The sequence below is a fragment of the Nymphalis io genome, chromosome 4 (assembly GCF_905147045.1).
Source record: "Nymphalis io chromosome 4, ilAglIoxx1.1, whole genome shotgun sequence".
In the NCBI taxonomy this organism is placed as follows: Eukaryota; Metazoa; Arthropoda; class Insecta; order Lepidoptera; family Nymphalidae; genus Nymphalis; species Nymphalis io.
Window position 1 is genome coordinate 5,350,993 of NC_065891.1, and position 549,334 is coordinate 5,900,326.

At 33.2% G+C, this 549,334-nt stretch overlaps 20 protein-coding genes, 1 long non-coding RNA gene and 1 other non-coding gene across 57 annotated transcripts in view; 13 read left to right on the forward strand and 9 right to left on the reverse strand.

Annotated features, from left to right (window-relative positions):
• Positions 1-528, reverse strand: part of LOC126781750 (uncharacterized) — a 2,841-nt gene extending 2,313 nt beyond the window's left edge. For both annotated transcript variants that reach the window (XM_050506783.1, XM_050506782.1), the window contains exons 1-2: positions 355-528; positions 1-107 (exon numbers count right to left, since the gene is read on the reverse strand). The exon at positions 1-107 is cut by the window's left edge and continues 6 nt beyond it. In XM_050506783.1, coding sequence (XP_050362740.1) covers positions 1-107; positions 355-457 — 210 coding nt within the window. In that variant the 5' untranslated portion in view covers positions 458-528. The remainder of the gene's footprint in view (positions 108-354) is intronic.
• A 35,953-nt stretch (positions 529-36,481) lies between these two features.
• LOC126781929 (ADP-ribosylation factor-like protein 1) lies at positions 36,482-43,553 on the forward strand. Its single transcript, XM_050507049.1, has 5 exons — positions 36,482-36,689; positions 36,770-36,986; positions 39,434-39,545; positions 40,192-40,409; positions 41,199-43,553. Exons 1-4 carry the CDS (start codon positions 36,686-36,688, stop codon positions 40,399-40,401), a joined length of 543 nt encoding a protein of 180 aa, XP_050363006.1. The 5' UTR covers positions 36,482-36,685; the 3' UTR covers positions 40,402-40,409; positions 41,199-43,553.
• A 7,598-nt stretch (positions 43,554-51,151) lies between these two features.
• On the forward strand, positions 51,152-107,256 carry LOC126781812 (ankyrin repeat and BTB/POZ domain-containing protein 2). 2 transcript variants are annotated; one of them, XM_050506866.1, is made up of 25 exons: positions 51,152-51,348; positions 71,307-71,471; positions 87,641-87,819; positions 95,428-95,615; positions 97,963-98,118; positions 98,524-98,668; positions 98,941-99,064; positions 99,358-99,489; positions 99,749-99,875; positions 100,109-100,254; positions 100,475-100,662; positions 100,960-101,088; positions 101,297-101,478; positions 101,659-101,897; positions 102,070-102,295; positions 102,402-102,546; positions 102,747-102,880; positions 103,164-103,291; positions 103,415-103,629; positions 103,890-104,017; positions 104,124-104,210; positions 104,374-104,531; positions 104,802-104,961; positions 105,507-105,689; positions 105,947-107,255. In XM_050506866.1, the coding sequence occupies exons 1-25, from the start codon at positions 51,341-51,343 to the stop codon at positions 106,142-106,144; spliced, it is 3,870 nt and encodes a 1,289-aa protein (XP_050362823.1). In that variant the 5' UTR covers positions 51,152-51,340; the 3' UTR covers positions 106,145-107,255. The 2 variants fall into 2 exon arrangements, with proteins under 2 accessions (XP_050362823.1, XP_050362822.1); XM_050506865.1 differs by lacking the exons at positions 51,152-51,348; positions 71,307-71,471 and adding an exon at positions 78,192-79,411 and having other exon boundaries at positions 105,947-107,256.
• Positions 61,432-62,222, reverse strand: LOC126781813 (3-oxoacyl-[acyl-carrier-protein] reductase FabG-like). The gene has a single exon (XM_050506868.1). It carries the CDS (start codon positions 62,209-62,211, stop codon positions 61,462-61,464), a length of 750 nt encoding a protein of 249 aa, XP_050362825.1. The 5' UTR covers positions 62,212-62,222; the 3' UTR covers positions 61,432-61,461.
• Positions 107,257-108,239: 983 nt separating the features above from the next.
• On the forward strand, positions 108,240-127,129 carry LOC126781594 (cholinephosphotransferase 1). 5 transcript variants are annotated; one of them, XM_050506506.1, is made up of 9 exons: positions 108,240-108,593; positions 114,623-114,863; positions 117,617-117,775; positions 118,479-118,601; positions 121,144-121,275; positions 121,730-121,888; positions 122,634-122,759; positions 123,310-123,454; positions 126,884-127,129. In XM_050506506.1, exons 1-9 carry the CDS (start codon positions 108,382-108,384, stop codon positions 126,955-126,957), a joined length of 1,371 nt encoding a protein of 456 aa, XP_050362463.1. In that variant the 5' UTR covers positions 108,240-108,381; the 3' UTR covers positions 126,958-127,129. The 5 variants fall into 5 exon arrangements, with proteins under 5 accessions (XP_050362463.1, XP_050362461.1, XP_050362460.1 ...); XM_050506504.1 differs by lacking the exon at positions 121,144-121,275; XM_050506503.1 differs by lacking the exons at positions 118,479-118,601; positions 121,144-121,275 and adding an exon at positions 119,985-120,110.
• Positions 127,130-129,112: 1,983 nt separating this feature from the next.
• On the forward strand, positions 129,113-214,914 carry LOC126781579 (probable phospholipid-transporting ATPase IA). 16 transcript variants are annotated; one of them, XM_050506464.1, is made up of 26 exons: positions 129,113-129,281; positions 131,495-131,608; positions 188,254-188,383; positions 193,327-193,510; positions 193,992-194,152; positions 194,706-194,903; positions 197,572-197,696; positions 197,918-198,070; positions 198,162-198,271; positions 198,489-198,662; positions 198,783-198,963; positions 199,472-199,821; positions 199,897-200,028; positions 200,197-200,355; positions 200,616-200,813; positions 200,893-201,051; positions 201,155-201,291; positions 201,912-202,032; positions 202,208-202,399; positions 202,750-202,868; positions 203,219-203,353; positions 204,352-204,450; positions 208,247-208,294; positions 210,807-210,847; positions 211,094-211,185; positions 211,712-214,914. In XM_050506464.1, the coding sequence occupies exons 1-26, from the start codon at positions 129,224-129,226 to the stop codon at positions 211,928-211,930; spliced, it is 3,789 nt and encodes a 1,262-aa protein (XP_050362421.1). In that variant the 5' UTR covers positions 129,113-129,223; the 3' UTR covers positions 211,931-214,914. The 16 variants fall into 16 exon arrangements, 14 of the variants coding, with proteins under 14 accessions (XP_050362421.1, XP_050362429.1, XP_050362426.1 ...); XR_007670688.1 differs by lacking the exons at positions 211,094-211,185; positions 211,712-214,914 and adding an exon at positions 207,826-208,041; XM_050506472.1 differs by lacking the exon at positions 211,094-211,185.
• Positions 214,915-218,876: 3,962 nt separating this feature from the next.
• Positions 218,877-302,487, forward strand: LOC126781593 (phosphatidylcholine:ceramide cholinephosphotransferase 2-like). Of its 2 annotated transcripts, none has more exons than XM_050506500.1 (2): positions 218,877-219,186; positions 298,311-302,487. In XM_050506500.1, exons 1-2 carry the CDS (start codon positions 219,075-219,077, stop codon positions 299,657-299,659), a joined length of 1,461 nt encoding a protein of 486 aa, XP_050362457.1. In that variant the 5' UTR covers positions 218,877-219,074; the 3' UTR covers positions 299,660-302,487. The 2 variants fall into 2 exon arrangements, with proteins under 2 accessions (XP_050362457.1, XP_050362458.1); XM_050506501.1 differs by lacking the exon at positions 218,877-219,186 and adding an exon at positions 297,258-297,598.
• LOC126781583 (spondin-1) lies at positions 249,455-481,640 on the reverse strand. 3 transcript variants are annotated; one of them, XM_050506482.1, is made up of 16 exons: positions 481,628-481,640; positions 263,819-264,000; positions 261,365-261,617; positions 261,106-261,229; positions 260,470-260,624; positions 260,006-260,184; positions 259,539-259,669; positions 258,729-258,951; positions 257,797-257,968; positions 257,411-257,601; positions 257,068-257,328; positions 256,694-256,864; positions 252,666-252,788; positions 252,297-252,400; positions 249,844-249,971; positions 249,455-249,557 (listed from the first exon to the last, which is right to left on the reverse strand). In XM_050506482.1, the coding sequence occupies exons 2-15, from the start codon at positions 263,976-263,978 to the stop codon at positions 249,897-249,899; spliced, it is 2,322 nt and encodes a 773-aa protein (XP_050362439.1). In that variant the 5' UTR covers positions 263,979-264,000; positions 481,628-481,640; the 3' UTR covers positions 249,455-249,557; positions 249,844-249,896. The 3 variants fall into 3 exon arrangements, with proteins under 3 accessions (XP_050362439.1, XP_050362440.1, XP_050362438.1); XM_050506483.1 differs by lacking the exon at positions 481,628-481,640 and adding an exon at positions 264,321-264,403 and having other exon boundaries at positions 252,675-252,788; XM_050506481.1 differs by lacking the exon at positions 481,628-481,640 and adding an exon at positions 264,321-264,403.
• On the reverse strand, positions 268,809-305,559 carry LOC126781605 (uncharacterized protein KIAA0930 homolog). The gene is made up of 10 exons (XM_050506524.1): positions 305,237-305,559; positions 301,136-301,296; positions 299,709-299,891; positions 291,808-291,906; positions 283,819-283,959; positions 276,789-276,914; positions 276,452-276,583; positions 274,767-274,920; positions 272,485-272,634; positions 268,809-272,313 (listed from the first exon to the last, which is right to left on the reverse strand). The coding sequence occupies exons 1-10, from the start codon at positions 305,343-305,345 to the stop codon at positions 272,273-272,275; spliced, it is 1,296 nt and encodes a 431-aa protein (XP_050362481.1). The 5' UTR covers positions 305,346-305,559; the 3' UTR covers positions 268,809-272,272.
• LOC126781586 (caseinolytic peptidase B protein homolog) lies at positions 305,866-309,503 on the forward strand. Its single transcript, XM_050506488.1, has 6 exons — positions 305,866-306,279; positions 307,353-307,404; positions 307,533-308,445; positions 308,552-308,750; positions 308,905-309,205; positions 309,281-309,503. The coding sequence occupies exons 1-6, from the start codon at positions 306,084-306,086 to the stop codon at positions 309,477-309,479; spliced, it is 1,860 nt and encodes a 619-aa protein (XP_050362445.1). The 5' UTR covers positions 305,866-306,083; the 3' UTR covers positions 309,480-309,503.
• Positions 317,188-331,739, reverse strand: LOC126781603 (transient receptor potential-gamma protein-like). Its single transcript, XM_050506521.1, has 17 exons — positions 331,551-331,739; positions 331,426-331,468; positions 331,118-331,248; positions 326,565-326,933; positions 325,258-325,788; positions 324,918-325,152; positions 324,597-324,734; positions 324,267-324,404; positions 323,758-324,006; positions 323,486-323,615; positions 323,203-323,398; positions 322,572-322,763; positions 322,462-322,503; positions 322,195-322,378; positions 320,327-320,693; positions 319,849-320,194; positions 317,188-319,378 (listed from the first exon to the last, which is right to left on the reverse strand). The coding sequence occupies exons 3-17, from the start codon at positions 331,229-331,231 to the stop codon at positions 319,214-319,216; spliced, it is 3,396 nt and encodes a 1,131-aa protein (XP_050362478.1). The 5' UTR covers positions 331,232-331,248; positions 331,426-331,468; positions 331,551-331,739; the 3' UTR covers positions 317,188-319,213.
• Positions 343,857-344,935, forward strand: LOC126781606 (uncharacterized). Its single transcript, XR_007670690.1, has 2 exons — positions 343,857-344,434; positions 344,649-344,935. It is a non-coding gene; the product is annotated as an uncharacterized LOC126781606 (long non-coding RNA).
• LOC126781597 (uncharacterized) lies at positions 347,117-350,416 on the forward strand. 7 transcript variants are annotated; one of them, XM_050506511.1, is made up of 7 exons: positions 347,167-347,244; positions 347,584-347,637; positions 348,042-348,126; positions 348,732-348,950; positions 349,130-349,429; positions 349,542-349,701; positions 349,900-350,416. In XM_050506511.1, the coding sequence occupies exons 3-7, from the start codon at positions 348,049-348,051 to the stop codon at positions 350,163-350,165; spliced, it is 1,023 nt and encodes a 340-aa protein (XP_050362468.1). In that variant the 5' UTR covers positions 347,167-347,244; positions 347,584-347,637; positions 348,042-348,048; the 3' UTR covers positions 350,166-350,416. The 7 variants fall into 7 exon arrangements, with proteins under 7 accessions (XP_050362471.1, XP_050362468.1, XP_050362465.1 ...); XM_050506508.1 differs by having other exon boundaries at positions 347,584-347,633; XM_050506515.1 differs by having other exon boundaries at positions 347,584-347,633; positions 349,542-349,683.
• Positions 352,758-355,248, reverse strand: LOC126781585 (double-strand break repair protein MRE11). Its single transcript, XM_050506487.1, has one exon. It carries the CDS (start codon positions 355,133-355,135, stop codon positions 353,270-353,272), a length of 1,866 nt encoding a protein of 621 aa, XP_050362444.1. The 5' UTR covers positions 355,136-355,248; the 3' UTR covers positions 352,758-353,269.
• LOC126781588 (protein lin-9 homolog) lies at positions 356,138-358,515 on the forward strand. Of its 2 annotated transcripts, none has more exons than XM_050506492.1 (2): positions 356,138-356,202; positions 356,534-358,514. In XM_050506492.1, the coding sequence occupies exons 1-2, from the start codon at positions 356,184-356,186 to the stop codon at positions 358,228-358,230; spliced, it is 1,716 nt and encodes a 571-aa protein (XP_050362449.1). In that variant the 5' UTR covers positions 356,138-356,183; the 3' UTR covers positions 358,231-358,514. The 2 variants fall into 2 exon arrangements, with proteins under 2 accessions (XP_050362449.1, XP_050362450.1); XM_050506493.1 differs by lacking the exon at positions 356,138-356,202 and adding an exon at positions 356,228-356,352 and having other exon boundaries at positions 356,534-358,515.
• Positions 358,661-361,334, reverse strand: LOC126781590 (nuclear pore complex protein Nup50). 2 transcript variants are annotated; one of them, XM_050506495.1, is made up of 3 exons: positions 361,217-361,334; positions 360,821-361,018; positions 358,663-360,666 (listed from the first exon to the last, which is right to left on the reverse strand). In XM_050506495.1, the coding sequence occupies exons 2-3, from the start codon at positions 360,989-360,991 to the stop codon at positions 359,128-359,130; spliced, it is 1,710 nt and encodes a 569-aa protein (XP_050362452.1). In that variant the 5' UTR covers positions 360,992-361,018; positions 361,217-361,334; the 3' UTR covers positions 358,663-359,127. The 2 variants fall into 2 exon arrangements, with proteins under 2 accessions (XP_050362451.1, XP_050362452.1); XM_050506494.1 differs by lacking the exon at positions 361,217-361,334 and having other exon boundaries at positions 358,661-360,666.
• Positions 361,881-415,885, forward strand: LOC126781592 (uncharacterized). 3 transcript variants are annotated; one of them, XR_007670689.1, is made up of 13 exons: positions 361,881-362,288; positions 362,387-362,419; positions 362,488-362,553; positions 362,634-363,022; positions 363,590-363,736; positions 364,985-365,105; positions 366,227-366,313; positions 366,410-366,470; positions 366,569-366,676; positions 367,076-367,228; positions 367,672-367,947; positions 368,727-368,826; positions 415,876-415,885. XR_007670689.1 is itself a non-coding variant. In XM_050506498.1 (12 exons), exons 1-11 carry the CDS (start codon positions 362,211-362,213, stop codon positions 367,941-367,943), a joined length of 1,515 nt encoding a protein of 504 aa, XP_050362455.1. In that variant the 5' UTR covers positions 361,881-362,210; the 3' UTR covers positions 367,944-367,947; positions 368,727-370,570. The 3 variants fall into 3 exon arrangements, 2 of the variants coding, with proteins under 2 accessions (XP_050362455.1, XP_050362456.1); XM_050506498.1 differs by lacking the exon at positions 415,876-415,885 and having other exon boundaries at positions 368,727-370,570; XM_050506499.1 differs by lacking the exons at positions 368,727-368,826; positions 415,876-415,885 and having other exon boundaries at positions 367,672-367,949.
• On the reverse strand, positions 370,926-371,940 carry LOC126781899 (malate dehydrogenase-like). Its single transcript, XM_050507022.1, has one exon. It carries the CDS (start codon positions 371,938-371,940, stop codon positions 370,948-370,950), a length of 993 nt encoding a protein of 330 aa, XP_050362979.1. The 3' UTR covers positions 370,926-370,947.
• On the forward strand, positions 372,484-373,524 carry LOC126781900 (malate dehydrogenase-like). Its single transcript, XM_050507023.1, has one exon. It carries the CDS (start codon positions 372,484-372,486, stop codon positions 373,522-373,524), a length of 1,041 nt encoding a protein of 346 aa, XP_050362980.1.
• On the forward strand, positions 391,891-440,575 carry LOC126781599 (LIM domain only protein 3). Of its 2 annotated transcripts, none has more exons than XM_050506517.1 (6): positions 391,891-392,110; positions 431,719-431,874; positions 432,059-432,231; positions 432,460-432,585; positions 438,622-438,772; positions 439,121-440,575. In XM_050506517.1, the coding sequence occupies exons 1-6, from the start codon at positions 392,105-392,107 to the stop codon at positions 439,253-439,255; spliced, it is 747 nt and encodes a 248-aa protein (XP_050362474.1). In that variant the 5' UTR covers positions 391,891-392,104; the 3' UTR covers positions 439,256-440,575. The 2 variants fall into 2 exon arrangements, with proteins under 2 accessions (XP_050362474.1, XP_050362475.1); XM_050506518.1 differs by lacking the exon at positions 391,891-392,110 and adding an exon at positions 422,465-422,628.
• Positions 445,679-455,854, reverse strand: LOC126781901 (uncharacterized). Its single transcript, XM_050507024.1, has 7 exons — positions 455,557-455,854; positions 447,662-447,756; positions 447,125-447,346; positions 446,877-447,041; positions 446,604-446,771; positions 445,993-446,514; positions 445,679-445,720 (listed from the first exon to the last, which is right to left on the reverse strand). The coding sequence occupies exons 1-7, from the start codon at positions 455,852-455,854 to the stop codon at positions 445,679-445,681; spliced, it is 1,512 nt and encodes a 503-aa protein (XP_050362981.1).
• Positions 481,641-540,643: 59,003 nt separating the features above from the next.
• On the forward strand, positions 540,644-540,732 carry Trnay-gua (transfer RNA tyrosine (anticodon GUA)). Its single transcript is given in 2 exon segments — positions 540,644-540,680; positions 540,697-540,732. It is a non-coding gene; the product is annotated as a tRNA-Tyr (tRNA).
• Positions 540,733-549,334: the final 8,602 nt, after the last annotated feature.

Consider the following 549,334-nt stretch of genomic DNA (forward strand, 5'->3'; position numbering starts at 1 on the left):
ATATGAGCTCTGTAGCTTTAATTCCTGGAACACTTCTTTAGGTTCACCACATCTGGACTTTTCTATAAATTCATTCCTTCGCTGTTCCAGGGTACTGTTGCATGCCACTGCAGACAAACAATTCAATATTAGTTTCACAGACCAATACACATACTTAAGAAAAAAGTTGTCATTAAGTTATAAACGCACATGTAAACGGCCAAATATTGCATCAGCTATCATTACTGTAACAAACTTATACATATTTAAATGATATTGTGTTCTTAGGGAAATTTTAACCAGGAGACAAATATTTTCAACCTTGAAAAGTAATCCAGAATTTTAAATTGCCTCTTAGGGTCAGAGGTAAATCACCTTTTTTTATAAGGTCGCTCTCGTCAGCCTTCGGGAACTTCGGGTGATGTCTAAACCCGTTCACAGCCACAACAAAAACAAATAAGAAAAATATTCTCGCCATTATACTATCACTTCACTTCACTATTGCACTATATCAGAGTCACGGTCACCCGTACGTGTTGCGCCTTTGGCGGACTGGTGGTTAGTGGTGGTTGGCGCGACGGTTTTCTATTATAAAGCCTGAGTCAGAGAGAGTCACACACCCGTGTGGCAGGCTCGGCCGCACGCCGCGCCGTTGCGTCACGCTGCACAGCTGATACTACGTCATGCTACGCGACGCTTCGACGAAACGCAACGAGCTTTACCTTTGATTAAATGCGTGGAATTAAATCCGCATTAAAGGAATTCACCATTATTGATATCCCAACACAATCGCTTATTTTGATCTTTATAATAGCATGAAATTATTTGATAAGAGTATGAATTATTTTATTAGATTACCGTTTTCGATAGATATTGTGAGTTTTTTCAGATATACGGGAAAAACCACGGTAGATGCTTCGAAAATAAAGGAATTCGATAATTGATATCGATGATAAGTCTTGTCGACATTTTTATAACATTCGAATGACTTGAATAAAATTTATGCGATGACTATTCCTCAACACTTATATAGTATTGTGTCATTGTGAAAACTGCCGGCGCCTGATAGTCTTATCAATCATCATCGTCTGGTATATTACTTAGGTTCTTGATAATGCGTAGGTTTTGACGTCATTCTAAGTTAACCGAACTTTATCGAGATTGCCCTAAATCCGGCGCGTGCGGTTTCTTAAATTATAACCTAAATTCTAAATCTAGAACAAACCGTATAGCGGCCTTAATTTCTATCGTATTTTTGTTTTGAAATTGATTTCTTGTGCTTAATTGTAATTTAGTTTTATTTATTCATAAAAATCTATCCATTAATTATAACCATAAAGTTTAAAATTCGCAGTTTCTTATTAGCAGCTGATTTATAAGAAAGAGAATTTTTTTTACAAAATTATAATTTTAATCGTGTTTACTACTTGTATAATTAAAAACGTAATATACTATAACAAAGTAAAAAAGGTAAAAAAATATGTTTTACCTTTTTTACTTTATTATATATTATGTAACCGCCAGTAAACATATCTGTTCTCCTTGTTACAACGTTTGAACATATCAGGCACCTTTTCCTTATAATGTTTTCATATCCATATCTTTCCCCATAGAGAAAGAGATGAATTTTAAAAAAGTAAAACTCGGGAAATTCCCTTGGTTCCGCAATGTGTTTTAGGATCTTCGTGATTAATGCATTGATCCATGTCGAGTTGAAATTAACCTTTTTTGTTTTTAATTTCATTATAACGAAATATTACCTCTTTTTATATCTATAGCATAGCAAATTAGAACGGCAAAAGTCACATTCCAAATTCAAGTATTAAAACAAATATACGACTATTTTCTAGGCTCATATAGATTACCACATGTAACTTTAAACGCATTATGTTATATATTTAATAACGTAGAACGCAATTAGATATTTCTGCAATTAAATACATTGAATGTAGGTCAATTTATGGACAGTATTAATATTGTTTTTTTGTTCTTATAATATTTGATGTGTTATTTTGTGCTTATGCTAGAATTGTATCATTAAAATTACTATTTTTATTACTACTTTACTTTCGTTAGTTACTTTGCTAAGTTTTAGAATATTTAAATATGAGGAAGAACGAATTCAGAACACAAATTAATGAAATATCCATAGATTGTCAATCTATAGTATTTATCTTTTTTTATTAATTGATGTATTATTGTCTTTCGAAGCGTGTAACAACCTGTCTTATTGCCTCCACTGGTGAAAAGGTAAATGAGTGGAAGGATGGTTTATTTTTAGCTCCAAGAATCGCAACAGTCATGGGAAGTATTAGGTATGGAAAATTTTGTATTTCGCACTGCGAAACTATGGAATGCTTTGCCTGAGTCCGTATTTTCTGATATGTACAATGTTGGTGTCTTCAAATCCAGAGTAAACAGGTTTCTTATAGGTAAGCGTGCTACATCCTAGACCGTGTCGATGCTTAACATCAGGCAAGTCAACGGTCAAACGCTTGCCTATTAATTAAAAAAAAAAAAAATGCGAATTACAAAAAAATAAATCAATTATAACAATTTCAATTATGTGATGAATATTCGTCAAAGTGGGGTTATAGCACGTGCCTACTAATGATAAATCAAAGTGTCCGTCTGTCCCTGACTCTATAACCTCTTATCGTAATCATCAAATGATAAAAATCATTACTTCTCTCAATATGTCTCCAACGCATAATATTGCGTTATTTATATTTATAATAACGATTTTACTTAGTGTTAGTAACATATTACCAAACATTTTCCTTATAAAAACAGGTTAATGTTTCCAAGTTCAAATCTTTCCAAATGGGTTCTAGTTATTGGAATTTGCAGCGGTGCGAAAAGGTTTTATCTAAAAATAACTTATATTGTCCAATGTCATTGATTTTTATATTAATATGATTTAGACTTAAAAATAATTGGAATATAATATTTAACATTTTAAAAAGTTTTAACACTTTTTCTTCAACAATTGAGTTCGGGATATAAAATTCTCAAGTGAATTTTGATGCAATGACTTTTCCTCCTGGATTTGAAATTAGCAGAATGAAAAAAGCAATAAAATGATTTAAATATTAAACATAATAAAAAAAAACTAAATGAATGCAACACATATTCTATGAAACAATCGATAGGTTAGATGGCACTAAGAACGTATGATGGTAAAAAAAGTATAGCAATTACTACTTACTATATAATTAGCGTAATATTTTTAACACCAGTTTTTAAAAGTACCTTTAAATTTTAGTTCATTCCAGCACAAAAAGTAAAAAACTTTATAATAGTGGAAATACTGTCACTTTTAAAGTCGTTGGGTATTGTCTCTTTAAAGATTTATTCTGTAAGAATAGACTCATCGCAGAACACGATCTTAAAATTTCAGAAAGTGATATGCGCCTTTGATTTTAATAATAATAAAATTTAAAGGATACACGTATCAAAATAGGCTTAAATCGGTTTTCAACATTTAAGTGAGACAAGAAGTGAGTTCTTAGAGAATAGCCCTGCTGTAAAAATTTGTGCATTGATAATTATGTTTTTTTTTTTTTTATAGAATAGGAAAGCGGACGAGCATATGGGCCACCTGATGGTAAGTGGTCACCAACGCTCTTAGACATTGGCATTGTAAGAAATGTCAACCATCGCTTACATATCCAATGCGCCACCAACCTTGGGAACTAAGATTTTATGTCCCTTGTGCCTGTAATTACACTGGCTCACTCACCCTTCAAACCGGAACACAACAATATCAAGTATTGCTGTTTTGCGGTAGAATATCTGATGAGTGGGTGGTACCTACCCAGACGAGCTTGCACAAAGCTCTACCACCAGTAGATTATGGTTTATGTATATGTTTATGGTTAGCTTATTATAAATATAAGCTATAACTTAAAGCGTGCTTGGTTTGTTATTGTTTTAATTACTTTTTATTTGTATAAAATATACAGCAAAATACTAGGATCAAATTCAGGCTAGCACTAGCTGTACTTTCAACTGCTTCAATTGAGTTCAAAATACACCTCAAGGTCGGCAGTGAAGGAGTTTATGTTAAGGATGCAAATTTGCCACATGTGTATTCCACCAATTCGCATAGGAGAACAAAAAAGGAAAAAAGAGCGGCAGCCCAGCAGTAAGATGTACAGGCTGATACTCTCTAGCTAATTTGTATATTTAAGCGTTTTCGTATATCGTCGTTTCACTGGAAACCATGCAATAAATTATTTACTGGAATTGGGATAACATTATTATAATTACTCCACTTATGTTAGAAAAACAACCCGGAACAAGAAACTTTCAACTGTAAATTAACTAACTAAATAGGAATGTTTTAGCGATGTTTTAATAATTTCACCGTAATTGTACGTGAAAACACGAACTTCGCATATAAAACGGTTACGCGAAAACCCGACATAATATGTGAAAATATATCAAAGAAAAACGACAAAAACTTTTCTCCGAACACGTCACACATGACGTCACCGTGACTAGTGAAAACGAAGCCTTACTTTGTGAGGATAAACAAATTACATTGTTAACAGCCAGGTGCTAGTTTGTGGTCTAATTCAACAGATGCAAAAATGTTTAATCAAGTTTTGAAATCGTTACATTAAGCATTGAAAAAAATGTATGATGTATGATACTATATTTATATTACTGGTAGTAGGGCTTTGTTAAGCGCGTCTGAATAGGTATCACCCACTCATCAGATCTTCTACCGCAAAACATCAGTACTTGGTATTGTTGTCTTCCGGCTCGAAGGGTGAGTAAGCTAGTGGTACAGGCACATGGGACATAACATCGTAGTTCCCAAGGTTGGTGGCGCATTGGCGATGTAAAGGATAGTTAATATTTCTTTCATCGCCAATATCGAGGCGCGGTGGTGACCAATTAACATCAGGTGGCCTGTTTGCACGTTGGTAACACAAAAAAGGTTAGTTTTGACTGTAACAGAAATTCATCACTCTTTGATGAAAGCAAGTCATCTGTAGTGTCAGTAAAAATATGATACAATATTGATTCAGAATGATACTTCGGAAATTCGTTGCGTTATCTAAATAAACGGTCACATATTTGCTTATTGAGTGTATTAACGCTATGACGAATACGATAACGACAATCGATGAACACTATCGCGATTTTTTTATTAAGTAGTTATTTTGTATAGGTCGCTTAAAACAAAAATGATAGAGAGGATACGTAAACGCGTAACGTGATGTGAACTGGTATTATTTATTTAAACTGAATGATTCTGATGTAGTAGCACTTATCGAGCGATTGTGAAATATTCAAACGAATTTTTTTGTCTCTGCCTTATAGATCTTCTTATGGAAGCTTAAAAAATCGGCATCTTATCAATTTTGAATATAAGTGTTATAAAGTACCGTACTTTGTACATATTTATATTATATAATAATACCTGTTGTTAAATTTAAAAAAAAATTGAACAATTAGTCAGTTAATGGATGATAATGTGAATTAATGGATCGCCTGGATCCTGGCTATTTCTTTGTTTTTTTTGTAAAATTTGTAAACAATTATAACACATGACAAAAACTCACTGAGTTTCTTTCGCCGGTTCTTCGCAGGTCATGGTTGTTTCTTTATCGAACCGGTTGTAGTTTATAATTTGACAATTAATAAGTACGTCTAAAGCTTCTATATTGAATAAATAAGTTTGAATTTGAGACGAAATTGCCCATTGGATGGAACTCATGGATATTAAACATAGATCGCGATTTCAAATCTGGGATCTGTCATACAAAAGTATTTATTTCACTGTCCATGACAGAAATATCGCTATTAGGCTGTAACAATTTTGATTCTTGTCGGTGTGTGAGTATATTTGTGTATATGCTTATTGAAATTGATACAAAAATGTAATACAGTAAAAAAAAATTCCGCTCATGCTTATAAATCAAATGCCTTTTAAAGCCTTTGTACACGAACTGTTGCTTGTAACGGTAAACGATGACGTACATATATAGCATATACGTATAAAGCCGATTTCAGGCTAATTTGTTAATCGAGTGGCTCACTTCCAACGACCTATTAAAGCTAGCAGGAAAACAAAAGAACAAAAGGTCAAGAGAAGTTGGATAGGTCGCTTATAACAATTTCCAAGTCACGACAACATATCAAAGGAAGTTCGTTGTATAAACATTAAAATGTATGAGGTATGCTATAATGTTTCCATTGAAAATTAACTGGAAAAGTGTTAATGTTTCAAATTACTTTATATTTTATAATTCCATTATTATATTATTTAATTACATCAATAATGCAGTTATGAAAATTTTCTTATATTTTCCATTAATGTGAAACGCCTCGACCCATTTACAAAAAGAGCAATGATTGATTTAAATTGTAAATTATTTATAAGTTTTAATATATTTATAGCACTGCTGGCCTAAGGTCTCCCGTTCTTTTTCAGGACGTTTGGAGCTTACTCAATACCCTGCTCTAATGCGGTGGATACACATGTTAATATCCATCTTAACATAATTATTGTAGTACACAAATGTGTACCAAAGCAAAGGTGCACTCCATATCCTTAAGCTCATAAACCGACAGAACAACAGTATACCAAGTGGAGAGGTTGAAGAACATAAAAAACACTGACAGTTGTCAGTGGAAAGTTTTCCCCACCCTAATCCGAGCTGCTACTTTTTTGACAAAAAATCTTTCTAATTGAGTTTGTCAGCACAACTCAAGATTTTAAGGTACAACCTTTAGAACAACGGAGCGGGTAATTTTATATTTTAAAATATAGTTTGGTTTTATCTACTTAATTGTTCAGTAAAAAATCGACTAATTTATAACTACATATTACATGTTTGTTTTAATGAAAAATCACCCAAGTTTGTGCATCATATTTTAACACCGAAATTCCGAATAAATTATGCGTGACCACATCATTAGTGCACACGTACAGAATACATTAATATAAAAAATAAATAATGGTATTTTTCTATTAACAGAGACACATACTAATGAGGAAGACATACCTTAAATTATTTGTATGTTATTGACTTAGCCTAGTTTAGAAATTATTGGCGTGATTAGATGTAGTACCGGGATCAGTTTTCTTATCGATAATGCCGCCAGCTCTTGGCTTTGGTGCGTCTTTACAACTCAACGTTAACCTGGTGAGCCCAGTGGAGCGGACATAACGCATGTAGGACTGTTGACAGAGTAAGTATTTTGTGTCTTTTATTATGCATACTTTCTTGGGAAGAGTAATCTTATACCATTATATAACTCATTATCATCGTTCAGACGAGCCGGTTGGCGTGGTTGGTAGATACTTGCCTTTTACGCCGAAGGTTGTGGGTTCGATTCCCACCCAGGACAGACATTTGTGTGCATGAAGATATCTGTTTGTCCTTAGTCTGGGTGTAATTATCTATATAAGTATGTATTTATAAAAGCAAAGTAGTATATGTAGTATATCAGTTGTCTGGTTTCCATAGCACAAGCTTTGTGCAATCTTAATTTGGGATCAGATGGCCCTGTGTGAAAAATGTCCCAGGATATTATTATTATTATTATCGTACGTTTAGAATTCAATCAATTTACTATTCTTATTATACTGTTCTGATGGCTTTCAGAGGCGATTTTTTTCGAAATAACACAGAAACCATCAAGAAAAGACTATTTATTCAATAGAGGCCGGCATCCCTACAGTGTTGCACATGTCCATGGGCGGTGTTAGTCAGTTTTCATCAAGTTAGCCTCCTGCCTTTTTGCCCCCTGTTACATAAATATAAATATATTATAGAATCTTGTGTATACTTGTCCTCGTAGAATACATACTTCAAAACTTCTTTAAATATTTACCTAGTATGACAATTTTGCGGATAACTATCCGTATTTTTAATAATTTGCACTGTTAATCTGACAATAATATTGCGGGAAAATATGAAGACATAACAAATTGCCTTAATAGAAAAACCAGAATAGAATGTGTTGTTATAACTTCAAGTGTTTTGAATATCGATATATTCATTAACAAAGAATTTATTATAGATGTCAATATTTGTATATATTTTGTGCACGGGATAACCCTATAAAATCTTATTGCAGGATAACATCAATGATCTCCGTATAAAGATTCTCCTTGTGAGAGAGTAGGTATATAATATGCCCGGGGAAGTATTTAATACAGATAATAAGGAAACTATTGGAAAAAATAAACACCTTGACCGCAAAAGCTATAATATTTTTATTGTTATTTAAGATAATTGCCATTAGATTAATTTATTGAGTTGATGTATTCTTAATTTACTGAGTTGTCATTCGTTTGTTTATAAGTTATATATAAATAGACTTCATTTTTATTATTCAAAATATTGTCCTTTCAAATATATTGTATGTGCATAATGTGCAGCTAATATTCGAAATATACGTTGTTAAAATATTGCCTAATAAGTATATACAAAAATATACTAGCTTCATTTGGATTAATTCTACTAACTTTTTTGGAGTTCAAAATTATTTTGATTATTAACACAAAAAGCACAATTTACCCCAAATCCACAACCTTCTCCTCAAAAGGGAGAGGAGGCCTTAGCCCAGCAGTGGGACATTAACAGGCTGTTACTGTTACTGTTACCCCAAATAAAGCTGGAAATGAAATCTAGGCACTGTCAACAAGATAGTTTCTTTTTGAACGGTTAACAATAACTTTAAATTAATTACTTTTTGAAATCGTGGACGGCTAATTAAGAACACAAAACCTCTTAACACGTATCACATTAAAAATAATTTATTAAATTACCAATTTATCTTTATTGTTAGTGATAATTTAATTAAATATATTCTAAAAAGATTTTAGTAACCCGCGTAGTTACCATTGTTGGTTATAACCATTTGGCATCAATGCTAACCGCGCCTCTCTGTGTTCATTTGTTACCAAAGGAACTCGTCGAGCAATCCTTCCAAAGAGCTGCGCCTCCACTAGACGTCGACTAATAGTTCTAGCTGAACCTGGACTTGTCCCAAAAACTTCGCTTTTTATAAGAACGGAACCCTTTGATTCTTTCTTAGCCATTAAGACTATCCTATGATCTTCTTAAGGTGTTTTTTTTTCTTGGCTTATTCTTTTTAGGAAAACATTAAGTCGTATTTTGCGTTTGAAATAATAAACTGCATTATAAACCATATTCTTTGAACAATAAAGATGATATGCTATTTTCCGAAACGGCCATTTACTTTCATAGAAATTAATAATAATTTTTAGCATAGTAGCATCGCAGCTTTTGCTTTTACCTATTTTGAGTCAAGAAATAATAGTTTCATGACAAGAAATTCAAGAATGGCGCCAAAATTAAGCAGAACGAGAACAAAAAATATTTATTTTTAAATTTTTTTAATTTATACCGCAAATGTGATAATGTCCTCAATTAGATGGCCAAGAAAACAAACGCAACACATAAGTAGCAAAGGTTTATCCTTATTTAAATGGGATAACTAAAATTTATTCTGTAAAAAGTTTCTATTACTACAAGGGAACTTAATAATAAACATAAAAATAGAGTAAGCATGTTCAAAGCTCTTCGGATATACTTGAAATATAGACTTGTCCATAATTAGTTGACCACAGCTGTATATATAACAGTCTCGTAAGAATGAATATATTATCGAACCTATTAATTAGCGCGATTACATCTTAGTTTATCCTGCTAAATCGACAATGATATCTATCGTCTTAACAGACTTTCAAACATTCAAAAACTGATCGAAATCGAAAAAACAACAAAAATTGATCGAAAAATTCTCTTTAATCAATTGTATTTTTATTTAAAATAAAAATTTAATAATAATACTAAACATATAGAAGATATAACCGAACAAATCATCGCATCTTTTCTTTAAACAGGCCATACTAGTTGAGGTTTAATTTAAACATTTTAATGAGTAATATAATAATAATATATACAAATAATCATATAAATTAAAACAATAAATAATAATTTATACGAATATTATAAATCTCAGAAACTATCCGTTTATTTAGAAAGGGTCTATAACTAATCGCTACGACTTAAAGTAACGAAAATTGTATTCGCAACGCAACGCGATTAAAATTTATTATATATCCCATTGATAGCTCACTGACATAAGAAATATATGATATAGACTGGATAAATTCATAAAACACTAGTTACTTCACGCGATTTCGTTTGATGGAGGAGCAGGTATTAGGTGCCCTCTGTTCACCTAAAAACGTGTATGCAAATAATGATCGGCAAAAACAAAGAAATACTCACTTTCGCATTATATTATTATTTAGGATTATAACCTTAACTTTATATTTATTTATCTTATTAATTATTAGAAGGGAAATTTTTTCATTTGTATAGGAAAACTGTCTCCAAAGGCTCAAAATCCAAAAAGCAGCCATTATACGTAAAGCAGGCAAGAATAAATTTGACAACATTCGTTCTTTTAGCTGCTTGTATCTATTATGTGTTGTTTCAGGGATCTAGAGTAATATAATATAGCTTTATACCCATGTCCACTGGCTGTGACCACGCAAATGTTCTCTATAAAACGATGATGTGATTTTATTTATACACTGCACGTATTCAAAATGTTATTCGGTAGAAAATCAAATAAATATACTGAAAAATGTGGAATTTTAATTGAGAAACTTATGCGGCTCATAATATATAGTTATCTTGTTCATTAATTAAGTGATCTTAAATATGAAACGACATTTGAGGGTCGGAAAATTGCGGGGGACTCATATTTTAACGATGAATCGACAATGTATTTAAGTTATTATGAAGAGTGTAGACATTCGTTTTAAAATATATATTAATTATTCTTAACATTTACGATATTCTTTTGACCACTTTCGGCCACATTTCGGCAGCCAGTCTAATTCGTATAAAGGTGTTCGTAAGCACAGGCACATTCTATATTTATTTATCCTCAAAAATTCGAAAGGACAATCCCGTACACCCTAACAAGTCACAGATCCAACCGGTTTACGACTGAGGCACGAAAGTGTGAACTTCCAGATTTCTATTATGATTAGTATTGGCCTCTCCCTGAGTTTGACCCCAAGACCTTGGAATACAGTTGTATGAAAATAAATCAATCGACTAAAAATATACATAGAATAGAAAAATGTTACCAGTATCATCAAAAATACAGAAAAAAAATTATATCTAGTAAAATATCATGAAGGTCTTTTATAGATTAATATATTATTCATTTATTTTTCACTTTAAATAAAGAAGAATAATTTACACGAGAAGTCGATGATTTCGAATTAATATTAAATAAATGTTTGTAAATACTTTAAGTGAAGTTGTTCTGAAATAGCTATTGCTATTTATATAATCTACAAATAGCCTTTCCAAAAAAAGGTAATCTGATGTTAAAAATTAACAGGAAAAAAATAAACAATCTCTAAAACGAAGTGGTTAAATTATTTATTTATTATAATGATAACACGTTACAAAGGAACTATATGAGCGATGAAATAATATTAGACCAGAAATTACTAGAACGATAAAATTCAAATATTCAGTCTTATGTCTGCGCCCATCTCAATGGCGGGTCCATTTAGGCGATAATGTAAACGATTAATCCGTACGTAAACAAGAATTTCCCACGCGCGGCAAAATTTGAAACAATTTTCATGTGAAATTTTGTATTTATGTTCTTGAATTGTTGAACGATGAGCGATCGTTTACATAATAATATACACAGATTCCAAATACTCGACTTCTATAAACATAGCTTGTTTGATTGCAAACATCAAAATTATTTAGTCATAATAATGTAATATTCAAATAAAATAAATAAAGTTACATATCTATTATACAATGTCCACATAATATATTACCTCCTTATAGATTTTGATTACGGTGTCCCCAAGAAAATTGTTTTCATTCATGATCCCTTATTTGACTTACTCGACCAAATTATATTTTAAAAGCCTATTACATAATATGCAGTACAATTGGCTCGAAGAATTGTACTTATTTTTATATAGGAACATTATGTTTTTCCATTATGATATACTGACAAACACCGTGACACTGAATTCTTTGTAGATATTTAAGACATATAACCTAAGGAAATTAATAGCACCTCATAAAAAAGGAAAAATGTTTAATTTAAAAAGTCACCCGGACGAAATCGTGATACATATATTTATTATATGATTAGACTTTATTAGTTCATATTGTAGTTAGCAAAGTGCGCCTTTTTGTGCATGTCGACCTAGAAGTGTGATGTATAGTGTCAAGTGTTGACGCTTTCTATTTGTCGCTTTACAATACAATTTGACACATTGTATGTCTCATTTGTTTCCCAATAAATAATAAATTAAATATGTTTGAGTGAGTGTTAAACTTAATTTTTAATTAATATTAGGAAAACAAAAGAATATTAAATATGCCACCGTATGTTAAGTGGTCACCATCGTCCATAGATTACGTACACAATTTGTAACACTTAATATGCTACTGACCTCGAGATCTAAGATATTACCTTCCGAGTGCCTTTTATACTTACCACCAAACTTCAATACTTATACATAAAGTATTAATCTACCTCTGTTCCGGTTGAAGGGTATAGCATGGCCAGAAACTAGAACAAAAATATTGAATAATAATGTTTGACGGTAGAACATTTGATGAGAGAATTGAAAGGACCCAAAAAGACTTGAACATAACCCTACCATTAGATTAGGTTGGGATGGTATATTCATTGAATTAGTAGTATTTCACGCCAGTTTTTTAAGAGCTTTTAAATAGAATTTTTCTTACTAAAAGCAATAAATCAACAACTTTCAATGTCGTGTAACGGTAACGTACAAATCTGTCGTCATTTATGTAGTAATAATATATTTTATCCTTATTAGCTTAGATTGGATATTAATCATTGATAAAAGCCTATACTGTCACCTGGACACTCGACACGGGGTTTCCAATAATTTCTTGGAACACACCGTTTACACAGGATCCTTATCCTTAAAATACTTTTTATGGTAGATAAAATTTGCATTGCATTTAGTCTATCCAAATTATTGCTAATTATGAAATATTTAGTAATTAATTAATTGTTTTTATTAATATACGCATAATGCTGGATTGCATAATTCTGCAATTTTGAATTTAAATTGAATTCAAAGCTTTTTCTCTTTAATGTAATCAAGTAATCAAGCTTTTTAGTGTCTAAAATGTCTTGAAAAAAGCAGATAGTTTCATAATATTTCGGTAAAAATATAATATTTAAACCTAAAAGTTTTTTTACTTATATTGCTAAAGCAGTATTTTGCCTAGACTCCCGTTTCTATAGATAATGTTTTAGAGCATTAATCGAGGAAGTCATGATAATCGATATAAAGGTCACAATCTTCACTTTTTCTTCATCTATTCATGCCCGCATCACGCAGACAGCATTGAATGAAACTATGGTAGCTTATTAATCCATGGATAAAAAAAATGGAATATTTTTTATATCAGTGGTATAATACGTAGAACATGTAGGCTATATTATATGTTGTATAAAACTGTGCAACATTAATATAATTTGATCCAAATTTTGCTCCTCGACAGGGAAGTACTTTGTCAAATTCTTAACAAATATAAAAGCTCATAGAATTATACACATAGACGATATAGTATACATATATATGTAATTTATAGCTTTCAGTTTAAGGAAGACGTAAACTGAGTCAGCTTCTTTGAAACGGTAGGTTGATTAACGACGCGCGGTGAGTCACTTTTATCAAAGAAAGTCGACACGATATGACTGATTAACTTCATTTTTATTCAAAGAAATCGCTGATTAAATTATGGAAAGGCTTTCGGATATAAAATTGAGAATATAATGAAAATGGCGCATTATATACTTTGTATATACATTTGTTAAAATAAGTCAATTAAAATCACTCTCAAACTAAACTACAACCAAACTATTGCGAATTAGATGTGCATAGCTTAGTATATAAATAATTGTTACATTTATATAATATACAAAATCATAGAGAATGCTCAGAGGTTGAACTTGAAACCTCTGACCTATTTAAAAGCAACAAAACCATAATTAATATTACATTCCACTGATTCATTTTCAATATTCCGAATTGTCATTCGCACCTTAGCACCTACACATGCGTATGAATGTAGGTCAAACTTAACAAACAAAATTGTTTTCATACAAGCCGTTATTTCATCATGCGGACAGGTGTGAATATTGTTTCTTCTGTCGTTTGCTTTTTACAGCGCTTTTTTGTAGGTCGAGAAATATGTAACATTTTTTTTTATTACGCAAATATTTACTTAGCGGTAGGACTTTGTGCAAGGCCGTCTGTAGGTACCACCTACTCATCTCATCATATATTGTACTACAAAGCAGCAATACTTAGTATTGCTGTTCCGGTTTAAAGGATGAGTGACCCAGTGTGATCATGCACAAGAGCCATAACATCTTCCCAAGGGTTCCCAAGGTTGGTGGTGCATTGGCGATGCAAGGAGTGGTTAATATATCTTACAATGCCAATGTCTATGGATGGTCGTGACCACTTACCATCAAGTGGCGAATTTGCCCGTCTTATATCTATATCATATGTTATATTGATATTTAATGTAGGTACGTTTACAAATAATTTTGTAAGCTTTTGAGTCAAAACATCGTGAGGAAACCTGAATATTATGGCAAAAATCTGAAATTTATAAGTATTCTTAAAATTGGATCCATAAAAAGGTATTAACACACATTATATAAGGTTCATATTATGTTTGAATATGTTTATACGAGTTTTTTTTTTTCAATATTGTCTTAGTTCCTTCACCTTAACAAATACTTAATAATTACGAATAATATTCAAGCAATTTTAGATTACTTACTATCAAAGTAACCTAATTATTTTACTGCTTTTTTAATCTTAATTAAACTTCGAACTCCAAGACAACATTTTGTTGATGTAATAGGTCGGGGAAAAAGATTTTTCGTATTTTATAAGTAAAATAATAAGGTGAAATCTCTTTAGTAAACACGGTTGTCCGCCATTTTCACACCCGGATTATTACCAGTTTCGATCAGTGTTAGGTTAAAATCAAGAGAGGACTGTCCAAACTACTTGTCGCAGATTTTGTATCATGAGTCCCAAAATTTCTACAGCAATGGGATTGTGTCTCTACTTAAAAAATGGCTACAAGTTATCCTACAAAATGGCACATATATATTATAATCGAATATAAATAAACTATGATAGAAAACAACTTGAATTTGTATATAAAATTTGAAAAAACTTTTTATCTTTTTATCTCATTTTTTTATAACAACGTTAGTAAAACTTTCTAACAATTCCATTAAATTGTAATTCCCATTTATAGAAACACAGAACGTAGAAAAATATATATTTTTTTAAATAAAATAATATTGAGATTTATAAATAATCTGTCGATTATCTACAATTGTAATAAGTACATAGGTTAGTACCTAAATATATAGACCTCGGTCCATACATATATATTAGTAACCTGAAAGGATTATAATTTATGTTAGACATTGCATTAATATTAAAGCTTATATCAACAACCTAAACATTATTTCATAACCTACAATGTTTGCGTTTTATTTTAACTATAATCTCTGGAATGACAAAAATTATAAAAAAAATTAAGTATCGTAATAAAAACAACCTGGTCAAAGTACACGCTGAGACGAGATTGTGTAAAACCAGAGACAGTGTCCACCACGTCAACGGTCGCTAGTTTGACGACACACGTCAAATATTTATATAAAACATACAAGTTTCATCATCATCTTATATATAGTTACGGGAAATTACACCGATTACTTAAACGCAATAATACTAGTAATGTCTAATTATTAATATTACTATCCCTAAAGCGAAGGAATAGAGTATGAAGTCATGTGAGATAAATAATTATTATTTCTTTTAATGTATTTATACGAAATGATAGTTCAATTATAACGCTATAATATCGTTCATCAAATTTGTATCAAATCTTTTTCCATTTTGTCGATTTAATTACGCATACTATGACCGTACGCTTCAACCTCATTTGCACTTTCATGAATGAACTAAAACAGTTAACCGTATACGAAAATAATAAAATATCATAAGTGTCTGCTGATAACATGGAAAATACAACGTTTTATTGCTACAAATAAGACCTAATATCTCTTGATTGAAGATTATTTTTTTATTATCTATTTAATTACAAGATAGAAGAGTTCATTTTTGTTTGAAGTATAATATGTATCTCTACTTACGGTCGTGTGTGACCGTGGATCAGCACGTGGTCGGAACGTGCCAATGTCATTGCTCGACGCGCCTTCGTAACGCACTTAAGACAGTATGTTAACAGGCGTTTCATTCAACTATTTTATAAATTATACATTCGTTCAAAATAATTTAAACTTAATTCATAATATAAAATACCTTTTCACATGAAATGCATATTATTTGTAGAATAACTTGTTTTATAAAAATTCCGATTAATTAATATAAACATTCAATGTTTGATTGTTGGCAAGCTGATCTAAAGTGCGGGCATATGTTTGTGTACTATATTTAACTTTATGCTATATTAATAGAATTCAATTTAATTATACCTATATTTTGCTTAATATTCATTTCATCTTTCAAGTTCATTAAGCGAACATATTTTGTTTTTTTTATCACGATTGCGAATCATTATCGTTGATATCCAATGTATTGAACATAGTGTCCCACATCTATTTCAATTATTGAACTTCACTTACGGTGTTAACTTCTTATTTATTGGATTGGTGACGCGTATGACTGCCAGGTAATAAAAATTGCGTCAGACAGGTGAAAGTAATTATTCAGTATAATAAGTTTTATTATAACTTTGAAAAATATTATGAATATTAAGAATATGTACCATTTATGTACAATATAGGTCAGCAAATACAACCACATTTTCTTATTTCTTACTTCGTCTGTAAGGTATGCAAGTAGATAGGTTGGTAGATTAAAAATGTGTGTTTAGTAGTCATTGGTATTCTAGCTAAATATAATGTGGTATGTTATAGGTAAAAGTAAAAAAAAAAAGTAACAGCCTGTGAATCCCACTGCTCCCTCCTCCCACTGATCCCTGTAAGTCCCACTGCTGGGCTAAGGCCTCCTCTCCCTTTTTGAGGAGAAGGTATGGAGCATATTCCACCACGCTGCTCCAATGCGGGTTGGTGGAATACACATGTGGCAGAATTTCAGTGAAATTAGACACATGCAGGTTTCCTCACAATGTTTTCCTTTACCGTATAGCACGAGATGAATTATAATCACAAATTAAGCACATGAAAACTCAGTGGTGCTTGTCGGGGTTTGAACCCACGGTCATCGGTTAAGATTCACACGTTCTTACCACTGGGCCATCTCAGCTTACTGAGGTAATTAATGTTATAGGTACTATTATTTAAATCTGTTTTAATAGCTGAGAGCTAATCTGTATTTGATCGGAAATGATAATAAAATTTATTTTAAATACGTTTTAATTTAGTGTGCTTAAATATTTCGCCACATTTAAGTATTTATTCTTATCTATCAATTTAAATAATTAATTAAATACAATGAAAATTCTTAATTATCCCGATTCAAAATCAACAAATAGTAACTCCACGATTTAATTATCTATAATATGTAGCAAATGTACAAGGCGTAGACTGAGAAGCAGCTTAGTTGAGGCTACGACCTTTTCACCAAATTGTCAAAATATAACAACTATTTTTGGTTACATAATACAGTTTCTATATCTGCAGCAATACCCTAAGTTTAATATATACATGATACTATGAAGATATTCAAAATATACTAATCGTCAGTATTGATGGTATTTAACTGACTTTACCAAACAAATGTTAAGTACTGCTACAAATGAAAATGACTGAAAAAATCAAATTAAGATATTTCATATGTTTCATGAAAACATGATGATGACGAAATTATGTCCGTCTGATCGATTTCGTCACGGCGGCCGTTCTCAATGGAGGACAACCAATAACGTGTGGCGAATGTGTGCGCAAACACAAACATAATCCAATGGGACGACAATCGGGATTGACCGGAAAGAGTTAAGCGCAGGTTCAAGCTTTACAATTTCTTGACAGTAAAACCCGATATCATTTCATTGGCCTGACCCGGGTTTTGAGCTCAAGACCTCGAGATCTACGGCAAACATCATATTATAACCTAACCACCGTAGTTCATCCAGCACTTATAACAATGACTGCGGCAAAACCTGTCGCCTGGTGAGACTCCACAGAGACATCCTTCGATAAATCACGTATATAAATACGTACGGTAAATATATATATTCTTCGAGTTTAAGAAATCTGCCTGATTATATTAATAAATACAAGGTTAATAATAATTCATGTATATTATTGCATAGATTTAATTTTTTAATTTGCAGCGAGGTATGTATTTGAATATAATTATCTAAAAATATGATTTATACCTCTTATCTGTTTGACATAGTTTCTTAAAAAACTCATTTTATTAAAATGAACGCTTATCGTAGTTTCTAAGAGCATATATGTCATACCTTGGTACATATTGCGTAGGTATATTTGCACTATATTTTATTGAATGGCAAGCATTAAGCTTTGCATATAATTTAAAAAAAACATTCATTTTTGCCTGCCATTGCCATTTGCCATTGATGCCTATATAAATAAAATTCTTTAGAAAGTATGTTCTTTTCATTTCTAAGGTTACGATAATAATAAAACGTTAATACGATAATACTACAAAAATAATAAATATGTGGAATATAAAAAGTGATAAATACTTTTAAATAAACTCTTCAAAGTATCAAAACTTATAGGGCAATGCTTTATGGTAATGCTGTAGACATAAAAGCTGTATTCATTTACCAAAAAAAAAAAAAACAAATTAAATGATGGATGATAAAGATAATTTGTATCAGTTATGATACAAATGATGATGATGATTTAAATCATGTAACTTTTGTTCCATCTAAACGCTTTCCGGATCTTGACTTGACTGTGACGGCATTCGCAGTCATTCGACCGAGACCTCCATCCGGATAATATTGGCCTTTCATTGCAGTGACGGTGGGTAAAACCGCTGTACTTTTTGATTTGTCTCCGTTATTTTAATTTCATACTACTAAAACTACGATGGTTTAGATTAGAGATTAATCCGGTATCATTTTCCGAGTATAGAGAAATTAAATTATGTAGAAAACACGGTCTTATAATTTCTAAGGTTACAATAAAATATGCGGAACATAAAAAGAGATAAATACTTCTTTATGTCACGGCTTAGTCGGAATGTTATTTTATAATTAAAAACTGCACACATTTGAATATTATTTAAGGAAACGGCAGATTATTTATAGTAAATAGATAAACACGAAGCGTTCAGTACCTTTTTTGCCTTCGTTTGTCAACCGTTTTTTTAGGAAATTACCGAGATTGAATGTTGTCAATAAAAAAAATGAAAATACAAATAAGAGTAAAAAGAGAAATGGTCGAAACATGAATATTTGATCACTAGATTTTAGAAAATGATCCTACAATCGACAGTCATCCTTAACATCTAGTTTATTTTAAAAGTATCTTGTACCTTCTGCTGCTAAAAGCAAGGAATTTTAACAACTTATTTGTTTATTTGGTTTACATCTTAATCGGGTGTTCTATAAAGCATTAGAGAAATTTTCCTTAGATTATTTTTACAGCTTCGATTTGTGTGCGTTTTTTTATTAAATTATCTATTCACAGTTTGTTGAAAGTTTAAAGTGAATTGTATTCATTTGTCTATTACAGTTTTATACACTATTTTAGTATAGAAAAGTCATAAATGGAATATTCCAAAGTCGGAACAGTTACAGAATAGATCGAGGTATAAAGATAATATCTGTATACCTCGGCCTAGATTAATAATTTACTAAATTATATTATTAAAATACACATTAAGTTAGTGTTTTGAGGTACCACGCCAAACAGCAATATTTCTACATTAGGTTTAAAGGGTGAATGAGCCAATATATCTACAGGTACAAGGGACGTAACATCTTACTTTCCAAGATTGTTGGCACATTGGCGATGTAATGGATGGTTCCTTACAGCGTCAAATACTATGGGTGGTGTCCACTTACCATCAGGTTTCCAATTTTGCAGTCTGTCTGCCTTTTATATTAACGAATTAGACCCTTAGTAGTATCCAATTCCGCATCAAAATTTCGCAAGCCTTTGAGATTGACGTCATCAATCATCAATGAATGTCATTAAATTATCACAACGCTTATTTCAGTTGATAAGAAAATAATATAAAGCGGTATAAGCAACTACGTTTAAATGAAAAGAAGCATTTGGCGGAATAGTTGATGGTAAGGGATAGCTTGCCAGGGTTTCGCTTAAGCATCCGATTTTCATTATTAATTTAAAAAAGTATCAATCAAAGCTCATAAATAAATAATTAAGTATATACGGTGAAGTAATACCCTGCATACTGCTTGTCTTGAATATTTGGCGTTTATTCACCATTCTGCTCTAGGTTTTGTCGGTGGACAAATATCTATAACATAAAAACAATTTATTTTAAGAATTATTTTGAAAAATGATCTATAAAAACGCATAAAAGACGAATGAATCAATCCGTAAGAAATATCACGTAATATATTTTAATAAAATTGACTGCGGTCACAACTACCCACAGAATATTCATGTCGTCTGAAACGCTGAAGTCATGATGAAACATTTTTATAGCTATTCATAAACTTTATATAAAAACAAATATATTTATAACATTATAATTGGATATCCGCATAACTCAATTAAAAAGCGAACAGTAATTTAAATTATAATAATTTTTATTCTGTTAAGCGAGAACCTCAATTTCAAATAATAAAAATATTTATATTCGCAATAGTATTTTTTTTATTAGTAATATAAAGTGTACTATAAAAGTTGTCAGGAGTTATTTATAAAGGCTTTTTATTTTAAATAAAACAATAAACGCCTATTGGTTTATAAATGATTTATATTAAAACTAATTCAAATGTGTTGAAAAGAAATCAATTAATAGTTACAACCGTTATAAAGTAAAGCGCTCTGGCTATGATATAAAACGTTTGTGTTCCAAAGGTATATGACCTTTACTTATCTGTTACGAAATACCGATGCTAATAAAATTAAGACAGTGAGTACGTGCCGCATGTCACAAGAGTACGTCTCGACAAGTTACAACAAGTCTGCCCTACCTATTTCAAGGAAAATTTAAAACTGTCAAGCTTGTTACAAAATAAGGAACTTGGAAGTTAAGAAGGAAGGAAGATTTTTTAAGTCTTATTATAGTTAAATTCTGGGTTTTTAGAAATATGTACAATGTGTATTATAAAGGATAGTCTTAGGGAATTTGCGATGTGAATGTCGCAGGATCTATCCTAAGCCCTCTATATATATATATAGTCTATTGTTGTCCCCTTTCACTTTATTTTTATTTTTATATGTACAGAATAGATAGACTAACCACCTAATGGTAAGTAGGCCGCAACGCTTATAGACTTTGTCAGTGTAAGATATATTAACCGTTCCTTACATCCACCAACCTTGGGAATTAAGATCTTATATCCCTTCTGCCTGTTGTTACGCTGGCTCACTCACCGTTTGCTGTTTGGTGGTAGAATATGTGATGGGTGGTACTTACTAGCCCATGTAGCAACGGAAAAACGTCAGTCTCAATAAGGCCGTGTCCTTGACCTATTACGAATATCACATCCAGAACAGTGCTCTATCTGTGTCGCTATGGCGATTGCGCAAGATATTTTATTAATGATTCACAGTTTACAGATATAGTTTCTATTAATAAAATGAGAATAAATTAAAATAAAATCCAAAGGATGACAATACGAAATATGTTCTGAGCGCATGCGTCTAGAGTTCATAACAAATTTAATTTACATATTTTTTGTTTCGGGGTTATCGTATTAATATTGATATAAATGATTCAAAGGTCAGATAATTTCATAAATGCTTCATAAAATTGATTTTGTTGAATAATTGAAAAAGCTGACTTTACGTCATGCTTATACTAATATTTTAAATTATTTTAATGACTTTTTTTCTTTCTTGTTTGTTTAAAATAACAGTACCCACAAATATGTGAATTATTTACTGTTGTTTGCGGGACCATTGTCTTCCTCTTTACTTGACCTTCTTCCTCCATGCTGATCCAGCGCAGCATTGGTGGATTTACACATTTTCCAAATATAGACTATAATAAAAGTATTTTTGCCGCCTTTTTCGCCTATATATAATCTTGTCAAAGACTGTCTAGTTTATTTTTATTGGAACTGCATAAAAATAGTTCTTATATCTCGAATTTGCTGTGAAAGGGAAGGACGAAAATTTATCGGTAAAACGACTTCCTACATAACATCCGAAAACCGTCTTGCAGTTATTTGTGACAGATAACACATGGAGTGTTTTATTCATTGTTTCGTTTTCTCATTACATACCCAATAAAAAGTCCCTAAGTTTGCCGCCCCTCAACTCTGTCACCTTAGACTCATAAAACTTTCAACGCGACTTTATTTCTCAAAATGTATAAAGGAATTTTCTTGTGTATTACATACATACATATCATTGTAAAATTTAAAAAAAAAGACTGATCTTTAACAATGTATCAAAATGTTACGCAATATTCTTAAAAAAAAAAAACTAAATCAGTATTCAATATCTAAAACGTGGGTGTGATTCATTATATTGCTATTCTATATGTGTAATCGCAAAATCTGGCAATCGAATACTTGTTACAAGAAATAGTCTTATCTCAATACATATTATGCAATCAAATATAATAAAAAAATATGTCTTATGACACACTAGATTACCGCGGTTTCTCTTGCGTGGTCTGGGACGCAGGTGTTAAGAATAAAAAAGGCAGACTACCTGTATAATATCTTATAGACAGGTAGCATTTAAGTCTACCATCCTCACGAAGCGAAGAAACCCTATTAAATGCGGAAACGCTTCAACAATTAATTTATGTATAACGTGTTATTTTGTTGCTGCTAATAAATTTTACCTATATCTATATATAATTTATAAGCGAAATACCACTCATCACGAGATCTTCTAAACTATCCACCCGATTGACTTAAAATTTATCACAATTCCCCGGCGTAGACGCTCACTAATAACGGATTTTACGCAAATCCTATTCAAAATACATTTTTCTTTTTATATATAGTAAGCGTATATAATTTAACATTACACTAAATTCGACGGGGGTGGAGCTGTAACGTTTAATGCGCATGAATATAATACTACGATACGACCCTTAGAAGCAGTGAAAATTAAGTTGATCATGTCTTTAATGTGGCAAACTGTTCTGGTTAATACCAAATATTCATCGTAATATGAAGGAATAATTATAATTATCTATATAAATTGTTAAATGAGACTAACTGCTTAATTACTTGCGAGTTCTCCTCAAAATAATGTATTTACTATCCTTACGATCATACCGTGGTAGTTTCTTTTTTTTTTTTTTATATGCCCCGGGATGGCAAATGACTCTACTCCACCTGATGGTAAGTGGTAGTAGAGTCCAAACGCGACGACGGCCAGTACAGTCGAATGTTCTGTACTAGCCGTCCCCGCCTTGCCAGCCCGCAAGATGCCTCTTCACTCTTCGTTTGAAGGAACCCGGGTTGTAAGAGGAGGGGAACACGTGAGCTGGTAAGGAATTCCATTTTTTGGTAGTGCGACAAAGAAAGGAGTTGCCAAATTTCTTTGTGCGCGATGGAATTTTCATGTTTGCTACATTTGTAAAATAAAGATTGTAAGGCACTTGTAAGAGTCTTCTTGATAAAAGTTTAATTTTATGTTTTTTTAATCAATTTGGCAGTCGGGCAGTCGGGCAAGTTGTAAGTGTTCACCATACCCATAGACATTCGCACTGTAATCAAGCCATATAAAAGAGAATAAATGACGAGTAGTCGGTCCCTACCTATGGGCCAGTAAAACGAACTACTAATCTTAACCTTTTTCGTAGTTTGTATGTTATTAATTAAATACCACTATGAAACATTATTTATATACGTAATTGTATTTCTATCGAAATTTGTTATGATGTATATTGATTTCTGACATATCCTTGCACTTTACCAATGCATCGTAGAAACCATTCCAACAATCTTAACCGGACTGATCTTAGATAATACAAGGAAAACGTTTTGTGAATCATAGTGACGTCAACATAAGGTGCAGTGAACTTAACGAAACCAAATTTTACAATTACACAATAACATTAGTCATAGCTATTGAACATTAAGCTCTTCTCTCTCTCTCTCAAGGTTAATACCATTAGGGAAAATAACGCTTAAGTTCAATCGCTGTTTTTTTTATTTAATACTGGTAGGCTTACTGACAAATGGGCCCCCGTATGGTAAGGCTTTCTAACATTAAATAACCCTTATAGCGTTAATGTGCCATTAACTTTAGGCACTAAGATGTCCCCATAGTTACAGTGGCTCACCTACCCTTTAAACCGGGACACAACAATAAACATTTAATTACAAGCATTACCTCATTATCAAGTGTGTTACTCACTATAATAATTATATTATATTTAAATGTTTTATGAAGCTAACTTGATCAACCACCATGCAGTATGGCTGGATTTGAATCCGTGATTTGGCTAATATCTACTTTATTGTGAATCGCTTATGTAATTTTAAATCCATTGATAAGAAACTTTGATTACTATAATAATACTTTCTCACAAAATTTAAAATAAAATAATTTTTTTCCTTTTTTTGTTAAGTTTTATAGTTACGGATAACTTAAAAAAAATTTACTCTTTTATTAATAAATTTTAGGACAAACTTTATTTCTCCAACTACATGCGCCTCCTGAAATCCTGGAATTATTAGTTATTAATACTTTATACTTTTAAATTTTTTGGATATATGTTATTATTGATACTGACTTTTGACAAAGTCCATCTCCAAAGGTGCTGCACCTTGGGCGTGGAGTTCTTTCAAATGTATACAGAACACTGCATAATTAGAATCAAGAGGAGTCTTCCAGTGTCTAGACGAGTCGTCGTTCCCTAAGTTCAGTTACAGTTCACCTTATATTACTGGTGGTAGGGCTTTGTGCAAGCTCGTCTGGGTAGGTACCACCCACTCATCAGATACTCTACCGCAAAACAGCAATACTTGATATTGTTGTGTTCCGGTTTGAAGGGTGAGTGAGCCAGTGTAATTACAGGCACAAGGGACATAAAATCTTATTTCCCAAGGTTGGTGGCGCATTGGATATGTAAGCGATGGTTGACATTTCTTACAATGCCAATGTCTAAGAGCGTTGGTGACCACTTACCATCAGGTGGCCCATATGCTCGTCCGCCTTCCTATTCTATAAAAAAAAAAAAACCTTAATTAGCTTGGAGTACCGGACTGGAGGAACCTCTTTACCCTTTTGATCAGTGCAAAGGACGATAATCGAACAAATGACATATCTTAGTTTCCATATCCATTCCATTCACTATCAATGAGCGAGCATTATTACCATCATTGGCTTATCTTCACTGCTACCTTTCTGTAATAATATACACAATAAGAAAAGCTAATTGTAGAGATATGTGGAAGGGATCAAAGACCAGGCAGTCAACGAAACTAACAGAATATAAATAACTGTCATATTTTTATTATTTTCAAATACGTCACAAACATCAGATTCACAAAGTAAATATATGTGACAAAGAAGATTACTATAATTTGCGACGGCTTGTTTCATGCATGTAACAACGTGTTATTCAAGGCAATTTCGGTATTTTTCAGTGACGTAAAACGTGGAGTTCAATTGTTTAATTCGGATAAGATAATGTCATGATTGTAACGAATAATTTTCCGTTTCTATTATCATGAAAATTCCACGAAAGATATATTATAATAATTTTAATATGTTACGTTGATTTATTGAAAAACATAGCGTACCATACCATAGGAGAAAAGATATGTCGAAATTATATATAAGGTTCCGGAACAATCTGTATTTTTATACTTAGAATGCTTAGGAATAAAATAGATACACTAAGAAATTGACCTATAATTATATTTCAGAAAAGTATCCTCTCGAGGAGAAGGTTTGGAGCTTATTCCACCACGCTGCTCCAATGCGGGTTGGTAGGATACACATGTGGCATAATTTCAATGAAATTAAACACATGCAAGTTTCCTGACGATGTTTTCCTTCACCGTCAAGCACGAGATGAATTATAAACACAAATTAAGCACATGAAAATTCAGTGGTGCTTGCCTGGGCGACCCACGATGAGTGACCCACGATCATCGCGCTCTAACAACTAGGCCATCTCGTCGACTAATAATATAATAATAGTTAGTATATGCGCACAACTTTTATGTAGCACACGCACCTTTTTCATCAGTTTAACGAAAGCGGGTCACTTCGCGGGTTATATGTACATACTGCATAATATAATGTACAACTTACTGGTGGGCTTTGTGCGAGTTGGGCGGGGAAAGTACCACCCACTCATCAGATATTCTACCGCAAAACAGCAGTACTTGTTATAGTTGCGTTCCGGTTTAAAGGGTGGGTGAGCCAGTGTAATTACACGCACAAGGGACATAACATCTTAGTTCCCAAGGTTGGTGGCGCATTGGTGATGTAAGCGATGATTAACATTTCTTGCAATACCAATGTCTATGGGCGTTGGTAACCAACCACCAATTGTTGGTTACCATCACGTGGCCCACATGCACGTCTACCAATCTAAAAATAATCTAAAAATGTAAAATTGTTACGATACTTCCAAACGAATCTCATCTAAATTGTCAATTGACTATGCATACAATGACCACAGCAGTAATTTTTGGTGAAGCAATAACGAAATTGCAGCTCCATGATAACGCAACCAAATAGTTGATTTCAATTATGGTATCATAGGGAAAAGCATATTACATTGACCTCAGATGACACGACTTTTATGCTACGAATATAAATACATGAAAAATTCTACCTAATGAAATATTTTATTTATTATAATAATTATTTTATACGAATTCGGTTTAATTTTCCGATCGATAGTAAATAGTTTCTTTGTTTTAGATCTTATCTTTAATGACGTCAATTCTGGTGTATTATTATACGATTAATCATACTTTTTAAGGATATAACTGTACGTAATTATTATAAATATGTAGGTACATTTAATAGAAAAAAAATTAATTCTCTCGTATCAACATCAAGCAAGAATGTCTTACTGTATATATTAATACGTTTACTATGTCTTTACTTTTATTTTTTTTCTCAAGCTTCGTATTATAAAATTGTAATCCTATGTACCTTATTTATGATTAATAACTGTACAACCATTTCTGTAACGCTATGATTTTGAATAAATGGAATGAATTAAATTTGAAAAATATATGATTTAATGGAAATCAATTTTTTCAACAATAACCTGGGTATACCATCATATTCCAGATAAAAACAATCCTATATTGCAACACAATATTTGAACGTATTCGTATGTACGTACATGTGTTTCTGAATAGAAATTATGCCTTGGTGATAATCCTGACTGTTAAACTACAGTATTTTAGTATTATGATTTAAGCCATATAACTTAATCTATATATTCCTACAATTTATACAATTCACAAAAACTTGTCTAAGTTTATGCATATTTTACTCACACATAAAAAAATAAAATACAGTGTCATATTAAATAGTGTGTGTGTGTGTGTATAATGTTTGTCAAATTTTGATCTTCTAAAAATTTAATCCAATAACTAACTTCCAAATAAGTAGTTGCTGTAGGTAAACCGTTGCTTAAGTATCGTGTGCTTGCGTCATACCCCTATGTTAACATTTTCATAAATATTTGATACACATATGGGGCTCTGTAACAGATTTTTTTTATTCAGGATATAGTTTGGCTTTACAAACGGATGTTAGCTAGCACATAATAATACGATATGTAAACTTGGGAGATGTGACGCTGATAAATACAAATATAAATAAATAGTCAACTTCAACAACTTCAAAATCACACAAGTCCACCTTACGCCGGATAAGGGCTGACAAAGTCACGAAATGCAGCGCACATCACTATCGTACGTAGAGTGCAAAAGGCTCATAAATGAGAATGTGCGAATTTGCCACATTGTATTTATTTATCCGCGTTGTAGCCGCGATTCTGTTCGAGCATATCTATAATGCGATCGTACTTTTGTACTTCTTGCACCTCTATCCGCTTAGACCGCTAACGTATTAACGTTCAGCCTATTCATTTTATAATTTATTTTAATGTATGTCCTGTTATTGTTTGATTCAAAAATTGATTCAAAAACCTCTATATCATGCTGTACTGTATCCAAAGCTACGTTTAAATCTACTGAAATGCATAATTAATTACTTTTTACAAAAATTAGGACAGCCCTAATAATCATAATAAAAGTCCTCTTTTAAATACTAAGGTAACAACAAACAGCTACTTTTTACTAAATTTAATAGCCTTATAGAAGAAAAACAAAAGTCCAGACTCTCAACCACACTTTAGCAGCATAATTTTATTTATTATAGATTAACGTTGCTTGTTCTATCTATTAAATATCTAGGTTAAAATTCGAGTAGGTGTAGTTTATGAACTTGTTACTTACGTAATTCAATTTTTCCATGAAATGGCATGTCGTATATTTACATCATGACATATATTTAAATATCAGATATTACACATATATATTTTTTTCAGTTTTATTACTTTAAACACGATATCCTTTTCGAGTAATTTGTCACATTTTACGTGCATGGTGACGTCACGAGTTCGACCGTGTCCCATTCATAAAAAATGATTTGTCAGAGCGATGTAGCTATAATTTTTATAATTAATTAAAATAACACCTATGTATTAAAATAACACCACATACGTGCACCTGGTAGGTTCATTGCTGTTGTTTTCTAATTAGATTTAACCAAAAGTGGTAGCGGCAGGACTTGCTGTATTTTTTATCTCCATACGTGTGTATGCTGTGTCTCTCCAATTGTCAATATTTACACAATATTTGTGTGCTTAGGCTTTAGTCTCTAGTTTGTTAATAAGTTTCCCAACGATTAAACTTCTCATAAGGTGTTTCTCGTGGAATCCGCGGCGTTTTTACAGTTTTATTATACAGTTAGGAGTATTTGGATTTTTAAGAGTAATGAGTAACTTCTGGATGTTAAGCATACATAATATGTATGTATAACATGTATATAACATATATATATATATATATATATATATATATATATATATATATATATATATATATATATATATATATATATATATATATATATGTTCTTATTGCATTATATCTATTAATGTAATAAATTCCAGTGAACTAGTTAACATATCGAATCATTGTATTCATGACACCGGGTTAATGAGATAAATCAGGAGATAATTCTGACATATGACCCAGACATCATGGGAACTGCGTAGTTAATTGAAATGTTCCTTGTCTCATCTGTTGAAATTGTTCTAGATTTACTATGTGTACTATCTGCTAAAATTGTTATAGACGACTCTCATTGTAATTTTTTTTTATAGAATAGGAAGGCGGACGAGCATATGGGCCACCTGATGGTAAGTGGTCACCAACGCCCATAGACATTGGCATTGTAAGCGCCATGCGCCAGCAAACTTGGGAACTAAGATGTTATGTTCCTTGTGCCTGTAATTACACTGGCTCAATCACCCTTCAAACCGGAACACAACAATACCAAGTACTGCTGTTTTGCGGTAGAATATATGATGAGTGGGTGGTACCTACCCAGACGAGCTTGCACAAGGCTCTACCACCAGTAATATACTATAATATGTAATATGCTAAATTCAGACCATAGATTAAGATGGATGGAGCTTGGTAACTTGTAGGTTAAGCTAGATAAAGTAATTCGAGATATACCATTCCACTTGCAGTCTTGGTTAGCCGCTTTCGGGAGCGTAAGTGGTATCTAATTATATTCAAAGTTAAAATTTCTAATTATCTCGTCCGTTATAAAAAGATTATAAAACACAATAAAAGGGTTTACTGAGTTTTATTTATTTCATCGGTTATTAAAAATAGAATAAATTTCTCATTAAAGTTGTGTATATTTTGTTCCTCGTTATAGAAACACAAAACCTCAATTGAATCAGTATAATAAAGTAAAAATTCACGTTTTCCATGTATATTTAGATCCTATTATAGATATTAATTATTGTAAAATATCAATGGGTATTTGTACTTAATTATATATCTAATTATTATTTTTTCATTTAAAATAGGTAGGCCGATTAAGCAAATTGTTAAATGGTAAGTAACAGACATTGGCACTGTAAGAAATATTATCCATCCCTTACATGGTGAATGCGCCACCAACCTGTGTAACTGATATATTATATCCCTTGTGCTTGTATTTACGCTGGCTCATTTACCATTCAAACCTAGAAAAAACAATACCTTAGTATTGTTTGTTAGAAGAATTGTAATTGCAAATTGCAATTAAAGATTAGTCACTCCTTCCCTCTCATTCCCCTATGTAGGAGCAATCTCTAATGACAGTTCTGCTGAATGCGCGCTGGACATCGCACGGGAGGGATCGCCCCGGAAGAGTTATGTCAAACCAATGCCGTAACCGCTCTGATCTCTGCAGAGTACGGCCATAGCCTTCTAAGGTCTTAGTGATTAAGAATCTCACATAAATCAGATACTCTCCAGGGAGGCGGGTATATTTTGGAAGTTAGGGTATCTAAATAATAAAAAAGGTTAATTCTGCCCTGCCGAACACAGCAATGTTCAAATGCAAGATAACTAACAATAGTAGCTTCATACGTGATTACCGGCTTGCAAGTAGGTATAAGCTTATCTTTTTATTAGATTTATGATTAGGTTCCCCAGAAATATGACTAATAAAAGCGAACTTGGTATTAGGAATCTGGTAAATCCCAAGGCTTCGTGATTGAATAAACTGGTCAACTTATACAAAATCATATATGTATGTGACTTTGATTATAAATCAAGAATCTGTGGTTACTTTAATTTTTTAAAAATCATAATCAATCGTTTAATTTATTTAATTGCAAATACGCTAATATAGTTACGCTCGCTAACAGCCTGTGAATGTCCCACTGCTGGGCTAAAGCCTCCTCCCCTTTTTTGAGGCGAGGGTTTCGAGCTTCCACCACGCTGATCCAATGCGGGTTGGTGGAATACAAATGTGACAGAATTACAGTGAAATTAAACACATGTAGGCTTCCTCACGATGTTTTCCTTCACCGTCAAGCACGAGATAAATTGTAAGTCCGTTAATTTTTGCATGTTTAAATGATTAGAGTAAGGTTTACGTTGTTAAGGTATTTTTGGATACCATTCTCATTTACCATTGGATTTCTCTGTTCGTCTATCTGTCTTTATCGGATTCCTCAGTCCTTAGTTAGATTCTTGAACACCGCAGTGTTTAAATATCATTTCACATTGTGATGTTGTCGAATTATACCCGTTCTTAATATGGTTACAAGCGACCACGGCTTTCAACTGAATATCACTAAATCTAAATGTTATTGTTATACGTAATATCGTTATACGTAGTAATACGTATTGTTAGACGTAAATAGATAACTTGTTAAATGATAAATAATTGAATTTCAGACAAGAATACTTTCGCGTTTCGTACTTTTCACATCGCGATTTTTTCCTTAATCGGGTATAAGTTTTTAATCTTATTTCTATTTTATAATATGAAAAGAGAAAGATGGATGACGAAACCTTATTCTACCCATTTATTTAATTAATTATATTTATAAGTGAAGAACAATTTCGCTGATTTTTTAGTTATATAGTATCTAATACAACTTACATTGACGCTCACTGACGACACGCTTACGGCGGCTACTTTCCGATAACTTAGGTCAAATTCAACGCACAGTATTAGTCTTATCAAAATTAATAACATATTCATTTTAGAGGTTTTCTGAAAATAAAAATTTCCATTTACACTTTGTTATTTAAACACTACAATAAATTGTTTTTATAGGTACCTACACAGACGGACTTGCACAAAGCACTATCACTGAGTGAATACTTTGGCGTAATCGTTCAAAAACATTTCTAAAATAATTAACTCTTCCTCGTCTTGGGACCCAAAAAATGGGGACATTTACTTGTGCAATTAATTGTTTCATTATAATTCGTCTCTAGAATTCTAAGGGAAAGTGCTACTAGCATTTGTGCTACCAATCCACGTGGTAATAATTTATATAGTAACTTTTTTTAATTTTGATTTGTTATATACTAATTTAAGTTCACAAGTGTAGGATACCTATACCTTATTATTAAGCAACGTTCCATAAAATGTTTGTCGCAAGGATCGCTAGTATGGTTGGTTATAAATTTGTTTAATAATATACTAATCCTATCGACTACAGACATATGCAATAGATTCAGTAAATAATTTAACAAACACGCGTAGGCCTTAACCAAACGACCAGTTAATCGATTTGTTTTTTTTTAATGAAAAACTATTTTATAAAATAGCCGTAGTATTATAAAATATGTGTAAATTATAAAAAAAATATGCAAGTATTCATGACATAATTTCTATTACTGGTTTTGTCGCGGATTGCTCTAAAGACGCCTTCAGAAAACGCCCTGACTGCAGTACACGGCGTTTTTGCTAATAGTTATTTATCAAAGCCGTCTAATATTGGCATTTCTCTGGAACGCATCTATGAGCGAAGTCACGTAAATAGACGACTATAATTACATTTCCCTGAGTCACTCATTATATTCGAAAACAACGCGTTGACTGCTCTGTTATAAATTCCAGAGCAAATAATAACATCTAACGAATATCAAAAATAAACTAAACTCGTAAATTAAATACTATGATTCATTGGCTAGGGTGTCTATATTCTGGGTAGCAAAATTTAATTACTTAAGAAAAATTAAAACATAGAATTGATTAATTATCAGTCAATTCAATAAAAACTCATGATATTAGGTACCTACTTAAAGTCCTAAAAACATTCGTACATAATAATTATTTCATGTATAGCGATCGAAACTATGTGACCGCTTTGTGACCGGCAACATATTGAGGAAAACTTTGTATAAGACAGCAAATTCTTTTTCATTTATATTTATTGCAGTTTCGTAAATCTTAGTATCTCGAAATTACGTTTAAATTTTTTAGTTTCTATTTCTTTATACACTGAATACCTACAAGATGAATTGAAATACATAACTACTAGGTGAACTTCATAAGTTCTTGAACCGATTCGAACTCGCGACCGTGGTTGTTTTCACATCTGGACTATCCCAACGATATATTATCATATATTACCAGCACATTTATTTTATTTATTATGTCTATTAATAAAATAAAATAAATACTGTAAACTAAATAATACTTTAGCAATAAACAACATATAAAGTAGAGCTGGATTATAGCACAACATGAAAAATGTTGTTACCCGACAAATCTATCAGCATTGTTGCTATGTGTGGCTTGAAATTGTCATAACGCAAGCGCGAAGGCGGGTCTGTGATGTCAGCTGACGTCATATGACGTAAGCGCACGTGCGCCGCGCCGCGCGATGCGTTGTCCTTATGAGGAGATATTTAATGTATTGAAAATATGAAAATGTAAGCCCTTACTTTAACATTGTTAAATTCTTCAATAAAAACTTTGGACTGGGAATTTTCTTACTTGGATTTCGTACAACAAATCGCATCAGAAAAAATAAAAGCGTATGTAGGTAACCCACCAATATGTCTGGTTATGCGTGTGCGAAGTGTAACGATTGCAACTCCAAATTGATAATTTTGTGGACGTGTCATTTTTTATTTGCGTAGTTTTTGTATAAGATAAACACCACCCAATTCAAATGTAATTAACCGCACCTGATATATTTTTTTTAATTAGGTAGACGGACATGGATGGAGTACCTGTTGGTAAGTGGTCACCAGCGCCCCATTACCCACCCATCATAGACATCCACCATAGACATTAGCGATGTACGAAATATAAATAATTTCTTATAACGTCCACGCGCCACCAACCTAGGAAACTACCTTCGAACCAAGTTGTGCTACACATCAGTCAGTCATCATCAGTATCAGCCTGTGAATGTCCCACTGTCGGGCTAAGGCCTCCTCTCCCTATTTGAGGAGAAGCTTATTCCACCACGCTGCTCCAATGCGGGTTGCTGGAATACACATGTCGCAGAATTTCAGTGAAATTCGACACATGCAGGTTTCTTCACGATGTTTTCCTTCACCGTCAAGCACGAGATGAATTATAATAAAAAATTAAGCACATGAAAATTCAGCGGTGCTTGTCCGGGTTTGAACCTATGAGCAGTTAAGATTCACGCGTTCTTACCACTAGGCAATCTCGGCTTTAATCGGATTCATCCTCTCGGGTTAAGTATTGTTGTGTGTGTTACACAATTAATTGTGTATGTTACTGTGTGTGCACAACAATACTTAATATTACAAATTGGCGAAATCTGGGAAGCCATTGATTTTTTCTTATAACACAATGTATTTTATAACCATAACACTCAAATATTACCATAAAATTTTTACTATCACATTTTCGGTTTATTTGATATAAAGGAAATAAATGTCGGTAAATAATAATCAAAATTAGAATTTATATTTTGAAATTTTTCTTCTAATAACAAAATGGGTATTAGGTATAAATAAAGCAATATTAAACATTATACAATAACTAGAAGCCGCCCCGACTTCCTCCGGGTTAAAAAATTATCTATAGTCTAATAGTCTGTAGATATTACGTGGGTATAATTTATTTTGAAACAGGAATTGTCACCGAGAAACACTCCCGTAAATTTGTCTGAACTTCTTAGGCCTCTTAGAGTTCTGTTTACGGCTTTTATTCGCGAGCGGTGACTCGTCGTAGATTCGTCCTACATTATAATACAGACCTCTTGAAAAAGTTTGTTTTAGTACATTAGGTAGTCAGACTGACATGTGGACCACCTGATGGTAAGTGGGCACTGCCACTACCGTCCCTTATGCCTGTAATAATCGCACTAATATCATAAATACGAAAGGTTCTGTGTGTGTGAATATTTGTTACTTCTTCACCCTTTATCACATCTAATATATGAAATAATTAACATATTGAGTCCTTTTTTATCCCATTTAACTATTTTCGATTAAGACACGGGCGAATCAGCGGTTAAATCGCTATTTGAGAAATAAAATAAAACATTAAAAGTAGCAAGTTATCATGATTTTACCAATTTTCTGAAAAATGAATACCGTATTAGAATTGTACGAATCGGCGAATCGTCTTCGAGAAAGCAGTGAAACGTCCTCCTTTTCTTTGAAATCAGATAAAAAATTCAATCATTATCATTTATATTTCTAAAATAGCAATTAATATACATAACAAAATATTGCTAAATAAAATCATACAGGAGTTGCATACAGCTTGCCGATTTTGGTCACGGTGGTAATTCTCAAGGAAGTTTAGCTAACTGTGCAGGAAAGAAAAACACAACAAAATGCTCTTATCCTTTCCTCGCTAATCAAAATCAGACACTACCGGAAAAAAAAATATTTATCTACCCAAACTATGTTTGAAAAGTCGGATGTTTTATTAATGTATAACGTTTTTTGTACGATTGTACGATTTGTTGTAAATACAGTACAAAAAAAATCTTAAAGCTGTTACATCGCTTTATTCACTAGTTCTTAATAATAATAGTAGAAATTTTTGCATAATCTATAAAGTTAAAAGTAAGCAAGTTTTTTGAAACAATTGTAAGACTAAGATGTGTACAACTAAAAATACCAACAGTAATTTCACGAACCTTGTTGGGTTACTGGTGGTAGGCCTTTGTGCAAGCCCGTCTGGGTAGGTACCACCCACTCATCAGATATTCTACCGCATAACAGTAGTACTTGTTATTCTTGTGTACCGGTTTGAAGGGTGAGTGAGCCAGTGTAATGTAAGGCACAAGGGACATAACATCTTAGTTCCCAAGGTTGGTGGCGTATTGTGGTCCATATGCCCGTCCGCCAACCTATACTATAAAAAACCTATAAAAATTATCTTATTTTTAAAATAACATAAAAACTTTTAATTATTATCGACAAATAAATTAAATACCTATACAAATATATCACACATACTTATTCAAAGCTAATTACGTATCTACTCATAATATATTCCTGACCGTATGATTTTTATACTGTTACTTAAAACATTACTGTCTTTTATGTTTTATTCGCAAGATATGGATTTTATTTAAAAAAAATCATTTAATACCTTTGTTAAGACAAACTTTCGTAGACAGAGAAACTAAACTAAACTAAACTTTGTTTCTCTGTCTACGCAAACTTTTCTATTTGTTCAAATTTTTAATCTGTAAATTTTCATATAGAGCAAGTGGCAACATTTTTGAGTGCTTGCTTACACGTCAAATGGTTAGTAACAATTTCCGAATAAATGTTGTTAAAGTGAGCTAAACGTGTATAAATAATATATTTAAGAGCTCATCTGGAAATAAATTTATTTTCATTATATTGGATGTACAGAAGGCGATATATGAACATTCCTTAGTTATATCAACTAATGTTATTCTAGGCTAAGCTTATCACATAAAATGGGTAAGTAAAATTTGTTATTTTTACAATATTTATTTAATATTTTCTTAAATCACCTAAATTATCGTATACATTTATTTCAGGTGGTTTATTTAGTTATTTTAGAGGCTTGCTAGGTGCACGGGAAATGAGGATTTTAATTCTCGGTCTCGACGGCGCCGGGAAAACTACAATATTGTATAAATTACAAGTTGGGGAGGTGGTCACTACTATACCCACAATAGGTTTCAATGTAGAGCAAGTCACATACAAAAATCTAAAATTCCAAGTGTGGGACCTTGGAGGACAAACTAGCATAAGGTTTGTGAACATTGTAAAAAATAATGAAAATATTAAAGTAATATGAATGATGATAAGTAGGTACTTATATAGAGGTGTATAAAAATATTATTAAATGAATTATGGTTAGCTACAATTTGACTGGCAATAATAAACATTGTTTTTATAAAGTGGTAAAAATATAGCAGTGATCTTTTTTTTATTATATATTACAAATTACGAATAAATTTTATAAATAACAATGCTGAAGAAATGTACAACAGTGTGATTTTAAAGGCAAGTCCTGACTTGTATAACCACTCTGTAACCAGCTTTCTATGGAAAATTTTGATAGAACCAATATGACAGAAACATTAAAAAAATGAGTGTACTCATTCTTTTAAGGCCGGCAACACAACTGCAAGCCCCCGGGTGTTGCATGTGTCCAAGGGCGGTGGTAGTTACTTTCTATCAGGTGGCCTGCTTGTTTGCCTTCCTTATATAAAAAAAAACAATAGTGACAATAAAATCTTTGGTTAAAAATTAATATAGAGTTCAATTGTTGAATTACAAACTACTTATCATCAAGTAGTTTGTAATAATTAACTATACTACTATTTTATCTACTACTAACTATTTTATCATAAAACAAAAGTATGGCTGGATTTAAAGAGAATTTGGATTCTCCATTGTTGCTCGCACATATTGACATCTAAAAATGTATTATACAACTGAATTGAATTGAAGGCTTAACTTAGGCTTACTCGAAAATACTATTATAAAATTAGTATTAGTTGCTATTTTTCAGTTATGAAAACATAAATATAAAACGGAGAAATATATTATGATGTTATATAATAATTTATAGTAATTGTAGCTTATGAAATAGTCATAGCTTATTAAAAGACATTGAAAATGGGTGACTGTCCCAAAAGAAATTGCCTTAAACCAATAATCAAACTGGATTATTGTGAGCCGATAAATGTGTATTTTAGTAATGAACTTTTTACAGGCAACTAAATAAATAAAATCATGTGAAGTTACATACTTAGTGTAGATAGTTAATAATATGAAAATCTATACAAAGAATTGATATGTTATTAAGGAATTTGGAACTTGTTTATGTTTCTTCGTATTTGAAAGTGCAGCTACCATACATATGTTAAAACTAATGAGGCCTAAATGTAGAGTTAAAGTTTTTGTTATATATTAAAAACACTTACTTCAGCTAATACTCCAACATTTGATATACATGTATATATATATATATATATATATACTGTAAAAGTTAGTCATTATCTATGTCCGTCATTTTTATTACTAAAGGTATTTCTGTTTTTCTTACTTATCTACATCAAGTTTTTTTCACCTTTTTTGAGATTAGATTCAAAGGATGAACTCTAAAACACTAGTTTTACTAATTGTATGTAAATTAAAAATTTCTTCCTTAAATTGTTAAGACAGCAAATTTAAATAATAATAAATATAAAATTTAAATATAAATCTTGTTATGTTTCTATATTATATTGTTCTAAATAAGAATAGCTGTCATTCTGAATATATTCTTGTACTAAGTATGTAACTGAGAAGTTATTCAAGGACCAAATGTATTGTATCAGTTACTACCTTTGAATATCTCTGTGAAAATTAGTTTTCTGTATAGTTGATTTATATATTCATCTATAAGATATATATACTGGTGGTGGGGCTATTTGCAAGCTCGTCTGGGTAGATACCGCCCACTCATCAGATATACTACCACTAACAGTAGTTGGTGATTTTGTGTTCCGATTTGATGGGTGAGGAAGCTGGTGTAAATTACAGGCACAAGAGACATAACCTCTTTAGTTCCCAAGGCTGGTCACGCATTGGCGATGTAAGCGATGGTTAACATTTTTTTCAATGCCAATGGTGACCACCTTACCATCAGGTGGCCATTTGTTGATTCGCCTACCTATTCTATAAAAAAAATAATAGATTTTCTTTAAGGTTTGACATGATAAACCAAATTAGTAAAAAGTACATTTAAAGTAATATTATTAAATGTTCTAATATGTATTCTTTTTACTGGTGGTAGGGCTTTGTGCAAGCTCGTCTGGGTAGGTACCACCCACTCATCAGATATTCTACCGCAAAACAGCAATACTTGATATTGTTGTGTTCCGGTTTGAAGGGTGAGTGAGCCAGTGTAATTACAGGCACAAGGGACATAAAATCTTAGTTCCCAAGGTTGGTGGCGCATTGGCTATAAGCGATGGTTGACATTTCTTACAATGCCAATGTCTAAGAGCGTTTGGTGACCACTTACCATCAGGTGGTCCATATGCTCGTCCACCTTCCTATTCTATAAAAAAAAAAAAAAAAAATTCTGTTAATTGAAGAATTATCAAACTGTCATTTTAAATTCAATAATATGTCTGTACTAGAATGTGTTATGAATTATATACAATAGTAAAAATAGACAATAATGTACCAATATTTTTTCACAGACCATACTGGCGATGTTACTATGGAAACACAGATGCAATCATATATGTTGTGGATTCGGCTGATAGAGATCGAATAGGAATATCTAAAGATGAACTAGTACATATGTTACGAGTAAGTGTAATGGCTAAAAAAATATTTGAATCTCAAACCTATAATTATGAATCTAGGCTATAATTTATACTTTATTGTACACCACACAGAAAAATTCAAAAAATGTATACATCCTAAATAAAAGTACAATTATGGCAACCTTATAGCTACTTAGCAATCTCTTTATATATATTTATATTTAGTAATTAATAATTTTAGTTAAAAAAAATCATATCTATTTTGAATAAAAATGACACTCTTGGTGCTAACTTTTTAAGATAAATCTTATTATTTAAATAACGAAAGTTCTTTTTTTAAGTATGAAAAGTTACTCATCCCATACAGTTATATTCTGTATATTGTTGTATTCTGGTTTTAAGGTTGAGTGACCCAGTGTTATTATAGGCACAAGGGACCTTAATTCAAAAGGTTGAGGACATATTGATGATATAAAAATAGTGGTGAACACTTCCCATCAGATGGCCCATTTATCACTGCATACCAATTTTAAATGAATAAAAATGTTCCGGTTCACTCATGTCATTGATCTAGATAAAATTAGACGTGATTTCTACATACGAAATGTAATAACACTGTTTTATAAAAAAAATATAATGTTAATTTATCCAAATGTATTTTGTATTAAACATTTTGTTTATCTCTTCAGGAAGAGGAGCTTGCAAACGCAATCCTAGTGGTGCTAGCAAACAAGCAAGATATGACAGGCTGTTTGACAGTGGCAGAGGTGCATCAGGCACTGGGCTTGGACGCTTTACGTGACCGCACATTCCAGATATTCAAAACGTCTGCAGTGCGGGGAGAAGGGCTCGACCAGGCGATGGATTGGTTATCCAATGCATTGCAAGCTAGAAAATAAATTATGAGGTATTTCTCTATTTAACATTACCATAGAAGTATGTTGTGAAGGAAGAAATAGTTTTTTAATTGTGTCTGATTAGCTGTCTCACGGAGCATCACCAGAAATACATCCAATTTTGATTTATCAAGCCACTAATAATGTCTTATTTAGATATTATTATTTCGCCTTTGATAAGGAATGGGTTAAGTCATAGATAGCTGACAGTTAATAAATTGGATGCTGGATAAAAGAAATATACTCATTATTTTTCACAGACCAAATATCTCACAAAAAATAAAGAAATTTTTGTAATAAATTATAACTACTATATTATTTTATGTATTTTTTATTTACTACAATTAGAATTAGAGTAAGTCGGATTATCCAATGTGTGATTTAATTATGGCATCACCTTATGTAAAGTAAGGTATAGTCTGCATGTTATATTATAGTTATGGTATAAAGACTATAAAAGTCCTTCTCTATATCAGTGGTTTATACTGCTCACTGTGCCAGTGTCTATTCACGAAACCTTCCATCAGGTTATCAAGTTAACAAGAGTTTTATTTTTTTATCATTATAATTCAATATCATCAACAAAGAAAAACATTTCTGTAAACTGATATTTAGTAATATACACTCATATATAACTATAAATACAAATTAATCACATAATGCTTAAACTCACAATCTTCGGTTAAGATTCACATGTTCCAAACATTGTACCATATCGAATAACAATAAACCTTTATGCAGACGAGTAATTATTTTAATAAATAAGGTAAATAAAACCTTTTTATTGTTTTTTTTTTCAGGATATGCATTTCAAATAAATATTGATAAATCAGTTTGAAGCGAGTGTTGGAGATGTCTTAGTCGTATTAAGCCAATAGAGTAGCTAGCGTCGTCATCGAGGGACTGTCAACTTAATTATATTCCGTATAAATGTCAAATCGCATATTTAAACTATCATATTTGGAAATACCCAATTTTTATTTAAATAAAAAAAAGTGTGATATTATATAGTTTTTGCTTACTGTACATTGTAATAAAGTTATTTTAACGGATAAATGCCTTTTATTTTATAATTATAAATTATTGTTATTATCCGTTAGCATGTATCCGTTAAAGTTATTTTATTTCTATAGGTTTTTGTATTTGGTGTCATCAATTAACTAAACTTGTCAATATATATTTACATATATTTATTCGGTTTATTCAATAAGAGAACAGCACAATACAGAGTATTTGTATTTTAATATTTACTGGTGGTAATTTGTATTTTAATATTTAATGGTGGTAATATTTTACTGGTGGTAGGGCTTTGTGCAAGCTCGTCTGGGTAGGTACCACCCACTCATCAGATATTCTACCGCAAAACAGCAATACTTGATATTGTTGTGTTCCGGTTTGAAGGGTGAGTGAGCCAGTGTAATTACAGGCACAAGGGACATAAAATCTTAGTTCCCAAGGTTGGTGGCGCATTGGATATGTAAGCGATGGTTGACATTTCTTACAATGCCAATGTCTAAGAGCGTTGGTGACCACTTACCATCAGGTGGCCCATATGCTCGTCCGCCTTCCTATTCTATAAAAAAAAAAAAAAATTTATAATTACAGTAACAGCCTGTTAATGTCCCACTGCTGGGCTAAGGTCTCCTCTCCCTTTTTGAGGAGAAGGTTTGGAGCTCATTCCGAGCTTTAAAGCCGAGATGGCCTAGTGGTAAGAACGCGTGAATCTTAACCGATGATCGTGGGTTCAAACCCGGGCAAGCACCACTGAATTTTTATGTGCTTAATTTGTGTTTATAATTCATCTCGTGCTTAACGGTGAAGGAAAACGTCGTGAGGAAACCTGCATGTGTCTAATTTCATTGAAATTCTGCCACATGTGTATTCTACCAACCCGCATTGGAGCAGCGTGGTGGAATATTTATAATTGATTTAACATAATGTTAGCAAGCGTCAATATAATATATTGATTTATTTTATTATAATGCATATAATAGATATATAATATAATGTTCATTTATGATAGTTACCTGTTCCGCTCAGTTAATATATCCAAGAAACAGTTCGTTTTGCTTACTACTGATTGAGTTGTCAACGAGGCGTAATTTAGAAGCTACCAATTGGTTTGCTACTTACGGAGCAGAAGGTTACGGATAACGGATAGTAGGATATGAAGATGACAGATACAAGTGTTTCAATAAAAAAATTTAACTTCAATTATACAATCTTACTACGTATATAAGCGTAACGAATCCTTTTTTAAATATAGTAATTGAGCATTAATTCTTTTTTTAATTGTATACTTTACTAGCACAAAATATAATCTTAAAAAATAACGCTTTTGTTTTTCGAGAGTATTTGAATAAATAGTGGAGTTGATGTAAATTTAGTTTCATTTTTCGGATGTTGTTAAATAAAAAAATAGAATTTAGTAAAAACAATTTCCTTTATTCATAAATTTTGATATTTGATTGTTATGATTTTTTTAAGGACATTAATTAATTATACGACTTGATGCTATATATCCGGTAAAGTGGATCTTCGTTACGCGTAGGAACGTAACATCGTCAGTATCACTTATTTTGGGTGTTATTCGAGTATTCAGAGGCTGATAAGTATGGCAAAATATATGAAAACATAAATGAGGCATAAGGCACTTGCAGCGACCTTCATGAATAAAATGGCTTATTATGCAGGAAATCGTAATAAGCTGATTTTAGTGAAATAGCATGTGTTCAAAGATATCAAGATCAATTGTACCATTCAATATGCTTTATGATAATTTAAACAGATTTTTATTTATTTATTTTATCTCTATCTAATATGAATTAAAAAAAAGTCGAGAACATTCGGTTTTTTTGTCTATAATCCTATTAACGATTCTGATTATCCGTTAATTCTGACAGGACGTTGGTGTTTATTTGATTGATGACTACCAACATGGTAAAAACTAATATAAGCATATGATTAATTACGGCGACGCTTCTTGATATATAATTGATAACAAATTGTCTATTGAAGTATGTGAGTGGCTGGCGAAGGATGGTTTATACTTATAAGTTATTCCGATTATACTTAATATATATTTTGTATCTGTGACATTCAGAAAAATATCGGTATTTTATAACCTATCGGTACAAGAATTGTTTTAAATACATTATCCAATAATATTTTTGAGTTTTATTTTATTTACACCAAAATAAAAATACCCTTAGATTTAATTTTAGACAATAATTCATCTTTAATATAAATTTTGTATGTGTTTTCCTGTTATTTTTTACTAAATTCTTCTTCAAAACCAGAAGGAAGAATTATCTTTGAGGGATGTGTATAGTTTTAATGCTATGTTTTCATTTGAAATTATTATAACGATACACACATTTAAGTAGGTACATACATATAATAATGTGTTAACAACTTTTAATGGCAGTGTTAATAATGCTTACCCGGAACAGCAGATGCTAGCCACTAGTTGAACAATGACTATGTATCACACGTATATAACAGGATAGGTAAATAACGGCTCAACCGTGAAAAATATCACTTTCTAGGTCTCCTACTAAGAAAGTGCCCAAAAATATGCAAGTGAATATGGCACAATTGTACCACCACCACAAACAAGTGGATTCAAAACTATAACAGGAAAGCTTCAAAATTCATACATTTAAAAAACAGTTTTTTAATTATAGTCCTGGCTTAGTTTTTAAATCGGATAATTCTAAGTAATTGGGTAATAATAAATAAATATTATAATATTAAAATTTTTTATTTGTTTCTCCTAAGAGTTCTAAGAAAAGGTCATATCAGATCTACAGAGAATTTTTATACGAACTATTCTTGAACGAAAAATAACTTACCCTAAAATAAGAAAGCACTAACCATGGGTTTTTGAGTAAATAAAATGAATTTAATATTAGACGTAATATCAATTAGAATGCTAACATACTTGAATCCAACCCACGCAATATTTAAAACAAGATCATATTATATGCAACTAATTGTCATGTTTATCTTACATACGTAATGAGGAAGTATTATTACCTCTTAACTCTTGATTATTGCGGCTTCTTTAAATTGGTTAGTTTCTATATTAATTTATAATACAAAAAAAATGGACTTCCTTCCAATTTCTTCAATTGCAGGTGATTTCAGACGAATAAAATCTATAGAGGATGCTACACTGATAGTTTATAGTATATAGTATAGATTACTGGTGGCTTCGTGCAAGCTCGTCTGGGTAGGTACCACCCACTGATCAGATATTCTACCCCAAAACAGCAGTACTTGATATTGTTGTGTTCCGGTTGAAAGGGTGAGTGAGCCAGTGTAATTACATGCACTAGGGACATAAAATCTTAGTTCCCAAAGTCGGTGGCGCATTGGCTATATAAGCGATGGTTGACATTTCTTACAATGTCTAAGGGACCACTTACCATCTGGTGGCCCATATGCTCGTCCGCCTTTCTATTCAATAAAAAAAAAGTGTAATGACTAATTTCAAACTAACTGACGAGGAGGTACCTAATTTTATCTAAAATACAAACGATTTATGTAACTTAAGAAATAGCGTTTGGTGTAAGTATTCTCACAAGTAAGCGACACAGTAATTTTGCTTGTGACATGTCGAAGACTGGTATATACATATTTAAATTGTGGAATCTGGATTTTAGGATACCTTTTTGGCTTAAGTTAAAACTGACTACCTATAACAAATAATATAACACATCACTTCATAAGTATACTTGTGCAAAATAAATTCCTGACTAGGTATCTTATCGATCTATCAACGGCATACTCGGCATCAACACATCGTAACCGTTATATAACCTTTTTTTAAACTCATACTTACATAAATAAATAATTTAATTAATTGATGATACTTAAATTTAATTTGTTATAAGATTTCTTAAATTGCAGGCGCCATCACTAAAAGGCTTTAAGCCTTATAGATTCTTTACTGAATAACTTTTTGTTAATGTTTAACTGGAAGAACATTATAGATACCTACGTACTACAATGTGTTCTCTAAGTATATTCGTTTATTGCTACAACAAAATTAAGAATTAAAAAAAATGAGCTCTACAACGCCGATTCGAGTTCCAGGTGAGCGTTTAGTTCATATAAATTTTAATATAATAAGTTCCAAACCTTCTCCTCAAAAGGGAGAGGAGGCCTTAGCCCAGCAGTGGGAAATTGACAGGCTGTTACTGTACTGTCCTGTTACTGTAAACTTTTAAGTTTACCTTCCAAAGACTTATTAGTCGTTATAAATAATCAATCTTTTAAAATATTACATTATTATAATGTAAAAATTCGAGTTACAAATGTAGATAAGAGTAAGTAGTAATAACAGTAACTTATCTAAAGTTTTTCTATATAAACTTGTATTTTAAAATGTTAAGATATTATTGTATAGGTACATAAAAATATCCTTGTAAAATGAACTATGTCAAGTTATTTGAGAGCAATGCCATAATGTAAACTGTCATCTGAGTGGCCGTTAACACTTCGATAAAAAAGCATAGCACTCGCTGATTGATTGTCAAATAAATTAGGTAATATAATTTCAAGATCCGAATGTCTGCCTAGGTTAGGTATAAGTTAGAGTTGAGATAATAGTTTTTTTTTATACACAAGACATTCATATTTCTTTATGTTGATTAAAAATAGTTGAAAATGAATGTCAACTAGAATTCAACCGAAAATTGAGAATTACTTGCGAAAGATCTTAAAATCATTTATTTACATAAATTATCTTTGGTGACTTTTAATCTAAAAAGTATTTAGAGATAAAATTACCGGTTATTTTGATAAAAGTGCGGCTTCAAACCGATTAATAAATCAGGCAAGTTCGTATCTCGCTACGTCGCTGGGAAGGTTCTGTAGTAAAGTAATACGTATTTTGGTATGAAAATTCCCTGTTTTTATATATATATAAATTTAAATTATAGATCTACCATTTCGACCATATCTCTCATATTTATTGTTAAACACATATAAAATAATATTATTATTATTAATAGGTAGCCGAAAAGCTATCATAAGTGTTTCTTGCGCAGTTGACTTTTCAAAAGCTATTTTACAACGAAACCCTAAAATGATATTATGGGTATATAAAAAATAAATCGTTGGTAAACGACATATTAATATCATATATGAATATTAGAATTAATTGGAACCTTGATTTGTTCCTTGTTACTTAGAACTACTCGAAACCTAGCGACAGAATGTGTTATTACGGTACTTAGGCAAAGCTTATAAAAGATTTCTACAGATAATTCAACTCAATTTATATTCACAGCGAAGAATTATTCAAAAAGTTCGCTATACCTGTTTCATAAATATATTCAATTGTAAATGAGATGACTAGATTTATGGATGCCATTAGGTGGTAACAGATAGACGCAGAAGCGAAATGCAAATGATAAAAGTTAAAATAGTTTAAGGTTAACATTGCATTAAATATACATCGCTATACGATGCAGTCGAAATAAGAAATTCTTTAAAACCATTTCAGACGTTTGTGTTATGATATTCCAGCTTTTTTAATGTTATTTATATAATTTTTAATTCCTTATCTATTTAGTTCATTGATTTATTTCGTTCTAACCACATTAAGACTATAATGATTTAATTAACTTCCATCTAATGGTGTCTGCTAGGATCTGCGGCGACTCAACATGTATCAACCAGGGCGACGCTCTTCAATAAACATTTTTTATCTACAATCCTGCGATTCTACGATTTCGGCTATGTGCAAACTCATCTGGGTAGGTACCACCCACTCATCAGATATTCTACCGCACACCAGCAGTACTTAGTGTTGTTTGTTCCTATTTGACGGGTGAGTGAGCCAGTATAACTACAGACTTGAAGGACATCTTAGTTCCCAAGTTATGTGGCGCAATGCAAGGGACCACTTACGATAGACTACGATTCTATGGCAGAGCATTGCGCCAGTTATATAGGTGGAAGAGAGATGTTTTATCTGATCAGACCAGATCTGATCGTCCTTCACGTGGGGCAAGCTAGACATAACGTCGGAAGATATCTAAAAACCTCGTTACGTGATCATACAAAGGAAGAAATATTATGTCTTTGGCACTGCCATATTAGTGTTAATTTGAAAGTTTCTAGAATATATTAGAAGTAGTAGAGAGAGTCAGAAACTATATCCAGCTTACCAAATGTCTAAAAATATATACCTAGATACACTAATTGTGTATATATACATAGTACTGGAGATATATATACTAAATATATTACTTATATACTATTATACTTATATTATATATATACTAAATATTTTACTGGTGGTAGGGCTTTGTGCAAGCTCGTCTGGGTAGGTACCACCCACTCATCAGATATTCTACCGCAAAACAGCAATACTTGATATTGTCGTGTTCCGGTTTGAAGGATGAGTGAGCCAGTATAATTACAGGCACAAGGGACATAAAATCTTAGTTCCCAAGGTTGGTGGCGCATTGGCTATGTAGGCGATGGTTGACATTTCTTACAATGCCAATGTCTAAGAACGTTTGGTGACCACTCACCATCAGGTGGCCCATATGCCAAGAGTTCATTACTATCAACGAAGCTACTGATATTAGGCCTCATTGCATTGAGAGATAGGTCACAAAGAAGGTATTTCTTACAAAACGTTTTCTCCAATAAAGGAATAAACACATATCATTTATTCCTTATTAAAGGAAACATAACAAGGTGGAGTTTTTTACCAAACGAGTACGGCAATGGTGACGGTAGTTTTATGTGTTTTGACACGGACGTTTTACTATAACAAAAAATAATAATGCAATATACTTTATTTGGCCAACCTGAGATTCTAATGTGGAACTTAATGGTATACAGGCATTAGAAATATTATTTAAGAAATAACTAATATATATATTAAGAAATATAATTTAAGAAATAGCTTATGTTGTCTTTTCCGCTTTATGCAGTTAGTAAAAAGACGATGCTTTTATCCATTGTAATTTGTTCATTATTTACTTGGCTACCCCTTGCTGCAAATCCAGTGGACAAAAGTCTAACAGTACCACGTTCAGACTCTAACTGGACTCTGTCCCTGAGTGCTGACAGCACCGTTTTATACGCCATAAATGAAATCCATCGGGACTTCATACTTCATGCATATATAGCAAGTCTAATCCTATATTTAGTCTGTATTTAAATTAAAAAGCGCGTTATAAAACAGTAACCACGATAGATTTTTAAATATGATACGCTTTAACATAATCCAGACTTTGAAATTTTACTCGTATAATACTGGAAATTTTGACGAGTCTAGTATTTGAATAATTCAACTTTACGAACCTTCTTATTCACCAATAACAAAAACACTCACATATTGACATTCACGAACTGTTTTATTGACTTAGTTTTTATAGCTTTATACAACAATATTTTTAGCATTTATGCATATATATAAAAATATACATTTGTTTATGCAAATATAAAATCGTGACAGTTTCTGCTATATCGTTGTAATTTCAACAAAGGATTTCTTAGTGCTTTTCTTAATTACGAATTTAACAGCTACAGATGTGGCCTTGGGTTCAAATCCAAGCACGGGTCAATAAAAGTTATTGGGTTTGTCTGCCGAGCTTGAAAGTTTAAGCTTCCGTGCACCGGAAAGCACGTGTATCCGTGCCGTCATTTAATAAATGGGATTTGCCGTCCCATCGAAGAGCAAGGGAATAATATTCACTTTTTCGAACACTATTTCCGTGCTTCTGTGTTTTTGCGCACACACTTGTGCATTATAATATCACCAGAGATTGATTCAACGGACTGACAGCCATTCAAAGGAGACTAGCCAGACTCCCTTGCATGGTAGTCATAACTGAAATCGGTCAGGAGGACATCGCATAACGAAACGAAGATCTTCAAAGTTCAAATAAATGTCTTATAGTTCAAGCTGTGCGTTGATGAACTAATGATCTTGCCTTTTACAGGGATAGATAATAATAATGATTATGATATTATAGAAAAATATTTGACATACATATGCTGTACACTTCACTTTGAAAATAAAATATGTATTTAAAAACGTTAAACAAAGTTTTTCCACAGTTCGGTTAAGGTCGGTTTTCAATTAAAAATTAATATTCTGTAGAACTTATTGATCAATCAGCGAAGTAACGTAATTATATTTTCTTCGCACCGAACAAAATATTTATTCCTCTGACGAGTGCTGATTCGAAAATAATAAGTCCATGTGAAGAAGCTATTATTTTTTGTATACTAGTTATTACAAAACTTTGAGTATATTTTCAAAGTCAGTCAGGTGCGAAGGAAGTCGTAAATTTATGCTTAAGTAATATTTACGTATCATACATGTTATCTACCAAAGAATTTTAGATTTCTCATATTATCCAAAATTATTAATATTAATTAATATTAATATTAACATTAATTAATATTAATATTTTATTAAACAATATCTTGTGGTTTTCATGTAATGTATTCAACATACTCGTACATGAAAATATTTCATATAAAATATTATTGGTTAAAATTGATTATTTAGAAAATAAAACAATATGCTGTTACTATTCGTTGACTTTATACGGGTCATAAAGCATTTAATTGTATATTATTATTCAAATAAAACGACGTGTTAAACTAATTTTATTGGTCTACCAATAAAATTAAAATGCGTAAAATGAATCAATTTTTATCACCTGATAAATTTCGGTGTTAGTCTATTTTTATTCTATGCTACGACGGAACCCACGTGTTCAAGAAGTTGCATTTAACGAATCTCGGTAAATATTATTGTTGTAGTTCACCGATGATTGCGGGGCCCAGTAGCTCAGGTGCATTCCTTCGACACTACGACGCTAAAATATACCTTAGTACCAACAGAAAAGGTCTATAATGAGCCAGGTTTGGGGAAATATGTAAAGAACCCTGCATGTCGCAGAGAACAGTCATTTCGGAAATGTTTTAAATGTGGTTTGATGCCATTCGATTATACGCTCTGTGATGGCGATTTAGGAAGTGTTTTTGTTTGCCGGTTTGCAAGTTAGGGTGCGGGTGGCGGGTGGGGGGAGTGTATGCGGTCCGACTGGTTGCGAGCGACGACCGGAGGCTGCGCGCGCGCCGCCGTTCGTACATTCGCATGCTTAATTTTATAATCCCACGTGGCTAATGTTTTAGCTACCGTCAGTGGTTGAGTAATATTCGTGAAAATTATTACTTTTACTGCTTTTTTGTTATGTGAATGTTTAGTTATGAAACAATGCAGTTACGTATTGTTGTTTTTAAATGTTTGAATGAAAAAAATAAGGATATTAATTTCATGAAATAGAAATTATTTTTGCCAAAACTATTATGTAATTTTTTTTTCAAATACCTTCAATTGTGTTAATAAGTTTTTCTTCCCAGGTTTTAAGGTTAAATCTTTATAGGCTAAGCCTAAGGCTAAGGCTGCTAAGACAAATTTTGTAACTCTTAAAGAGAAACGAGTAAAATGAATATGCTAAATATAACCTGGAACTTTCTTCTACATATTTAATGATATATACTCAAAACTACCAATTAATATTTTAAACATAATCAATTAATAAAATGAACTAGCTCACGTAGAGACAGCCAAAATCATAAACAAGTTTAAAGTAATCGAATAAGGATAAAAAACCGAGCTAAAGATAGCGACAGTTTCACTCGATAGTACCGTAAACTGATTTACGCCATACCAGTTCCAATCCGAGACCCAGTGTTGAGCCGAACTCGAAGGGCCCCGTGTCGTGCGCGATTGTACAGGGAACGTCGAATTCTACAAGGAATTTTTATCAGAGTACGAAGCGAGCGCGGGTAGTGAGGAGCACGCGGCGGAAGCTCTCTCCCGAATTTTTCGAGAGTAAAAGTACATTGAATAAGTGCAGTGTCAGTTGTCAGTGTTTAGTGCGTTCTGGAATGGATGGCTAGGTAAAAATACGTTTTACTAAGCTGTTTTGGTAGCTTTTGTAAGTTTGGTAGTTCGTTTATTTGCTGTTTTCCGTTCAGGAATTCGTATTCGAGATTTAATATGTAATGTTAATTTGACATAAGTGTACCTAATCTGACTTTATTTTATGATGTTGTTAATATTTATAATAAGATAATATTTAACTTATACAAATTCCAACGTTCAATTCGTATTTCAGTTATTTGAATTCCGGGATAAACCTGACTCGAAGACGACTTCAGAGTCAAATTTACATTGGATTTAGATTAATTCATCTCATCGCACTTAATTTATTTGGTAGCTGATATTTAGAAAATTATATTCACCTAGTCGAAAAACACATTCACATATTTTCAATGTCACTTTAGGAAGTTTAATTAATTAATGATGTAACTTCTGTTTCTCGAAGGCTTCTGTTTTATTCTATTCAATTTGACTTTATTAATTCAAGCAAAAACAAGATCATTATGCAAAGGAATGTTTCTAACAGATTAGTATTACGTATGACGAAATCGAGTTTATCATTACTTTACTTTACTCGAAATTCAAATAAAAATATTTCTTTTTATCTGTAACGGAACACTGGCACTTGAACACTTATCTGAGTATTACGGTCTACTACTCGAATATGCGTTTGCTTTATAAATTTTAGTTAGTTAAAGTTTTAGGTATTAAGCCAAGTAGGCAAGACAAGCGGAAGAACAACCATTGGAATGGTCTTCATTCATCCTGACTTATTATTTTAGTGTTCTTGTTACTTTATTCTATTTATTTTAATGATTATAAGGAATTAATATTTTATTATCGTACCTAAGTATATCTTGTGGTTTTCATGTAATGTATTCAACATACTCGTACATGAAAATATTTCATATAAAATGTTATTGGTTAAAATTGATTATTTAGAAAATAAAACAATATGCTGTTACTATTCGTTGACTTTATACGGGTCATAAAACATTTAATTGTATATTATTATAAGAAGTATTTAATAAGGTTTTTGTCGAGTCTTCCTGGTAGGATCTACATACCGAACAGATTACGGTAGCTTTACGATTATAATTTATGTTGTAAATTACGATTCAATTATTAAGTGAGCTTGAATAAAGTTTATTTTGATTTAATTACAATTACGTCAAAGTTATTCTTGAATGAATTAATCAATAAATTTGAATGATTTATTTGAAATATAATATATCATTTCGATTATCAGCATGTGTTAAATTAAATATGTATCTATTTATCATAAAGACTGACACGTTATTCATATAGGAGATTTAATTGCTATACATACATTTTATCCATATATAGAGAGATAGCTTTTGCATTGTTTTGGTATCATCAAAATCAAATTTTGACCAAAAAAGTAAGCGAAGAAACGAACATACGTAAAAAGCGACTTTGACTTTTATTATATATAAAACAATACTTTCCAAACGCAAGATGGCCTAATTAATTTTGTCTAAAGCATTGAATTCTATAAAATCCAGTATAGTAGAAATGCCAGTTTTAATAGTTCCTTGCAAAAGTATTTGAAATAGTGCATGGGCATACTATGACTAGTTTTAATTATGCAATGAATACCAGGCTGGATAATAAAGCAAGCAGCTTAGTTATTCTAGATATGCCTTTCATAGTCCTATAATTAAACATTTACGACCTTATAAACATAGCGGATGTTTAGATAAACACTGAATTTGTTCTTTATGTCATTATTGATTTGGCATTCGAAAGAAGAAGACAGCATAGTTTATATAATCATACGCTAAAAAACCTTTATAATGTCATATAATTCAGATTAAACAATTAACTAAGCTTAAAAGCGTTTAAACCATTTAATTAAACAATTATGTTTGAATCGAGTTGCGTATGTATTTTAAATATAATTAAATATTCAAATATGGTTATATTAAGCAGTGTTATTACATTGCGTTATAAATATTGAGCGTTTTAAGTGCTTAGAGCGCTATTACTGAATATAAAGTAAAAAAAAGCTTGCATTTTTGTTTTAATTTTTTTTTTTTTTTTCATGCCATTTAGTACTTTTCAAATGTATCGAATAGATATATGATTATGGCAACACGGCTGTCTTTGTATATTTTTTGTTAAGAAATATTCCGATAAAAAACAGCTCCTTTATTATTAACACTCCTGTATTGATTGATTTATATTTGAATAGGTAGTTTTATTATATGTAATAAAAGATATGAGAGATGCTGGGAGCGTAGAGTTCACTATGAAATCTAGCGTGACTGTGAACTTTTGTAACTTAATATTACGTAGGTACGCTGGTAGCATCTTTAGTTGAATATCATAGTTCATTGGTACTAATAATATTAAAAGTTTATTTTAACATACCATAACCTTAAAAATGTAGTAAATAATGGTCATTAATAAATAACATGATAAATAAATGTATATTATATTATATAATTACCAATTGAAAAGGGAAAATAAATACGTTTGAGATTGAGATTATTACCTGTAACGATAAACATGACCTGAAGATAACCTTACATTATTTGTTTTACAAAATTGTATTTACCAAGAGCTGGCGCTTATTTTGCCCAAAGGCTGAGTCTAGCGGTGCAGAGAGGCAATAGTGCCACCGTCTTGGGTACAATGCCACAGGACAATCTTTTTTCTATAAAATTGTAAGGCGTATTTTTTTATTATTATTTTAATTTATATATTATAAAAATGACTACATAATAGAAAATAACATTCTCTTTTTCAATGTCACTTTAGAAAGTGTAATGTTCGATGTAACTTCGATTCTCGAACACTCTACGACTGTGCCATAATCGGGGCAATTTTCTGTTCATCTAATAACGAGAGCTGGCTCCCTATTGGCTTTTAAAGTGTTCACTTCCTGCTTATATCTTACATACTAAATAACAGTATGCTTGCTCTAATTTCAAAAATAGATGCATATATTTTCTATTACCAGACGGTTAACGTTAGACAACGTTTTTTACGTTCATTAAGTTACACAACCCCAGATTAGAATTAACAAGTTCAAATATCGATGATGATCCAAAATGTGACGGTTATAAAAAGTACAATATTTTTATATATAAATATTGCTACCAACTATGAACCGAAATGGCCCAGTGGTTAGAGCACTTGAATCTTAACCGAGGATTGTGTCTTAGGCTTAAATCCGGTTAAGCACCACTGACTTTTCATGTGTTAAATTATTGCTTATAATTCATTTCGTGCTCGTCGGTAAAGAAAATCATCGTAGAAAACCTGCATGTATTGGATGAAAATCTGTTACATATGTATCCACCAACCCGCATTGGAGCAATGTGATGGGATAAGCTATCTCCTTAAATAGAGAGGAGACATTAGCCTAGCAATGGGACAGTTATAGGCTGCCACTTTTTTAAGATTATATCTCTGAACCTCTGTTATGGACCTTATAATAAAAAGTTTCTGTATTAAACGACGAGTTTTAAAAGTGTTTTCGTTCCATCTCTTCGTATGCGCCATAATTTATGTGTAATCTTTATGTATTTATACTAAAATTGTAACTTTTTTGTTATATATAACAATGCAGCAATGGATAACAATAGTATTATTAGTCTATGAATGTGGACTTTATTACCAAAAAACTTTTTATTAGAATCTTAAAAAGGTGTGACTGACATCCTTTTCCATATTATTTCGATGTGTTTAATATTTGGCTTTAATTTTAACTTTATATATCATAAAAAAATAAAACTGTAATTGTATTAATAACTAGCTGACACGTACCCTCTTCGTTGGGCAGTAAACATTTTTACTTCTGATCAATTGGCCGAACTTTAATAAAATTGTTTCACGTATTTTTATATTTTAAATTATCTCTTAAACTATGCAACCAAAAAACAAACTGTAAAAAATTAATTTTATCTAAATAAAATTTCCTTGGTAATAAAGCAATTTATTTTTAAATAGATTGACGTGTATATGAAAAAAATCGCCTAATAGAAATAACACTCAATAGATTACGACACGGTTGCGGTTCCATACCTATGGCGTATTATCTCTTTAACCATTGGTCCAAATTATATCCAATAAAACGGAAAAGTCCTTTGTTTCAAACACTTGAGACGATGGGTTTACCTATTTTGACAATAATTTATAATTGTTGATAATATGACCAATAAACATGACCTAACGATTTAAATTATTTTTTTAATATAATAAACTACTTTTTGTGACTTAAATATAAAAGTTAGACATATGCTGTTGCTAACTTTTTTGTAGGCATTATTAAGCTCTACAACTTTTTTCTAGAACTCAATCATATATCTCTCACCGTTAAGGCAGCGTTCGTAAGAAACGTTTTCGTTCGACCGTTTTTTCTCCGACTTACTTTGCAGACCACTACCACGAAAAAGTCTTTTAATTTTTCGGGTTAATATATAGTCTATAACACTCATAAATGATGTGGCTTTCTATTGATAAAGGTATTTTCAAAATCGGTTCAGTAGATCCAGAGATTACCCCCTACAACCTCACAAACTTTACCTCTTTATAATATTAGTATAGATTGTGGATGTTATTAGTGAAAAAAATGTTCAATTTGTTTTTTTTCTATTTATCTTGTGTGCGTTGCTCTATATATGTGTAGTATTTAAATTTATAGTATAGTTTCGAAGGCAACAGTTTCTAACTTCTCCGCTCTGTCATGGAAGTGAGCAGAATTTAGCAATGCTATTATCAAAATGTATTATGATACCTGTTTAAGACAAACAGCTTACGTAAGCTATAAATAAACTAAAATCGAAAAGTTGAACGTCTACTAAAATGTATAAATATAAAACAGTAATAAAAATAATACAAAAAATATATGAGTGAAAAATAAAATACATAAGTGAAAGACAAAATATTGATAGACAAAACAAATTTTATTATTATATCGGAACTGGATTAAAAACCAGAACCTTCAGATCTGCAACCATTTAAATCAGCCACTAGATCAATAAGGCACTCAATATATCAAAAACCAAAGAGAATGCATTTGAGAAGTCATACTTCGTACTAACGTTTCACTAACAGTATCTTGACATCTTGGGCACGTTTTATCTGAAGTCCTGACAGGAACGCTATTGATGACGGATTATCATATTTTTTGCGATTACAGATAGCCATTATTATACGCGTGTTCAATTTGAAAATTGCAAATTAGTTTTTTCATGCATATTTATCATTATCAAGTCTCACTTGCTTATTATAAATAATATTAAATATAATTTATATTTTAAAATCACTTCAGTTTTCTTGTATAAGACGCTCATTAAAAACCGTTTTGGTTGCTTTAGAACATTGAAAGTATTAATGGCAAAGTCTGACTTGTGGTATCGCTTTACTGGAGAAATACTAGCCAACTGCATAGGAGATAGTATATAGTGCGCAAGTTTTTTTTTGTTTTCGAATTGACCTTTTGCTGTTGGCCAAAGGGGCCTCAACAGCTTCATCGGGCGGGTACGCAAGTGTATTTATGTGGTAACTAAAGTGAACTCTCTATTTCTTTGTTCTCTTAATTCTGTACGATGTCAAATCCTATATTAACGAAAAGAGCAATTTTTAAATCCGTGTAGCTACTAAGAATTTCTAGAGGAAAAAACCTAATTAACTTAAAACTTTATGACCCAAACAAAATATTTATATACAGAACCTCGAGATATATCGGCCCTACTTGTAAAAGTTACTTAGTAACACAGATTTATCTCTTTTTGTTATTATTGATTTAAAATTCGAAAGAAACACTCACTAAATAAAGTTTATAATTTAAGTCACTTAGAGTTTGCCACTAGTTTAGTGACGTCACAATCATAAGAAGCTAATAATAGTTTTAAATAAGGAATTTAAAAAGAATCGAACTTACTCAGCGAAATCAGTGTTTAGCTAAACAGCCGCTAAGCAACGTATAAGTAAGGCCGAATTCTATTAAAATTTTATTAAATACGTAACGTATTAATTATCTGTAGAATTATAACTGTATGTGTGCATTTATAAGTATTTACACCGCATAGTCGCACAGTCAGAGCTAATGGCAGGTCAGCGTTGTAAATTATACAATACCAGGGAATTAGTCTTCCTAATAGCTGAGTTGTAGTCAACAGGTAATTACGGAGCTAGTTAATTATTGCCCCATACACATAACTGCCTCTATTACTGGAATTTTAGTAGTCGTTTAATCAATTATTTCTTGATTTATTCCAAAAAGGATTACTAGGTCACAAAATCGTCTTTCTCGTTATGTAAATAGTTGATTTCCCGGTTCTTTTAATATCTATTTTATTATTGTTTGACAATGATTGGACCATTGTAAAATGTTTAATATTGCATTATACCTACGAGAGTTTGAATAGATAGAAGTTTGAAAGTACTATAAATAAATAATATATTATAAGGCTATTATTTTTCTCAACCTCATAATGTCCAAGATATGATAAGTTCAACGTTCTTGATCAGCAGTAATATTATATTATTATTAATTATAGGGAAGCATTAAGTTTATTTCACTAGGAGGCGCACACGTCACCACAATAATAGAATAGAAATGTATAATGATCACTGTTGCAAATAGACTTAGCTAAATATAAGTTGATATTTGCCTGTTTAAACTAGTAGTTTTAAGCCGTGAATAAGTAAATACATTATTTTATGATGCCTAAGTGTTAGCCTGAATTTAACGCCTTAATTGCTAAACGATATTAGGTCCGTCTAGCGATGAAAATATCGCAGGTTCGATTCTGATCCATTGGTCTGCTGTCGTCTCTAATAACACAAGTTTTAAGATAATAAAATTAAAACAAAGAAAACCAAAGTTCTACTTTTACTGAACAAAAAACTAAGATGTAATATGTTAACATTCCATAACGATCGGGACCAAAGTATTTAGTCTTAAGCATGTCATAACATTTGCTTATCTTCTCAATGCAAACATGCCATCAATTTTATGGGAACAAGAAGAATGCATCACCGGTGGCGGCGGCCGTCACGACGCGTGCGCACGCGCCGCGTGACGTAGGCGCCCGCGCACCGTGCGGTTTAATCTTCAGCCTTTATAGCATTCGAGATTAAAGATATGCCGAAAAGGTGAAGATTAATATTTCAAACTCAGTCTTCGTATCTCGAAAAGCTACAACCATTATATAAAACATATAGATGCTAAAGGGCAGTTAATTTCTATAGAAAATCAATAAAATATTTCTCTTTCAAAATTAAAATATCAACAAACCTCAATATTCTGGACGACAAAATTCATATAGAGAAGATAAAATAAGAATGGAAATCTGTCCGAATAAAGGGAAATAAAACAAATTTAAAAATTTAGAAATCTAACTCTTTATTTAAATGAAAGTTATATTGACGTTGTCCTTCATAAAATATCTTATCGTTGGTTGGGAATGTGTACACGACTGTCTGCACTTACAAGCTAACCTTCCGGAAAACAATACTTTGTGTTGCTGTATTCCGGTTGAAATGTTTAGTGAGCCGATGTATTTATGGGCACAAGTAAAGTAACATCTTAGATCACGTTGTTCGCGGCACATCACGTTTAAGAAAAGGTTTCTTACAGTTCTAGTGTGTAAGGCAAAGGGGAGGAAGCCAATAGGCACGTCTGCTTTCTAAAATATAGTAAAAAAAATCTGATTGTGCTCTTGTGAGTATTTTTTTAAATAATTAAACTGTTATGTATTTCTTAAGAACATAAATCGATGTCCTTGTAACAGACTAAATCGCTGTTTCAAACCAATACCTTAACGGATAAGTAGGTATATTAGTATTTGTATGATTTATATATATATAAAAACGTTAACTCATATGCTTTTTGTTTTGTTATATATTAAATTCAGTTTTTCCACACGTACTTATTTCGTACATGTTTCCCGATTTCTTTTAAACACTGAGCTACAATAAACAGATCGGATCCCCCCATATAAAGTAAGCTTTAAACCGATGAATGCCTATATCCTGGGAAAAAAATAGTCAATGATGTATGGACGTGAAGATTATATTACAAGAGGAAAAGATAGTAGCACCAAGATAATAATATCTTATAAAATTTTACTTTCATTTTCCTATACAAAAACCTATTATTAGTACAATAAATTATTAAATACGGAAAATCCACAAATGTAAAGTTCGTGTTAATGGATCTTACGTTATAGTATAATTTATGGCATCTAAACTAGATAACGAATATCGAGTGTCTGAAAAACCGATACAATAGTGAAAGCGCTAATGAACTAGCAAACAATTCCTTATACAGTAATGAATATTTATTAATATTAGCTACCAACCGCTACGCATGGTTTTCATAAAGGTTTAGTGTAGTATTTTATTTTTAAATATATTATGTATATTAGCTGTTCCGCGTTTTTTCCCCTCCTCACTAAATGGACGGTCTACCACGGAAAGATTTATTTTTATTTGGACTGGGAGATCTTGTAATTAAGGTATTCAAATTAAAAAAAACTTCAGCTTTTTAATATTAGAGAAATTACGACATATTAATTAAAATTGCGATAAACAATTTCTCCTTTCTTAAATATCGTGATTAAATCTGTAAAGTTGAAAAACGTATATGGTAAACATTATTGCAATTTATTTAAAACACAATATAAAAACCTAAGAAATAATAATATCTCTAGTCTAATAGAAATAATAGTAATCGTATTTAGCTTATAATAGCAGTGCTATTCTGTAAGAAATTACTCGAGGAAGTGATCATCCGTAATGTATTGACAACCGACTTATTATTATTATTTTGACGCGTGAATTCTTGAAATGTTATAATAATTATGATCAATGTCGCATATCACCTTCTGAAATTTCTCGAGCATTTTCTGCGGTGAGTTTCGAGTTTTTTCTTACAGACGAGCCTTACAAACCGAAAAAGTAAACTGGAGAGATAAATTAGCATTACTATATATAATATATTTTTTGTTTACTTCATTATTCGACTCAACAATGAACAAACCTACTGACCTAAAAAACTACAACGATTTTAGACAACCATACTTTCTGTTTCTCTAATTTTCTCAATAGTTTTTTCGAATTCAAAAGAACTGGCGCCCGTGATGGTATCTTTTGGAAGAGCTTTATTCTTATACAGTAACAGCCTGCGAATGTCCTACTGCTGGGCTAAGGCCTCCTCTCCCTTTTTGAGGAGAAGGTTTTTAGAACTTATTCCACCACGCTGCTCCAATGCCGGTTGGTGGAATACACATGTGGCAGAATTTCAGTGAAATTAGACACATGCAGGTTTCCTCACGATGTTTTCCTTTACCGTCAAGCACGAGATAAATTATAATCACAAATTAAGCACATGAAAATTCAGTGGTGCTTGCCCGGGTTTGAATCCACCATCGTCGGTTAAGATTCACGCGTTCTTATCATTGGGCCATCTTGGCTTTTTTGTTTTATTCTTGTGGCCAGATAATATAGTAGACATTACCAAAACAAGTAATAAGTAATTTTTGTAACATTTAAGTTATCTTGTAATTATAGAAAATAAATATTGAGTTTCGCCTTAGTATTAAATATCATTTAAATAACAATTCTCTAAGGAAAATGTAATTTAAGGAGTGTAAGGAAACCAAGCCCAGACGCGTTGTACCGTGACATTAAACAATGATGGGAGTCGTATCCCGAGCCGAAGCGCATCAGTGCCATCATTAAGACCTTTTGCTGCCGTCTTGATATTTTAAAAATGAATGTCAGCCTAACATCACATTAATGTTTAATAAAAAATGTTAATATAATAATAATAATAATAATAAAAACATATCAGTGATCTGCTTTAGAAATATAAAAAAGTTGCATTCAAGCACGTACAAAATATATTTATATAAATTAAAAAAGGTATAGTTCTTATCTTGTCACTTTCTTTGGTGCTATTTATTTAGATTGTTGTAAATTAACAAAATCACAATTTAAATTATTTAACTTATTTAACATTGACAATTAATTTTATAAAAAAAATTATATGGAAAAATCTTTTATATTTCTCTTAATTAATCTTTTTGTATTGATAATATAATAATTGATTTTTTTTTTATTCACAAAGAATAACATACGTACATATTACATTAACCCCGTTTAATTAGCATACCGTTGTCGGTCACGTAATTAGATCCCGTGACAGACTTTGTTCTGTCACTCGCCATATATAATATCAAATCAGCTACTTCTTCCGGCTCAGATACTCTATTAAGAAGAGTCATCGGCGGAAAATCGTCCCACGTTAAAGCTGATTTAGCATTCTCCATAAAATCAGTTCTAACCGGTCCAGGACTTATTGTATTTACTCTTACACCGAGAGGGCTCAACTCAGTTGCAGCACTAACAGTGAAATGGTTCAGTGCTGCTTTAGAGACGTAGTAATTTGTCATACCGGGACCAAAAGGAGGCATAATTCCAGAAATACTCGATATGTTTACTATATTTCCTTTCGTTTTGACCAGATACGGGGCAGCCAAGATGGTTAAATGAACGACCGCTCGAAGGTTGACGTTGATGACCGTGTCGAAAGCTTTCATCATATCGTTGCCTAGGATACCGCCATTTTCCACTGACAAACCAGCGTTATTGACCAAAACGTCGATCTTACCAAACTTATTAATGGTTTGGTCGATGATACGACGAGCGTCGTCATCGTTGGCAACATCTGCAGGAACCACAAGGGGCGAGGAGCACTGCGCGGCCACGGCGGCAAGTTTGGTTTCGTTACGGCCCACCATTACAACGTGAGCGCCCTCTTTGCTGAACATTATCGATGCCGAGGCCCCAATACCCGAGCTGGCTCCCGTCACTATCACAACTTTATTCTTGAAACTCATAGTGATCCTGTTACAGCAATTATTCAAGCGAGACTGACTCGTCTTAATTTGAAGCTGGCCTATTTATCTATAAATTTCACTCTACCGAATGATATAGTAAATTGAACTCTATGCGATATATAACTGTTTGGTGATATGAGAGTTTCTGAATATCAAGTAATTACAACAGTCATGCTACGTAAACATAATTATAATAATATAACGTGCAATACTAGAAAGCTTACTCTTATCGAAGGCGTAGATATATTTATATTTACACTACTCAGATTCTGAATACAAAAAAAAAAAATAGTAATAGTTATAAAACAAAATCGTTTTAGCTATTTTATTACATGGTAAGTCACAGTATGTAATCAAAATTATCGTATCTTGAAGGAGAGCCGAGTTATCGCAAAAAAAAAAACCAAAATGTACTCCTTTTTTCAAGATGACAGTGAAAGGAAACCTGAGTCGACAAATTCAAATTAATCTTTTCTAAGGCTCACACTATATCAAAAAATGAGACGTGACGTTAAGTGTCGTCTAAGTTCAGCATAAACTTCCGATCGACGTCTCATAGTCAGAAAATGAACGACGTTTCTTTTTTTTTTTTTTTTATAGTAAAGGAAGGCGGACGAGCATATGGGCCACCTGATGGTAAGTGGTCACCAACGCTCTTAGACATTGGCATTGTAAGAAATGTCAACCATCGCTTACATATCCAATGCGCCACCAACCTTGGGAACTAAGATTTTATGTCCCTTGTGCCTGTAATTACACTGGCTCACTCACCCTTCAAACCGGAACACAACAATATCAAGTATTGCTGTTTTGCGGTAGAATATCTGATGAGTGGGTGGTACCTACCCAGACGAGCTTGCACAAAGCCCTACCACCAGTACAATAGTGACTGACCCACAAGGATAACTAATATTTTGACATTTTGTATGATGCTTGTCATTACTTTTACGCTGCAATGGTTCGAAATAACTGGAGATGCGGCTCAAACCGTTTGTACGCTGCGCACCACGTCGATGTGGAGATATCAGTATTTTAAAGACACCACATATAGTCTCTTTAAAACGCGATGTGATGCGGCGTACGGTGGGACGGTTTTACGGGCCGATGACGTTAATAGGAAACTACGCGGTAAACGGTACCTTAGAATACTTCCTATAACAATCCAAATATACATATTTGTAATTTTACCCGTTTGAAGGTTAACCCCGAATAAACAGACAGACAGAAAAAATAAAAATAATCTATGGCAGTAACATTACAATTAACTTTAAAAAATTCAACTTAAATCACTGACAAATATTTCAATTTTATTTATTTGTGTTAATTTTAAATCCTTATAAGTGAAATATTTATATTTATATACGTATTCATTTGATAACGTCAAAAGTCAATAACCTTATCTCATTTAAAGCCTATTATTAAAATGTTCTTCTAAGTATAACAACCCAGATTAAGAGTTCAAGTGAGTTTATTATATTGAACTTGCAATATCAAAATAACATTCATCTATAGCAATATTTCTCATATTTTGTGAATAATTTTTAGAACATCTAGTTTATTTTTGTAAAATATTTCTGTGTTAAATAAAAGTTACATACCTTAACGAATTTATTTAAATATAATTTCAATACATATTTATTATCAAGGTAAAACGATTCCAAAACCTAATAAACTTATATGAGTACTATTTATGTTCAAAATCGTTTAGCAAATTCTGGTCCTTAGTAGAAAATAATTTTAACTGGTAACGATGGATCGTCCGAATAGATCTTGTCAACGACAGACGGACAGACGGCCGGCGAACGTAATTGGTCGATTCAAGATATATTCACTTAATTGGAAATATAATTAGGAAACTTAATATGAGAGTCCGGTATTTATTAATTAAAAAATCTATGTTTTGAAGTCGAAAAAGAGAAAAGAAAAAGCCGAGTTGGCCTAGTGGTTAGAACGCGTGAATCTTAACCGATGATCGTGGGTTCAAACCCGGGCAAGCACTACTGAGTTTTCATGTGCTTAATTTTATGTTTATAATTAATCTCGTGCTTGACTAATTTTATTGAAATTATGCCACATGTATATTCTACCAACCCACATTGGAGTAGCGTGATGGAATAAACTAAAAAACCTTCTTCTCAAAAGGGAGAGGAGGCCTTAGCTCAGCAGTGGGACATTAACAGGCTGTTACTATATTAATCTTATATCCTTACATAATCAAATCACATCTCAATCAGGTGTATACTAAAGCAACGAGATAGTTATTTTATCCTTATAATTTGTACAGGCCATTGATCCAGATCCATTCTGAGCAATTAAGGTAAAAAGAAAATTGGATTGAAATATAGACCGCAAAACAGTAGTACTTTGTGTTATTGTGTTCCGGTATGAAGAGTAAGTGAGCCGGTGTAATTACAGGCACAAGGGACATAACATCTTAGTTCCCAAGGTGCAATGGCGATGTAAGCGATGGTTAACATTTCTTACAATACCAATGTCTATGGGCCTTGGTACCTACTGCTACCTAAATTATAAAAAAATATATACAGTTTAAGAAATAAGAAAAACAAAACGGAAAAAATATATAACATAAATAAAAATTGTAATTAATAACAATCAGCCTGCTGTCTTATATCCATTTAATGAATTACCCAATTACGAGTATAACAAGTAGTAGGATAGATTTAGCCAGTTTCACGATTCCTATCATTGCAGTTGAGTTATTATAGCTGACAGAATATCCAGAGAAATGTTCGGCACGTAAAAGGGGATATATGTATCAGCGATCTGTGTTTTTTTTTTCACTTTTTCGGATGCCATTGTGTCAGGTAGAGCGGGGTGGGCGATGCTCGGCTGTGGCTCGTTTTATTTTGCAAGAAACACCTGCTCCGTGTGTGACTTTCGTTTGACATTGCGTTTTATTTTCAGATTTAACGAAGACGACGACGCGAAAAACTAGTCACTTCATTGTTTGAAGGTGCTTTGACAGCTTCGACTGTTTCATATTTTTGTATTTTTATTATAATTATTTTAATTATAATAGCAAATTCTTATGCAGTATAAATATACTAAATAAAAAAAGAAATTACAAGAAACATTAATAAACTTAATCTTTAGAGTTTTTAAATTTATTGATTTTTTATAACTTGTTGTGCTTACATTACAATGGTACGAATGCTACGGATGCCAATTTTTTTTGGAACACAAATCGCTTTAAATTCATTCATACGAATAGGTTAAATAAAACTTCACATGTTGAATATCGCCGTCGAAGGTCTTCTACAGGTATTGTTATTTATCTACTCAACATGAAATTAAATAACGTTCAATAAATCGAGTCAGAACATATAATATATCGTTATTATAATCCAAATTAGTTCATTGACCCACCTGCATGGTACGCACAGTTGATGATGAATAAATCTTTATTACATAAGAACCCGTTCAGTTGGTATAATGATCGCTTCTACGAAGTGTGCGCGTGCGCATTGTGACCCCGGAGCCTCGAAATCCGGGCCCGGACAGTTGCACTGCATAGGGTTAACATGTATGTATCAAATAAACATAGGCTTGAAATTATACATCGTAAAATAAAATTACGTAATCTCCCATAGAAAATAAGTCGATATATTTGTTAATCTGTGACAAACTTTTCTAAATTCAAATATTAATATTTGAATTTAGAAAAGTTAGTTTTATTACTAAGTAAATAAGGATCGTTTTTAAAGGAAGTGAAAAGATTTAAAGGCTGTTTGGTCAAAGTAATACCAATCGTATTCGAAGAAGAATTAAGAAGAAAATTAAATAATAATAGTAATTTATTTTAATAATGTTTCTATATTTGTTATTTATTTATTTCTTTATTTACAAAATACAAATAAACATTACAGGTTGAACCTGAAGCGTATACTTAATTAATACAGATTGTATGTATTCCGCTGCCGTTTTGCAAAATACAGCTGATGATGAGTTAAACAAGTCAAGGCTTGGATTCCAGGCCATATTATTATTCGTATTATAAAGGAGAGACCAGTCCAGCTATGGAACAGTTACAAGCTGCAATTTACTTTTACTATTATTAAAAAAGAATTATTAACTTTTTATAGTTATTATTATTTTATTTATGATGTTGCATTCAGAATGATTAATAACTAAACAAATTGTAATTTGATCATCTTTTGGAAGGATTGCATCAATCTCGGTATTAATATAGACTGTATTACAGAAGGTGCTCTCCTTCATCCTTAAGAATGAGACCACCTTCATCACCAACTATTATTAAAATAACCGATAAATCTGATATACCGTAAGAGGAGAAATCTTTAAATGAATTATCAGACAAGAAGCCTTTGTATATAGTTCACGATCTCTGGGATCACATCCGGAGCAAAGGTCGCCTGGGTAATATAATATGTGAAATAAAGCGAAACACGGCTTGGCCTTTAAATATCATGTTTATAGTATCAGTGTGTATCGGCTGCACTTAGCATAAAAAATTATGTTGAAAACATTCGATTTCTCAATAAATCCTAAGTTTTAAAATAAGAACAACGAATTTACTTTTTATAAAGCGTACAATAAAATAAACATTTCACTGAATTTTTTCATCCTTTAAAAACAATAAAAATCGTCACAAATACAACTTTTATAAACAAAATGAAACTTTGAAAGTTTTAAGTAAAAAACTTACGACCCTCGGGACAAATTACCGGCGTAATGACCGGGTGCGCGAGCGCAGGTCGTTGTTTTGTTGTAGTGATTAATGATCGCGCGCTACCGGCACAGCTTAAAACCGTAGCAAGTATAAGGTACTATCGCTAGTGGTCACGGGTGCTGCAATTTATTAGCGACATTAGAACATGTTGGTTATTAAAAATGATATTAATAGAATCCTACGATCAAGACTACAAAAATAGTATAGAATAAAATAGTTTTCAACAGAATTTGGAAGTAATTAATTTGTCAATAACTACAATTTGCTTGGTTTATATTAGAAAAATAAATCTCTTAAGCTTATAATTTATCTTACCCACCTTAAAACTAGTAGGTACAATGTTCTTTGTTTCAAAAATAAAAGATGTCTATTAATTTGCATTAATGTTCTTTTAATGACAATCCTATGGTTGAACATAAAAAGAAATCAAGAGATTATGGACATCTATTCAATTAAAATAATCAAACTACTAATATCTAATATTTACTTCGAGTAGTATGAATAAATAAAACATTACATTCCAATAAGGTCGATGGTTGACTAAAAACAAAAGTTTTTTTTTATTCGCCTGTGTTACGCCGTTTGGCGCGGAATGTCGGAGGCGAGCAATCACGCGGTGTCTGCAAATTGCTAGTCATTTTACTCGAGGGTAGTTATTAAATACCAATCTTCATGTTTAAAAAACGGTCGAGTGTCTGAAACATTTGACAGTGACTTTTAAGTTTGGTAATATTTTTAAAATTATTTTATTTAACTCAAATCTTGTTTTAGTTAGATCGAATACAAAGTTTTTTAATAAAGGTACAAGTAAATCAGCTTCGAGACGTTTCTGCGTTTGTAGTGACAAAAACCGAATCAAACCAGTTAACGCTAGTTACTACGTGGGTCGAAGTCTCGCCATTTTGTTTAAAATTTTTTTTTAATTAGTTGATTTTGTTTTAGTTCATTCATTGTTGTATTTAATTTTAATCAAAATTTATATTGTATTAAATTTAATTTAATCCTATTGAAAATACATAGGGGGAAGTGTAAACTTAAGCCACAAAAATGGCACAATATGAATGCTTTAAAAAGATTAGCTGAGGAAAAATTTTATGTCATAACTATAGAGAAATGGAGAAATGTTTGTCTACATGCTATTGAAGATAAAAATATTTTTCATATATAGCTATAGACACCATATCAGAATGCATTATCAGTAATATAAATGATTTAGCTAATGAAAGCGAGGATAAGGACTATAAAATGTCTGGTTGTTAAGGAACTTCATGATTAAAAATTACGTTTAAAAAGTATAATATTAACCTACATGTAATTTACCTACATGTAAAAAAAAAATATTTGTTTATTTATTTATCTGTTGACCGTTCACTGCTAGATACTACAAACGCAAAAACGTCTCCAAACTGATTTTACTGGATGTGTTATTTCACTTACAAGCGGATAGCCAATTACAGGCAGTTACATACGCAATTTTCTGTCCGACGTTATAACAGCAAACTACATCACATAATATAAACATACTTTACTGGTGGTAGTGAACATGAATGTTGCTTGTTCTTCCGTCAATCGTATCTACTTCGTATGGTATGCTATGTTTCGGTTGGAAGGGTGAGTGAGTCAGTGTAATTACAGGCACAAGGGACGTAGCAACTTAAGTTATAGCTAGGTATAGTTAGGCATTAACGGTGTAAGGAATTATTAATATATCTTTCAATACCATTGTGTATGTGCCGAGTGTACCACTTTACTTTATCAGCCGGATCATTTTCCATTTTGTATCCATGATATTAAGATGATATAAAAGTATTAATCAAATTTCCTATTATTTAATTTGATTTTATATGGATTGATCCAGTTCAAAGTTAAAAATAAAATATTATATGTATAACTATCATACTTTCAAAAGTTATGTTTGATCAAAAACATAAAAATTTGTATTAACATAAACATACACACGAGAACCATCTTAAAACACAGGATTAAACTTACACTTCTATTTTATTATATTATGTAAAAGTATTTATCTATATTCAAAGATAAAATAATTATCTTTTTTTGAAACCTTTAAGCACAACTTTTTGCGTATTATATGTACATTTTTGCTGTTATGTGCAATTGCAAAAAAACGTAAACAACACTGGTGGTAGGGCTTTGTGCAATCTCGTCTGGGTGTACCTAATCAGATAGTCTACCGCAAAGTACTTGGTATTGTTGTATTCCTGTTCGGGTGACTGAACCATTACGCAGGGATATAACATCTTATTTCCCAAGGTTGGCGGCGCATGGGCGATGTGAGCTATGCTTAACATTTCTTACAATGCCAATGTCTATGGGCATTGGTGACCCATATGCTCGTCCGCCTACCTATACTATAAAAGAAAAACTAACAGCCTTATCCTTTCAAGGCACGTCATTAGACACGTGCGCGCAATGATGTTGAAGGCATGCGTCATAGCTGCCTTGGTATAAACCCTTGGGATTACGTCGCGACAACTCACGCTTCATTTATACTTTAACTTTGGTCTGTCTCGTTGATCTAGTGACTAGATGTATGGCCGCAGACCCGGAGGTCCTGGGTTCAATCCTAGATCGGGCCATTAAAGTTATTGGGTTTTTCTCTCAGAAAATTCTCAGTAACAGCCCGGAGTCTGGAAGTTGGAAGTGTGTACACTTCCGTTCCTCGGAAAGTACGTAAAGCCGTTGGTCCTGCGCCTGAACTCTTTCCGGTCCATCGGATTATGAGAGCTAGTTAATAGACAGTGCACCTGCGTTTACGTACACACTTGTACCCTATAATATCTCCTGCGCTTTTGGCTAATCTCTTTTGAGATTGGCCGCCGTGGCCGAAATCTGTCTGGGGGACGTTATTTTAAAATATAAAGAATAGCTACCCGGACATTTTATATTATTGACCTAGATTTTATATATTCTCTTATCTAGCCTACTTTTAAATACATTCACGAGTAGATCAATCGATTTACCAAGAACGGATCGCTTAGTATTGCTGGAACGCGGTTAATGTGAGCGCAACGTTATACAGGTTTCCCGACTACTACCCAGTTGTTTGTGCTTAGATATCGTTTACAGACAAACGGTTTATAAACACTTAATGTGTCGATTGACGACTGAGCTTAGAACCGGTTTAATGTTATCTAGAATTAGAAACAGTAAACCGCTTGTTTGTTACCACTATTACGGATAAATAGATCTTTATTTAGCCATTGTGTACTTTTACTTTCAACAGGAACATATTATAATAAACCATACACGTCGAATATATGTTTTTATGTGTAATTTTAGAACAGAAAAACATTCAAGAACTAAAAATATGTTGTTATTATGAGAAAAGTTAATTTTATAAAAATTATTTTGATTTTTACCGATTTAATTGATCAGAGATAAAATCATCAGTTTCATCAACAGTAACAGCCTGTGAATGTCCCACTGCCTAAGGCCTCCTCTCCCTTATTGAGGAGAAGGTATGGAGCTTATTCCACCACGCTGCTCCAAGGCGGGTTGGTGGAATACACATGTGGCAGAGTTTCAGTGAAATTAGACACATGCAGGTTTCCTCACGATGTTTTCCTTCACCGTCGAGCACGAGATAAATTATAATCACAAATTAAGCACATGAAAATGCAGTGGTGCTTGCCCGGGTTTGAACCCACGATCATCGGTTCACGCGTTCATACCACTGGGCCATCTCGGCTATAAATATATATTTGTTAATATTATATTAAAACCATTAATTGCTTCTACTTATTCAATACAAACTCCACTGCTTGTTAGTTTTAGGTGCATATAATGTACTATGACGTGTTCATACATATCACGTGATAACCATAACATAATTAAAAAAAAATAACGAATTCAGTATTGTAAGCATGTATATGGCTATAAGATATTATGGTGGTTGATATATATGGTTATAAAACAGTAGCTCGTTTTTTTTGTTTATTGGATAAAACCTTATCAATATAAATTACACCCTAAATTACTTTTATATTGGTCAATGTCAAAAACATATTATAATTGGCATTATAAAGATTAATTTATGTTTTAAAAATTAAACAAAAATGTATACAAGCAGTTTATACTTTCGTCATGTTAGGTACATGGTAATTGTTTAAGGATTAACAATGGAAAATCTTTCATGTCAACTTTATCCATGTTTTAGGGCTTAGTAGGTATACTTATGAATATAAAATAAAAAAGATATATTAATTGATTTAATTAGTAATTGAGAGCTGTTATAGGAAATTTAAAAGAAGTTCGATTACTAGAAAAGGTTACGTAGCATTTTTTGGTGCAACAAACAACAAAATGAGAACATGTGTTTTCTTTTAAATGAATTAATATTATTGTTGTGTTTTGCTGTCAGTGAGGATGCGCGCACGCTCGGTGAGGCGGCGCCGGCGGCGGTGGCGGTGAGCGGCGCGGTGGCGGGGGCGGGTGGTGAACGTGCAGAGCGGGCGTGTGCCTGTGCAGCCTGGCCACCACGCCGGCAGCCTGCGCCGCACGAGATACTACGACCAAAACCACGCAGGTTGGATATTCAATTTCTTCTATATCTTTATACTATATTCTTTAATAGAAAGATTACACCATTATAATATTTTAAAAGTTTTGTTTATAAATTGCAGATGGTACAAACCAAGAAGGTTCGTTTAGTTTTAGCATTTCAGCAATAATGATGATATCATCAACGAGAGACGTCTTCCAAGGCATTTACTAACTAGTAGACATCTTAGCGGCGTTATACATATATAGACATCCTTAACAGCTCGATTAATCTCCGATATGACATATTTGCAGTACGTCAATCACGGCCTATTTTTCGATAGTCAAAGGCAATTTCGTTATGCTGATTGATATTTAAAAAAAACATCACATTTAAGTGATCGATTATATGCGTATATTATGTATTTTATAATATATGTGCGACTATTTGTTTGTTTGTCTGTGTATTTAATGTATACATCAACCAAATATATTATTACATCTCAAGCGTAATAATTCAGCTTTTCATTCTATTCTTTATAATCGATTCAGCATGTAAATTAGCAACATAAAACAAAGATTCAATAAAGTGTCAAGCATAGTTCGGCCCATCAGCTATTTATAGTTCACGTTAAGGAGGTCGTAAGTGCGGAACCTTGTTTCCAACACATATTTATGTACAAACATATAGGTCAGAATGTCAGGCTCCGTTAGTCCGTTGCGATGTTCATCACGGAGGGTCGAGCATTCTTAGGTCTCATGTCTTGAAAAAGAAAATCGAGTCACCTGACTCACTCGACACCACTGCTAAATTCATACGCTAGAAAGAGAAATACATATTTCGATGGCTTATAGAATTAGAGACTTTGGGCGATAGTCGTGACGCGGGAAGCGTAGTAGTAGGTCTCAATGATGTTTGTTTAATAGGTATGTGAAAAACTATTTAAACGTATTATTATAAAAATATTACATCTTATGGTTATACTTGATGGTAGCGCTTTGTGTAAGCCCATGGGTAGGTTTCATTCATCACAAATTCTATCGCCAAACAGCAATATTTAGTATTGTTCCGATTTTAGTGAGTCAGTACAACTACAGGCACAAGGGACATAATAGCTTAGTTCACAAGTTGTATGGCGTAGTGGTGATATTAGGGATGGTTAATATTTCTTAAAGTACCAATATCTATTGAAAGTGACCACTTATCAACAGATGGTCCACTTACCAGTCTCATGTATTTTTTATTTTAACTTAGTGGGAACGATAATATACTATTTTCATTATTTTAAGAGTTTTCGTAGAGACTTGGGTTAAACGGACTGAGATCAAAAGTGTACATGCCTTATTTCATTCCTGGAATATTTTTTTAATTGACATGGGACTTTAAAGAGCCATCACTGTCAGGATAAGAACAAAACGAGTGTAAAATGTGCGGTGGCGGCTATTTCTCCCGTCGGCTCGTCTGTACCGCCAATTAGGGAAGATTTGTCGCTGGGTGCGATAACACTGAGACACATTTTTGTCGGCTATTACGACATTAACAGTTTTGTTTCAGTGTCGCCGCCAATCTTGTAACTTTTAGAGTTTAGTTCTATATTCAAATTACATTTTTTTTAATTCGCGATATTTTTTTTTAAATAGCGTTTGACATTTGGAGAAGTTATTAATAATTTTGTTGAGACTAAACGTTTTTAATAAATAAAGAAATAAAACTAATAGATATCTACTTTAATAATAATATTATGATTTTTAAGATCACATTATCTCACTTAATCCTATAATTCGTTTCTAAAAGTACTTATTAGAGAATTTATTATCATCTTTTTGAAATATGTATGAGCAGCAATTATTATAAGGATAAGGGGTAAAGCGCCCCAGATTCCATGGTTGGTAGCTGTACATTGTTTCTATTTTATCAATGGCTCTAGGCTATTTTCTCGCTTATTATGTCATAGTGTATCATATCAGTTGCAGTTGTACATAGTATTTTCTTTTTAATTTCAGTTTTATTTAAGTCAGAAAATCATTTAAAAGTAAAAAAGAAACATTGGCATGATAGATAATAACTAACAATTTATTAAATTATATCTAATTAACGATTACATCGCATTCCAACTACATTTCAATGATCAATTTGAATAAGTTAAAAAAAGCGGATCTGATAAAACATATAAACCACATAAATTACCCCTCTTTTTATGGAGTTAAGTTTAAAAAAAAAAGTGAGTAAGTATTGTAGAAAACAAAATAATGTTTTAGCTCTACATAATTGACATAGAAATTAAAACAACACAAAATACTTCTAAGTCTAAATAATAATAATAATATCCTGGGACATTTTTCACACACGGCCATCTGAATCCCAAATTAAGCTTGTACAAAGCTTGTGCTATGGAAACCAGACAACTGATATACTACACATACTACTTTTCTTTTGTAAATACATACTTACATAGATAATTACACCCTACTCGACTCAAGACAAACAGACATGTTCATGCACACAAATGTCTGTCCTGGGTGGGAATCGAACACACAACCTTCGGCGTGAAAGGCAAGTATCTACCAACCACGCCAACCGGCTCGTCAAAATTAATTAAATTATTATAGATTTAGGAACAAATATATATAATAACTATTGTCGTAGGAATTTATACTCGGATACATACGGAAATACGGATGATTTAATTGAGATTCATAAAAATAAAGCACCGTTACTCTATTATTACTCTATGTCTGCTCCTTGAATGCTACACGTAAGAAATAATTCATGAAAATTGATTTGAAAATAATAAAGTATAAACTCTAATGATGCCTCTAAGGGTCAATTACAATTTTTTACCCAGTTAATGTCAAGTTATTAGCATTTATTACTGGACCGGACAGTGTTGACATTCCCCGGCCCGATAAATCCAGTTTGGTGAATGTTTTTTGAACCGCCAGCTGGATGCCAATCACAAATGACTATATAATGCACTTAGAACCCGTTCATGATGAAATTTATTTCGTTTTAATGCGCTTGAAATTTTCCATTGTTCATTTCGTTTCTCAAAAATCGTACTTAAAACTTCAAGCGTTATCAATTATATAATTAAGCCATTTGATTTACAATAAGAGTTTTGTAATTATTTAAAGAATATTAATACTTTCATCGTGATATTTAATTCCTTCATCGACCCATCAAGTAAACTTTAAAGATCCACTTCTGGTCATAGGTCTAATTGGCGCCACCTGGATGACTTGTCGTCCGTCTTTCTGTCCCGGTTTCCTGTGGAGCGTCCTGTATTACTTTTTTCTGGGTCATGTTCATCATTTAAAGACTTTCTTCCCCATCGGTTATCAGACTTTCGAAGCCATGCTTTCGAGACCTTACGACCTCATAATTATTATTTTTTAACCAATTTTATTATTTGCCTTAGACGAGGTTTTATTACTGTATATTATTTTCATTTCTCGTTCTTCTATGCAATAACTGAACAGGTTTCGACTGGCTTGATACTTTTTAAATTTTATTTTAAACTAAAAATTCCGTTTGCGGCTTCACCCACGTGGTAGGGAGAGTGTTAAGAACCCTATGTCCTTTTCTGTACCCCTAACGTATATATAAAATTTCATGAAGACCAAAGAGTACACGCGTAGAAAAATAAACAAACAATGTCGCTTTTGCATTTATGATATGAATTAGTAAAGATCAGTAAATGAAACGATTAAATCTTAACCGAATAATACAAAAAAGCGTCTGTTTTTACATCAGACGAATGTTTATCTCAGATGTATTTTACATATTTGTGTTTGTTTTTTTTCGTAAACCAAATAACCAAAGTATCTAATTGAACTTTTGCTGCAAACACATTAAGTTCTGGAAATAAAAATTGTAAGATGTATCAGAAATTAATCTAAGATATGTATTTATTTTCTATATTAAAGCTGCAAGAAATACAGGAGAATCATATAAGCAAACAATATTTAATTGTATTAAAACCAACAATAGTGAAGCCAGTTGACGCCTTGTACTTTCTCTTGGTTGGGATGGGATTTGATTGTGATGATCTTTAACAATACTGTGGGAGGCGGTGTTTTATGCAACGAAAGTAACCATTGAGTACATCAGAGGAAAGTAACAGTTACCACATTTAATTATAACACTCGTAATTAGAAGAGTTATGTTTTTGCTTGCCTTCATTGTTTGACGAAATTAATGGTATGCATGGGAAGATGGCTGTGTAAAAATCAAGAGTATCTTTTCTCATATTCACCCGTACGTATTTTTATTATAATTTAATTTAACTACTGGTTATTCATACTCAAGCTGAACCTCCAAGAAATATATATACTTTATGGTTATGGTGATTTTCTTATAGCCTCTTCGGCTACGGTAACCATCCTCGAAGGATACCAACGCAAGACATATTTTAGTGTTAAAGTGTACACTCACTTTCGTAATCCTGGGACGGAAAATCTGACACGACCATAAAAATACTTGATTTCCTTGACGCAGGAGTGTAAAATCTAATATGAGCCCAAAACCTCGGGACCTGTGAATTTATAAGCCAGCTAATAAACCAATGAGGCAGCAATATATTCAATAATATCTACCCATAAATTATCAAATACATACATACTTGTAAACAATTTTACGTTTAGGCTTCTTAAGGCTAACTTTATTATTATTTTATGAATTTCTGCGTATGTCACAACTAATCATTAGTTATGTCACATTCAAACAGCGATGATTTGTGACTGTATTGCGATTTAAATGGCTAAATGAGCCAGTTCTGCAATATGCGAAATATACGCGTAATTGTCGTCTCTAAGTCTACTGCATTTCATATAATCGTTGATAATGGTGTAAGGTAAATAATAACTTCTTACTTTTTATAATGTAAAACAATAATTCCTTTGTCTGTTATATTTGCAAATTAAAAATATTCATTACAATATGAAGCCCAGAAGTTTTGGTCTACATCATGGAGGCAAGCATATTTTAATATTCAATCGAACAAAATACCCGTCTTTTTCAACTTTGGTGAGAGTACATTTATATTTAATTTTAATATTAAAATTATGGGCTGCGATTTATCCATTTGTTAATTTTTAAAAACGATAACAGCTTGTATGGTTTTACGATCGGATCGGTAATAACACGCATATAGTTTTAAGTGTATTCATAACGGAAATGCGCACGCGCATAATACGCGTTTTCTAATATGATGAGTGGTTGAATTCTCAGATAGTACGAGTGCCACTCGTAATATTATTAATATTATTATAATATTAAAATATTATTTTTCATCATACCGTTTTTCCAATATAGTGAAAATAATTATTATAGAATATGTATTTAAGTTGTTAGGCCTGCGGAGAAGAAGGACACACGCACAATGTGACTGTTGCCACCACATTTTGTAATTGTGATTAAATTAAGTTAAAGACCTAATGCAGTATTATGTAGAATGTTTAAATATGGAATATTTTTGTATAATATTTACGTTTAAATAAGCAGATTTGACAAAATATTCTTAAGTCTAACTTTAAAGTAATATTGAACTATCCTGTTTACTTTTTTATTAAATGTCACTACTAAGTTTTGCTTGATAGAATCTACATTCCAAGCCGGTTTTAACTTTAAATATAATTAATGTTGTAAAATTGTAACCCAAAGGTGTAACTGTAGGAGCCAACTTGAAAAATAAAACCTTTATTAAAAATATAACATCGCCATATTTCCTCTACTGGTAACAGGAGAGCTGGTTAATTTTTTGTCCAGTGGATCGAAACTGCGATTCGATGAGAACGGAAGAATGCTACTAGAATTCTTGGCATTATTCCACGCGATCACGATAATTTTTAATTTGTATTTAAGTATATTTAACGCCATCATAAACAAAAATAAATTAGTTCTTATGTAAATACATTTTCGATAACTTTAATTTTTTAAGACTAACGAACAAATTTCCTGTAGAATGTTTTACTATATGTTATTATTGTTTTAGTACCGTTTAACAATAACATACCCGAATTATATAGGTCTCAGTTTTGTTGACATAATTGGTATAATTTTAATATATTGGATACATCTCACAATAAATAAACAAATTATATATAAACAGCCTCTATCCATCTTGAAACTATTTGTTATTTTCGTGTGTATTTACTATGTTAATGATATAGACGGATTTTTCGTAAAACTGAAAAAAATATTAACGTATTTTTAATTAATTCTTATGTATGAACATATATTTACAATTCATTCATTAAATTTAATTTCAGTGGTTGAAATTTGTACGGATCCTACATGGAAACAGACACCTTACTAAAGCTTGCTCTATATTTAGTGCATTACTTATAGTTTCATTCACCCGCTGCTAAGTGTCAGTGAACATTAATGTTAATTGTCCAAACACCAACACCGCTACGGATTAGATGCAGATTGCACAAAAAGCATAGTTAATTTATGATTATAATTAGCATATTCTGACATACATTAGTACCGGTACTAACTTGGTTAGTTCTTAACCCAAAAACTAATCCTGATAATAGTTCTGTTAAATGGATTTTATGACTCGAGTTACGGTTATCCGATTTGTAGGTGATTGATCAAAACGAAACTTTCGTGTAACAATATAAAGTTACACAAATAGATCAAGTTTGAACGGTATCACTAATCCGCAAAGCGTGTGTGTGTAGGTAAGAGGCGTCAGTAGCGGGGCGTTAACAATGGTTCTTGGAGTAACGGCGACGCCAGTGCGGCCGGTGCGCTCGCGTAGTCATGCTGTGCTCTGCGCGTTGTTCGTGCTTTCTATGTCGCGAGCTTCAGTCTTGTCGCGCCGCTGACGCCCGAAAACCGCCCGCCAAACACAACATGTGTGATAATTTTATACTCAAGAAGGCGGAGGCCTGGGAACCCATGAAATTCATTCGTGGAGCGGCAAGACTCTCAGTACGACACTGGCAGAGCCGGGAACCACTCGCACCTGCTAAATCCCGTGTGCCACCACATAAATCAACCAGCTGTGAACAATTATATCAGCAACCAGTTGAAGACACCGGGCCTTTCGCTATGCGCAAAGCACCCAGCACCGATCGTGTTAAGCAAACCGAACATAAGCCTCTGTTTAAACTTCTAGGGAACTCGCGTTCTAAAAAAAATAACAGTGACTTTCAAGAATCAAATTTCCGTCGAAGCGTTCTAAATTTTAGAAAAAACGAATCTCCGAGTTCTAAAAACATTCACGAAAAATACATACCATTGAAACGAGCTTCATCGCCTCCTGAACATATTTACAGTGAACCAAAGCAATGGAACTCACAATACGATGAATGTTGTCGACCTCCTGTGTATCAAAGCGTTGAAAAAAAGATCGCAGCTAATAAAGAAGCTGCAGATAAAAAGATTTATAATAATCGTCCACCTTGTTATGATGAATTAACTGAGAGACTATCTCATGAAAAGACAAGAAAAGCCAACAATCCCCTTACTGAAGGGGGATTAGCTAATAAAATAACTCAAAATAATAACAAAGTAGTTATTTATTTTGGAGATTCAATAATTAGGAAACACACGGAACAGAAAAAAGAAGAAAATAGACTGAAAGAAATAACGACCCAAAAAGAAGAAGCGATTTACGTAAATCGACAAATAGTTGAGTCTGAGAATTTGGAACCAAACAAAGATGTAGACAAAGGTGGAGGGACTCAATTAGTCTCCGAAGTCGAAGTACCAGAGGCTATTTACTCCGAGATCAAAACGGAAGATGATAAAGAAACTCACGACATTGTGACTGTTAATGATGCTACATATAAAAAAGATATTTTTGAATCTGTGACTCCAGATGGATTTTTAGTAGTAGAGTTTGAAGGTAATTTTGAGAGAGCTCGTCAGTTAGTCGAGCTTGTGCATGGAGGACGTGTTGACCACAACGAGGCGACGGTTTTAGACGAGGATGATCAGTGTGACTGGAGCTTCATTCAAGATTGGAGAAAACGGTTAGTTGATCTCAATTAAATTATTCAAAAATATTTTGATACTTCAAAACAGACACTCTGACCCAGATTGTTACTGCGTAACTCAATCTTAATGAATTCAAATTTACCGTTACTGTGTGACTTAAGATTGTTAATTCTTAATTGTGAGTCCAGGAAACGGTGTTCTAGCACAAATGCATTGTGAACGAATGTTTGCATAAAATACGGCAATTATATAAAATTATTTTATTAGATTGCTGACACACTTTGTTTATTTTGTAATATTCACAGAAAGTATTGCGTTTCATATTGGCATGCGAACAATTCGTAAAGATGATCACGATAGCTGGTTACGTAAATACAGCAGGTAGTTTTGTTTTACAACGAGGTTTCTGGAGAAGCAGCAGCGTGAAAACATTTCGTGTTAATTAAATTGCGATCCTCTGATAGCATTTGTTGTTTTGGTCAACGACCCCGTGCGAGCTTCGCAGTTTATTTGCCCGATTCATTAAGTATTAAATCGCGAATTTTTAAATGTACAACATAATTTACATCTTACATAATAAACAACTGGTAATATAATTATTTCTTGTATCAGTTCACATTAACTGTCTTCCTTTTGTTTCGTCTTTCCCGAGGTATGATTATTGTTGTCTGATCATATAACTTCCTTGGGAATTTTTAACATTTGCAAAAAAAATTATCATTCAAAAATGATTTGTTTCATAACTCACCAAGGGATTATCTTCACTTTCTCGTCCGTCTTATCTAACCAAGTTTAATTATTTTTACCGTTGTAATTAATCCCGTTTTGGAATTCGTCAGTAATTGTGATTTTTTTACGCAGTCTAATTCATCTTGCTTACTTAAATTTAAAGATATCTAACGAACATAAAAACACACCTATGTTATATATACAACGATTCTATTATATTTAATAGATACATTAGTTATAGCATATATTATAAATGCTCATTAATATATGAAACAAACCACAGAAGACTATCAAGGACGGACGTAAACCTTCACATTGTGTTGACACCGGAACGAAATCTTATTCAATCCTGAATATAATTGTATTAGAGTTCAAAATAGCTAAATTTGTTATAGTAGGTCTCACATGTTCACGCATGGCTGCAAACGCTTTACACACACTAATGTAAGCCTTAAGAAACCAACTGCATGGACATAAAAATAAAACATATTTCCAACTTGGTACAGTCCAATCATAATTTTAGTACAAGCTGTTTTAATCTTTGCCTTGCATGAAATAGAATTAATGTTTGCGTAACATTTCGCTTCCAACTTAAAACTATCACACTAAACTACTTTAAACCATATATATATAAAACATTCTTATGAAATCATAAATTCAATTTTCTGCGACGTATCTATCGAGTAGTATTCGATTATAATCGTATAAAATTTAAGTGTGTTTACAAATTCGTTTATATATATGTACCTACTTGTAAAGTGGATAAACAGTTTATCTTTAATAACCCATAACAACTTCAACATAAGATAGAAAATATCGTAAAATATATAAGGACTTAATATTTTAACTATAAATATATAACTAGAAATTATATAATATTGTAAACATTTTTTGAACCAGCCAGATAATAATTGATTACGACTTTTTATTTAGCTCTATTTCAGTACAAGTTATTCTGAAAATATTTAGTCAAATTAGTTTTTTTGAATAATTTCCTAGAAATCAAATAATTATAATTTTATGAGCGCACCCCTTAACACGTCCCTCTCGGAGCGATCTGATTTCTATGCTTTTTTATCTACAACGACCAGAAAAATTGTTTTTTTTTGTATTGCACATATTTTGCAAATTATTTTTAAGAATATAGCATCTAAACAAGGCGCTATTAATTTGTAATCTTCTCGTCTTAATAGCGCTGCAGCGAGTGATTTAAGAAATAAATAACAAATACATATAATATGTTTGAATGGGTGACATGCTACATGAGATGTTGTTTTACGCGAAAAAAAAGTTGTAAAAGCCAAAAGCAATTTGTTTTCACAAAAATAAAACTAAAATGGTTTTAGAAAACACCCTGATGCAGTATTAGATTGTTTGTAAATATAATGAATTGTCTAATTTTTATCTCAATAAATTAAACTATAGGATTCCGACTATAAATAATATATTTATATAAGCCATATATTGTTTTTTTTTTAATCAAATTCTTTTAAGTCTTTACGACAGCTTCGGTGCATCAGGTGTATGATCTACCCCTGCATTCTGAACTTAGTATTTACATATATAATAATAATAATGTCCTCCAGACCGATTTCGGCCACGGCGGCCAATCTCAAGAGCGATTAGCCAACTGCACAGGAGATATTATAGTGCACATGTGTGTGCGCAAACACAGGTGCACTCTCTCTTTCCTCACTCTTATAATCCGATAGGACGGCAATCCGACACGACCGGAAAGAGTTCAGGCGCAGGACCAACGGCTTTATGTGCTTTCCGAGGTACGGGAGTGTACACACTTTCAACTTCCAAACTCCAAGATGCTATTGAGAATTTTCTGACAGAAAAACCCAATAACTTTTTATTGGCCTGACCTGAGAATTGAACCCAAGACCCCCGGGTCTGCGGCCTTACATCAAGCCACTAGACCAACGAGGCAGTCAGTAGTACATACATATATTATATGGAAATGTATGTGTAACAGCCCGAATATCTGCCGGACAATTCCTTCTTCTGTTGTTAAAGGTTTAAAGCCTATTCTACAGATGTCACAATTTACTCCATGCAAATTTCAAACATAAATTTAGCAAATAGAAAACGTCATTTGTTTTTAAGATCAACGTGTTTTCTCCACTAGTATGGGCTTTATTGGTCACTTTCAATTGATTTAGTTAAAAAGAGAGAGATTGGTACGAGTGTTTTGAATATAATTTACATGATGTATCCAAATGTAATAATATCGCAATAGAATAAGTCATTGCCAAGTATTTTTATATTATGCAGTTTTTGACTATTCTGGAGCATTAGTTTCTTGGGTATTTGTTTTTTTTAAATGTTATACCACTGTTTTACTTTTGCAGGAACAATTTCATATGCTTGTAAACGTATTAATGAAAGCGTGTCGTTAACGTGTCTTTGATACAAAAGTACATTTTAACCATCAAGCCTTTTTCGATTGATGGTTTTCGACGAATAAACAGTATCGATCGCGATAATAAGTTGTTTTCACGAAATGTCAATGTAAAATGAACAGTAAACCAATACAGGTAGCGTTCATAGGTACTTATGATTCTTGTCGGATATTCTTTTTACATAAAAAGTGGGCAGTGCAAAGTATTCTAGGAGTTAGCGTTTCATAACAAATTAAATATTGCAAATGCAATAATGAAAAATGAACAAGATTCTGATGGCGAGATTATAAAGAACATTGCTGACATTTTATTATTTTTGTATATTTTATAAATAAATGTATTTACCAAATTGTGTAAAAATAAACAAATTGAAATTACGACGGGTAATTTAAATAAAACAGGATTACATTTCGATTTAACTTTTGAAATTAAACAGTTAAAGAAAATAAGCAGAAAGCGAAATAATTCTGATTAAATTTCTGACATGTCTGCACGACAGATCCTCGAAATATCATATATACGAAATTAAACCGTCAATCTCAATCAGCAGTGAAGGGCAATTATATATAAGTACATTTATACATACAAAAGTCCTTGCTATACGTGAAAATTTTTTGGGACAATATTTGGGAATAATAAAACGAAGATGTAAATTCGTTATTATGAAAATATACTCAGTATACAATAAGATTGTCTCCTGACCAATTTTGGTCAAGACAGCCAGTCTCTAGAGACTAGCCAATTACATGGCAATCGCAGGTGTACTTTCTATTCCTTTACTCCTGTGATCCGTTGAGAGTGAATTTAAGTGCAGAATCAACGTCTTACCGTGCTTTCCTAGGCACTGCCTATTTTCAAACTCGAAGCTACTGCAGAGAATTTCTAGCCCAATGGCCCAAGCCGGGATTCGAACCCAGGACCTCGGGATCAGCTGGTTTATAGTTACCCAACAGACCGAGGATACAGTCAATATTATATTGAGAATATACGAGTATTATAACTTACAGTATTGCAAAGAAAACATAAAATGGATTATATTAAATTTCAAATGATAATTACAACAATAACCTTACACATACAATAAAGTAATTTCTAACTATTGTTAATAGTTATAATATGATATATTGAAAATGAAACTTTTTCCGCTTCCAAACAAAGTTACAACTCAAACGATAAGTACGTACATAGCTCGGTAGCGCTTTTTATTTTGGAATGCTTGCTTTACATACACCATTATTTTAGCCTAACTCTTATTATATTAATGAAATAAAATATAGCCTTCTGGATAAAGTGCCTTTCTAATCGGCTCAGTAGTTCAGAGTCAATCAACTACTAACAAACAAATCTTTTTTCCTTATAATATTAGTATAGAAATAATGTTATATGTAAAACAATCAATTTTAAAAATCGTATGTACAGAGCTTGTGACAATTTCTAATGAAGGCGAATAGGAAATTCAGCTGTCTTTATAAAGATTATTTCCCGCGGTTACATAACAATGTTCACATGCCTCATAAGAAACGCACTTCCATTTAACATTCATGCTTCCTGCGTCTGATGATGATGGCCGTCTATTCGTGTTTTTCCACTTTCGTTTTTATCCAACACTTGTCTTGTACGTAATGTGTGTATTAGTATTTACTTATTTACAGATGTAATCTCGAGTTAATTTAAATTAATCGTTTTCTCAAATTCATAATTAATTATGTAATTCGTCTTTGTACTACATATTCAGGCAAGATTGCTCAGTAGATATAAATTGCGAAATCTGAAGTGAGTTCGGAGGCTCCATTGCACTGCTTCCTGATAATAATAAACCTAAATTTAAACGCAACGTAACGTTATCTGTAGATGTCCCACTGCTGCATTCCACCACGCTGCGGTCTTGTGTATACAAATGTGGCAGATTTTTATCCAACACAAGTAGGTCTTCTCAAGATGTTTCCTTGTTCGCTGAGCACGAGAATATGGCGGTTGATTGGTGATAGGTTTTGAACCACCAGTTATTGGTTAAGATAACGCTAGTCCAACCACTGGACCATTTCAGCTCTCATAAATGTGTCAAAATAAATTTAAACATGCGGATCCAATATTCCAGTCAGCGATACAGAAGTGTGATGAACCGCGTCGTGATAGCTAAATAGTATTAGGGTAACAATTCTACTAATTTATAATGGTTACGATACGTTCCCGATTAAATTCCAATCCAACTTTCACTATGCTATATATATTCAGATCGGCACTTAACCGATATGAGGTTATCATATACTTTCATATCAAAACGAAACTTAAGTGTTAACTTTTAAGTCAATAGTAGATTAAAAATTAAATTGAAGAATAGGAAAACGGAGAAACGGCAACGATTACACTCCGATTCGATTGCGGTAAAGTGACAATTTGTTAGTAGAATTGGTCCCCAGATCAGATATGAGGTATAAAAATATACATATATATATATAGTTAGTATATACATAGTTTGTATAAAAATATTGTTTACGAGATGTTTCGAAAATATCTTATAATGTTTAAGTAAAAGTACGAGAAAAAAAGTGAACCAAACAATAAACTGTTTTGCTTACAAAAAAAGCTGTATCTTAAACAAACCGTTAAAAGTAAGGATGTTTGAATTATAGATATTTTAACTACGTGTCAAAGAAATGATTGCTAATTAACAAAAAAAAAACATAAAGTTACAAACCGTCATTTATAACGAGAGTAATTCACGGAACAGTTGCACAGTCGTGAAACTAAAGGACATTAGGTCGATTCGTTGCGGGCATCGGATGCGCCCGCGCAAATTCGTCACACGACCGCGGTTATCACTGAGATAGGTATTGTTATAATACCGTTATATGTTTATTACTTGAACTTACCACATAAATTGTTTTAAATAACATTCTATATAATAGCGAAATATGCTAAACTAAACGTCACTAATAAGCAAATTCGTTTTTCTGATTCCTGGTATGAATCCCTCGATGTTATTTATTACAATCAAATAATATATAAAATAAGTAACAGCTGGTAAATGTCTCACTGCTGGGCAATGATCTCCCTTAAGAGAAGGTTTAGCGCCCATTCCACAATTCTGCTGTAATTCGGTTGGTGGAAATTTTATTTGAGAAAGAAATGCAGGTTTTTTACGATGCCAAGCATGACATATAATAACTGAGTACTTGTTAAAACATTGGTATTTATATCATAATGGGAAAAACTTTTAAACTTGAATAAGAAGAAGTTATTATTAACGTATATTCTAAATTTTTGTATGTATTTTTTATAGGATAAAAAAATATACACAATGAAATATATAGAAGCAGTGATATATATATAAATCAAAACGATGGCAGAGTCTATTGTCGTGAAGTTCCATTAAAAATTTTACTTGTAAAAACCCTGTAACTTGGTAAGAATGCTGCAGTTTAGTTACGATCGTCTAAGAACTCAGATTTATTTCGTTTTAAGAATATAAGAATAACTTTCATGACGTATAGTCGAATTTTCATCGGTACAATATCGATACCGTGAGGGAATTGATTATATTTTGTAAATAAGGACTCAGTCTCCCACGTTTTTTAATTGCTAATTACATTCTACTTAACGTCACTCTTCGCCAATAGATGACATAGTCAACGGGCCACGTTTTGAGTGCTTTTATGCAAAGGTATGACAAAGAACTATATAATCCAATTAAATCAATATTTATGTATATGTATATCTGTGTAATAATTGTTATTATACGTTATTGATACGGCTATAGCCGAGATGGCCTAGTGGTTAGAACACTAGCATCCTAACCGATGATTGTGGATTCAAGCCCGGGCAAGTACCACTGAATTTTCATGTGCTTAATTTGTGTTTATAATTCATCTCGTGCTTGACGTTGAAGGAAAACATCGTGAGGAAATCTGTATGTGTCTAACTCCTGAAATTCTGCCACATGTGTATTCTACCTTACTCTTACTACTGTGGGATAAGTTCCAAAAATTTCTCCTCAAAAACGGAGAGGAGGCCTTAGCTCAGCAGTGGGACATTTACAGGTTGTTAAGAACTAAGATGCTTTGTACCTTGTGCCTGTAATTATACTGTGAGTGAGTACTCACACTTCAAACCGGAACAATACAATACTAAGTATTGCTGTTCAGCGGTATAATATATGATGAGAGGGTGGAACCTAACGAGCTGGGCTTGCACAACATCCCATTTAACAAAGGTAAATGATAAATAATAAAGCTTAAATATATGGAATCGCTCAGGAGTCCTTGAGTTGCATTAAACTTGTTCATTAATTATATAAATAACGCACTCGAATCCGCAATATTGTTTCTTAATGCATTAAGACGCCTGACGCGAGGTGCAATGCTCTCAATCGTATGTTAAGATCTTCATAACCAGACGGTTGACCTCGATCAGTCGTAAATTGCAATAAGAAGCCGTTAAATTTATATATAGTTTTGTAAAATAAAGACATTATTTTTGTACTATTCCTTAATTAAACTAACTACGATTATTTTTTTTAATAATAATTAAAGTATTGTCATCAATGTTAAAAACTGCTACTACTACTTTTAGTGTTTTTGTGAATATCGTTTATGAAACCATTCATTTGCGTATTGGCTTACAAAAAGATATTGAAAACATTTGATTAATATTCAACTAATAATACATTTCTAAATTCTAATTCGACCAACTAGATCATGTTCCACTACTTTCTTATTGCCTCGGTTCATATTCGCTGAAATGGTCTTGTGCGTTTTTGTTAAAACACGTGAGATCTCGGAGACGGATGCAAATCTGGGCAAGCATCAGGGACTATACATGTGCTTAATGTATGTTTGTAGCTCATCTTATGCTTGGCTGTGAAGGAAAATATCGTGATACATATATACATATGTTGGATGATATTTTTTCATAAGTGTATAATACACCATAAACAATCGCCATTTGAACGGCGCGGCGTGGTGAAATAAGTGCGTGACAAATCTTCGGCCTCTGCTTAGTAAAGATACATTTTCATTCCTTCTTCTCCTTCTGTTTCAATTAATTTAAAGTTTCAATTTTGGGGCTTATTTGAAGCATTATAATTGTATATTGTTTTTTATTTCTAATATCAAAAATTGATTTCAGGCCATCAAGTGGATGCAGGCCGTCTGAAGAAGGTGCGTGGTGCGCGAGCGTGTCAGGAGCGCGCGCGTTGCGCGTACGTGTAGCAGGTGCAGCAGCTGCGCATGCGCGCCGTCTCTCACCGCCGCCGCACGCGCACCGCGCTACCACGCCGCCTCCACCGGCGGAACCACCTTCAAAACGTATGATATTTTTATCATTAATCAATAAGAAAGCCGGCGTTGATTCAAGAATAATAACAATGCCCGTTTTTTATGGAATTACTAATATTCCTATTTACTTCCACTTAAGCGTGCCTGTGTTAGGAGTCGGGACGACAATAGCCCAAGGGTCGGGAACGAACCTACGATTTTTACATAGTAAGCCATTGAACTATTGAATCTTTAAAATTAGATATAAATTAACGGCAAACGAGTTTTTTTTACATAAAATTGTTTATATGCATTTCATTCACACGTAAAAATACAAAAATAAATGTTTACTTGTATGAATGTTTTATCCAGATAAGTATGTTAATTTTCATGGTTATTCATTTTTAACCTTAAATATAAATGAGATACATAAAAGTACATATCTATCGTTCTTTACATGAATTAAATAGTTCTTATAATTCATTCCATGCTCTGCGGTAAACGAAAACATCGTGAGGAGACCCGCATTTGTTGGATGAAAATCTGTCAACTAATCCGCACCAGAGCAGCGTAGTTCAAAGTTCCAAACCCTCCTCATAAAGCAGTGGAGGCCTTGACCCAGCAGTGGGACATTTACATGCTATAATTTGTTATTTCTCGTTAAAAATAATTAGATAATTAATACTGCCATTGTTATATTGTTAAAATCTGTATCATATTCAAAAGATATAAAATGAAATTAGTTTATTATAAATACGTAATACTCTTCTTATTTTAAAGTTAAAAAAAAATTAAAGCGAAGATAATAACAAAGGTTAACGAACGGCAATCGGGGCAAGGATGGTGAATAAATTATAAATAAATAGCTACGCGTCACGAGATCTCACGAGTAAAATTAAGGTTTTTATTGTGATAAATTCACCATCAAGCCTAGAACTCTATCCGTCTGTACATACAGTGCACGTACATGTACCATGTATGTACAGCAGCTCTATGTTATTTTCTATTCATGCGTTTATTCAAATATCTTATAATGTATTCAAAACTATTTAAGCCAAATTGGAACGTGTAAATGGTTATTTATAATAACAGCCTAAAATTCAATATTTTATTCAACTTGACCTCTTAGAAGTATGAATATATTTTTAAAACATAAAGGTTTATTGTATGTATGATGTTGTGGAATTTTCTGTAGACATCTATGAACTAAAAAAGTACAAATCTTATTTTCATGAATAACAAGTTACACTTTCGAAGCTTTCACTTGGAAAGCTATTCACATTTTTTTATAGTATAGGTAGGCGGATGAGCCATTGGGTCACCTGATGGTAAGTGGTTACTAACGCCCATAGACTTACATCGCCAATGCGCGACTAACCTTGGGAACAATAATACCAATACTGCTGTTTTGATAGCTGATGAGTGGGTGGTACTAGCCAAGCTTGCACAAAGCCCTACCACCAGTTTATCCTCGTTCTTTATTCCTTCAAAAAGCAATATCGTTAAATATTTACAACATATAAGTATATTGTTATGATGACGGTTATTGCTTGAATCCTATAAAACAAGCAAATAAATAAGTCGTTCTTTGTTATAATAGTGTAACTTTAGGCTTAAAACTTAATTGTAAAAGTGGGTACATATTTTTTTTATTATACCATATTATTATACCAGCCAATGCTGTTCCTGCCCAATCCTTTTGAGACTATTTTGTTATATGGGATTTCTAAAAATATAATTATGCTTAAAAAACTAGAAAAATAATTTTTAATCAAGAGATACTATATGAGCTAAGAAAATTAATAGCAACTAAATATGGCACATAGAAAGAAATAGGAATAGAATTATTTCAAATTCGTGGATAAGATTAGAAATTACACTTGCAAGTATTAGATTTTATTAACATTATTTTGGATTTTATGTGTATTTTTCTTTGTGAACATAATATATTTAGTTGCCGAACTTGGGCTTTGACAGAAAAACTAATGAATGAGTGTCGACATAAAAATCATATAAAGTGGATACAATTTTTTTTTACATATAACTTTTATATTACTATATTTGATATTTTTAGGTAGGAAAGGAGTATGTTAATATGTTGCTTATTTGAGGAATTACATAATAGCGATTAGGATCTGTAGTTTTCAAAGTTTATAAACGCCCAAAAATCGCGGCTTATATTGTACAGCGTATTAACAAAGTAAAAGCGAATACTTAGATTATTTTAACCGTACGAAGTCACTACAGCCGGTTGATAAATAAAATAAAGAACTCAATCTCGCTACATGTTTATAATTATATCGACATCTTGTTGTCATCGTCGATTTTGTCGTGAAATGTAAAAAGTGTAAATTGTAACAATCGTGAGTAATTTCCCAAGCTGAATGAAAACCGTCGCTTTCCATCTCGAAGGAAATCTAATGTTTTTTTTTTATTTAAAAGTGAACTCGAGTGGTGCAATGTCGATGATAGTTGATTGTAAGATGCGAAAACTTGTAATTGTTCGTAATTTTTGTTTGTGTATTAATAAATTACAAATTCTTCTTTCTCTATTCTTTCTAAATTTAAATTTTCTTTTAAAATTATAAATTCTTCTTAGTCCATGGATTTTATGACGAGATTCAAATTTGACAGTGACTTCAATAGACATATATATAGATTATACTAAAACAAGCTGATATCCGCGGTTTCGTTCGCGTAAATGTTTATTTGTGGTATAAAACATTTTTCTGTATAATATTTATTGTAACTTACATAAATCATAAGTGTACAATTACAAAAACACTGCAGTTATCGAATTACAATAACAACTTACTTGAATGCCGGTTACTTAAATTACATTGATATATTTGCTAAAGAAGAACCTGACTAATTTCGAATATTAAGAAGAAGTTACGGAATTGTGAATTTATTTTAAATCTGTAGTTAAAAATAAAAGATTTCGGGTTTACTTATAAATGTTATTTAGCGGGTATTCAGCTAATAAGATTTCCCTGTTTCTATTTTCATTGCTTTGTCATTCAAAAAAAGAAAACAGCGTTGCTTAACAGACATATTTAATAAACATTTATTGGTATAGCCATTTGTTTCAAGATCATTGTAATATTTAATTCACCTGAAACTAAAGTACCTAATCAATAAATTAATGAGTTACATAGTTTATGTCCAGTGAGGCGAGCGGGTAACAGTTAGTATATACGAGTATATAAATAAAACACAGTTGCTTGTCCACGTTTGAGACAAATGGGCCTATTAAGTCTTGCCCCTTGTCTTAATTAATTATAAGGACCAGAAAGGGCTGCCAGAACAGAGTTCAATAAATTATTTGCATACAGCTACTTTTTATGAACGTATGAAGCTGAACAGTAGACTAAATGTGGTAATAATCGAACATGCATATTTGTAAAAAATTTTTTTGCCTAAGATAGTTTGCTCCTTAGGAACAGTAATATAAATTCTATAAAAGGAAGTACAGAGTGTCTTGTTTTACGTTTTTTTTTTGTATGTAGCTGCTACATTTAAAAAAAATAATCACGAAAAAATGAACGGAACAAAATCAGCAGGTATGTAAGCGTACCGAATATACATATATATTATCACAACTTCGTCGTCCACTGTTGGACATAGGCCTCTCCACTGCCAATCACTTTGCGTATATCGTCACTCAGTGAGATTATTTATTTAATTTATAGTATTTTTTTAATTAAAAAGAATCATGGGCACTTGATGGTCAGAATATATCAATCAATCAATCAATCAACAGCCAATCGTTGTCCACTGCTGAACATAGGCCTCTCCCAAGGTGCGCCAAAGCTCCCTGTCCTCCGCCTTCCGCATCCAGTTGGTGCCCGCCACCTTCTTAAGGTCGTCGGTCCACCTGGCTGGAGGGCGCCCTACGCTGCGCTTGCCGATTCGCGGTCTCCACTCTAGGACTCGTCTGCTCCAACGGCCATCGGTCCTACGACATACGTGACCAGCCCACTGCCACTTCAGCCTGCTAATTTTGCAAGCTATGTCGGTGACTCCGGTTCTTTTCCGGATAATCTCATTTCTGATCTTATCCTTCAAAGATACTCCGAGCATAGCTCGCTCCATAGCACGCTGAGCGACTTTGAATTTGTGGACTAGTCCCGCAGTTAGTGTCCACGTTTCGGCACCGTATGTCATGGCAGGTAAGACGCATTGGTTGAAGACTTTCGTCTTCAAACATAAACTAAATGGACGCTCGATGAGGCTGGACCATCACCTCGCCGAATTAGAAGTAGAGTTAAGTCATATAAACTGGCATATACTGGGGTTATCTGAAGTCCGAAGACAGGGGGAGGACACGATAACTCTAGAGTCCGGTAACTTACTCTACTTCCGCGAAGGTGATAACCTCTCCCAGGGTGGTGTCGGTTTTCTAGTCAAAAAGGATCTCATTAGCAGCATTGTGGAAATCAGTAGTGTGTCGAACCGGGTAGCGTACCTTGTCCTAAAACTTTCCGACAGGTACTCCCTGAAGGTTGTACAGGTATATGCGCCGACTTCGACATACTCTGATGATGTGGTCGAAGCGATGTACGAGGACATCGCAAAGGCCCTCAACGACACCTCGAGGGCCCACTACAATGTTGTTATGGGAGACTTTAATGCTAAAGTGGGAGTACAAGATAGCGGTGAATCGAAAGTCGGACCTTACGGCTTGGGCTGCAGAAATCACAGGGGGCAAATGCTGGTAAACTTTCTCGAAGCGCAGGGGCTTTTTTTGATGAATTCTTTCTTTCAAAAGAAGCCTCAGAGGAGGTGGACCTGGCGAAGCCCCGATAACGTGACAAGGAACGAGATAGACTTTATCATTTCGAATAAAAGGCACATATTTAGAGATGTTTCAGTGATCAACAGGTTTAATACCGGAAGTGATCACCGCTTGGTTCGAGGCACTCTAAATATCAACTTAAAAGCCGAAAGATCGAGAATGATGAGGTCTACTCTCCGACCTACCATGCTCCAAGCTGCTCAAGGCTCCGAAAAGTTCCAAATGGAACTTCAAAATCAATTCACCGCGTTGGAAACCATAAGCAGCATTGATGAGAGAACCGACACGCTGGTCAAAATACTGCAAAACACATCCCGCAAGTGTTTTCCGCCACAGAGAAGAGACAACGCACCAAAACTCTCTGCTGAGACACTCGAGCTCATGAGAAAACGACGAGAACTACCATCGTTTTTGTCAGATAAGGCCTTAAACCGAACAATAAAAACGCTGACGCGACGCGATCTCCGACGCTCCAATACCCGTGCCATCAAGGCTGCGATTGAGCAAAATCGGGGATCGAAAGTGTTCGCTCGCAAGTTTGGGAGGCCGCGTCTGACAAAACTTAAAACTGAAAATGGTGGGGTCGTTACCTCTAGGCCTGAGATTATCGGAGAAGTAGAGAGGTTTTATGGGCAGTTGTTCTCTTCAAGATCGGATAAACCCATGGGAATCAGTATTGATGACCAGCGCGCCCCTCTTATGCGCCATTACTCCGAGGAGCTCCCGGTCGTTGACCAAGGAGAGATTAGGGCGGCTCTAGAACAGCTTAAAAACAACAAATCTCCGGGAGATGACGGAATCACAACAGAGTTGCTTAAGGCAGGCGGGACTCCGGTCCTGAAAGAGCTAGCAAGCCTCTTTAATTCCGTCATCCAACATGGCAAGACCCCGGAAACGTGGAGCGGGAGTGAGGTGGTACTGTTTTTCAAGAAAGGTGATAAAACCCTCTTGAAAAACTACAGACCAATCTCCCTCCTGAGTCACGTGTATAAGCTGTTCTCAAGAGTCGTCACGAACCGTCTCGCCAGACGACTTGACGAGTTCCAGCCCCCAGAGCAAGCCGGCTTTCGATCAGGCTACAGCACCGTGGACCACATCCATACTGTTCGGCAGATTGTGCAGAAGACCGAAGAGTACAATCAGCCGCTGTGTATGGCATTTGTGGACTACGAGAAAGCCTTCGACTCCATCGAAACCTGGGCAGTGCTCGACTCATTGCAGAGATGTCATATCGATTGGAGATATATCGAGGTACTGAGATGTCTGTACAACGCCGCTACAATGACTGTCCACATCCAGGACTGTAAGACGAAGGCGATCCAATTGCGCAGAGGGGTGAGACAGGGGGATGTAATATCCCCGAAACTATTCACCAACGCGTTGGAAGACGTTTTCAAAACGCTGGATTGGACTAGGTATGGAGTCAATGTAAACGGCGAGTACATCTCACACCTTCGATTTGCCGACGATATCGTCATCATAGCAGAGTCGCTGGAACAACTCACCGAAATGCTGCGTAGCCTAGGCGAGTCTTCCCGGTGTGTCGGTCTCGGCATGAACTTGGACAAGACCAAGGTCATGTTCAGAATATATGTCTCTATTTAATTGAAATAAAATATTTATTTGTTTTGCAAGTCTTTTCTTTGAATCAAGATTTCAATAAAGTCTTAAATTTTACTGTTTTCTTTTCGAATAATTCGTGTCTAGACCAGCCCTGTGTTAGCTAATCAATACGTCTTTACTCGCATTAAAATAGATGAGACAAGATAGCGGCGGCTTTGATCATTATTGAAGTATTTATTGATGTTGGTCAACTCGTAGCTGGACTTTACAACTGTCGGCTTACAAATTTATTACCTAGGCCATATGATATCACTTCAAATATGATATTTATATTCAACTACCTTGCTGATTTAGCGGTTAATTTTAAGGTTGCAGATGCTGTGGTCCTAGATTAATATCCAGGCTTGGGACGGTAAAAAGTTATTGATTGTCAATAACTTTATAACACCCTTGCCTGTTATATATATGCCCAAAGATGTGGCATAACTCTTTCCGGTTGTAACGGATTAGCCATTCCATATCGTTTATATCGACACGCAAGACATATTATAGTGCACAACTGTGTACGTCACTCTCACACCTGATGGGACGGCAATCCGACAATACAGGAAAAATTCAGACGCAGAACCAACGACATGATGTGCTGTCCGAGGCACAAGAGTGAATATATATCAAATTTACAGACTGCAACTGAGATTCTTCGATAGAAAAACATATTAACTTGTTATTGGCCTGACGTCCTTGGTTCAATCCTCCTGATCTGCTGCCTTATATCGACTAAACCAACGAGGCACTTGAATAATATAAATTTCAAGCAAATAACGTTTTACAAAACGTTATAAGTTGTTTATTTATATCACCTATTTAAATAAAACATTCGAACAAAGATAAAGGTCCCAAGTTTCTAGCGAACACGTTGTTTGATGGAGTATATTTAATTCCACCCGTTATTTTACATGCGCCTTCAGCCGGTAACTGTTACTCATTAAAAGTTTATCGTGTCTCCGAGGTAAAGAACGCGGAAATTCCATACCTATGATAACTACCTAATGGAATTGTTAAATTAAATTTAAACTTATTATTAGCGGATTGAAACTGAATTTATGACTGTTCACTCGTAACATTTTCATTTCCTATAATATAAAGAAGACTGACCTAGGATATAACATTTCAACGTCGTGCCGAGTTGCCAGAATAAAATACATTTTCTTATTGATTTCGTGTTTTGCATAAAATATCACACACTTATATACACAACAATAATTTTATATAATTCTTTGTCTTCATTTATCTTCTAGCAAATGTGGAAGATCAGCCCCCTACGTCTCCAGAGGCACCAACCGCTGCACAACTGAAGCCAGTGAGCGCTGTTTCTCAAATCACTGTAGCCAGTTCCCCAGTGCGTAGTGCTCCAGTACAGAGCAGCTATGCACTGGAAAGACGAACCAAGCATGACCATCGGCCTGTGGAGACCGCGCCAGTGCAGGTGACATACATTATCAAATGTTGTAAATAATTTGCATCGCCAACTTCCAAGTCTCTACATAATACGATCTATGATACCAAGAATTTAATTTATTTTTCTGGGGTGTATTTACGCTTTCTTTGAGCGCAAATTGTTCTGTTAATGTATCGTGTAAAAGAGATCATATGTAAGATCAATCGGTTTCAAATTTTCAAGTGTTGATGATGAGAAGAAACTATATAATACTACAGTGGATATCTAGAACAACATGGTAAAAGAATTTTATTATCATGTTAAACTATAAGAATCAATCAGTGTAGATTGAAACAAAATATATATATTTTTATTATATATTTTCAATGCTACGTAAAGAAATCCCTTTTATCTCTGGTGTTTTTATCCTAAATGAATATGTATATCTTATTAATTCTTTTTTGCCTTTTTCTTGTTATCGATTGAAACTGTATAAAACAATTTTCGATAGATCTTTGATATTACTAGAGTTATGGTGTTTAGAGGCGATAAATCCACCTCGAAGACAGATGTAACTGTTATTGACCAAGCAACACAATTTATAGCGGTTTCCAGCGATCCGACCAACGCTTTTCTCTTCCTTCTCAGCACAGTAATATTATAGCGAATCTATTTTAGTTTTTGTACATCTATCTTATATTTATGTATTATATTTTTTATAATTTAAAACCTAAAAATTATCAGTTTTTTTTAATATTTTTGCTATTATGTGTGGGTCAAATATTTATAGTTAAAAAAATTAAATAAAATATTAACTGAATTTTAAACCAAATGGAACAAACTGATTAAAATAAAATTTAACACATACTTTTGGCGAAAATGATACAAATCAAATATTTTCGCTAGAAAAGGTTTTACTCATTGTAACTTAAAACTCGTTACAAAATTAAACTGTTTAATGAAATCTTTTTATTCAAATTTCTAAAATTCTTACTAAATTCTAATTAAAGTTTCTTTAGTTTAGGTTAAACTAATTTCCGCCCGCGTCTTCAGCCTCGGAGATGTGAGGTATGTCTTTTGTGTACCCCTGAAAACGTGTATGCAAAATTTCATTATGATCGATTGAGTAGTTAAGACGTAAAAGCTTAACAAACAAACATAACCACACGATGCGAACATTTATAATATTAGTAAGAATGCTAGCACTAATAGGTATGGATTAATATTTAGATAGGGAAGGATTATTTTTAAATTAAATATTTTAATATTTGTATTATGCTATCTGTGTAAATTAGTAAATGTCGATTAAAAGTAAAACCGTATCAAGATTGATGTTAAGAAGAACTATTTAAATACAACCTCACGTTTTAAATCACAACAGCTTTACGGTATTTCGTTGTGAGTACATTATCTCTATCTGTCAATTCGTAACGATTGGATAAAATTGGAGTTTAATGCGCCCGCGCACGCCACTACGATATTAATATTACGGGATTCGAATAGTATTACATTCAATTGCATGAAAAGAAATACATTAAAATTGTCGGTCACGGTGTAAACTAGCCAAGACAATTAGTTCTCGATACACGTCCTTGTGATTGAGTTTGACACAATTATAATCTACTTTTCAATAACAAAACAAAAACGCACTTATTTGCGTTTAGACTTTTAGCAAAAAGGTATTTACATAACAGGATGAGATTGACGATTTTTTTTATCCATCATTCATAATTTTTCGCATCTCATTAATTAGACATGAACGCACTGATTACACAAATTACCCAAGCGTATACAGCGAAAGTGTTATCTAAAAAATAAATAAGCATTGTATTTAACGAAATCCCACGGTCTTTTGATAGGGAAAAGCGTAATGGGTGGGAAGTTACGAGATCGAAAACGAAAGCGCCGTTGACAATGGCAGCTCGGGCATCTGCGACGCGCGCCGTCACGATAGCTCATTTCATAAGATTTTTTAGCTCGATCTGATGACTCAATACTCTCGTTAAGTGCATGTATTACTTCAATGCACACGATGTCTTAGTTAAATGTACATACATTATCCGACAAAGATTCAAATTAAAAACATACTGAAGTGTAAAAGTAATATGACCAGAAAAGTAACCTGAAAATGTCCAAATGCTAGGTCTCCTTTTCGGTGCTGCAGTACATGTTGAACAGTATAGATCTGAAAACTTCATTCGACACATACAAGTTTCTTCTCATTTATTTCCTTCACCAGTAATCATGAGAGAAATAATTGTAAACAAGAATAAGCTGATGAAAATACAGTGCTGCTTGCACGGATTTCAACTTGCGATTTTATAAAGTACAGACGCAAGCTTCCGTATCGATCGATTCGAAATATTAATACATTACAAAATTATTTTCATTTCAGAATGGTGTGCGTGAATGCAATAGTAGTTCGGATGAGAACAGATCGTCAGGGCACGCATCCATGTCGGACAGCGGTGGCGGAGAAGCCGGCCGAGACGAGCCGCGCAGATCAAGACAACCGCCGCACGCAAGGACAAAGCATCGACCACATAATAAGGTAGACATTTAAAACTAAAGCAAACATCATAACAAGTAACTACTAGGGTATGCTGTGACACAATATTTACAAATGACAAAAAATTAAAATATATTATGCACACCAAAATTTGACAAAATTATTTGCCAGCTAAATTGCAATTTCCATTATATTTACAAATTATAATTGCCCCTGTAGAATTTTAATAAAAAGAAAATATCCCACTTCTGCTTAAATTCCTTCTCTCGCTACAAGGTTTGGCACTTATTCCATCGCTTTATAGTAATTTCTACATAATGTTTAAACAAAAAATTAAACGTACAAAAAGTAAAGTTTTTATTTTCAATAAGTAAATATATAAACAAGATATATTATAGTAAATATGACTTTTACTCACTCAATATTATTTATATTATGGTTTCTTAGTTACAGTCACCTTGGCCGGGTGGGGGCGGCCTGGAGGACATTAGGTCAGCGATCAAACAGCTGACACTTCGGTCCCGTGACAGCAGTAGCACGGCGACAAGTGGGGCTTCCAGTGCTGGCGGCGGCAGTAATAATGGAGCCCAAGGTTACAACTTCTTAGATATATTAATTATCCAATAACAAATGTATTTACTTTTAGGTTTAGTAATTAAGTTTTAAAATAAGGATATTCGGTACAATTTTAAAACTAATAACAACAATCAATTATTATTTTTATAATATATTATCATAATGGTCGTTCCGAAAACGTGTAGTTGGGTAGAGAACTTATATCTATTAAAGATTTTATAAAGATCGTGTTACTGTTACTTTTTTAAATTATTTTAATTACTATAATAAACATATAAAATTATGCAGATGGTGGCAGTGTTGGCGACGCTCGACGAAGACGTGCGCCACTGGTACGTCAGCCCTCTCTCGATACAGTGTGCACAAACGTCACTAGTGCAGATGAGTTCGTGTGGGTGGACTCACATAATAGGTACGAAGGTTTAGGATACATATTTTTTAAACAACTCACTTTTACATTAACACTATTCATTTTACTATTACGATTTTTATTTATTTATTTATACTGTAGAAAGACTGGCAAATTAGCGACCTGAATGGTAAATGGTCACCAGTATTGTAAAATATTCTATGCAGTTGATTTATTTCCTTTTAAAATGACTCCCGTAGCTAAATTTATTATAAGATTAAACGTGTATATAAAAAAAAAGATTTTTACTATTTTTTGGCTACTAATTAAGATTGTGTTACAAAATAAATCCACAGGCTAGTAGAGCTCCGATGCGTGCCATGGACGGCGGGCGAGGTCAGCCGGGCGCTGCAGACGGGCCGCTGTCGGGAGCTCACCGCAAGGATGGCGCCCGACGCGCCACCGCGCCTTGCTTACTTATTACAAAGGTTCGATATTATTTTAATTTACCTAAGCGGCAGTCAAGAAGAGCATTTCATCATAATAATCACAGCGAAACTTAATTTGTCAAAAAACAGTATCAGCTCTCGACAGAGTACAAAAAGGCAAACACAGAATAAATTACTTATGGTGAAATCGCACAGCTGACGATTCTCGACTTGTTTTAGATGAAACTGCCATATAGTATTTTACTAAAGATGTTTTTTTTAAGCTTTTTGCGGTAATTTGTGAATAAATGCTTCACAGAGCGTTAGTCCGGATCGCGCGGGAGGCTCAGCGTCTGTCGCAGAACTTTGGCTTCTGTTCCAAGCACGAGGTGGCCGGCGCTTTCCGGATTGTACTCAGCACTCCGCTTGCTGACGCTTGCATCAAGGTAACATTATCATTAACATTTAATTCATAGAAAAAATAAATGTCAAAAATATAAAACATATATTATAGGCAGAAAGATACACATTAGTAGTTTAGGTTAGGTTACAAGGTTAGTATTCGGTGACCCAAGACATGAACGAAGGTATTCTTTCTTGAAAATAATTTATAACTTGGTTTTGAGTTGAAATTAAATACATATTATATTAATAATAATAACCGTGTGTTTCTTCGTAGGGCTGTCAGCGCGCAGCCACGATGTACGCAACTTCTGGCAGCGCTGCACGACGGCTTGGCTCAGCTGCGCGCGCGCGCACGTGTCTCGCGCCCGGTCGCTTCCAGCGATGGATGCTGGATGTACGCGTCGCTTCCTTCGTGCACGAGTCAGTAAATGACTTCTTTCACAGAGTACAGTACAGTATTAGCTTAGCAGAGATTAACGAAACATTCGTTTTTTATCAGTAGCAAATATCTTCTATTATGTATCGCAATCATTTTGATTAAAAGTTTAACAGTTAAAGTTTTTTCAAACCCTACCCGAACGCAATGATCTTTTCGAAAAGAGATATAAAATTACTGAAATTTATCTTAAAATATCGACAGGTACGCGGCAATTTATCTTTGTGCGGGTGTAGAAACGCTTCTAGAGGAGATTGCGTTAATCGCTGGTAGCAGTGCTGCCGCGTTACCCATAACTCCAGCGACCATCGACCACGCAGTAGCCACGTGCGCGGATCTGTGGGGCTTATTACAACCCTATAGCCACTTGAACGCAGGAAGAGTTGCGTCAGGTATTTACTCTTGTTAAACATCATCATTTATACAACTCTAAGTATCAAACCACTGAACTGATTCATCATATATTGATCAATTTTAATGTTGACATAGATGGAACAAAATGGATAACTTATATTTATGATCAAACATATAAAGTGCAATCGTCACGAACACATTAATATGACCTTGGACTATAATTCATTTTATCGAGAGATCGGGGATTATTTCATCTTTGAATCCTTACATAGCACCGGATGTTTATTACTTACTAAGGGTATAAACATTAGTTACTAATAATTGTAATATTCCAGGAGCGTTATCCCTCTCAAGATGGGAGTCCATGAGTTCACTAGGTTCTGGTTCATCCTCTGGGGCACCACGACCAGAACACAGACAGTTAGGTTTGAGCCACGATTCTGGAATAACCACTAATGGTTCTGGTTAGTAGGACATTTTTTCATACCATCTGCGTACTCAAGTATATAATTCATATTTTTCCAAAATTTCAATGGACAGAAACAAGTATTGCAAATATGTAATTATTAATATGTTTATAAATAAATAGAGAGTTTTATGTTTTTTCTTAACTAAATTTTTGAAACCGTATTTTTTTTTGTGTATACTATCTTACAAATAGAAGCATTGCAGGTGGGTCAGGTGCATCGGCCGGCTCTAACAACAGCGGCGGCTCGGGTACATCAGTGCTGCTGACGACGTGTGCGGGATCAGCAGCGGAACTGCGAGCAGTGCTGCGGCAGGTGCATCCCCGACACCCGCCCCTGTCCCCCGGTGCAGAGCAAGCTTTATACTACTTTATGCGATGTTCACAGGTAATAATAAGAGACTACTGTAAAATAATGAACTTACATACGTATAAGTCATAAGCTCCCTCTTTAGTTTGGTACATGGCGATTAGAGCCGCCCGCGACCTTCTAGAGTATACGTAGCCGTCGATTTTATTCGTACTTATTTAATATTTTACGACTCGGTTGCTTGTAATCTTTTAACAGTTGGAACATACATCCAGCGGCGCATCGGGCGCGTCTGGTGCGGGTTGTGCGGGCGCAGGTGGAGCGGGGCTGTGGGGCGAACGCGGCGCGGGCGCATTGCCCCCGCTGGGTGAGTGGGTGCGTGTGGCGCGGGCACACGCCACGCTGCGCCCGCCCCCCGCCGTGCCTGACGCTGATGACGTGCTGCAAGCAGCAAGGCTGCTGCTGCCGCATGCTGACTGTCCGCCGCGGCCAGTCACGTGAGTTGCTTTTATTATACTATAATATAGTGCGATCGTGAGGTGGAGAGCATGATTGGCATAAATATATTATAAATAAAGAAAAAAATTAAAATTAAATTAATTTCCTATTAACAGTAGTAGAAGATTTATCACTTAATACAATTCATTTATAAAAATATGTCTTCGATAGTCTAGAAGAGGCGATAGAACCGGCGTGGTCACGTTGTCAACGGACACCGGACGAATTGAGTCGGGCGGCATTAGGTCTGGCTCAACGAGCATTATTAAGCGGTCGACCTGAGCTGGTGGGCGGGGTACGAGCTTTACTGCCGCCGGCGGGCATCGATGCCACAGATGCGTCGGGCCTCACCGCACTCATGAAAGCCTCACTGGCCGGTGATGAGCAAGTCGTTGCCGTAAGTGTTTTTAATAACTTTAAATTTCTTATAATAAAACACAAAAACGTTGCACTAGCACTCACGTTTAATCGTGTTGGTATATCTGAGATGAATTTATCAATAGATGCTGCTAGAAGCGGGTGCGGATCCCAACATTGAGACAGCAGGTGCAGCAGCTCAGCACTGCGCACTGTTGTCACCTCGCACTCCCGCACTCACATCGCACTCGGCCTCCGCTCCCAGTCCTGGATACACGCCCCCCACCGCCGGTACTTCACTTTCCAATTTTAAATTTATTGTTTACTTTATGTAATCTGGATTATTTATTGGGTCCTTTTTTATTTTACAAATTTTTGAATCAATAATATGTATTTAAAAAATATATATTGAGATCATTTTCAATTTCATAATTTCCACTCGCTATGTATAGACAAAAATCGTAAAGTTGTTACGTTCTGCGTGTCATTAGGATGGACCGCCTTGGTATACGCATGCAGCGGTGCTGGCGCGGTAGAAGTGGCGCGTCGTTTGTTGGCGGCGGGTGCGCGTGTGGACGGCGCCCCCGCACGAGGCGACGACGTGTGTACGCTCACACCTCTACAGGTATATATTATATATTTAAACAGGAATATTTAAATACAATTTTTAATATCAATATTTTTATATGAAAAAAAAATTAAGGTGATTGAAGGTATACATACATATACTATATAATACATAATCTATACATACTAAATCTATAATAATTATTGGTTTTACTATTCAAAAATACCTTGATAAATGTTGACTGAAGTTCGTAATGTTTTTCATCACAACCCCAATATGTAATCCCAAAAACAATTCTTTTAATACATGTATAACTTAGATTAAATTAATTTATTTCAAGATGGCGTGTGGCGTCGGGAATTTAGAATTGGTGCAGTTGCTATTATCCCATGGTGCTGACCCCTTCCTCTCGACGCAGCTCAATGATGGCCTGTGCTATTCTGCTGCGGCGCAGTATGGCTGTTACAGGTCAGTAAACATTTTGTACATATTTATGTTAAGTTTGTATGTTAAGATAGTATCGTTGCCGATTTATATTCTTTGCTGAATATAATACGACACCTATTAATGTACTGATGTTTTGATTGGCAGCGCGGTGGCGGTGTGCTGCACTCACGGGCGGCGCGCGAGCTTGCGCGCTGCGGTGCGCGGCGGCACGCGCGCGGGCGGCGGCGCTGTGCTGTCACTGGAGGAGGTGCTGGCGGAGGGCGCGCCACCTGTCGCCGGCCGGCCGCCGCCCTTCACCAAACAGCAGCAGAGGGCGCTGCAAGACGCCATGTACTACGCCGCTGAGACTGATCACTTAGGTACAACGGACTTGGTGATCATAATAATTACAATTTAAGTACTAGGTGACAGAATGCAGTTTGCTTTCGGTGCAATTTACCACCAAGCCCATAGCCGCACCAGTCGTTTCTGCACCTAATAGTAATAACTTTAAATGTATTTCTTTCATTGTTAATTAGATTAAAAAAAATGTATTGTTTTCTATATCATATTTCAAAATATACTTCTGGATAATATTATTGAACAAACTTTGAATATATAATTTTTAATTTTATTATAGATATAACACTTGAGCTGCGTGCGCTTGGAGTTCCCTGGTCTCTCCACGCATGGACCCTGTCACTAGCGGCCGCCGCAGAAGCATCTCTCGATCATGTGATAGATCAGTTATTACAAGACTTCTTACAGGTAACGATGGAGATTCACAACTATGATATAAGAAATAAAAATATATTTGGAGATTACATTTAATTCATATTCTAAAATTGTTATCCATTAATATATTAAATTCCAGGTGTGTCCGTCAGACGACAGTCACTACAGCAAACAGTTTATTTACGAGTGTCTCCCTCTGCTTTTCAATATTTTACGATATAGCAAGGTACTTATAGTTTTAATCTTATTGTTTAAGCTACATTGACTAAGAACTTTTTACACATTTTTTATATTTATTTTATTTTGTTTGTGAAGCCTTATAAAATTATTTATATAAATGATTTAACGAGTGACTTAGTATACTAATTGGCACTTAATTGGATCACTAGAAGGAAGGCACAGTACTACTGCTGGCAGATATTCTGTGCGCGTGCTATGGCTGGGAACCCGTACCCGCCGTTCTGGAGCCACCACCCACCGCGCCCGCGCCAGCTCGCGTCGATCCCTCGTACGTCAACAACCCCTCGCTGGCTGACGTCACATTCAGGTAAACACACAATAGATGCGTTCAAAGAACGGAACCGCCTAATTTCTATTTCGATATTAATTGATTCAAATAAAAAAAAAACCTGTCCTTGATTCCCTATAACTGCTACACACATATTATCATGTTGGAGTATTTATACAATAATAAAAAAAATCATGGACATTTTGACACGATTTAGAAATAAACGTTAAATACGTAACATCTAGTATTAATAAAAAATATATTGTTATTTATAAGCGGGTGATAAAATCGTACGAGTGATTATCTTAGGGTGGAGGGCCGCTTATTCTACGGACACAAGATAGTGCTGGTGTCGGAGTCGGCGCGGCTGCGCGCCATGCTGGCCCCGCCGCGCACGCCGCCCGACGCGCCGCCCGCCAGCGCGCCGCCGCTTGTGCAGATCAACGATATTCGATATCATATATTTGAGGTATGAGTTTTTTGTAGGTACCTAAGAAACTGATTTTAAAATTAATAATTTTACTATTGTACTTGTAAATATGACGGATTTTTATATATTTTGACAATAAAAAAGAGGCAAAGCTTATCTTACCCAATGTAAACAAGATAAATTAATCTAACATTTGCATGAAGGTCCGTATTTATAGCATTGTTTATAATTAATTATTTTTTTTACTATATCCTTTTTGTTTTCTCATAGTATTATGTTTTCACTTTTCTTTTAATTGTCTTCTCATTCTATTTATAATCTTGGACGACAAAAAACATTCATGATATATAATGAACGTATAATATTAAATGTATAATTATAGCATCCGTTTTTATTATAAAACATATTCTTATGGTTAGTAACAAATAAGCAATCTTAAATCATATACTTACATTACAATTATTATAATAACATAACAATTTAGGTACAAACCTTTTCATTATTCAATTCCTAACTCGGAGCAAAGGTGATGTAAATTCGAATCAATAAAATTATATCTACTTTCTTCACAATCATTGTCACAGCAAGTAATGAAGTACCTGTACTCGGGCGGTTGTTCGGGACTTGATGTAGCGGAGGGCGACGTGCTGGAAGTATTGGCTGCGGCCTCCTTCTTCCAGCTGCTACCGCTTCAGAGACACTGCGAGGCGCGCGCGGCCAAGACTGTAGACCTGCATAACCTTGTCTCCGTCTACATACACGCAAAGGTTTAATTTCTTTTAATATTGTACATTTTTAATATAACATTGGGCATATACTTTTTAAATTGTATTCTCACATATAAATACAATTGGGATAAAGTAAAACATTGAAAAAATATTTTTAGAACAGAATGTATAATCATGTTAATTATTATTAATTTAACACAGAAATCTGGTTCAGTTTGATGATTGAATGCAGAACAGCGGATTAGACAGGAATAATACATATTGTAATCATAATTTCATGCATGTTTTTTTTTCAGGTTTATGGAGCAACACAACTTTTAGAATATTGCCAAGGATTTCTATTACAAAACATGGTCGCTCTTCTAACATATGACGATTCTGTTAAGCGATTGCTTTTTGGCAAAAGGTTACCAGGACACAACGTTTTGGGTGCATTGCTGACAACATTGCAAAAAAGAATAGAATCCAGAAAAAGCCAGGCTAAAAGTAGATAGCGGTAGTCGTCGCCTTAACGATCTTATTTTCATGATCCTAGTTTGATCCTATAATCAAGCCTTCCCTTTTCTCAAGAATGAAAAGGCCGATGGCTATCGAAATACCTTGTCATGATTTCAGTTAGTTGGGCTCTCGAAATGTAAATTGTATTTAAAACCTATGGACTTTTATTTACTCCGAGTTGAACTAGAAAGTCTGATCGTAACTGATATTTTAAGACTTTAAATTTCTAAAATTATGTAACAATTAAAAAGTGCCTTATATTATGAATATTTCTTTCTATTAAATGACTTAAATTAGAAAAGTACAAAAGTGATAAAAATTGGAAATTAAGCTTTTCCACAAAACAAAAAGTATGTAGTCATAATATTTATTTAAAAAAAAATCATATTGTTTTCAAATTGTTTAAAAATAATTTACCAATTTGTTAATATGTAGGTACGCAAGGTTAACATAGTTAAATCTCAACTATGTAATAGGTATTGTTGTGGATGCACGAAAGGTACATCCCTAAGGCGACTATGGTCTCTAAATTCACGAGTTAAACAACATTACCGATCAAGGGTAGCCGCGATGACGTACCTACTCTCAAACATATACACCAAACATCCATTTATATATTATATTATGAAGATGTACATATGATGCAGAAATTAAACAATAGAAGTAAACGAATTAATTTCTTTCCTTCGCCGTTGTTGGGTAAAATATATATGTAAAAGAAAGCTACCTACTTAAAAGTACTTTTAGAAAAATATCAAACACGAATTAGACACACATAAAAATAAAAAATATTTTACATCTTTCTGTATAAAGCTAATTACAATGTAAAACATACTTAATTATTAATAATTATTACAAATATGTACATAATAATGTCTTCTCTCGTAAAAATATTATTTTGTAGCTAAATGAAACTAAATATGAACTTTTAAATGAATATATTTTAGGAATGCATTATCTGTATGTAGATATTTAGTATTAAGGACAAAGTATAGACTTCAGTTTTGTGCATAAAGTGCTTATATTATTATTCTCTTAAGTCGTCAAATAATTGTAAACTGTATTTTTGAAAAGTATTATATTATAACTGTGTAATTATTGTTGAAATAAATTTTGTATTTTCAATTCGATTTTTATTTCATATTCTTCTTTGAACTCATCTGACCAGCCTTGACTTCGTGCAGATTCAATTAATGCAGAGATAAGTTTATGGATGCGTAGGGATTTTTGCTTTATATTTTATTTAAAATAATTTCAGGATGAGCCTGATATTAAAAGTCTCTAATTTTTATAAGAGGTATTAAATTTAACAGTTTTAAGTGATGAACATACTAGGTACAAACAACAGGATACATCGTTATAAATGATACGAAAATATGTCTTATGTCACAGTGACTGACATTAAGCCAATAACAAATATTTGTATAAATAAAAAAAATGTATAATAAAAATTAAAAAGTAAAATTTAAGCCCCCTTTTTTGTTTTAATTAAATCTTGAAAATTGTTTATCTCCCAAAACAGGGAATGCATTTAATATAGCAACACTATACGCACACATTAAGAGACTATCTCTGTCTCAATCACGGTTTCACGGCCCCTTGGTCTATTAGTTTCTCTGTCTACGTTCAAAAGGTAGCGGCAATCTTTCTTTAATTTATCTGACCGTCAACTGTCAATGATCAATTTTATTGACGTCTCACGACTCCGTTGTCCGTTATACCCGCCATAATGAAAGAAAAAGCAAAATAACAGATATTACACAATTTACTAAATGCAAAGAAACTTTATACGTAAACGGGAGCAGCTATATCTCAAAATATGTAAAAAATGTTCTAGATTTTAAATATCTTAAAACAGATAAATAACAAAAATGCAACGCCAAGTTGTATGAGCCACTAACATCAGTCTATCATAAAAAAATAATTTTAATAGTCGTTGAAAGCCATTAAGTCATATTATATTATTATTATCATCAATAACAAATTAATTGCTATAAATTATTGCAAAATTAGATTATTTGACACATTATTATTTGTCTATGGTTCATCAGTATCCACACCACTAATTTTATTGGCAAAAACGTCAAAATGCCTTTGGTTCACATGGTGTTACGATGTACAGTTTGATAAATCGTGCAAATTTTTCCTATCTTATTTAAGATCTAGGGGTTAATGTAGTGAAAAGTGTAGCGTGTATATAATATTTTGTTAAATGTCGTGACAGTGACTAAAAATGCAGTTTTACAAGGAAAGGATTCTCAACGCTGCCCAGTTAAAAAGACTCAGTGAACACAAATATTCGTGTACAAGTGCTAGTATATTAGACGTTTGGCTTCAGCCCTGGTGGTGCTGGTTGGTCTCGAAGACGCCCTTGTGGCTAGCACCGAATCTCATTACCATTTTAGGTTTGATAGTCAATATAGTAACCACACTTATTTTGATTTGGTAAGTATAAATTTAATTGTCAATCTCGTCTCTCTTCGGCTTATTAATTGCGAAAATTGTGTCGTAATGTTACCTAGCGGAACGACTTTCATTTTTGCTTTTTAACTTACAGACAGCTTACTCTTAACCTAGTTTACGAATATTTTTTACCGTTTTAAATTAGTCGTGCAATTCAGAGGTCTTCGACCAAATTCGTATCGTTGTTTTGATAATCTTTTCCGTTATACGAATTGCTATCGTGCTATTGGAGGAAAAAGTCGCGCCATCGTTTGATGAGATATGAAAATAAATGAATTATTATTATATGTATTTATGCTACTATTATAACATTCAAATATTAGATAACTAAAAATTTGCTCTATTTCAATTAAAAGAAGGTTAGGTCCTTTTTATACGAAAATATATTGAATAGGTAGGCTAGTCTATTTAGTGCACCTATTTATTTTATTTTTAATTACTTTAGTAGGATGACTTAGTCTTAACTTAAAATAAGTGGTACATCTATTTAACTGTGTATAAAATTGGCTTTAAATCGTGTAATAGAAACATAGTAAAGTATTAAATTCTATAAATTAATACTTCATTTGATTAATACAAATTCTGAGACTTATAATAATAAAACTCAAATCTATGTCAACAGTTATAGGAGATGAAAGAAAAGTATATCAAATTAGATTACTTTCTTGGTTAGTACAGACTTATACAATAATAGATATCAAAATGATAAAGATAAAGAAACTTAATAAAATAAATTCATAAATGAGTGATAAATTAACCTTAATATAAAAGAAAGAAGATATTAATTTAAAGCTGTAATGTATCTATAAGCTTTATGGCTCTTTAATATTCATATCTAGAATAGTGGGGAGTTTGTTTAATACAAAATAAATATACAGTATAGTGTAATTTGATTGTAGTAAAATTGTTTATTTAAACATGTCATTTCAAACACAGGCTATGTTTTTCAATACAAAAAATAACAATAAACCTTTTTGCATAAAGTTATCAAATAATTAAAATAATGCTTCTAGTTGGTGTAAACATAAAAATTAGTGAAAAATAATTCTTATACATAGTATGTATGAGGCAATTATTTTGGTTCAATTCATACCTTTATAAAAAAGAGCAGATATTGCATTATACTGCAAAATATAAATGGATTTTTTGTTTCATTATTATCAAAAATTATAAAGTAAGGTATAAATACATCATCTGTGCATGTTAACTGATCTGAATGATGAATCTAGTCTGCTTTTAAAATGAAGTATTTTTAAGAATTACACTGTAAATACCATTAAAACTTTGCACTTGGTTGCATAAATATGACCATAACTATGCATATGACTACACCTTATGTTTATTTGCAACTTGTTCCCATTTCCCTCGTAGAAATGACAAATATGACATTGTTTACCATTGTTGCTCAATTAGGGGGGTTTATTGCCTTAGTCACCAAGCTTGGCAGGCAGGTTGGAGACCATAGGAGCTGGAAATCTTTTCGCTGATAGCACTGCTGCCCGCTATCAGGATTTGCATTTTCGGATTCCAGCATGTGTGTAGTTATACCGTCACGATTTTGGGCTCCAGAGCTTCCTTCGTTGATCAGCAGGATGCACCAAGGGCAGGTGAGGTTGACAGTAGGGAGTCTAAGATCATATATATATCTTGGCGATTTGAAAAAGGTGACATGTATGGAATGAATGCGGGCTGCCCAAGATCGGGATGGTTCGTGTTCTATGGGGGAGGCTTTCGTCCAGCAGTGGACAGCGATAAGCTGAAAAAATAAATAAAACATTGTTTAAGAATTTGCAATAAAAGGTTTTTTTTTGGTTAGTGATATTGAATTTTATAATAATATAATAATATCCTGGGACATTATTCACACACAGCCATCTGATCCCAAATTAAGCAGAGCTTGTGCTATAGAAACCAGACAACTGATATACTACATAAACTACTTTTATTTTATAAATACATACTTATATAGATAATTACACCCAGACTCAGAACAAACAGACATGTTCATGCATATAAATGTCTGTCCTGGGTGGGAATCGAAACCATAACCTTTGGCGTGAAAGGCAAGTATCTACCAACCACGCCAACCTGATCGTCGTTGAATTTTATTTACTTACTATCTAATATTTTAAGTGTGTACTTATACTTTTACAAGCTGCTTCTATTAGACCTCTCAGGTGTGAACCACATACTTGTTAGATGTTCTACCGCAAAACATTATTACTCTGTAACATACCATGTTCTTGGTTGAAGAGTTGAGTTGAAGTTGATGGTTCTTGCTTGGTTAAATGTTGACTGCCTCCTTGGTTTAGTGGCTTGTTAAAAGGCCGCAGACACGAAGGTCCTGGGTTCAATTCCCAGGTCGGGCCAATAAAAAGTTATTGGGTTTTTCTGTCAGAAAATTATTTTATATATATTATCTCCTGGGTAGTTGGCTAATCTCTCTCGAGATTGGACGCCGTGGCCGAAATCGGTCTGGAGGACATTATTATCATTACATATAGACAATGGTGTAAGGAGATTCAAACTTTATTGCAGTGTAATCTATAGAAGAGATTAGAACAAATAATAAATTATAAAATAAAGTTTCATATAAGTTACTCTGAAAGACAAGGTAAACACATCTGCCGCTTCAATCCTAATACAGTAACTAAACACAAAATGCAGGATAATTTTGGTTTATACTAGATACTGAGATACTAGATACTATTTATTGATTGGAAACCATTGATGATAAATGTGTGATAGATATTATTACAGTCAGCTGTCCATAAGGATATCAACTAATTTGTTTTCATCCGGATGTGTTGGGTGCCCTACATCCTATTCTGTATTCCTGTCATAGTGTACACACAATTTCATATAGATTGATTATATAGTTAAGTCAAAAAAGTGTAACAAACAAACTTACTTACAAATTTATTAGTTAGAATAACATGCATATAATACAAATTTTAATAATATATTTAATCCATAGTTTTGTACAAAATCAAAATGTGATAAGTTTAAGATTTTAATTTTTTTTTTTTGATTTTAAAATACTCTAATTTTTTAATTGGACATTACAGTCAATTAAAAATTAATATATCTTATCTGTAACTTACTTATTTCAAAACTATTTTAAAATGAACTCTTTGCTTACACTTCAGCAAAGCGTGTACATGCTAATGAGAGGTCATTGAACATGAACTTGACTGCTTAATGATTTCATTAAATCAGTTTTTTTAGGGTCGCTCAAAATGCTTTTACAATAGTAGGGTAACCAACCCAATTGTTGACACCTATATGTTTATTAGCACTTGACTATATTATCTAAAAATTAAAATAAGAAAATAACTATAAAATCAAACTAACAAATTGTCATTACATTGATTTTTTATAAAATTTTATTTATTTACAATATTTATAATGTTTACTGATTTCAATTTGTTACGAGTGATGTCACATAGTAATAGTATGTTAAATAACTCAAATTAGCAAGTGCAATAATAAATAGTTGTCAAAATACACACTTCCAATATAAGTGACGGTAACAACTAGGAACAATATTCGTTATACTTTACACAATATTTTTTTCCAAGGTTAAGACTTAATTTATGCTTGTATTACTTTATGACAATGAAAAATCATAGACTATTTAAAGATTATTTTTTTTTAATATTTGACACGTTGCCAAAGAAATTCATTATTATGAAATCGGTTTTGTGCAAATATAGCAAACCCCTGTAAAAAGATAACCTTCTCGTATAGAAGTGGCGAAAGCTTTTCTTAAAAGGGCACTCTTTTCTTATGATACTCTACTTGTAATAACAGCTACTTGATTGTGTCTGAAAAATAGATAGCTTAATGTTGCTTAATTCAACATAAAACCGACACCATGTGACACGATGTGTCTTGTTGATTTTAGAGCAGACCTAACGATTTAGAATTGTTGTTTAGATGTCTAATTTGGTAATGAAACATGTTTTATGATTTCCTCGTGGTAGCGCACGGCACTTCTTGGTCAAAATATCCGGGAAACATACAAGTAGGATACTCCCCAAGGGCTTCGAAGACAGTTGATATACTGTGGTTGTTGTTGTCGTTGGTTGTCATATAGTCGTGTGTTGTTGGAGACTACCCCCTTTTCTCTGAACTTCTTACCATCTATCCTGGTACTGGATTCTTAAGTCTTAATAGATTCATCAATAGTACTATTTTAGTAATGGACAAATAGTATTAAGAGAGATAGTTTATCCATTATTCCAAGTTGTTCTAAGATAGTCAAGTTTAACTGTAAAAGAAAAAGCGAAGAGAAAATATATGTTTTGCTTTAAATAATAAAAGCCGAATTATTCAAAAAATATTTTAACAAAATATGACCAATTTATTTATTTTGTATTTGCATAAATGAAAAGAATTCTTAATGAAGAAATTACTCTGCAAAGCTATACCTGCATTACATATGGTGTATATATATATATTTCGAAAACTTGTGTCAATACCTTCGCGGTCTCACAACTGGCTCAACACACGGTTGGCTGGGGCTGCTGAGAGAAAGTGGGAGAATATGCCTTGTGTGATAATTACTTATTTGTGCTACTGGCGTTCGAGACATCGGGATGTTGGGGGTCGGATGCCCTTGCTTTTATCAGGGAGATCGGCCGTCGCCTTAGAGAGAGGGTTATGAGAGTCGCTCTTGGTCTTACTTGGCGCAAAGGTTGTCCATTGCCGTACAGCGCGGAAACGCGGCCTGTGTTGTGGGCAGCTATGCATCGAGTAAGGATCTTTATATATATATATATAAAGAAATCCCCGATTATATATATATTATAAATTAGTGATTGTTAATAATAATTAAATCTCATAAATTATACTACTATCTTATATTTCGAAAATACTGAACAAAAATCATATTACGATTAATTACTTATATATTCAAACAGGAACCTTGGAACCGGCCAAAACATTCAACATGAACAAAACGTTGTAAAGTATTTAAGGATAAAATAACTTTAAAACACAGTATAATACACACAAAAACAATTGATCGATACAAAATTTTGCCTAAAAGTTCCAGTAATTGGATAGTTTACCCTATACCGGAAGAAATAATATTTCTATTGTAAAGTTTAGAGGTCTATGTAAATCACTACTAGGTACCCACCTATCTAGGTCATATATCTAAAGTATGTAATGTCATAAATACTTGAAAGATTCTAGATTTAATCTGTTGTATAAAAACAAAAAAAAAATCTATGGTCTATTTTGGATTTATCTTTGAAATTATTTTAATAAATAACTACCTTAACTGTTAAAAATAATGTGTCCACACTTCTACATTCATATTCGTTCTTCTCAGCTGTAAGGTCTATTGTTCTTAACCTCTCATATAAATTAACAATACGAAAATATAATACTTCAATATAAATAATTATAAATTACGTTGTTATGATAATTATATTGTTCAAATACGTAGATGAATATTTTAGCATGGATTGTTGGCAAACAATAAGAGACTTTTACAGCACTGAAAGTAGCGTTTGTGTTGGCAGTATATGTACAAGGCGTAGACTGAAAAGCAGCCTAGCTGAGACTACGACCTTTTCACCAAATTATGATATTGTTAACTCTTTTTTTATGGTTTCGTACCTTAATTTTATTGTCTTTGTTTCTTTTTGGTGAATAAAGTTATTTATTATTATTATTATAATAACCACGAAGACACTATAGTTTACAAAAAATAAGCATTCTGTCGTTCACATTTCTAAAATTCAGTTTCAATTCATATCAGTAAATTTATAAAAAAATCATATCACGCACATTAGAGTATTTTAATTTAGTTGATACACTATACTACATCTTTTGATGAAATTCAAAAGATTATGTAAACAAAAGTTTAGAGGTCGATAATGTTTTGACAAGTGGTTCCTCGGCTAAGTTTTCCGCTGAATACAAGGCTTAGGAATGTTAATCGCGCTTGCAATGGAATATATCGGCTCTTTTTAATAATTTATAAATTTATTTTGCAGGTATAGTCCGGATGCGAGGCAAGAACCACCACGATGGGCGTGCGCTCTCTGCGCGCTTGGAGTCTTCATATATCAGAGCTTGGATGCCATAGATGGTAAGCAGGCAAGGCGTACTGGCAGCCAGTCGCCCCTGGGAGAGCTCTTCGACCATGGCTGTGACAGTATATCAACTGTCTTCATAGCCCTTGGTGCGTGTATAGCTGTGAAGCTTGGAGAGTATCCGACTTGGATGTTTTTTCAGGTATGTTGATTGTTTTTATTTGTAATCGAACTATTAAAAAATATTGACTGTCTCGTTGGTCTAGTGGCTTGACGTAAGGCCGCGGACCCGGAAGTCCTGGGTTCAATTCCCAGGTCGGGCCAATAGAAAGTTATTGGGTTTTTCTGCCAGAAAATTCTCAGTAGCAGCCCGGAGTCTGGAAGTTGGAAGTGTGTACACTCCCGTGCCTCGGAAAGCACGTAAAGCCGTTGGTCCTGCGCCTGAACTCTTTCCGGTCGTGTCGGATTGCCGTCCCATCGGATTATGAGAGTTAGGGAATAGAGAGTGCACCTGTGTTTGCACTCACACTTGTGCACTATAATATCTCGTACGTAGTTGGCTAATCTCTCTTGAGATTGGCCGCCGTGGCCGAAATCGATCCGGAGATTAGATTATTAATCGAACTATATAGCAGGCAGGAAGGGACAGAGAAGTCTGAATTTTTTTACAAACAATTACGATCTTTTATATACGTTATATACGTTTTTCATAAACCTACACGCAAGTGCAACATCTATAAAATGTATCAACTCAATCTAATACACGATGCGTAAACGCATTGAACGCAAAATAACCACTAATTTATATATGTATATAAGAGGTTTAGATCAATTCGTTTCACCTTATTTTTCGCATCGTATAATAATATGCTAGCTAATAGCAATGTCGACCTTCGATTGGTTACCGATTAAACACTCCCAACAGTTAATAAATGCTTCCGTTTGTATATTTTATAGTCATAATATAATCAAATTCATCGGAGTCATTACAGCGTATAAGTCTCGTCGAATATGATGACGTCACTTGATCTAGTATTCTCCGCTCGAATATATCTTCGTTCAATTTATATGATATATAGATATGGTGAGTCGAGATGGCCTAGTGGTTAGAACTCGTGAATCTTAACCGATGATCGTGGGTTCAAACCAAGGAAAGCACCACTGAATTTTCGTGTGCTTAATTTGTGTTTATAATTCATCTCGTGCTTGACGGTGAAGGAAAACATCGTGAGGAAACCTGCATGTGTCTGATTTCATTGAAATTCTGCCACATGTGTATTCTACCAACCCGCATTGGAGCAGCGTGGTGGAATAAGCTCCAAACCGTCTCCTCAAAAGGGAGAGGAGGCCTTAGCCCAGCAGTGGGACATTTACAGACTGTTACTGTATAGATATAGTACAATTTATATGTATATATCGATTTACGGACGATTAACCTTGAAAACACTCCATTGAGTAGTGAACAAGGTCAAAATGTACTGTTAGTTGTCTAGGGAATTCTCGCCCGGGAAACTTGGCACGATATCACGATAGATGTCATTTAGAAACTGGCAACTTTCCAACTTTAGCGGAACATTGTATTTCACCCAAATTCGGTGAAATTCAGGGATGACAGAACATATAATAGTGTGAAACGTCATTGGTATGTTGACCGTGCGAATGTTTATCTTATCAATTTAACTACGAAAATTCTAATCTTATTGGTTACGATTTTGATAACAGTGTCTCAATATCGGAATATATTCTTTAAAATTAGGTTAATAACTTTCATAAATCATATTATTAGATTTCAAATACTTTTAAATCGAAAAAGTGGTGAGAAAACCTCTAATAAAAATGAAGTACTTCAAATGTTTACAAAATTACCACTTGAAAATTGAGGTCGTGTGATTTTACAAATTAAAAAGCAATTAAGAAAATGCATTAATGCGGTGGCCGCTCCTGCCCGAGTTATCGGACCATAATAGCGAACGCATGAATGTGTTTGCGCAATCGATAAGGAGACTGTCCAAAACAAGACTGTCATCCAGACCAGCCTAAGAGTCCAGAATCCTAGTAAAATCAATTCACAACTACAAGGAATACAACTGACGCAATAAAATGTAGACAAAATAAAAAAATGCAATCCAATTTTGATTGTGGTGCTGCCTGGAAATTAAAACACGTAGACTCATAAAACTACCAAAGTATAAAGTGATATAGGAAGACACAACCAAGGCACGAACAAAACTGTGGAGACTGCGTCTGTGGAGACTACAAGGAAACATAACAAAATATAAATAAAAAATAAAACTACCAAAGTATAAAGTGATATAGGAAGACACAACCAAGGCACGAACAAAACTGTGGAGACTGCGTCTGTGGAGACTACAAGGAAACATAACAAAATATAAATAAAAAATATACATATATAATACTACATATTGTTAAGAACAGATTGAGTTGACGTATATTAAGTTCGTTCCTTCGTCTCGTATTGCGTGTAATGTTTTCTAATGCGCAATACAGCAATTAGCGCATAGCGTTTTGTGGGATGTATTTATTAGATACAGGATAGAGATGTTACGACATGTCGGTCGACGAACTGTTTATGAACTTCTTGCAAAATAATCATCATTTCCGTACTCATATTGAATATGTCCGAGACCATTTTGACCATCTAGTAGCAAATACTAGCTTTCGCCTGCCTGTTGGGGGGGCGGACGTGAGATGTTAGGTATAAAAATAGCTCATGTCCTTCCTTGTGGTTCAACTTTGCTTCGTAGCAAATTTCATCAAATAAGGTTCAGTGGTTTAGCCGCGAAAGCGTAACAGAAAGACAGACATGTTACTTTCGTCTTTACAATATTGGGTAATTTTGTATCGAATGACGAACGAAACGAATGCACGAAAGTGCAGCAGCCAAGTTCCAGTTATCTTACAATGAATAATATGTAAATATATTTATTCTTTCAGTGTTTCTGTGCAATGACGTTGTTCTATTGCGCTCATTGGCAAGCATATGTCACGGGTACCCTTAAAATGGGACGTATTGACGTCACGGAGGCGCAGTACGCCATCATCGGAATACACCTTATATCCGCCGTACTGGGTTCCGATGCTTGGGCCACTAAGGTAATGTAATTTAACTTTATGTTACAACTCAAATTACAATTATTTTTGTAGGTAAGAATACATCAGAAGACATTAACAATAGTTCTTAAACCTATACTTTATATATGCGAATACTATAAATCGTATAATATTTATATGAAAAGAAATGTATGTTATACATACACAACATAATTGCTGTTTCCTTTTAAAAACACCCACATGACATTCAATAATGCCATTTCCAAATTAAAAATAACAATAAATACGAATATCTCAAAAAATCCTGTGCATGATAACTATCTACTACATAGGAATGTTACATATGTCTAAGAAATGCTCTTTAATTGTATTTATTCGCCTTCATAATATTTCAACTAAAGTAAGAAATATACTTTACTGTACCGCTATAACGGTTTCGGTGCATGTAACCTTAAAATATAGAATTAATTAAAATAACATACTTGTATATATACTATTAGAAGCTTCTCTTTAAAATGAGGACAGTTTAATTTGACCTATATATTAACAGAAAGCGTAAGAAAACTTTCTTTTGTCTAAAATTATAATTACAGTGTAAGCTATACATCTTCTTGTTTCACGTTTTAATCTTTCATAAATTTTATCTCTATAATTTCGTCGTAGAGATTCTACCTGTTTCCGATGAATAATATGTTAATAAATAAAAAATAGTTAAAATGTTAACAATGTCAGTGACTGGCTCTAGGGCACGTTGGAGGTGCGGTACTCGTTGGGCGTGGTCGCGGTGGCGGGCGTAGCGCTCACGCTGGCCTCTCTCGCCGCCGCCATCGCGGCTGGTGGCGTCGGCAAGAATGGCTCCACTGTCGCTGTGAGCCATATATCGCTGTACTCGGCCCGGGAGATCGATTCTTTATAATCAAGATAATACTTTAACCAATAGTGAATGAAATCAACGATAGCGATTGCAGACCCACCTAGGTGCCCACTCAACATTAAGTATAGTATTGTATTCTAGTTTGAAGTGAGAGTGACCCAGTGAAAAAACACAAGGGATAAAGCATAAAATCCGATAGTAGCATCAGATACAAATTGAAGTGTAAGAAGTAGTTAATACTTCTTGCAGTGCAAGCCAGAATATACATATGTCCATAGGCCAAAAGGACTACATACATATACCTTTAAAAATATATATATAAAATTGCATATCGAACTCCCGGGTCGTCAACATTTACAAGTACCAAAGCACCATGGGTTACTGGTCTATTGTCTACTTCTTCTTTTACTAGACTTTGTTTGTTTCATACTGAATAAATACAAATGTAGTTTTAATTGGCCTTTTAGTTATTATCTCATAGTTTTTTCTTTACTCGACTAGCTTCTGTTTTTTTTTCATTCTAATACAACTAACGAAAATTTTAAATGGGTTCTTAAGGGCTCTCCGAGTTGATTAACGTAGCTTTCTTTTAGTCCTTACAAGTTTCAAATCATCGCTTATTATCATGTGGGTTTTTTTAATAGCATGATTGTTTTATACGACATCGATCATGCTCTGAGCTACGTTGGTTTTACTAGAAAGGATTTACTTAGTAAAGTAGTAAACTTTACTATCAATAAATTCTCAATAGCAGCGCGGAGTTACGTTGGTAGTGTAACACTTCCGTGCCTACTTCGGATAACACTTAAATCTATTGCGCCTGTACGCGAACTTCCGTTTTCCTCTAGATAATCTCTTTTCCGAATAGAAAGAGCGCCTGCGTTTCCGCGCACATCTGTGCTCTATAATATCTTCAACGCAGACTGCTCTTTGATTATGGCCCTCGTGGCGCAACGTCGGCCTGAAAAATATTGTTGATTTTATAATTTATGTAACTATTCAACGTAACATTGAGCATGATCAATATTTTTTTACAATACACTAGTAATATTTTAGGTTATTTTTATTGTATTAGATTAATAATAATTATTACTTATGTAGGTAATATTTTTGTGGTCGTTTTTTATATAAGTTATCATGTGGGTCTTCACTCATTTCTTTTCGAATTCGAAATGAAATTCGAATATTTTTTTAAAAATAGAATAAGACAATTTGTACATTAAAAAAACAAAAATAAACACTAATATATTTATAAAGTATTAAAACTCGTTAATCCTAATCACCGCACTATAATTCATGCCACATATACTTACTTTCATAATATAACATGCTATAACTCTGCTTTTATCTATAATCGTTCATTTTCACACGAATCAGATTCAAGGCTTACCGTGTGGTCTGCTCGCCACGTCGGTTTCATTTGCGGCTGCATTGTATTTTACCATCAACTTCGCGACTACCTTTCGAGATAGGGGATGCGGCAAAAATGGATCGACGGTTGCCGTAAGAGTTGTGACATGTTCATGAATGATTTGGATCCGCCTGCGGTTTTACGGTGTGGGGTCTGGTGTTGAAGCGAACTTAGATACGCGGAAATTTTTAATGTCATGTGTTTTTTTCAAATTGTGATTCTTGTTTTTTTTTTTTAAAGCAGGTACTCGTGGAATGCTATATTGCTTTGAATTTTATTTTAGCTTATATTATCGACGTTTTAAATATAAATATAAAATAAAATGTTGTTGATCGATAACGCTGTAAACTCCACGCAAATGTACACATCTGTAGTCTATTTCAATGGCAACCTTAGATTTTCATATTCGATGCGTTTTGTTAAAAAATGTGCATTGTTATATTATCACAGCACAAATTTCTTGATTAATGTAAATATATATCTTTATAAACAATACAGCAACACACTCCACTCCACTCAAAGATATATAAAAACTTCGTCGCGATGTCGTCGACGTCGACGTCGTGGAATAAGCTCCAAACCTTCTCCTCAAAAAGGGAGAGGAGGCCTTAGCCCAGCAGTGGGACATTATCAGACTGTTACTGTTATATATTTCACTATATGGAATTTAATGACCATCTGTAATGTCTTATTTATATGTAAATATTGTATATATATCTTGCACGAAATCTTGTCACCATCATATATCATAATAATATCCATATATTTTTTTGCTTTTTACGTTCTTTTTATATTTTTATTAAAATTATAGCGATAATGCACAACTTTTTCGTGATTCAATTAATATTAATTTTATTTAAATAAATACTTAGGAATAAAATAAATTCCAAAAACTCGCGTGGTTATTTTGTTTATTATTATTTTATTTATTATGAATGAGTGAAGATAGCACACTAGCATCTAAATGTTATTAGTTTAATGCATACTATTTTTAATAATAGCATGTTTTTTTTTTACTTTTTTTTTCAATAATGGTCGCTGCCCGCGTTCGCCGCTACGCCGCCGGACGCATAACCGCATGACGTTGTATCGTCGCCATTACGCGCGTTCATCACATATTAACAGTTCCCGCCTTTCAACATCAGTTTGAACCTGATGTCCAATTACGCAGTTGTGCTGATGTCGGCTACCTTAATATTCGGCTACATTAAAGTCATTATGAAGGGTGGAGTTGGGAAAAACGGCTCCACGGTTGCAGTAAGAGTTTAAATTTTAAGCCTTTTGCTGAAAAAACACGTGGTCATATCGAAGACACCTTCCATGACGTCATAATCACGTGTCCGCAAAATTAAATGCTAAAGCATGTTTGTGCTGATCGTTTAATTAACCGATGTGTATTTGAGAATAACTCTTTTGTAGATTTCGCCGTGTCCGTCTCGTAGACTTGGAATATGTCGTCTTGTATTTGATTAGACTCATTTTCTTTACTAATTGCATGTAATATTTATGTGTAGAACTTGCTTGAAATGCTATCTAGTGTGCATGCTATGTAGCTTTGTAGCTTCGGTTTATCGATCCGTTATATGAATACACTGTTTTTGTTAAAGATTTATATCTTGAAATCATTTTTAAAGAATGCTGTATGTCGTATAACGGATTTCGAGTCATTATCTTTGGATACGAGAACATGCTACAGCGTATCTTTTCTTAGGGTACAAGCATCTTATCACCAGTGATCCCGTTCTCGCTGGTGGTTGTGCCGGCGTTCATCATATTTCAGAAGAGCGAGTCTCACGTGTATGAGAATCATCCCGCCCTTTATATACTCGCATTTGGAATGGTAGCTGCTAAAGTTACAAATAGACTTGTGGTAAGTTCATGCAGGTTTTAAAATTTATTATCGTTTTTTTTTTTTTTATTAGAATAGGAAATACTTATGGATAATATACAAAACGGTTTGAACTTGGCTTGTCCACTCCTGTGCGCCTTCTTATTTATAAACTAACTGTGCGCGCTGTGTTTGCGTGTAAAATGGTCTGATTAAAATGCAATCAATGTGGGTTTTGACTGTAAACCCGTACCCGTACATTTTTCTGGGATAAAAATTGCCAATGTTATTCCCAGATTAACCTAAACTACCACTACGCAAATGATCACGTCGATCCCTTGCTCTCTAAAAAAACAAAAATATATCTATCTATTTTACGGCAAACGTACATTTTTCCGCGATAAGAATGAGCCTGATGAAAATGCCTATGTGCTATTCCAGACTATAATCTACCTCTCTGCAAAGTTTCATCCAGATCCACTCAGCCGTTTTGGCGTTGTCGAGTAACAAACTTTCATCCAAACTTTCGCATTTATAATATTATTAAGATGAGAGATAATCGCTACAGCAAGACGAGATACCGTTTTGTTAACCATGAAAAGTTCATATGTATTAATAAAATTAAAATATACATATTTAAATTTTATAAGGTAAAAAAATAATCTAAAATTAAATAGATTTTTCAACAACTATCGCTTTTATTGACATTTTAAGTGTTGGACGTTTTGTTAAATGTTCTAAAAGTGTATAATTATAAGTTTTGTAAAAATATTTCTACAAAAACCAGGTAGCTCACATGACTAAGAGCGAGATGGAGTACTATGACTGGTCGCTGCTTGGTCCAGCCATGCTATTCCTAAACCAGTACTTCAATAACGCGATACCAGAGTACTACGTACTTTGGCTTTGTACAGTAAGTAATTAATTATACACCTTTAAGTTTTTATTTATAATTTAATTTGTTATGTTGTAACGAGTATGACTGATTTTATATAAATTTTCTATTGCCAGCCTAATTGCAAAAAGTACTTTAATAAACGAGTCTCAATATGATTTAAATTACCACACTTCTGACTGTTCTTTCTATATCACATTTAGTTATTGTACAAAATATACTCTTATGTACTCCGATAGTATTCTAAAAATAAATAATTAAAAACGAGGCAAACGGTTTATTGGCGTTGTAAGTGACCACTTACCATCAGGTGGCCCGTTTGTCCGTTCATCGACCTATATTATACAAATAAAAGAATATTTAATTTCACAAAACGTAGTCTCATCTTTTTATGAAATTAATTACCATATGTATCTTTGTATACAAATTAAATTACATTTGTTAGTTTTATTAGTTAGACTAATAAGATACATATACAGTGTAACTATTATTAAATGAAGAAATAATTATTAATTTGCCTCAATTATATCTAAGATGATATTAAAGATTTCAATACTTTCATCCACAGATATGGGTGGTTGCGAATTTAATGAGATATTGCGGACAGATATGTCTCGAGATATGCGATCATCTCAAAATCCATCTGTTCCGCATCACCTACCCCCCCGTGCCGCTCAGCATGCCGACGTCGCCCAAACACGCTGAACGAAACGGTACGAACCGACGTGCTTCAAAAACTAAGCGTTTTAATTAGTGTTCAGACTCCAGAGAGCCTTATATTAGAAGCTAGCATCAAAAACATCACATATGAAACTAAATAGATTCTTTTGAATAAATAAAATCAACCAAACTTCGAATAAAGCTGTGATGTTGCTTTATTACATGTTGAAAGGGAAAATAATTTGTCAAAGTATCATCTCAAATTTTAAGCAGAATTTATCAAATCGACTACTTAGTTACTTTTCTTTGAAACATGCATTTTGTTGCAGTATTCACTCTTTTTTTTTAATCAACGATAGAATTTTAGAACAAAATTAAATGATCAATTTGTTTTTTTTTTTTTTATAGATTATAAATGCTCTCTGGAATTATATCCATAGACAGTACATGTATAGTCTTACACTTGACACTTTTTTTTCTGTTTGTCTGTTTGTGTAAATATATATTTATTTGTTAACGTTTTGTAAATTTTGAGAAGTTGACAGTTGATGTAGGAACACAATAGCTTAGGCATTTATATAGCAAATACTAATCCGACTTGTTTAAATTCTAAAGATTGTTCATATGTTGCTGTAGTAAAAAAAAAGAGTAATTAATTCAAACTAAATAATTCTAACATTCAATCTTAAAACAGTGTTATAGTATATATAAGAAAATGAAGATATTTATTGATTTCATGGAAAGACATGTATTATATCGACCGATAGCAAATAAAGACTGGACCTTATTATTGCTATAAACAATAAATTGGTACATAACGGGTTTATTGGTATATTTTATTTAGTAAATATATATTTGCTTGATCGTATAATATGACCGTGTAGAAATATAAATAAATGAATTGCTGGTTGTTTTAGATCGCTTTTGGGGATACAATTGTTACGAAATATAAATAGAAAGAGATAGGCCGTAAGTTGCGTGTTCATTACTTACCATCAATATCACTTTTCGTAGTACTTGTTTACTGTGAAAAAAGCGGTGCGCGTTTGCGAATGAATGAAAATTTTAATCATCAGTGACTGATTTCGTACTCGAATATAAATTTAATTATCAACTTTTACAGCAATCGAATAAAAAGTTATTTGTATAAATTGTTATCGCAAAACGTTAATACACAACTCTAACTGGTTTGACATATTAATTGTATTCGTTGTCGATTGATCGCGTTGATTGTATTTTAATAAAAAACACCGCATTACTTATATTGCTATATAAAATGATAGTAATTCAAATAAATTTAACAATATAATATTGGAATTTGAATTCGCATTCGCATATCATTCAAAGAGACTAATTTTTTTATGGATTGACACTTTTGAAGCTAATGTACAAAAAACAGCTAAATATCAATCAATCGAGCGAAACTACATATTTTACAACTTGGCTCACCCACTGTTGTACACCCATTATGTGTGTGTATATTATATGTGCACAAACTTTATATCAGAACCGTGAAGTACGAAACTTAAGTCATATTTTTCTAATCTATACATAACTTATTGCGGAATTAGATGCAGTAGATAGCACTGTCTGTTAAATACTTTTAAATCCAGTAACTAAAGTACCGCGAAAAATGACTACCATTTGCTCTCCTTTGAAAAATAATAAGACTTAATATCTTGCCCGGATTACTGATGTATAAAACTTCTAGAAAGTTTAGATTTTGTAGAAAAAAAAAATACTCCATTTCTGTTAACATATGCACGAAAATAACTCATTTATTTATTACACGAAATATTTAAGCTAAACATTACTGACACTAATTGCTATTTCATTATCAACCATATTTTAAAAGTGATTAGGTTGAGAATGGACTGCATAATTAAAAAACGGTGTTGGCCCTGCTATATTATTTCAATGTATTGTATGTATATAAAATATAAAGTAAATGCTAAAATGCTTGCGGATAAATTAAGTATGTACTATAGTATGGTATGACAACTACAATAGTCGAAAGAATTGGAAATGTTACTTGTAATAGATGATAATGACTTGAATTTTAAATTAAAAATTTGAACTTAATACTCGAGGGGAACTTAAACATTTTCAATACTTGTAACCAAAAAAAAAGCACATTAAATAGTACATCACTAGTTTTGTATGGCTATCTATGACTTTGCTGTAATCGTATATCAAATATTATTAAAAACTATGTCAATTTGTTATTATATATTGTTGAAGTAGTAAGTTATAGCACATTAGACGATGAATTATTGTTAGAGGAATACATTTTTAAATTGTATAAGTTAAAAATTCCCTGTTACAGTTATTTAGGATTTAGCGCTTGCATGTGTGCAGGTGGTGTATATATGTGTTAATACAAGTTACAAGCAACCACTGTATAATACTGTCAAGTGTAATTTTATGTGAAATATAAGCAAATGTACATTTTCAATACTTGTTTTATTCATAATATTATTTTCAAATAAATATTATAATATTAATATATTAAATATTTCATGTATCATAGATTAAAAAACACGTTAAATGTTTTCTCTCTGTATAGTCATGTAAAAATGACTTTTTTTAATATTAATTATTCTGGTTTCAAAATAAGGTTTTAAATTTCAGAAGTAACATAATGTGTAGTTATAATTGAATAGGCTACAAAATTAAGGAAGCTCAGGTTAGTGGAGCTTGTAAGCTTGTTTTGTAATATTTATTTATTATACATTTATAATAATAACTTACGTTAGTCTAAGTATGTAGTCTGTGTATTGTTTAATAATGAAATCATTTTAACATTTTATAATAAGTGTGAATTCAATCATTATATGAGTGTTGGGTTTTATTATTTTTATTAATGATAGTTTTTGAATTCAAACTTTGATAAGTGCAAAAGGTCGTATGTGAATTTGGTTATTTAGAAAATTATACATACAGCAAAAATATTAAAAGTTATATTTGTTTCCTATGGATTTTATAATACCATAAACAACAAAAAGAAAAGTACTTAAATTTTTATTTGTGTTTATAAAATAATCGCTTCGCATACGACATTCTGCACTAATCGTGGCGAAGTGTTTATTATTCCAAGTATTATCGTAGACACACTAAAGTTTACTTTTCTCCAGTGACACCAGTGTTGCCTTGTTTTAACATATTATTATTTTTAATTTAGAATTTTCGTATGGCACTAACATCGCATAGATAATGGAAATTGTCTAATTATTTTAGTGATCTTACATAAAATTGATCTTATATTCTACATTATAGTTCTAACAATAACAAATCATTTAAATGATTTTTTTCTGTTTAATCGAGTTCTTTATACTTTAACATGTGTAAAGTACATTTTTATTGTAGCTTGTTTACATAGTTTCGCTTTACATTCGTTTGCATGCTTTTGGTATTTGATTATTAAGTTTTTATGACATATCAGGACATTTAGAAAAAATATTTAAAATGTTTTTCTTTTCTAGCAACGAGCGACAGTGAGAAATCGGAGACCGAAGACTCTGCACCTTTAATAAATAACAACAGTATTAGTTTATAACAACTTAACATAATTATTTATACTTAAAATATTTGATTAATTGAAAATAATATAAAAAATTTTTTAATACATATTGTGTGGAACATCATATATTTGTGGCTATTAAAAGTCTGTTTGTCTAAATATCAGCTTTGTTTCGTTTTCTCTTAATAAATTTTAATAAAATTTAATTCTGTATACTTCATCCTATTAAATGTTTAAAGTTAGAATGCATCACAAATGAATTGACATTAAACGTAAGCTTCAAAGTAATAATATTGTATTATTATAAAATAATAACAAAGACCTTGAAACACTCAACGGGTATTTGAATTATTATAATTAACATTCATAGCACATTTTTGATATAATCAAATAAAAATACGTCAATACTCTTACTCTTACCAGATCTTAACAATTGCTCTTATCAGAGGTTTGGAATATTTACAAATCAATAGTTCCATGAATACTTAGAAAATTATTGTCGACGCCGGTAAAGTAAGCAATTGCTGGAGATTGCTTAGATGCAGGCAAGGATTTCAATAATAATTAATAATTAGGCAATTGCCATTCAAGTCAATTAACTAAGACCTTTTCTCCAAAAAAAATGCAAAGGATAAACAAAATTATAAAAATATATTGATAGTTAAGTTGCTCATTAGGGCTCATTAGATATTAAAACAAAAACTAATCATTTTTAATATGTTAGTTTTCCCGCCATTCGCCAATCGTATTTATTGTTGGTCCGTTTTCGTTCAGGCAAAGGTAACGAACAAAGCAGCCTAGTGACGGTCCTTTGAAGTCTGCCAGCTTTAAAAGCATGTATTTATATTATCTATCATAATTATTATAATTATAATATGTTTTATATAAAAATATGATCAAAGCATTTCTGTAAAAAGAATATAAAATGGTTCTATAGATATAATTTGAACTCAGGATACTGTTTCTAAATTGGCCCGACTAATGAGTCGATTTTAACTTTATAGGTAGCGATAGACTTTTTATAGACAATCTATAAAAATTTACCTATAATTTTGTCAAAGAGGAACTAATAACTATTACTTCTTGGCTTCAAAGAAAATTTTAATTTCCTAATTAATTTAAAACGTTGCAATTTGTGGACGGCGCAATTTCATTAGCGCCGGATAGAAATTACTAGATTAGGTCAGTATTTCATCAAAGCTATTTAAGTAAATAATTTACTTGTACCCTGCTTGTTTAATACTCGAATGTGATGTTTTAATTAACTTTTATATTTTAATATCAGCAATTTGCTTATTAAAATGTATAAATCGAGAGCTTTAAACCCAACAAGCCTACAGAAGAATGTGCAGTTCTACAGGAAAGACAGTAATAATTGGAACCTGAAGTTGGTCATCGGTATAATACATTCAAAGTAGAAAATACTTATTAGCTAAGAATACAACTACAATATTATCATGTTTGTTTTGATAAATAGTATCTAAAAAGTCCTAAGGTAAGGAAATAGGTAATTTATTCTGTAATAAATTTAATTCTTTTTACTTTATATAAAATGGTAACTTAGAAACATTTCTAAAGAACTTCAAATATTAAAAAACAAATAGATTGCGTACATACTATGCCTTTTTACTATTACTACAAAAAATGTTATAATTGTTTTAAAATAACATGCAAAAAAGCCCTCAACTAATGTTCATGTTATTTATTAACCTTTAATTATATGTCACCTTTGATTATATATCTGAGTGGTAGTGTAATAGTTTTACTACAATATTATCAAGCTAAGATAAACGAGAATACCTAATAGAAAAAAAGACATGGTTAAAATGTTATATATTACAGAAAAAGGACATTTTTGCGTTGCAAATATTTGTTTTGAAGTCCCGCTAAATAAGGACTCAAAACCTCTCTAAGTGCAGTTGGTCACATACTTCCCAGTTTTCAGGTTTTCGCTTAAGAGTTGCAAGGATTTTTATATTGTGTAGATGATGATGCTGTGATTGAGTAGCGTTATGTTTATAAAACAACGTTTACGGTTCAAAGATAGTATAATGCTAAATTCTATATATTTTAATACCTACTTTAAATTTTCTAAAGTTTATTTCACTATACACTCAAATAGCTGCACAAAGATAATAAATAGTACCAATGACCACTATCGCATATCGCCTCGTGTGTCCGCGTCGTCGTGTCGAAGCGGGCGCATCAGTCGTTACGCGCCAAAGCAAAATGTTAACTTCACGCTAGTATTAACACACAAGTTTTATTTGTAGTGAAGTGAAATTAGTGCCGTTAAGGTAATATGATTCCCCTGAGGGATATGCAGTCTAGGAATGGATACGAGGACCTTGGACGTTATGGTACGTATCTCTATGAGCTTTATTAAGTGAATCGAGCGTATTTATTGTGTATAATAAAGTTGAAATACGATTAGGGAAGCGTTATCAGTTTGTTTAGTCGCATGAACGTCTGATTTCGTATGTAAATGGTAAGATTATTTATATTAATAGAGCACGGCTAATCTTTGATTTAATGACTCATTGGCACACTTGACATAGTGAGTGCTTGTTGTGTTAAAGGTCGCGGGTTATATCTCCGCTTATGACAAAAATTGGCGCATCAACATATTATTTATATATAAAAAAAACATTAAATGTTTATTTATTTCAGTCAAAACAGTTAAATACACAATCACCCTCATATATTATTAAGAGACCATTAAAACAATATAAAAGTAAATACGAGCTACTTTCACTTTTACGTTCTTAACTAAAAGTAATCTTAAACGTTAAGGATAAGAATGTTATTGCCATAATTGTAAGAAAAATTAATACAAATTATTATTGATATAGACAAAATTATTTAATAACGAAAAAAAATATCTTGTGTTTGGCTAAATCATTTAAAGTTACACTGTAAAAAATCCGGACCATATTATCCAAATACCTATCAAAAAACTTTCAGGAGTGGAGTTTAAATTCTTACCAGTGCACTTTTTTTGTTATTTTACCTTTCTACTAGATTCTTAGACTTCAGTTTTGGTTGTTTTTCATTGTTTCTCCCAAACATTCTCTATATGCCCACTGTATTCTGTTCTTCCAGCCACATTCATCTATGGCTTTGGTGTTAACTGTCATATTAGAAAAAGTTACTGAAGAACTAAAAACGAATGCCTTTAAAAATATCCTAACAAAGGACACACGTGCGTGTCACTGTTGTTTCTTTTTTACGATATTGCACTTTTGGTCTCGTAATACATGGCACAGAGTACATGGATACTTAGCTGAGAAAAATACACACTCGTAAATCGTAAATAAAATCTACTCAAAAACCATTTTATTTCCTTGTTTTGATATTATTGCTTGCTTACAATATAATGAATATAATAAACAGGTAACGAAATGAACGAATAACGTCACAGTATCATTCTTATCATAATGAATATAACATGAAGTATTAGGTGTGATAATGCTTGATTTATACGCAATTTTTATAATAAATATTTTTTTGTGTAATGTAATGTAAACTCATCTCGTTTGATGGAAAATAGTTTTCAAATCTGTCTGGTCTACCCGCGCTTTAGTTTTTTAATTAATTTTCTAATTTCACATATCTTTTTTTCGCTTATCAGCTACAATATTTTTTCTATAAAATATATTTACATGTTATGCGTCGTATTGATTGTCAATATACATATATGTATATAAATTTATTTCGTGTATCTCGGAAACGCCTCAAACTATTTTACTCATGTTTTGTATTTAGATAACGTTTTGTTTTTTAGTTTATCTATTTAGGAAAGTTTAACAAAAAAATATACAATAATTATTAGCTAAGTTAAGTCTTAGGAACTTGTAAAACTTAGTATTCAAGACATTTCCAATAATACTGTATATGAATTTTGTTATATAATTAAAAGATTCGAATCCATAATATCATAGATTTCTAAAATCACACCATTAGAGAACTTTTGGTATCCAATTGAACAACTTCCAAGTAATGTTTCCGCCTACACTAAGTTTCCGACTTCGCGAAGCAAATGTATCCCTTCTGGGGCGAGATATTGATATCTTTGACAAAATCAGCAGAGATTTTAACTTTGCTAAATAATTTATTAAAATCTTAACTAGTAACCGAGTTGCTTGCCAGTTCTTCCCACTAGATAGTTTATTCCGAACCGGTGGCAGCTTTAGCATTTAATTGAATCATACATACACAATGACTATTAAAATAGCTTACAAGAGCATTCTTGAATAAAAAATATTTCGATTCAGAATTTTTAATTCTTATATTATGTAAACATTGATTAAGCAGATAGTAATTTGTTGATTTTCATACTGTATGAATATTCAAATTTAATTTTAAATAATTGATTATTTGTTTTATTTTGGATAAATAGTAGGAACGAATACAACTTCTTAACGATTGAGTTTTTTCGTGTCTTCTCAGTTGGTACAATCTTCATCCAGAACGTGTAGCTGAACATTCAATTTATCGTGTAAATTGTCGATACCTCTAGTACCTAATTAGTTTTGTGTATCATTTACATATAAAATAATCTAAATATTTTCAGATGGGGATAGAGACCGAAAACCCGTGTATAGACTGGTGTACGTGTATTGTAGGCGGTTATTTCAATACTTATGGCGATTGTTCCAACTCTACACTCGACCTTGGGATCTTATGGGTAAGTATCATGTTTAACCATTTAAAAGTGGTCTGAAATTTAAATAACATTTTACAGATCGATCTTCAATCAGTGTCTCAATAAATTAAAATAGAGTCAGAGAATAACTAATTTTTAACGTTATAGTTACTACTTAGACTTATCGGAAGCGAAGTCAGAATCGGATGACGGTTAATGACGTTTGTAAACTGAAATGTCATACAAAAATTAACCAGCAATCTACGATTCGATGTCTGTAGATATCTACCTAAAGATATTTTAATGTTCATATTGTCATTCGAATTTTATAAGACTACAAAAGTCTATGTCTATGGGTAAACGTAAATGAATCGACAAACTGAACAGGTGATGGCCATATAAATAAATAAGACTGACTGAATAAATAAATAAAAATACACTTGAAAATACACATTAAAAAGAAATATAAAAATATCATTATATATATTGTAATGATATATAATATATACATTTTTTTATTTTATTTATATGCATAATATTTTTATATTTCTTATATTTCTTTTTATGTCAAAAAATTTTGTGAATAACGTTAAACCCTTTAAAGAAAAAGAAAACTAAATATTGTTATTATTATTTTGAAAATAATCTAAATAATGAATCTAATGAATGAAATGGGTGGCTCGAAGTATTAATAATGTCAAAACTGAATACATCGCCATGACACCTGAATTATCTAGACGGCTCTTACTGTACTTCAACCAAAACATATAACAATTAGCACCCCATCTTGTGGCCTTTTCTGGTATAAAAAATGGCGAAACAGTAATTCCACAGGGAAATTGTCTATGTAACCTTTCCTGGTAGTCATGATTTGTACAATAGCTTTTTATTTTTATTTATAAATAAATAAGTATTTATAATAGCCTCAATGTAAAACATTCTTGTGTAAATAAATATTTAAGTGATTCAGCATATTTAAAAAAAAAGTTAAACCAGAATACGGTCCCTACGCAAACATATATTTTTATATTGTTGATGTAGATAAATTCAGCCCATTCGATTGTAACTCAGTCTTATTATAGTCACAAGGTTAAAATGAACATTTTCCTTCTATATAACGGTATTTGTAATGTTACGGCAGTTTTTTTTACTGACAACAAATTTTTAGTTAACAAAAGTCAGCAATTAACCAACATAAACACGTAGAACATAATCAAAGATCGATACTCGTGCTTTGAATAGTTTTGAACTTTTTTGTTATTTTATTTTTATCAACTAAATCACCATCGATGAACATTTTTAAAATATTGCTAGCTATCATGAAAACAGCTGATCTGCGGAAGATTTTTAACCAAAAGGGTTCTCTTTTTAATTTATATAAGTAACTTATCTTACGACATCTCTTCTAAAATATATTTTAAGCTTTTTTTCGCCCACGACTTCGCTCGCGCAATAGAAGAAGGATGTCAGATATTAGATAAAGAATGAGTCTATGTCCTCCTTTGGGGTTCAAGCTTGCTTTATACCAAATTTTATCAAAATCGATTCAGTAGTTTAGCCGTGAAAGCGTAACAGACAGACAGAGTTATTGACTGTGACGTAGACTCTAATAATATAATAGGAAAGAACATGACCACGAGTTCATGTTCTAGGGTAACGATACCCTTTAAGACGAATATAATACATGGTTACACTAAGCTTATATTCTCTAGGGTCCAGGTAATAAGATTTACGTAGTAATGTTGAAAACGACTTAACAAGTTTATGTTAAAGATAAAACTTTCTAGTTGTTCTACAACGTAACAATTATCTGTGTATGTCTGTTATATATATATAAGAACCCACCCTGTTTTATTAATCAAAATTAAAACATGAGTACTGTTATTTACCACCCAATTGTCGTTTGACGTGACTTACTTTCAGGGGAGTGTTATTAAAATATGTGTTCATCAGTCATATGTTTTATAAACTATATTTAGTTACGTATTTTTTAACCGTGTCGGTACACGGTTCATCTCAGCCGGAAGACGTCCACTACTGGACAAAGGCCTCCCGCAAAAATCTTCACGACCTTAACCCTCACAAGATCGTCGATCTATCTTATGGGTGCCAGTACACTCAGCGTCTGCCGATTCAGGATCCGCACGAGAGCTTTTCTGCCACTCGTGTTTCGGCAATTCTTGGGGCTATGTCATTTGTGATTCGATCCCTTCTAATGATAGGTGATCACTACCGCTCATTACATCATAAATTTGCCAATAACTACGGGAACTAAGATTTTTCGTCCTTTGTGCAAATACACTGGCATACGGTACATACTAAGTATTGCTGTTTGGCGGTAGAATATGTGATGTGTATGGTATGGTACCAAGGCGGACTTGCACAATGTAATAAATTTTATATGAATCTTCTATTTTAATTTTTTTTTTATATGAACAATCTTACTCGGTGGTCTTATTTGCTTAAAACTTAGTGCATATAATTCTTGACGCAAATAATGAAATGCAAAATACACAACGTTCTAATATCATCCTCTTGGGAAGAGCAAAAGGATGTTGAAGTTTGTACAAGGAAAACTTATTCCTTTAGACGATTCTGCTTACGCTCGGTATAAATATTCCTTAAACAAATAATAAATATTCGTCTCAGTGTCCTGGGAGGGGTATTAAAGTATACAAAGCACATAGTTCACATCAACCTTCGATAGATGGCTTTTGTTAAATCGCGAAGTAACATAAATTGTGTCCACGATTGTAGCCAGTTGAAGATTTGTATTCGAAGCAAAGATAACTCCTTGTAGGACTAAAATATGTGATCCCGTAGGAAATACAAAGACGATTACCGTTCGAAATTAGATGGAATAATTTAAATACTCTATTGTACACCAATGAAACTAAAAATAAAATACAGACAAGAAATTAAAGAGACAAGAGACGGCCTTATCGCTCAGAAAGTGATCTCTTCTAGGTAACCTTAATATAAAGAAAATAAAGTAATTATTTCTTTATTATTTTAGAGAAACATGCAATTGGTCATATTTTTATACACACATCAGCTAAGTTTCCTTTCATAATAATTTGCCATGTCTGTGTATGCTTAAGCACTAGTGTTACCTTATAATCTGATGGGAAGGCAGTCCGATATAACAGGAGAGACCGTAGATCAGGTTGCACGGGAAATCAACACTGCCAACTTTTAACTTCGAGCTGCTACTGAGAATTTATTAACAGAAATTTTGATAGCGTTTTCTTGCACCAGGGTTTGAACTCAGGACCTCGGGATCTGCAGACTTTTAAGCTAGCCATTAACCCAACGACGCATTCAAAAGAAGCAGTAATCATAACGCGAACCCATAAATCTTTTAGTACATTTCGCGTTAATTTAACACGAATAACACGCAAGCAGGGCGTTGTTATGGGATTAAACCGGACAATTAATTACTTGCAAAACTTATACTTTCTATTTTATTTCATGTCTAGAGGTCAACCTTCGAGTTTTATGGTGATATTAAAAATCTAATTTCTTGGTAGTTGACAATTTAATTTTATTTCAATACCGAAAATATTTAGTAAATTTGTATTCATTTCAATTTATTTATTTGTACGTTATAATGTAAACTATAAATACATATTTTATTAAATAATGAAATTGTTTTTATATCTTGTCTTGAGTGTCATTCACTTAATATCACTGAAGTTGTTATATGATGGCGATATTGAAAACTCTCCGATATTGGGCTATTTTTTTTTTTGTTTTATACGCGAATTCTATTTAATATTTTTCAGATTTTTGTCGTTAGATCATATTCAATATCAATCAATCAATCAACAGCCAATCGTTGTCCACTGCTGAACATAGGCCTCTCCCAAGGTGCGCCAAAGCTCCCTGTCCTCCGCCTTCCGGATATTCAATAAATAACCACTTATAATGATTTTACATTCACACCTAATCGAAGATTCTTTAAGTATAATTAAAGAATAATTTTATTCGTAGAAAATATATTTACCTAGAGTGAATAAGTCAATCTATTAGCTCGAAAAAAAAAATTACTGGCCTTTTAGAATCCCTCACAAAAATGCCAGCCCCATATTGGGCGCCAACGACCTTGATATTTACTGACATTTAAGAAAATAGGAAGTGATAGAACGAACAGTGAAAATTTTATGTAACTTTGTTATGCTTAAACCTTCTTTTGGTTATTGATTTTTTCCGACACGTTATATACAATTTATAGTTTGAATGAAGAGTGACTTCATGTCTGCATCTAGAATATTTGCACACCCAGAACCAGTGAATCTGTTATTTTTAAACCCATTTGTAATCACCTGTATCCGTTGATCACTTCGTTATCGTCGAAATTACGTTATAAAATTTCTGTTTGACATGTAATTATGAATGATTATGATATAATTATCATATAAAATAATATTCCGATTTCGTACATTTACTATAAACATAATTTCCTCAGAAGAGAGCTTACGGAAACCTTTTTATGACATTTGACAAGTAAATCTTATAATATAATTATCCTAAATTATATCAATTTCTATCTATTTATATACTACAGTCTACGCAAACAAATACGTTGGTACATAATAACGTCTATATAACTGTTTTATCAAAGTTCTTAGAACAATATCAACTTATAAAAGAAGTACCAATTTTGTTATACCGATGTCGGCCATTGACCGACGTGTTCAACGCGATCCGGTACTATTATATAACATTATAAACAATCATATTGATTCGCCCTATCTACTCTCTAAATTGCTTTTCCATTGTCCGCGTATCAATGCTAGACGTAAGGAAACATTCTATGTTCCTATAACCAAAACTAAATTAGCTAAAAATTTATTTCTTAATAGGAGTTGTACTTAGTATAACCAGATGTTTTTAGATTGTGATATATTTCATATCTCTCTTGTCACATTTAATCGTTAAATCAAAAACATCTAACTAATGGTAGTACTGATTTAATGAAATGTAATTAAATAAATTTGTTATTTCTTTCTCTCTCTCTCTTTTATACCTAATTTCTAATTAATTCATAATGTATCCGTTGCATCTAAGCTTGTTATGTGTTAGTTAATCATTGGAAACTTTTGTTGGTTGTTAATATTACGATATTTATAAATTTTATTATTTACTGTTTGTTTCCATTAAATGCAAATAAATAATACATATTTAAGAAATGATACCCATTAAAATATCAAAGTTCAAATATCGTTTCTTATAAAACACATTATAGCATTCTATAAATAAACAACGTATACATTACAAGCACCATTCCAGTTGTTCTTTACCCCTTAATAAAGTGATGGTAAAAATTCGTGGCGTACACTGCGGAAATAGGTAGTCCGCACCTATTTCCGGACCAACCCATGGCCCGGCAAAAACTATACCTATAACCTACCTTGAACAAAACATTATATATACATAATTCTAACCCTTAGATAAGGAAACTTATATGAGTGATAGACATGAGCAAATTAAAATAAATTAGCACATTAAAAATGTTTCAATAAAATTATACATTTCTAATGAAAATATACATTTATATTTAATTATGGATTTAGACCGTAAATTTAAATTAGCATAATTGTAAGGGTTTTCTACAAAAGACGATATACATAATGAGCTTGTGTTTTTTACTGTGTATCAAGTCTGTCGTATATGTCATGTCAGTATATGAGACATTATATCTAATGGCGTAAACAGGGAGTTAGATTATTTTATACATTAATATACATTATACGGAACTAGTAAAAAGTTATGTTTTGTTAACAATAGTTTTTTCTTAATAAAGTTTAAGCTTACATTACATGGCATGACATACGGTGTCGAAACGTGGACACTAACTGCGAGACTAGTCCACAAATTCAAAGTCGCTCAGCGTGCTATGGAGCGAGCTATGCTCGGAGTATGTTTGAAGGATAAGATCAGAAATGAGATTATCCGGAAAAGAACCGGAGTCACCGACATAGCTTGCAAAAATAGCAGGCTGAAGTGGCAGGGGGCTGGTCACATATGTCGTAGGACCGATGGCCGTTGGAGCAGACGAGTTCTAGAGGGGAGACCGCGGATCGGCAAACGCAGCATAGGGCGCCCTCCAGCCAAGTGAACCGATGACATTAAGAAGGTGGCGAGTACCGATTGAATGCGGAAGGCGGAGGACCAGGAGCTTTGGCGCATCTTGGAAGAGGCTTATGTTCAGCAGTGGACACCGATTGGCTGTTGATTGATTGAACCAATTAATCATGTCGTAATCAAAACGTATAATATACGCATGTATATATGTGTGCGACACGATATTTGTATTATACTCGAATTCAAATATTTTAAGTTTTGTTTGTGATTTAATAAGAAATTTTAATGACATAAAGTTAAACGTTAACATCTTATTTATCTAGCTTTTATTACATATGTTACGCACAACCAAACATTAACAATCAAACAATCATAAATTGTAAAAACGATCTATTATATAGTTGTCTATAGAAAAAAGGAAGTAGGAAATAAAAGATTTATATTTATTTTTTATTCTATTACCCAAATGTGTAACAATTTATTCAACAAATTTATTCTCTAATTAGATATGAAGTTTGACCCAGCGACCAAGATGGAGAAGGACCGCTTATACTATCTCTAGGCCTACAATCTGAGGATCAAAGCTCGCTGGACTAGAAGCTTGACAGTTTGCATCAACAGACCATAATTCTCTGACCCTGGCTATTTGCTCATGTGTACTTCCTTTATCTCTATATGGATATACCTCCCAAGAGATCTCTCGCGTGTAGCTGACACAGTACGATCGCGAATCCTACTCACTCCATCACTTCCATCTACTGTCTCTGCAAGACTGGCTTAAAAAATAAGTCTCTGTAGATATGTTTAGATAATAAGTTATATAAACTGCCTTTTTATGCTATAATGCATATGACAATATTTGGAGTCGATACTCATAAAAAATATCCGAGATAGGGTTATTTTTTTATATCCGAAAAAATGTACTGAAAACCATTGATGTTATTACTTCCGATTGGATACTATAAGGAACATTACCGATAAACACTCATTATTATGTCTTAAGGATTATAGAACAGAGTCGCACAACTCAAAAGTTATTCTAATGCTTAGTATTTCGTCTTTCTACTTATAATCCTTAAACTGATACTAATACCTACATGACTCGATAAAACAAATTTGATTACAGTTCAAAGGTGTAATTTAAAAAAATAGTTATATTTGATATTATTTATATTAACATTATAATTTTTTTAAATTGTAATTTGTTTAATATTGTGATTAAAAGTAAAATAAAAATGTGAAATATTGTAACATGGTTTATGCATTCACGTACTGTTTCGAAACACAATATTACGTGCAGCTGGATTGTATTACTTAGTATGCTTAGTGGTAGGGGTTTTTGCATGCCCGTCTGAGTATGTACCATTCACTCATCACATATCCTACCGCCAAACAGCAATACTTAGCATTTTGTGTTACTGTTTGAAGGGTGGGTGCGTCAGTGTAACTACAGGAACAAGGTACATAAAATCTTAATTCCCATAATTGGTTGCGCACTGGTAGCACTGCGCAGTGGAACGGTTAATACTTCTTTCAGCCCCAATGTCTATAGGCGATGATGACAACTTGTCACCAAATGGTCTATTGTCACGTTCTTCCTACATATTTAATTATTAAAAACATACACAGCAATATTTTTAAAACCAAAAAAAAAAGTTTTGTTAGTGTCATAGGCTTGGATTGTATTCACCTTTAAGTGTCTCCTCTCCCATCTCATTGCAAGTCGTTCGCTACTTTATAAAGGTACGAAGTACAAACCAACAACTAACAAAGACACGCATATATAAGTTCAACAGTTCCTCTGCAATATGAGATTTAAAACAAAGCAACAAAATAAACCTAAATATAAAATATGTCAACAGCAAAACAACTATTTTTACATTTCAATTAACGCTGACGACATACTCGCTGACTTTTTTAAAGATAGTCACTGAATAATGTGTAGCGTGTCAGAACTTCGCTAGTTTCATTGTTTCTGAGTTACCTAAGCTTCGGGCTTTGAAAAAACAATGAAAAATGTAACGCAGTCCGATGTAGAAACGAATTTATTGCAAGTTTTATATTCGTCTAGTGCTCTCAATGCATGTACGTTAACAAAAAAGGAATAGTTTTTATTATTATCTTGGTACCCAATAAATTTCATCGCTTTTGCAATAAAGGTATCTAGCACCTGTATCAATGCCTAATAGCAGAGGTATTATGATTACCTGACTTCGATGTAGCTCACGTATTTTCTTTACATTTAAGCTAACATTACATTTAACTAAAATTAAATTAAAGACTCACGATAAGTTAATTTTGATTTTAATCGTAAATAATCTATTATATTATGTATGTATGTATGAATCTGTTATATTGTATTTTTTTAAAAAAATTGCAAGTCATATTTTTTACAAAAATCTTTGCTCAGCAAAAGGAGATTAATGGACACTTTAATAGCTTGATCTGTCTGTGACCATTGAACCATGTACGAATACATTCTTCTTCAGCCTTTAAGGCTGGCCAAATTCCGGAGTCCTGGGTTTAAATTCCTGGTCAAGCCAATAAGAAGATAATAAGCTTTTCAGTCGAAAATTTTTCTGGATGTAAGTCTGGATGTTGGAAGTGTGTACAGTCCTGTGTCCCGGAAAGCACATAAAAGCTGCAACTTTGTCCATTGTGGTTCGGTCTATGTCCTTTGACCGTCGTGGCCGATATCGGTCAGGAAAATTTCATCATCATCATTACACATTTATGAATAAGTTTTTTTATTGACAACAGTCAAAAGCGAATTCACCACTTTCATTAGGGTATGTTGTTTGAAGCTTTATTGGAAATTTAATGATCGACCTTCAACTCAACAAACGTGATATCAGCCTTGAGATTAATGGAGTCACTATTATATAAACATAATGTACATATTACCGAAATTGTGTACAAGCAATTATAGTTTACGTTACGTAGCTGACTACGTAGTTTTGGTGATATGATAAGTTCACTCCATCCAGCAAAAGCGGTCATACGGAGAGTAGGCGTCAGGCCCGGGTAGGCCAGGAGACTAGCTATAAAAATTTGCCAATTTTTTTTTACTTGCAGTGTTATTAACAGATAAGAGCAAGTGAATGATGAATACATTGATTTATTATATATAATATAAAGGCAATGTATATAGACATAAATTTCGAGGTAAATTTCGTTTTATAATATAAACTATTTGGCGTTAGTTTGCTAATAACAAGTTCTGGGTATAAGCGTTAATAATTTCTACTCAGAACTTACGCACACAGACATACTTTTTAAATAACAGAATTATTAGAATCTGAATATATTAAAATTTCTGATATTAATATTTCCCCGCAACTCATCACGGTCCCAATTATAAATAGAAATCAATATTCCTATAACTCGCATAGCAATGCAGATTAATCGATAGAAGCGTTCCACATTCATTAGCATTTCTAGTTGTAACTTGTAAGTTCACAGACACGGTATTATGTATTCATATAAACATCGATAGCTGCTTGCTTTACATATGTATTGCAGGATAACCTGATTACTGATAGTCTTGTAAATTAACGTTGAACAGGAATCGTGTATGTATTTATCAGATCTGTTATGAAATTATTATTTAAAATAAGCCTAGTAAAATTTAATACTATGTTCAAAAATTGTACATTTGTATGAAAATACTGCTTTCAAATCCCAAGTCGGGCCAATAAAAAGTTATTGGGTTTTTCTGCCGAAAATTCTCAGTAGCAGCCCGGAGTCTAGAAGTTGCAATTGTGTATACTCACCTCTGAAAGCTCGTAAAGCCGTTGTTCCTGCGCCTAAACTCTTTTCGGTCGTGTCGAATTGCCGCCCCAGCGGATTATGAGAGTGAGGGAATAGAGAGTGCGTGTTTACGCAAACGCTTGTGCACTACAATATATCCTGCGCAATTGGCTAATCTCTCTTGAGATTGGCTATTTGCGATGATTTGGCCGAAATCGGTCGTGAAACGTAGAAAACTGATTTATGATTGTATAACTATTTTTTATTGGTGGTAGAGCTTTGTGCATGCTCGTCTGGGTATCTCCCACTCATCAGATATTCTACCACAAAACAGCAGTACTTGGTATTGTTGTGTTCCGGTTTGAATGGTGAGTGAGCGAGTGTAATTACAGGCACAAGGGACATAACATCTTAGTTCCTAAAGTTGGTGGCGCATTGGCGATGTAAGCGATGGTACGCTATAACGATAACGTTTCTTAAAATGTCAATCTCTATACGTTAGTCGTTGATGACCACTTACCATCATGTGGCTCATATGTTCATACGCCTTCCTATAATATAAAATTAATATATATTTTGGTCAATGTCACATATGACTTTGATAATCACGATCAAATCAAAATCAAATTTTGAGCTAGGTGTTTTTATTTATGTACGTATGAATTATATTTATCAGTAACTTTAGAATATACGTATATGGAACACACGAAAATATCATCTACCAAAATACGCAAGATTAACAACACAGGTCAATGTATCCTGACATCAATAGATTTGTATAATAGGTTCGTTACAATTTATATGATAACATTTAAGCTCTTTTCCACATACATAGAGGGCTGTTATACTCATTTAAGAAAAAAAATTATAATGATAAATTAGCCAATTGCAACAATACAAGTTTTATTTATTTGAATCACGAGATGAATTATAAACACAAATTAGGCACATGAAAATTTAGTGGTGCTTGCCCGGGTTTGAACCCACGATCATCCGTTAAGATTCACGCGTTCTTACCACTAGGCAATCTCGGCGAACGTAACGATGCTGAATTTAATTTATTGCATTAACCTTAATAAAATTACTTAAAATGACATAAATAAGAATCTATTTTTCAATATTTATTAATCAAAATTCAAAAAATAAATATTAATATTAACTAGAACGAAAATAATTTATCTTTGTTATAAAGATAAACCTTTTAAATTCTGTAAAATGCAGTTGATAAAGTTATAATCCAATTCTCGAGTATTCCCAGTAGCGTCACGTAGCGTGATGAAACAGGGGAAAGAAACACGCATCTTTGAAGTGACGTGTTTGTGACCCTTAGAATAATAACGCTCGAAATAGAAAGACGTTAAGAAGAATATTACTATACTAGGATGTCCACACTCTTTCTTAACGAAAATTTACTAACAGAGCAGGAGTTATAGGGCACAAGTGTGTGCGCTTATATAGAATGTATAATTATTAAACATTATTTACTTGGTTATTATTACTGAGTTTACAGATCTCACTCAGCTGTAGCATTGTGGCAGACTGTCAATACAAGATCAAGAATATTGGGATGAGATCATAGACAATTTAGCAATTTTAATGATTTGACATATGCCTAATGTAAATAGAAGACTCTATTCCTTCACTTTCATGATCTTGAAATCATGAAAGAGATTGGACGCAAGAACAGCCTTAAGTACTTTCCGAGTCATAGGAGTGTTGATATCTATAGGCTGCAATTTTGTCTCTGTCGACAGAAAACCTTTTAGCTTTCTTTGGCTCGACCCGAAATTGGCGCCAAGAATCTTCAATTTCTGTACTATTCAATTCTATTTTTACTAAACATGTATATGAAGAATTACAATTGATAATAAAATATATGGTCATAGTGATTTTAAGGCGCAACTTTACGATTAGTTATATCTATGTTAAATAAATCACTCAAAAAACCAAACTAACTAAATGTAAACAATAGACATGTGAACTATTAACCCCCACGTATGCCATTTTTGTTTTTCTGCATTCTAAGTTCTATTTATATTTTTTCTGGAACACGTGTAGCAAATTTTACACATACAAAGACAATATCAATTATACGTAAATTTTACTGGTGTAAATGTACAGCAAGCTAGTCTGAGTAGGTGACATTGACGTATTGGACAACCTTAAAATAATTTTACTTCCTGCCTACAATATCTACTTACGTGTACAATTTAAATGTGTAAAGAGTGAGCAGTAATTATCCCACAACTGGACTAAGCTCACCTCTCCTTTTGAGGCCTAGAGGTTCCACTACGCTGCTCTAATACAGGTTGTTGGTTATGTTTCCTCAGGATTCTTTCCTTCACTGCAGATTACGAGATGAATTATAAACACAAATTAAGCACAAGAAAATTCAGCGGTGCTTGCTTGTTAAGTGTTATGATTCACTTTTTTCAACCACTGGGCCATTTCGGAAAATTTACTGAGCCAATAATAATTACAGACTCAAAAGATTAATTATGCATTCTAAGCTTCTTAACTATTTGTAACGATAACAACATTATAGCTATTAACACTTCACGTATATAACTTCACTATAATTACTAAAAAACATTAGTTTTTATGTGGGTTTAGGTGATTAGTTAAATAATGTTAAGCAATATTGTGTATGTTTTTTCGAATTTTAAATCAATAATGACAAAACGGTTGAAATCCGTGATTAATTAAATAGCCTCTAAGGCCGTTTGTAAGTAAGGCCGTTAATCTTCCAAAAGTTTTGCTGCGCGGGCTGCTATTATGGAAGAACTTTCGAAGTTGAAACTCGTCAACTTGCAATAATCCAATGCATCCAATTTGTCGTGTACAACAAATACATATATTCATTAAGTATCAAGATATTACTGAGATATGAACCTGTCCCTTGTGAAAAATAATGTCTGCCTAAAACAAAACTCAAAAAAACCTTTAACTTAGATTAACAAATTTTACTACAAACACGAATATTAAGTAATTAATTAATATGAACCCTATAAAATCATGAAAATCGGAATAATTAATACCGTGACAATAATTCACGTAATCCCAGGTGTAGATTGTCTGAGCTTATCTATTTCCCTCAGTCGAAGCCGGCGACGCGACGCCGCCCCACGTGTCACACAACGACCGATGTAAAGCCCGCGACTAAACTTAACACGCTACTCGTGTGAACACTCGTGATCGTAAGTTAAACAAAACAGTGAATATTTATAGTCATAATTATAGCTAAATATAAATGAACTTCAAAGCGTTTAAAAATACTGTTAGGAAAAAATGAACTTTTTGCTCCTTAAAATAGGTAAAATGTACAAAATCTTTGGATATTGCTGATAGTGAAAGCAAATAATGAATTATTCGTTATTTTTAATTTTGTATCTGTTAAATTTTAAATGTATTCTAAAATAGTATATATATAAAATGATAAAGTACGGTAAATAAAACAAAATGGACTTATGTATGTATCTTACTAAGTACAGACTAATCCTTATTAGTCTGTACTTAGTAAGATAATTAATTAATTGGCGCGAACATTCTATCTTTTAAATCCGGCTGGCAAAGATTCAGCAATTCCTTATTTGCCCATTTTCACTTACATATAAATTTTTAATTGAATTATTTAGTTCTATATAAAATATTAACCATTATACTTAAATCTAATTAAATAAATAAGAGACAGATCGTAAGTAACGAGTACCCACTTCTGGACAAAAGCCCATCTCTTAAGGAAAAGGTTTGGAGCTTATTCCATCACGCAATTCGTCATATGCAAGTTTCCTCGCAATGTTTTACTTCAATCGATAAATTATAAACGCAAATTTAGCACATAAAGCAAATTTTGTGATATTTGACATCCACGTGTTTTATCCACCAAACCTTCTCGGCTCTTTAAGTCTAGGTTGTTAACTTTAACTTCATTAAATAATGAATTGAATATTCAACCTTCATAGAAATTCTACCTTACTGATTCACTCTAACATTATTATCAAATAGTATTATTGTGATGTATAATTTTTTATAAATAATCAAGCAGACTAGGAATTGGGCTACATGATGGTAAGTGAACACCACCGCCCATAAGCATTGGCGCTATAAGAATTATTAAACATCCCTCACTTCAAAAATGCGCCCCCAACCGTTGGAACTGAGATTGTTTGTCCCTTGTGCCTATAGTTACACTGGCTTACTCACTTTTCAAACCGGAATACAGTAATATGTAGTATTACTGTTTGGCGGTAGAATATGTGATGATGACCCAAGCCCTGAGATCCTAACTGCCCGCACATGGTTTTCATCTAGCGCTAATATAACGTTCGTTCATTTTTTTATAGAAATCTTTTAATATCTATAAAACTTTTGAATCATATTATTATAATATTTAAAAACTAAAACAATTACAAATTATTATCTCATTTAACAGGATTAATATACAATCGAATCGATCTAGTTTCGTCATTTGTTTTCATTTTAATAAATAATACATGAATAAGATACTGTGATTGATTTCAAAAATTGTAGATGTTTTATTAATTATATTATTCTCTTAATGTTAATATATAAATAATAAACAATATCGCTTGAATTTTTGTTTACATCTATAATATATCTTTCATATTATGTCATTCTTATTCATATCTTTATAAAAATAATCAAAAACTGTACGAAATTCGTTCGAACCTGATGTTTTATATACAGATTTTGCTGGCTTTGACACTAAAATAGAATCAAAAAATATTCTCTTTGACAAGGTTCGGGTTTTCTCGTTGTGATTCGAGAAATTAGATTATTTCGTTTGCTTTACAAACCATAAATCTTTAAAGCTTATTTACTAAAAATTTTTTTAGCAGTTATTTAGGTTTTTTTTTCGCTTTCAAATAGGATAAAACCTCCTAGTGGAAATGGCTTTTAAATGTAGGTTTAAAATTGTACACATATAAATTTACTACTTACATATGTTCGAGTAGTTAAGCTCAGCTGCAGATATCTAATATTCTAAACGCTCATATAAATAATTCAGGAAATGACGTGACTGCGAACACCGGCCGCCAACGTCCACAACTTTTCCACATAGGAATTGCTCATTTTCCAAATGTTTGTATGTAAAATGTGGTAGGCCTATTTTTTATTTTCAGAATCACCCCAAAAATACGTTAATCTTTATTCAATTTATTGGTAAAAAAGTGATAAGCCTAATAAATCTAATATGTATATATATGTATATATATATATATATATATATATATATATATATATATTTTAGATTTATAATAATAATATAGAATAGAATCCTGATTACGTGAAAATTACTTCTTTCGCGACATAGACGTAAGAACTAATTTTACGCAAATTGTATACGAAATAAATTTTTCAACATCTGATAGATGAAATATTAGTTTTCAATTACATTAAAAACTTAAAGGGGGTGTACGAATTTTACCTGTTTCGTACAGGTACGGTCGGGACGGGCAGCTAGGACACCTACACAATATAGACAGTAATTTTCATAACTTTTAATATATGATATGTCATATCGTTATCAATTATGAAATTTTAATCTAAATATTCCAAATTTTATAATGATATCTTGTAACAATCTCGGGAGTCTTGAGGAATCTCGCGTGAAGACGAGTCGAGTAACAGGTATTAGTAGTATTGTTACTTAATCATATTTATAATGTTTTGACATGTCAATAGGGAAAATTTAAAATTTGACACTGTATGAGTATCGATTTTGGAGTCCAACAATATTTTTTAAGCATTTGCATGTTAAATCAATAATCATCATATTTTTGAAGAAATTGGAATTTTATTTTATTATATTTATTGAATGTGTTTGATATGAAACATATAAGACGGATATACAAACGTAAAGCGTATACATATAAAAAATAATAAATTTATATTCATAATTTTTGTGGGACATTATATTTAGATATATGGAAAAGGTATTATGCAAATGTGTTTGAATGCATGTTTCTTTTACTTCTGTAGATATTGTAATATAATGTCCTTCAGGTAGATATCGGCTACGTCAGCAATTTTCAAGGGAAACTAGTCGACGATGCAGGACGATGCAGGACAGTGCTTGTGTGTCCACTAACACCTGTGCACACTATTTCCTCACTCTCATAATGCGATGGGACGGAAAATCCGACCGGAAAGAGTTCAAGCGCACTAGACCAACGAAGCAGAATTAAATAATATAAAATAAAACTCATCATCATTTCTACAACAAATAACTCTGTTTTATTGCCTCCACTGGTGACAGTAGCTGTTTCTTTTTTCACTCAGATAATCGGAATTGCGATTCAACGGAGAAATGCTACATTTTTGTCACCATTCCACAATCATGATATGTACAGCAGCTGTATTTAATTTCGATTTATACATACTTATTTAAGCCCGTAATCGCACACAGTTTATTATTCTGCAATCTTTTTGAACTTTAATTAAAACATTATTTGAAAACGCATTGATGTCGATTACTAAAACACTATAGGCGAAGTTAGTACTTTCTGGCCACATACAATTAACAAAGCTGATATTAATTATATATTAATTAATTTATCAATTTATTTATTGCATATTATTATTATTAATCCATATTTGATATATTATTTCCTTTATGACGCACAATGCAACATAAATAGTTTCGCGTGAATAAAGCATTTATATATCATACATTGAACATGATATTTATAACATTTGAAAAAATCTAAAATGTAAAGACAATTCAAGAAGAACACTTAATATTTACTTAACTATTAACAGTAGGTTTAATTACAGATAACAATATATCAGATCGATTTGTTATATTACGACTAGACGATATACCATAACTGCTGTGTATTGGTTACTTCGCAATGGACGTAGTAGAAAGATCCTGAATAAAAAATGCGCGCTATTCAGCGGCCTTATTATGAAACTATTACGATATGTTTATCACATTGTGTTTAGTAGAAAACGAGCCTTAATAATGTAGATAGAGTCATTGTGAGCGTGTTAGTGTAGCGGGGCCACTAAATTTTTTATGTGTAACGTAAAATAAACAGTGTATGTTCATTATTATTTTTGAGCTATAAAGCTTAGAAAGTTATAGTTCGTGTAGTAAAGTATAAAGTAAGAATGAGTTATTTAGTATGCGTTCATTTTTATATTAAAATAATGTATTATTTTATATCTTTTATCTGTCTAACTACCATTGTATAATTATATTTCCTGAATTTGAAAATACGAAATTATCTTATGTCATATCTATCTGCAACTCACGGTGGAAACAATAAATGGAATGGTTAATTTATATAATATTCTTAATTATGAGTAATTATAAAGTTTAATGACCGATGATATCCAAGTTGTGCAAATGCACTTAGCGCTTTTCATTCGATAATACTTGGTTGAAACTGCCTTCAAGCTAAGTCATATTATTTATTAATTAAATGTATTTATTACACAATCATCGTTTCATCATCTGCTTCGTCTTCATTAAAATCCAATGCATCCAACTAATGCAAAAAAATGAGGATTTGTCAAATTTTTGCGGCCTGTCAATTACTAACGTCAACTCCTCTTAGGAATGCTTGCTAATTAGTAGTGGGTTTGTTCTCAGCCACCATGTGGCTGGTTGAAGCACTTAATGGTCCCTAGTGTTACGATTTAGAAAACTTTCCTTATCTTTATTGTCTCTTACGACAGGCACGCGTTGATATGGGACTCTTTTCTACTCTACCCCAATCACACGGTTACGTTGGTTTTAAATACGCAATATTCACGCCATTATACGCAATGTTTTCGTCTAACATTAAAGTGTAAAGTTACTAATTGTAAGTCCTTTTAGTACAGATATAATTTCGTTTTCTTTGATGAACGATCAAGTTTCTCACACAAACAATGATTTATTTTATAATGGGTTTCCTGTAATGATTTTTTAAATAATGCTTAAATTTATTTACTCATTCACTAAAGGAATCATATTTTGTATTTCAATTTAAGAATTATTTACCTTTCTTCCTCAAAAGGATTTATTTAGTTAATTTTCTGTCCTCGGGTACGTTATTACATCTGACGAAGTTCTCTTTACGACATTTTACTACAAAATGTGAAGCCAAATCACGACTGTAATAAATAATGAATCCTGCCATTAAATCAAATACCTAATCAAGCTTGATTTCCAAATAAATTCGATGATTTTAGATTAAAAATTATATTTTTTTTTTTTTTTATAGAATAGGAAGGCGGACGAGCATATGGGCCACCTGATGGTAAGTGGTCACCAACGCTCTTAGACATTGGCATTGTAAGAAATGTCAACCATCGCTTACATATCCAATGCGCCACCAACCTTGGGAACTAAGATTTTATGTCCCTTGTGCCTGTAATTACACTGGCTCACTCACCCTTCAAACCGGAACACAACAATATCAAGTATTGCTGTTTTGCGGTAGAATATCTGATGAGTGGGTGGTACCTACCCAGACGAGCTTGCACAAAGCCCTACCACCAGTAGGGTACCAGTAGGGTGGTAAGCACCAGTATTGCATTAATACATATTATTTATCAAAATATTTATAATTGTCATAAATAAAATTATAAGATTTTATTTATTAAGATGAGGAACTAAAGTTGATTATTATTAAAATAAAAATATCATAATAACTTAAAAGATCTCATATTTTTTATTATGTTAACAAATCCTTTTCTTATAGACTGTGTAAAACGGAGTCAAGATTTATGCTTTAACTATAAATTGTTGTGAGATCTTGTGGAAAGCATCGCGTTTTAATTATGCCTGACACTTGCATTCACAAATCACGCCAGTTTTTTATACTTCTCGACTCAAAGCCCATCAAGATTCTACTCGGACTCTGAAAACTCTACTTGGAGTCTCCATAACATTTTGTGAATTTTCAATTATATTTAAACTTTTTAATAACGATTGTTAAATATTAAACGCTCGTATACGTTAAAATTTTTTAATTAATTATTATAATTACTCGTTTCACTTAGGTTATTTATCGAGGAATGTGTGACAGTTTGAATTTACTTTGAACGGTAAGTGGTCATTGATATATTGTTCGTAGCACATCCGTAGAAGTGCTACGAATGTTATAGTTCTTCTAATGTTAAAATACATCAACAATATGCTATACGTTTTTTTCTGATGCATTGTTAAAATATTTATATAAATTAGTGTAGGTGCTTTTTAACATTAGCAACTTTATGCAGTTTCTATTAAAAAAATACCATAAATACTGAATCGAACTTTTTAGTGTCTTTTATTCCATTTCTCAGTTATAGCGACACAAAAAAACGACTTTGTTGTTCCTTTTTTAAAAAGGGGTTGACCTGATGTAATAATAAGCACAAAACTAATTTTGACGGCATCATTTTGTATAGGATGTGACAACCAGAAATCTGCCTTTCTGTTAATAATAATGAAAAATAATAAGGAGTTCATGCCGCTATAACGCGTCGGCTAAATTTAATTTCGAAATAATATCATTATATCTTGTCGAAGAAAGAAAAGATTTTAAGAACATATATGCACATACATTTATAAAAATATATACAAACAAACATTTTTTAAATACACAATTTAATATTTTCCTCCAAACATTAAACCCATAATCAGTTAAAAAACAAAAAATTGGACAGTTTAACGAAAAATTACGTTAATGGTTGCCTTGTGACTTAATAAAGAAAGTCTTTTATATATTTTAACGTGAATTTAATTAACCAACAACACTGCCTCGGTTTACAGTTTAAACTTTTATGTAAATTTAAAGTGCCGTATTGCCTGGCTTTAAATAAATTAGTACTAAAGGGCAGTAAATACCAACTCGTATTCCATTTTTTCTTTAACGTTTTCATTTAATAATTTTTACTCTTGTTACGTAATAAAATCACAGAAACTTTTAATCAAACAACACCTTTATTTATTTTCAAATTAATTTTATCTATCATATTTTTACAATATTTAGAGACTTATCCACCATTTAGAGACTTACCCACTCATCAAATATTCTAGTGCAAAACTTGGTAACAACAGCACTTGGTATTGTTGTGTCCCGGTTTGAAGGGTGAGTGAGCCAGTGTAATTACAGGTCTAGGGACATAACATCTTAGTTCCCGAGGTTGGTGGCGCATTGGTGATGTAAGCGATTATTAACATTTCTTACAATGAATATCTTTAAGCGTTGGTGACCACTTACCATCAGGAGGCCCATATGCTCGTCCGCCTACCTTTTCTAAAAAAAAAGAAGACAGAGTTAAATCTGAGGTTGGGCTTATAAAAAATCGTATATAATTTCATTGTTGTAGTATAATTTGCAGTTAAACAACATAACAATTTATATAACTATCTAAACATTTTCCAGTTGTCATAGGTCAGCTATCATTAATGAGAAAGAAAATAAGAATCGTATTGATATATTTCAATTTAAAAACAACTGTGATTGTGATGGTTTTAATTATCTATTTTTTATTAGCAGTATTATTGCACTACCATTCATGTATTTGTTATTACAATACTAACCCTAAGTTTACTGGAAAGAAATCGCTATCAAACCATACGACTGTCCCTTTTTACAAACGTGTATATTATGTTAAGTACTTCTGTATCTCTTTTATATGTGTGATGTTAAATAAAAGGATAATTCATCTATGTATTTAAATTATAAGAAGCTATTTACTCGCTATAAATAACGACAATTAGACTGACAATTATGGAGTTCGAATCGTTCTCAGTGCTACAATTTGATTTCAGCTCAAGTAATAAGGAAATAGAACAGTGAACTGAATATTAACAGTTTCCCTTCTAACGCTAAAGGAATTAATTACCCACAAGGAAATAATGTCAAAAAGGGAAATGTTATTTTTAAAGATTTAAGCTGAAATGTTTGAAAAGGCTTAACGCAATATTTTTCCTTCTATTGTTTGATATGTTGCTCATAAATAAAACCATTTGTTTTGCGACTGTTTCTTACGCAATAAATGCCTACTATATATTTAAGGATTTCTCACCATCTATAATAATAACGTGTCGGCTAATAATGTGATATTGTAACACAAACCAAAATTATTTTGGAAATGGAAGCTGCGTCAAGAATAAGTTGAAATGTACTTGGTATATTATTTAAATTGTATTAATTAAACACGCAAATATTTTTCTTTGTTCATTATAAATAAATGATTTTATTTTTGTATGTTACATTATATTTAAATTCAGAATTTTATAATGTAAAAATTTATTTTATATATTTTTTAAACTTGATGCAAACTAAAATCTATTAATTCATAAAATTCAAACCAAATCCTTGTAATAAAATGAACATTCATTCAATTTTCATATAACGTACATGAACTTCGATCTAAAGGTAACATTTCAACTATCAAAAGGGCAAACGTCATATAAGAGTCAGTTGGAATGGAATATTAACATTTTAGGTCAATGGTCTTAATAAGTGATATTATATTTCGAAACAATTACGTAATATTTTTTGCAGTAAAGCTTTAACACATTTGTTTCAGCAGAGTAAGGTCAGGGTAGATTACATGGCTGATCGATCTAGAGGTTCACATTAAGATATCCCAAAATAAATATATTAGAATACGTTGACAGACAAGGCAGCCTAGAGCTAAGAATTTCGGAGTATTTACGCTCCCGTGTCTTTGAAATAATATAAAGCCGCCTCTCTCCGCGATCTCCTCGGACGTGTCGATTTTTTTCATATACGACGAGTACTACGTTATAGTCAGGGAATAGAGATAGCTTGAATATGGCTATATAATATAACATATTATTCTGTGAATATAAATAATTTTGGCCTATAAATAACTTACCCTCAGAATCACCTATGCGATATTGACAAAACAAATTGATTGTGTAAATCTGAGCTTAATCAATCATGCCATGTAGAACGCACTAACATAATATAAGGAGAAATTACAAGTACCCAAAGTAAAATAACGCGGGTGAAACCGTTATTACATCACTAGAAATACAGAATATTGAAGGCAATGTTAACGTAACATATGGAAGTTATTGTGATTAATGGCTCGGAAGCCGAATTTTAATCAATTTCTACATTTATACTCGTAGATTAAAACCTAGAAGTGATTTTCGATTTGGTATTTCTCTGTTATTTGCTTATTAAAAAATACATATAGTATCGATTGGATACCAAAGACATGCGTTCCGTAATTATAAAGAATTTAACATTTAAAGCAAAAAATGAGGCCAGTATTTTCTAGTAACACGTTTCTGAAATTTTATTTTTTAATTAGTGGCAAATTGTTAGTGAAAAAAAAAAAACATTTTACTAAGTACTTTAAATTAAAAGCAACATTTTATAAAAAATAAATTAAAAATTCAGCTCGAAGCGTAGCGATATAAAAATAAATAATAAAGGTACGTCAGAGTGGAGTGGTGGCGACTGGCGAGGAACATTAAGCCAAGTTAACTGCAGCTCATATTGCAAACAACATTCTCAGCGAACACCTTACAAGATAACTTCACTAATATTGTCACAGATTATTATTATGAAATCACGTGTGTAGCTAGCTATTAAATTAATAATTTTAACTTGATATTTACTACGGCTACGTTTAAGATTGGAATTGTCATTATTAAGACATAAATACTTTATTTATTTATTAACAAAAAAATATTAATGTTTATTTTTGTTCTTGACACCCATAAGCCTTATCAGCTTGTTTGGATGCTGCTTAAACTAACAAACATAAACTCTACACAAACTAACATATATAATTAAAACACACACACATAATAATAATAATAATATCCTGGGACATTTTTCACACACGGCCATCTGATCCCAAATTAAGCTTATACAAAGCTTGTGCTATGGAAACCAGACAACTGATATACTACATATACTACTTTTCTTTTGTAAATACATACTCATATAGATAATTACACCCAGACTCAGGACAAACAGACATGTTCATGCACACAAATGTCTGTCCTGGGTGGGAATCGAACCCACAACCTTCGGCGTAAAAGGCAAGTATCTACCAACTACGCCAACCAGCTCGTCAACACATCAAACTTAACAAAAAGAAAAAAAAAAAAACAAAGTGAAACAAAATAACATACTGGTGAGCTTTCACTGAATAAAGCAAAACAAAGCTATTTAATATAGTACGTATTATGAGCGTACAGACATATTTATAAACGTTGCTTAGCGGATGAATAGTTAAACAATTCTGTCTTCTTCTTTCGTATGTCAAATCAATAATGACGGAAATAGCGAAATCATTGTTTAACTAAACAGCCGCTAAGCAACGCTTATAAGTAAGGCCGTTAAATGTTATACTTATGTTTTTATTTTAAGTATTCACGCACGCAAACTCAAGTTAACTTTTATTATTGTAAAATATATTATCTTTTATATTTGAAATTTATTCTATTCAATAAAAAATAATATAATAATCGATATGCTTATCGGTGATTATATTGAGTAATATATACAAAACACAAAATTCCTTGTAAATTTTAAAAACGTATTCGATGCTCTTATACGTGATTTTTTTTTTCAAATTAAACTTACTTTACCATAAGAAAGGATAAAGCACTGAGTTATTTACAGGGTGAGCTATTACTTCAGTAAACAGAGAACGTAACTAGACTATTTAAATTGATTTTCGTAAATATTCGGTACATAACGCTGTTTATGTACGCATATTATGGTTACACCCAGTTTGTACTGTGCGTCAAAGTCACAAGCAGTTCGTTTTCTGATCCCTTATCCTTTACCGAATGAATAATTAACTAACTAAAAGTAAAGTCGATAGCTCTTTGTAAACAAACACTCGAATTCGTGTCGTGTGTGAATTGAATAAAATATGACAAAAATACAGTCAGACAGAATACTAAAGTAAGCCCTTATCACCATGGCTTCGCTTAAAGCGAAACCAAGTACTATTTACATTTATTGATCCCGAGTAGTTATTTTGGATAATGAGAACGCTCGGACCGCTCTCGAGGGGCTGCATTTGAAATGTGAGAAATATAAATGTTGGTATGAAACAGCATATTGGTTTTATTACTTATTGACTTCCGCCTCCAACTACACCCGTTTGTATAGCGATTCGTCTGGAATTTTTAGTTCATGGATTTTGATCACTATTATACTTTCACAGAATTGCTTGGTTCTCGATTACGTGACGGCTTAGAGTTATTATATACTTTTAACAATGGTTCGGAGTGTGCAGTAATATATCGGTTAGTAAAACACATTTATTCATATTAGATTTTATGTTCATTTCTTTTTTTTAATTAAATAAGTAGGCGGACGAGCATATAAGCCACCTGATGGTAAGTGGTCACCAATGCTCAAAGATATTGCCATTGTAAGAAATGTTAATAATCGCTTACATCATCAATGCGCCACCAACCTCGGGAACTAAGATGTTATGTCCCTTGCGCCTGTAATTACACTGGCTCACTCACCCTTTAAACCGGAACACAACAATACCAAGTACTGCTGTTTTGCAGTTCAATATCTGATGAGTAGTGTAGTAGTATTGCCACAAAGCCCTACCACCAGTAAAACTGTATAGTGCACAAATCTGGTTATGACCTTCACATGATCAAAGTCAGATGAACATAGTTAAATCTTTTATTCATTAATGTTGTTTAATTATTTTCATGACTAGTGATTTACTTGATGGTATTGCTTTGTGGAAGCCCGTCTGGGTAGGGACACTCGGCAGATATTCTATCACCAAACAGAAGTATTTAGTGTTGTTGTGTTCCGGTTCGAAGTGAGGCTGTGTATATGATTATTCAGTTCTTTAGATACATTAAAAGCAACCAGCAATTTGTATTAAACTCTATCCAGCTTATTAAATTGACGTGAGCGTAGAAAATACATTCTTAAAATGATATATAAATAAATATTCTATTACATTAGTGTTTTTGAAACTATATCCGTTAAAAAACTATAATTACGTAGAAATATGAAACCGCGCCTAGATTACCTAAATATGTCTTTTGTAAGTCAAAATAATTTATTTTTCCTTTGTCCGACGTTCTCATTACGACTATTATAATAGACAACAATGCCCCGACTTCGCCTGACTTAATCACGAAAAACTGCGGGAAAGCGGGACTGACCACATTGTGTCACTAACACGTTAACCCCGTTTCTATCGGGGTGTCCATGAAATAGGATGTAGTATGCTCACTGAAAAATCTTTTGCTCTTCATTATTTGTTTAGTAAGGAGTTTATATAATTAGAGTAAGTATTTTTTCTTAAACTAACTTTAATAATAAATTAAAGCGCATTCATAGTTTTAATACATGATGTAAATGATGGTTACACGAACGATATTTGTTAATTTCTTAAATTAATAATAAATACCATAATATACATACTACTTATTTTTAGAAAAAAACAACGTCACACTATCTTTAATAGAATAATCGTTGAAATAATGTTTAACCGACTGACCAAACTATTTACGCAGTAACCATATAACGCAGCTAGGTCGAGCTCATTAATATTAGTTTAGGGGACCGTTTCTTCCGTTCAATGGTCGCCCTGTAAAGGCGTGCTTTAATTCTGGATATGGACACACATGCCGTCATAGGCCGAGGGTCAGAGATTGCAGGCGCGCCTTTCACCACACCCTTTCAAAAGACATAGTGTCTACCGCGACCATGGGAATGTATCGCCACGGCTTGTTTAAAGAAAACGTTATCTTATCGTAGTTTTCTATCTATATGGGAACTTCTTTAGTTGATATCTGAGCTTGTGTGCGGTTGACCGATTTTTATTTTGTATTGAATTGACTTTTGGTTATTAGTTTGATTCGTTTCAGTCGGTCTATAATATTTAATTAAAAACGTATAATTATTTTAAAAATCGATTCTCGGTTCAGTGTGCGTTATTCGTGGTCAGTCTATTTAAAATAATGAAGAGTAACGATGGAAAGCAATGATGTGATGTGAAAAATTAAGATGACATTTCTTTCTAAATAAATGTTAGCGGAGTTCCTCTGGTTTGTTTATAAAAAAATCCTTCCTATATATTACTCACGGATATCAAACGAATAAATCAATTTAAAGAACTGATTTAACTCTGAAATCAAATCTGAAAAGATGAAATCGTTGTAAAGTAAATTATATTTGTATTTTTAATTTGTAAATTAAACACATTAATAATAAAATATAATACACATAAAGCTTTATGTATTTATTTATATAAATATTAAAGAAAATGAACAGAAAAATTACTAATACTTGTAATATTAAAAAATAAACAGACTTCTGATGTGGATATCTCGGCTACATGGAATAATACAATACTAGAATCATTTCCACGTTGAATCGTAATTTAAAATCTCTTGACGAAAAAAACTCAACCCTAATATACAGGACATAAGATGGATTTTCAATAACTTTCTTTGCACAATAATTGGAATATTACTTCTTGCCCTATTTAATAACTAGGATCTGCCCCGACTACTTTTTTGTATAATAGTTAATAGATTACGCAGCGTACTATTTTCTGGTTGACAAATTATCTTTTTGACGACCTTATAATAATAAGCTATAAGGTAAGGTGACCTAAAACGGGTACGTTAACATTGAAAGCGCCAAAATTGTGGCTTTTGTGTGATTTGATTATATATTAACAAAACAGCCCAATGGCGTAATTTTGTTTTAGATAATTATTTATTGTTAAACACTAAAATCAACTATAACCTATAACATATAAATAAACCACATAGTCTTAAGTATATTCCTAAACTATAAACTATCATAGTATTAATATATTAATCTATATACTTATAATTTTTCCATTTTCCATTGATACAATTTATTGTTTTATAAACAATACTTGTATTATTGTAAATATAATGAAGTAAATGTTATTTTAACTGAAATTAAATCAGACCAGAGAACTAAAACAAGTCAGAGCTTAATTACGTAATTAATGATGTAATTAAAGAAACAAATTATTTTTTTAATATTTACTTTATTTCACTGCACAAGTAGGTCTTGAAGAAAGACAAGTGCTTTAGGGAAAACATTGACTCTTAACTCCCGGCTAAGCCGCCCTAAGTCCTCAAAGGTAAATCTTATAATTGAATCATGAACAGAATGTTGCAGTTTATATATAAAGCAAAGAATTTAAAATCTCGATACAATACAGATTTTATTTCACGTATTATTATGTGAACCACTTTTGCATCTGAACTTTAAGTCGGCTTAAGCTCATTGAGCTGAAATTTTGAAGCCGGTGATAGAATATAATAAACTAAATTTAATTTTGTTTGGTGGTTGTAGTTTGTTTCAATGAATTCAATAAATAGATGCGGTTTGGTGGACACAAGTAGATTTACATGAAACATATGCAGTTTTTCTCGTGATTGTGTTTTTAATTCATCTCCTGCTTCCGTCAAGCAAGTCAAGCACATGAAAATTCAGTGGTGCTGGCCCGGGCTTGAACCCGCAATTTTCGCTTTAGATTTAAGTTTGCAGATCACTTAGCTATCTACGCTTTTTAAATATATTAAATTCAGACCCAGCTGGTAGAAAGAATCAATTTATTTTGCTTTTTGTTTTCTTTCTTGTTTTTAAGAAATTGATGTATACGACTTGTTGTTTTTATTTTATTATCCCGCTTACTTTAATACTTTGTAAATAACCAAGATTTAAAAAAAAAACTCTTTGTTATAAATATTTATATCGCTTACCCAAGATGCCTCTTTATAAAATACTGGCAACGACAATGAAAATAAATTAACGCTTTATAAAGTATATTTTCTCATGTTACTACGTGTTAGATAGACATACAGTATTGAATACGATTCTATAAAATATAGTGCTTCTTTCTGTGCGTATTTTATATGTTCACACGTTGTTCAACCGATTGAGCTGAAACTGTGTACATCTGTTGTTGGCGTTTGCGTGAAGGTTTCTGTTATATTAATATCAAAGTAAAATAGGTGTTGCATGAGTCGCGTCGAATAATCTTTTCTAAAATCTTTAAAAAAACAATGAAGTGTTATTGCAATGCAAAATAAAACAAATAATTATAACTTTATAAACAAATAATTTTAAATAAGAACTTTGTAATACAACATTTAAAAGACAAAATCAACAGTCATTTAAAAGTACAGTTAACCCGCATTAATCCGACAAACGTTTTGCAAGACGACGTCAGATGATCGAGTTTGTCAGGCTTTGGTCTATAGAGTACTGTAAAAGACCCTTTGCAACACGTAATCTTTTTGAGAAGGAGTACATTATAATCCTACAAATTAAATAGTTACTGACCGCGAGCAAGTCACAATAGAATATACATTGAAGAAAATATGTCGCAATATGCATTTGTATTTATCCGATTCCGATCCGATGTTATCCGACATCCTTCTATCCGACTAGCATTATATCCGATATGCCAATGTATGTCAGAGTATAAGGTATGCCGGATTAGACAGGGGACGATTACCGCGGGTCAACTATATAGAACAGCTAATAATTACGCTAATTGCAGGATTATCAGAATCACCAGTCCGATTTGAAAAAACTTTTTTGCTTTATATAGTCCGTTTATTTACATCGTGCGCTGACTCAGAGAAACAGAGCCGGGAGCTAAAGCTTATTGCGCACCGCCACCAAAATAATATGTATCATAATTTGGACTATAAATATATATATTGACGATATGTAAATATTTATTTATTCTATTTAAATCTTCGGAAAAATAATGATTGATTGAATTTATATCCAATATTAAAAATATTACAACTTAATAACTAAAGTTAAAATTGCTTAGAAAGTAGAATAACCTTATTCAATGTAATAAATTGGCTTACAAATATTTTAAAATTTAATTTACGTTTTGTTCGTAGTTCGTGGAATAAATAAAATATAAATTTAAGAAAACTCAGACTTTTGAGAAGATTCATTATGTTCTTATTAATTATATTTACTTGCGTTCGTGACAAATATAATGAACTACATTTTATTAAGATAAGACTATCTCAAGGACTTATGTCTACTTATATTACAGTATTCCCGCTACTTCTTGCGTACACACTCAATGGGATTGCAAAATATAGAGACGTATAAATAGTTACTCAAAGGATTGTGTAATCCCTGTTCTAATAACCATTGTATAAAATTTGAATAGTCAATTGTCACAAATGATGTCGTTCCTTCTTTCACTAGTAAATTCACATTTGACAGAAGAAGATTGTTGAAGAGTAAGTAAGTAAGTAAACAGACTGTGAATATCCCACTACCCGGCTACGGCCTCCTCTCCCTTTAAAGACAAGGTTTGCCTCTGTGTTATACATTACTACGATGTATATTGGTGGACACACGTGTGACAGAATTTTAAAGAAATTACACACACGCGGGTTTCCTCACGATATGAGCACATAATGAATTATAAACACAAACTAAGCACATGAACATTCAGAGGTGCTGGCCTAGGTTTGAACCCGCGATCATCGGTTAAGATTCACGCATTCTAACCAATGGGCCATCACGACTCTGAAGTATTACTTATACAGTTAAGCATTGTTTTATTGGGATAATTGCAGTAACGATTTATATTGTGACGTAAAAGCGGAGAGAATATTTAAAAAAATCGTCTTTTTCGTATTTCAAACAGTAAAAATATATAAAATATATACCCAATAGGCAAAGTATCATTTGTTACTTTTTGGGTGCCTATACATTTTACTGAATTATAAATTTATCAAGTAACTATTTATAAGACCAACTGTTGGAAGGTGATGGGCCAGTGTTATAACGGCCACAAGGGTCTTAAGATCTTAGTTCTCACGATTAGCGACGGAATGACAATGCAAAAAACCGTTAATGTTTTGTACAATGCTATGTATAACATACATATAAAAGTCTGTTACCATCGTCTAATAGTATTTGTGAATCTGCCTTTGTAATTTTCTACATTTCAAATCTATTCAAACAAACCTTTACTTTATTACGATTATTATTTTATTTTAGGACTTAAAGGTGTGTCACTAAAACCCCTTAATATTTTGTCAATTTAAAAATTATAATGAGTATATTTACGTATTCGCTAATATAATCACATTTATTTAATAAGCCCACTCACAATATAGATAAACGTACATATATACATATGAATAATGTCCTTCAACCGAATTCGGCCACGGCGGCCAATCTCAAGAGAGATTAGCCAACTACGCAGGAGATATTATAGTGCATATATGTGTGCGCAAACACAGGTGCACTCTCTATTCCCTAGCTCTCATAATCCGATGGGACGGCAACCCGACTCGACCGGAAAGAGTTCAGGCGCAGGACCAACGGCTTTACATGCTTTCCGAGGCACGACAATGTACACACTTCCAACTTCCAGACTCCGGGTTGCTACTGAGAATTTTCTGAGAGAAAAACCCAATAAATTTTTAGTGGCCCAACCTGGGAATTTAACCCAAGACCTCCGGGTCTATGGCCTTATATCAAGACACTAAACCAACGAGGCAGTCCATACAAATCAATACATATGTATATTGTACATATGTACATTACGAGACAATGAGGTGTAATATTTAAACGGCCGAAAAATTGTAAACGGATTCAATTTATAAAATTTCGATAGTTTTTAATCTGTTTAGTTCACGCAATTTATATTTGTTATAGAATAACGGTTCTTACAATTCCAAAATATTTACATAATGAGTTGTATGTCTTAAATATTATATACTACCAAAATTTCTGTCGGACACTTACTTACGAGTAGCTTATTCGCTTTGAATTAGTAATGATACAATGACGATAATTCTATTGAATTATTATTTATTCCAATCTATTTACATTTGATTATACGGTTGGTACAAAAATTTTATTCAAAACAAGAACAAGCATATCATTTAACCCTTTTTCAATATACATTATTAATGTAAAGAGCCTTAGGTAACACTTGAAACTTGTTAACGTTTCAGATGCCAGTCACCCAATATCAAATGGCAAATGGATTCGGAACCAAATCCATACTACTCGACTTTCCCCAGTCAATCTGAAATAACGTTTATAGAAATATTTGTGACATGTCAATATATTCTCGAGCCGAAATTTCCCAGTGAATAAAACACGTGAATATCAACAGATGAAAGCGCCATTGAATTTCCATGTGCTTAATTTGTGTTTATAATTCATTTCATGCTCGGTGACGAAGGAAAACATCGTGAGGAAACCTGCATAAGTTGGATGAAAACCTGCCATAAGTGTATCTAACAACTCATATTAGAGCAGAATTGAGTGGAGAGCCCAGCTGTAGGACTCGGCTGAGACTTACAGGCTGTTACTACTCTTTACAGTTTACACATTTAAATACATATACTTACGCAGATATTTTAGATAGTGAAATATAATATATATTATTATAATATATATTTTAAGTGGTCCAAATATGATATATTGACACTTACTAAGGCGAGCTTGCTTTTAACCCTAACACTAGTAAATTTTACGCATGTGAATAAAATATCGTCTTTTAAATCGCATTTGTTAGTGGATATTGAATGTTAATTCCCAATTCATTCAATTCACTCTCGGGAATACTGAATCACTACACATTTATAGCGCATTAAATTTAGCGTTTTAGTAAATAAGCTTCAGAAAACAAAGAATGTAATAATGCTATAGTTTATTATTATAAAATATATAGCAATATATTTTATAAATATTCATTAAAAGTTTGTTTTTACTCCGTAATTATGATAGACTGCCTTCTTTAAATTGTAAACTAGCACGGAGGTTAAGTTCTTTATAAAAGTGCAAGAAGAGCAATTTAACGAACAAAAGAAGTGGCTTCGGATCGCTGCTTAAAGCCATTTTGCACGATTCTTTATCCAAGATTCAAGTTTTTAATCTGTGGGAAAAATGTCGGTAATTAAAGTTTTTCAAAATAATTTTCGATTTAACGTAGGTAACGCTTCATGCTCTTCTTTGTATTAAGTAAATACTTTGAAATATAAATGTTATTTCGATACAAATATTATTTCATTATATATTCAAAAAAGTATAGCGTATTGTTATATTAAAATTTAATGTTTTAGCGTTATTACTGCACAGTAATGTATAATAATATTATAAGCACAGCTTTGTGAAGTTTATTCGGGAAAGAGTGGGCGTAGTGTGGATATAATTATTCATAGACAATATTTTACATTACAAATTCCCAGCATGTTCAAATTGGATAGTAGATAATTTTATTATTTTTACTTTGCTATATATATACATACATAGTATACGTATATGACTGCCTCGTTGGTCTAGACTCTAGTGGCTAGATGGAAGACCGCAGCCCCGGAGGTTCTGAGTTCAAATCCCGGGTCGGGATCAGTAAAAAGTTATCGCGTTTTTCTGTCAAAAAGTTCTCAAAAGCAGCCCGGAGTCTGGAAGATTTATGCTCCCGTGTCTCGGAAAGCACACAAAGCCGTTGGTCCTGTATCTGAACTCTTTCCGGTCGTGTCGGATTGTCGTCCCATCGGATTATGATCGTTAGGGAATAGAGAGTACACCTGTGTTTGCGCACATACTTGTGCGCTATAATATGTCCTGCGCAATTGGCTAATCTCTCTTGAGATTGACCGCCGTGGCTGAAATCGGTCTGGAAAACTATTATTATTTTTATGTATACAAATATGCTAATTATTAAAACAAGCCTTTTAAATGCACTAGTGATGACGAACGATATTGAAATATGTAGGTACATGTAAATGAAAAATTAAAATTAAATAAAAAAAATTAAAAACAAAGGGATCAAAAATATTTGGCAAAAAGTGTTCGAAGTTGAATTTCAATTTCAATGTTATAGATTGAATATAAAGAGTATTTGAATCGTAATGCGACGAGTGTGATTACGTGCCTGGTGATGCAGTGATGTAACATGGCGTGGCCCGGGGGCTCGCCAGATACAGTGGAGCTGCCATTACACCAGGTGATCAGCTCTGACACCATAGATGGACTCACACTACCAGCTACGACGGTTTTGGACGGACAGCAAATAAATAGTAAGTAAATGAGTTACTTAAATATATTTACACTAAATATTATTAACCTAGCTCTTGTATGGATTTAGCATTATTTCCTATATAGTGAAATGCATTATCAAATGTAAAACATTTTTCTGTATTCGTATTGAACATTTTTTGCGATGGTAAAAGAAAATTTCAGTATAAATATATTTTTCCCGTACAACCTGCTTAGATTATTCCGTTAAGAAATTAATTCGAATGCAAATATATACATCAATATCATATCACATAAAATTGTGTCACTATAAATCGTTGACAAAAAATGTGATGCTTTCCTTGTTTTTAGAATTCAGATCCAGATTTATACTCAGATAGACTAAGATAGATTAGAAGCATTTTATTGAAACACAATTTTGGTCTGTGTTACATATAGTAATCTAAGTATCATAAATCTTACATTTGTATAAAGAAGTATATATATTATCTTTAGAGAATTTAGATGTTTTTGACATAATTTGCTTTTTATATGGCGTGTTTCTGCAGTAGTTGTGCGCAAAATATTCAGCCAATGTCACGTCTCATGGAATAGACTTTATATTATATTTTACAACTGTCGTTTGCACGTAAAACCTTTTCTGTAAAAGAAATCGCGATGAAATCACAAAGAAAAATAAAACTTGCATACACTTTATGAATCAATCTAAAATATTTTTAGTAAACTTGCTTTTTAATTGCTTCGCTTTGTTGTCTTTGCTTTTTAATAAACACAATAGGTGAGCTTGATAGAAACCACGTGGTTCCTTTATGTAAAATTTAATAATTTGAATGCAACTTGCATTTGCATTATTTCCGACAGGTTTTAATATTGACTTATTTCTGACATAAAATTTATAGCACTTCGAAATATTTAGCGGCCTGAGTCTAAAAATGTTTCGCTCCTTCCAAAAGTAAAAACCTTTTTTTTCAAGCAGTGGAAACCTTCAACAAGGTAGGAACCCGGTCACTTAGGGTTAGGGACCGGGTTATGTGAGATTCTTACCCACTAAAACCACTACGATGGCCGTCCTCGTCCACCACCCCCGTGCTGTGTGTCCGCTCGTGGCTCGGCGGAACTCCCCTCAGGGGGCGAAGGTAATTTCGTCCCCACGCACTCCTCGCTAGTGCGTACGGCAGCGCGAGGCCGTTCTGGCTGCTGTCCTCCTCAGGTCCATCTGAAATACGTGAGGCACCACTTCAGGCATAAACCGCAGGGTTACGCCCTATTTTTTAAGCTCCAGGCGTCGGGACTGTTGGAGGGTCGAGACGACGCCGACGTCGTCTTCGCCGAGTAGTATCGGCCCTTTCTCGTTTCCTTGTTCTCGTATTCTCCAAAACAACCGTGAAGCAAGTAACTGCAAGTTCAATATAACACCCTTGTGACCATATCCTTGTGCCACCTTGGCTGTTATTTTGCTCGTGGGTTGGTTTTCCATCACCATACATTTGTTGTGCTGTTAAATGCTGATGTACATACAATGATAGATAAGAAAAAATATATAGCTATTTTGACACCTACGGGTTGCGATAGAGTGGCTTTATTCTACTCTGCATATAACCACGCCGTGCTTTGTTGTATTTTATCCCGATAGAAAAAAGAGATAGTTAGCATAAAAATCATCATCAAACATAAAGATTCATACAATAATATAGCGCCTGTGCACGAATAGTTGGTTATTATAAACAAAGCAAAAGAACTGGATTATGCCTTTTAAATTATACGGGCGAGATTCCATAAAAGTGTAGGTCAATTATTAAACCTGAAACGTCACATGGCCTTACGTAATAATACAATAAGATTTTCCGCCATCGACATTCACCTTGCGTAGGGTTTCCTAACTCACAGTCAGTCGACACAGGCCGAGGGTGAACATCATGTTGGTTCAAATTCTAATAATGATGTACATCGCCACCTGCCTCCTGTTCTACGTCGCTCATGTTATCGACTACTACTTTACTGTCCTGTAAAGTCTACGTAGTAACATGATAAGTGGTAGTAACGATGTAGTGCGGTGAAGATCGAGTTGAAAGCTATGTGGACGACATTCCGTGCAATCTTGGCGAAATTCCGACCGCTAGGTGAGTAGTTTGTTGTGAAGGGGAATATTAATGATTTGATAAGTATGACCAAATTATAATTTTAAACGTAAACGAGGTAAAAAGGTTAATTAAGAAACAAATACCAAAATCAACGTTAACTTTGGTAGAAAAGACATTACATGTTATTACATATTATTACAGGTTATTGGAAATAGAATGCAGACTAGCCTAGTTATTAATCTGCCTAATAGTAATAGTTTCGTAATCCATTAGTAAGGTTTAGTATAAGGTTGTTCATTTGATTCCTTCGTTGTACTAGCTACCTGACCAGACTTTTAAATAAAAATTTTACGCTACGATATATATTTTTTTAATTAATGAAATATAATTAATTTTAAAATACAGTCAGGATTGAGTTAAACAATCTATTCCGCTATACAATGCTAAAACATTTTAGTGTCGTCTTTTCTACGAGCTTTTTTAAAGTTACTTTAAATCGTTACAATCCAACCGATTTATTTGAAAATTTACACACGTTTGTGATTTAATACAAACTTCTAAAATAATATTGTATTTTGTTTTGATTTTTCGATTAAATATATGTTGCTTTGAAAAATAAGTTACATACATACTTGATAAATAAAAAGTTTATCAAGTATGTATGTAACTTATTTCACATGCATATATTCAAATATCCTTTAAATTTTTTAATAAAAACTATATAATTTATGTAAACCATTTCTTTGAACTGTGTGGCTAAAAAATTGAACTAAAGTTACTATTTATTCTTTCCCCTTTTTTAAACATAAAATTTAAGTAATTTCATGTTTAATAAAAATTGCTCTCTCATTTATAACATAAGTCTGTTTCATAGATAGGCGGACGAGCATATGGCCTAATGGTAAGTGGTTACCAACGCCCATAGACATTGGCATTGTAAGAAATGTTAACAATCGCTTACATCGCAAATGCGCCACCATTTTTTCCTGCTTCCCCCTTCCTTCTTAAGTCCACGCGAACTGGTTCTCGATGTCACGGCCTAACTGTGACGTCAATTCCATCGCGCACAAAGAAATTTGGCAACTCCTTTCTTTGTCGCACTATCAAAAAATGGAATTCCTTACCAGCTCACGTGTTCCTCCTCCTCTTACAACCCGGGTTCCTTCAAACGAGGCGTGAAGAGGCATCTTGCGGGCCGGCAAGGCGGGGACGGCTAGTACAGAACATTCTTCCCGACTGTACTGGCCATCGTCGCGTTTGGACTCTATTACCACTTACCATCAGGTGGAGTAGAGTCATTTGCCATCCCGGTGCATATAAAAAAAATGTAATTACACTGGCTCACTCACCCTTCAAACCGGAACACAAGAATACGAAGTACTGCTATATTGCGATACCATATCCGATGAGTGGGTGGTACCTACCCAGACGAGCTTACCACCAGTATTTTTATTCATCGGCTATCGATTAACGTGTTATTTATATATGTTTATCTTTTCGAGTGGATGACTCAAAATCGACGCCTCTATCACGTCGCCTGAAATAGTTATCTTTAATATATTCTAGTAGGTAATAAAATTACTGACAAGGCTAAAAACATATAAGAATGCCTCTTCACAAAAAATAGAAAGTCTTAAATTTATTATTTTATTTATTGAATTATAATATTAGACTCAGATAATAATGAAAATAACTCTAATCAAATTAATGTAATATACGAAAATCGTAGATGTTTTATTTTTTCGCTCCATGAACTTGTCGTTGAAAAGTGATCAAAAATTCATTAGATTTTAATTTTAATATAAAAAAATAAGCAGATAACTGTTCCTATACATTTCTTTTACCTTATATATAATATAAGAGAACAATATTCGGCAAGCTTAAAATAAATATAATATAGTTATGTATAACATTTAGACACCGAGACCAACTTAAATATACGCGGGCGAAGCCGCGGAGCATAAAAGCTTTGAAACTTTGCATTTGTTGCAAATGAGTTGAATCTTTTGAATCGTGAGCACTCTTACCATTCACATTTGCTTCAATTAACACGTAGCTTGTACGAGACCAACTTCAGACTTTTTTCACGCTGCCTTTGTGACTATTTCTAGGACTTAGTGATTCCAAGTGCCCAGCACTTTACTTGCACTGATGGAATCAGACTAAAGGAGTGTTGGCTGTGAAACACGCAGCTTGATATAAACCAACCATTCCAAGTGACTGAGATTTCAGTTGTCATTTTGTTCGAAATTAATTTTTAAACGTTTAAGTAACTAAGCCTTCGCAACTCGGTGATTTTTTTATGTCATTAACTCTATTAAAATTAACATTGTAACACGTGAGATAATGAGAACAAAACAAGTGCAGCTTCGGCCTTGCACCGCCAATCGATCGGCTTTTGAACTACACGTGCTCTTAAGGAATCAAGGTGCAGATTATCATCCATTAGAAGCATAGCGATGTAAAATAAATGAGCTATAAAGCGGGTGTTTAGTTACCAGATTGGACACTTTCTATCATCACTAATTTAATAAACGAAAGAAGAAGACACAACATTGTTTAATTAATCACCCCCTAAGCAACGTTTATAAGTATAGTCAGTAATTTCTAGGCGTTAAGTTGCTATCAAGGCTACACTTCGTTTTCATGTTTGTCTATAATCTTTATAATTTATTTTGGCTGTAAATAATATTAACTACATGTCCGCGGCGTGATATGGAAAACTTGGGCTACAAATTACAATGCGATAAAATTCTAATACATAACAACTATAATATTTTATTATTAACGGCTTATATCTCTTAATAAAATAAACCGAAACGAGTATTCATATTATTGGATTTATTTCGTATTCCTTTAAGAAAATATTTAATATAGATTAGAAAATATAAATTTAATATAATATATGAAATACTATTATTAATATTCCAGTGATTTTACAAAATTAGCGATACAAAATTTTGCACGACACTTTATGCTGGAGAAAATACAAACTAAATTATACTAAATTTTATTAATTTTAATAAAGCACTATGTAAATAGTTTTGTCAAAAAGGCTTGTTATATATCACACAATCGTGGATGACGATCAAATACCATTACCTATTTACCTTAACCTAGGTAGGTTACGACGTAATTAGAACCTGATTCGACCATTTTACTAATTATTTATTTATGGATTCAAGGTCAAAGTATTGAATGACTTGAATTAATATCAGTTTTACTAACGTATTCTCACTTAAACAACTATAAATATACTTATTACTTGATTAAAACAAAATAATTCAAACTACTACAACTTTTTTGAGTAGAATAAAGCTGGAGCAAATGGTTTACGGGCTGCCTGGCAATGTACACAAGTGACAGGTTCGATCCTAGCCCCTTGAGATATTGTAGAACGGTCGTACTTACTCCACTCCGCTTAAAATAGGTAGTCAGACTGGCCACCTAGTGTTAAGTGGTTACCACCGCCTATAGACCTTGACACTGTAAAGATCATTACTAATACCTTAACATAGGCCTGGCTATTATGCTTTAAAAAAACAGCTAAAATTTATTTAACAATTTGAGCCAAGGTTCGATTTCCGTTGGATTCCTTAATATAGACTTTTGAAGCGGGTTCAAGTTATACCGTGTTCATAATATAATGGGAACTCTTTAAAGCGAACCGCAAAATGTTTACGCAAATAAATATTATACGCGATTAACACTGCATAAACAATATGTAATGCGTTAATATTAGTACCTTTTTTTATAGAATAGGAAGGTGGACGAGCATATGGGCCACCTGATGGTAAGTGGTCACTAAACGCCCTTAGACATTGGCATTGTAAGAAATGTCAACCATCGCTTATAGCCAATGCGCCACCAACCTTGAGAACTAAGATTTTATGTCCCTTGTGCCTGTAATTACACTGGCTCACTCACCCTTCAAACCGGAACACAACAATATCAAGTATTGCTGTTTTGCGGTAGAATATCTGATGAGTGGGTGGTACCTACCCAGACGAGCTTGCACAAAGCCCTACCACCAGTAAACTACTTATAAACACCTACTTATGTTATGTGCCTATGTAGTATTAACCGCGTCATGATTTGCGGTCGACGTCATTGACGAATTGATTAGACCTTATGAAATTAATTGGCTCATTAAGAATCACTTACTAACATAACTATACATTCACGTTACGTAAATTTATAATTTTACCAGACTAATATTATACTGAAAAGCTTTTAGATCGTAGAATGTGTAATTATGTAAGAATAATTTATATTATAAAAAAATAAGTAAGCTACTCGTTTACACGCGTACGTTTATAAAAAAATAAAGATAATAAAATGTTATAATACGGACTATTAAATATGGCAATCGCTTAATTGGCATAATCGATTTTTACGGATAGTCATAGGTTGGGATACCAAATTATTACCATTTCGTTCTTAATTATTTCATCCAAATGATTTTCTTTTCATAGTGTAAGTTTTGTATTATTATTTACCTAGTCCGACTTCTTTTTTTTTTATATTCTTCGGGATGGCAAATGACTACTCCACCTGATGGTAAGTGGTAGTAGAGTCCAAACGCGACGACGGCCAGTACAGTCGGGAAGAATGTTTTGTACTAGCCGTCCCCGCCTTGCCGGCCCGCAAGATGCCACTTCACGCCTCGTTTGAAGGAACCCGGGTTGTAAGAGGAGGGGAACACGTGAGCTGGTAAGGAATTCCATTTTTTGGTAGTGCGACAAAGAAAGGAGTTGCCAAATTTCTTTGTGCGCGATGGAATTGATGTCACAGTTAGGCGGTGACATCGAGAACCAGCTCGCGTGGACTTAAGAAGGAAGGGGGAAGCAGGAATTAGAGAGAATAATTCCTCAGAGCACTCGCCGTGATACAGTCGATAGAAAGCGCTCAGTGCTGCTATCTCGCGACGCAATTGTAAAGGTTCAAGGGTGTTTGTGATCTTTACGTTGCCAATAATGCATACTGCACGTCGCTGCAACCGGTCCAAAGCCTTCCAGTAGGTACTTAGCGGAGCCATCCCAAAGGTGCGAGCAATATTCAATGCAAGACCGTACTTGTGTAGCTTCCGTGAAGCTGTTTTTATAATAGCCTCGATGTAATCCCTTGGACTAAGGTCGCAGCGAACGTCCATCCCCAGCATGGCGATTTTGCTTTGTATCATCAGCGGTGTGCCACAGAGGGAGGGATTAGGGTAAAATGGTGACTTTTTCGCTGTGAGAGCGCACACCTGTGTTTTCTTGGCATTAAACTCAACAAGATTATCAGAACCCCATTTGGCGATGAGCTCTAACGTCCTATCGAGTTCAATGACAAGATTCTCCCGCCTCTCCTCAGTTTCCGCCCGCCCAGCCACTGCGCGTCCGTGGTATCCACCATGCACTGTACTATCATCTGCATAGCAATTTATGTTTCCAAGAGAGAGCATATCATTGATATGCAAAAGAAAGAGTGTGGGAGATAGCACAGATCCCTGGGGGACCCCAGCATTCACTACATAGAATTGTGAAGCGCAACCATCTACTAAAACACGAAGGCTACGCTTGTGTAGGAAGCTGGCAATCCAGGTGCATAGCTGAGCAGGCAGACCATATGCCGGTAGCTTGGAGAGAAGATTTCTGTGCCAGACCCTGTCGAAAGCCTTGGAGATATCGAGGCTGACAGCCAACGATTCTCCATGCTTGTCGATAGCTTCACCCCAGAGGTGTGTTACGTACGCTAGAAGATCACCTGTGGACCGTTTTGGTCGAAACCCGTACTGACGATCATTAATTAGACAGTGATCTTCTAGGTAATGGATCAGTTGGTTGTTTAGAATCCGTTCCATCACCTTACAAAGTACTGAGGTGATAGCTATTGGTCGATAATTTGCCGGGTCAGACCGATCCCCTTTTTTGGGAACCGCTTGCAAATTATCTCTTCTCCAAGCCTCCGGCACACATCCCGAAGAGAGAGAAAGTTGAAACAGGCGCGTTAACACAGGAGACAGCTCCGCCGCAGTCTTACTTCTTCAGCACTATGGCTGGTATTCCATTGGGACCGCTAGCTTTCCGTAAATCAAGTGATTGCAGCTCCGCACGCACATCACGTTGCCTGATTTTGATGTCAGGCATCGTGTGGCCACATGAAGGTATTGTTGGTGGCAGCGCACTACAATCATCGATCACAGAGTTGTCGGTAAAGAGTTTAGCCAGGAGGTTGGCTTTCTCCTGCGGACTGTGAGCTAGCGATCAGTCCGGATTTCTGAGCGGTGGCAGCGAAGGATGGCAGAAATTGTTTTGCACAGACTTGGTCAGACGCCAGAAGCTACGGGAGCCCCTAGGATGCGAAATAAGGTCATGACCAATCTGTACAATGCGCTGTGCATCCGCTCTCGTGTATGCCTTCCTATAGGACTTGGAATTTTTATTGTAGTTTGCTTTCAGTGAGTCAATGTTAGATGCCCCGCTAACGCAGCCGTTGATCCACGCGCGATATGCCGCCTGCTTAGAAAACACTTCTTAAAAAACACACACGCATTAAATTATATATAAAAAATAAAATACCACAAGTATCGCACTAAATAATCTTTCCACCTGTGTCTACTTTACGCGAGCACATATTTTTTCCTGTGTCCTTCAAAACACCTTATAATATACTCTTAGCCAAACGTACCTTCCTGTCTAAATCGTAAAATGTTTTTGTTTACAAAATATACTCACAATATCTAAAACATGTGCCACATCGTGATTTCCTTTTCGTTTATGACTATTTACTCTATCTCTTACGTAAAAATCTTTAGCAAAAAGCAGTCAGACTATTTATATATACGTATATATATATTCTTTTAAAAACGATATATATAAGTTTTTAAAAGAAAATTTTGTAGTATTATTTCCCTCTTTCAATTACGAAATCTTCAATATCTTTAAAAGGCTTCAGGATGTCTTGGTTCCGTCGTACCAAAGTCGTATCAACGGCTTAATATCAATAGGTATGAAATACATTTTTTTATCTTAAAGTGTTTCACTGCCCAGACACACACTCACAACAGCGATTCATATTCGTAAATTTCTACAGCTACTCTGGTAATTTTTTTTTCATTCGGGAAAACAATTTAGGAAATTAACACAGATTACATAATGCGTTATATATATGATATAAATAAATCTTTGATTTGTTTATATTAAGTAATGTAATTAAAAACATATGATAAAATAGCTCCTTTACATGTGCTTATAATTCTTCTCGTGCTTAGAGGTGAAGCAAAACATCGCGAGGAATCCTGCATGTGTGACTAATTTCACTAAAATTCTTCCATATGTCATATCCATCACCACACATTGAAGCACCGTGGTAGAATAAGCTCCAAACCTTGGAGAGGAGGCTTTAGCCCAGCTATAGGGCATTTACAGACTTTACAATACTGTGAGCTTAGAATATCAAATTTAACAAGACACATAAATCGAAACGTTAGGTTATTACAGGTGTTAACATAATAATATGAATTATCCATTAAATTTTCTTTTAATATTAACTTTACTGGTGGTAGAGTTTGTGCAAGCTCGTCTGGGTAGGTACCACCCACTCATCAGATATTCTACCGCAAAACAGCAGTACTGGTATGTTGTGTTCCGGTTTGAAGGGTGAGTGAGCCATTGTAATTACAGGCACAAGGGACATAACATCTTAGTTCCCAAGGTTGGTGGCGCATTCTATAAAAAAAAAAATGGCTCATTTAAATGTGTGCTTCATATTATTGTAAAATCGAACACTTTGGCCCAGAAATAATGTATTGACTTCATTCCTGTAACCCGTAACTTTATTTTAATTTTTAACCTCTCCTATGAATAGAATTAGTTTGAAAAATATATTTTTTTGACATGTGGTATGATAAAAAGTAGACAATTTAGGTTACGTTTACATTTGAAATTAATGAACAAACTTTTTATGTTACTTAAATTATCATTTCATCTATATACAATTGGATCCTGCTTTGTTTCAATCATTGCATTTCTAGATGGTAACTGTTGTTAAGTTAAAATAATACAACCCTAGTATTATTGTTATTAAGTTAGCTAATTCGCAAAATTGACCTTCCTAAAACATTTATCTGGTAATAAAATTGAATTCGCTTGATATCTATTTGGCACCCAACGTGGGACAACCGCCATTAACGACTGGTTAGTCGATACCCAATGGTCTCGAAATATTACAGAATGCACTGCCAAAACGGGCCGGTATCAGTATACTTATACATACATTACATCCAATTAGCTTTGGTGTAACTAACAACCGAATTATAGTACACTAGATTTACAAGATAGATTTGTAAGTTATATCATGGGTATGGCCCATACATAAATCATGTAGTATTTGAAATTATACAGCAAATATTTACAACACACAAACTTTCGTATTTATGATATAAGTGCGATTATTATTATTATTCTAGTAAATAAAGAAAAATGAATGTCCCACTGCTGGGCTAAGGCCTTCTCCTTTTGTGATCAGATATGAGCCAATTGATCATTTTTATTTAATAAATATGTTTTATTTTTATTTACTAGTTATTTAAGTGTGACAGTAGGCGAGGTGGGTAATGTAATACAATAGTCTACTATTTGCCTATACCATTATATCGTCATAAAAAAATCGTCATAAAACTGATTTTATTTTATTTAATCACAACAATAGGGTTTTTCTTTTTTCCTCTCCCTTTTTGAGGAGAACGTTTGGAGCTTATTCCACCACGCTCCAATGCGGTTTGGTGGTATACACATGTGGCAGAATTTCAGTGAAATTCGACACATGCATATGACAAATTCCTCACGATGTTTTCCTTCACCGTCAAGCATGAGATGAATAATAATAACAAACAAATTAAGCACATGAAAATTCAGTTGTTTGAACCCACGATAATCGGTTAAGATTCACGCGTTCTTACCACTGGGCCATCTCAGCTTTTTTTATTTAATTATTGTAATTATATACTACATTATGTGTAGTATTTCGATTTGCTAGAACAACGATATCTTTGGCATGACTTTCACGTGAACATGCTACATATAGTTGCCCATTGGTACAGCAGCAGCTAGTAATATAAAAAAATACAACCCTAAATCTAGTTAAATTATAAATAAAGATAAAATTAAATAATTTAATATAAACTCAAATAAAATCTTATTCCATCCAATTATTAATGAAAACTCAAAACTAAAAGATATTACCTTAAAAGACCTTGAACTAATGAAAAAACATGCACTTAAAAGTTGTAGAAAAAAATTACAACTCTTCTTATCTAATTAAAATATAAATAAAGATAAACAATTTATGCAAGCATTATTAAGCCCTACAACTATGGAATAGGTAACCTTAAAAGTAAAAAGTCTATAAAATACAAAACGAAAATATTAACTGAAGTAATGAAGGCTAATATAACACAATGATAAAATGTTAATAATAACAACCTAAAGCCACAAAGTATTTAAAATTATCAATGTAAATCATAATAATTAAATTTTCGAAAAAAAATCAATACAATTTGTCGAAACGATGACAGAACAATAACAACGCAAATTTGAACGAAACGCGAATGCTAATTTGTATATGTATTACTAATTTGTATAGCCACCGCCATCTACGGGAACAACATAATTTATAATAAAAAATAAAATCACTCGTAATTTTATAACTTTTGATAGGCTCAACCGATTTTGATAAAATAAACACTAAATAGGAACCTTAAAATACTTCTTATAATAATTCAGTTATTTCAATTGATAATATTTAGCCATTTTAAAGATTATTCCGGACAAACAGACATACAGACAAAAATTTAAAAAATAATGTTTAAATATTTATTTGAAATCTCAGACAGATACACAGAATTTTCAAATTCACCTTGGCGGGCAAAGGAAGTTAACATAAACGTTCAATATATGGTTTCGTTACTCAACGTTAATTTATAACACTCAAATGACGTATATATTTAGATTATATTATAACCATATAACGAGTCTCGTCGCATATTTTTTCTAACATATTGCAAATTTCAATATAAATTTTGTATCGTATTCACCAGTTATAGTTATAGGTACTGAGTATTTTAATTATTCAATAGATTTCAGTTAATAAAGTATTACATTTTATTTATATAGTATCAAAAAATAATACACCTATAAAATAAATTGAAAATATTGCGCAAAAATTAAAGCTTTTTTGTGAACACAGTGTTAGTTAGCAATTTAAGCTATTTTTATATTGTATGCGAGATAAAAATGCGAGAGCTTATTTGTTTGGATGTTTGATTTAATTTGATGTGATTGGTCAGAGTTAAAATTTAAAGTAAAACTCGGTAACCTCGTGAATAACGGATATTTTTTTACTTATCTTTATATTAAAAAATATATATTGCAAAGCTGATAAATAAAAACTAAACAGGATCTCCTTATCATAACTCTAACATACAATAAATGGTAATATTATAATAATTTAATAATCATTTCATTTAACATTTTTAACTATGGCAATTGTAGGTCACTGTCAATGTCACTGTAGTTCTTATTTTATCCGTAAAGCGCTCCTGATTGTGTTAGTGATTTGCTGTAAGCAGAAAGCTTAAATATCGATATTTTATTGTTATAAATAAATTTACAATATTATAATATTTATTAGACTTCATACATACATTATTTGTATAACATTAATTATTAAAATAATTAATAATAAAAAAACTAATTCTTAAACAATATTATAAATTATTCGATTATTTTTCTATGCTTTCTATAATTTTATTTTAAATGATTCGCACTTTGGAAGCTCAACTGTCACTTTAGTAATATCGATATTATTCAATCGAAATAATCAACTCTTTCACATCATTATCGTTTGTTGTGGGCGGTGGAAGTTAAAGCAAGATCGATAGAACGTGTAGCGGTTGTTTGTGATGTCAACACGTAATTTCAGGAGAGTATAAACATTTTCCAAAAGACTCCTAATAGTATGCGTTAATTGCTTTATTTTTGGTAACGCAAAAAATATTTACAAGTACCTAGTACGGATAAAAATGACGAAACAATCGATCTATCTCCACTTTAAAATCGAAATAACTCCGCGGTGATAATGTGTGTCAAATTTAGTGTTTTTTTAGTGTTTAAACGATTTATGAAATTGTGACTTACTGATTTGTGAGTGTAATAATTAAGCAGCTGGAATGGCTTTTCGGGAGTATGTAGCTGGATTCTTCCACAATCACAACGTGATGGCTCCTTTCTCGCGGTTCTACAGAGCCATGGTGCTCAAAATGAACCAACGTAAGTTAACGAATTTAAAATAATCTTCATCTAGATGCAAATGAAATTAAGAAATATCTATGTAATATATTAAAAAATATTCAGTTATCGTTACTAAAAATATTAGTAAATATAGTATTATTTTTTTATGAATAATGAACCTTTCATATATCTTACATTAATGAATATATTAATTTTCTATCATCACTAAATAATACAAAATTAATTAGTCTGATAGCTGTTTGTATTCAAAGATAAAAGGCCAAAATATGTTAACCTAAAATAATACTAAAAGCCGTTCAAGGCTTAATATAAATAAAAAGAAATTCAAACTTTTCGTAATCAGATATGAGCCAATTGATTGATGAGATGAAATATATTTTATTTTTATTTACTAGTTATTTAAGTGTGACAGCAGGCGAGATGGGTATTGTAATACAATAGTCTACTGTATTTGCCTATACCATTAAATCGTCGTATAAAAACTGATTTTATTTTATTTAATCACAACAACAGGGTTTTTCCCCAAATTAAATTTACAGTATTATAGTCATTTGATCGCTATACTACGTAACAAACTCTCATTGACATTTGCTAAAAATCTTTAAGGGAAAAATATGTAATTTAAAATATAACAATTATTTAATCTTTACATGAAGAATTTCATTTAGAAGATTTGTTACAATTAAAATTACATAGAGTTTTTACTTCTTTGGGTGTAAAAAACTGTCAACAAATCCATCCCGGAGAAGCTTTATTTTATGTAGTAGAAAAAATACAAAGGGCTTTAATATTTATTTATTTAAATTAACATAAAGGAATGATGGAATCTTATGAAAAATAACAATATATTTCATGTAAATATCTAAAAAGCTTATTCTTATTAACAGGCATAATTCGAATTAGTACCGGGTGTATATGTATAATAGTAACGGGTGGCAACGAAGGAACGGGTAATATTATTTATAGAACACATACCCATGTAAATGGATATAGAACCCATATCCAGTCGTAACCACTTAACATCAGCCCATTTACAATATATATCATAAATAATTAAAAAAATATTCTATTGGATTTTTTGTTTGTTCATGTTCATGATATCTTAAATTGTGAATCATTTAATGGCTATATTAAATTATTTAAATTAAGTATAAGGTGAACAAAACCTTGTATGTTCATGACAAGGATTAATTAAAAGTAATTTATTTATAAAATAGGCAGCAATATAATTTTGAGTAAGTATCCCTAAGCATGCATCATAAAATAAAAGTATAGTCCTAAATAACTAGCATTATGATTATATCTTATCTTTCTTCTGGAGAACTTTTGGGGAACATTTTTGTCCCCATTATTTTATTTTTTCTAGCTGTAATTGTTATTTTGCCTCATTAGTTTTTAAATTCAAAAAGTCGTTTTTTTATCACACACACTTTATCATTACAAAGTGGTACCAATAGTTACGCTCCAAACATACATATAAATTATGCATTTAAGCCACCAGTGAATCAGCATTTGAGTGACCAATTGGATTAATTCAGACTGATCCCATATACAATACAACATAGAAAAAACAAATGGGTCCTAAATCAAATGTACGTACTACAGTAAAACCTTCAGGTTAACCTTAACATCTGCTCCACTAGTAGCTGTGTACTGACCTTGACACAGCCAACAAGTCTGATTAGAATCAAGGCATGTTTTATTAACCCAAGGTAGTAGTTTCTTTATTTTCTTAGAAATACTTATTATTCAACAAGTTAATGTTAGTAAATTTGATATGGATAATTTACAAATTATTTGATTGGTTTTTCATTGTTTGTTATATGATACATTTAGTACAATATATAATTCAAAATATTTTTAGTAGCACTAAACATTAGTGCACTTAAGCTTCAGAAAAAGTGTTTTTGTTTAATTTGAAAGTTGGTTGTAAGGAGCAAAAAACCTTGTCATTCCAGAACATTGCATATAAAGATTATATAATTTTTTTTAGTAATAAGATGACTTGCATCATCTGTTCTGAGTAGGTATGTGTGATATCTCATTTCATCTTCTCGTTATCTATTTATCTACATTAAACTAAACATATGTACATAAAATTTGAAATTAACACTATTTATTCAAAATCATTCCATGTTTGTTCCAAGTTGTTATCACAAATGCCTAAAGGTAATAGAAATAGTCGTAAGTCATTATATTAATGATGCAGTTTACAGTTACAAAACAATCTTAAATAATAATAAAAGAGACAAATGTATGTAAGAGGATAAATATATCAATGTAATTTACAAGTATTGAAAATAAATGCATGTTTTTGTTTAAAAAGGAAATTTTATTTATTATTATATATCTTATGCATTATAACAATAAAGAAAAATCATAAATTATATCATAAATCAAATATATCGACGAAAATCTGTTTGCAAGGTATTTTTATTTTTTCAAATTCAACGTGTTTAAAAAATAATATAACTAAATTGTAAAGCATATTATAATAGCAATGAAAAAGTATAAAATAGCAATTTCTTCAAGATGGCAGAGAAAGGTTTTAGGAAATTTCGATCGACAATTTCAAGTTAAACTTTTCTAAGTCTACAGAATAATCAAAAATCTGCATTATGGACTGGAGACTAAAACTTCAGTCACAAGATTCATTCGATTGCAGCATAAAATTCGTATTCTATGCTATTTTTAGTACAAGCGTTTTAGTGCATCCGTTTTGGGATTCTTTGAAATAAATCAACGATTTTTGCTTATCTGTTTATAAATAGGCAAAGACAAATAGTTCAGTATATCTTTTTTTAATAAAAAAAAAATTGGAAACAGAACATTATTTATTATAATGTTTCAGTTCATGTTAGGGTTTAGAACAGTCGATAAAAGTATATTAAAATGTATAAGTCATTCATTTTTTAATAACAGTAGGGCATTGCACGCCCGTCTGGGGGGTGCACCACCCACCCACTCATCATTTATTTTACGGTAATCTATTCTAATCGAATTTAGTTTAACGTTCCTTAAATTGCATAGCTTTGTTGGTTTTATTAATATTAATTCAAATATTATTTTCTACTCGGTTGTATCGCATAATGTAAAATAAAAAGATATTTCTTGATAAGCAAAGTTTTTCTATAAGGAATATGACAATTCTTTCACCGTCTTATCAATTCTTGCACGTGTAGCTCTCGTCTTCGTATTATTCTGTGTATAGTATTTTCTTTAGTTGTTTTTTTCTTTAATATAATATGCATAATATTGTTATGTATGTTTGTAAAAACAACAGTTTTTTCTATAAATTGTGACGTACAATACAATACAAGGAAGTAACTTACATTTATTTATTATTTAGTGAGACATTGTTTATTCTTTTACAACAGGATCCCATAAAAACTAAATTTTAAAATAAAATAAAAATAGGAAGAAACGTTAAACAAACCCACATAGGTAATTTTAGCCTAACTGTCATTCCCCAAGTGTAGTCCACACTTGGCGAATGCGTGTCGTGCGATAAGGCGCTTCTAAAAAGTTCTAATGAATATAATGATATTGTTTGTGTATCTGAAGTCAAGCAGATATGTCTTCTGAAGAATGAGGCATCGTTTTAGGTACAAGACAAACGTGAATGGTATGAACTAAAAAAGTATACTAGTGAAATCTGATGCTGGATGATTATAATACGACACTTAATCATCTATTCTATTCATATTCGTTTCCAGCTTTATGACTTGTAAAATCGTTTTACTAAAAATAAATAGGCAGTAAATTTTAACTACCGATAAATGTATAAGCTATAATAACCAATCTTATCTTATGCATGCCACGCATACAACCTACGTGTATTTTCAAGTGATCAGTGCACTGACAAGCAGTTATGTTTGTCAAAAAAGGTTTGTTTTGGCCTCTGTGTAAAAAAAATATGTTTCCGATATAATTGATCGTTTCAATGTTTCACGTTCAAACACCGTCATTGCAATATTATTATAAGATTCATGTTTTATAGTTACAATAAGCCTGCGTTAGACGAGGAAATTTTAAGAAAACATATTTATAAGATACGGTTGAAGCGTACTTCGTACGGAGAAACCTATTAACTTCGATCGATACTAAAAGAGGCTTACAGTTGAAGAAGATTGAGACGCACGTTATTAATTATACTTATACTTAATATTATATTTGATAGTACATTTTCGGTGTTGTTAAATGTTTTACTTGTAAGGCATTAATAAAATATCTGAAAGTACAGCCACATGTGCGTGCGCAACTCCCTGAAGCGCAAAAATCAGAGAGCTATATAAAACTGTGGACCTTATCTTGAAATAAACAGTAATGATATTTTTTTTAATGTTTATGATCCAGGAATCTGGCGAAGATATTTTCGTAACGGCGCTTAGTCGATCTGATCGATGTTTGTTTTATTTTTCGATTTTTTCTGTTGTCGAAGTGCAACTAGATGAATTGCTATAATATTAAAAAAAAAAAACAAAGGTTCAGAAAACAGAATTAACTTTTGTTTGATTGTGAGTTTATTTAGATATTTCTTATCTAGATGATGATTTATATAACCTTTTTAAAAATATATTTTATGTGATTATACAATACTAATATTTATATTCATAAAAGCATTTTTCATTTCACTCAAATTATATAATGTATGTGAAATGTAATTATTGTATTTCAAACAATTGCTTTGCTATTATTTTGTGTCTGCTTGCTTGCTTGACGTGGCGCAATGTTCCTGAGTTGGGGTCAAGAATTTGTAATTAATATTTTATTAATTACAGCCAACCTTAATAACTAAAAACTTTTTGCGTCTATCTGAACTTGAACGTTTAGGTTATCTTCATACATGGATAACTCCATATGGAAACCCGGCACATGCTACCTTGAAACCTGGTTATTGCGAGCCTTCAATGTTAGCCTCGGTGCATTATGTACGTATTTGCACACACACTGTCAAAGGGTAAGGCTAACTTATTTGCGTATCTATAGGGTTTCTCAAACGGCATTTTAAACAAAATGTACTAATGTTTTTTTTTATTACGATCAGAAGCGATAAATGTGCTAGAGATATGTATACACATCACTTCATATTATTTAACAAATTTCCCCTGTCTGTCTGTATGAACGCGATAAACTCAAAAACATTTCCATTCAATTTTCATCAATGAATGTAGCGATGAATGGGGAATGTTTATGTGTATAATATATTATATTAAAGTCTTGTTTGAATTGGCTGATAATCCATGATTGTTAAAGATTTCGGAAAAAATCCTGCTGACTTTGCTGGCGCTTTGCAGGTGCGCGCCCCCGTATTCCAACTATAATATTTTTTACGATATAAATGCATGCAATGTTAGCCCCTTATTCTACTCGTGCGATGCCGGGACGAGGAGCTAGAGCTAATGTATATATATTTATAATACTTTATAATAAATGGATGGTCCCAAGTTAAACATTGATACATATCATATCATATGCGTTTATATTATACTTACATAGACAGCATTTACGAACGGTTTAAAATATATTTTTTTAAGATTATTTTCATTAAAGTACAACACTTTAATATTTACAATTAAATCGGATGCAAAAAATTTTATTTTTATTTAATAGAGCATGGCGGCAGAGCGTCATTATAAGAGTTCTTGACCTAAGAGACCTATGCAATGATGCATGTCAGGATCATGTCTCTATATCCCATTATCTAGAATTAAAGTCGCATAAACATAATCATTGCAGTTCCAGACGAGCAATCCTGTAATCTAAAAATATGTCTACATTTTATTACATTTTTTGGGTGAAATTTCTATTTTCGCACTGCTTTGTCACCTAGTGCAGGTGCCATCCGGGGCTGGATGGCTGACACCTCATAAACTAATATTATGAGCTATTAGTACATTTAAGGAAACCCTTTTTAGTATAGAAGTTTAAACAGTGTATTCCGTATTTACAATACGAGTTTATTTAACAACATTGACATAGATATCTGGTCGACATTTTGAAAATCTATGATATTTATTATGGATTCGTTAAAAAATGTTGTTGACCTTTAACTGTTAGTGGCATTATTAAACTATTTATAGTTTATTCTTTAATGATATTTTTTGGTGTTAAAAGCGACTTAATAATGTTAAACGTAAACTTTACTGATGTTGATTATGCCATTAAGGATCGGATAAATTTGCCATGTACATGTTGTCGATGCCGTGATTTATACGCAGTACGTTGAGACGAAATGAAAAAACCTAGGTAGATTATTTGTCTTTTTTTAACATAATAGGACTTTAGAAAACTTTAGACCACAGAAGCAATAATATATAAATTGTTAAAAATGTAGCAATCTTTCGTAAAAAATATCTCGAATAGAAAACAAATCTTATTTACCATAGTAGGTAGTCTACTCTGGTACTCTCATAGTCAAATAGCATTTGATTGTGATTGCGAGTGAGTTTGACAATAAACATAGCGATCTGCGGGTTTTCTTAAAAGAAAATATGAATTGAATTAAATAAAGAAAATTTTATTTCCACTTGTATTTTATTAGAAGCAATCTTCACTTGGGAATCTAATGATCTGTTAATACGTGTTAAGTGGCTGAGAGTGTAATAAATTGATTCCTGAAATTATTTCATTTTAAAACACACATAAGTTTCGAATAGCTTTTACTCTATCCACCCGACTTCGTTCACAGTAAACCTTGTATGAAAATAGTTATGTTTACTATGTTATAAATAAAATGTATTTTCTTTGAAAAATCTAGGTACTGATTGATTACGGATACGCATGTACAGTAACAGCCTGTTAATGTCCCACTGCTGGGCTGAGGCCTCCTCTCCCTTTTGAGGAGAAGGTTTTGGAGCTTATTCCACCACGCTGCTCCAATGCGGGTTGGTAGAATTCACATGTGGCAGAATTTCAATGAAATTAGACACATGCAGGTTTCCTCACGATGTTTTCCTTCACCTTTAAGCACGAGATGAATTATAAACACAAATTAAGCACATGAAAATTCAGTGGTGCTTGCCCGGGTTTGAACCCACGATCATCGGCTTGATACGCATGGTACCCTACATTTTAAGGAGATTTATCCATATTATAAAAATTTTAATACAAGGGGGTGAGAGTTAAGGGGGGGGGTGTTATGTACTCTGTTTCCTATTCTGTATCCCTGGCAACGTGTATGCAAAATTTCATTATGATTGGTCGAATAGTTAATACGTGAAAGCGTAATAAACAAATAAACTAATAAAAAAAAAAATTACATACATATATCAGAAGCAACAAAATCTCGTAACCTATAATATAGGTAATTCTTGGAAGAATGTCTGAAGAACATTATATGGGACGTTTAATACTACTGAAGTTTTCAGAGAGCATTTGAAATGAACGTTTATTATTTGATAAAGTATAGTATCATAAGCTCATAAATATAACGTTAAATCATGTATATATTATAGTATATGACACAATACACCTTTATGAAAACCCTGAATTTTTTTTATTGGTATTTTGAATCGTCTCTTTTTTTTAAAACACGTTACAAGTTTGTACGAAATATTTGCAATCAGAAATTCTTGATCGTTGATTTTTCGAGAAAATTTAAGTTTTAAATGAAAATCGTTATGTTCCATGGAAAAATAATATTATATACAACATCACACAATACCAAAATTAGTTCAGACGAAATAAAACACTGAAATTTTAGTTTTATATACATATACACAAGAACACTTATCTTCTGAAACCTAAGTGCTCATTCGAATTTCTAGCTTTCTTCAGCGAGCCGTCTTCTTGACCTCTTTATACGACGTGGCATTCGTTTTCTCTTATTTCTGTTAAACTTTATTCACATGTTCAGCGTTTTATTACTGTTTTGTAATAATATTTGTCATTACGTAATCATCGAAGTGATTTTGTGCTGGCGGGGCGTAATTATGACTAAAGATGTTTACCATGACTTTGATTTTATTAATGACCTGACGTGAGCCACGTATAGATACAGTTATTGATAAGTTCATAACGTTTTTTGTGTGCTCCTTTTGATGGACGACAATTAAAAACTACCAAAATTAAATAATTCGGTTCTTTTTGTAACTTTCTAGCTAGACTAGCTCTCCAGATTCTCTCTTCACGTTTCTCATTACATCGTTTTTATAAGACAAATTATTTTTTATCAAAAAGATACCTATTTGATTTCGTGAAACACTTTAATCGTTATTTATTACTTTTTCCATTTAAAGAAGTGTTACAAATTGGAAAGTCGAGTCAAATTTAAAAAAATAAACGCTTCAATGTGTTTTATTTCTATACTTTACGCTGTTATAACGATTAGCGGTGTCCGTGACTATATTATTGTGCACTTTGCACTTATATTTATCTGGAAATTAAATATCAACGTACCTTGAGTACCACAAGCTGAAAATCCATCCACGTCGCCGTTACCGAAAGACATATCTATTTTTACATACCAAGTTGTTTTTATGAGATATAAACAACTTGGTATGTAAACATATTGATAGAAATATGATTCATTGTTAATCTTTTCAAAAATATATAGACGTGGCTTACTATAAATCTATCAATCTAACGTTATACTTATCTATAAATATACTTGTATAAATGATCTTATCAGGCTGAAGATCCCGCGATCTTAGCTTCAAATTCGGAATTGGATCATTAAAATATTATTGACTTTGTTTGCCAAAAAATCGTATGGGCAGTTGAAATTTTTGAAATTGGCAGTGCTTACAGTTCAAGGTGTCAGGAAAGAACTTAAGATCTGGCACCTAAAATCTCTCCGTTCGTGTCGGATTGTCGTCCCATCGGATGTTGAGAATAAGGAAACAGAGTACACCTCTGTTCGCGCACTCACTTATGCACTATAATATATCCTGAGTGCGCAGTTGGCGAATCTCCGTTAAGAATGCTCGAAGACATTATCATCATTCATAATAAAAGATAATATAACGTATTGAATATATAAAAATTATAGTAGTTTTTTTAAAGCCCGTTAATAATGGCATTAACCACTCGAGGGCGAAAATATAAGTTAAAAGTTTGTATTTCCAATAAGACGTTTGAAATTAAACAGATGAAAAAAATTAATGTTTCTCTTTTTAACAATTATATGTTGTCAGATATTTTTGAAAGATACTTTTAAGAAAAGTTCAATGGCGGGTAAAGGGTTTACAGAAAAACTGTTTTGTTATATTTTCGGTATCAACTTCGTGCTAACAGCGTTTTCTCAGGCAGACACAAAACCGACGCCAAATGAATATGATAATGGCAAGCTAATTTAATAAATGTATTTTTGCTCCATTCGTTTTGAATTTTATCTTATTGAATTGATACGATTCTTCTTTAAAAATTAATTTTTGAATCCTATCAAATTAAATGTATATATTCATTTAAAACGATTAAAACTATTTAACATATTATACTATATAATAAAGAATACATTATATGAATTTAGGAAAGATCTCTCGTTAATTTAATAAAGGAACCAGAGCGTAACGGAAGTGGCTGCTCCGCTATTAGTCTTTATACGAGTAATTAAAGAACTTTGTTATTCGTTCCATATTAAATAAAGGCAAAAAATAAATTTATCATTATTTACTGTTAATTTTCATATTTGTGTTACTTGTTTTGTTTTTACAATGTACATTTTTATAATATAAATAGACGGACTAGCAAAAGGACCACCTGATGGTTATTGGTCACCACCGCCACGCATTGGTGCCGTAAGATATATATAACCATTCTTCGCCAATGCGCCATCAACCTTGGAAACTAAGAATTTATGTCTGAAGTTACTCTGGCTCACTCACCTGTCCAAAAGGAATACAACAATTCTGAGTAATATATATTAACAATATTATTTGGCGATAAAATATGTGATGAGAGAGTGTCCTACCCAAGCGGAGCGCATACCCTTACCACAAAGTATATAATTACATAGGCCATTCATATAAACTAAAACACGAACGAAAAAGACTATTTATATTCTGCCGAAAGCAAGATTTCTGTTTTACCTCCCTTCTAAGACACTTAAAACCACTATCGATAAACTGTGTGAATAGTATTTATTTTTAAAGTTTAGGGTTCTTATTTAAAACGTATCTCATATCTACTTAAGAAATATATTTTTTGTAGACAGTTCCATGATATACAGTTTTTTTCTAAAATATTTTTATAATAACACTCGCTGTTAAGAAGACGTAGGATGAGTAGGTTTCTTTAATATTTCATTTATAATAGTAAACCTAAGACTTGTATCGGCTATATGTATATGTGTGTATGTATGTATATGTATGTGTGTATAGTGTGTATATATATTGTAAATTGAGATGTCTATTTCGACCGGACTGTTGGTTCCGTTTTTTCATCAAAGATACGAGACAGTAAATTAAGTCTTTATATACTTATATTTTATTGTTATATATCTTGTCCTCTAGATGAGGATGAGGCAACAACGTCGGGCATTACCGATGGCGCGGCGGATGAGCAACAGAATCGAGTCATCTTCGTCAACCGCCCGCAGCCACAGAAGTTTGTTAACAACAGGATATCAACTGCAAAGTATAGGTGAGTAATGCACGATATGCTATTTTTGGTTAATGAAATATTAAAAAGATATAAACTGAATACTAAATTAGGCTTATAATACAAAGCCATAGCTTAAATTAAACTAGCGACCCGCCCCGGCTTAGCACACCGGTAGCGCTTAATAGATAAACATACACCTCTATATGTAGTTTCACGGTTTTTTTTTTTTCTCAAGAACCCTTAATATATATATTCATATTACTTCTAGATTTACTCAGTATCAAGGTATTTCGTATAAAAAGAGATTTTGCGACTAAATATACTTATATTACTATAAAAAAAACTTTATTTATTTCATTCGTAAAACTGGATACTATAAATTAAGTGGTACATCAAAATTACATTGATTTATTTTCATCTTACTTAATAAAATTCGTTATTTTCCAAGTCCGGCCGGATATAAAAATAAAGCCGAATACCTGATAATTGCCGGTTATCCGTTTCATCTATTAATCATTTTTTAAATAATATATTGCGATGCTTCGGCGTGTGTGTCAACTTCGTTAAAAACATCCCGAGGGGAGCCTCGAGCTCCATGATTATAAATAGACCGGACAATTCTTTGTAGAATGATAACAGTTCAATATCTGTAGCTCGCTCCTAAGTAAAATAGCAAAAATAGAAAAAAAGTACTAAAATGTATCCTTGATGAACACAATGGTTTCGTACAGATCCAGAAGATTTAATTCCATTAATGAAAACTTGTTCAATCCTTTGTCTTAATTAAGTAATTAAGAACAATTAGGTCACGAGCTTTACCTTTATCACTGTATTTGTTTTTGCTTAAATAAAAAATAACTTTCATCCACACCTTCAATTGTTTTGTTTATTAATATTCTATAACGCCAGTGTGTTAGTTACTTTTAAAGTTATGCATGCTGTGTTTATTATGTACAAATAGTTCTCTACGAATATATCTTTATTTATATACAATAAGTGCTTTAATTTTATCTCCAAAGTTTCGATAATAACTTCGTCGACAGTTAAAACGTTATTTTTTCTCAAATCCGTAATGCCTGATCATAGATTATTCAAGATCGCGACCAATGATATCGCGTTAATTCAATGTTGTTTATTTATGTTTGCTCCTCTTGTGGTTGGGATAGGTTATACATTTTAGATCAGGAAATTAACCCGTTTCCGTTAATTCTTTATTATAAGTTATTTTTAGTTATAACTTTCAATTATTTTTACTGTGGTCGGTCATTACTTTATAACCGATAGTTTTAATTACTTTTATAATATCTACTGTAACTACATATTTTGAATGAGAGATTTTAAATGCGCTGTTAATTTCGTAGGTATTTTATGAAAATATTTCAAAGACACTTCTCCACTTCTAATTCTGAGTTTATTTATTCACTACGTTTAATTCGATTAGCTTAGCACCCTTTACTTATTAGGTTTCCCTCAAGCACCATTAATACCATCACGTAGCCTTGATTCTATTATCGGAATTTAAGATTTCATTATTACTTTATACACTTAGTATAATGAATATGGTTTCGTAATAGAATAAAGATTAAATTTGAAATATGTTTTTCAATCTGGGGGCACGGTAATGACGCCCCCGCCAAGACGAGACAACATTAATATTAACCCAAAAAAAAATACTATAGTATCCAGAGCAGTGTTTCAAGGATTAAGCACAAGGATCGCACTAAATGAATATAGAAAAATCAATATTAAAATTATTTCAGTTTTTCATTATGTTTTGAAATTTCATAGTGATTTCTTCCTAAAATTTATCATTTATATTTCTTAAGAGAACAAAACAATTTTTAAAGGTTAAAAATTATGTATGGGGGGCATAAAAATTTTAGAAATGTTAAGGTGGCGAATCTATTACTTGGATATCGAAATAACATGGATTAAATTGAGCTTAAGCACTCCAATGTTATTTCAATAGCTTTCAGCAAACGTTCATTATCAATATTGTTTAACAAAAACAGATTAAAAGCCTTTGTGAGAGAATTCATTAGTAAGTATTAAATTATGTTCGATAGTAATTGCATTAATTTCATTAATGCATGCATGGTTGTTTTAAAAAACACCATATATGAGGGAATTGGTTAGTCAGGTAAGCGGACGTAACCTCACCATCGTGGCATAAATCCCGCTTAAAAAAGGGGTTATATTTATCTGGATGATTAAATAATATAAAATGATGTGTTATAAATTATGATATTTCAAAAATATGTATCAAAGTAGTGTATCATCGTAAATCTGTTTTCGACACATTACAATAAGGTCGAGAATCGAATGTTTTTTTTCCTTACTAAAAAAATTGGCTGCTTTGATCGATTTTGTAAAAGTGATTACTACCATCAACAATAAAATACAATTACTCTGCCGCCAACCGATAATAGAATATGAAACTTACTTGCAATTAAGTAACTGATTGGTTCATTTGTCTTTTAAAATTAGGTTTTAATATACAAAAACTCTCGTAAAGTTCAAAAGTTATTGATAATAAAAAATACCTTAAATTGGTTACGTCTTATGCGTTTCCAAGCTATTCATTCAAATGAGTTGTTTTAGACTTGCGTGAAGGTTTCTGTTATGGTCCCAAATACCTAAAATAGGCTATACACGAGTCGTATCAAATATATTCGCTTCTAAAAAAAAGTTAGACGAGTTTGAAAGTAAAAACTAGTTTCTTATATATATCGTACGTGTATTTAGAAGGACACGTTCCTTCTAAATACACAGCTTTGAGATGCGTTAAATGGCATATATTGATGATAATGAGAACCTCGGTCGATCTCGATTTTCATTTGACTAGACTGTTTTGCCGTATCTTATGCACTCCAGGGGTCTTGTAATCTTTGCCATTAAGCCATTTTCCTATTCTACTAACACAACGATCCAGTCGCGGTTCGCCTGAAGTTGGATCGGAATAGAATCGGGAGCATATTTTTATTTAGCTATACTAAAAATACATATACGATTTTGACAGTGGCAGTACAGTGCCCTCTCCCAGGAACATATATTAAGCGTTTTAAATTGGTAGAATTGACACCCAGGGTAATTATTTCCAAGATTATTGAATTGGTATACGTTTACATATTTAAAAAAGTGCTTCTTGAATAAACTTTACATCGATTTTGTTAACGAACTAATGTTTAATCAAGCGTGACAAACTAACTTCCTATTCGAGCTCGCCCCACATGACATCACTTAGTCTGGCCCCGATGCAAGCCCTATAATATTCGACGGTCGACGGGTTGCCTGGAATACAAATGAATTCCATACCTATTATATTAAATAATTAAAACTCGACGGCATCTAAAATTACTTCAGTACGCACTACATATTATATTCAATATTGAAATCACAACGGTATTTTATTACTTTATATCGTGCGTGTGTCGTTATTTGTAAAATATTTTATAATGAATGTGCGAAAAACTCAATATATTGCCATTGTACTTGGAAAAGAGCTGAGATAAAAGTTAGTGAATACTTAACCGGGTTGCGGGTTAAAATCCCGGCAAGCAGCATGAATTATGAATTATTAATTAATTATTATTTCAGGTCCTTAATTTGAGTTTATAATTAATTTCGTGCTTGGCGGTGAAAAAAAACATTGCGAGGAAACCACCATGTTTCGGATGATTGGCGGAATAAGCTTCGAAATTTAAAAGGTTTTTCTTACTTCATACTAGAAAACATTGTTATTTATAAATAATACTATGTCATATAAATAAATTCCAGTAAAATAATGAAGTAAATATTTGTACCTGAATAATTTGTAATATACTCGTGTTTCTTTGCTACAACGATAACGATTCTAATATCAAAACAATGGACCTTATGCGTTTTATTACAATTTTGCATCCACTTTTAGCTTCCGACGTCTGATATGTGAATAACAACGTGATTACTATTGTCTTCGCAAACATACTTATCCTATGTCACCTGATGGCGCATTGATGTGTGACTAGGGAATATCTAAACTCACGAAATAAATAGATTTTTTTTATATCTGAATAAAAATTTTGCTGCACGCTCGTATTTCTTAAAAGAAGCAATGGAATGAAATTCACAAGTTTGTTTAAATCGTATAAAAAGTAGATGCACCTAAAAATTATATCAAACAAAAAAAAAAAAATGAACGTTTTTATTAACTTTGCGTTTAAAGATCCTAATTTTTACAGCGAATGTAACGTTATCGCAATGTTTACGCACGACAGATATTTGCAGCCGCTTGGCACGCTGCCCGGCGTCATGATATGATGTCACACGCCTAATATACGGGAATTCTCGCCTGAGGGAAGGCGGCCTACATGCGTTTGTTTACATGTTCCATATGTTTCGAAAGTGTAGGTCGAACAGTTGACATTACCGTGTCGTTGAGCCATTTGAACCAAAATAACCGAGGTCAATGATAATATATGCAGTAAAAAGTTAATAAAAATATTAAGAAAAAGTTATCATGATTGTAATAGTATAAGTTCTATGAAACGTTTAATATTGTTTTATTATTTACTGGCTGGATTCAAAATATAAGTTTCGAGTATAAGTCTATCTTTGGAGTTTACGCTTGCTTCATACTAAATTTCGTCTGTCAGTATTTATTATTAGTATAGATTATATATATATGCCGTAAATTAATGATATCGTTTTCCAAACATTGAACGGCGAAGACGCACCAGTTTTCAATGTAAATTGTTATTATAAGCAGCGTCTAGTTTGGCAAATCCTTGAAATACCATTAAATTATTTGGTAACGATGTTGCCACAAGTCCTACTATGATACAAACATGAGTATTTTCTGCTGACCACATTGGCCATATTCCATTCGCCATAGATTCAATCTACAACTATACCACTGACTTTATTCTACTAGGATTCAATAAAACTCAGTAATATAGGATCTGCCTAGTGACTTATCACAAAGTATTGCGATTCCTCCCCAGCGTGCCGTCGTTCGTTCCCCTGTTCCTGTTCGAACAGTTCCGCCGCTACTCCAACTGCTTCTTCCTGCTGATCGCGCTCTTGCAGCAGATCCCAGACGTTTCGCCCACCGGCCGCTGGACCACGCTCACGCCGCTCATCCTTATACTTACTGTTAGCGCCATTAAGGAAGTCGTCGAGGATTTTGTAAGTCATAGTTCATATTGCTATTAGAAAATAGTAATAAAACGTCTCAAAGTGAGTAACTATCTACTTTGCTATTTGTATATTTTTTACCAACTTTTTTAGTTTATGCCTAATTCATATTTTTTTATCTAGATAAAATTAACTACGATTTTGAAACAAAACTGGATTTATCTCTTTCTTATATTTATTTTAGAAAAGAAGACGACCAAACAGTCCTGATGTTGAGCGGTCAGTGGTCACTTTCACAAATAGACACGTGTACTGAATTAAAAAATAAACGAGATTTTTTAGCAATCGACCGATTTGAATACGAATCGACTAGCTTGAATGTACTTTTAGCAAGGTATTCTTATATACATGTTTATACAACACATAAAATGACAATCAGCCTTTCTTATCTATCTAACATAAGCTAACAAACGCGAATTTTCTGTATACCGGTATATTTTATTAGCTTTTATTTTGTTTTCATTCGTTCTAGAAACGTCATCGAGCAGATGACGAGACAAACCGACGGAAAGTGGAAGTGCTTAGGGATGGAAGATGGCAAAGCATCAGATGGGAAAAACTTCAAGTCGGCGACATATGCAAAGTTCTCAACAATCAGTTTTTTCCGGCCGACCTTGTGTTATTGGCCTCTAGGTAAGCTCTAAATATTGATTTTTTTTTCTGCTTGAAATAATAATAATTTGTTTGTTTGTCATATTATTTTAGTTAAATTGTTATAAAATGTAAGAATGTAAGGTAAGTTTTTTTATATTTTAAACACATATTCTCTTACAATATAAATTCTAACTAAAATAGACAATGTCGCCCTGGCGCTAATTTTTGGCACTGAGTCTAATCTCTAGTAGCCTGAGCAGAAAATGTTATGTCCTTGCGTTCTCTACATTGTAGTCCATAAATTTGCTCTTATCTTACAGTTGGGCCATGCTTGCATTCCGCGTCACGGGAAATGTGAGAAGTGTGAATGATTGATTACTTTCTAATACACAATGATTACTTCCTAACTCAGCAGGCGTTAGGAAGTAATTTGATTGTTAATTTCTGGTCAGATATTCCCAATAGCTTTAAGTCTAGTTCACTTCCAGCCAACTACACTATACAGGCAATAAATATGACATCTTAATTCTAGATTGATGTTGTAAAATTTGTTACAAAATTTAGACTAAAAAATGTCTTTCTATTCTTTCAGCGAACCCCAAGGCATATCTTTCATCGAAACATCGAACTTGGACGGCGAAACTAACCTCAAGATACGTCAAGCTAGTCCAGATACATCTTGCTTGGATACGGTCTTTGCACTTGCTGACTTCAGAGCGACGGTGCAGTGTGAGCCGCCCAACAGACATCTTTATGAGTTTAATGGGATGCTTAAGGAGGCTAATGCTAAGTAAGAGTGTTTCTTTTTTTTTATATTCGCCGGAAGGGCAAATGACTCTACTCCACCTGATGGTAAGTGGTAGTAGTGTCCAAACGCGACGACGGCTAGTACAGACGGGAAAAACGTTCTGCACTAGCCACCTTCGCCTTGCCGGCTCGCAAGATGCCTCTTCACGCCTCGTTTGAAGGAACCTGGGTTGTAAGAGGAGGGGAACACGTGAGCTGGTAAGCCATTTTTTGGAAGTGCGACAAAGAAAGGAGTTACACCAGGAGCTACACCAGCGGCGTACCACAGAGGGAGGGAAGAGGGGAAAATGCTGACTTTTTCGCTGAGAGAGCGCATACCTGTGTTTTCTTGGCATTAAACTCAACAAGATTATCAGAGCCCCATTTGGCGATGAGCTCTAATGTCCTATCGAGTTCAATGACAAGATCCTTCCGCCTCTCCTCAATTTCCGTTTGCCCAGCCACTGCGCGTCCGTGGTATCCACCATGCACTGTACTATCATCTGCATAGCAATGTATGTTCCCAAGAGAGAGCATATCATTGATATGCAAAAGAAAGAGTGTGGGAGATAGCACAAATCCCTGGGGGACCCCAGCATTCACTACATAGAATAGTAAATCGCAACCATCAACTAAAACACGAAGGCTACGTTTGTGTAGGAAGCTGGCAATCCAGGTGCATAGCTGAGCAGGCAGACCATATGCCGGCAGCTTGGAGAAAAGACTTCTGTGCCAGACCCTGTCGAAAGCCTTGGAGATATCGAGGCCAACGATTCTCCATGCTTGTCGATAGCTTCACCCCAGAGGTGTGTTACGTACGCTAGAAGATCACCTGTGGACCGTTTTGGTCGAAACCCGTACTGACGATCATTAATTAGACAGTGATCTTCTAGGTAATGGATCAGTTAGTTGTTTAAAATCCGTTCCATCACCTTACAAAGTACTGAGGTGATAGCTATGGGCCGATAATTTGCCGGGTCAGACCGATCCCCTTTTTTGGGAACCGCTTGCACATTAGCTCTTCTCCAAGCCTCCGGCACACATCCCGAAGAGAGAGAGAAAGTTGGAACAGGCGTGTTAACACAGGAGACAGCTCCGCTGCGCACTTCTTCAGCACTATGGCTGGTATTCCATCGGGACCGCTAGCTTTCCGTACATCAAGTGATTGCAGCTCAGCACGCACATCACGTTGCCTGATTTTGATGTCAGGCATCGTGTGGCCACATGAAGGTATTGTTGGTGGCAGTGCACTACAATCATCGATCACGGAGTTGTCGGCAAAGAGCTTAGCCAGCAGATCGGCTTTCTCCTGCGGACTGAGAGCTAGCGATCCGTCCGGGTTTCTGAGCGGTGGCAGCGAAGGTTGCCACGCAAGCAATGCCACGGGCGGCCAGCGGAACAGCCGTTTCTTCGGGTCTCCCTGTCCGGCAGGTCAATACAGTTTCCCCCGGCATTGGTTCAAAAGCCATTGGACCAACACCCATCGCAGCAATACTCGCTCGGACACTGGCTGTACGCTGGCTGACCTCGAAACGCGGCTGCAAGCCACTTCACGAGTTTTTCACCATGCGTACGGTGGTAACAAGCCAGGCGGATGTTTAACATCCTACCACCAGATGAGCAGATGGTCGCTCAGATATCCCTTAGTCGCCTCTTACGACACCCATGGGAACGAGAGGGGCAGTGAATTGTATTCTTTCTCCGTCACTACACGGAGGATTTTGCGCACGGCCCAATATAAATTTACTGGTGGTAGGGCTTTGTGCAAGCTCGTCTGGGTAGGTACCACTCATCAGATATTCTACCGCAAAACAGCAATACTTGATATTGTTGTGTTCCGGTTTGAAGGGTGAGTGAGCCATTGTAATTACAGGCACAAGGGACATAAAATCTTAGTTCCCAAGGTTGGTGGCGCATTGGCTATAAGCGATGGTTGACATTTCTTACAATGCCAATGTCTAAGGGCGTTTGGTGACCACTTACCATCAGGTGGCTCATATGCTCGTCCACCTTCCTATTCTATAATAACTTTAAACATTTGGTATTTCGTTTTAAAGCTTCAAATCAGCTAGAGTCCTACAAAAACAAACTAGATTTTTTTTTAAATAAAGCCACTGGAGATTCGAAGATCTCTACTAGACATGAAGTTGCTTTATAAAGTATTTATTGAAAAAATCAATGACGATAGACTGTTGAGTAGATTTAATATTAATGTTCCTAGAAGACCTCCTCGCAACCCATGTCCGTTCTTTAAAATCGACCGCAGGACCAACGGCTTTACGTGTTTTCCGAGGCATGAGAGTGTACACACTTCCAACTTCCAGACTCCGGGCTATTACTAAGAATTTTCTGACAGAAAACCCAATATTTTTTTACTGGCCCGACCTGGGAATTGAACCCAGTACCCAGTTCCCAGTAGTGGGTTTGCGGTCTTACATCAAGCTACTAGACCAACGAGGCAGTCGTCCTCTCATATATTTGATACATGAAAATAGAATAAATAATTTAAAAAAAAGGTTTTTTATGTTTCTTCGTTTTGGAAAATAGTATGATTTTAATATATCCTTAAATATAAAATTTATTTTTTCCCTTACATATTATATGATCTCTTATAATGACAACTGAAATGTGGATCACATTTGAGCAATGAGTAATGACGAATGTGTGTCCAGGACGTTGCCGCTGAACCTGGAGCAGATGTTGTTGCGCGGCGCCATGCTGCGCAACACGGCCTGGGTGCACGCGCTCGTCGTCTACACGGGCCACGAGACCAAGCTCATGAAGAACTCCACCAAGGGTATAGAAAAATTAAGATAAAATAACGATGGTAGCTATCTTTATCGACTATGTACTACGACAACGATTTAAATGACAATTATTGCATCGTGCAAAGCGATATTTAAATAACATGTTCCCTTATATCTCAATAACTCTAGTTGTTGCAAATAACACGATGCTTTGTAATTCCATTTAGGTTTAATATTTCGAGCTTAATTTCATTATTGGTTCGTTCTGCAGCTCCGCTGAAGCGGTCGTCGATCGACCGTCAGACGAACACGCACATTTTGATGCTGTTCATGATCCTGCTGGTGCTGTCGTTGCTGAGCGCCGGCTGTAATGAACTGTGGCTGCGCTTGCGCATGAATACGGACTGGTACACCGGCCTCGACGGTACGCACTTACTATACCTATATTGTTGTTCGCCTATTGTTCTTGTTTATTTGTAGATATATTTTAATTTTTTTTTTTTTCTTTGTTACAGAGGCACAGAATGCACATTTCGGATTCAACTTTTTAACCTTTTTGATATTATACAACAATCTTATACCTATATCCTTACAAGTTACTGCTGAAATTGTGAGATTTTTTCAAGTGAGTTCTATACTTTAAATTAACTTTTATTTGTGTAGCTATTACATCGGTAGATCCATTACTGTCCTCGGTGACTTCTAATTGGACACTTATTTGGTGATCGTAAGATAAATAATTTTCTGTAAATAAATACTGTTGTCATGTGTCAATTAATATTTACTTCAAAACGCCATATTCTTTTATATTTAATATGTTGATTGTGTAACGATGCGTACAGGCAAAATTCATAGCAATGGATGGCGAGATGTACCACGAACAGACGGACACGCCGGCACTGGCGCGGACCTCCAACCTTAACGAGGAGCTGGGCATGGTGCGATACGTGTTCAGCGACAAGACCGGCACGCTCACCTGCAACGTCATGGAGTTTCGCAAATGCTCCATCGCCGAGGTAGGGCCTCTGGGCCTCTTTATTAATCTTTAAATAATGTGATCTGAGGGCTAAAACTGCCCTGCAAGCAGAGCTATTTTATGATGTTTTCTCTCCAAATATCAATATAATAACTCACAGGTGATCTACAACAAACCGAGTCCAAACGAGCGTCTCGAGGACACGCTGCTGTACCAGAACCTCGACAGCGGCCATCCCAGCGCGCCCGTCATCACCGAGTTTCTCACCATGCTGGCCGTCTGCCACACCGTCATACCCGAGCCGATCGACGGCGTAATCAACTACCACGCAGCGTCGCCCGGTGAGTGCTCCGTCTCGTCCCGGTCCCGGTAACCCAGTTTAGTTGTGATGGCAGTTCAAATGCAACTAACACTTAACAATGTGTTCGATAGCCTATTACCGGACGAAATAAAAGTCACATATAATTCACAACACAATACAGTCAGGAGAACACTAACATACATATAAATTCAATCACGGTAATCAGAACAGAAAGAATATTCGGAATTGCATTAACTATAATTTTAACATAGACGAGAAAACAATTATATTAAGGGCGATCGAAGTATATCACTTGTGGAGGGTAATGCAAGTAAAAAATCACTGCCCGCTGCGACGATCGTGGACGGCGCATAGGCACAAGCCACCGGTACTTTTTAACAACGCCGTCCACTCGGGTTTGCATCGTAATTAATATTAATTGTTTTAAATATATATTTTTTTATCTTTTTTTATTTATTGTGTGTGTGTGTTCTCCACACCTGTGTCGATCCCGGGAGCCCCGAATTGAACAGTCGCTCGGCCCGCAGACGAGCGCGCGCTGGTGAGCGGCGCGGCGGCGTGGGGCTGGACGTTCGAGACGCGCACGCCGGCCGCCGTGACGGTGCGCGCGCGCGGCCGCTCGCTCACGTTCGCCGTGCTGCACGTGCTCGCCTTCACGTCGGCGCGCAAGCGCATGTCCGTGCTCGTGCGCACGCCCTCGGGCGAGATCAAGCTGTACTGCAAGGGCGCCGACTCCGTCATCTACCCGCGCCTGGCGGGCGGCCCGCGCGCCGCGCCCTACGCGGAGGCCACGCTGGCGCACCTCGAGCACTTCGCGGCCGAGGGGCTGCGCACGCTGGTCTACGCCGTGGCCGACGTGCCCGAGCGCGTCTATGAGGTGAACGAAATGAGCGGGAGTGTTATTATTGATTGAATTTTGTTGGGCCTTATGCTTAATCCAAATTTCCGTCAGGACTGGTCGAATATGTATCACAAGGCGAGCATAGCGATACACGATCGAGAGCAGAAAATCGAAGAGGCTGCGCTCCTCATCGAGAACAACCTCCGGCTGCTCGGCGCCACCGCCATCGAGGACAAACTGCAGGTGACGCGCTGAACTAATTTGAATCTCTTTATATTTAGGAGGCGGTCAAATGTTATATATATTTTACGTAGTAAAATTTACAATGTCATCCTTGAAAATGCTTCATTACGATTCAATATGAGGGCTTCAATTCCAATCACAATCGATCCTAACGTGGCCGTTCCGCAGGACGGCGTCCCGGAGTCGATCGCGGCGCTGCTGAAGGCCAACATCCACGTGTGGGTGCTGACGGGCGACAAGCAGGAGACGGCCATCAACGTGGCGCACTCGGCGCGCCTGCTGCACGCCGCCATGCCGCTGCTGCTGCTCAACGAGGAGAGCCTTGACGTACGCTCCGCTTGTACCCGTTGTGACGGCTAGGGATTGAAATATAACTGCTTTCTTACTGTGTATTTATACCTGTGACGTCTGTATTAAGGCAATACTGAAGCAAGTCTTTGACAGTAATTTTTATGTTATACTTATTTGCTTCCTTTTTAAATTGACAATTGATTTTAGCAAACGAATGAATTTTTATAATAAATAAGTTATCTAGGATTTCTGCATGTTAGTAGTTATTTATTTCCAATAAAATAATTTCGCTCCAGGCAACGCGAGAGAGTCTGTCGCGTCACCTGACAGACTTCGGCGAAAACCTACGTAAGGAAAACGAAGTGGCACTCGTCATCGACGGCCAGACGCTCAAGTACGCGATGGGCTGCGACTTGAAGAAAGACTTCATCGACCTCTGCGTGTCCTGTAAAGTAGTCGTGTGCTGTAGAGTGTCGCCCATACAAAAGGCAGAGGTGACGTACTAAAATATATGTGTGCGTAAGAAGTTAGCCAAAGGGGCCTAGTTTTAAATGAAATCGTTTCCCTACCTAGGTCGTAGAGATGGTGTCGCGGGCGACGGGTGCCGTGACGCTGGCGATCGGCGACGGCGCGAACGACGTGGCCATGATCCAGCGCGCCTCCGTCGGCGTCGGCATCTCCGGCGTCGAGGGGCTGCAGGCCGTCTGCGCCTCCGACTACAGCATCGCACAGGTATTCGCGCCGAGGGGCGAACGATAGCAAATTGCAATATTGTCGCAATGGCGTCAACATTTTCGTAAAAAATATTTTTAAAATGTAAATAATTTATCCTCAGTTCCGGTTTCTGGTGCGGCTGCTGTTGGTACATGGAGCCTGGAACTACTCGCGTATCAGCAAACTCATTCTGTACTCATTTTACAAGAATATTTGTCTCTACGTCATCGAGCTGTGGTTCGCTATCTATTCAGCTTGGTTAGTTTTGGACTTTATTATTTATTATAAATTTGGCGTAAAATTTGTTTATTAATCAAGCTTTCCCGCCTTAACTTTTTTTTAACGCTGGAAAAACGCATTACGCGTTTCCTCCACGAGAACAGTGGGGGGGGGGGTATGTGGGGCTCGCCGGTGTCCAAGGCGCCGAGTGCACCCCGAACATCGGAATACCCACTAAAAAACCAGCGGTACCCTTTCGGTCTTAACGAGGAGCGCCACGGGATCGCTTTCACATGCTACCGTGAATTTCCGCCTTAACTACTCAACCGATAATCAAGAAATTTTGCATTCACGTTGTCAGTGTTTTCGAAAAAGAACATAGGGAACGACTTAACACCTGAAACCACAAAGATATCCCCACCTCCCACAGAGTATTAATAGAGATATTTTCAGAGTAACGGTCAAGAAAAGTCATAATATATGCTCTCAAATTTGCACGACTTTTTCAAGTTATTTGCTTTTTTTGTCCTTTTTTTCATTCGAATGTAATTAGAAAATGCTTTATATTATTGCCTCATACTCGATGATGTAATAATTTATCATATTAACAATATAAATCCGTCTAATCAAAAATAATAACTGGAAGGTATTTCCTAAAGGTCTGGTCAGATTCTGTTCGAGAGGTGGACAATCGGGTTCTACAACGTGATATTCACGGCGCTACCTCCCTTCGCCATAGGACTGTTTGACAAGATCTGCTCGCCTGAAATCATGCTTAGGGTGAGTTGCCTTATGATGAATTTAGTTCATTATTTGTCATTTTAAAGATATTACTTACTACAAAGAGTGAGGTGTGAAATATTTGAGAAGACAATATAAGTGAAGTAAAGGAACTCGTGCTAAATGTTTTCGACAAGTAAACGAATCGACTAATGTTTTCCTTCTCCTGCGACAGCACCCGGTGCTGTACATCCCATCGCAGCAAGGCCTGCTGTTCAACGTGCGCGTGTTCTGGGTGTGGGCGGTGAACGCGCTGCTACACTCAATACTGCTGTTCTGGTTGCCGGTACTGCTCACGAGCCACCACGTGCTGTGGCCCAGCGGCAAAGACGGCGGGTATCTCGTGCTGGGCAACTTCGTTTACACCGTGAGTACCAATAAATAACTCACTTTATTAAAGTGGTAAGTCGTTCCGCAGGCTGATATGGGTCTGCACCACCATTGGTTAGTTTTTCTACTGAAAAATATCAATACACCAAGTATTGATATTTTTCTGCTGTTGGTGTGTTTTGGTATATTACTTGAGTCAGCCAGTATAATTAAACTTATGTTTGGCAGCACATTGACGGTGTAAATGCGGCATATACTTCTTATATGGTCATTTTTTATGGATGATAGCGGCCACTCACTTTAAGATGGCCCCAATCATCTTCCTTCCTAAAATAACTAATATCTTAAAATAAACGTAAAATTTATACTATAAGTATTTGATTGCAGTTCGTGGTAGCGACAGTGTGCCTGAAGGCGGGGCTGGCGACGCACTCGTGGACGTGGGTCACGCACGTCTCCATCTGGGGCTCGCTGGCTCTCTGGTTCCTCTTCATACTAGTATACAGGTGCGTCCACGAAGCTGCACTTATTAATTTATGTTTTAAAGGGTATCACAACTTATGGTAATTAAATATATAAAATGCTACTGAATGGTAGAACTTTTTTTACTTTCTCGTTGTTTTAAATTAAATGAATAATTTAAATATAAATATTATTTTTTCATTTTTATTTAAGAAACTTAGTTTCTCTTTTGTATTTCGTGGTTAAGTAAGTATGTATGATAATAAATACTGTATGTCATGTTGGTAATCCTAAATAGATAAATAATTGAAATGTACTATACAAAACAATTCAAGCGATTTAAGAACATAATGAACGTATAGAGTAATATATTATGTGTCTTCTTCTATGGCAGCAACCTGTACCCGGTGGTGGTGATCGGCGCAGTTATGCGTGGTATGGACCGCATGGTGTTCAGCTCGCTCGTCTTCTGGTTCGGCTTGCTGCTGGTGCCCGTCGCCACTCTGCTGCCCGACCTGATCATCACCGTGTGAGTGCTCTATTGTAACCGTCACTACCTCACACTGGTGTGTGGTGTCCACCCTCACAGATCCAACAATATTCCCATACAAATCTTTGTAATTCTAAATCCTTTTGAATTATATTGGTAAGCAAAAAATAATACTTCACCTGACTTATCAACAATCAATACAGCGTGGCTCGAACCCTCGGTTTCGGAAGACAGAGGTGCCCAGAGGACGAACCCCTCCGTATCCGCTGCATGTGTCCTCTCTCCAACTCTAAATCGGAAGTTATATCAATACAAGTGACTTTTCTATATATAGTTAAATAAATTAGCAACTAAAAACAACTATTAATATAGGTTTATTCGGTAGTATTTTAATGTTGTATTATATAGTTGAGTTAAAGATAATTTTGCATTTGAAGTGATCAAATATGCTGATTATCGGAATAACCCTCAGTTTATTATAAAAATTTAAGAATTATCTATATACATAGTGTTTACGTTTATCAATTGATGCGTAGTTTTGACCGGTAATATTTGTAAATAAAATAAACGTTTTTTATTAAACGGCTGTAGTGTGTCTGTTGTTATATACTATATAGCGTAGCATTTAAGGTCATAGTTCGAATATTTATTTAAATAGAATATTTTTATTTCAAAATTATACCCTATAAGTACATTAACCCAGCGATAATCCATAAAATCTTACTCCACGGTCCCTTTCCTTTTATAGTAAGTACACTTTACTAATTAATCAAGCTCATATTGACTCCACCGCCCAATATCGTATAAAATATTAACCACTCTTCAAGATGAGGCATGCGATCGTTTTTACTTCTCCATTTTGCATTGTCGCTATCTATACCGGTGAGTGAGTATAGATAGTCACAAGGTGCGAGCGAGATGTGAATAGATGAAGGATTGTTTCATTTCAAACCGAAATTTTTAAAAGTACATAAAAAATATCTTGTCAACGCAAAATTGATCGTACACTATAGTAATAAGATTGAAATTCGTTTCAGCGTGCATAACTCGGCGTTCAAGACGATGACGGAGGCGGTGCGGGAGAGCGAGATCAAGAAGCGAGATCCCGCCGCGCTACTCGCGCACCCGCGACACTCGTGAGTACCATCATCTATCGCTCCACTCATTTCGCACCGCCTGACTGTCACATAATATACCATCAGAGACTTTGACTTTATTAATCATGAATTACAATATTAATTGCTATAAACATTATGTATGATATCTCTAGCCAATTCAGTTGAGTTTTTCTCATTTAAATAGATCTTCAATTAATCGATTATTTGATTCGATATAGTAAATTAAAAATATTTAGGGAACAATGAATATACATTAGTTTTAGTATAATTATAATTTTTTTTTTTTTTTTTGCGACATTAGTTCAATTTCTAGTAAATTTGCTATGTTGTTTATTATAAAAAAAAATTTAGACGAGGTAAATTAGCAGATGATTGATCAAAATAGTTTTACGACCTCCATTTTTCATTAGATTTTAGCACACAGCATTATTTTTATTTTATATGGATAATGGATAGTTATGTGACTGTCCGGCGAGAATTCATATTCGGAAAAGAGAAATCTATATAAGAAACAACAATTATAGTAAATTATATTTTGTTAAAATACGAAAAACTTTTTAAACGATCGATCGATGTGATTCTTAGTTGAATTAAAAGCATTCGTATTGATTTGCTAATTATATTTTGTCAATATTATTGTACAAAATTATTTTAAATTAGATAAAAATAATAAAAAGTTGTTTTATCAAACAAGAATAGTTATTGTTTCTTAATATTTATTATATTTATACATATTATCTGTAATTTATATACATTATTGAAAAGAGTATTTATTATATATAAACATGTGAGACTGAAGTTTGTTTTGTGTTCCATATTTTGCATATTTCAATGTGCTAACTTAGATGTGATTAACAATTATATAATATATGTAAGTTTATGTAAATTATATAAATAATAGGCGTTTATGTAACCGTTCCATATTTATTTATATTAAAGAAAATAATACATTAGTCGGGAGCAACATAAACTCCACGTAGTCTATGGGCGTTACTGTAAACGCAAATTACTTTTTATTTATACTCTATATTTATGCTATCTTAACTTTGCACGTCACTATCTAAAATAATATAATATATAAATAAAATAAAACAGCTATCGTGTGTAGTGTGTTGTTTATATATTTGTTATTTATATTGTTTTGGTATATAATACACATATATAATATTTGCACTTAAACAGTAGCACTAAATGAATTTTCACAAAATAACCGGTTGGACGGATAAGGTATTCGAGGTCGCGATTAAATTTGCTTACACGTATCAAATAATATTATAACTAAAGACAAAACACTCACAAACCACAAAACAAATATAAATGTCATAATAAAATGTTTTTTTTTTTTATTATTTTATAGAAAAAGTAAGTGGTCATCAACGCCCATAGACATTGGTAAGAAATGTTAACCATCGCTTACATCACCAATGCGCCACCTATCTTGGGAATTAAGATGTTTTGTCCGTTGAGCCTGTAATTACACTGGCTGACTCACCCTTTAAACCGGAACTCAACAATACCAAGTATTGCTGTTTTGCGGTAGAATATCTGATGAGTGGGTGGTACCTACCCAGACGAGCTTGCACAAAACTCTATCACCAGTAATGCGGCATCATGATGTGTGGCATCATCATCAGCGGTTCATTAATGGACGACGTAATTCACGAAACTAAATTAGAATCCGTTACGATCCGATCCGAATCCGTTTTCCTTTTATAATTCAAACCTAGGAGCGCCAAAAAAGCTAGCTAAAAATGCGGATTTTTTATTTTAAGGTAACGAAAATGTCGCCAAATCTGATTCCGAAGCACTAAAATGGCAACATTGTAGTGACTTTTCAAATTCAAAAAGCCAGTGGTTTATCAGCACGTGCCTGCAGCCTTACCACGTGATTGTTTCGTCGTAATAATTTACAACATTGTAATTCTCACACGAGTAATAGTGTATTATGTTGCCAATTAATATATGTCATTGTATATTTAAATAAATTAACAAAGTCATTCTAATTTTGTGTAAATACGCTTGCCGAATGCCGTCCAACTAGTAATGTTATATTTTACATAAAGTAGTTTTTATTTTATTTATGTTTAATGTTGTAATCATTATTGCATAAATAAGGTCTATGGATTTTTAATGATATTATATATAAAAAAAAAAATGTTTAAATTGCATCGCGTGGTGAATGTAACGACAGACAGACAAAGCCTGATTATTACAAGTTTTATTATTACATAACAGATAACAATTAAATATTTATTTACCTAAATAAAGCGTCCGAGTTTTTAAACATAAATAAAAATATCAGCCAAAAGTTGGCTCATCAGCTCGCAGGTTTTGCAATGTCGAAACTGTCATCATCGAGTTTGTCATCTGTCATCATCACTGCCAAGATAGCACACGATCGGTGTTAAAATTTGGTTAGCTGTAAATGACATTTGTGTCATTAAAATGTACAAGACATACGATGACTTATAAAAAAGTGTAAATATTTATAGAAATTTTCAAGATATACATTTATTTAGCTGGTGTCGCCTTCATTAAATAGAAAATTCTTTAAATAACTTTAGAAAAAAAAAAGATTCAAAATTATATTTTTAGATATCTCAAGATATTTCATGTGGCTTAGTCTTAGATCAAAGATTTTTATTAGTTTAGACAGTTTATGAATATTAAATTTTTAAAGTATTTAACGCTGTAAATTATCAATATGAAATACTTTATAGAAACCTTTACATATGTATTTTAAAATTTAAATGCACTTTTTGATGACTAAATTAAAACCAGCATCTAAATCCTGACCATTCGTAAATATATTGCATTTTATAAATATTGTATATACTAAGTACATACTTCGTTTATTTTTTATATTTATATGTACATATATTTGAAAATCCATAGACAGTTTGTCATGTCACATACGAGTGTAGTGTGCACGCATATCGGTGTATAGTATGTATATGAGTTGTTCCGTTTGGTTGCCCCCCACCTCCTCGCACTGGCGCCCCGCCCGCGACGTAACCGCATGACGTTCCTCTCCGTCACGTCACTCATTACAATTATATCACAACGCGGACTAAAGATTTAAAAATTACGTAGATAAATAATAATGCATATTAGTTTTTCAGCATAACATGTCTATTGTTTACGTATTCCTTCTATACCAATATAGATAGTTATTCGGTTGATGCGCGGTATCGATAATAATTTTAAAATTCACTATAATGGCTAATTTATTTTTATATTAGATAAATAATCACTAGTTATCTTCTTCGGTATTCGTATTTTCCTTCCTCGAAAAACCGCTACTCATACTATCCGACGATACGGAGTGGCCCGTCGCCGCCGGCGGGGCGCCGACGCACGGCTTGCGCGGGCTGACTGTGTTGTGGCGCGCAGGGGCCGCGCGCGACGCCGGCGCTGCGTGGCGCCCGCCGACCCGCCGCCGCCAGCCTGCCCCGCGCCGCGCCGCCCGCCCCGCGCGCGCCTCTCGCACGTCGTCTGACACCCGGCCGACACGCGACACGTCACCTTACATATCTAGCCTTTGCGATGTAGACGACGCGGTCCGGGTCTCCGGAGACAAGACTGCGCCTACGCGGGCGACCGTTATCAGTACGACTGATGCTAAATTTATATTAACGTTAACGAATGTTCCTCTGAGGCAGTATTTGTATAGCATTTTTAACTGATTGTACTCGTACATTCCTTCCGAGTCGCGAATCGATATTTTCGAAGCGATGTCTCGTGATATTTTAATATTGAAATATTGGTCATAAACGACTCTAATATTAATGTTGACAGTTTTTTTTATTGCAAGTTGGACTTACCTCATTTGGTATATGAGAGGAATTACAGCCTTTAAAAGGTAACGATTATGTACGAATTCGCTGAGATGGTTTACACATTGTCCGATACGGTATCGGATTTCGTTAGAAGGTACTCGGTAATTATATATCGGTTTTGCGCTTTAAATAATTCGTTCAGTTCTTATTCTGAATATTTCTGAATAGACACAACTCGACAGGCTTATTAGCATAGTACTACATACTAATACGTAACGCAGATATCGTATCGAAGAATGTGAAACAATCTAAACGGTGATTCTGATTGTGTAGACGCTCCTTAGTTTAAAAAAAAAAACGAATTCTTCTTAAGCTAATTCCTATATTAAAACCACGTTTTCAGCTTAGAGTTGGTGTCGCTAGGGTTTTACTAAATTAGACGATAACAGAGTTTGTAATATTTTTTTACTGTTGACGTATATTTGTTTCGATGTGTATAAATTAGTGCTAAGGAATTTTATACAAAATTATACTTTTTTTATTCCATTGTTATTATCCGAACATAATTGCTAAGATGCGACAAAGATAAAACATTATTTCTTAAAAAAAAATCAAATGAAACTTGTAGTTATTACATGCTTAACTTTGGCGCTGTTCTAATTGCTCAGTAATTTTGAATCTGCAACATTAGATACTAAATATATTACAAAATATAATATTCTAATACATCACTGTCTTCATATAAAGTATTACAATTAAAATCTTAACAGTTTCGTTAGTATTTATATTTCATTAAAATTAAAATAAGTAGTTAATGATAATTAATGATGCGGATTCAGAGTAGACTGTTATCTTGTTATTACAATCGGTTAGTGTGTAATAGCGATCAGATACATGTACTTGAAAATATTTATTTATAATGAAGTTAAGATTTCGACTTAAATTTTCTTGTGGTCATATCTTCAGACGCCGTCTCCGATTGACAAAAAAAAAAAACAGACGCTTTAGATTGGCCTACCAACGGCTCACAAACTAGCAAACATTATTTTAAAAAGACACTGAATGATTTTGCATTAACATTTATCTATGCATATATCTCATTTACACAGCATAGCATATTATTTACAATTAATTATATTTTAAACAAGTAGCATAAATGCATGCCACTCACAGCAAACTTAGCCTGCTTATATGTAAACATATTGAAAACACGGGTTTATTATAATACGAGTCATCTGAATGGCCTAATATCAACTTACCTCATTTTTTGAAATAATTCATTAAGTATAGTTACGAGCTTAGAAAGAGTCATAATCGTAAGATGTCTAGTACATGTATCCGATCGATTCGATGTAAAAAAAAATATTCCGTCTTTGAAAGGCTGTTAGTAATCATAGAGCATTGTGATCCGTAGATGAATTTTGTATAATCTTAGATATTGTACTTATTTTTAGTACGCTAGCATTTATATTTTTGTACGCGTGACTTTAATTTGATTAACGAAATTGTATTTATTATTTTATAAATTAAGTGTGGTTCATAAGTTATATCAACAGTTACTGTTGATAAATAATAATTTTAATGTACTAATAAACCTTTATTAGAGAGAAATTTGCAATATTTTGCGAAAATATTACAAATATCCTATATATTATATTGTTAACAAAATTCTTGTCATATATTGACGTTAGTAATTAATACACTATACTAAAAGTTATTTTGCAAAGTATTGCAAGTTATTTGTTGACATTTACATCGATTTAATGTTTGAAATATTTAACCAAAGCATCTAATGCTGATTGACTTAAATAAAATATGAAATAACATAATCCGTAAATCGTTCTTCCAAATTGTAATATAATATATAGTATATAAACAAACAACTGTACATAATATGCTGTATATACAATCTTCCAAATTCTATTTGTGCTTTTTTTTATTTACTTTTGTTGCACTACTCTTGATGTCAATTTTAAATTTTAATCGTATACATGACATTATCAAAGCTTATGTATACCAACCTATCACTACGTAGTATGTGCACTGAAATATGTACTGTTCATTTTATTTTGTTTCATTACATTACATTCGTTATTTACAATTATCGCAATTTAACAAAAAGGTTTGTGGAATAGTATTCGATATTACGCCATGAGATATTGATTGCTAACGAAAATTTAATATTTATGTACTGTATTAAATTGTTATTTCTGAATATATGATAATTTATAAATAAGAAAACGTTTTACATATAGTTGTAACTAATATCTATGTTAAATAAAATGTTGAATTTCAATTGGTTTGTCTATTATAGAGTTTTGATATCCAAATTTATGCATATGTGCTAAAAAACATTCGGATAAAGAACAAAAAAACTACAATTAAAAAATGTACACACGAAGGATGAAGCTTAAAGAAATAATATTAAGTATATAATAAGTTATATATTAAACAATAGAATGCAGTTCATGATCCCACACTCGTGACACGCAAAGAGTTAGTGGCCGAATGTTTTCTACCACTTATGAATCCGACTCGCGACGGTTACGGATGGTCCGGCATGATTGTGCTAACTAACGGTGGTTGTTCCCGTAGCGCGGCGGACGCCCGGCTCGCCGTGGCCAGGCTGGCGCAGTGTGAGTATACGCATGGCTTCGCATGGCGCTAACCCGCTACCCTCCCGCTTTCCTCTCGCTTTACACGCTTGTAGATGGAATGAAAACACTCTGCTAGTCATCGTTTCGCGTTCTCGATCGCTACCGAAAGATATTTTCTTCGGTTTCGAACGAAACATTGGGGATTAGATTCGGGAGCGACGGTCGTTCCCGACGGGGTAAGGGGTTGCCGCGTACGGCCGGTAGTGACGCAGCTCTGTGTGGCAGCCTCACGGAGACCGCGCGGCTGCTGCAGAACGTGCGCAGCGTGTTCGGACGCCGCTCCGCCGCGCGCGCCGCCACTGAGCTCGAGCTGTCGCGTGAGTACCGCACCACACACACACACACTGGCGCCGGGAACTCCTCGAACGACCGCTTCAGTAGTACACTTTGATTGTGTGTTTGCACAGGCGTTAATCGAAATCAAATTCTTTTGCATTTTTTAAAAATCTAGTCCACTTCGTTAGACGAGCGGGACGCGATGAAATGGTTGGTATCGTTTTCCTTTAAGAAAACATTTTTTTTGTATTTTTTTTTTTATAATTTATAAATTTAAATTTTATCGTCTTATAAATACAAAATTAATATATTTATAACTTTGCAATATTTTTCAACCATTACAGTGAACCAGTAAAGGCATAAGTAAAGGTGTCCTACCTGGTGTAATTCGTGACTCATTTGCTCTTTACTATTTAAAACTAATTGCCTCCCTTTTGTTTTTTACAAGACGTATTTATTTTCAAAAGATGATTTAATAAAGTTGCAACCGAATGAGTAACATACATATATTATGATTTAGACTTGAAAGAATATAAAGACAGTGAGCGTGATGTTGTGTGTGCACAGATGGGTTTGCGTTCTCACAAGAGGAGGGCGCGAGCGTGTCGCAGGCAGACGTCATCCGCGCGTACGACACAAGTCGGCCGCGGCCGCGCTCCTAAGCTGACCGACGCTCCCCACAGCCGCAGAGTGCAAGATGTACTTCAAGATCGTCGTAATGACGTACAAAGTAAAAATAAATATTTTCGTCACATTTTAATGAATTTTAAATATACATTTTTTTAAGGCTTTAGCGCCCCCCGCGGGCAGTACATGCGCATGTCTTAGTCTTCATCATATTATTATATACTCATCTACTTAAGTGTATACATACATATGTGTGTAGTTATCACTATAATTGGGAATCAGTGTAATGATCTATATATGTAATGAGATATGTTTACCTGCGGGCGTCGTTGAGTTTGTATATAATTTGATATTTATTTATATTTTATTCGACATAAATCGTCTTTTAAAATCATGTAAACCGTTAACGGTCACTATTTATTTTCGTACCAATTTATCTTTTAAATTAAGTTTTAATTCATAACTTTCTGTTAATTAAATTAACATAAAAATGAATTATCTTTTAACATTTATGGCTTTAACTATATATATTGTTTAGGGGGTAATTAGGTAATGCTGTATTTTTCTTTCAAATGTCAAATCAGTGATGTTAGAAAGAGAGAAAAGTCAAAAATCAGTATTTAACTAAGCACCAGCTAGACAACGTTTATAAGTGAGGCCAATAGCTTATTTTTACATAATATTTAACGCTAAATCAAATGTTTATAAAATTTTCCTTTTTTATTATTATGACCAAAGATTAACCAAGTTATAATAACAAATATTAATATATTATTAGAATTATAATACATTGAAGTAATGTCTCGATTTTAGTACAAACGTAACTTATTGATTCTTTACTGTTACCCAACTAAGGCCAAAGGAAGGTAATGCTATTATTTATTGTTACCTCATTATGTTTAGCTAAAGCTTCATGTTAATTATAAATAAATGCTTGTAGGTGTCCAGTATAATTATCGATGTTAGCTAATTGTATTCATGTTTATAAAAAATAATTTTAGTATTCAGTATTCAATGTCTGGTCTTGAGATCTGTCGGTTTAAAATTAATACATGAAAAGTCGTACTAATAAATAAATAACATTTTCTTAATTTTAAGCATTTGTCTGATCTCGGAGTTTAAATTTTTTATCACGTCACACTCTTTTTACACGGAATGATTATGGGTTGAATTACAACAAATTATTATTATATTCAATAAATAAATCGTGCTAATTGCACATAATTTCGCCAAAGTTATGAAAAGTACACCTTAGTATAACGAATTTGAATATAAATAAAATTGTAACTCAGCGGGACTTGAACCATTTGGGTATATCGTCAATTGAGTTATGTGTCTGCTGTAAAGACATTTTGGATACTATATTTATTGGTTAATGTTGTAACATTTTATTTCCGATTAATGAATGATTCCAACAGTAGGTATGTGTAGTTCGAGGCCCTAATTTTATAAATCTCATATGCATTTGCTTATAACACTTAGATAAGCTTAATCATCTCCAGCTTATGAAAACGAAGTCATATTGCCTATACTTAATCTGAATGCTAATTGGTCAAACGCAGACGATGATGCAATAAGCGACCAATAAGCGTACAAATTAAAGCCAAATTAGTTAATGTTACTTTATCCAGCGTTTCAAAAACTTGAAGGCAATGTCACCGCCTTAACATTCGATTTTCGAAATCATTTATAGAGCATTTTAGTTATCATTATTTCAAATAGAAAATTATATAAAAAAAAAATTAATAATATTTCTCCAATATTATAACACATTATTCATTTCTTCCTTCCAAATAAGATTTGTTCACGAGGCAACACTGACATACGCTACAGTATGTTTCTAGTTCTATGTATGAATCATTAAATTTGTAAAACGATTGATAAAAATGAGGATCAAAATTTTTACAAAATTACTGTCATTTGAAGGCATTTATCGATCCCATTGAAACAAATAAGTAATTATCATTTTAATCGAATAATAAAATATCATTAACTGGAATAAATCGTTATATTGTTATTGTTATTAAATCATATGAAGAATTTAATTACAATAAGCGCTTAAGCAAGTTCTAAAAGCACGAATTTATATTTCATTAAAATCATCAGCACCTTAAATTCAATAATTCCGTTTTAGTCCTTACAATTCTGTCCCAAATAAAAAAATAGCTTTACTTTTTTTTTCTCAAACTATCAATGAAGCTATTATATATTTTAGTAAAAAAATGTAAATCGATTCGGTTCGGATTGCTCTCTCTTAAACAACCCAAGAACCCCCCTCGAATTGAAAGTGACAAGTTTACGGTTTTAGAGTGAGCAGTTCCTGAACGCGTCGATAACTTCTACTGAATTATTGTGATATAACTGATGAAGTAAATCTTTCAGAGTCTTTACAAATGTCGACTGCTAGCGGGTTTTTGTAAGATGTGTTACTGATATTTATCACATATACCTCTAACAGTTTATTATTGTTAACTGTTAACTCGTCTAAGTTTGAGGCGGAGTTCGGACCTGTGTGTCTTGGAAATGTTATAACCACCATCATATTAAACGAAACTTTGCCATATCACCACCAATCGCGAAATATAATTACGTTTTTCTTTAAAATATTTTTTAAATTTCAAATTTATTAATGAAAAATTTCACATTGAAAGTCATCATAACTCTGATAACGAAGAGATCGAATCAAATAATAAAAAAATATATATAACAATTATAAAAGAGGTAACATTCACGCAATCATTGTATGTAATTAATCTTACTAGTCCAGTCAGATTTGGTATTCCAATTGTAAAATCTGCTTAATCCATCTAATCTAATTTTTTAATATAAACTAACATTGACCAAATTAGTTCGTCAAATGAATGTCAGCTGGTCATAGTATTATATCCTTGCGATAAATGTTATTGCAAATATTTAAAATATATAGCTACATTATTAACGTGGTCCTAACCTACCTTTGTAAACTAATATCTAGCCACGTGGGACCAATGGGACCGTTTGCTACACGACTTTAGTCGTGACTCCAATAAAGATAAGTAAAGCTGTAAGGGTTAATATTGATTGACACATAGTTCCGAACTTGGTCTTTTATAATATAAGCAAAGATGTGAATGTAACTGAAATATATGATTTGTTCTCGTTCTTTAAAATGTGTTTTTTTATACCCCGCCTACCAAACCCACACAATAAAAGTTAAAATAAACATTCAAAATTAAAACACGCCTAGCTAAATAATAACAAATTCATGCCAATGAAATGTTCGCAGACTAAATACATTTTTTATGTCATAATATTTTCTCTACGTCTAATTATATCGAAATATTTTTTTATTAAAAAACTGATGTGTAAGATCCAAATGTTTCCTTTTTCATACATTTCTTTCAGGAGGATTAAAAAATCTAAATATGATATTTTAAAATAATAAAATAAATATAATAGACTATATATATTATTTCTTGGTATGAATTACACATTACAATTTACTGGTGGTAGAGCTTTATGCAAGCTCGTCTGGGTAGGTACCACCCACTCATCAGATATTCTACCGCAAAACAGCAGTACTTGGTATTGTTGTGTTCCAGCTTGAAGGGTGAGTGTGTCAGTGTAATTACAGGCACAAGGGACATAACATCTTAGTTCCGAAGGTTGGTGGCGCATTGGTGATGTAAGCGATGCTTAACATTTCTTACAATGTCTATGGGCGTTGGTAAGCACTTATCATTATCAGGTGGCCCATATAGCTCGTCCGCCTTCCTATTTTATAAAAAAAAAATATATATTGGAATTACCATACAAACTTCCTACTAATATTACCTATAAACCCGAAAGTTTGTGACGATGGATGGATACAATTTAGTGATTTTTTCACGCAAAATGTACTCAATGGATTTGTTTGAAATGTTGACTAGAGAAAGCTAGCAACTGATTTCCTCCCCTCACATGCTAGAATTAAGTAGGAATTTAAAAAACCTGCTTAATTGGACGATGTCATGATTTCAAATCAACAAATATTTATATAATTTTAAAACTCGATATGATATGATATAGTATATTGAAATCGAATCCCTATATGATAACTCAGTATAAGCAAGTCTTAACAACAAAAAAGAAGTGAGGTAATAATAAGTATTACTCGTATATAGAGACGTAATGCAAATCGTTTAGCGTTAATAAGATAAAAAACATTAATTATATGCCACGGATGAGTATGATCGATCAGCTTATTCATACCATGACCGTGAGCTGAGATAGTGAAACAAAACCATTGATTCACATATACACAAAATGATACAAATTTTCCATTGCAAATGTTAAAATAATTAGTTTCATTGGAATGTTACTAATTGATCGTTATGCATTCAAACAATTATCGTACTTAATATAATCAGTATCGAGCCGAGCGATTTATCTGACTGTACGTAGTAGTACTTTTTTATATTATAGGTAGGTGGACGAGCATATGGGCCACCTGAAGGTCACTGGAAGATATCACCAACGTTCATAAACATTGTCATTGTAAGAAATGTTAACCATCGCTTACATTGCCAATGCGCCACCTATTGGGAACTAAGATGTTATGTGCCTTGTGCCTGTAATTACACTGGCTCACTCATCCTTCAAACCGAAACACAAGAATAACAAGTAGAATATCTGATGAGTGGGTGGTACCTACCCAGACGAGCTTGTACAAACGCCTACCACCAGTCCTGGGACAATCTGGCAGACGTCTTATCACGTCACGCGTTTTTTTTTTCTTACGCGGTTATACAACATACTTATATACAAACATTTAAATACAAATTATTCCTATTTTTTTTTTGTGCTCAACTGCTTTTACAAATAAAAACTTACATAAACAGTATAGAGATCACAAGTTTTGTTGTTTGTCAATTTATTTAAAACATTTAACGATACTGTGTACTCTCACTTAAAGACGGAATATCAAAGTTTGATAATAACGATCTTGTTAACAAAGATTTCTTTTTTATTGGTTGAGAATACCATTTCAATATTTTTATTTACTTATTGATTATTATTAATTAATAGAATAGTATTTGGTAACCTGTGAATGGTTCAATTTAGTCCGTAATGACGCTGCCAATCATGGGTTCTATCATGCTATATCCCTAGTGTGTGTTAGGCTAACTTACTCATCCTTCAAGCCTTGACACTGCAATATAGACTATTGTTGTTTGGCGATAGAATAATTGGTAAGTCGGTGTTACCCAGACTGGTCTGCGCGAAACCTCCATCTTGTACATAAACTACAGATAATGTTGACCAAAACAATTATTTTAACAAATATTTTAATGTGTATTTTTTAATAAATGGTTTAACCGAATGCTATGAAATTTATGATGCGGCCGTACAGATAACTAAGAAACTAAAAATAGTAATCAATAAATCAGCCAATATAAAATGCGCTCAAATGAGATGAATTAAGATATAGACATATTAAATTATATTTATAGAACATTTTAGCACTTAACGCACTTAGCGTTCAGGAGATTAGGAACCGTTTTGGAGATATGCCTAAACTTCACATACATTTATACACCCATGTACCTTACAGCTCAATAAAAAATCACATCTTAAGCTAAATTTAGTAGGTTTTTGCAAAGACTTTTCAATAATCGGTTTGTATGGTAGATAATTCCTAAACAGTAAAATGATAAATATGTGTATCACACATTTAACGTAAAAATAATAATATCTTTTATCAAAGCAATAGAACCCAAAACAATCATTATTAGAAATTTTGTCTGTGCGCTTGTGCACGCTAATCTTAGAAACGGCTGAACGGATTTGAGTGCGGTTTTCACTAATGTATTATGGCTAACTTATAATAAAGTTATGTCAATTTAAAAAATCACGTCGAACATTTATTCGATAAAATTGCTATAAAATAACTGTTCAGTTGAATTGGCTGAAATTTTAGCTACATGTAAATGATAGTCTGTAAAATGATTATGATAGAAAGTTTATGGAGAGTTTGAGAGATTTGAATATTTGGAATGTAAGTTGAACTCAGATTTATATGATCAATCATATTAAATAGGGTTCAGCTATGCTGGTTTATGTCGGTTAACTCGCACTTTAAGGTTGACTATAACCTTTTGTAGAGTATCAAATTTGTTCTAAAATACATATACTTTGTTCTTAATTCTTATGAAAGATATCGACATCGATAGTTTTTAGTACTTTTTATAGTTTTGACATATTATTACAAGGGATAGTTGAGTAGGTTATATGAAAATACTCATATATAGATACGTGTTTATTATCCGTTTGTAAATAACTTTGTAAGTTAAAGGTTATAGGTTAGGTAGGTATTTCGTTTTGTTGTCGCATATATTTATTATTCATGGTTTTGTTAAATTTATGCTTAATCAGTTAGTTTGACGAGTGAAGCCTTAAATAAATACAAATAAAAATTTTAAATGGGTTAAAATAGTACAAATCTTGACCGCGTGGAATGGTGGCAAGAATGCTGGCAGCATTTCCGCCCTTGGAATCGCAATTCCGATTCTCTGGACGACAAATGTAACTTAGTCGGTTAGTTGATAGTAAGTACTCATTAAAAACAGATTTACGTTTTAATTTTAAAAGGATACAATTTCCTGTGCAGGGATCGTTTACAGTGACAATAAATACAGCTCAGGGAACGACATTCAAGTATGTCGGAATAGATTTAAGTGAATGATGTTTTTTTCACGAATGATTCCAATTGTATGTTGCCCTAACTAAATCCGGGTGCGGCAAAAACCGAATAAATACTATAATATCCCACGAAAATAAGACTAAAAATATTGTATATACTGAAACTAATTTTATTATTATATGTACTTTAATTTAATAAATAAATTGTAATAATTGGTTTCATCACATCAGCAATCATTTAAGGATATGTAAACACTAACGCATAATTTTAGTAGATACTTTTAAACAATCCTGTAAAAATAAATAAACTACTATCGTGTCGTCATAGGCAGGCTTCGCAGTGCAGCCGTTATCACGTTATCAGTGAGGTAAGGCGAGGTGTGCCTCGTCCGGCGCGCCCCAACAACGAACCGCGGCGCTCAGTGCTCAGTGCCTCGGAGTGCCTTCCCCACTACACGCGTGCCTTACGATCACATTTTACGACCGATTTACAACCGCGCTTTTTGAATTCCAACTAGGAAATGTGTTTATGTTTTTGAGTTGTTGATAGAGTCACCTCGTAATTTTATTAAAAGGTGTAGTTGTTGTGAAGGTGCAGTGTGTAGTAGAGGATCCCAAGGTTTATGAGTGGAAATGTGAGTTGATGGGGTCCGAGGGTGCCATGGCACGGTCGCCGCGAAGAATAACAACGCATCGTCGTAGTCGGAGTCGGTCCAGGGAACTAGCACGTTTGCGGACTCAGCTGAATGGAAAAGGTAAGTGAAATCAACTTGTAAGCAACAAACGATTTAGCTCTTGCATTTTCATTGAAGTTTTGAGAGATTTTTCCAAAGCTAGTATGTTATAAAATAACACTTATACTTAATTTGTTTTTCTGATCGTGACCTGTTAATTTGTTATCAGATCAAAATTCTCTGATTGATTATTTATTAAATAACAGACTTGATGTAATTTTACACTTTATGTATTCGAGATACCTGTATCTTTTTAAGAATTAGGCATTAGAAATCATTTGAAATACTTTTATATAGAAACAACTTCACTTCAGTGTGAACTCCTTAGTTGTATTTATTTATCTAGTCATCATTACAAGAATGTAATGAGATGTATCGGTGCTACAAGAACTTACCATGTTTGTCGTAGTAGCCAGCAGTGATAACAGGTTCGCATCCTGTGTCAGCCTTATACGTTAGAATTTATTTAAGACTCGTAGGCTTATTTTGACTTCATTCTTTAAAGTGAAACCAACCAGGACCAAATTTAAATATGATGTATTGGCAATGAATGAGACACACATTTCTTATTGGAGTGACTTATTTTAAGCATATTTCCGAATAACAAAAAACCAATAATTATTAGACTAACTTTCTGTGATGCCATATCTTAATTTTTTTTTATAAATTAAGTTATACATAAATATAATATCAAGAAAAAGTTATATTTCATTGTGTAAATTCAGAATTGGTTTCGTCACCTTGTTTTAATATTGCACAGCAAGACGCGCTCACGTTACCCATTAAATACAAGGACTGAAATTAATTTAAAAATAAATGCAAACTGGTAATACATAAAATAATATATAAAGTTACAAGTTCTTTTAACCTTAATGTCCATGAACTTAAGAAGGAGAGTCAAGGCTGGCGCTGTATTTAATGAGGTTTTGAAACTAAGTTTCTAGTAGAAAAAAACGAATAGTCCAATCCACTTTATAATCATTATATGTTTCTAAGATAGCATGTTATATATAAAGCATAAGAATAAATCACTCGATTACCTGCCCATATACTTGACATATATAAATGTAATAAAATGATCGCTACGTCCGACGGTGTAAATGTAACCCAGCCTTGACACTGTGACCGTAACGTTTACAAACTGGAGCACCTGTGACCGCTCTTACCTTAGAAAAAAAAACAGGAGAAGTGGTATGTTTCAAAGAGTTTTATAAATTAGTTGCAATAACTAACTGATCTTTATAAATTGCTGAATGATATTTTCCTCCGATAGAAAAAAACTTCGCATTGGTTGTCAGAATATGTTAGGACATTCCTTGATCTATACAACAGCGTTGTTAAAAAATTTAAATCGAGGTAATAAAAATCAGTTTCACTTCTGGATGCTGAATATGATATATATTAATATTAGCCTGTGGAAATCGGCTCTTACTCAAACGTTACCAATTACTAATAAGACAAAAATTTTTTACTAAAGGTACAATACAATCATCTTTTTTATTTTACTTTTATTTTATAAATTTTTCTACGGTTCTGATTATGATCCGCCAGACGGCAATTAGGCCTTTGCAAAACCTGACCTCGGAATATCTAGACCGAGTGACCACGTCGACTATATTGCTTGATTCGGGTCAGAATATAACAATGACATCGCCGACAATCAGAATAAGATCACAGGAGTAAGTACCTACGTGACGCCTAACAAACTCATGAATGCATTTTAATGGTTCCACATTTGAATGCATCAATACCTTGAAACTGAATTACCTTGTATTGTGTAAAAGCTTAATGTTTTTCAACTAAAATGCAAAATACCTTTGTCACTTAACGAACATTTTTTGTATAATGAGGAAAATAAGTTGATATAAGTATTTTCTTGTAACATTCATTGCTAAATAAAATAAGTTTGTGTTGATAATATGAGTTAATATCGACTGGTCTGAAGACTGTATGCTATTCTATTCTATTTGCCCTTCCTTCTATATAATTAAAAGCCGAGATGGCCTAGTGGTTAGAACGCGTGAATCTTAACCGATGATCGTGGGTTAAAACACGGGAAGGCACCACTGAATTTTCATGTGCTAAATTTGTGTTTATAATTCATCTCGTGCTTGACAGTGAAGGAAAACATCGTGAGGAAAACTGAATGTGTCTAATTTCATTATTTCATTCAAATTCTGCCACATGTGTATTTTACCAACCCACATTGGAGCAGCGTGGTGGAATAAGCTCCAAGCCTTCTACTCAAAAGAGAGGAGGCCTTAAACCAGCAGTGGGACATTAACAGGCTGTTACTGTACGGTACTGTACTATATAATTCAAAATATAAACTTAACATTAAAATGACAAGAAGATTTCAAAGATAAACCGTTCCACACTTAAGTTTTTAAAATAAATGGCTGATAGTAAATCTTTAGATACTTAATTTAACATTAGACAACTTTAATACCCAATATCTACTTGACATATAAAACATACAGTTTTAAAAAACACCAATTTTAAGATGACTACTAAAATCATATATGTTTGTAATTGTATAATTAATCGCAGGTTTAAAAACCCGTCCAAGATTTTTCAATATATATAATTAGGGAACATCTCATTCTGCAGACGATACCCTCATTACCGCGACGGGACGGGACTTTGGGGAAGCGGCCCGCCTGCCCGAAGTTGGAACAACTTTGACTGTGAACCGAATATAAATGCTGGGCCTGAGAGTCTCCATATCCAAAACGGAGGCTCTCCTTTTCCACGGTCCACGGAGAGGCCCCCCTCGGGGGGCAAGTGTCACCATCCAGAAGCTCGTCAACACAGCTGCCGCCTTGGGTCGCCTCCTACCCAACGTCGGAGGACCGGGATCGCTATGGCGGATCAGGGCTCTAGCCCAGCAAGCCCTGATAGCCCGATGGGAGGAGGATCTGGGGTCCCCCACAGCGCGCCTGGCGATAGTGGAGGCGTTACGTCCCCACTTGAGTCGCTGGGTCAAAAGAAAACGAGGCATATTCTCGTTTAGGTTGACGCAGGTACTTACCGGGCACGGCTGCTTCGGTAAGTACCTGCACAAGATAGCACGGCGTGAAATGTCACCTTCCTGCCAGGAGTGTGATGCGCCAATCGACATGGCGCAACACACACTGACGGAGTGACGGAGCCCCAGAGGCATTCCCTGGTGGCGGTTGTCGGTGGAGACCTCTCCTTGCCGAGCATCATCAACGCGATGCTCGGAAGCGAGGAGTGCTGGTCGGAAATGGTCTCCTTCTGTGAAAATGTGATGTCGAAGAAGGAGGCCGCGGAGCGGGAGTGGGAAGAGGACACCTGCAAACCTGCTCCGCCGAAGAAGACCGGGGAGAAGAATGAGGCGCTATGCGCACCTTTTCCCTTCGCCACAATAGGCGTCGCCAGGACTAGGGGGGTTTTCAGTACCCTGGTAATACCCCTAGAGAATGGAGGCCTGCATAGGCAGGCCGCCCGTCAGAGCGTCGTGGTAGCATGCGCAAGCGATCCCGTGGCGCTCCTTGTTATGACAGAAAGGGTACCGCTGGTTTTTTAGTGGGTATTCCGTTGTTCGGGGCGCACTCGGCGCCTCGGACATCGGCGAGCCCCACATATCCCTCCACTGTTCCCGTGGTGGAAACGCGTAATGCGTTTTTCCAGCGACAAAAAAAAATAAAAAAAATAAGGGAACATCTCATTCATCCCCAATTGTTACTGGAGCGCATTTTGTTGTTCAAAGAGCTGCGATATTATAAGGTAATGTTGGAATTCTTTCTACCATTCCACGCCGTCATGATTTTCACACTATCTAAACCTTAATTACTGTTTTGCATACGCTCCACACTCACATAATATGGTATTGAATAATATGTTAGAACCAGTTTAGTTCAGACAGTATTAAGTGTTTATATACAAAATACATGTTTTTTTTATTTTCTTAAACAAAATACAAATAAACTAAGTAATACTCAATTGGAACACAAAAGACTGTCAATGACCGTAACAAAACATAAATGTGTTATCTACTGTGATTGCATTTGGTTACGTAATGGTACATGTGTTGTGATGCTTTCACTCGCCAACTGCGGACCCGCTGACCGCCCATGACCACTTTCCAAAACCGAGGGCCACGGAACATGCGTGCTATTGGTGAGATATACACGGGAAATAACACCGCAATTGCCAAGGTTGGTGGCGCATTGACAATGGTTAATATTCCTAACACTGCCAATGTCAATTGGCAGTTGTGACCATTTACCATCAGTTCACCTGCATATTTTAAATAATAAAGGAAAATATATATTTATTTTCTACTTATCTTTATTATTATAATATAAAATTTGAAGGAAGACGAAGCGAATGGATCACCTGATCATAAGTGTTTTCCACCGACCGTAGACGTTGGCACTGTAAAAATATTAATTCTTCCCATTCTTCCTTACCCTGCCAATTCGCCATAATCATGATGTTATGTGTACTACACAGACACAGTGACTTAACATCACATTACACACTCACCGTTCTATTAGAAATCGTTTATAATACGTAATGTTATTAAGGTAAATAAACGAAATTGAAGTAGGCTTAGTAATTAATGTGACATAATTCCATTGCTCTTCGTTTAGTTTATAAATATATTTAACATATGTTCTTTATATAAATATTTTGTCAATACTGAAAACTCAACAATAACCTACTCAGAAACAATAATTTACATATATTAGGTCCTTATATATGAAATTGGCATTTTGTATGGGAGGAATTAGTCTTTTTTTTTTTGTAAAATATATTTAATTAATCAAAGTATGCACCGTTGTTATCTATGCACTTTTGCCATCTCATAAGTAGTTCATTGATCCCTTTACTAAAAAAACCATGAGGACGAGAATCAATAAACTCTTTGAAGGCGGTTTGGACTGCCGCATCGGAGTTGAATTTTTCTCCTTGTAAGAAATTGTCTAAATTCCGGAAAAAATGGTAATCTGTTGGAGTAAGGTCCGGAGAGTACGGTGAATGTCGCAGACATTCCAATTGTAGCTCATTTAACTTAGTGGTTGATTGTTGTGCAGTGTGTGGTCTTGCGTTGTCGTGAAGCAGCAATGGTCTAGAGCGATTGACCAATCTCGGTTGTTTAGCAGCTAATTCTTCCTTCATGGTTTGTAGTTGTTGACCTTCATTTTTGTGTCGGTTGAGCAAAGTAACACAGAAGTCGACGCATGTAGTTCACTCAATTCATGAGGTACCCATCGTTCACGTTTTTTTACTTTCCCGATTTGCTTCAAGTGGATTAATACAGTTTCATCACTTACCCCGAAGCCTGCAGCTATCTCTGAAGTGCTTTGTGATGGATCCGCTTCTACAATAGCTTTTAATTCTTAATTTTCTACTTTGGTCTCCGGCCGTCCACGGGGTTGGTTCTGAAGGTCGAAATTTTCAAAACGAATACGTTCAAACCAAAAACGTACCGTACTTTCTTTTGCGACACCAGCGCCGTACACATCATTAATCCTTCGAGCTGTTTCTGCAGCACTGGTGCCACGGTCGAACTCGTACTCATAAATGTACCGATATTTCATGTTTTCCATTGTGCGGTAATAAGCGACACCAAAGAAAAAAATTTTGAGGAAAAAACAAATGAATGACTGTTTTCAAAACTCAAATGTCCCAGCTACGACAAAACGCTAATTTCATATGTAAGGACCTAATATTTTAAAATTGATATAATATTGTCTTCTTCTGGAGTTGAAAAATAGATAAAAAGATGAGTAAAGCGCTAGAAGCCTACGATTTAAATAGTAGTTGTAGGAATCTCTTATCTTATCACTTACCTTGTGTTGCAATTATTATCAATGCAATTATTTGTAATCGCGATGTTTATGGCCCGGCCCACACACCAGACTCTCGCCGATTTGCAAAAGACAATACACAAGCATTTCTCGTTTTATTCTTGAAAACCATATTTGGATAAAATACGCTTATAGTCCTTTGCCAGTGGTTTATTTCCTACGTCACCATAATGAGTCATCATTTTATATAGCAAAGACTGACGACGTAAGCAGTTCACACCCTGTATCTCCAAGTCAGAAGTGGCTTGAAAGTGTTTGCGTTTTGGTACATTTATGAGAAAATTATATACGTTTGTCCGATACAATATAATGTTAAAGCGCAGCTTATAATAAAAACTTCAAAAGTGTGTTTTGACGATGTAATTGACGTAATGAATCATTATTCAAAATAATTATTTTAAATAATCATTTTAAAATAAACATCTGTCACTTCTTCTGTAAGCAAAACGAAAAAATCGAAAATGTATTCTAAAGACACTAGATCGTGATTGCCATTATTTACCCAGGCTATTTAGCCTATATTTATAGGACACTTGTTATCCTGGACGAAGTAGAATAAGTCGCTGCTGAGAACCTATTTTAGATATTATCTACACACCTTTAACATACATATCACAAGCAATCAAAATAAAAACCCTATGTTTCTTTGAGTGTTATAACTATTCATTGATCTGTTGTGCGAGCTTTATCTGTCATATAATTAATCTAACACAATATTACGTAAAAGTACTTATTGTCGTGTAGCTTCAACGATTATTTTCCACTCAAATGAACCCAATGGTTAAGTGTACGGCTTATTTTTTCATTGTTTGAATATTCTTAGATTATTTAAAATAATGTAATAATCTCTACATTTTAATTCTGCCTCGTTGGTCTAATGGCTTGATGTAAGGCCACAGACCCGGAGCTCCTGGGTTCAATTTCCAGGTCGAGTCAATGAAAAGTTATTGGGTTTTTCTGTCAGAAAATTCTCAGTAGCAGCAGGAGACTGGAAGTTGGAAGTGTGTACACTCCCGTGCCTCGGAAAGCACGTAAAGCCGTTAGTCCTGCGCCTGAACTCTTTCCGGTCGTGTCGGATTGCCGTCATCCGATGGGATTATGAGAGTTAGGGAATAGAGAGTGCACCTGTGTTTGCGCACACACTTGTGGACTATAATATCTCCTACGTAGTTGGCTAATCTTTCCAGAGATTGGCCGCCGTGTTCGAAAAAAAAAAAAAATCGCGTACAAATACAGGTACAAATAGTACCAAATAATGGCACGTCTGCAGTAAGCGATGCTCGCAGGTGATTACGATCAATTTTTTAGACGTAAGCGCGTATGTTCGCCGTCTCTTAGCAGGCCATAACATAATGGTTCCACGTATATGTTAATATGTATCTTCATCGTGAATCATCAAAGTTCATGGTTTATTGACCACATAGATTCTGCTTTATTCAGTAGAAATATTAAACGAGCAATGCTCGCGACTTCGTTCGCTTGAACTATTAGTCGACAGATAAAGGTTTATTTTGGAAATAATCATTAATTGAGACAGAGTATAAATGATTACTGCCATAGTTATTTCTCGGTAAGAGAAGTACAATTCATTTAATTTTAAATCGGTATTTGAACGTATTTTTTTGCTTAAACAAATATTGAATACAATTAACGATTGAATGTATTTGGCAAAGCTAATAATATAGTGAGTTTGTCGCGAGCACTTAATAGATTTGCAATGCATTTAAACATTCCTAACGCTATTTAGATGTTATTTATAAGTAATGTTCATTTGGATACTGATTTATAACCTATAAAACATTTCGCCGCGCCGATTTAATATATATTTAAATCACATTTAGTATTGTACAAATAAGTATCAACAACGTTCGCGGATGAATTAAGTTATTTTTTAATGGTTAGTCACTTAATTGCAAATAATCCAAACTATTACTTAATATAAGATTAATAAATTTAATAACAATATGTAGAAACACATTTTATATTATATTTTATTAACGGAGAGGACTATCTAGAAAGAAATTTTATATTGTTAACGACAGAAATATAAAAATACTTTGTTCAATGTCCTCATAATGCGTCCATGGACGAACAGCAGCAGAAATAACTAACAGCCAGAAAATAAAATCCTGTAAAGGGCCTCGTAACATAAGTGTTTTATGGTTAATTAGGACTTTCTTATAAAGAAGTATAGATTATATAAAGAATTACCGTGAAAGTGATAGTAACGAAATATAATTCGTACAATGTCATATGTGCAGGACAGGGTCAAATTCGGCGCACGCGCATCTAGAATTGACGTCTCGTCATTGCTCGTTCCTAGATGTTTATAAACAAATCATGCATCTACGGTCAAACTACGTATGTATGTAGCTCAATTTTAATGTTTTCAATGTCATATTATGGAGGCCAATTTAAAGTTTTGCGATCAAGGTATTTAAAGCGAAGTAACAGCCTGCGATGTCCCACCGCTGAGCTAAGGCCTCCTCTCACTTTGAGGACAAGGTTAGCAGCTTATTCCACCATGCTGCTCCAATGCGGGTCTGGCACACATGTGCCAGAAATTAAGTGAAAATAAACACATACAAGTTTCCTCGCGATGTTTTCGTTCACAAATTAAGCACATGAAAATTCAGTGGTGCTTGCTAGGGCTTGAATAATCGGCTGAGATTCACGCGATTCTAACCACTGGGCCATCACAATTCTAGATATTAAAAGGAAATAAATATCGTTAGTAAGCAGAGTCAAGAAAAATATCATCCGGGCTAACATTACAATTTGTTTGCAATCTGAATCTGAATATTTCTATAAAATTAAACGGCTTATATAACCTAATTTTGTGAAAGTTATATTTCATATACTGCAATAATCGAATGAAGAATACTTTCGAATATTTTCTTTATGATGTTAGAACCATTGATAGCAAATCAAAGCACGAATAAAACAGATTAAGCCAAGGCGCGCTATGGAGGCGAAGGTCGGCGTATATCGGGAGCGAATCAAGCGGGAGAGGTTTATAAACACTACGTTCACCAAAGAACCTTAGGAAATTGGGATCGTCCTAAGGTATCTAGATTTCGCAACATCATTTTTAAAATAATTGTTTTTTTGCAATTGTTAACAACAAAGCAAATAAGATTAACGGTGACACTATAATATTATTTTGTGTCTAAAAGGTTTTTTTTTCTCCGAATGAAGACATTAATGAAATATTTACAATATATGTGACATTCTACTGTTTTTGTTCGATGGAGAATAACAGTTGTAAACGTAGTCTTATAACCCTTAGCGTGCGCCACATTGCCGAGATAATAAATGGTTTAGCTATGTTTCTTATAGTGTTAGTATATTGTAATGGGCGAACTTAGTCGTTAGAACAACAAGGAAACAGGTTGGAACAAACGACTCAGTGAACTCAAAAGGCTAGTGTGCCTTTCTATAAAAAATTAATGTCTTATGCCAGCTTATTCTATCAGCGCTTACAAAAACTATGTGATGTGTTCATATGTTAATTTTTTGAGATTCAAGCCTTTTCTTATTAACGTAGTCTAAAATAAATTGATCTGAATGCGAACCGAAGTTAATCTTGTTACTTAAAAAACCTTGGTGTATAATATTTATTTTACCCGTGTAAAGTTGTTCTTCGCACGGGTAAAATGTATAGCTTTTAATTATGTTTAGCTGTAAAATAATATCCTCGGAATTCTGAGAAAGAGCAACACCAGCCGCCATGCCCCACGGCGCCACGTGCCATGTCGTGTTAGTACAAGTATATTGTTGTTTATTAATATTCAGTTATAAGAACTAATGAGTTTATACTGCTTTTACGAGGAAAAATTTTGCTTGAACTAATTTGGGAAAACAATGTATATAAAATAATAAATGCCGGTAATTTTGGACGGATCGTAACTTCGATATTGGGACACGTGGTAAAAGTTACAAACTGTACACATCCCATGGCTGGGCTAAGGCAAAAATATATCTAGAAGATAAAGTAGACTGTATTAAGTTACCTCTTTTTTAATCAAATTAAACAATAAAAAACACTGCACTCATGCAAACGATAAAATTGCATTTATGAATTATAATATCATAATATGTCCAAATGAGTTAAACTGATTGTCTGAACCACTAATAAGAGTAAAAATGAAATTCGATATACTTGTTAAAGTAATGAAATTCATCCTTAGATGTGAGTTAAGGCTAGTTTTAACCACTGATAAACTAGAATTAGAAACTGGTATTTGACAAATGTAGCGTGTAAAAGGCAGATATATAAAGGTAAGTCTAGGCGAAATCATCGTTTCAAAGGTAATTGCTAACTTCTTATTACACAAACAGTGAAAATATACCTATCACTCGCTCAGAAGAAGACTCGTTCTAGTTATTACAATTATTGTACATATTTTGGAAAACAAAACTGAAAGTTTAAAAGTGCGTTTTTAATAGTTATTATTACACATTATCATATTTATAATATTGTAAGTTACGGAAAATAGTTGGTTATTGTATAAAAATATATGAACAAAACTTAATGAGAATTATTTTTTATATATTTTTTTATAGAAAAGGTAGGTGGACGAACATATGGGCCAGCTGATGGTATGTTAACCATCTACTAGAAATTAAAATGTTATGTCTCCTATGGCTGTAATTACATTGGCTCACGCAGAATTGAAAATCGAATACATCAATACCAAGTATTGTTGTTTTGCGGTATAATATTTGATGAGTGGGTTATACCTACCCAGATGAGCTTGCACAAAGCCCTACCACCAGTAGAGTGAGTGTGTTAGAAATATGTCAAAAAAGTCGTCAAATAAGTCGTCGTGGGAATGGGGATATCTTAATATCTTTCATCAATATTGTCAGAACGCCAACGCTCTGTGTGTAGAGTCTATACCTGATAGCTCTCTAGTAATTAATACGTACCTAGTTAGTGAATAGGTAGATAAACAAAACTGAGATTTTATGATGGTCGGCAACTTATACATATTAATTAATTACAATTATATAGATTAAAATTAAAATTTAATCATGTTAAATATTCGCATATAACTGTTCTTATTACATTATTGTCAAAAAAAATGCTATAATAGTTAAACTTTAAAATAATATCGTTGGTGCGAGCGCGGTATCAGGGCTAGTAAGCGGACGAGCGCTTCGCCCGCTAATAGAGACGCTTCCGCGTCCAACCCCAATCGATTGACCGATGCCGATGTCTGGATTAAAACATGATGAATTGCGACTTGGTTTGTAAATTACGAACTCAATTATCGACGGATGACATGTTGGTTCTAGTATTTAAATCGATACATAAACGTCTGACTACCTTTCAGTTTAATTTAAGTATAGTAATGATTTTTTAAATTATAACAAACTACTTCCAAATATTACAAACTGCGGAGTTTCCAAGCCTTGATGTCGATTACCTCATCGATAGGAATTTCGAGTGATTTACAATAAACACAACATTTTTGCATTTGATACGAGTGTAATTGTAGCACACGGATGTATGATCCATCATTCATCGTTATTTAAACATAATGCCAGGAAGATGAAACACTTGAGGTGAAAATACGTAGTATCCGACGCGTACACGAGAACAATGTTGCATTATATGCGAGCCAAATTCCTTCGGTCATTCATATATTTGTAGTTACGAAATACATTCGTGTTCATGCCGTTTCTAAGGAACCGTGTCTATTCAATTTACTAGACTAATATTATCGCCGAGCGATTTGTGTACATAACAATTTTAGTACTTAATTGAATATTATTGTGAAAACCCGAACCGCTTGAGCATTGTTTTAATAAACATATCCTGAGAAAATATCGCTTATTTTAAAATAAATTATGTGAAATAATTTCACCTTATTATTTCTACCAGGCGTCCTTATAAACATACTATTTTTTACCTTTAGTCCACATTATCATACGAGATTTTTTGACAATATCTACCTCTATAATAAAAATAAAACGCCATATTTAATCGTCTCAAAATATTTACTACAAGCTCCGACGTCGGCCTTGGATGGGATTCGTACTGGTTCCGCGCTAATTTAATTTCACGTCTCTACATGTGTTTATAATATCTATATTTGGCATACTATTGAAACTCTTACTCGGTGAATTTTAAAGACCAAATTTCTATAACGCTCTGTGGTGTGTATGTGGTGATTGAAAACGAAATTGTGCAGCGGCTGTTCTTTGTTAGCATTTTCTACAAAGAACTATTTTTTATGGATAACCGTTATTCCAGTATAGATTATTTTGAATTTGTAAATTATACACATGTGTGAATTTTTTCGGTTCATAACTTTTGATGAAGATTATTTTAGTCGATATCTAAAGTGTTATAAATATAACCTGCCTGACTTAAGCCTTTAAACACTGGTCCCACCGATGGGCAAAGACCTTTTAATTAAGCATAAGGTGTATAACTTATTGCACTAGGATGCTCCAATGCGGCTTGGTGAATATATTTGGCAGAGTTACATCTGGCACATGCAGGTTTTCTCGAGATATTTTCTTTCATTTAAGTTCAGTAGTGCTTGCTTTTTTTAGTAAATAGAAAATCTGAATATTAACCGAAGATTTCGGTCAATATCAACCTAAACCTAAACTAATATCTAAAAAATATATACCTACATACATTTAACTTACTTAATAATTCTTAATAATCATTACGATAGATTATAATACAATATAATTTACACCAAGAGAGTTACATAATCATACAGTTAATATACACAAAAATCTACTAATGGTATCTACAAAAGACGGTCTTATCGTTAAGAGAGCGATCTCTTTCAGACAACCTTTGAATAAAGAACATGAGATTAATAAAGCAGATGTCTTAATCATTTTAACATTTTAATAATTAATTCATCAATTTTCGAGTCAGTATATTTATTAAGATACACTTAAATGTGATAAGTGTATTAAATATAATTCCTTAAATAAGACATTTTCACGTCTTTTAAATACTCGAGATGTCAATGTTTGGCCGTGATAACCATCGGGTTTGTTGCGTCAAAACCGCGCCTAGAATTCTACCGTATTTCATTACAAAATATTACTTTCATTCACGCGAAATTCACCATCGTTCATACAGTCATATTGATTAGAGCTGTTACTTCATTTTTGCTAATTAAAGTTCTTTGGACAATAATGTGTAACAAAAATTATTTGCTATTCATTTAGTAATTACGTTGAACATTGTGTATCTTTGGAAACTCATAAAAACAAAAGTCATCATTAACTTGGAAAAACTAGTAGTGTTTTCGAGGAAAGAAAGTTGAAACTTCATGGTCATTATCCTAGTTTTTTTAAATAAGGGCACTTACAAACGCACTGCTCTTGTTGTTTTGGATTGGAGTTGTGGATTTTTTTATTCTTATTTACTAAATTCACTAAGTTCACCATTGGCAAAGACATCAAGTAATATATACAAAACAAATGACTACCCGACTGTATTCAATAAAATAAGAATCATTGAAATCGTTCCAATGTAGGCAAGTACTCGTATATATCTCTTATTGGATTCCTTCTTTTTGAATTCGGCTAAAACTTAAATAAAGGAATACATATTTTTGAAATGCGACTTTTTGATGCTCGTATGAAATAATTGGTATGTATTATAAATGCAAATTAAATTTGATGAAGATTTACATGTTCTACCCACTGGACAATAATGTCTTACTTTTTTAAGTAAAACATCTTAAAATAAAATAAATTATATATTTCAAATTAATACATATTTGCTCGCACCGAACCCATTTGCTTTTTAAAAACTAACCTACTGATCATAAAATACCTACTAGCGGATTTGTATCATATAGGTAAATGTTATTCGCGTCAGACCGGTCTGCCAGTCTGACCGGTATTTAAAAAAACATCCTGCACTTATTTTTAACTATTTGTTAATATCTATCTATCTATCTATATTTAAGAGAATCAACAACTTTAAATATCCACGGAAAATCTATACTTAAAGTTAATACGGTATTCTTTTAGTTAATAAACTACGGGACTAGATTTAGGCTACGATCAGTCTCAAGGACACGCTGCAGAAATTACTATAATACAAGGAATGCTCGAATATAAAGTTGATGTCACTCATATAATAAATTACACATCACGCTAATTGGACATTAAAAATGTTGTCGGAATTCTGACGTAACAAAAGAGTATTCAAATTAAAGTTGTTCAGCTCGCTGATGCCGACCTCGCTCCCGAAATGAACCAAAACTGTGTCGGGCGCGGCGAGAATACAATCATACATTATATTGCTAATAACTTGCCTCTATAATCATCTAGTAATAAACAAATTTACTACAATACCTATTAATTGCATGGATGCTGTCATGGTTTGGTAACTCAGCAGACTAGTTTCAAGCGGAACAGAAGATTTACTTTCATACCTCTCCATTTATTAAGCCAATAGTACTTTATGAGTAGACATATAAAGTAATATTACAACCCGTATACGTCCCATTGCTGAATAAAGTCCTCTAGGTTTAATGAGATGGCTTGAAGCCGTTTCCATTAATAGCTACCGCGCGGGCAGCAATTTGCGGGTTCTAGACATACATACATGTGGCAAATCATGTGTGGGATGACACATAAAACTTTCTCCAGAATGTTATCTTTATTCACCGTGCAAGAAACAAAAAATAACTACATATAAACAATGGTGTTTGTAGTTAGGGCCCACGAGTTCACACATGGCACCTTGGCTCGCTTGGCCCCCACATGCAGAGTAATAATTTCCTATAATGATCTACAAATCCATTCGATTCGAGTTCTTTAAGTTTAATTTTTACTATAAAGTATAATAAAAAAAAGTATATGAACATGCAAGAGGGCTTGTAAGTAAATTTAAAAATAATGTTAATACAATTTGCCTACTTCGTGCGAAAATTGTAAGAATATCTGTATAAAGTATATGTAATATGTGCATAACATAAAAGTAGATTTTTATTAAAAATATTTGTTTCACTTTTAATCAGTGCCCTTTTAAAGATACGAAGGTATGAAGAGTCTAACAACAAAAAAGTATATCTAATGTTGAATACAATAGTTCAAATAATTAATTTGCTAGGATCGTGATCAGCGCACTGACTCCGCGCTCTCTCGCGTGTATTCTCTGCTTTTAGTTACGAACCTAATTAGAAAATAAAGGGATGAACAAATTTCATTATTAAAAATAAGGCACATTTTTACTTTGTCTTTTTATAATACCTACTTACTTATAGCTACAATAGGTTACCCGAAAAACTTGAGAGTGCATCAGAGATCTGATAACTTTATGTCTACTCTGAGCGGAATCACTTAAATTGTTGTTGGGTCAAGAATGGTGATACGTTTAAAGAGTTAGTTAGTTGATTAAAGGAACTCTTTCATATAAGAAAACAAAAAAAGAATCAAATGCTGTGCATTTGACCTGTCCCACGTGATTTACATGATACAAATTAAAAATCTTGTAAAACTTATCATCAGGTGGCTAATTTTTCCGTGTGCCTTCTTGGTGGAAAAATAATAAAACACATATTTTGGTGTCGATGAAAAAACGTTATAGACTTCGATTCGTATTTATTTCAATTATTTATTAAATGTCGCTGCCTTACAGACGTCACGTGTCTTAATTCACACATTAATTTTTTAAATTAATTATTTATAAAAATAAATGTTTTACTACTTACTATAAAATTTATAATGTAATCGATAGTAACTGGTCAGTATCAATTGACATTCAAAAAGCATTGCGGACATTTTTCTACAACTGTACCTCCTCTAGGTACAGTTATACAAAACAGTTTGATCTTACCTCCTCACACAACTACAGGAACAAGAAACGTAACATCTTATTTTCCAAGATCGGTGATCACTTACCATCGGGTGGTTTGTTTTCCAGACTGCCTATTTACAATATTAATAAATGTGTATCAATAAAAATGTGTACAATTAGAATATTTTTTGGCATTTTGTTACATGTTTGTTACAATATTTGATTTTAAATTACACAACCTTATACCTAAAGCGAGGAACGTCGCTGACACGCGATTTTCGGTTTTAAATTGTATAATGCAGTAATTCTACGCGTGGGATATGATCGAAGTAAGCGTATGATAGTAACTCAAAAATATTTTGTTATGTAAGTTAACTTGAACTTTGAACTTCCAACTTGAACTCATCGAAAAAGCAGAAACTATTATTTACTTAAGCTATTGTTCCTAGCCAGGGAAACAATCCTTTTGAACTAAAAATATTCTTAATTTTAATATCTTAGATTTTAATATCAAAATTTAAAAACTTTTAATTAGAAAAAGTCATAAAATAATATTATAATCATTTTAATAAAGTTTTAATATGTCTTCGTTTGATTCATGATAAGCAAAATAATAAACCGTTAAAACAAAAGTAACATTTCTTAATAACTTAGCGTAAATAAGAAACAGCTTTTATTTGTGTATAAAATTTAAGCGCAAACTATAAAAATAAATATTTTAATAAAATCATAACAGTGATTTATGACGTAATTAAATTATTATAATTCATGTATTCATTCTATATGTATAACATAATTGTCGATCAAAATAATTAATCATTGTTTTGTATGAATTTATAATCGTTTTATAATTGAATGTTAAAGCAACTAAACCGAAGTCTGATTATACATTTCACATTGAATATTAAAATTCTCAACTCGTACAAATCTCCTATAAACAAACGTTTCAATGCCTCATAATTTAATATCAGAGAGTTTTGGCAAACATTGAAAGATTTCGACGTAACTATTTATTTGTTTCAAGTGACGTCGAATAGATACCGTCCTGTGACCTGTCTTAATGTAATGTATTTTTAGCGAGACCCAGTATTTTCAACGCTTATTGAAAAAGTAATCTTAAAGAGGTTAAATGACTAATAAAAATAATATATTTAACTGATGAAAAAATGGAAGTCAGAAAAAAGCAACATTAGAATGGTAATTAATATATTTTTTAATATAGCGCTAATGCCTACGAAATAATAATAAATAATTTATGGAACTAAAGAAATCTTTTAATCCCGTAGTTCAAAACTTATTTTTTACCTAAAATTATATAAATTATATACATTACTCTGATATCAGGAGTAATATCAATTACTTTATTGAATCCAACCCAAGTTGTTACTTTTTTTTTAATATAATTATTTACTACAATGACGAAAATTCAACTTTATGGTGTTGCCTTAAGGAAGTACATTTGGTCCTACCGAGGGAGGCAGTTCACAGTCTCTATGCCAGTGGTTTGCGATCTATGGGGCACCCGTTTGGTCTCACATCACATCTCTTTGGCTGTCGGGCGACCGCCGCTGCATGACTAAGATCCAAAGTTCGCAGCGAAGAGTGGCCATCCGCATAGTACGGGGATATCGCACGATATCCTACGAGGCGGCAACCGTTCTAACGCGTTTTCCGCCCTTGGACATTCTGGCGGATATGGACGCGAGAGTCCAAAAACAGACCCGCATCCTCCAACAGAACAGTGAAAGTGCGCCTCTCGAAATGCGCTCAAGGTTTTGAAGAGGCGGGAACACTGGAGAGCTCTTGTGACGACCGGCTTTGCGAAAAATGGCACGTGCTCAAACGCATCGTCAGAGCGATCCTACAAGCCTTTGAAGCCTGGATGAGACTAAAGCGAAGAGTTACCTTCCGACTTATGCAGGTAATGACCGGTCACGGTTGTTTAGAGAATACCTGTGTAAGATCAGACGCGAATCGACAGCGATGTGCCACTATTGTGGAGCGGACCAGGACACTACCCAGCATACGTTGGAGGCGTGCCCCGCGTGGAGCGCGAAGAAGCAGGTCCTGGTTGGCGAAGTCGGATGACCTCTCCTTTCGAACAATCGTGTCGGCAATGTTCTACAGGGAATCAACGTGAAAGACCGTAGTCTCCTTCTGTGAGACCGTCATGGTTCAGAAGGAGACGGCGGAGCGGAACAGTAAACGGCCGCTTCTCGGCGGAGACGACATCACAGCCCCGACGCCCGGGGCTTAAAAGATAAAGCGTAAGTCTATAGCGTAAAAGATTCAATGAAGGCGAAGTGTGCGCTATTCTAATTCATTTTTAAGCCATTTGTCCAGCATGACGTATAAAATACAAAAACATTACTCAAATAGCGGAACCAAATGCTGGAGCTTTACGCTGTGCATAAGCTGTGCTTCCACCTTAGTATCAAAACTGTTATTACAATTAACATTTCAATGTCTTTTTTATTATAATAGAAATTAAATCTTAGAAATTATCTTATATAAAAAATATGCATATAAAATTTATAGTTTCGTGGCAGTTTGGCTGTTTGAAGATAGTTTATATTCGTACTTTATTATGATGCATTCAAACAATATAGTGAGTCGTGATCATTATAATTTAGTTTCGTGATATTGTTATATACGTGCATTATTGCTCTAATCATTACGGCTTCAAAGAAAATATATCAACTGTTTAATGATTACAGCTTCATTGATAACAAAGAAAAACAACTGTTATATTCGATAAAGCGAAAACATTATAACTTAATCAAGCTTATTAAATATGATAAGTAAATTCTGTGTTCAAAATATTGAGGAAAACATATAGCGAGTGGTTGCTTTCGGCGAGAAGATTACCGTCCCATCACCAACACACCTGCCGCCCCGTACTTCCTGCTCGGCGACCTTGCCAATCGCACGATATTTACTTCTATATAATCTATCTAAATATGTATCTGAATATCTATCTAAATATGTACTTTTTTTTATTTAACAACTGTAAGGTCAACGTCTATTGTTTACATGATTTTATTTATTTATATTTAATTTTACAACATGTAAAATAGATGAAGAAAAAGGCACGCAAAGGTGATCTTATAGTGAAAAAGTCAAAACAGCTAACTACAGTCAAATTAATGTAAAAATAAATTATCAATAAAATTATTTATATTAAAATGTAACAATAAATTGTATGTATCCGTCTATTCCGATATTACACAAACATCCTTGTAGTAGTGTGCTCCGGATTTTTGAGAATATCGTCTATTCTTTCTTAATTATCATATATTAAATCCCGTCGCTATAAAGGCATTTGGTTGCGGGAAATCAATCCACGTGCAAAAAATATTCCCAAGGAAAGCATAAGGATGGCGGCCAGGCGCAAACATTTGCAAATGCTTGTCATACGCCCTGTGCCGACCTTGAATAAATAGGATATGTTCATGAATATGGTTGATATAGAAAAGTTTTAAGTATCAGAAAACGTTTTCATCGACTCAAAACCAGAGCAAAAAAACAACGATTATGAATAGAATATAAATAATGACATATTATGTTTATTCTTAAACACTTATTATATAATATTCTTACCAGATATCAATTAGTGTCAATTTTATGATAGAATAATTTTATGGGTCAACATATGTAAAAAAAAATTGTGATCGATTTACAGATAAAGGAAAGTGTTCAATATTCTGTGATTTTATCCATATTGTAAATAAAATAAAAATAGGTATTCGAGATGTCATTTTTAGCAATAATATTTTTTAATTTATCTCTAGTTATTTTTTACTTATTCGGCATCAGTTTTTAGTTCAAGGGTGATGCCACTTACGTAAAATGCATCCATTCTCTTTTTACGTCACGTATCGCGGTCCGAACATTGCGACTCTCGCAAATGTCACCGCAACAGCGTCAATACATTGGTTCAGGTTTCACATGTTAACTTTATACAATTTTTAATACCCATGACCTATTTTATATCTATATTCAGAAGGCAGATTACCGCTTCTGTCCATAGAGGTCAAATGGGCCACCTGATGGTAAGTGGTCACCACTGCCTATAGTCATTAGTGCCGTAAGAAATACTAATCAGCCTTTATATCGCCAATGTGCCACCAACCTTGGTAACTAAGAGATTGTGTCCCTTGAGCCTATGATTACACTGGCACTCTCACCATCCCAACCGTAACACAACGGTACTGCTGTTTGGCGGTAGCATATGTGATGAGAAGGTGGTACCTACCTAGATGCATGAACAAAGGCCTACCACCCAGAATTGTGAGACGAAAAAAGTAAGCCTGTTAATGTTCCACTATTAACCAAACGCCTCCTCACCTCAACGTTATCAGGACATATTTTAAGCATATTTCACTACGCTGTGTCAGTGTCGTGTTGTCAATGCACTGCTAACATGTGTTTGCCTGCGCCAGAAATTACACTGTTTGGCCCTCTTCAAACTGCAGTACAACGTATTACTTTTTGGCAATAGAATGAATTATAACTTGGTTATATAACTTAACCTCAGTAAACAAACGCAAAATCATAGTATATTTAGTTAGAAGATATCATATGCAAAATACCTTAATAATTAAACCAATCTGTAAAGCCATTCTTAACAACATCAAAATATTAAGAGTATTAGGTATAAGTGAATATAAACGTGTCCACTTCGCGTGTGGCAGTTTATATGTAATCAGAGGCTCCTTGAGTACACCTTGAGTACACGTGACGCTGATTGGGACACGCCTCATTAATAACACTCGCGCCACTACCACCGACCACCGAACCCACGGTATTAATTAAGGATCATACAAAATTCATATCTACACAAATTGGTTCAAGTTCGTTCACGTATCGAAAGATTTATTAAGCAAGACTTCGTTTTGGTTATTTTTTTATTTATTTAATAGGAACACTAACAATATACTTATTAAATAGTGGCATACATAACATTCACAGAGAAATAATCAACTTCTGATATGTATATCGATTAAAAGTGTACACAACATTCACAAAGTATCGCGTCAACATAAAATACATTAAAAAATAATTATTATTAATCTATGCTTAACGCAATATAAAAAAAAACATCCAAAAACATAAAAAATAAATTTAAATAAAAAAAAAAAAAATGAAACAACAATAGGATCTTAACGCACTATTTTGATAATGGACTCGCTGAGAAAAAGTAATCCATGAGCTTTTTTTTAAAAGTAATGAAGCTGTCATGAAAGATGTCAATGCCATGTATAACTTTTGTCAATTCATTATGTCGAGTACATATGCGCACTATCGGAGCCAGCTTTCCAAGACGAGTTTTCGGGGTATGGAATATTTTAGTAATGAAACTTTGGGGATGTTTGCGAGGAACAGTGAAGGATTTTCGATGAAGTTGGTCACTGCACTTAACCTTATTGTGAATAATTTTATGCAGAAAACGTTGATCGAGAATATCCCGCTCTAGAATATCGCAGCTAGTCGCTGATTGTATGGCTGCTTGTGTTAAAAACTGCTGGTTATCGGTACTTATTCGGCTTATTCATGGAAAAACTTATGTAATTATTTCTTAACTAATCATATACAGAGGTGGTGTTCGTGCTTTTGGTAGATCATATTAGATGTTATTTGGTTTTAATTTCTGTTTGACTCGTTTGCATGTTTTAATTTTCAGACTGAATCACAATCTCAACTATAGGGTTCGGTTAGGTTAGTTAGGACTGTACAATCACGATTTCTTTATCGGCCCCCTCGATATTGCGTGTCAGCAAGTACTAGCATAAGGCACTAGTAGAAAATACCAACTTCACAAGTTATACACATGTCTTATATAAAATTATGGTTAAACTAATGATATAATGAGTTTATTCATATCTAATGTTCTATTTATTCACATGTAAGAACTTTGTATTTTACTGAAAGTAATTAAAGTTAGGTGTTTCGATACAACGCGCAACGTGATACAGTTTTAGTTTAAAATTACTTTCACTCGATACAAACATTATACAAAGAGCCAAAATGGCGCAGTTAATAGAACGTATTAATCGAACGTATTAATCGAAGGTTGCTGGTTAAAATTCGGAAAAGCACTACTGAATTCTCGTGTGCTTAATTTATATTACATCTGATACTTATCAGTAAAAGAAAACATCGTGAATAAAACGACATTTGTCAGTCATACGTTCTAAATGTAAACCATACTTGCTCAGATATTAGAGATATTTCAATTATATTATTGTTGATACGAGTATAGCGTCGCTTAGCGCAATACTGATTTCTTTAAAATATAGTACGTATTTGTTTATATCTTTTAAAATCTAATAAAACCTTTTTGTGAAATTAGGACAGGTTAGTTTTATGTCATAACTAAATAATGTCCTCCATACCGATTTCGACCACGGCGGCTAATCTCAAGAGAGATTTTATTTTATTTTTATTTTATTAGCCAACTACGCAGGAGATATTATAATGCACAAGTGTGTGCGCAAACACAGGTGCACTCTCTATTCCCTAACTCTCATAATCCGATGGGACGGCAATCCGACACGACCGGAAAGAGTTCAGGTGCAGGACCAACGGCTTTACGTGCTTTTCGCGGCACGGGAGTGTACACACTTCCAACTTCCAGACTCCGGGCTGCTACTGAGAATTTTCTGACAGAAACCCCAATAACTTTTTATTGGCCTGACCTGGGAATTGAACCCAGGACCTCTGGGTCTGCGGCCTTACATCAAGCCACTAGACCAACAAGGCAGTCAATAACTAAATACTCTACATTTAATGAAAAATGACTCATTAAGCGTAGGAAGGAGGAAGCCGAATTTCATACGCATTCGTAAGTCTCTCTTGCCTACTATTCAAGCTAGTTACATCTTTAATTAATATTTAATATTTTCGTTAATAAGAATGTCATGTCTGTACAAAATGATGAAGATGATTAAATACCGTGTAGTTAGTAGTTTGATTTTTCAGGATAAATAAAATGAATTGTTTACTTTTAGATCCACTCTATACTATTAATAATGAATATAAATATGGTTAATAGCTTTTAAGGGGGTATTTGGGACTCACCAGCGCCTTGAACGTACAATGCACCGAAACACTCACTAAAATTAGCGGTACTCTCTCCGTCTCTTCGGGGGGCGTCACGAAATCGCTAGTACCATACGCAAAACTACCATACGCCCCGATGGTTGTATACAACCAACAATCCTAGTTGGGTTACCGGGACACAGAGAACCTACCTAGCCCCGGTGGCGAACTTAGCTTTACTTTGAATAAAACATATTCGGATTTTATCTTAATTAACTGTCTATTACTTACACATTTATCGCATTATTATCATGTTAAGGTAGAAACAATCTTGTATTAAAAAATTAAATGATATTTTATTTCATTTCAAACTAAAAAGTTATTGTAACTCCGAGTATACTAACATTTAACATTTGTCACCTTAAGTAACTAGTGCTCCACCTGGTAGGGTTTATCCAGCACATCGATAATTACCATTAAGACGTGAGTCATAGACATTTGTTTCCCAATCGCTATATTATTTACATAATATGTAATTTTATTTATGAAAAAGAGCAATGACAGTTCAAAGTGCTTATCAAAACCTAATTACTAAAAATTGCAAGATTAGAAGTTTCTTTATAGTAATACGCGTAAATGGCGGCTCATATGGAAACTACGTTAAAACAAACCGAAAAATAAGATCTATTCAAGAACTTTTAGCGATCGCGATAATTATATAGAAACGTAGTTAAACCTCGAAATGTTTTGGTGGTCGGCCTTCGCTTCTCAAACGTTTCCACAACGGTGCAGCGACGATTCCTTTAATAACAATACCAAATTAAAATGTTTTGTTTAATTTATTTGATAATTGATGAATTTTTACACACATAATATTAGAAGCACGAAAGAACGATAGATAGGGTATGGAATAATTAAAAGTAAGGCAGTAATTATATAACTGAAATAAAAATTTAATTGTATATACATATATGTATAGAATATAATCAGTTTTAGGCGATTGAAATATTTCCAGGTAAATTTGGAGAATTTAAATATAGAATTATAAATATTAAACGACTTTATTAAGAATTTCTGCAAACACAGGTGCACTCTCTATTCCCTAACTCTCATAATCCGATGGGACGGCAATCCGACACAACCGGAAAGAGTTCAGGCGCAGGACCAACGGCTTTATGTGCTTTCAGAGGCACGGGAGTGTACACACTTCCAACTTCCAGGCTCCGGGCTGCTACTGAGAATTTTCTAACAGAAAAACCCAATAACTTTTTTATTGGCCCGACCTGGGAATTGAACCCAGGACCTCCGGGTCTGCGGCCTTATATCAAGCCACTAGACCAACGAGGCAATATATAGAAATATGAATACTACCGATACCCTTTTATCGGTAGATTTAATATAAATATCAATAAAATTAACGTATTGGTAATACTTCGAATAAGCACTAAATCTAATTGGACCAAAATTGTACGTCTTAAGCTGACTAAAGTTAAATTGTACGTCTTCTGGGAATGGAAACACGCCGGCTCAATTAGAACGTCGTTTGTAGTCAGTGTATGGACTTCACGCATGAACACAGGGACACTGCGTTTCTTAAATTATGTTTTAGTATATTGCCTTTTTAAGTAGAGATAAATTCACAAATATTTCGTATGTAAGCTCAATCACGTCACCACCTAAATTGAAAACTAAAAATATAATATAATAATGAAAATGAAAGTTGTGTAAACTCTTATTAAATACACGCTTTACTATTTTACAAATATAAATCAGTAAATGCGTATAAAGTTTTGCCTTCGGAAACTCGTCTCTTTTGAAATAATTGTGTCTTAACTCTCTTCTTTATTTCATTGTCGATACGCTACAGCGCCGGTTCTAAGTTAGAGCGAAAAAAGCAGTAACTTTAGGCACTAGGTGGCTAGGGAAGCTGAAATATTTATAGTTTCTTTCTGTGTTATTGTTTTTTTACTCTGATTATTTAGGTTTGCTTTTCATTGCCGCTAACTATTGAATCTGATATGCTTATACTCATGTTTGGTTTCGTTACCATTTCTACGGTACTTGCTAGGACTTGTATTATTTCTCAGACTCTTATTAACTTATTTCTCTATAGACTAAAACAGTAAATTATTGAATAGGCTTACAGTATTTGAAACCGATGTTATGTCATTCGAAATACTCATTAATTATTGTTTTTTTACATTCACGCCACGTCCATTTTAATAATTACTTAAAGTAAAATTCAGCGGCGAACAGGGATGTTGTTAACCTACCTCTTAAAATATCTTGCAACGGCAATTGGGAACGTATAAGGAAACGAAAATATACTCATTTAATTATACTATATTATTGACTGTTTGCATATGTCATTGTTGACTGCGGTTACCATTGTCTGATCTTGATATGAGCGATCTCTTTCACCAGCGGACCGAGTAATTGGATAAATTGTTTATTTCAGCCTTTTATTTAATGTTTGCTGAATAAGTATACCAATATGCCTCGTTAACTATAAAAATGACTGTTATTTCACAAAGTATTATAAAATTTGCGAAATAAACCTAATTGTCAAATAAATAATAGACACATAAAAATATATACTTTTTATTATAAATATACGTAAAACATATTATATATTATATTTATTAGGTTTATGTCTTATAACGTAGGAGGCGGTTGACAAGTAAACCTCCATGTCAAACATAGTTTTGTTTTTTTGTTTACTGCTACTGCCACAAGATATCGCTGACATCCTGCATCGTGCTGGCTAGATTTTCTATCGTTGAATGACGTCCACGGACGCGCTGAGTTGCGGCATCGTTTCTCTCAATTAGTGAGCCAGGGATACACAGCCACGGTCGATGCCTTTGTAATGGGTGCTCTACGGGTGTAGGGTTGGCGGAACGAACCCGTCCTGAGTCGTTTAGGAATCAGCAGTAGATATGCTGTGATAATGTGGTGGTTCATGGTTTGTGACACTATACGGTGGATTTGGTATACTATGTACGTGGAGCCTTTGTTCGGATAAAATATGTACACTGTCAGGCTCCGAAATGTACTGTGTCTTGTTTAAATGTAAAAAATCGTATTTGTGTAATTGTTGTGGTATTCTTCGTTGTAGGTGTCATCGTTTTGGTATGTAAAGGTGTGGAATCGGAAAATGTTAAGTGTAAAGCAGCAACAGAGGTCGCAAAGTGATAAATAGGCTAACCTAGCAAGTAGGGGTACACCCCGTTTCAGGACTAGTCTTTGTAAAACAATATAATATCTGTTATTTTCAGCTTATTATCTGAAAGTTCCGACAAGTATGTCAGAACATTACGCCTATCCCAAGACAATCAATGGTCAATAAGGCCGGCCAGTGAAGTGATGACGTCACAGAATCCAGACGGTGACGTCACTACGCACTGAGTTATTGTAGGTCAAGAGCGAACGATTCTGAAGGCTAATTGTGTTTAGGAAGAAATATGGGAGGACGTCTGTTTTGTATCGCGAATACATGAGCCGCGATGGCCCAGTGTTTAGAATCTAACCCATGATCACATGCTTAAACCCAGGCAAGCAGCGCTGAATTTTCATGTGTTTAATTTGTCTTCATAATTTATTTTATGCTCGGCGGTAAAGAAAACATCGCGAGGAAACTTAAATGTGTCTACTATCACTGAAATTCTGCCAACCATCAATGGATCAGTTTGGTGAAATAAGCTCCAAACCTCATCCTCAAAGGCAAAATAGCCATAAGTCAACATTCACAAACTTTACCTTAATTTATATATTGTATTTATAGTTAATATTAGAAAACAAATGACTGAAACTAAATGAATGAAATGACACTTATAACTGGTGTAATAACCATGCCTTAAATCGTTAATGCCCTGCCATTCGTTGATGTAAATCATCAAGCTCTACACAAGCGGCTACACAGCTTTCGTATCGGATCGAGGTGGCGAAATGTCAATTGAGTGCACGGAATATGTTATGTTAAACAGAATAGATGCTTTTGATATCAAAATATATTCTGTAATATTTCAAATAATCCTGTAAAGGGTTTCACTGTAAAGCCGATGTACATCAGTATATTTCCGACGAAAATGCATGAATTGAATGATTGCTGTATCTTGTAGTCATTAACTAGGTTTTAAATACACTCTGGGTACTACTGCCAAACAGTTTATGTGTTTGAGTCGGTTTCTCGGTTTATATTGGACCTGGTAGGTGGCTCTGCGATCGCGATGATCTTATTTCGCCCGCAGGCAATCGAGACGGGCATCTGATTCAACGTTAGAGTTCTGCGAAGAGTTTCTACGATTTTCTTATAGAAAAACTCCACGCCCGGAAATGACTCGGCGTGTAGAGATTGCAAATCAAATGCGATGCATAAACGATACTTACAGGAAAAATTATTTAATGGTGATGCGGAAAATTACCGTATTCTTAATATATTAGCTTAAATATTTTCTTTATTTTGTTACGCTTGCTATAAAAAAGTCGTAAATTCAGAAAATGTTTTGCTTGTACATTAAAATTCAATGCCATGACAGACGTGTTCATTATACATAATGATGATAATTGCTTCGGTGATATTATTATTATTTTAAGCTATAAATATTTAAAGTTTATCGAATATTTTTACACTATAACCGTACGATATATTTAACTAGTCTTTTTATTTATCACATTTCATTTCCTACGATATGTTTTTGTATCTATGAGATCGCCCAGTTTGATTCCTCCACTCTATGGTTACGTCATGGACTGCTTACAAACAGACTAACAACTTGATAAAAGTTACTTAAAGCCATGATATAACGAGCGCCCGGGGCGCTCTGTAAACGGTAAAATGTATTATTCTATATAGTTAGATATAGCAAGAGTCTCCGACGCTGGCGGTGTTTTTTGTGACATAAAAATAAAGATTGAAATGAAATAGGCTAGATGTTTCGTTAATTGTTAAAAATATAGTTTTTAGCTGACGGTATTGTACACAAAAATTTCTTTTTTGATCGCTTTCAATTTCGTTTGTTTAATAATAACTCAATTGGAGTTCATACATTTTTCGGTAATGGGAAACATTATGTTCGTTTCAAATTTCAAAAAAAGAATGACTGATAGTATATAAAAGTGCACCCCGAAATTAATCGCCAACCAAGTGATCTACGAGCGATTCGTATATATTCGTATATATGTTACAGCAAACTCTTAAGCAATAAAATTTATTCGGAATAAAAAAAAAACATGTACTGGCTAACATAATTGGCTCCAATAAACAAAAAATATAAATGTTTTCGTCCGTCTAGCATAATAATAATAATTTGTATTAAAAAGACGGTAATAATAGAGAAGAGAGGCGTGCATAAATATTAATTACGAACATGGACAGATGGCTATCAGATGTTCACCGTTAATTATATTGTTTAATTCTATCCCACAACTGGACACAGGCCGCCTTTTATATTGTGTTTGGATCTTATTCTATAAAGCACACGGATGCAGGTTGTTCACAATGTTTTCCATTATCGTCGAACGCGACATGAATTATAAACACAAATTGAGCACGTGAAACTCGGTGGTTTTTTCCTGATACGACGATGACACGAGTTCTCTCCGCAGGATCATCTTAGCTTTTCGTTTTTAAGAAACACATACTTATTCGTAGTCATGATTGAGGTGCTCCGAACATTCCGTTGTTTCCTTGACCAGCGAATATTTATATTGAAGGTCTTTACTTCTTTACTATCTTTTACTCGGATGATTCATCTAACAGGTGAGGGTTAACCTTCTTTCATATTATCCTTTTGTTCAAATGTTTTTTGCTCTTCGACCTTACATTTTAAACAACCGCGAAACAAGTTATTTTACAAAAAAATTGTAGCATTTATCGTTATTTCTTCCGCGACCATGACGCTTCCTTTCTATTTTTTAATTTTTATAAGATTTTTTAAATCTCACTCCAGGATCCTGGTTTTACAAAGCAAGCCCACTGGAAATATATTATATATTAAGCAATACCAATTGCTCATGTTATATTACAATTATAAGGCAAAAGAACAAATAGTCACAATCGATAAAGATTATATTGTTAGCTAATTTTTAATTGAGTTAATTGAGCGACGGTATTGACATACAAACGTTGTCCAAGTTAATAAATAGAAATTTTTACTTTTAATATGCTATAATATTTTTCACAAATCCTTTTTAACCACAAGCTTACTACAGCATCTTGTAATAGTTCCATTAAATAATGAAAAACATGTACAAAAATAACTCAATAGAAAATTACAATCACAGAGCAAAAACTATAGCATTATTAAAAGTACAATAATAATTTATTTTATGAAAACATCTAATCGTAATCTGTTCGGATTTTTAGTGAATGCCAAGGATTAGTTACGAGATCAATTGTTGTTCAATGACATTCGCTGTTGTTGAAATCACAGGAAGTTGTCGAGATTTTCTGCTCAGGTAACGATAAAATGTTTAATCAATTATTGTTACAATTAAAAAAAAATTTACATTTGCTTGAGCGTGTTTATTATAATTGATGATAATGAATGTTGCGAATATTCTCAACTATCAACAATTGAATGAATTTCGCTAGGTTTTATGTAATGTACGAAGTAGTCGTATGATATGACATGAATGCGTACAAAAGAGATTTTTTTTATATTTCCAATTAATTTCAGGAAACATATTCAATTATTAAAAACAAAATGGCGACAGAACCATTAACTGTAAAAAAAACAATGCGACAGAATAAAGAAAATAGTGTAATTAAGAGGCACCTAGAAAGCCCAGTGGTCAATCTTAACCGATGATCGTGGGTTCAAAACCGGGCAAGCACCACTAAATTTTCATGTAGTTAATTTGTGTTTATGATTCATCTCGTGCTTGACAGTGAAGGAAAACATGGTGAGGAAACCTGCATGTGTCTAATTTCATTGGAACAGCGTGGTGGAATAAGCTCCAAACCTTCTCCACAAAAGGAAGAGGAGGCCTTAGCCCAGCAGTGGGACATGAAGACTGTTACTGTAAATGACCATTTATATCCAATGGTTGGTTGCATACTGACATTAACCAAACTTCACGAGTAAACACGAACGATTGATAAACGCCAGAAAAATGAAAAAAAAAAAGACGACACGTTGTCTTAATGACAGTTAGTTATTAGTGGTAATTGGATAAATCTAATTACTTTACAATATATAAGATTAAAAGCTCATGTTTAAGGCATTTTTAGGTGAAAAATATGTATCTATAGTATATTTAATACTCATTAATAGCGTCCAAGACAACCTTAGTTTAGCTGTACACGTATGTACAATCTTAATTGAAGATCGCATGGATTCAATCTTTGACATTTCATGTGCTTAACTTGTATTTATTATCCACCGGCTCGTGTGAAAACATTGTAAGCTAGCATATGTCACGAACCCGCATTGGAGCAGCATGAACACTTCTTCGGTTGGAGCTTACTCCACCATTATTCCAATCATACACCAATAAATTAATAATTCTGAAAACGTTGCTTCAACTACATTAGTATTTTCAAATACATGTTTTAATAATTCTAAGAACTCGCTGAAGAATTATATTTATAAACTGGTAATAATAAAACAAGTTTCCTGCTAAAACATATTTATGTATTTCTTAAAAATATAAACAAATGAGTATTAAGTAGAAGCCACTCTTCGATTATGGTAACTGAATAATATTCTTGGTAGCTGAAAAAGAAATAGAATATTTAAAAAACTAGCATGTTAAACAAAACTAAATACAGTTAGAAGCTTTTTAATTTAAAATTAAGATACATTTGAAAGTATGTAAAAATGAGTTTTGAAAACATTGACATAAAATATTATTTAAATTTGTCTTATTAAATTAATTATAAACTCCCGCTCGACGGTGAAGGAAACATCGTGAGGATCCATCAACCGCTTTAGAGCAGCGTCGAATGAAGCTCCAATTCTCCCCCTCAAGGGGAGAGGAGGTCTTTGACACTTTACTTACAGTGATTGTAATGAGTGGTCAGACGAACGCTGCAGTCATTGTTGCACGCGACGCTAACACACACGCGAGCATCGACGTCGTCGCGAGAGACGCGTGGGACAAGGCGCGCCGCCCGGACCCGGCTGAGACTGTATATAAAACACATTATTTTATTTTAGGGCAATTTTATAGCAATAAATATGACAAAGAATTATTTGTACCACCTTCTTTATATTAAACGCACCTATGCCACTTATAAAAGACTTATAGGTGATGTTCGTGAATTGATGTGAATATTTAGGTACCATCAAGTAGCCATTACTTAACGAATTCGTTTACATACGAGCAGTCGCTAATATAAAATAAAATATAAGATAGCTACACTACTCATCATCATTAATTACAAATAAATATTATAGCTATTGAGATTAAATTAACAAATGCTTTTGAAGTTCGAAATTAAAATACCTAAATTACAATAGCACGCATAAATAAATCTCAATGAATATAACCTTGGCAAAGCACTGCTTCAAACGGCTAATTGCCTTTATTGATGCGACATTACATTAAAATGCCCGAGTATGATGTAATAGTGAAGTCCGTTGATGGATTTATTTATTGTTTTCACGCGACAGTATTGATTTAATGTACTTATATATAATTTATTGAATGCAGTCAATCATTATAACCTGCTAACCGAAATCCATTCTTGACAGTTTTTAATTGAAACGAAAGTAAACATTACACAATTACGAATTCGAAACATAATAAAGAAATTTCACAGTGAAAATTTGTACTATTGTTATAGCGACAAGCCATTAGAATTCTCCCTCGTCGCTGCAACGTCAAACTTGGCCATGGTATTATGAAAACTGCCAAAAACCACGAAGGCCACACAAATAGAAGAACACTTAACAACTTAATGTCGCTTATTTTGGTTTTACGCGTGATAGTTTCGTAACAGCTGTTCACAAAAAAAGATACTCAGAAAAGATAGTTCTACATAAAAACTTTGGCACTTAAATCTAAAAAGAAAAAGCTAGAGACTAAAACCGTAATATAAATGACACGTAATTTGTTAATAATAATAAAATTAATATTAATCTCTTTAAATACTGTTATTTAATTGTTTAGTCGATTACAATTTATTTAATAATTTGCTAAATTACATTAAAACGTGTTTCAAAGTAGTTCTGAGTTATTGTGTGTTTCCGCTATCCCGCATCATACGCAAAGTAGAGGTCATTGCTCTATGAAACTTCATACTGGACTATATTTACATATGGTTTTATTTTACTTATTATTAACAAACAAGACGCAAATATAATAAAAAAAATCAAACCAAACATCGATTACCAATAATATCGAGACTCCTATGTAGTCCCGGACTTCGAGATTCAAGGCACTAGCCACGTAGCATTTGATACCACAAATTCCGAAGTGGTTAGAGTAAAATTATAGTATTACCCCTATGTAAGTAAAATTATAGTATTACCTCTATGGTCCCCGACAGTCAGGGGGTAGGCTGTCGGGGACCATAGATCAATGCACTTTAAGCCTAGGCATAAATCTGGGCGTGCTAGGCATAAATTAGGGACATAAATCGGATAATAACGAACAATACATATATTATATTTAATTTACCAACATTTTAGGGTTATGTGTAATTAAGAATACCCATAACATATAATTAAAAATTAAAACTAATGAACTTGCCAGCAATTCTTAATGTAATCTGTTTTTTTTTAGATTTTTGTATCTGTAAACATAGTTTTATAGGGCACGTGGAATGTAATGTCTCAGTCAAGGGCCACTTGCTACCTGTTTTATAGACTAACCGACGCACATACCGACGTATGATGCTTCTCCATTTGCTAAATATACTTTGAACAAATTTATTACGAGCAGAAAAAGATATTCAAACACCAAAAAGTTAGTGAAATTAGCATCAAAATAATGCGTTTCATTGATCCTTTGAACAGAGAATAGCTTTATGATTACATCTCTCATTTCAAAAAGTTACGTGTATACTTTACCGATAGTTGGTATCTAAAATTGTGCACAACGTTTTAATTAGTAACTGCTGAAGCTATTTATAGACAAAAAAAAGATCCGATGGATCTGTCTTCACGATTAATCCAAGATCGTCGAAATTGAGACATATTGTTTTTTTCAAAAATCACCTCGTCTTTTCCAACACATATACACGAGTAGAAAGGAATAAAATTCAATCAACCTAACCTCAATTATGTGATATAATTTCATATATTCACTATATACAGTTTTTTATTGCCGATAACACGTGTTGAGTATTATATAATATACCTAATGTCAGCAACTAAAAGTATAATAATTTGTGTTCCATCTCCGCACTCAATGATTACTATTAATTAATTATCCACTGGCGAGATTAATAACATGCGATTCGTACATTAACGTTTATTTTTTCTTTATTTACGGTAAAAAAATCTCACCAGTATCGTCCTTGTGCGCTCCTGGTAACCGATACCACACGTGACGCTGCAGCGGCTCCACCCGCTCCAGTCACTCAACTGACAGTCGGCTGACTGCGAGGACCCTGCGACCGAGATATTGAATGAGTGATAATAAAACATAACTATTTGGTGCTGATATTCATATTGTTTATAGATATGTTAACTTCACTATGCAAAATTACAATTGGAATGATATGAAGTGTCAAAGATAATATTATGTTCGAAAGTCAACAAAAGTGACTCTGCCTTTATTTTTTTAATTCGTTGTTCTGGTCAATTATACTTGTATTCAGATGAATTTGCTTATATGTCAAGAGTATACGGATGATCATAAAAAGTGAATCTGAGCTTCATTACCATTGATAGTTGGCGCTCCGAGATTGATGGAGTTTTCGCTGACACCAAGAGAGTTGCGGCTACTGGCTGCGGTCTGGCCAGTTTGAGGCACCGCGGCTTGTCCGGCTGCTCCGCCTGATTGGACATCAAACAAAATAATTTTATGAACATAAACTGTATTGAGTTATTTTCATTAATCTTTAAGTTAACAGAAAATAGTAGAAAGAAAAAAAATTGAACAAAAACAAGATAATTCCGAGGAAGGGCCAATCTAAAATACTGTCATTATTCATAAAGCTTCAAATAGTTCTGAAACCCGAATGTAGCTCGTAGTATCGTTTACTCACTCATCTATTTACGTTGTTCTTGATTTAGAGATGACTTCAAGGAAAATCCATATACCAATTTATATACACCGTTCTCAATACGTTTTTTTTTTGCAAACTTTCTTTCAAACAGAGTAAGATGTATTTTAATCATAGGTGAGAAATAAATTACATCAATTACTGATAATTCGAAGTCATTCAGCGAAATCAATTAGATGAAAACATCTGGCTAATATTATGTTTACAATTAGCAACGCAAGGAGGAAGATTTATAGTTAAAGCGATAAACGATTTTTTTGCTGACATTGTTTTTTTAACCATGATGAGTTCAATTTATTCGTTTTTTTAGAATAGGTTGGCGGACGAGAAAATGAGCCACCTGATGGTCACTAACTCCCATAGACATTGGCATTGTAAGAGATGTTAACCATTGCTTACATCGCCAATGCGCCTTGGGAACTAAGATGTTATGTCCCTTGTACCTGTAATTACACCCTTCAAACCGGAACACAACAATACCAAGTACAGCCCTACCGGCTACCATCAGTAAAATATCATCATTCATTGACTTCAGTTCCAAATGACGATTGAATACTTCATCTTTTATTAACGTTTTTTTTTTAATATTGTAAATTTAATAAAATAATTTCTTTCTTAAGTCTTTCTTAAAATTTACATACTTTGTTTTTAATGTAACCGTAAGTCGTTATTTAAAATCTATTTTTTAGAATTAATTACTATGCCTTATGAAGTTAAAGAAAATATGTACAAATGATAATATATTTTTGTAAAATTGTTTATTATTTTAATACGATCCCAATACCTACCTACACTCTAAAATACATATCAGATTCTGTAGTTCTATTCAAGTCAAAAACATAACCATTTTTTTTAATTTATCAAAGGCAAGAATCAAATTATCGTTAACTTGTATGATTGCTTTGAACATATAAACCGATTGCAACATGAAAACTTATGTGCTTCATATGTAAGGGATAATTAAGGGCCTTATAATAGTTGTTATAATGAGTGATTAGTTAAGCAATGTTATAGCTTCTTCTTTCGAATGCCAAATTAATAAGACAGAACGAAAGAATCCAGTATCTAACTAAACAGCCAAGCTATTTTAATAGTATGAAAATCTACATAATATTGACTAGAATTATTTACGCACGCGCACACACACACTTGTGATATAATTTCTTGCGCTGTTGGTTAAACTCGTTTGAAAAATGCCGCCGTCACCGAAATCGGTCAGAAGGACATCATCATCGTAAATATCATGATATATTCTTGGTATTGACCTTAAAATAAAATAATTCAAATAATTTCTGTCTGTACGAGATAAGCCTTTGCTTGACAAGCCTGGAAAAAACAAGTAAAACAATGCGAAATGCGAATGACACTGTCATCTCTTTAATTGATGATTACGTTTATATAAAATGAGTTATACTTACTGTGGCAGGCTTACCTATTGAAACACGATTCATCTACCCCTTTACTTAATAGTTAACTCATAAATGCTTTTTATTTTATTTGAATAAACAAAAGTGTCAAGAAGATTAATGAAAAAGTCATCAAAATATCAATGACCCCTTTTTTTGTGATTTTTATTTATCCAACTAATTAGAGTGAACAAATGTTGTTTTTATTAATTAACAACAATATTTATTTTTATATTACATTTATAATTTGTTGCTGTACAAAAAACTACAAATTGGTACCAAGTGTCCATAGAAAGTACTTTACAACTAGATTTTGGTAAAAAACCAGCACAGAAAGTGATAATTCTCCTGTGTAAGTTTATTTTCGGGTGGCAAAAAATGTTTTATTCTTATTTCAATGTAAGAGACCTTAAAGGGTTAAATTTAAACATTATTTCTAAATATGAAATGTCACATACAAAATTGAAAATCAAAACAGATGGAACTATTAGTGGCATTTTATCGTGTAACCAGTAGATAATATAAATAAATACAACGACAGCTACACGATGCTACCAAGCGTATGACGATTGTCGAGTTCCCAAAGGTCACCAATGGCTCATAGTATTGTTGACTACATAATAAAATTCTTCCTTTCAAATGATACCTGCGTGGAATTCATTTTATGAGTGTTTTTTTTTGGGATTACGTCATCTCCGAATTATACGCGGAACTTGATACGTTGTTAGCCTTAACATTTTATCAAGTTTTATTAGATTTTTAATATTTAATTTATTTTTATTTATTAAATATAGCTAAGCTGACTGGCAAATCGGCCACCTGACAGAAAGTGTTCACCATCATTTATAGACGTTGGCACTGTAAGAAATAATAACCATCCCATAAATTGTCAATACGCCAACAACCATGAAAACTAAGATGTTATTTTAACTTTGATAAATAAAATCTATGTATTATAAACTACCAAAAAAAAAGTTATCGCGTCCGTTAATCGATGAGATGTTAATTAAACTACGACAACTTCTAGAAATGATCTTGGCCTATATAACAATGCGATCAATATTGAATATTTCAAATTTGAGAAAGACATTCATCTTAAAATAATCGCTCACTTTGTGACCACTAATGACTGAATTATAAAGAACAAACATAACTTCCCCGCCTTCCCTCGCGATAAGGTCACGGGGCTCGTCAATAATAGCGCATTAACAATGTAGCACGCTCTGCGACACACTATGTTCAATAGCATAATACCTAATCGGTAGGGAAGTACAGGCCGTCAACCAAGACGCGTTTCCGATATAACGAACGACACGTTTCATCAATCATATTGGAATGTGAGCAGGTAACTCTTTAATTATTACTTTCAAACTTTTACTCATTAAAATGACAGAGTATCATCTCTTTAATAAACTTCATATTATTTATATAATTGTCGTTGATATGTGTCTGAAGATTTGTTCTGCTTTGACGTCCGATAAATTGCAATCCGCGTGGTATCCAGCAAAATGTATATATCAATGCAAACCTGTTTAGCATAAGAATAGACTAATTAAAATAGTAATAATGCAGTCTTTAAAGAGTTGTAAGTGAATTATCAAATCGAATAAGCCGAAAATAATATTTAATGCCTTGGCTTAGTATTGATTTCTGTAATATACCTTGTCGTGTTTGAGTATGGGAACGGTCACTGTTTGTGTTTATTGAGTTGAGTGCTGGCGCACTGGTTTCTCTCGTCATTGGTCGGCGCCGTCCTCTATAAAATACACTTCCTTTTGTGGGACTAATAGTATTTATTATATTTTGAATTGTTAAGTAATCTGTCGTCTTTTGTATTTACTCGATAAAGTCTGATTTACATGTTGAAGTTTGCAATAGTCATAAATTGATGGTTGTTAAATTTTTATTATTGTTGATAGTATTTTTAATATGAAAAAGCTACAAGGGCGCCCTAGAGGTAAAATCTACTGTTAGATATTATGAGCAGTTACTTAAGATATGGAAAAATCTTACGGTTAAATGAGCATAGCAACATATTTCCTAATATAATCTCAGACAATTTGGAATACACACTTATTAACCTTAAGTGGTCCTGATAAATCTATATCAACAAAAAACACAAGTGACTAAGCAAAGCGCTTCACCTTTCTGACCGATAGCGCGACCACAATCAGCCTTAGCATTTATTAACTACCAATTATCACCTTAAAATATAAAAATATTTAGTGATTTTCGAGACACGTGAGTGTAACACGAATAACTTTCTTACCGAGTATAACGCTGCATGTATCGAGACAGTCTTGTTGCGATATGAAGTTGTTCCTGTTCCCGCGACAGCCACCGTAGTTGAAGGGCACGCACATGCCTTTCTGCGCTGCGAATGCCCAGCGCTGGTAAAGCCCGCGGCACGGACCCTGCTCAGGAGGCTCCATGCAGATACCTAATTAGCAAGAATGTCACTTCTACAATTGTATAGTAACTCATTTTGCCGGACTATCTAATTATTTAGTTACGTTTTATTATGATCCCTAAAAGCGTATTTTTATTTCATACTAATTTGTTTTCATTTTTTTTTATCGTAAGAAGTATCATAGGTTATAAAAGTAAGTAGTCATTTTACGCGAGGATCGATGGATAACTCACGTTTCGCCGTCATCATGTCAATGGTGCAGTCCTCTCGCTCCACACACGGGCGCTGCTGCAGTAGCTCAACACGTGTGGAGCAAAGTTGCTGGCGATCTGCCGGCACCAACAGCAACCGAGTGCGGAAACGCACGCCGCGCCCACACGATGCCGAGCACGGCGACCACGCTGCCCATTCGCTCGTGGGACACGTTGGATCCGAGATATCTGACTCCAAATCCGCCTCCGTACAGTGCGGCTCCATGCATTTACGGTTCTCCTCTGTAAAACGACGGGGTCAATTCAAAAATGATTTTACCTTTAAAAAACTATTTTGTTATTTTCTAAGTTACGATGAACCTACCAAGTGCCACCAAAGGACATTTTTTTATGCCCATCTGGTTAATGAAATACCGTCTCCTCGTGCTGATACCGACGCCGCACGTAACCGAGCACTCGCTCCAGACGCCCCACTCTGATGTCTCACAGATACCACCAGCTTCAACTGGTGCTACATCTAAATCGTCTGGTTCGGCTTCATTTGCACCATCGTCTCTGTTAAGGAAATATTTCTGTTTTGTTTTATGGAACTTTTAATAAGTATATTTATCGATATCATTATTTTTATCACTCCATAAGAATAAATAAATAATGTTTTTAAGTAAAACTGTTCCATCGACAAGAGGTTTTTTTTAAAAAAAACACAGTTACTAAAAACATTTTTAATAAACAAAGGGTGACACCACTCACTCGCACTCCGGTACATCTGCGACGCACATCTCCTTGGAGACGAGCTGCCGGTCGCACGCGAACATGCGGGCTTTATCCGGCATACGGTACTGGCGCGTGCGCATACGCAGCCCCTTACCGCACGTCACCGAGCACGCCGACCAAGACTCCCATTCCGTCACCGCACACTCAGCTGTGACCACACATACGTAATGTCATAACCCATAACAAAAGCAAGCTATTATTTTATACAATGATGAATATTCTCTAAATTAAATGCCATTGACGTAAACTATGCGAAAAATATATAGATGTTAAATATACCTAATTTAAAAATTATATAGAAAGACAACGATTAAGAACAATTATCTACACATCTTGATTAAATAACAAAACCTTATTTTTTATATATACAAAATATTGTATCAATAAATTATATTATTAGACCGAAATACTTTATGCATTTTGACATTATGACTACCGCAGTCTACGCAATGTGCTAGAAGATAGAAGGAGAATATAAGTAAAATTACAGTTGCGTTTGTTATGTTATTGTAATGGCCTGCTGATAGTAATAAAATATAATATTACTTAATATATAACAGAATACCATTTATATTTTGAATAAGGTTTGAGTTGACATAAACAATAAATTTCTAAAAAAAGCTTCAGCTTAAAATTATAATAGGTTATACATGTCCTTTCAACAAACCAAAACATTTGAAATGACTGGACTTTTAAGTGATTTACTTAATATATTTTTATGGTGTAGATAGGCGGACGAGGATACGGGCCCCTGATGGTAAGTAGTCACCAACGCCCATAGACATTGGCGCTGTAAGAAATGTTAACCATCGCTTACTTTGCCAATGCGCCACCAACCTTGGGAACTAAGATGTTATGTCCCTTGGTTGGTTACAGACATGTAATTAAAAACTGTATGTAAAACTCACGTCTGTTAGCAGATTCAGTATTTTCAGTTTCTTCAATCACTAAGCTTTGCAGCGTCTCTTCATCACACGATCTGGAGATCAGCTTTTCTCTAGTCAGATAGAGTCTAGCCATGGGATTGATCTCTTTCTTATCCGGATTGTAAAATGGGGCACGAGGGTCTTCAGGGTACATGGTCGTGATGCGGTACATCTTTTCACGAGGAACTGTTTCTGAATTTGGAGACTGTTAACGAAATTTACATTATTATAATCTGCCCACCGTTAAAAGATACCTGAAGAACATATATTATCACATAGTATTACATCATGTATTTCTGGTATTTATATTCTCTAAAACATTATATCCAAACTGCTTCATCAGTCTATTGGTTAAATAGAAAGGTATACAGATCCCGAGAACATGAGAGACAAACTCAGAGTTAAAATATTAATAAGTTATTGTTTTTCCGTCGAGAAATTCTCATCAGCAGATCTAAGTTTGAAAGGTGGTACTTTGTACACGTGTCTCGAAAAGCACGTAAGCCGTTGGGCCTACACCGGATTTCTTTCCGGTCATGTCGGGGTTATAAGAATGAGGGGATGTAAAATGCCAACTTGTGCAATATACCCTGCACAGTTGACTAGACTCCATTGAGGGCATTATAATAAAATACAACAAGAGGAACTGATAGGTGCAAAACTTTTGGTAAGGAGCATTACACATTAAAATTCAACGATTTTACATCTTCCTACGATTATAATTAAAAATAAATGCACATGTTAAATAATATTATTGCGAAACGATAATCCTCTATCCAGTGATATTCTTACCATGTATGAAATACCATTGTCAGTACCAGCATCGTAGGGGAAAAGATCGATGACCTTCGATTCCACCCAAGTACAGTCCTTGTTGCATAGGTCTAATCCACTCACACCCACAACCCAGTCTGGAGATGGTCCTAAATGAATTTTTACTTATTTAGAAAAACTTGATATTATTTAAAAATAATTTAAGCAGATACAATCATACTATAATCCTAATAAATATTTGCAATATGCAACTCATTCCAAGCACAAAGGACTTAGTAAATCAATATTTGCTGTACAACAGCAAATAAGTTGATCAGTACCGCAAAAATAAAATGTTTGCAGAAAATTTTAAAAAGTCCTCACATACCATACATTATTCTGTTTATTTGTATTAGGTAGTGGCAACGCTGTGGCGTGCCGGTGTATAAAGTGCAAAAAATACTGGTTGAATTGGTTTGAGTAGCGTATGTATATAATGTACATACCAAACATGGAAGCGAGTGAGAGGTAATTGCGCTTGCGATCGACGGTGAAAGAAGCAGTAGTGTTCTGATTGAGACGCGGGTGCCACAACCCCGCCGCCTTCACCACGGAGCGCAGCACGGCACCGCGCTGCCGCAGCTCGCGCTCCAGCAAGCCCACGGAGCCCCACTCCGCAAGCGACCTTCCCCAATAATCGACTTAATGAAAATGGTTATCACGTTACTTTAATTAATTATATATAAGAATAGATAGGTACTTTTTGAAATATACCGCATATGAAGATATATACAAACATTTCAACGATTTTTATGAATATGTTTTTTTAAGATTATGACTTATTTATTACGAAAAATATAGAATTGAAAAAAAAACCTCCAGATATGATAAGAACTGCTGAAAGGAATCGAAAACAGATATATATAGTAATATTTTGTTAATTTAATGTTTGAAATTGATAATAACAAACCTAAAGCCGTCTGTAGCAATTTCGCCTTCACCCCAGAAAGTAAAATTCTTGCGATGCGTCGCTCCGATTACGTCAGAGAAGTGAGTGAGCCATAACGCTTGCACGGGAAAGTCCTTAGGGTGCGTCTGCGGACTCCAGAGTCCTTCAAACACCATCTACAAATACATTTACATTATTAAAGTTATTTCTAATGTAGATATGTTGTACGCTCTTAGGAGTTACAAAGAGTCAAAACCTCATATCGTATTAAATTTTGATATAAATCAGTTTTAATTATTTATTGTAACTCATAATCAAATGCAATGCCTGGCAAAAGCAAAAAAAGTTCTTTCTATTTACAACTAAAGATATTTTCTATTATGAAAAGCGTCATATCCTATGTTATAACATAAATAATGATGAAAGTTGATTTATATAAAAATATGATAGTATAAGATTTTGGCACCCTGTAACGCCTAAGAGCAAGCATACAATACACATTTTTTTTAAATTTATATATGTATACATTTAATTCAATAAAGATAATAATTATCAAAAAGACTTTTAAAAAATGATGAAATGAAGTAAGAATAATGTCCAATTCTAGTATTACAGCTGTTGTGTTATACCCAAGTTACCTATACTTGGTACACGTACCCTATACTTGGCGTCATCGCAGGCGCAGCAGTCGGGCGCAGACACCGACGTGTCCTCGCAAACGCGACGTGTGAGCTGCCCATCCTCCGCGTACCAGCGGCTCGCGTTCTCATATACCATTGCCCTATGTATATTTTTATGAGGTCAGGTCGATTACATTGCATACTTCAAGCTATGTAAGCTGTGGGCTTTAACTTAATTTACAAATCGAAATAACAACACAGGATTAAAATTAAGAAATATTAAATATATAGCTCACTTTAGAATCACGCATCCAGAACCAGCTGGTGGCGCCTTCCACATGACCTGCACCTCTGTCTTGGGCAGGTCGTCAGCTTCTATCACAGAGTTAACACACTCCTCATCGAACTTAGTGAGAGTGTCCGCAAAGAGCTGGAACTGGCCTTGTTTATGAGGACTTCTCGGAGCAGCTGGATCTAGCGGGTCGACCGTCAACTGGAATCTAGTGAACTGTTGCACTACATCGTGAGTGCGAGAGCCAACGAGTGTTACTGAAACAAAATTAATTTAATTAAGTAAATCAAAATAGTTTATCCAATAATTATTTATTATTTCAATTATGATTTTATATAAGTAATACGTTACAAATATATATATTATAGCTTTAATTTACGTGAGTTTCATAATAACGCAATTGAAATTAGTTTCGGTAACAGGAAACATTTTACTTGGAATTTCGAAAAATAAAGGTAGAAAATTTTAACACAAGTCATACAAACGCGAGCCCACCAAATAGCTTTTATGTTTGCTATATCATGGCTATTATAACAGATCTAGCTTTAAACTAAGTATACAAATTGACACTCGCTTCAAGGGAGCATTTAAATTATTATTTTAACAGTTTCTAGATTGGAATATAGCATTCACGCTTTTTAAAACTATCGCGGCGACATCATAATAAACGAATAATTCTCCAGACTTACCCACCAACACAACATATTATCAATATTTTTCTGACATTTACATAAAATAACACTAAAATATTATCCCTGTATATTATCTGTACATAAAACAAAAAAAAAAAACGTTATACGATCGCTAATTGTATTAAGTTTTGTTGAGTAGTTCTTAAATATATATTTTTTATCTTATAATATTTTCGTTTTCAATTTTTTCTACAGAAAAACCGATTCTTTGTTTTTCACCCAACCCGGGGCTTGAACCCAAGGGACCTCAGTATCCATAATATATTAAGCTAACAGACCAATGCGACATAAACACATATTCAATATGTTTATAGACTACAATAAGTAGAGGCAGGCCAAAGCTCAGATGGTTAGACGGCGTCGAACAGGACAGAAGAAAAGCCACAAATAGATCGAACTGGAGAGCTTTACTGGACCAGACTAAGGCCCACCCGTAGCTGTAACGCCTCACACGATGATGATGATAGACTACAAAAATGTGATGACGTTTTAAAATACACAATAACTGGTGATTGATATTCTAAATGTCATTTAATATGAGTTATACAAGATCAATCGGTCATATTAGAAATATGTGTCTTGAGTATTAAAGGATTTTAAATTCATATGAGTCTGTATATATTAATATATCATAGTGGTTATCAACTATATTAATATTTTATAGTTAACAAGATTGTAGTTAGGATTGTATCTATGTAATTATACCTTCGTTCGAAGAACCGCCAGTGAAATTAATTTTTTTATTGTGGTGCAGGTTATTTTGAAAAAGTATGATATATATATATGAAAACGTTAATTTATACAATAAATTTATAAAACTTATAAAATTTCTAAAACGTTAATATATTTATACATTTTAAGTTTCAGTTGTTCGCACACTATGTCCGACAAATGATACTGGCTAAAAAAAAACAAACATTTCTCTCTTTACAGAGGTTGCCCGGAAGAGATCACTAAAAGTGATAAGGCCGCCTTTGCATACTATATACACTTCTTGTTTTATTATATGTTTGTAAATTGTGTGCAATAAAGGATTAATAAAATAAAATAAATAAATATTGATGTTATATTTAAAAAAATATTGATTACAAGTTAAGGTTTCCCAGAGAAAATAAATTCAACGCGAGCGAAGGCATGAAGCCATTTGCTCCGACTATTTATACAATATTAGTTAATATGTATTATGTATCCCATCATCAGTCCCACTGTGGGTTTCTAATTAGGAGATGATTGAGCAAGATAATTAGTAAAGTTCTTTGTGTGCCAGTGTTATGATATACATTTTATAATATCCTTTGTATATGTATTTATGTATTTATATTAAGGACATACAGATAGCTATTATCGTAACGAAAACATATATCATTAAAAGTAACATTTAGGTCACGACCGTAGTATTTTTTTATCACTTCGCCTTTATTTCTGCAAAATATTGGTAGATGTTTTATGTGTAAAGTACGTTCTAACATTATGAATTCCTTTGCGCCTGCGCATTCGTGACTTGCATTTGGATAAAACTATCATAACGTTGGAAACTCTTATTGTTCTCGGTTTCACAACGATTGTATTTTACTACTTTATATTTATTGTAAGTAATTACAGTACATTAGCTGATGATAAGTGTCAATAGGTATATTATATTAATTTACTTATTAAGAAGGAGGTAATAAAACAGAAGCTTAGTTAGGCATGAGACATTATTCTACCCTATTGCTTAAAATTGTATGATACAAAATTGTCTTCTCATTATTACTAAGTTTACGTACCAACATATCTCTGATCAGGTGCATATCTCTCCACGTCCCCATTGATTATAAGTCGATAGAAGTTGTCTCCTGGAGACTTTGGCCCACCCCCATCTCCTGGAACCAACTCGCAGCCTAGTGCACTGGACGCAAGCAACGTCACACACCAGACCCAGAGCATCTTGCTTCAGAGCTCACGAATACTTGAAATACAAAGGAAATACAGTACGTAAAATGTAGTTTTTCTTTAGATTTAAGCATGGGCTACATAAACAAGAAGAATTACTTAGACAGTGGAGTGAAGTAAAGTTAAATGAAAGTGTTAATATAGATGATGTTGAATTCCTCGTACCATTATCAAAGTACACATTTCTTGCTTCTAGAATTATTTTAAATAAAGCTTATTGTTTTATACTATTAACTATTTACAATGTAAAATATTATTGCTGATTACAGCAAAATTAAAAACAATAATTAAATAAATACATTAAAATTAGATTTAAATTTAAATTTTTAAACTTACCAGTGTAAAATATGTGAACGATGAGCAGCGCCGGGATGTGAAGTGCGCGATAGGAAGGCGGTGGCCGATAAAGGGTCAGAAGTCATGTGGTCAGAGCTAGCTGCTGTGGCGCGATCGCACAAAAATATTAAACCCGTGTCGCTAATTATTCCATCAGTCACTGACAATTTATTTTTCTTGCTTGAAAATACATATTTGACTATTTGATATTTCAAAATTTTGATCCTCAAATACATAATTGTTTTGTATAAATATAGATGGCTCACTCTAATAGTAGTAATGACGTCAGACAGAGCCGTGTCAAGGTCGATTTAGATAATCTCGAATTGGGAATGACACGTAAATGGTGGTGGGTAACTAGGACAGTTTGTTGCAATTAAATATAATTGTTACATGATAACATGAAAGCTATATAAAGATACACCGTAACTTGTTCAATAAAATAGATTAAAAAAATCTAATCTTATATTCATAATTCTTTATAACACTTCAAAATATGTTAGGTATAGTTTTTACACAAAAAGACAACTTTCAGCGTACTCACCTTAGTAGCGCGTGTCCCGGTAATGAGGCGAAGACAGCGCTGGTCGCTCCCAGCAAGTACCCTCTTCCGCCGCTCACACATTTACTTTTAGGACAACCATAGTTGTTGATTTATTTGGAACTGCTAGTTTCTCGTCGCTTAAATTGCACCTCATTAATTTTAGCATCACATCAATGAAATTCGTTGGAGATATCACCTATTTTGAATTAAGTTGGCTGTATAAATAAACATATTTTGTATTTACATATATCCAATGTTATTTTATGCATAAATTAATGTTTCATATAAATTGTTCCTTTGGGACTTAAGATAGTTAGAAGAAGTTAATTTATATTATTGAACAGGTAAAACAGACTACATGCCTTAAGAACAATTGATTATCCTTATTATATAGTAGTTTTATTGTGGTAGGTAGATATTAGGTATCTACATAATCATTTAAAACTTTTGACTTTTGTATGTACTTCTGTTTTGTAAATGGTAACCCTACTCATTACTGATAGATTGGACGCGTGCTCGCATACCGCACGCCTACTGTCGTCGGATCAGACAGGATATGCTCGTTTTTGGACTCTACTTACTCTTTGACTACGTTGGCTAAGTGCTTTGAGGAAGCGAAGTAAACTTTCATTTGCTACCTAATTTAGTCTTCATCTATTAATCCCGTATGCATATCTGTAATTGGTACAAGTATCAGAGAAATGTTACTCGTTTTAAAGTTTAAAAGTTTTTAATATATGTATTGTAGATGTGCTTTTTCAAATAAATAATTAAAATACATAATAATTTAAATGGCGTAAATTTACGATGCGCTCCGAGAGGTCAAGTAGGCAGTCCAAGTAGTGGTCATGGGCGCTAATGTTAGGCCCTGGAAAGAACTTATTGAAGGACTTGAAAGAAATCTGTTTGGGCATTCATGCAAAATGGTAGTTTGCAAACTCCATCCAAGGACTCTACCCTATCTTGACGGAGGGAAATTATATTCAGATCTATTAAGAAGAGTGATCGATGTGCTCTTTCCGTAAATTACATCGGTCCTTCTACCACTACCGGCTTGGTGATGAGTTAAAGGTGTGACGCTATCATACGTATCTCTATCGATAAATTTTGACATTGGCAACGGTTTCAATACCCTGGGACGCTATCAAGGGGCGCTAGTACTCCAGCATATGACCTCCTGCAGATAGCTATTTGCATAACAATAACATTTCGTACATTGGAGGAGGCAGGAGGGTGGGTTAGTTTGGGATCGCTTGTACTGAGATTCACTCTTCCTCCTGAGGTAAGGTCAGCGCAGGAGGGCAGCGATGCGGCCTCTCTGATCCTTGCCAAATACAGCCGAAATCGCATTATAATTAAAATGTTTTATTTCTCATTCTTGGCAGACTAAGCAAATCGACAGTAAAATTAAACTTTAATACATCACTAGTGGTAAGAACGCGTGAATCTTAACCGATGATCGTGGGTTTAAACCCGGGCAAGCACCACTGAATTTTCATGTGCTTAATTTGTGTTTATAATTCATCTCGTGCTTAACGGTGAAGGAAAACATCGTGAGGAAACCTGCATGTGTCTAATTTCATTGAAATTCTGCCACATGTGTATTCTACCAACCCGCATTGGAGCAGCGTGGTGGAATAAGCTCCAAACCTTCTCCTCAAAAGGGAGAGGAGGCCTTAGCCCAGCAGTGGGACATTAACAGGCTGTTACTATTACTATATACTATATACATCACAAGACAACTACAGCAGATATTGGTATTTTTTTAAATAATAATAAATATAGTAGTAAGTATGTAGCAAAATGGAATATAAATAACCAATATAGCTGAAATTAATCAAGAGAAGGTTGCCAAACATATTTTTTTTATGATAACTTTATGAAGTTTTGTCACGAGCGCCTCAAACGCCCACCACAGGTGTTACTTATCTTATCCGATTGTTTTCCTCTCGTGATATTATCGGTATTTATACAACCCAAAACAGCAGCACGTAGTAATGCAAAATATTCCCTTTCTTAGTAAGTTAATTCCACGGCTGGTAAAGGCATCTCAAATAAAATGTTGACGACTTTTTGATAAAATAACTATTAAATTGCATTTATTTTCAACGCGACCTTGTGACGCGGCTTTCGTGCCAGACATGCTTATTTGGGGATTTGTCACAAATGCTCCGAATAACAGCGGTCATTGTAAGTTTTAGCAGGCGAACTGATGACGTCTATGCGGCAAACTCGTTAACTGTGATTATGCAGCAAGATATGATTAAAACTTACTACCTTTGATAAAACCGCAATAGTTCAATGTAAGTTTGAAATTTCCCAGCGAGTATTATAAATGTAGCTCAAATAATTAACATACTTATCTATCCAGGAATATACTCTTAAGTTTCTCAAATATTTTGTTTCTGAAATATTCGTGGCGAATAAAAATAGGAAAAGATTTTTCACAGTGAATGAAACCTTCAAAAAAATATATTTAAAATCCTTTCTATATTTTTTTTATAAAATCGATAAAAAATCTGCTATTGTTTTTATGAGAATTATGATTGTGTAATGTTGAAAAAAATGTTATGAATAGCCTACCTATAAAATAACTGATAATGCAAGATGATTTTCTTTGGGGTGCTATTTTAATTAATCTTAGTAAGTATTACTAATTAATATCTTGTTTGTTTCAGGTAAATATGATTCATAAAAGTAATGGATCAAAGTTGATGAAATCATAAAACAAAAGGTAAAGATATTCATTTGTTAATTGTTAATTACTTTCGAATATTTGTCACTGAATAGCTATTAGTAAAGTAGCAGTCTCTGAATATCCTATTGCTGGGCCAATATCTCCTCTTTAAGAGAACTTTGTACTGTCTTGTTAGTGACCACCCAGTCATCACACATTGTACCGCTAAATAGCAAAATACTTAGTATTGTTGTATTCGGTTTGGTTCGGTAGGTGAGTCAGTGTAACTACAGGAACAAGGGACATACCATCTTAGCTTCTGAAAATTTAGTGACAATGTCTATTAATGATCACTTAACATCACATTGATTATTTGCCAGTGTTATTATTTGTATTTGTAATTAAAAATAAAATGGTTCGAAGCTCATTACACCACACTGATCCGTGGCGGTTGATGGATACACATGTGGCAAAATGTTATCCGACACATTCAAGTTTCCTCGCGATGTTGTCCTTCACACTTGCGAAGAACGAAACGAATATTGGACACAAATAAAAACCATAAACCATAAAAACTGCTTGCCTGAATTTAAATATGCAATCTTCGGTTTGTATTAACGTTTTCTGCGCACTGGACCATCTTGGGTTCTATAATCATTTTATCGTTTATGATCTTGACAAGGATGAATTTAAAGGTGCAAAAGAGTTCTAGGAGCACAAAAAGCTAACACTTAACACCGATACATTAAAAAGGTTGAACGAAAAACCTACACACACAATACGTAATCTCATCTCTTCGCATTCTAGTCCAATCATCTCCATAGTTAAAGAGAAACAATAAAATATAAAACCTTACTGGCAAAACAATTAATTAAAACAAGTGTGTTTATGAGATTATAATTTTATTGATCAAATCATAAAAAAGTCTTTAAAATAAATTCACAGATCACTCTGAATTACAATACCCACACAAACATCACACACCGAATACAGAATAGTTTCTTAGTCTATCGCACAATATAAAAAATATATATAATGTTATGAAAAAAACTCCGCAGAATGTAGAAATGAAAATTTAAGAACGGCGCCATTTTTATTTTGAATTACCACAGATAATTAAATGTGCCACTCAAATTAATTTATAAAAAATAACGTATTATTATTATTATTTAGCTTGTACAGAATAACTGATAAAACAAAAAAATAAACTTTTCTTGTGAAACGTTATTAATATCAGATAAATATTTAATTTATTTTTAAGGCCATTTATTTGACATTCTGAGTTTTTAATTATAAAAGTTATATTATTGTTTAATTCCACTTACTGAACTTTCATATTTCTTGTCAGATCTATTGGAGCAAGTAATTGGAATTATTTATATGTTTAAAATATATAAAATTAAATGACATATGTATATTACATTACTGTCATCGTCACAAGTTATATATATTCATTTAAAATAACTTAGGCCAAGTGTTATCAAACTATTGTCTCACTAATATAAAAAAAAATATTTAAGCGCGCGAAAACTGACAGAAGCGAAACTTTTCTGCGGCAGAAAAGTTTACATAACGTTACACTCGATTTCGACCTCATGAAATCAAGAAGTTTCACTTCGAAAAAACGTATCATTAAATATCAAAGATTATTTTAAAATCACAATACAAAATTAGATAATCTAACCTAGCTAGCAACATGACATGCGTCGTGACACGGTCGCATAAGATTAAACTAAATATGACGATTACAATTATATTATAAAATTATTTAATATTCGGAATGTTATTACGACGTATAGCATATTTATTGTATCACATTCAAATACGTTTCGTTCCACGTGACGCTTGTGACGAAATTTCTCAAATATAAATAAAATATTTTTATGGTAAACATTTTGTTTAGGTACATTAATTGTATTATATTAATGCTATATTATGGCTAGATTAATGTTGCATTTCATGTCTTTAAGAAAGTAATAATAAGACGCAATTAATTTTATTGATAAATTAATAAAAACTGAGATTAATAAATATTAAACAATATGATTTATAAATACGCGTATATTTCACACTTATACGATCTTATCAGCAAGAGAGAGACGAAACGTGGAGTAGGTAACAATTACATTTATAAAACATATTAAAAAGTGTTACATTTATTTTACATATTAAATAAATAGATTATTTGTATAATTAAATAGTAATTAAGTTAAATGGTCAGTGAAATATTACATCAGCTCGACCATTACCGGTCGTTAACTCGGATTTCTAATCGTTCAATGTTATACAATAATGGGTTATATTTTGAGATTAAATATTTAAGTCGTTATCATAACATCAAGTAAAAATAGACTATCCGAAATAGAACATTTAAAAAATGTACGCAAGGAACTATTAAAAAAAACCTGGCATCTAATTAGCTTCGAACTTTCTAATGTCAGATTATAGATAAAATTTTAATTGTTAAAATATTCCCTTTGTACCCGAGTCTCCATAAAAAATAGTTGGCAAGTTTTTGTTGATGACAAGAGTTTCTGTAATTAGCTTTAATTGTCAAAAAAAAATGCAAAACAAATGTGTGAAAATTGTGTTTCCGTATAGGCGGTAAACATCAATGGAATACGGAGGTAGCATGCATTGCTCTGTGTTGTATGTATGCTTTTGCTAGTTAAGACGTTTAATAATTAAAATCGCAAAAAAAATACAAGATAACTTTCTGAAGAATTGCAAACATTTGCAGACGCAGAAATTAAAAAATAATTTACTGGTAATGCGCCTGTAGGAACCACGACGATGATGACATGATTTTTCATGACTTAAATTTGAAAAAAATCTCACTAAGGCGTAGCATTTAAACTATAAAAGCAATATAAGAACATATCATATCTATTTTAAATTATATTACATTTTGTACAAATTGTATTGAGACAAACTGTTATAAATATTATATGGTAGTATATAACTTAAAAATCGCTTTTTTGATTTCTACATTATTCGTTAGCGATTACAATTGATACAAAAATAAAATTTAAAACGCATACTTATTCAACTAATAAATATTTTTAAAACGTGACTTAGGGAAGACTAGTATTTATTTGATTTTTTTTATGACAATAATAAATAAACGAATTACAGTGATGGTCATATAATTAAGAATGTTTATTGATTTACAATTCATTTTCCAAATAAAAACCCATAGTATTAGTATTTCATTTTTTAGTAAATACTTAATAAGCAGATTTTTTTCTTTTCCGCTAGAACACTTTTCCGCTATCGGTATCGGTTAATTTTTCACGCCATTGATTGCTGTAAAATCTGAAGCGTATAATTTCCAAAACACGAGGAAAAAATTTATTCAATCCAATAGATAAGGTAATATAAATATTCGCGCGTGCAACTGTTCATACAAAATAATAGCAGACCATCTGAAATACTAAAAACTATGACCTTCTATTCTGTTCAAATATTTGACAATCTACTAGGCAGTCACATTGAATTGACATCATTTGAAGGCTTTTGAAGAAAAGAAAAGTCATTCGACAGCATCGCGTATTTTCAAACAATTTATCAATCGTTCTTTATTTTTTCTGACTTCATTTGTTGCTAATAAAAATTAATAAACGTTAATAAAAATGTCTTTTTATATATTTTTAAGGGGCCTTTCTAAGCAGCCTATATGTCGGCCCCAACGTTACACGCTAAATTAAAACAAAAAGGCTCAAAAACTAAGACTAATTCAGTTTGAGAGACTCACTAACAAATTCATACACTTTAATTGTCGAAATACTCGAAGTTTTACTAAGAACAGAATTAAAAACACTAATATTCATAAAATTTAAATTTAGTTCATATTTTAGTGTTTCTCTCAAATTGTGGTTACGAACAACATGCCAATTACAACATTACATTTATATATATTTCATCATTTTATATAATGAATTATAAAAAAAACGTTGTTAATTGATCATTATATGGCCACCACTGTTTTGCATGAATGTATACACGTATGGAAGTTTGCTTTTTAAATTAAGAGATATCAACAACAAACTAATGTCTTACCTTCTTTGTATTTTTTGGTAAAAAATAGTGATTTATAAAGGGCAACTCGTCTTTGAACGCGGATATAGTTTTCAAATGGTCACTGACTTTATATATGTAACAAGGGTTTCAGATCTCCAATATGTAATCCAAGGGTCCTACCGAGACGAAAGACAAGTTTAAAACGAGGAATTGATTGCAACATACATATCGCGAGCTACGTGTTCGTGTGCTACGTGCTCGCGTGCTACGTGCTCGCGTGCTACGTGCTCGCGTGCTACGTGCTCGCGTGCTACGTGCTCGTGTGCTACGTGCTGGCGTGCTCACGACGGCCAGACTATACGCCAGTGTCGGTGGTGTTGTTCAATAATTGTATCACACATTTACGTTATACGGTATAATATTGATACTGTTTTCTATTATTCATTTTAGATGGTTCCTCGAGAAATACATTCGGCGCTTGTCATATATATTGACGACTATTTATTTCGTTATACTTTAACAAAAATATATTTAAAAGGATAAAAGTTCGCTAAAAGTTAATGCACTTTGTTAATGTATCTAAGATATTATTTGACTTAATTCTTGGATGACTAGTACGAGAACGTCCTCGCATACTGTGGCGGCTGTTACGTTTGTAAATATAAGTTCGCACAAAATGCGGAGAGGGCGGAAGACCCCGGGAGTCTCCTCTCAGAAGGTCAGGATCGGCTCCTCGCGATGATCAAGAATATCTGAAATAAGATCACATAATCAATTACAAAAGTGTCAACCATTATGAAATTATTAAAAACGAATTTCATTTGAGTAAGGTCTCACTGATATACAAGATCATTTCAGCTACCATGTAACATACGGTTAAGGACGAGTGTAAGCGGTCCGGAGCTTCCGTAGAGAGCACTCACCCTTAGCGATGCTCCACCACGGCAGTGTGACGTAGGTGAGAAAGGCGTTGAGCGGCGCGGACTGCGCGCGTCGGCCTTCCTTCCACAGGTGGAACGTCTGCGTGAACCCGCGCATCGCCCACAGCGGGTTGTATGCGCCATCGTCGAGCTCTGCGCGAACGAGGCGAATGTTACGTTCATTGCGAAATTTATCAATCACAAGTAATTAATCTATAACGAAATGACGGTGTCGGAGGCGAAGCCGCCTTTCTCGGCGATAGAACAGACTGTCAATAGTCTCGGACCGGGAACCGAAAGGGCCTATAGAAGTCCGCATCCGGCGCGTACCGGAGATCTTGCGGCGCGGCACGTCACACCAGTAGTAGATGTCGGTGCCGTCGGGCGTCGTGCGGCGCGGCGGCAGCGGCGCGTTGCGGAACAGCACGGCCGCCACCCCGCGCCGCCGCGGCAGCGTCACGTACGCGCGCGCGCCCGCGCTCCACGCGCCGCCCGCGCCGCCCGGGCCGCCCGCCTCGCCCGCGCCCCGCGGCCCGCCCGTCGGCTCGCTCGGCAGCTCCTCCTCGCCGCGCACCGTCACGCCGGCCAGGCGCTCGTGCAGCGCGCGCGGCGGCGCGGGCGAGGCGCGTCCGTCCAGGCAGCACGCGTCGCAGGCGAGCTCGCACTCGGCGTCGGCGGGCGGGACGGAGTGCGGGGCGGCGGGCGCGGCCGGGGCGCGGCGCGGTCGCGCAAGGTGTAGGGGCCGCAGCGGGGGCGGCTGCGGCGTGACGCGGGCGGGGCGGCGGCGCGGGGACACGGTGTGCAGGCACGCGGGCGACAGGTCGGGCGGCGCGCGGCGGTACACGTCGCGCATGTCGCCGGGCACGCCCGCTGCGCCGCCCGCGCAACAGCCGCGCCAGCGCACCGAGGAAGCCCGCCGCCCTACGGACGCACAGCACTACTCGTTAACCCGTGGGATCGTATTCGATATTTCAAATCGCAACATGCTACTGTGATCGTCTCAAAGCTTTCGTACAACCGAGCGTACGACTCGTGGTCGCTGTGGAATCATACCGAGCGCCACATTTTTTATTGTCTATTTGTTGCGTACTGATGAGTTTCATTCGTAGCGTAATGAGCTGAATGATACATATTTCGATCATAGCTGACTAAACTGATGCATTTATCGGAATATGTGTAAACTCGAGCGATAGTGAATACGGGCGTGCCAATTTCTGTCCGGGCTAGCGGGCTTCCTGCGGGCGGGCAAAAAGGCTCTCTACGCCGAGAGAGCAATTACGAATACTCTTACTTAATTAACCCGTGAATGTTCATAATATTATTACTAACCAGTCTGGTTTTACTTACGGTATTTATCGAGAAATGCTCGACAAAAGAATTGCATGATTTCAACGAGTTGCATCAGCGGCGGGCCATAATCGACTGCGTGATATATGGTTACAAAAATGGTCCGATCTCATCAAAACAAATCGAGCATTCTTTGATAAATAACGTAAGTGAAACCAGAAATAGTTAATAATAATAGCAGTATACCAACCCTCAACTTTTAAATAAAATTGCAGCGACGAAGATACACTGTCAATTAAGCCTCGCTTGCGTAAGCACGCAATTTTGGTTGTGGTGAGCCGTCGAACTTACGCATACGCCATGTTCCTCAGATCAAGCAGAAAGCGATCACGACAACAAAAACAAGTAAATGGAAGCGTCTTATGTGACAGGGCTCTTTGAGGCATGTCATACTAATATGATCGGTCGATGAAATTAAATGAGAAATATAAATGCACTCAAAATGAAATGATTCTCCCCGCGGATAATCATAAAAGCTTTAGGTTTACGAAAGTTTTATGTCGGATCAAGCGATCATAATGCTAGTTTTTTCATGTGTGTTTTTTTTCTATTCAAAATGCTATCTTCTTTTAAATTAAATAATTTCTGCTGTTGGGTGTCGGATACAAATAGTGATTAGCATATTATACACGGTGGTTGCATAAGCTAGTATCAAAGACTCGTAGCCTGAAGCGTAATCTAAGTATAACGACACTGCATATAAGGCACTTTGCTATTTGCTACAGAAGTAATGCAAAGGAATAAAATAAAATAAATGTCATTGATTAAAATAATAAAAGATAAATAAAATTAAAACGTAATATACCGTTCACCTCTTATTATATCACGCGCACACGCTTGTCCATAGTGCACTGACTTTTTTATAGAACGAGTCTTTAATACTGTTATACCTACTGTTCGAAATGATTCGAGCTAGGTAATACAAGTGTCCCACTCACCGTCACGCAGGTCGCCTGCCTCGACCTCCGCCAAACCATGCGAGAGTGAATCGAGTCCCTCGTTTTCCGAGCGACTCTTATCGTCGCGCTCGCGCGCTCGCCACCCGCCGCGAACAAACGTCGTTATGTTCGCGCTCGGGTCACTCAGGCGACGCTGGAATTCGTTGTAGGGCTTCGGTTATTATAATCGTCACATTAGGTCTGTCTAGAATAATCGCTATTCTACATTTCAATTCAGGCCATATATTAAACCTTATATTGTGATGAATACGAGAAAATTGGTTATTGATGATAATGTGACGTCCTCTTAAACAATTACGACCACGGAGGCTATTCTCAAGGGAATCGAACAAGGACTAACTGAACAGTACATATTTGAATTATTTAAAATAAATTAAAACAATTGCGCCAACACAAGTGAACTAACTATTCCCCCGCTTTCATAATCCGATGAGACGGCAAATCCGAAACGACCATATAGATTTCAGACACATGACCAACGGCTTTACATGCTTTCTGAGGCGCGGGAGTCATAAACTCCGGGAATACAGAATCTGGGATGGTACCCAGACCTCGGATCTACGGTCTTTAAACTAGCCACTAGACAAATTTCAGGCCGGAAACATAACATAATTAAAAAAAAAAGGATTAATCTTTAACCACTATAAAACAAAAGTACAACAATTTAATTTTCATTATTTGCATTCAAAATATTAAGAAAACATTTGCATACATAAAAGTATCATAAAGAGTTAAATCATACACTTTTTATTTAAATCGTTATCTCCGATATCGTATCGTCAAATATTAGTCGATAAAAGCTTACAAAATCTTCTTTTCTTCTTCTTAAAAAATATATTATATATAGCATATGAAACAAATGATTAATTTCTCTTTGTTTCTTTACGTCCAACACTTTTGTCTAATTTACTTTTAATTATTTTAAGCGTGTTCTAACGGTAGACAGCCCAGAGAGACGTCTAACAAACAATCACGGGGCGGTTCACCCCTTACAATGGCATCTAGTGCATTCGAGTGACGGACTCTCGAGCTGCGTCACTGTGCGTTGAGCGATGCCAAATAGACCCATATACGTAATCATTGTCATGTGACTGATAATTTACTTAAAACCACACAGTTGTATCGATTCCTCATAAGCAATTGTTTTTGGGGACAGAGTACAATTAAAAGTGATATTGCGCCAAATTTATAAATAAATACAAAATAGAACTGTATCAATATAAATCTTTAAGATTTTTTTAAAACAAATGATTGAATTATACTAGAACTGAAATGTAATATATTAATATGTACTGTTTGTATGTATGAACCCGCTAGTCTTAGGAACGTTCGTCTAATGAAGTCTAATTAGGGTTAATTATTATAGGCTACATAACAGAGCTAGGAGCCTAAGGAATAACGATATATATCAACTAATTTGGCTAATATTTTATAAAAAACTTAAACGATTATAAGAAGCCCTGTTCAAATTGACTTTGTTACAAATATTTGATAATTCGAGCAACACTTATCTAGAGGAAAATTACAGTAGTTTCTACGAGAAGAAATTTAAGATATGCTTTTAAAATTTACACGCCTTGAGAATCAGACATCAGCATACCACGTAAATAGTAAGCTAAAGGTACAATGTCAAAGTATTGGATGAGTAAAGGAGGAGGCATCACCTGGTTCCGATAGAGGAACAGCTCGTCGGGGTCGTCGTCCTCCCAGTCGCTGTCCCACAGCTCGGCAGCCGTGAGTCCGGGCTCCGAGCTTGGCGTGTGGGCACCACACGAGCGCGGCCGCGACACCGCCACCTGCGTGAGTGTGAGCCTTACTATGATACATACATGTATTACATTAATACTTAATGGTATATTGGTTGTGGTGCCTGTACCCTGGACCATGATATTAACTTTAATGGAATTTTCATCGGAAATGATTTTACTATATTAAGTATTTTCTATAATGTCGCATAGCAAACGATATAAGAAATTAATATAAATCAAAATTGTTAGTAACCTCAGCGTGGCCCTTCCCCCCCGGCCCCTTCATGCGCACGAACTCGCAGCGCGCCGCTGCGCCCGCTCCGCGTCCCAGCAGACCGAACGACATGCGCTGCGCCACCTTCGTCGACAATGATGATTGCTGTCGATGAACGAGCATATTACACACAAATGAATATGAACACATCGGAGTAACGTAACTAGCTGGAGGGCAGACCCACTTAAATGAAATATTTGATTGTAAATAAACTAGTATTCGCCCGCGGCTTCGCCCTCATGTTAGGGGGGCGAGTAGGTATTAGGTATATAGCCTATGTACAGCCTTGGGGTTCAAGCTTACTTCATACTAAATTTCATCAACTCGGTTCAATATGATTTAGCTGTGAAAGCGTAACATACAGACAAGAGTTACTTTCGCATTTATTTATAATATTAGTATAAATTGTTACAGAGAATATTGATATTGTGATTCTAACAAAACGCGTATCACGTAAACAATATTGGATTTTCATCTTTGTATATTCATGTATTATTTGTTATAATTAATCGATGTACAATGAAAAAAAAAGTTACCTTCTTTTAAATAAATTTGAAATCTTATAAACACACATGAATGTCAACTATTTTAATTAGGAATAAACTGTCTAACTATGAACAGTTCATTTCATACAAAAATAAACGGATAAAACGACTTAAATTAAATCATAAATGTTGGCATTCCGCATTGTTGTTAATTGGCTCGAAATAAATAAAGCCAGTGTTTAAATAATACTTCGCACTTTCTAATGACACGAAATACTTCCTCGCTGTTGTTTGCTGACTAAATAATAACGCATATAAATATGTGAATGAATCGTTTTGAACTCTAGTTCAGCCGCTCTATACCATTTGTCAAACGCCGTTATTGTTTACAGTTTCTGAGATTAGAACGTGCGTCGACTAAATTTATAAAAAAAAATATCAAAATAATCTAATTTAGAATATTTAAACAGCAATTTTTGTTATTGTTTTGTTCCGGTTTGAAGTGTGAGTGAGCCAGTGTTAATTTAAAATACGAAACAGTTACCATATAAAAATACAGATTAAAAACGGAATTCTTAATTATTTTGATCTTATAAGCATGAATTATTTCGCGGCAAAGGCGTTTTTTTTTTTTAATTTTATGGAGTTATATATTTAGATTCCTATTCACGTGTAATAGGTCGTACGTTCACGTACGAGTATGTAGTATCGTATCGTCATTTCGTACGTCTACAGGTGATCTGTAGAAGTATTATTCTCGTCTCCGTGAGCATATTTTGTCAGAAAGTTTCTAGTTCTCTTCATCTTATGACATCTATAATACTCTTTTGTTCATATGTTTAAATATATATTATTCACATATATATTTTAGCTCTGTTTTTATTTTTTTGTTGTTATATTTGTATGTATGTATATTTTTGATTATTAATTACCGCCTTCACGGATTTCTGTTTAGCCTAAAGGTCGACTGGTAGAGAATGCCTTCAGGCATTAAGTCCGGCTTTAGTTTATGCTACACATTGTGGTGGTCAAAAAAGTTTTAAAATAAATAAATATAATTTTTATTGTATACTTTTGTATATACATTTCACAAAATAACATTTCTCTACTTTTTCTTATCACTGCTGAACTTTACAAAATTAAAAATATTTGTAACACAGTGATTATTTTATAATGATTTTCCAAAATGTATGGATTGTGACGTCGTTGTATTACTAAACATTGGTTCCGAACGTGGACTAATTGTATGTTTATTTTTAAAGCGTGACATTCGACAGGAACAATGACCGAGGGCACACGGCTCGACGTCTGTAGTAAGCAGTAGTACGCCAGTTTTGTAAGCATGTGACCACCTGTCGTCCGTCCTGCCATCTGCCGTGCCATAAGTCGATCTCGACCGTTGATGATTCATCTGCCGAATGCAACGGTTTGTGAAGTAGCGTCATCATATTTTTTTGTTTACCATGTTTAACAAGATCCTTAATCTTTTACACTAGGTGAACTGTTCAGCTTCTTAATACATGTAATATTATCTAATAGTTATAATGTTCGCCTGACAGACTTCCTTGGAGATATCGCTTGCAGAAATAACTGGAGCGTGCATGTTTCAGAGCTATAAGTTATTCTTAGCAAGTATACCTGTGCATGTAAGCCTTGATATACGACACATTGTAAAGATTTTTTTCATTTTATGATGTAATGTTAACTCAATAAACTATTGCGATGGAGTCGACGGAATTCTATAAAAATGACAAAGAGGTCGCAGCTGAAGTATAGTTTAAATTGAAACAGAAATACGATTACTTTATGTTTTGTAGTATTTACAAGAGACTGTATGAAGATTTTTAAAACATAAATTCTATTTTACATTGACTGTAGAAAAAGTATAACAATTTTATGAAAACCATAAATTATAATCGCACTCAACATTTTCTTTAGTTCTTTTGTCTCGTGTTTACAAAAGATTCCCTTCGAGTAATGAGGGCATCCTAGTTCCAAGGAAAGAGAGTTCACAACGAGCCAAAGACATTTATATCGACTATCGACCCCAAGTTTGGAAGCATATTATTATAACGAGGAGTAACTTTACGCTTACAAAGAACTCGTTTGTCCTAGAAATGAACGCTTTTGGGCAATCATTTCTTCGAAAGCGTCGACAATTTTCATAGCCCTAGAAAAAACAATATTTTAAGAGCATCACAGAAATATACTTAATTTAATAAATAAAGGGCTTCGTGTAAGCCTATCTGAGACAGTAACGTCGGTTATTATAAGTACTGTAATTATAATTACTAGAGACGTAATAAATTCTATTATGTGGTTAGGGGTGCATCGCAGTTGTACGATATCATTTATATTTCTTACAACGCTGATATCTGTCAGCGACGAATCATATTGAATAGAAGCATAAGGAAAATAAATGACGAGCAAATGATTTAGGTTTAACTGAGCAGTCTGACTATGATCTGAGCTCATAATGCCTACACGTACCTTAACCCAAAATTGCGCATTAAAACCCGGGCAACACCACGTAATTTCATTTGCTTAATTTAGCTTATATTGTATCTAAAACATCGTGAATTTGTCTGAGAAAAATATATAAAAAATATATATATTACATCATTACTTTGAAACAAACATTTAGATATAAAACCGTCCTTATACACGTATTATACATATAAAATATAAATGGAATATATTATAAACGAGGTTGGAATCAAGTAATCTGGCCTTATTAATATTATTAATGCGAAAGTGAGTGTTTGTTTCACACCTAAACTACGCAAACGATCTTTATAAAATTTTGCATACACGTTGTCAGGGGTACAGAAAAGGCCATAGAATACCTAATACCCCTCCCCCTCAGACGCGAGCTATTCCGCTGGCGGAAACTAGTTTACTACAAATACTAAAATAGTCGCACCGATTATGACATCATAATATTATAACTTGTTTTGAAACCTCAACATACCTACTTAATAAATACATATCATATAACCTATGTAATATGAAAAACCCCGCAGAAATTAATACTGCAAAATATAATTGATAATATTAACTATAGAATAAAGTAAAAACCGTTCCATAATAATAATCAAATTTTAATTAAATCAACGTGAAAAAAAGCTTCAAATGACATAACAATAATATAATTGAATTTGGACGGAGCCCAACAATTATTTTTATTAAAATAATAAATTATAATTGGCTCCTGTATTTTTCATAATGTAAGTGTTAAACACCTGTAATCATGAAATCAGTCACGTGGCATAGGCGCGATGTCAGTTAACTGTCATTAATACGACCCCATCCATTACGTTCGGCGACGCGGCGACGCGACGAAAACTTGTTGATATCGCGCCACCCTCCTCCACCCGGACTCACCCTACGTCGGTCCCTCCTGTGACTTTAGCGACGCCAGTAGGCCATTGGGTCGACCGCGACCCCGGCTAAATAGCTCGATCTATCGTTATATCGATCTGACAGATGACAAAAAATTAGCGCATCAGAATGTTCTCAAGTCCGGTTACTATAATGAAAAAACGATTCGTTTTGCTTGCGAATAGTAGAAGTGTCTTATAATTGACGATTACATTTTTTTTAAACACCAGTATCTGTCATCTTCATACATTTATTCTACTATCCGTTATTCGTAACCTTCTGCTCAGTAAGTAGCCAGCCAATAGCTTTTGCATTACGCCTCGTACACAATTCTACTTCAACCGTTTCTTGAATAAGTAAAGTAACCAGGCTATCTATACTAACATACTTATAATATAAACGCGAAAGAAACATTGTCTGTTTGTCTGAATTTGATGAAATTTATATGAATGAACCAAGCTGGAACCGCAAGAAGGGACCAAAACTCTGTTTCTTTTTACTATTCGTTCGCTCTTTCAAAATAAACGAACCACTACACCCACAAACTTTGATACAACAATTATAATCTCCTGTCAATACAGCGGGATATTAATAGCTCATTTAAAAAAAAATACATAAGTGTCACTAATTCAATATAATTAAATAATATTAATAACACAATCAAAATTTTAATTATGTGTAATATTATTTACTAATCAATAGGGTGATTACGTGGATTCAGCTTAATTTTTGGCATTACCATTTACACGATAGAAGAGGAAGCAGGAAAACTTTATGATGTAATAAATTCAAATAAATAAAAATATTGACCCGTATTGTACGTAAGTAAAAAATACGAACGACCTACTAAGGAATCGTGTTATATCGAACAATAATACAAGAAACGACGAATTTACGTCTTTTGGTCGACTGCCTAGAATAGATTACTAATCAAAACTGTACGGAAACGTACGGAAAAGTACTACATATTTAGTGCGTTCGTGCGAGAAATACCTAAAACTACTATGCTTTAATTAGAAAAATAATTATCCATCCGGAGTAAATAATAAGCGAAGTAAGTTGGGACTTAGTCGCCGCAGATAATAATGATCAGCTCTTTTAAAGGTCCCGGCGAAATATTAAAGAGTAGGACGGGTAAATGAAGTCACTCGGACTACGCTGGCTGTGTTTTTTTCACTCCACATAAACATTAAAATATTCTCACTTTATTTCGCATCATTTTTCACTCCTCATATAGCTCGCATGTATCATATTGTCAGTAGTGGTATTTGAGTGATATCATAGATTGTGGGTGTCTTGACGTCACAAATAACTATCCTCGCTCTCTAAGGCTTACTCAAAGGTTGTAAACATCTCCTTGCATTAAGATATAATCCTAAATTACTGTACTCTTTGACGGCCATGATTCAGACAAGTAATGAAGTACTCACTGAGCGTGGGCGATGTGACGTCACGGTCATTCCACTAAGCAAGCGGGTGCGTGACAATTAATCTCACTTAATAATATAGTTATTTGATTGCTACCGTTAATTTATGTCTTATTTAAGTTTCGCTGCCAAATGACTGATATATTTACTCTTATAAACACAATGCATCATCTTTTTACAATTTCAATAGTAAAAAACAAAACATTTCATGAATTATCAGAAAACAACATCAAGAACATAATAAAAAACAATTCTTTTAATAAGCTTCAAATTGTAACTGGTTGCAATGTCTAACGATGTACTGCGTTAGTGCAAAAACATTCCTTTCTATTCAATCGCCAAGATATACATACATATTATGTACACGAGACACGGAGATAGATATAGTCGTATGTCAGTGCAAGTACGCGTAACATTCGAGAATATACATAACAATGAAGGAAACGAATGATTACACAAAAGTTAACTTATTTTGTACGTTCTTGAAATGACCAATGTTTTGACCTTGCTTAGTACGAAATGTTGTTATGCGTGAAAAAAAATATTATCACACCTGGCTATTTATTTATAGCACAATTCTCAAATATACGAGAACGCTAGATTTATACCACGGTCACAATAACAATAACTTGAAGAAGAATAGTTTTACGAAAATAAGTTCCTATAGCCTATTCCAATCGCAGGAGTAAAGATAATAAATACACAATTTTGACATTGAATTGACGCAATATGATTGGTCGAATTTCGAATAGTCATCGTTATAAACATTGTGGATTAATTTATGGAATTAACGTTGTCGGCGAAGTTGATATCGGAACTTTGGAAGTAAAATTAAAGTAAGTATTAGTATCAAGAACTGTTCGTTGTGCATAATACAGCAGATCTACAAGAAAATCAAGAGCGCATACGTAAATGTAACGTTTGTTTATCTTTCCTCCTTCGATTGTAATATGGTAAACATACATAAGTATTTAATCCCTATCATTTTAAAGCTTTTTTTTTTTAATTTGGAAGCAATCGCTCGCGATGATAGAGCAAGGTCACGACTAATGAGGTTTTCTAGACTAATTACTTCCGAGCAAACGGCCCTGGACGACGGGACGAGACGTCTTCATAAATATAATGATAAAATTACTATCATTTTTGGGTTCAAATTAACAATAATAAACCATGAATAGATTACGAGTAGGAATAAATTGTTCCACAGAGCTACGATTCAATCATCATTATCTGCGTCTAATCATTATATAATCTAATTTACCAGTAAAAGTGTAGATCTGTTGTGATACCGCTGACTGTGATAGGTTCTTGATTAATTCTTGTAACATTATGCAAAAGGATTATATCGTCGTTATCATAAATTAATAACAATACTATAATTAATATTGTTATAATTTTGCGCTTAGATATTCATTGCTGATTTAGTTCAAGCGATATCTGTCGGCAAGTCAAAAGAATTTTATATAAATGCTTAATTACTTTATAAATTAAGATAGATGTAGGACTTTTTTATGAAACAAAATATACCATAATTAATTCTTTACCATTAGTATTTTAGTTAAATTAATTTTATATACTAATATTTCTAATATGTACGTAAATATAATTATAATGTATAAAAATGTTAGGATATATGATGGTTCAACAATTTTGATAAACAAACTATCTTTTTTTGCCTGTTGTTTATATTTTAAAATGTGAGTTTTAAATACTTACCCTCGCATCATAAACTCTAGTGAGCGCATCGTAACGAATAGATCCGAGGAAGATGACGGCTTGAGCAGCGCCTCCACGACCCTTGGCCACCAACTCCACACACACCATCTCTCCATCACGGACGACTATGTCGCAGAATACCTGGACACAACAGCCGAATGTTAAACAAAAATAAACTTCGTATCAGAAATATTTACAATCAGAGAACAATACTCGCGATATCTCGGAAAATATAAATAAATTCTTACAATGCCAACAGATGACGTTCAAGCACAGAATCTTGATAAACAAAGTAAACGGAATATTGCCCTGACAGAGATATTATTTTGACGATATCTTTAACCTAATAACTTAACTTTAATATTTAAAGTATTAAGTGGAGTATTATTAATACAAACAATACTGTTAAGCTGTTCCTACCTACATTTAACGAATCTTTGAGCTATGAGAAACGAGCCTTTAGTCGTTCCTGTAAATTTTTGCGTCACTTACGAAATATTTTATCATTGGGACGCTTTTGAATTACGACTCGTAGACAATTCTACCAACCTTAAGCGATAAACTAATTGTCTTTTGAATATAGTAATCGGACGTAACTGAATTGAAAATTATAAAAGATAACATCGCGATATCTGCTATTAACCTCAAATTATTCATGTTACATATCGACGTTAATCACATATCTACAACTATAAAAATAGTCAATATTCCCTCGATCATAATTACGTACCAAAAGCGTATTATTTCTCGTCATCAAAAAACAGCCAAAAGATCTATCTTATCAGACCATTTCGAGCAAATTTTTTTTTTTTTTATAGAATAGGAAGGCGGACGAGCATATGGGCCACCTGATGGTAAGTGGTCACCAAACGCCCTTAGACATTGGCATTGTAAGAAATGTTAACCATCGCTTACATCACCAATGCGCCACCAACCTTGGGAACTAAGATGTTATGTCCCTTGTGCCTGTAATTACACTGGCTCGCTCACCCTTCAAACCGGAACACAACAATACCAAGTACTGCTGTTTCGCGGTAGAATATCTGATGAGTGGGTGGTACCGACCCAGACGAGCTTGCACAAAGCTCTACCACTAATGCCAATACTTTATGTTTAAATGTTTGTTAAATCACGCTCGAATAGCTGAAATAATTCTGAAGACAATGTAATCGTTGAAATAATAAATTATTACATACTAAAATTTTACAAACACGCTGAAAAAAATCAGGTTGCTTATAGTTATTAGATATAAATATAAAAACAAAATCCGATTGTTAAATAATACAAAAGCTGTAGATATCACAGACATCGTTATAAAAATGCGCTCAATCTTTATCCGCGATAATGGCGATAACAATAATCCCTTATCTGGTGTTCTCGCATTTTTTCCAAAACAATCCACCAGATAACAAAGACGAAATAAATTACATTTTCAACGATAACTTTTGTATCTGTAATGTTGTTGCGGAAGTACTTTCATCCAATTTGGCATGTCTGAGTTAGTATTTGTTTGCGTATCGGTAGTAGTTTTTGCCCATCAATGAGCTCCACTTTCGTCCGTGATCAACAGTTAATTTTGTCTCAATTGAATAATTAGTTTTATCTTAAACGAATATTACTTTAAGCCGTAATTAAAGCGTCATATGAAAACAAATAAAACATTTTAATGTTACGTTTGATGGCGTTATATTCAAAGTGATCTTTGAACGATAAAAGGTCTTATCATAATACATTAACACCAAGGTCATACTGATTTATTTTGCGTATTTATTTATAAATTAACTTTTTAAGTATTCATATATATATATTTAAATGGATTTTGTTAAATGTTTTTTTTAATAAAATCCATTTAAATATATATATATGTATTAAAGTTTAAATACAGTTTTATTTAAGCTTCACATTAGGCCATTATTAATTCGAATGAGAACAATACGATAATCATTGTAACTAGTAAAAATATTGTATACCGGAGTAATTATCGTGTTATATATAAAATCAATCTATTTTTTGTACGAACATGGTTCTTAGAGCAATAGAATCTGACCTTTACCGAGAGAATTTCTGAAGGCTTTCTCAGCTACTTTTCAATTAGCCAGTAATTTATTGTAGCCTGGGCACTGATCTGTGGTACACTTCACAATAGCGCCTTAGGCTGTTGTGCCAGTAAACGAAAATGCCAAATTTAGGAGAAATTTTGTATAACAGGTCTAGCTGCGATGCGGTGTTAAATTATTGATATGTTTATTATTATATATTTATTTAAACACCACCAACCCGCAGCAGCGTGGTGGAATAAGCTCGAAACCTTCTCCTCAAAAGAGAGAGGAGGCCTTAGCCCAGCTGTGGGACATTAACAGGCTGTTATTGTATATCAGTTTAGACTCAGTCAAAACATTCCGTCTGTTTATTTAGCTCAGATCGTAATCGCGGTGATAAGACGCGTCGTCATTCCTTCATTTAATAATAGGAATCGGTGTGACTGCAGCGTCGACGCCACAGTGACTCACGCTCGTCTTACTCACAACCGATTTTTGGATCAAAGAATAATCGTTACTATATTCTGGGTAAAGATGGTTTGTTCACTGTGAGTAGATACCCAATGACACATTTTTTTATATGTCCCTACTAAAATTATAAATGTGAAAGTAGCTCTGTCCTGTTTGTTTGTTACCTTATCAATTAACCAATAAAATATTACATATATATAGCCTAAGACCTGAATAACAACTTAAGTATCTAAATTACGGGATCTATAATAAAAAAAAAGTTAAAGCGGAGCCACGGCGAACACCCAGTACATAATATGTATGTACGAGTACATATATTAGATGTAATGTGAATATTTTATTATATGTAAAAATAATACTTACATTTTACTTAATTTTAAATGTGTCATAAAAAAAATGTTTAAAAAACTTTTTTATTTTTATAATAAAAAATATAATATATAGAAGTCGCTCTATTTTTTATCATACTTTCTCGCTTTAATGCATGCACATTGGAATAAAATAAATACAAATTATGGAAAAGATACTCCAAAGGCACGGAGAACACGTCTGTCGAGATACGATTATCGGAAATAAAAAAATGTCTTAACAAATCGTCAAAACCAATCTGTAATCAATAATATGGACAGACAGATATACCGTCAAAGTCACAGTCGAGTGGCCAAAGAATTGAAATTTATAAATTACCTTACACGTAGTTTCTGGAGTACTTTGTTATTCAATCTGTTTTGTGTCATTAATAATGTTATTCGCTTTCCACTAGAATAAACTCCTAAGATACACTTATACATGTATGAAATAAAATCAGTACGACTTTTGTATGATAACACATACAATAGTCAAATGAAGTCGAAATCATTTTTCAATATAGAATTACACTTACTTATTGTTTATTAAGAAATCGAAAGGAGAGCCGGTGAAAGAATTTCAGCCGAATCTTAATTAAAAACAGTTAAAACAATTAACAACAGGCAAAATTTTTATTACATAACGCTTTTTTTTATTTAAATAAATTAGTAGAGGTATTTAATTCTTGTTTTTTTTTTCGGACGCATCGACAATCCAATCAGATGGCTTATTTACAATTCATGACAAAAAGTAGGTGCTTGTGACAGAATCCATTTGAATTTATTCAAATATTTTAATGTTTTTAATGGAGGTTATGTGAAAATCATTGTGCAACGATGAACGTAACATTTGCCCTGTAATTGGATTATTACTAATACAATATGATACTATAATAAGGTCAGTTTTAATGATGTTTCAATGTCACTAGGTATTTTATGTACATTTTCGCTGTCATAATAAACCGTAAAATTTAATAATTAAAAAATATTCCATAAAGATTTTCGACTATCATATTACTATGTACTTATTAGAACTTAACAAACTTAACTCCTAGGAATACTTTTAAATATTCCGAGAAATTCACAATTGTGTATTAAATGACAAATATTTACATATAATCATTTCCAGGGTTAGATGTAAATGAGTTTCGTGATGACCGATAGTTAAACATAAAATATAAAACTTCGTGAGAAATAAAGATAAACGAAAATATGGTAGCCGTGACACGATTGACTTGTCCGCAGAGCTTGGAACAAAGACATCATTGTTTCAAGCGGTTAGATACTTGGATACAAAATCAGCTATCAATAGTGAAATCTTGTTGTACAATGAAATGTGGGAAATTTCTGAACATTTTTATAACGAATTTACAATCGAAAACCTTTCAAATTGGAGTGAATCGGCATTTAATAGATTTACTCGCTCTACTGCCGACGACATTAAGACAAAAAAAATGAATGTATCGAGACAGAAGGCGTTTAGTCAATTTCGAAATAATACTCAATGAGGACCAAATAGCTAACGCAATGATTGAACTCGGGGCCTTGAACATAACGTTTAGCACGAGAACAAACATGTTTTGTTGATATTGGTACAGCCCCGCCGACTCATTAGCATACCTCGCGTTTAAGATCAACAGGTAGGCGACGATAATAGCGTTCACAAATTAGAAGCTGGAATGTATGCGATGTTTACATATTTCTTTAAAGTCCGGAAGTATTTTTTCATTAGAGCATTGCGCTGGTAGATGTCAGTAATTAGGGCGGCTGGAGCTGCTCCAAGCAATTTCGTCGCGTAATTGGCCCGGAGGGCTATGCTGTAATTACTACCGCGGCGCCAAAACGTACAATACTTCAAAATTCCAAAGAACCACGGAACATTATAGCAGTTCCAAAGCAGTGATTTTAATTTCTAGTAAATGTATTTTCCTAAAATTTTGATAGTAAATGCAAGTGTTACTCTAAATATTACAAACGCGAAAGTGAGTTTATTAATTTGTTTCACTCAACCGATCATGTTGTCAGGATTACAGAAATTACAAACCGAACACCTGAACCCACCGCCCTCTCCAAAACGGGCGAAAAGCAGTATTATTATAATTTGCATTTGATCTCGCTTCAGTTAAAGTATGTATTGTAATGTCCTGCGAACTGATGTTATTATTGACTCGTTTATTCATAGCATTTGGAAACATTACCTACTTCAAATGTACGTATAAATTATTTTATTTTTTTTTAAACTTTTCGGATTCGGCAAAAAAATTTAATGAATTAATTAAACGAGTTTGACAACAATATCGACTAGAAATAGACGGCAATAGCTAAATAAATGCTTTACTAAAACTGAGTCGAGAAGCATATATGACAATGAGAAGTACCCTTACGAGAACAGACGAAGTTCTGTCCCATTGCCTCATTGAGGTCGGAGTTCTCAACGGATACGTTTTAAATTAATACACATTGTGATCGTTAAACATTACTTAATAACGTATTTCCACTTAGAAGCGATTTACTAAACAAAATACAATAACATCGTTTGGTAAGCCCACATTCCAGTTTAAGCTAATGCTTTTAAAAATTATCATTAACTAAAGATAACGACACTAATTTGTTAATAGGAGTCGATGCAAGCTATGACAAGAGTAACAATAAACATATTATTTAAACTGATTGAGACGGAGAACTGGAAATATGACGATAATTTCTATGCGAAAAATAAATGTACATATCAACAATCCTACAGGTAAATGTGATCCTTATAACGTGTTAGACAAAGTTCAAAATGATAATGTTATTTTCTGTATACATACTCAATTTACTCAATGATTTGCAATTACAGCCGATTAAATAATATAATATACTTTAATCTTTTAACTGTAAGGTTCAATATACATTAAATCATTTGTCGTTGTCCATCAGCCATTCCCAGTTGACAAGTTAAGAGGCAATTAGGGAGCGTAACAATAAAACTCAAAGAAAGATTACATTTTGTTGATAATTTAAAGTTAAAAAATATTTAGGTAGTTTAGTAATGGAGGTTTTGTTTTTAGAATCGTCTTACCGCAAAAAAAATATATTTATAATTGTCATAACAACGATATTACAAGGAAGGAAAAAATTAAAAAATACGCTATTTATATTAAAAAAATATATATTACCGCGATTAAAAAATATTAAATCATCCTGAACACTAAAATGCAAAAACATTAAACGTATGTATGTAATATGTGATGATGTGAGCAACCTTTAGGCAACTGCACTGCATGCACTATCGATGGCATACTTAAAATAAGTCCATGATCTTGATCATACATCCACAGCGAGTAGTGAAACAGCCGCAATCAAATACAGTCACAAGGTCTCGATTTCCGCAAACTAATAGACAATTATAATACCGGTTTACGCCAGCTTAAGAATGTGTCAGGTTTTAAATATCTACATATGCGCGGCAAAAACGGTTTTCAAACCGTAACATTGAGTTTGATAAGATGATCTTAGGCTCTATTTATTTATTTCTTATCTCTAATAATTGTACATACATACTTATGTAAATCTAAAGACTATGCTTGACAGATATAAACGATGTACTCTCAATTATAAAACTCAACAAGTTTTAAGTAATGTTAGTGAAAGAGTAACAAATTTTTTTATGAATTATAGGATGGAATCAAGTAATAATGGTAGACTATATACGACTATATACACGCATTTTAAAATAAAAATCTTACGCGTCAAACAAATAACCTCCTCATATATTTAAAGTCGGTTAAAAATAATAGTCCCAATGGCGCGGAAATCGGTCAAGTTCGTCCACCTTAACAGATCGTTTAGTTAACTATAGGGGCAATTGGCAATATAACGTGGATGGTTTTCAATTTATTCGTATTATATTAGTCATACAAATAAGTTTTTATCTCGTAACTATTTACTTATTTCGAATTCATGTGATTCATCAATTTTAGAACACTCATCCTATCAGCTAAAATATTTTAAAACATGAAATAAGCATTTAACTGTTAAAAACTTTAAAAAAAAACTGTATTTTTTTTAAATCGATTACAAAAACAAAACATGTTATTTAATAATTAATTAATATAACATATAATGTATATATTAGAAAAATTAATCTCTAAAAATCAATTAAACCACTTGTAGAGAATCATTAAGTAACGATAATAATAACTTTATCAAATATGGTATTATATTGGATAAATTATTCGTATCATGAAACGAACGATAAAAGTGACGGTATAAATATTATGTAGGTATTTGAGAACTGCAAATATAACAAAAACAGATGGCCGCCTTTGTAAGATCATTAACACGACTGTCATTGACGATGATCCACCAAAGCGTGACGGTCTTTTACTTTCGCTAGAGATATCGTCCGTAAAGACATCACGGATGCATATAAATATAGTACTACAAAATTCTAACGATCTTTAACGACGGACCCGATGTTTAGAGAAGAAACTACGTTGTAACGTTACCAAAACAACTTCAACTGTTAGCTATAAATATATCTAAACCGTCAGCAAGTTATCTGCAATGGTTGGTATTTGCAATCTGCAAAGTTTCAATAGCGATCGTTTTACTCTTGTTAGTCAAACAGTGGACGATATCCCCTCCCCCCTCTGGCATTCTGCGCTTTGGCGCCGCCACTACAATAACCGTTATCACGTCCGCTCGAATCCTGTATATACTCAGCTTATAACTATATAAACCGTACTTTTTATATGTAAATTACTGTTTATACTGGTTATACATTATATTGATGCAGATCGCCTTATTTTTAATATAACTGACTGATATTTTATAGTGAGTATATTGATGGCGTCTTGTATATTTTTTATTGCTTCCATTCGTTTGCCAAATCATTTGAGCGACACTTTTAAGCACGCGCATAAGAAACCCGTGTATCATAAATAGTAGACGAGATGGACACGTCATTTTGATACAACTTAGTATTATAAAACTTGATATATATGACAATAAAATACAATTGGCGAAAGACATATTGACTCGTCATTTAATTTATTACTTTCAAGTCGTGGCATAATAAATCGCCTACCATACATCTTATTTTAGGACATCATAAATAGTGATAATGACAACATTCAAATTAACGTTACCTCATCGAAATTATCGACCATGAAGCAAATATGGGGGTAGGTCATCTCCTCACCCTCACCCTTTGTGTCCATCTTGCGCCGGCTCGGAGACGCGTACACCTGCCAACGTGCATCGAAGAATCATTTGCATGCTGAAATAACTCGATATATACTTCCATTAATAACATGGCATTTTATAAATTAACATTGTATTAAAAATTACTTTAAGAAAATATTTTAAATTTAATGTGTTGTTTGCTGCAATTTAGTTTAATCTTTATTGTACAAAAAACTGTCATCATTAACTGCTAGGGCTAAGCATCCATGACGATATGCATACCATTTTTAAGGAGCCAATAACATCGTACAGAACAACGCTTGCTTTCTAAATCACAATAATTTTAGACTGAATCTAGAAACAATAATTTTATATTAATATATAGTGTATCACTATAATTGTGTTCCTTTATCATATTCGAACTAAGGCCTTAAATATTCTCAGTCTTACAATTATTTTGTTTACATGTTTAATTATAAGTTTTGTAAAAACACATGGAACAAATGGCATGACCGACAGATTCCGTGAAGCTCTTAATTAATCGAGGAGCAAAAAGTGTTAGTGCCTGTAAATAATTTAAAATTAAACACAACGAATAAACGATTATTCTCAATTCGTTACTATTTTTGAGTCGGAAAGTTACTCGGATAAGATTTTGTACGGTGATACGTTATTTCGTTTTAAAATAGTTGCATAATAATATTACTAATTATTTCATATTTTTATGTCCACGATTAGATTACTTTTCTGTCACCATAAAAAGATCCATCCCCTCAATATAAAATAGCATTGTCCTTGCTCTTCCTATTGACTCAATACTTTTATGCCTTTATTTTTATCGACGTGAGAACATGGTCATCATATACATTTTACACGATGATTTGGTATTTACAAGTTAAATAAAAAACGAACGGAAACAGTAATGTTCATCCACGATGCTTGGGAGTTGAAACGTGACATCACAATAACTTTTATACAGGCATAGATAGAAGTTAGAACAATGTGAACAATACCGAATTCAAGAGAATTTTGTGTTCAAGCAAAATGGAAGTACAATTTTTTTTGCCATACAAGATTTTCTGGTATAGAAAAAACTAAGCTAGTAACAAAATTCCAGAAATAAAATTTGAAAGCGTAAGAATAAAATTTAATTATATATAGTTATTTATAGTCATCGTATAACTACAATAAATTTAATCACAGAGAGCGGACTTTATATAATTTAACTTTTCCTTACAAACATCGATATTTTTCGAGCGGCGAGCCATTGTTAAGAAAATTGAGAAGTATTCTAGGAGAAATTTCAATCGATTCAATTTCTTTCCCATTGAAGTCACAAAGGGTTTTGCATGAAAACATAGGATTCACGATTACATACTTTCTTACATTGAACATCGATTTAATATGTAGGGTTTCTTTTAGCAATTGCAACAGATTGGATTCGTAAGGTTTCATTAGAGCTCTCGTTGCCAAGTTTCATATATCATTACGTCATCATTCTCTACTACACTAAGGCGTCAATGGATTAAGAACATGTTCTTGAAGGAATGACTATTTTATTATTTAGTACAAAGATATACTATAGGATTATATGAACAGAACGCTAATATACTTAATAAAATACAGTGAACAATGTGGAATAAAAAACAACAAGAAAATAATTTAAAAAAAAACTACAAAACAATACAAAGTTAGGTAAGGAGGTAATTTATTCATGTCTAAGATAACGAGTTTAATATATTTTTAATTTTATACTTATATTCAATACACTTTACGCATTAACTTTACAAGAAAAATATAAATTATAAAAACTTGAATTTAAAATTAGACAGAAATATACATATTTATTTGAGTTTCCTTCCGTTGCGTAATTTCTGACGTATTTAATATTCCGGATGAAATAAAAAAAAATGTACACACACATATATATTAAATGACATAAATTAAGATACACGTTACTTAAATATTCTCATACTTTCTAATTTTTTAATATAGTGCTTATTTATTAATTACGCGATGCTATTATGTATACAGTACATAAGTCCGAGTTCGAAAAAATACATATAATTCACAATTACTTCGAAATATAAAATACCGTTAGGATAATTTTATTAAAGTGGTGTTTGATAATGAAAGCCGGTCGGGAGGAGTCTGTTACACAATGAGATGCCATTTGACCTTGACCGCGAAGCTTTGAGCTGGCTCCAGAGACTGGTCACATATCGAACGAATCGACAAACATCGTCGGAACTTATACATCGTAAATTGAAATAAAACGTCTGTTTACTTTGATTATTTATAACTTTAAGATTTATTAGTATAACTTAATGATATATATAAAGGTTAAATAGAAATTAGAATGCTGGCTTTTGTTTGCATTGGCAAATTGAAAATCATATGTTATTATATTGTTTTTGCAGCTTATAAAATTATTAATATGAAAATTTATTTACTGTAGTTAGTAGGCTGATGAAAAAAAAGTTATAATATTTATCTACATTATAATTGTAAATATTAAAATTATACCTACGCAGTTAGTCTATCCATTTAATCACTGTTCTTAGATGCGCTGTTTATCATACGTTATACAAACAGGATTTACAATACTTCCTAGCGCGCTATTCTGAACCACCCTGCTAAAACTATAAGAACTTTAATAGCTTGCTTGACAGACATTAATTTGCATATCGGGCTGGTTTGTTTAGTGGTTGCAGTTGTAACATTATACCGGTCATAATGTCGTCAAACGATACTAAAAATGTGTCTAGACGTGTAAACCTTAGTGACTGCTGCATGCTATGTAGTTAATATCGATTTCAATGTTACGTTATTATTGTCTTCAATTTTAATTTAAGAAATAATATACTATTCTTTTAGGCGAAGTAATACAACAGACTCAATAAACACAATCAAATAATAAGATTTGATTTAGAAATGCAAGATGCAGTCGAAAAAGAATTCTTCAATCGTCTTAGTGTTCTTGACTCATTTCATAAGTTCTATTTCAATTCCACAATAAATATGTATATAACGACGCCTCATATGATAAAATCTAGTCTTCGTGGCATTATAAAAGAGGCAAACATACACAAATACTCAAAAATCGATACTGCTCTTTAAAAGCAGTTGAGTAAAACTAGACAAAAAATATTCGATGCAGTTGTTAGTCAAGCGAGATCTCGCCTCTGGGTCTCATTGTCAATTGACCTCAATTGGCGATTGATTCCTTCATATTTTACGAATGTAAAAGTGAAGGATGTCCATTCAACTCCACGTCTTATTCAATCCACCTCCACGTAGTTCGTATTTAAATTTGAACAGTTACCTTTTTTCTGGCTTTTATTACGAAGTACATTTAAACAAACAAAATTATAAGTATCGTCAATGAGATAAAAAAGTATTTTGTACTTTATTTATTAGCAGTCACAGTTTTTCCTTTTATAGGTTGTAAATCGTATTTGATTCGAAAGACAGTTTGCGACTGGTTTATCCTAGTGAAATACTAATTATGTAACTACTGGTGTTAGGGCTTTGTGCAAGCTCGTCTGGGTAGGTACCACCCACTCATCAGATATTCTACTGCAAAACAACAGTACTTAGTATTGTTGTGTTCCGCTTTAAAGGGTGGGTGAGTCAGTATAATTACAGGCACAAAGGACATAGCAACTTAGTTCCCAAAATTGGTGGCGCATTGGCTATGTAAATGATGGTTAACATTTCTTACAATGCCAACGTCTATGGGCGTTGGTGACCATTTAACATCAGGTGACCCATGTGCTCGTCCGCCTACCTATTCTATAGAAAAAAAGGAAAAACAGGCAAGAATCGTTACAAGAGCATTACATTTTCGATTGACACAATAATACCAGATATATGTGTGCCTTTTTGGGTCACAATATTATGACCTTCGTTAAGATTCCGTAAGTTTGGGCAAGCGGGGGCGGAGACCCGGGCGTAAACGCCGGAATAGTAAGTCGCTATCAAAACCGGCTTCAAGCAAGTAATTGACTATAGTTTTCGTCCCATAATCTATCCCCGTATTTATCTACGTATTCGTTTGGTTAAATTAGTTTTTTGTATTATGAGATTAATGTTCTTTTTACTATCGTGGTTTATTATATATTTTTATTATCGTGATTTTATCATCGTGAGATATGTCAGATAAAAATATACGTATAAGATAATTATGTAAATATTACTACAGCACTATCAATATTATAAAAAACTATTCAATTAATTATCTATTTGTCACATATCAGTACGCGGAGATGAAATCTTGTAACCACTTAAATTAGACTAAATTTTTTGCATACTCTTGGTGCTGGAAACAATACTAGTATCTATATCTAGTAGGTAAGAATTTGTGCAAGCCCGTCTGGGCAGATACCACCCACTTACTAGATATTCTGCCGTCAAAGAGCAATATTTAGTATTATCGTGTGCAGGTTTTGAAGGTTAAGTGAACCAATGTAACTACAGGCACAAAGGACATAAAATCTTAGTTACCAAGATTGGAAAGATTTTTTAATTTTAATAACTTATTAAAACCCTGTCACGTGTAATAGAGTTTTTCGTATAGGTAGGTTCTAATATTGACGTGTGAGGACGTTTACTCGAATATTTATGTTTGGTTTTATAATAAATAAGCACTAACCTCTGTGTAGGGTAAAAAAATAAAATAATATATATTTCAGAAATACCGGATAAGCTACTTTTAAAACTGTTCTTGTGCGTGCTATATGATATCCTCACGAATAGTTGATACATGAATCTAGTTTTTAAATAGTTTTATTATTTCCTTAATATTGAACTGTAAATTGGTCATTTTTTCTACACAATGGATATAGACATAAAAAAATCACACTTAAACATCACTCTTTGTCTCTCTCTCTCACGCACACTTACAAACACAGAGACATCTTATACAGAGATACAACCAGAAAGATAAAATCAGACGGTGACGAAATTTCTAAGGGTTCCTTTTCTGCCTCAACATACGGAAGTCTTTAACTTATATTAATGGAAATGTTAAACATTGCTTAAGTTACTTTACGTATCCAATACATATATGTAGATATGATTATTATCCTCTGATGTAGTCTATTCTTTGTGCTTAGTTATACTCTGATCCGTATTTTATTCACTTTGAAGACTTAAAATCGACAAGTTTATGATTATTTTTTTGTATATAAAAATATCTAAAATAATGATAGAATATGAATGATACCAGTAAGTGAATGTCATCTGCGGTCACGTAGTAGGGCCGCTAGTCACCGGTATAAGAGCACCGAGCGGGGCCGAGGAGGGGAGCGCCTGTCGGTGACGTCACCCCGCGTAATCATTCCCATTGAGCCGAGCGTGCGCGAAGGGACCCGACGGCACACGAGCGCCGCTGCTGCCATACCGAAGCCAACCAGTGTTACATCTTTTCTAGTACGCGGCCGTCACCATACAAGATCGCTCGCAACCGCGCAGCCCGTCGAATAAAAGAATATTTTCATCGAGATTGGGGCCGCGATACAGTGCGCAGTGCAACAGTGTGAGTGAAGTTCGACCTGTGAAGCTCAGCTCAGAGCGCTTTCCACGCATTCCAAAAGTGATGTGTATTAGATAGTGTAAAGAAACGACCTCGTTTATCCCTAATTCGCCGGACGCGAGTCAGGCCTGGCTTTCTATCGGGCGCATAGGACTATCGACACGCCGAATCGATGAGGAGCCGCGCTCGGCCGGAATGACAGCTCACACATTGATCGAGTGAGTCCCGATACTGTACACTATGCAACTTCCGTGCGCTTTCTACCGCGATGCATGTGCACTGTGAAGTTAAACGAGCATATCGCACATATGCACAGATAAATTTACCGTTTCAACCGATCTATATTCGTCCGTTTTGCGAATGCATCCCGTAGTAGGACGTGCAGACCCCGATGCAACACGATTCGCAGCAAACTAACAGACAATCGTTAATTAGCAGATGCCACAAAGGAGAGCGGCCACCGCGCGCCCCTCGTGCTTTGTATCCACGGTCTTTGAACTGTGCACCCCGTTTCCCTCTCATTTGTTTACAACAATAAACCATCTAGAATTAACTATAAAATACGCAGCATTTGCTCGTAGTAAGTGCAAATAATTGTTGTAATGGTGAAATCGCAATTATGTTTTGAAGAACAAAACAAGTATATCATTAACATAATAGATTCAGTTTTATTAATGTTTGCGTTTAACGTTTTACTTAATATCATTAATTGCCATAAAGAATAAACACAAACTATAAGCGTTAATATAAATTCATAAACCGGTTATTTTGACAATTTATTAAACACTACTGTCAAAATGGAGGTGGAGCAAAATTTTTAATTGTAAACTCACAAATAACAGTGAAAATGATTACAAATTATATTATTTACCGTTTTTATTTCGTTCCTAATAAAACTGGTGCTGTAAATGTGGTTTATTTCAATTTCAGGCCCAATACAAGCCAATGGTGATTGGATGACGATCTCAGCTCGCTCCCCGGACAAGGAGCCCTCACCACCCAAGCAGATCAACTTTGCGGAACCACTGGTCGACTCAGTGCGCGTGTACCTCGCCAATGAGCTGCCTGCCAAGCAGCTAGCGTTGGTGCCGTGCGCGCCCTCGCCGCCCTCACCACCTACGCCTCCGCTGCTGTGCCATGTTGACATAGCTACCAACACCGCGCGTGAGGAAATCAAGGGCATTAATTTTGAGGCGCGCCTCAAACGGAATGACCTAAACAACAACGCATCGCGGCACCAAAGCGAAAGCAGAAGAGACATGCCAAGCCAAGCGGAGTTAATGCAGCGACAGCCGCTGTTGGCACGCACAGTCAAGACGGACGTGCCACAGCCTACTACTGATGAGTCTGATCCGGACCAAGATCACTCCCCTCAGCGCGCTCATGCTGGCGATTTCATGGTGGAGATACCACCCGGCACAGTTCGCGAGGAAAGATATCCCAAAGAAATATGGAAGACAATATTATCTTTCTTTTTTCTATTTTTATGCGTATGTGTTAACATGATGTCACTGTCTTTAGTACACGAGCGGCTTCCGGATAGAAACACAACGCCACCTCTGAACGATATTGTGCTCGACAATATAACCGCGCGGGACTGGGGTCTTGCTGTGTCAGAATACTTGATCATGATATCTACGACGGTTGCCATGTTAGTCGTCGTCTTCCATAAACATCGATTTATCGTCGCCCGACGACTATTCTTTATAATCGGCCTACTGTATCTATACAGGTCAGTCACTATGTTTGTGACCGTACTGCCTGTTTCCAGTACCACCTATTATTGTAGTCCTAAAAGTAACAACACAACACCGCTGCTCGTTATCAGAAGAATGTTTTATTTGATATCTGGCTTCGGCCTGTCTATTAATGGAAAGCATACATATTGCGGAGATTATATATATTCAGGACATACGATGGTGTTAGTGTTGAGTTACCTAATCGTAGCAGAATACTCACCGAAGAAGCTATGGCCGGTACACTGGGCGATGTGGGGCTCAGCTCTTCTCGGCGTATCGTTCGTGCTGCTGGCGCACGGTCATTACACGGTAGATGTTGTAATCGCGTACTACGTAACTACGCGATTGTTCTGGACGTTCCACTCGTTGCTCGTTACACCGCATCGCAGCGGCAACGGTTACAATCACTACATGATACAGCGTGAATGGTGGTACTGGCTATTCACGTACCTGGAGAGAAACGTGCGCGGGCCAGTTCCGCGACGCTACGACTGGCCGCTGCCCTGGCCACGCACCAAGCTATTCAGCCGGCTCAGCTAGTGACGCGCTCGCCCGTCGTCGCCGCCACCGGAACGCGTATGACGCTCACCTTTTGGGAGTGCCGCTTCAGCACCTGCAGCTCCTTGGGGCTGGTCCGCGTGCAGATGGCCAGCGTGAGCGTATAGTCGAACTGGTGCACGATCAGATTCAGGTAGACGGTCTCCTCCCAGTCGATCTCCGGGTCACCGATGGGCAACTTCTTGGAGTCTTTGCGAAACACCTCCACGTCCGTCTGCGAACAAACCGGCCGACCGGGCGGCGGGTGAGCCGGTGAAGCTTGGAAACCGTGTGCGGTCTGTGTGTCAAATGTGATAACCTTATACCTATTGCAAACTATTCTTAATCGACGACTTCGTAAGCTTTTATTGTTAAATAGATTTAAGATTCGATTTTCATTTGACAAAGAACAATAATAATCGATCAATTACGTACTATCAAATGTTGTAAATTTTTTTGTTTTATAAATTGTATATTTTATAAGTGGTTATTGAACAGTCTCGAGTCTAACTAAAAAAAATAATATTTATTAACAAAATATACTGTGATTAGTTTTTGATGTGCGTTGAGTGCGAGTTCGAGAGAATATGAACGTTGTATTGAGTGTGCGAGGTGGCGCGTCTAGACTAGTAAACAGCATTGTACATTTTTCATGTTGTAATTGTAATTGCATCATATTGTAAGAAATGATATTTTTATATTGTTTAAAATGAAATACACAACTGTTATCGATGCAAACTTTTTGTATATCCAAAGATTGTTCTAATAGAATATAGTATCTATAATCCAAATGGTGCTAACCTATAAACATTGGCGATCGGTCGTATCAAGCAGTTCGTATCGGTGTCCTGAACACCGCGCGAGACACGCGAGGCACTTCGTTAGAGAATCTCGTGCAGGTTAACACTACTATTTGTATTATAGGATATTTGGGAACATTAGGTGCACAAATCATTTACTGATTGCAAAAGTATTTTTATATAAATGAATTTATTACTTAGAACCTTAATGTAGTGTTATTAACCAGACAACTATCATTTTCCATTATTCATGCGTAGGCACTACTAGATATCGAGTAACAATTAGATAGCATAATACATTTAATCTGACCTGGATTCTAAAAAACATGTGTTGTAGCCAGTTGGTTGCGACGTCTACTTGCTAATATAGTAAGAACAAATTTAGAACAAAATTAATTAAGATGTAATACTTGTTTACAAATATAATAATATAATTACAATTATATAACATAATTCAGTCTTATCAATAAAGTATTTAATATGTTATAAACTGCCTATTGAATACATGCTTAATACTCGTTTCAGGAGTTGCCGTATTAAATGAAAAACATAATGTTATCAAGTTACTCGTATCATTTAAATGAATATATGATATCGTTATCAAAACAGTAAAATGTGAATAATATTATCAGGAAATCCTAAAATTTAACAATTGTATTAGAATTGGAAAGGTACGTACCTCATACTTGGGCAGGTAGCGCGAAGAACCTTTGACGTGACGTTTGCGAACAAAAAACAGTAAATCGTCGCAGTCGATAGACTGTTCCTCTTGAAACAGGAAGTGGCGTACAAATAGATCTGTCCAGTACGTCGTGCCCTGCAGGACCACGAAACCTGAGTCTGCAATATAATACATGTGTACTTCATATTCATTCTTGAAATAAGCATTTATCAATATGTTCAACGTTAAAGCAGTTCGTTTTCGTTGTTATTATTCATAAAATGCACGTTTATTAATCCAGACGTATAAGATAATCACAGCAATAGTTAATTTATTTTTAAGAGTAAGAATCCATGGTCATACAAAACAAAGTGCCTTCGAAGAAAATTTAAATAAATCTTGATCTAAACTTAAAACAATGGCTTAGATATAATTTGCATACACCGTTGTATCGAAAGTCGTTTGTAGTTTTTTTTCCTATGAATATTAAATATTTGGCTATCGCTTCATATTCCTATGTATAATTTAATCTCGTAAACAAATTAAAAGGAACAATTGCGAAAACTTATTTTACTTATAATTGATATGTGATAGATGCTAGTTTTAAAAATGTATTTAAATATAGTTATATTACTGCAGTGTCGATATAATTATTATAGAAAAATTGCCAAGGCTCGATGTTAAACTTGCATAATGCTACGATTATTTATTGAATTTAATGTAAGCTTTCGTTTCGGCCTGATAACAGTCACCGATTGTATAATATAGTAAGAAACCATAATATTATGTTATGTTGGAGATTCGGGATACTCTTGCATATCTGTTGTAAAATATTTTCAAAGTTTTACATTATAAACTATGTATTATATTTATTTGTTAATTTATTGTTTGTTACAATCTATGGTAGGATATTAAGACTAATATTGAGGTGATATTAAACTCAGTTAAATGAAATAAAATGAATATATCACCAGGAAAGAAAAAAGTTGTACTATATCTTACTAGAGGTTCTCGGAAACGAGATGCGTTTACTAACACATTCCGAAACCGCAAATTAAACTATCGGTATTCAATTAAAAATCGGCCAAGCAGTCCCTTGAATGAATGTGTGTTCTTAAAAAGTAGTAGTAATATAAGAAAAAAAAAAAAAAAAACATTATTGTACATGTTATTATATATTTGAAAAGAAATAAATAAAGGAATTGTGGAGACAGTCTTATGAAAATATTGCAAAATTTCACCAAAGCCATTACAAAACCCCAACGTATTTATAACACTGAAGTTTGATCGATGTCTGTTAGTGAGTATAATAAATGACAGTTTGTACCATTGCTGTTGTAATTCAAAGTTCAATAAATGTCTTTTCTAAATAGCTTCGTTTTATTTTATTTATTGTCGGTGGTGCTTGTCTATTTGAACCCAAAATTTTCTGTTCTAATCCACGTGTTATATTCCTTAGGCCATCTCTTCACTTTATCATAATCAGTGTTATTTTCGACATAACGCAACATAAAATAAATAACAAATACATATACGATCAGTTGTTTACCAGCAGGCTGAGTAGACTTGAGCCAAGAGTGGCAGATTTGTTAGACAGCAAATTTAGGGAACAATTGTTTTAATAGATTTATAATTACATATACCGAACGAAAAAAAGACTGTTCGATTGATTTTTTATGCCTTGCAGAAAAAAGTCTTCAAGATGTCTTACCGATATTTTTTCCTGCTTGCCTTTTATTGTACACTCGAAATAGATTAACATTTGTTGTTGTGCAAAGTGGTAAATATATATAGCCTATACTTGAAAAACGGGTAAATTCGCCACTGATATATATTCAAAACCAATTTCCATAAAGTGAATGTTGAATATGAATATACAGTGTTGCGTAATCGAAAGTTTCGTCCTGTCATTAATTTAGCCTGCGTTTGTTTATACTGAATAAGCACACTGACCATAGAAATATAAAATAAATACGTTATATAAAATAAAGAAGACATTCAGCTATGTGTATCTCTATGACATGTGTATTCATACTTATATTATCAATGCGAAAATGTGTTTGTCTGTTTGTTTCGCTTTCACGTCTTAACTACAGAAAAGGACGTACACACTATAATATCTCCTGCGCAATTGGCTAATCTCAAGAGAGATATATATTATAGTGCACAAGTGTGTACGCAAACACAGGTGCACTCTCTATTCCCTAGCTTTCATAATCCGATCCAATCCGACACGACCGGAAAGAGTTCTGGCGCAGGACCAACGGCTTTACGTCCTTTCCGAGACACGGGAGTGTATACACTTCCAACTTCCAGACCCCGGGCTGCTACTGAGAACTTTCTGAGAGCAAAACCCAATAGCTTTTTATTGGCCCGACCTGGGAATTGAACCCAGGACCTCCAACAGGCAGGCATACTAGTATTGTATATAACTGGCTTGGACAATAAGAATTACTGCAATACTAGAAATATCTACAAGGAACTGACTTAAAGATCTGACATAGTCATTGTATTTAAATCGATCCTGTGATGTCCTTGTAATTTGTGTTAACAACAGACATACTGATAATATAAAGCTGAAGAGTTTGTATGTTTATTTGAGAGCACTTATCTCAGGATCTACCAGTCTGGTGCAAAATATTCTGTTTGAGGTTGATAGCCAATTTATTGAGAGAGGCTATATAACATAAAGCTACACCACAGGGGAAGAGTTATTTAAAAAAGTCTAAAAGGTGAGTGAGCCAGTGTAACTGAAGGCACAACGAACAACTTCTAAGGTTCCATAAGTGTTTTATACGCCTTGCAGTACCAATGTCTATGCAGTGACTAACTAACTTCACATTATTGGTAAGCAGTTCATTATCAGGTGCCAAAATAGCTCATGGCATACCAAAAAAAAGTAATTAAGTTTAACAATAGTGTCCACTGAAAAGTGCAACATATTCAAGTATTTAAAACAATTATTGTTAAACTTTACTTATACTTAGAAAGGAAGCAAAATATTGTTTTTTTACTGGTTATTTACTTATTTTTAACAAGACCGACCATGAATTCACAAACCAATTACAAAATCATATATTGTATGTAAGAATGGGGCATTTGTTTAGACATAAACCATTTTTGTGAATATTTAAGAATAAAAGAAAAACAACATGTGTTAATATCATGAGATGACATTGCAGTATTCAATTCATTGCTTAAAATGTACGAGCATAAGACTCAACTTATTATCTGGTGACTCAACTACTGATGACTATGGTTAATAAAAACATATTTTTTAACTATGAATGTAATCTAAAATGTATAAATGTATATATATATATATATATGTATATATATATATATATATATATATATATATGTAATTAATTGGAAGTGTTGTATTTTATATACAATAATATATATATTTATTTAAAAAGTCAAAGTATATTTTATAAGGACATCCAAAACATTGTTGTTTTGTATAGCATATTTCAACTACAGGAGTAAAGACGAATATACATTTTTAGTTTAATTTACATAGTATTGTTTGTTAAGATCTAAAATAATGTATTCATTATAAATTTAGGAATGGTTTCGAATATTGGTGAAGTTGTTATTGGAAATTTGGAAGCATAATTGAAGTGGATATATGTAATTAATTAGAAGTGTTTTATTTTATATACAAATATATTAATCAAGAACTGTTTGTAATGCATGATATATAAGCAAATAAAATAGAATATGTGAACCATAGGTTTGTATATCATTACTTCTGATCGATTGGTACAGGATATAAACATCTTCAGTGTAATAAAAGCAAAGGTACATATGACAACAATTAGATCAAGAATTTACACAAAAAAAACTATTAAATAAAATCTCCATAGCAGTGTCTTAAGCATTATATCATAGAGATGCGACTATATAAGTTTGTAGTTGAACTAATTTATTTATTTTTTAATTTACTGCAAGTGTTTGGTCCAGAGAATATTTTTTATTATTTTGTATAATGAAATCTACTGTCAAAACTAAAATGAAATGAAAGTCAAATACAATAAAAATAATTACAAATTATTTCTAATTGGAATCTTATTATAACGACTGATACTATAAGTATAAATAGTAAATAGTACTTACCATCCTTCATCAACTGCCGCATCTCCTTGGTCCGCTGAAAATTGATCTCTTCAAGGAGTTGCTCCAACATCGTAGCGTTCTGCAGGAACGTTGATCCGCCCAAAGCCATTTCTTAATAATACACGACAAATTCCCGCGAAACTTTTTATAAAAACAGACACACTTCATATGTCAACACATTAGGAACAAGCAATTATAAACAAACCTATTTTATAAAAACAAAATGTTTCATACAACATCTAAGACAGACTGTATTTATGTAATAAATTTAGGCATTCATTTTATTTTTATAAGTTCTGTTAAATAAAATATCACACCTCTAATGAAATTGAAATTTATTGAACAGTCAATTGTCAACTTGAGCCAATAGAAATCACCTTTGAGTTTGAAAGCAATAGAATGATATCATAAATTGCGTTCGGAAAATAAAAAGAAATGATTGGAAATATGATTGAAATATATTTCAATAAGGAAAAGTTGAAGTGTCTTAATTTTTAAACAATAATTTTATATAAATATAGATAAATTTCATTTTGTGTTTGTTTATATTAAGTATAAGAAACATATCAGCTGATTTCGTACACTTTTAATTCTTTTGACTATGACAGTGACTTTTCAACAACAAAATAATGTCAAGTTATCTCTCATTTAACAAATGATGTAAGTCGTTACAACAAATAAAAATAAAAACTAAACTTTAAAAAAATATGACGAAGTGGTTTTAACACCGAAAATGCGGAGAAACATCAGTGCTGCTTTGGGTTACATATAAATTTTAGACCACAACACAATTGCAATTATTATTAAAACTATTTAGGCTCACAGGTTAAATTGAGTCCTGTAAGAAATGTCAACAATACGGTCCGCAGCCTCGAAGGCGCTTCGATTCGGTGCAGTACGTTTATTCGCAGTGCCACTAAGACGAAGCACCACATTTAATCTAAGTACTTCAATAGCTTCGTCTTCGTCGAGACGGCGTCGATACGCCGTACATGCTGCCTCACTCGGGCTAGCGCTCATCGCTGCTGATTATGTATATAATGGTTTGTTCTGATTTCTCATTACAGCTCAAAAATCCTTGTAATACCAAATATTTCTCACACCACTGACATTATGTGTTTTACATACACTTGTTCATGCTTAAATTAGTTACTTATATTCAGCAAACTATTATCTTTTCTTAATTTTGTGTTAATATATTTAAAAAATCTTTCAAATATGTGTGCTTAAGCAAATCGATTAAATATGTTCACTTTCCATCAGGTGAGCCTTATAAGATCACTTTGTTGTCTATCTTTCTGTCAGTCCGTCAAGACCTTTTTTCTTAGGAACCCATAAATGTACAAAGGTATAAAGTCCTTTGGAGCTGTGAAAAAATCAAACCTCTAAGTCTACACAATCAAAAGATATGGCTGTTTATGTAGCCAATACACAGGAATCAAAATCTACAGGGTACTTTCCGTTGACCTAGAATCATGAAATTTCACAAGAAACAATATCTTGTAGCACAAGTAAAGGAAAAAAATCCGAAAACCAATAATTGGTTGCTTAAAAAAAATGGAGAAAATAATTTTTACAAACAAATTAAAAAAAAAGTCTAAATCTTAAATTAACCTGGTAAATATTTCACTATTGTCTCATGCTACGGAACCCTCAGTGTGCGAGTCTGACACGCACTTGCCCTGTTTTTTTTATATTTAAACTTATGTGGAAGATTTATAAAATGTTAATTTAGAGTTACTTTTGAAAACCTTGAGTAAAATATATTTTGCATTACATTTATTAGTGATCTAAAACAACCTGTATTTTTAAATTAATTGGTCATAGGGATTTTGTAAGCCTATCTGGGTGGGTACCACCCACTCATCATATATTCTGCCGCTTAGTATTGATATATTCTGGTTTGAAGGGTGAGTGAGCCAGCGTAACTGCAGGCACAGGGGACATAAAACCTTAGTTCCCAAGGTTGGTGGCGCATTGGCGATGTAAGCGATGGTTAACATTTCTTACAATGCCAATGTCTATGGGCGTTGGTGACCATTTAACATCAGGTGGCCCATATGCTCGTCCTACCTATACTATAAAAAAAATATAAAGCAACATTCTTTCTTTACAGAAAAAAGATTTTTTATTGCTGCAAAACTTGGGAATGTTCAAGAACTTCGAAAGTAAGTAATGAAAATATGTCTTACTAAACATCACTTGATATTACTCATGAATCATTCTTGAATCATTTTTGTTTTTGTTTCTCTATTGTTTTTAGTACTTTCTAATTATTCTCTTTAACTTAATTTAGACAGTTAGAAACAGCAAAAAATGACGGACGAAATTCTGGTGATGGCGAAGGTGGGCCAGCCGACAGACGACACGCTTTGGGCTGGACGGCTTTGATGGTCGCGGCTGCCAACGATCAGCCAGCTACAGTGAAGGAACTACTTCGTCTTGGAGCAAAACCCGATCTACGTGAACAATACGCAGGGGCCTCTGCTGCCGCGGCCTCATCTGGTACACATCCACTAGAGGTTTTACAGAGACGAGAAGATGAATTCTGTAGTGCAATGAATGCCCGCGCATCTTTCTTAGGCTGGACAGCTCTTCACTACGCTGCTCTATCTGATTCGTCAACGTCTGCCAAAGCATTGCTGGAAGCCGGTGCTGACCCTACAGCACGAGACCATGCCGGACGTCGAGCGCTGCATTATGCTCGGGACCCTTCTACCACTCGCGACGTTATTCTCGAGCACATTCATCGCTGGGAAGAGACCGCTGCCGCCGCCGCAGCTGAGGAACGACGTCGGTTTCCCCTCGAACAGCGTTTAAAACAGTATATCGTTGGACAGACGGCGGCCATAGAGACTGTTGCCGCTGCTGTGCGCCGGAAAGAAAATGGCTGGGCGGACGAAGAACATCCGCTTGTTTTTCTCTTTTTGGGAAGCTCCGGAATCGGTAAAACTGAACTTGCGAAACAGCTTGCTAGATATATGCATCGTGATGATCCCGCGGCGTTCATACGACTTGATATGTCCGAATACCAGGAGAAACACGAGGTAGCCAAGCTGATCGGAGCTCCGCCGGGATACGTAGGTCACGAAGAAGGCGGTCAGTTAACGAGGGCGCTCGCTCGGCGAGCGGACGCTGTAGTCTTATTCGACGAGGTGGACAAAGCTCATCCTGACGTTCTCACAGTGCTCCTGCAGCTCTTTGACGAGGTATCCAAATAATGCGCAAGTACAACGCAAAGAACACTCAAACATACAATCATATTATGTTTCTTATAATAATAGAGTTTAGCCTTTATTTTAATATTGCAAATAGGGACGCCTCACTGATGGAAAGGGTAAGCTGATCGAGTGCAAGAATGCGATCTTTGTGATGACGTCCAACTTAGCGTCGGATGAAATCGCGCAGTATGGTCTGCGACTGCGACACGAGGCAGAGGCGCTCGCTGCGCAGCGGGTTCGACCCGCAATCGCCGCGCCTGCTGCGCCCGCCGCACTCACCGACCAGACCAGAAGTGAGCTCATCTACATAGTATCACTCTTGTATAACATTTTCAACATAAAACAATCACCAGAAATCACACTATTCATACAGATATGATTAAATATAATTTTCACGGCATCGATGGCTTTCAAAATCTTCTTATCGCCATATAATATAATTTACAGAAGAGTACGACGAGAATTCCGAAGCCTTCGTTCCGTCTGAGGGCGAGGGTGAGCAGGAGGAGGCGTTGCAGGTGTCGCGCAAGTTCAAGGACACGGTGGTACGACCCATCCTCAAGCGGCATTTCGGGCGCGACGAGTTTCTCGGCCGCATCAACGAGATCGTGTACTTCCTGCCCTTCTCGCGGCAGGAGTTGCTGACGCTTGTGCAAATGGAGTTGCGCGCTTGGGCGGAAAAGGCGCGTGCCAGACATGCTGTCGAGCTCCGTTGGGAAGGCGGCGTCCTGGGCGCGCTCGCCGACGGGTAACCGGAAACTCCCTACATAGTGCGTAAGTTTGACGTCAACTGAGAACTGACACGAACCCCGTGTGCTTACAGATACGACGTTCACTATGGCGCGCGTTCGATTAAGCACGAGGTGGAGCGGCGCGTAGTTAACCAGCTGGCGCTGGCGGCCGAGCGCGGCGCCGTGGCGGGCGGCTGCTCCGTGCTGCTCAGTGCGCGTGCCGGTCGCCTTCTGCTCGCCGTGCGCAAGCCGCCGCAGCGTGATTACGTGCCGCTGGACCTCACCGCGTGAGACCGTTAATAAATCCTCGACGAATAACAATGTGTTTTTATTTCTGCCGTTTTGGATATGGCTTATTTGTATGAACTTAAACGTACGTACACTGAGCACGTACGATTCACGTAAATTGAATTTTTACATAATAATATAAATATAGAGGCTTGCTCCTATGACTATGCTATATATACATCGCCGGCCCTGGCCCTTGATCATGGTAAAGCGAAACTGTCCTCCAGCGCCCATTGGTCGATGCGTTCACTTCACATAAATTTCATTTCAGTTAATATTATATAAATAATATTTACTTCATTTAAAAGATCATACAACGCTTATGTACCCCGGGGATTTGTTTTTGACATTTTCGCACCTAGAGCTGTCGCTCCTCTCGTTCTACCCTGGCCGGCACTGTTATATATATTAGGTCCTTACATATGAAATTGGCGTTTTGTACAGGAGGAATATAAAGTCAATTTTTTTTTTGTAAAATATATTTAATTAATCAAAATATGCACCGTTGTTATCTATGAACTTTTGCCATCTCATAGGTAGTTCATTGATCCCTTTACTAAAAAAACCATGGGGGCGAGAATCAATAAACTCTTTTAAGGCGGTTTGGACTGCCGCATCGGAGTTGATTTTTTTTTTCCTTGTAAGAAATTGTCCCACGTTCGCACGATACGTCTTAGTAGTGCAGTCGTTTTTTTTGTTGTTGTTTACTAATTGCCATCATAATTCCAAGAAAGACGCGCTCGGTCTTATCTAAGATTACGGCGGCCGGTCGTATGGTGCGTTACTATGAAAAGCGATAACATTATTTACACCGACTCTAATAGCGTAAACACATCGAGGGAACAAATTCAATTACAGGAGAATGAGATGTATGTCCTGTACATATGAATTAGAAGAATATAGTCAAGAAAATACTAGCCGACCAACAAAACGTATGAGGGAATTAGATTCAAATAATAAATGGACAACTATTACTAAAAAAGGTAAAATTATGGTGAAAAGGAATACGTGGAACAGCAATTGTGTGTATTCGAAAGACAATGCCTAAACAATTTCAATTAGCAAAACTACTAAAGAAAGAAAATATATTAAACATATCTCGAATAAAATATATAAACCCGTATAAAGTTTTGATTCAATTTGAACATGAAGAAAGTGCAAAAAATTAATGTCATGTAATAACTTAATAGAAAAAAGATGGAGAATGCACAATAGATATAAAGTAGGAATATCATATGGTGTCATCAAGAATGTAGAAATTGAGTTAAGCGAAGAAGATATCAAAGAAAATATTACTAGTGACAGAGATTTACTATCTGTAAAACGATTGATGCGGAGAGACGGCGAATCGGCCTGGTTAACGAGTGAAGCAGTTCGATTAGGATTTAAAGGTTCATCTTTACCCCCACATACATATATATATATATGTATATGTATGTATATATATGTATGTATCGATGTATGTATAATATATATGGCTCAATCTTAATTTTAATATCATATACATATATACATATATATATATATATTTCCCGTCACACAGTGTTCTAAATGTTGGCGTTATGGTCATAGTAAAAAAATATGCCCTAGTACAAAAGTGATATGCCCTAAGTGTGGATCTAATCATGCTAACTGTGAGTCAATAAATCTTAAATGTGTTAATTATTTAGGATCTCATCTATCATTGAGCAGGGATTGCCTTGTATTCAAAAAAGAAAGAAAAATACGTGAAATCATGGCTGAATTTAATTGTACTTATAAAAAGGCGTAAGAAATGTACGTTTCGCTATCCTTACCAGCAAAGAACGAAAATTATAAATGTGAAGAAGTTCAAACGAAAGATATTCCTTACACTTCACCCAGTCAATTAACCTATGCCGGGGCTGTAAAGTCTACGAAACATATTCAGACATCTGATACCATACTAAAAAATAAAAATAAATAAAAACCCAAAAGTAGTGCTAATAAAAAAAATACATCTACTAATGAAACATTTGCCCTACCATGATATGTCATGGTGCCGAAACGTGGACACTAACTGCGGGACTAGTCCACAAATTCAAAGTCGCTCAGCGTGCTATGGAGCGAGCTATGCTCGGAGTATCTTTGAAGGTTAAGATCAGAAATGAGATTATCCGGAAAAGAACCGGAGTCACCGACATAGCTTGCAAAATTAGCAGGCCGAAGTGGCAGTGGGCTGGTCACGTATGTCGTAGAACCGATGGCCGTTGGAGCAGACGAGTCCTAGAGTGGAGACCGCGAATCGGCAAGCGCAGCGTAGGGCGCCCTCCAGCCAGGTGGACCGATGACCTTGAGAAGGTGGCGGGCACCAACTGGATGCGGAAGGCGGAGGACAGGGAACTTTGGTGCACCTTGGGAGAGGCCTATGTTCAGCAGTGTACAATGATTGGCTGTTGATTGAATGAAACATTTAATTGGGATGCTTTATCTCAGACTGAATCTATCATGGCAGACATCAAAGAAGATGATAGTAATAAGGAAGATAGTATAAAAAAGGGATATTTGTTGATTTGCTACAGAAGCTTGCAAATATTCTTTTTATGAAAAAACTTACAGCGATGAAGAAGATAGAACAGATTATAGTAGTCTTATTGGAGTGGTTTATGAGTGTGATCGAAAGAAATTCGAATTTGTGTCTCCATTTAAACATTTCTTTAACAGTGGAAAGTGAAGTTATATTGAATAGGATTAATATTATGCAATGGAACGCACAGAGTATAAACATAAATAGTATAAAAGGGAAGCTAGGTGCATTCCGTCAGTTGTTAGTGCAAGAGAAAATTCATATTGCTGCTGAATGTGAAACGTGGCTAAACTCAGAAACGAACCTTACAATTAATGAATATAACAATCATCGAGTGGATAGACAAGATAGTTATGGAGGCGTTGCAGGTCTTACTCATCGTTCTGTTAAAGCTCAAATGATACATTTAAATTCTAGACCTAATTTAGGCATTGAAATAATTTTTGTTAAAATTTTTAATTGTTTACATATTAATAATATAATTGTAGTGTACTGTCCTTCCTCCGTAAGAACTAGTCAGAGTGATTGGGACCATTTATTTTCTTTAGTTGATAAAAACACACTAATTTTGGGAGATTTTAATGGCCATCATACAAATAGGGTTGATCAAAGAGGCATTCAAATTTATAAAGCTATATTAGATAGTAATTTTGCAACATTAAACGATTCATCACCAACTTGTGTTAGACTGGTTAACGGCGTTCTACAAGAGTCTTCTCCGGATATATCAATAGTATCATCTGACGTGTTTGAGAAATTTATTTGGAAAGTGACTAATGAGACATTAGGAACTGATCACCTTATTATCAAATTGACAACTGTTATTAAGCCCATATTAAAACCTCTTAAAACACGAACCTTTAAAAAAGCGAACTGGCCATGTTATCGGGAATATCTTGATCGCATATTCTCCGACCTAAGATTACAAAAAATCCTCAACAGGCTTACGATGTTTTTATATCATATTTAAATGAAGCAGCGGATACGTATATTCCAAATAGTTACATAAATCAAAATCCAACAGGTAATTTTACCCCGAAACCATATTGGAATAGTAAATTATCAAAATTAGTTGCAGAAAGTCGACTGGCTCTTACTTAGAATACTTTAGAAAAAACCGAACACCAAGTAATCTCGACATTCTACAAAAAAAAAAAATCTGAACTACAAAAAAAATTCGAAAAGCTGATTCTATTTCCTGGCATAAATATTGTTCGTCATTAAATCAAACTTCTTCTTCAACTGAATTCATATATTGAACTACAAAGTCATATATTGATGAACAACTTACCCAAGATGTTTTAAAATCCTTGACCCCCGACTATGTTTTGCCACCCAAGCCCTATTTTGATATTCACAATAGCAGTTTAGAAACTCCTATCTCTATGCAAGAGATTTTATTAGCTATTAAGTCTACTGACACGGCTCCTGGTTGTGATGGTATATCATACTCAATGTTAAAAAATTTACCAGAAAAAGGTATTCTCATTTTGCGCTATTTATATAATAAATTCTTTTCGCTGAATGTAATACCTCATCAATGGCGTTATATTGAAATCGTCCCTATACCAAAACCAGGAAGAGACTTAAAGCTTACTTATCCATCCGTCCTATATCCTTGTTATCTTGCTTTTGAAAAATCTTTCATTCTATCCTTAACAAACGACTAGAATAGTATTTCGAAAAAAATAATATGTTCTCGAGCGATACGATAGGTTTTCGAAAAACTAGATCTTGTCACGATAATTTAAGTAATCTAGTTACTCATATACAGATGTGTTTTACTAGAAAGGAATATACCCTTGCATGTTTTGTCGATATAAATAATGCTTACAACAATGTTAACATTTCAGTCCTTTTAAACATTCTACATAGATTTGGTGTGGGCATTAAAATTAAAATTTGCAATCATCTTTGGAACTTTCTGAGTGACCGTTGGCTTAATATTCGTGGTTTGGCACAAGGTGATCCATTGTCACCTTATTATTTAATATAGCTACGATTCATGTTTATTGTGATGTTTATGATGATTCTGTTAACATCTCACAGTTCGCTGATGATTATGTTATATGTTTCAAATAATAATATCGCTTATGTACAAATGCAATTACAAAAAGCATTAGATATATTTAATGAACAAATATGTAGGTCTTGATATTTCTTCGAACAAAACTAAAGTCTGTCTATTTTCGAAAGGTAGAAAACAAAATGAAATCCTATTAAAAGTTAATAACTGTACATTACAATATGTCGAATCTGTGAAATATCTTTGGATATGGTTGGATCGTTCATTACGCTGGGGTAAACATATAAATGAAACGGTAAAAAAAGCTTCGAAATGTCTTAACGTTTTTAAGGTATTAGCTGGATCGGGTTGGGGTGTTCACCCAAAATATTTAAGACGTATATATACTTCTTTAATAAGAAGTAGAATTGATTACGCATGTTTTTATATGCTAATGCTGCTAATAGAAATCTAAATAAGTTAGATATTATTTAAAATTCAAGCAATGAGAATTATAGGGGGCTTCATTAAAACTACACCTATCCACGTCATGGAGAGTGGACTTTGTTTGCAACCTTTGTTTATCTGTAGACGTTACTTAGCTGGAAAATTTTGGCTCAAATCTAAATATTTAAAAAGTAATAAAGTCATTGAGTTGCTTTCCAACATATCTAACTCGAATTAGTCTTAGTTATTGGGAAAATAAACGGAAACCCTTACTGATTACAACCCATGCAGAATTACAATCGATCCCCATTCAACGTAGCAAGCAGTTAGACATGTTCTCCTTAAAAACTTGGGTTAGCAATATTGATATAAATAACCTTATGCTATTAAAAATTCAAAAAATAAATATAGCTTAATAGAAATTAAAACATTAGTTAACCAGCTTATTAACAATGCATACAAAAATCATTATCAAATATTTAAAGACGGATCAAAAGATAAAAAAGCTTCAGGTGGATCCTTATATGATGCTCAAACTAAAAATCATTTGAAATTTCAACTTAGTAAATACCATTGTATTATGTTCATAGAATTACAAGCAATTTCGGAGGCACTGTCATATATTGATTCTATTGAATCTCAGAATTTCGTAATTTTAACAGACTCCAAGAGTGCTCTTCAGCATTTGACTAAATGCACCATCAGCTATCGGGGTACTTCAATAGCCTACACTATCCTAGATCAAATTGATAAATTAAATAAAACCACAAAATCTGTGTCTCTTTAGTGGATACCATCACATGTTGAAATAACTGGGAATGAGATAGCGGACCACCTGACAAAACAAGCTAGTGTCGATGGTATAACAATAGCTGTGGGTGGACCCATATTTCTCTGATCTTATTTGGATGTATAAAGAAAAATGTAGGTTCTGGTGGAAAGAATATTTTGATGAACGTTCAAAAGAAAAGGGCATATGGTATAAAACAATGCAACCACAACCTTGGAATGAGCCATGAATAGACAAATGTGACCTTAGTCGTCAAGACCTCATTACGGCTTTAAGACTTCGTTCCGGACACCTTCCAATAAAACTCATTTGCGTATTTACTTAAAAAAGTAACAACTGCCAATTGTAGCGAATGTGGTGTAACTGAGGACATATATCATATATTACTGGAATGTGTTCGGAGCGAGTCACTTTGGCAGAATGTTAATTAGTATTTTAAAACTACGGTAACTATTGATAAATATATAACTTTTATGGCATTTCCTAACAGCAATGAGGCGAAAATATTATACAAATTAACTAACAAATGCCTACGATTAAGGAAATAAGTGTATTGTATGACTAACAGAGCGTTATAGTCACAAATGGTGACTAAGCTCTATAAAAAAAAAGAAATTGTCCAAATTCCGAAAAAAATGGTAATCTATTAGAGCAAGGTCCAGGGGTTCCAATTGTAGCTCATCTAACTTAGTGGTTGTTTGTTGTGCAGTGTGTGGTTTTGCGTTGTCGTGAAGCAGCAGTGGCCTAGAGCGATTGACCAATCTCGGTTGTTTAGCAGTTTCTTTCTTCATGACGACACCGGCGCTAGTCCACCAAACACACAAGTAATTTTTTCTGAGTCAATTTTCGTTTAGGGCAGGATTTGGCTGGGTTTCCAAGGTTCAGCCATTGCGACGGGCGCTTCCGATTATCATACAGTATCCACTTTCCATCACAAGTAATGATTCGATTTAAAATCCCTTCATTATTTTGTCGGTTGAGCAAAGTAACACAGCAGTTTGCAAGTTCGATTCACTCAATTCATGCGGTACCTATCGTTTAAGTTTTTTTACTTTCCCGATTTGCTTCAAGAAGATTAATACAGTTTTATCACTTACTCCGAAGCCTGCAGCTATCTCTGAAGTGCGCGTGATAGATCCGCTTCCACAATAGCCTTTAATTCTTCATTTTCGACTTTGATCTCCGGCCGTCCACGGGGTTGGTTCTGAAGGTCGAAATTTCCAGAACGAAAACGTTGAAACCAAAAACCTACCTTGCTTTCTTTTGCAACACCAGCGCCGTACACATCATTAATACTTCGAGCTTCACTCACTGGTGGTAGGTACCACCCACTCATCAGATATTCTACCGCAAAACGGCAATACTTGATATTGTTGTGTTCCGGTTTGAAGGGTGAGTGAGCCAGTGTAATTACAGGCACAAGGGACATAAAATCTTAGTTCCCAAGGTTGGTGGCGCATTGGCTATAAGCGATGGTTGACATTTCTTACAATGCCAATGTCTAAGGGCGTTTGGTGACCACTTACCATCAGGTGGCCCATATGCTCGTCCACCTTCCTATTCTATAAAAAAAAAAAGCTGTTTCTGCAGCACGGGTGCCACGGTAGAACTCGTACTCGTAAATATACCGATATTTCATATTTTCCATTGTGCGGTAATTAGCGACACTTAAGAAAAAAATAATGAGGAAAAAACAAATGTATGACTGTTTTCAAAATTCAAATGTACCAGCTAAATGAATTTATAAATTTGAATTTGGAATTCTTAACCAAAGAGGAGATATTTCAGATTAAAAAGGGTCAGTACGACAAAACGCTAATTTCATATGTAAGGAGTATATATATATATATATATATATATATATATATATATATATATATATGTGTGAACGTACTTAAAGAGAAATTTAAATAAAACAACAAGGCATGTAGTGCTTATTTTATTAAACTTCGCACCGTTATATACAAATATAATGTATAAATAAACAACAACTCTTTATAAAATATAAATCGTTTATGTAGCTGCGCGTGTATCGCACCGCAAACAACTAAACACGTGAAGGCCTCCGGTGATCCTACTCGAGATACAAGTACACATACCCAACGATAATTAAGTAAATTATAATTAAGATGCACCTCCTCAACCCCCCAAAACTGGCGGACTATCAACTAACATAGGTTCTTAGTTCTCTTAGTAAAAGTAAAAGTTTGTAAACTTACTACATGATCGGTACAAAGTAGGTATTCATTGATTATGATAATGATTCATTTCAGAACGTTTAAACAGATAGAGCTTGGCCGGGGGAGGCAGAAGGTGCGCAATCTCATACAACAGCACGCACTCAAAAATCGCATCATATGCGTCGTTTATCCCTCCCTAACACTACTAAGTATTGTGTATTAGTACCTATGAACTGGTATATCTAACAACAGCGTTTTGCTTAGTAAAATATAAAAGTATATACATATAAATGAATGGATGAAGACTTCCAAACAAAATTCACTCTAGATAGCTGTTTTATTTGTAGATAAATACAAAATGGCTTTAACAAAAATCTATGACGTAAAAAAGAAGGCTTCTTGCTTCGTACTGTTTATCATACCCAAGGCAATTTTTATAAGTAAACAACGATTTTTAAATCACATCACATCATGGTAAATTTAAAAATAAATTAAGAAAGTACTATCTACCGTGTAACTTATGTCGGAAATCTTTTAAAGATCCCGAATCTACAGATGGCGTCAATCGAAAAGTAGCATTATAAAGCGTCGACACCGAAAACACTTAAACGTATAAGAAAACCATTAGTCAAATTATACATGACCAAGGAACGGCTACATTTCAGCTGTATCATTTCAGAACTCCAAAAAAGGAAAACAATTTTCAATTTGTTACTGAGCAGAGGCGCTAGGTGAAATGCCAATGATTATATAAACTAATAGCTGTTGCCAAGTACACCAAAGATCAAGCTATTCAAACTAAACTACCCATTAGAATTACATTTATGTATTCTATTTATAAAATATTTCAAAATGTTTCGATTAAATGCGAGTGTTCGTTAAACCAAGTATCGGGCACCTATTGCTATTTAGTGCATGCAGAGTGGACATGTCAAAACTATCCAACATCGGTCACTTCCATTGACGTCGAATTTCAAAGAATTCACCTCAATTTTGAATAACTTTGTAAATGGTGTTGACTAAATCTGATTTCCTTAAACATAGAGATACGGTGAAATAAGGTCATAGCCCTCGTTGATCTCATACGAACCAATGTGCACGAAGCTCATTTCTTATTAACAGAAAATATAATGCAGTTTCAGTAAATTGGACAACATGTTTCACATAAATTCCCTGTTTCTTCTTGTTCGACCTTAGTCCTAAGTATTACTATTATGTTTCCGTGGGCGCGGACCAAGTAACTAATAACTGGAAAACATTCTGGAACACATTATTGTATCGTATATTTAATATTAATATCTATTTGATTAATAATTTATTTTAATATACATATTATAAGTCGTAGGTATATAAAATAGTTAGGCCTTATCATAAAACTATTATTAACCTTAGTTTGCATCTACTTAACTAATTGGTGTTCTATAAATAGTCACAGTTTTTAACTACTTAACTATTATAATAATAGGAAAATATCGACTAAACTACCTAACGACTAACTCATATGTACGTAGTTCTTTGATAAATACTCGTTTGTACGGCGACTACTAGCGTGCATATTTTTATGCATTTGCGAATGAATATTTATTTTATACAAATCATCATTATCGATAACATTCTTAAAATCATTATTTCATGGAACTTTTTCCGCATGATATACATAGAGTATAAAGTCGGTCATTAAAATATATGAGGAATAATTTAATTTTTATCATCGGTCATCCTAACATCCTAAATTCTCCACCATGTTCTCATCGATGATAGTTCGACTCGCTAGAGCCAGCCGGCCGAGTGATGCGGCACGTGTCCGTGAAGAGGTGTGACGCCCGCCAACCGCGCCAACGACGCGCAGCGCCCGCACGCCTCGTCCGCGTCTGCGTCCGCACTTGCGGGCGGCGCCTCGATAGCAGCCGCGTACCCGCACTGCCCGCACGCCTCCTGAAAACGTTTTTTTTAATTTTAAGCTATTTTTCGCTATTTCGCCGAAAGGACGTTTGTAGGTATGCCGTATGTTCCCAATTATGTCCACGCTCAGACTTCGTATGTCAAGTCGTTGAATTGTAAACCGATTTTTATGTTTTTATTGTAATTTTATAGATAATACATCGAAGACTTATTTTTCTTTTCTTTGTAAAAAAAAAATTCTATGGAATCCCAAGTCTTTACTTATTTCTATAAACGATATTGTCTAACTTACAGCAGTGTTACCTATTACGTAGGCACCACCAAAAGTTTTTAAAACACTACTAAAAAAAATTAAAATAAAAGTAAATTAAATTTTAATAACAACAGCTAATTGGTTATCAATTTCAATTACATATAATTAAAATTCCTAACATTTTGCTGGTGGTTTAGACAGCTACAAAAAGGCTAATGAAAAAGTTGCAATCCTGACACATTATAAATACCTTATGCGCGTCATCGTCAAGACTTGCTAACAACGGTTCCCGACTACCACCTTTGCCAGGCACACTCTCGGCCGTCGTTGAGGGCGAAATGGAAGCTGGTGGCGGGCGAGAAGCACGTGGTGGCGCAACGGGCGGAGCCCGCGCAGGAACAGAGCTGGCGCGCTGCAATGCCTCCGCCACCCCTGCCGACGAACGAGCTCCTTCTGCCGCACGGCGCGAGTCCGAAAATTTTTTGCGCTTTCGTTTAAGTGCTGCAAGAGCCGACAAAGGATGCAGTGGTCCGCTACGCGTGACTCGTTCAGGACTACGCTGTGAGTCACTGCCGGAATCCGATCGTTCGCTACCGCTGTAAATTAGACGAAGGGGTGAGACGACAGAATGAACGAAGATACGAATACGCGGAGTACGTGCGATATAGCATATCAATAATAGAGAACGAATTACGAAATCAAGATCCTATGCTCGAGAAAAGAAGTACCTAGGCGAAGGACGAGCATGGTCGCAGACGGAGTCCTCGGAGCGCGAGCGGCCGATGAGCTTAGAGACGCGGGCGGCGCGTGCGGCTTCGATGATGGTGCCCCAGCGCCGCTTGTGTGAGGTGGGCTTACGTCGCGGCCCGAGCGCGCCGCTGCCACCATCCGACAGGCTAGACTGGCTGGCGCGCAGGCGGCCGCCTAGCAATGCCGATAGTGAGGCGTGGTGCGCCGCACCATGTGCACCGCCATGTTCGTGGTGCAGCGACGCCAGGAACTCGTCCACGGGTGCCAGTGACCCACCCGGCGCAATGTTGAAGCCCTTCATTAGGCGTCGCTCCTTCTGACGATTCTTCTTGCCACCGCCACCACCTGATAGGACTGATCGTTAGCTTCAATTTTTGTTTCGATAGAAATGCCTAGATAGTATAAAGTTTTTTTCAAAATAAGTTTTCTAAGACTTACTTCTTTACAGAAAACAAAGATTAGGTATTATTAGAACTTATGAGACCATTATAATTATTTATTAAACGTGCGAATTCATATTAAATTTTTCGAACAATCGTTTATGCTTTATTAGATCCTTACATATGAAATTAGCGTTTTGTCGTACTGACCACTTTGATCTGACATATCTCCTCTTTGGTTAAGAATTCCAAATTCAAATTTATAAATTCATTTAGCTGGTACATTCGAGTTTTGTAAACAGTCATTCATTTATTTTTTCCTCATTATTTTTTTCTTTGTCGCAAAAGAAAGCAAGGTACGTTTTTGGTTTCAACGTTTTCGTTCTGGAAATTTCGATCTTCAGAACCAACCCCGAGGACGGCCGGAGACCAAAGTGGAAAATGAAGAATTAAAGGCTATTGTGGAAGCGGATCCATCACAAAGCACTTCAGAATAGCTGCAGGCTTCGGGGTAAGTGATAAAACTGTATTAATCCACTTGAAGCAAATCGGGAAAGTAAAAAAATTTAAACGATGGGTACCTCATGAATTGAGTGAATCGAACTTGCAAACACGCATCGACTGCTGTGTTACTTTGCTCAACCGACACAATAATGAAGGGATTTTAATTCGAATCATTACTTGTGATGAAAAGTTGTTACTGTACGATAATCGGAAGCGCTCGTCGCAATGGCTGAACCTTGGAGACCCATCCAAATCCTGCCCTAAACGAAAATGGACTCAGAAAAAGTTACTTGGGAGTGTTTGGTGGACTAGCGCCGGTGTCGTTCACTATAGCTTTCTAAAATCTGGCCAAACGATTATGGCAGGTTTCCATTTGTCAGCAACTGCCAACCATGAAGGAAGAACTAGCTGCTAAACAACCGAGATTGGTCAATCGCTCTAGGCCACTGCTGCTTCACGACAATGCAAGACCACACACTGCACAACAAACAACCACTAAGTTAAATGAGCTACAATTGGAATGTCTGCGACATCCACCGAATTCCCCAGACCTTGCTCCAACAGATTACCATTTTTTCCGGAATTTCGACAACTTCTTACAAGGAAAAATTTTTAACTCCGATGCGGCAGTCCAAACCGCCTTCAAAGAGTTTATCGATTCTCGCCCCCATGGTTTTTTTTAGCAAAGGGATCAATGAACTACCTATGAGATGGCAAAAGGGCATAGATTAGACCAACGGTGCATACTTTGATTAATTAAATATATTTTACAAAAACAAATTGACTTTATATTCCTCCCGTACAAAACGCCAATTTTATATGTAAAGACCTATTATATACACTCTATCATCTTACCTAAGCAGATCTTTGTAGTCTAGTGGTAAAAGCCATAAAAGTCTGTGATAAAAAACACGTTCGGTGCGACATGCAAACACGATCTTAGTAATGTATTCGGAAATTACCAGGAGCTCCGGCGTTGGCGGTGGACGTGTTCATGCCAGAGTTGCGCAGGATCTCAACCAACTCGCAACGGAAGGCGCTCACGTCCTGCTTGATCTCATTCACGTCGTCCTCCGTGACGCCGCCGCACTCCGCGCGTCGCTGCTGCACCGTTACGTAGCGACGCACCAGGTTGCGCATTATTGCCTACAACACAGTTGTGTTGTTTGAGATTTTTACGCATGGTATACATTTGAAATAAGAAGAATATCTTCAGAGCGATAACACACCTGATATCGGAAGTCTCGCTCGTTCGCCTGCTTCGCTTTCCTCTGAAAAGAAGGCATATAAGGTAAAGTTATTGAAGTCTGTGTGTTGGTGATCGCAGTTCGCAGCTCACCCGGATGGTGCGCATGTGTTCGCGCTTGGCGCGCGCGTGTCCGCACAGCCGTCGTTGCAGCCAGCGCCACGCAAACAGTGCAGACTTGGGTGACGGCACTACGTTGAAGGGCGGCGGTGCTGTGCCACCCTCCTCGAAGTAACTGATCCACAGCTTACTGCGCGCGAACTTCCATTCTACGTCTGCGCGTTCCTGTGAACGATAGTTCCTATTTCATTGTTAATTCAAAATCCTCGATTTTAAATTAATAATAGTACAAGTTTTCAGAAATTCAGCTTGTAAATTCTTACACTTTCATGTTCAACATATAAAGGTATGTATTTTAAAAACAATATTTTTAACTAAGTATAATTGTTTTTTGGTCTATTTTCTTCGCTCTCGACTCAAATGGATTGTGTGATGAAATTTAATTCGTTAGCATACCTACATACCTACTTTGTGCGTTTTATGATGTAACCGATAATTTTATATACTTACCGAAACTTTACATCAAAGCAAATTTAACAAATTTTATATAATACCTATCTAGTTATCCGATTGTTTTTGTTGCGCTACGGACAGACAGGCTATAGCATCGAGCCTATTTTTGTTGCATTTTTTAAAGTACTTAAATTTATAGATGAATACTCACTGATATTAGTTGATACGAGTGGTTCATCATAGCTATGAGTAGATTGAGCAGCACGATGACATTAATGACGGCGTAAGTGCCGAACATAAGCATTCCCCAGAAGCGAGTAAAAATCTTGATTCCATCGAGCTCAAAGGAGTCCAGATCCACAAGGCCGAAAGCCGCCCAGAACAAAGTCTGCATTGTTTCGAAGAGACTTGGAGACAAACAGAGCTTTTATAGTACACATCTGTTTGTTTATACATAGAAACATGAATATACGAGTACATAAAATCGGACATACTTTGCAAAGCGTCGCCAGACGATGCAAGCGTCGGGGTCTGGCAGCGTGCCATTGGCGGCGGTGAGGGAGGCTCCAACATTACATTTTTTCTTTTCCATATCAGCGTAATACCATAACAGCTGGTTGAGACCTTTGTTTTAATATATAAGGACTTAATAAATTACAATATTTAAAATAAAATAATGCTATAATGTGCTGTTTATATTAAATAACTTATAATCGCTGAAACAAAATCTATATATTTCGTTAGTAAAGAATATTTTATTACTCACCGCAAGAAAAAGCAAATATGACGAGTATGTCTAAGACAAAGAACTTTAGTATGTCTAAAACCATGCGGCTTAGAGACACCTGCAGCGGTCCCAAGTGAGGATTGACACTAAAGATATAAACGAGCTTCAAACTGCTAAAAATGTTTGCAGCAGAAAAGAGACCCTCGGATAGTAACATAGGGTCCCAAGCGTCCCACTTTTCCCTCGGTTGGTTCCATTGAAGTCCCATCGACATTTCACGACGAACCTATAATCCAAAAGAATAATAAGTACCTACATTACACACTACCTCTAGGTACCTAATAAAGACAAGTTATTTCAAAGTCTATCTAACTATTGATATTAATTATTTCAAATTTTAAATCGTTCATCAATGCATCAAATCATAAATCATAAATGTCAAGGAATAAGGATATGAAAAAGAAGGAGTTGATTACTTATAGTAATTCAGGTTTTTCTACGCGAGTAACAATATATAATTAAAAATAATAATTAGAACAGGCTTTCCTGAAAGTGTGAGACCACGCGTAGCGCAACCGTAGCCACATATAATGAGTTGGTGACGAAATCGATCACGTTCCACATGTCATGTACATACTCGCGAAGCCCCATGTCCCAGAGCTGCTTTACCTCGCTCCAAATCAAACCTTATAACGAAAATATCAAATTTTAGGACTGAAAAAAGTATTTTTAACGAAATATCCGTGAATTTGTGCAGCATTCGTGTGAAATTAGCAACAAACGCGTCTCTTATATTGTATTGTGTATATGCAGTGTAGTGCAGAAGATACGAGATTCTGGAGAATACCAATAAATAAAAATTCAAGAAGTTAACCGACCGCTGACCCAAGCCAGGATAAGCCACTCCACCAATGAGGGCGGCGCCCCGCGACGAGACAGCGGGGCTCCGTGCGGCGCGCCCCATAGCATACCACCCGCCGCGGTCTCGATGCGCTGTGACGCCAGGATCAGCAAGACTGCGGAAAAACGACTACATTAATCTTCAATCTTATGCTACCGGTCATATCAATCAAGCCTCGGTTCATCTCGAATAATGTCAGATTTGCGTATACCAACTAAATATATCAATACAATGATGTAACTCTATTAAACTCTAATAATAGATGCAATTCTAAAATTAGTTAAATTCTAATACTAACAGAGAAACATAAAGTAGCTAGCCGAGTGGCACAAGAATTTGATGAAGGGCTTCCGCAGTGTCCTTCCAGCTGTTGAATGAGGTGCTGCGATGTAAGCAAGAGAGTAAAGCGGGAACATGGCACCGATCCGCACCATCTCCGCGGCCTGAAGTAACATATTCTTGCGACGAAATCCCGGGACGCTCTCGTACCAGATAGAGGCCAATAATTGTTGCACATTGGGATGAGCTACGAACTGTAAAAATGTGTATCGATTTAAAATCGTCATTAAGTTTGCTCTTAGACCCATTTATTAGGTCAGGTCAGTTCAGGAAAAAATTTTCAACATTTGAAAATTTACCTTTTTCTGACGCAGTTTAATGGCAAGTTTAAGGCGAGACAATCTCATTCTCTCAGGTGCCCCAGGCTCGGTAAGTGGTGCTTGAGGTGACCCCGTCTCGTGGTTAAGCAACACTTGCAACTCATGCGAAGTACGCGTGTGATCAAGCAGCGCGGTAGCAAACTCCTGACATTGAACGCGTAGTTCCTGGTACTCCGTCTTAAACTCGTGTTCTAAGGCCGACAGACGTCGGAGCTCCCATGAAAGTTCGAAAGCCGTCAAGATTGGATCTTTCGATGAAAGAGCGATGAGCGAGGGCGAGGCGAGCGCGCGGTAGGCGTTGATCCGCGAGCGCGAGTGTCGTAGCGAATCCTCCCGGCGCGAGCACACGCACTCATCACAGCCGCAGCGTACGTCGTGCGGCACTGGCAGCGCCGCGCCGCGGTCTAACAGCAGCTTAATGATCTCGTAGCTGTCTCGGTGTGCAGCTAGGATTAAGGGGGTTATGTCAGATGTAAACGTAGCCGTCTCGGGTGGTAGCGCCTCCCAGCTCTGAAATATATAATACAAATATTACATTCTCGTTGTCTTAGGGTATGCATCGGAGGGATGTTTGTATTGTACACAAAATTAAATATACATTTTAGTACCGTACACAATATACGCATTTAATTGTATTACATGACATTCTAATATTCCTATGAGTACATTTACTATTTAATATGATGTCGTTACTTACACATTTTTATTACTTTGTACAATTTGTAAAGTTATTTCGCGTCGCAATACCATTTCTTTATTTATATTACATTCACATTGGAACATTCCAACTTCATATTAGCAACATTATTGTTACTAATATTATTGGTAAGGCCATTTCTGTTTGAAACTGTTTTCTCAAAAGTTTTTTTGAAAGTAAATTGGAGAGAAAAGCGGTACTGGAGAATGGTACCAGTACAGGCATTATTTTAAACAATATCGCGCGCCTATCCAAAAAGTTGAAACTGTATTTAGAACGATAGTTTTTTTAATATATTGACAAAAATATTATAATCGTTATTTAATTATATAAATTTTATATCGTACTATCATAAATTTTCGTAGCAAGCGACCTCTAGTTACTTATACAATAGGTATATAATAAACAACATTCACGAAACAAAACTTACACTTAATATATTATAAAATTAATATTAGTTTACGTTTAAATATAAAATATGCTGTCATTTAGTTCTTTTACTTAAGAAAATCGGCAGTAACCGCTTTAAGTATTTTCAACAAGTGTTTTTAAAAGATGGTCTGATATCATATGGATATGAGACACTTACGTGTAATTCTCCCGGCTTCCGCGTTCGTTCTTCGTGGTCTAAAAGTGCTTCCACCGCTTCCACAAACTCCTCAGATATGGCGTGCAACAATGCATCTCGCGTCTCCACACCAAATTCGAGTAACAACTCAACCATCTCAAGATTCTCGTTGTCGATGGCCATAAGAAGCGCGCTCCGCCCGAGCGGGTCCACACAATCCACGTTGATATGACCGGTGTCTCGCGCCCGCTGCAGTACACGTCGAGTTCCCGCAACGTCACCCCGTTCTACTCCAAGCAGATATTTCTTCTCCTCGAGAGACAGAACTGCCATCTCTTGATGTGGTCGGACCACATTTTCTTCCTCTGTCATGCCATGTATGCTGTGTCGCTGTCGACAGAGTGCTTACTAAATTAACTTATACCGACTTCGTTCGCGTTGACAATAAAAACGGAGATAGTTCATTTGATATTTCCCAGGAATGCTGTTTTATACAGCTACTGGTTTTATTTATATCAATCAAAAATCAATCAACAGCCAATCGTTGTCCACTGCTGAACATAGGCCTCTCCCAAGGTGCGCCAAAGCTCCCTGTCCTCCGCCTTCCGCATCCAGTTGGTGCCCGCCACCTTCTTAAGGTCGTCGGTCCACCTGGCTGGAGGGCGCCCTACGCTGCGCTTGCAGATTCGCGGTCTCCACTCTAGGACTCGTCTGCTCCAACGGCCATCGGTCCTACGACATACGTGACCAGCCCACTGCCACTTCAGCCTGCTAATTTTGCAAGCTATGTCGGTGACTCCGGTTCTTTTCCGGATAATCTCATTTCTGATCTTATCCTTCAAAGATACTCCGAGCATAGCTCGCTCCATAGCACGCTGAGCGACTTTGAATTTGTGGACTAGTCCCGCAGTTAGTGTCCACGTTTCGGCACCGTATGTCATGGCAGGTAAGACGCATTGGTTGAAGACTTTCGTCTTCAAACATTGCGGTATAGACGACTTGAGGACTTGACGAAGGTTGCCAAATGCTGCCCATCCCAAGCGAATTCTTCGATCGGCTTCCTTCTCGAAGTTGTTCCTACCGACTTGTATTATCTGTCCTAGGTAGGTATATTCACTAACAACTTCGAGAGGTTTCCCCTCGACGTATATCGGTCCCGGCACGACATGCCTATTGAACATGACCTTGGTCTTGTCCAAGTTCATACCGAGACCGACACACCGGGAAGACTCGCCTAGGCTACGCAGCATTTCGGTGAGTTGTTCCAGCGACTCTGCTATGATGACGATATCGTCGGCAAATCGAAGGTGTGAGATGTACTCGCCATTTACATTGACTCCATACCTAGTCCAATCCAGCGTTTTGAAAACGTCTTCCAACGCGTTGGTGAACAGTTTCGGGGATATTACATCCCCCTGTCTCACCCCTCTGCGCAGTTGGATCGCCTTCGTCTTACAGTCCTGGATGTGGACAGTCATTGTAGCGGCGTTGTACAGACATCTCAGTACCTCGATATATCTCCAATCGATATGACATCTCTGCAATGAGTCGAGCACTGCCCAGGTTTCGATGGAGTCGAAGGCTTTCTCGTAGTCCACAAATGCCATACACAGCGGCTGATTGTACTCTTCGGTCTTCTGCACAATCTGCCGAACAGTATGGATGTGGTCCACGGTGCTGTAGCCTGATCGAAAGCCGGCTTGCTCTGGGGGCTGGAACTCGTCAAGTCGTCTGGCGAGACGGTTCGTGACGACTCTGGAGAACAGCTTATACACGTGACTCAGGAGGGAGATTGGTCTGTAGTTTTTCAAGAGGGTTTTATCACCTTTCTTGAAAAACAGTACCACCTCACTCCCGCTCCACGTTTCCGGGGTCTTGCCATGTTGGATGACGGAATTAAAGAGGCTTGCTAGCTCTTTCAGGACCGGGGTCCCGCCTGCCTTAAGCAACTCTGTTGTGATTCCGTCATCTCCCGGAGCTTTGTTGTTTTTAAGCTGTTCTAGAGCCGCCCTAATCTCTCCTTGGTCAACGACCGGGAGCTCCTCGGAGTAATGGCGCATAAGAGGGGCGCGCTGGTCATCAATACTGATTCCCACGGGTTTATCCGATCTTGAAGAGAACAACTGCCCATAAAACCTCTCTACTTCTCCGATAATCTCAGGCCTAGAGGTAACGACCCCACCATTTTCAGTTTTAAGTTTTGTCAGACGCGGCCTCCCAAACTTGCGAGCGAACACTTTCGATCCCCGATTTTGCTCAATCGCAGCCTTGATGGCACAGGTATTGGAGCGTCGGAGATCGCGTCGCGTCAGCGTTTTTATTGTTCGGTTTAAGGCCTTATCTGACAAAAACGATGGTAGTTCTCGTCGTTTTCTCATGAGCTCGAGTGTCTCAGCAGAGAGTTTTGGTGCGTTGTCTCTTCTCTGTGGCGGAAAACACTTGCGGGATGTGTTTTGCAGTATTTTGACCAGCGTGTCGGTTCTCTCATCAATGCTGCTTATGGTTTCCAACGCGGTGAATTGATTTTGAAGTTCCATTTGGAACTTTTCGGAGCCTTGAGCAGCTTGGAGCATGGTAGGTCGGAGAGTAGACCTCATCATTCTCGATCTTTCGGCTTTTAAGTTGATATTTAGAGTGCCTCGAACCAAGCGGTGATCACTTCCGGTATTAAACCTGTTGATCACTGAAACATCTCTAAATATGTGCCTTTTATTCGAAATGATAAAGTCTATCTCGTTCCTTGTCACGTTATCGGGGCTTCGCCAGGTCCACCTCCTCTGAGGCTTCTTTTGAAAGAAAGAATTCATCAAAAAAAGCCCCTGCGCTTCGAGAAAGTTTACCAGCATTTGCCCCCTGTGATTTCTGCAGCCCAAGCCGTAAGGTCCGACTTTTGATTCACCGCTATCTTGTACTCCCACTTTAGCATTAAAGTCTCCCATAACAACATTGTAGTGGGCCCTCGAGGTGTCGTTGAGGGCCTTTGCGATGTCCTCGTACATCGCTTCGACCACATCATCAGAGTATGTCGAAGTTGGCGCATATACCTGTACAACCTTCAGGGAGTACCTGTCGGAAAGTTTTAGGACAAGGTACGCTACCCGGTTCGACACACTACTGATTTCCACAATGCTGCTAATGAGATCCTTTTTGACTAGAAAACCGACACCACCCTGGGAGAGGTTATCACCTTCGCGGAAGTAGAGTAAGTTACCGGACTCTAGAGTTATCGTGTCCTCCCCCTGTCTTCGGACTTCAGATAACCCCAGTATATGCCAGTTTATATGACTTAACTCTACTTCTAATTCGGCGAGGTGATGGTCCAGCCTCATCGAGCGTCCGTTATACGTTGCCATTTTCAGTCGCTTTATACGGTAGCCTGCCGTGAACCGGTGATTCTTAGCACCCCCTGCCCTGCCGATACCGCGACCGCTACCTTGGTCGGGCCTAGCGGGCTTGCCGGTAACTGGGGGCCTTTTTTTGGGCGCATCTGCCATTTAGGGAGGGGTTTGCCCATACTCACCGCGCTGGGCAGGCGTGTTGGCGAGCGCAGTAGGGGGTAAGATGTTTATGGGAGGGGGGACGCTGCTGCCCATCCCCCCTTTTCCCCGTCCCTCAGTCGCCTCTTACGACACCCACGGGATGAGATTGGGGGAGTACTATTCTAAGCCGGTACTCCACGGCGAATATATTTATATCACCAACACTTTATGTGGATGTTAATAAAAAAGCCCACAAAGAAAACAAATAGCAATAAATTTAACTTGGCAACCTTTTTGTTAGTGATATTTAGGAATTTTGCAAATATTTTTTTTGGAATATCTTAATTGCCATTGATTTTAAGACTTTTATGGTTGTAAAATATTCATTTAGTAATTAAAAATATACCAAATTCAATGTCTTAATTTGATGCAAGAAGATTTTCAACACTTATCAGTAATGAACTACGCGTGTAGTTATTTTTTCTTATTTATATTACGAAAATAACTACATTCCATCTGCTTGCAAAGCACAGAGTTCCATAATTTATCGCTAAACATCAACGCTTAAATCTAAACGTGGGATGCAATTTGCTAAAAAACTACTAAAAATGAACTCGAGCTTACATGAGTTCGTTGTACAGTTATAGTATTTTTGCAAAGTTTTAGGTGTTCCTACATTGGCAAATGTTATCTTCATAAACCCAATCGGCATGAGATGAAAGACGATAAAAGTGAAGTAGGTCAGCTGTTAACGGTGAAATGTCGTAGGGTCGCTGTCGAAGTGTCGAAGCCTTCGAGAGCCGATATACTCATTATGCAAATGGGTCGCGCAGGGCGAGGGCGGGCAGCCGCTCCTCCACGTCACCTCACGTTGTGTACAATTATGCGAATTAACGTTAACTTTTACATTTACAACGATTGCTGGCTGCTTATTATAAAGCGGATGATTTTCCTTATAAAAATTATAAATATAATGGTCTAAGCATTTAGCTACAACAAATATTCCCGAGTGCTTACGCCATGTGTAGTTTGCGAATCGGCTTCCAACCCACTTAAATGTTTTAATTATATCAGAAATAAAATCGAAACTCATACCTTAACCTTGTTATCGAGCGGACGAGGCTCAGGTGCCAGCAGCGCGCCCAACTCAACGCGACAGGTTGAGGGCCGCCTTTCGCCGTCACCAGCACCACCACTGCCGCCGGACATCTCGGAGCCACCGCTCTCTGGACACACAAACCGACAATGACCGGCGGCCGCGCTCGCGAGCGCAGCCGCCGCTACCACTATGCTTCTTGCAGACGAAGTACGGCGCGCGCGCCTCTTTGCCGCAATACAATGTGGTCGGATATATTTAGCGCAGATACGTTAAGAGGGAGGGTGGAGTCAGATCGGACACTCACCAGCACCATCGCCGCGAGCGCCATCTCTTGCTCGCTCTGTGAACTGTAATAAAACGATCAAGATGCAAAATCAGTCGTAGTTCAAATATCGACGAGAAGGCGGCGCAACGAGGTAAAAGACACACCTGCACACGGCGGACGCGGCGCGCGGCGATCTGCCGCGAGTGACGGCGTAGCGCCTCCAGCGTGGCGAGCGCGGTGCGGTCGGGCGACGCGTCGTTGGCCTGACGGAGCACAGCTCTGCGCGTTTGAAACTCTTTATTTATTACATCGTAAACTGTTTTTCGACATATACATGACGTTCTGACGAAGCGGACAGAGCTTCGTCAAAGATACGTTTTAATTTTCCACGATCCCAGATGGATCGCGTTGCACGATTAAATGGGTTTATATTTAGTACTTACCTAAAAAATGATGTATCGCTGTCTTCGTCTCAGCCCGATCTTCAATATGTTCAAGTATTAATCACTATTTAAGATGCTACTGCGATATGCGATGCAGCTGTGCTTTAAAAGATTACAAATTACTTTAAAATATTACAAATTAGAGTAATTACCTATTGTATCGATGACAAAACACATTTCCTACAAATATTTTTAGACATTACACATCGAAATAAAGCATTTTTTATAAAGATTTTCTTATTCTTATTTATAGATTACTATTGTTGTCTTGGTAAATCCTTGTTAGGTAGTTGAATTTTTGTGAAAACATTCAATATTTTAATATAAAAAATATTCACAAATCCACTCACGATTTATAAATCAATTGATACCATTAATATTATGACTTTGTTTACCGTACACTTAATAAATAATAACAACAGGAAATTTAGGAATAATGACGTAAATCATATGGGCTGTTTATTTGATTACAATTTAAGAATAAAGAAACGATGGCAGGTTTTTTAAAAGTGTTTAAGAACAAGCAAGAACACCAGTCGCTCGCTAAGTAAACACTACGAATGAATGATTTAAATATTTACATTCGATCCCATTGTCTACAGTTACGTTGGAAACTTTTTTTACATTTAGTTGAATAGTATAGAATAATGCTGCTCTTTTATTATCTATTAGTATCATTACTACCAGAAGTAATTTCTAGCCGAAATAAAAATGTTTAAAACAAAAAGGCAATGACCAGTTGTAATAAACCCACATACGTTTATTGCTCATAATATAAATTAAACGCTTATAAGATTTTTTGTAATTTATTTATTTAACACTTTACCAAGTGTGTGTATGTAGGTCTACTAAATTCGGTAATTGGAAATAAAACACGAAACGAAATATACCATAATTTAAATTATTATGGCTCGCCCCATTAACCGATGCCGTAAAGATACAACACAAAGCTTATACTAGTATTCTGCACACAGTTCGAGCGTGGACGGAAAGTTGCATCGCGCGGTCGCGTGTCGAACAGAGGTAGGGAGCCGGCGCTCGGACCTACCTATCAAGGTACGGTAGGCGGTCGTAAATTCTATTTTAAAGGGAATAAAGATGCAGATAATCGCGCACAGGACGCGCACGTGGCGCGCTGCAGCCTTCACGAGGCTGGCGATGGCGGCCGACTCTTCGAGAGCCGCGCGCGCCGCGCACTGCCGTCCGATCGCCGCCCGCCGCACGCCCGTCCCTAGGGCGGGACACGACGATCCCGTCATTGTCGATTCTCTTATCTTCGCTATCAGAATTTTCTAGACTGGACTTCCTACGTGCTGTCAATATGACGACGCGACCATTAAAGTCAATAACAATAAATAATTGCAAAAAGCTTGAGCTTGAAATGTGGAAGCTTTTCGATGCAAATATCAACGTAGTAAAGTAATTGAGTTTATAAAATTTACAAAACTGGTATTTTTTCATGAAATAATTTCTATAATTAAAAAAACTATCATTCTTAATAAAAATGGATGTACCAAAGAAACTTGATGTAAAACTGAATGTAATTTCTTTTAAACGCAAATTACAAAAAGATTTGTTATATACATATGGTTAAAATTATTGGTTGGTGGATCATGAAATTACTATATAGATATTTAATATTATTTCGATTTAGTTTTTACAAAAGAAAATGATATTATCGATATCGATGGCCAGCTCTTATGGAGACCGCCGAATTACCGCTTGAGCTAGAAAAGCTTTATGTTCCAAAATTGCTTTCCTAGTATTACAATGCCTATTGCAAATTGTTATTTAATCAAGATTAAAATGCATTCAAATTTTGATCTTATATTAAACTTATTTAAAATCAGCTTTTATAAAATCAATGACAGAATATTCTTTAATAAGTATGATTCTTCAGTTTAAGTATTTATAATTCGACATTACCATATAAGAAATAAGAGTTCTTCAACCTTCTTACTAAGTTTATCACTCTATGCTTCGAAGCGCCGCTGTTAAAAATCGATGAGACCATAAAGATGTTTTGATCATCATACAAATCTCGACCAAGGCACTTTTACATCGCCGCCACTTTACGTCTAGAATAAAAGTGATTTGAAACAAAATGGTACTATAATGATAAATTACATGGCTAGCATAGTAATCGTTGAAGAAATTTTGTTAGCTCTTGATAATTACGATTCCAGTAAATAAACTATATGTATGAACCTATGTACGTACGGTGCGTATTATTAAAATATTACTAAGACTTATAACAAACGTGTTTATATTCAAGAATCCAACATGATCGGGTGCATTTTAGATTAATTTAAAACTTACATTCTCATAAAAAGTTTGTCATTATAGGCATTTAGTATATCTAGTACAAAAATATACGTAATATAAGAAGAAACGATCGACTTAATTAGAATTACAAAATAAAGTAATAATTTAAAATTAAATTCATCAATTTGCATTTTTTTTTTTTTTTATAGAATAGGAAGGTGGACGAGCATATGGGCCACCTGATGGTAAGTGGTCACCAAACGCCCTTAGACATTGGCATTCTAAGAAATGTCGCTTATAGCCAATGCGCCACCAACCTTGGGAACTAAGATTTTATGTCCCTTGTGCCTGTAATTACACTGGCTCACTCACCCTTCAAACCGGAACACAACAATATCAAGTATTACTGTTTTGCGGTAGAATATCTGATGAGTGGGTGGTACCTACCCAGACGAGCTTGCACAAAGCCCTACCACCAGTAAATTTGCATTTGATGGTATGGATTTATAAGTAATGGCTTACGTTGTTGATGTTCAACGATAGTTAAAAATAAACCATATGATAAATATGGTTTACTCAGAACCCTAAAAGCAATTTAAGTAGTGGGCGTTGAAATCAAATGAATGCAACGATGACTTAGGAAACGACACAGCTGGCTCGACGCCGCCGGCCGCCTGAAAAACGGCCTGAAATGAACGCCCGGTTTGCATTAACAATTTGACAGGTGGCTTGTACAAATGCACAATGATAATATGGCGTACATTATTTTGGGACTTAATTTACAAATTACCACATCCTTACTTTTCGTCATGCCATTGCATGTTATAATCTTTATATCGACATGATGTGCGGCATAAATTGATGGGAAAATAATAAAAGATCGTGAATTCGTGGCGGTGAGAGCGCCGCGCCTCGTAATAAAATAATATTATCACTCTGAATTTCATATTGATCGCAACCATTCCGATACTAATTTCTTCAGCTATCTACAATGTACGCTCGCGCGCTTAATCTATAAGTACACAATATATTTGTACGATAAAACTATTCTGTATAGTTACAAGTATAGTTTATATTTCTCAAAATACTTGACATGGAATTCGAACATAGTAAAATATTATGCTTCATGTCTAACACCAATGGATAAGATTTATAAATCTTAAACGCAGATCGTGGGTTCAAACTCGGACAATAATCAATAAATTATTATGAGCTTTGTTTACTTAATTCATGTCCACTAATTTGCACTGGGGCAGCGTGGCGGAATAAGCTCCAAACTTTCTCATTAAGAGGTGAGGACTAAACGGTCAGCCGTGTGTTCATTTACGGACTGTACCTACCTTTATTATATGCATTATAAATTATATTATTTTTGTTAATAAATTATTATACAAATTAAAACAATTTATATCTCGTTATGACGTGGCAGGCTCGTAGTTCTGGCGATTAGTTTTGAAGTATTTCTATTCAAGTTGCGAATACAACTCTTTTGTAGTCCGTGCTAGTGGTTTATTTCTGAGAACTTATACAAGATTATAGGTGCCTTAGTAAATATCCCACGGCTTACGTGTAAGTTTATTACAGTGTTCTCATTTATTTTATTGACACGAGAGCATTTATAACTGGCTTAAAATGGAGGTAGTTTTTTTTGTCTATGTTTTACTATATCGTGATAGTCTTCTCGATTATATTTGAATTATAAAAGGTTATTAAAAAGGTTGTAATAAGAGCGAAAGATTAAGAATACGTAACCTGTTTCTTTCAAACGAATTCATTCATTCATTTGAGCATGCTTCAGCTAAGCATGCTCGAACTTTAAGTGGTATGGCCGCCCTCGCATACTTTTAGTTCATTATATCTTCCTTTTACCTTTTTATACTGTATGCAATAAAGACTAAATAAATCAAAAATTTGTGTATTATGGTTTCATTTATGTTTAAGTAACAGTTATTGTTACCAAATGTACTACACCGATGGATGCTGCCCAAGTTGTAGCTCTACTAGAGGCTGGGCTCGGACAACGTGAAATGACTTGGAAACTTCGTTTGCGTTGTTTTTGCTATATTGAATATACTTTGTACTTGGTTGTGTTGGAGAATAACAAAACAAAATTATCATAGTCCTTTATTAACGTTGATCTTAAAAAAAGAGATCATTATGATTTAAAATTCTCTAAAGCTAAGCCTAAAGCAAATTGCTTAATGCAGTTTAAAAGGTAAATACGTGAATAGTACGAAAAACATAGAATAACGTAAACCTGATCATGAGGACTTATAATAATAAGTAACAAAGATAATTCAACATTTTTTTCACCGTTAATATTAAAAAACCCCTTGCGTCGTTATGTTTAAGAAAAGTTACGTCTGGGTATTCGTAGATTACAACACTGCGATTTTAATATTGCTCGTTCAGTGTAAAGCTCTTTTGAAAGATTTGTTGAAATAGAAGCAGTTTGAAGAAAATAAAGAAGTGTATATGAACAATATTATCTTCAAACTTTCTTTATGATGCATTTCTTAAATCTTGGAACACGATTCTTACTGATCAAATGCCAAAATTTTAAAAAATCGATTCACCGGCATTCTAGGCAATAAATAACACGGTAGTTATTACAAGCAAGCATCCTAAAATATATACGAACAACGCTATTTTAAGTAGCTTAAATTTGGTATATTCATTTTTTAAACTGCATCCTAAGTATTCATTTCTTGTTATATTATAAATTATTACGAAGAATATTCTTATCAAAACATTCTCACTCGCCCTATAAACCAAAACAAACCTAAATAAAATATTGATGTTTTATGGTGGAATACTGATAAGAGTTATACCACGATCAGACATTTAGCATTTCATAGTCAAAATTCAAATTATGCGATAGTAAAGTAAAGTAACAACTTGTAAATGATCCACTGCTGGACTAAGGCCTATTCTCCGCTTGAAGGGATGGTTTGAAATTAGTAGCTTATTCCACCATGCTGCTCCAATACTGATTGTTAGATAAACATGTGGGATAGGATAGAAATTAATAAATAATTCGTCATTCTTAACTTGAACTAGTCTCCAGATTACCTGGATTAACTGAACAACGAAATTGCCTGCTTGCTGTTATATGTTATAATAGATATAGTTATGATATCTGCTGACCGCCGAATTACCTGGGTACATTATTCTTGGCCTATATTAAGCACGTCCTATGCAAATGAGACAGTTTTAAATTTAACCATTCGTACGCTTACTGTACTCGTAAAGTATTTTTGATAGAGTTATTTATTTAAATAGCCGTGACAGTATTATCTATGCCTCTATGGCAATTGAGTGGATAGAATCAACATTCTATTTGGATTTTGCCTTCCATTAGGAAATTGTACAACCAGGAAGCTTTTATCAGCTAGACCGGTGTCTTGCGTGTCATGAGCCCTACTAATTTCCCAATATTGCTTAAAATTATAAAATTCAAAATTGTTTCTCCTTCTAGTGTGAAGGTTAAAAAGATGGTCATTTTCACAAGTATTTTAAGAAAAATAAATAAATTGTTTTATAATTGTTTTATCAAAAAATATAATAAACAGATCATAACAAAATATCAAACGTTTTAATCAATAAAAAACTTATTTACTAGTTTAGAGGTCAGTTAAGACATAGCTGAAGTCATGACCTGTTCACTATTTGGGTCATGTATGATTGCTATATTTTATTGTCAGCTGGCAAAGTCGTCTGTCAACGAGCAAGATCAATACAACGTCAGCTGCTTGGCGATATGAGTTGCATGTTATGGGATAATCCCTCATCGCATTCATGCAACCAATATTTAAGTTGAGCAAATGACTTTTGAGTACCAGTTTTCACAGGGCTGATTCAAATTAATATTCTTAGAATATGATGTCATGTATAATATTGTCCGTAACTAAATATAATACCAACTATTATATAATTTAACTTGTCCTGGAATACCTTCCTCATAACAGTACAATACGAAAATCAGGACATGGTTCTCGATTTGATGTGATTTCGGCGAACAGCGAACACCTGGTGGGTGGGTGGTGCGGTGTGGTGGCGAGGAGGGTGTCGAGTGTTCTGCTGACCTACATTGGCATCGCCTACACCGTTTACATCGCGACGCTAATCGCATCACGTGAAAAAGCTCGCGTGATGCGGTCGTTGCCCCACCGTCAACCCGCCGACCCCGCGGCCCTTCAACCCTGCTTTCCTGTTGCCTGCTACCGCCACCGCTAGTCCTGCATGCAAATCAGTACTGCAGCTAATATTTACTCCAAATATTACTATAACGGCATAAAGTATACATAAAATTGCTACTGTATTTTATGATATTTTTCTAAAATCTTACCCCCTTACCTGTTCACATATATATTTAAATTGTTGTTTGCGACCTGCTGCACGAAATATTTGTTCATGTGGTGGTCCAATACGAAACTATAAGCATCAAATAAGCATATATAAGCCATCAACTTACTAATAATAATAATACCGTCCAAATTAGTTTTATTTATCAATAAGAATTTCTCCCACACTTTTTTTAAAACATACTTTTAATTACAACTATATTGTATTTCTAATAAATGCATCCAAATAATAACTTAAAACGTTTATTATATACCCGATGATATATGTAAATAAAATTCAAATTAAGTAACTACTTACCTTGTTATTATACATTTACTATCTAATAAATAATAATATTCCCCGGTGTAATAACCTTGTACGCATGTTTAACCAATATTGAAATTATATAATTAATTTACTGTGTCGTTGATGTCATGCTACATCAACATTTTTCCTTTATTAGATACCAAAGAAAATCTTATAGCTACGAAAATTGCTTGATTCCACTTAAGAAATTTTATAACAAAACTTTAAAACGTAGCAAGAATATCGAAGATTTTTATCGATAAAATTATGAAGGGCTTAAATTTTCTTTAGGTTGTTCTTTTTGCAGTCGTTATATCAAATTAGTAAATAAAAAATAAATAAACATAACACAATAAAATCACTCTGTAACAGCCTGTGAATGTCCCACTGCTGGGCTGAAGGCCTCCTTTTTGAGAAGAAGGTTTGGAGCTTATTCCACCACGCTGCTCCAGTGCGGGTTGGTGAAATACACATGTTGCAGAATTTCGGTGAAATTAGACACATGCAGGTTTCCTTACGATGTTTTCCTTCACCGTAAAGCACGAGATGAATTATAATCACAAATTGAGCACATGAAAATTCAGTGGTGCTTGCCCGGGTTTGAACCCACGATCATCGGCTAAGATTCACGCGTATAAAATCACTAATATTCTATATTTAATAATCTAATATTTAAAATGATAAAAAAGCAGTTGATAATTAAAAAAAATATTTGATTTTTATATACTTACTAGCTACCCGTACTGGTTTGACACGGGTGCAATAAAATAATAATGTATAAATATTTCTTATGTAAACTCTTTTTTTTCGTTTATATCGTAAACCGTAATGCATATAAATATATTGGTTTATATGTGCGGCGCACGCCAGTAAAGCTCCCAAGTCGGCATGATGCAATTTACCGACATCCTTAACAATCATCTACAAGTATTATAAGCTAATTCCTTCTTCATGAATCACTCTGTCCATTGGTGAAATCCATATAAAAATCAGTTCGCTAGTTTTTGCTTTTGTCGCGTTCAAACAAAAAGACAGATGGTGGGGGGCTTTTAAAAATATGTATATCATATAATAGTATCAGTCCAATGTAAATACTTCTTATGATGTCAATGAGGTTTTCAGAAACAAATTTTATTTATTAACCGAATATTTTAAATTGATTATGACTAAAAAAGAATAAAATCAATAAGACAAACATTGTAGATACACAGTACAGATTCAGCGTAGTGGTTATGTATCATATCTACTACGCTCATCAGTTATAGACTGGAAAAAATAATTAGAAGACATAAAATAAATTTTAAGCCTTTATATATTTATTAAACATAAAAGAACCTAATAAAGTAATACTTCTTTTCATCTTGTTTTGTTATCCCTTACATTGTTGTACTATATGAAATAAATGAGAAAATAATTGAGGTGTTACGTATACAAATAAAATACATGTCAAAATATATTTATTTTTGGCATAAATTATCTCCCGTCAATCCTGAGACGGCTTCGAGCTTATTTCAAGACATTGATCCTCGGCGGCTTGGCACATATGAATCTATCTGGCTAAATCTGTAAATACTAAACACAAATAAATAAAATTTAAGTTTATGTCTGTGATTTCTTTTTTTTAATTGATACGGCTTTTTTTATATCTATCTGTCTATTTGTCCGGTAATCTTCAAAGGGAGTGAATATTACCAATGTTTTATGTATATTATTATTCCAAGGTAACCGCTTAGTTTTTATTTCATAAAATTTAGTGAAGTGTATTAAGAGTTACAACTTCATGTATAGGACATAATTTAAGAAGGTAGGTAATTAAATCACTAAATGCTATGTTTCGTTAATATTGTTAAGGTTAAGGATTTTTTTATTATTCCTAGTATAACAGAAATTTAACCCAAGTAATAAACGCGGGTACTTTTTGCAAAGTAAATAGCGTAGATTTTCCTATCAAAGTTAAAAGCCTAAAAAATCGTTTCGAATACGAATGTTTATTGCTTGAGATGACCACTTATTTACTTGTATAACTTTTTTCAATTTTATATAAAAAACAATTCATCTCCAAAGCCATCGTTATTTCGCAGAAACACAATAATGAAAACTAGTTTAATTTAAAGATTCACAGAGCTAGGCTAGGGAAAGATTAAATAAAAAGACGAAGCGTGGTTACAATGACGGATTTTTCTTTTCTATTCTCTAATAGAGTGACACTAAAGAGGTTTAGCGTCATTAATTTCGGACTACGTTCATATTTTCAACACAAAAAAATATATAACACAGGATATACAACAAGTTTTGTGACAGAATCTAAAATACTAAAATTAAACAAACCCCTGTGTTTATGTCTGGCAAACAGGATTTCTCACGTGAAGAATCGGCGTTTAATGCTTAACAGCTTCCGTTCATACGAGACCCAATTCCCTCGCTTTCGGATTATTCCAAACAATTTAAGCGATGCAAAATTGCTTGTTGAGTCACTCTAATGTGACTGCAAGTTCTTCTTGCGTTCAGCTCCGATCTTCATCCAATAATATCTCCAATTCTTTGTTTTCTTTGTCTTCGACCTCAAACTCACCATTCTTAAACTTTTGGAAGCACTCACAACAACTTCTCTCACTGATAGCAGCCTTACTATTTACTTCTACTAGAAAAAGATGCGCTTCTGCTGCAGATTTTTTCAAACTAAAGAAGTAAATCAAAAAATCCCGCAAATGGCGCTTATTTGGCTCAAAACTGTCTAGTTTTGAGCCAAATAAGCGTCATATACCTAATAAAATGATGACACTATATGATAATTATAACATAATGTAATAATAAGATAAAAAACAAATTAAACTATACATACATAGTTAAACAAAATACACATTATGTATGGTATTAAGGAAAGATTTTAAATAATCAGGTACCTAACGGTTTAGTAAACTACTTTAAAACATTTAATTTTTTACCATAAAAGTAGCTATCATTGAAAAATCTAATATAAGAAAAAAATTCAAAACATCTAGCACCTAGGTTTTTCTTCGCCGCTTCTTAAAATTTAAATTTTACATAAAATTTGTATTGTGTCCATATAAAAATAAAGCGACGACAGCGATTAATAAACAAATACGTTCGATATTCAGGTTATTTAAAAGTAGGAAACCCCTAAAGCACTCAGTTTTTTTTTATTTATTTATTTTGAACAAATTATACATATCTTAAGCAATAGATACGATAGGAACTACATTAGTATAAAACTGTGTCGTAGCTACTATCGCCCTCCAAAATTAAAATATTTAAAAATAATATTTAAAAACATTTTTTGTAATTAAAGATGAGAATCGTCACCAGTATAATCTTAATTTCGTTTATAATTCTTAAGTACCTAATTGTAAAATATATTTTTCAGACAGATTACATTTAAGAGTTGGGATTTCGTTTCAGATCAATGAAAGTATGATAACGTAAACAGAAGCTCATTGAAAGCGGCTCGTAGTTATAACAACATTAACTATTTTGGCTCACGATCCTCAAAAGATGCAGAATTATGGTTGGACCGATCAAAGTCCGGATGTCCGCATTGCATATCTTACGTAAGTCAAATTTCAGTCAAATATTCAGGTTTAATAATATACTCGTACCTATATATACTTAAAAATCATACGAGCATTAGACGCTAATGTTATTTTATCCGTCTTCTTTACGTCGACGGCATCCTAGCTCGATGGCTGGCTTAAAGGAGGCACCCATAAAGGACTTACCTTCAGATATTTTTAATAATTTTATGCTACACCTTCACATCTAAACATATACCACTCATCACGAGATCTCCTAAACTATTCGTCCGATTGACTTTTTCACAGTTACTCCTTCCCCGACGTAGTCGCTCACTAAGAACGGTTTTACACAAATACTATCCAAAATAGATTTTTCCTCTTATCTATCCGTACGAAGTCGGTACGATTAGCTAGTTAATTATAAAACTATCGATTTCCAAGTCGCAAGACAAGAATGGCAATTACTAGTATTAATAGTCATTTTAATTACTAAATAATTTAAATATTTAGATCCAATATTAAATAGTATAAATAAGTTAACTAGACAAAATTGTTATAATCGAAAAATCGCGGGTTAAATATCCAGCGAAACAGTATTGCAATTTCATGTGCTTAATTTATGTTTATAACTCATATCGTGCTTGGCTGTAGGTATGTGTCGGATAAAACGTACCACCAACCCGTGAAGCAGTGTCATAGATCAAGCTCCTAACGTTCTCCTTAAATGGAAAGGAGGTTTTAGCCGTTAAACTTTAACAAGTTATTACTTTGCCTGTATACGAAAAAAATGTATTGAATTAATGAATAAATCGATATCCGATGTGAACACAGATCACATGAAAATTTCTAAAACATGCAAATTATACACAGTATAGTATTCCACGACTGACTGCCTCGTTTGACTGCCTCGTTGGTCTAGTGGCTTGATATAAGGCCACAGACCTGGAGGTCCTGGGTTCAATTCCCAGGTCGGGCCAATAAAAAGTTATTGGGTTTTTCTGTCAGAAAATTCTCAGTAGCAGCCCGAAGTCTGGAAGTTGGAAGTGTGTACACTCCCGTGCCTCGGAAAGCACGTAAAGCCGTTGGTCCTGCGCCTGAACTCTTTCTAGAATAGAGAGTGCACTTGTGTTTGCGCACACACTTGTGCACTATAATATCTCCTGCGTAGTTGGCTAATCTCTCTTGAGATTGGCCGCCGTGGCCGAAAGTGGTCTGGAGGACATTATTATTAGTATTTCACGTAACAATTAAGTACAACAAACTAATTCACAGCATTTAGTCTACATATTTTTATTTTTTATTTCACCTACTTGGTGATTTTATCATTCCCAATGTGTCTTACGACACCTTATTATATTAAAGTCGCTAGTCAAAATCAATCATTTATAAAAAAACAGTTTCGCAACTTATAAATAATATTATTCGTATTGATACGTTTTCAGTAAAAACTGATCTGTGACGTCTTAACTCTAAGGTTTTATTTCTATTTTTCAGACATTATTATTTAAACCCTTATAATTAAAATCTTTAGTGTCAGACGTTGACAGTTGACGGCTAGTGTTCGAGTGGAGGCGCGATGGCACGGCGTCTTTCGCCAGGCGCGAAAGATGCGGGCGGTGCCGCCGCTTGCGCTGTGTTGCGCGTGCTGATCATCTATACCTGCATCCTATTCATTCACGCACTGCTGTTCTGGGGGCGTCGTTACCTGCGTGCTCACGCTCGAGCTGCTCGCGTCTAATATAATCATCTCATAATAAATCTAACAATAATCTGAGATAATGGTTCGACGGCATACAATTCCTGGTGCTAAATTGACTCAACAAATTTTGCTTGGATCGGCATGGCTCGCTTTCTTTTATATGTTGTTGCTGACATTGTTTGAACTAATAGAGATAATACGGCCGAAACAATAACCTTTGTTGAAAGAGGAATGTTTTAAACGTTATCGACCTCCACGTCGACCTAATTAATGTAAATAATCTTTTACTGTATAATAGACAGTCATGGGTAATATAAAAAAAGTTTATATAATACATTTTCATTTTAATATGTGAAATAAAACCAAAAAATTACTAAATTATGAAGAAATTTTGCCTAAGAGAAAATCAAAATAGAGAAATAAAACGTCTATGGACGGTGATGACCACTTACCATCAGGTAACCATACCGTCCGTTTATACTATAAAAAAACTTTCGAAATAGATCCGTTTTTTTATTATTAGGGGAACCTCTTATTCGTTGGATAGTGTTGTACCTAAAGGTTTTCTCATTCAAAAATTCAAAGTGAAAAAGAACGTAGCCGCCGTGGGCTGTTGCTATTGTGGCTCTCAACTAAATTAATATGTTTTGAAATGCTCGTCTGTGTTTACAGGGACGACCCAGGAACGCATCGTACGAGGTCGCAACGCACCTCTGAAGTAATCGACTCGCGGTGGATCCGACACACTGCTACGGATTTGTCTGCGTTTCCACAGAGGATCCCCACGGTGCGTGTTTTTGTGCATCGTGGGAAGCCAACTTTAGACAATCACAATTTTTGGAAATCTCCTGCGCTTTAAATTATATTTGCTTATGGTGACATTCTTTTAGTAGTCGTGTCCTCTGTGTAACCACACATCAACTTTTAAAAACTATAATATAACTATTTTGTCAAGAAAACTGTTTTGATAATGTTTTCCTGTACCTTATACCTAGATAAGGTACCGGAAAAAAACAGAAAAGCAAAAGAAATCAACAGGTTATGTGTAGTTATATTATTTTAATTCCTAGTTTCTAAATCCCGTGATATCTTATACGTGATGAATTTTGCTGATTACTTTCAATTATAAGAAAAATATGAAAAATGTCCGGTCTTTATAACTTTTAAGTAGGTATTCATATTAGTAATTGATAAGCTAAACATTAAGCAGAGAACGCCATAAACATTAACATTTAGTCCGTTTGTCATTTAGTTGCCCGCAGACAAATCGATACATGACTGCCCACTGTGAAGTGCGAATGATTGTTATACGAGAAAATATATCGAAAACATGCGATAGGGAATCCCCCGTTCCGTTCGATAGACGGACAAACGGCTTAATTGATGTCAGGGCTACCAACCTTATGATATGTATACATATATTCACAATCTTGCCTTCAATGGGGGCTGGGGCCCCTTTTGTATCAATAGGGGCCTGGGCTGTAACACATAAAGCCATTATATAGATCCGTCTCTGTATACGTCAAAAAAAATAAAACTAAAAATCATTTTTTATTTTACATAATCACTGCAATCTACACAAAATATGTGTAAATAAGCAAAATATGTATAATGAATTTTGTCACAAACTGTATTCCGGGCTGGCGAAGCCGCAGCTTTTGCGAATTAATAAATAATGCAGTTACTATGGCAACATTATACGCAATTATATTACATTGACAAACTATACGGCGTAGACCGTAGACAGAGAAACAAATAGACCAAGGGGCCGTGAAACCGCGATTGAGACAGAGATAGTTTGTCAATGTTGCGTATAATGTTACCATAGTAACTGCATTCCCTGTTTTGGGAGATAAATAATTTTCAGGATTTAATTAAAACAAAATGAGGTTATTAAATTTTACTTTTTAATTTTTATTATTTTTTTAATTAAAATATTTTTTTATTTTCCAACTACACCTAAAAACCGTGTTTCCAAATCCAATTTTTGTTTCCGTTATCTAGAAGATGTATATGATGATGGATTAGCATACTCCTCAGATGTTGAAATCTAAAACACACAATTAAATTATTAATAAAGAATGATTGGCACATTTATTTCTTAGTTAACCTCTCGAATCAGAATCTAATAATATTATAAATTCATGAAGAACGTTAAATAATGTTGTCGTTAGGAAATTATAAATAGGAGAACGGATAAATTAAAATAACATATTTATATATAACGAAGCACTTTAGGTTATTATTGATTTTCGTATTTATTTGTTTACATTGTCAACGAGTCGATATTTTTTATCGAAAATCGGGACATTTTTTAGCTAACGCTGGCAGCTAAAAATTACTTACATGATAAATAATTATAGGTTATGAATGATAAAAACTGGAAAATCCTATTATCTTCAGGATTTTAATGCAGTATAAGGTTCCGTCATGCTATGGCATAAATAAACACCACTGAGAAACTAGATTTAGGGACGAAACCGTCGTACTTACAAGTGAAAACACACGCCGGCAATTTTCTTCTTACTATCGCTTTAACATGAAATAATACGACAATGCACCATTGTATAACCTTCGATATGATATAAGGATTGCTTCTCGGTCTTTTCACTGGATCAGAATCGTTTTCTGACATAAAAATAAGCAAACATTGAACAATAAACACAAGGAACGCACCAACTATCAAGTTTGTTTCGCTACTTGAGTAGCAAAACAAACACCAAATCTGGTTACGCGATAAGGGACAAAAGATTTGATAATTCTATCTCTGTCTAAACCATTTGTAACATAATTTTCGTTCTCTTTCTTATGTAAGTGAGAAGCAAATCGTCATTGCGTCTATTAGTTTCTCTGCCTACGCCTACTAATGGTATACCTAAGTATACCATTACAAATAATGAAGCCAATTTTAGAGTTTTCACCACCCTGGCGTAAAAAATGTTGTGCTATTTTTTTAATCTTATTCTTTATAACATATCTGTAACACCCTCGTTCAAAACAGAATGTATTTTCGTTCTTTAAAATATTGCTTCCTTCAATATCCTACATTTTACAATATATCAGCTATAAGATTATTAGGTTTACTTTATTTTACAATTTTTATGTCAGGGAAAAATGCAAGTGCTGTAAACACAGACTACTGAATTTAATAAATAAACAGTAATTCACATTTTATAATATATATTACATCATTTATTACGTTTTATTAATAATAGAATAGTAAAGTGATAATTCCAAATCCAATATGTTATTGTGATGTATACATAGTTAAGGGTCCGTTCACACAGACCGGCTCGGAGAGCATCGGCCTGCTTTTTTCTTTTCACACAGACCGGGTCGTATACGCTTGGAATTGGCCGGAGCGGAGCCGCCAACTATTTCACATCGACCGGCTGGAAGAGATCTGAAAGTGGGTGCGAGCGAGAAAGAGCACGCAAGCGGAGCCGGTCGGCTCCTTTTATTACTTCACACGAAGCGCGTTCAGGCATTTTTAATGACAAAAAAGGTGCAAATGCAAAAATAAACTTTACTACAATCACTCAAAACACTGTTTCCAACGTGATAAAAATCTGCTCTCCTCTCCGAGCCGGTCTGTGTGAACGGACCCTAACTGTCAAATTATTGGTTCTATTTTTGTGTTGTGATAAGGTTTCATTTGTAGGTATTTAATTTATAACATGAAGTATTTATCTTAACAGATATATCATTGCTATATATATTATCTTTCTTCGAATAAAAGGGGCAAAATCCTTCAAACATCCTTCATTCTACTGAACGAACTTGAAGATTGTATGTTAATTTCAAACGCTTTAAACGTAATCAATAAATCATTGCCCATTGACAAACGTGGTTTGTAATTTAGTATATTGCAATCTTTATTATGTATACAACATTTGTGGATGTGCATTTATGTTTTGATTGTATTGAACACATTGTAAAGTAATCTAGTAATGTCAAGGAGCTCATTACTAGTTTACATGCTTAATTATTTGATGGAAGTCGTCTATTATCGTTTCACGCTATACGCACAGGTTGTATTAATAAATTTTTCTTTATTCTCTTTAGCACCAAAATGAAAACAGCGGTGACGGTGTTGCAAGAGCTGATGATCAAGTTAGGTCAATTGCCCAATTATGAATGCATATCTCAAGTAAGAGAAATCTGTTACTTTTAATGAATATTTTAAATAATTATTGACTTAAATTTTAATATTAAACATTTAAATCTGGAAGGTTAAAAATTTCTACAATAATGATAATGTAAACATTTAAAATCCTTAGAACCAAATATGTCGAACAAGGTGAATTACTGTTATTCCACTAAATTAATTGAGCCCGTTACATAATTAACTTGAATAAAGGGCATACTTTGTATTGAAATATAATATATTAAAGTACAAAAGCATATAATAAACAAGTTAACAATGGCTGATGATAAGTGGTTACCTGCAACAAACTATGTGATCAATATTAAGCTTATTGATCCATGTAAGTTGATGACATCATCAATTTACCTCTGTAAACATTACTTTTACAGCCTTTGTAACAATTAGCCAGCCCAGCATTATTTGCATTAAACATTGTTTTATAGAATAATTAGTAAGTGATATGTCGACATTAGACAAGCCAAAACATCCACACATCATCAGTAAATTGTATTATATATATTATTAAAATTTTATAATATTATATAAAAAGATACACTGCTTACAAAAATATATTATATTGAAAATTTTCTTATTACAAAATGTTTTAGTCGGGTCCACAACATCAGGCCACATTTGAATACAGTTGCACAGCATATGGGGTTACAGTAACTGGACAGGCACGCTCTAAAAAGGAAGCCAAGCAAGAGGCAGCGCGACGAATGCTCATGCAACTACACTCGCGCGGCATCTCTGTGCCACCGCCTTTCGCTTCGCCACCCTCGCCGCCGCCTCCTTCGCCACCCTTACCCTCAGATGACCCTGCCTTGGTACTTTCTTTGAATAATATTATATGAATTTAATATCTTTTACTATACTTATATTATACGAATACTTTAATGACGCAGTTATAATTGATGCCATTAGTGGTGCCAATCTATCACTGTTTTGAATGTTGAGAAGCAAAACTATTTCAATATATAACAAAATGAGTCACTCGTTAATGCAGGAAGCAGGTCCGTCGCGAGGCGCCTGTGGCACCACCGGAGCTCCGGCTGTAGACTCACGTAGCTATGTTGCACTGTTAAAAGAGCTATGTGAAGAATACCGACTGGGTGAGCCGGAATATGAGCTAGTGAGCGACACAGGCCCGCCGCACCAGCGTCGTTTCACAATGCGTGCGCGCCTGCGCATGCACGAGCGACAGGCCACCTCTACAACAAAGAAAGCGGCGCGACAGCTCGCCGCGGAACAACTATACTCCTATCTGCGGGAAAACCTTGCAAGACTCACTGGAGATTTCGTGGAGGTATCATCTGACATTCGAACTCGGCCAAATTAGCCCATCCTGAAAACAATTCATGCAATAATTTAGATTGTTATACTTATATTAATTACTACATTTTGGACATTGTCGATAGGAAGAAGCATTGGCACGGGCTCACGAGAAGCGATCCCAGGAAAAGCGCGCTGCAGAAGCTACTTTGCAGCGCGTCGTAGAACGCTGCGAGTCTACGCCCTGGCGTCACGACCTTGGACAACGCCTCTCCAACTATCACCTCGGTCTGCTAACACACATTGGTAACAACTCACCCCAATGTCCTGCCGCCTATTTTTTTTGTTTGTTTGTTTTATTATTTTAACATATTGACTATTTTTACGCTTTTTTTCAAGTGTATACTAGCAAACTAAAACTAAAGACATATTATTTTTAAACGATTTTCTGGCGGTAGGGATCCAAAAAATCACGATCACAATTATTGTAATTTATTCTTGTAGATGAAGATCGTAGAACCTTGGGAGTGCAGGCATTGATTGCTACACAAAGCTCTGAACCAGAGAAGTCGCTGGAGTCGGTGTGTATTGCGCTGGGCCTGCGCGTCGAGCGCCCTAATTTGTCAACCTCCGGACTTACCGTTTTTCGCCTGACGCCGACCTCACCGACGCTCGCCTTCGCCGGGCGCGAACCGACCGCTGCAGCCGCCACTGCGCTGCGCTACCTACGCCGTACGCTGCTGGTTTCTGCTTCCAGCGCGGTCTGCTAATTTTCTTATGACTGATAATATTGATCACATGATATCTTTATTTTGATAACCAATTTCATTAGCCATGAATTGTGACTTTTGTTCACATTTAATGCTATGAATAGAATACTAAGTTAAAGAATCAATAAAGAACATTACAAAGTAATTGTTAATTTATAATTTCTTTCATGTATCTTCTTCAAAAAATTATATATTTTTTAATAATTTATACTAACAAATGTAACATTGCAACAAGTATATTTTATATCAACCTTTAATTTTTTATTTATGCTATATTTATTTTGTTATTAGTTCTAAAACCCTCTAATATCTAAGTCCTGAAGTCTTCCATCAACAATACTACGAGATGTCCGGTTAGAGTCTCAAAAACGGCCGAGCGAATAACGTCTCACTTCAATGTGAGGTCTTATTTCAAATTTAGTTCACTTTCAATTGCACGAACGTGCCACAATGCCTCAGTGTGAGTTCAAAAACTAAATAAATGCATAGGTCGGAATATCATACTTTCGGTAAGTAAATACTGTGTTTTAATATAAATAATAAAATACCCAACTATTTTAATTAAACGACAATTATTTAGTTTTTAGCCAAGCCACGCGCCAATATTCACCAACGTTTGGCCAACAAATGGTTGCTCTAGAACAGTAAAATTGAGTAGTTTAAAACTTTATATATTTTTTATTTATACGATTTTTTTTTACTCCACCTGAATAACCAAACGAAACTGAAAAGAAAAAATTAAGTGCCGATTCAGTTTTAAATAACAAATCGGTAAAAAATAATTTTGTACGCTATCAGACTTACTGCAAAGAGCTTAGTGAAATATTACATGTAAATCCTTTTGTCAGAAATTGTTTCTCAAATAGTAGGGTACATTTCTGATTTTGTAATCAGTAAATTAATTAAAAAACTCAAATGTAAAGATTGTAAAAGTAACTTGTTGGCAAAAGACAAACTATGGTTTCATAAGATAATAGATATAAGGGACTTGAGTGGTTTGATCTATACATATAACGACGTTTTTAATATATGCATGAAAACTGAACTTACGAAATTTACTTCGTGTAAGTCGATAAAAAAAATATTATAAAAATTGTATCTGTATAACAGTTTTAGTTATTTATTGGAAAAGATGCGTTTCTTGGAAATAGCAAACACAGTTATAATGCCAATTTGTTAAAATCTCCAACATAAAGGAAAAATACCCGTATTCCCGTTCCTTAAAAAGTTTGCTTTAATGGTAGTTATGATGCTTTATTAGGAGTTACGGTAAAGAAAAAAATATATTAAATACTTATTCTGGTATTTTTTTATAAAATTTTCTGAAAAAATAAGAGTTGTAACAGTGACACAACATGTATAGAAGTTTCATATGTGATAAGAAAAAAAAAACTGATTTCAAGAAGACTAAGAGAAAAGAAGAATTCGTAGTTCGTAAATTCGTACTGTCACAGGAACGTTAAAGCTGAAATATTTGTTGATGCACAAATCAAAAAACTTTTTGCCAATGGAGATTAAAATTCCAAAAGTTTACTTACTAGTGCTCAACAATAATTTTGGAATAGTTTGTGTATAAAACTAGTAGTTTCTGGATTTTTACAGAATAACAAAGTAGAAAGTAACCGAGAGCTAATTGGTAACATGTTAGAAAACTAGAAAATATTGGTTGCAGAATGTCTCTAAAAGTACATAACATGCTGCATGCTCATTAAGAAAAATTTTATAACAGCATGGAGTTAGCCTCAATGTTATTTTCAGAAGAAATTCCATTAAGATATAATGGGCATGGACAACAACGTTATCAGGGCCAATACAACGAACATATGATGGGGGACTACATTTGAGGGGTTAGTGAGAAAGTACACATAAAAATGTAAGAAAAAAAGTAACACTTAAACGTTTTTCAACTATTTTGTAATGTAATATTTTTATAAGTAGGAAAAGTCGATAAAAAATATATATTAATGTTTATTTCGATTTAAAGTAAAAGTAAAAAGTTAAAGTAACAGCCTGTAAATGTCCCACTGCTGGGCTAAGGCCTCCTCTCCCTAGTTGAGGAGAAGGTTTGGAGCTTATTCCACCACGCTGCTCCAATGCGGGTTGGTGGAATACACATGTGGCAGAATTTTGATGAAATTAGACACATGCAGGTTTCCTCACGATGTTTTCCTTCACCGAAAAGCACGAGATGAATTATAAACAGAAATTAAGCACATGAAAATTCAGAGGTGCTTGCCCGGGTTTGAACCCACGTTCATCGGTTAAGATTCACGCGTTCTTACCACTGGGCCATCTCGACTTATTTCGATTTATGAATAAATAATTTTTTCTTAATTAAAAATTGTTTTTTCTAAACTATTGATCAACCATTCTCGTGAATACAAAAACTAACTTTCTAGGGTCATATACATTTTTTTCGTCTAACTATTGATAAATCTATCAGAATTTCATACCCTCTTGTCACAATCAAAAATCGTGTTGACCTATGAAATTTATCGTTATGTACCTGTATTATTAAAAAATAACAATTACTAATTTTTTTAAATAAAAAAAATATATTTTTATTCAATAAGTAATAAGGGATGTTATACCTAAAATAATATAAAATTCTTAAAATAACATAAGACCCAGTTAGTTCTGTGGGCATGTAGTGTTTTGGTCCATAATGATCTCATTATTACTTACCATCGTAAGTACATAATATGGAATGCCAAAAAAAAATCGTGTAACATTTTTAAAATTACTAAGCGATTTATTTGAAGGTAAATAATTTAACAAATAGAGCTGAAATTATTGCTTTTTTCATATTTATTTTTTTATGAAAGATGTATATATAAGGTAAGGTAAATTAATTAGTTATGTGTGAAATCTAATAAGATCCATAAGGCCAAAAAACTAATTTATCAAGTTTTCAAATAATACAATCCTATTTTTACTAATTCACTTAACTAAATGTTAAAATGAACTATCATGGTTTAAAAAATATGTTATAAATTGAAAAGGGACAGTATATTCTTACCACAACTAACATGTATAAACAATATTACTGTACAATGCTCAAAAATTGAAAAATGGACAGTAGCTATTTCAATATTATTGTTTATTCAATCTGAAATTTCAATGTCCGATGATTCCCTCCGACGTCGAAAGGATCGCTCGGATATAAGGCTTTGCAACTTTGAGGAAGATTTCTGCGCTGCTGCCCTTCTCGGCGTGCGTCGTTCCTGCACCGGCGCTGGCGTAGGTGGGGAGGCCACACGCGTTTGACCGCGGCCGCGGCCACGTCCGCGACCACCACGCGCGCCTCTTCCCCGCCCTCGCCCCGGTGGCGCTTCTTCGTCGCTCGATACCACGATCGACTCGTGTTTGGCTAATGCGGACTGCTTGGTGGCGACTTCCGCTTTCTTGGAAGCTGTTGATATAAGAGCTTTGAGTAGATCGGCATCGGCCGCGTCTAGTGACTCCTTACACTGTTTCATTTTATCACTCACTTCCTCTGGAGTTTCTGCATTCGATTCGAGTAAGAAATCGACGCAGTGTTTACGATGAGCATCTAAAACGCGACGAAAAATGTCGTCGTCGCGTTTTAACGTGAAGTCTCTCACCGCTTCGGTTACAGCTCGTACCGATAGTACTGCGAGCCGACGGTCTTGCGGTTGCGCCTCGAAGTAAGAACGAAGTAAGGATTCTACATCAGTCGCTTCAGCAGCCACCCCACCTAAATCAACATCTTCTGTGTTATTTGGGTCGAACTCTTTTCTTTCACGAATTTTTTTCTCTCTTTTCATAATAAGAACATCATTTGGATTTGCAACAAGGCCATTGAAATTTTGACCAAATCGAACACGATTAAAATCTTGGCCATCATGTTCATAAAACACGCTAAGTCTAATAAGGGGTAAAGCAGGTTGTTTTGGGTCACCACTTCGAATTGCTTCAGCTTCAGTTATTGCCTCATGAACCTTATCCTTTAAAAAAATTTGTACTTTTTCATTTTCGTTCACACCCTCGTCTCCAAGATTCTCTTCAGAGAGAACTATTGTCTTAAATATGAATGGGCGTACAGTTTTTAGTGGAAGAGGTGTTAATATATATTCTTTCTTATGTAACTGCAACAATACACAATGCTTGGGTAGGGCTTCCCCAGCTGCCAATGATGTAGCCACAGTGCTTCCTGGTTGGATAACAAAGAAACTTTCATTTTCCCTTTTTACATCTTTTGTAGCAAATACTTGACTGTCATGCTCATGCCCCCATACAACAAGATCCAAAAAAGTAGGTAAGACATTTTCCGAAATATAATTGCTGGGTCCCCGATCTGCCCTATTTTGATGTAACACCAAGATATTAAACCAATCATTACCATCTTCTATGAGTTCAAATGTCACTTTCTTTTCTGCAAATAGCCTAGCAAGTCTCTGATCTTTTAAGTGACTCAAACCATACAATGATAATTTAGTTTCACCCTTCTGTAAAAGTACAGGTGAAATACGGACTTGAGTATAGTCAGTCCACTTTCCAAAATAATTAACAAGACCAGTAATAGATAAAATGTCTAGAGAACTGACATTGCCATGTCCAACTGGATCGTCATGATTCCCATGAATTGAAAGAATGGGGTATGAAACATTTAGATTTGGATCTTCATAGTTAACAATTCTTGAGAAATTATCTAGTTGATCCGATAACACTTCGATATTAATAGGTTTGTCTCCAAAACAATACTTGCGAATAATCTGTGTACATTTGAACATACAACTAGGTGATGGCTTTGCATGGTCGAAAAGATCTCCTCCAAGCAAAATTAAATCTACATCATATTGTACGGCAAGAGAAAGGGTTTCTTCAAAGGCGACAAAGCTGTCTTCTCCACGTACAGCATCATTTTCAAGATAACCTAAATGTATATCTGAAGCTATTAAAACTCTTATGGTGTCATCTGACGACCAAGAGTCATCATTTTGCACCATACTGACTAAAGTGATTTATCATAAACGGTCTTAGTTGGTGATAATAGTGTATTTTATTGTCTTTAATTTGTATACAATTAAAGTTCAATCCAACCGCCTCAATGTTTGTGTAATTTGTATTCAATTTCAAACGTTACTAATGACATGTCTAGAACAGTCAACAATTGACATTTGACAAATAACATAATGCTATCAATCGTCAGTCGTTAATCAAACTGTGTTTTTGAAATAAAAGATGTTAACTCTTTAAATTTTTAATGTTTAAAAAACTCTGATAATTCTTACCATGAGTATTATCAAATTTTTAAATCAATATTTATTTACGATAAATTACGATCAATGTATTAATTCAAAGTATATATTGATTAATCGACACTTAGTATTACATACACGTATGAAAAACAAATTACAGTAAAAAAATAACATTATATTGATATTTATTAAAGTATTATTGTAATGTACATCTATACACATTTAACAAATCAAGAATAAATACTTTTTAGAAAGTATGAAGACGATATTATTTCAATAATATATATTGTATTTTAATTGTATAATAAAGAATACTATAGTATTTCAGATAAACCAAATTTTAATAAAAGATATATGATACCTTCACAGTTTTTACTTTTGATAAAACGATTATAATTTTATAGGTAACATATTGTTTAATAAAGTAATTTAAATGCAATAAATAATTAACTAAGTAATTATTTCATTATTTTAAAATTCTAAAATATTAAAACCAGACAACATCTGCACAAGTGACCAAATTTGGTATTAAACAAAAAAATAACTAGATTTTATTATATATATTTATTATATATATTTTATTTTATATTTTATGGATACTCAAAGAAAATATCATAAATAAGTAAAAATTTGCTAAAATAACTTAGCCAGAATTTAACAATTAAAATTACAAAATATTAAGTACATTTCTAAATTTTGTCAAATTATTTGCGTACCATAATGTAAAGACCTACGTTGTCAATTGATAAAGTTGGCGCTCTCAATCTTCAAATTGAATCAAATTTACGACATCAACATGGCGGATAAATGGGAAAGTAAGTTTGTTTATGTTTTTTAATACTAAGATTGTTTAATTTTTCTTGGTGCCTAATACCTAATTTAAATTCTTTGAAAAAAAATCGAACTATGATCTTTTTTAAGCCACCTAGAGTCGTCTACTTTGGAATGTATGATCTACAGCAAAGGTTCAAAATTTGAAAAAATTCAAATTTGTAGACGAATTGTCACTTTATTTTTAATATTTATTTTCGATTTGATAGTGAATACTTGTTAGTCACTTGACTTTTAATTAGATAATTTCCTTAGAGAATCGAATTGTCAATTTTGCTATTAGTGTTATTAAATATTTTATTGTGTTGTCTCCAGGCAATCATAACGATGAAAAAAATTCAAGCAAGTTTCAATATAGCATTAAAGATGAACCGATGGAGACTGATTTGCCCGATGAAGACGAAGAACCTCCTGCGTTTGGACCTGCTGCTCTGGGACTTCACAGAGTTGGTACTAAATTGCCGCCAAAACCAGCGCCAAGTGAACCAGTTCAGAAATTAAATGCTAGAGGAATGCCTGCCCGTATACGGAAAAAAAATAGATTTATATTCGTTGATGACTTCGTTAATACTTCACCACCAAGGCAATCTCCAAAAAGAACTCCTAAGATATTGGCAAAAACTCCTAACAAGCAATCTAGTGGCAAAAAACAAAAATCCCCAACAAAAACACCAAAGACTGTTGAAAAAAATGATGAAAAAGTGAGTAATCAATCACCAGATCGCAAGAGTGGTCAGCGAATAGGTATGAGGCTTAGAAATTTGTTGAAATTGCCAAAAGCTCATAAGTGGGTTTGTTTTGAATATTTTTACAGTAACATTGACAAGGCTCTCTTTGATGGTGAAAATGATTTTATAATTTGTCTTAAAGAATCATTTCCTCAGTTAACTAACAAGAAATTGACACAAGTTCAGTGGGCAAAAATACGAAGAATGATGGGTAAGCCTAGGCGATGCTCTCAAGCATTTTTTGCTGAAGAACGTAAAGAACTTGAAAGAAAAAGAAAATTGATTAGATATATTCAACAACGAAAAACTGCTGATATATGTGTTAAAGATTTGCCTAATGAAATACCTATGCAGTTAGTTGTAGGAACTAAAGTCACAGCAAGGTTACGTAAGCCTCAAGATGGTTTGTTTACAGGTTGTATTGATGCAGTTGATACATCAAATAATACATATAGAATCACTTTTGAGAGGCCAAAACTGGGAACACATTCTGTTCCAGATTATGAAGTTTTATCAAATGAACCACCAGACACTATATGTTTGTCTAGCATAGCTCAAAAATTTAGACCAAGATATGTTATGCAAGAAATATTTAATCTTTACCAACCCTCTGCACCAAACAAGACTAATAGCCAAAGTGATCCTATGATTGGGTGTAATGATTTGTCAAAACATCTTGATTCCAAAATAGGTAGTTATCCATTTCCATTATTGGAATTAATAGTTAAATTAAATAAAATATTACAAGCTAAAAAAGGTAAAATAAATAGATTAAAAGAATATAACTGCGAGGCAGAGAAGAGAAAGTCATTTGGTCAAAGGATGCCTGAAGATTTTGAAAGAAAGTATGCTGCTACTGTTATTGATCTTGAAAGAATGAATATGGATTTGCAAGAATATATAAATGAAATCCAAATGTACTGTCAGCAAATTGCACCTGGGCCAAGTTTAGCTGCAATGTTGGCTCCTTCACATCTTAGGGAAAAATGCAGAGAAGAAGCAGCTGTTCTTGTAGAAAAAAATAACAATGGGTCTATCAAAGAATCAAATGTTATAGATCTTGTAACAGACCTTACTGCTTTAATGTTACAGGTTAAAAGTCTCTCAGATTCTGATCAAAATGCATATGAATTAAGTGTTCTGCAAGGAACTATGGACCAAATTAAAATGAAACTAGAGCCTCAGTATCAAAGACTGTTTCAAAATAATGTAGAACTTCACATGCAAAGGATTCAGATGGGCCTAGGTCAAATGATATCAAGTAGTTATATAGCAGGCACATAAAACTACTTGTATGGCTAAGATTAAAAATATCAATTATAACTTGTTATTGCGTTATGAATTTATAGACATGTGCTTAATGTTAAATAAAATTGAGATAAATACAATTATGTATGTAATATTTATAGTTTTTGTTAAATTTTCTTCATTTTAATATATTAAACATATAGATGTGAAATATAATTTATTCTCAATAAAATTATGCTTGTGTAACCATAGGAAAGCATAACATTCTTTTATTGTTTATATAAAATGCCTTACATTGCCATTTTCTAACTGAACATTTGCTATTGTTCTCCAGAAAGATAACACATTTTATAGGAAAATAATAAAATAGAATTACAATAATAACTTTATTTCTTAATTTTAGATTAAATATATAGTTTTCTTGTAAGTCCAGACTTTATACTTCATTCAAAAATGCAGTATATGTTATGCCAAATTTCAGAAAAATAAACAACTAAATTAATAAATAGTCAAAATTACTGCTATTTTATGACAATCGTTAAAATTGTCATTATTTGCTATTTTATTGGATTTGAATATCTTCGTTATTTTAATTAGGGACTTAGAAATTAATTAGTTTTATTTTCTAATGGTCAAGTGATGATGATAGTTATAAATAATGGCTACATTTCTCATAAATATTATGATGTCATATATAAAAAAAATCTTAGTTAACTTTAGGGGACAGAGGTAAAATAAAACAGTATACAACATAATTACATACACATATTTCCACCTACAAGATTATTATAATGTTAATTTAAAAGGAATGTAAACTAAAATATTTTATTGCTTAAAACTGATATGCGAATTGCACATTTAAAGTTGATTACAAAATATAATATCTTAGCAATTTATTTTTAGACAATATATAGCAACATTTAGAAAAAAAAATTAGGATTTATATTTATTTAATGTTTCCAATAGTTCATCTGCTTCTTCAGATGTTTTAACTCTTATAAGTATAGATGTGGGTGGGGGTTTTGCATCTGGAGTAGGGATACAAACCATCATTACATTGTTTTTACCCATACGCTGAGTAGGTATGGATGAGCCTAATATCAAATTCAGTAGTACATTTCCTAAAGATGTATTCGCTCGTACTAGTAACTGATGTTTACCACTGTCTTCTATTTTTTTAACATAGAGTGTGCCAACGCCTTTGTCTACAAAATTTCCATCTTTTTTTACAAATATTTTGCATTTTTTATCATACACACTATTTTCTTCTACAATAGGTGTATATTCAACTTTTGGTGGTTCATCTTCATTTTCTTCAGCTTGTTTAGCTGGTTCTTCATTTTTCTGAATATTTGAGTTAAAGCTGAATGGTTTTCCAATTCCAAATGAGAAAGGAGTACTTCCATTAGTATTGGCTGTGGTGGTGGTTGTATTAAGAGCAAATGGTGATGTGTTTGCAGATGGTGTTTTTATTCCAAATGAAAATCCACTGCTTGCTGGACTTGAAGTTGAAAAGTTATTTGTTAATACATTGGTGGGAGTGTTTATGCATGTTGTTAAATTTGATGTTTTTTCTGGTGATGTTGCATTGCCCTTATTATTTGAAAACATACTTGAAGTGGGAAATACTGAGGAACTTGTGTTAACAGCCCATGGTGAAGTAGTTTTCTTATCTTCATTATTTGCTTTATCATCAGTAGTGTTTTCTGTTTTGCTTTTTTCATACTCATCTTGAATATCTTTTAAGTGTTTCTCATAATCTTTAAAGATAGGTGTTAAAATACATAAACCTTCTTCAACATGTTTTTTGATCCACGCTGATACACTTTCATTCAGACTTTTTAATTTACTGTAATATATCAACTTTTTATCTTCTTGACTATCAGACTTATTTGTTGATTTATTATCTTCACTGGGTTGAGAATTTGAAACTGGTTGCACTTTAAATGGTGTTGAATTAGTATTTGTGGAAGAAAAAAGAGATTTTGTATTATTAGCACTTGTAGATGATGATCCAAATATGTTTGAAGATGACTGAGCAGCTGGTTTTTCAGCACTAGTATTTAATTTTGAGGCTGTAGTATTGAATGTTGCACTTTGTGCAGATTGCATTTTGAATGGGCTCTCATTTGCCGCTGTACTAGGTTTGGATGTGGTAAAAACTGACTGTCCAAATCCTGAATTGGTTGTTGGCGCTCCAAATAAAGATGATTCACTCATTGGTTTTCCAAAAGCTGATTTTGCTAAAGGTGTTGATGTTCTTGTCATACTGCCTATTCCACTACTCAGAGAATTTGTTGTTGTAGCCCCAGTTGATGTGGCATTAAAAGTGCTAGATGTTGCTAAAGTCTCTGACTTTAGTGGTGATACATTTGTAGCATTGTTTCCATTAGTTAATTTGGCAAGAAAGTCAAATGATGTTGGTTGTGTTTTATTAAAAGCACTAAATCCACTAAATACACTTCTTTTTGCCTGTAAATTAAAAAAATATGATTAATAAACTAACACAATTGTTGGCTATATCTATTTATGTAACTAAAGACATATTATGATCAATAAATGTTTATTTTTAATAATACTAAAGCCACATTTACCAGTGAAAATACAATATAAATAGTAATATTACCTCATCTCCAGTGGCTTGTGAACGTCGTTTAGCGGTCCGTATTACGCGTTTTTCAAGAACTTCTTTAGAAGCCATTTTAAAACCACCTGTTTCCTCTTCTTGTTCGGCAGGATCATCTTGATCCCAATTTTCATGATTTAACTCTGTTGTTGCCTGTCTTTTCACCGACATTTTCAAGGTAACCGGCACTCTTTTTATCTATAAAACGAATGTAACAAAAAATGTAGAAAAAATACTTATTCAATATTTCTTCTTTTGGCTAAATAATAAGGTTATGCAGTATTAGTGGGACATATACTAAGTGTTAAACCGTAGACACAATTCCAATTAAAATATTTTAACAAGATTAGTTAGCAATTATTATTTATTAAAAAGGATCCGTATTTTTATTCGTACCTAATTGAAAGATGAAATTGATTTGAAATTGAAAATTAAAAATTGAAATGCCATTTATTAATTCTTTACCGAAAACGAAAATGCAATACCGAACCGAATACAGATTATGATAAGTCTCATGACAAAGATGAAAGAATATTGATTTTGTTCCTGCCTCAGATTCTAGTTTAGAAAACTATAAAGCCAAAGAAAGAAGATAAAAACATAAAACTTTATTCATTTTTAATCAAAATTTAATATTTCATATTAATAATTCTAATAAACTTTTTATTTACAAATTTAAAATTTGAATGACATTAAAAAAATGTAAAAAAAAACACAATACCTAGATATAATAATATATTATATTTAATTTATAATAAACTTCTCTGGGACTTCTTCAGATTTCCTTGACTTAAAACTTATTTCATATTGTCATTTTTAATTCAACAATATTATGTATCGAGTTATTAGTTTAAAACTTAATAAAATTAATATTTTATTAGGCTTAACAGATGATTCCTTGGGATACAAAATAAAAAAAGTTCAGTATATATAGCACTACTCATAGCAATGTATATACTATATTGTATATAATAATATTAGATATAGATATAACTTTTTTGTTTCATATAATTATGTTTATCTACATTCTACAGTAGTTCATAAAATAAATCTTTGTTGGTACTTGTTGTAGCGTATACATACCATAGGTATATTTTCTTTCTACTTTGATTATATGTAACAGAAAAATGAACTAAAAGAAGAAAAGGACCTTGAATATATTTATTTTAGTTATGGCTTAAACTTTAGAAAGATAATTCGTAAATATTTAGTTGGATAACTAAAAAATATTGTTTTTTATGTTGAAATTTATCGCTTTTTGAATTTCATTAAACAGTGTGTGCGGAAAATGGTTTTAACTACAATTGGCAAATACTTTTCTAGTTTTTTATTGTGATTTCTACTTTTAAAAATAGTTTAAACAATTGTTAAAGTTCCTTTAAGTGTTATAATGGAAGTTTCTAATGAAATAAAGGAAGACATTCGTAAAACACAGACCGATTTAAAAAACGCAATTCGTATTCATCAGGTAATGTATAATTGAATTCAATATAGCTTTTTGTTTTGATAACACAAACGAAGATGTACAGTAATAAAGTTATAACTTAAACTGTCACTAATTTTCAGATATGGGTTGCGCGTTTGCAGGAAGACGAAAATGTAAGAACATCAACTCTATATTAAAAATTTGGTCATATTTATGATTTTAATGTTGTTATTTGTTTTAGAATGCCAATTTGAAAAATAAAGTTAGTGAAGCTGAGAAAGAAATAATAGCTATAGGTCAAGCTCAAGTAAGTACTCTTTCTTTATTAAATTTTTATGCTTATTTGTGTGCAATTTAAAAAAATAATGAGTGTTTTTTTATTTTTAGAAATTAGTAGTGGATAGACTTCGCAGGGAATTAGAATTATATCAACAGCGTCTAAGGGCTAGAAATAAGCAAGTTAGCATAGAAAATGACAACAGATATGTCGCTCAACAACTAAGAGATCATCAAGTGCAATATCGGAACAGAAATCGCACTGTATCTCTCTTAAAACCATCAGTTTTAAATGAAATCCAGATTAAAACAGAAAACATTAATAATGATGTTTCTGATTCAGACAATGAAAATAAGTACTGTGAAAAGGAGAACACAAATAATATTGATATTAGTGAGAAGGATGTTTATTCAAAAAATGTAGCACAGTTGCAAAATATAGTTCAAGATAGCAGAAGTAATTTTGCAATTGCATTAAATAAAGTAAAGGAGTCTTTTATGTAAGTATAAATTCATACTGTACTATTCAATAAAATACTGTACAGTAAGAACTTCTATGTTCATAATAAATATGCCACCTGAGTTATATTACATAAAGAAATTTTATGAGTAAAATAGTCTATTATATTAGATGATATTCGGCAAATCATGCAATGACTCTTTCAATTAAAAAAAAACCAGACATAACTCACTATCTATTATACATTGATGGTACTATGTCAATAACTTTAATGTAAGTGCCAAGAACAAATAAACAAAGTTTGAGTGATGGCTGAATATGATAGGGCTAGAATATGAAAAAAAACTAGCATTAACAACATATTTTATTTCTTTAATTTAATTGTTCAGTATAAGCTGTCAGGGTAAGCTTTTGGGCATGTCAATAGTACCTGGGTACTTTTTTAAATATAAATGTTAACCAACAGTACAATTTATCCTATTATTCATTTTATATAATAATCTTATTACATATAATTAATTGCATAGAGAAAATCTAGCCAGGAAATTAAATAATTTACATAATGAATAAATATAATTTGTTTTAATTTAGTGTTTATATGTTTCAGAGGAGGTAAAATTCAGAAAGATCACGATGAGTTGCAGGAAAATCAATCAGATTCTGACTCTTCCCTGGGAATGGATATTTCTCCAACACCATCTCCACCACCTCTCCCCGAACCTGGAGAACCTGTTCCTAAGGAGGTTTTTATGAGGTGTGTTGAAATAATATATATTTTTTTATTAGGGCTCTAAGAAGACTATAAAAGGCTGTAAGAAGGCATCATGCATCATGGTTTAGCCAGATGGTAAAGTGCTACGTAGACTTCATATATAGGTTAAAAAAATGATTTGAACATCAATCAAGTAAGAAATATAGCTGATAAATTGCGAGACAATCTAACATTGTATTTGTCTCTTTCTAGAATTCTGGGATTTCTTCATAATTACTGATTAAGGGGACTGGTATTATTTGCAATCACTTAATGCAATTAATTTTATAAACCAATTTCACGTTTTAACACGTCATATCGTGTGCAGTTTAATCTGAAAAAGTGTGCATTGGCGCAACTCTTTAAAATTATACCTGGAGGTGCCCATTGTCTGCATAGTAATTTCTTCTTGTGTAGTTGGGTTAATGCAGTTTGATATTAGACGCTGTGGTTGAGATTCTTAATTTTTTTTACTGGTGGTAGAGCTTTGTGCAAGCTCGTCTGGGTAGGTACCACCCACTCATCAGATATTCTACCGTAAAACAGCAGTACTTGATATTGTTGTGTTCCGGTTTGAAGGGTGAGTGAGCCAGTGTAATTATAGGCACAAGGGACATAACATCTTCGTTTTCCAAGTTTGGTGGCGCATTGGTGATGAAAGCGATGGTTACATTTCTTACAATGCCAATGTCTATGGGCATTGGTGACCGCTTACCATCCGGTGGCCCATATGCTCGTCCGCCTTCCTATTCTATATAAAAAAATCGGTCATCAGGATATGATATAGCTTAGTACAACCAATAATACAAATAAACTCAAAAAGAGGAGAGGAGGCCTTTAGCCCAGCAGTGGGACATTCACAGGCTGTTACGGTTACGGTTACGGTAGTACAACCAAAGAAGGAGTGGAAACAAATAAACAACTTTGATTTTGATTTGACGCGATATCGAGTTCTTGAATGGATTTATATGTTATGGATTTGCGATTATATGGCGTTTTGAATGACAGCAATGTTGTTACTGTAACTTTGGAAGTAAAATTAAAATAGATACGAGTACTTGTATAGAATAGTGTTATATTACGAATATATAATAGATTTATTTATCAATAAATGTTTGTAGTGCATAATGTAACCCAGATATTAGTAAATGGTTTGGAATATGTCAACTTAAGATTTGTTTATGATGAGTGGGCTATACATATAAAATTAGTTACGATAATTGCTACATAATATTCTCATAATTTTTTCAGACTCATTGGCTTGGTTACGCTACAGCAAAAAGATATAATAGAGAGAACGAGAAATGAACGTCGCAAACGATCCTCGAATGACAAGAATGAATTTATCTTTGGCAGTTACGACATGATGCCTGTAAGTTACAGGCAAATTATGTTGTAGAGGTTTTCGCGTATTAGTGCACCGTTAGGAGATAAAAAATTAAACAATAACTTTTATATAGCTTTCATAAGCTCGGCTGGGTTGGTACCACCCACTCATCAGATATTCTACCGCAAAACAGCAATACTTGATATTGTTGTGTTCCGGTTTGAGGGGTGAGTGAGCCAGTGTAATTACTGGCACAAGGGACATAAAATCTTAGTTTCCAAGGTTGGTGGCGCATTGGCTGTGTATGCGATGGTTGACATTTCTTACAATGCCAATATCTAAGGGCGTTTGGTGAACACTTACCATCAGGTGGCCCATATGCTCGTCCGCCTTCCTATTCTATAAAAAAAAAAAATACTTAGGTACTTAAACGAAATCTTTAAACATTAATTTCATCAACTCCAGACTTTACAGCCACCTTATCCTCGCTTTCATCCGATTGATAAAATAAGTGTAATGATAGTTCACTCCGATATTGTATCTAGAGCACTGAAACTACCTTGAAATTATTTTTCTTTTACAATAGTATAATTTTTAATTGTTAAAAGTTGGGGATTTTACAAGTGTATACATATTTTTTGTATTGGACGCGACCGCACTCTACCACACTTAAACAACGGCTAAGAAACGTCACATTGATAACACTATGAAGCCGAAATTAGACGATGGTCTCTTTTCAAAGGTGCAATATTTATTGCCGCGTACTATACACGCTTGCGTATACTATATAATACAAATAAACTTAGATTTTTATGTATAACATATTAAACGTCTCGGCTTCACACATGTAGAATAAGGGTATAAATAAAACGTTTATCTAGCAATATATTGGTTGACATGACGTTTCCATAATCTCGAAAAATTATCGTAAAATTTTAGCCAATTTATATAAAACCATAATAAATTATAAATATAAACCATAACTTTCCTGATAAATCATTCCGTCTATTAATTTAATTGTTTTTGAGTTTATTTCGTTCAGAAAGACAAGAGACGTGGCGAGGGACTTTATAATATTTAAGTGATTGATAGGAAACTTAATTTTTCGTGCGATGTGTACACTGCCTTACTTAAATTATTAATGTTATTGTGTTTTTTATTTCTAGAAAAGGAAAAAGTACAACCAATATCCATATTTGCAGTCACACAGCGATCCGCCGCAAACACGTTCTGCAAAGTTACGAAAGCAACAGGTAACACAAATGGATTACGTTTTCTTTGTAATATTATATATTTGATAACTATTTAGAAATAAAAGAAAAATATTTGATATACATTTATATTTACAGAGTCAAAATAAATTTTCACGAGAAGGTTCACCTTCGGGGTCATCGTCAGAAAATAAAGGAGGTATGTAAGGAAATGATTATTTACTATAAATAAACTTATATATCAGTTTACTAAAACAAATTAATGAGAAATAATAATATGCTTTCTATATCGACCAGGTTGGGGCAACAGCAAACCAGATTGGGTCGCGTCCTTACCGGCGGGTCTATCTGTAGAGCCAGTATATTCACCTACTAAGAAAGTTTGTCATGGATGTGGAAGAAATGGTATTTATTCTTTTACTAAACATACTAACTGGTGGTAGAGCTTTGTGCCTGCTAGTCTGGGTAGGTACCACCCACTCATCAGATATTCTAAAAACAGCAGTACTTGGTATTGTTGTGTTCTGGTTTGAAGGGGGAGTGAGACAGTGTGATTACAGGCAAGGGACATAACATCTTAGTTCCCAAGGTTGGTGGCGCATTGGCGATGTAAGCGATGGTTAATATTTCTAACAATGTCAATGTCTATGGGCGTTGGTGACCACTTCCCATCAGGTGGCCCATATGCTCGTCCGCCTTCCTATTCATAAAAAAAAAAAATCGAAATCCTACAAAATAGAAACAACCAAACGAACGAAAATCTCCGCACGGTAGACGTGTATATGTAACGTAATATTTGCGCAGACGTGCCGTCGCTGCTGGTGTGGTGCGCGTGGTGCGTGCAGTGGCAGCACACGGGCTGCGGCGCGGGCGGGCGCTGCGCCGCGTGCGGGCGCGCGCTGCCCGAGCCGGCCGTGGGCGCCGCGCCGCACGCCGCCGCCGTGCACCTCTACGCGGGTACCGCCACGCTCGCATATACCACTTGCTATCGCGTGTCGCCGCGGTCCGACTCTATGAAAGGAGAGAGATCAGTACACGGCAGATAAGTCGATCCACTCGAAAGGATATCGATAGGCGACGCATCGCACTCGCACATCCCTAGCCGAATGTCGTTTTTGTTGTTATGTTTGCAGCTACTCTGTGATACTACCAAAAACGCATTTTTCTCGTTCATATTTTAAGCAAATGACTGTTTCATATATTTTTTATATCCTATATATATGAGGAACAAACTATGTTCCATTTTTAAAATAAAAAAAGACTTAATTCTCTATTGTTACAGTTAATTTATTATTGATAATATTTTCAACTTGGTATTAATATCGTTAGTAAGAAATTTAAAAGCTATAATAAAAAATAAAAAAAACAATTGCCTAACAATGATTGTTTTCCGTTACTAGATAAACTTGCCGAAAGGAAATGCTTGCAAGAAAAAAATATAAAACTTTGCGTGGAACTGCGGAAATTGGAGGCGCGAGCAGCGACCTTAAAAGAGAATTTGGATGAACATAATGCAGAGAAACGCCAGTTGTTAGCAGACCAAATAAAAACTCAGAGAAATCTCCAGAAACTACTGGACTTTATCAGTCAATTCAAAGAAACGTCCATCAGTATCCGTTCAACGTCGGTGAGCGAGTCCGGCAGTGAAGTTAGTAAAAGTAATGAAGAATGAAATTGTGAGTAACAGACAGTAACCCCGGTCACTCGCATGCGCACACATTCCTACTGAATATGCGAACCCATTTCCCACCACCTCTGACCCAAGAAAAATGGAAACCATTTTGGCTGGTACAGGTTATCCGTACTTAAATCAGTGGTGTAGGAATCTTTTTCTTTTTTTTATATAGAATAGGAAGGCGGATATGCATATGGGCCACCTGATGGTATGTGGTCACGCCTTAGACATTGGCATTGTAAGAAATGTTAGACATCGCTTACATCACCAATGCGCCACCAACCTTGGGAACTAAGATGTTATGTCCCTTATGCCTGTAATTACACTGGCACACTCACCCTTCAAACCGGAACACAACAATAACAAGTACTGCTGTTTTTCGGTAGAATATCTGATGAATGGGTGGTACCTACCCAGACGAGTTTTCTTTTTAAAGTGCTCCTGTACTGTTATATAAATAGAAATTATCTATTTCTTCTTTATTAATTTGTCAATTTATCGTTGCATTAATAACGACCATTTTATATTTCAATAGCGAAACATCCTTCACAGAGATTACGCGAAAGAGAAAGAGAAAGTGCGAATGTTATAATAGTTTATACCAGTTACCGAGTCCGTAAAAATGCCTGATTACAAATTATTATTTTGTATTAATAATTATACGATTTAAAAAAAAATATTTATGTTAAGTTCGAATTTTATACACTTTTATATTTGATATAAATATCATCCTACTGCTGTATTACATATAACTTAAAATGTTTACTATTTTTGTTTCAGGTAAAAATAAATAATTTTAGAGGTTTGTATTCATGATGTATAATTTGTACATAGAACGGTTTAAATTAGTAGTTAATTTTATACAAAATAAATGTCGCTAGTGATAATTAAATCAAACAGATTTGCCAATTTGTTGTCCAAATATTGATTGGTCGATTTGAAAAGAAAATTGTTGTTACATTACACATTATAATAATTCTTGTTGATGTAATATAAGCTGTTGTCAAGGAATGAGAAAAAAAGAATTCCTATCAAACAACAATGGATTTATCTTTTAGTACAAAAGCATATTTTTTTTAAATTATCAGTCATTTAATATTTTTTGAACATTATAAATAAAATAAAAAATTGGCTGAAATGGCACCGATGTAACAATCAAATTTACATCAAATAAAATCTTTACAAAATACATATCATAATGATTGTAATTTCGATAAATGGAAATATTTAATTAGTTTTTTTTTTAACTATATTTCTAAGCTTTACGTATAGCTTTATGCCAAGAAAAGATTAATAAATATCGACCAAGTTCACTTGCGCATTATTCGCGAAAATAGCTTTGCATTTTATTATAATTAATTATCTTTTATTTACTGGCAATTGTAATCATTACATAAATAAATCAGGTAATAATTTTTTGATGTGTAAACGTCTTAGCGCTCGGTACACGTTAGGGGTTAACTGAGACTTTGAGCGTCAGACCGCAGACGAGTTAGCGTAAGATTTCGAGCGTCAGATGTCGTCAGCGTAAAATTTGTATAAGTGCGTTAATGCGTGCGTGAGATCGGTACGCGGTAGGTGCTCACTGAGACTGAGAGCTGACATGTTTACACATGAATTCTTGTGGAGTACCTTGGCACTTACACCATTTTTATACATATAAAATCATTTGTCCTGATTAACAGTAACAGCCTGTAAATGTCCCACTACTGGGCTAAGGCCTCCTCTCCATTTTTTGAGGAGAAGGTTTAGAGCTTATTCCACCACGCTGCTCCAATGCGGTTTGGTAGAATACACAAGTGACATAATTTCAATGAAATTAGACACATGCAGGTTTACTCACGATGTTTTCCTTCACCGTCAAGCACGAGATGAATTATAATCACAAATTAAGCACATGAAAATTCAGTGGTGCTTGCCCGGTTTGAACCCACGATCATCGGTTAAGATTTACGCGTTCTAACCACTAAGCCATCTCAGCTCAATAAACTAGCGTAGGTCGGGGTCCTGATTAAACTAGCGTAGAATACTGAAATTTGGAACGTAGGTTTTTTTTGTATAACGTAAGCATCTGCTAAGTAAATATTTTTGGTAATTTAAACTTTAAGAGAGGAAATTGAAAGGGTTATTGTAAGGTATTGTATGAATTTTAGCCCTATGAAGTTGGGAGCTAGTTAAAAATAATATTCATAATTGCTTTTGAAAGAAATAAAATATTGTGTTTATTATATTTATAAATCTTTTCTTTATTGGCTAGAGCTATTAATTTCATTTGTCAAATATTAGTCACAATTTGAAATAAAAATTAATTGATTAATTTTCAATGATTCACTTTGATGTAAGTATACAATTTTAGTTGTCATTTATAATTATTTTTATTTGTTTTAACTGTAATTTAAATATTTTAATGGATTACTAATCAATTGAATTTAAGCTCAGATGACTGCAGCGATTAATTGAAATCAGATTTACAAGTTTCAACATTTTAGTCAGAATGCCAAATGAATATAATTATAAAAGGGTAGGTAGCCCGTTATGATGAACTATTATTCAATAAAAATAGAAAAAGTTTGTCGTGATTTTATTTTATTTCTGAATAAACAAATTCAAGTAATTGGCTACTCAAAAGTGTTCAGTATTGATTCCTACATAATAAGCGAGTATTACAAAATATATATCCATAAATGTTTTGTTAAGTAGCTAGTTATAAAAATATTTTTCTAGCATTTAGTTACTTGAATTAATGAATTCATATTTGATTGTTTCTGTGATATGATTAAGTTTTCCTCGTTCGTAATAAGCAATATTTTGTTAAACATGATTTGTATGTAAATAAAAATTTGTAAGTTGATATTTTTAATTTTCATTTTCCCTGGATGTCGATAATGATATAGTGTGCATATTACCTGATAAAGATGTTATAAGTATATAAGAACTTAGGGGATTACGTTACGTTATTATATAATTATCCTGAATCGCATCGGGCAATTTAATGTGTAAATTATGCCAGTTCCAACATTTTCTTACCCTTAGAAACGTCTTTTCTTAGTTGTTCAACACTGCGTTCCAATAAATGGCATTCGAAATCTGACAAATTGGTATATCGTTGCATTTCACCAGCTCCGTCCTGATCCACTGACACCATACCGGCAAAATACGATGTACCGAAATCGTTATTTTCAACATACGCATGTATTTGTTTCGATCGACCATCTAGTGCATTTAATATTCCTTGAACGAATATCGACACACCATATGCAATTGACAGTGTTGGCGACAATCCTTTTTTTGAATTTGTTACGAAATCTTCTTGAGACCGGAATTTGGTTGTAAATTCTTCGATAGATTTCTGGCTTAAATTACAAGTGGGCTTAGATTGTGACAGCAAAGGAATGCTTGTTTCATTCGAATGACCACCTATAACAGGTACCATACAGTCCTGTGGATTCATATTATTTATAGATGCATACATAGCCTGTGCTGTAAATAAATCAGCGCTAGTGATTCCAAATAATTTTTTAGGGTCATAACCGCCGTAGTTTCTTATTACTTCAGCGGCCATTGGTACTATTACATTTATTGGTTCTGTCGCAATGCCTATGAAAGGCATAGGACATAGTTTTGCAACTCTTGTAGCAAATGACTTAATAAATTCAGCATTAAAATGTAATCTAGACTTCTCGGATAACGCTGGACTTTGTATGGCCCCGGTTGTAATTACAATATCAGAATGTTGTAACGCGATGTCTAAAGAATCATTTCCTACGTAACCTTTTATTGCAGACATTGCAGGTATATGTGATAAATCTAAAACGACTCCGGGAGTGTGTGTATCATTGTCGTGAATAACTAGATTTGTGATTGGTCGCTGATTTCTCAGTAATAGAGCGGTGGTTTGTCCAATTTCACTCGCTCCTCCAACTATTGTCACTTGGTAATTTCTGGATAAAACTTTTCTGCGAAAGAAATGTAAACACTTTTTTGCTTGTAACATTTCTTGTCATATAATAATTAATATTAAATGATTACAGCTTATTATTTTGTTACGAATCGTATCTGCGCTAGTTAAGTTTAAAATTTTACTCAAGATTTGACAAACATTCATGACATGTTTAAATAGGTAAAACGTAGTAGATATATTCAAAAAGTATATAATTTTTCTACGAAAGAGACGTAAAATGTGTACGTCAAATATTAATCATTAGTCTTATATCTTCTTCAGCAACATTTTAGATACATATATGAAAATAAATTACTATGATTAATAATAAAAGTACTGAATTAAAATTATGCAAGCAGTTGACATATAAAATCTGTATAAAAACAAAATTCTTATTTTGTTTTTATACAGATTTTATACGAACCATCTTGGTATTGTAGTTGAGGCTTCTGACAGTAGATACAAACTCGGAAAAATATATCTAATGTCAAAAGCGTACCGGATTTTACTAACAGATAGTGTGATAAATTAAATTGTGAGATTGTAACATGTTTAATAGCATATAGAATTTTTAAAGAAATCTATAATCAGTATATTATGATTAGTCACAAATTATTATCTCACACGTTGTTTTCAAAATGTCTTAAAGGCACACAAATTGTGCAGTATAAATATATTCAAGTGTCTGTAATTGGTGCTGCGAGTGAGATAGGAAAAAATGTAGCGCTGCTGCTGAAACTAAACCATCTTATAAGAAGACTGCAAATATACGATGATGACAATACAGTACATGGCATTTGTTTGGAATTAGCACGAATACCCGGTGGACCCACGGTTACTTCGTTTTCTGGAGATATTTTTTTACCAGCTGCTGTTCGGTACTCACGCCTTGTTTTAATGGTATCTAGAGTACCACGTAAACTTGGATATACACGTGAACAAATGTTAGAGTATAATGCACTACCTGTTCAAAAAATTTGCCGAACCTTACCTGAACATAACCCTGACGCATTTTTTGCAATTTCGTCTAATCCTATTAATTCTATAATTTCTTTTGCTAGTGCACTCTTAAATAATTATAGAGCTTACAATAAGTATAAATTATTTGGTATTACTACCATAGATACGGTTAGAACCAGAGCTTTACTGGGTAATGCTTTAAGGGTAAATCCTCGTCATTTACATGTTCCTGTCATTGGTGGTCACTCCGATAATACAATTGTGCCATTGTTTTCCAATATATTACCAAGTCATTACTCCATCACACAAAGCCAAGCTGAAACATTAACGCGTCTAGTAAGAAAGTCTGGGAATGACGTTTTAAATCTTAAAGTAGGTGTTGATGCAGCTACTCACGCTATGGCATGGTCAATTAATGAATTCACTGAACATTTGTTGGAGGCTCTATGTGGAGGTTACACGATAGTAAATAGCTATACAGTTAATCCTCATTTCGGCACTAAATTTTTCTCAGGTCCTAACAAAGTAGGTCCGTCTGGTATCATTGAAACTTGCAGGAGTTTTGTTATGAGTGAATATGAACGCAATCTTTTGGATCAAGCTGTTCCTTTAATAAATCGCGAAATCGCCCAAGGCGAAGATTATATTCAAGAGATAGAATCGCGTAAACATTTTTAAATTTATTATTTTATTAAAAAAAAAAAAAAACATTTCAGTCTTTATTTGAACTATTATTCAATTCATTTCCTGTATGTCCTTTAAATAATACTAGTTTTTTTAAATTTATTGTATAGATTATAATATATGGTAAATTTCCCGATTCCGATTTTTAGAATTAGAATTATAGATATAGAATAGGAAGGCGGACAAGCATATGGGCCACCTGATGGTAAGTTCACTAACACCCATAGACATTGACAATGTAAGAAATGTTACCTATTGCTTACATCGCCAATGCGCCACCAACCTTTGGAACTAAGATGTTATGTTCCTTGTGCCTGTAATTACACTAGCTCACTCACCCTTCAAACTAGAACACAACAATACCAAGTACTACTGTTTTGCTGTAGAATATCTGATGAGTGGGTGGCACCTACCCAGACGAGCTTACACAAAGCTCTACCACCAGTACGTTTTTAGTAATTAAATATAGCACGGTTAGAAATAATCCTCCTTAGCAAACCTTATGAAAAAAATACATTAAATCAAATTTTCAAATTAATTGCATAAATTTCAAAATGAATAATATTAATTTTGAAATTGTTGTTTTGTTGCTGTTCTGCGGTATATATTGAGTAGGTGATACCTAAAATGTATTTAAAAAAAAAAACAATAACAGAATGAATTCGAGCATTGCTAGGAGAAATAAAATAACCTTATAAACAATAAGTACATTAAATAATATTATTATGCTATGATTACAACTCACATTTGCTATTGTAAGTTCTACATACTTAACTTTACTGAATATCTATTTGCGTGGAAAACAAAGACGATACCTTGAAAACATAATCGTAGATATCTTGTACGGAACGTAGAGGTTCAATATCGGCCAAATAGCATGGCGCGGCACAAAACGGCCATCGGCGTCGCATCTCATTCGAAGGACACTGTAACTACCACGGCGACGCTCCGGTCACTACTAAGCTTATATACGGCGCAGTATACACTTGACTTTAAAAACTATTAGTTTTTTTTTGCAAATACACCATTTCTTAATTTAGTTGAGTTAGCAACTATTTAGGTAGCTCTTAGGTACTTTGGTTTTCAGACATATTAAACGGTAGCAGTCGCATCTTAAATGCAAATATGGTCTATCAAATTATTTTGAAGTTAATTATTACAGCATTTCGAGTATAAAGAATAATTCATTACTTATTAGTCATAAAATTATGGTGATACTTTATGTAGTGTGTTCTTAACTTAAACTAAGCCGTTTACGGCTCAGAGCAACCGCAAATAAGGTTTGTAACGACAGGGTTAACTTTAAGATAATCGTCGTGCGGCCATACGAGGGTCCAATAACGTTGCTCCTAATGTAAGGCTTCACTGCCACTGCTTGCTGTTTGAGGGTTAAGGGTCGTAAGACTGGTGATTATATATCCTTAACTCGGTTTGATAGCGTGAAACTAATCTTTGATTATATGAAGGCGTTGTAATTTACCGTAAGATTAATTAAATTTGTGAATAAAATCATAATAAATAAAGTTGAGGTGTATGTCTGTTATTTCAAACTGCCTGTTTTAAGGTACTATGGGAGTTATGGCTATATGTAAGTTACCAAAACCAAAACAATAATATTTTTTATAATGTCTATCTCACTGACTGTCTGCTTTACTTACCCCGGTACAGGTAATATTCAAAATGGCTAAAAATCGCAAACGTAAATAATTGAAGTTTGTCTTTGTAAAGTACTATATACTAAAGTCTACCAAAAGTAATAGTATAATAATTTTAAGTTTACTTACGTACATATCTTTTTAAAATTTATCGAGATAGGATAAAAAGTGTATGCACAAATTGATTTGTGCAATACACCTTTGAATTGAAATGATGGGTAAAATCGCAGGTTACTATGGGAGTATTCTATCTATATGAAGTTTGAAAAATACTAATTATATTCTTCAAAATTTAATCCTAAATAAACAATAAAAATTTACGAAATACAATTTACTGCCTGTGTCCAAGGGTCTCATTGACTGAATGCTATGGCATAGCTTATTACTCCTTGACGAATGAGATTAAAGCTTTAAATATATTATTAAAAGATAAATACATAGGTTCCAGCACGAATTGCAATGAGATAGTCCATTCGGCAATATGTCAAAATACATGATATATATTAATTTTACATTATTCGTACAAATTGGGTAAGGTAGTTTATAGCACAATGGCAGTAGAATTAAATAAGAGGCATATTAAACAGTCTTTGAGTTAACGATTAATTATCCCCATCGACTAGATCGGTTATAAAAGAATTATTATTAAATCAATTTGGTAATTATGCTTATATTTTTAATTAATCTACTATATCTATATATAAGGTACTTATGTTTATGTAACCTTAATACATTGCAGGAAAGTCATATTTTATTTTGAATAATAAACTCATAATAAAAGGTTAATGATAATTTATTTCAATTGCCTATTTAAAAAAAAAAATGGTTTTCGTAACGAACAGTCATCACAAGTAGGTACCACTTGAAGTACAACTTGTAATCGCTGCGGCCGTTATCGGTAACTTGTTTGCTAAACCCACCAAGAATTGCAAATAGCGATAATTCTAACTACGTCAATAAATCAGCTACACCCGTTCAACTTTTTTCTCGAGGGTGCACCTCGGTCCCATTGTTGGTGATTGATCGCTCGTTTCTGTACTTAAAACTTTCTTTGCAACAACTTTGCGAACTATACGAGCATGTACTCCCGAAAGAGTTTGAGAGTTTGTACAATTTGACATTTTATATGAGATTTGTTAGCGCGAATTTATTATTTTTTAATTTCCTAATATTTATATATAATTTATGATGAATTGAATTATAAGTGAACATGAATTATATTATTTAAATTAAAGAGTATAAAATAAACGTATCTTATAAAAAGTTTTTAATAGACTATGCATATACCTACTCGTTCATATTGACTTTGTAAATATATAAGTGAATTGGCCATTAGCTGCATGAATAAGAAGAGTTATAAATTATATATTGATGATGCCCCCGGGATGCGAACAGCAGGTCTAGTGATGTAACGTCGATTTATAACCTTCGCTAATTGCCCTTAATTTGTATCTATCAAGTCATTGTATCTTCTAACTATATAAGGCTAGTCATGTGTAGGCGACGCAGTATCGAAGTATAAATTAGTCGGGATCCAATTAAGTTCATATTTAATAAAAAGCTTCAATTTCAAGTCATTATGGTGCAGCAAACTGTGGCTGCCGTTGCGAGCGTGTAGACTGTAATTCGATCCCGCAATAATAATTAGCGGGAAGCAATCAGGCAATTTTATGGCAACCGCCTGCATGACAAGAACCATATAACATGTTTAGACTGTACCATTTCCTCTTCTTAAAAGGACATCGCGATTTAATTTGCCCCTAGTGTAATTCACTGTAAGATGTACTATGTCTATATTTTGGGCTGAAATTGGTTGCTTGAGTGGTAGGTGATATATTATATCTGTATGATATTTCGATATAGTTTTTGTTAGTTTTTCCGTCAAAGCTCATCTCTAAATAACTTCCAAGGTACTTACTTGTTTATAAAACCGTAACTTTAGAGTAATGTTCGAAGCACAAAGAATGCTTCGTGTATTTGTTCATAAATGCCGTCAACGAATCGATTGGTGGTACCAACCCACCAGCAAGGGCACCAAAGAAAAGGAGTGCCGTAAAAAAGATGTCCAACCCGTTTTTGCATGCAATTTTCAGCTGATTGGAAATTTATAATTAATTGTGCCAAAAACTTATTTTGATATACAAGAATATTGAGTTTAAGTCGTGAATTTAATACTTATTTTAACTACTCATTCGGAAGTCAAATTTATAACATCTTTATTAAGTACCCCATAATTAAATTGTTTCTGTTTTGATAAAGATAGCTGCGTATATATATTGTATAAGTATGATTACTGTACTTTTAACCGGGAACGATTGTTTTGTCTTGCAGATTTGAAGACAAATAAAAATATTGACTCCGAACCCACATTCCGACGCTTAATTACATAAAGCACAACAGATTACATTTTCGATTAGAATCAGCAGATGGGCGAAGCAAATTACTTTCTTTTTTTAAATGTTTATACATATTTTATATATATTTTAATGTTGTAAAGATAAAGAGTTTGTATGAATGAACCGTGAACTTTCTTACGTGTAAGTGTAAGAAACATGTTCTAATGCAACGCAGATTGAAGCTGCATTTTATTTGCATTATAGCGCGACCCGCGGACCATCGCCAGTAATTTAAAAACATTGTTGAATGCGTCTTATATCATGATACTCGTGTTATATTATAAATTTTCTATAATATAATATTACTGGTGGTAGGGCTTTGTGCAAGCCCGTCTGGGTAGGTACCACCCACTCATCAGATATTCTACCGCAAAACAGCAATACTTGATATTGTTGTGTTCCGGTTTGAAGGGTGAGTGAGCCAGTGTAATTACAGGCACGAGGGACATAACATCTTAGTTCCCAAGGTTGGTGGCGCATTGGCTATGTAAGCGATGGTTTACATTTCTTACAATGCCAATGTCTAAGGGCGTTTGGTGACCACTTACCATCAGGTGGCCCATACGCTCGTCCACCTTCCTATTCTATAAAAAAAAAAAAAATACTAATTCATATTTTCGTCATAATATCATCTACTACTGACGATTTCCTCTGAAAAAATAGAAATAGACAAACCGAACTTACCTTTTTGTTAAATTATTGTAAAACAAATTGATGTAAAGTTGATGTAAACAACGAAATGTAAAGAAAAAACTAAAATAATTTCGTCTCCAATTAAAGGTTTCTTGTTTATTTTTGTATGTTAATAAATGCAAATTATCGTACATACGAGTATATAAACAAGTTCATTAATGTAGATAATTAGCGCAAAACCTAAAGCGAACAGTAATAATAAAAAGTGGAGCATACTCTGTCCGTGACGCGTTAGCTTCGCTATAATAATCGATTTAATTGAGCCAATGAACAATTTAATTAAAATTCTAAAGACATGGCGGGGCTCAGCTCTGGGACGTCAGACGAATTGTGTAGCAGTACAACATAAGATAAGGACATTTTAAAAGATATATTTGGTTGAGGATAAAGCATATTTAGATTGAGCATTATATTTTAATGTCATAATAATCTTCATAGTTGTATTTATTAAGTATATACTAAAACTATTTATTTCAATACTAGCAATGCGCGTTTTTAAGGAATTACTATTATTAATATTTACCCCATCCAATTAAGGGTACAGCTTGTGTTAGGATTGCGGACGACAATAGCCGGGGGGTTAAGGGGTTGTGATCGAATCTACGACTTATACATCGCTAGGCGGTTCGTAAGCCATTGCGCTATTGGCGCTTCTTGTGATGATAAGTTCAACATATTCTATTCTTTATTAGGTTTTTATTAAAAATACTGTATTTACACAATTACCTGTGACGCTTATAAAAATATGCGATTATTAAAATGTTCGAGTACAAATGAGCGCTGGCTATGCAGGTATTTACGGTACGGGTTATTGGAGATCTGGGGATGTCTCCGTTTCTTCTTTCTTTTACAGAAAACCGTCATATTTTATTTACTTTAGACCGTCAGGTATAAAAAAAAAATATTTAAAATCAACGAAACAGTTAGATACATAAATGATGTAACTAGATTGGTTACAATATATTATTAAATATAAAAATGCTCACTTAAAGTTATATCTGCTTAACAGGATCTGACCTATAAATTGCATGAAGGATCGTATCCCTTAGGTTGGCGTCACATGCATGCGTTGCTGCATCTATAGATAAAATTACAGACCGAAGAGACGCGTGTGCGACGCGTGCGTTCATTATAAGCCGTATGTTTTGTGGGAGATGGGCTTAAAGCAATATTAAAATAATATAGATATGACAAAATAAATCGTATTTTTAAAAAAAACACACAGAAGACCTATTTGTATCATATTTACTTCTATGTATTTTTTTAACATTCAACAGACTCGCAGTATTATAAATATTTCTTTTATATATTGACGCTTATATTTAATTAGAATTAAACAACTTTACCTACATTTAATGTTTGAGAAAATTTATATTCAATTAAAATTATAGCAACTTTACCTCCATTTAAAGTTTGAGAAAATAAAAATTACTTTAGTGTTGTAAAAATAAGAAATTCAAGTTAATAATAATATCTAATATTTTATCAATTTCAAAATTACATACAGACAAGTCTAAATGTTCTTAACCCTGTGAGTAATTTCGTGGGGATTTTAATGTGTGCTCGTGAATTTTGGAAAGCGATCAATTAGCACGCGTCTCGAATTTTACTGTATCAGTCACAAAGAGGCAGCATTTAGAGTTAAAAAAAATGTTGTTCTATTATAGTGATATTATGCAGAAATATTGCATAATAAGATAATTTTTATAAAATATAAATAGCTACGTTTTGAAACAAAATAGTTCGTATATAATTTTACACATATTAAGTTTACCAAAAATATTTATATAAGTATTACTTTAATTATAATAAAAAAACATAATGTAAAACATATATCTGTAAATTTCCTAACGTGATCTTTCAACAGCAGTAAAAGTAACCATCATTGTCACCACATGATGTGGCGATCACATCCCCTTATCATTATACTGGTGTTAATACCAAATCGGGATTACGCTCCATTAAGTTCGGCTTTGCAGCCACAGAATAAATAAAGATTATTTTAACTAGTGGTTAAATGTGAGAACGACTTTAACCAATAAATCTTCTATTATCGTGATATGACAATGCGTGTTGTTTATTTGTAGGAGTGTCAGAGACGATATGTATTTGTATGTATTCATATATTTTGTTACATAAATATAAAATATTTTATAAAAAATGACATTCTTATATTAGATTTTATTTATATATATGATTTTTATATTAATAAAAAAAATATAAAAATTAATATTACCCAATAATATTATCTAGTGACTATGCTATTTTTTCTATAAAAATAAAAACAATTTATATTAAATATGTCGCAATTTTATTTTATAGTCATTTCTTATAATTTATTACTATATCTTATAACAAATGATTCACGTAATACCATTAATATAGCAATACAAGAAGCAATTAAACAACAATGAATGCTCTACTGACTCTACAAGCAAATTACTAAAATAAGTTATCATTCTCTCTCTAATGAATGACCTAGAGGAGAATGCAAAATATTAAGGATTTTAGTCTCTGATCTCTCTACAGGACATTAATCTTAAATCGTACTTATCATTTAATTAGATCCAGCGAGCGCCCTTGCGGCTTCAATTTTATTTTATAACGTCATACACACGTTTCTCCCCTGCTAACTACATTACAAATAAATTTCAACTGCCTATTATTAGTTTGTTCTTACACGGACATAAGGTTGATATTCCTATGTCACTAAATATCAACACATTTTGTAGTTTCGATAGCATGCGTCCCTACTGTTTCGGTCGTTGTCTATTCGCTACTGGCCAGTTGATGCGGCAAATTAGTAGGGCTGTCATAATTAAATTTGTTTTAAAACCAGTAATTTTGTTGTTATTATTGAAATATATATCTACAATTATGTATTTTTTTATTTCTGTTTTCTTAAGATATTACAATAAGCGTTAATGTAAAACACAGTATATTTTGAATATTTTAATAATTTTATTACTTTTTTCTTTTAAAACAATATATTAATTTTTATGTTCTTTATAGTGGTTGTACATTTCGATTTAAAAGTAATATTTTTAATTAATGATTGGTAGCCCTGATCGGACGAGCAAACTGCATTTTATGTCTTTCGCCTTCCCGCCGGATATTAAGCCCCCAAACTTAATCACGTCCCTCTTCTCTTACAATATTGTACAGTGGAAGAAATTTTTACACCACTCATTACACTGTTAAATTCCCACGAATACGAACTTTTTTATAGCGACCGTTCCATTATTTTCACAATTACTATTGAACGTAATGCGTTCACGCTGCATAATTTCTACGTCATTCTATTCATTCGAATATGTCTTAACGTTCCATTTTTAATTGAATGAATGAACACATTATTGCACAGGATTGGCATAACAAAGGAGGTAATGCCTATTAAATTTATCTGCCTCTTTTTGATATTCTGCTCACGTGTTTCAAATATTTTATATCAAGCAATCACGATTTACATTTTAATGAAATATATTAACATCAATAAACTGGATACCAAATAACTAAGTTTCGATAATTTTTATATATTTGTTTCGTGTATAACGTTTTGAAACCGTAATTAGCGATTACAGTGTTACATCAAATTATTATTAGCATCAATCTTCATTAATATTAAATCGTTGAGAGATATTTGGTACTCGTGGAGAGATATTTTGGTAGATATTCTTTAAGAAAAAAAAATCCTTTTCAATATTTACTTTAGTAATAATAATAGCTTCGTTTATATATCTTAACATTATTTTGATACTTTGATTTATAATAAGTCTAGTTATAGTTAAGTAATATTTATGCAGGGCTTAGTAAATGATATGAAGCGAATCACATGTATATTGTATATATGTATTTGTATATCCATATCTGTAATACGCCGTATGCCTAATGTCTGAACATCTGCTGCTGTTAAAAAATCCAGCGTAACGAAAAAGAAGAGTTTAAACTGTATTTAAATTTGCATCAGGGCGGTTGTGATGCAGATGAGTGACGTCACGTGGTCGCTCGCCTAATTGACACCCCTGGCAGGGGCCTTGCGGAATTTGTTTTCCTTTTTGAATTTACTTACGTCAAAGTTTTAGTTACATATTAAAAATATGAAAGGTACTTTATTCAATGATATCTTTTTTTTTTTTTTTTAAAGCTGGGTGTTATTAGAATATTATATTAAACGATATCAATTTATTAAAAAGTTTTATAATTTATAAACAAATATTACTATATAAATGAAGGGCCGATTGGCGTGGTTGGTAAATACTTGAATACTTGATACCTTTCACGCCGAAGGTTGTGGGTTTGATTCCCACCCAGGACAGACATTTGTGTGCATGAACGTGTCTGTTTGTCCTGAGTATGGGTGTAATTGTCTATATAAGTATGTATTTACAAAAGAAAAGTAGTATATGTAGTATATCAGTTGTCTGGTTTAATAGTACAAGCTCTGCTTAGTTTGGAATCAGATAGCCGTGTGTGAATAATGTCCCAGAATATTATAAATATAACATATGTAGAATATTTAAATAGCGATAGTCGTCTCATACTAATAGTATTGTTATATTAATTTAGACCAAAACAAATTGAATGGAATTCAATAAGCTATACGCATGTAACACAAACACTATAAAGGCAGTGAGTTCAGTTAATACTGAGACTGTAATCCGTATTATTTGTCAACGCCGACCCAGGGCGGGGCAATCTTAAAATCAATTTTCATTTATTCGCAGATTATCCTCTGTATTTCGCCTAAAATAAGGAAGTAGAAAATATAGAGAGTAAAATAAAAATCAATTGTATTTAGTATTTATTGTTTCTTCCTGCGGCTTCGCTCTCGTATGAGAGGGGGAGATTTTAGGTAACCTATGTCCTCTCCTGTCGTTAAGACGTGAAAACATAAGAAACGAATAAACTTATATTCGCATTTATAATATTAGGATAATTAGGATAATTTCATAATAAATTATATCTCGATGATTTTAGTAAATTGATATTAATAATAATCAATTTTAGGTTAATCTTTACACGAAAATTAATTATATTTAGAAAACTAGTTAGTAATATTTTTGTGTTCCGGTTTGAAAAGTGAGTGAGCTAGTGTAATTACAGGCACAAGGGACATAACATCTTAGTTTCCAAGATTGGTGGCGTTAACGTTTCTTAAAATACCAACGTCTATGGGCGTTGGTGACCATTTACCATCAGGTGGCCCATATGCTCGTCCGCCAACCTATACTATAAAAAAAGTCTTATCAAATTCAGTTGCAAGATTTTATTCACACGTACTAACGGGTAATGTTGAACAAAAGCTTTAAAATTGTGCAATTTGTCACATTAAAGATTTCTGATAAAATTAAAACATTAATCAATTAACAAAACTAAAGTTTATTTGAAAGAGTTTATTTTATTATTGAAGCTATTTGAAACGAATGGTAGATATTAATAAAATTATTCACCTTCATAAGTTTCTTCATAGCTTCGTGTATCCGTATGGCCACAACACAGTCGAATAGTCTTGGGCGGTTGGGCTGGCAAAATCTTTACAAATGTGCACCGTTATCGCGCCGCACTGCCCGATTGACCGGACCAGACCGACCGCACATTTCTCACCCTGAAAAATAACGGATTTATTTAATTTTATGGCCACGCCGCGTGCTGAATGGACGATTGGGCCATGGCTAGGACGAGGTCTTGTACTGTTTTTTTCATGTGATTTTTATTAACTGTTTTATGAAATAGTTTATCGAAATCGTCTCAATAGGATTAATGAATGTAGTTTTAAACTTGGGTTTTAACGAAACTGATTTATATACATAGGTACTTTAGATATAATTTATAGATAATTTGGGACGTTATTATTTAAGCAGTATGTCACTTACATTATTTGTAAAATATTACATACCTTTACCCGCTTGTGAGGGGGGGTACCCTAAGGAGACGTAAGGTAACCCTATGTCCTTTTCTGCACCCCTGACAACATATATTCAAAATTACATGATGATCGGTTCAGTAGTTAAGTCGTGAAAGCGTCAAATAAACGTTGTTTAGCAGATTAATAAAATTAGACAAAGCTGATTCTTTTACTTTCGAATATATCATATCAATAATTTCAGAAAGAGCGAAATAAGTGTTTAATTAAACAGCCGCTAAGCAACGTCCATAGCTCAGGTCGTTAAACCGCAGGAAAAACTGCAACGATATATCATTGAACTATAAATGATACAGAGTAAATTAGACAGGCTGCCGAATTTTTACCAAATTGTTTGATTTATACAGCGTAAAATTTGCAACACAAAACGATACAGATACATTGATTATTTTTTGTTGACTGTTTACTAACTAATGGTACAAGTACAATACGTCTTCCCCACGTGTTTGCTTTTCCCATGGCGGTTGAACGGCGGGGTAAGTATGATCTCATTAATTTAATCCCTGTTGATAATACATCGATTCGTCACGTTTTACAGTATATTTGATTTAGGAAATTTATAGTGTATGCGTGTAATAACTTCGAATTAAAAAAAGGAATTCTTTAAACGGGTTGATATTTCATTAAGAGTATAAAAGCGATACTCGATACAGATTTTCGTATAGATTTACTGAAAGGAAATCAAAAAGAGGATGTACATGATAATTTAATATTTTTAAAAATAAATTATGTAATTAATTGAAGTATACCTTACGATTAAAAATTAAAAGTGGATATGTGGATAATGTGTTTGCACTTTTTATATTTTTATATCTATAGAATTTAATTATTAATCCTTTGTATTCGTGACTTGAGGAATGAAATAGAAAAGAAAAATTAAAAACGTTTGTATTTTTTGTTTTTTTTTATACGTGTAGAAAAACTTAAAAAATCAATAACATTATAAAATATATATCTATCTTTTATATCAAAAGTAAAAATTTATTAAACGAATTACGTATTAGTTAGTCTTGGCCGTATTGTGTAAAAGAAAAAAAAACAAGGCCGTTGAAAAATTATCGTAGCGTGAAATTGTCAGTTGATTCAGAAATTAATGTAATATAAATAGAATATTAAGTTTTTATTTGCATTGATAAAGTTAACCATTACAACAAACATCAGATTTATGTTTTTGGAAATGTTATACGGATTTCAATATTAATCAGTTTCAAAATATTTTTTGAATTATAATATTATTTTATAAACTTATCTGAAAAATAAATAATCCATATACAGTTTATAAAACAGTAAATCCATAATAATAATCTTGTGAATTTGATTTGCCGATGTAAATAATTTGTAATAATTATTTTTCAATTATTATTAATTGAAAGGTCAGTAAACAACTTTTATTTAAAAAATAACAAATCGTTTACGTTTGAAACCAATTTAATAATTGTATCTAATTTATAATTTATACAGATTGTCATAAAAACCGCCACGACCGTCATTATGTTTTAAAAAATATATTTTTATCGTAAGATTATATTTCACGGTTGTTGCGCGCGCAGGGTGCTGTAGGTTACCAATAGTTTTGTACTTTTTGCATTTATCCGCTATCGCAATAAAACCCCGAAATTAGATTTACTCTATTCTTAAACGAATCTCATTATCTTTTACGGTTCTTGTTCTAATTTCTTTTGACCTTATTTTTTTACTTGTGAGTTTTTGTTTAATTAACTGGCAAACGAGACAATTTAAACGATAATTTATTTTTTGTGCAAAGATATGTTAAAAGGTGACTCAAAGATTGGTTTGATTATAATTCGGTCCCACCTGCTCCGGTAAGCAAAATCATTTTGAGCATTATTTTGAAATTGCCGTCTTTAAATTAATTAAAGCAGCGAATTAAAATCAACTTAATTCCTCGTCGGGAGGCATGTTATTAAAACAATTCGAGTAAACAAAATTTAAATAAGTAACGCGAAGTTGGCAACACAGGCCGTTTTACATGCCATCATTTGCTTATTATGGGCCCTGCGCCGCTTCTCTGATTTTAAGATAAACGATAAATTATTCAACTTTCAAAAAACTTATTCTGCTTATATAAATATTATTATTTACCTTAAGTATATGCAATATGCTGAATTATTTTTGCGGCTATTATAGCTGAATGTGTAATAAGGTAAAGCGTTTATAATATTTAGTTAAAATTAATAAATTTTGTATGCATTTATATCATTGAATATAATATTTTAGAATTTCTTATAAGCAAATTTTAAATTAAATAGTTTAAAACAAATACGTTAATATTAATAAGTCGCTCTTGATGTTCTCATTAAAGTTAAAGTTCTCGGAGAAACATGCGACGCGTCACGTGATACTGAATCAGTCCGCGTGAGAGCCTTAAGCCGCCATTAGCACACTTTGTAAAGTGACGAAAGATGCCGTTTAATTTATGTAAATTTCTCTTTCCTCAATTTTCTTTACTAGGACTTAGCAAGGGAGGCCAAATAAGGAGTTGAAGATTACTTTGGATTTGTTTAAGAGAATTTGATTGTATTCGGATTTTGGAGACAAATTTTCCATGAAAGCGTGTTAACAAAACGAATCTTGTGTTACTTGTGTTTTTATCGTAGTACGTTATTGTCAGCCACGTGTTCGATCGGGACAAATAATTTATTAGTCATAGAGATTATAGCTCAGTAATAACACGAAATTGATGTCTCGCTTCTAGATGCGTAGTAAAATCTGTTTGAATAATATTTAAAATTACATAATATGAAATAAAAATGAAGACGTCCTTAAAACTGAGGCTTACCTAAATTACTAAATTTGTATGAATCACAATAACAAATTATTAATTACTTCTATTTACAAGAAAATAATATGAGTAATACATTGAAATGTTCCAATTTTTCTCCTTTGATTGGTATAATTTAATTGAATGTTACCCCAGAATCTTAAATATCCTAGAAGAGTAATCGACAGATTATACTGCTCGGTCGGCGGCACCATCAGTTTATAGCACAATGGCTAACAATAGACTAAAACGGATCACAATAGTAGCATTGATGTTGGTTCAATGGTCAGCCGTCGATCCCTCCGACGAAAAACTCAAGGAAACAAGACCGATAAGAGTGATTAATTGGCTTAAGTCGAATTCAATAAAAATAAAATCAGAAAAGCCCTTTTTAAAAGAATAGTGAAATCTTAATAAATAGCGATCCCGTCGGCACGATTATACGGTTTTGTTCGCGGTTTTGAATTAACAATAATAACGATTTAAAATCTTTCAAATAATCATTGAATTTTAAATTATACATGACAAAGTTAACTTGATCACTAATAACTTACATCCTCACTATAAAAGTTGTTAAGCGGGTGATTAGATAAACAATGCTGTGTCTTTTTCTATCCATTGTCAAATCAATAATGAAAGAAAGAGCGAAATCAGTGTTTTACTAAGTAACGCATAAGTAAATCCAAAATATTTCGACTTTTGTCTATCTATAATAAAGGATAAATTGATTTCGTGCAACTTCTCTACCGATTGAATAATAGCCAAATATGTAGGTACAGTATATCACAACGATATGATGATTCCTGAAAAAATATTTCACGTAAAAAAAAGTAAATAAATCGAGTGACGAAAATAAATGTATCAATTTACACAGTAGGGTAAGCGGCTTGTACTTAAGTGATGTACTTTTGATTTATCGAGAAACCACAGAACAAAGTTTCGTATGATTTAAAAATATAAAAGACCATATTGACGTAATTGTTTTTTTAATGTCAACTTATTATAATATTTTTTTAACTTGCAATTTATAAAATATTAAATGGAACAAAATGAGGGTGATTACAGATAGTGATAAAATCGTCGACAAAAAAAAGTACGCTTGTTCACAGCCTTAAATTCGTCAGGGTCGCATTGAATGGATTGCAAATTGATACAGAAACGAAAGGCGTTCCTTTCGATTTATTTAGGAATTTTGCGTATTCATGTCATGTGCGTTTAAATTGATCTATTCTACTGTACCTAATAACAAATCAAATACCACTGTACAGTTCGCTTAGATTTTTAAAAGGAATATTATTGCTGAATTTTATAATTTAGCAGGATAATAAGTGTTAACAAAAATATATATAGCAACTATTTCGTTGTAATTTAGTTTAAATGTTTTCTTTAGCAATTTTTGACAGTTTCCAATTACCAACTACTATTTTATATTCATGCAAGGAAAAAAAGTTAGATTCTCATGCAGGATATTTTAAAATTTAATTATACTTGTTTAACATACATACATTTTATATGATTGGGCAGGTGAATTTTATAATAAAATTCTTCTTTGGAGTAATGTATTTGTGTTTATAATTATGTTTTTAATATAAAAAGATGCAAATTTTTAATTTAATAATTACTGATGATTTTTTGTTACTTTTACTTTAAATTTGATTAGATTGAATCTGGAAGTGCTATGTACACTTATAATTGTCATGCATATTAGATATACTATTATTGTTTAATAAAATAATTCTTTTCAATGCTTTATATGTATGTTGTAAGTGTGCTATTACAAATAAGTAAATAAATAAAATAAAACAAATTCGAGACAGATTAACTAACGTTTACGTTATAGTCTTGGGCGTGGAATTTTTATTGTTATCGATGTTCACGAAAGCCTATAATTGCACTTATTTTCTGAATATTTCAACTTTCAAATATTTCATAGGCTATGTAATATTGCTCACCAATTCGGGAAAGAAATGAATTTCTGACTTCGCTTAATTCATGTTAGCAATTAATATGGTCTCTAAAATGTACATACTTCTGTAATCAAAAATATCGAAAAAAATGTATAAATGATTATTTATTCAACGAGCCGAGATGGCTTAGTGGTTAGAACAGGTAAATCTTACCCGATGATCGTGGGTCCAAAGCCGGACAAGCACCACTGAATTTTAATGCACTTAATTTGTGATTATAATTCATCTTGGGCTTGACGGTGAAGGAAAACATCGTAAGGAAACCTGCATGTGTCTAATTTCATTGAAACCTGCCACATGTGTATTCTACCAACCCGCATTGGAGCAGCGTGGTGGAATAAGCTCCCAAAACTTTCTCCTCAAAAAGGAGAGGAGGCCTTAGCCCAGCAGTGGGACAAAGATATATGTGAAACCACATACGGGTACGTACCAAGCGCATCGTTTGTCAAATCCTATAATGTGTGCATTTCAATTTTATTATAACGTTAATATCAAGCCGAGACATTAATTAAAAGTATTGTGGTCGGTAGTAATAAATCATGTTTTATGGAACCCTTTTGCTGTGGCTTAATTGATTCAATACAGGAGTGTCTGGGTAAGAAAAGATGGATAACAAGACTTAGTACAATGGGTATCTGTTGCTCTTGTTTGACGCGTTTTTATGATATGAATATTAAATTAAATTTAAATGATAAGGGGTCGATCGTACAGAATAAGTACCAAGCCGTGTATTTCATATTGTATTTCGAAAAACTTTTGAATAATAAGTTTATTTCGATTTTAGTTCTTTCATTCAATTTTAAAATTTATTTTCTTCGTCGTATGTTTAGTATGATATTTCTGTAACTGTTAACAGAAATCTAAAACACCAAATAACTGAAATAAGCTTCAGATATTACAAAATTACCAATATAACTGGAATATAACAATAGCCCGCTAACTTGGGAATAATTTAAAAATATAATATATTTATAATATTTAGTAATCCACAAAATTATGATTTTTTTTAATAAGTTTTTTAATCTTTTTCTATATAAATAGCGAAAACTTAAACTTTTTGTTTATCCTTATAAATTTACTAACTTATATATAAATATTTAACAGCTATTAATACTCTTATATTGGTAATACATAGGTAGGTAGGTAGGTACTAACAGAATACATTTAAATAAGAAACAATAAACTATATCTTTTAACTTTTTATGTAATATGTTTCATTGGTTGGCGATTCATGATTCTAAAAAACTATAATGATTTGATAACATATTTATATAATCTTATAAACAGTCAATGGCGCTTGTTAGAGCGTAATTGAATAAAGTATATTCAACGAGGGTTAAAATAATCGCCAATCATCAACGTTCAAGTACGTTACATGGATGTATACTGCAAAAATGAATTATAATAATATTTATTTTACATAATCGATGACGGAGGGATTATGTATATTCCATTATGTAAAACAAAAAGCAAAAGACAAGTCATATGAAGATTGCTTAGGGTTTTGTTTTAGTACTGATATATGCTGAGTTAAATTATATTTCGTAAAATACTAAAGTATAGAAACACGAACAAACATTTTATTGTACATTGATTTCGCATGACTGTGTAATAATAATGTAAGTGTGTGTGTAATAAATAAATATTACTGTATATATATATTTTTTTAATTGAGATATAATGGTCGGCAATGATTTAATTATAACTATAATATATAAAAATCAAAATAAACTTTATTTACGTGGAAATTTATATTTGGAAGATAAAATATCTTGTAAATTCACACGTAAATAAAGTAATAAATAGTTTGTATATCATATAAGAATCCATCTGCCGTCGGTTTGGAAAATGAATTCTATCGATTGTAGTCGGTAGGAATCTCAACAATTACACTTCAATAATAATTATTATACGTAAATACATATATTTATTAAAAGTAATTGCAAATTAATATTCTGTGTACTGTTATATAGATAACATCTGTTGACTATAAATTGTGACTTTAGAACAAATTTTTTTTATAAAAAATATTTTGCACAAGAAAAAAGCTTATATAGAGTTATTACGGGTATATAGCTACGTATATGCAAATGAGATAAATGATGAAATATATTTTAATTTAGGATATAAAAATACATCTTATGTATTGTAATCATTGATATTGTGTATTAAGTAATCGTACAAGCTTATCAAAGGGACAATAGGTTTTTTATTTAGTTATTTGTCGTTCTTCACCGTCGGCAGACGGTACATACAAGTTGCCGTTGAATATTGTAATGTATTAAAAGGGATGCCCCTCGCGGTAGTCCACCACTCTAAATACAATGAATGAGGTGTCGCCACTATTTTTATCAATGATGAATGGGTGTTCTTGCACTCGATTGCGGATTGCATAAAAGATAAAGTTTTTATGGTCACGCTATTCAACAAATTTAGTTAAACGTTATTTTGTCATTTTATTTCGATAGTGTTACTTATTTTTTCCTTATTAGTAAATTTTCGGATAGATTTTTTTTTCTGCTAGTATATTTAAGAAAATAATAACTATAGTCATATGTGAACAACATGTAATTATATTTATTGTTTACTAAAGAAAAATCATGTAAAAGATAAACTGTAATTAGGATCTTAACATGTTATCCATTAAAAAAAGTCATAGTGTTTGGCAACAATTATTTATTTACCGTCTATAACAATAAAATATTGATGCGTGACGTTTCCAAATAATTTGATTTAGTTTCACTTTTATTTAGGCCTAAATGCAATACTGCACAATCTGCCTACTTACGGCGTTAAGCGTCGCCCCAAAGTAAAAAGAGCGTATGTGAATCTAGCAGCTTTGTGCGAAAAGCTCCGCAATGATGACGCTTTCATACGGGAAAAGGAAGGGCATCACTCCCCGCCTAGTGGCGAGTGACTCCTGTTCATTCGCTTCCCGACCGCGGCGGCGAGCGCACGTCTCTGTATAAAGCTGTATGGCTGATAACACGATCGCGAAAAAACTTTTCGGTGCGGTGACGAACGATTTCTTTCATACTCTTAAAATATGAACACGGTTTGAGTGTGCTGTGATTTTTACTAAGTGAAAAGAGACTCAGCTGTTGCAGTGCACTGAAGAGGCTAATTACCGGCTAGGCTAATTGGCGGGCCGGCGTTTCATGAAGGTGAGCCGACTTTTATTTCCGTTCGGCAATCCCTCTAATTGCGTCAATTAGTGTAATGCGGCGACAGCTTTGAAGAGTCCGCTTAATGATCTCTATAGTAGCTTGTATAGCCTTTGAAAAACTAATAAAGTTGTGGGAAATGAATAGCGATTGTAACTAGAGAATAATTGGCTTAGTAAATTTCCCCTCCTTGAATTTCTAACGATATTTATTTTGCACTAACATAAATATAACAGCAATGAAGAGGGAAGGACATTTTTGTTTAATAATACCAATTAAAACGAAAAAAAATGTGTTAAGTAAAGTTAATTAAAGAAATTATTAGCCGCAATTAAATTAAAGCGAAACGAATATAAAAGAAAATTTAATATCCTTAATTGGAACAGTATCGTATATCTTAGCTAATGAATAATATTGAGAATAGCCGTAATCACGCGAAGTAAGAAAATATAGATGCGTTATTTTTTACAGTTAACTTATTATAGGGTTTTCTTATTTATAGACAAGAGCTGTTATATGTTTTAATATTATCGGTTAGATAACAATAGTCTCAAAAAAACAAACTCAAAGTACAAAATAATAAAATAAAACTTTTTAGTTAAAGTTGAACAAATACAAACTTTTCCAAATCATCCAGAGATAATTAAAACATCCACAGACAAATAATGGCCCACTATTAGACGCATATGAAAATCAAAGTGTGTTATATGTTTCATTGTGTTATGTGAAATTCAAATTAAAATGAATAAAGCATTCTCCAAAATATTTAAATCGATACGCTTCGTAATACGTCATATTGTTTCGATTAAAACGTTTTTACAGGACAACTAAACATATATGATAAAATTCGAAAAACGATAGTCGTAGAATAAATCAAATATAAAACCTATTTAAAAAGTCTTTTCAATTTATAACTTAAGAGCGCGACATGGTTGTCCCAAAAGCCAATTAGAATGGCGTATCCGCTTGTTCCTTCTCTAATTAGCAAGTGGCTCATTAGAGCTACATCACTAGACCAAAGAGTGTAGCAATGCTTCATTCGTTTTAATTATAAACACGGCTTCTCTTATAATTACCGAGCGCAATTAAGGGACAACATTTTATTGCTTATCTAGATAATGACTGTTTATAATGAATAAGCTTACGTACTGGTTTATATGTTTCTTTGTTTGCAAAGTTTTGTTATAGATAGAAGAAGTATATTATATCAATATAACGAAGAATTATATTTTATCTTTATTTAAAAATGTAGAGACTGAATTTCTCGGGAAAATCCTTTGAATAATGGAATAATGAAGGATGATGAGTATGAGTATTCGTTTTGTACTGTTGTTAATTATTTTAATTTATATTTTGAGAATATTTATTATGTTTCTAGGAAATCTTATAAATTATTTACAAGAAAGAACGATATATCAGTTAACTTTATAATTAAAATAAAATATCGAGATATGTTTGTAACGTATATTATACGTGTCATATCCATTAATTAATTTGGGCTAATTAATAAAGCTGCTTTAATTAACGAGGCTGTTAGTACAAATTAATCAACGCTGATTGGTCCATTGCGATGACCGCGCGTCTAATATTAATTACAACTAGGATTATTCCATTTTGTTTCATAATTTTATATGGCATTAATATTAAATATATCGTTATGATTAAACCTGGATCATAGTCATTAAATTGCATAAGAATCTTTATTTTATTTAAAAAACGGTATAAATGTGCTTTTAATGGAACTGATTATGGTATTAATATTAATTACTCGCCGCATTAAATAGTGTGGTTTATTTAAGAATCAAATCCAAAAATAAATATTTTAATAGAAAAACTTAACACAACTCTAAGTTTATTTTTTTAATTGAATACCAAAATTCAATAATGAAATCGTATATTATGATATGGATATGTTCATATCAATGTGACATTATTTAAAAAACGTTGAAGACGTTCATTCCTTTCAAATAACTATTAATTAAATTGTTTACGGTTAATGATAAGTCATATTTTACGGCAACATTATAAATTCGTCACAATATATTTTTTTTTATATTATTCATTTATTATTCTTAATACGTCATTTGATTAATAGTTTAAATTTAAAAACACAACAACACGACGTAAGACGAAAAATCTTCAGAAGAAGAATTTACCGCTCTTATCGCATCCGGAACATTTGAACATTTTATTGGAACCACAAATAAAACAATTATATCCATTGAATTAAAAACGAAAAACAAATGCGTGAAATCGCATTTGTTTTTCGTCATTTCGTCATCGCGACAGTTTCCAGGTTAACAAAAATGATCATAATCGAGAAAAAAAAACTTAACGAGATTAACATTTACTTAATAGATTAAAAATTCCTTATACAGCGCTACAATCATATTCACCCTTAGTATTTTTGTAAGTCTTTCTATTTGCTTTATAGGTTAATAGTGTTTAATGAGCTTCCTATGCGTTGTCTTGAAAAAAAATATGGTACAGATTTACAACAAATAGAATTACAGATTATGTTCACAGAGTAATCCTGAGCGAATGTCACTACGGCTTAGGTTGGCAAACTTTTTTTTTCAGCACTTGCCTAACTAATAGGGCTGAGAATATAAAACTAGTAAAATATTGCAGTAAAGAGCTTTTTGGTACAAATTTGAGCTCGCAGTACTTACTATAATTTCGCAATGCATAAATTAATATTTGACGATTTATTTTTAATGAAACAGAAATAAAAATAAAATCGTCTATACCAATTTTATGAGATCAATTTGTTAGACTGATTGAGTGACATTAAAATAATATAAATGTTATAGATTATAAAACTTAATAATTATATTATTAAGTTTTATAATTAAGGATAGGTAACCACCGCCCATAGACATTGGTGATGTAAGAAGTGTTAACTATTACTTACGTCGTCAATGCGCCACCGACCTTGGGGACCTTGTTCTTAATAATATAGTCTTATATCAAAATACTAACTATTGGAAATCAATTATCCGTTAGGAATAAATATGTGTATAAATTTGAAATAAGTCAAATAAATAATAAATAAAAAACATATCAACGATCTCGTTAATACGAATGAAAAATGGTTTCATTTTCAATGCTTATTATAATAGTTATGGACGTGAATCATTGCAGGGTTTTTCATCATCATAAATATATAAATAGATTTTTTTTTAAATACTAAATGTAAACATTAGTGGTACTGTGTAATTATTATACTTTAAAATTTTTTACTAACACTCAAATGAACTTACCTGTCTTTAGCTGGTTACACAGAAGAGAAATATAGATTATATAAAACAAACTATAATTTACAGACAGATAAATAATTTATCGTAAAAATAATATCTGCATATTAGATATATTACAGTTAGCACTGCAGTAACATTGTCGCTATGCACATAATTGTATTTGTATTTAAATATAATATTGTAATTAGAAAGTCTTGCCCTCGCACCCTGGTCTACTCATTAAGATAGATAACCTTTGGTGGCGTGACGAATGACGTGCATTGACGTTTGTTTTTGTGACGAATTGGCTTTATAATCACTTACTACACAACAAACTAGCAAGAGATTCCAGCTGAGAATTAAGAGTAAACAAAACGAATAAAAATACTTTTATAGTATATTAACGATTATTTCAATATTTTAAAATTAATATCATATTAATTTTTGAAATGCTTAATAGATCTTAAAATTAATATAATGTTAATTGTTATTGTTTAATATTTAAAGACATTGTTAGGTTTGTCGTGATGTTTAAATTAATAAACGAACAAATATTTTTGATCGATTTCGTTCTCTCCCTAATTGGTCTTACTACGTCGGCGGCTCGAATGCAAATACTCTGTTATTAGGCAGGTTAATTAAAGAGTTATCGGTCGTAATTAACCCGTTTCGGTACAGAACGTGTGCCCATGGCTCGTACAAACATCACTAATTAAGAAATTCCTCTTCATTAGCTCAATTAGATTTATTCACGTCACAAAATATACAAAATAATTATTATTATATATATAGTATCCAATTATATTTATACAATATTATAAATACTGTAGTTTATTCATAAAAAAAGTTTTCATATCACAGAATTAGAGTATACTTCCATTACGAAAACCGATATTGCATTATACTTAAAAAAATCCAACAGATAATTTTTTTTGGATTTAAAATATTTATTTTGTAACTCCAAAATCACATCGCCGAAACAAAGTCACATGGTGATTAGCGATTTCGTATGTAGAAAAGGCCACAATTTATGAATATGACACAAAATGTACCTATTCGATTTATCACTTGATCAACAATTCATGTATTGAATTAAATAATAAAGTGAAGTTCCAATAATAATTGAAGACAAAAGTGGATGAAGGTGCTAAGTCACATTTTTTAACTTTTTGAACTTTCAAAAACAAAGAACTGACATTTGCTTATAATGCTCTTTTTTATAAGCTTATGTCTTTAATTGTCATTTGCAATCCAGCCGTCAAATCTTAATAACATAAAAGTAAACATTTATTATTTATAAAAAAACTTGTTATTACATTTTATTTGTATTGTAAAAAAATAAATAATCTAATTAGTTTAGCTTGTTAGAAAAAACAGTTAATCAAAGAAGCCCCAATTGTGCAGTAAGCCAGCTTATGTTACTTGATGTAAAATTAAAAGTTCGAATACTAAACAACGGTTGGTTGCAATTTGTATATTCTAAAGATAAAATAGCTGTATAAACTTAAATACTAGCAACAAATATAAAATAAAAAGAAAAAAAACTTCAATAGACTTCAGTTGTCGTTATTGTTTTTAAAAGAAAATGTCATTTCCTTAGGAGTATGGTTAATTCTATTGTCGATACAATAGGAAGTCGTGACCCACAGCGGGTTATCGACAATTAAGAATGAACCGTTGACGTCAAGTATCGTATCATATTGGTTAAAGGCTTTAGATCCTCTGTCCAGTAAAGCGTAATTAAAAAAATAAAAACCACCTCCCTCGGTGTAATACTCATAGCTATTCCAAAGCTTTATATATTTATTTAATAAAACCATCAATGTTTCTGGCGTAATTTTATATTTATAGTTACGAAGCTACATTTAATCAATAATTGAACGAAATAAAATAATGAAAGGATATTAAAAAAAACATTACACTATAATTTAAAAAGTACGTTTTAGTGGTATGTAGACCTTATTAATTTTTTATTCGAGGCTTGACAAGATAACCTTCATAATGACAAAATGTGGAGCTTCATTAATAATAAACTTATCAGTCGTAAATTTGTTTCTTAATGAGCAAATAACATTATCACAATAACGTAATCGTAATTAGTTTTAATGGCTTCTTATAAATATAACATTAGATAAATAAACTCTTGAAGTGAATATGTTTTATATTCACTTTTATATTACCAATTAATTGAAATAAATAAAGTAATAAAATATATTAGTTTGATTATTTAGATATTGAATTAATGAGTCTAACAATAAATGTCCTAAATCTGAAATATGGGCGTGTTATGTTATTTGATATAGATTTTGTGTTGAAAACTGAATACAATATAGTATTCATTAATATACTAAAAGTCGTTTTATGTGCACGATGTGAGTGTTTAACGGCTGTTGTATTGATTAAGATAACTTGGTTCATTTAATGCAAGACAAGGATGACGTTAGCTGTGTAAATATAAAACAGTTAAGTCAAACAAGTTTTTTTAAGAATCTACACGTGTCTACTTACTGTTAATGCAGAATAAACTATTTATCATTTTGCCTGCCGTAAGGAACGACAGAAAGAAACACGTGTCTTAATTTAGGGTTTTTATTTTCTTAAAATATAATCCCCTAATCAAGTAACATAGTACGTAATAATTTACTTTAAAAATATGCTTTATTTCACATAAAGTAGAACAATATATTTTAATTATAATAAGAAAATGTGAGATTGCGTTTTTACGATCACACAATCAGCATCCCATTTGAAGCAGTTAATTATGGTAAAAATGAATAAATTCTTTTGAAGAAAGGAACTTTTACGGATATAAATACAAACATATACATATAAAAAAAAAACACATATTCGAAAAATGCCATATTGTTCTACAAGTATTTTATTGTACACCACAAACATATAATACAGAAAAAATAATAGGAATAAAAAAAAAATAGATGTGATGTACATTCGTTTAATTTTTTTATTCATCCAGACAACCCAATCTGGGAGAGATTTTAGCCATAAACTAAAATCATACAAGGGAGCGGCGGCAAGAAAAGGACAGCATAAGAGATCGTCATGCCGTTTGCCGTAACGGCATACGGCTCAGTCTTATCCCCAAAGCGCACCAATAGATGTTTTACATAAAAAACACTATATTTTTTCAGTGTCATGTGTCTAATATTACACATTAAAACTAATATAACCCAACTTGAGGTTAATAGCGGCCATATTTAAATCCGATTTATACATACTTGCAGTGTCCAATTGATTCGGCTATTATTAGAAGTAGGTTTAAATCAAATTCCTAGTTCTGCTTACATACTTTGGTAATAAGTAAGCTTATTAGCTTTAGAGCATGTAGTGAAAAAACGGTAGTTGTTTATTAATTAAAACAAAAAAACATAATAATATCATCACAGACCGCTTTGATTCTTGTTTGTTATTTTCTTATGGCACTGTAGCATCGTTAACTTTGAAGTGTTTATTGAATGTAGACTGAACGTTCAAATGGGCTCTTTACATGTATTCGATGCTGATATGAAAAAAGTTAAAGCTATAAAACAAAACTTTTTTGATATCAATATGGCAGCGATCAAATGGTTTTATAAAATTCATAAAATACGGTGAGAGGGAGGGGTGTCAAATTATAAAAAAGCGTAATTTGTGTATTTGAAGAATGGTTTTATATAATATATATACATATGTCTGAGTTTTGAGTATAGTTTAATTTTTTTATCATTAAAATATTATGGAGAGTCCCTTTTTTATTAAAGAAAAAAATTACAAAATTATAGTAATGTGTTTCGTTTTCTACATAAAATTTCTTAAAAGTAAAATTGAGGTCGTCAATTTATTGGCCATTTCGATTTAAGCGCTTTTCAAGTACAGTCAAAAGTTTGCTGCGATGGCGCCGTTCGGTAGATTTTATGCAAATTTTGACAACTTAACATTAAGTAGGGAACAAACTGTGTCTACGTTTTACTACTTTGCTCTTGTAAGACTCGCTTTGTGTGTATACTGTTCTAACAAATTCATTAAAATTTTATTGAATTCCGATTAAGGTTTTGAAATTATATTATTTTAATGGAATTTAATTCGAACATGCAATTTTATATTGCTATGTATGTTACATTGTATACCACTTGCTGAAATTAGAATTCGATGCTCTTTTCCATCGATAATAGACATATTGTAAAGGAATTATTTTATTTGTAAGTCTAAATAAAAACTTTGATTTCGCTATAATAGCTTGTTTATACAAGTATATTTCTCATCGTTGAGTGAGCTGACCGGTTAACAATGAAATTCGCAACGAGGTTAATACCCCTTCATAGAAAGCGTTCATTTCCTCTGCGTACTTCATTCGTGGAGTAGCAAACATCGCCTGTAATGAACGGGCGGGAATAGCGTCCACCGCTACGGCAATTTGAACGCGCAGTGGGCCGACGCGCACCAACAGTCCTCGAAATTAGTACTGCTCGATACCTAGTGCTTACTGGCTCAGCCACATGTGTATAATGAACATTTTAATATATTACCCATACTTTTATTATTTGTTTTTTATAGGTTTTGTTAAAGATTTAATTACCTACTGAATATTTTACTGTAGTTGAACATAATCGAGAATGACTTTAACGTTGAAAAGTAATAATGACGAACTTAAGCTATAATTTAACACAGTTAATTATGTATGTCTAAAGTAAAATAAAATAAACGTAAATTTTAAACCATTCCGACATTATTTTAATATCGTCTCTATCACATTCATGGTGGCCACAAAGTTAGAATATGACACCTGCGTTTATCCACAATCAGCCTATAGTTACGACAGTGTGGTCAGCGGGGAGTCAGATTTGCGCTGTTATTAATTCCGCTAAATTGAAAGCCGACCCGGTACGCTGTTGACTCCAATGATTACCCGTCCAGTTTGAAACTTTACCGAGTGCTTTGAAATACCTCTGTTAAATTAAGTCGTTCAAATTTGAGTCTTGTATTCGTCTTCGTATTTTAAACTGTTTGACTTTTTGTTAATTTAATTTTATGTTTAGATTTTCTGATTGATTTTATTGTTGCTCAATAAAAGTTATATAAAATACATGATATATAATTCTGACTTGTATTGTACTGAGTGTACAGGGGGTAAATTAATGATTATATACTATTTTGTTTAAATAACGATTTATGTACAAATATAATATTACAATCAACATTGATTCAAGCTGTCTCTCCAGTAACCGGTAACAGCCTGTGAATGTCCCACTGCTGGGCTAAGGCCTCCTCTCCGTTTTTGAGGAGTCTCTCTGCCCATTCTATATTAATACATCTTATTTTACGCCCTACGTCATTTTTTTTAATGTGGTTATTTGAGTATCTTGTAATAGCTTCTAAAGCCATTGTAAATTGCTTGCCCTTATCCCATTTACTTGGGGTCGGCGCGGCGTGTAAACAGCAATCGCTAACTTTAAGTGGTCGATTGGTCCATCAGTAGCAATTCCATTTGAGTCTTAAGATACTCACGGGTTGTGATTCGAGACTTTATTCTATTATCCCGGAACCATATAACACGATGGGTGTGATTGTTTGTCCCAAAGTATTCGTCCAAACTGCTAAATAGAAATACGCGAAAAGGATTAATGAGGATTACAAGAAAATAATGCTGATCATTATAAACAATTTTGAATTTCGATAATAATCATAAGAAATCTAAATGTAAAATTTTGTCACATTTTTCTACCCAATTCTACGAATTAATTTAGTGTATTAGACAAACATAAAAATGTCAAAAGCTAATCCGTTTTCGTTTCGCGTATGGAAACAGAGCAAACTCCCGCGATTCAATTACAAACGAACATTTATCATCGAAGTTGACAAACGATGTCGACTTGGTATTTCCACGACAAATGTTTGAGAACTATTGCGTATTGATACTTAATTTTATGGATTTTTTCCCGACATTTCGTGTATGCGCCAAAGAGTATGTGTGTATCAAAATAAAAAAAAAAACAAACAAATGAAACATTTGATAACGTTCGGCAAATCATTTGTGTTGTTTAAAAACAATTGGTTTGACTGATACATTTTCATTGTTAGTACAAATTGCTTTCCGAGTAAAACAAATTTCCTAGTATTTACAGAAAGCATTGGCTTAGAAGAATGCATAATGGGCGGAAAAATGTCAAACGTAAGTGTATTAAAGTTGGGGCGGTGTTTCCGCTGCGTGCCGCAACTGATGTATGGTCGCGACCGACAAATTGAAAACAGTAGTAAATGGCCCGATCGCGGCCCGAGGACCCTCCACAATGGTAGCATTTGTTTAACCATGCCATACTAATACAGATTTCTATTAATAATCCTTAATTGAATTTTATTTTTCAGTCTGAAGATAAAATAAAACATATTTATTATTTATGACGATTAAATGGTAACAAATTATATGTGGCAAAAAAAAAGTGTCATATTCGTGTAATACTCAAATATAATGAATATTTATTTCACGGAATTAAACTCTTTTCAAAAGTTGCATAGTAGCGATCATTATGGAAGTGTTTTCTATTAGAACTGTATTCAATACAGTTTCGTTCGCCCAGAAAATGGCTGTGGGACGCGTGAGCGTTGTTTCAGCTTGCGTCACGTTCTTCCCCCGAATTATTTTACATTCATGAATTAAAGCTTCTCTTTTCGTTAAATGAACATATGTGCAATACCGTATATGTATTGGAAACAAATAAAAATACTCGCAGTAATATTCTAATGAAATTCAAATCCCTTATTTGTAACCAGATTTTTTACAAGTACTTTATAAAACCCAAAGCAAAAGGAATAGCATAATAAAGGGTGCTTGTCCCTCACAAATAGTTAGATTATATAAATAAGGCGCTCGGAACAGTTTAGACGATAGCAATCTGCGGCCGGACGGTCGGATGAGAGCGTCTCAACTCAAATTGAGTAGGGTTTACATATTTTTTTTTATTTCTGATGTTCTTCGCACTTCTGTTCTCTTAATTATTTTTGTATTTTTATAGTTCAAAATGTTATTTTTTTAATAGTAATATCAATAAAATAATACCACACAATGGTTTGTGTAAAGTATATTTTGCGGTTAGGATGGTATCGTGGCTAGTAACGTGATATTACGAGACGCTTCGCCAACCATGGATAAACTAGCTAAAGTTACGTTTCTATCCAGTTTACTGATACGTTACAAATTGAACCGTCGACACTCGATATGTATATAGATTCAGTGATTTATTTCAATTGATTTTTCGATGCGCTCGTTCTTGATAATTTAATTACCAGACTCGGAACATTGTTTACATAGCAATACATTTGCCTGAACTACAGCGAGTTGATGCCTTCATTTAAAAATTGTACCACATTTACGTCGTTTTTATTTCTCTTAGTTTTGTTTATATTTCAATCACTATTTGTTATTGTTTTGTATACTTAGTTATAACATTTCCTGCATTTTGTGTTTTTTCATTAATCTTTCTATTAGAGTTTTTTATTTTAGTTTATTTTTTTAATTTTTAATAAAATTATAAAAGTATGTAAAAAAACATCTCGTCGAGCGAGTGAAGTATCTGGTCGTTCCTTTTATTTAAGAACCTTTTACAAGGGTTAGATTCCGTAATACTGACGTTCAGACAAAATCTCGACGGAGAAAATAAGAAATGCAATCTTTTAACGAAATCAAACAAATAGCGGAGTTTGTGCAGTGACCAATTCAAATTGTAAGAACAGTCGGGCTCGTAGCGGGATGGAATCCAATCAGCGAAACTAGTTTCACTGATGCCTATCGCTAGTTTCACATTCTAAGATTTGTTTCTCGAGATTAAATCAAAGGCGAATTACAGTAGCGGCGAAAAAGAAATATGGTGAGTCCGGCCCCGCTCTAGGGCGGGGGTGTGCTGAAATTGCTTTTCAATCCCTCGGACTTTGGACTTGTAAAGAAGTTATTACCTTCCGAGGAGATAGCGGCGGGTCCGGCGATACGGATATATGTCTTTTTCATATGTAATATTCCTTTTTCGCGTTTTATTAATGGAAAATGTTTCGTGGGACAGTGCGGCTGGCTCTCGCCTCTGATATTAAAAAAGCCGCTTGTGATATAGTGTGGCTGCTTCTTTTATTAGATTGTCGTAAATGTTTTAATAGGATTGTATTACGTGTAACGTATCAATAAGATACCACATCTTGTTTATAATTTTTTGTAGGCTATTTTATGTTATAAACAATAGTGTTATTCTTATTAATATATCGTAATATTTGGGCGATCGTGCTTTTGTTTAATTGAATAACGGTGTAACAGTTATTAATATCAGCCATCCATTGTTTCGCCGGTATACCGCCGTGTGCAGTGTGCGTTTAATAATGATGCCTACTCTAATTAAGTCCACTACACCAATGTTTGGAATTAATTAGTGTATTGTTTAATTGGCATCTCTTGTTATCTGTTTGTTTGGATTATTTATTCATTAGTGGTGTTTGTGACAGCTGTTGCTGAGGTAGCCGCTTACATTGCTTCATGTTGTGTAATTACGTTGCTATATTATTGGGTTAATAAAAATAATAAATCGAGGTTCTTTTTTTGGTCCAGACATATTTCAAATATTTCTAATTAATTGTATGTATATCTTTATCGAGATTATATGACGTACTTATCGTTACAATATATTCCATATACTACATAATACATGGAAATTAATATTTCTACATTATTAGTGCCTATTATATTAAATATTGATCTTTGCATATTATGTTTAGTTTGGTTAGTTGTTCGTTCTGTTTGTTAAATGTTATAATAATACGATTATTTAATTATTTGGAAGCATACATAATAAGTCAGTAAAGAATAAATAAAAAAAAAATGGCAAACAAAACATATTATCAATTTTATTATAATAAACCAAAGGACACTATTTGATTTTGAAGAAGCTTCATTTAAATGTATTTATAAAAAAATAAATTGTTAAATTATACTCGTAATTAAGACGCTAGACGCAGAGCTGTAGCCCCAACACTTATCGAGTTAATCTTTACGAATGTAACCTGCTATAGTTTGTCTGCGTATTAATTTACATTTTGATATGGAATTATTACAAAGTAAATACGTGGCATAAATAGTGGTCAATACGATACATGTAACGTGGGAGTCAGTTTCAGAGGCGTCATCGTCACACGCCGATCAGAACAATGCGGGCAATAAGCACGCTGCTTGATTACACCTGTCCGTCACGATTAATAGAATATTGTGTGTGATTCAAATTGAATTAGCCCGCCATTGTGGAATTACCGGTGTATGTTTCGTACGGAGTATTGGTTTTGAATATTTAGTAGCCAATTTAGATCGTGTTGCTATTGTGATTTGGTAATAGAATACAACCAGGAATGTTTTGTGCTGCCTCATTAAATTTGCATTATATTAATTGGATATAGATTAAAAATTAGATATTCATTTACTAGGTAAATTAGTATGTGAATTATAATGGTTGTTCATGGTTTTACTATTCGCTTAGAACTAATTTGTATGCGTGACAAAAGCTTAAAATACATAATTACTTAGTAATTAATGCACTATGTACAAATAAAACTTTATAGTTTAAGCGAATATGTGAAAGTCTATTCAGTTAATTTAAACCATATGAAACGTAGATATTTAAAGCGACCCGCCAGAGATGTCTATTTACTCTGTCTTTGTCAACGGTCCCTATATTTTCCGACCAATTGACCACGAATGTGTTCCTTCTATAACTCAATATTTGCTGGGAAATTACAAAATACAGCTGCGTAGGTCTTGTTTACTCAGCTGCTGTTTATAACTAACTATAAGCTTATTATAATTAGATTGAGCTTTATTTGTATTAAAAAGGTTAACTTACTGTTTTTAAAAATAGAATACGTATTTGATTGTAATTCTATGTTATTATAGAGAACTTTATTATTTTATGCATTGAATATATATTTAAATAAATTATTTTTAAAGTTGACGAAAGCTTTTAATTCATTATGTTTGTCATCTAGCAGTTATTTTTACGATTTAAAAAATGGTATTATTATGATTTATTTAGTTTCGATAAAATCTTGCAAGCACCTCAGACACGTTTGATTGTATCCTTCTGACTGATTTCGATCACGGCGGCTATTCTCAATGAAAGCCTGCGCTTATCAAAGCAATCAAATATTATATATATACATTTTTTTTGTAAGCTAAGGCCAATCAATCTCGTAATCAGGTGCAAGGTTAATGGTATCATGTCCTTTCCAGGGCACGGGAGTGTAAATACTAACAACTTCCGTACTTACTCAAAAGTCAGTTAAAACAGAAAACTCAGTATCTTTTGATTGGCTTGATCCGGAGTTATAATCCAGGACATCGGGATCGGCTGCCTTATAAGTTAGACATTAGGCCGACAAGGCATTGCATAGATATATATCTATGCAATGCCTTGTCGGTTGGAATGGTTATGAAAGTAATAAAAAAAAAAAATTACTTATTAAAAAAAATGTTTTTCGATAGACTGTACTGATAGTACGCGTATTTATAAAAATATTAACCAGTGTACCTAATATTCTATACTATATATAGTGCTTTAATGAATCTGAAATATTTTTAACAGTAGCGTACCTGACATGAGGCTGGTATTGTTGCTATATAATATCATATTATATAAGGTGTTTACAAAGTAAAGTAGCACGTGTAATAGTATACGGTTGTTAGACTAATTTAGGTGGAAGATCATCCACGTAATTAATCCACTTATCAGAAACCCCCTTTGAAACTGGATGCGCAACTCCAGAACTTGGGCTGTCTTGCTAGAGTACCCTATTATTAACAAGTAATATAACATATTCAACGTCCAAGTCAATTACTTTAAGAAGTTTTGATTTTTAGTAATAATTTAATTGTAATTTACATAATTTACATAATGCATTGAATTATTTTATTTAGTGCAATCAAAAGGTAACTTGTTTGATCTAGTTTACTAAATTAGAACAAGATGGCAACGTAACATAATACATGATACATGCTAGGCAGAAACAATAAACATTAAACAATTAAACTTCGAATTATAAGATATTTTTTTCATTCGATTATTCTACTTCATTCATTCTAAGAATTAATTTAAACCGTACAATTCTTATATCAATGAGTTATATATACCGATGGTTTAGTTAATTTGAAATTTACATATACACTACTACAATAGAGCGTTGCTAAATATTCGCCGGAAATTTAATTTCAGATTTCCAATAACTGCTAAATTAATATTTCATATCAACATTTCTCCAATTATTTCAGTCGGCTTATTAAAGTATATATACATTAAATAATCTATTTGGAAATGAAGTATGCAATAAACAGAATACAATAAAGTGTATGTAACTCAGATGGATTTAAAATGAGTTCTCCGGAACATATTTTGTGTAAGTTATTTAATTTATATTATAAAAATGTTAAGAATTTTATAGAAGAGTATATAGCGTAAATGTTGCAACGACAATGGCTATGAGTAATGGAAACATAATTTTCAGAAATTCAAGGTATAATAATAACATTTAATTTCATTAATCAAAAATTATCGATTTATCTATATCGATTTGATTTAGAACATATTTAATTAGTAGTACATGTTACCTTGAATTTATAAAGAGGCATTTTGTTTTTTTCTTTCAGATTAATGTGTAAACTAATTTTTTTTTACTGTCTCAGAAGAAAATAATACAGGGGATCATATACTATTGTATAATTTATGAAAATAATTGATAACAAACAACTAAAAAACTTTCTATAAACTTGTACTTGTATAATTGAAAAATGTCTTTTATCAATCTTTCATAAATAGGTCATTGAAAAAATTATAACGATATTATTAATATAAGTTTTGTGACACATATACATATATGTCGTTATACATTTTTCAATTTGAATTGATTGTACTGAACATGTCTCAAAGAAGGTAAATTAAAAGTAAATATTGTGTTGTATAGCAATTCAATTGTGATAACCTGAGTTTTCATTACTTTATTGATTAATAATAATCTTGTTTTTTAATTTAATTTTAAACATTGTTTCTATATTATAAATAGAAAAGTGTGTTTATTTGTGACACTTGCACGTCTTAACTATCCAGCCGCTCATTATGAAATTTGCTTACACGTTATCAGGACAGAAAAGGACAGTATCTATCACCTGCCACATCACACGCGGGGGAAGCCGCGTTCGGAAACTATACATTATATTTTAAGTAGATGTCGATAACGAGACATGCATGTACTTATTCAATTACTATCTTGTTATGATATCTGTACCATAATTTAATATAATAAATCAACAATTAACTTAGTATACTTTAGTTACAGGCAATGAGGTCGCATGTCGCGATACTAACCTCAACGCTGTCCACCACCATCTCGAGACAGCACGGCCAGCAATGTTGTTTCTCACGGAGACGCAAATACTCCGCCCTGCCGACACCAGCTACCTTAACTATCCCGGCTACATGCTTGAAGAATCTTTTAAAGCGAAAGCCGGAGTATGCTTGTTCGTCAGGGCGGATGTTTGTTGTCACCGATTGCGCTGCTTGGAGGACCCCTCCTTCTCCATGTTGGTGGTACGTGTGGACCTGGTTCGTCAGAGTCGAGTCTACGTGTGCCTCTACAGATCCCACAATGGTGACTTGGAGACAAGCCGATTATTCGACCATCTTAGTCGGGTGGCAGATGCTGCGCAAGAGCAGTTTCCTAACGCGGAATTGGTGTTTTTGGGGGATTTTAATGCTCACCATGAATCATGGTTGAAATCCCTCAAATCTGACCATGCTGGAAGAACTGCTCATGCTTTTGCTCTCACACACGACTTGACCCAACTGGTTGATCAGCCCACCAGGATCCCAGACATTGATGGGCAAGCGCCTTCTCTACTGGATCTTCTGCTGACTTCTCACCCGGTGGAATATCAGGTTGTGGTTCAAGCTCCACTTGGTTCTTCGGATCACGGCCTTATATCTACCAAAGTGCCACAGGCCAAGCTGCCGCCATCAGCGGTATGCAAACGTCGCGTTTGGCACTATAAGTCGGCAGATTGGGACGGTATGCGCGATTACTATGCGTCAGTCCCTTGGAAGGAACGTTGCTTCAGTGGGAATGACCCGACAGCTAGTGCCGCTGCTGTTGCTGATGAGATCATGTTAGGAATGGAATACTACATTCCTAGCTCCGATCTCATCAATAGGGGTACGCGTAACCGTTGGTTCACGCGTGAATGTGCCGACGCTGTATCATCTAAGCAGGCGGCATATCGCGCGTGGATCAACGGCTGCATTAGCGGGGCATCTAACATTGACTCACTGAAAGCAAACTACAATAAAAATTCCAAGTCCTGTAGGAAGGCATACACGAGAGCGGATGCACAGCGCATTGTACAGATTGGTCATGACTTTATTTCGCATCCTAGGGGCTCCCGTAGCTTCTGGCGTCTGACCAAGTCTGTGCAAAACAATTTCTGCCAACCTTCGCTGCCACCGCTCAGAAATCCGGACGGATCGCTAGCTCACAGTCCGCAGGAGAAAGCCGACCTCCTGGCTAAACTCTTTGCCGACAACTCTGTGATCGATGATTGTAGTGCGCAGCCACCAACAATACCTTCATGTGGCCACACGATGCCTGACATCAAAATCAGGCAACGTGATGTGCGTGCGGAGCTGCAATCACTCGATATACGGAAAGCTAGCGGTCCCGATGGAATACCAGCCATTGTGCTGAAGAAGTGCGCGGCGGAGCTGTCTCCTGTGTTAACGCGCCTGTTCCAACTTTCTCTCTCTTCGGGATGTGTGCCGGAGGCTTGGAGAAGAGCTAATGTGCAAGCGGTTCCCAAAAAAGGGGATCGGTCTGACCCGGCAAATTATCGACCAATAGCTATCACCTCAGTACTTTGTAAGGTGATGGAACGGATTCTAAACAACCAACTGATCCATTACCTAGAAGATCACTGTCTAATTAATGATCGTCAGTACGGGTTTCGACCAAAACGGTCCACAGGTGATCTTCTAGCGTACGTAACGCACCTCTGGGGTGAAGCTATCGACAAGCATGGAGAATCGTTGGCTGTCAGCCTCGATATCTCCAAGGCTTTCGACAGGGTCTGGCACAGAAGTCTTCTCTCCAAGCTACCGGCATATGGTCTGCCTGCTCAGCTATGCACCTGGATTGCCAGCTTCCTACACAAGCGTAGCCTTCGTGTTTTAGTAGATGGTTGCGCTTCACAATTCTATGTAGTGAATGCTGGCGTCCCCCAGGGATCTGTGCTATCTCCCACACTCTTTCTTTTGCATATCAATGATATGCTCTCTCTTGGGAACATACATTGCTATGCAGATGATAGTACAGTGCATGGTGGATACCACGGACGCGCAGTGGCTGGGCGGGCGGAAACTGAGGAGAGGCGGGAGAATCTTGTTATTGAACTCGATAGGACATTAGAGCTCATCGCCAAATGGGGTTCTGATAATCTTGTTGAGTTTAATGCCAAGAAAACACAGGTGTGCGCTCTCACAGCGAAAAAGTCACCATTTTACCCTCATCCCTCCCTCTGTGGCACACCGCTGATGATACAAAGCAAAATCGCCATGCTGGGGATGGACGTTCGCTGCGACCTTAGTCCAAGGGATTACATCGAGGCTATTATAAAAACAGCTTCACGAAAACTCGGAGTTCTGAACAAGGTGCGGCGTTTTTTCACGCCACAACAACTGTGCCTGTTATACAAAACACAGGTATGCTCGCACCTTTGGAATGGCTCCGCTAAGTACCTACTGGAGGCCTTGGACCGGTTGCAGCGACGTGCAGTACGCATTATTGGCGACGTAAAGGTCACAAACACCCTTGAACCTTTACAATTGCGTCGCGAGATAGCAGCACTGAGCGCTTTCTATCGTCTGTATCACGGCGAGTGCTCTGAGGAATTATTCTCTCTAATTCCTGCTTCCCCCTTCCTTCTTAAGTCCACGCGAGCTGGTTCTCGATGTCACCGCCTAACTGTGACATCAATTCCATCGCGCACAAAGAAATTTGGCAACTCCTTTCTTTGTCGCACTACCAAAAAATGGAATTCCTTACCAGCTCACGTGTTCCCCTCCTCTTACAACCCGGGTTCCTTCAAACGAGGCGTGAAGAGGCATCTTGCGGGCCGGCAAGGCGGGGACGGCTAGTACAGAACATTCTTCCCGACTGTACTGGCCGTCGTCGCGTTTGGACTCTACTACCACTTACCATCAGGTGAAGTAGAGTCATTTGCCATACCGGGGCATATAAAAAAAAAAAATACTATCTGTTGTCTGTCTGTATTAGTATTTATAATCTTTATTGTCCTTTGACGATGCGATGATGCTGTGACGTTTTTAAAGACAAATTCATCCATGCGTTTTAAACCAATGTAGTCGTAGTATGCTTTATTAATATTTTAAGTAGATCTTGGCAGATTGAAAATAATTTATCGATTAAACAAATCGAGTTATAACAGACATGTAGAAGGAAAATTAAATTTTAATTACAGGAATTCAAATTAAATTTGTAACTAATTGCCGTGTTCGAACGCTTAACATACCGAGGGCAGTCAGCACGCATCGATTCAATCAAACGACCGTCATTGATCCAATATTGTGAGTGTTTGGGTTTTAATTATAATTATACGGATTGTCACGACCTGGTCGATTGATACGAGGGCCATATGTTTCATTTTGGGACATATGCATTATAGTTTATGAATTGACTTTTACTGGTGGTAGGGCTTTGTGCAAGCTCGTCTGGGTAGGTACCACCCACTCATCAGATATTCTACCGCAAAACAGCAATACTTGATATTGTTGTGTTCCGGTTTGAAGGGTGAGTGAGCCAGTGTAATTACAGGCACAAGGGACATAAAATCTTAGTTCCCAAGGTTGGTGGCGCATTGGATATGTAAGCGATGGTTGACATTTCTTACAATGCCAATGTCTAAGAGCGTTGGTGACCACTTACCATCAGGTGGCCCATATGCTCGTCCGCCTTCCTTTTCTATAAAAAAAAAAAAAAAAATATATATATATATACGTAGGTAGTCGTCAAACGTCGTGTAAAAATCTGTACCCATATTCGTTAAACAAAGATCCTTTGATGTACACATATGTATAAAATATATGTATTATATTTACGCACACTAGAGTGCATAGATTTTATGTTCGTTTATTAACAGCATAAATGCCGTATACAGGCATATTTTTTTAATTTATTAACGTTATAAAAGGATAATTAAGAAATTCATAATTAGTTATTACATATCGTGCAATGTGCGTTTCGTTGCGTAGCGTTTGCTACGTTATTACTTAAAACAAAACAATTTTAATATCATATAGTGTTTGTCTGTCGAGATGTTTGTTTGTGTTATTAAAGTATTTTACTCGTTTAGTGCCCTATAGATTAGTAAAATACATAATTTAATTTGAAATAAAATAAATATTAGAGGATAACCAACAAATTACTTGATTCCCGAATTTATTACGAAAAGAGCCATTTAAAATTACAAAGTTACTTATGGCTATGAAAAACAGTATACTATATATGTAGTACGACAATATCTAATAAAATAACGATGACAAAAAATTAGTTCGAATTTTGCATAACAGGTCTTTAGAAACACTTATATCTATGTAATAGCGCAGTTCATTAAAAAAAAATTAGGTATTTAATCATATGAAGGAAAGTATAAAAATTAAAGTTTTATTCATACTTTGATTATAAAAGTAATAAATTTTAGTATAATTTTAGTATAATTATTACTACATCACGTTCAGAGTTAACCGATGTATCGTCTTGAAATTAACTGCCTTTTAGAGACTTAATCTAGTCATTTAATTAATCCATATACTTCAATTCATTCCGAACTTGATTCATTCGCTATAAATCGATCTTTAGTTTTTTCTTGTGACACTAAACATTTAAACTTAATTAATTAATATATAAGTAAATATTTAATTTAATTTTTGCAGTTTAATACACATTTTACATGTGTACGCAGTTAGTGCTTGTTATTGCCAAAAAGTACAGCTTTGAATTGTTATTACTTAAGAAACCCTATCGAAGCTAGGTACATATGAAATAAGCGACTTCAAAGACTAGGTTTTCCAAATAGATATTTGTAAACGACAATCATTTTCAAGTGTTTCTTTTTGTTGATTGGACTGAGCCTACTGTTTCAAGCCAGTATGTTAGCAGAGGTTTGACAAATTATATGCAACTGTTAATTTATATTTAATATGAATAAGAACCGGGGCTATAAGGCTTTGGAACTTCTTTACTTCCTTATTAAACTTCTTAACATATTTTTGGAAATCTTTAACATATGTTAGTAAGTATTATCCTATCTATATACCAAGTTTCTAAGCTCTAAGTACTTTATAGGTATTAAAAACGATACGCTATAGACAGCTAACATCGATATCAGCTTTACAGTGTGATTAGACGCGTCATGTTATGCACTCAATTAATCAGTCACAAACCAATCCCTAACACTAATAGAGTATCAAGACGTATCAATTCGCTACAATTAATTATTAAATGTCATAAGTCATTACCTATTTTAAAATATAAGCCCTTTATAATTTGGACGCAGGGTAAATACTAAGTATATTCGAATAAAATGCAACTGTAGAGCTAATGAATATTTTACTTATCCCTGTCAGCTTAGGCTGAATAATTTTAAGCCTTTAAATGAAAGGGATTAAGAAAAATACCTAAAATAGTCTTATATATCACCTTTTTCAAGAAGTAAATTTTAAAATGTTATCATTATTTTGCTTTAGATTCATTTTAAATCGACATGAATTAATTAATATACATTTAGTAAATTGTAGAAACAAATTCGTCGTTGACTTTTAATTGTCTCATAAATATATATGAGGATTTATATAACATAAAATTGTTAAATAATATAGTTTTTTTTAATGTTTGCATGCGATTTTTCTTTGAACCTTTGTTATATAACTTGTATTGCTTAGGTTTCCGAAGCCTTTCTAGTTTAAGTGGACAAACGTGTTAGTTAAACATTAGTGAAAGAAAAAAAATTGCAATGATAATGAATAATAAACCTGTACAAATTAATAATAGTTAATATAAGAATTTCACTGTAATGTTAATTGAGGTATTTAACATATATATACAAATAAATAAAATTGAAGAATCTGTTTGTTATTTCAAAATAACTGCCTCTTTTTAAAACAAAGCAACTATCTTTATTATTTCAAAGTCCCGCTACTATCTAAGAACTTAAATATTTCATATTTATAATTCAAATAGGTATTATGTACGTTAAAATGGCAGATTTTGAAGGACTTTCGTCATTAACTGAATTCCACTGATTTACTAGTTGAATAATAATATCAAAGTTTAAAAAAAGTAAAGTTTTTGTTTAGTGTGTTCAAGCTTTATGCATCTGATCGAGTTGAAACTTTGTATAGTCGTTGTTGACATTGTGAAGGTTTCTGACGGAGTACCATCGACGTATATGACACGACAAGACAATAATGGCGCCCGAGTTGCATCGGATAATTGTACGTATTCAATGCTTTAACGCATCGTTCAACATTCATGCGGCGTACGTGATGTAAAGGGGTACTGAGATATAATTTCGTGACATTTTAATTATGCATCAATTATAAACTTTGACTGATCTGTCATTCTTTGACATACTAAGTACGTATGGACGTAAGTACGTAAATGTCATCAGGATTTTGAGATAAATTAAACGCAATGCGTAAAATAACATCTACCTATATTTACGGTAATTTTGACGGTATAACCAATTGGTTTATCAAATTATTTGTATTTTGTCTGTAGGTAAATAAAAAAGTGCGTCTTTAATTTTTTTATAATTTAGTAAACATTGCGATAAACTGTTTCTAAACGTAATTTATAAATAACGATATTTAATTATATTATTAGTAATAACCACGTTTTCCTTATAAAAAAAACGTGGTTTCGCACTGTCCGTAAATACCATGTTAGTCAGCCATTAATAAATCATAGCGTAAATTTATTAATGAGTGATTTGGTTATTATGTTTTTCCAAGAATTATCCTGAACTCTAGTTGTGGTTTACAATAGTAAATAAACTTATTACCCAGTAATACAAACGCAACGACGTAAATAATTTTAACAACGACACATATTTTTATGTTGTTATACATAAAACGTGACATAGTCGAGATGGTCCAGTGGTAAGAACGCGTGAATCTTAACCGATAAACGTGGGTTCAAACCCGGGCAAGCACCTCTGAATTTTCATGTATGTATGAATTTCATGTCTTAATTTCTGTTTATAATTCATCTCGTACTTTTCGGAGAAGGAAAACGTCGTGAGGAAACCTGCATGTGTCTAATTTAATCGAAATTCTGCCACATGTGTATTCCACCAACCCGCATTGGAGCAGCGTGCTGGAATAAGCTCTAAACCTTCTCCTCAAAAAGGGAGAGGAGGCCTTAGCCCAGCAGTGGGACATTACTGGCTGTTACTGTTACTGTACGTAAAACGTGTTGTCTTAACATCATAATCACTGTAAAGTGTTCTATGAAGATTATATATTATAAATCGTTATTCTAAGCGAAAACTAAACTTATAAAAACAATGGAAATGATCAGACATACATAACTTGTTATTGTTGAAACCGCACCGACCAGGCGCTGCACCAATAATACGCTCAATTAATTAGCGCACCGACTGACGTGTTCGACGTACTTACCTAATTAATGTCCCAGAACCGAGCCAACAATACCGCTGTTATTATAATACCACTGACTGCCACTGATTGAGTTACCTCAGACACATAATCTAATGAACATTTGTATAAGGTTACGCCTTTGTATTACCTCGGAATAATTCGATACTAATATTTACTGTAGATACAATTATAGTTTAATTGTAGTTGTTTTCTTTTAGTATTTCAGCTTGATTCAATAATTGTATAAGTTCATGAACCACTTATTTGTTCAAATGCTTAATTTATTACTTGATAATTTAATAGTTTATTATATTACACAGCTTATTTAATACAAAACAGCGTACAATACCTAGTTATTATTATGATATATCTTTGTAACAACAGTAATTGAAAGACAATGTTAGCAATAGTATATGAAGTCAATAACTCATCTTCGACCTACGAAATTCAAGGGGAGAGCGGGGAGCAATTTAGCAGCAATTTTAATAATAAGACCCTGGTATTTCTATTATAGCCGGGAGGCGATCAGGTGGGACGAACCGAGGGGCTTAATAACTCCCGATTAGCCTATTGGATTCGCTATGAATGTTTGCTATTTTTTCTATATCGTTCAACGCACGTTTAAATGAAGCGGAAATTAAAAATAGTTTGTTTGTTCAATGCAGACTTCTATTCCATTATTAAATCGCCGGCGTAATATGTGGAGTGCATCGAATAAACTTGGCAGACATGTTAATGAAATAATGCGGTTTCTGTATATATGCATGACATTTAATATCAGATTGCATCGAAGTTGATAATTATTGTCTATGAAAATTTGTGAATGTAGAAATCGATCTATTAGAGGCTACATTACTATAAGTTATAACTTTACCGAACGTAATTGTTGACCGCTACACGTATGCACGTTTTTGTACCGGTCATGAGTCATTTAAACTAAAAGCTTTATATACGTCTCGTTTTATATCCCAATAACACTTTTAAAAAGAATAACAAAAATAGTTAGTCATAAGAATTTTTAATTAAAAGTGTTATAGCGTAATGTGCAGTGTGTTCCCTATGTAGGTAGGGTGATTTTTAATTATTAAAATTTCTACGCCAACGACGGTCGCCAATATTACTTTGATACTAGCCCCGTTCAGATATCATTGTTTATTAGAGGCAAAATTGGATAAGTTTAAAATTTAAGAATGTTCATAGTTTTCATTTAATTTTATTTCAAATTCACTTTTTTTTAAATATAAATTGATGTTTAATATAAATATACTTATTATTATATTTTGAGTTATATACTCATTTCAATAAAAAATGTGCGTTGCGGACATCTCTTTAAAATGTGCTTTTCACAGAGAGCTTTTTCTCGTTGATAATATTCATATTTTTTTAACTATGTTGTAATATTTCAAAATATCAGAATAGGCCGTCGCAGTCGTACGCGGGTAACGAATTGAAAATAATAACGGAATGTTTTAATTTCCCTGCGAGTGACGGGTCACGTGCCCTCCTCCTCCCCCAGATCCCGACTGTCATCGTCACTGCCGCGCACAATTAGCCGCCTGCTCATGAGATTAAACAAGTACAGAAAATGTTTGCCCGATTTTTTTATACCATAGCCTCCAGCGACTACTGTCAAGTTAGACATAATAACTGACTGGAAATGCGCACGTCGCAATAAACATTACAAGTATTAGAGATATATGAGCACATTGTTTTCATTAAGCGGTAAAAAAGTAATGATTGCTTAAGTTATTTTATTAATTCTATATTCCTAATGTATTTTTTAACGTATATCGAGTTAAAAGTTTTTTATAATACCCTTTTTCGATTTATTAATCTGACATTTGATTCATTTCATTTATGAATCAACTTTAAGCAGAGGCGCACGAGCGGAAAAATTATAGCATTTGTTGCAAGTGTGAATGTATTGCGTGTGGCAGCCCTGAATGCAGCATAATGCACGGATTAGGAGTAAGCTTATTCAAAGTCGCACGATTACTGATATCATTTACTGCATTGTATTGAATTATGACGTTATATAAGGTATAGGTTAATAAGCCTCAGCCTTAAGGTCACTCAAATTAAATGTAATTAAAGCTTATGAGTAAAATAATTTAGTACATACCAATAAAGTAGCGTTCAATATTCGAGAAAATCTAAGTATTTTATATGAGCTTATTTCGAATAAGACTAATTTGAAATACGAGCAACATAACAAGTTGAAATTACGATGCGTCCAGAGCTCGGGGGTCAAAAGTCGGGTATACAATAGATGCATTGCGATCCAATTAAAATTAATTAGCTTCAGAACACACTGTACAGCCAAGGCAACAAATCAACGAAAGATACAACATCGGATAGCGGTGTCCGTGGATAAGAGCATGGCTGCGATTTAAACATGGCTACTGCGAAGTAAATTCTAAATATTCTTTGGTAGTGTCGCGATTTCCGTAGTGATGCTGCGTCTCATTTTAGTTTATTTGTTCGTGGTATATTGTATCTGATGTGGACTTATGTTACTCGTGTTTTTGTAATATATTTGAGTTATCATCACTTGTAAATTTTACTAAAAGCTAAAATAAATATAATTATGTAGAAAAGAATGTAGAACGTGAAGATGTTAGAATGATATTACAGGATATTACAGTTATTGTATTATCATTAATCATCTAAGCGTTCTCATAGAAAAAGCATAAAGAATGTCTGGTTGTAATTAAGGAGTAATGAAACACTGGATAAATGTTTTCTGTCGTCTAAAGGCGAAGAGTCTATTCCATTACGCCGCTCTTCTACGTATTGATAGAATACTGCTTGGTGGCAAAATGTCACGCAGGTTTTCTCATCATATTTCCTTCACTGCCGAGTCCGAAATGATTTAAAATTATGGTTATTCAAGCTCAGTGCTCAGGTGCTCGAATTTGAACTCGCGATTTTTACTTAAGAACAATGTGATGATCTATCCACTAGGGCATCTCGGAATGTTATAATATTTCGGTTGTCAATTTATCACCGTGGCGTGCGGGAGGAGAAGCTGTTTATCAAAGACGTAGTCATTGCCAAAATAACTAGTTCTTCTGGTCAATGATTAATGATATGCTATGTAATTACAATGTACACGTGTCGTTTGGTTCACGCGTAATTGACTTCTTTATAATGAAGGCAGCTTGTTAAAGCTTTGAAAATAGGACGCTGAAAATAGAAAAAGACCGGCTATGATATTTAAAGCGGTCTATTTTTGCAATTACATATGAAAAATCTCCTTTGTATCTCTGAACACATTTTGTGTTTTGAAAATTATTGAAATTTGTTTCACTAAAACTATTTATTTTTTATTTTAAATAGAATGATTATAAATAAAATTAGCCATTATTAAGCAATTGCGTACTCCATTTTTTTATATTTTTGCTTACAAAAACGGTAAAATATTACATAACAGTATATTCCTTAATTTGGCGGTATAAATTAGCTTATAAAAGTCATTTTATTTATTTATTAAATAACATAACGTTGTACGTACATCTAACCAATTCTTCAGGTGTAAACATATATAAAAATCCAAGCAATTCAATTAGTAGACAAGCTGTGAGGGTGCGCAGGGTAGGGCCTAATAAACATAATATAAATAATCTGTGGCGATAAATCTGCAGCGCTTTATGGCAGGAGTGGGTTGTCACTCCGTCTAATTAGCGCTAGTGCTGCTGCGGGTAGCATCTAAACAGCGCTGCAGCGCTTGAAACTCAAATCTGTTTCGATATTGTTTTTGATTTTGCACTCGACATAAATTATTATTAACATATTTGGTATTTAGTATAAAAATATCAACAATAATTACTACTAAACAAGATATGAGTATGTAATTTATTTCGAAAAAGTATTTCTAGTGACGAATAATATCATGTTTATGCAACATTTTTTTCTCATCTATAAGATCAGTTAACAAATAATCAGTGTTTTAAAAAAATAATAATTTTAAAATCTTATACCATTAGATAAATATCATAAACAGCGTTAAATATCATTAACCAAAAAAAATATGTAAAAACAGTTCCACGTTACAATAAACAGCGCTTAAACCGCTTTTTTGTAACTTGCTCTCGTCACAGCACTCTTCATCGGGCTTAGTTAATTATGAGGACATATCAGCTTTATTATAATTACTCATTTTAATGTAGCTGCGCCTAGAGTGTGCCGTGCCTTTTACACCGTTACGACACTTTCATGTCCAAGTCGTGGCAAATTTAATGTGTTATTTAGTTGTTTTTCATTAAATAAGCCTTTGAGAGAGCACGAAAATGCATCCTATATTATATATAGATAGATACATTAAATCTAAAAATGATAATCTTTTCATGTATTCTATGAACCAAGTACAGTAACAGCTTGTTAATGTCCCACTGCTGGGCTAAGGCCTCTCCCTTTTTGAGGAGAAGGTTTTAGAGCTTATTCCAGCACGCTGCTCCAATGCGGGTTGGTAGAATACACATGTGACATAATTTCAATGAAATTAGACACGTGCAGGTTTCCTCACGATGTTTTCCTTCACCGTCAAGCACGAGATGAATTTTAATCACAAATTAAGCACATGAAAATTCAGTGGTGCTTACCCGGGTTTGAACCCACGATCATCGGTTAAGATTCACGCGTTCTAACCACTAGGCCATCTCGGCTTGAGCCAAGTATAATATATTAAATATATTGTTTAAACTTCTACTTCTACCTAAGTTACGCAATACCTGCCTAATCCGGTAACAACTAGTTTTTAATTATATCCTTTTGTATACCTGACAAAATGTACTTTACACTTGCGATATTAGTTAGGATAAGTAACGCTTCGTAATGTTTTCGGCTAACATAAGATTACAGATAGATAGATTAAATTAAAATAAAATGTATTCATCGAAAAGCCAAACTGTCGCAGGTGTTACACGCACTATTCCGAATTCTCTCGACCGGTATCACATGCACGCACCATTACCTCCATAATTTAATTAGTTTCGAGTGATCATTTCATTAATAGAGGCGATATTTGGTAAGCGCTCGTATGCCCGCGGCTTTGTCAATTTTAATTAATACCCGATAGGTGGACTGAAATGTTGGAATTCTTCGTTAATTAGCTTGGTTCGAGATTTCTAATAATTTAATTAAAGAGAGAGTTAATAAGCTGGTCGTCCTAATGGTATTCCGGTTACGCGACGGTATTCGCGCGTCGGTTATCGCTATATCCTATTCATTATATCCATATAGAGACACGGAGCCAATATTAGTGTTATTACTCTTACCTAATGATTATTGATTTATCTCGCTCAGTGTTATAACTGTGGCTTACTACGCTAAAACATATAATTTTAAAATTAAATATTGCTTAAACGCTTTTCAAGTTATAATTTGAATTAACTATGTTGCATTTTGTTTTATTTTTAAATCACTTTTCAATTTCGACTAAAAAAATGAATGTCAAAATTTTAGAATATTTTATTGTTATTATATACCTCTTGAAATTGCATTATGTCAGAATTATTTTTTACATATTTTAATACACAATCACATATTTTTGACTATTTAAATTACTTTTCTTAAGTCTTGATATTAATAATAAATATTCTGATATAAAAACTTTTCTGTTTTAAATAAAAATATAACTAAAGATGAGACATGTGTATGTAGGGAGACAATGCATCGGTTGTGAGCTTCAAACCCTTTATCTCCGGCGGCGTTTGAAGTATCGTCTCAAAGGAATCTCTAAGCAAACATGAGTAATAAAATATGCTAATATTTAAGTTTCCTGCTCCCATGATGCTTTTAAAAGCAATTAAGATGGTAACAATGAATATGACTGTGTTGTTATTTTCGATTTAAGTTATAAATTAATTTACATTAAACAAATTAGTGATAGTGCGGTTCAGTCACCAGAGGTCGCGGATCTGAATTGAAAACGTGCAACACGCTCTCCGGCGATTATACGCAAATTATTAACTGCTAGTACCATTTTAACCGGTTGATGCTTAAGACGGCAGATTAAGCTTTCGTGATCTGCGATTTACACGACTTCCTTTAGCTACGCTTAACGGACTATTAGATGAAAGGTAATCGCTGTGTCACTGTAACGTTATTGAGAACGTAAAAATGCAATTTTATATATAAACAGTCTTACTTATAAACGTTTTTAAGTAGGAGTAGTCTAGATAAACAATTCTGTCTCCTTCTTTCTGTCAAATAATGTCGGAGAGATAAATTAGTGTTCAGTTAAAAAAATATAAAAACTATGCAAAATATTGTGCGCAGTATATGTTTTTTACAGCAATTTAAAGGCTATTTTACGTAAACATCGTAATATCATTCAATAGCGTTCGTTTCTTATTTAAAACATGTTTTAATTTTTCAATTTATGTATAAATTATGAATTGTGATATTTAGCAATGATAAGATTACTAGATTTTTTAATGTTCTGTCCATTGACAAAATTACGTTATATTAATGTGGTCAGTAAGGTGGTTGTTTCTTTAAACTATCTGGCGTTAGTGTCGTTGTTTCACATTCTAATCCTGCGGCCGATGCGGCGGGAAAATGGCGGAAATTGAAAATAAACATTTCATCTGCGCCCCGGCACGCACTGCCCAAATTGACAATACAACCAATTTGCCGCCGCGCACCGACCACCTTTGTATGGGAATTGAAAAATAATATTACTCTTTTTTTCTACAACGTGCACGAGCAATCTCGAAAATAAACTATGATCCTTCAACAGTATTCATTTTATTTGAATAACTATTAATGTTTAAAGCAACAACCTGTAAATGTGTTTGTACGTCCGACAGTCTACGCAGCTTGTAAAGGTTAGAGTTTGATAGGCGTAAATAAATGTTACGTCACTGTAAAATTCAAGACAATATTTGCGTATATAATCGTATTGTACGTAAACAGAAAATTTGCATGAATTTAAAATCTGAATGCCATGTCATTACACCGCAATAGTATTGTTCATAAACAATTTAATATAATGTAATATTTCATTATTTATCATATATTTGTATTATTTGTTCGTTAAATAAAAAATGTTATATTTAAGTTTCAAATTCCACAGTTATTGGCCAAGTTGATAAAAAATATGATATATGCGAAAGTCACTTTGCCTGTCCGTTTGTATCACGACTAAACCACTAATCTGGTCATAATATATTTTGACATATAGGTTGTCGGGGATCTAGATAAACATAAAGTTAAATAAAAAACCGAACCTATAAAAATTACGCGAATAAGAAGAAAAACAATGTAGTTAATGTTTAGTACAAGTAGTGTGTAGATAAATAATGAAATATCGCTACTATCATGAGTTAGTTGGGAACAAGTGTAATAGGACAGACGTGTCATTAAGGGTGTTATCAGACAGGAAGCCGCGATAGAGCGCGCGTCGCTACTTCCATTCATATTTCATTCAGTTTTTACTTGAATATTGCTATGTAAACACGTGTTTCATAGTCAATTAGAAGTTTGCTATGCTCCATATAGTCATTTCATTGTGATCGTATAATTGAAGTATAACGAGACCTATGTAAGTATTTTTAATTTAATAATAATTAAATGTTGCTACCGAAACCGCAAATTCTACATTAAAAACTTTATGTTTTTTATACAGAAAATAATGATTATATAAATTGAACTAAATAATAATATTGCGGTCTATGACACACCATGTGCTTAATATAAAAGTATATCATCATCTCATTTTTAAATGCCTTATTTAATATTTTCAACAATTTAAAAAACCGTTTGATTAAAATTATCAAGTATATAAGAAAGCTTGATTTATTATTATCGTAATTACCTTTGAATCATAAAACAATATTATCAATTAATTGAATTACAACGTAATGAATATACGTATTTGTTTACATAATTGAAGTGAACATTATTAATCCTAGGTAATAGTCTAATTTAATTACGCTTATCATTATAAATTAAATTAAATAATTAATCGAAAAATTTACTCGTTAATCGTCTTTAATATGTATGACGTCACAATGATATATATAAAAGTTTTAAACGAGACCGAACGCGTTGTTGATAATAATTTATTAAAGGGCGTTAAAACGTCAGTAACAACACTGTCATGCCTGCCGGCTGTAAAATAAAACACGACCGCGCTAAAACTAAAATAATCATTAAAATAATTTTATTTTCAAGTTAGACAGTTACGAGAAGTTACCTATCGTAAACTAAATTATCAAGTAACAATTTTTCTTGGAAAATTCTCAGAATAAGTAATGATTCGTACAAGTTCAAGTATCGATTTATAAGCTTAATGTGTAAAGCGATTGCTATTTTTCCTTAAAAATTGTTGTATGTATTTTACATCTCTTCTTTAACTGAATCTTATCTCTCAATAGACATAGTAAAATGAAACATATAATAATATCGATTTGTTAATTATATAATGGCCTCCCCTAAAATAAAAACAATTTATTCAAAGTGCTGCCCATGGTATACATAATTTGATTATTGATTCACAAGCACTGATTAAATTATTTCTGGCCCCAAAGGCTGGACCGTGAGATCACACCACCATACTTCAATTTCCCACTGCAATTCAATAAAATTGCATTCTATTTTAATCTAGTTGTACAAGACAATACGATACATCAACTTCGGTATTTTTAAACATCTTAGCATCTATAATAAAACACGTCGGCCACAAACTACTGTTTGAGGAATTCTCTCGTTTCTAAAACTACTTACATTAGTGTATTATTTGTCGGAATAAGGCAAAATTGCAATTCTATAAAAGATTATAAATAAAACATTAGCTACGAAACCTTCCGATAGCTTTCGTCTAAGCTAATAAATGTTTAATAAGAATTAGGTAAAAGTGGCACTCCCTAGATACGTAGCTAGGGGATCTTCATTATATTAGTGAGGGCGACTGCATAATATCACATTAAAACATCGCCATAACGCCAATAATGTAGTGATATTTATAATGGAACTAAGACTAAATATAAATTAAAATTAATGTATAACTATAGATTACAAAAAAGAACATATCTTAGATAATCTTTATTATCGAGCTCGGAAATGTAAATGAAAAAGGAAGATTAATAAAGTAAAATGAATAATTATTACTGGATAGCGCGTATCCAGTTTCTTCGTAAAATGGATATGCGAGTAGCACTTATCGTAAGAACAATTTACTTGATTACTTCTGCCAGAAAAACTCGTTTTCTAATAGATCTACATCTCGATTGAATTTTAATTGAGGTAACGAGGGAGTGCACTTCAATAATGGAGTAAGTTAATTATAAAAAGCAATTGATTTAAATTGAGTGGTGTCGTGGCCGCGGTATGAGTAAGAGAAAAAGTTTTCAATTTCACTAAAAGGGACTGGTTTGTGTCTCACAAGTCTCGTCTGGTTATCGGCTTGTAATGTATGAACTTACTCGCCGCGGCTTTATTTTATAACTCACTTCACGTAATAGGCTCCAAGTTGCTTTAATTCACTTTGCCCCTCTCCACGCGACTCGTTTACTAATTTGGCTTTGTCTTGTAAACGTGCTAATCGGAACTGTCGCCACCGATTTGGCGCGTAACTTTAACACAAACATCTAGTATTCGGAGAATATAGAATTTTATTGTCATAAAGTCATCCATAAACATGCATCATAAATTATCATGACAACGATTTGGAAGATTTTACAACTGCTATCAAAGTTTCTTTACGATCGATGGCGATGGTGACTGTAGTATGTCCCATAATTAATTTGAGACGTTTGTTTTATAATGTAATAAACATCAGCAGTATCGGCTGGAGCTCATGCTGTTACATGCGTACATTATAATCGTTACGCTAACTCGCTTCATAACTTTTAGTAATCATAAAACGCTTTCGATTTTATTAAAGCTCGATAACATGTTGGCATAAACGAATCGTTTGTGATCTGGTACTGGGACCGGACGCTTTATACAATATAAGTAACTCGTTTTGAATATTTAATGAAAGACAGCAATTATATGCTATCAACTTATTAATTTTTATGACTTCAACACTTCAGTTGATTATGATTATATTAATAATAAATACTCACATAGCGGAATGGTTGCTATGGGACTAGAAATCAATCTATGAAATTTTATTTTAAAACAAGAATAAGGAAATGTGCGGAGTGGTTGTGTAGGTTATAAAAGTCGAGTATCTCGATCCAAATTGAGTTCGACATTTCAAATAGATAAGCTGATATCTACCCGTTATAAAACAAACTTTATAGTTTTGTTTTTGGCAGTTTTGACACCGCTTCTATCTACTTATTTGTTCTTTCGCTTGCATCTAACTGATGTGAAACTTTTAACTTTCGGAACGTATATTCCTTCCGAGCATCACTTACTTTGGCCGTCACGGGAATCAAGTTTATTATCTTCCATGCACTCTTACATACTCGTATCAATAATATGCGTATTATTTTTTTTTATATGTGTTTCCTGTTTTTGTTACATTTTAATCACTTCCGTGATTATATCACAACAAGCAAATATTATCCTCTGACATAAGTGTTTACACTAACATTTTATGAGACAGTCATACTCAGAGATACGGTTCGAGTATTGTTTAGCTCCTTGAGCCAGTTGACGGAGACACCTGAAAACAATAAACACGAAATTGCCACAATAATCGGCCCTCATGATCAGCGCAACGAGCGTCAGACAATGGGGCAGATTACGTGATAGGGGTTTAGCCGAATAGCAGCTAACTCGATTATGCGGCCATCCGTGATTGTGTTTGAGCCTATTAATGTTTGAATTTCGTTATATTATTGCGGCAGTCGGCTATCGCCAGTAATCCAATATGGTTTGGCATTAACGAAGTTTTGCTTTTAACGCACGTTTTCCTACCTCTGCTTGAAAATATAGAGCTCGTACTACTGAAAAGTTTCATTTCTATATTAAATTAAATTAAAAAAATATCTTGAAATGAGTATTGAAATCTTTTATAAATAATACAAGTTGTTTCATAATGAAATGCTTACATACATAAATGTAAAATCATGAATCAAAAAAAATTATAATAATAACCGTAAATCCGTATTAAATCACCGTGGAGGAATAGGCTCCAAACCTTCTTCTTAGAGAGCCTTTCCCATCCATGTGACATAATTATACTCACTTAAAAAATACGCCGGTATTAATAATAAATAATAATATTCTATAACTTCTGTTAGTAAGATCTCGCATCGTATAAAAAAATATAGTTAAAAGGCAATAAAACAATAAAAACAAGCGCCATTGTTAACAAAGTTGCAACAATGATGTTTAGATACTTGCTACTGTGGTGGGATGTAAGAGCGTCGCGACGGAGGGTGTAAAGCCTACCATTGCTAGATTAAAGAACAACTTAAAGGAAAGCAATCTGCTAAATAAGTGCCATAGTAACTGTTTCGCACTGAAGTATACTCTACTTTAAGTTTTCGCAACACTTTGAAGATAAAGTGCTGTGACGTTGTCAAATCGAATTTATTTCTATTTAACTGGACACAATTCTATTTATGTGGACTTTTGATAGTCCAAAATAATTCAATTAAATATTTAGTACAATTACTAATTAAGTAATTTATTTAGGTAGATACAAATTGTTTAAACAATTGTATATTGATTAAACAATTTTTAGAGTTTAATAATAGTGTCTTACTGACCGGTTTTTGTTTGTCCGAGCAATCTACGCAGGATATATTATAAAGTACAACAGAGCGTATACAAATACGGTAGTAGCCTCTGTTTCCTTTACGAAGATGGGAGGGCAATCCGAAGCCGGGAGTGTTACACTATTAATTTTCAAACTCTGATTTGTATCTGGAATATAATTTTCGAGCCGTACAAGCCATGAGAATAACAAGGCAAAAAAATTTAAATGTGTGCATAGCGGAATAACAAATAAATCCAACTGTATAATAATAATGACATATTTTATTTTTATTTAGATTGTATTGATTATATCTGTGATGGTGTGAAAATATTGACGTAAAGCATAGTTTAAGTAAAGGTAGTTGGTTGAATTATTTAGCCCGCCTCGTTACTTTAGCCGTTTCCGCAGGTGTGGCAATCATATTGTCTCTCCCACACGGGGGGCGCAATCTCCCTCGTCGCGCTTATTCTTTAATCTCGCTGATGAATTATGATTAGCAGAGTGCACTCAATCCTATTAGTCTGCCTTAAAATGGACTCAAAGATTTGTCTTATTAGTGACACTCGTTTATTTAAGCGCTAATCACAATACGTAAACAGTACAAATTCATTACCTTACATTGGCTTACACCACCACTTAATATTTGACTGTCTATATAGCTTTAAAGCCGTGATTGCATGGCTATTATTTCACATATATAAATTCATTTGTTCGACTGCAACTTTTGGCATCGCAGTTAAATGCATTCGAAACATGCATTAAAATTTTCCGACAGCGAAACAAAAACCTTTATGGCCCGTATAGCCACGTAATAGCTCGCCGTGGGACCACAAACTCCGATTATCCAAACATAGAGCTCCCGAAACAGCGCTGTGAAATTTTAACGTGTAATTGATTATGAAGTTGGCCACTAATGGTTGAAAATAGTTTCTAATTTGGAGTGCGGCGGCGGCACGTAATTGGTCTCGGACCGCGTCTGTGTTAATCATTAACGTTGGTGCGGGACGCCGCGGTCCCTCGCGACCCACACGGAGCACAAAGCAACCTTCAATGCCGATGCAACTCCGCCTAAATGCGTTAACTGTGGTCAAAATACATCTCAGTAACGTGATACAGGTTTAAGCAAATTCAATCGATATAGAAAAATAATCTGTATAGTTTTAGTATTTTTTGGTCCGCGGCAGTTCTTTAAATCTTAATTCGTGCGTATTGACATTCGAAAGTCAATGCTAATGGAAGGCGTGAGCTTTTTTATGCCTAATCTCGGCTGACTGCATTTGCCACGGGTTGTTTTCGGAGTGGCGTGGCATGTCGCTGTCACCTTTCCGCTGGTAATTATTCACGAAGGCTCGTTTCACGGCTTGTCCATTTCAAAAATTTGGATTGAAGTGCGATCTGCCGTAATTGATATGTTTTGAATAATGTCTGAAATTATTTAATACAGATTTGCGAAACGATAAAATTACATTTTGATGTTTAATTAAATCTTCGTTGCATTTTTCTACTTCTGTTATAAATATATTTTTTGATTTACAATACCAACTATCCAATATTGATAAATTTAGTAATAAATTTAATTGGTTTTTTGAAAAGTTCGCAATAGCTTTAGTAAAATTTTTGCAATAACATCCAACTATATTATAGGAGATGAAACTCAATTCTATTGAAATATTTATTTTCATTGACGATTCAAGTTATAAATGCAGTCAAATTGAATTCTTTCGTAATTCTTTTTTTTTCTGAAATGCTCAGTAACCGCATTATCGTTTCATATTGTGATTTACATCAAGTCCGTGTCGCGCGACGGTCGGCGACAGGAAGCGGCACAAATTGACGTGACTGTCCGCAATCGTCCAAAATTAAGTTAACGTTCGTATAAAATTATATTCTTTTCATTCGAACATAAGCGACGATCTTATTCAGTGCTCAATGGTCAGGTATGAGTATATGTATAATTTAATGCATATAGTAACACGCCCCAAAAGTAAGTACCGCTGATTTTCGTTAAGGAACACACATACGATTTTCCTTTACCGCCGAGCATGAGCTGAATTAAAACAAAGAAACTTATTTAGAGGTGACCTGTCTTAGATCTACGTTTTCTATACAATGTATCTCGCTTATATTTACGAGACATAAAACATATAAAAATATGAGTATTAATAATCTTTTACGTTACACGCCTTTGTGTTTCATAATTTGTGATTTACAATTAAATTAACGATGTCACTGATTTATAATCTTTAATTTCAGAATTATGAGCAATACTTTACACGTGTCGTTGACACAACAGTTAAAGAGTCGTGATGTAGAAATTTATTTATATTTAATTATATATGAATGAAGCTTGCAACTCTGAATTCGCATTAACAAAATAAGGCTATTTACTGTTTGTTCACATTGATTAGGTTTGTATTTACAATTTAGGAAGCAGCGTGCATGATTCCGTCCTATATCTGAACTATAATGTTTAGCTTTATCGATTAAAAAAATGACCGGTTCACACTCGTCACGGGTTCACAATACATCGTATTGTTTCAGACAGTTTGTTCTTTACCGGATTCGCACTGAACTAGAAAGTAGTGTCACAAAAATGTTTCTTTACAAATTCAAAAACAAAAATCGCAGTCAGAAAAAAAACTAAGGAAAATAATGTAGAATTCAGGTTTAGGGATAAAAAATCTAATATCAACAGCACCATTATCATACTAATACTATAAATAAATTAGTTTTATTCTTTCATTTGTGAGAACACTGAAGTTATCCTTTTTTTAAATATTTTTTTGTTTCTATTAATTGATAGAAACAAAAATAGCCAAGATGGCCTAGTGGTTAGAACGCGTGAATCTTAACCGGGTTTGAACCCTAGGTTCAAACCCGGGCAAGCACTACTGAATTTTCATGTGCTTAATTTGTGTTTATAATCATCTCGTGACGTGGTCGCTCACAATGGGCCTCATAAGAAGGCTCAAGGTCACTCAAAGGGCAATGGAGAGGGCTATGCTCGGAGTTTCTCTGCGAGATCGAATCAGAAATGATGAAATCCGCAGGCGAACTAAAGTAACCGACATAGCCCGAAGAATTGCTAAATTGAAGTGGCAGTGGGCGGGACACATTGCTCGCAGAACCGACGGCCGCTGGGGCAGAAAGGTTCTCGAGTGGCGACCACGAACCGGAAGACGCAGCGTGGGCAGGCCCCCTACAAGGTGGACCGACGACTTAGAACGAGTCGCGGGAAGCCGTTGGATGCGGGCAGCGCAAGATCGGCCAACGTGGAAATCCTTGGGGGAGGCCTTTGTCCAGCAGTGGACGTCTTTCGGCTGATATGATGATGATGATGAATCATCCCGTGCTTGACGGTGAAGGAAAACATCATGAGGAAACCTGCATATGTTTAATTTCATTGAAATTGTGCTACATGTGTATTCTACCAACCCGCATTGGAGCAGCGTGGTGGAAAAAGCTCAAAACCTTCTCCTCAAAAGTGAGAGAAGACCTTAGCCCATCAGTGAGACATTAACAGGCTGTTACTGTACTAATAAATATTGGTGCTTACACTTTGCTATTTGGACTAAAGTTTTCGAGATATTAAAAAGATCGTCGTTTTATCGAATTATTTACATATGTCATATTTATAATTCAAATAGGCATTATGGACGTTACAATGGCAGATTTTGATGGATTCTAGTCACAAAATGAATTCCACGCTGGTGAAGCCGTGGTTTTTGCTAGTAGAATATACAAACATAGACCGGACACCAGTCGGATGATCATAGGTGCGTTATAATAATAAAATGAAAAGTAGCACCTGTGCACGCCCGTAGTCGCCAAATTTAATTGAAAAATGTCCGTATTTAAAGTGTTAATTAAGCGTGACGATGCCGCTCCGTGCTTGACTTTATTGCTTACCACGGGCCAGTTTTTTGAGCCGAGTGGTTTAAATTACTGTTTTTATTACTTATTTTAAGGTACATAATTTGCTATAGTTCGGAAAAGGCGAACCGTGTTTCACGTTCTCATTAATCGCTTGACTAGTTTGTGCTAATTTTAATGGCAATTTTATACAGAATATAGGTAATATGTATATTACTATATATATATATATATATATATATATATATATATATTCTTGTATATATATAATATTTAAATATTTTATAATTAGACAGCGCAATAATGACAATCTATCTTGTTATTTAAGCTATAAAATTACTGCTCAGTTAAACACTTACTTTACTTTAAAAGTCTTACATATTTTATAACATGTAGATTTTTATTGCACATAGCAATATAAAAATCTTGAAAGCATCTTATAATGGAGGCTAGAATCAGTTTCTATAAAAGTAATTACCATACCATATCACCTTTTCAAGACATATTAATATATTCTACGAGTATATTTGCTTTAAAAAAATTCTACATAATTCCCATAAAATTAAAAGGCATAGGTTTCATTTTCAATTTATAAAAATGTTATTTATAGGCAAAGCCGTAACAAAAAATATAACGGCCATTTTAAAAAATAGAAAATTAAAATGAAATATATGACTTCAAATGTTAAAAATTTTTATCATGGGTTTTTAAATACTAAAGCCTATTGAAACTGTACTAATACGTACTCGTAGCTGTATATGGTGGCGTTAGATGAGTCTTTGTAATCCAAGTATGCATAGAAATGATCCAATTGTTCACAAAGCTTTTAGAGTAAATCAGCCGTAATAATGATTTGTCTTTATATAAAAAATTATATTTATTATTTTAAACACTTTCAGAAAAAAGACGGTATATGTAACTCGAGTCGATGTTAACTTTACTTTTAATTCGCCAAGTAAAATGATAAATTAAAAAGACTGCCTAGGGGAATAAAGAATTTCAAGGTTTGACTTTGAATAAAGTATTGCTACTCAGTTGTCTTAAGAAGACTTATTTAGATGTTGATGCCAATAATTGTAAAAAATTTAATTTGTTGGTTAGTGCGAGAGGCGGACGCCGCAACAATCAAGCGGCGCTAGTCCCGGGATCGGCACACAAATGTTAGCCATGGACGTCACCAAGGAGGCACGGGCGTCACCAATACCCGCCGGCGCTCAGGGCGCCACGGCCGCATCCACGCAGCCGCCGCAGCCTCAGGTGATCATTATATTAGAATATATTACATTCGTATAGTATTATGTCTACGAGTTACTCCCACAGACACTCGTGTACGCAAGTCGAAGTATTCTTAAATTACATTTGCAAAGTTAATTAAAATATTAATGTTTTAAAAGCAAATACTCTTTTATAGAACAAAATAGTAATAAATTATCATTTCTAGATCTGCGCGGGATGCAGCAAAGTGATAACCGAACGTTATCTCCTGAAGGCGTTGGATCAACTGTGGCATGAGGACTGTCTAAAATGTGGCTGCTGCGACTGTCGGCTCGGTGAAGTCGGACACACGCTGTATACACGAGCGAATCTCATTCTATGCAAGCGAGATTATTTGAGGTGAACTATTCTCATTTAAATACTAAAAAAATAAACTTTGTACTTTTAGAAATTAAGTTTGTTGTTTTCATTTTTATTTAGGTCTTAAGAATAATTGATTTTAATAAACAGAAAACTCAAATTATATGTTAAACATTTTTAAGTTTTGCAATATAATATTTCTATAATTTAAATACAATATGTTTCATTGTAATATATCAAATAAATAATACGAAATAATGACAACAGGCTCTTCGGCAACACCGGGTATTGCGCCGCATGCAACAAGGTGATTCCTGCGTTTGAGATGGTGATGCGTGCGCGCAGCAATGTTTATCACCTCGAGTGTTTTGCGTGCCAGCAGTGCAATCATAGGCAAGTTGAAAAAATATTTATGTTTTTTTTCTATATTGTTACATGTGATATGTTAAAGCTTCTTTATTTAGTTACAATACCTTATTTAGCAAAACATCAAATTTCATATAGGATACATAAGGAAGGATAAATCGTTACTACTACTTTTTATTTATAATATTTATCACAATTAAAATGAAAGTTATTATTTTGGGTACATTAATACTTATTTATTTGGGTACATTATTACTTTGGGTACAAAAATCTTCAGAGAGGTATTTATTTGTTATTAAGCCGAGATGGCCCAGTGGTAAGAACGCGTGAATCTTAACCGATGATCGTGGGTTCAAACCCGGGCAAGCACCACTGAATTTTCATGTGCTTAATTTGTGATTATAATTCATCTCGTGCTTTACGGTGAAGGAAAACATCGTGAGGAAACCTGCATGTGTCTAATTTCACTGAAATTCTGCCACATGTGTATTCTACCAACCCGCATTGGAGCAGCGTGGTGAAATAAGCTCCTTTTCCTCAAAAAGAGGAGAGGAGGCCTTTAGCCCAACAGTGGGACATTCACAGGCTGTTACGGTACGGTTACGGTAACGTAATTTGTCAATTAAACCAAAGCAACTTATTTCATTTTACTAAATGAATACAGCATGCATTAAGTAGGCTTCGTTTGGCTCCAATGTGAATCTTTAATGCTACTTCTCCACATTTATCGCATCAAAAAGGATTTACGACGCAAGCTCACTTAATTTTCTCACCTGTCAAAAGCGATTGCGTTCGTGAAAATTGAGCAGGGACGCCTCTGTATTGAATACGAGTCCAGTTTGGGACTTCTTTTGCGAGTGAGATAAAATATTCAACATAAAGTGATGAGTAAGAGAGACAGGTGTACTATCTAGCGGTAGCTCTGTATGGTTTATTCAACTCACGAACGACAAACAAAGAGCACGATTAAATTTTCCGCTACATAAGAAGCAACATGCAAAGGAAATTTGCTTTTAAAACAATCGAGATTGTTTTTGTGCGTTGCATAAATTTGGTGTCTCTTTATAAACACTTTTCATGCATAGGAGAAAGGTTACCTAATAAATTATTTATTCCTACATCTTGTAACACGGTCTATTTTTAAAATTAAATAATTCGCAATAATTTTAAGAAAATAACTTTTTTTTTGTATTTCACGTAAAACTAAAGTGATACATTGACGTTTTTAAAAAAAGTGACGTCATCATAAAATTACGAAATAGGGTTTAGTTTCCAGAAGAGTATTTGACTAAGAGTAGTTATATGGGTATATGGGCGTTATTGCTAGTAGCGAGTAAACAGAGGTAAGCTGTGCTTGATTTCCCCGCGCTCACTCAGTTATTGAATTGAGCGATGATGCATCTAGCGATATTGGAACTTATTAATGAATCTGTCGATTCAGTCTGTTACAAAGTATTATAAATAAACAATACATATAAAAACCTACTACAGTATAGGTGGTATATAAATTTGTGTTAACACATAGTGAATCTTTAAAGTCATCTGATAAAGTTTTTAATCTAAATTAGTTAATATGTTGTAGATCATTTATCCTGTAAAATACATATATAATCCAAATAGTATATTATTATGTCTACTGTCAAAGCAAACAATAATTAAAAAAAAACGTTTTAATCAAAACATTTATTTATTATATTATATTTAATATATTTTTACAAATTAAAATTACCCATATTTAATATAGGTCATAAGCGCATTTAAAACTTTTCTTTAAAAAATATTTATTGTTTTAAAATAAAAAAATATATCCACCGTACATTTAATACATATTGTACATACAATTCTCTCGTCTCAGTTAAATATTTGTATGTAACGGCTTAAAATATCGAATAAAATAGCAGACGCGAAAACAGCAATCTTCTTTGGACTCGTCCGTTTAAATAATAGAAAGGTCGCGAGATTGGAGCCACTCTGAATGGTTTATACGTCACTTGTGGACCTTCGTCGTGTTAGTGTTCCTCGCGTGTCGTCGCGTATTGTATATTCATTTCAATGCTACTTTAAAATCGTATGACCAAGGTAAAGATAGAAAACATACAGACAGAATAACTTTATAATAACATTAATACTTTATTTAGTTGAAAAGAGTGCAAGGATTGTAAAACTATATATTACATACACACTTCAATTACTAATTTATAGGTGATCTTCGTCCCGATAGGAGAATATTATTATTTTTTTAATAATGTGTAATAAATTTTCTTTGCATAATAAAATACATATCATACAAATTATGTAAAAATTTTATATTAACCATTTTATTATCCTAAACAAGACCACAAAGTGCATAATATTAATGTGACAAATTGTAAACTAATAAAAGCTACGCATATTTTATACGTGTTTAGATAACAACGAGCGCAGGTTATTAAATATCACGTACAAATCAATTTCCACCGGGCAGAAATCTGAATCCAATTTGCGGGCTGTCCGATTGAAGCGGCGGACGACAGATATCAGGGCGAATATCGCTAAACGGCTAAATAATTTAGTAGCAATCTGCCGGCGCGCCCGCGGCGGACGCCACGGAAGCGCAGATCGTGCGAACCTTTATTAAGTGCGGCCAGTACTGCCTCGGCGCTGAAACCTTTCGCATATCACTTTACGTATTTTGAAACTTTGTTATTGCACTTTTGAGAACATAAGATTATGTTATGTTGTAGATTTTTAAATATGCTGATTGTAGTCGTATCATCTCATTTATATATTTTGTTATCCTTTAATAATAAGTATATAAATTAGTAAATATCCAGCGAATGCGTTTCGAGGTATTTTTTTTTATATTGATAAGATTTTGTTCATGATATTATGTTGGAAATATTCATATTTATTATTAAAAATTATGCAATAAAATTATATTTGACTAATTAAATGCTCACTATTATAAGCTAAGCACTTACATCATTAAAATATATTATTTATATTTATATTATATAATAATTTAAAGTACCAACAACTGTACAATGTTTTAACTCAATCGGATGAAAGATGCGTGAACGCATAGAATGTGAATGTAACAAGCACTTATTATCACTAATATTTATTAACAAGAATATCTTTCCACCACATATTTATTTATCTATTAGGCAATCCAACGAATTGCATATAAAACTTATTACATTAAATATTATTTTACTCATAACATAAGCTAAAATAGGAACGCACAAACAGTGTAATTTTATATATTGTATTAAAAACTAAAATAGTAATTAAAGAAAAATTTGATTAATTAAAAATTCATAAGATTGCTTGTTCGTTTATGTGAAATATACAAAGTTTTATTCTGAGTAACATTTAGTATTTATTTAATCAAAAGATATTCCATTCTAAGTATAGTTACAAATGTCATAGCTCCTCCTCGTGCGTGCTGTGTTACGGGACGGTCTGTCAGGGGGATCGTGCTTTGAGCAAATAGACATTTTCAAAAGAAAAAAAAGAATTCCGATTTCGATGAACAGTTATAGGTTATTAGACGTAGCTTTTTGATTTGTTTCAGCTCGGCCAGCGCGATATTCAATTTATTAGTGTTTATGAATAGGTGGTTTGTCGTCAAGGCTTTGTTGATTCATTTTGGTTTCTTTTTCTTTTTATCTCTGTGACTAACTTTATTGACAGTTGATGTTGATGAGCTTAGATTATAATAGCGAGCATTTAATTAGTCAAATATAATTTTAATGCTCTCCTACACAAAAGGTCGATTCTATCACCGTATAGCAAAATGCTAAACGTGTGGGACAAATCTCGTAAGAAATTGAAAAAGATAGAGAAGCCAGATTCGCAGATATTAAAAAAAACTAGACTCAGCAACAGAAAATTGTACTCAGCCTGCATCTTGGCTAAGTACACAAGGTGATCGTGTGTGCGTTTGTGCAGAAAACACATATGTTCTGGTTAAAACACATACCATAATACAACCTTGTATCATATTACGTTGCAACGTCGTGTCGCGATGTAATGTTTTGTCGTAATAATCTACGCATCGTGATATAATGTTGTACGATGCACGTCGTAGATTTCCGTAATACGCTATTGACTCGCAATTCGACGTTGCAACGTGCCACGATGTGACGTCATATCGTGTGTATATATTTGGCCCTTACATTGTTGCAAACATCGGAAAACTTAACAGACAGAGATGCTCACTTGAGCCTTCAAAGTGTTTGAAAAGTGTCTCGACTCTTCGCAATGTCAGCTGTCCATGGTTATTCCCTAATAAGTCATACATACACACACACTCACAGACAGTCCTGGAAATTCGACTTCTGATTTAATTTTAAACTTTTTGTTAATTATACATTAGCATTAATTTCTGCTTCACTTACGTAGGTCATTATCTCATCAAATCAAATTCAAAATAGTTTCATTGAAGCATTACACTTGCTTATTGATAGTCAAACTAGAAACTACCACCGGTTCAGAAAAGAAACAGCCAGCCCTGAGAAGAACCGACGAAAGAAACTTAGCGGGTTAACTAGTCTATAATCTGCTGCTTTATAATACTAACGAATACACACAATACATAGTCACTGAGCATTTTATAATAGGATGCGATATATATAAATCCACGTGGACGAAATAGCGGGCACAGCGAGTATTATAATAAAAATATGAAAACTTTTTATAACAAAAGAATGCTTATAACAACTAGAAAACAAACTTTTACGTGACATTTATAACGCTTATCACTTTCAATCATATCGTTTCATGGTGGAGAGAAAACAATGAATAGACAAGTCCGATTACGTAAAACGTCAAACTTCGCGTCGCAGCCGACGCGTCACAATGGCGCGTCGCACAAAGCTTAACTTGCACTCAGTCATTAAAATTTCGTTCTACATCTTTTCCATTACGCGACTGCAGACAAAAAATAGCAAAATAAAAAACAACCTCAAAAAACAAAAGTCAGGAACGGAGAGAACAGGAAATAAAGTTAATTAAGAGCGGCGAAATCGACTGAGTTGCGGTGGAAATTGGCCCCTTAAAAAAGAGACATTTGTAGCCGAGCTATTGCGCTTAATTTTTGTGACAAGTGAAACAAAAGAGTTGGCGGGTAGAGGGGAGCGCATAGGGTGGAAGACGAAGGGAGGGAAAAGATAAGGTTCGGTGTTATCACCAGCGGTTCCGGGCGGCCAGTGGCGAGTCGAAGGCGATACCTTTTGTTTTGCTACATTGAGGGATGCTCGCTCGCTTGACGTTATCTGGCTCCTGTTTACGTTGACCTTTTCCACTCACGCTAGTAAATTTTATTTCTTAGACATTTTTAGTTTTTTTGGTGTCAGTACAACAACGACAAATGTACGATAACATCTCACTTTTTAGGGTTCAATAGAAAAGAGCGAAGCAGTTAATAAATAATACGATTTTACGATAGATTCGTAAAAGTCATTTACAATTTGCTGAAAGTAGTTTTTCTGTTAAAAGCATTCGTGTGTATGCATTGTGCTTAACTCGATTTAAAATGTAACGACTCCTTGATAATGGCTGATACTATTGACAGAATTACATTTTATGCAATCAATTAATTAATTTCCGTGATTTAAATGTGTCTGTCTTGCTTGATAAGTATGTCATATTGAGTTAATAAGTTCTTTGCATGCATTTAGCAAATTAACATTCGTTTTCACATAATATGTTAAAAAAGTAAAAAAAAAAAACTTTTTGAAAATACATAACAAATAGTGTTAATTTGTGCTGACGAACAAACATAAGTGAATAATTATTTGCAATAAATTAATGTGAATGGGGCTAATTTTAATTTTGGTTATATATTTATTTAATTGTATGTAATTTATACCTATGTGTACTGAAATTATTCATAAAGTGTACTTACATTTTTACGGTCCATATATTCCGCATTGATGATAATTTCACGTTTAGTTAACACAGTACATTTTTTAAATTTTGATTTGAAGAGTTTATAAGACGTTACACAAATAAACTTTATTTTGATTTAATAAGATTAAGTTTAACAATAAAATTATAAAAAATACATTCGTTTAACAGATTCTGTGTCGGTGATCGCTTCTATTTGTGTGAGAACAAGATCTTATGCGAATACGATTACGAGGAGCGCTTGGTTTTCGCAAATATGGCGTACAATCCGCCGCCGCTTGCGCATCTAAAGAGACAAACCACTCATCTACCCCCACCACCGGTAAGTTTATTATAAAATAAAAATATTTTTGTACGTTGTATTTTGATATCAGGAATAAAGTCCTATTAACGACTTGGATTATATTCTCACGCTATACATTACCGATACTTATATATTATGAATACTTTTCTTAGGAATTATTCAGACTTTTGCTTTCTTATGATGTTTTCTTTTGATTTGATGAATTGAACGATTACAATACACTAAAACAATACACAAAAACATCAGTTGCTGCCCGTTTTTGGACCTGTTACCACTTATTGAAAACTATCATTGAATCATCGCTACTTCGTACATTGTACAAAAATGATATTTTTTACAAGAATTTGAATAATTTATTTTTGACAGGCAAACAACGCAATGGGCGGATTGATGAACGGCTCAAGCCGTTCCGGAGACCTCAACAACAACATGTCGGGCTCTTCCCCTGCGGCTTTCGCACCCCCACACCTCAAACCCCTCGGCCTCTCTGCGTCCAGCTGAGACTATCGCGTTTGAGACACGGCTCATCCTTACATCAAGTATCAAAACTGAGCGAGTTCTGTGAATTTGACGCTCTTTCCGAATAAATGTTCAGTGCTTTTGACAAATGTGACTGACAAAATATAAACGTATGTGACGATTGAGTGAAGATATTTCCTTTATAAATGTTCCATGTTAAAAGGCATAGCGAGTTCGATTCTTTTGTCTACATCGATCGAATCTATTATATTAGCTAATATTATAATTATGACTAATTGACATTTCTATTATGGTAAATGTAGTACTCGTTTGTAACCATGCTTTGGTAAAAATATCTTGAACAAATGAGTCTACATATGAAATATTTGACTTTAATGCTTCTAGGCAAATGAATATTCTGTTACTCCAATAACGTGACAATTAAACTTCTAATTGGACGGAATAGCGTTTAGTGATCGAATAGTTGTTACAAAGATAATGCCAAAATCGGATTAGACAATTCTAATTTTTATGTGAATGATGTTAGATAGACTTTTTAAAATATAATGGATTTTTAATCTCATAAGATGATCTCATAAAGCAATCTCGACATAGAATAATCTTTTACGAAACTAAAATAAAGGTCCGATTTAAATGAAACGTATAATAATTACGCGGGAAAGACTGCTTTCTGGGACGGGTTTCAAGAGTAATTAATTACATTAAGATGTGGTTTCATCGTATTTTAATGACTTTAACTCTGATAGAAATAATTAAATTTAGTGTATATACGATATATACTTTCAATTGTTCTAAGTATCGAAAACAAGTGAGCACAATGTGTGTGGTAATAATTTTTTGTATTGAATTTTTTTTTATAATTTTTATTATACGATTATATTTTCGGCTTGGCCATAAATAAAATTTATTTTACCATTAAACGCTCGCCAGATTGTTATTTCGTTTTGTATATTGTATAATACCTGTTAAGTTTATCATAAACATTGTTATAATGTTTGTATTATTTATGTAAATAAAATGTAATCATAAGTAGACTTATTGTATCTTACATTAAATAACTATACATCGGTGTATATTAAATATAGAAAAATGTGAAAATAAATGTTGAATAATTTTTTTGAATTTAATAATAATTCAAAATAGTTCAAAGTTAGTTGATTTAGTGATATTTTATATCATCCTCGTATTGTGTACTAATTTATATTTCCGCATTTACGTAGGCGATTCTCATGCATTCCTATATAAAATGTTGCTAACAAGCAATTAACACAATGTGTCAGATTCTTTTCAAACCAATGATATGACCAAAGAAGTAGCTGATTAAATCTTGTTCCAAATGAAGTTTTATTTTGTTTTATTATCCCATTTTTATTTCACACGCTTATATTTGCATTTTAACTGAACGAAAAGCTAGTAAAAATAGTCAATATTACAATTGAAAAAATATATTCATAAATAAGCTAGTGAGCTAGCAATTTAAGAAAAATGTTTCCATAAGCGTAAATTTGGAAATGCACTTTATTTGATGGAGAAGCTTTAGCAGTTTCCAAAACGTTCATATAAGACCTACAAAAGCGGTGATCACATGTGATGCAATCTGCTATACAAAAATTGTAGAGACAGCAAAAAAAAAATATTTGTTGTATCTTTCACTAATTAATATAAAAAAATAATTAAAAACGCTTTTTAAAAATTATAAAAACAATAAATAATTTGAAATTATCTATATAATATTTTTTATAAGTTGGAGATACAATACTTATGTGTGTGTTGACGTTACTTTTCATACATCGTCGGCGGAGGTGCAAAGAGAAGAAAAATCACCCCAATTTCCCGGCTCCCCGCCTGCCCTCGTTGACGGTCGAATACAGTCTGATAGAAATGTTATCGATGCCATCTCTAATTTCATCAGTAAACAAGACCGTTTATATTATAAATTCTATTATATAAAATATAAAATTACTTCAATATATTGTGATTATACCATACCATATTATATAATACCATAAATATATTATGATTATACCATATTTATATTGTTGTTATAGCAATAACAATGGACTAAATATTTTCTTTTTTATTTGCAAAGGAATGTTTTAATTATTTCCTTAGGAAATGTCCTAAGGGAAATAAACTACTAGGGAAATAACTTACGTCAATGCGTTCTGCATATTAAAAAAAACATTTACCTAGATTACGTACATATATAAAAATTTGTCTTGTGAAGTAAAAGTACGTAAACAGTACGGCATATTCAAATGAAGCGAGCCAAATAAAGGTATGACGTGAACAAACCTTTGCACCAAGCTTCCTCGAGCGTGAACGACACAATGAGGCGCGTGAAAAATGGCACCGGCCGACGCGACGGCCCACAAATCAAAACTGTGAAACCGTTCGACAAAAAATAAAATAAAAAAAGAAAACAGCGTAAGCCGAGCGCACACCACTGATGGCTTCTTGCAATAATTTCCGTTTTCAATGAACGCGTTTTTCTTTTTCTTATCACCGCACGAACTAGGATGGTTGGGAATAAATTGAAATACAAAATTGATTGTTGACTTTTCCCGGTCGCTTTATTACTGTCATAAATAGAAAAGAGATTGAAAATTGCCTACCGAGGCGGTGTCGACAGATTTGACGATTCCGTTATTCTTTGATAGAATAGTCTCGGAATATATAATATGATCGGTTCCGTTTCAATTATTTGTATCATTAGTACAATATAATAATTATTTCAAAACCTTTCAAGCTGTCCGCGAAAACTGTTAAATATTAAAAAAATGTGTGTTGATTTTATCGGAACATAGCTTGAAATACTAACACACTGCTCAATTGTATATTGATGCCACTCGTCCCGGCTTCGCACGGGTAGATAAGAAGAAAAATGTGCTTTAGATATGGATTTGTGTAAAAACTGAGCGTTCTATATCGGGAAAAGAGGAACTGTGACAAATTTCAAGTCAACCGGGCGCATAGATTAGAAATTTCGTGATGAGTAGTATTTCGCTTATATATGTATATAGATATCATAGCCCAAATACTTTATATTATTTGACAAATAATGTGTTTGATTCATAATACAACGAGTTTAGACTTGAAACTTACTCCAAGCCTGCGCTTTCGAGTGTCTCAGGTATAATGTCACTTGAACTTGAATATGGCATGGCATATGCCATTGGTAGTCATCATGGTTTAATTATTTACTTTTGTTTATTTTTACTTGTTGAATATGTTTGTGTATCCATATGCCATTCATTAAGGGACAACGCAGTATTTTTTTAATTAGGACCTACTTTTTTTATTTAAAAAAAATACAGTGAGACTGTGAAATGAGCCACGTGACCAAAGTGGACCAAAATTGATTAGTATCAAATAGTATATTATTTTATTTGAAATCATTACTATGTTTACCTCGGTATATGTGTGTTTAATACAGTTTTTATAACACTTTGTCTTTATATGTGGGGATACATACATAATGGTGTCGGCTTAATGATTTCGAATATAATTATATACATATTTAATGTAAAGGGAGAATTTTCGATTTAAATCGGGAATAAATTTATAATTATGCAGAAATAGTCCGTCTACGCCCCACTGCAGGACTAAAACTACCACGATTTTTCCTGCAGACTCAGATATATTATGTACACTATATATTGTATACGACTCGTAAATTATTTTAGAAGTTCTAAGTTAACTACACCACACACACTGTCAAATACACTTTCTTCACTTTCTTCCATAATTTTATATTGCTATTCATTTTTATGAACCATTTATATTTACCATATATTCATTTATATTTACCAGTCTTCAATTGGCATTTAGAATAAGTTAACAAGAGTCGTCAGTTCTAACTCACCCCCGGCATGGGATTTACCCATAAAATGACTTCCAAGCGGTAACCATCCCAACTTGATCCTCAACAAGTGTAAGTCCGCGTATTTTTTATGTCATTTGTATAGAAAAGAGGGAGATCCCAAATGTCTCCTAAAGCTGGCATTATCTACTCGGGGAGTTTTATTTTTATTCGAGTTTTAATTATTAAAAGTTTTATGAACTGCTTATATCTTTTTATGAGATTGTTGAATTAATTCCTTTTGTTTGCTAACTCATTGCCGTCAGTGTTAATTGCTGAAATTTGCAGAATGGCAATTTTTATAGTATTGTTTTGTAAACAAGAACAAAGTAAAATTATTAACGGAAGCGGCAAAGCTATTCATACTATACTTTGCTAATTTAAATATACAAGGTGTTTTTAGTTTTGTAATATTGTAGGCGAATCATTCATAGTTGTAAATAATGTTGTCAAGGCATCACCATTATTCATTTGAACTGTGAATATTTATGGTCAGCACATTTATAAATAGTTCATAAAGAAGAATTTGAATTTTCAACTGCCTGGCAAAAACTACTTAGGATTTTTCTTATTGGTATGTTCTTACCGAGCATTTAATAATAATTATTTTTCATATCGTTTTTCTGGACATTTAAAAAAAATGTTCATAAAAATTAAAATAATTAAACAAAATAAATCTTTAAAGCAACTTTCCCTATGACTTAAGATCCGCGGTAACGTGAATTAAACTAGCAGTCTAAGCCGATCCGTGTTCGATTCGAGGCTGGGCTGGGCTGAACTCCCCGCACCCTGCGCTTTGCCTAACAAAAAATAGTGCGAAATAATAGTGGATTCAATTATAGCATAATCTAAATAATATTGCCGCGCATAGCATCACGAACGTATTTTCTAACATTTTCACAATCAAAGTTACACATTAAAATGTTCCTGTCACACATAGTGTTACAGTTAGTAACGTTTTACAGTATCGAGCGATTGCAACATCGAATGCTGCTCAGTCAGTGAGAAGAGTCAAAATCGAATCTTGCATTGTTACATTAAGTGAATGCTCCAGATTAGTGACCGCTTTTATAGATTTGCAAATATCCTCACGAGAGTTACAAGTCACGTGATCCGTTAACTATTCGTGGGGTATGTTATGGATGATGAATAAAATCATATTTTAGTTTAATGAATATTTACCGTTAACTTCATAATCAGTCCAATTCCATAAATTACTAGATGGTAAGGCTTTGTGAAAGCCTGTCTGGGTAAGTTGGTACCTACCACCCAATTATAAGATATTCTGCCGCTAAACAGCAATACTTGGTATTGTTGCGTTCCGGTTTGAAGGGTGAGTAAGCCAGTGTAACAACAGTCACAAGGGACAAACCATCTTCGTTCTCAAGGTCGGTGGTGCATTGGCAATTTAAGGAATGGTTATTATTTCTTACATTACCAATGTTTATGGGTGGTAGTGACCACTTAACAAAGAGTGCCCTATTTGCCCATCTGCCTACCTATAACATACAGAAACTACAAAAAGATTATACACAAAAGCACAACTTAGTTTATTGTATATTATATCCTTTATTCGTTTTAAATATTCGCATGACAAAAACTTACCCAATTGAATTAGCCGATATATATTCTAAAGCTTACTTATCACGTCCGTTGAATATCATAAAATATTTTAAGTTCAGAAAGAGCTATTCACGTTGAATTCTCATTCAGTACGGTGAGTTCGTTGTAAGTACATTTAACTTTAAAATATGCATAACAGTTTTCCGATGCGATCCCCTTTCGAAATTTAAACATATCTAGTCCTATTAAGATACATTCTGATTCCTTCTGCACTTTAGTACTTTAAAAATTCATTCATATATAGAATTGATATTCTTTATGCTATTTTAGTCATATCGATAGTTTCATGAGCTTATAGGTTAATGTTTATAAAATAATGTTTTAATAATATAAACATACTAATAATAGGCTAATTATACATTAAAATCTCTTCGTGTCCAGTACAATAACGCCTTTAGATTGCTGATGGGGCTGCCTCGCTTCTGTAGTGCTTTAGGGATGTTTGCTGAAGCGAATATAGACTGATTTTACGCATTAATGCGAAAAAAGTTCAAAACAAACACAACAACAAAATTCTAATCATGGTTGCTAACATACTAGATTATATTTATAAACCGCTGTTGTAAAGTTTTAGCTGGACCAGTAAACTGTATAAGTAGTAGATGGTAGTGTATTTTATTTTTTTGTAATTATGTATATGAGTCTTGTTACTTGAATAAATAAATTATTATTATTATTATTATTATTAGTAAGTCTTATCAACAAAATATATGTGATGCTTAAACAGTTATATTGTTTTGCGAAACAAATATAAAGAGAATAAGAATTTCCTTTCCTGTCGTTTTTTATGGATAAATCTTGGAATTCATTTTAGGTATTTAAAAGTAATCAAAATAAACAATATTCAGGAAGTTATTATAAGATGTTCCACAGGGCTGAAGCATGTTAAAGTTTTAGAATAAGTAGAATTAAGTAAGGTTGCAGGCTTAACGCCTCCGCAGTTTGCTCTAATAGCATTATCAAGTTTCCAGACCGTATTGAAGGAATCCTATACGTAAGTACTACAATTTTAAGTTTTTATTATTATTAAATTAATTTTAACTTTATATTATTAATTTATGAACTAAAAGTATTAATGATGCAAAATATTAAAGTAAAAAATGTATTATCTTAAAATAAAATGTATTTTATTGAAACTAAAGAATATTTCCAAAATTTAATCAACTATTATGAAATTCATAAGTAAAATCTAAGCCAGTAGAATTATAACAGAAAAAAGATACATGAAATACTTCAATGAATACAACATATTTATTGACGCATCACTGCGTACTGTAACTTGCTGCTGAGCCTCGACATTAGTCTCTCTTTCACGCTCGTCTGGAATATCTGAAGTCACACTTTCTGTGCTTTGACTTGATTTATTTGTAGTATATTCAGTCGTTTGTGTATCAGAAATGCTTGACAATGTTGTCATTTCCGTTGATGTTTGTTCTTCTTTCACAGTAGTTAAAGTTATTTTTTCTATTTCAGCCTCACTAGTCTCTTTATTAGTTGTAAAAGTCGATGATATAAATTCTTCAAAATTAGATTTATTAACATATCCATCAGCTAGCTTCATGATTGCCTCTGTAGTGATAGTTATGTTAGGCGTTACCATCGTTACTGGGTCTTTATTTATAATATAGCATATTTTAGCGCATTGCTCCTCGAGACATTTTTCTTGTGTTGCACATGATATTAAATCATCCCAAGAATTTAAAAGCTGATATAGATATGGTTGCTTACAATTATCAATGTAAGTCTGTATACCGGTCAATTCATTACCACATATAAGAGGACCACCACTATTACTCTAGAATAATAATTACAATGGTTACTATGAAAATATTCAAAAATATATATAGATTAGAAAAATTATTATACAACCAATAAATCTTTTACCATGCAGAAGTTGGAATCCATATAAATATCATTCTTCTCACTACTAGGCGCAGCACAGACCATAGTGTCATTATTGAAATTGCTACCACATTTAGCCTGCGAAGACGATATCAGTTCAACTGATATTTTCATTAGATTCCTTGTCTCTGTTGCACTTTCGTTTTGTTTCTTATGCGAAAAAAATAATGTTTATAAATTAAAATTAATAATAATTATTAAATAAAAAATATCTAAATTAAAATTAATAATTCAAAACAGATACAAACAACTTACAGCGTAAACGAGCATAAAGCAGTTTTCATTAGAATTAAGTTTATTGGCTTCAAAAGGTGCCACTACCAAAGTAATATTGAAAGGCAACAGAGTCTTCAATAATGATATGTCACTGTTCCACCATTCCGCACTTTTAAAAGTAAAAGGCCGAGCTATTCGAATAATCTGAAAAAATAACAAAGTTAACATTTAGATTTTACTTGTTTTAATTAAACTATTTCTAAGATGTGATATTAATTATAGTGAACCTCGCGCTCTTGCTCTTCTTCATCTTCATTTAAATCCAATTTGTCATCTATACTAATAGCCCCAAGTCTTGCTACAAGTGTTTTCTCCGGGAAAGCGATAAGAGTATTTTCACTTTCAAGAGAAGAAGATATTAACCAACTTTCTCGTATCAACACGGCACTTCGGATGAATTTTCCTCCAGCAGCATCGCCTACAGTTTCATCCGGATAATAAATAAAAGCCTATAAAACAAGTTTTAAGGATTAGTTAAGTTTTTTAGATAATTAAATTAAAAAAGGTAAAAGCAAAGTAACATTCCGTAAATGTCCTATCATCTGTCCTATTAAGAATTTTGGGTCTTATTCCACCACACTTTTTCAGTGTACACAAGTTTTGTGTCCATCGCCTAAACGACATTGTGAAAACATTCATGGATACTTAGTGGTGCTTCCGGATTTGATTCCGCGAGTTTCAATTAAGATCTACGTAGACTTTAATCGACTACGAAAGATCTCGTCGTCAATATATCGTAACACATCGAAAATTGTAAAACTTACCATAAAAGGATAGGTACCTCTTTTGACACCATCTTCTTCGGAAGCTACATTTTCTAGTAATAAAGCTATAACGACAATAAAAGTTAGATCATTTTCTTATGTATTTGTCTCAACTGTTTTGTATATAAAACAAAAAAAAATATTTTTCTTACCAGTTGCCACAATCAATATTAAAATTCGCATATCGAACCGAAAATAATATAACAGTTGATATTACAAGCAATTAGACGTCCTAACCAAATCTTTTTTGACGTTTCTTGTTTTAAAAGAAGAATATATAAATTGATTTTTGAATACTATCTTTTTGCCTATCAAAATAAATATAGATCGAGAAAAAAGTTCTAATTACTATTTCTTTACATACACGCCCGACTTGCCATAGGGTAATCAAGCTTTTACAAGCTTTGCTATTATTATATGTACATTATTTTATCCCAATGTAAAAAAAAACCATTTATTTACTCTAAAAAATTTGGCTGAGAACAAATGTCTTATCAAACATGAATGGGATAAAAAGTTTTAAATTTTAGAGTAAACGCAAAAATATTTTAATCTTAATTAATTAATTAAAAATCAGTAGTACCTACTGATTTAATATATTGCGATTATAAATAACAGTGAGCGTCAGGAAGTTCTTATACTGTCATCTTTCTCTTTCATTAATTACTATAGTATTAATTTATAGTATCTTTTACATTAGTAAAAGAGTATTATTAAATACTAATATATAACATAAGGCCAAACTCTTTTTTTTTGTAATTTTAGTAATGATATTCAGCTAAATTTGTTCGCACTTTCTGCTTGTAAAAACCGAATTAGCCGAGTCACGTCCCATTATTTTTCGCCGTTATCTCTGACAAAGTTGCGTCGAATCTAGTCGAGGGCATTAATCAGAATCGCATCGGAGCTAAGATGTATTATCCTCAATACGGCGAGAAGAATGAGTTTGCAAATTTAAAACGCGTGTTTTAGAGATAAGGTGGAGAATAAAAACGGGAAACATCTAATTATTCATGTAAGGGGTGTTTAAGGACGCGTATTAATACGCTTGAAACGCTGCGCTGCCGACTTTTGAAAAATATGCTAAGAATATAAAAAGTGCCGTTTATTTTAAAATACTGCGGACGGCTACATGGCTTGGGCGGTTCTGGGATTCGCGTCTTCTCTTTCATGAAATTGAATAAATACATAAAACATTCGTTTTGTCTGTGATACTTTTATACAGGTTAGCTAAATATAATCGGATTTGTATTGTAATCGTAAGGTATGGGGTGTTTTATTTAGGTTATTTGGGTGATTTTTCGAACATTCGGTACAATAAGAGATATAAAAATAATAAAGCTGTGATATTGCCCTCAAATGAGCGGAAGGATCGTATCCGAACCGCTGATGTGGCGACGTCAGAACGACTTGTTCAGACAGTTATTACACGACCAATTTAACGAGATCTGTTCAAATGCTTCGTACGCTGCTAAATTCGTTTGTTCACTACATCTTCATTGGAAAGAAGGTGTCTACAAATATTGGCATTGCTGTAACGACTCGAATGAACGAGCTACGTGTTTTGGCGGCTTCCCACAATTGCTTGCAATTCGTACGAGTAGCATTAGTTATTTAAAAATATTTTTTGTGCCATTATTGGCTTAGTTTCAATTTTATTTTCAAAAACATATTTTATATGAGCGTTAATAGTTGTCTTACTTTTCTTAAAATATAATGTTTATGTTATATTTTATAATAGTAAATTTTAACTGAAATTTAAAAGTGTTTGTCTAAAGTCAGAGCTTAGTATGTTTTGATTGTATTAGAAAATGTTTGTTTACATTTCTTTAAAGGTGATTCTTTAAACAATTATAGGTAGTTTATAAGTTGCTTACTATGCCCGAGTTTTACATTTAAAGCTGCTTTCAAGTTTATAAAAACTAGGTATTATCAATGTTTTCAATCTATGGTCGTCAATGTTCACTTGATTATGATGAGGATTCGTTTACGATTGGTAAAACATTTCCAACTTAAAAACGACTTTGTAATGAAAACGTCGGTTTTAGTGATAAATTTTTCGCTTTACGTGGGAAATTTATTGATATAATCATACCTTCTGAACCGATTCTAGCTATGTCGGCCATTCGCAAGGGAGACTGACCAACAGCTTTATGTGCTTCTCGATGAACTGTCAATGTCCAGACTTTAGGTTGTTATTGAATACTTTGAGGCTAAGAAACTAAAAATATTTTAATTAGGTTGACAAATTAAACTTGATATAATTTATATGACATTTTTTTTTTATAGAATAGGAAGGTGGACGAGCATATGGGCTACCTGATGGTAAGTGGTCACCAAACGCCCTCAGACATTGGCATTCTAAGAAATGTCAACCATCGCTTATAGCCAATGCGCCACCAACCTTGGGAACTAAGATTTTATGTCCCTTGTGCCTGTAATTACACTGTCTCACTCACCCTTCAAACCGGAACACAACAATATCAAGTATTGCTGTTTTGCGGTAGAATATCTGATGAGTGGGTGGTACCTACCCAGACGAGCTTGCACAAAGCCCTACCACATATATTTATACTACATAAAAGATAACTTACATGCTTTTTTAACAGGCGGCAAAACTGTATCCCTTAAATTGGCAGTTTTATATTTAGATTGTCGTTACGTTTTATATTTAAACGGTACATTATGTAATGAGTTTAAGGGATTCAAAGTCGAGGTATCGCGACTTACTGTAGAAGCGAAGGTGATATGAATATTAAAGGCTCGAAGAATTAGAAGATTTATACGACGATTCGGAAGTTAGAACCCCCACTTAAATGAATGTTTAACATTATCTGCAGAGTTTTGAGGGAGTTGAGCCTCTTAACAACTTGCGAAGAAACTTTAATAGACAGCGGCTCTCGGGCGATTAATTCAGAGACGTGGAAAGATGGACGAGAATTCTAAATGTGAAAGGGTGACTGTTTTTGCAATCATTTTCCCGAATAGTAATGTTTTGGGGATATTCGATTAAAATCTAATTGTATTTAATCAGAAACATCATACATAAAACATTGTTACAAAACATTTTAACACATTTTTTTAATGAAATAAATAAAGAATATTAAAATTTTGTTGAATATTCTGAACTAATGTATCAGTTACACTGATATATATAAAAAGCGATAAAAAATTCAATAAAGCTAGGGAGGTAGAAAACAAGTAAAAGTCTGTAATATAAATTTGATTGGGACGCATCGCGAGCACATCGAACAGTCATTGTTTGACGGCGTCATTTTCCGATGCCTGTCCCACACTATTGTGCAGGGCTTTATTGAATTTGATTTACGCGCCAATTTTTGTAGGCTTCGGTTTTTATTAACTGACCTCGGCGCCGATGTAAACTTAATTGAATCCGCCAACAAAAGGCATCGAATGAAAAGAGCGTCCAGCAGTGTGCGATGCAGATTATAATAGATTTTTCCGAATTTGCATGGGTTTTAAGTTACCCGATATTGGATTTTTTCACGGTGGTTGAACTATTGTTTTCACAACATTTATTAACTCTCAAATAATCAAAATTCTTTTTATCTTTGTTTTATTTGATGTAAGCTTGTAATGTTGATATTAATATTTGTATATTGCAAAGTACCCGTTGATGTTAATTGACAGAATTCTTTTTTGTACGATTATTGGAATTTATATGTATAATTGTAATAATAAAGGCTTACGTATAATAAATGTACATGTTGATTTTCTCAAAAAAAAATTATCTTTCGTAATACTTAATTACTCATTTACGATTGAACTGTTTATAAATAAAATGATTCTTTATAATAGTACAAAACATTTTGTTATTTTATGTGGCCTCCAATTTATTTTTCTTTTGTTTGTATAAATTTAATTCTAATATAACTTTAACTTGGCCTTTCTACGAATTTTCTTGCAACAAAAGCGAATTATATGCTAAGAGACCATAATCAGAGTTAATTATCTGAAATTCGGTCGTATTTAACGTCGTTTCAAAACGAGTTTTCACAATAATTGTAGTCGAGGCGAAAGAGATTTGTAAAGGAATCGCAAACACAATTAGGAGCAAGTTGTTGTTTGTTGAAATTGTCTGGCAAAGAGTGTGCGTGACGTGTTGCTTCAGCGATATCGATACCAAGGTGACATTTAATAATATAATAATAATATCATGGGACATTTTTCACACACGGCCATCTGATTCCAAATTAAGCTTGTACAAGGCTTGTACTATGGAAACCAGACAACTGTTATACTCCATAAACTATTTTTCTTTTGTAAATACATACTTATATAGATAATTACACCCAGACTCAGGACAAACAGACATATTGATGCACACATATATCTGTCCTGGGTCGGAATCGAACCCACAACCTTCGGCGTGAAAGGCAAGCATCCACTAACCACGCCAACCGGCTTATTTATATTATTAATGCTTTGGGCTGTTGTTAATAATTTATCTTAAGTAGTTTGTTTTAATGGCGTCATTGGGGGGAATACGTCAAACAAATTAAATATCTGTACATCATCTGACAGTTTATGATGTTAACTACTAGAGTAGGTAGTTTAACTACAATAAACTATATAATTAGTTTTTATTTAAAATATGTAATTCCTTTGTTTTTATTTTTTATCGTTTATTTTCCAAATAAATAAAATTGGTTTGGAATTAAAATCGAGTTTGAAAATATATTTTTTTCAATTCACAAAATATTAATTATGGTTTATTTAAAAAATTCAGTTACGTCGTTGTTACGCGACGTTAAGTCTCGGTCGCTAAAACGCGATATTATGATTGTGCCCATAGAGAGACAGAATCAAATCAAATGGAACAATAGCGATGCAATTAAACTTGTGAGGGGACGACTTGTAAGCGCGACTGGACTATTTTTTTTTTTAGTCAAGTATTCGTGATGGCCACAATTAAACATTACCATTCATATTTATTCAATTATTTTTTATAATATTGGTATAAAAGAGACTTTCTCTTTTATTATTAAAAAAAATATTTCCGCTACGTCCTTTCTAGGTAAGAGAATTATATTTTTTTTATTATTTCGGGATATAATTTTTATGAAATTGCTATTGTATAACTTCTACACAAAACTGGATCGTTATGTCGAAATGTATAAAAGTTTTCTTTCATTGTCAACTCCAATGCAAATTCTTGCCTGAATACGGACTGTTTACTTCTTTGCCCCTTTGTTTTAGCCGTAACGAGCAGAAAAAGGACCCATTCAGAGCATCCGAACCTAATTACCCTACCCTCGGTTACAAAGGAGGGTTTCTAATTAACGACATTATGTCAAATAATTTGTTTGAGCCGACGACGTCTTACTTCGTTTCACTCGCGGATTGGATTAAGTTTGCTTTCGGTCGGGTTCGTTTGTTTTATAAAGAAAGGCTGCTTGAGTGGATCAGTTCTAAATTTGCTACAATATAAATAATATTGTAACGATCTTTTTGGTTTTAATGACCTTCAAGGAATAACATAAAATAAAGGGCGCCGTGCATTAAAAATATATCTCAATTTCTACGTTCTCACGTATAACTACGTTACTACGTTAACCATTTTAAGTAAACATTATTTTAAATAAATGTCGGATATTATACAAGGATTGAAAACAATAATAAAATAAAAGTATTATTAGTATATTTTTTAAAACATAATGATATTATGTATCACTTAATTAATTATTAATTTATTCCAGCAAGCGGAGCTACGTCTCTATCAAGAGTTCGCTGAATTTTCTCTCGCTAATTGATATTTAAGATAGGTGACCATTGGCCTGCCCAATTGGTCAGTCCTGATAGAACCTGTGGATATTTTTCTACGGGATTACCTCATATAGAAAGTCTACGCTAATGAACCAACTTCTCTAGCGCGTTTGAAATATCTCTCACGAAAGGAAAGCCTGCACGCATTCTACCGGCCGGGCCGTAATAAAAAATCTGGTGTTACATGAGCACCGCGAACGTGATGGTTTACATTCAGTCGACATCATTTTTAAGAAATAACTTCCCAAAATTTTTATTTTAATAATTTACAAATATTTCCCTATAAACGTTTTAGTTTTTTTTTCAAATCTCCGTATTAAATATATACATTATCTAATATTTTTAATATTTATAGTATTTCCACTTATATTAAGCTATATATTTATTTATTGTGTCCGTCGCAGATATTTTAACAATTGATCCTGTACCCAAAGATTTTGGAAGTGATCGTTGTTTTAGCGTTAAGGCCGCCGTTGCATCTAATGCAACTTTATACATTGGGATAATTCATTTATACAGATGTGATATTTGTTTATTGAATTACAATAAACGTCAGAAGGACATTTTTATACATAGATAATAATAATAAAAATGTTCATCTAACGGCAGTCCATCTTAACGGAGACTAATCAAGTATGAAGGGGATATAATAGTTCACAACCGCATGCACAAAATCAGATGCACTCTCCATTCCTTCTGTCCCATAATCCGATGGGACGATAATCCATTGAGACATGAGAGAGTTCAGGTGCGAGCCAGGGGTCTGAAACATAGTCTACAAGTTCGAAGCTTCGCGTTGCTACTAAAAGATCTAATAACATTTTACTGACCGAAACTGAGGTCTGAACCCAGGAACTTAAGATCTGCAGCTTTATAAGCTACAACTCCAAAGAGACATTCGATAACTAAAAAAAACTTATATTGAAAATTATTTTTAGTTACAACCAAATATTTCTTTGATCATATGCATAACAAACAATATCAACACAAATACAAGCTTCGTTAACTTAACTTGTTAATACAAACAAGAAGGTAACCATCTACTACAAAAAAATAGCAATTAAAGAAATCATTTTGATGTATTTTTCCAGGATGTAAGAGCCAAACAGACGTAATATTTATACGTATAATTACTTAGTATGTAAGATTTATGTAATTATGTAGATGATGGATGATTTGGATCACAGTTAGTAGAGCGTTTCTTGTCTCATCAGCAGTTTTAGAAGCCATCCTATTCTGGAAGATTCTATAAGTGACGAACTCTCTTTACAGATACTTCAATGATTTTCATAATAATTGTTATTATAGCTCATTATAATAATACAGTTCTATTAATTCGATAATTTTATTTTTCCGTGACTTGATTTGCAATATATTTTAAATAAATCATACACTTAACATGTTTATTTCGTCTTATATTTTGAAGTAGCTTTTGTATCTTTTGTTAAATTGTATACGTTGTACACATGTTGAAGTGACTTAAATAGATAAGTCACAAGAACTTTGATGGAGTGAATACAAGAAAAATATCCTTACTATATTATAAAGGCGAAAGTGAAATGTTTGTTTGTTTGTTTGTTTGTTTGTTACGCTTTCACATCTTAACTACTCAACGGATCATCGTGCACAAATTTTGCATACACATTGTCAGGGGTACAGAAAAGGATGTACTTAACACCTCCCCCTCCCCCCCAAATAGGTACTACGAATGGCTTATTATAATATACATTTTGATAAAAAAAAGTGAACTTCGTATTTTTACATTTTATGGAATAAATAATACTGTAAACACAGAGTAATAACTAAATTGCTGGGAGGGCTAGAATCAGACATCATATTGTCCAAGTAATCTGTCATTGCTAACAATGCATTTGTTGGCACGATTGGCCACAATTAATTGAATTAATACTAATTACTTGTCAGTTCAATTTGATGATATTAAGTCGATGTATTACATATCTTATATTATAATTTAGTTTCAAAACTTTATGAGCTTTTAACAAAAACATGAAATCATAATTAGTGTAATAAATATTGTTAGTTAATAAGTGTAATACTTAATCGTTCGATCGAAACAGTGACAAATGTTGTACAAACTCGGGACGAACTGGTTTTCAATTCTATGAACGGTGGCTTATCGCGAGCGATCCGCTCTGAGAAATCTGGGTGGAGGAGCTCGCGGAAGTGCAACGGTTTCGGGAGGACGCAAGTGCGAACGGTGTCTGTCCAGGGACGCAGGTGAAGCAAGTCAGGGCCTTGTCCCAGCAAGAGTGTGGTGCACCTATGGACACGGCGCGCTACGCCCTGATGGAGTGTGCCGCATGGGGGCCTCTGCGCCATTTCCTGTGGAGAACTCTCGCAGCTGTGCGTGATAAATGCCATGATCGGTAGCGAGAGGTGCTGCATAGAGTGATCTCTTTCTGTGAAAATGTTATGACACAGAAGGAAGCTGCGGAATGGGAGCATGAGGAGAGTGCTTTTGTTGATCCACTTCGGTGAAGAAGACAGGGAAGAAAGCATTGACGCTATGCGCACCTTTTTGCAAATTGCACTCAGAATTTATAGAGATGCAAGCCGAGAAGTATTGCAAATTAGCCTAATAAAACGAAATTAATAACAAATTGTTAAAAATTACCGATATGAGTCAATGAGTTGGTTAATTGAGTACGTGGACGACTGATGTATTGTACAAACAATATTACTAAGAAAGTGTAGTAACTACAGAACAGTAGTACAACTAAAATAAATTACAAAGAGAACAGTTAATATCTATACTATCTTAAAATTATATAGCAAACTCATTTAACTTATACTATATCCATCATTATTTACGGTGTCCAGACACACTAGCGAAATTTCTAGAAGTTAGAAACACGTTAAAACAGCATTCACATGAGTATTGTAAATATTAAGCTAAGCGGTTAATTAAATCTGAAACATATCGGACAATAAAAATGCAGACATATCGTACACAGTCAAAAAGTTGATATGAAAATGGGTGAATTATTTAATTAAAAGTAAAAATCACCCAAGGGTCTAAATTAGTGGATTATGAGAGAGAAAGAGAAGACGATCAGCTCATAGAAAGGCCGACGGCATAAAACCGGCTGCTGGTGCAATATTGAGAATACGAGGCAATGATTTAGCTTGGACGGTTCATACTAAAGCAAGTGAGTTAACATCGCTGAAGAAATATAACATTATTAATATACTTAACAAACCATATTAATAAAGGCTTTGCCAACATTCCACGCGGTCACGATTTGTACAATAACTATTTTTAATTTTTATTTATATTTACTTAAGGCATAAATGCTTTAAAATATAGGCAAAACAACTATCGTAACAACTTACTAACTTGCGCATACATATTATATATCTGTATAGTTTATATCATAGACAAATCACAAAAATCAATAAAAATGACGGGTGTATATATACGTTAAGAAAATAATTCGATTACATTGAAATATTCGCTTATTACAAAATATATTGTGATTAAATCCCATTTGTACGTGAAGTAAGACTATCGTATTATAAGGAGTCTAAAATTAGGCATGAATATGAAATAAAAATGAAAAAAATTAAGCATTGCAAGAATATTGAACATAAATTGCTGAAATTGTAAAATCTTTCTTAAATAAAAAGACCAACTTTAGTCAGTGTAGAAAAACAAGGCACTATCTAAATCCCCGAGGACTGACCATTCCTAATGCCAGCCGGCTTTAGGACGGATTAGCAGACATTTGAATGCCGGGCCGGCGCGTCTCGTCGCTAATTGAGTTAATATTTGGTTATCGGCGGCGCACACTCGCTTCCGCGACTAATCCTCACGAATTAATGACTCAAATTTATCATTATTAATGCCCACATGAACCCTACCTGCACCTGATATTGTACTGTGTTTTCTAATCGTACATTTTTTTTAAACATTGTGAAGATTTTTTTTATTTTATAAATTTAAAAAAAACTGCTGCCCAAAGCGGCACAAATAAACTAAAAAATGGGTGTCATACAGATAATTATTTTATTACTTTTGGTTCGATAATAAAAGATAGAGTTAAATATAAATCAATGACTTATTTGTAACTAAAGTTAATCTAAAATGGTTAAAGATTATTTGGTATTGAGATCACGTGAACCGATCGGTTCAATCGGAATATCGCTAGCCGGCGTAAACGCTGACACTGTGTAATGTAATGTGGCAATGTTTGGCACCGTACAATCGATATTATAAAATATAAATATCGACTGTAAGTACTAAAAACCTAAATCATATGGTGTAGTTCGTTCACAAACCAAAACGAAACTATATAGTAACATGGTGGTAAATTTAACTAATGCTCGGCCATCGGCTTTGAATAATTTCGACCATAATCATTATTGAAAATTTCAGGAGAACATGATATTAAATTTTGAACCTCTATCAGCTCAAGTGCCAACACTAACAATAATAATAAGTAAAACCGTTCTGTCACGATTTTTATCGCGCAATAGCTATCAAACAAAAGAAAGTGATAAACAAAGGAAATGGTACTGAACTATTTTATATTTGTCTATTTATAAATAGACAGTCTGTTTAATCGATATAGCAATATTTAATAATACAATATAAATATTTCACTAGCTGTACTTCCCTACATCGAATTGTATGATTAATTGCTGAAATTAAGAAAGTTAATACCATTTCAAAGGTGGATTGTTCTGCGCGAACGACTACAGCCGTGCAGCCGGTCAACTGCGTCCGCCATTCAATTCGACAGTTTTACGACGAGGCATTGCTTTTATTTGCACGTTCCGCTTCGTTCACGGCTTTATGGCTATTTTTTATAGCATCACTAGTTCATATTTTGGCAGGGTTAAAGGATTAAGGGATAAACTAACTGCGATAGAATGCAGTGAGAAAACATAACGTTGATTTCACAAAATATCGAATACAAATAAACAATTGAAAAACTTGGATCTGTTTTTTTTGGTAGCAATAACTTGTATCTATATGTAACTAATATATTACACTTATTAGGGCAACAATAACAAAACCAAAAACAATTACAAGTATATCTACTTAGAAACGAAATGCTTATAAATATAAAAATAATATACATATATAAATAATTACACGCAAGTTTTTATAGAAAAGGTAGGTGTGCGAGCATATGGACTACCTGATGGTAAGTGGTCACTTACGCCCGTAGACATTGGCAGTGTAAGAAATGTTAACCATCGCATGTAGTTGATATTTATTATCATATGTCCACTTCTTTTTAGCACGCCTAAACAATATGATACAACAATCTTAGCAGGATCATATGCTATCCACTTAAATTTTCTTAGCTCCGGTGCATAATATACTGTATAAAAATATATATGTAAATTTAAAAAGATAACGTTATAATTCGTTTATTTTAATTACGAAAAAACTAAGATATTAAAAGATATTTAACTAAATATAATAAAACTAATCTTTATGCTAACATGCTAATCACATGCTAACGGTACAACTGTGTGAGACTTTGACTCCGAAATTAGCTATATTATCATATATCACAATATAATACAGAACTCGATCTGGCCTGAATATTCGTTTTGTTGGGTATTCGTAATTCACCTAGCTTACAAAATATTCGTACTCCGACAAATATTCGGTTTAAATGCCGACAAATTGCCAAATATAAATACCTCTATATAAAAGTCGACTTATGCTTGTCTGACGTGTAGCAATAATCAAATTTAGATGCAAGCATATTTAGGTTGACATTAGTTAATTAGTTATATTTTAATAAAAAGATACATCTCTAAAAAAGTGGTTGCTCAAAGCTGACAGACACTTCCAATCCACTACCGCCTTACGAAATGATCACTGCAAAAATACCCTACACTTTTGTTATATTTTGTATGTCACACACAATTATCTAGACATTTTACTGGTTTCTTTCTCCTATTGCTTATCGGTTATTAAAAGCAGATATCAAGTACCAATGAATTTTCATGTGTTTATTCATCTCGAGCTCGATGATATAGGAATACATAGTAAAGAAAAGAATATTTACGGGCTATTAATTTTATTAAATTTTGTTATTTTAATGCTTTGGAAATCATTAGAATATTTTTTTAATTAAACTAAATCTATGCAGTTAATAACTAATATTACAATATGAAAAAGTCTCAATAACTAATACTCGAAGTCGGTAAAAGTAATATCCAGCCCGTAACTAAGAATTATGAACGGTTCAGTATCATGAGGTAAAAATTATAGAAAGTCGGGACTACACGTTAGGATTTTTTTATGTATGTTTAAAAAGAATTCGAATATGATATTTTCGAAGATACACCCTGGCATTACATCATGATCATATCAACGTACGGAGGCATATTCGTGATTGACCGTGTGTACTTCGCAAACAGCCGGTAACGAGCCATCAATGCGCAATCACACTCGCTAATCACTCGCGATTGACGGTCCCTGTTCTGACGTGATCGGGCGACGCATGTGACGGTGCTCTAATGAATTAATGTGCCAATATTGTTGTTCAACTTCCGTCATTAAAACGGTTATTGATTTTCTTTTAATTTTCATCTTGAAATGTATGCGTTTTTTTCACAAACAGACATATAGTTATGTGTTTTTTATTAGGCAGTAATAGAATTGCAAAATAAATTTGATAAAAATCAATAACGTGCAACAAATATATTTTATTTGAGTTTTTCTTTATGTTATACATTGCTTAAACTTTACGACGATTTTCTTCTTGACTACATAATATATACAACATATAAACATAATTTAAACAGCTGTTTATCCGGAAATTTACAACACATCATAATTTTCCACATAAATCGCAAAAATTGTTGTGCGAATCCGAAAATAAAACCTCTTTTTTTACTGTCCACTGCTGGGCGACTGCCTCACCTATAGAACGCCAAGCTTACGTTATATTTATATTATAATATTAAATATTAGTCTATTATGTTCCATTATAACGATAATCGAATTAGTTTGACATTAGATACTGTGTCATGTTACGAAGTTATAAGTGACTGATCGCCGACAGAATATTATGATTTATTTCCACATTTTAAAATATTTAATGTTGACAATATTTTCTTCTATTATATGTATCATGGCTCCGGTGGCGTGTGAATTACATTTTTAGTAATTATCTTAGGGTTTGTAGTGTTCAAATACTTCAATTGATATCACGCTAATTCATATAAAATTAATGCTCTAAATGAATGTTTGCGTGACGGTATTAGCTTAATACATATGCATGTTTTATAATGATTGTATATACATATTTTTTATTGCGAAACATTTTATTTGAGACAATATTTTTATTGTATATGTTTTAATTAAGAAAAAGCAACGGCTTATCATTATATTTTCATAATTTCGCGTAAGTAACATTTTGAATATACGCTTATATTCAAAAATATATATTGAATACACGCACACGCACATACACTCACACGCATACACAATTAATAAATATGGAGACAACCTAAACACAAAACGAAAAGCTGACGAACTTTGTAAAGATTTGACACAATCTAAATTGGATTATTTGTATTTCAGTCTATTTTTGAAGCTTAAATATACTTTACTATCAATATTATTTCTTTGTTAGAACATAACTGTTCAAAATTACATTACTGTGACAAATTAGATCAAATAACGCATACGGGCAGTATATCAATAGATCTCGTACCTTATAGATACGATGTTAGTCTGCATAATGACGTCACGCCTGCACCATGGTCGGTAATTAACGACTGATTAACGCACAATTAGGCAAGTAATCAATGATAACAGATGTCGCTAGCCTCGCTTAATTGACAATATTGTGCGAACTTCTAATTATTTAATATAGGAAATAAATTTATATATTATATACACTTTGTATTTATTTCTCAATATCAATAAGAGCCAAGAAAAACGGTAAACAATTTCTAAATCTTAAAAAAACATGTTAGATTCTTTAAATAAACAGTTATAATCATACGCAAGCAAATGAACCGACTTTAAAAAATAGTATCAAGTATGGAAACTTAAAATCAAAATTACATAAAAAAAAGATTATGTTTCTAGAATAATCAAATAGACATTTATTTGTTGCCAGTAATCGCTATGATAAAAATAAACAGTACGAAATATCCATTGACACCGCGCCCCGACTACAGAAATAATTCCTTACGTGTAATAAGTAAAAGATAAAACAATAATAAATATTTTTGATGTCATCTCACAATAACTAGATGGTGGTTACAATATAGGCTTAAATTTAAAAGCTGGTAACCTAACCTCAATATTTAAAAAATATTAATTTGAAAACCGATCAATAAAGGAAACATTTGATTTGGTTGAAATAATGTATGATGTAATAATGTGAAACCTCAAGTATTTGTAATAATGTGAAACATGAGGGAGTATTAGACGGCATTAATGTTATAAAATTACTGCGATTAAATACGGCTAGGTATTTGACATCAAAGAGATACATTAAAGGCACATCTTAAGCATCGTTATCCATTCTTGTAAGTGTTCAAATACCATTTGTAAAGAATGACTACACGATCAGTTTAAAGAGATAATTGCATGTATTACTAAAATTATTTCTTAGCTTAAAATATTGTTTAGTTGTATTTATTAATAATAATTTTCAGATGTTTAGGCTACACAACACAGTTTAATTATCAATTATTATCAATTATGGAAATATAATATAATTTTAGCTGTGTTATTATTTTATTAAATAATGTTTTAATCCCGACTTGACTATGAAAATGTTGTATGCAAAGTGGTATCATTACAAGCCTCAAAATGACCTTTATTTTTATTATAAAAGTATATAATTGAATGCCTCGTTAATCTAGTGGCTAGCTTATGAAGTTGCAGATCTCCAAAGTCTATGGGCAGTTGTATATGTTATAAGTAACAGCCCTTAAATTTCTACTACTGAGCAAAGATCCTCTTCTCATAGGAGGTGGCTCATTCTATCATCTAAGTATATTACCATCACTGCTTATAAGCTTTTAACGCTAAATTTTGGTTAAAATTGTTTGGTGAACATATGTAGAAGATTTTGGATGCTTTACAATCGTTTCTGTTTCAATATATTATATTAAGATAACTTGGATTTAAATCGATAATCTATAAGACATTATCTAAGAGTACGTACAGCCAAATTAGAATGGGAACGTATTTGCGTTTTTGCGTGAGCTAATAAATCAATAGCATGTTGGCTAATATTTCTCTAATCCTCTACAGTTATAACACTACAATTTACTGAGCTAATGTCATAACAGCACATACGTTTATTTCGAATTAAGTCCCTGTATGTATTACACCAGATCAAACTCAAATATGTCTCCAAGCTGATTTATATGTATACATATGTATTCATACTACTTACTTAAATAGTATTTCTAGAAAACTTATTTATTTCATGTAGAATTTCAGTTCAAACATATAAAGTAACCTCTTGAAATTCTCTAAATATTGTAACACAAGCGTATGAACAAGGTGCCCTTAATTAAATTTTAGCTTAAGCAGTTAAATACCGACGTCGCTGCTAAGCAATGGCGACGGCGCAATGTCAACAATTTTCGCAAAGACATTCCACGGGTGTTTCGCCTCGCTACGCTTTGATAACTCTTTAGAATAACTCAACTTTTTCTTAGACATCCGTGAGATCAGAGCTGTTAAATACCCCTTTAAAGAAAAATATGCAATGCCCTTTTTGTAGAAAATTCTTGTTATTCTACGCTTGAAGCAAGCAAGTTATTTAATAAAACGAAAATAACTCGACGTCAAACTCTAGTCATAAATAGCCAGATCAAAAGAAACTTCTATAAATATTCACAGTGATAAATTAGGTACATAAAAACAATTAATTTATATATATTAAACATGTACGACTAACTAACTATTCCTCTTAGCTTTAATTACAATAGTGTGCAGCTTTCCGACGGATACAAAACTATCACGGAGTACTAATATTATATATGTATATAATATATAATACTATATACTTACCAATAATATTTTTCATATTATTCTATAGTAACATATTTTATTTACCACTCCAACTCAAACCCCTAAACCGGTGGAAAAACTTTGATATTTTTATAGTGCTATAAATAATGAATTCATAATAATTTTTTCAAAATATATTAGTTGTTTAAAAAGTACCTTACACACTTACAAAAAAATACTGAAAACGTCGTTTTTTAATAGCTTTTATATCGAATTATGTTAAATTTATTATTATTAATTTAAATTTAATAACTTATTACTAACTCAGCATCATTAATTGGATTGTTCTCTTTCTATTAGTCTATTCTTTGCTATAATAAGTAGGTACTTATACATCAAAAATATACAACTTTTACCAAAAATCTATAAATCATAGATATATAATACTGAACATTTATAATACGTTGGCAGGACTTTGCATAAGTCCGTCGGCGTGTTTAAGACTCATCCAAAGTGTAAGCAAGCTATGTAGTATGTATTGCGTTGGCTGTGTGCTGGTTTGAATGGTGAGTGAGCCAGTGTATTATTACACAGGCCCACTCACCCTGGGCTCAAGGGATACATTTCGTTATCGATCCTTAGACACTATTGTTGTCAACGCATTGACGGTGTGTAAAGGGCTTACATATTTTACAGTGCCCTTGTCTATGTTACGTAATGAAACTTTACATAATACGTATTATCGGGTATCACATTGAATCGTCTCTCTTCTAAAATGAACATAAATCCTATTGATATTATATATCTGAAAGTATGTTCTTCAAATTCTGGAAATGGTCTGATAATAAAAGTATATTATTATGATTATATTATATTATAATTTTGCCATGATATATATTTAATTTATAAGTAATCTTTATCAATCTTGTAATATTTATTATTGGTGGTAGAATAAGAATGAACATACTAAGTTGTTTGAAGGTCAACAAAGACGAAGTAGGTAAACTATCTTAAGAATTCGTTTCAATTTGATTTATTTTCATATATGAAAACTGAATTAAACGTAATAATTTAATTTATTATATATTTATTTTAATGTCAATATGCCATGAATATACAAAATATATAATGTTAATTAAAACAGTATACTTTAGCTAAACCTATAAACTTATAAATCTTTAAATTCAAAGGTTTATTTTCACCCCACAAACAGCGTGACATTCTTAAATTTATATGATTGTAAAAAGCTTTTCATCCATCAAAGTCGGGTTGGAAATAAATTTTAAATCGACATCAATGTTAACAAATTACTTGATAAAGTGTCCATAGTGATACTTCAAAGCCTGTCCCGCCCACCTGCCACGTTTTTCGTCCAACAGGCGTGGTCGTACTGTGGGTGGAGCTTGTTTAATGGGCGTCAGCTCCGCCCACTGCGCGCCACGCCCATTGGTTGATATCTCAGTTTCATGCGAAACGTCGCATGGGATGAATCTCCCGAGGATCGTACGGACAACCGTAAAGTAGTCTGTAATGTGGTTAAAGTAAACTAAGTATATATTAATTAAGTTATATTCGAATGTAACGAATTATATTCGTTATTTTTCCCAATACCTAAAATTTTAATAAATATTTTTTAGTTCATATTAATTAAAACTTTTCGGTTTTATTAAAGATTATTTATCATATTATCTGAATATCCTTTAGTGTATTACCATCGAGTATAAACTTTATTTGTTTATACCAGTTGTTTATTAAATTAATAAATATACGTTTAAATTTATCACGTATTACAGATTTTTACTATTACTCGATTCGTATATCATGGTTATATTTGATAGCGTTAAAGATTTCGAAAACAGGTTCCAAAGAAACTTGATATTTTCGATTCTTCATTGAACTACATATGATGACTAATTGGCATTAAATATTGGTTTAGTTCATATAAGATTGACTCAATAAGCATTGTAGGAGCGCAAATAAACTGCAAGTCTTCCCCTAATCGGAGCCTGTCTTTTCTTAGTAATGGGACATTTACAGGCTCTTACTTTTTTGTATTAGCTTCAGTGAAATCTTACAATTTTAAATGTATGTAACACATTGTAACATTAATATACATTACCACGTACACTTAAATACACACAAATATGTGACACGAATTTCTAGGTATATATTACAAATGTTATATTTTTTTAAATGGATTAATTTTAATCTAGTTCATGATTTGGCGTCATAATAACTTAGCCAAGTTACAGTTGTTGAAAAATTATCGGTCTTACTTACGTTGCATAGCGACTGTTAATTAAATTCCGACTTCCTTATTTACAAACGCTGTTTAGTAAAACATTGATTTATCTCTTTCTGTCATTATTGATTTGCAATTCGTAAGAACAAGGTATTGTTTGAATAATCATCCACTAAATAACTTTTATAAGTAAATTATTTTATAATAAAATTATTTCTCTCTTTCTATTATTATTGATTTGACATTCGAAAAACGAAGACAGAGCATTGTTTAACTAATCATCCGCTAAACAACGTTTATAAATAAGGCCGTATTTTTCTATTCCCAGGATCGAGAACCTCCTTTATACTTTAAATATCAATAAGCGAAACTTGTATAAGTAAATTCTATAACATTTCCTTTTGAATTGAAACCATATTATTCCCGTAATAGCACTAGTGCTGTATAAAAATATGATATTCTTTATTTAAATAATATGTTAAACAGAGCATAAGCGGAGAGCTCTCAGAGAAACTGTAAAATTATTCCGACTGAAGCGGAGTGTCCGTACACGACTCATTTCCATAACGATTATTTCATTATACATCCCTCATACTTTTTCAGGTGTGAGATAAAAATGTGGAATCATTAGGGACGAGTGAGTTGATTACAGTTTTCATAAATATATTCATAAATACTCAATGTCACTTGACATATTTGAGGACTCCATTAATAAATACAAAAAATAATTCTGGAGTTATTATTAGAATTCTAATTACAAAAAAACATATGTTGCAACCATGTTAGTTTAAGAAATTAATGAAAAAATGTATTTAAAGTATTATTATTCATCTTAAATTTTGAAATTTTTAATTAATTTTTGTTTTCCTATTTAAATTATATTATTATATATTTTTAATGTGATAAATGAAATTAGTGCACTCGTTAATTATAATATTTACAGCTTTATTTTCAATTATTATTAGTTATTATTATTTATTTATTTTTATTATTATTTTTTTCTATAGAAATGTGGTAAATTTTTTTAGTAATTTAGTATTATAAAAAATATTGCTTATGTTATAATTTGTTTATACTGTACCTTAAAATGCATGTTGTGGCCGTCTTTAAGAGTCGCACATTTTATGTAAGTTGAATGTGTTTGTTTTATTATTACATGTAAAAGTGAGGTGACTGCTGATGGTCCTTAATAAAATAAAATAAGTGGCCAAAAATATGAATGGATTAGAGTTAAAATAAATAGTCATAAAATATAGAAAACAGAAAAGCCCTTTGACCACCTAATTGTAAAAGATAACCTTTATCTATAGTCGTTGGCACTGCAAGAACTTAAGAGCGCGCCCAAAGCTAGCGAAATTTCAGATTTCACCAGCGCGTCTTTTACATGCCGCTCTCGACACTAGATGCATTCTATGCATTTTTTATCTTAAACGTCCGCCAATATTGTTTTTATACATACTTTTCTTTATTGTCTAGATAGGTATATTTATATTGCTTATATTCTATATATGCTATATATTATATATTCAGCCCACATTAATCCACTGCTGGATATAGGCCTACTCACCGGCGCCGGCGCGCCGATTCTCCCGGTCCTGTGCTAATCACATCCATTGAGCATCTGCCAATTTTCTAAAGTGATCTGACCATCGGGCGGGTGACTGAAAAACTGACCTATGGCCTTAAGCCCTTCAAAATGAATTGCAAATAATCCTAAAAGTAAGATTGTGGTGCTGCCTAATAAAACAGACAGGCGCATTAAAATAATAAAAATATAAATTAAAGATAAGTTACACCAAAGGCACGTCTCCGGGGATACAAATATAATAAAAAAAAATAGGGTATAATGACGATGACCTTCTTTCGATTCGAGGTTAGCCAACTGTAAAGATATTATAGAGTACATCATCATCATCATCATCATCACCCTTTTCGCGTCCACTGCTGGACATAGGTCTCTCCAATGGCACGCCACTGAGTGTTATAAAGTACAAGTGTTCTCATAATCAAATGGGACGGCAATCCAATGTGATTGGAGAAATTTCAGACGTAGGACTAACGGCTTTATATGATGTCCGTGGTATGTCAATGTAATCACAGCCAACTTCCAAGCATCGAGTTGCTACTGCTAAATTTCGTCGAAATAACCAAACTACTAATTAGTAACTCGACACGGGGCTTAAAACTAGGACCCCGGAATTGGCAGCGTTTTAACCTGATCACTACACCAGCGAGGCAGTCAGTTAAATAATAATATTTACTTATAGCTAGCAATTTTTATTGGGAAAAAAAATATGATAATTAAAATTGAGATGAAAACGAGTCAAAAATAATTAAACGACATACTAAGATTCATAAATTAATATGGAGTTTTTCTTTTCTATTAATTTTATCAGTAAAAAGTCAGAAGATAGCAATCGGCGGTCGTATTTCACTTTTAATCTTCAATGATTAATTAAGACGCTGCCGAGGGCCGCGCGACCGAGTATACATCATAATATTGTCTTGTCTGCATTTCATTATCAAACAGGGATGTATTAACATTTAGAACTATATAATATTATTATTATTCACTCTTTGCTATATGCTGTATGTAGGGCTTTGTGACAAGCCTTTCTTGTTATATACCAAATATTCATCGTATTATATTCTATCAAACAACAAAACTTAGTATTGTTGTCTACCGGTTTAAACACAACAAGTGTTAGTTGGTGTCAAGATGCCGGTTTAAATAAAAGTTTTTTTTTTATTGTGCTAATGGGCCGATGTTCGTCTATTGTAACCAATATAATCATAGTTTATTTCCTATAATATATTCACAGATAGATGATATAACAACACAATTCGAAATAAAACTTCTTTTGCAGTAAAATTATTTTTATAAATAGCGTCACCAGTACTTGTTATTTGAAAATCAAACAAAATCATAGGATTTTATGTGTGCCTCGCCAGTTTTACGATAGCGTTGACGCTAACTGGGATTTGTATAGAACTCTTATTATTATTTATTATTGCACTAATCGCAGATAATATTAACGCTATCAAATTATTATAAAAACTCCCACAAGGCACACTCCACATAAGTCGATTATCCCTATTACGACTAGGTAATTTTGCCTAATTAGGTACTAAAATTTTCATCCAGCAGAGCGCACCAGATAGCAATACATACTTTGTTTTAAGGCTATTGCACCTGAATATTAATACAGAATAATCCGGTACCAACTGAAATTCAAATGCAAAATAGTAACTGTACGTGGCAAATGTGAAATAAATTAACGTAACCAAATTTCACACGGTGTTGACTATTCTAGCATTTTAATTACGATGTCAAGTTGCTTTTAAGTTAAAATCAAATAGACACTGACTGACCGGAGAGACATCATCAACTGGATCAATGCCTACGTACTCTCCGAGACTCAGGAGTATAACGCTACTAATTTATTTTTCTTATATTAGGTACCTGATTGTAAATTGTCACTTCTTAACATCGCCAATTCGCCACCAACCTAGGGAGCTAAGAAGATATACCCACAATTACACTGGCTCACTCACCATTCATACCGGAACACAACAATACTAAGTAGTGTGTAGCAGTAGAATAAATGATGCGTGGATGGTACCTATTTAGATGACTTGCACTAACTCCTACCAAGTAAATCTGATCACAAATATAATAACAAATAATAATATTTTTATTCACCCAACCTAAGACTACGATATCTACATTCGTATAAGCTAGCCCTAGTCGCTCAAGTCAACCATCAAGATAATGCATAAAATGTAAACAGAGTCCGGCCCTTGTTAAGAAATTAGCAAAAGTAATTCATTAACCGCTCGCAAAGATCCTAAGTCCCTTATTTCGAGCGGGCTCCGCTCAAAGTATTTTTTAATTCTGCCGCATTACCATTGTCTGCCGTGATTTATGGGACACTGTACGCAAATAGACCGAGATAATGGCCTTTTCACACCTTAATTAAAAATGCTGCTTAATTGATGAGAAAACGTGCTTAAGAATTCTTATAATTAAAGAAACACTCTTCAGGTTAATGGGTATTTCTTGTCTGTATTTAGGTTTGGTTTGAGTAAATACTTATAAAATACTATAATTATTTTATCTATATTGTATCATTAATATTTTTTGGTAAAGTAAACATAAATTTTAATATTTTTAAATTTGTTTATTATTAATGTTAACGCACATTACATAACAGAATTTAGAGGAAGATTTACAATGTATGGCTGTTCGATACTCTAGAGTCGGTCGGGAGAATTTGGCTGACATGACAGGCTTCATTTTATGATAAATACAAATTGGGCCCAATGAAAATTCATTAATGGTTTCGATTTGAACCCGTGGTCCTGTAGATCACGTAGTCCGTCAAGTATCATGTTCTATCTACTGGACCATTTCAGCTTTATACATATGTATGTATCTTACATATGTAAATACAGGTAATACAGTACTTTACTCATGAGATGTATTAAATAATTCGAATATATTAATCGGTTTACACCAAAATTCTGAAAAGCGAGTATTTATTAGGGAGTTAAACCTCACCTCCATAAAGTCGAATCGGTAGGTTTATGTGAAGCGATATAAGGTCGGTCGAAACCCCTCTCATTCACTTTTATCTGAACGGTTTCAGCCGAAAAATACGATGTTAGGGTGTATAGTTTATAATTGATTATTAATTTTGTAATATTTATGTATGTGATACATAACTTTATGATACATATATGGCATGTAATGTGGTATTAAAAATGTTGTTAATTTTTAAATTTCATCTTTACAATAAATTTTATTCCAAATTTGAAAAATTACTTACCGGTACGTTAAACATCTCAGTTTCATATTCGACATTAATTGCCAGTGCAAGCTTTTCAGTCCCATCGACAAACATAGTTTAGTAAACAGCACTCGAGCTGTGTTCGTTCCTGCATCCTAATTGTCGTATTCAAAGTGGACCGCCGATTTGCCGCCGGTTGCCGACACAAGCGCCCTCTGAAAACTCTAATTACGATAAATGATGTTTATAATTAAAATAACACTCGTGATTCGTGGGCCACGAATCAAAGCGACAGAATAGCTGATGCATAAACACGCCACTTCACTTTGTGCCATTTTTCTGTGCGCCTGCATATCTCTTACGGGATTTAGGGTTAAATTTTTAAATGAAAAGAATATATTTTTTGTAATAAAATACGAATTAAACATATTTAGCATATTATTTGTTAAAATAAAAATCAAGAACATTAAACCATAACATAATTAATTGAATTTTACTTATATACAATTATACAACTTTGTGATATAGAAAAAAACACAATAACACAATAGCAATTATTCATTACATTATTTAAAGTCTCAACAATTTGTTTATTAAAATATTATAAATTTAGCTGATTTTATTAAACGTAACATTCACGTCAAGACCCGTATCAAGTGATCAGTAAGTACAGACAGGCAGCCTGGCCGGGGCGCGCCGAGACACGCACGGCTTAGCACGGGGAGCATCTAGTTGGGGCTGTGAGAATACTAATTAAGGGCTCAACCGTACAACGATACTAGCGGAATTAGCGGGTTTTATATTTTGTATAAAGGGTACCTGTAGATCGCTGAAGGTTTGAAAATCTAAATGCAAAAGTTGCAACATTTATAGAAATGGAAGTTGAACTGTTTTAATTTTTTTTATATATAATAATAATTTCAAGTTCTGGCAAATTTAAGTACAAAAATTAGTTTTATTTTTATAGAGCCATTCGATTGATATCATTTTTTTTTTAATTGGAAATAGTTGAGATTGATTAAACATTGGAATGTCTTTGGGGATATATAGCATTGATCTTACGATTTCCCATCAGAAGCAGTAGGTAATTAAATACAATATGTGTATAAGGATTGAAGATATAGTAAATGATACCCGCTCTAATCCCTCAATGCAATATTTGTTGAGTAGCACGAAGATTTGAGATTTACTGTCGATTGAGAACGGGTAAATTTGCGGTTAATAATGGTAAAATAATGTAAATGTAACATTGCTGAGAAAATATATCTTCTGCTGTTAAGAATTAATGTTCAAAGCTTATTTAAAAACAAAACTAAAAATCTATCATTAACTATTAAATCAAACACAAAATTAAGTAACGTCTTATGAACCTTATCATGATACTGAGATGTTCTTTAACATGCATATTTATAGTATTACTGTTGCATATTCCATGGTAATAACCTCATTAAGGAATGACTACAATATAGCACGCAATCTTACATACAAACACAGTTACTCAAACATGCATCCTTAATGGATTAGGTTATGATATTAAAATGTTTAAAATATTACGATTTTTTATGTATGCATTGGGATGAAATTGACTTTCGACACACAGCTCACCTGCCGTGATCTGTATGTTTTAGATGTTTAACTGTTTAAGATTCAGCGCTATTGAAATTGTAATCAGAGGTTGTGTCAATAATTTTTCTTTTCGCCTTGTTGCATTTGTGCCTCAGGCAACATTTTGTGTTTTAAAAAAAGTTGAATTAAACATAAAAGAAGCAAATGAAAAGTCAGCAGTGAGTGTCCAGATTTGAAATCGTAATTTTCGGTTGAAATTCACGTATTCACTCCATAAAACCATCTCAGGTCATATATTAATGATTTTAATATTCTATAATAGTAATGCTTCTAATTTTACTGCTGTTTGTCATTTCTTGTGATAAGTTAATAAAAAACATATTAAAAAAAAAAACAAAATAAAGTTTATACTCATGAATTTTCATTCCGCACGAATAAATTTAATGTAATCTCAAAACAAAAATATTTAGCTTAAAATATCATATATAGATGAGTTACGTAGAGTTTAAATGTAATGTATTAAATGTAATTATTTACTATGCGCATATTTACTTTATACGCATGGCGTAGCGTGTGTCGACATAGTAGCAATGAGAAAAAAAGGTTTGACAAATGAATAATACTCTCTGAGACAGTTAACGAGTATCTACGTTATAATCTTTACTAATCTATTGCCTACCGTACTGCCCCTGGAAGTGTTAAAAGATAAATACGGTATTAAGACAAACATATAATTTAATATCTTTCTTAACCGACTTAATGCATTCTACTTGGTTCTAGACCTAAATCCTGTTTAAAGATATTTTCATAACACGCGACATGACATGTCCAATAACATTCAGAATATATTCTGAATCTTAATATGATAACCCAAAATTAATGCTTAAATTTGTAAGTTGTAAATATTCCTAAGCATCAGTTAGATTATAAATAAAAATGCAAGGAAAAAAACACATTTTTAATTGGGTAAACATTTCTCGTGTTTCCACTTTTATCAAAAAATAAAATTCGCCAAACAAATATAACACTAGGAAGCCAGACAAATATATTACGTTGTATCTGAAATCACTTAACCAACAATAATTAACTTTATTTACAATTTGCCTCTAGGCTGTAAAGGTCGTTGCATACTTACCATATTGTTTCATATTGTAACATAAACTACGAGTATGATAGCATTTTGTAAGGCACATATGTGTTTGTTTAGGTCGATAGTAAAACCTTATTATGTTAAAGAGTTTTCTTTATAAAAAATCCTTGCTTAAGTTCTTTCTTGTTTATTTATAACTCATATTTGGTGTAATTAAAGATATTAGTTTCATTAATGAAGCTTAGATTATTTTTCCTCTAAGCTTAGTATAACATAGCCTTATTTTGGTTGGTTTCGCAGGATGTGTAATTAAATCCATCCTTTACTGATTTATCGCGTCCACAATTTATTCCTTTATCTTTGCACGGACCACTAATATATCTTTATTCAGTCGCTGTTCAGATAAAATTAGCGAATTTGTTCATTCTCCAGCGCCCGCCCAAGTTCCCTTTCGGTCTGTTTGTGTAAAGGGTTAGACCGTATTTCACTTTTAAGTTATTTACGACGTAAAATCTTGTTTCGTACACTTTTTTTTTCAAGAAAATATGCTTTTAATGTTGATATATGTGTAGTCTCTTCATAAGATTAAACTAGATGAAATATTAAATTGATTTAATTGAATATGAAAAATAAATATAAATTATTTCGTAAATCAAATATTGATAAAGCACGGGTATATCATAGTAGAGTGTTCAATATAAGTACACACGCGAAACGACCGTATTCACGGAGACTATTACTCGGGAGTAATAGCATTAAATGCACCGTTAATAAATTTAACAGGCGATTTATTAAAATTTTCATCAACCGAGCCATGTCGGGCTCATGGTTCGATAAAAAGATTAATAATTCACAAGTTTACGGTGTTTAGTGAGGCTTTGTTGCATGGTGGCCCGTTATCGCGCGATCTCGGAGTGAAATGGCAGTGTATAAAATGCATCTAAAGAGAAGGTTGGCGGTCGGCTCGTGGTTATGACACCTAATATACATTTGGCACGCGATTCCGTGCGACTCGAATCGACCGTGTTAATGGTTTGGTGTAACGCTTATGCGGTATTGGCGTTCTGTGATTGATTGCTTTACTTGCGCGGAATAACATATTCAAATATAAATATATAAGTACCTAATTTAAATAACACCGGATTTACTTTTATAAATTTGTTTAAGTATTTAGAGACGATTATTTTTGTTAATGTTGTGTTCGTTATGTAATTGTTACATTTATCAGATACACTTAATTTAAGCTACATGTACTCTATATCTATAAATAAAATATTTTATATATGACACATAAATAAAGCTAACAAATAATGAAAATAAACCAATATTTACTAAGTTACTAATTTGGTAAAGACTACGTGTCATAAAACGTTGTTAAATTGATAAAATTTATATTGTAATAACAATAAAATTATTTATTAAAAAGATAATTTGAACTCATACCATACTTATAGGAGTTTTGGTATGTGGGGCCATCATAACAACGTGGCATTACAACAAAATGATAACATACCCCATGAACAATTAAAAATGTATATGAGCCATGATGATGTAATGAGCCAATGTCCATGATAATCGATCAATCAGTATCCATTAATATCTAACAGATACACTATTTTTGAACCGAGGTGGCCTAGTGGCTAGAACACGTTAATTGTTACCGACGGTTTCGGGTTCAATCCCGGGCAAGAAATACTGAATTTTCCAGTGCTTACAATAAAGTTAATATCTAGCTCGGTGTCAGAAATTCTTCCATATATCACGAAACCGCTTTAGAACAGCGCGGTGGAATAAGCTCCAAGTCTTCTATTGAGAGTAGAGAAAGTCTTTGCCTAACCGAACTTTTACTTTACGCCAACATTCATTTTTATATGTAAAATAATGCCAAAGTTATATTATATTACATTAATAATATATATTTTGTTTGAGTATAAATATTATATTAATATTTATTTATTTTATACCTAATAATAAAGATACGTTTTTGTTATTATTTTTCAGACTATAGTCTTCAATATTTCGAAGAGGTAGAAATTCGCGCTTGAGTTATTCTTGTACAAGTAGCTTAATAGTAGTCAAGGATTCTAATGCTTAGAAAAGCGTACGTAGCATCTGTGTAGTTCTTAAAATAAGAATGGTATATTTATGCATACGAATTAAATAATTCGTAGTCATGCCAAGAAAATATTTTATCAAATATAACAGAATGGCATATATACTCATATCACACAGGCTTAAATTAAAAAAATATATTATTCCGATCGTTATGAACAGCTTATTGTTTCAGAACGGATAATATAGACTTTGTTGTATTACTTTTTGTATTTATTGTTCGTTGTTTATATTACTTTATCTAATAAAACACTGCGAGATAAAACATTAATATCCTTTTATCCTAAGGAAATCAAGGTTATTATCTAGCTGTTGTATTAGATTATTAAGAATGCGTTATTAAGAACTTTATATTTAATTTATCGGTTGGATCTTTTACTAAAGGTCTTCGAATATAATATTCAACAATGATGTGTTCAAGTAGTTAAAGTAAACGAAATAAAACAAAGTCGGCGACAGCTCGCAGTCGACAATGAGTCATGCTTATTAAGTACATATTTGCTCGACAACGGTCCATTAATCAATTTTTGCATTTTTAATCCGCCCCTCATTATTTGCCCGTGAATTTCATTTCCACCGTTGTTCCACCATTTTAAATTTTAAACTGGCCGGAGCTTCAAAACGCACATTTCCAAGTAATTTACAATTTATCGTGTTCGCCTGCAAATGAGCAAATATTTTTCGTTTGTTAAGCCACTTGTAATTAAATATATTAAAATTTTATTTGAAAATGCGGTCTCGTATTGTGTTCAGTGTCGGAGATTTTTCATTAAAACAGGAACTGAAGTATACGCATAATATTCGATACTAACAGGCATTAATGTTTAAGGTCGGGTATTAATTTTAAACTAAGTGCATAAAATGAATATTGGATTTACATCTAAATATAACGAGTGTATTATATTAATATATCTGAAGTTATCTACGTCAGTATGATAAATATATTAAAATGAATATATGTCATGGTGTGCAAATTTATTTAATTACAATTATACAAATTTATACTTATATAATTAATTCTCATTTAAAATGCTTTAAAATCAACATAAAAATGTTCTGATTTAATTTTAGTTTTGTTCGAATAATGAATTGACATAGCAATCGATGATTACAATATAAAATATCTCTATAAGAAGTGCGTACTCTTCAATTGAATAGAACATTTCAGAGATTAGCCATGTCATTAACGTGATTAAGTATATTAATATTTTATTAGAAAATTTATTTAACAAAAATGAGTTTAATCGATTAATAGTGTTCGCTTTGTATAACACAAAGAGACGTAATAAGTGAATGCCTACAAGTATATGATCACATATTGAAATTTATAGTTTGTGCCAATATAAATAAATGAAATGCTTGAAAGTTTAATAAAATGCTCGCACGACTACACAAGTTTCCACTTTTATCGCTGAAGTGTCGTTCACAGCCAATTGAAATATTCCATTGAAGCGCTGTCCAGCAAATTCGTCAAAGCGGAAAATCGATGAGCGCTCGAGAGGAAACTGATACTTATAAAGAGATGTAATACACATAGTCGTACTTACTTATAAATATTATCTTTATATATTTTGACAATTTTTATACCAGCTTATGTAGGATATAAGGTTTACAAATATTTTTTCCATTTTTTTTAGAATTAGTATAAATTTATAAATGTATATGTCATCATTGGTTTATATTTATTTGGACAACTGTGACCAAAGACCATTGTAGGTATTAAAGTAAATATTTGTGTGTGCACACAGACTTTCTATCCCTCTCTTATATATCTCTTATATATTATACATCCATTCATGTGGACGACAATCTAACAGGCCTAGAAAGAAAGAATAATCACGCTCAGGAAGAATTTTTATTACCGATGCACGATATTGTCACACCTTAATTCTGACTCGGGTTGCTATTGAGAATTTCTAACCCCATAACTGTTATTGGCCGGGATTCGAATTCAGGATAGGATCCACAACCATATAAGATTTTCACAAATAAAAAATATGGTATATACATATAGATAATCAATTACTACTCAACTTGATTCTATACTTAAAACTAAATGTGTCTTTTGTTATACTTTAGTAAAACAATAACAATAGCTGACTACATACATATATGGCTATAATATGCTTGTAAGTAAATATTTATTAAACATATTACTTTGTGTAAGTAATAATAAATTCTTCTATTAGACGAATTTATAAAAATGCCTGAATTTTTAACGTGCTCCGTTTTTCAATGTACATTTTTTAACGTCGGTCTTGTGTAATTGATAAAGGCAGAACGCGGTTTTACCATGACATGTTGTATTTATGCGTATTTAAAAGCTTCCGACTCGCGGATTTTAAATCAGAATTAATTACATGTTTCCATGATCAATCCCGTCGAAAATGACAGCTGCTTTTTAGTAACACACAGTAAATTCACTTTACCTCTAGTTTTATTTATACTGAAATTTAAGTAATTAATTAATTGGCAGATGTTATTAACCATGAAACCTGGCTTATTTATACAATATTAAATAATATTTAGTACGCTTCCGTATATAATATGTGCAATCTGATTATACTTTTATTCGCAATAAGTATGTACATTTATCTGATTCATAGACATTGACATATTGTCGAATTAAATTATAATAAAAGAACATAATTATGTATTACTTAAATAAGAATACACGTAACCTTATGAATTGACATATTATTTAATGACTAAGAAAAACATTTGACGTATAGACGCAACTTGTGCGTACTTCTTGTAGTATTTATCCATCTCAGTTGTCAACGAGTTAGTAGAAATAACTACATCCAGTTTTACAAAACAATTAAGTTTATCTATTTTATATAAAATAAATTAAATTATCGATTGAATACGTGTTCGTTTTTATGTATAAACTATCTACATGATACAAAGTAAGCAAAGCCCACCTTTATGCTAAACACCTTAATAATCTCGACAACTTGATTCACCGTAGCTACAATGCTAACTAGACCGATTTAACTTTCATACATAAGACAACGTTATTAATGAGTATAAGCTTAATAAAATTATTCAAATTTGAACCTTAAATCGCTCCGCTTACGGTAGATTATATATTTTGCCACGTGAAAAATAAGCTTTGCGCGTATGTACACAGAGTTGGGCTAAGTTGAAGCTGTCAAATTTGTTTAGCGGTAAGGAGGGCCAAGTTGCGAAGCGCCGCCGGCACATAACTAAGTGCTTACTCGCATACAACTTGCCAAATTGTAACATTTGTGTAGTAAAATTAATGCCGCGATTTATGTGACGTAGTTAACCATTATTGATGGCTCCTGGAGTTAGCTCCATCGATAATAATATCAGTTCTGGATAATCACATCTGAACAATATCAAAGATCAAATTGACTCAAAGGTAGCGAAAATTATTGAATCTGATTTTTCATCTCAAATCTGAGATAAGATATATAATAAAATTATAACATTATTTATCTTATGTAAGAATTATTCATATTTATTAAGAAATGTATGCGTAATTCATTTGTTTCTTAGTTACCCGATGAAACCTCTTAGAAATAGTTAAGTTGCTTAGCAAACGTAAACGATCGCATTACACAATAAGCACTGCCGAGGATTCCGGTCAAAGTTTCAGGGAAGCCGGACAGATGTGACCGGGACTAATTATGATTAAAAAACTTGATGCTTTCTTTAAAATTTCGTAATGTTCCTATTTTTTTTTCGTCTTATGAAAATCTGGGGCGAAAATAAGCTATAAGAAGCCCTTTAAAGGTTTTTTTAAATATCGTTTAAATAGATGACTTTTAATATTGCATTTTTTATAAAATATTATATCGGCGTTAAGCAGTTGAAAAACATAATTAAAATACAAATATAACAAGTATGCGTCATTTCAGGTTTTTCATTTTCATACTTAATTACGAACAAGAAAATACATTTTACGGTAAAAATATTAGTTGAGTTAGTTTGAGTAAAATACTTAATATTGATTTACGTACCCATCGCTACTGAAGGTAGTAGTGAAGAACTTGTAAGAAAGTTAAACCTAGTAAGGCTGCGAAAGAATATTTAAAAATCATAAATTACCCTTTATTCAGTTTATTTGGTTATAAATCCCTAATTAATAAGATTTTGTTTGAGAAATTCATTTTATTTTTATCACGAAATCCATTGTTGAGTTTTAAATAACATTGCCCTTTAAATGTTTAACTATAAAACAAACAAATAAAACATATGTTTTTCACAAAGGAAGTCGCTATCGATGATATAGTAATTTGATAAATTTATACGGAGCAGATATTAAGAAACATAAAGTATTTTTGTTATTTACAACAAGAATGTCAAAAACGTATGGCGCATGGTTCCAGTACGTACATAAGTTGCCATAAAAAGAGAATGGCTTTCTAAACGTATGTTACTTTTCGATGGTTATGGATATTACCTTCTCTTTACTCAACGACCCTTTTTACGGTATAAAATTTAGAAGACGTGTTGTATTATTAAAAACTAATAAAGACTCAAAATTTTATGTGCGTATATTGATTTTATGTATAAATACGAAAAATGTTATATCTAATAGAATTTATTTAAGTGGATAATTAATTTATTAAAATTATACGTTATAGTATTATGTTGAGATATATTTGTAATATAAATGTATAAGGACAATAATCTAATTAAGTATCATTTGATGTTAAATTGAATATCACAAGTAGTAGTGGAATAATATATTTAAAATATTGATTAATTATTTACGAATATGTTAAAAATATCGATTCTAACGCGTCCATTGATAATAGCTATAAATATAATCAGATAGGCGTTAAGGGCCGTTATATATCGCTTCATATTTCACAAAGTGCCCTAAGTTCGGCAGTTTCACGGTTATGGCACTGTTAACACGTGTTGACGCTATATTGTTTCTACTTCACATCCAACTAAATCATGGGAAACGTGAAAAAAGTTACAGTGAATGGGTTCTCATATATCGTGCGAAGTTTCCGTATATGATAGGATGAATTTGAAAGTTTCATTTTATAATGTGTGTTGAAAATATCGTAACAATAAGATAATTATTTAAAATCTTCAAAAGTAACAGTCTGTTAATATCCCACAGCTGGGTTTCCACACGCTGGTTTCCTCAGGATTTTTTCTAGCACCACTGAGCACGTGTAGCACATGAGCCCTGTAAATGCAAATTAAGCACACGGAAATTGCAATATAATCTTCGGTTAACCAATGGGCACATCTCTGTCCATAGCAACTATTATTTATAATTATTTCAATATAAAAAACACTATAAAAATATTTCATAAAATATCTAAATGAGACTGTATTACATTATTTTCAAAACAAAGCTCCAAATATGAAATGGTCGGCGAAAAAAGAGAACCAACCCATATTTCTCGGTAAGCTGGGAAACGAGCCAGAACGTATTTACGTGTCGCATGAGAAAAATCCATGGTTTATCAGCTTGTATTGTAACAAATGGCTGCAATAGATGGCGCAAGTGTGCCCACCGGTCATCACTTGATTAAGCGATATACATACTGCATCCGCTTAATCATATTCCTATTTTAAATTATGATTTGATAAATGAGAAAATAAAAATGTGTTTTCTTATGAACTTTTTATGATTTTTTTATTATTTCTCCCCTTTGTATTATATTTATATTATATTTGTATTATATTATTATTAAAATGTTAATCTATATTTAACATCTTATTCATCAATTAAAAAAATTGATATTGATTACTTTTTAAGTTAAATAATAATTTATACCATTAATATTAAATATTAGCTAAAGGATACTGTATTATAAATGACTTATACATGACTTATTTGCTTAACATCATACACTACAACATTGTTTGATATTTCGTTAAGGGAAGCATGTTCTTGTTCTTGACAAAATTTTCATAAGAGCTCGGGTAAAGCGTCGCCCGGGGCGACCGGCGACTGGCGCTCAAGATCACTTTGTAGCATTAAACGCGCCTTTATCGAAAACAGGGACTCGCTGCTGGACATCGTTGTAACATAGAACGTAAATATGTTCGTTTTGTTATTATACTTGCAGTTTTAATATTTTTTTCAAATTGAGAATAGCTTAACTTCATTACGTATATAATTTACTATTAAACGAATACCCACAAACAAACAAACATATACACACACAATCTACATACAAAACAAAGATATAGTTTAAAGGCATTGTAAGAAATGTCAACCATCGCTTATAGCCAATGCGCCACCAACCTTGGGAACTAAGATTTTATGTCCCTTGTGCCTGTAATTACACTGGCTCACTCACCCTTCAAACCGGAACACAACAATATCAAGTATTGCTGTTTTGCGGTAGAATATCTGATGAGTGGGTGGTACCTACCCAGACGGGCTTGCACAAAGCCCTACCACCAGTGTAAAATATTATAAAACTAAATAACAATAATTACTTTCTTTGTCGAGACGGCCGAGTGGTTAGAACGCGTGAATCTTAACCGATGATCGTGGGTTCAAACCCGGGCAAGCGCCACTGAATTTTCATGTGCTTAATTTGTGTTTATAATTCATCTCGTGCTTGACGGTGAAGGAAAACATCGTAAGGAAATCTGCAATGAAATCTCATTGAAATTCTGCCACATGTGTATTCTACCAACCCGCATTGGAGCAGCGTGGTGGAATAAGCTCCAAACCTTCTCCTCAAAAGGGAGAGGGGGCCTTAGCCCAGCAGTGGGACATTAACAGGCTCTTACTGTTACTGTACTTTCTTTATTTCGGAAACGCACCGAGTTAACATTCTCAGTCCGGAGTTTCTTTAAAGACGTCACCATGAATAAGTCCAGTGAGTCGAGCAAGGCTTGACAGTATCATATTCGAAACCTGCTTTGTAGAACGCGAAATTAAACATTATTGGACATTTCATTTGAAGATGTAGATATAATATATATACTGTGTTGTAATATTTATATGTATTTGATTCGCAATATCTAGATTAAACTTGTTACTGGACAAAAACTCAATTTAAAAATGTACTAAAATATTTATATACTACTATTTGTAATCGACAGCCCAAGTTATATGTCATTCTAAATTTTTCCCTTTCTTACGCTACATACTTCAATATATTAAACATTACATAAATTTAAGTATACTGGTACAAATACAAAATTTGATTTTGTAAATAATAATTTAAATAAATGTTTCAACCAGGATTGTCGGAATCATAACGATCGTTGGTTTGAATCCAAGCAAGCAGTCCGAATTTTCGTTTGCTTAATTTGTGAATTAATAATTCATCTTAAGTGGAAAAATTGTGAGGAAATCTGCATACGTCACATGAAATTTGTCACATTTGTCTAGCTGTGGTAAAATCACAAGCATCTGAATATCACATATGAATATAAAATCGTTCTCAAAGCTATAACAAAAACATATTCGGAATATTTTTAAGAAGGAAAACGGCAGGTCTGAGAAACAAAATTACTAAAACGTGGACGATTTCCGACGCCGGACGTACAATTCCTGAAATGTGTTTACAATGAAGGTCGAGCGAAATATGACATATTTCATCATTCCGACGAAATATCTCCGACTACAAAAATGAGACACAAAGTGGTACAGTCGCAGGAAAAACATTTTGTAAATTATTTAATTTAAATATTTTGTTAATAACAGTGCAGTACAGTAACAGTCTGTTAATGTCCCACTGCTGGGCTAAGGCCTCCTCTCCCTTTTGAGGAGAAGGTTTGGAGCTTATTCTACCACGCTGCTCCAATGCGGGTTGGTAGAATACACATGTGACAGAATTTCAATGAAATTAGACACATGCAGGTTTCCTCACGATGTTTTCCTTCACCGTCATGCACGAGATGAATTATAAACACAAATTAAGCACATGAAAATTCCGTAGTGCTTGCCCGGGTTTGAACCCACGATCATCGGTTAAGATTCACGCGTTCTAACCACTAGGCCATCTCGACTTTATTAATTTAACTGAATTGCCCAAGATCGTCTAATAGATAAACCACGTACATTTCAACCAAATATTTTAAGTTCAAATACGAGTAAGCAACACTGAGTTTTTGTGCTTTATCTTTGCCGATGATTCAACTCGTGCTCGGCGACAAGAAAACCTGGAACGTGCATGTATGTATTCTATATATATGAATTAGTAGTTGAAAAGCGTTGTGGCTAAATAAGCTACATCTTCTAAGAGAGTCAATTTTTTTTCCAAGAGGATATTTACGTACTTTACTATTTTCTATGTAATAAACGTAATATTAAAAAGACAGCTTATTTTTACTATAAAAGTACAATAAAATATACTTAAGAATATGCTCTTACATGAATAAGAAAATAAAGTTTAATATCTCTTATATGCATATGCATAATTATTCATTATACATAGGTACGATAGCACGTGAACGTTGAAACTTACACACATGTGAGCATAAGTGTATTACCCGCCAGAACGAGTCCGCCCCGGTTCCGGTCACTATGTAATAAAGTTATTCTCCGTATTTCGATAAACTTCAGTTTGGCCGGCGATAAATTACCCGCTCACTCGCGGAAGTCGCTCGCCAAATATTGGCTTAACTTTGAAGAATGCGTCGGATTTAGCTGAGATAACTTATATTTTGTGTGGACAAATAATACGAGGATAATAAAGACGTAGATCATAATTATTAGTTTTGGACAGTGAATTATGTTTAATTGCCGTTGTGTACGCGACAGATATCAAAAAACTAATTTGTTTTTATCATAATTAAACAATTAAATCCAAAAATATAAATACATATGGATATAAACAAGCATCAATGTAAACAATATGTTTTAAATTATTTCATATTATGAATAATAACTAAAATAAAATTGTATTTTAATGTTTAATACTAATTAATACAAGGGACGCGAATTTTGGTGGTTCTCACTAAAATTTGTTTCACGCATGCAACGTTTGCGTAGCGGGTATCCGTAGGCATCGCTACGTCACTCAGCCAACAGAGCTACCAAGATAAAAAAATATTTATTAAATTGTTAGTATAAATTTAATTATTTTTAATAATACTTTTTACAAGATTATTCGTCTAAGCAATGAATGTTGAAATAATAGTGCAATACATTTTTTCATTAATAATAATAAATCGAAGAAGAAGTGACTCATAATATATCTTTTTTATTATCATAATATTTTTTAATGTCATAGTTTATATCAAAGTATATGTTATGTTAATAAGTAAGACAAAAAATAACCATTCTAAATATTTACGTCCATCGTTGTTTGCGGAGGCTATTCCTGTATCTGATGGCGCGGCACTAATGCCGTATGAATGAAATTTACTGTCAATATCTGGGCCCGCATGCGGCTTTGTGACGTAAACTCGCCTTTTATATCCACCATTATTCCCGTTTTTATTCCACCCTTTGCATTTTTTAGGTATTTTTCTACTCTTATACCGATAACCAGTGAATTGTAAAATCAGATTAATATTCAATACAGTATTCAGCATCCCTTCAATTTCATAAAAATGCCAAAACTCTAGTTGTGTACGTTTTTTTTGTTCTTATTATATATTGTCTCTGTATTTTACTTATTATATAAGTTAGTACTTAAATAAAGAGACTTTTCTCAACTGACTGTTAAATAATGAGTAGAAACCGCCACGCAGCTTATAGCACCCCTATAATTTGTCCGGGATTATCGTAAGACGGAGCGAGGTGAATCCTGGCGATTAGTCACAAGTATCGCGCGATGAATTCACATAGCGCCCGGATCTGAGGCTTATCGCTCACCCGGAGAATCGAACGAACTCTTACAGAATTCTGATTACCTGGTACCTCGATTAAGTATTCAGGTAAAGGAGGTTTTATCTACATTGAGCTGTAAGCATGGATTTATATATAACACGACTATTATCTTTTAATATAATATTTAAGTTAGAATTAATATAACATATTGTATAAATTATGTTTAACATATAGATATATAAAAAAAATAGTCGAAACAGGTTATTTAAATAGTTTTAGCTTTTAAATAATGTTTAGCTTGAGTTAAGAAAGGGATACTCGGCCGAGAATATTTGTGTGTAACGTTTATCTCCGTTCAAGGCAAATAAATTCAAACAACGAAATAAATTTTTATTTTGAATGCGTTGTGTATTAAAGTTGGACGGTGTATTTGAGCTTAATTAAATAATAAGATAACCGACGAAGCGCCCCAGTGGGCTGAGCAATTAATTCTGTCGGTGGCGTGCGCAGAGGTTGCGGTTCGATGCCCGTCCCCTGTCCTCGCCGCGTGCACTAGTCGCTACCCTGTACTCGGATATTCAAACGCACGACTGAAACTTGTAATTAATAGAGCCTAAGTTTATTGATGTAGAAAATAGCCAAGCTAGGCGGACGACTTATGGATTGATTGCAATGTACAGAATTAGTATTCAACTTTATTATTTATGTAGTAGTAGTAGTCATAATTATCTTATATTAACCATTAAATATATATAAAACTCACGTTAGACACTCTTTGCTGAAATCAACTTATTAGTAATACGACAACATACAAAGTTATTAAACAAAAAGCTTTATTTAATGATATTTTAATATTGAAATCGATTAAATGTAGTTTCGTTTGGATATCGATATTTGAATTATTAAACATGATATCTATTCATTGAATTAAACTGAGGTTTATACTAGTATCAGAGTGTCCACAGGCATGATAATTACGGCACACCTCAGGCACGAGCCGCAATTAATTCCTGTCCATTCCGCATCCTCACTCCGCAAGTCCGCACGTCTCGGTTGCGGTGTCAGTGTCCCAGACACCATTCCAGGAATCTTTAACTTTAATTACCTTCAAAGGCAAATAACATCGATTGTTACTAAACTTTGTATAGGTTTTTAGTGATATGATATCAATATTTATTTTTCGTTGATTGACATATGCATTGAAAAATTAACATATCAACATTTATTCACTTTTAACGATCCTAACTAACATTATAAATATAATGTCATTTACGCTTTCACTTCTTAACTACTCAACCGATTAACGTGAAATTTTACCTACACCCCCTCCCTTCCTCTTACACGCGAGCGAAGCCGCGGGCGAAAACGAGTTCTTTATATTCAACCGCACACGATTTTCGTTTACTGTATATGTATTGATTGAGTATATTATTTAATATATATGTAGAGCACCGAATAAATGTTATTAAAATATTATCTTTCAAATGAATCCTTTAAATAATTTCAAACTACACGTGTGCTTAAAATATCAATTAGACGAATCCCCCGGCTAGAAACAAAAGATATTACGCCCCTAATGAAATCGTAATCTCGGTAATCTGTTCAATGAGAAATGGCATTTTCCAAATAGCGGCGCGCCGGCAAACAAATTAAACCTTTCCCAAAAATGAATTTATCACGTAGGACGGTCTGCGCGGCTTTAGCGAACTATCCATTTGTCCCTGTTTGTACAATACTGACCAATTCCGTCGTTTAGATACAATATTACGTTATTTTAAAATTTATTAATATATGCGTTATTGTATGAATATTAAAACTATTATTATTATTTAGTAAATTTTCTTATTAAGATTTGATTCAACAATGAAATTCGTTGTAAGATAATGCTTCAGAATTTTGTTTTAAATTAGGATTTTTTAGCCAGATTTCAATTTATTCAATTCAAATTTCCGTTTTCAGATATCTTTATCAAAATTAACGGGGACGGACGATTAATACCAAATGTTGCGCGGTTGTCAGACCCGAGCGTCCGTGACGTCCCAAATATTTTAATTTCAACCAAGTAGCCGCTGTAAGACCACTGCCCAGTGTCCGGCGTCATATGGCGACCGGTGATTAATATGCAGGACAGAGAATAGACAATCACTCACTGTCGTTTAACTTTTTTAATACACTACAAATACGGAACATACAATATTCATTCTAATTTTAAGAAAATCGATACGATTCGATCAAGCACACTCCGCTTTATTTATATTTTATATAATTTTTACCACTTTTTCTATTTAACAGCGCGCCTAAAGCCAGAGAAATTACAGATATCACCCACGCCTCCCTTACATGCCTCGATACGTGATATCATTTCAACGGTTTTTCTACCTACATCGACCGGCAGTATTGTATTTCAATTTTTTTTCTATATTTTAAAAATAATTTTGAAACACGCCATTAGTGTTTTAACTATAATTATATATTATAATTATATATATTTATTATTTTAGTCATGTTCTAGCCACGTTTAAATTTTCATAATAAAATGCAATAGCTACTTGTCAATTAATCTAACACTCAATTGCTACAACTTTAAAATGTTACCTTTACGTGTATATATTACACCAATAAGACGAATAACTGCAAATTAAACCTAGAAATGATTGCTCAATATAATTATTTACTGTGTTCCTGCTAATTGCTCGTGTTTTATATTTTTTGCTCTATTATGTAAACATTTCGTTACGTATCAAACACCAGCGTCATTGAGGTAAGCCTACATAACGACGGGCGTGCTCGTGCAAATTAGTGCTCGAGACTGGTGGTCCTAACTGCCCTCTCGAAACCGTTAATTGCTTATGTGTTGTACTCGTGTATTTTTTACATTCTACTTAGAAAATATACCAATATAACCTTAACCGTTAACAGATATACCTCTTATCTTTTTATTGTTATCATTAATTATATTTATAGATTTATACAAATAATTATGTCGCTAGATTATATACGTATGTAATAAGTATTCTTTATGTTTATTAAGTATTTTATTTCATATTTATTTATATTCTAAGTTTTTCATACATGTATGTGTATATATATTTTTGACAGGTTGTAAAGGTTTCATTAAAAATGAATTAAATGTAAAATTAAACAGTGTCGGCCATCCCATTATCTGCGATGCAACTTGAAATAAAATGTGAGTTAAGACTCGAGTTTGCACAATAAATAATTGTTTCCCAAGACATAATTGCCGTAATTTCATGAATAATTACCGCCACAGCGCAATTAAATAAATTACAGTAGGAATAACGACCTCCTTCGGGCTTTAGTTTAAACTTAGGGCGCCGGCTGTTGCAGTTTGCGAAACATAACTCTTACATTTTCAAACAACGTATTTTACTGCAGTAAGCAACGAGCTATCATAAAGTAAGGGCTATGTCACTAGAAGTTCATTCGACGATAAAAATACGTTGAAATTTCATAGCTGTGATAAATTGTGGTCTCGTGAAATCTAAACACGTAACCGCAAATCGTAGCAGCAAACGCGGTTAGGCTGAAAATTTCAAAAAGAGAATCGCTGCTGTCATACGCGATATGGCTGGCTTCCAAATATTGGGGATGCACGGGTGAAGGGCTTACGGGAGAAGGGGTAGCTACCCCACATGGCCAGTTAGTTACGCCGCGAATTATAGGGGCCATTACGATTCATTAAGGCCAGTTAGGCTTAAACCGGTGTTTACCCACGCACACAGATAAATCTACGTACACATGTGAAGGTTTTGCAACAGTTGGTAGGTTCTATTTCAGTCGAGAGCGAAAGAGATGGTATGTGTAAGAGTGAAGCATGTAGAATTTTAAGCTGCGATATTGTGGATGTAATTAGTGGCACTCGTAACGAGTTTAGGGTCTCGGGTACTGAAGTGTGAATTTTTGATTTTTTGGCACTTCTACACGAACTTTTTAACGCTCAAAAATTTGTAATTATTAAGTAATATGACTTTATTTTCAATGTATGTATTAAAATGTATTTTTTAATATTTTTGTATCTCTCGCCATTAACTTCAAAGTATTTTCAATTATAATATAGTATAATTAGCTTTATAGACCATCAAACGTTTGACTCCACCTAGAACACTTGCTTAACATTAATAGTAACACATATAATAATAAATCATGCATAAATTAGTATCATATTCATAGCTGGATATTTGCCAATACTAACACTTGCCACTAGTCGATAGTGTCCATACGAAGAGCTTATAAATATTTATTACTCGTACTAAAATAAAGTTTAAACGCCTATCAAAATAACAGTTTATATTACCACATACTATAATATTATTTTATCATTATATTATCTGCATTAATATATAATAATCTGCAATCATGTATAAATAAATTAGTAAAATTATATTATATTTAATGTTATAAATAAATAATATAATATTAATGAATATTTTTTAATGATTAACAAAATTAAATCAACTATCGATATTAATACCAGAATAATGAAGTTCAATATCAAAATCAACCTTACCTTAGATAGAAAAAAAACGTTCTAGCAAATATCTGCCAATTTGTAGGTGTATGTTGAAGGTAAATAACGGAGGATCGTTTACCAATGCTTTTGACAGCCCGTAGCATTGACCAAACATTACGATCAATTTCACTGACATTTTTTTATTTTTGCTTTCGACCGAGTTAAGGCCTTTATTTACATTTACATTATTTTTGTGTTTTAAATTATTAAAAAATGGCTTGCCTTTATATTTGAATACATATGAAAAATTTAAAGTTAACATTTATAAAAGATTGTTTAAATTATATTACAATGATGAGTATTTTTAATGATAGACGAATCTATTCGGAACAAGACTACATCGACGAATAGAAATAATCAATGAAATCACAATTAACTCTAACACGCGTCACGCTCAATTACCGGTCAGAGGGAATCTAATCCATGTTTAATCGGGTCGGACTCATTTAAAAACGGTTCCGCCAATTTATTATCCAAGCCAGACGCATTAACAAAAGCCCGCGACCGAAAGAATTGGAAAAAACAGCTCAACTGCCCAACTAAGCCCAGAGGCTATCTAATAACATTTATTACTCGCCGGTCCCCAGTGTCCACTCTCAGTCGCTGATAAACTGACGCCATTTTTGCCGCCATATTTATTTATAGGTGTTTGTTTGCGATAATGTCGATGCGTGAATCGTTTATTACGCGAAGAGCCCGCAGCTGGAACGCGGCGCGGGTTTATCGCGGATTTACTATATTGGCTTTGAATTTGCAGTTAACTATTAAACCCGTTCGAGTTTATAATCATCGTCCACATTTAGCAGTTTGATGTTTGCTATTTCATAGACAAGCATGCGGTATATATATAGTATATGCGGCATTGCGAACTAGTTCAACTTAACTTGAGATATAGTTAAGATTGTGGACGGAGTTGTATTCACAAACAATCAAGATTAACAGCATTTTTTTATTCTTAAAACCGAATAAATCATTATTACGTATTTATTAGCTCCAATGTTTTGCTATGTATACAATTTAAAATACTTAAATTGTATTATAATTTATAAATATTATTATATCAATGATATACAAATGTTTCGTTGTAACGCAAACTTAAGATTAATCAATTGTTTTCATTATATTCAATGCGTTATTTTACAATTTTAGACTACTAATTTTATTGTGGTATAATATGTGTATACTCCCGTACTTTACTCTTATAATTCAGTCAATTTCCAGTCTTGTCGATAAAGGCCGACAAGACTGGAAAGACAATGGCAGAATTACGTACTTTCCGAAGCACGAAGTATGACACTACCAAGTTCATGTCTCTGATGTGTCACTGAGAATTTGTGGACTTAAAAAATTTGTACCAATTTAATAACCCAACCCTGGTTTTGATCCCAAATCTTGGGGATCTGCAGCCTTATAACTAGACGAGGTAGTTCTGTATGAGTATATGTTATGTACTGATATTTTGTTAAAATATAAATATTATGTAATTTGAACTAAATATTTATTGTATTTTAAATTATATGTATATATAATTAAACATTTTAAATAGTGCTATTCGTATTACGCAAAACACGATGGTATCTAAAACTTTTGCCATATACCTATGTTGTATATACCCATAAGTCACGTATCGTATTAAATTCAAATATATATTTATACTTTCAGATGCACGACACAAGAAAATTTATATAAATAAATAACCATTTTAAAGTCTCCAAATACTTAAACGGTCGATTCCTCAATCAGTGTAGTAAAGACTCATTCGGAAGCGCCTATTAATCATATCGATGGGATGGGCGAGTGTTGGCAGGATTTATACGGTAAGTTTTCCGCCTCGCACGCATCTCGCAACTAATGATGCCGATCCCGAGTACAAATGGCGTTCCTGTGTGAAACACTGAATCAACACCTTATTATTTATGTTATCTGATGTGGACACAGCGATTTGTCATCTTTTTGTTATTTATTGTTATCACTGTGAGTAAGTCCTCACGTTGCAAAAGAGTTATAATGTGCTAGACAATGGAGTCCATATGTCTGGCTCATTATTATTATTATTATTAAGTAAACAAACTTATGGATAACATGGAGTTGGCGAAGAAACGAATAAATATATAAAGAAATGTTGATGAATGAAACGAAGATTTCTAAATATATTAAAACGAATTAATATAAGTTTAATAATCAGGGCTGCCTACTAAACAACAAACATTGTATTTTTAAAAGATCTAGAGATTTATACATTAAATACAGGGTGCTTTGGCGCACCTTGGGAGAGGCCTATGTTCAGCAGTGGACAATGATATAATAATAATAATGGCTGTTGATATATATGATATATACATTAAATTATCGCCCTTTTTTGTCAGAAGGTATTAAAGGTAATTTTTTTTTTGTTATAGAAAGATTTCTTTTTTCTCTTTAAATAATTATAATTTAATATAATAGTAATTTAATAAATTACAAAATTTGCTGTTTATATTTTTGCATTTCAAAAGAATACAGTCACGTAACCCTTTTTATGCGAAGCAAGCTAAATATAGGAAATGACGGTTTTTATTGTTTCGATGGTATATTTGTCATATAATATTAAAACGAAAAAAGCTGGTTACAAACCAGGGTTGCTATATAACATTTATATAAAAACGATGCCTTAATGAAAATATGTAGTTAAAATTAAGATGATCACATACATTTTGAAAACAATAAACTATTATGATTTAAACTTCCAATTCAATCGATTCAGTAAATTTTGCTAATCATTAAATAAACAAATAACAACTCATTAATATATAATATAGATTAAAACTATCTGTGTATTTACATTATAATTTAAGGTAATGTTTGTTTCAAGTGGACAGCGAAATCCTCCACATAAATTGTAAGGAGGTTAGAGTTAGCGAAATACGGAGAGCGCCCGAGGGACTCGTCCCGCACACAAATCATGGTGTCTACCACTTCGGACATCCACCTTACCACGTCAAGGAGGTTACATTGTATCACTTTACCGCCAGAACTGAAACTACAATTTCATTTCCTAGTGTATATCTATTATTCTGAATAATTCAGTAAAACACCAATTAAACTACAGCAATGGATCACAATAAAAATGCATTCTTGTGTTGTAGATACCTGCAATACTTTTTGGTTTTTCGTAAATTAGACAATTTGAGAATTAATATCTTATAGAGTCCATATTGATCTTTTCAGGTAATACTAATATATTTTACGAATATTGAAACTATAAAATAGGATACTGAGATCTTAATTTCAATTGAAAGATAGTACTTACTATTACTCAATAGTACTTACTATTTAAGAGAAACGTCTTTACAATAATATTAATATGATTCTAATAGATTTTCGTTTTTTCTAAAATATTTAATTAATAATTTAGGTACTATACCTATATAGTAATATGTAGAAACATAGTATTAGCATTTTTATATTAGTATTTATGTTGAAGTCGATATAATAAATAATTCTGATGACATCAATTTGAGACAAAACAATAACAATTTCGACGCCTGTTTCCTTTAATCTAAATCAGTCTTTTGAAATGTTATACTGTTGTTAATGTTTACTGGTGGTAGGGCTTTGTGCAAGCTCGTCTGGGTAGGTACCACCCACTCATCAGATATTCTACCGCAAAACAGCAATACTTGGTATTGTTGTGTTCCGGTTTGAAGGGTGAGTGAGCCAGTGTAATTACAGGCACAAGGGACATAAAATCTTAGTTCCCAAGGTTGGTGGCGCATTGGATATGTAAGCGATGGTTGACATTTCTTACAATGCTAATGTCTAAGAGCGTTGGTGACCACTTACCATCAGGTGGCCCATATGCTCGTCCGCCTTCCTATTCTATAAAAAAAAAAAAAAAAAACTTACAAGTTAAGAAATAAAAGAAAGTAAAAAGAAGTATTCTAATAAGTATTTATTTAAAAAAATATTGCTTCTATGTTATCGTTGATTCATGAAATCGTATTTATAGTAAATTTAATCAACGCACATGCTTACCTAGCTAATACTAGCGATGACTAAACCACAAAGAAGCCTTCCATTCATCTCGTCAGATAGCCCAATACCCCAGACACGCATTAGCCGGCCCTTGTCTTTGCGCTTTGATTTGTGGACGGCTACAAGAGATCAATTGCCTCTGGCCATGTTTACCGAGGCCCAAAAAGTTCAATTGAGTTTCTCTTTGTAATATATCTTACCTTTGTTTATTTTATTAAGAAAAAAAATCTAAAATTATTCAATTTATTTAATACACAGTTACTTAAAAATAAGTATTATCATAAAATGAAATCACAAAATCAAAATATACACACACAATCACAATCAATCTTTGAATGTGGATTATATGAAATAGAATCGGCAAACTTTTTGTAATGTATTTTGTAGTCTTAAGAAAAAAAATAACAAAATTATATCTACAAACGAAAGTAAGCTTTAGTTTTTTGACCGGTATATCGCCCACAACTAATAAAATAATCTCTAACAATTTATAATATGATCTATAACGCTTTTCTTAGTCAAGTTTTAAATAATTATTCCTCGTATTAATAGGCATTTTACATTAAGATTATCACTGTCTGGTATCATTTGTATCAGTCAAAGCAATGACTGCTGAAATCTCGTGATTCATAATTAATGACATCCGAGCGAAGCGGATTTTTCATCGACGAGAAAAAATGCCGCCGACGGAAAAAATAATCGCTCGAAAGCGTCACTCATTTATGAAGGTAAATTGTTTGCAAAAAGAGTTGATATTTGTGCTTCATAATTTTTATTATCTGAAGCTGTGTAACGTTATTTTTAATCTCGTATCTCTATTTATGAAACAATTTTATTTGCAACATTAATCACTTCTATAAAAGTCCTTCCTGTGTGTTCCTCATTTATTTTAGATAGGATCAGATTGGTCATCTTATTGTACCTTTCACGAATTAGATTTTTAAGCATGCTAACTAATATTATACTAAGATTATTTAACTTAATGATATATTGGAAGCGTAGTAACTGCAAATATGGAAAATATTATGAAATTACAATTATATACGTAAGGAATATGTTAAAATTAATGAAGATAACTTTTGAAGTCCACGCTTCGCCTGATAAGTGATTTGACATATCATAAACTCTTGCGATTGTGTGATATTTTAATGTCAAAAAGGAAGGCTATATCACAATGGCTATTTGACTTATATCTACAAACACGTGATATCGAATTTGCACTAAAACGGAAATATAAGATAAAAAAATAAGCCTTAAAAAAGGAGTACCGAACCGGAAACGAGAGGCAGGAAGACGACAGCGCTGCGTCGCCGCTCGGGCAAATTAAAAATTAACCGAGTATCCGTTTCCGGTAACCGTGATATTTTCTGTTTTTATTTTTGTCACTGAATCTATAAAAAAATACACTTGTTCATAGACAGTGTTAGAAACATTATTAAAATAATTATTTTTATGCCTTATTTCAAAGATTAATGATGTCATATTTCTAGGACTTAGATCTGTCATTGTTTTAACAATCTAGAACCCACAACACTGTAAATGAAAACTACATATTAATAAATTGTATTAGAATATGTTACTAATCCAATATATATACTAATTATATTATTATCACACCGTTGGGATAGCATAACCTGGAGATGTAATACGATATGTCTGTACAAATATAGTTTTGGAGTGAAAATAGAAACTGTGACCATGAGCATCGAAACTAATGTACTAGAAAATCGCCTATGCAATTATCTTATATTAAATCTCCTTTCTAATTGTAATTAAATTGTACAGTTTGTATGAAATATTACAGCCTTATTTATTGACGTTGCTTAGCGGCCTTAAGTAAGGCCATTACTCTTTGAAAATTAATCTGTATAACTTTAATTTAAAATAATTTAATTTCTAAATTATATTATTTTCTATTATTTTTAAATATTATTCCTACTATTTTCTATGCATTTATTATATACGATATGAAGTTTAAATTATATTTTCTTTGTAATTACATATAAATTTAGTTTTCGAATCGCGAACTTGTCAAAATATGATATATCTCAAAATATATCTTGCATTTTAATGAGTTGGTAAACTACATAGTATTTTCATTTAGTTAGTATTGAAATGCCGTGGAAAATATTTATAACTTATTATTCATATCAAACTCAAATTTCTTTATTAAAAATTAAAGTATACTATTATTATACTATTCATTGGTAGTCATAGTGAAAACTATCGCTGGGCTCGAAAACCTGCTAAGAATCTTGTTATTTAATTTAATTTAGGTATTTGCTACAAGCGTGTCCTTCGTTATTTTGGTCATATAGCGCGAAGGCAGCCTGACAGCCTCGACAAGCTGATGGTGCTTGGCAAAGCAGAGGGGCAACGACCAAGTGGCCACTGCCCCACACGATGATCAGACCAAGTTACCAACCTCACTGGTCTCCGAGTGACCACAGCAGGAAAGCTGAGGACAGGAAGGACTGGAAAAAATTCACAGAGATCGTGACCCAGACCCTAGATCAGAGTGCACACGACCTTCAGCAATGAAGTAAACGACCGAGAAGAAGAATAGGTTTTCAATGTACTGTTTATCATTTACTCAAAGTAGTACACTCTCTAAACGTATTGATTCTATCGATTGGAGAAAATTGTTTGCTCACGAATTACGACACATTGTCTATTATATGTCTGTCATTGTCTTGTGTAAAATATTGTCATCGTTTTATAAATTCTACTCAAAAGGACATTTCAGATGAAACGTATAAATAGGTTTATAGATCAGTTCTTCTTGCTTTTTCAAAATCAATAAATTGACGCAATATTTTTTAAATTATTCTTGGTTTATGTTCCGAATAATAATGAGTATCCGTGAATTGTCACATTTAACAAACAATACGTATGTTTAAATGTGTGTGTATTTACGAATGCTGATATTATAGCTGACAATAGTTGTTCTACATAAGTTGTCACCATTGTAGAGACTTGCACTAAGAGACGCACACAGCGTCAACTTCTCTATATACGTAGTAAATGGCGACGAGTCCTACCAACTTTATTTATATAATATGAAACTGAAGAAGTGTCTCTCTCTAGTCTGCAGAGAGGATCTTGGTGGGCGTTTCCAACGCAGGGCGGAGCTTGAGACGGACACTCCTTGGATTTCTCTTTTTTACTTCAACGAGTATTTAGGTACGCTTCGTCCAATTAAGCATGACCTCTGAAAATTCTCACAGCTTCTCTCCTCTCGTCTCGTTGTAAGCTAACAAGGAGACGTGGAGGATCTAACAGACTGGACATATTTATGTAAGCGTAGCAACAAAGCTCCGAACAACTTTAGTCGTTATCGCATTTATAAAGTTCTCGAGACGATTCCATTTTATGGGGTGTTTTGTAAGAGATAAATTTTATTTTTGTTGTCTACTTACTTTTGTTTTGTGGTTTAATCAAGTTTAATGTATTATTACTTTTCATTAATAAATATATTTTATATTTGTCATATAAAATTTGGGCATTGTTGAAACCATGTATGTTGTACATAAAAATTATAAAATATACTCGTAAATAAAATATTCCGTGTAATAATATTTTTTCGTGTTTATAGTAAAACGATGATAGCAAGTTTTATGTTATAATTAATTTAATATTGGAAGTTAATAAATATATTTTGTTACAGTAACTAAAAACAAAATATCTCTAAATGAATCGCGCCCACAAGATTGATAGATAGAACGTCATAAATACATCACGCAAGAACCCGTATCATGAGGAGATTATGTGAAGAAATACATCAACTAAGACTACAGTAATGAGTGATGGATGAACTGCGAGGATATCGTAATAGATTGTGATAGCCAGCTCATTCTTTCTTAAGGTATTGATAGATACGTTTAGATTGTTTTGATAATAGTATTTCAGTAATTGAATATTTTTATCTTTTGGATATTTCACTCCATACTACATGCAACATTATTTTTCTTTAAATATATTAATCTCAAGACTTGTTGGCAAGGAGCTATCGGTTATTTATTATTTTGATTGACTTTTAATTTCGGTCATCATCACAAAATATTAGGATAACTGATTCGAATACAATAATTTAATTATTGTCTTTTGATATACCAGATAAAGATATGTAGCATTTAAAAAAAAAAAAGTTTTTTGACGCATGTTATGCGTCATTTGTCATCCGTAAAGGGGTATCGTCGAATTATTATAAGCTTATCCGCTATTTCATATGTTGATTAATAATAATAACCTACCATTAGTTGTGTAACCGGATTTTATATTAGGTGTTGACTTTAAAATATTTTTTTCCACCTCAGGATTTAAAGCCTTGTTTATGTTATCAAAATTGATTCAGCAATATTTCCGCAAAACGTAACACTTTACTTTCACCTATTGATTATATTACGTTTATTCATTTATCTTTAACGCCCATATTTCAGAAGCCGAGATGGCCGAGTGGTTAGAACGCGTGAATCTTAACCGATGATCGTGGGTTCAAACCCGGGCAAGCACCACTGAATTTTCATGTGCTTAATTTGTGTTTATAATTCATCTCGTGCTTGACGGTGAAGGAAAACATCGTGAGGAAACCTGCATGTGTCTAATTTCATTGAAATTATGCCACATGTGTATTCTACCAACCCGCATTGGAGCAGCGTGGTGGAATAAGCTCCAAACCTTCTCCTCAAAAGGGAGAGGAGGCCTTAGCCCAGCAGTGGGACATTAACAGGCTGTTACTGTGCCCATATTTCATTAAAAGCGAACGTTACTTGAAGTTGTGTTAGTGGGTATACCGTTTATTTAATTTTTCGATATAAAAAAATATTTATTGCTATATCAATTTAATTGGAATCCGTCTAGTTGCTTCTGTGTTATGATACTTTCGTATGTATGTTTTACAGCAGGCAACCGTAGAGTACATACCATATTTAAGAAAAAAAAAATTTTTTTGTTAATTACAACTTTATTCATGTTTATATATAATGTAATAATAGATAAACGAATAGCACGAGATAGACAATGAATTTAATTTTTTTTTGTACATATTTTTTTAATGATTGTTTAAAGTATTCAAGAGAATACTCCTAATTGAAAAACAGATTCATATTTTCACATTTCAGAATATTAACCATTTCACAACTATTTAAATTGTTCGTTAAGAAAAATGATAGGTGCTTACTACAATACCATACCACGGAGGTATTATCGTATCGTACATTAATTAAATATGCACTAAGCGAGTGAACATAACTCAAAAGCGAACTCTCCGACCGAACGTAACACACGGAACTACTGGCTACTCTTATCTCGGCCACTTCCTTTGCCGTTCAATTGTGTGGACAACAGAATGTGTTTCACAGCCACTAATGTTCTTACAGATACGCTCTTCGAGTCTTGTGTGACAGTAAAGAAGTGTTGTTGTACCTTAGATTTAACCAAATAAATATATATCTTATTTAAATTAATTATTTGCGGATTTACTTATAAACGTAATTAGTTTAACGATGCTTTGTCATCTTTTGAATGTCAAATCAATAGTTAAAAAAGAGTGTTTAACTAAACAATCGCTAAGCAACGCTTATTAGTAAGACCGATTTCAAGTATCGATGTTTTTTTAATATGCTTATATATAATGCTATTACATATAATGCTTAAATTGTTTAAACACATTTGTAAATATTTAATAATGTTATGCAAAAACATTTTTTTATTTAATTATTAAATAGTGTCATAATGGCTATAAGACAGAAAATCCATTGCCTGATCATTCTTTCGTTTCTGATTCTTAGATCTATTTTATATTCCAAGTTCTTTAAGCTGAGAAACGAAAAAATATTTTTAAGCAAGGTTAATTCGAACATAACCAAAAAAATTCGAATTAAGTTGGGTAAAGTGTAATCTCATGCCAATATTGAGTAATACGAGTAAAATTAAAGTGTGATGTGAAGTGTACTAATTCATTAAATACACCATACATTAAGGCGACGTCACAATGAATCCACCATCGAGTAGTGCTTAAACACATTCAATTTGGCACTTACACCCCATTACAGAAAATTATTGATGTCACCTACATTACATTGTGTGAACTCAACCCTAAGAGCTATTTATATATCAGTGTGCGTAACGTCCTTGTTAATACGTGCGTGTAATTGTGTGCGTTATCTGAAAGATTCCACTTCATTTCCCTCGACCCGCACATGACGTCACACATTATAAATATAGCTTCCTCTATTCAGTATTATATTATTACATGTACATGTTACAACTCGTATATACATGTGACATTATTTGAGCACTCAGCGACGGACTCTAGTGATGTGAACAAAGTTTTGCTTAAATTACTGAGTATTTTGGGGAGAAATCAGTTAAAATAAATTTTATTTATTTTAGTCAGACAGAGGCACATCGGTGTACCCGATGATAAGTGGCACTAAGAGAAACATAAACCTTCTTTCACCGTCAATATGTCACCAATTACAGAATCATCAGATCCAGAATGTTAAATCCAAGTTCCAAAAGTTCCAATTGCCTTTAATTTCGGACCATACCAAGCGGAACAAAGCAATATAAAATCTTACTGTACCCACCGAGGTGGCCTGGTATAACGTAACTACAATATTTTTTTATGTATTCCTAGAATTTTTATTCGTAGTAAAATGAAAGGTTATAAAAAATATTTCAATAAAGGTTGTTATTATTATTAATGTTAAAATATAATCGTAGAAATATCAGCAAAACCGGGAGAATTGGCAGGCCATTGAGGAGGCTGATATCCAACAGCACTAGCACGTATATAATATTTATTATATGAGCCAAGATGGCCAAGTGGCTAGAACATGATAATATTAACCGAAGATTGCAGGTTCAAACCCAGGCAAGCACCGCTGAACTTTCAAGTGCTTAATTTATGTTTATAATTCATTTCGAGTTCGGTGCTGCAGAAAAGCATCCTGAGGAAACCTGCATCCTATGTTAGATGCAAATTCGTCACATATATATTCAAGCAACCCGCATTGGAGCGTCTTTTCAAAATAAGCTCCAAATTTTTCCTCAGAAATGTGAAGAGGTCTTAGCCCAGCAGTGGGACATTTGCAGGCTGTTACTTTACCTATTACTTTTATCTTTTTATATTTTATTAATATAAGGCAATATATATTTATAATGGACTCAACACGAAAAAAACATTCTTTGATATCAATTATGTAAACATAAATACGGAATGTATCAGTATCAGCGGTGTGCCGTCGGTCGTCGGTCGTCGTTTAGGAAATGAACGTCAGCTCTTTTATCTAAATGGGAGTACGGGGACGTAAAAATGGCGTAAAATTCCCGTTTGATACAATAAATAATGAAATAAAATTTTTACCCACATGATGCTTAATGTGGTACGAGTTATGACCGTAGTCATTTTACCCACTAAAATATGACAATTTACTATCGATATTAAAGATATTCCTAATTTAAAAATTGCTTAAAACTCTTTAATTAATCTACTGAAAAGAAGCAAAAATAAGTATTCCATTTTTAAATCGTGTTAAAGAAAAGTGCCAGAAGTCATAATTGAAAATGGAACAGGTCTAAAAAAACGAACGTTCGTAAACAAGGAAAATAATTGTCGAAAAGAGAAACAGCAAACAAAACATGGCACAAAAGCTGTAGAATTCCGCAACCTTTTCGACGGCGTGTAATGAAGCCATATCTTTAATAGCCGCGATAAGGGCGTTAAATGTTTGCGCACACGCCAAATAATAAGCGACTCGATCATTTACCGCGAGGGGTGAAGTTTTGACGAGAAAAAAGAATATTCGGTCTTTTGATCGTTACCGCTTATCGGTAAATGATATGAGCTGAATTGATTCAGAGCCTTGATTCATTAAGTTTTGTGGAATCATGTCATATATGAGTCAAATATTTCCTCGATTTTTTATGCGTTGTTGAAAATAAAAAAAGAATTTTACAAAACTTACACTATTTTCATTATGTTAAAAAATTTAAGAAGCCCAAGATCGTAAGGATTCAAAATTTTTAATCGAAATATTGTTACCAAAATGTAAGCAAATTAAAAGGACAAGTGTTGTCATACACAATGAGTGTTTTGATTTTAATTTAATTTAAACTTTTATCGTTTTACTATATTCATCTTTACTATATTATATTTGTTTAGTTATCTTATTTATTGGTATAAAATAATGCTAAATCTTTAATTTTATTGACAAACAAGCAAGCAAATCATTCAATTTAACTTTATATTATTGGTATAGTAATATGTCTTAGTTGTCACGGTTAAGCATTACTCGCAGTAACTTTCTCCGATAAAGACAGATGGGTAATGTCCCGATATCCCCTATCGTTCGAACTCTTTACGGTTATTTCCCCATAAATACAACTTTAAGTAAAAACAACTTTACAGCTATCTATTTATCGCTTTATTTTATACTGCTGTGTATTTTACAACTATCTAAAAGATGAGATATATTATTGCGATCTATTTTCTAAAATTACATTAATTTTTTTGAATACAAATACTGGTGGTAAAGCTTTGTGCAAACTCGTCTGGTTAGGTACCATCCACTCATCAGATACTCTACCGCAAAACAGCAGTACTTGGTATTGTTGTGTTCCGGTTTGAAGGGTGAGTGAGCCAGTGTAATTACAGGCACAAGGGACGTAACATCTCAGTTCCCAAGGTTAGTGGCGCATTGGTGATGTAAGCGATGGTTAACATTTCTTACAATGCCCATGTCTATGGGTGTTGGTGACCACTTACCATCAGGTGGCCCATATGTTTGTCCGCCTTAATATTCTAGAAAACAAATACAATATTTAACATTCTTGGAGCTTATTCCGCCAGGCTGAGCCAAGGTGGGTTGGTAGAATATATATTTATATGTATATTGAAACACTATTTACCTATATAACAGATTGGGTTAGTCAACATGACATACCTGAATCTATTACCTGATTTTAGAGTATTCTTATCGAGAAATTCCAATTGTTTTGTTTACAATTATTGCACTTTTATAAGCATATAGTTAAATTATGTGAAACACTTGACAATTAGTGAGCAGCGTAAAAATAATCAGACATACATTTCATTCAACGTTATTAATGATAATTTCATCATTTATATATAAAATATTATTAATTATATTATATAATAATTATATCATAAATGAAAATAACCATAGACATCGGTACTGTAAGATATATTAACCATCCCTTACATTCTCAATGCGCTACCACCAACAATGGGATCTAAAACGTTATGCCCTTTGTGCCTCAGTGTAGCTACATTACACTGGCTCACTTATCCATTGAACAGGAATTCATCGATACTAAGCATTGCTGTTTGGCAGTAGAATATATAAAATGTGGGGGATGTCTATTAAGACAGTACCACAAAGTAATTAAAAGCCAAAGTTCGTTTTATTTATAGTAACCAAACTAATTGCAAAAACTCAAAACATTAATACAACATTCTACACTTATCGTCACGGACACCATCCAGTGCCTCAAACTAAAGGGAAACACGTTGCAATCCCATATCAAATAACTGGAGGAATGACGTGCAGAACTAACTTTGTTTTACACCACGGACACACTGTTGAACAGATCAGCGAACTAGTTTTTTTAATATAAACTTTTCATACGTAATTTTATTTCAAAAAACTGATATTTAGTTACATCGTTACTTCTATCCATAAATGCCCATATATTAGGTCCTTACATATGAAATTAGCGTTTTGTCGTACTGACCAGTTGGATCTGTAATATCTCCTCTTTATTTAAGAATTCCAAATTCAAATTTATATATTCATTTAGCTGGTACATTTGAGTTTTGAAAACAGTCGTTCATTTATTTTTTCCTCATTATTTTTGCTTTGGCGTCGCTCATAACCGCACAATGGAAAACATGCGAGTACGAGTTCTACCGTGGCACCAGTGCTGCAGAAACAGCTCGATGAAATGAAATGAATGCAATGAAATATCGGTAAATATATTTTACAAAAAAAATGACTTTATATTCCTCCCATACAAAACGCTAATTTCATATGTAAGGACCTAATATGTTCCACTGCTGGTTAAACTACCTTCCTTCTTACCTTCTATCCGTTTGATGTTCATCCCACCTCGTTATATAATTAGCAAAATTTTACATGACTCATAAAGATTTCCTCACGACTATTTCCTTCACTACTAGACACGGGACAAATTATGAACACAATACACACACACGTTCTGCAGTGAAACGTAACTTTCACAATAAAATATCAGCAGAATCGGCCTTAATCAGTTATACAAAAAATAGCCAATAGTTTAAAAAAGCATATGACAAGAAAACGTATTGTTATCACTTTACTGCCTTGGTTTATATTATAATCAAAACTTAACGAAGAGCGATATCAAGTTTTTATAGATTGAGTGGTCGTGTGTCATACAAGTAAATTGCTAGATGAATATTGTTTCAAACGGAATTAGGCACGCGCCGCTGGGACAGGGATCACTTATAATTGTTATTTTATTCATAGAAACAACAGTCCTACGGGACGCTGGATAGGTGAGCAAATATTTTGACTTCTCGAGCACCTTTTAGCGCGTATAATGTTATGAATGACGCAAACATAGAGTTCGTATATATAATTTATATTTGGAATACTAATAAATATAATAAGGCCAAACTTTTCTACATATTTTTTTTGAGTAAAATAGTATAACAACAATTTTGTCTGTGGACTTTTTGAAGTTGCCAGTAATGTAAGCAAATACGGATTACGGCACCAAGCAACCTGTAGCCGCGAGATAACCCGGACCGAGTTGTCCAACTTTATCCCGCACAATCACCCCGCAAATCCCGTATCATTAAGTATCGCTAAGAAAGCGATTCGCGGCCATTACCATGTTAATAACGTGGGGGAAACGACGATTAATCAACTTGACGTTTAGACACCGCAAACTAACCTCTGCGGTTGAGACAATTTTATGCATAGATTTGAACCGAGGTATTGTTGAACAGATTTGGTACTTAAGCTCCTATAAATATTCTGAGCTCGATCGTTGTTCCTAATTTAAAATTAAAAGAAACTAAATTAGATTCTTTTTATAATAATTGTAAAAAATATAAGCAATACGAGTATAAAAATTTAAGTTTTGATTGTATGTTTATTCTTCCAAATTGCAAAAACTAGTAATACGGTTGGAACGGTTTTAATTATATTATAAATCGAAACAGATTACATACATCATAGTATTTATCGGAAACATAGGGCAACAACGCTTATCATTATATGTGTATAGCTATATGTTAAAAAAAATGTCGCATCTTTAATTATAGTTGTGCGAAGTCTGGCGGGGAGATTATAACAAGATAATTAAGTTTCTATTGCCGACAATGTCGATACAAGGGTCATTTCGGAAAATAAATCTGCCTTAAGCGTTTAAAAATCTTGTTTAGTTTTCATATAAAAAATATAACTATTACTTTAAAAACTGGTATGAATTTCAAAGAAATTTTATTATTTTTAATTATTTCCGTATTAAAATTCTTTGAATAATATAAATTCTTTAAAAAATAAAATAAATGAGATCAAAACAGTGGAAGCAGCCTATTTTTTTAACATTCATTTAAATTATAATAGCTTGACTACACACAAATCCAACATAACCTAATGTCCGTAATCTGGCGAGCTCACCGCGACGGTCAAAAGCTGATATTTCTCCGTTTAATCCCTGTCAGATTATTTAAATTCCCACCTGCGAGCTCCTGCTTTACCTTCCGGAGGGTTTTTTATTTAACAAAATAAAATATAAAAATATTCGTATTTGTTTTGGACGGACGGAATCCTTTAATTTTCGGGCCGGCTGCGTGACAGTTCACCCGCTGGTCAGCCGCTGTCCGCCTGCAGTTTTTGGTAGCTTTGACGAAAATATTTTCACATTTCTAATTTTATATTTTGTTGCCACATGTAATTGAAAAAGTTAAAAAGGGACGTTTTACAAAGGAATATGTCTAAACGTATGAATAGAATTTATTACGGTTATGATTCATCATTCTTTATATAATTTTCATGTGCATATATAAATTTAAATTATTAATATTATTTTTGACTTTGTTTTTGCTAGTTAGTATTGACGTCTCTTTTTAAAATCAACTTTTTAGGGGCCGGTATTTTTGGAGAGTCGGCAATGAAGCTGAAGCACGGGTATACCCCGGTTTTGGCCTTTGAACCTTACTATGAAACTAATCTTTAAATAAATAGGTTTGCTGCATTTCAATGTTATTATTATAATTTATTGTTTATTCAGTTACTAGATTTTTGTTGTAAACTTTACTATTTTTATCTAATTCCATAAAAGAATGAATACAAAATTAGTTACGACTGATATGGAAAACTAACTTGATGCTAAAACTAAACTAAAACTAATTCAGGTAAAAAATTGGTACAGTGATAACTTTTTTATCATATAATTTCGTTTTGCTTACGTTTCCAAATTTTGTTTCAAAATGTTCCCAGGAACATAATCGCGAGTAAAGCAGCTCAGGCAATATATGTACTAATAATACTGTCGATAAGAATATCATTAGAATAATATGTGACTGTAGTTTTCTCCATTGTTAAAAATAATTTGAATAATAATTAATTTTTACTTAACATTCGTACGTAATCAATATATAACATACAATAAACAGGAACTAAGATTTAACCGTATATTTATTAAAACTATAACAATAGCTTAAAACAGAATGGAATGTGCATATAAAATTCCGCCTCTCTGGTAATTTTATATCCGGTAGACAATACCATCAAAGAATTTTCCCTCATAAAACAATTAGTTGGCGAGCATTGTCCCACCACTAAGAACAGAAAAGCGCTTCGTAACTGGAATGCAGCAATTGTTGCGACCGGCTTTATTCCGCGACTGTCGTCGTCGTTTTATTTGTTTTTCTCTACTTTAAATTCTTTCCACTCGTAGTGCTTTATGTAACTTTTTCGCGCACTCGTAGCACGCAGTGTACCGCGAGAGCGTTCCGTAATGAAAACAACTTTTTGAATTAACGTCGCAATGGAGTTTTTGCCATTCGACTTTCCATTGAAATATAAAACTCCTGTATCGAGCTTGAAGTTACGCGAAAAAACGTTCCGCTTTAAAATCCTTTAGCTTCACATACGAGAGGCTTAATTTGCAGTCATATTCGAGTGCGTTTTATAATAATTTGCGGGAATGTTAGCATACACATTCAATGCAAAAACATTCATATTATATTTATGTCAAATGTTAACTTTGTGAGGTATAAACAAATTAAATCGTCTGACGTACTTATTCTCACAACAAACTAATATGACAGATTCAAAAACATTTCAGCTTGCACTCTTTTTCTATTTTTAAATTTCAAATAGGTAGCAGACTGCCAAACCGGTCACGTGATAGTAAGCGGTTACTGGCAATATAAGAAATAATAACCATCCCTTACATCGCCAATGCGCCATCAACCTTGGGAACTATGATGTTATGTCCCTTGTGCCTATAGTTACACTGGCTTACTCACCCTTCAAACCAGACCAGGACTTGCGCAAATCCCTACCAAGTGGTGGTGATGCGTTGATTTAAAAGTAATCGCAAGCATAGGCACAAAAACTGGCGTTTTGTACGGATCAATAATATATTATAAAGTTCAATCCATCGATCTTTAAACAGAAGCAGCGATTTGATTGTTCGCGATACCTCCAATTGAAAGGATTGCTCAAAACCGCAACAAGGCAACCAATAAATCACCGACCAACTTCAAATAGAAATGTCATATTATTTCCACAAAAGATTTAACTCGAAAATAAATTATATTTTCCCCTATCCGTGCTATTGTTCACCGACGTGTGGAAGCCGTACCATTCTCTGCGATATTTAAAAAACCATTAAATGCACGCTTTTGTATAGAAAATTTCAGATTGTATTGTATCTAATTGTTTTCCTTTTGAATACATATATTTATTAACAAGTAACAATTGAATATGGAAACATGTAGAGATTGATTATAGCTTAAATCTTATATTTATCGTTAGTGTGTAGAATACAGACAATAAAAACAAATACATCATTAGTTCGTATAAATATATAAAATTACATTATTAATTGTTAAAATATATAATTTATTCTCAAATTTAAAAGATGAACATAAAGGTACACTCTTGGTATCGTTGGTGCCTAATTGTTTGTAAATATCCTTAAAGCATATTTCCGTCACGTGCTAAGCAACAAATCCGCGAATACCGCCATAAATTCCGTGTCAGCCTGATTTACAACCACCAACTAAATGTTTGATTTGTGCTCGTAAATCGAGATGAGCCTTTGTCAGACACGCAGCTGATATAGTGCGGCATTTATTTTCAAAATAATTGATAATCATTTATTTACAACGTTCTATTGATTTATAAATAAAGTTAGTAATTTTCGATAGATAATTAAAAATTTAATATCGTGATCAGTTAAATTTTAAAAAATATATTTCAATTTTAATAAAAACTACGATTAAGCAAAATTCTCAATATAACGTAAACATTATATGCTTAAGTAACAGTGAATTTATTCAGTATTATACTCGAATAACTTAAACAGAGGCATTGAGCAAAATTAAGATGTCTGAAGAGGAAGTAATTAAATCGTTGTTATGTGTTAATGCAATAATACAAAAGTACCAACTTTAATTAGCTTAATTCAGCGTCGACTTGCTCAGCGACTGGTCTATTCAAACCTACTAATGTGTAAGCGAGATAACGTAGCTTTAGACTAAACTGTGGACTCATATAACATTCATTAACTTTAATATTTATATGTGTTAATAAATAAGTTAAAAAGATTATAATTTTAATTAGTTATATCTTTTATAATTATATTGACCTGATAACGAAATAAAACGACGTTATTTTGTTTATACAATTTTCAAGGTGAACTAACAACAGGGAGTTCGTTTCCTGGTCATGAAAGTATTTACTTAGGTATTCGTTTAATGAAAAAAGTACATACATATGTTTGTTTGTCTATATCACATATTGACATTAATGTTGGTAGACGTTCCATGTAGCAGGAAAATGGAATAGTATGAGCACGTCGCCGAGGGCGCTGGGCGAACGCGAATAAATCCAATAAACAGGAGCAGCGGCTGCAATGTCGTTAATTCGACGATTTAAATCGGAAACACGCGATAAATTTGCCACACAGCGCTTTTGAATTCAAATACCGCCCAATTTGGATACTACAATGTTAACTATTGTGGTCTAACCGCTCCGTGAAACTCTATGTAAACTTATAGATCACAGATTAATTTCATATTATTTTGTGTTTTAGAGCTGTTAATTAAAAATGTGCAATTTTTTTCTCGAAGTTAATTTTTTTAGATTAGATGTTAATATAGTTAAGATAAATTCAATTCATATTTATAAAAAATATCTTTTTTGTTATTATCTATTTTAAATTTATTTTTATTTTAAAAGGTAGTTTTTTTATTATTTATTTACAGTCATAATTTAATAGAGCTATGTATGTGGGAATAATTACTCGAAAAAATTAATTGTAACTTCTATTTTTATGTCTTAACCTTATTTTCACTTAAAATTTATTAATAATAAGATATTTTGTACACTTTCAAACTTTCTTTGTAAACTTATATTTGGCACTTAGTAAGTTTTCTATAAATGTTTAATGAAGCGCAGCATTCCACAGTTAATAATACATTGATAGGTTTGATTTCACCCGACCCTGTTCGCTTTTTGTTGGTTATTTATGACCCCATAGATATCGATACGCCAACGGTATCATGAAATATTAAACGCATTACAAGTGGCATATAGGCCGGAAGATGAGGTAAGAGAACGTTTTTATTTCAATTGTATACGAAAGAATTGAAGAGATTTTAAATAAGTACATTTTTATCTTAATGTTTTTTTTTTTCAAAATAAATTTGTGCGTATAATGTTATCTGCTTTCGTATGTAGTTTATAACATAGATATATCATATAAAACTCAAATAAAAAGTGTTTCGTCTGTTTTTTAACACAATTGGTAATGTATTTAATGTACAAAATACAGATACAGAGAAGTTCTCCAGGCTAAATGTCGGCTTATAAAGACTAACAAACACAGAGATACTATAGTGATGTATAAATGTGTGCGTAAGCAAAGATGCACTTATACTTACTAACAACCCGATGGGATGACAAGTAAACATGATTCGAGAAAATAACAATAAGTTGCGGGCATTATGTATCCGAGTAGTCTACCTCTTCTGCCGTTGCTTGACAGCAAACTCTGCTAACTTTTAATTTCCCAAGCCACAGATTTGGACCGAAGGATTGGATTTACAGAGTTATAAGCTACCAGACCAACGAGGCACTCATACATATACTTATATAGTAAGACTTAAGATAATATATATTTAAATAAAATAATATAAAGAAAAATTATTTAATTTTATAAATCATAACATATTTTAACCTCGGCATGTCTTCATTTTTCATACAGAGATCGTCGTACAGTGCCAACTTTCGCCCGCAACCCACGAAGTGCTATCTCGCTTAGGAATCACACAAAAGTTTATTCGTTCGCTTTTATCGCGGAACTGTGGCGCGTTAGTAAAAATGATTTATAAGATTTATCATAAATAACTTATTTCGATTCATGGTGAAAAAACTATTCTGTGTGTGATCCCTTTTATGCATTCGTTTAGGGGAAATTACATTGTACGTGGAATAAAAACAAGGATTTTAGGTTTCATGTCTAAATCAGTGCTGTATATACAAATTATGGTAAGCTAGAAACTTTTATCCGGATACGGCATGTATACTTTGATTTAATAAAATGCTGTATTATGCTTAATGTGCCTTCATGCACAAAAGTGGAAGGGGATTTGGGATTCCAAACTCAGTTACCAAAGTTACTAAATACCACCAGAGGTTTTCAAAACCATAATAGGACGTACGGGATCGCATCACATTCCATCCTAGCGCCCCGGCGTGTACCGGGATTACACAAGGCAGTCTGCTCTAAATAGGAGTAGGAATGAAAGACCCCCTCACTTAACAACGACGCCGCGGGACTACTGGACCTACATTGCTCTATTCCGCGGGCTCATCCCCAGGAAATGCAATAATTACTTACGAGGAAGTGACCGATGGACTTCACGTATATATTATTTATTTTATAAAATAGATATTTTTATACACGCGAATAATTCGCAATAATAATTATTTCAATAATAACTAACATGAGCGGTAAACCGTATTACAGTCAATTTTCCCGTAGTCCTTTTGTCTCTAGCAGCGCCGTAGTAATTGATATAAGAAATAAAATTATGTTTGTTGTATGGGTGTCATGCGACAAGCGATGTGGTCTTGCACAGAAAGAAAATATAGTAAGCACCGAAAGCTATTCATCGTTATAAAAATAAAACGTTAGGGACTTAACAAAGCCAGATTATTTGTAAATATAATGTTGTCTCAATATATGTTTGTATATAGTTACGAGTATAAATAAAAAAGATTAGAGGACATTTCAGAGGTTTCATGGCCTTTTTCTATAGAGAAAATGTTATTCTTTAATGTTTTTTGTTCAAATCCAACCATAACTAGATATAATATAGTTCAAAAATTTTTATTATTTTCCTTTGAACTGGATTTACCCATACAAAATCATTCATAACATAATAAAAAAAGATTGGTAATTTTGCTCTTTATTTTAATTAACTGCTTAAAAATATATTTTTGTCATGCAATTGTGTTAACATGCGACATGTCTAAAATACTAAGGACAAATATTTTACATTTTTCTCTAAAGCTCTTAAATGTATAACTAACTCCACGTTTGGATATATCGTTTGTATATAATTCGATAAAAAAATTTACAATATCAGAAAGAGTTACTGACGAGGGTCTGTAATAAAGTATCGAATGATCCCTCATAACACTCTTAATATTCTTGTAATCTACATATTATTCCAATAAGTGGATTTTCTGCGCCAATATTGCTCGGGAGCAAAGTAGCCGACCCTCACAGGAAGTAAGTTTTTACCTTTTATTGTTTTATTTATAACTTTGTGATTGATGATGGCTGAACCCAAAGTTAGCTTCATAAATATTGAGGCGCGAACTCACGCTGCGCAATAGTTTCCCTAAATAACAGAATGCTTCTCCAAATACTGTCTTTATAACTCGATACACGCAATTCTCTTTAATAAAAAATAATATTTTATTAATTATGCTATAATAGTTACTATCAACAGCCCAGCTAAATCTTAATGCGTCGTATAAGATTAGTAAATGTATATCTGATTTTATTCATTTCATTTTTTCCCTTTGAACTGAATTTACCTATATTTATTTTTTTATAAAAAAAAGATTTGTAAATTTTCTCTTTATTTTAATTAACTGCTTAAAAATGTTTTTATCATTAAAATTTAATTTTCTTTAATTTAAAGAAAAAAATGATTGAGTTTTCTTTATGCTACGTCGTATGAGATTGGTTTGGAATCGACATCAATTGTTCTAGTAATATGCCGGGTGAACGAAATATTTACTGAACGTCTTATGTATTCAGTATTACTGACTAGTAATAAAATACGAATCGAACCTTAAATGTGATAATTTATTAAATATGTTTTATAATCCGATTATAAAATAAAATTTCATAACGTTAGTAATAAATTCCATATTATGGGCGATTTTATAAATTCAAAGATATAAATAAACGCGACTTTGGTATCATGGAAATTAGGTCTCCGCACAGTGCTGGTTTCATCTAATCCAGACGACAGCATCAATAGCGAGAGCTTCTATATATTCAAAACGGCGTACGTATTAATATATCATTGAAGATTTGATATAGTTTTACTACAAATGGAAAGACTTTATATATGGTTTCAATTTAAAAATATATATAAAATTGTAAATAAAATATACTAACGCGCGCGTGAAAAACAAGACAATCTTTTTACAGTTTAACTGTACTTTAATTAATACCAAAGGTTGTATTATTTTAATTAATAATCACGTTGTGAGGCTACAAATACTGCGTTATCAGTAATCGACCCACTACTGCCGCCATCTTCTGCGCCGAAGTATTAAATTACCATAAACATTTATCGTTATTGTTTTATTAATTTCTATAGTATAAAAATGATGACTTTCATGAATTGTCTTGTAGGTGAATTAAAATGTATATAATATAGATAAATAAAATACCTTAGTATTCGTTTAGTTATTATTTATTACATTTAGATATATAAAGCCATGGCTGTCATATAGAATGACTAATATTATATCCGTCTCCGGACTTCTTCCGACTTTATATTTCTACCCTCCTAACTTTATTCTTGTTCATATTTGAAAGATCTTTACTATCCTAATACAAATTTTTGGATTTGTCAGTGTTCCGTAAGTTATAATCATTCATGTTTTTTATAACAATCAGATTTGTAGAAAAAATACGCCAAGCAAATAATACTAACTTATTTATAGTCAACAGTATGATTGCTTTTTATTTCACGAATATTGAACAAAATATCCCAAACAAGAACGAAATGTAAACAACATTTGTAACCTGACAGGTATGGCCATAAGAATAAACGGGCCGAGTTATCAGTGAAGGTGGCGCGACAATGGCGTTTTATGCGATATCTGGTGAATGAGTATCCATAAAGTAGCGTTCACAAAGAGACGTCCGCGCGGCCCGACGACCGATAGCACAATGCGGCAAACGACGCCAGCGCTTCCGTTTCCGGCCGCGGCGCCACCGTCGCAGATTTATGCGCCTCGCTTCCTCAGTGAACGCCATATGCGTGTCCCTCCTGCTCATTTACACAAAACTCGAGTTTTTCAAGCACCTGTGCTGTCGTATACAGTGGCGGATGTCAGCTTTTTGCTGTACTCTCGACGTTTTAAGTTGTATTTTAAATACTTGGTTTTCGGTTGGTTTTGGAATATACTTTACTTGATTTATTTATTTTGTATTCTTAATGTATATAAAATATAAACGTTACCGAATAAAGTACACATTTTAAACTTTTAAAATAATTATTACAAACAAAATGTGCATGCATTATTTCTAGAAGTCGTATGTCAGTTTCATAAAATATTTTTATCGTACGCTTTTAATTATAGTTTTATAATTGCAACTACGCAGAATAAAATCTTTATAAAGATTAGCAGTTTTATTGTGGTAGCTTACTAAACTTATTAACGTTCATTTAGAGTTTCAGCGATGCTAATTTAATTATACCCAGAACACACGTCAAGGTATGAAAGAGGAGTGAGGAACAAGAACGTAGTTCGTGCATAATGGAACGACGGCCGCGAACATTCGCAACGTCTCGGAATATCTTAGTAGTTTTACCGCTAGTACGTCAATCTATTGTAGTGAAGGGACTTCTACGGCGATTCTTAAAATGATTATATTTCGATCCGTCCGATGCGATTATGATTTTTACTGCAACCATTTTTCGAAGTTAAGTTTTGTATATACTAAATCAAATGCTTAACGTAAAAATAAGTCTTATAAATAAAGTATTGTTGTCGAAAATTATAATAGTATTACATATCATTTTAATTCAAAATAAAATATTACTAATAGTATAAATGAAAATATAATACTATTTCGTTATGATTTAACAAAATAGCAGTGTTATTTTAACCTTTTTTTTAAGTATAATAATTAATTTATATAAGAATAAAGATTCACTAAATAATAAAAGTAATGTAATAGCATATCTAAATGTATAAATTAATATAACGCATTAATAATTTAACTGTTGAAAGTATATGAATTTCAATGATATTCGCCGTATAAAGCCCGTTAACGTTAGAAATTCTGAAGCGAAGTTTCATATAAATTTTGTAGAGCAAACCTTAGTTGACGCTAACTTGGTATCTTTGTCTGATGCTCACGTGGGGGCAGGTGAGGGTGGCTGCGGAATGCCAGCTTTGTGAATCAATCAGAAATTAATTGTCCTTTCTCGAGAGCTGATTTGTTTTCAACTTCACGTAATGATTACTTGATTTGCACGTGTATTCTAAAACTTAACGAATAAAAGGATATTTACCGTTTTGAGATTTAAAAAAAATAAACTATTAGAAATATCTTCCGAAAGTGCATGGCCAGCGGCTCGACTTGATCACGTGATGGTCATCGTGGTGGGGACTGGCCCTGCCGAGCCCGTCAGCCGGCAAGGCTGGCTTTACACACTTCTGCTTGGACTCTCGGTTGTGGCGGATATCTCATAAATAATATTTCATTTGCTCAGTCTTGATTTATTTGTTCTATTTTTGTGTCTAAATTGTACGTCTCGATATACGTTTACTTTACTGTTGTACAGTTGTTTTGATTTGTCTCTTTAAAAAATCTGTTTCATTCTTAATTCCTAAAAATACTTTCTTAGTTTTCCTTGATATCATATCATTCCTGACTTAAAATTAAGTGTTTTTTTATAGATCACGTTAATCTTTACCAAAAAATGCGTGTTCAAATTTAATTAAACATAAAGTGTTAAAACTGAGGTGGTGACATATAACGTCAGACACATAAAGAACCTTCATGTGTCTGATAAAGTTCTGCTACATGTGCATCCAATTCAAGGTGGAGCGCGCCAAACCTGTTCTCTTTAAGCAGAGAGGAGGTTTTTGCCAATAGTGGAACTCTTAGGCTATTACTTTTTTAACGTATGACTGATGATGAAGAGGTGATGACATACCGGTTTGTGACAGAATGGAATATATTGATATATATTATAGATACGATGCGCAAGCCTGTCTGGATAGATATCGCCTTCTCGTAAACGTCAATACTTTTTGCCATATACTATGTCAATTTAAATGAGTCATAATAAATGACATGCAAGAACTTTGATTATTTTGTTGGCAGTTCGCAATAATAATTTGATGAAACTTATTTGATTTTTTTTCCTTTATTTTAATAACTAATTACCGTATTAATATGTTAATATTTATCATTCGACTAAATACCTCGTTCGCCATAAGGCTGCAGATCCCGTAGTCTTGGGCTTAAGTCTACATAAGACATACCAATGTATTGGGTTTGCCAAGATATAATAGCAGCTCAGGTTTGAATGTTGACAGTGTTCATTGTCTGCGCCTCAGAAAGCACGTACAGCCGTTGGTCCTGCATTAGAACTCTTTACGGTCGTGTTGGATGTACCGCTTAGACTATAAGAGTGAGTGGATAGAAATTGCACTTATGTTTACACCCACACTTCTGCACTGTAACATGTTCTACGCATTTGGCTAATCTCCCTTGAGAATAGAGACCGTGGCCAAAATCAGTCAAGAGGACCTTATCATCAATCAACTATTGATTATTGGAGACTGTTAATTCAATATTATTTTTAATATATATATAATGTTTGTGAATATAATATAAATACTATTTATTTATAAATAATTTCAATTCTCTTTTCTCGGTGTTCTCGATTCGTTTGTATTTTTTTATGTTTGTTACTTGAGAACTCCATTGTTTATGAACTGTTTTTAAAATTTATAATGCAATATTCAAAATTTGACATATCAAATTTTATATAAGTCCAAAGCACGTTTGCGAGTGAAGCCGCTTGCGTTATTTTATAAGTGAAGCCGAACAGTTTCTCAACTTGTCGGAAGTTGGAAAGCTAAAACTTTATAACGCTGCGATTGTTTAGATATTTGGAAAGGTACGCCACGAACTACGTCAAAGGAAAAGTTTCAAGTGGCTCGAAATATACCATTGTTGGTTTGTACCATTGAAACGCAATTGTTTAAATGGTTATTAATTGGAAGTAAATTAATTAATATCAAGATGTTATTCATTTGAAAATATGATATCCTACTAATATAATATATAAAGAAATTTTCATATTCGATTATGCATAGAACAAGATGTTTCTTAATTTTAATCCATTAATTTTAGGCTATGTACAGTCACTTTTATAATATATAAAATTAAAAAAAAATACAAAATACGCATTACAAATTAATTAAATGTTTCTTAATTATTTTTTAAAAGAAAATAAATTATTAGTTAGTATATAAAATACATTCACGATTTTTACGATTTAAAAACAACATTAAAATTTTGCCCAATTATAAATTACATTTACATTACTATTATTAAAAACACAGTTAGTAATAATAAAATATTTATTATAGATTATATAAACACTGCTAAATACCCAAGTATTTGCTAAATTCAATTTCGTTTTACAACTAGTTTTAGTCAGTAGATTTGTAGACAAGCAAATCGAATCTAGTCGAGTTACCTGTGATGTTGAGAGGGCATTCCACGACTCGAGTGGCTCTTAATATACGACTGAGTTTAGACTGCTCTAAGTTACAAAGGCTTGCCATTCCTTGCTAACCGGAGAATGGTTCGACTATAGATTTATAATCTAAATACTTGGTATTAAATTGAAATTGGATTAATTTTCTTGCCAATTTCAATTCATAATAAATAATGAATAATGTTATTCAGATTAAAATTTAAGAGTTAGAAAACTATATATATATACTAACTGCCCGTCCCGACTTTAACTGATGAAATAAGTTTTGTTTATTTTTTTTTTTGTTACAAAAATCTTGAAACTTGATCGCATGCCACCTGCCGGGGTCAAAAACAAATCTTAAAACTATTCAAACAAAATCTTCATTTCGACGAAACAATTTTATTATTTATAAATAAATGTCTGCATACATATGCTTTAATTCTTAATAAGATCTTAAAGAAACGTTGAGTGAAGACATCAAGAGTCGACCCCCCTTCCACGTGTTGGTTTCATAATACATAATTAACGCGCTATAAAACCTACTACGTGTCTTAAGTCAGAAAACAAAGAGGAACGAGATTATAACTGATTATTTAATCACAGATAAATAATTCAATATGCAAACGAAAATTCCAAATTAAAAGAATAAATAAATAGATTTTTAGTTACATTTTATACGTAAGGCCTTATTACCTTTGTAGTTTCAAAATACTTATGTGGTTTTGTGATATATGTATGTATGTAGAGATTTTATAATCCTATATGCTAATAGCAATTTGTTATCATAAGCCTAAGAAGATTTACTTTGAACAATAAACTATGCTTATCTAAGGAGTTCGGCGAAAGGGCCATCTTGGAAGGGACGGGGGCTAAGTGAGATCCCACTTAAGCAATTATCTGGGCCTGCCAAGGTGATGTACTATCGTAACACGGGCTCATTTACGAAAGATTTATACATGCAAGTGTAATTCGAGGATTGGTTAATCAGCTACTTATGATGAATTCCGTAAGAACACATTTTTTTACTGATTGCAATATTATATATATATTATATAGACCGTAAAAAAACAAATAAATTTTAAACAAATTGAATTTATATGTTTTCATTATGACAAAAAAATACAAAATTCTCATATTACTAATTGAAATATTATATTTATTTACGTAAGAATTATTTACATTGAGGCTTGAAGACAGCTACTGTTCAAATCATGACCGCATGGAACGGTAGCAAGATATATTACACCTATATATGCCTAAATATATTATAAGATATAAGTCGTATGATATATATCTATATTAAATGTACTAAGACGAAGCATAACACGAGATATAGTATTGAGCAATATAATAATTCAACGCACGGTCTGAGACGGAGCTTACCCAAAAGCCAATTCGCAATAATTTTCACTCAAATCTGACTTAAACATGACCGATATTCACCAATTTGCATGACCGTTGCCTTTGAATAAATTACATTTACCTGAGGGTTCAGCTCTTATGAATATGTAAGACAATGGCTTTCAAATCTTAGGCTGCAATTAGAAGGGAAATCATTAAGCCTATCACTGATTACAACTGCCGAAACGACATTTGCATGGAAAATGTAGTAGTACTTGAGTATTCATATAATTTATTACCCTTTTACTATTATTATTATCCTTGATCGTATTGGGATAAGTCCGCTTTTGTATGTCTTTTTCTTGGTTAAGTTACTACAGTACAGTACAGTAACAGCCTGTTAATGTCCCACTGCTGGGCTAAAGCCTCCTCTCCCTTTTGAGGAGAAGGTTAAGTTACTATATCAACAATAACTCTTGCCTTATATCAAAGCAAATGTATGAAAAAGTGATGCATGCTGTAAAATCTTTGTATTAACAATTTATCAAATAATAAACTCTTTTAAACAATATTCTTGATTTATTCATCAATCAAATATTTTATATGTAAAGTTGATAACAATAAACAATACAATTATTGTTTTTTAACAATACAATTTTTTAATATATAAATTTGTATTTACAAATTTTGATTGCCAGTAAATATCAATGATGAGAAAAGATTGTCTATAAGTCAACCTTCTGCAAGTATAGTTACAGCAACGGGATTTGTTCACATCAAGTTACATAATTATTTAGGCTTACCTTTTTTTATTAAAGACTTAAATCAAGGATAGTGTAAATGGTGAATTAAACGAAGTGAATCGTTCTCTTTTAAATTACTCCAAACATTTAATATTAAAAACCTATCAAAATTAAATAAGTTTTTCATTAAATTAATTCATGACTTTTTATATTAACACAAAACATAACAGTGTAGTTCGTATTCTTATTTTAAAAATACAAATACAAAAAATATAATAACACTAAAAAAAAACTAAATTATAACTAAAAACTAAGGCATATCTATAGTCTTATATAATTGACGTGACAAAATGTTACTAAAAACGTTTCGAAGCACTTTTTGCGATGTCAACTATCAGGGATGCGAAGTAAAATCGATTATCGAGTGGTCAGTCAGAGGCACTTAGCCGACGGTCAGTAATCTCGTTACATCATTTAATCGATTCAGCCGGAAGCAATTCACTGTAACCTGCACCGTGCCGGTAATTATAGTTCATATTCTCACCTGAGTATAGGAAAATGTTCGTTTAAAATTTACCTGATTTTAATTTTTGAGAAAACTCAATTACCTTTAATCAAAATCGAACGTCCTTACCATTAGGTATTAAATTTAGGCACGACTTTGTTAAGCACACGTATCTGTGTTTGCGTTGTATCCTGTGCGAATTGAATCATTTTCAGATATACACGTATCTCAGACGGTTTTTCGACGATCTCCTTACACGAAATTATGAATTTAAAAGTATAAACCTAAAATCAAAACTGTATAACACAAAAAATAACATGGATCGTGTTTTATAACGAGCTAATTATTCCGGTGTGCGAACACGACGAGCGCGACTGTACCATAAATACAGAAAGTAAACAAGTATTAGCACCGGTCACGGTGTATGTTTGTACACGGCCTAAAACAACAGCGTTTGCGGCCACCGACTACATTTGTTACCGTTGGTCATCCGCTGACTCAACAGAAACATTGTACATGCACATACAAAATATCTAAAAAATCATCCAACGCCACAAAGGCTTTAAAATTACTCTTTAACTTAAAAATAGTCATTAAATATTGTATGATAGTCATTGTACGTATTCGAATTAATATTTATTATTTAAAACACAATACACAACTTTTGTATTTAACTGTACTCATACGTGACTACGCGTTAATGAAGAGATAAGGAATTCATTTTATATTTTGTTTTGTGCAATTAATACAACGAATTAATTTTGTCTATAAAGATATTATTGTTGCTGATGTTTATCTATATTTATATTCATGTTACATTTGTAATATATTTATATTATTATCTGTGTGTGGAGGCGAAAGGTGAGGGTTAATAGAAAAATATAATATTCAAATGTGATGTAAAATATTGGCCAATTTATGTTATTGTTGAACTTATTAGCAGTTTGGCAATGTTAATGCTTGAAATTTATTTAGTCAAGCAAGAAAATGTAAACAGTTGAACGACGTTAAGTGTATCATTATCTTAGAATATATTTCTATAATAATCTAATCTTAGAAAATATTTCTATAACTAATAAGTCATGCTTACAAATATAAACTCGGACGGAAAATGTATTAAAATGATTGTATTTTCTCACTAGAATTTAGGTTTGATTTTGAAAGTCCTAGTGAAAATAGCAAATTGGAAAGCACGTCTAATGCCCGTCGATTTTAGCTAATGTCACCGTGTCAACACGCCGCTTGCCGCGCAGTGTGGACGAGCCTAAACAAACACTCATTACTCGCAACACCGCCGCGCCGCGACCGAACGTGATCGCTGCAAATGATCGCATCCAATAAATATGCATTTATACCAGCTCTATAGACATATTATTTTGTATCGTTCGTATCAATGGTAAATAAGATATAAATTCCAATCGAAAAATAATTCCTGAAAAATTAAGATTAGAAAATATATAAGTATAGTAATAAGATGCACATAGAATGGTCATATGTAAAAGGTGGCTGTGTTAGAGATAAAAATTTCAAAATATACAAGACAAAGTTGGTTTTGTTTTAATTAAACAGTGTAATATACTGAAGTTATACATCAATTTTTTTTTAGGAATGCACTTCTAATTATATAGTATAGTCTAATAAGCTTAGTGGCTCTTTATATTGCATGATTTGTCAAGACGCATGTATCTAGTATCTATCTTAGATCTAATACTATTCTACTGGAAACGCATTGGTATTATTGTATATTATAATATATATAATTTCTAAATGGATGAATACCAAAATGACAAATATATTATTAAGTCTTCATACTTGTCTATCTTTCATATAAAAAATGTACATAGCACTTGTGATATGTTCTAATAGTGCTTTAAAACAGCTTTGCAACACATAGATCATTTAGGATGCAGAATGTACCCGGTCGGTTCGTATTACACAGTACCGATGCGACGACGCGCGGAGCATGACTGATGGCGCGCACGTGCCTGCACTGCTATGCACATGTCACTTGCAGCATATTTTGCTGCTGTAGCCTACCCGCAAAATGCAGTGATATTTTTCATTTCGTATTTATATAAAACTAATCAATTAATATTTGTTATTTTATATATATATCAATAGTCGTAAATGGAATGCATGTAATGTTCTATATATATATATTTTTAATTTAAATTACAATGATTGTATAAATTATCATAGTGGACCTTTATACATCATTTTTGCAACATGTTCCTGTGTGCAATTGTGTTCTCTAGTTTGTTAAAGTGAAAGATACAAATAAATAAAAATATGTTGTATGATTTTAAAACACTTATACTATCACCATATAAATATATTTTTGAAATAACTGGTCTCTACACGTTTACGTTACTATAATTCGAAGTATATTTATGTATTTGTATATTGATTTACAAAATTAAAATTCTTTAAAAGTAGAAATTACTCATTATGGTTTGGTAAATTTAAAAAGAGAACCCTTTTAGGATCACTCTCACTGTCTGTCTATCCGTCTGATGGAGTTTATTTTCTTCAAAGCTTATAGCGTTTGGTTTAAAAATAGTATTTTCGAAAGTATTAAGTGGTTTATCAATTGTTTAGACTTGTTATGATTTGTATATAATTAGTTTAAGATATTAAATAAAGAAAATATATTTCATTTAAGGGAAACAAATCAAGATCAACTGGCCTAGTGGGTACTGTAGCCAGTTTAATGTAGGTAAATCGGTTTGACTTGTACATACATACAACGAGATGCAATTTAAATTTTGAAATGAAAAGTTTTGAATCTTTTTATACAATTCGCTTAGCTATTCTTTAAAAAACTGTTTTAGGTGATATCATAACTATTTTGTCAAACTCGAAAAATGCTTAAACTTTGCAAAGTATTTTTTTTTATTTACTTTAATTTATAGAACTGTTTGTTGTGTCAAATATTGTATGTCAAATGTTGTATGTGAACTTTAAGCCGCCAACCACTGAACCGATTGAAACTAATAGTTAAACAAGTACACTGAATACATTAGTCTTTATTTTTAAAAACCAACAATTTTTAACATAGACTTATTTTATAATTTCACGTAAGATGATTTCACAATTTAATTGCTATAATGTTGGTCTTTTAATATTTTTTTAATATTGCCTTTAAGAACTACAATTATTTTCTTTAATAATTTTTGATCGTATTAGTTTGAAACTGAGTACTTGACTTGACCGTTTTTAACTTTAACTTTATGTTCTCTTATTAATTCCTTTTTCTTGTTTTTTTTAATAATTTATATAAGAAATTTGTTTAATACCGTAAATCAATGTTGTCCCTCGAGGACTTAACTTCCTCTAACTGACCCTTAAACTTAAGCAGTAAATACGGAGGTCGCTCAAACTATCAAAAACTTAAGGACTATTCCCACTTGCGGCTGACCCCTGTTTAAAACAAGAACAACAGCGAACCCTTGCTTTGGGAATAAATACATTCATTAAATGAGTTTTCTGGGTACGATATGTATATTACAATAATATCATAACTCAAATTGAATAAAGAGCTTGCAAATTAATATATATATATATATATATATATATATATATATATTACAATTTAAAACCTACTATATAAAAAATATACATTATCATCATATATCAACGTTATCCTATATATAAATTTTACCAAGCCAATATATTCTAGCTTAATAAATAAACGCTCTATTTCACTAAGCAATTATCTCCGACTAATTATAACAAATATATTTCAAGTTTAATCGTGTGGATATGAATGTATAATATATAATCCAGAAGTTTCTATTCAAACGTAGCTACATCCTTAACCTGTCAAGGTGGAACTTAGCTAAGTTGAACAGATTTCAAAGTACCCAGTTATAGTTAGACTGTATCAGACGTCGACTGAAGTAACAGATTCGAAGCAGTGTTGGTATTGCACGAGCCACTTCCAAATTCAATTAATCATAGTTCGGATTAGTTCCTCTTTGACGATCCGTGGCCAGACGTGATCGTCTTGCGTAATGATAGTTAGATGTCGATTTTAATCATTATTATTTTACAAATATATTCATTGAATTCTATGTTACAATATTTGTAAATTATTTATTAATATATTGTTCTGAATTCGAATTTCAAATTTATTCTATTTAAATAAAAACAGATTTTTACAAATAACATTAGAGTGAACAAAACATTGAGATATAGAAACAGTGATTTGTTAATATACTCCTACTTATTATATAGGCACTTAAACATATAAGGTTAACCGTATATATGTATGTGGCAATATTGCAAGGCAGCATTTAATTCTGAGAGTTAAATACTCACTTAGAGAGTTAGTGTAGCTTCCGTTGGTCAGTGCCTAAACCAAAGGCTAACAAGTTAATAAGTACCGGATCCGACGCCCGCCGGGAATCGAACCCCGGACGTTCGCTGTAGATTTATTTGAAAGTTATTTCTAAATACCGGTAGGATCATGGTATTAGCTTAAATCCCGGTTTCCTTGCTCTTGAGCTTTGTAAATTCTTGGTTTAAATTTAATTTAATCTTAGAATTTAAGCAACTGTGTATTTAATACCATTGGTAATATACAACTGTTTTAAATAGATATATTACATACTTTTAAATAATTACAAGTGATCATTAATAAATAAAGCAAGTAATATTTGTAAAAATTACAGATAATAAATAAATAATAATTACAGATCTTCCAAAAAATAGGTATATTCTGACTGAGATATAATAACTGTTTACAAAAAACAAATAACAATTTATCATTAGTTTTATAACTGAAATAAAACTATCAAATCTTCAAATCTCTTATATAAATACTAGCGAGAATTCAAAAGACTAATAAAGGCGGGTCGAACAACTTTAGGAAGTATTTCTTTCATCGGTCTTGGAGTTGCGAGTCGGAATTTCCCGAGAACAAGAAAACGGAATCGCAAACGGCTTCCTGTCGGATGCAACTGCACGTAGACTAACGGTTTTGCTATTTCTTTTTCAACTATAAATGTGTATTATAAGTCATTTCACTTTATTACCGATCAAATTGTTTATTTTTATATTTGGCAAAATATTCACGTATTTTTATGATTACTTTTAAGTTTCAATCCAATAAAATACGAAATTAACAACTAAAATGTTGTTCATTAGTTAAACAATGCTGTTTCTTTTAAATCTCATGTAAATATGAAGATAAAAAGACAGAAATTTGTGTGTATTGTACAAAAATGTGTATTTTAAGATAATGTAAATCGCTCCTTTAACTGGCACGACATTCTTGCATACAAGTATGCAAGAATGTCGTGCCAGTTATTTTTCATTTTCATATTGTTTATTTATTTTTTTACAAAATGTTTTGGTTATAGGTATTGATGAAAATATAGTTCCGTATTTAAAATATATTTTTATCGACTTCTTCATTATATGTAATTATATTACCGCCTAAGTAATTTGGAACAATTACTTAACAAACTGTTTACTTAGTTACAAGAGAGCAAAAGTTAAACACAACAAGTTACAACAAGCGAACATTATATAAACAATTCGGTTCAACAATCAATAATAGTTTCAGTTTATCTAACAATATAATAAACCGTAATTTGCCCGAGTTCGGATATTGATGACCACTATAAATAGCAGTTATGTAATAAATATATATATATATATATATATATATATATATATATATATATTATATATATATATATATATATATATATATTATATATTATATAATATATATTATATATATATATATGATATTGATGACCACTATAAATAGCAGTTATGTAATAAATATATATATATATATATATATATATATATATATATATATATATATATATATATATGCTAAAATTGATTGAATATAGTATCTGAGCAACCGGCTGCCCGGATTATTACAACGCACGGCTCTAATAATTAAATTTTTTAAATATGAAATTCGAGTTCAATCGTTACAGCCGTTTCCCAGATACATAAATTGTTTATACGATTATGTATGTATTGAAACACTTACGAAGATACCACATTAATTAAACTACACATCTGTGAATTATTTTGTATTTTGTTTTTATAATTTTACTATTAAATAAATTAATTAACGTTTCAGAACTATTGTTAGTTATAGGAAGAACTGTCTTACTTCAATTCATTCACGCTCTTATCGGAAGCAACAAACAGCTCATATACGAATATCAGTATAAGACAATGAAGGCCTACGTTTTCCTCCTTCTTAGTTATCTGTATTAATTTCCTGCGTAAACAATTCAATCAATGTTTCTTGACGTGAGGGTGAGATATGAATGCTACATAAGTCTCAACTATTCTATTCGTAATGCCTTAATGTTAGGAAATATATTCGTACAAATATAATAATAATAACTAATATCTTTGTTACACTTGATGGGAAGACGCAGTGCAAGCTCGTCTTGATAGGTACCACCAACTTATTACAAAATCTACCGCCAAGCAGAAATACTTTGTATGGTTTCGGTTTGAAAGATGAGCGAGCCAGTGTAACTACAGACACAATGGACAACATTTTAGTTCCCAAGATTATAGCGTATTAACGATGTAAGTAATAGTAAATATTTCTTACACCGCCAATGTCTAGGGTGGTTGTGACTACTTACCATGAGATGGCCCATTTGCCCGTCCACCTACCTATTTTATGAAAAAAAGTTTTTTTTTTTTAATTTAATACAATTCATCATACCTTCAACTACAGATAATTACCTAAATGAAAGACTATAAAATATTCACGTCGAAAACTACGCATAAATGTTTCATCACATACTTTTAATTCTCGTTCCTCACGTAATATTCTATCGTCGGCCCTAAAATTTTAATCCAACATGTGAATATTTCAATATTGCATGTAAATCGAATCGTAAAACTCTTCAATATCGTGCACTTTATAACACTAAAAAGGGAATACACACTCGACGTATAATCAAATACGCCGAACATCAGAATCGAGTTGAAATAGAATTTTTTCGCTCTTAAAAATTGCGATCACGTTTCTAATATAGTGAAAACAATATTCTAGTGACCGGGTGATTTCTGCACAGATGCCTGCCCTTTCAATATTATGTAGGTAAAACCTATGTCATTGCTTTGATATATGAGTGTCACTTATACTTTTTATTTAACTTGGTACACAAATAAATAAGTTTGTAATACTGTTTATAATCGATTTTGTCTGTTTACAAAACACATTTATGATATCATATTTTTATGTATAATAAAAATATATATTTTTTGTTACATACCTAAAAATATTTAAAGCTTTAAACGTTTTTTGTGATAACAAAATATCGCATTTTTAAATCTCATATATCGTTCAGTGTCGCTTTTTAATGGTCTTAGGGGGTTCGAAAACCGTGCATCGATATAAAAAATCGCATTCATCTATTGGTACTTATCTCGATCGTGTTATTTAATGACACATCATTTCGCGGTTATTTGTAACATTTATAGTGAATTCAGATCGATGACGTTGCTTAGATAGGGACTTTTATTGCATACTCGATGTTCTATGTTGTACATACTTTACAATTTATTTAGATTTATGAAAGATATGTTTTTTTGTAAATAGTTTTGAAGTCTAATTCCTATGGACACGATAAAATGTATATTTCAAAGTGGAATTTGACAACCGAGTCTACATTGTAAGGTTTTAAGATAACATTCTGACTAATATTTTTTTTTATTATAAAATATAAAAAAATCTAAATTTGATTTTTTTGATCGTCAATAAATGACTCTATAAATCAATACTCGAAAATAATATTTGCACAACTATACTAAAACTTGTACTTTTCGCATAAGGTTATAAAAAATACATTAAGTACATTATGCATACATAACACATAATGAGTACCAATATTTAACAGAAAATAAAATATTTATTAACGTTATAAATGAAAAATTAAAATCGAAATGTTGAACTCATTTTATGTATAATAAAACTGTGTTAGATGAACCGCAGATTAAATACTTAAAATATTATCAATAAGAAAGTTAAAAGTCAAACTATATGCGTATTATACTATATGTATATATGTAAATGTACACAAGTGTCAAGTAATTTGTTGGATATTCATTTAACCCGGGTTCCTTCAAACGAGGCGTGAAGAGGCATCTTGCGGGCCGGCAAGGCGATGGCGGCTAGTGCAGAACGTTTTTCCCGTCTGTACTGGCCGTCGTCGCGTTTGGACTCTACTACCACTTACCATCAGGTGGAGTAGAGTCATTTGCCCTCCCGGCGAATATAAAAAAAAAAAAAATTCATTTAAAATATCTATGTTTAAATTAATAAAATTATGGGTTTCACTAAATAACACACAACCGATACGAACAAATATAGTAGTGAAATAACAATTTATAATAACTAAACACAAAACAAAACTTCAAGAAATAGAAAACGAAACATGTAAAGAGAATGCATTAAAAAACTGAACAGTTTATCAGGCGGGCGATTATTTCGAACATTTTCCTGAACGGTGGACGATTTGCATGAAATATAAAGGTGACCGCACATAGTTCGCCTTGTTTATGGCGGTCAGTAGACGTTGTTTTGTTTACTCTCCCCTTTCGCATTCCTGTCTTAGTTCCTTTATTGTCTTACTTTCCGCTCGTGACGTTGGATAAAGCATATTTATTATAACCGAACAAAGGGATATTATATTCTGTTTAATGTTTTAATATTTTTAGTTAAATAAAAAAGTTTTGGACTAAGTCGGAATATTATAATATTTCTTAAATTTTCATTGTTGTTTCTTATGCAAACAACGTTTTGAAATTTATTATATAGATATGTTTTTGTAATAATATTCATGAGGCTATCGTCCTGAAGCGACATTATATATTCTTGAATTCATTTTCATTTACAGTAACAATAATCTCATTTATTTTTTAAATATTTAGTATAACTTTACGTCCTAGCTGAAAGAATTAGGATTTTAGGATTAGGAAAAAAAAGAAAGACAGAAGTCTTTGTTACAAAAATAAACAAGTGTCCAGAAACAAGGCTTAATTTTAAAGTTATAATTGAATTTATATAGTTTTGTTTGAGGGATTACTAACAAAACTACTAAAAATCCATATTGTGTTACACAACAGCTTATAAGTAAAAATTAAATATAAAGGATTATAACAGATGAGGTTCAAAATTTACAAAATTGTGTTTTATCCTGAACCCTTATTATATGACACTAAGCCTTCGGTATTTGTCTATCCTTCGCAGAATATCAATAAACCTATAAAATGCAAAAGTAGTCTTATTGAGTTTTATTCTCATAATAATTATATTGATATTCAAATAACCGCACCATTATATTCTCGTCTCGCCGGTTATATTGAATTATACCGAGAACTGTCAATTGAGTGTCATATTGCCGACAATCGGCACTCTATCACTCTTCTTTTTCTAATGAGGGGCGACGTATTGAAGACCAAAGTAGAATTATTAAAAAACCATTTAGATGTGGGGCAACACCGTGATGGATGGACTCTCAAATCCGATCCATTTCAATTTCGGCGTCCGATGTCTCTTTATAAAGGGTGAGTCCCTGGCGTATGGTAATTCGTTTTAACTCGAGCGTAACTTGCTTTGTTTCTGTTTAAAATGTTTCGTAAACAAAAAGCTAATATTTTGATACGTTAGATATTTTACAAAGCGTTATATTTGGTAAAATTTCTTTGTAACATAAAACAGTAACATTCATAAGGCAATAACGGGTGCGGCATTACTCATATCTAACAAGGAGTGATGAGAGGATAAATCATATCTAGTCGCCGATTTATATCGCAATAAACAGGGTGAAACTGCGCCCATAAATAAATACTATTTAACTCTTTATGACTCTTTATTATACGATCGTATATTTTAAATTAGATTTTCGTTTTTATATTTACAAAATATCTTCTAATATAATTGTCAAAAAGTCATCGTTCATTTATTTCTATACCATAACGAAAACAAACTACTTGATTTTTCTAAACGCGGCAATTTTTATATGCGCTGTAGTTATTTCGCTACGAGACGTAGATCGTCTACGGCGTAGAATGCTAAAGACTCGAGCGGTTAAGTTTGCCTCACTGTATAAAATAACCATCTGTGGAAACCGCCGCTTATCCCTTAGAAAAACTCTCTTTGTGAGGATAACTCGCTCTTTATCCCCTCTTATGATATGTTTATGTACTTTGAGATTTTATGTGGACGTTCTAACGCCGAGCACGAATTTTATTGGGTTTATAGAATTTTATGGCGTCATAATCCATGAAGTGGCCGCTGTTTTTCAATGTTCATTGATTCTGATGCGTTCATTCTTTTTTTAAACTGTTTGTATATTGGAATTTATTTACTTTTGCCACTTCCTTCTAAATAAATATTTTAAAAATGAAATGATAGTGTTGTATACCATAGTTTGTATTTGGGTCTAACAATTTGACGGTGCACTTAATGTATTTATATCGGGCAACGGGCAGCGGCATCTGTGGCTAATGATATCGCCGGACTACCGCCCCCCGGGCGCCCCTCACCCCCTCGGCCCCCATGACTCGGTCATTAGTTAAACACGCACAGCCGCCCGCATGTCGCAAGTTTATCTTTGGCTAAATTGTAGGTATGTTGAGTCGATTAGCCCTTTGATCAAATAATCCGGCGATAAAGTAGGGTTTGTCGAGGAAATTTAATTACATTAAATGTCATTGTTCGGGTGTTCTGGCAGTTAAATGGCGCTGTTAATTTGTAACTATCTTAGATTAATAAGCTCTTCATTATTTCATTTAATATCATTCCATTAAACATTAAATGTAACAATTTAATAAAAGTTGTCACCAAAAAATTGAGGGTTTTCTATATTTTGTACCCTTCAAAACTTCTAGACTGATTCACAAATATAATGTCAATAGGTTGGCAGTGGTCCAACAGAACGTCGATTTATCATATTATGAATAAATACATTATGGATTCAAGAATTTTCAATGACATTCAAATTTGCTTTTTACTATTAAATTGTTTTTTTGCTATACAATACCTTGTTTAATATTTTGATGTTAATTTATGTGATACGTTTTACATAATAACATGTAACTGTAAAACCAAGGTGCATGAGGCCCAGCAACCTGCGGCGGTCACTCGATTAATACCAACATTAATCTCGGCCGCCAGGCCTCGAGCTACGAGGGGCTTTAATTTATATCCTCGTTTTGACAATTGATGGCCGTCAAAACGCTCAAGATACTCTGTTTTAGAAATGGTTGAATGTTTACAGTAAAATCGTTTTAAATAGCGGACAATCATTATATTTGTATCATTTTTTTAGGCAGAGGCAAAATCGATGTTATTTATGTTTTATCTTGGTGATATAAAAATCTCCGCTAATTGACAAATACGAGTAAACACCAAAAAATCATGTAACTGTTCTTTGTCAAATATTTATTTTGTATAAGTAGACTAATAGCTAATTGAATTAGTTAATAAATGAATAATAAGAATTTGAATTTAAATAAGTTTCTGTTGATTTGCAATCAATAAAATGTTAGTTTTTTTCACTTTATTAGTTTTGATACTTATAATTAAATCACTAGAGTTAGTTTTGCTATCTAAATATAAAAAAAAAACACATTTTTTTGTGGTACGCAGACGAAGCAAATGGGCCACCTGATGTTAAGTGCTCAACACCGCCCATAGACAATGGCGATGTTAGTAATGTTAACCATTCCTTACATCGCTAATGCGCCACCAACATTGGTCCCTTGTGCCTGTAGTTACACTGGCTCACTCACCCTTTAAGCCGGAACGCAACCATATGAAGTATTGCTGTTTAGGGGTTGAAAATCTAATGAGTGGAAGGTACCTACCCGAATAGACTTGCACAAAGCCCTACCACCTACTGAATCCATATTATAATAACAGACATCTGTTCGTAACCACAATTACGCAGAACAAAGTAGGCGGTTTTGGTTAAAGTTGCTCAAAGCAAAACAGTAATATAAAATATTTTCTTGCATTAAAGATTTGCAATACTAAATTATGTATGAAATTAATAAGAATTATCAACGTGTACAGTCTTTGTCGGATGTTACTATATAATTATGTAATTTTTTCAGTGGTTCATTTAATACAAGAATAACAAAGTTTTGAAAAATATAAAATATATATAATTTTTAAATGTCTGAAACAATTGCCTTCAGAATAACGAGTGGCCGTGGCGGCCGGTGGAAGACAAGGCATGCGTGAACAGTGCTTGTGACGTGACTCGGAATATTAATTCAGTGCTGCATCAGAATTTCATTTCCAGACTAGATTGCGCACGGAAAATTATTCACATGATTGACATTGTTTTGTTTGTATTCATATGATTTGAATATATATGTACCTTATGCTATGTCTCAGCAACAGCTGAACACCGATGATTTAATGAATCCGCTATCTTTGACGCTAAGGTCATTTTGTGTCAACAAAATATATATTATAGAATCACAAAAATTATTATATTGCACCGTCTAATCGATCTTAGTACACAAAAGAATATTACAAAAATGAAATAAGGTATTTCAACTGCTTAAAATAAAAATAAAATATCCTGTAACAATTTATGAAAAGTGTCTCTAACGAGAAAGATAGAAAAATATATCCAAGCATGAACAAATAACTTGATAAGTGTCAACTAAAATTAATTACACAATTGATAGAGTTTTACCCTCAAAATTATAAATTCGACGTTGACACAGGGTCTTCGAACAAAACTAATATGGAATAAATTTTCAACTTAATTTAACTATACAAACACAAAGGGCTAAACGAAAGGGACCAACTAAATTCAGTATTGAAGTGGAAACTAATGATAAGGTAGTTTCCATGCGGACGTAGAAAATCTAAATGAATGTCGTATGAAATAATAATTATTAACTTAATTATTTTTATATGTACTAGCAAATTAATACAAATTTCTATTTATCTTATATTGTCACGAAATTTATACCTTATATTTAATTCATTCAAAAATAAAACAACTGTTTTAACTTAAATACAATACAATTTATATCATTTATACGGAGTCATTTAAGCGTTAGTCTACTTTATTACCGTACTTATTACTTTTATTTTATTATATATTACTCCAAGACTCAAAAGCAAACGTTTATATACCTATAATGGAATACCGCATCCAATGGTAAGTAATTAATCGCACCGACTGTTAGCACGACGCAATACGATTTCGCGCTCTGCTGTACACCAGCACCTGACGCTCGCGAACGTCCGCGAGAGCGCTTCAGTAACTTTTGCTTTTAGCAAACTTTTCATTCGTCGAATATATTTAGATTAATTTTCTTTAAAAAAAGAAGTTTTTTTATTACGTATACATAAAGTGCTTTAACATTTCAGTTTAATGATTTAATTTTTTATAATAATTGAATATCACTTTTAAAACCATCAAATAATTAACCTGTTTTAAATATGCGTAAATTTTATGATATATTTTGTAATAATATTTAATAATTCACGAACGTATTCATATTTACATTTCGTTTGTAATATTTCATATCAATCAAAACATAGGCGTATGTCTGATATTGAATGTTTCCAGTCAAAGGTCACAATAATTTAATCGGCGTCAAATACAGTGATCCGTCTGTGCATGCGATATCATGCAGTTATTAAACCACATTTCGGGATGACCAATTACAACGTAACCCAAAACCCGGCTGTTTTAATTATGATTTTACCTATACGGTACTAACCCTGCAGTTAAATATACAAACTAATAAAGTTAGGGTATAGTATTATATATTATATTTCTACACGATTGATTCAATCATTTATTATTAATGTATTTGGCTTACTCAATTTTTGTATACTAATATGTAAAGTGGAACACGTTTATTTAATTTAATGGAGATAGATAAATAAACTGAGCAATAAGAAACAAGGCTAAAAAGTTTCGGATGATTCACTAGTTTTTTAAATTCAGATGAAAAGGGTGAAGATTGAAGTTTTTATTTGTCTGTCTGTATGTAGCTTATTAAATATCTTCAGCATTGTAGCTTATAAACAAAAAGAACTTTATAAACTGATGTTTTTGCTTTCTTTACATTATAAAATGTCTTAATCACGAGACCGTATTTGCTCTGTTCAGAAGTTTAAATCATTAGCTCTCCCATACAATATTGCCACATTAGACAATGTGTGTGCAAATTTATAATTAAAAAAAAAAATAGAATTATATTTTATAGTTAAAGTTTTCCTTTATTTTATTAATATAGTCTTAATATAGATCACTCTCACAAAATATATCTTATAATATAAATTAGGAACAACATCGTCTCTTTAGTTTTGATCCCAATGTGCTCCAAAATAGTATTACTTAGCTTAGTTTCACCGTACATTTTCATTCGGTAATAACAAAGCCGGGGGAAGGAATTAATAAGGCTAATATGATTAGTAATTGGGCTTCCAACTTAGTATTTGTCTGAGTTAATACTGCTAAATGAACACTATTGATAATACTATTTAAATAATAAGTTTCGAATCCAAGTAATATCAACGGTTTATATAATTATTTCAATGTTTTATCTTAAAATTTAAAATATCTGTTTATATAAATTGCGTTATTATATTATGTAATGTTATAATAATGTAAATAAAATGATGCAAATAAAAAATAAAAACAAAATCATTATCGTTAAATGAATGTTTGTCATTTTTAATGAGTAAGCGATATTTTTTTTGTAATTACGCAATAAAATAAGAATATCTATCACAATTAATTTCGTAACTTTAAATAATAATTCCCGCACATAGAGTAATATAGCTTTCCTAAGCAAACTATATTTCACGAGAGGCAAGACTTGGTGAATTAAGCTACAATTAAATGGTCGTAAATTCCAAGTTTGGGTCGGGTCACTTCGGGGAGCTCGGTGGCAATTTATCAATTATTTACGCCACTTGGGCCCGTCGACTGCCGTCATCTGACGCGACTGATTCACAGATGTGTTTATAAACAAACCTTGAAGTCACTATGGACTGAAATCGGACTATAGACAGTGTATTCATTGATTTTGTGAGAATCAATCATCGTAATCACTAACACTCCATAATGCATAGTGATAGAATAAACATCAAATCTTACTCTATAAAAGAAGAAGATGGCCTTTGTCCAGCAGTGGGAGTGAATGCTGTCACATTCAATATTAAATACAGATGTTTGAATCTATTATTACCGATCTCTTTGCTGCGTTTAAAATTGTATCTAGACCCTACAGAATAGATGTTAAAGCCTAAAATATAAAATAAGCAGAATCATTATCCTATTTATACGTCATAATAACTACATATTAAAATGTATAGCAATACCAAGGCTAATCTCTTAAAAATATATCTGAATATAAATAAATCATAAAAAATTCTTATCTTAAGAGTACATATAAGCGTTTAACCGTAGTTTATACAATTATATTATTATAATCGCTAAAGGATGTACTTATATTAATTTTCTATATAGTTCTAAATTTAATCGTGTTAAATCCACCAATCCACATTGAAGCAACGCGGTGGAGTAAGCTCCAAACTTTTTTCTCAAAAAAGGTCTTAGCCCAACATTCAAAAGCTGTTACTTTGCTTTTACTTCTTCATAGTCATATAAACTTTATTATCAAATTTTAATATTTATTTATTTAAATTCACGGTGGCTATAATTGAAAAAGCCATCAACATACGATTTTGTTAATTTTATTTTGTAATTAATTTTTATATACTTTTAGCTCTAACAGTAGTCATATGCATATTTTATTATATATGCCTAAAACGTAAAGGACAAGAATTATTGTCAAAGCAATCAGTCACTTAGCGACGCACAGCACCGGTGACTTGCGGTCGGCCGACCCATCGATCTAAGTCCGCGACAGTTTGCGTGGCCTTAAGTAATGTAACATTGTTTTGTCACTGTTATGTTATATTTACGTGTTGCATCTAAGATACAATAATTACCTGCTGAAAAATAGCCAGGCAATGTGGAAAAATGAACTAATAATAAAGATTTATTCTGAGGAATTAAATATTGTATCAATATTTATCACATTATCGACTGCCAGAACACTTTGTGTTGTGGGCTACGACCTGCTTGCTGACCATCACTGTATTGTGAGAAACGATTAACTCATTAATACAGGTACATATACTATATTATAATAGCATCGAATCTTTCTATGCTTCTTGCATAAAAATTGTCACAAACAAAAATGAGACAAACAATTTCTTAATTATTGGAGATTTTAATACACCGAACTTAACATGGCACAATACGCCCACATCTAATGATCTTATACCTAGCTCTTGTCAAGATCACAAGTCACGTTTATTACTAGATATGATGAACTTTTGCAATCTCAGTCAATTTAATTGTATTCGAAATCATAATGATAGACTTTTAGATCTCGTCTTATCGAATCTGTCGATAATCAAAGTTAACAGCGCGGTAGACTCAACTTTAAGTCGTATTGATAAACATCATCCACCTATTACCATTAGTTTTAATCTTAAATCACAGGGTACAATTAAACAAAATAAGCGCATGAAACTTAATTACTTTAAATGTAATTACCAAAATGTTCGATCGGTATTGGAAACCATTAATTGGACTAAAACTCTGTCATTTGAACATATGGACACCAATGTAGAAGAATTCTACAAGATCTTAAACAAAGTAATCAAGGAAAACACACCTCTGGTACGAGACGAATCGTTTCGTTACCCAGTTTGGTTCAGCCATGGACTTAAGCGTTGTCTCACTGAAAAGCATAAATATCATAAAAAGTTTAAAAAATTTAATAATCCGCGAGACTATGACACTTTTTCTTTACTGCGTAAAAGGAGTAAGAACCTTATAGACAAATGCTATAACGATTTCGTGTGTTCGGTGGAAGACTCAATACACAGTAATTCAAAAATTTTCTACCGATTCATAAATGATAAAAAAGGCTCTAAAATTAACTCAATACCGGAAGTTGTTAAATATGCGAATAAAACTTCTAAAAACGCCCAGGACGCTTGCGAATTATTTTCAAATTATTTTAGTTCAGTATTTAGTTCCTCCAATCTAAAAGGCTCACATAATTTTCATGCGGTCGATTACAATAATAACACACTAAGTAACTTTACTATCTCTAAAAATGAAATATACAAAAAAATTAGGAATCTAGATCAAAATAAGGGTGCAGGCCCTGACGGGATTCCACCTTCTTTCATAAAATTATGTGCTCAAGAACTTAGCACTCCACTGTCTATTCTGTTCAACATGTCCCTGAACAATGGTATCTTCCCTAAATACTGGAAAACTGCCTATATTATACCAATTTATAAATCTGGAGACCGTTTACATTGCGAAAATTACCGTCCTATCAGTATTTTGTCATGTTTCTCCAAAATCTTAGAATCTATCGTATACGATAAAATTTATCATCACGTATATTCGGCACTGTGTAACAAACAGCATGGCTTTGTAAAAAATCGTTCCACTACATCAAATTTGGTAGAATATAAGAACTATATTTGCAACACTTTTGCGAAATGTGGACAAACGGACTCGATATATACTGACTTCTCAAAAGCGTTTGACAAGGTAAACCACATTTTGCTCTGTCGCAAACTAAAAGCATACGGAATCCATGGCTCCTTATTAAGATGGGTAGAATCATACCTAGACAGGAGAACACAATTAGTTGCAATCAAAGGGTACACTTCCTCCCCCGCAACAATTACATCTGGGGTACCACAGGGGTCGAACCTTGGACCTTTATTTTTCATAATATTTATTAATGACCTAGCTAAAGAGTTGTCGTGTCAATTTTTACTATACGCCGATGATCTTAAAATGTATTCTTCGATTAATAACGTCAATGATGCTATATCTCTTCAAAAGGACTTAAATACTCTTTCCAGATGGTGCACTAATAATCATATGACGCTAAATATAGAAAAGTGCTTTGTAATAAGTTTTACACTGAAAAGATCGAAAAAAGTACTTTTTGATTACACTATAAACGAAAACATACTTTCACGCAAATCCACCGCAAAAGACCTGGGAGTAATATTTGACGAAAAACTCTCTTTTAGGGATCATTACGAGTACATAATTAACAAGAGTAACAGATTGTGTGGATTCATAAGCAGGTGCACTAAAAGTTTTAAAAGGCCTAAAACTACTGTACATCTTTACTGTTCCATAGTTCGCAGTATTTTAGAATATAACTCGGTTATATGGTCACCTAACTATGCCACTCACTGTGAAAAGATAGAAGCCGTACAGAAAAGGTTTTTACGATTGCTCAGTTTTCGCTATCAGTACGGACGTAAACTCGAATGCTACAATGACAGGCTTAGTCATTTTAAATTGCAAACACTAGAAATGCGTCGTGACTGCAATAACTTAGTATATTTGCATAAAATAATACACGGTGTTATTGATTCACCCTTGCTTTTAAGATCCATCAACATAAACACTAACTTTAAATACCGACACCCTAGAATATTTACCCTGGACGCATACAATAACAACATATCATATCATAATCCTATCGGTCGTATGTGTCGCGCATATAACAAAATTTTTCTCGAAAAAGACACGAATGATGGTATTGACATTTTCAACAATAACCTAAATCTATTTAGAAAACAATTGGTTTCAATATTTTCAATTAACAACTAATAATAGTGATTAAATCTATTTTCTTATTCATTATTTAGTTCCTCATTTCAACATTTCATAATTTCATTTTATTTTTCATTGTCATAACTTGTTCATATTTTTCTGCATAATTTTTTCTTTTCATTTATTGTAAACGTTTTTTGTAAAGTGTACAATGTATTCTCAAGTGCTGATGTTATTCGATTTTTATAAGTGAAATATTTCGTCTACAATCTGTGTTCACATAGTTGTTGGGTTATAACTTAGCTTGCTTATAATGTTTACTTATATATTAAATGTGTCTTTAGTTATAATCTGTTTTGTGGACCATAAATAAATAAATAAATAAATAAATAAATATAAATGCCGGTATACAATAAATATACATTTTCGTTTAAATAGTTACCATTATATTATTTCTAATGAGAGATGACTATTTAAAAGTCATATCAGTAGTCAATAGTCCATGTAACAGTAACAGCTTGTAAATGACTTAATACTGAATAAAATCATCCACTGTTAAGGAGGAAATATGGGGCTTCCGCAAATGAAAGAAATTTAACAACTTGAGCGTACGCTTTAAGCAAGTCATGTACTTGTAACGCTTATAAATAATAATCTGCATTATTATTATAAGTTATTCTTCTCTCGAAACCTCAACGTCTGGAAGACGTCCAAATTATTTCATATTCGTAGACATGTTTGTTATTTTTTTTTACTTGTTATTGGAATTGAGTCTATACCTGGCTGGTGATAAAGAAATAAAGTGAGTTGTCAAGCACGTGGTGTCTATAATCTAAAACATGGTGTTTAGTTATATTATTTTAGTACTTAAGTTTTTGTTTTGTTTAACTTTAATTTTAATTTACTTAAAAGGGGAAGATGTTGTAGTCGAGTCTATACCTAGCTGGTGATAAAGAAATAAAATGAGTTGTCAAACACGTGATGTATATAATTTAAAACACATGTAATATATAAAATTAACGTTTTCAAAGCAAAACAATTGATGTACACATATTTATTAAACAAGCGATAAGCAACAAAGTAAAATAACGAATACAAATATAAAGCGAGTTTATTTACTATTTATTCATAGTCTGCTTCCTCTTCCGGTAAATCAATAAAATTAAAAATACATTCAATAAAGCAATTTGTAAAACCATACATACAATATTTTTATTTTGTACTGTACTGTACTGTAACAGCCTGTTAATGTCCCACAGCTGAGCTAAGGCCTCCTCTCCCTTTTGAGGAGAAGGTTTGGAGCTTATTCCACCACGCTGCTCCAATGCGGGTTGGTAGAATACACATGTGGCATAATTTCAATGAAATTAGACACATGCTGGTTTCTCTACGACGTTTACCTTCACCGTCAAGCACGAGATGAATTATAAACACAAATAAAGCACATGAAAATTCAGTGGTGCTTGCCCGTTTTTGAACCGGTATGATCGTGTCATCGGTTATGATTCACGCGTTCTAACCACTAAGCCATCTCGGCGGCATTTTTATTTTAATATAAGCAAAATACTTAAATTTCAATTCAATTATCAAAATTTTACTCTGAATTGTAACATCACAATTTCTTTATAAGGAATGTATTTAACAACGTTTTTGTACATAACACTTCATATGATATATTTTAATGGAAATAATTGAGTTGTATACTTATTTAAGCCGTCAATATAAATAATTGTCAAGCATTATATGTTATATTTATATTATGATTAAATCTTCATATATCACTAAATTAAAATATCATAATAATTGGAGAACAACAGTACAGTAACAATGAATGGGCTAAGGCCTCTTCTCCTTTTTTGAGAAGGTTTGGAGCTTATTCTACCACGCTGTTCCAATGCGGGTTGGTAGAATACACATGTGGCAGAATTTCAGTGAAATTGGACACATGCAGGTTATCTCACAATGTTTTCCTTCACCGTCAAGCACGAGATTAATTATAAACACAAATTAAGCACATGAAAATGCAGTTAGAACGCGTGAAGCGTTCTAACCACTGGGCCATTTCGGCTTTTTTTGAACAAACAGTGAAAACAACATATTTCCTTTATAATAATGAAGGATCTAATCGTTTAATTAAAAGCCTGACTGTCCTCCCGTAAAATTGAACAAAAAAGTAAACAATTTATAGCCAGTGTCACTCAAAACGAGATAAGAATTCTAACGATACCCCATACACCCAAATCTGTTCAGGCATCTAAAAGTTATAGTGGAATAAGGAAACTCGCATACATACATACATGAACCTTGAAACATTACATTCCGTTTTTGGGCAATCGTGAAAAAGACAATATCAACTTCAATAATCAAAGATAATTTAATTTAAAAAAATGGTTTTCGCTTATCAAAACTCTATTCGCTGGCTTAGATATATTTTATATCTTAATCTCAGCATCTTGTGATACTTGCTTTATGCATCGATATTTTTTTTTTGTAAAAACACCTTTCACCAACGCGTACGACGTTATGCATTCCATTCTATTACGCAACGATTTCGGTATAAAAAAGAAGATATGTATTGTAAAATAACAAGTTTAGTCAAGCCTTCGATAGCTCAGTTGGTAGAGCGGTGGACTGTAGATAGCCGTCAATTGTAATCCATAGGTCGCTGGTTCAAATCCGGCTCGAAGGATATTTTTTGGGATATCATAAATAATGTTAAAATATATTGTAATAACTAATGATGTAGATTTATATAGATATTATGTAATTATTTTATATAGAAAACTATAAATATGATATTTAATATTTAAAAAAGTCTAAGGCTAAAGAAGCGGCTAAACTCCCTCTCTCACAACTTTTTAGTAGGTGGTAGGGCTTTGTTCAAGCTCGTATGGATAGCTACCACCCACTCATCAGATATTCTAACGCAAAACAGTAGTACTTGGTATTGTTGTGTCCCGGTTTGAATAGTAAGTGAGCCAGTGTAATTACAGGCACAAGGGACATAACATCTTAGTTCCCAAGGTTGGTGGCGCATTGGCCATGTAAACGATGGTTAACATTTCTTACAAATGCTACTATGCTCGTCAGTCTACCTATTCTATAAAAAAAAAACATGCAGGTTTCCTCACGATGTTATTCTTCGCCGCTGAGCAAGAGAGGATGATGAAACAATGAGCATGCTTCGAGCACACATAAGGTTTTGTTAGCTATTATTTAAATATTCTGTATACAGTCCTTTCTCCGACTGCCTCGTTGGTCTAGTGGCTTGATGTAAGGCCGCAGACTCGGAGGTCCTGTCAATTCCCAGGTCGGGCCAATAAAAAGTTATTGGGTTTTTCTGTCAGAAATTTCTCAGTAACAGCCCTCAGTCTGGAAGTTGGAAGTGTGTTCACTCCCGTGCCTCGGAAAGCACGTAAAGCCGTTGGTCCTGCGCCCGAACTCTTTCCGGTCGTGTCGGATTGCCGTCCCATCGGATTGTGAGAGTTAGGGAATAGAGAGTTTAGGGAATAGGTAGCACTTGTGTTTTCGCACATACTTGTGCACTATAATATATCCTGCGTAATTGGCTAATCTCTCTTGAGATTGGCCGCCGTGGCCGAAATCGGTCTGGAGGACATTATTATTATTATTATATAGTCCTTTTACAATGACATATTTAAGTTATATACCATTAATTATTTACTTGTGTACAATAATAACGAAAATCAAACAGTTAAGAAGTTCTGATCTGTAAAGGACGGGCCGTCATCTGCTAGACGAGATGTTTTATATGAAGCGCTAAGACAACGCGGAGGCGTCGAAGCTCACTTAAGCCTTTTGTTCTCTAATTCCTAAGATGAACACCGCTCGGTACGCGTACACTGCCTCGAATTCTCAGTTTATAAAACGTTTTATTTAAATAAATAAAACGCATATTATACAAACACCTTAATTACTGCAGTATAATTATAGTAATTTCTGTTTATTCATTATTTATGTGCTTGCTGTGGTCTTTTTTTAATTGAAGGATCACACATACTTTAAAATATTATTCCTCGATGTAATGTACTTGTTAGTATATATCCTTTGTTGGAGATCCTTAATAAATAAATACAGTAAAAAAATATTACTCAAATTAATCGCAATATATTCTAAATATAATAAATAATAATAATAATAAATTTATTTATTCTCTCCCACAGACAATAATGTTTACATTTTCTTTTTTTATAATATATATAAATACAGTTATATGTGGGAGACAGGAGCCCAAACTAGGTTGCCCTGTGCTAAGGGTCTCCTGGCTCCCCCTCTTGAGTAAGGAACTATTTATTTGTTTAATTTTATAGAAAACAGGAGAAACACTAAAGCTTTTACAATATATTATCTAGTAATAAGTTATACTTATGCTAATAGAAATAAAGAGATAATGTATGCTTCTGAATATGTGCGTGTGAGCGCATGTGTATGGGTGTGTGTGTGTGTGTGTGTTTGTGTGTCTTGTATGTATGTGTATATATGGTGCGTAGATTATTTTTTTACTACAATTGCTTGTTTATTATTAATGTATTAAATTAATAATTTTTCTGTCTCTTCATAGTCCAGTTTTAAAAGCCAGTCAGTTAATTTCCTCTTACATGCGAATTTTAGTAAATTTGAAAGCCTGGCTGCTTTAAAATCAAAGAATTTTTGGGCATAAAAGTTTTGACCATTACAGATTTACATACTTCATAAGATCTTCTAGAGTCAGCTATATCAATCAGTGAGGCCTTAATCCTGGAGTGCTTTTTTAAAATGATGTTCAAAATGTAAAGTTTTCTGACTGCTAGAACATTTGCTTCCCAATATAAGTCTACAGTAGGAAATATGCGTGTCTTAGAGAGAGCTACTTTAAGTGTCATTCTTTGAGCTCTTTCAACTTCAATTATGTGCGTTTTGTTAGAACCACCCTATACAGTTATACAGTATGCTATTCAATGATACAACAGTCCTGATGAGGGTCCAGTCAGCGATATGCCTCATATTTTTGAAAACATATGTAAGTTTTCTGAGTTTTTGACTTAATTGTTTTAGATGCCCTATAAAAATAAGATTTTTATCAATTGTTATACCTAAGTATTTAGTTTGATCTGTTTTATTAATAATGGGACACGTACATTTGGTATGATCTGCTAGATTGTATGAATGAGCTACTAATTGATGTGATATTGTATTATTAGGTGTGTTGCGTATATATAATAATATAAAATATAATAATGTATATATAATAATATAATATAAAATAACAATAATTAATAAAGAGATATGACAATAATTAACTCAAACTGGTTGAGCTAAATATATCCGGAAGTCTATAATAATTTAAAATATATACACATATATATATTTTAAATTATTATTATATATATGATTTTGAAATTCACAAGAATATTTTTACTTACTTCCCTTCAGTGTACACTCACCATAAGAGCCCCGTATTGTCTTGACGCCATCAGTCACGACTCGACGAGTGAAAATTGTAACAATGCAGGATTAACAGTTGACGCCTTTATAAATATTCATTTTAGGAGTATTAAATTCGAGGGCCGTTTTGGGAGTTTCGTTTTGTTTTACCGGCAGATGTGTTGATTATATTATAGACACGATTTAATCTCACATACGATTACATTTCAAGCTGAAACAAATCTTTTACTCAAAATTTTACTTAAAAAACAATGTAAAAAAAAACTAAAATAATAATGAAATATAAACTCCTTTCATTGATTTAAACAATTAAAAAAATATATTTCGTTGAACAAAACTAAGTGAAAATGACGTTAATTTTTAAGAATAGGCACTACCTGCACTGGAGAAATAGCTAAAAACTACACTTTATAATAGGTAATGAAGTCAACACTACCCATAGTGAGGTAGCGAAGCGTACTATCGCGGTATCTTCATGCTCGACCGAGTGGAAGCCTTCTGCTTCATCACACATCAGCTACGCACTTCGCAAACTAAAAATTTTGAAACTACCCTATACTACACTTGTTTAACATAAAGCGTAAATTATATTTTCATTTCTTTAAATAAAATACTTAAATAGGTTATATCAATTTGAGAATATATTAACAAGAAGTTAAAACGAAAAATAAATATTGTATTATAATAAGAATTCTGTTTTATTTGAAACAAGACGTATCATTTGAAGTACGTTTTATATAGTCTTTATCAATATGTTATAATATTTCATTAATAAACATTAAGATATATAATAAAATTTATTATAATGATTATATATGGATTATAACAATACTTTATTTTAAAAAATGCGTATTATATAACAAAATTATTGTAATTGGTAGAAAAAGTATACTTAATACCTTAAACATTCTCTACCCATGCAGGCGGTACTACAATTGTTAAAATAATACTCATATAAATTACACCCATAAACGTTTTATAAATATGATAAAATTTGTGATAAAACGAAAAAAGAAACAAAAGAAAATAATAATAGTAAAACAAAAATGGAATGTAGGTAGTTGTATAGTTTATCTCAAACCATAAATATGGTTAAAGAAAACACTAATTTACTATTTATGTACGTAGTTATTATTGTATGTATAATATGCCGAGATGGCCCAGTGGATAGAACAGGTGAATATTAAACTAAGATTTAGGATTCGAAGTAATACTGAGTTTTCATTTGCTTAATGTGTGTTTATAATTTATGTCTTGAAAGAAAACATCGTGAGGAAATTTTTCTGATGAATTCCATTTGGAATACTCCATATCCACATATCCAGTTAGATACTTTTGTGGTTGACTACACTAATCCGCATTGGAACGGCGAGATGGAATAAGCTCCAAGCCTCCTCAAGACGTTTACTTTAATACTTTTGTGTAAAACATAATTTGTAAAACAATACTCATTGCGTATTTAAATAAATATTAGCACTGAAAACGATTATACATATTTATTACCATATCCATTGATTCATGACACGAAAACATTAAGAGGTATTGTTTACAAATAATTAATTGTCGAATACGACTGTGCCTGTTGATATTGGCATAATAACTGCAATACCATACCCATAGAAATAAATATATTGCTACTTTAAAGCGACAGCTGCACCAATCCAACATATATTTTATATACATAAAAATAAAGCTCAAAATATTTTAAAGTATTAGTTCAGTTCAAGGGGCAGTTCTGAACGGTCGTACACGGTAAATTTAAAAGGATATTAATTTTATTCATTGGGAAATAGAGAATATATTGGCTTGGATTAGTTTAACGATTTTACCAATTTTCATAAAGCTTAACTAGCCCAATCGCTATTGTACTTTGATCTTTATTATTACACAATAAGGTTTATTTTTGTTTGATTTAATATTGTACTATCGGTGATAATAGTTAGTGTCGCATACTGGGTGATACAGGGTGGCGGACACTGTGCAACGCGTGCCCGTGAATAATACGTCTCTAACGGGCGATTAACGTCAGACATCAGTCGAACCGTTTTTACGTTGCTTCCGATAAATATCGAAGCTTATAAAAACAAGAGGTCATCACAAGTGAATTTATATAAATATATATTCAAATGTAAATTTAATATATATGAGTTATTTACTACTTATTAGTCGGGATGGCCGAGATGAGGAAACGCTTGGATATTGCCGTAGACTCAAATTTTGAAAAGTTCTACTGATTTTAACTTGTTGTATTGTATTTGTTTCGTGCCCGGAGGAAAATATCGTCCTGAAACTACACCACGTGTATCCACCGAGCCAAACTGGTGCAGCGTGGTGGAATAAACTACAAACTTACTTCTTGATAAGAGAGGTTTCTGCCCAGAAGTGGGATCTTTACAGATGTTACTTTAAATTGTAAGACTCTCTTGTGCTCTATTTTGATGTCAAGCAATAGCTTAATTTTTTTTATAAAAAATGTCTTTCCTCACATTTCTAATTAGTATAGTTTACGCATTTTAACAATAATCTATATGTGCAAAATCAATTGCAAAACCTTTATTCAATAAATAAACGACACCGTCGCTTATTAATTGTCAAAAACCTACCAGCACTTTGGGAGAAAATACTTCAGAGCTTTGTAAGGTAGGGTCAACAAAATCACTAATATTTTTTTCTTAACAATTCTCACAATAAAGTAAATAATAATATCCAATGTATATTATCTTCTATAATTGTATAGATATTAATATAACATACTCTATTTATACTTCACGTAACCAGATAGCCATTAGCCAAGGATTAAAGTAGATGCCAAACGGTAAATCAATGAAGCCTGTCTAGTCAGGTTAATCAAATGTATCCACTGGGGCTTAGGGATATACTAGGTACAGTCGGGAAGTTAATTTAATATCTATAAATAAAACTAAACATTTATATTTTTACTATAATATGATTTTGTAAATCAATACCTTAAATGTATCTCCATTTTGAAATTTTGAAAATTATAAAGTATGTAAATATTTTTAGAACAGTTAATTAGGTAAAAATATTAAAAGTACTCTAAATGATTATAATCAAACTCCACTCGATAAAGTAGATAAAAGCTTATAAAAAGATAAGTAAATAAATAATATAAATTTTATAAAATTGTGCTCGGCAGTTCGTATCAACATGAACATTTAAGCGAATTCCTGAAATCACTGCGCGTTGTCTGAATATTGCTTACTCGGTGAAATAAGCTTAATGTTACTTTGATCGACCAGAATACAAACAGGCTAAGCTATAGCTATCGACATATTTAAGCATATAGTATATGAATCGAAGGCAAAATAGCTCGTAAAAAATATTAAAAAATGTACTTATAAAAAATTATATAAAATCTCTTTTTAAATGTTTTAATTATTCAGCGTCAAATCTATTGCACCTCCTTTATCATTGGTACACAATTGCCTCATAAAATCGCATTTCGTCGACAGTGAAAAATCGTAGTCATCATTCCAACACAATTTTTATGGGCACAATTTCTTTAGCATAAATGTAAAAATCGGCCCGTCTTTATAAAAACATCTCTTCAATTGTCATTCATGAGGGCGGCGCGCGTATTTGTCACCCGCCATGTCGGCCGCAGATCGCGTTCCAAATATAAAAATGCAATTTTAAACAAAAACTCGTAGGATTCGAACCCTCATAATAAAAAAATGCTTTGTTAGACTTGCATGTCATGATATCGCTCATGTTGTGACTTCCTAATGTAGGATAAATATGTGATTATATACATAGTCAAATGTCATAATTGTCAATAAATTATTATATATTGCTTATTACAACAATGTTTACAACAAAACTGAAGTACAATTATAAAACGGAGTTACTCTTTTAATAAATATATGTACAACAAACATTTAGTTTTCGGGATTCTATTCATTATTCTTGTTGAAGGTTACCAATAGGTATACAACAAAAACCTATAATTTTTGCATTCAGACACAATATGCTTGTTTACGAGAAGTTCAAAATTCGTTTCCACATTTAAATAATATCCCTATAAAGAAAGTTTACAACGTCATTAGGTAAACAGGCAATATCAAAGGCCAATACAATTGTCAATAAATTTTACAAACGAAATCAAACCCAGAGCTTCAGTGAGTACCGCCTATATGAATTTGGTATTCACTGCGTCGTCAAGAAGACATCAGCGGCGAAATATTATAATAGCATAATGGTGTCAGGTGGTGTTGTTCTATGGGGCTCCTTTTGTGTGTATAACTCTTGGGCCGGCCTAAATTTTATTTCCATCGATGTCGATACTTTTAGTTTAAATGTATTCTATTTAAGCGAGAGAAAATCGTGATTCATTTTTACATATTTTGTTATTTCGCCAATCTTTCCTTTTGTCTAAAACCTACATATTCAAACAATATACAATAATTAAATTTCAAAAAATTGTCTATTATTGTTGAATACATTTTAGTACATATTTTATTTAAGATGGTAGACGACCTGTAATCACCACCATATATGTAAGTGGCCAGTGGTACCTTAAGAATTGTAAATCACTCCTTATACCATCAATACAATAATAATCATTTTATTTCAGACTACAGGGATCCATATAGATATTACTACAAAACTAATGGAACCGATTTAATTAAAAAAAGTTCATTTCATTTATTATTTTAAAATCATGTGGAATCTTAATAGAAAGATAAAATCTATAATTATTAAAGGCCTAATGTCCGAGAGGCCGATCTCTGGAAGGGCAAATCTTTTAAGCATATGAGTTTTGTCATAAATTTGTATTGATGATTAATTATAAATATAAAAACAAACAACTTATAATATAATATAAATTGTGTTTTTTATTAAGTTCAAATTAGGCTGCATACATTGTACCTAATAGTGTATATGGGTAAAACCCATGACATAATACCAAACTCTGATAACTTCTAATTAATATATGAATGATACATAGTTATCGATACAACAGTGGTCATCTCTAGTCGTCTCTCAACATACCTCCGGCGGCACAGCGTCGCTTGACACGATGCGTACCTATCGTAAGCGGGGTTTAGGCTCGTGATATGAAAGCGAAGTGACGTCACAAAGCTCGACTGCCAAACAGCAACGAAACCCTGAGATCTCTCGAGTTTTATCGTTCGTCGGATTGTCGTGTGCTTAGTTTTATTGCACTCTCGGTGTTTAGATACAGCCGCTGCGGTGTGAATGCCAAATAGCTACGAATATTCATGTATGAAAATCAACGCGTCGAATTGCCACAATTCGTTTTATTGCTGTTTCCAACTATGGAACTATTGTACGGTACGGCCATAAAACTACCCAGAAATAACTCACCTCTTTATACCGAGCCCCGATGCATTGTTTACTTTAATAATGATGATTGTCCAAAATGTAAACGTGCCACATGAAAATGGCAATTAAGAATGAAAAATGATCATTACCGCTGTTATAATTAAAAAGCCCCGACGTGTTCTTATGACTAGCTCAGACTTTGATTAATATGGGTTATGACAGTTCTTTGTCAAAAACTGACACGAATATATTCATTTCGCTGTCGTTGGGCAACTTGAGTTATGAATAAAGAATTACAGGTACACTTTCGATCATACAAAATAATTTAATTACGGATTTTTATAGCAAATTTAATTCGAATTCTTTTTTGGAAACATTTATTGGTATTAATTAAAATTCATAAAATGTATATACAAAACAAAATAGAATTAAAACATTAAACCAACTGTAGTAAAAATATAAATGCCCTTATTGTCCTGCGTCATCGTACCCAAGATGGTGACACTAATATTATACCTCTTTGAATCGTCATATTTATA

What these genes read in the sequence shown, in the direction of transcription:
- LOC126781929 (XM_050507049.1), top strand. An exon ending in GGAGGACAAACTAGCATAAG is followed by an intron (nt 36,987 to 39,433) that starts GTTTGTGAACAT and finishes ATTTTTTCACAG; the next exon opens with ACCATACTGGCGATGTTACT. An exon ending in AACTAGTACATATGTTACGA is followed by an intron (nt 39,546 to 40,191) that starts GTAAGTGTAATG and finishes TTATCTCTTCAG; the next exon opens with GAAGAGGAGCTTGCAAACGC.
- LOC126781813 (XM_050506868.1), bottom strand. Translation starts at nt 62,211, where the DNA reads ATGAGTTTCAAGAATAAAGTTGTGATAGTGACGGGAGCCAGCTCGGGT.
- LOC126781812 (XM_050506865.1), top strand. Translation starts at nt 78,195, where the DNA reads ATGCTGTGCTCTGCGCGTTGTTCGTGCTTTCTATGTCGCGAGCTTCAG. An exon ending in CGCAGGAAGAGTTGCGTCAG is followed by an intron (nt 100,663 to 100,959) that starts GTATTTACTCTT and finishes GTAATATTCCAG; the next exon opens with GAGCGTTATCCCTCTCAAGA. An exon ending in CTGGCTGACGTCACATTCAG is followed by an intron (nt 104,532 to 104,801) that starts GTAAACACACAA and finishes TGATTATCTTAG; the next exon opens with GGTGGAGGGCCGCTTATTCT.
- LOC126781594 (XM_050506506.1), top strand. Translation starts at nt 108,382, where the DNA reads ATGCAGTTTTACAAGGAAAGGATTCTCAACGCTGCCCAGTTAAAAAGA. An exon ending in AGAATGGCTCCACTGTCGCT is followed by an intron (nt 118,602 to 121,143) that starts GTGAGCCATATA and finishes ACATATTAACAG; the next exon opens with TTCCCGCCTTTCAACATCAG. An exon ending in CAAACACGCTGAACGAAACG is followed by an intron (nt 123,455 to 126,883) that starts GTACGAACCGAC and finishes TTTCTTTTCTAG; the next exon opens with CAACGAGCGACAGTGAGAAA.
- LOC126781579 (XM_050506464.1), top strand. Translation starts at nt 129,224, where the DNA reads ATGATTCCCCTGAGGGATATGCAGTCTAGGAATGGATACGAGGACCTT. An exon ending in CCATCGAGGACAAACTGCAG is followed by an intron (nt 200,029 to 200,196) that starts GTGACGCGCTGA and finishes GCCGTTCCGCAG; the next exon opens with GACGGCGTCCCGGAGTCGAT. An exon ending in TTCGCTATCTATTCAGCTTG is followed by an intron (nt 201,292 to 201,911) that starts GTTAGTTTTGGA and finishes TATTTCCTAAAG; the next exon opens with GTCTGGTCAGATTCTGTTCG.
- LOC126781593 (XM_050506500.1), top strand. Translation starts at nt 219,075, where the DNA reads ATGGGGTCCGAGGGTGCCATGGCACGGTCGCCGCGAAGAATAACAACG. An exon ending in GACTCAGCTGAATGGAAAAG is followed by an intron (nt 219,187 to 298,310) that starts GTAAGTGAAATC and finishes TTTCAATTTCAG; the next exon opens with GCCCAATACAAGCCAATGGT.
- LOC126781583 (XM_050506482.1), bottom strand. Translation starts at nt 263,978, where the DNA reads ATGCTCTGGGTCTGGTGTGTGACGTTGCTTGCGTCCAGTGCACTAGGC. An exon ending in ACCTGATCAGAGATATGTTG is followed by an intron (nt 261,618 to 263,818) that starts GTACGTAAACTT and finishes ATTTTGTTTCAG; the next exon opens with TAACACTCGTTGGCTCTCGC. An exon ending in GCGATGACGCCAAGTATAGG is followed by an intron (nt 260,625 to 261,105) that starts GTACGTGTACCA and finishes ATGTATTTGTAG; the next exon opens with ATGGTGTTTGAAGGACTCTG.
- LOC126781605 (XM_050506524.1), bottom strand. Translation starts at nt 305,345, where the DNA reads ATGGCTTTGGGCGGATCAACGTTCCTGCAGAACGCTACGATGTTGGAG. An exon ending in TGTTCCTCTATCGGAACCAG is followed by an intron (nt 274,921 to 276,451) that starts GTGATGCCTCCT and finishes AACGAATTCCAG; the next exon opens with CGTCGCCTGAGTGACCCGAG. An exon ending in GGCAGGCGACCTGCGTGACG is followed by an intron (nt 272,635 to 274,766) that starts GTGAGTGGGACA and finishes TCGTTCGCGCAG; the next exon opens with AGCTCGACGATGGCGCATAC.
- LOC126781586 (XM_050506488.1), top strand. Translation starts at nt 306,084, where the DNA reads ATGTCAACAATACGGTCCGCAGCCTCGAAGGCGCTTCGATTCGGTGCA. An exon ending in AATGTTCAAGAACTTCGAAA is followed by an intron (nt 307,405 to 307,532) that starts GTAAGTAATGAA and finishes AACTTAATTTAG; the next exon opens with ACAGTTAGAAACAGCAAAAA. An exon ending in CTGGGCGCGCTCGCCGACGG is followed by an intron (nt 309,206 to 309,280) that starts GTAACCGGAAAC and finishes GTGTGCTTACAG; the next exon opens with ATACGACGTTCACTATGGCG.
- LOC126781603 (XM_050506521.1), bottom strand. Translation starts at nt 331,231, where the DNA reads ATGTCCGGCGGCAGTGGTGGTGCTGGTGACGGCGAAAGGCGGCCCTCA. An exon ending in TAGCTACTTTATGTTTCTCT is followed by an intron (nt 324,735 to 324,917) that starts GTTAGTATTAGA and finishes GTTTTTCCGCAG; the next exon opens with TCTTGCTGATCCTGGCGTCA. An exon ending in CATGCTCGTCCTTCGCCTAG is followed by an intron (nt 320,195 to 320,326) that starts GTACTTCTTTTC and finishes TCTAATTTACAG; the next exon opens with CGGTAGCGAACGATCGGATT.
- LOC126781597 (XM_050506514.1), top strand. Translation starts at nt 348,049, where the DNA reads ATGAAAACAGCGGTGACGGTGTTGCAAGAGCTGATGATCAAGTTAGGT. An exon ending in CCTCAGATGACCCTGCCTTG is followed by an intron (nt 348,951 to 349,129) that starts GTACTTTCTTTG and finishes TCGTTAATGCAG; the next exon opens with GAAGCAGGTCCGTCGCGAGG. An exon ending in CGGTCTGCTAACACACATTG is followed by an intron (nt 349,702 to 349,899) that starts GTAACAACTCAC and finishes TTATTCTTGTAG; the next exon opens with ATGAAGATCGTAGAACCTTG.
- LOC126781585 (XM_050506487.1), bottom strand. Translation starts at nt 355,135, where the DNA reads ATGGTGCAAAATGATGACTCTTGGTCGTCAGATGACACCATAAGAGTT.
- LOC126781590 (XM_050506494.1), bottom strand. Translation starts at nt 360,991, where the DNA reads ATGTCGGTGAAAAGACAGGCAACAACAGAGTTAAATCATGAAAATTGG. An exon ending in CACAAGCCACTGGAGATGAG is followed by an intron (nt 360,667 to 360,820) that starts GTAATATTACTA and finishes TTTAATTTACAG; the next exon opens with GCAAAAAGAAGTGTATTTAG.
- LOC126781592 (XM_050506498.1), top strand. Translation starts at nt 362,211, where the DNA reads ATGGAAGTTTCTAATGAAATAAAGGAAGACATTCGTAAAACACAGACC. An exon ending in AAAGTAAAGGAGTCTTTTAT is followed by an intron (nt 363,023 to 363,589) that starts GTAAGTATAAAT and finishes TATATGTTTCAG; the next exon opens with AGGAGGTAAAATTCAGAAAG. An exon ending in CCTAAGGAGGTTTTTATGAG is followed by an intron (nt 363,737 to 364,984) that starts GTGTGTTGAAAT and finishes TAATTTTTTCAG; the next exon opens with ACTCATTGGCTTGGTTACGC.
- LOC126781899 (XM_050507022.1), bottom strand. Translation starts at nt 371,940, where the DNA reads ATGTTACAAGCAAAAAAGTGTTTACATTTCTTTCGCAGAAAAGTTTTA.
- LOC126781900 (XM_050507023.1), top strand. Translation starts at nt 372,484, where the DNA reads ATGATTAGTCACAAATTATTATCTCACACGTTGTTTTCAAAATGTCTT.
- LOC126781599 (XM_050506517.1), top strand. An exon ending in TGCCAGCAGTGCAATCATAG is followed by an intron (nt 432,586 to 438,621) that starts GCAAGTTGAAAA and finishes TTCGTTTAACAG; the next exon opens with ATTCTGTGTCGGTGATCGCT. An exon ending in CTCATCTACCCCCACCACCG is followed by an intron (nt 438,773 to 439,120) that starts GTAAGTTTATTA and finishes TATTTTTGACAG; the next exon opens with GCAAACAACGCAATGGGCGG.
- LOC126781901 (XM_050507024.1), bottom strand. Translation starts at nt 455,854, where the DNA reads ATGCAGCACCTCTCGCTACCGATCATGGCATTTATCACGCACAGCTGC. An exon ending in GTTCATAGAATTGAAAACCA is followed by an intron (nt 447,757 to 455,556) that starts GTTCGTCCCGAG and finishes CAAATACATAAG; the next exon opens with AAAATGATCTAACTTTTATT. An exon ending in TGGATTCCAACTTCTGCATG is followed by an intron (nt 446,515 to 446,603) that starts GTAAAAGATTTA and finishes TTATTATTCTAG; the next exon opens with AGTAATAGTGGTGGTCCTCT.